The sequence below is a fragment of the Anopheles stephensi genome, chromosome X (assembly GCF_013141755.1).
Source record: "Anopheles stephensi strain Indian chromosome X, UCI_ANSTEP_V1.0, whole genome shotgun sequence".
Taxonomy (NCBI): Eukaryota; Metazoa; Arthropoda; class Insecta; order Diptera; family Culicidae; genus Anopheles; species Anopheles stephensi.
Genome location: NC_050201.1, coordinates 15098180 through 15509340, shown reverse-complemented (window position 1 = coordinate 15509340; position 411161 = coordinate 15098180). Strand labels below are relative to the sequence as shown.

General features: G+C 46.3%; 40 protein-coding genes and 2 long non-coding RNA genes across 85 annotated transcripts; 22 read left to right on the top strand and 20 right to left on the bottom strand.

The window, feature by feature from the left end:
- Positions 1-7321: 7321 nt before the first annotated feature.
- On the bottom strand, positions 7322-13015 carry LOC118510740 (ras-interacting protein RIP3-like). The gene is made up of 3 exons (XM_036052972.1): positions 12608-13015; positions 8168-8515; positions 7322-8092 (listed from the first exon to the last, which is right to left on the bottom strand). The coding sequence occupies exons 1-3, from the start codon at positions 12851-12853 to the stop codon at positions 7847-7849; spliced, it is 840 nt and encodes a 279-aa protein (XP_035908865.1). The 5' UTR covers positions 12854-13015; the 3' UTR covers positions 7322-7846.
- Positions 13016-15765: 2750 nt separating this feature from the next.
- On the bottom strand, positions 15766-17152 carry LOC118510747 (cuticle protein 16.5). Its single transcript, XM_036052986.1, has 4 exons — positions 16996-17152; positions 16472-16733; positions 16156-16366; positions 15766-16089 (listed from the first exon to the last, which is right to left on the bottom strand). Exons 1-4 carry the CDS (start codon positions 17005-17007, stop codon positions 16005-16007), a joined length of 570 nt encoding a protein of 189 aa, XP_035908879.1. The 5' UTR covers positions 17008-17152; the 3' UTR covers positions 15766-16004.
- A 7274-nt stretch (positions 17153-24426) lies between these two features.
- Positions 24427-26475, bottom strand: LOC118510752. Its single transcript, XR_004906059.1, has 2 exons — positions 26374-26475; positions 24427-25550 (listed from the first exon to the last, which is right to left on the bottom strand). It is a non-coding gene; the product is annotated as an uncharacterized LOC118510752 (long non-coding RNA).
- A 107-nt stretch (positions 26476-26582) lies between these two features.
- On the top strand, positions 26583-46939 carry LOC118510709 (cytosolic purine 5'-nucleotidase). 4 transcript variants are annotated; one of them, XM_036052937.1, is made up of 7 exons: positions 26583-27165; positions 33764-33927; positions 43527-43814; positions 43879-44152; positions 44235-45212; positions 45282-45709; positions 45902-46939. In XM_036052937.1, exons 2-6 carry the CDS (start codon positions 33818-33820, stop codon positions 45492-45494), a joined length of 1863 nt encoding a protein of 620 aa, XP_035908830.1. In that variant the 5' UTR covers positions 26583-27165; positions 33764-33817; the 3' UTR covers positions 45495-45709; positions 45902-46939. The 4 variants fall into 4 exon arrangements, with proteins under 4 accessions (XP_035908830.1, XP_035908814.1, XP_035908805.1 ...); XM_036052921.1 differs by lacking the exons at positions 26583-27165; positions 33764-33927 and adding an exon at positions 38077-38593 and having other exon boundaries at positions 45282-45552; positions 45597-45709; XM_036052912.1 differs by lacking the exons at positions 26583-27165; positions 33764-33927 and adding an exon at positions 38077-38593.
- A 1734-nt stretch (positions 46940-48673) lies between these two features.
- On the bottom strand, positions 48674-58546 carry LOC118510733 (programmed cell death protein 4). Of its 2 annotated transcripts, none has more exons than XM_036052949.1 (5): positions 57214-58546; positions 56370-57123; positions 55899-56281; positions 55560-55813; positions 48674-51172 (listed from the first exon to the last, which is right to left on the bottom strand). In XM_036052949.1, exons 2-5 carry the CDS (start codon positions 57118-57120, stop codon positions 51100-51102), a joined length of 1461 nt encoding a protein of 486 aa, XP_035908842.1. In that variant the 5' UTR covers positions 57121-57123; positions 57214-58546; the 3' UTR covers positions 48674-51099. The 2 variants fall into 2 exon arrangements, with proteins under 2 accessions (XP_035908842.1, XP_035908851.1); XM_036052958.1 differs by having other exon boundaries at positions 57268-58546.
- Positions 58547-60428: 1882 nt separating this feature from the next.
- Positions 60429-62899, top strand: LOC118510622 (E3 ubiquitin-protein ligase SIAH2). Its single transcript, XM_036052655.1, has 2 exons — positions 60429-61891; positions 61966-62899. Exons 1-2 carry the CDS (start codon positions 60962-60964, stop codon positions 62611-62613), a joined length of 1578 nt encoding a protein of 525 aa, XP_035908548.1. The 5' UTR covers positions 60429-60961; the 3' UTR covers positions 62614-62899.
- On the bottom strand, positions 62840-65413 carry LOC118510586 (transferrin). The gene is made up of 2 exons (XM_036052589.1): positions 63677-65413; positions 62840-63597 (listed from the first exon to the last, which is right to left on the bottom strand). The coding sequence occupies exons 1-2, from the start codon at positions 65098-65100 to the stop codon at positions 63135-63137; spliced, it is 1887 nt and encodes a 628-aa protein (XP_035908482.1). The 5' UTR covers positions 65101-65413; the 3' UTR covers positions 62840-63134.
- A 1595-nt stretch (positions 65414-67008) lies between these two features.
- Positions 67009-68613, bottom strand: LOC118510689 (MICOS complex subunit MIC25). Its single transcript, XM_036052865.1, has 3 exons — positions 68344-68613; positions 67726-68006; positions 67009-67648 (listed from the first exon to the last, which is right to left on the bottom strand). The coding sequence occupies exons 1-3, from the start codon at positions 68465-68467 to the stop codon at positions 67433-67435; spliced, it is 621 nt and encodes a 206-aa protein (XP_035908758.1). The 5' UTR covers positions 68468-68613; the 3' UTR covers positions 67009-67432.
- Positions 68614-69018: 405 nt separating this feature from the next.
- LOC118510430 (anaphase-promoting complex subunit 1) lies at positions 69019-76604 on the top strand. The gene is made up of 6 exons (XM_036052209.1): positions 69019-69160; positions 69228-69378; positions 69455-70617; positions 70704-74966; positions 75419-75773; positions 75850-76604. Exons 2-6 carry the CDS (start codon positions 69355-69357, stop codon positions 76264-76266), a joined length of 6222 nt encoding a protein of 2073 aa, XP_035908102.1. The 5' UTR covers positions 69019-69160; positions 69228-69354; the 3' UTR covers positions 76267-76604.
- Positions 76605-77367: 763 nt separating this feature from the next.
- On the top strand, positions 77368-113074 carry LOC118510463 (ataxin-1-like). 6 transcript variants are annotated; one of them, XM_036052347.1, is made up of 7 exons: positions 77368-77456; positions 80219-80538; positions 104136-104923; positions 105067-105633; positions 105728-106615; positions 109969-110224; positions 110318-112954. In XM_036052347.1, exons 3-7 carry the CDS (start codon positions 104643-104645, stop codon positions 111065-111067), a joined length of 2742 nt encoding a protein of 913 aa, XP_035908240.1. In that variant the 5' UTR covers positions 77368-77456; positions 80219-80538; positions 104136-104642; the 3' UTR covers positions 111068-112954. The 6 variants fall into 6 exon arrangements, with proteins under 6 accessions (XP_035908240.1, XP_035908258.1, XP_035908213.1 ...); XM_036052365.1 differs by having other exon boundaries at positions 77375-77603; positions 105067-105600; positions 110318-113074; XM_036052320.1 differs by having other exon boundaries at positions 77375-77603; positions 110318-113074.
- A 1304-nt stretch (positions 113075-114378) lies between these two features.
- Positions 114379-131491, bottom strand: LOC118510413 (serine/threonine-protein kinase Smg1). 3 transcript variants are annotated; one of them, XM_036052182.1, is made up of 8 exons: positions 131341-131489; positions 130801-131231; positions 130551-130714; positions 124142-130470; positions 123674-124076; positions 117416-119029; positions 115526-116825; positions 114379-115454 (listed from the first exon to the last, which is right to left on the bottom strand). In XM_036052182.1, the coding sequence occupies exons 3-8, from the start codon at positions 130641-130643 to the stop codon at positions 115246-115248; spliced, it is 9948 nt and encodes a 3315-aa protein (XP_035908075.1). In that variant the 5' UTR covers positions 130644-130714; positions 130801-131231; positions 131341-131489; the 3' UTR covers positions 114379-115245. The 3 variants fall into 3 exon arrangements, with proteins under 3 accessions (XP_035908075.1, XP_035908083.1, XP_035908092.1); XM_036052190.1 differs by having other exon boundaries at positions 131408-131489; XM_036052199.1 differs by lacking the exons at positions 114379-115454; positions 115526-116825 and adding an exon at positions 116860-117271 and having other exon boundaries at positions 117335-119029; positions 131341-131491.
- Positions 120224-123659, top strand: LOC118510610 (adenosine receptor A2b). Its single transcript, XM_036052627.1, has 3 exons — positions 120224-122138; positions 122215-122512; positions 122591-123659. The coding sequence occupies exons 1-3, from the start codon at positions 121729-121731 to the stop codon at positions 123473-123475; spliced, it is 1593 nt and encodes a 530-aa protein (XP_035908520.1). The 5' UTR covers positions 120224-121728; the 3' UTR covers positions 123476-123659.
- A 140-nt stretch (positions 131492-131631) lies between the features above and the next one.
- LOC118510489 lies at positions 131632-152007 on the top strand. Of its 6 annotated transcripts, none has more exons than XM_036052397.1 (4): positions 131632-132314; positions 132440-132469; positions 148217-148323; positions 148408-152007. In XM_036052397.1, exons 3-4 carry the CDS (start codon positions 148217-148219, stop codon positions 151016-151018), a joined length of 2718 nt encoding a protein of 905 aa, XP_035908290.1. In that variant the 5' UTR covers positions 131632-132314; positions 132440-132469; the 3' UTR covers positions 151019-152007. The 6 variants fall into 6 exon arrangements, with proteins under 6 accessions (XP_035908290.1, XP_035908308.1, XP_035908281.1 ...); XM_036052415.1 differs by lacking the exons at positions 131632-132314; positions 132440-132469 and adding exons at positions 133920-134025; positions 134766-135318; XM_036052388.1 differs by lacking the exons at positions 131632-132314; positions 132440-132469 and adding exons at positions 133964-134037; positions 134766-135318.
- On the bottom strand, positions 151952-156084 carry LOC118510533 (ionotropic receptor 93a). The gene is made up of 18 exons (XM_036052488.1): positions 155889-156084; positions 155563-155715; positions 155353-155489; positions 155155-155275; positions 154909-155067; positions 154777-154838; positions 154534-154689; positions 154307-154474; positions 154128-154227; positions 153906-154054; positions 153667-153837; positions 153521-153592; positions 153329-153438; positions 153206-153251; positions 152976-153138; positions 152846-152905; positions 152618-152778; positions 151952-152549 (listed from the first exon to the last, which is right to left on the bottom strand). The coding sequence occupies exons 1-18, from the start codon at positions 155998-156000 to the stop codon at positions 152031-152033; spliced, it is 2619 nt and encodes an 872-aa protein (XP_035908381.1). The 5' UTR covers positions 156001-156084; the 3' UTR covers positions 151952-152030.
- Positions 156085-156603: 519 nt separating this feature from the next.
- On the bottom strand, positions 156604-161327 carry LOC118510627 (beta-1,3-galactosyltransferase 5-like). Of its 2 annotated transcripts, none has more exons than XM_036052676.1 (4): positions 160889-161327; positions 160538-160685; positions 158439-159686; positions 156604-158339 (listed from the first exon to the last, which is right to left on the bottom strand). In XM_036052676.1, the coding sequence occupies exons 3-4, from the start codon at positions 159553-159555 to the stop codon at positions 158068-158070; spliced, it is 1389 nt and encodes a 462-aa protein (XP_035908569.1). In that variant the 5' UTR covers positions 159556-159686; positions 160538-160685; positions 160889-161327; the 3' UTR covers positions 156604-158067. The 2 variants fall into 2 exon arrangements, with proteins under 2 accessions (XP_035908569.1, XP_035908560.1); XM_036052667.1 differs by having other exon boundaries at positions 161007-161326.
- Positions 161328-161977: 650 nt separating this feature from the next.
- Positions 161978-163865, top strand: LOC118510698 (protein stunted-like). 2 transcript variants are annotated; one of them, XM_036052901.1, is made up of 5 exons: positions 161978-162101; positions 162199-162261; positions 162364-162494; positions 163416-163462; positions 163746-163865. In XM_036052901.1, exons 2-4 carry the CDS (start codon positions 162233-162235, stop codon positions 163424-163426), a joined length of 171 nt encoding a protein of 56 aa, XP_035908794.1. In that variant the 5' UTR covers positions 161978-162101; positions 162199-162232; the 3' UTR covers positions 163427-163462; positions 163746-163865. The 2 variants fall into 2 exon arrangements, with proteins under 2 accessions (XP_035908794.1, XP_035908784.1); XM_036052891.1 differs by lacking the exon at positions 163416-163462 and having other exon boundaries at positions 161979-162101.
- Positions 163866-165298: 1433 nt separating this feature from the next.
- Positions 165299-167526, top strand: LOC118510603 (uncharacterized protein F54F2.9). Its single transcript, XM_036052614.1, has 3 exons — positions 165299-165976; positions 166049-166275; positions 166345-167526. The coding sequence occupies exons 1-3, from the start codon at positions 165482-165484 to the stop codon at positions 167276-167278; spliced, it is 1656 nt and encodes a 551-aa protein (XP_035908507.1). The 5' UTR covers positions 165299-165481; the 3' UTR covers positions 167279-167526.
- A 584-nt stretch (positions 167527-168110) lies between these two features.
- LOC118510462 lies at positions 168111-176733 on the top strand. Its single transcript, XM_036052305.1, has 5 exons — positions 168111-168679; positions 170371-173264; positions 175110-175343; positions 175408-175473; positions 175547-176733. Exons 2-5 carry the CDS (start codon positions 170589-170591, stop codon positions 175718-175720), a joined length of 3150 nt encoding a protein of 1049 aa, XP_035908198.1. The 5' UTR covers positions 168111-168679; positions 170371-170588; the 3' UTR covers positions 175721-176733.
- Positions 176734-180326: 3593 nt separating this feature from the next.
- Positions 180327-192975, top strand: LOC118510515. Of its 5 annotated transcripts, XM_036052458.1 has the most exons (9): positions 180327-180973; positions 183687-184201; positions 186998-187320; positions 188114-188226; positions 188301-188449; positions 188530-188800; positions 188866-189203; positions 189262-189421; positions 191258-192975. In XM_036052458.1, exons 3-9 carry the CDS (start codon positions 187251-187253, stop codon positions 192815-192817), a joined length of 2661 nt encoding a protein of 886 aa, XP_035908351.1. In that variant the 5' UTR covers positions 180327-180973; positions 183687-184201; positions 186998-187250; the 3' UTR covers positions 192818-192975. The 5 variants fall into 5 exon arrangements, with proteins under 5 accessions (XP_035908351.1, XP_035908331.1, XP_035908341.1 ...); XM_036052438.1 differs by lacking the exon at positions 186998-187320 and having other exon boundaries at positions 180328-180973; XM_036052448.1 differs by lacking the exons at positions 180327-180973; positions 186998-187320 and adding an exon at positions 181302-181674.
- A 20-nt stretch (positions 192976-192995) lies between these two features.
- Positions 192996-210864, bottom strand: LOC118510647. 2 transcript variants are annotated; one of them, XM_036052767.1, is made up of 6 exons: positions 210750-210864; positions 210436-210593; positions 194582-195221; positions 194166-194316; positions 193970-194086; positions 192996-193858 (listed from the first exon to the last, which is right to left on the bottom strand). In XM_036052767.1, exons 2-6 carry the CDS (start codon positions 210451-210453, stop codon positions 193741-193743), a joined length of 1044 nt encoding a protein of 347 aa, XP_035908660.1. In that variant the 5' UTR covers positions 210454-210593; positions 210750-210864; the 3' UTR covers positions 192996-193740. The 2 variants fall into 2 exon arrangements, with proteins under 2 accessions (XP_035908660.1, XP_035908651.1); XM_036052758.1 differs by having other exon boundaries at positions 210436-210862.
- LOC118510641 lies at positions 193566-196792 on the top strand. Of its 2 annotated transcripts, none has more exons than XM_036052743.1 (3): positions 193566-193947; positions 195283-195413; positions 195486-196792. In XM_036052743.1, the coding sequence occupies exons 2-3, from the start codon at positions 195302-195304 to the stop codon at positions 196421-196423; spliced, it is 1050 nt and encodes a 349-aa protein (XP_035908636.1). In that variant the 5' UTR covers positions 193566-193947; positions 195283-195301; the 3' UTR covers positions 196424-196792. The 2 variants fall into 2 exon arrangements, with proteins under 2 accessions (XP_035908636.1, XP_035908627.1); XM_036052734.1 differs by having other exon boundaries at positions 193774-194055.
- On the bottom strand, positions 201198-202725 carry LOC118510672. Its single transcript, XM_036052825.1, has 2 exons — positions 202197-202725; positions 201198-202014 (listed from the first exon to the last, which is right to left on the bottom strand). Exons 1-2 carry the CDS (start codon positions 202333-202335, stop codon positions 201251-201253), a joined length of 903 nt encoding a protein of 300 aa, XP_035908718.1. The 5' UTR covers positions 202336-202725; the 3' UTR covers positions 201198-201250.
- Positions 210865-214260: 3396 nt separating the features above from the next.
- On the bottom strand, positions 214261-217642 carry LOC118510595 (ubiquitin carboxyl-terminal hydrolase 30 homolog). The gene is made up of 5 exons (XM_036052602.1): positions 217547-217642; positions 217337-217450; positions 217141-217279; positions 215540-217061; positions 214261-215463 (listed from the first exon to the last, which is right to left on the bottom strand). Exons 3-5 carry the CDS (start codon positions 217220-217222, stop codon positions 215352-215354), a joined length of 1716 nt encoding a protein of 571 aa, XP_035908495.1. The 5' UTR covers positions 217223-217279; positions 217337-217450; positions 217547-217642; the 3' UTR covers positions 214261-215351.
- A 5-nt stretch (positions 217643-217647) lies between these two features.
- LOC118510640 (ribosome biogenesis protein NOP53) lies at positions 217648-219368 on the top strand. The gene has a single exon (XM_036052718.1). It carries the CDS (start codon positions 217851-217853, stop codon positions 219132-219134), a length of 1284 nt encoding a protein of 427 aa, XP_035908611.1. The 5' UTR covers positions 217648-217850; the 3' UTR covers positions 219135-219368.
- An 858-nt stretch (positions 219369-220226) lies between these two features.
- LOC118510456 (exportin-6-A) lies at positions 220227-226061 on the top strand. Its single transcript, XM_036052291.1, has 6 exons — positions 220227-220461; positions 220605-220716; positions 220800-222020; positions 222088-222518; positions 222586-224047; positions 224132-226061. The coding sequence occupies exons 2-6, from the start codon at positions 220702-220704 to the stop codon at positions 224222-224224; spliced, it is 3222 nt and encodes a 1073-aa protein (XP_035908184.1). The 5' UTR covers positions 220227-220461; positions 220605-220701; the 3' UTR covers positions 224225-226061.
- Positions 226062-231559: 5498 nt separating this feature from the next.
- On the bottom strand, positions 231560-259299 carry LOC118510450 (histone deacetylase 4). 3 transcript variants are annotated; one of them, XM_036052268.1, is made up of 12 exons: positions 252306-252493; positions 245427-245554; positions 245189-245296; positions 244969-245100; positions 244766-244836; positions 244425-244564; positions 243663-243806; positions 242909-243150; positions 242396-242827; positions 240306-242048; positions 239892-240199; positions 231560-239806 (listed from the first exon to the last, which is right to left on the bottom strand). In XM_036052268.1, exons 2-12 carry the CDS (start codon positions 245550-245552, stop codon positions 239746-239748), a joined length of 3507 nt encoding a protein of 1168 aa, XP_035908161.1. In that variant the 5' UTR covers positions 245553-245554; positions 252306-252493; the 3' UTR covers positions 231560-239745. The 3 variants fall into 3 exon arrangements, with proteins under 3 accessions (XP_035908161.1, XP_035908151.1, XP_035908171.1); XM_036052258.1 differs by lacking the exon at positions 252306-252493 and adding an exon at positions 258302-259299 and having other exon boundaries at positions 232903-239806; XM_036052278.1 differs by lacking the exons at positions 243663-243806; positions 252306-252493 and adding an exon at positions 258302-259299 and having other exon boundaries at positions 232903-239806.
- A 144-nt stretch (positions 259300-259443) lies between these two features.
- LOC118510575 (rab GTPase-binding effector protein 1) lies at positions 259444-263474 on the top strand. Of its 2 annotated transcripts, none has more exons than XM_036052576.1 (5): positions 259444-259826; positions 259898-260106; positions 260186-260463; positions 260604-260711; positions 261664-263474. In XM_036052576.1, the coding sequence occupies exons 2-5, from the start codon at positions 259941-259943 to the stop codon at positions 263020-263022; spliced, it is 1911 nt and encodes a 636-aa protein (XP_035908469.1). In that variant the 5' UTR covers positions 259444-259826; positions 259898-259940; the 3' UTR covers positions 263023-263474. The 2 variants fall into 2 exon arrangements, with proteins under 2 accessions (XP_035908469.1, XP_035908461.1); XM_036052568.1 differs by having other exon boundaries at positions 260604-260723.
- Positions 263475-266245: 2771 nt separating this feature from the next.
- On the bottom strand, positions 266246-275367 carry LOC118510438 (rho-associated protein kinase 1). 2 transcript variants are annotated; one of them, XM_036052233.1, is made up of 11 exons: positions 274059-275367; positions 273829-273974; positions 271777-273750; positions 271502-271650; positions 271200-271421; positions 270426-271127; positions 270058-270344; positions 269794-269978; positions 269598-269709; positions 269130-269525; positions 266246-269039 (listed from the first exon to the last, which is right to left on the bottom strand). In XM_036052233.1, the coding sequence occupies exons 1-10, from the start codon at positions 274145-274147 to the stop codon at positions 269177-269179; spliced, it is 4215 nt and encodes a 1404-aa protein (XP_035908126.1). In that variant the 5' UTR covers positions 274148-275367; the 3' UTR covers positions 266246-269039; positions 269130-269176. The 2 variants fall into 2 exon arrangements, with proteins under 2 accessions (XP_035908126.1, XP_035908116.1); XM_036052223.1 differs by having other exon boundaries at positions 269181-269525; positions 274059-275351.
- Positions 275368-275776: 409 nt separating this feature from the next.
- On the top strand, positions 275777-279654 carry LOC118510544 (sphingomyelin phosphodiesterase 4). 5 transcript variants are annotated; one of them, XM_036052530.1, is made up of 7 exons: positions 275777-275900; positions 276111-276205; positions 276311-276390; positions 276811-277027; positions 277099-277201; positions 277271-277508; positions 277584-279654. In XM_036052530.1, the coding sequence occupies exons 2-7, from the start codon at positions 276155-276157 to the stop codon at positions 279118-279120; spliced, it is 2226 nt and encodes a 741-aa protein (XP_035908423.1). In that variant the 5' UTR covers positions 275777-275900; positions 276111-276154; the 3' UTR covers positions 279121-279654. The 5 variants fall into 5 exon arrangements, with proteins under 5 accessions (XP_035908423.1, XP_035908415.1, XP_035908406.1 ...); XM_036052522.1 differs by having other exon boundaries at positions 275784-275997; XM_036052513.1 differs by having other exon boundaries at positions 275785-275956.
- A 995-nt stretch (positions 279655-280649) lies between these two features.
- On the top strand, positions 280650-289316 carry LOC118510538 (ras GTPase-activating protein-binding protein 2-like). Its single transcript, XM_036052500.1, has 4 exons — positions 280650-281329; positions 283463-285405; positions 285494-285732; positions 286638-289316. Exons 2-4 carry the CDS (start codon positions 283503-283505, stop codon positions 287058-287060), a joined length of 2565 nt encoding a protein of 854 aa, XP_035908393.1. The 5' UTR covers positions 280650-281329; positions 283463-283502; the 3' UTR covers positions 287061-289316.
- Positions 289317-289874: 558 nt separating this feature from the next.
- Positions 289875-291496, top strand: LOC118510683 (dehydrodolichyl diphosphate synthase complex subunit Nus1). Its single transcript, XM_036052852.1, has 3 exons — positions 289875-290036; positions 290126-290495; positions 290570-291496. Exons 2-3 carry the CDS (start codon positions 290144-290146, stop codon positions 291022-291024), a joined length of 807 nt encoding a protein of 268 aa, XP_035908745.1. The 5' UTR covers positions 289875-290036; positions 290126-290143; the 3' UTR covers positions 291025-291496.
- Positions 291497-292991: 1495 nt separating this feature from the next.
- Positions 292992-294104, top strand: LOC118510675 (carbonic anhydrase 7-like). Its single transcript, XM_036052839.1, has 2 exons — positions 292992-293221; positions 293314-294104. Exons 1-2 carry the CDS (start codon positions 293003-293005, stop codon positions 293944-293946), a joined length of 852 nt encoding a protein of 283 aa, XP_035908732.1. The 5' UTR covers positions 292992-293002; the 3' UTR covers positions 293947-294104.
- LOC118510566 (IWS1-like protein) lies at positions 294009-298557 on the bottom strand. Its single transcript, XM_036052556.1, has 6 exons — positions 298334-298557; positions 296523-297728; positions 296084-296444; positions 295609-295898; positions 295414-295528; positions 294009-295328 (listed from the first exon to the last, which is right to left on the bottom strand). Exons 2-6 carry the CDS (start codon positions 297653-297655, stop codon positions 295206-295208), a joined length of 2022 nt encoding a protein of 673 aa, XP_035908449.1. The 5' UTR covers positions 297656-297728; positions 298334-298557; the 3' UTR covers positions 294009-295205.
- Positions 298558-300018: 1461 nt separating this feature from the next.
- On the top strand, positions 300019-317172 carry LOC118510660 (RNA-binding protein squid-like). Of its 3 annotated transcripts, none has more exons than XM_036052803.1 (7): positions 300019-300497; positions 305210-305250; positions 305887-306161; positions 306407-306671; positions 307037-307111; positions 313286-313351; positions 313767-317172. In XM_036052803.1, the coding sequence occupies exons 1-7, from the start codon at positions 300328-300330 to the stop codon at positions 313844-313846; spliced, it is 972 nt and encodes a 323-aa protein (XP_035908696.1). In that variant the 5' UTR covers positions 300019-300327; the 3' UTR covers positions 313847-317172. The 3 variants fall into 3 exon arrangements, with proteins under 3 accessions (XP_035908696.1, XP_035908686.1, XP_035908704.1); XM_036052793.1 differs by having other exon boundaries at positions 300037-300497; positions 313286-313363; XM_036052811.1 differs by having other exon boundaries at positions 300046-300497; positions 307037-307192; positions 313286-313363.
- Positions 317173-318089: 917 nt separating this feature from the next.
- On the top strand, positions 318090-322874 carry LOC118510616 (ubiquitin carboxyl-terminal hydrolase MINDY-3 homolog). Its single transcript, XM_036052642.1, has 5 exons — positions 318090-318858; positions 318929-319062; positions 319168-319744; positions 321062-321359; positions 321491-322874. Exons 1-5 carry the CDS (start codon positions 318618-318620, stop codon positions 321795-321797), a joined length of 1557 nt encoding a protein of 518 aa, XP_035908535.1. The 5' UTR covers positions 318090-318617; the 3' UTR covers positions 321798-322874.
- Positions 322875-324040: 1166 nt separating this feature from the next.
- LOC118510444 lies at positions 324041-328983 on the bottom strand. Its single transcript, XM_036052243.1, has 6 exons — positions 328544-328983; positions 328320-328471; positions 327163-328219; positions 326941-327092; positions 326661-326877; positions 324041-326586 (listed from the first exon to the last, which is right to left on the bottom strand). The coding sequence occupies exons 1-6, from the start codon at positions 328838-328840 to the stop codon at positions 324697-324699; spliced, it is 3765 nt and encodes a 1254-aa protein (XP_035908136.1). The 5' UTR covers positions 328841-328983; the 3' UTR covers positions 324041-324696.
- Positions 328984-330212: 1229 nt separating this feature from the next.
- LOC118510652 (prostaglandin reductase 1-like) lies at positions 330213-332010 on the top strand. Its single transcript, XM_036052780.1, has 3 exons — positions 330213-330370; positions 330430-330966; positions 331041-332010. The coding sequence occupies exons 2-3, from the start codon at positions 330861-330863 to the stop codon at positions 331934-331936; spliced, it is 1002 nt and encodes a 333-aa protein (XP_035908673.1). The 5' UTR covers positions 330213-330370; positions 330430-330860; the 3' UTR covers positions 331937-332010.
- Positions 331993-333349, bottom strand: LOC118510695 (5-hydroxyisourate hydrolase). Its single transcript, XM_036052876.1, has 2 exons — positions 332202-333349; positions 331993-332137 (listed from the first exon to the last, which is right to left on the bottom strand). Exons 1-2 carry the CDS (start codon positions 332646-332648, stop codon positions 332048-332050), a joined length of 537 nt encoding a protein of 178 aa, XP_035908769.1. The 5' UTR covers positions 332649-333349; the 3' UTR covers positions 331993-332047.
- Positions 333350-333597: 248 nt separating this feature from the next.
- LOC118510638 (eukaryotic translation initiation factor 4 gamma-like) lies at positions 333598-343792 on the bottom strand. Of its 2 annotated transcripts, none has more exons than XM_036052690.1 (4): positions 343607-343792; positions 339849-339900; positions 334490-335704; positions 333598-334191 (listed from the first exon to the last, which is right to left on the bottom strand). In XM_036052690.1, exons 1-4 carry the CDS (start codon positions 343625-343627, stop codon positions 334160-334162), a joined length of 1320 nt encoding a protein of 439 aa, XP_035908583.1. In that variant the 5' UTR covers positions 343628-343792; the 3' UTR covers positions 333598-334159. The 2 variants fall into 2 exon arrangements, with proteins under 2 accessions (XP_035908583.1, XP_035908595.1); XM_036052702.1 differs by lacking the exon at positions 333598-334191 and adding an exon at positions 334338-334378.
- An 8562-nt stretch (positions 343793-352354) lies between these two features.
- Positions 352355-355549, bottom strand: LOC118510399. 2 transcript variants are annotated; one of them, XR_004906008.1, is made up of 2 exons: positions 353236-353512; positions 352355-352763 (listed from the first exon to the last, which is right to left on the bottom strand). XR_004906008.1 is itself a non-coding variant. In XM_036052156.1 (2 exons), exons 1-2 carry the CDS (start codon positions 355510-355512, stop codon positions 352472-352474), a joined length of 342 nt encoding a protein of 113 aa, XP_035908049.1. In that variant the 5' UTR covers positions 355513-355549; the 3' UTR covers positions 352355-352471. The 2 variants fall into 2 exon arrangements, 1 of the variants encoding a protein (XP_035908049.1); XM_036052156.1 differs by lacking the exon at positions 353236-353512 and adding an exon at positions 355463-355549.
- On the top strand, positions 354898-356114 carry LOC118510411. The gene is made up of 3 exons (XR_004906009.1): positions 354898-354989; positions 355062-355225; positions 355629-356114. It is a non-coding gene; the product is annotated as an uncharacterized LOC118510411 (long non-coding RNA).
- Positions 356115-357152: 1038 nt separating this feature from the next.
- On the bottom strand, positions 357153-403280 carry LOC118510368 (putative protein kinase C delta type homolog). 8 transcript variants are annotated; one of them, XM_036052125.1, is made up of 16 exons: positions 403096-403280; positions 385049-385651; positions 384588-384967; positions 384338-384474; positions 383687-383772; positions 383454-383583; positions 370086-370187; positions 368054-368236; positions 364380-364516; positions 364141-364314; positions 362756-362910; positions 362534-362681; positions 362065-362244; positions 361848-361994; positions 361611-361756; positions 357153-360246 (listed from the first exon to the last, which is right to left on the bottom strand). In XM_036052125.1, exons 2-16 carry the CDS (start codon positions 385142-385144, stop codon positions 360156-360158), a joined length of 2292 nt encoding a protein of 763 aa, XP_035908018.1. In that variant the 5' UTR covers positions 385145-385651; positions 403096-403280; the 3' UTR covers positions 357153-360155. The 8 variants fall into 8 exon arrangements, with proteins under 8 accessions (XP_035908018.1, XP_035908036.1, XP_035908026.1 ...); XM_036052143.1 differs by lacking the exon at positions 403096-403280 and having other exon boundaries at positions 384338-384453; positions 385049-385640; XM_036052133.1 differs by lacking the exon at positions 403096-403280 and having other exon boundaries at positions 384588-384964; positions 385049-385640.
- Between the last annotated feature and the right edge of the window lie 7881 nt (positions 403281-411161).

The following is a 411161-nucleotide window of genomic DNA, read 5'->3' as shown; positions in this document are numbered from 1 at the left end:
TGATGAGGATGACGGACTCATGCCGTACCAGGAAGGTGCTCGTTCTGCGACCCGTTCGGCACGAGGCGTAGATGAGCGCAACGAGCTCGTTGGCTGGACCAAATGGAGTCAGACCTGAGGGAGATCGGATGCAGCCGGAGGTGGAGGAGTGCAGCTATGGACCGAGTCTCCTGGAAATGGATTGGACACCAGGCCTTGTCTCTTAGACGTGCGTCCATAGTAGCAGGCCAAGAAAGAAGAAGAGAACCGAATACAGAGCCTCTTTCTGTATTTTATGACACATAAAACAATATCACCAGCATTGGAGGATTAGACACAGACAAACAAACTCAATGCCAAGTCATGCGTTTCTTTCTGTAGGCTCCTCCTCTGTAGGTCTTTAAGGGAGTATTCTTGGTCAACTACTTTCACTACTTTTTTCTCTTATCCGATGAAAAGTTCTTCATAGAGACCCATAAGACCATCCAGACCATCCCGTAGTGAGGACTGACTATTCAACTACGTGGTATCATTAAGCCATGTAAGTCAGAAATGGCTGGCATGACCTAGGAGGTCGTTAGGCCAAAGAAGAAGAAGACCATACATTCTTCTTCTTCGGTGGCACTACAACCTCGAAAGGTCTTGGCCTGCCATTTCTGGCTTTCTGTGACTGGTTTTACCCGTAGCAAAGTAGTCAGCCCTGCGTACGGGGAGGCGGTCTGGACGGGATTTGAACCCCGCTCCTGCCGTGTGAAGACCTGCGCCGCTGTTGCCTCAGCCACCGAACCGCCCCAAGAGACCATACATTAGGTACTGCCAAATCCAAATACTCCCAAATTGCCAACGAAGGAATAATATGAAGACGTAAGTGATAAAGACAATTTTTGCCATGAGTCATCAATGATCTAATGACGACTTCGGTGCCTCCAATCTTTTCGGTGCTGATGATTTTAATCAGCTTCTCCTTTGTCCTGGAGATCCTATATCTGCATGGTCAGTATCTACACCAGTGATGCCTTCATTGGTCTTACCAACACGACTCTTTATTCTAGACTGTCGTCGTGCAGCCACGCACTTACGTACTATCCGTACTTGCATACTAATGCTTATTCTAAACCTAACGCTAACACACTAATAATGGCCATAACTTACCTTTGCTGTTCAGCATGTCCCGTACGAAGGGCTGACTACTTTACTACGGGTTAAATTAAGTCACAGAAAGCCAGAAATGGCAGGCCGAGACCACTCAAGCTGGTAGTGCCAACGAAGAAGAAGAAATCTTCAAGGATCTTACACCTCCATTGTTTCATTCTACAAATGTTGGTTTGACCTTATATTCGCAGAGGTACGCTCAGCTGTCTATTACCAGCGATGCAATTCTGTGAACAGCTCGTTTGATTAATAACAAAACCAGACTTCCAACTCGCCAGGACCGGATATCACCTCACCATACTCAACACTTTAACGTCCAAGAATCCGCCGGTAGTTATCGCAGGCCCAGAATTTTCTATTCCAATAATTGCTGATCCTTCCTTCGAGTAGATCCTCGAACAACAGGGAGTATTTTGTTAGACTGGAGGACAAAGGATTTCAAGGCCTTCCCGTTACTGGCCGATAGCTCAAAACCATCCACAGCTCCATTTACAAATACCACAACCGGGTGGGCACGCTCGATCAGGTACGCAACAACCGAACCGTACACCGATTCATTTTCCAAAGACCATTCGCCATTTTTGTTGGTTGTTGTTGTTGCTATTCAATCATGTTGCAATAACCAGCTAAGTATTGCATCGTTATGTACCCGATTCCCGTGGCAAACACTGCACCACGCTCTAACCGTAATAGAAGTACTTCGCGGAACGCGCCTTCTAATAGAGCACTTTCGGTGAGCAAAAAAAAAAGCTGTGGACTGCCCGGCGTTAGCCGAAAAACACTGAGCGTTTCAGTTGCTTGTGGTTCTCGCAAAAACACCGGTGGAAACACCGATACGGGTGTGTAGCTGGACGCTTGGCAAAAAAACGGCTCACGCCAACGCACAACAAAAATCCTCCCGGCAATAAAGGACATTTTAGAGGCGAAGCACGTACACCAGATGAAAATGCAATTAATGGGGCCTATGGTGGCGTTTTTTTTTTTCTCTCCGCTCGCCATCCACCATTCATGTTGCTAGTTTCAGCTTTTTTTTCGGAGTTTTTCGAGCCGGCTATCTCATACTTGAAGACTGGCAAATTTTTTTAAACTAGCGAAAACATTCCAAAAGCAGCAGCGATGGGGCCGGCCTATAGCTAGAATAGATTTTGGAGGATTTGAAGGAAAAAGAAGATAAAAATGACACCAAATATTCCAAAGGTGATCTTCCGAGAAAAAAACCCTCCCCGCCCTCCTATAGCTCTTCCACCACAATTGAACCTCTCGCAATTGAAAAACTTAAATGGTGAAGCGTTGGGATATTCGAGACATTCTTTCGAAAACGATATTGCTTGTTATTTTTAGCGCTTAAACCGGACCGGAGAATATCTTCGGTGGGCCGCTCGGATCCCGACACCTTCATCGCCTGGTCACCGATACAGAGACACCTTACCGGACGAACAAAAGTCCGGCCCATCCTCCAAGAAGACAAAAAAAAATGGAAGGTTGTCCCCAATTCCACCGGTTCCGGCGATTCAGCGAGCTGAAGCGTTTGCGACACACGAATCGCTGGTCAATACTTGGGTCGAATCAGCCCAGTTTAACTCCTTCCTACCAGAAGGAGTATGGGACACACACACACACACACCCACACTGAGAGGAGTTCTGAAACTCGGAAGTTGCAAAGTCCGGGCAAATCAATTTGAGCTTGATATTTTAATTCTTCGCCCATTTTATTGGAACCATTTTCGCAGGGGCTTTAAGACACCCTGCGGGCATCCACAAATCCACATTCTCATCTATTTGTTTCGCTGCGTTTTTTCCCTTAGCGTTAACTACTAGAGGTCTTCTGCCTTAAATTCGTATGAAAAAAGACCTCAGCAACTTTTAGGGGTATGTTCCACCGTTTTGAACCGTTTTTTTTAATTGCTCTTAATTGTATCCTTTTACCTTGACCGCTGCTAAAGCTGAACTTTTTCGTCGCTTGCAGTTTCTGGAAATGGAAGAGACAGTGCAAAAAAAATCCGGAATCGCATAACAGGGCGAGTGAAATCGGCCACAAATCGGCATGCAGATCGAGTGCCATCACCAATATCCAACCGGCCACAAGCCATATCAATATTTGTGTTTTTGTGGCTTGCGACACGCTTTAAGCCGGCTCAGTAAAAAAATGGACGATGATCCATCAATTATTCATCGCACACACCATCACGGCGGCGCGCGCGTATGCACGACGCGACGACACGCGACACTAGTTAGCGACTCTGGCATTGGGCCCCTGCTTTACATCGAAGCTGTTGGAGGTGTTGGGGACGTAAATATCATGACATAAGAGAGTGAGTGCCAGTGAAATCGAAACCGATTAACGAACCCCGGATTTTGGACGCGGAGTAATATGTGTAAACGATTAAATCGTTTACCCGAATAAAACGACGTGAGCGGCCTTCTCTCTATCTCTCTCTCTTTCTCTCTCTCTCTTGCACTTTGTTACGATACTGCTCATTATGAAAAGTGTGAGTTTTTTTTAATGAGGTTGAGCAGAAGATAGATCTGGTTGGATTGGATTATTGATAGAGTTCTAAAGCTCTAATTACAAAACTCATTTATAAAAGTACCACTCCAGATGAGATTTGATCAACCGTTCTTCGGAGTGGAAGAACAAGCGCAGTGGCACAGACCTATGGATTACGATTGCTAATGAGGTTGCAAATACATGAACATAAACTAGCGCATGGTCGCTTCGTTCGTCTTATAAGGTGCAACAATCACTTTGCGATCTTCAGAACTCGTCAGTCCAATATTCTGTCCGACTGGTGGGGAGGCGCATCAACGCAATCACTCCCACTGTGTAGTTTCGCCGGCTCCCAAACTCAATATTCTGCCCTTTCTAGTGGATGCATCCACGGTATCATTCCACCTTGAGTCTTGCAGACGACCTAAAAAGACTTCACGGGTTCTGAGATCGCCTGGTGCCATTCTCATTGCGTGACTAACTCACCTGAGGGGCTTGGAGAGTCTAGCTTGCTGCACACAAGGCAAGATCACCTTGATTGTACATCTCCAGAGACGAAAAAAATCCTCAGGGACCAAAGCCGCTTCAAAATACAACAACCGTACAACAACCCCAGGATCATACTACAAGCATTCCAAGCTGATGCCAATCTTTAATAGCAACCCGTTCATATTGACAGAGGTGTATCTTCTTAAAACAGGCTGTGTGGTCCTGAGAGACACGACCATGGCCTCTAACCCAATCAGCAGAATCAATATGTAAGAAACCTTCAATTAGCTGGAGCCATTCTGCTAAGAGGCTTCGAGAGCTCGTAGAACTCTTCATTGTCCTGCCACATAAACGAGAATCTTATATCCTTCTGAGCATCTTCCTCTCGAACACGGCTTGAAGAGTTTTAAACAGAGTCTAAGTATGCTATATAGACCCCGCATTGTCTTTACGGGCTGCGTCGTCCGGGACCATGCTCATGACCTGACCGGCGAAATCGAGAGAAAATTTAAAGAGAATCGAGAGCGAAATGAGGGAAAATCAAGGGAAAACTGACAGAGAACTGACAGAAAAAAAAACCAGAGAAAAACGAGAGAGAAATAAAATAAAAATGAAAAAGAATCAAGAGAAAGAAAAAAGAGAATCCAGAGAGAAATGACAGAGGAAATCGAGAGGAAATCGAAAGCGAAAGGAGAAAACATTTAGAAAGAAACGGGAGAGAATCGACAGAGCAATGAGAGAGAAATGACTCACCCAATTCTCTCTCATTCTCTCTCGATTCTCTCTAAATTCTTTCTCATTTTCCTCTCGATTCTCTCTTTCATTTATCTCTTATTTCTCTACCATTTCACCCACGTTACTATCACGATTCTTTATTATTTTTCTGTCGATTCTCTCTCAGTTTTTTATCGATGCTCTTTCATTTAACTTTCGACTCTCTCTCGATTTTTTTTTTCAATTCTCAGATGTTTTTGTCTCGATTCTCTTTCTTTTTTCTCAATTTTCTCTCATTCCTTTCTCGATTCTAGCTTATTTCTCTTTCATTTTTTGCTTTCACATTTCTCTCTCATTTCTCCTTCAATTTTGTCTTTCTTTCACTCGATTTCTTTCTCATTTCTCTCTCATTTCTCTCTCATGTTGCTCTCATTTCGCTCTCGATTCTCTTCCGTGTCGCTCTGTAGACTCTCTTTCTTTCTCTCGGTACTCTCCCATTTCTCTTTCGATTCTCTTTAATTTCTCTCTCATTGCTCTTTCTATTTTCTCTCATTTTTCTTTTCATTTCTCTCTTGATTTTCTCTTACTTCTCCTCATTTCCCTCTAGTTAGCAACGCTGACCGGGCAAACAACTTATTTCGTTTGTCCGATTTATGCCTTATTTCTTCTTTATGCCTTTTTGAGATTCAGGAAGCCAAATTACAGGTTTACGGTGGCAATGTGTAATTTAGTGAAAACATTTCCCCAAGCACGCTTAGGATGACACACCTCCCAGACAGCACTCTCAACCTATTAAACGGCATGTTCTAGATTGATGAATCAAATCTTCAAAGCTATATTGTAGCGTCATACCCAAACCATCGGAAGATCACTCACAAAACCCCTTTTGCCGCCTTTGTGCAATCTTGCCACTTCACCCTTCCAATACCGATCGCTCCAACCGCGCCGGCAAATACCGTTGGCAAATAAACTCAATTCCCATCACGCATTATAAAATCAGCAGCTAGCACACCCTCCCGCGGCTGCCTGCCAAGTAGCAACAGCAAGTAACTGCTTCCAGCATCAGATTCCCGACAACCTGCCACCCATAACTCCCAGCGGGTACTTCAAGGTACCTTACCTACCTTGATTCCATAATTTAAAAAGCAATTTTAAAACTTCCGAACTTTGGGAACTGTCCTCGTGTCCTGCAGGACAGCACACGGTCTGGCACGCGTTTTGGGCAAACCAGGTCCGACGAGAGAAGAAGAAGAAAAAAGTGAGATGCTTTTAACTAATAAAAACGGTCATTTTGTAGCATCCACGAGAATCGGACCCTACCATAAAATTCATTATCTTGTCGCCGAGCATTAGGGGCTAACGCTAACGCATCCCGCATTTGCTCTGATTGAGTTTCACCAATAATTGCTCTCTTCGTGGATCCTGGGGAGGGAGGAGGAGTGGGTTTGGAAAATGAGATTCCAATTATCGACCTCGGCACGGCTGCACCATGGGCGCGCGCTCGCTAACCACCAAGATATATCGGGGCATTCTGGCGTAACACGAGGACATATGGCAAGTACTTTATTTGCTATCTGCACCTGGCAATCAGATAAATTATGATGAGATCCGTGCTGTTCGAGAACGGACTGATGCGGACGCCGACCACAAACATACTCACCGAAACTCGGTCGGGCCGTACCGCTGACCTGACCGAGGCGGGAGTTGCTGAGGATGCTGGAGAATGTTGAGCGTTGACAGCAAAACACTCCAAATCATGGGCCATGCTCTCCGTACCCAGGAACACCGGGACGACATTTACTCACGGGAACACTAATTGGATGTGAAGCATCCGTGCCATTGGATGCTCTTGGGGCACCTGGTATTCAAACTTCCGGCAGCTCCATTCAGTTGAAACGGATTAAACCTCCGTTCCTGGTGTGTGTGTGTATTTCGCTGATGCAAATTCCTATGCGTTTCACCAGGGCCAGGGCCTTGTGGTGCGTGTTTTTGGAAAATTTGAACCATTTACCGAACTGGATCTAAATTCGTAATTTCTCGAAAACCCATTGATTCGTACCGAGATGATAATACAAGTAGATACCAGCCGGGTCAAAAAAAAGCCCTTTACATTACGAGCTCGGCTAGTCATTTCACCGAATAATGGTTGGAATAATGCAGTGCAGTGTTTGAGAATTCTCGGACCAGTGACCAGTTATCGCTCGCGAAAGCTGTTATCGTACAACTGACCTCTTCTAATCGGTCTAGAACCGTTTGCGTATCAGTTATTGTAATATTTTTTCTTCAGCTGAGTTCCCTACTGCCTGGACATGCGTTTAGTTAAGGGTCGATATGCTTCGGAAATGTTGTCCCCAATTGCTTCTTGGTCCAGAGAATGTGACATCAAACTGAAGTCTTTAAAGTCCTCTTAAGCGTTTTAAAAAAAAAGGAAAGACTTGACAACTAGGTCACTATGGAAAGACTTCAACTTAGACGCCACCTGATATACATTTTATTTTAGTAGAAATTTTACTGACAGCATAAGCATAGCTAAACTACAGGTAAAGTGAAATTCCTTCAGGGATTGTACGTCAAGCTGAGGTTCTACTGTGTCATCTCGTTGGACAACGATGGACTCCTGCTAAGATCCCTACTTCGTGGACATTGTCCACATGCTTCACAAGAAAGTCCTAAACGACTCCAGGACCAAGGAGTCACCATACAAAGACTTTAACTCAGACAAGAATTTCCTCCAGGGATTGTACTTCAAGCCGCCATTGCTGAGCTCCTACTGTGACACTAATACCACTACTGTGATCCCTACTACGATTACATTGGTAGAGATCATGTCCACACGCTTCACAAGTCCTTAACGACTCCTGGACCTGGAACTATATCACCAAAGAAAGACTTTAACTCAGACAAGAAATCACTTGACATAAATTTAGTAAAACAAAAATTTTTTTATTGAGAACAATAACATTAGATTAAAACAAAAGACCAAAGTCGAACGTTAGCTAATCAAAGGTTGAAGGGAGTCTCTTCCTAGAAATTGTACTTCAAGCCGCCACTGCTAAACTTCACCTGCGACACCTCGTTCGACGGTGAAAAGGCAACACCGATCAGTTTGGCCGCTTCATTTTCGCTGCCCGCCTGCTGCTGCTGCTGTTGCTGCTGCTGATGTCCCCGTACTCCAAACTGTCCTGAGGCCGGTTGGTATTGTGGTTGGGCGAGCGGTTCCTGCTGTGCCTCGGCACCGGTCGTCTGTTGGACGTACTCGTACTGTGGTTGCTTTTGGTGGATGGAAACAAAAGTTGACCACAAGAATGAAAATGGTGGCCGTCGGGCTACAGTTCTCATTCTTACCTGATTGCTGTAGACACTCGCATCCTGAGCAGTTGGTACGGATTGGGCGGAAGTTGCGAAGCCTTGATATTGGTTAGTCTGTGATGGATGATATTGCTGTTGTTGCTGTTGCTGCTGCTGCTGCTGCTGAAGAAGCCGCTGCTGTTGAAGCCGCAGACGAATGTTGGGATTGATGTAGTTCTCCTGGACGGTGTAGTGCGGTTGATCCGGGAATTGGGCAACGTAGCGATTCAAAGCGTCCGGCTGAGGTTGCTGCTGTGCTTGCTGCTGATAGTACAACGGTTGCTGCTGTTGCTGCTGCTGCTGCTGATAAGCCTGTGCCTGACTACCGATTAGTGATGGATGTGTCTAGAACATTGGGAGAAAAAAACCAAAACCTTAGTTTCTAACAGTGCTCAAGTGGTACAACCTTAAAACACGAGACTAACTGGAAATTGATACAGGTTAGTTCCCCACCCGGGAGTACTTCACTGTAGATCTATCCCGCATTTGATGTTTCTTTTCCCAGAATTCACCACCAGCAAACAATCTTCAATTATGTAGTTTACTTCCCCACTTCGTCGATGGAAATAATTTAATTATTACTTTTGGGCAGAACCACACAGAGGTGAAGCTCGCTGTCGGTGTGTTTCACCTTGACTTTGAGCCCCGAGCACGTCGTCATACATAATTAAGAGCAACTCCGAAAATTGGATCTGTCAGCCGAGCTCGGTGTGCTCAAAAATTGTCGGACGAAAGAACGTCCTGTACGTCTCGGTGTGGATGTTAATTAATGAAGCATAATTTCGGCAGCATAAGTCCTGCATTCTTGCAGTTGGTAGAGAGAAAGAGAACGCTAGAAATCGATAACACCAATGGGAAAGAGATTTCATTTCCGGGCTGGGTAAAACAACCACCTCAAAAAACCGTCACCAACCAAACACGCAATATGCACACCCGGTACCACAGACGTCTCCAGATCTCCCGGACTCCAGGGCTCTACAGGATGAATGTTGCAATCGTAGCTACAGGAACGAAAAGAATGAACTTCCAGCTTTTTTTTACTTCGCATTTTCGGTCCGGAAGTTTGAAAGCCTGAGTGTGGGTGGAGGAAGGAAGATTGACAATTTATGCACCGGTGCCGGTGACATCCGGTGCTATCTTAGTCCAGCAGTCCGGGAAGTATGGCGTGGTGTGGATATGTCAGCAGCATGAAGTAGCTGCGTTGCAACAGAGCGAAAAAGAGAGAGAGAAACACTCCCGACCATTCATTCTTATTTACGTCTCTATCGCCGCCAACCTTCATCCTTCAGCCGGCCATCTTTGTTCTCTTACACCTTCAAAGTTCAGATGCATTTCGCTTCGCTGCAAAAGGTGAAACTAAATGAATGTGCATTTGATTACGGTTGCCGTGATATTCGTGATGGCGCGGATTCACCGAACGAAACGCACCCGTCGGTAATGGTGCTGCGCCATCTTGTGTACAACAACAACATGGCGGCCCGCCGTTAGTACTGACGCCCCATACCATGGTACGTGCACGAAAGAATGATGCCGGCAGACAGCAAGCAAGTTGTGCTGTTTGCTTGAGGGCAAGGTAACGAAACTGACATTGAAGGAAAGAAGAACAAAAATAAAAACAAGCGACAACCTCAACCCTCAACAACCGGATGCTTTGGGAAAATGGAGTCCTATCTCGATTGGGAAACGGAACATCCAGAGAAATGGTTACCGAGAGGCAACGGAGGACCGGAGCGGAGCTCGTAGGGGTAGGACAATAGATAAAATTTAAGTAGACACCCTCAACCAGGTGCCATCCGTGGCACGTGTACACAGCAAGAACTCAGAATTCCTAGACCTCACAGTTCCAGGAATTCCTTTCCAAACTACTCCATCTTCTTCGGTCTTCGTCAAGGAACGGGATATTTGTTTCGCTATCGATGGGACTGTTGTTTTCGTTCTCCCCAGGTGGTTGTTGCCTCTTGGCTGCTTCTCCAAGCGACTGAAACTACACCTCACCGCTAATGCAATTATGCCTCAACGTTGATGGATTTGCATCAGCAAAAATGGTGCACCTCGGTGCGACAGTCAATAATATAGAATAGGGGAGGTTGTACTGGATGCTTTTTTTGCCCCCACCTTGTTTTTGTTCCTGTGGCGATGTGCCGGTAAAAATCTTCCGTTTCTGCTGCCATGCTTCGCCAGGGCATCCTCGACAAATAACCCAGCCCATTCGATACTGTTTGCGCTACAGTTTCCGAAATGCTCGGTGAGCAGTGTAACAAGCACTCTCAACACCCACTTTACAGCGATGATAATATGCCACAGCGCACAAACACAGCGAGGGGTTGTTGCAGCAAGGATTTCTGAGGAGTGTGGAAGAATATTATGTCGCCCGATGCGCGCAAACAGAGCTCGACAGGAAGAACAGCCCACCGAGCCAAGTGGGAACATTTATACTGGAACTGCTGTTATTTTATCGTAAACAGTGCACAGCAATCACGCGAGGCAAGGGTTCTATTAACGTGACCAGGGGGGACATTACGATGCAATTTCTCACTCTCCGTTACCGGGGTATGCTAACTTCCGTGCCATGGGTTATTTTTATTGCTCCCAATGTTTGATGCACGGTTGGCGAAACGCGCCAACGGTAACAACGATCCGGTACGCGAATGGAATCGAATCGAAGAATCGTTAAGTCTACTTGACTTGATCGAAGTAATTGAGTTGTGTGAGGCTGTGTTTTAGCTACGACGTACGTAACGCACAGTGCACATGCATACGCAGAATTCAGCATTCTGAACGAGGATTGCATCGCCAGAAAGAAAAGCAACTCCCGGCGGTAAACAACTTATGCGCTCGGGGTGGATGGTAGATAATGAAGCCGGCGTATCGAGACAACGAACTGGCTAGGATTTGATTTTCCGGTCCGGAGATATCAGATGTCAATATCCAATTCCCAATCCAGGAGAAACTCACTGTACGATTTCTCTGTCATAATTACTTAATATAACTAAATTCCTTGAAGACTGTGAACTACTCATATTTAGGATTAGCTCGAAAGCTAGGAAAGCAAAAGTGTATACAAATATTTGAAGTTGCAACTTTCTCTGAATACTTACCACTCAGAGTGTTGAGTGTGTCCAGGCATTTTTTACTAACAAATTTTTGTTCTTGGTTCTAGGATTTGGGATTTCTTGGGAGAACGACTTTGCGTGGTCATACCCGGTCATCAAATGGCTTATTAGACTTAATCAGGTCGTCACTACGAAGAAAAGTGCGATGGTTCAGGATGGGATTTGATCCTGGTGATGCCGCTTTAAACCCACTGCCGCTACTGCATCGGCCACGGTACCTGTCCAAACAGCTGTGGTAAGAAGTCCTAATCTAATGCCAGTGATTGAATTGAAACGTAGTACAAAAACACCCAGGCATGACTTAAACATAGAAAAAGCTTTTAAGAAGAATCTGGTCCAGTTTTGGGACCATTCCTTAAAAAAAAACCCTTGAGAGATTCCTGATAAGGGTAACTTCACTTTTCGGTCGTTGCCTCCAGAGACTGCAAACCAAGCAGCTGACACCTGTGGTCTAGGATCTAGGCAATGTTAAGAACGAAAGCCCGCTCGATGCGTTTAACGTGAGTCCTCGCAGTGAGCGATAGATAACAGATCTGTACTCCAGCATTAATCTGACAAATGAGCAGGTAAAGCGTCTTCAAGCGAGAGCGATCTGATCAGGGAATCTATCTTAGCAAGCCCAAAGATTCTCCAGTCTCTAAAAACTACGGGTTCGATGTGGTAGTTGAAGATTCAAACATTGTTCAACCAGACGCACAACTCCTTTAACATCTGAACATAATAGTGAAAGGTGGGAGCTTGGAAACGCTGCAAAGAATCAACACGACATTTATCAGGACATACAATGAGGTAATTACGAGTACTGCCAAATGACTTTGGAAAGACTCACAATCCTCACAACGACGTACTGGACGGAAGATTTGTAAGCCATCTTTGTACCAAACGAAACAAACGTCAGGAAACACTGTATAGACAAACTACCAAGAACTTCGAACTCTTGTGCGGGGTACGCCCGCTTTGGATGAGAAATGGTGCGAGACTTCGCCATCAAATTTTAAAAATATCATTATGAAAGTTGTCCGTATTGTATCTAGAGTTAGACATCAAGCCATTCCATTTCTTCGCGAGGCCCCCAACGACCTCTGAAAACTACTATGTTTCTGCTTCTAGATGGTGAAGAAATTGGTTGACACAAAGTGCCTTAATTTTTAGTTATTTAAATTCGAAGAAAAATCCTTCCGATTGTGGTCCAAATGTCTCCTCCTCTTTCTTTCTTCCCGGTCCAGAAATTATCTTCTTTTTCTTTCTTTCACAAAGAACCAACAAAGAAAGGGAGTCGATAATAACAGTAGAGTGTCAACCATAACTCTATTGTCTCACTTACCAGCGTGCTCGGTATCTGTTGCTGTAGCTGTTGCGGTTGCTGCTGCTGTTGCAGCAGTGCACCCTGCGGTTGATTGCCGAAGTAACGCGTAAACGATTGCTGGAAGGCGGGCAGCTTGATCGAGAAGCTGTTCTGCGAGGGATCGTTGTGGAACGAGAGCTGTGCGTCCGTGGCGGATGACAGCACCATTATCGCTACCGTCACTACCATCCAATGCGCAAAACGGCACGCTCTGATGGACATCATCTCTGGTACGATACAGATCTCTTTGGGGTGATGAGAATATTCACAATCGTGCACTAACACACACACACTAAAGCACCAAACACCGATTGCACTTTCTTCTGGTAGACGCGTGGTACACACCGCTTAGTGTCAGAGCGACTGACTAGATCTCGAACCGTATCGGACACCCGTTAAATACGCACCAAATTCCCTGGGTGCATTTGGACGCCCCTTCCATTGGGCTTGACGTTCAGCTCCGGGGGATGCTCCGGGAACGCGCAACATTTCGGCGAACGTCGGCAAATGGTGGGAGACTTCACACGCAGTCACGACATCAAAACAATGGGTTTGCTTTTCGACTGTGGTTTGCCTTGGGTCTTGTGACTTGGAGCATGGAGCTGGGTCGAAAATCTTCAGAACCTGACGTCCGCAGCGCCTGGCGGGAAAAGCATTTCCGGGTACGGTAATTCACTTTCAATTTAATTCGTATCGTCTCTACTTCCTTCAGTTCCACCATCACCGATAACACCTGCAGAGGACCAGCCGGTTCCAGACGGTTAGTTTTATCGCGTAAAAGCTTAAGGGTAAGCCGCCAGACGTGAAAGCGTTAGGCTGAGGACAACTTAGAAAGTTCAGTTGGGAATTTATTTTTCCTACTCCTCTGGTTAGTGAGAAAAAAGCTTCCAAGCCTTTAAAATTCACCGCTCGACTATGTCATCGAACTGCGTCTTCTTTCCTTTCCTTCTTTCTCGCTCTCTTGCTCACTTTGTGCGTGTGCATGTGGCCTACGGTAGGTGCTTTTTAATATTATTTTGCTCGCTCTCTTTTCCAGATTTTGTTTTGCTTCCTGAATCCCATGTGAACGTGACTGAGTTTCGATAATCGAACACAATTTAAAAAAAAGGCGCCCCCTTCACAGCTCCTCACACACATGTGGAAGAGGAGCCGTAGATAAAGCACCCATAGTAGTCGGTTCTTCATCGGAGCCAAGTCACGCACGAAGCAGAAGGCACCAAAAAGGATTTAAAAAAAAACCCCATCACCTAACACCGCATGTTATCGCTTGGGGGTGTTGATCGATCAGAGCCGCCGACTTTCACCGAACAGTTGTCACCGGGTAGCGGCGAAGGGTGGACAACGTGTGAGGCGTGGGAAAAAAAGGGGACGGAGGGCACCTACTTTAACCAAGTAAGACACGAACACACACGCGTCCGTTTCCGTTTTCTCGGCTCTGTGGCAACTTATTTGATTTGCTCAGTGGCTCGTCCAACAAAACCTAACCTCGTTTGTCGACATTGAAACTCACATATGGCAGCGTTAGCGCGAGCTTTGGCGCTTTGGTTTGTATTTAAATTTTGCCCGTCCTCCACCAATACTCTTGTCGCCCGACCAGGATTCCAAGATTTTGTACCCCTTATTCTGACATTACTCTGTCCAAAAACCCTCTCCCTTCAATGTCGTTATGCCGAGGTTTTCACTTTCGCACGATGCGGTTTTGTGTACCAGCCGGGACACAGCATCCAGCGTTAATCCTTGCAAGTTTAATGCCAGCTCAATTTTAAACGGTACTACGGGTACCCTTGTTTTGCATAATTTATGCCAGCCGCCCGATTGGGAATCGGGTGGCTGTGGAAGGGACATGATTTCCATGTCCCGTCCAGCTTCACTACCGTCACTGGGAGCGTGAGGACTCTCCGGTTAATGATCAGCTTGTGCTCGGCAGTACCGGATGAAAGTGACATCTGGGTCCCGAGATGAAAAAGGTCCCAGTGAGTTCGTTCGAATGATGGCAGAGTAAGGAGGTTCGGGCACTTGTCGGCACAGTGGCGAGAAAAACACCAATCACATCTCCAACGGAGGTACGATCTAATACACCTTCGTTTATAATTCATCCTTCGAATGATTTCAAACTTCCTGAATTGATTAATTCTCACGCATTTTAAAAGACCAGCTGTGCAGTTGTAGCTGGTCGCCGGGACCTACCATTTGTTCCAATACGAATCTTCAAGCAGAAACCGTTTATGTAAGTCTTTCACTTGGAAGACCATCATACCATCCTGTTGGATGCAAATCTTCGCCGAACAGGACAAGAATTTTAGCAACTGAGCATCAGAGCACTTTGCTGTAATGTATTTTCCTTTCACTGGTTTTCCTGAAGTGGTCGGTCCTGAAATCCTTACCGGGACTTCATCCCCCCGGGTACGCATTGTTCGCGACTGTAGCGCGATTAAATTTTATTTCAGTATTCACGCAAATAAACTTCCCCGTTCCCCGTCACGCCACGCATACAATCCGCTTCGCCGGAATACAATTAGCCGTTGAAGTTGAAATCGGCCGTCCTGCCAACTTCCGGCAACCCTCAGGGCTAGGGCCGGGAAAAGTCCGGAAAATTCAAAAGGCCGCTTCCACGGGGTGGAGACATCTTCTCTTTATTTTTTTTGTTCACTTGACAAGCTCACAACTGTCAGCTGGCAGTGTTTTGGGCTGGGTGGGCGGTCTTTAAAGTGAACACAGTATCCCTACAACCACCATCATCTCATCAAGCACCTATAAACAGATTGTGAAGTTGTTGTTGCGTGAATCGTTTCGCCTGCCCGAATGAGCAGCTGAATTCATGAGAAGAAAAACAATTCCAATGTCGTCGGCCATCATCTTTTGCTTATTTAATCAATGTCGGTTTGAGTGCTTTTTTTTTTGTTGGTGGCTAGTCACGGCAACACTTGCTAACTGGTGTCTTGCTACTGAAGAATGATCTCTGGATGGGATTTGAAGCCCGAGCCCTGTCTAGTAAAGCTTTGGTACTGTTACTATTACCTCTGAGCCATAATCAGAGGTTATAATCAATTATAAAGTCCAAAAATCACCTCCCAATCCGATATCCTCAAAGTCCTTAAGGTTAAAGACGCCAGAGTGAATAAAACATCCCAACAAAATTTCCTTACGTCCGGCGCACCAAACACCACTGCGCCACTTCCGCGAATTTATTTCATCCTTGCTCGTTCACTTCGCTCATGAATGCTCATGAACCTAGAACTTAGGTACTAAGCTGCTGTTTGACTTTGTGTGACTGCTGGTTTGTTTAAATTGGTAAAGCTATTGCTACTGCCTGCCAGCAGCATCTCGGTTTGGGGTCGTCTCCAGTGCACAAGGGTTCAGTCCGGGTCATCACTTCTTACCAGGCGTAGCTGGCACCGAGACCGGCGAACTGCACGACCGATCCACCGTGCACGGCAGCTACAGGAGCGGCCAGCGGAGCCCTGCAAAGAGATCCGAAAGCGTTATAGGAGAGTCTGTGGTTGGGCGATCCTTACAAAGTCACTCACTTGTAGGCCAGCGGGGCGGCAATGGCAGCAGGGTAGGCGGCCTTAACGATCGGGGCGTGGGCAGCGTAGTGGACGGCGGGAGCGGCATAGTGAGCGGCCGGGTAGTGGACAGCGGGGGCGGCGTAGTGAGCGGCAGCTGGGTAGTGGACGGCCGGAGCGGCATAGTGGGCAGCAGCTGGGTAGTGGACGGCCGGAGCGGCATAATGGGCAGCTGTGGATAGGGTGAAGACGCCGATGACGCTGTTAGTTAATGCGTTCAGCGCGGTACATCTGTGTCCAGACATTCTTCAGGATCGCTAGGCCCTAAGACACTTACCATAAGCTGGGGCGGCGTACTTAACGGCCGGGGCGTAAGCGTATCCATCGTTGCTCAGACGGGAGCTGTGCACACGCACCGACGAGTGTGCGGAGTCGACGGCTTTCGAATACTGGGACAGCACGTTCTGGCCGTACAGACCCTTGACGGTGTGCTCGTGCGAGGCACCGACCGAGTGGTAGTCCACGCTCGGCGAAGCGATCGAGTAGGCAGCTGGTCCACCGGCACTGACGGCGGCAACGAGTGCGGCGAGGATGACAAACTGAAGAGACGAACCAGCGTACAACATTAGAATTCATCACCAAATCGCACAGTCACACCGAGACACTGTTCACCAAGATCCTGGAGCTCTCGTCTATAGCTCCAACAATTCTTACTTTTCTTGATTATGAATATCTTGAGTTCTGAGGTGTTGTTCCTTCAATTTCAAGCGAAATTATATCCAGAGTTCTAGTTCCTGACCACTTTTTGGATGTATTGACCACACTTTTGTTCTCGAATCTCTCTCCGAGGATCTAACTTACCTTGAAGGCCATTTTTGTTAGCTGTTTAGGTGGGTTGATTGGCAAATTGATTGAAGACTGTTGGCTAATGCACTCGAAGAACTCAGCTGGTGTACTGATGCCGTCTAACCCAGCGGTCCGCTTCTTTTATACAGACGTAACGATTTCCGAACCCGTGTACGCGTTCGAGAGCAAATCTCCTGTGAGCTGCAAGCTACCCTTTCCACCGTTACACCGGTTATCACCCGGAGCGGTACCAAGAACAGGCCATCTCTACACCACAGTAAGAACTTATCTAAGCACTAGTTTACGTTCACTTTTGACACCCCTTTTCAACGGCTAGGCGATCCAGGTGAGCCAAAACCGTCGCCTGCAAGCCAGCTGGCGGAGGTTATCAGATCAGTCGCCGGCACCAGCGTACACAACGCCTCTACGCAATACGCACACGCAATGTTGCCTCTAGGGGCGTGCCCAGCAGTCCGACTCGCTGGAGGTCAACGTGCGCGTGTCTAGAACCGGCTTTTGTGTCGCACAATGCAGTTGCAGCGCTGCACGTGAGTACTTTCGCTTTTCTATCGCTCGAACGCATTCGGCGCGGATGTGTTGGCCAAAAACGTGGTGCGAAACATCGGCCAGCCCGTTCCGTCCGTTCACTTTACCGAGCCCCACTCACACATAAAACCCTTACACATAACCCCCCCACGATCGATGAGCAAAGTGCACGTGCATCGTCATCAAAACAGGGCGCGCCTAGCTGGGCGGCCAAGTAGGTCAATCTCTGGTTGTCTTGGGCTACGCGTTGCAATTTTGCTTCAAAACGGTAACCCCTTTTGGTACTACGAGGGCAGACTCGGCAAACGTGTTCCAACAATTCTTAGCTTGTTATCGAAAAGCACGCAGGAAGCAACCATTGCGTACGCTCTAACGGTTACCAGGGTTGCAGCATCTCCCGGAGAGCGATGTTGGATATTTCTGGGACACAAATTAGGACTAGCCTGAAAGAGCTGAAGACGTTTATTGGAGTGCTCTCTAATGTTGTCTGACTTCCATACCAACGGTCAAAGAACCAAATTTGAATCAAAACCAAAATGTCTGATTGTCCTGATGGCTTTAATGCAACTTGAATAACTGCTGTACATCAGTATAGATTGCTAAGCATTTTCAAGAAGTTAAAATTCAAGTCAATAATTACCAGACATATCCACTAAAACCTCCGTTGATAATTATATCTCCAAATTCCCCAATCTGTACTCGTATTCTTACACATCAGTAACGATTAGGAAGAATTTTCAGAAGTTGAAAATGAAGTCTACAAGAGATGAAGAATTACCAGAGATGTTCACCAAAATCTCGGTTGACATTCATTTCTTCGCTTTCCCCAACACTGGTCACATCTTCTAACACAAGCATTTTGTGTTCTGATGACTTCATAACTAAAGCGATATTTGCATACGCATCGTATAAATCACGCTTGATACTCTCACTCTTAAATACCTACTCACATAAACGGAGCCATCAAAGCATTCCATTTCCGGTTCCGGTGCTCTCGCGGGGCGGGGGGTGCGGGGACCAAAAAAACAAACACACAAAATGGTTCCCCCGCATTCGGTCTACATCTGGGTGCTGCTCTGGGTGCCATTATTTACTTATTCATTGAGGCATTGCATTGGCACCCATTTGCCAGCAATAAATCACGCCAGCAAATCTCACTGACTCAGGCTCTATAAATATTAAAATCATCCGACTAACCGCTCAGTAATCGATATGCATCGAAGAAACGTGAAGAGCGAATAGCGTTGTGGACGAGGCGTCCTCCTCCTCTTTTTTTTTTGTCACTTACAAAATGGCATCCTTGTCAAAACCTTTGAAACATGATCACAGACGGGACGAAAAAACCGGATCACGGTATCGAGCGAGCCCAACTACAGTGGAACGAAAATAGGAAAAGAAAAAAACCCTGGGAACGTTCCCAGGATGAGTCAAAACAAGGCATTGGAAAAAAAATCTTGGATCTCGCTCCACTGACAGGGGAGTCGACAAACGGTTGAGCACGATACTGCCAGCATAAACAGATGTGTAAACCGAAGGGTTTAGCTTCAAGGATGCGTTCGATGGGGAGTTTGGTGTGAAGGAAAAAAAGACTGTAAATATTCTACACGTTGTTTAGGTCAGTTCGTGAACGAGTTCCAGATATCCAGCTTTTTTTTTGGTGCTTTTCAAAAATGTATCATTGTCTGGTGGTGTTCAATTTGGTGTTCAGTCATGGAAACGAATTACCCCAAAACTGCAGCACATTATCCAAATCAAAGTTCCCCCAAAAAATACACACACACACACACCCCTCTGTCAGAATCATTTGGGATGAATAATTGATGCATGCACTAGCCCTAGGTTCGAGTGGTTCGACCGGAACCGTGTGCTCTCGCTGGAACGTTACTGACAAATATGGATTTGGCGTGCGAGCGAGCAACAGTCAGCCAGACATCGGTGCCTGCCACTGATGTGTCCTCCCGTGGAACTGCTGCGCTGTCAGTGCGAGAAGATAGATATTACTTTTCATGCCTCCCGGTGTACTGTGCGGCGGAAGAGACTGGTGGGAGGTGCATATTTTCCAATCACATCATCGACCACGTACACAAAACTGAACCATTAAATGTCAGCCAGTGTTTGTCCAGCTGCTACTTAGCCGAACACTGGTGAGTATTTCGTTAGCAGAACTTGCTCTCTTTTTGTTTTGGCTTTGGAGTTTATTTGGGTCTTCTTCTTCTTCTTTAGCCTAACGACTTCTTGGGTCATGCCTGCCATTTCTGGCTTACTAGACTTAATGATACCACGTAGTTGAATAGTCAGTCCACACTATGGGGTTATTTGGGTCTATCGTGTTTTTGTCCTCTGTTTGATACGAAGTTGTGAAATTTAGTTGACTCAGTTTTCGCTCTTACTAAATCCTCACAGTTGAGTGACCTAGAGTAGTCAAAGGTGTGGATATAGGATGTGGGTGCTCTTTAATTAATAATAGTCAAGCAATCAAATTCCCAAGTTCGTCAGATAAATTCTGAATTTAGCTGGAATTTTGAGGATGAGCTCGGAATTCGATTTGATCGTTGAAGTTAAAGCTGAAGTTTGCATGGTGAATATCTCTTTAAAAATCTCTATATCTCATACCTAAAACTCCAATGTAAACCTCGACTATCTCAACTCGGAACCTCAATTGTAAAATCTCGTACAGTGCATATCAACGCACAAAGTTAATTACTTACCCTAGCTCTAGTCTTGTCGCGAGATTTTTCTTTTCAAACATTCCGAAACTTCACATTAAGCAATAAAAGTCAAGGTACATGCACCTTCCGACCGGATCAAGCCTTTTGGACGGTATCGGTGAAAAAAAACTGACTGATTACAAGCAATTACCCCGGCCTAACAATTACCAACTTCAAATGACGGCCGTTGGCCGTCAGATTCTAGCGAACCAAGCAAATAAAAGCAGCAAGCAGCAAACTCCAAAGGAAAACAGCAAACGCGCTGCCCTCGATAAGGGGGCAACGTTAATGAGATAATTATGGAGTGCAAACGAGAGCGCAGGTACGAAGGGGAAAGGTTTTCTCCATCCTCACTCCTTCAGGCTCCCACCTGCTGGGGCGCACATTACCAAATCTCGTTACCTTGTTGCTTCGCCTTTTGCTTGCCGTTGCACCGACAGCCAGCCGGAAAGCCCGCCGGCAGCGCTCGAGACAGAATGACAGAACGTGGATGAGGGGGATTGATGGGTTCGTGGTTTGGTGAATGAAAAATTTACACGCTATTGTTTTGCATCGCGTTTCCTGTTTGATTACAGACAGCGCCAGGGGACAGTGCAATGTGGGTGAACGATTGCAATAAAGGTGAAGAATTAAATAACATTTAGTTAATGTAAAGCACATCACATTCAAATTTTCATTAAATTGTAAATTAAAATATTATTATTTTAAGAGAAAAGAGATATTCAATTTATATTGGATCTGTATCTATTATATTCGGAATAAAATTATCTTAAGTTTATTATCTTAAAAATTGTATTTGGTTATGGGAAGTTAAGATAAATACTTTCTATCAAGAACATGAAGGGTTGGTCAGAATAATGCTTCTTATTAACTTCTTACGTTGTCCGATCGCGGTGACTGGTTGGCGTAAGTGATAGGGTCATCGATCTTACACTCAACAGGACTGTGTTTCAAATCCCACTCTCGAAAACCATGTGAAGGATTTATTTTTCTTCTCGCCAAAGTCTCCATGATAGTCTCCAAAATAAGTCACGTAAGTAATAAGCGTACAAAACACATGTTATATCATCCGCACCGTTCCCCTGTAGTGAGGACTGTCTATACGACTACCGTGGTATCATTAATTATAGTAAGTCAGAAATGGCAGACATGACCCAAGAGGTCTTTAGAACAAGTAGAGAGAGAGAGAGAGAGAGAGAGAGAGATATGTGTTATGGAAGTTCAACCTTTCTTTTCCTATGATTTGATTTATATCTCTAGAGATCTTGGGGCTTTAATCCGCATTCGCCTCTGCATCAAAAGACTATAAAAAGTGTTAACACTGGATGAGTCAAGCCCACCCGGAGCTCCAGATGAGTCTTCGCAGCGTTCATCAATGTAGCGGGTTCGGTCAAAACCAATAATACGTCGGAGAAGCTTCCTCTCGAGGAGTTCTTTATTGTGGGATAGAGTTCATATATCTGAGAGGGCTATACGAGCACCGGGACTTTACAACTTGTATCAGGTTGTATTCGGGAAAGGTGCTGTGAAGAAGCTTCCTCAGTCTGTAGTATGATGTCTGGATCACCACTAGCAATGCAAGGGTTCACATATCTCAACATCTATTTTAGTGTCTTAGCTTGTGTCTTGGAAACGTATTTCTTGGAATATATAGGTAACGGCAGATGACTTCCCAGGTAATTTAGTCTTCGATCGATACTACTTGAGATTTTGTGTCGCTTTGTTCGACCATTTGACAAGCTCCTACTCCATATAAAAGAGCCTGCCAAACCTATGAGGTCTACCTATCTCATCAATGCATGATCAGATGAGATAGATCTAAATCATTCTACAAACTCTAATTCGTAAATATTTGTATCTTCTATAATCCTCTCTATAACTTATAGAATTTTCTATAATCAGAAGGAATAATCCATCCATAATGGTATTCCTTACCTCGGGTCCTACCGTACTCGATGGCATTCGCCCTAAGTTTTGGTAGCCCCAACAAAAGTTGCTCTAACCAATGCGCATATTAATTTTAGCTGAAAAATTAGAAACCGATTCGATCCTCTAATAGAACCCACTATTCTACGGTTGTTGTGATATTAGTGGACCTTTGCATGTCTACACCAGTCTCGTAACGGTTTAGCGCAAAATAGCCCAGAGCAGAGCATCCATCAACAAACCCAACGTAGCATCAGCGACCTTTGAAAGAGAGTCTTCGAAGTGCCATTAATAAATGCCTTAAGGCAGTGACGGACCCCACAAGCCACACATTGGTTGTTGTCGCGCACAATTAAACTTAGAATTTACCGCCCCATCCAACCCGTAGGGTATGTTGGAACATTAATTAATTACACCGTGAAACCCTGGTTCACAAACGCCTGTGTTCCTTAAATCAAATCGCATCGCCTCTTGTTTGCGTAGGCAACATATATCCGTTGGCTGGATTTTAAAAACATGTTTTCTTGCTCTGTGCTCTAAGCTAATGAAGCATTCTACAATTCAAATGCTACTTTTTACCATTAGAAAAAAAAACTTATCGCTGCAAAGTTCTTGGAAATCCAAGTCCCGCATGGCACCCTCTTAAGCTGCCCTTTTTAGGAGCTGCTCTACCACTCTAGAGCTATATCACGCTGCCGGCAACCGCACCATCGCACACACGCAATTATGCAATATCTTGCCGCTGCCCAGCAAGTTTTCCATTTCCAAACGCCCAAGGATCCCCACCCTGTGAGTGTCACTCTCAGCCCGCATTTATCATTCCGTTCACGCTGCCATACGACGCGCGGTGCCATTTGTAGGCCGGGTCAGCACGATGCATTACTCTCGGTGGCAGATTTTGCATCTCTCCATCCAGCCATCCCTCTTCGCTATATCCCGGCTGCATTATTCATCAAGGCACGCGAGCTTGCAGCAAGGTGTCAGAAGCTAGTTGGGTAGCTAGCTAGAGAGAGAGACAGACCTGCGATGCGAGGAGCAGGGCAAACCTGTGTGTAACGGCGGTTTGCGACCGAAGTCATAAAGCTCTATTTACTACAGCACTGGGCAAAGGTGGCGAGGGTGGTATGCATATGCATTTTTATTGGCATTGTGATCGATCACAGCACACGCTAGACAGCCTATACAGGTTGGAGAGATCTGCATCGAAACGATTTTATATAGCCCACATACATTAGGGAACAATCAAGTGAAGGTGTTCATGAGGGCGATGAGATGAGCGATATAGAGTGATTTTAATTTGTTGAAGGCACTTTAAATGGTATCAAAGGTTTGAGAAACAATTACTCTTACCACTGTTTAGAGTGGTTTGAATTGCAGTGCCAAGCTACACGCTGTAGTACTTCAAATGGTACGTCTTGTGTGGCGTTACACAACCTCGAGAGGTTTTATGTTTTGGTCTGCCATTTTTGGGCTTCCTTTAATTTTGTTTGTACTGAGGAGAAATATAGACTTAATAGAAACCCTGTATTAACACCGCTCGTATCTAGGGACAGCAATTACCCTAGAAACTGCTGCTACCCTAGGAACTGCATACCTTAGATTAGAGACCTGCCAACAGTGGTGGATCAAGATAGTAGGAGGCCCCGAGCGGAATGGAACTAATTGTGATATTAGAGGAAAACAACAGGGTTTCATTCGCCAACGAGGCTCCCCTAACCGGCGAAGCCCTGAGCCACCGCTCCTTCCGCTCCTAGGTTAATCCGCCACTGCCTGCCAACGGATCTTCTATAAGTGCATTTTACTTCAATGACAAATGAATCCACCGACAATAACAATGACGCGCGTATCAGCTTCATGTCCATCCTCCGACAGCTGATCTATTAAAATATCCTATCGAAGACTTCCTTGACTTAAGAGATACCTACGCGTAGAGTTACAATCCCGTCACTAGGGAAAAGACGGTCTCTGAGATTCGATGCCGCTCCCTTCGAGGTACGCCGCTACCAACAACCCTACCGACCTGTCCTTTCGATCCCTTATATAACTTCCTACATAAACAATTCAAACAAACCCTAGAGTTCGTGGTCTATTAAAGTAAATCTCATTGAAAAAAAATTACATGTTCAGAGCTGTATCTTAATGCTTCTTTTTGGAGTGACAGTAGTTGGTCACACCACCCAACACGTGACACTTTCTCCATAAGCATCGAACATTGTGAATTATACTGGAAAAAAAAGTTCGTTAAACTTGGTGGAAATCGAGGCGATTTTGTTTTTTTTTTTTTTTGTTTTGCTTAAATTGATTTGTTTTGTTGTTTCCTTCTTCCTCTTGAGAAAGTGCCCTGCTATCCAAACAAACATGTCTCCATTAAAACTCCTCTTTCCTCCGCACCCTCTTCCACTTCAGATCAATAAAGCTGATCGATTAAATTGTGTGCCCGAAACTGGAGGTACAGCTACCATGTCACCCTCGTTACAGTGCGCTCCAATGAACGCACCCGAAAAACCGAACCGTATAGGTACACCATGGCATGCAGAGGGGTGCGAAGAGTCACCAAATTTACAACCCATGCAGGAATCGATTGCATCACGAATACACGAATTACAATTCCGTGCGCACAGTGTGCCGTAGCGAAAGTGTCCGAATAAAGGTTCCGCCCCGGCACACTTCGCGCCCTGCGTTGGACGGTTAAATGGATGACTGTCACAAGAATCCGACCGGTATCCCGTAGCACGCGATTACGATCAAGCAGGCACGCGTATAGTTTTGCTTCGGTGTTGCGAATGAAGTTACAATTGCTGCTTGAATCAGTGCGTTGGTACGGTTTGTGTGCTGTTAAATGTCGCTCCCTATCCGGCTCAACAACATCCGATGGACGGAGAGCATGCAGCTAGTACAACAGACCAAAAAAAGGCAGAGATCCATATCCTTGTGCTTTTCAGAAATAGCATATGCACCGTTGTACCACAATACCCGGTACACACGCAGAACAAATTCGTGTGGGATGTGATTTAATTAAATTGACCAGTTTTTCCTGCAGTTCCACGGCACGCAAACTTTTTATTTAGCATTAAATCAGAATTGTTAATTTCGTTTGTTTGTTTGTTTTGTGTTTTATTTAAAGTTCAGTAATAATAGCACAACCTCGCACTTTAACCACTGAAACTCTTCAGAATTCACAGAATTCATGGAGAGCAGCAAAACAACGCACAGCAGCCACCGATGCACAAACCGCACCACTCACACCGAGGCTTCAAATCATGCCTCCTTTGTTGGTGTCTCATGCTGATGTCGGGAAAACACGGGATGAAAAATGGCCCTGCTCCTAGGTGGGTGTTCAGTTCTATGAAACATCTGAGCCAGGATTACCGGAATTCTGCGAAAGAAGCACTGCGTAGCGACAAAACATGTTCATCAAATACAAATTTAAAAACTCCCGGCGCTCGAACTCCAATCCGCTATGCCACCTACTTTCCCGTATGAAGCATATTAGAAGGAGGGTGAGACAAAAGGGGGAAATTAAATACTCTGCAGGTAAATGTTAATATATGTTTTAACAATTTATATTTGCTCTAGCTTTACACTGCGAGCGGATAAAAACAATGCTCTTGTGCCAATCAGGTGCTTGTTGTGAAATTCAAATTATTCACACAAACACCCACATGTACACATATATGTGAAGCGTTTTCCCTTGTTTTTCAATTCAAACCATGGCATTAAGCGTTTTCACTGCTCCCATGTAATTGTGAGGCTGTGTTCGTTTACTATTATGCAGAAAATGATTTTCCGTTGAAACATAACAGATTCAAAAACATAATATAAGCGAATACCGACTCAAGCTTGATTCAATTTTTGTTGAATTCATTCTATTTTTTTAAATTTTTCTTTTTGCTTTGTAATTGGGAACAGAACGAGATCACAGCCTAAGCTAGGCTGTTTTCCGGCTTTGACAGGCAGAATGTCATTCAAGCCAGGGGTTGCGCACTCCAAATTTTATTCACACACAGTACTCCCATAACAATTAAATATTTTAAACAATTTTTTATTCGTGTACTGTTTTAAAACAATTAATACTGTTTTAAATATTTTTAATATACTTGTATTTCTAACAACAAATCAAAAATCTTAAAAAACACCTTAAAACCCACGAATCATACCCAAATCAAACTCGAGCACCCTACTTTGATCTACACTTATTTTGGCGGTTGCCTACCTCTGACTTGGTCGAATGCATCTATCTTTCCGGGATGTCCGGGGATTTAAGTGCTGTAACCACAATAACACTCTATTCAATTGTATTACCTATTAACCCTGCAAACTACATCAATTTTCGGGTGCAACAAAACGCACACTAGACAAGCGAAAATAGTCAATTTTGCAACGCAAACAAAACAGCTGATCGCTGATGTAAACACTTGCCCGGAAAACGTCAAAATTGCGGTCCGTTTTTGTATGCTGTCATTCGACAAAGGTACACGATATTCCGCGAATCCGGTCGGGCTTACAAGTTGACTACCAAGTGTCTGTTTTTGCTACCCGTCTCCGCCTTGGTGTGTGCTGCTCCTTCACTTACCTCCATTCTCCATCGGTCTTGGAAACGCCGGGTCAAAGGAAAAAGTGACCATTTGCTCTACTGCTAGATAAATTCCCACCTGGAGGTCCTTTTCCCCCTTTCCCTGGTGTGTACACATCTGGTGTGCGTGTGTGTGAACGCGTTCCTTTGTCGCAGTGTCCTTCGCGAAGGTACGTGTGGCCCACGGTCTATGCGCGCCTGTGCGTGTTTGTGTGCCACGCTACGGCACCGTAAAGGGTTGCCGGGATTCGGAAACGGAAAGTGCATCCGGATACACGGGATCAGCTGTGCGCCCTCAAGCAACTGTATTTGCTCCTGTTTCGCCACTCAAACATAGCTCGCCTAGCAGCAACAGCAGCAGCAGCAGCGACAGGAATCCATCCCCAACAACAAAGAAACCAGTTTCACTTCAGCAAACACCTATAACTACAGGTAACTTGCTTTAAAATTGTGCACACGAGGTTCGATTTTATTATTTTGCCTGTTTGTTGTTTTTTCCCCATCGCATATCATCACGCTTTCGTTTGCTTTTAGTTTTTGGGCTTGCTGTCTGAGATCTCGATATGGCTAAAATGTTTCTCTTTGGTTGAATTACATTGCCCAAATTGGAAAGGAAGTATGGTGCAACCCAATAATGCCAATGGATAAAACACGAACGTGAGATCGATTTTCCAATGCAAAAAAAAACGTTGGTTGGCATAGCCCTAAGCTGCGACCAAAGCGTACCCAAAATTCTAACACTCATCGGCATCTGCAATCCAAACTGGTCGTCTTCTGCATGATGCGGTTCCTTCTTATCGTCTCCGCCACATTGTATGTGTGTCTGTGTGTGTGTGTGAATGGGGGGGGAGGCAACGACGTTGTAGCGCGATATGCAGAGCGGCAAATAAGGTCACCCAGTATATAGATATACGCCTACCCTTTTTGGGTGAACGTATTTTTAGCTGCATTGCGATGAAATTAAAGATGAGAGATGTGTAGAGGTGTGACACAAAAAATAAAACGAAAGCAGCCAACACACATCCATATCTTCTCTCCGTGCGCCGCTCCATACGCGTAGGTAGCCCTTGTGGCTGACCTTCACAGCGGTTTGGAAGTACGTTTGATGGATGAGCTAGAGGCCGGAATGCGGCGGGTGCCGCCATATGGGTACGGAGGAGGATTGTTTCCCACACCTTTTTCCTTTACCTGTCTGACGCGCATTGATTTATCGCCCCATCATCTGTACTCATATGCGTTAGTTTCTGACTTGCTTAATCGCGTTACAATATTATAGAGTGGCGAACATCTCACTTAACAAGCTCTTAATTATCTAGTAAAATTATCTAGATTTAAATTAGTTGGGTCATGCCGAGGCCATCTGATGGCTTACAAGACTTATTCATAATACGGAGTTGTAAAGTCGCAATCCTTGCCAGAGAACTAACTCTTCTCCGTCTGTTCTCCTTTGGCACTACAACGTCGAAAGGTTGCCCTTGACTTGATTTTGCCCGTAGCAAGATATCTCTGGATGGATGGGATTTGATCACCGGTCGTACCGTGTGAAGGCCAACGTCGCTATTGCCTCGGCCACCTAGAGAACAGTATAGGATTACAACTTCTTCTTCTTCTTCTTTGGCACTACCACCTCGAGATGTCTCGGCCTGCCATTCCTGGCTTTCTGTGACTTAATTTTACCCGTAGTAAAGTAGTCAGCCTTACGTACGGGGAGACGATCTGGATGGGATTTAAAACCCGGTTCTGCCATGTGAATACCGGCGCCGATGTCGCCTCGTTTTTTTTTCTTTCGTTTTCTTTTTCAAACTTGCATGGTTTGTCAATACGGCGTCAAACCGTCTCACTGGAAATATAAATAAATAACTTCCATGGTTCAACACGGGGATAAGAATCCATTTTATCTTTGAAACACGTAACATTTCCTACCAACACACTCTACTGGCACATAATTGTTCACCTCATAGCTACTAGGAGCAGTTAAGCTGTCTTGCTTGCCGGAGCAGTTCAAAAGCAGTTACATATGAACAGGTTGGACTTTCGGTTGCATAACGACTACGATGATGGTCGTCTAGTAGTGTTCGTTCGTCTTGCGGTCCTTTCCATTCGCAATGCAGATAGAGGAGTAAATGAAACTAACATAAACCATTTCTTACCTACATCCTTTCCTAAAGTGAAAAACGGAGTGAGGATGAGAAAGATTAATCTCCTGTGGAAAAGGAATCTTCCAAAGCCAAAAGATGCCGTAAAGATGTGGCGTAAAATTAACAAAAACACATCCTCCCCGATGGGTGTAACGAGAAGGAGCTTCGTAAACAACCATCAACACAACTAGGCCGTTGCTAACGGAAGCACACACACATTCGCATCTCGCTTTATACGCACACACGCCCACGCATCCCACCTTTGGATACAGTGGCCATGGTGACGATTCGCGGTCGGCTTCCAAAATCGGCTTATCAGGCCGCAAGGGAAAAGCGGCTGGAAAACTCGTTTTTTTCTTTTCGTTTTTCTGATTTTAGGACTTTTTACCAGATTCTTTTTTTTCGGGAAAAAGAGTCCGTTTAACCCAAAACACCCACACATACACATACGGGAATCCGTTAGCAACTGGCCCACTGGTCGAAGGGAAATGGGTGCGATTGAAGTAGTGTGAGAGGCTTGGATTATCTTGGGCTCGTCTTTACCACATCATGCCGGTGGAGTGGATGGTTCAACAAGAACTGTCCCGAAAGCGCTGTCACAACATACGATAACAAGCCGCAACTGGTAACGTAGTTGTGGCAGTTGTATAACTTTTTTTCCTTTCCTTCCTTCCTCGGTGCTGGAGATTGTACTTCGCATTACACTGCAAACACAGACCTCCACACGCGGATGGCACTGTTTGTTCGCAGTTTGAAGTCAGCACGAGCGCTGGGCTGTATGTTTTGCCCGGGTAAACTAGCTTCAATTCGATAAGAAGGAGACTCAGTCCCGTGTCTGGTAAATATGTGTTTTCCTCCGAATAGTTGAATGGGGATTTTCCTTTTCTTTCCAGCGAGTAGGAGGGTAAGAACCCGTCTAGTCTCGGGAACGATCATGTCGCAGCACTGTCGGGCCAGCCCAGTTAATGGATGGCCGATCAGTGTAAGGAAAAAAAATATCCGCCATACTACTTTAGTTCTAGCTTACATCAATGATTAGATTGAGCCTCACAAATCATGTATGGTGAGTGGTGGGAGTCGGTTTCCTTTAAATTATTAAGCCTGTGTAGCCTGTGGAGCGGAAGATTCACCGGAAACTAGGTTGAAGTATTTTGCCGCACACAGAGACTATTAACTTTGAAGAAACCACGTCGGAGGGCTGATTGACTATCCTCTGCTTCGGGTATATCATGACAAGGAAGCCAGAAAGGGTAGACCAAGATCTCTCAAGATTGTCGCAACCGTGCTGTGTCATAATCCTTGCCACAAAGCATGTTCTTGATGGGACGATCAGGATATACGCTTTTCTAGAACGACTTTTATTACCTTTACCTGTTTATTTTGTTATTCAAAAGCATAATCATAATGCTTACATTTTATTATTTAGTTTGCTCAATTCCTTTCTTAGTAGTGCTTTTGTCTGTACCCTTCCATCCTCAGGAGGTCTTGGACAAGCTCCAACTCTTGATACTTGAAATTCAAACATCTGGGTTTTCGAGCGCTTAAAAAGTCATTATTGATATTATAAAGGCATCATTTAAACGACAAATCTTAGTTATTTCGAATCGTTCCTGCTAATTAGAAAGAGCTTTACTTGTTCTTGCTTGGAGCCTTACAATCTCAGCAGGTTCTGGAGATGTTTAAATTCTGGGCGCTTGGAATTTAACTTGTGGATTTGTATTTTGGAGGTCTTATAAAGTCACTATTGTTATTATAGTAGCATTATTTAAACATAAGATCTTAGCTGTTTTGGATTCTTCCTTATTATCGGGACGCAGCTCAGTTTGCTCTGGTCTGGAGCCTTTCAACCTGTGGAAATATTTGTAGATGCTACTTTTCAGGATTGTTTAAGTTAAGACTTCTGGATTCTTGAAGTTATTACAGACCTCTGTTGGGGGGGGGGGGGGGGAAGGGGAACTATCCAGATAAGATTTAGACAACCATTCCTGACGTTTGAAATTCGTTAACAATGCCACGGGTGCTATCACTACCTCCCCAGACTTGCTGCCGGTTTACAATACGGCCAGGCCGATCTAAAGGAATAAAAAAAAACACTGGACCACCGAGACGCTTCCAATACAAAAGACTAGTGAGCTTAACTAAACGGAAGAGGCAAAATAATATGGTAAGCAGCACGTTAATACTACCTACTTCCCGGTTTTAGAAAGGGTGATTCAAAATTGAACAACCACACATGGTCTGTGCTGCCTTTTCGCTTCGAAAGCCCATTACCATACCATATTGGTGGGTACTCTGTTAAGCGGATAATCTCTTCCGAATTCCGGATCGACTGTTTTATTCTTGTAGCACAATAAAACAGGATTAAACGAGCTACGTTCCCGAATCGCGACGTACCTCTTCGATGTAGCTCTCTCGGCTGGCGTTATTACGTTATTCACCTAGAAGATTTCAATGATTGAAAAAAAAAATTAAGTGCCTAATCTAAGCATTATTTTTGTTTTTTTTTATTGTTGTGGGAATCGATGAAGTTTTATATCTAGATTTAACGTTTTTGATCCGGTTTAAGGAGCCGCTTACGATAAACAAAAATATCTTTTATATAATACACATTTCGAATCAAAATTTTATTAGCTTTATATATCTTCACCCCTACAAAGATTCCACCAACTAAAAGTAACTTCACACTTTCCGAACATCACCCGGTAAAAGTACCTACACGCTGGTTGAGTTGCTTTAAGCCTGGACATAATCCAAAACAGGTACGCCTCCGATAAGGCCGATACGGATGCGGCTCTAGCAGAAATGGTAAAGCATTATCAGCAAGCGTTAATGCTCCAACAAACACCTAATTACGCTACTCGAACTACTTTTCAACTGAGCTGCTTTAAGCTTTGTGGAAGTCTCAAAATCCGCCTGTACAGAAGGAACAGCAGCAGTGTGAAACGCTGTAACTTTTTTGCATGGACATCATTTTAACCTGAAGTTCGTTGTTGCGGTCTGAAGTGGTTGCCTGGATGCTTTTGTTTTGTTCGGCACATCTTCACTTTGCTAATTAATACCACATCAATAATGATTGAGTTTGATGTTTATCTTGTCTATTAATCTAATCAACTGCTTTTTTTTTGCTCTGCAAAATTCTACATGATTGTTGAATTATGTGGTTTGTTAAATACTAAACGAACACTTCGAACTAGTAATGGACGCTCGGAATCGGAACTACCTGATTCCGATTCCAGATCCAATTCTGGAGTCAAGATCGGAATCAAGCCTTCTTCCTCCCTTGGCTTAACAACCTCTTATGTCATGCCTGCCATTTCTGGCTTACTAGACTTGTTTATACCGCATACTTGGATAGTTAGTCCTCACTATGGAGAAAAGACCCAGACGAGCTTTGAACCCCGGTCCTGCCGTGTAAAGGCAGGCGCCGCTGTCACATCTACCACCGAGCCGCTAAGTATCGGACACAAGTACGGAGCCTAATCCGGAACAAAGTCCAGAACCAAACTCGGAATCAATCTCAACTACGATTAAGGAACAAATTTCAGTACCAAACATCTTCTTATTCTTCTGTTGCCCTATAATCTCATGACGTTTCGTTAGATGGCATGCTCTAAGCTGCATATGATATTTGCACACAAATGTTCTCTCAGTCGCATCTTTCGTCGTATCTTTCTTATCATAGTTCAATTAGGTTTACTATACAACGATACGTTTAAACTTACGTTTAAAGTCTGGACACCCCAAACTCCTCGGTTTCGGAATTGTATTCGGAATCGGTTCCGAAATTGATTCCGGCTCTACTCTTCAGAATAGATTCCGGAAAACTCGTAGCGCTACGAAATCGATTCCGGCCAAACCATCATTTTGCCCATCACTACTTCTATACCATACTATTGTGCGATAAGAACTCTCATCCTTTATCGTATCTCTATTTCCATCCTTTTATTCTATCGATTTTTTTGCTGATTTATTGGACACGGTTTTGCTGATTCTTCAATTACAGCCCGCTCGATGCCTCCCCTCCCGTTCTCCATTTGAACGGAACGTAACGGTTGGGAACGGATATTATTGTGCGAGCGTGTGCACATTGCAATTGCTGGTGTTGCAACCACGGCAGAACTTCTTCTGCTTCCAATTACCAGTTTGTTCGACCGAAATCAGGGAGGCATACACACGTGCACACACACCGACCCATAATGATGGCGAAAACGACCCACTCACTCAACACAAAACAGCACAAACATGCCCGCTCGGGTGTGTGTGTGTGTACCACAGCATCACCTACATCATTGGTAATCATCATCACTGAATCTCTTTCCAGATTGTTTGCACTTCTGCGAGAGAATCCCTAACGATATTGACGAAGAAAAGGGGGTAGCACGGAAAATAATTGATAATAACCATTGCTTGCTGCAGTGGCAATTGCAACTGCGACACCGACCTGAGTGTAAAACTTCTGAGAAGCGGAGGGGGGTATTGGCTGGGATGGGCACCTATATACAACTCGTTCAGGTTTAGTTCAATCACGGTTGCCACGTTTCAATCACCGGTTCGCTTTTCCTTGTAAAACGGGAAGCTATTTTCCGTCGGACAGTAGTACTATAAACATTGTACGTTCAACGCCAGTTTTCTAAGCAGGATTGGCAAATAATCCCCTGCGCGTTAGGCTATTCGCACCGCCTTACCTATGCTTTCCGAACTTACGCCTTACAGTATGCAATTGGTGTTTTCATTTTTAAGTTTGGAGTTAATGTAACGGTTTTTTCGATATTGTTATTATAATCTCTTCCTAATACGTACGTTCTGCTCGTTTGTACGAAAATATTGAAAAGCTTGTTTAGTTATTGTATTTACTAACCGTTTTCTGTATCTTTTTTGACTCTCGATTGTAGCAATCAACCACCCGGAGCAGAACGGATCACTAAACGGACGAATCACCAGAGACCATGTACTATCCAATATCGGAGCTACCCTCCCCGCAAACGTTCCCGACCAGCGGTGGGATGGCGTCGGGCGAAGGTCATGTTAAAAAATACTACCGTAAAGCCGAGCACAGGTTAGTGCAAAAAAAAACATCCTTTTCCATCACTCAGCAGCCTCTCCAACTCGAACCAACTCGAACGAATTATGATGTTAATTTTTACATTCATATTTTACATTTTGAACGGACGGCGGTTCCCTATCCCCTGTGCTGCTGATGATGATAGATGAACGTCCGAGCAACGGCCCAAAAAGCCCGGTACGAATCGTGTCTGGATCACGTTCGTGTCGTGATTTGTGCGCTTGTTTTCCCGAAAGCTCTTTTTTTTTTGTATGAAACTGAGGAGGAAGCTAGCCGGTACAAAAAAAAACCTGGTCCGTCGGACGTTACCCCTTTTTTGTGATTTTGACTGAATCCCGGCGTCGGGAGGTTTCCAAATTTCCCACCGGTACGTGATGAGAAGAAGATATGATGGACACCGGTCCCGGGACTAGTGGACCGCGTACAATGAGGGAGATACACACCGCACAAGACAAACTGAGCTGCGGACAGGAAACAGTTTGGGGAAACACGGTCGATTGCAGAGATAATGCACCATGCTCTGTGTGTATGTGTGTGGTCGGTTGTGCTTTGTTTGTAGAACCGTCGCAATGAAACACGCTTCAGTCGGATATTCGCGTCGAAACAAATCAGCCAGCCAGCAACACCTCAATCAATACAGGACCATAAATAGAGTGCTGGATGAAGCTGGTGGCGATTAGGATGCGGCCACAAGGATATAGGATATACCTGTGTGGTCTTTTTTTTTTTGGAAATATAACAATTCTATGTGAAGAGCGTAGAGTGCGATAAAACTATTGGAATTATTTAAGGACCTTCGGCTTAACCGGATTTTAGAAGCTATAGCGGTTCCAAGAACTACTGATGGAAAAACTTGTGCTCTTCTGCGAAAAACGAAGTCTATATCCTTTGTCCGAGGCATCCTTGAGGCCGCTGCTTCGCCTGGCATGTGTTGTTATAGCGCTATAGAGCATCCCAATCAAACTTGACCACCAATAATCACTGTGCTTAATCGCCAGTTCGAAGGAGGCCATCAGCTTATCATCAGCTGACCCTGCGTCTCGGATACTGATAGTGGTGACCTTCACACACAGAAAAGAGCCGTTCAGCATCCCGTAGCTACCCGTCATTGGGTTGGGTGAGGTCCCCCAGTTCTTAGCTGAATCTGTTTACTGTTATAACAACCAAGGACCATGGAGATACGCAGATATTCCGTGCGTCTATACCTCAACAGCATTATCATGCGATTTGTTGTTGTTTTGTTTTTCCTTTAATCTCTCTCTCTCTCGCTCGCTTGTTAAAATAACAAAATCCCCCTATACGTATGCAATCTCGCACACACAAAGCGTGCGGCCGCGTGTCCCAGTGTCCCATTTCCCAAAACCACGGATATATCACCTATACACCAGGAAGTGTTCCGCGCATCCATAACACGGACACTTGTATGCTTTTCATTCCTCCATCTTTTTTTTTTCTTTCTCTCTGTGTCGCTCGCTTAAAATCTTGCAATTTCGAAAAATTGTTTCTGCACTTTGTCTGTGGAACGACGTGGTAAAATGCTTTGCAACCGCCGCTTTGTGGGTGTGTGTGTGTGTGTTTTTGATGCGTCGCTGCTCGGTTGACGACTCTTTCGAGGTGGGCAGATGCTCGGTGCAGTGCAATTTATTGATTGTGATGGTTCGAGTTTTTTGCGCCGTTTCTCTGTTGTTCACCATCACCACTCAGCCAGCTATTAGCCTAGCTACACAATTAAACGTATTAAACACGGGCAAACAAAACCGTAACATATGCTGCAATTCACGGCGCCATTCGTGCGAAGTAGATAAGGATAAATCAACACAAACCTGGGCGGGCGACCGCAATTACTCACTTGTTGGTATCGATCAGTTAGCGGTGGCTTTATCGGAGGGATTACATTTGTTTTAAATGCTCGCCTGAATTCATTTTGCTTTTTTTGGTTCATTCATTCTGCTTCAAAATGGTTGCATATTGTGGTAGGGAATCAAAATTTGCACTAAATAGACGAAAACCAAACGAGGTTAAAAGAGGCGGTTTTACGATCCGTTGTCTCGGCTGTCGCATGTGGAGATGTCAACAAAGGGAGGTTTCTGTTTCTCGAGTACTAATGCGTCGTCTGCGTGAAATGGAAGGTTTCATACAAAACTTATTTTTGCACTATAGATTTGTGTGTTAAATGAGTCTCAACTGTCAAGATTTTCAAGTCTTTCTTTATCCGTAAATGTTTTATAGCCAAAAGCCAATATTCGGGAGATCTCCATCCAAAGTTTGAATTTGACATAGGCTCTGTCGTGTCTAGTGCCTAGAGATCCTAGAGCGTAGAGATATTCAGGATATCAGGATATAGTACTATCAAGATGAAAGAGGAGCAATCTAACGTTGGACAGGCCAGGAATCGCTGCTACCTCTTAAGCTCTACAACCTCGAATGGTCTTGGTCATCGATTTCGGGCATCCTTGACTTAGTGTATCCATCGCTGGATAATTAGCTCTGCATTCAGGAAGATGGGCCGTACTAGATACTAGTCCCTTCGTATAGCGCAGGGAATACTTCCTTCATTAAGATATTCAAACATTTCTAGAAGTTCATCGAGTCTCTAATTTGAAGATCGCTAGAACTCTTCAGAGAGTCTTGTAGAACCGTTTAATTTTAGCCAACGTGCATCGTCAACCACGTAAGAAGCCTTGAACAAAAACTCGATACTCTAAACTTACGAAAAATAACTTTATATTTAAACTAGAAACCGTAACAATAGTTAATCATCTATTTTTCTTTCCTGCAATTGATGATAACTTCAACTTCCTGTCCTTATCGTATCAATCGGTAAAGATTGATAGGCAGCAAATTGGTTTGCAAACTGTCGATAAGATGTCGATAATGGGTGCAACAGTGTAAATTGGGGATGCATCGATATCAGCGGGCCAATTGCACCGAGTTCCGGTGACGTCAGACGAGTTTGGATGAATAGATCAAAGCTATCGTATTGTTGTTACTGATACTGTGGAATCATCCACCCATACCCTCCGCATCGCACACATAAGCCGTATAGCTAATCCGTAAAAGCGTTGTTTACGTTACTCATGGCTTATTCTTCTAGCTGTCAATATTTTGACAAACGATAACAAGCGAGTGTGTGGGTCCGTACGAGTCGCTGATAAGGATTGGCTCTCCTGCAAGCTTTCGAATGCGTGATACCCGTGTTACTGTTTGGCTTAGAAGAGCGCGCCAAAGGATTGCCACAGGGATCGAGCTCATCACCAGCCAACCCCTATTAAAACTAGCCTATCAGTCAGCTGTGGTAGGTTACTTTCTCTCCCTCTCTTCTTCTTCTCTCTCTCTCTCTTTCTAACTCTCTCTCTCTCTCTATCTCGCTCTTATCACTATCAGTATCAGTGGTAGAGAGCTCACTCATTTGCGCACCACTGTTCGGCGTCGATGCAATAGCTGGTGGTGGCCTTCAAAAAGAAAGAAGCAACCTCAACCTCACATCCCTCTTGCGCTCGTGCCTCGCATACCTTTGGCGCGAGCCACTGTCCAACCTCGATCGTGCTGGTTCGGCCTCTTCTAGCGTCGTCAAGTGTTGGCAGGGGAAAGTGTGCCTTCGGGGCCTAGAAACGCATTGCTCAATGCTATCTATGTGCTGTGATTCAGCAACCGGCCCGCTCTCTGGGGAGAGGTTAATGGAGAGTTCCAGACACATTTTTTCGTGTGCGATTCGTCGCTAGGCGGGTACATGTGCTGTGCGTTGATTACGTGCAGCTATCGCGCCTCTGCCCTGAATCCTGCCCGCGCAGGTTGATACAACCCTCACCCCCCCGGATGAGATGAGAGATGCTGATCATCGATCGATTCTCATCATTTCCCGCCTAGAAGATGATCGACGTCGATAGGAGGTGAATAATGTGACATGTGTCATCCTCCGTATGATCGCTTCCGGTGCATATACGATCGGTGAAAACCGTCGACCGACGATTTGCAATGCATTTTACGCTCTTCGTTCACATTTCTGGTTCGCTCTCCTGCATTGCCTCTGCGCTCTCTCTCTCTCTCTCCCTCCATATTGCTCTTCATCGTGTAGTATGCACCGCCGTTGTTGAGTGTGTGGGCAACGCTGTTTTATACCGACGCACGCTTGCGTTCGATGTTGGAGGAATGTGGGCCTCTCGCACAGTGTCAACTCAACTGTTGCAAAGACTAGCACGCGTCTGCTCGCTCTTATCTAGTACATTCCGCGTGTTTTTTTTTCTTTCTTTTGTTTGCCCATCTTGATCCCGTTTATTAGCGCATTCCAAAATCTGAACGTCGGAAGTCGGGCGCATGTAAAGTCCTCGATACTAGTGTGTAGTCGACTCCCTGCCGATCGTCGGTGTCTCCGTGAAGCAACCGATTGAAGCGCATCAGCGATCTTAACGGCACCATCCGTTCGTTGTGTCGGCTCGGACATCATGCCGGACATATCGCAGGATGAGTTCGAGGCAAAGCTGCCACATCTGGCACCGGCCACCGCGGCCGAACTGCGTCAGCGTGCCAACTCGGGCGGTTCACGGTCCGCCAGCGCCGCCCGCAACCTCACCAATCAAACGCGCCCGACCGGAAGCGGTACCGAGCAGCGGACGGTCGTGCGAGAACCTGCCTACGGCTACAAGCGTGAGATTAGTCACAGGTACGTCATGTTACAGCACCGGACTTGCTGAAGGATGGGGAAAAGGGTTAGAAGGTTTGAAATTACACTCCGTTCGGACGAACGCGCCGCCGACGGCCAAGTTGGATCGCAATCGTTTTGTGTGAAGAAATCCAACTCCACACGACTACTACCTACTATCGTTAACCTTGCCCCCTATTGCCCTCCAGTGCCGCCCAGTGCTGATATTGTGGTTGGCAGAAGAGTTAAATCTACGACTCTCGGTCTTTTTTGTTGCCTTTTGGGGTTTGGTCGTGTCCAACATTTTTCGTGTAGTTTGATTTCAACATCCACGGGTGGCAATGAAGCACGAAGCGATTGAAGCTCAAAGCGCACACTTTTGCCCCAGACGGTTGGCACGGTATGCGATTAGCTAGCCGCTCGTGGGACACGCGTGCATGTTCTTAACCTCCAGGAACTTCTCAGTAATTAGTGGCAACTCTGGGCTCTGGGTTTCTTCAGGAGCTGCGAGCTTTTACGCCCAATACGATTTGATAGGTTTATTATACCTATTCCACTAGACGGGAAGCGCGTAACAGACCATAGATTGAAGCCTCGCCCCGAACGGTCTCAAGCGTGGAAATCGCACCGGAGGCGTGGAAATAGACAATCGTGTGCGTGTGCTGGTTGGTCTGTGGCCAAGTCCGAGGGATAGCAATCAAATGTTTTCGGATGGATGGGTGGCTGATTCACGTGGCCACGGTTTGACTCAACTTCACTCTATATGCAAATGAGCTTCTACCTCCTAACCCTAAACCACGCTTGAAAACAACATCCAGCCACGTGGATGTGTTGCAACCGAAAAACGAAAATCCATCGCCCACTTAAGGGTGACCGAATGGAGAAATGGAAAGTGGACTTTGTGCATCCGTGAGGCGGAGTGGGCGTGTGTGTGTGTGAGTCGAATCAGTCCGGTTTGGATTCAATGGATGGATAATAACCACGGATTGTCGGTGTGATTGCGTGCCACCAAACATCAAGTACCATTCCAATCCCTCATCGTCAACATTATGCTAGTGAGCTTTCGTCGAGTTCGCACCAATTTTTTAAAGTTAGTCCTTTGTCGTTAGTCGTTTTCTAATTAAAAATCCACCCTTATCAACCTCCTACAAGCCTTTAGCGCGAGTCAAGCACACATCCCGCATAGACCGAGTCCTCCTGGACATTTTGTCCGTGAAATTGAACAAGAAAAACCTCGCGATACGATAATTGAAGATTCGCTTCTTCTTACGTCCACGGTATACGCGTCCGTTCTGGAGTGGGTTGAATAATTTCGCAATTTGTCCGTTGTGTAAAGCAAACCCGTTTGCTGCTGTATGTTGACCTGATCATGATCTCTAGTGAGCCGTGTCACTACCCTACCCATGGTGCAGTAGTCTCTCTTATCGCACGGTGCCCATCGTGCGCCCAATCGGATGTTGGTCCCGATCGCAAAATTAATGCTGAATTACGCGGTTTGATAGAAAACAACTTGTTGCCAGATAAGACCAGACTCGCGTTGTTGTTGTAGTGGAATGACGTCTCGACGGTGGATTCGTGTACCGTCCAAAAGCAATTTCTCTAGCTCCTCCTGGGAAGCAGGCGAACAACAAACGCAACAACACCGACTACCAGCGTGATCGCTTTTATAGTGCGCAAGATGTGAATTCAAACTAGCTGTTGCTAGTTGTTGCACCGTTTGACGTTTGTTTTGTACCGATGGCGGGAGCACTTGTTGTTCTCACGACGACCTCAATGGTCGACGGCAAACCAAAACACACGCGGCCCGTAAGCATAACATCTCGTTAGCCGGGGCATTAACACGGCGAACAGCTTCCATGAGGTTTGCATTGCGTTGTCACACAACTCCAGCAGCTTCATCCAATTACGCAAGCAGACTAGATTTGGTTAGATTGACATCGCACTTGACAGTGAATGGTGGAAATTATCGTGCCAGCTCTGGATGTCAAGAATCATCCATTTTCCTTCAAATACCTTTGTGAACTGAGCGTTCGACGAAATTGTGTGACTATTGAGCCATTAAGACCGCAATTAGTACGATGTTCACTAGATGGCGCCACCTCTACTATCAAAGGGCTGATAGACAATCTTGAGCGCAAATTGCGATGCAGTAACTATCGCTACACTAGTCATAAAAATGTTATTGTTTTGGAACCATGTTGCATTAGGGAAAAAAAAGTTTTTAATGGCATATGATTCGTACGAACTTTATTTCACGCTAATGCAGGACCTGGAACGTTGTTTTACTGTTCGAAATCATGCTGGACACAATTATATTGTTTGATTGTCTATCTGCTAGCGAACTCTCAATATCTCAAAGATCACATCAAACTTACCAAAAAAGCATACTCATCAGCTAGTTCTGGACAATCTGTATGTCGATTTGCCATTAGAGGCTAAACAGATATGGATAATTCTAGCAAAGATCTTTATAGATATTGAATCGAAAATAGACAGTTCTGATACTCCTCGTGTAAAGGCTTCGGCTAAAAGATCTCGTCAAATGATTCTCGGCTAAGAGATCTCGTTTAAGAAATCTTCAGAGAAGCGATGTCACCTAAAAGGCATTATCTAAGAGATCTTGTCCAAATCATGTTGTCAAAAAGACCTCACCTAGGAGACTTCGCCTAAGAGACCTCGTCTACCAGATGTTGTCCAAGAGTTCTCCTCTAACAGATCTCTTCTATGAGAGCTCTTCTAAAAGAGACCTGGTTTAAGAGATCTCACCTAATAGGCTTTGTCTAAGAGCCCCGATCTAAGAGATTTCGTCTAAGAAACCTCGTCCAAGTACTGTTGTCAAACCACTCGCCTTAGAGACCTTGTCTAAGAAACTTTGTCAAAGAAATCCCGTAAAAGTGAACTCGTCTGAGATGTCGCCTGTGATGACCTCGCCTATAAGACATCGTCTACGAGATCTTACTGTTTATCTCGTATCTGTGAGATCTCGTCAAAAAAAGTTTGTCTAAGGAATGTCGCGTTAGAAATGTTGTCTAGGAGAACTCCTCTAAGAGACCTCGTCTTAAAGCCGTCTCGTCTTAACAGACCTGGTCCAACCGACCACGGGCCTTCAAAAGCCTTGATTGTCCACTGTTGAGAAGACACGATTGTGAAACTAAATGCATGTAAACAAGTAGCCATTAAACGGCCCTTGCTGTCTCACTCGTTCTGCAACTCAATTGTGTTGGCATGCAAAAATAAGATTAAAAAATTCCCATTATTATCCCTTTGTGTGCCAGCTTTATGTGAAAACGATTTCTTTATGACTAAAAATAATTATTTGATATTTGACGCATCATCCACGTACGTGCATTCCTTGTTGGCAGAGGCGCATGTAACAGCGTATTATTAGATCGCATGATAAAATCTCATGCAGCAATGCATCCAACAACCAAACAAAAAAGGCAAATCTCAATAAGACGGTCCTATTTTTTGGCGTCATATCCACATCGTTAAAATCACAACGTGCCCCGGACAGCGGTATTGAGATGATGTACGGAAATGTCAATATTTTGCGAGCGAGAGAGAGAGAAATTGAACGGTTTTGATTGAATCACCACCATCTGGTTAACACCTTAGCGAAGAAGCGTGTTGGAACGTTGTTTTGATTAGTTTCGAGCGGCGACAGAACTGCGGGCAACCAATGCGCTCCGGTGGAAAAGTGGTAACCGATATTTTTAATTAGCTTTTTGAAGTGGACTTTAGATTCCAAAAGTGAGCACCAACATTACATTCGCGCAAGGAATCAGGGGAAAAATCCGCCAAACACTGTGACCGGTTTGTGCCGCTCAATAGCTCAATTTGTTTGGCCTCACTCCAAACACCTTATTCGAGGATATGGGGAAAATGGCCCTCAGGTCTTGGGCCAACCGCCCAAGAAAAAACCGCGCGCACACGTACTTCAAATATCTGTAAAACAACCACCAACGCCATGTAGCTCGTGTGAATCACACCTTGAATTGACATTCCATAAATTGCCGCTCTTGACCCTTTCACCGCTCCCCGGTTGGCGCTTTCGCCCTCGCAGAAGAGCTCTGCGGTGCATGCAATGAAGCATAATGATGCCCCTGGGCTGGAAATTGACATTATGCCAATTTAAAGTGTTGTTAAATGTCGGCACACTTTAGTCGACCGAATTCTGGGAACTTTTCGGTGTTGTTGTTGTTGATGTCGATGTTGCGTGGTGCGTTTCGACGCGGACCTCCCGGTCGCGCTAGCTGCCGACCGTTGTCCACGCACCGAAGGGTTAACGCTGGTGGCAACGTGCACTTGCGATTCAAATTTCATTCCAACCACTCGAGTTGGGCTGTGCGCTCGGGTCTAGAAGTCTAGCAAACTAGCCAGGTGGTGGTGCTTGCCGCGTCAAGTATTATATCTCCAGTTTCCAGCACAACCAATTCAGCCATTGTAATAGTACGCCCGCGTGTTTGGTGCGTGTTGCGGAAGTGACGAGATGCTTTACGGTCTCAACTTGTCGTGTTCCTCCAGCCAATCATCGTACAGTTCGGAGGATGATCTGTGTGACCATTCCACGCTCTTAGACAGTTTCGGCACGGTTTGTCACCGCGCAAAGTAAGTGTGCTTGGCAACGGCGTGATATCAAGCGACGGATTTGATCTGCCACGGGAGGCGTGCTAGAGCGTATCCCACCACGAATTACTGCTTCGACACGAGCGTCCCGCCAGTGTTTCGGACCACAATTACCGTTCACCAAACGGGCAGCGTTAGATAGATTCGCTCTGCTCCGCGCTCTTTAATCCAATAATCGACGTCACACATATGCTTGCAAAAGCGCGATGACAAATTGGGTACAATGCGCCAATTTGCCACCATCAATCAACTGGATGAATAGTACAACCTTGGGAGCCAACTTGAATTTTCGGTAATAGTTTCTTGATGCTTCCTCCGCACTCCGCAGAATCTTCGTCAATCGCTCGATGCACCTGGAGAACATCAAGTTCTATGGGTTCGATATGGACTACACGATTGCGGAGTACAAGTCACCGCAGTACGAACAGCTCGGGTTCGATCTGGTGAAGGAGCGACTGGTCAACCTTGGCTATCCGGCGGAGATCCGCCAGTTCGAGTACGACCCTTCGTTCCCGGTACGTGGACTCTGGTTCGACTCGCTGTACGGCAACCTGCTCAAGGTGGACGCGTACGGCAACATACTCGTCTGCGTCCATGGTTTCGAGTTCCTCAAGCAGTAAGTAACAGGAGCAAATGATCCCGGTCTTATGGATCCTTAGCATCTCTGTCTCTATCGGTAGCCACCAGGTGTACGAGCTGTATCCGAATAAGTTCCTGCAGCTGGACGAAAGCCGCGTGTACGTGCTGAACACGCTGTTCAACCTGCCCGAGACGTACCTGCTCGCGTGTCTGGTGGACTTCTTCACACATTCGCCCCAGTACGCGGAACAGGTCGACCGGACCGGTGTCAAGTACGGTGAGCTGTTCATGTCGTTCAAGTCAATCTTCCAGGATGTGCGCGGTGCCGTCGACTGGGTGCATATCTACGGTGATCTGAAAAAGAAAACGCTTGAGGTATTATATCTTGAAGAAGACTTTGAAGCCCAACTACGAGAATATAACTAATCGTACCCCACCTATCTTGTACACCTTGCAGAACCTCGACGAGTACGTGAAGAAAGACGAGCGTCTGCCGATGGTGCTGTCCCGCATCCGAGAGTCGGGCGCAAAGCTCTTCCTGCTAACGAACAGTGATTACACCTTCACCGATCGCATCATGACGTTCCTGTTCGACTTTCCGCACGGTGGTAAGCCGGACGAGCCGCACCGGGATTGGAAAACGTACTTCGACACGATTGTGGTGGATGCGCGTAAGCCGCTGTTCTTCGGGGAGGGCACCATACTGCGTCAGGTGGACACCAGTACGGGAGCGCTCAAGGTGGGCACGCATATGGGTCCATTGCAGGCGAACCAGGTGTACTCGGGCGGTTCGTGTGACGTGTTTACCAAGCTGATCGGCGCCAAGGGTAAGGATGTGCTGTACATCGGCGATCATATCTTCGGCGACATTCTGAAGAGCAAAAAGATTCGCGGCTGGCGCACGTTCCTGATCGTGCCGGAGCTGGTGCAGGAGCTGCACGTGTGGACGGACAAGTGTCAGCTGTTCGCTCAGCTGCAGCAGCTCGACGTGCGGCTCGGCGATCTGTACAAAAATTTGGACTCGAGCGCGAAGGAAAAACCGGACATCCGGTCGGTTCGCACCGCGATACGGGACGTGACGCACAAGATGGACCTGGCGTACGGTATGATGGGTTCGTTGTTCCGGTCCGGCTCCCGGCAGACGTTCTTTGCCGGGCAGGTCGTACGGTACGCGGACCTGTACGCCGCCACCATCCTAAACCTGATGTACTACCCGTTCTCGTACATGTTTCGGGCGCCTGCCATGCTGCTGCCGCACGAGTCAACCGTCGCGCACGAGCAGCGGTTCACGCTGGACGCACCGATGATTCAGCGTACCCGTCCGCCCCGTAGCGAGCCGGTGGTGCCGCCCGCACCGCACGAGCTGGACGAGGATGACGAGCACGAGGGTGAGGGGCGCGATCCGCCCGGCGATGATTCCAAAGAAATTGGACGGGTAAGTTTCTGACAGCGAACGGAAAAGCCATGAATTTGTTCGATAACACTCCTCACTGGTTTGTTTCAGCTGCTTCTCGGTACGCCACAACCATCGTCACTTCCGTCCGCAACCGGATCGGAGCTGAGCGTATCGGTACCGCACACCCGGCCCGAAACGCCTCGCTCCGTGACGCACACGCACGATGAGGACTACTCGGACGAGGACAGTGACGACCAGAAACGCACCAAAGTCGGTGACGGCCCTAACTCGGGTGATGCGTCCTCCTCCACCCAACCATAATCCCCCCCCCCCTCCCGCCCCCGTCCTTTACACAGCGCTTCCCTTCCTTCCCAGGTTCCTTTCGGGGTTAGTTTTTTATTTAATATGTCCGGTAATCCATAACTCCAGATATTGAGTGCCCTTACGGCAAACAACTGTCCACAGCACAAAACACCTTCAAACTAGTGAATTCTACACGAAGCCTCGTAATCGTCAGTTATTTTTTTCGGAAAAAGGTAATGTGACTAAAACTGTTCATTTTACAGGGTTTCTCAGGCCAGTTCAACATTGCGACCCCACATGCCAACAGTCTTAGCGTTTAATGCTGTTGAAATATGATTTTAAAGGGTTGAACTGGCCTGAGAAACCCTGCTTATTGCTTAAAGTGTCTTCAAATTATCATTCTCAACGCTCTCTTTACGTTTTAGATTGTCAATCGGACGATGCTGCTAGAATAAGCTTGCGGTTTACGAGGAACACTATCTCTACTGTTACACCGAATGTTACACAGAACCACCCGAACCCTTGGGAAAATAATTTGGGGCATTCTGGGGCTGTACGGTCTGTAGCTCGTTCGCTATAGCTGCATGCACTTCCGGGCTGAGTGAATTAAAGTTCAACTCTTACAGAACCGTGACAGAACGGTTTTAATTTAGTAGCTTCGTTAAACTAACCAGCAGCCAGAGACGTGGCAGAGCGGATGATGCTGGGCCTTGTTGCGGTGTTTGTTATTAAGATGTAGCTGTTAAATCCACGTACGTTACAGGGAGCTTAAGTAACAAAAGTTTATCTACTACTGCTACTACTAGGCAAAGGACGTCAAGTCGAAGAGGTGTGCGCGTTCGTACAAAAAAAAATAATTATTCTCCCATAAGGAATTAGTAATAGGACACCCAAAAATAGCACACATACACATGCGCACGCAAAAACACACACACCTTTATGACAAGCAGGCAACGAATCTCTTAAAACAAAAAAACTAATGCTGGATATACATGGATTTTTGAGCAGATGGATATACGATCAACAAATTACTTTCCCCTGAAAACCCTTTCGACGTGTGTGTATTCGGGTGTACGTGTGTATGTAGACATGTGCTTTAGAGAGTGAGTCTTTTTTTTTCTTTGTTGTTCGCTTTTAAAATCCAGTCTCAGTCCACACAAGCAATACCAGGTACACCACATCATCGATCGATCATTTGCGAACGATGTTTAACGCTCAATTCGATTCTACTCAGTTCGTGTGTTTGTCCGGTTGGTGTGCAGCAACAGCAGCCTTCCACACACACACACACACACGCATATCTCTTGGCAGGGCCGCTTTGCCTGAGATATAGTTTAGTTTGCATTCCCGACATTACCGGGTTCTTTCTCTCCTTCCGATGAGAGAGACTTAAGCAAAAGCAAAAATAATGTGTTAGCTAATGTAAACAACAAAGAGAATGTAATAAAATTCGTTGAACCATATTAAATTGATTTACTTACCTATTAGCAGCGTTTTGACATGCTGAGAGGTACTCGCTAACGCTCACGGCAATGGCAATTGCCTGGTTATTTTTTATTAGACATATCAACGCCAGGACTCCATCTCATCTTGGGACCTTCACACCCTACCCGTCCACTCAGAAGCCCATCTACCTTGCCTTTGTTTGTTTGATGCTTAGAGAGTCAAACATCCTTGCAAAAAACTTCCACTCAAACGCAGGTGGCAGGTATCTTAGGTCTGGAATTATGCAATATCTACAGAATCTGCTTCTTTCGACCCCATACTGGTGAAGTTTTCTTGACGACTACAAAGGCAAATGATGATGGCCTGATTGATGCATCTTCAGACGGGTACCACAAGGGAGTAGTACCCTTGGACCACTGCTCTTCGTGATTTACAAAGCCGACCTTACGCGTGTTTAGCTCCCGACCAGAAACCATTCTTTATTTTTCAATCCGCAGCCCAGCAGACTAACTCCTGCTTCAGGTCTGTCTGGAAGAGTTCCAGTTCTGAAGCTATGCGTCGAGAAGCGTGATCTGAAACGCAATCTGTGTCACGGACCTTGGAGTGCTCCTTTGATATAAGTTGACCTTCCATCTCAAGCATTTGGCAGTAATTGATGCTTTGGAGTCCATCCTAGGAGTCTCCTAGAAGTACGTAGAAATTTCAGTTCAATTAAGAAAATAAATTTACCTAACCTAAACTGAAGTTTGAATCCTCTTGAGGTTGATCCGGAGCCCTTCTAACAAACACAGATTTACACAGGGGTGATGTACCGATGGGTGATCACACCTTTGAAGTCGTCCAAAACTTCACCTATCTGGGGTCAAAAGTCTGCACCGACTATAACATTGGTGTTGAGTAACGTGCAAGGGTGCTGGCTACCAGCCGGTCATACTACAGCCTGAGGAAACCTCTCCACTCTAAATACCTGTCGTGACGGACGAAGCTGGGACTGTACAGAACATTTATAGTCCCAGTACTCACATACACCTCTGAGATCTATGGCCTCTGTCCAAAACTGACGAAGCCCTCTTAGCCGCGTTCGAGAGGAAGATGCTCGGAAGGATTTTTGGTCCCGTATGCGTGTTGAAGGACAATGGAAGAGCCACTATAATGACGAGCGCTCTACGAGCTGTACGATGATTTCACCATCGTGCATGCAATTTAGACTCGCCATACTCCGGTGGGCTGATCATGTCATGAGAACCCCGTAATGTCCTTTTAGGGTGACCAAACGGACAGAGGAGGCGTGATAGGCCCAAACTGAGATGGAGTGATGGCGGTGATGCATCCGCCAAAATGGTCGAGATAATTAATCGACAGACGAAGGCACTGGATCGTGAGCGGTGTCGAGGATTGTTGCAGCGCAGGATAATTAAGGAAGTAAGTAGTTAAGGTAGATTCTTTGATAAGCTTCAGCGACATACAGGGGAGCCTCAAACCAGTCTATGGATGTGACGATGTTTGAATCGTAGAAGTTGGTCCCCGAAGAGATCACCTTCGCAAGTCTCGGCGATGATGCCAGATTGAAAAGAAGACAGAACAGTTCATCTCCCTGGGCACAGAGACTGTAGCCTCACAAGCCTTGGTAGCCTATTCTGACCAACGATGTCCGAAAACAATGTCCTTCTACCCAACAGCTCAATCTCAATTTCTCAAGCTAAAACATCTCCTACAAAACACACTGCAACGTTTACATATTTATGTATATATTTTTTTTTCATTTTTTTTACTTTATTTCAGTTTTGCTTGCTTACTGTCTAGAGTAAAAGGGAAACGTTCCCTTTATCTAACCTTTCGTATCCATACTTAATAGTTGTTTGTTGGTTTTTGTATGTATGTGTATGTGTGTGGTTTTGTTGTTTGTAAATGTTAATAGTATATGCCTTTGCGTTCTCCATTCCTGTTTTCCATTTGCTTGCTTTTGCCATCATGCGGCGGCCACCATTACTGAATGAAGATATAATGCGATGTAGAAGAGAATGGAGGAATAGGATTGCGAAAACAAAATTCTACCCAAGCCTTTCACTGGTTTTCTTTAAGACAATCAACACCTAGCCTCGTCTCCGCTCCTTCTCCTTGTCCACGCTTTCACCATTAATACCCAAGCTAGCCGGATCATTCGATAGGCCGTGCTTACATAGGCATGCTTGCACGGTTGCACGTAATATAGGTGCTTTGCCATAGAAAGAACGGTCTGCCTCTGCTCCATTTTAATGATGCTTCAAATGTTGTACCTCCAAATTCACATTCACACCAATTTCCAATACAGCTATCCTTGCTTTACTTAGCGCTTTCTTTAAAGAGTTTACGAACTGCAAATGTAGCTTTATCACTCTCCAAACCAACAGATTTATTTGATATCTTTAGAACGCGCAAATTTCACTTTTCTTTTTTTTTAGTACACGATCATCTTCCAAAAACATTAATATATACTTCTATAATTTCTTCTGTTTTTCGTTTTGGAAATTTTGATGAAAATATTATTTTTTTTAATTCTGATCCTCATCTGATTCCTGATGCGTGAATACGTGAGCAAAAAAGCTTTTTTCCTTTCTTTTCTTTTAGTATTTAGCAGTATTGGGGAGATCCGCTAGGAACGTATTGACGTTTAGTATTAGTAGCTCGTTGATTCGCAATCTTCTCTACTTATCGGTGATGGGGCAGCAAATGTCCCTTCTTTACCTTTTACCTCTCACTCTCTCCTTATCGTCACACTCCTGATGTCGGTGACCTTTCCTTCTACTCATCAATATTTTAAAATAGTAAACGGAAAAAAAGAATTTTGTTAAGAAAAAAATTATTTAAAAAATTATGTAAACGAAAGCCGCATTTTTGCCAATGGCAATATGGACCTCTCGCACCGGGTTATTAATTCATGGAGACCACACGATATGGCTAAGACTTGTTAATGCAAAAACGAGGGGAAGGAAATGGTTGTATAAATTGAACTTTCGTCTTACACACACACACAATATGGCTTTTCGTGTAATAAATCGAACGATATACAATCATCAAAAGTGTATGTAAGTATGTATTGGAAATCTCTCCTCTCAAAAAAACCATGGTCGTGAAGGACGATGTTCGTTTGTAGTGTATGCAATTGCAGGGGCCTTCTCTTATAACTGGTTTCGTAACACTACTCGGTCTTCCTAACATCCTGACGGTTAAAAAAAAAGGAACACATGACTAATTTTCTAAAACAAAAAAGCAAGAGTTAAATGAATGCTCCGTTTTTTTATCATTTACAAACCGCCAAACAAAAAAACACAACCAACTACCTTTTTCACGAGACAACGATCGAAATGCAAATGAATTGGAGGATTTATTTTCTCCCCCCCCACCATTATCTGGCTGCTACGCGTTTAATTTTACACTAATATGATTTTTTTTTTGTTGCTTTCGCTTCTTAAGATGGTCCGCCACCATTTGACCAGGTCTTTCGCCACACGAAAAAGACGGGCTACGCGGGCAACAAGATGGAGTTTTAAGATGTATCCCTCACTGGAAAAAAAATCTCACCCTTCTCCTGTGTCGTCCACACTGGGGGTTTCCGCTTTTCATATGTTGTATTTGTTTTCGAAACTGAAATTATGGTGGGCCCTTTTTTCAAATCGCGCTCAACATTTATAACCCTCTGCTCTGCGCTCTAGCATCACGTACACCAATCGAGTGTTTAGCGATACACAATACACAGTAGTAGTAGTAGTAGTAGTAGTAGTAGTAGTAGGTTCAAATTTTGTGATTAAATTTCATCAATTGATGCCGCAAGACGAGATGCAGTTTTTGGTACAAAATAAGGCAATCGAAGGAGAAAAAAAAACAAATGTTACTCCCTTCTGAGGGATGTTGACTTTTAGACTCACAATTTTAGTATGGATTAGTAATGCGGCGGTGTTTTGTCCTGCGCTTCTACATTTCTACTCGATGCTGATGCCGTTCCTCCTATCCACTGCATCTGATGGTCATCTCCTGCAATTTAGGGCCCCCCACACACACACGTACTTTCACTCTCTTACGCCGTCATTCCTTTCATTTTTTTTGTCCCGTGTGCAGGGGGTTCGTTTGCTGAGTGTTGTTATTGGCTGAGTGAGAGACCGGGATGACGATGATGATGGGGCGGGAGGGCAAAACGAATCTAGAAATCATGGCGGAAATTGACCTGCTTGATCATGCCACCGTCACCCTCAGACACAAAGCGTTTGCGGCCCCTAAAATTGATAGAGAGAGAGAAAAAAAGGTCGTTGTTATCACATTATTTTTTAGAAGCTGTTTGAAAAAAAAAATACATTTATCCATGCACATGTGCGTAACACGCGTCAAAACGTGTTATCGATCTGTTGTTGTTTTGGTCCAAAATAATGTCAACGCTTCAACAGTTGGCTCACTGTAGAGTGTTTGGCTCACTCCACACCTAAGGAGTGTTTTGTTTTGAACTAAAATTAGCTGCACATTTTTTTTTACCGGTATAAAATAGTTTGTATGTTGTTTTTCCCCGTTTTCCGCCTGATGTTAGAAACGGGGCGATAAAAAAAAAAGGGTGGAGGCTAATATTTCCAAGGACACACTAACCTTGAAAGCAACAAGGCACGCGCAACACAGCAAATACGCCTCACTTTTAATTGTGAACACGCGCGCACCACATTACAGGAATGGAATGATTTTTATTCTGCTTCATGAGGATGAAACATTAATTTTAAAAATATTTTATGCAATTGTAGCGTGTCTACACAAACTTTACCAAAATCAAATACAAACTGTTCAAATTTAATTTTGTCTTGAGAATCAAAATATAGGCAATGGTCGAGCTGGTTTAGCTCGTTCCGTTTTTGTCGCATGTTTTTACGCACGTACGCAGTGTGTGTTTTCATGTTTTTGTGGGCGATGAATAACAAAAACCAAAACAAACACTACGCAACCGCGGGGAGGGGGAGGGGGAGGGGGGGCTAATAGAAATAGAAGCGACTGCGCAAGTGCAGCAGCTTGTATGTGCGTGTGTAGCAACATAAAATCGCGCTTGTGAAACCAATACAACATAAGACAGCCGGCATACACACACATTCACACGATGATATGTGGTACATTTGGTAGGACATAAATTAGGCTAAGAAGATACAATTTTTACAAAGTATTACAAAGAATACTTTAAACATATAAATCTAAAGCTATGTTATGCAGGTACGCTTTAAAATGTTTACGATTTACCGTTGTATTTAACCATAAGTTTGCCTACTTTTCGAACGAACCGTAAATGCGGTGTATGTGTGCGTGCAAAACATGTTGTTGACGATGGGGCATAGAGATAGATGGTTTGCCATACTTTGTTTTGGTTTTGCGTCGTTTCAAAACGCTTCCCCAGTCAGGGACAAACTATAAATGGTAACGGTCACACAAAGTAGTAGTGATGTTGTAAAGGCTGCACAACGGATGATAACACGTTACAGATTGTCTCTTATTATTATGCGCGGTGCTCGGTCAGATGACTGAAACACAGCATGTGCTACGCGGGGGCGAATGAGATCGATATCGAATCTGTAAAGGTGTGTCCGCGTCACCACGTACACCATTTCGGTGTATGAAGCAATCAATTTGTGTGTTGATAAAGAAGCAATTGGACTACTGGCAAAGGTCCCTTAAACTGCTATCTTTAGACCAGTCTTACTGATGAAGGCCATCAATCTCCAACAATCTTTTCCAGAGATTCCAACAGGGCCTTTGGCAGAGGATTTTGGATTTTACGGGAGTTAAAACGTTATGTAGGGAGGGGGGGGGGGGGGGAGATCCGGTGGCAGGTCGGGGTTCAAATCCCATCCAGACCACCTACTCCCCCCGGACGGCAGGGCTGACTACTTTGCTACGGTCACACAAAGCCAAAAATGACAGGCCCCCGAGAACTTTAGACGTTGTGTAGTTCCAAGGAAGAGGAAGAAGAAGAAACCGTCAGGTTCCATCAGAGTCCAGTGGAGACTCTGCCATCAACGCCAACAACAACAGTCCACAGTGCCCCATCTTCTATCAGTTGCACAGCATAGCATAAAAGGACATTACAAAAGCTGAGTCGTCCGGCGCCTACGTGGTCTGCTCTAATAAGTGTACTGAGTCTATAAGCAGATCGTAAAGCCAACAAGAAGAGGAGTCCTTTCTAATGACAACGAACAGCTCATGTCAGTCTGGGCGAATCTAATTTGCTCAAATAATAGTAATAATAATAGGGACGGTCCGGTGGCCGAAGTGACAACGGCGCCAGTCTTCACACGACAGGACCGGGGTTGAAATCCCATCCAGACTACGGGTAAAACCAAGTCACAGAAGGCCGGAAATGCAACCTCTCGAGATTGTTGCGCCAAGGAAGAAGAAGAATTGTAAGTTAGTCGTATCTGAACTGAACTGAACATCCAACTTAACATCCTCGACGAGCATCGTCCTAATAAATACCTCTTATCTAGACTCTATGGTTGCTATAGGACAGGACCAGAGTTCAAATCCCATCCTGACCGCCTCCCCCGTAGTAAGGACTGAATCATTCAATCTTCGTGGTATCATTAAGTCTAATAAGCCAGAAATGGTAGCCATGACCTTAAGAGGCCGTTAGGCCAAAGAAGAAGAGGAATATCTAACCTGCACACACAAAAAAATCTTCTTCTTCCTTGTCACCTACAACCTCGAGAGGTCTCGGCCAGCCATTTCTGGGTTTCTGTGACTTAATTTTACCCGTAGTAAAGTAGTCAGCCCTTCGTACGAGGAGGCGGTCTGGATAGGATTTGAACCCCGGTCCAGCCGTGTGAAGTGCCGCTCTCGTCTCGACCGGTCCGGTCCCAAAAAATACCCTGTCACAAATACAGAATTTAATTGTTGCGAGTATTCTAGTTTCACAGTGAGAAGTTTTTGACGGCTGTTAATAGTTTTGATGACTCAGGTAGATGCAGATGTGAGCACATTTTCTGCAGAGTCCCAGCTTTGTCTGGAGGGAATCAGAGTATCGTACGTTGGATTAAATCCATTAGTCGTCTTCTTCGACACTACAAACCTCGAGAGGTCTGGGCGAATCATTTCTGGCTTTCTTGACTAGATTACACTCGTAGCTGAATAGGCAGTTTGGTTGAAGGTGGGGACGCTTCCAGGAATGAGATTCGATAGCCGGTCGTCAGGTGTTGATGGAAATGGTTGGTTGGTTGGTTAGGCGACTATAGCGACTTTGTGTCGTTAAACGTCGTACGTCAATTTGTTGATAGAATAGCCAAATGCGTGTTGTAACACCACATGATTATTTGAAAATAATCCAAGTTTAGAGGTTCAAAACACCAAACCGCCTTTTACCACACACACGCATTACCCTCTGGTTAATGCGTTCGGCATGCTACGGGCTGCGAAAGTTGACCTTCAAAAAATTACGACGACATGAAACGCGCACCAAAACACACCCAATTCTTGGTTGTTTTCCCTTGCTTGCCTTTTTCATGCTTCCACATCCTCCCCTTCTGTTGCTTCCCCTTTTCAACCGCCATTAGACGGCGTTCTCCTGGACTAGCCTCATGTTATTGCGGTTCGTTCAAGGCCAATCGTAAGAAAACAAAGAGTATAAACACCACACCACCACCCGGCATAAATGGGGTGAGAATTGCGTCGCAAAAACAAACCCCGAATTCGATTTTTTCGGCTGAGTGGTTGGGGGTTGGGAATCGTTGTTTCGATACAAAAAAAAATGTGTAAGCACAAATACACTTCCGGACGAGGGCGGAACGACAACACAACAACGACAATCAAAACAAAAACATACCGCTTTTTTCATACATGAAGGCATGTGATTTCACATCATCATGGGCTACAGAGAAGAAGGTCGAAAAATAAACCGGTACGTTTTGGGGCGAAACATGCTGCAGCAGCAGGCAGCAACGTTGCCGCGCGTGAGACCGTTCTCCAGCTCGAAGGGACACGCGCACACATACACATTTCGACCGCTGTGTTTATGTGCGATGGCAGTTACGAAAGCGCGGTTTGTGTGATGGTATTCGTTACAGTGTGAAGATCAAATTGCGACGCAAAAGACGAATCTTTCCAAGAGCAATGCTTTCATTTCAAGAGGCCGGTCGGACGGGATGGTTTCGGCACCCGGTACACCGGTGAGGCAGAAGCGAGAGATAAGAAGGGGCCGCTGCTATACATTGCCTGCTGTTACATCATGGCGTATGCGTGCACCAATACATGCGCGCCCAACCGAACCCCTGGGGCGGTTGCTTTTCGTATCGGCGCCCGTGCGAAGGTTAAACACGAATTTGCTTTCGTTTTCGTTTTCTAACGCAGTGTAGATGGCGAAGCAATCGTGCCATCCTTTTCCTGCTCATTGTAGCGCAATGGGTAACAGCAGCAGAGCAGTGAAAAACACCAACATACTCGCACCCCACCCAACACACCCCTTCTTCTCGCGCACCCCCCTCCTCTAGCCCATATCTACGTAGTTTTCGGAACGGAACCCGAAAAGCGAGCATTTTCGGTTGAAGTTTCGGGCTGGTCCGCGGAAACGCATGGAAAACGTCACGTACGCCACACGCCACAACAAAGCAACGATAGAAAAGCAAAAGCATGAACAAAAAAACTTACCGGGTGGGAATATCTTTGACGAGCGCTTCGCTCAGGAACGAGCCGGTGCGCTGGCAGCGCTGTATGAACCGATCCAGGATCGAGTAGGCGAGCGGGATGTCGAGCACAATGTCGGTCATGTCCTCGTACACGCGCCGGAACCCTTGCTCCATCTGCTCCGGCGTCACGATACAGGTACTGTCGAGCGTTCGGAACAGCTCGCAAATGGCCACCTCGGTGGACTCGTTTAACGCCTCCAGTGTCATTATGATTGCCTGTGTGTACACACCGTGTGCGCGAGGTGAGGAGGAACCACGTTTGAATAAAGTCACAATAAAAAAAAGGGAAGCACCGCCTTACCTCGTAAATCAGTTCGTGATGGAAATGCGGCACCTCCAGCTCCTTGATGGAGCGCTGGGCTTCGCTGAGATCGCGTGAAAGCAGGTACTCCTGCAGCAGGTACGACATCTGCTGGGTGATGGTCTGCACCGGACGCAGCGCACCACCGACGCCCCACACATTGTCCAGCTGGCCCCAACCGTCGTGCATCGACAGCAGGGTGGTCGCCCGGACCAGGGCCGCCTGTCCGTGCTGGTCCAAATCTTCCCGGTCCGACTGGTACGCGTACTTCGGCGGAATGCAATCGTCCGCCACCGCCCGGGCAATGAAGTTGCCGAGCAGATGCGGTGCATCTGGCGTGTCGAGCATAATATCGGGCAGATTTGCGAGCAGCAAATCGAAACCTGGATTACGTTTTGTGGTTTGAAAATGTTAGCCTGGGATCCGAGCTTGGTGAAGGTGAAGGAAAACGGGGGAGGAAAAAAAACTTACCAGCACAGATGTCTTCGCGCGTTACAATGCGCCCGTACAGGTCGGATATCAGTACCGACGTTAGCTCGCGCTGTGACTGCTTGTGGTCGAACGCAACAGCGACCACCGTTTTGGTGACGAGCGGCTTCATCCCGGGCTGCAGCAGATCATCCAACGCGTCCGCCACTTCGTGCGTATCACCGTGCTCAAAATACTCCAGTATGATCGCTTCCAGCTTCTTCACGACCTCCGCCTCGGTCATCTGTGGCACAATCTCCTTCAGCTCCACGTTGTGCATGCTGTTGTACGCGTCGATGTCGAAGTTCGGATCGTTCGGGTCTTCGTCCAGCTCGTCGTACACCTCCGAACCGGGCTTGCCCCACACACCCTTCCGCCCGGCTCCACCCTTCTTCGGCAGCCCGCGCCCATACCCGTTGCGCGATCGGCGACTGTTTTTCCACTTTCGGTGGGGTGCCACAAAGTTCGGCGTACCGGCCACTCCCAGCACACCGTCCTTACTGTTCGACCGGGACAGCTTGCGGATGCGCTTTTTCAGCTTGTCGTCCAACAGTCCGGCCGGTTTCTTCATCAGCTCATCGCCCCCATCGGCACCACCCTTGCCAGTGGACGGTCCTTCGCCGCTGTGCGGTGAACCGGGTCCACTGCTGCCACCACCTTCACCACCGGAAGCGGTCCCATTGCGGACGGGATCGTCTACACCGTTCGGTTTCCCGTTCACCGAAAACATCACACTCTCGCTTGCCAGATCCATGTCCTGCGTGTGTGCGTGGATGGAGGTGTTTTAATCGGAAAGGAATATGGTGATTCAAAGCAGAAATGGCGTCCGCGCTACGCTAGAACTTACCTTTCCTGCTTTGCAATCAAAGCGTAGCACTACTTTGGGGAATAGATTACTTGCCCAAACACGCCTTACTGAGTTGATGCTGCTGCAGCAGTACTCTATTGCCGTTTCTTCGTTCTTTTCTCTCCGGTTTTTTTGTTTTGCTTTTTTTTCTCAACACAAAATGTCTGCTCGGTCGAGTTGAGAGAAGGTTGTGTTGTGTGCGCGTTTTGTGTGTGGACAAATGCTGCTGGTTGATGGGTTCAGCGAAACGGCTGCGTGTGTGCCCTTTCTGTTGCTGCTGCTGCTTCTTCTACTTCGTCTTCTGCTACAGCACGCTCACTCGCTAGGGATGAAGTTTTGCTTTCTGCTGTCTCTTTCCACTTGCGCGCTGTTGATCGTGATGTGTGATATTTGTGCGAACCCGAGGCTCACCGTGAACAACTGCAGACCGCGGACCGACAAAAACAACTCACAGCGGGCACCGAAACGAAGAACCGGATGGTACCGGCACTACTACCACCACCATCTATATAAGCACACCGCTTTTCTGGCACGGGACTTTGCTTATGTGTGTGCTCGTGTGGTACAACTTCCAACTGCGTAGTAGAAGCCCTGGCTGGCGACCCACGAACACTACCATGCGTGGGCAAACGATATTTTCACCGATAATCGAAAACCTGACCGCGGTAGAAAAACGTGGTTCCTGTAGATACGCCGTGGACACCGCCGAGAAACACTGTTTAACCGACGTACGGGCGACTCGTTTGCCTTTACGCACACACGCACAACCCGTACCGACAAGTGTAATGGGCAGATGTTTTGATGCTTGTCGTTGCGGGTCCCTTTTTGCTTTGGTTGGAAAACAATTCGTAAATTACCATTAACCAACGGCAAAACGCACGCTTTTCACGACGCGACTAATTTCCGGTAAGCGAACACACACAACAAAAATCCGGTTCTTCTTCTTCACCAACGTTGACGCCGTGTAAAAAGCCGGCACCACATCACATACGCGCTTAACACCAAACTTACAAAAACCCCGAAGTCACGCACACCGGGCTATATAACGCACACGTGTGTGGATGTGTGTGTGTTTGCTTGTTGCGAGGTTAGCACTGGCTAGCGAAAGCAAAATAGCTCTCGGCAGTTTCCAAAAAAACCCTTTTCCGGTTTTTTTTATTTATTTAGTTCATTAATGTTCTTTGACTTTAATCGCAACGCTACAAATATCGGTAACCTTAGTCACAATAACACTTTGGATCCCTGATGGAACAATCGCTCAAACGGGGCGGCACGCACTTCGAAACGAAGCAAAACCTTCACCAATGACGGCTGATTTGGGAATGCCCGTGCCGTGTGCGATGCGTGTACGATGAACTCACCATGAGGGCTCACCAGAACGCAGGCGAGTTGCAATGTTGTCTCCCTTCTTGAGTGCCACGTGGCTGTGTGTGCGTGTGAGTGCCTCCGAGGGGCCACCATATTGCAGCGCAGCATAAATGTATGTCTACAGTGTTTCTTAGGTCATCTGCAAGCGAATGTATCCGATAGGGCGCAGATTAAACCGAGGCTGGGGTCTGAACTAAAGTCTGAATAGATGCCCCCCCCCCACTCATGGGCACTCATTTTTACAAGTAAGTTACGCAAAATTATATATTTAAGACTTTTTAGTATAATTATTTATTTATTTATTATTTATAATTATTATAAATTATCACTGCAACAAATTTTAACACTTTTGCTTAACTTTTACCTAAATTTAAGGTAACTCAGTTGCAAAAATGAGTGCTCGTGAGTGGGGGGTGGCATCTATTCAGACGTTGGCCCTTCTTTACCTTCAATTTAGGTAAAAGTTAAGCTAAAATGTAAGAAATCGTTTTAATAATTATGTATAACAATTAAAAATAATGAATAAATAATAAATAAATAAATACTTACTCTAAAAAGTCTGAAAAATATACCGTTTTGGGTAACTCAGTTGCAGAAATGAGTGTCCGTGAGTGGGGGGGCATCTATTCAGACTTTAGCCAAAATTTCGGGCAAAGTGAAAACCCTTTCCTCGAAAAGTGTGCCGATCCCTGCTGCAAAGGCACTCACTCCCGGCCGCTCAACATGAGTGTCCGCTCATTCCCGGATGTGTACATTTGCGGCGCACCAGCATGCAGTAAAACGTGTGGAAGTGTTTGGTTGCACCCCATAGGTCTGTCAAATTTAATTCAATATGGCTCCCAAAACAATACGGACACGAAATTTCCAGAATGCACTGGAAGTTTCAAGAATGAGGTCGCTTTTTCTCCCGGGCAAAATCTGGAACAGGACCTATTTTTCTCGAAAGATACTGATGCGTTTTTCCACGAACCTGTGGGATGGAGTTGGGCTCGTACTATCACAAACCCAGTGTTGAAGATAAAACGCAAAAGTTGGAATTGTTCTTCAAAATATGTTTGTTCTATTGAATTAAGTTTGATTCACGTAATGTGAAGAAATGTCTATGATATAGGAAAAATAGCGACGAAATATCTTAATAACTCGCAACACACGTAATCGAGGGAAGTAAACATTCGGTTACAAAACACTCGACACAATGGTCAAGGAAAACGTGTCAGCAACATAAACGCCGGTGGCCCGCATTTTACGAACCAAAATAAACACATGCAGTACGAGAGCGTACAGCACATTGGCTAAAGCGTGACCCACTGCCACTGCCAAGAGATAGAGCGAGCGAGCGAACGAACGAGTGGATGGAGCTGAGAACATCACAGCGAGGTGTAGGCGACCACACGTGTGTGTGCAGCAACCGGCTCCTCAACAACAAATTCCAACACCTTCAACCTCTTGTGATGGGACATGTTATGGCTGGGTGTACTACTATCTTGAGGTGCTCACCGAGGAAACATTGAGTTGAATCCAACGTGTTAGCTAGTTCTGCATCAGATATATGAAGAGATATATTGGAGCATTAGAGAGACTAGATATTCAATAAAAATATTGATGAGAGCCATTACTACGAACGACAGTTGTGGCTAACTCCAACTCTTCGCATAAAGTCCTGGTAGGAGGTGCCTGTAGGCATTCTTCCGGATCGTGTACAATTTCCCGATACCCGGTACCCCGGTCCCTGATGACGCCATCTCTAATCCCTAAATCCCATTTAACATTGCCCACGTAAGCACCCTGTCCCGTACGCCAAAGGGTGAAACGGTCAGCCATAATCGGCCCGATAATCGATCGGGTCGACCGTGAAGTGTGCACCTCTCCATAGGTTTAAATGCGGAAGTTTTACTCCTGCGTGGGGAAGCCACAGTTACCAGAAATTAGAACGGCACACAGCAGGGAAAGAGAAAGGACGATCAAGTGTGAATCGCGACTCTGTGCGTGGTACCCCGGTTTCGGTAAATTGATGAACAACGGCGGCGCACTGATTGCCGAAAGCCGCAACGTTCGTCGCAATATGGCGGTATGATTGATAAGATAAACCGCGATCCAGAATACCGCGATACCAATCGGTGATTGCGCGGGTGTCTCCCACATCTTCTTCACCTTTACCGCCCAACGTGACGGCAGTGCAAGAGGTGTGAAATGGGCGCCGAGTACCTAGGTGGGTGGTGATATCTGCACCACCTGAAGCCAGTTGATATGGTTCGTTGCAGTCCACGGTCAGTAGTTACTGCAGCGCCGTTGAGTCCGGTTCGCTCGGCTTATCCGTCAGTCAACGTACGCCATCTTTCCAGCGAGTCCTCACCACCTCAACGATCAAACCCTGTTCCAGATGGAAGCTACCAGCACTCCAACAGAATCCTGTCCGGGGGATATGTCAGAACCGGAGCTGGCTGTTGTCCGCATGCGGTCTCTGGATGAGTCACAATCGCCGAGCATTCGGTCGGATGGATCCGGATATCGAAAGTCATCGCTGTACGTGTACGGCGATGGTCAGTTTAGCATTACGCTCAAACACTACGACAGTATTGTGAGCGAAGTCAAGTGTCCTGGGTGTGCAGAGCCGATGGATGGACCTATTACAATGTGTGGCACCGGCCACAGTATCTGCGCCGTCTGCCGTGCTAAGCGAGGTACCTGTCCACTGTGCGGAGATCGAGTGACTGAGCTGCGCAACTACACACTGGAGGCTATCGTTTCGAAAGTACAGTTCCCGTGCAAAAACTCCGCCAAGGGCTGTGCGGTACGTCTACCGTTGCAGCTATTGCGCTGGCATAAAGAACGGTGCGGTTACAAGCTTATCGAGTGTTTTATGGGCAAGGTGTGGGGTGCGTGCGGATGGCACGGTTGCGAGCGAGACTGGATGGCCCACTGTCTGGAGGCACACGCCGATCACGTCTATCAGGACCCAACGGTGGAACTTCGCTGGGAGTTTGGTGCGGAAGCTAGCCAGCGGGCCTCCGAGTTGCAGCTGGTGGTGGCTTACCACGTACTCTGTGCGTACGGTGAAGCGTTCAACCTGTACCAGGTGTACGATCAGGACAGCCGGACCGTACTGTGGACGGTTATCTGTACTACCAAGGAGTCGAAGGTAAGCTCTCGGTTCGCGTTCGAGCTGGAGCTGTACTCACCGATCGACAGTTGGAAACTTTTGGTGCAACGGTTCCCGTGCCATTCGGAACTTGATCCGGATTTTCTGAAGGATGGCCACTGCTCCAAGATTCCGCTCGCTGATGCGATGCGCTTCATGACGGAAGACAAGGTATGTGCCGGTACGGCTGATGGGGGAGGCTGATCTTTGGCATCAAATGTAATTCCACTCTAACATGCTCGCAGGTTCTGCACTACCGAGTACGGGTGCTTGAGGTTGGCCCTTCACGTAGCCAAAGTTTGATGAAGTTAAGCAATGGTACGGGAAGTATCGCGTCCACATCACACCTACCAACCAACTACTGCTGCAAGAACATCGAAAACGTTAACCTCAAGGCGGTCCCGGAAGGGAACATCATCTGCCGAAAGCAGCCATCGATCAACACGGAGCCGTTAACTGCCCAGGATGATGATGACGTTTTTCTACCCTACGTTGACGCTGATGAAGAAAGCACCAACACTCTGGGTAAATCAGTACGACCACCATATGAACAGAGTTCACCAAACCGTTCGTCCAATCTGAGGATGGCAGCATCCGTTCCGATGTTGGCCCAAATGGGTCATCTGAATGATACCGAACCGCCGTCACAGGTAGAGTTGCAACCGATTCAACAACTGGTGCGAGTAAAGGTTGCCGAACGGGAGCACCCTGTCAAGATGCAGGCACAGTACGCGGTTCGGAAACAGTCGACCAAAACAAACGGTAACATGGAGCGAGGTTCCTCCAGCGAGAGCCTTGCCACGAAGTCGTCCAAAGGCACAGGATTGTCCAAGTTTTACAACGTCACCATGTACAAGGCAGCGAAATTTCTTGACAAGAAAGGCATCAAGTAAAATGGTTGCTGAGATTAGTGTAATATCTGCTATTTCCTGCGCATTGGTCCAGGTAGAGTAGCGGTAGGATTATCCCTCAGCGAAGCGGTAGCAAAAACGAGGCAGTTCATTAAGGTAAGAGATCGGATCGGAGGCGCTCACTTGTTTGGTACAATCGTGACAGGTATAGTTATTTGTTTTCTAATATAATCCTACTCCCATTAGACTTAAAAACTGAGTACTGAAGTTCGTTCCACGTGTTTGTCGAATAAACAAGCAGTTTTATTTGCGATTCGTTAGCACAAAAGCGTTGCGGGGAACATTGAAGCGGTGATGTGTTTGTGTGCGTACCTCACATCGTTATTCTTGACCATTTTGTTGAGGAATATGCTGAAATTCAAGAATATGCGCATGAAGTTGCTAAAAAGAACAAGCTCTATAGTGCTCCATCTATAGCCGACACAAAATGCTAGAAGCTCTGGGTAATGGATGTGTTTGCTCTGCACTCCCACTACTATGCGTTGCGAATTAGTCTCTCACGACTATTTGTTCACAGTCAGTACTGAGGCGTAGTCGTTGAAGATCAAATGATGCTTCACCGTACCGTCCCGTAGCCGGTACGGTCCGAACATCCGGAAGACCTGTTCCCTCGGCTGGCCACGTCCAAATGTGTCCGACAGGGCGGTGAACGCGTGCACGATACTATCCTGCAGCGCTTCATCAACGTCCTTACGAACGTAGACGGCTCCAGCATTGCGCTCGGAGTTCACGCTAGACTCCAGATGACAGTTGGCCGCATTCGAGAGTGGCTGGAAACTAAGATCAGGACACACCAGCACCTTCTCCACATTGTTCGCCATGCCGGCGAGTGTTTTGGAGCGAACGATCCGAACCGGGGCAGATGCGCTGTTGGGCGAACTCACGTCTACGGTCTGCAGTGAGGGCAACTTTGCGGAGAGTACTCTGGCCGCCGCGACAGCCTGACCGTTGGATGTATCGAGTGCACTGAAAATAATCAATAAAACAAAACCACAAAATGTAATCTTCCGCTAAGCTTTTCTGGAGCTTTGATGCGTTCACGTACACTGGCCCGGTCTGTAGACGCTCCCTGGTAATAGTCTTATCAGCAATCGCTACCATTACGTCACCATAAGTTTCCCACATCAGAGGCTTCAGCTGAACGTTCGGTTGCTTCAGCACAACCACATCCGCGTCTGACCCATCGTTGACAGCGGCCACACAAGCATCCACCGTCTTTAGCACGCACTCCAGCGCAGGTCGAATGTCACGGGAGTAGGCGGCCTGGCGCATCAGCTCACACTTCTGCCGTTCATCCTCGGAAATAACGCACAGGCGCAGCTTGTTACCGAACCGTCTTTCACGCTCGATTACCTCCGCATAGTTAGCCTGGGCGAGATATTCGCGAGGTGCTACCGTATCCTGACGATCCACTATCGGTGCCTTCTTCTCAATCCAAAGCCGCTGAGCTGTGGTACGATCTGCGTCCGATATTTGATTGTTCGCATCGGTCCAGTAGCGATAAAGCTGTTGGAAGAGCGTTTGCAGCTTACGCGGCTGCCCGTTCAGATCACCATTGCCGAGCAGTACCTGCCAGGGACGCTGTGCCCACGAACAGACCGGTTGTCCATCGGCGATGGGACGCGTCGTTCCATCCTCGCACAGGTACGCGTAGTCTTCGGTCCGCGCGTTGGGATTCAGTGCCGGCGCCGGTGCACCGCCAGGTGTCACCGGAAGTCCGAAGTACTTGCGGACGTAAATAGTTTTGCTGAACGCCACGTCACCACCGTTCTCTACCAAGCATCGGATCGCTCCCTCATATCCAGCGAATCGATCATCCTTCGCACACCGTTGCGGCTGATCGCACCGTTCGCACAAGTTAGCGTACCGACCCTTCAGTAACCGATCGACGCCGGCATCGGAAGAGTAGCTGCCCGGCAGACAGGACGCACTGAACAGATCCGACAGACCCGCCAACTCTCGCTCGACCGGTGACAGTGATCCGTCCGCAGCGGGTAGCTTCAGCACACCGGCACGCTGGAGACGTGTCACCGGAATTTTATAGCCAACATTGCGCCCGAACCCGGTATGACACGAACGTTTGCCGCGCAGGTCTGCTAGGCTCTGGAAGTTGTCCGATGCACGCACCAACATAATACCCTCGTACCGGAACTTGGCCGTCGGTTCTTCGGCCGTGCGCAGTTCACTGAACACGACAAAGTCTTGGTTGTTGAAGTGTGATGCAACGTAAACATCCTCCGGATCGGCCAGAAGGAAGTCCGCTTCACGATTTTGCACCTTTCGCAGACAGTCGAGACGATCGATTCCACCGACGCACTCGAGCTCGGTAACAGCGGCACGGGTTAAACGAGCACAATCGTCCAGCAATTCCAGCGGGACACACCAACGATAGGTTTCCACTTTGGACAAAGATCCACCGAGCACACTAGCGACCAGTGGCACTATCCACAACAAGATATAGGACTTCATCCCGAACTACAGACTACAGGCGAGCGCGGGCTCCTTCAACAAAATGAGGGTAGGATCAAGCGATCCTTACTCGAGCTGTGGCAGCTCGTTCACTGATTGGCAGTGATGATCTGCGGTTTGTTTTATATAACACCACCGTACCAGCCGCATACCCGGTACAGCAAGCACTCAACCAAGCAGTTCTTGATAATTCATGAATATAATAATTGATAATTCTTGCCGTTGTCCCATAACCATAACCTCAGTGTTTCTCAATCGCTAAGAGTTCGCACCAATAACCATTTTCAGCAGCTATTCTTCACCTGTGACCCGTAGAGTAATCACTCAGCATTCGTTCATTCAGGGCCGATTTAAGTCGGCAAATAAACTGCTTGTCATTTTTTTTTTTTTTTGTTAAAACAGGCAAAATGGTACAACATAATGAAGTACATGCAAAATCTATTTGCAAAAGTGCCAACAGTTTCACAGCCACTGTGTCTATGAGGGGATTTTATAACCTTTTTTATCAATGTTTTGGATCCTAAGGGAATTCCCCTTTGAAATCTGCTGCAACTGCCTTATATGGTTCATCCTCACTTGCATCCAATCTTTTTAAAAGCATATGAACTGATTATCACAAATAAATGCAACTGTAAATTTGAATTTCGACTAATTACACGTTTGAAAACTACTGGCACTTAGAGTATGTTCTCCTTCTCATAGGGTTAAAGACGTGACTTATTATTTGGCCACTTACCAGAAGCGTTGATAGGCAAGTCCTGTCATGAAGGGGGCGGATATCGTCTTATTTCCTCAAGGAATATGAGATGTACTTCAAAAAGCAAAGACAAAACTATTGGAACCTTCACTCCAATATCAGCAGTTTCGGCACAAAGCTCGAGAAAAGTATCTCCTATTAGACGAAATTTAGAATGAGCCAAGAACACAGACCCGATCGAAAACACTTTCAAGACGACAAGCAGGTTACAGTGAATTTTCAAATTCTCATAGCACTGGACAAGATCCGATGGCCAAGACGGTAATTGGCACCGATCTATCACAAGGCAGGACCGGAACAAAGTGAGATCCTCGGAGGAACCTCGTCGATGAGGCCTTGTTTAATGGTCATGAAGAAAGCTTCGTTGGTGGGATCTTGTCGAAGGACGAGATCTCTATAGGCATCGCGCATGTAATCGATGGGATATGGTCGAAGTTGCCTCTTTGAAGGGATCTTGCCAAAGTTGCCTTGAAATGGTCGTACGGGCATCATCGATTCGTTCGCTGATAACATCTTGTCATCCTTGGTCTATCGGGGCCTTCTCGATGGAACGAGCCCGAAGGAACCTCGTTGAAAGGTTCTCGTCGTAGGAGTCACATCCAAGGGAGCTCATCGAGGAGGCTTTGTTAATAGGATCTTGTCGACCTTGGTCTATCGCAGCCTTCTCGATGGGGCATGGTCGAAGGGGCTTCGTTGATGGGATCTTGTTGAAGTGACCTTGACCTATGGAATCTTTTCGATGGAACATATAGTCGAAGGGGCCTTGTCGAAAAAAAATCTTTCGGCTCCGTAGATGGGACATAGTCAAAGTTGCCTCACTGGATAGCATCAATGAATTAAAAGAGTTGTATTGTTGATGGGTTCTTGTCAAAGGTATCTCTACCTATAGGCTACGCCAATGGGATATGGTCAAAGGGGCTGGATGGGGCATTTTTTATTCTATCCTAGCTCTAAGACGTCTAGGGAGTTCTTCAGATAAATCGTGAGATTCCTATCCTATCGGTGGAACTAATGCCCTGCATAATCAAAACTTCGATTGGAGCTATTTTTTTTTAAATTTATTTCTAATCGTTTCCTAACACCAATCCGTTTTAAAAGCTCATTCACAGTAACGATCGACAGAGCAAAGCATAACCTGTGGAAGCACGCGGTAGTTATCACGGTAGTTTATTGCTTCATGCTATCTTCTCAGTTAGTACTAAGCGCGAATAATGAAACAAGTAAGACAAAGTTAAGCGAAAGAGCTGAACGACTCCGACTCCTTTTCGATAGGTATTTTGTTGATGTTGAGATCTTTAGCGGCAATGTAGTAGGCGAGAAAAAAAATTGTAACCCTTCATCCGGTAAGTCGTTTGATTTTGATTTTATATTTACAAACGAATAATTGTATCGACATCATTCAAGCTAGACAAACACTCGTTCAATGGGAAGAGGCACAACCAATGGTCACGCAGCACAGACGAACGTAAAGCGTCTCGGGCATCTCATACCGCACACACCGATCGATCAACCATCTACCGGCTTGTGTGTGTATGTACGTCTATGTGCGCTTTGCCTTCTTCCAGGACCCGGATTTTACTTCTTGCCAGTTTCGGCTGCTGCACGCTGCTGTAGCAGCTGGATCCGGTGCTGATTGACGCAGTCGGTGAAGTGCTTCACCTCCTCGGCACAGCGCAGCGTTTCGTGCGGGTTTTGTCGGTAGCATGCGATAACCTTCGCCTTCAGATCCTGGCACGGTGGCAGCTGCTGCTGGACGGCGGTCGTTGCGAACCGTTTCTTTACATCCGCAACCTACGGATGCCAAATGGGGCCAATTAGAACGTTGGCGTCTCACCTTTTCGATTGGCCTTTTGTCTTGCATAGCTTACCGCGTCACTGTACTCCTTCTCCAGCACCTGGTTCGTCCGGGCGAGGTTTGCTTCGAGTGCCTTCAGCCGCTGGGTCCAGTACACGTCATTCTCCCGCAGCTCGCGCTCCTTCTCCTGCAGGACCTGCATCGAGGTGAGCGGCAGCTCACCCTGATACACTACGGATGGTGGTACCGGCGGATTTGGGTAGGAGCTTGGGCCACGAGCGATGGGCACATTGCTGCTGCTGCTGCTTTCGTCACCACCCGGCTGCTGCTGCTGCTGGGCGTCACCGTTCCGACCTGGCGGTTGATTGATGCGAAAAAAAAGCCATTTACAATCGGGGTGCATCGCACGCACACAACACTTTTGGGATGCACTCTTCCAGCCCCGGGCGGGGGGCACACACAGGTGACAGTGCTTCTGAGCGGTTGCATAACCGGGATCGGGCGAGTACATACGCGTCGGCATATCTCTATTGGCCCACATTAGCCGAACGAACCGAGCACGGAACAACCGAGGAGAACTAGGGAGGTAAGAAAGGGGAGCAAGTTCCTCTTCCTGCCGATCGAAACCGGTGCCATGCTGGTGGCGTTTTTGGAATGCAGAACTGTGCACCCAGGCGCGCCGCGTACTCACCTTGCGTCTTGGGCGGAAGGCCACTCTTGAGCCGCTGTACCACATCGTCGGAAATTTCGATCAGGCCGGCAGGTGAGTCGTTGTTCACCACCAACGTTCTCGGTCTGCTGGATGCGGCCCCCATCGCGTACGGCCCTTTCGTATTCGAAGCTGCAAAAACCCTAGTCAGCGGTGCAGCGGTGTGTTACTTCTTGATTTTGCTGTGTGTATTTTTTTATTTTCTTTTTTTTACTAACTTAACCTTTTGCACGGGCTTTTTGATAGGTTGTGTGTTTGACAGCTGTCATACGTTATGAATTTATGGACCCAATTAACAAATTTTACCTACGTTCAACAAACGTTGTGAAAAAAAGGAATAATTTTGTTAATTATCTGTTTCGAAATAAATAACACGAGAATAGACGATCAATTTTCCTCTAAAATTGAATAAAATCTAACCACACAAATTTGACAATTACCCATTCGATCTATGCTCAACGGCAGCGCCCGGTGGAAAAGGTAAACAAAGAACTTATTTTGGTTGGACAATCTCAGAAAAAAAATGTTTTATTAACCACCTGAATCAATAGCAAGTTTCATTTTGTTTGTGGAAATCGCTTGAGAACAATATTTTTATCTGCGCTTTCAAATAGCTCCCGTGCGTGTTGACATTTGATAAACCGTCAGCTCGGCAACTGATCGATTATCTGTCAAACCCGCAACCACAGTGTTGTATTTTCCGAATTAAATTCCCCCCGTACCGTTCGTTCGGTGCTTTCCAGCGAACGCAAGTTCTACGTTACATTTCCTTTAGCCGGTTCACCTACGTTACATCGTTGTGCGTTGTGTTGCTTCCGTAAAGCACCGGAAGGAAGCGTGTCCTAATACGTTCCCTCCATTTGCAGTTCTGTCCGTTCCGTTCGTTTCCTGTGTTCCCGGTCGTTTTGTGTTTGGTTATGTTTCCATCATCAGCATCGCTGTCGACGCCGCCGGTTCGATAAGTTTGCAAATCTGGATGATAAAAAGGAAACAATGATTACCGCCACGGAACCGCTGGTAGGTGAACGGCAGCCGGATGCACCGTATTCGCACAAGGAAGCACTTACATACCTTTTTTCTCTGTTCGGCTTAGGAATACTTTCCACGAGGCCGTCAGGTGGTGGAAAATCATCCGGGGCCAAATGTGGAGGACGAGCATCGTACGTTAGGCGGGCATCCAGTGGACTTTGTACTGCTACAGCGCATGCAAAACGTAAACATCTCGCTGGATGAGGATGAACCGGCCGAATTTTATCGATTGCGCGAGCAGCCCATACAGACGGACCGGAGCGGCGTATCGCCGGCCTACATCGGTATGGAGGAAGAGCTGTACGTGTTGGGGCACACGGCCGTGTGGACCCGGTGTATGAGCAATGAAACGCAGGCGCTACCACAAACCACCTTCACCTGTGACAGCCCGATACGGTTCGCCTTTTTCTGTCCGCGGCGTTTCATTCGGCCGGATACCACGCCGGCATCGAAGCCGGACACCGGCAAGAGCGCGATCTGTCTGATCGATAAAGACACGCTGCACGTGTTCCTGGAAGGTGGTGAAACGTATAGAGCGATGCTACAGTGTCCGGTATCGGCCGTCTGGATGGTACCGGACGGTATCATGCTGGAACGGAACGCAACCCACTCAGTAACGATCTGTCGGGAGGAGGGTGTACCGTGGCCCCGGTTGTTTACGCTCACCTTCCCACTCGAAGAGATGAAACCCGTCCTGCTGGCAACCGGCACGAAGTATGGGTTTCTCGACAGTCCGAACTATCGCGTGGTGTTTTCGAGTGAAAAGGTGTCGCTCGTGCTGGTGTACGGCGAGCTGAGCGGGAAGCATTATGTGTACCGATTGCGGCCGGCCTGCGACGAGGAGATTGAAGCGGTACGGTACATGGACCAGACGGACGATTCAGAGTTGGAGAACGATCAAAGCGTGCCCGGTACACCGGACGAAGCGCACGCATCAACGCAAAACATCGATCAACGACACACCCTGACGAAGGTGCTGGGTGCAACAACCAACCTGGAGCATACGTTCGGCGTAAGCTCTGCACTGTCGTCGTGGATCCATTCGTTTCCACTGGGCAACAATCCGTTCGGCGATCAACCGACCCGTTGCGGGGAAGATTTCATGTCGGGATTGGATCGTAATTGCAATGGACGCGAACAGCTGGAACAGCGCAGTGCATCCCTTGCGCCACAGTTCTCCCTAGAGTACGTGATGACCGTTAATGGTGTTTCCATTTCAATGTGGAGGTAATTTGTGTGTGTGTGTGTGTGTGTTGCTTTCCGTTAACTTAAACATTCAATCATTTCCTATCATTCCTCCCAAATCCAACCAGCTCGGAAGATGGAGAAATGGCATCGGAAGCATTTCTACACACCGATCTCGTGGGAAATAATTACATCTGCTTTCTACAATCCCGTGCCTGCCGGCTTACGCTGCTCCACTACGAAGAGAACAGTTTATCCGTGTCCTGCACCCACATGCTGCTGGCCCGTTCGGCTGTTTCGCTCGATCACATCAATATGATCGTTGTGCTGGAACCTACTGGGCGGTTGGTACTGTACAGTGGTCCAATCGCTGTCGGTAAGCTACACGTCACCGGACTTCAGAGCGACTGTTTCCGCACCAATCCGGTCACAGGCACCGGTGGTCAGCCAACGGTAAAGCTTCCCTCCTTCGTACCTACGCGCACCAACACAACGGCAAGTACCACACAAAGCACCTGTTCCATGGTGGAAGGTTTTCCCCGACGCAGCACCCTGCTGCCGAATGTATCCGGTGCGGATGGAAAATTTGACGAAGAGTTACATCTGCTCTCACCGGTACGGCCCATCAGCCTCTCCGGACCGAGTGGGGCGATTGGATCCCGTGGGCCGTATTCTTCCGCTCCAACCAATGCTGCCCGGTCGGGTGCCGCCGATGCTGGTACGATTGTAAAATTGCGCGATGCAACCGGATCGCGTTTTACGCTGGTGTTGGGCAACGAGCGACACGTACGATTGGCACTGGCGCCGGTAGCGGAATCGCAGCTGGTGCGTAACTGTGTGAAAGTAATGCGGCTCGTACTGCCGGCCGCAACCGTCCACGAGTTCCTCATCCATTGGTACAACACGCGGAATGTGCCCGGTTCGCATGCCGGTTTCAGTACGCACCAGGAATGGGACCTGTTCCGGACGCTGCTGTTTACGATGATGGGACGACCGATTGGGCCACCGGACGCAGACGATCGGGCATCGGCCGCCGGTGTACATCAGCCGGCTGGCAGTGCCGGCGGCTGTATGTGTGCCGATGAGCCGAAGAAACGGCGCCGGGGTGAAAATTCGCACGGCCAGGCGGCTGACTGGGAGTTTCTGGTTGGTCACGCTACCGATCAACCGTACGAGGCGAGTGTTTCGGTGTGCCCGGAAGCGACGACTGGTGGTGGTGGTGGTGGTGGTGGGGCACGCCCATATCAAAACAGAGAATTGCAAAGCCTTTATCCGTACATCCCGGACATACTGCAAACGTTCCACCTGCTGTACGAGGATTTAAAGATGAACGTATGCCGGACGGACGATTTGCGGTTGCTGGCCGACTTCCTGTACTGTCTCGCAGCCGATGCAAAGCTGGACGCGTACCAGATGCACTATCGGACCGATTTTCCCGAACTGTTCGACCGCTATCGGCGGCACTGTAGCTGTGTAATAACAGACAGCACCATCCTGAACCGTCTCGGCGGGATCGGCGTGCATCCACCACGCATGTTTCGCTACATCGAGCGTTTGTTGCTGGGCGATAACGACGGTAGCACTCCGTTTTGCTACCGTCCCGGTATAAATGATTTTAGCTACGACATGTGTGCGCTGGTCGCGTTTATCTATCGCATACGCGTTGCACACGGTTGGGTTCGCTCCCATCTCGAGTCGGTACTGTCGGGTGAATTTTTCGACCAACAAACCAAACGCCCCCTGTGTATCCAGCATCCGGCAACGGCCGGGTCCGTCCAAAACCATCATAATTTTGAGCGTACAGCGGACACGGTGCTAGCGTTTCTCGTCGAACGTGGGTACACGCGCACCCAGCTCGATCAGCTACCGATCGCGATGCGGTACGTGATCCTGAACTATCTCGAAGGTTGCCGCGAATATCTAACGCACGGTCTGCAGGCCGTATTTTACGAGCTGTTGATGCGCCCGGAATTGCGCGCCCACAGTATTTCGAGCGGGCTGCAGGATTGGGTACCGGATGTGGAGCTGAACGCGGCCGATGATCTCCAGGAGCGTGACATATCACAACCGAAGTTCGACGAGATTGACTCCTGGCAGAAGGAGATGAGTGAAATCGAAATCTGTGGCACGGGAAATACGGGCGGTGTCGCGGGTGGAGTCGCTGCTGGAGGTGGTGGTGGTGGGAGTGTGGGTGTGTCCGGTGGTGGGACAGCATCCAGTTCGCAGAAGGAAGATACACTACGGCAAGGGTGCGATGAGGACGGTATGGGTGGGCTGGACGATGAGTTGCTTCAGCTACGCTTCCCGGACGATCGGCGCATGCACGATGTGCGAACGTTCCTGAACAGCTCGCAGCGCATCCAGATCAACATTCCCCATCCACCGAACGTGCCCGATCACGAGTTTCTCGAGGAACAGGAACGACGGCTCTACATGCTCTGCCTGCGCACCATGGCGCTACCGATCGGCCGGGGCATGTTTACCGTCAGCTCGAGCCGGCCGAGTGAAACGCAAACCGTCCCGGTGCCACGGCTTTGTCTTTCGGGGCGTGATGTGGTCCGCGGCACTACGATCGAAATACAGCAGATTGAGGTGCCGGCCAACATGAGCCTGTGGCCTTCGTTTCACAATGGTGTGGCGGCCGGTTTACGCATCTGTCCCGATACGCCACACCTTACCTCGACGTGGATCACCAATAATCGGCAGGGTGCACGTAACTCCAGCATGCTGCCACCGGGTACCGACACCTCCACCGAGCACGGTGGCTTCCTGATGGCACTCGGTCTCACCGGTCATCTGCGCAAACTGTCCATCTACAGCATCTTCGACTATATGGTCCGGTCGGACGAGATGGTACGACTCGGGCTGCTTCTGGGCCTGTCCGCTGCGTACCGTGGTACGGGTGATCTCGCCACCACGCGCCTACTCGCGGTACACGTGGAAGCGCTGCTACCGCCCACATCCGTCGAGCTAGACGTATCGCAGAACCTACAGATAGCGGCCCTGCTTGGCGTTGGACTGCTGTACCAAGGCACCGCAAAACGGCACATGGTTGAGATACTGCTGCAGGAGATCGGTCGTCCACCTGGACCGGAAATGGAAAACTACGTCGAGCGTGAATCTTACTCCCTAACTGCCGGTCTTGCCCTGGGGCTCGTAACGCTCGGACTCGGCGATAGTTCGTCCTCGCTGCACGATCTCGCCCTACCCGACACGCTGTACTACTACATGAACGGTGGCAACCGGCGCATGATGGTGGGCGCACAGAAGGAAAAGTATCGACTACCCTCGTTCCAGATCAAGGAAGGTCCGGCGGTAAATCTGGACGTGACTGCACCCGGTGCAACGCTCGCCCTCGGGTTAATGTACTTTGCGACAGGGAATGAAGCCATCTCCCGCCTGCTAGAGCCACCGACCACCGTCTACATACTGCAGTTTGTGCGGCCCGATCTACTGCAGCTGCGCATCGTCGCTCGCCATCTGATCCACTGGGAGCGCATCGAAGCTACGAGCAGCTGGGTCGAGCAACAGATACCGGAACTGTTACGGCAAAACATATCACCGCTCGAAGAGGAGGACGTACCGATGGATGAGCCGGCGGGCGACGATCCAGAGCATGGAACCGGTGCCGCCGCTCACGAAAGCAATCTTTCCAAAGTTGATCAGGTCCTGTACTCGCAGGCGTACTGTAGCGTGATGTGTGGCAGTGCAATCGCGATCGGACTACGATTCGCCGGCACGGCGGACGCGACGGCCGTCAAAACGCTCGACCACTATCTGCTGTACTTCATCGAGCAGGGTAACCGGCTGAACAAAAGTGCCCCGGAGCGGCCATCCAAGTTTGCCCGCTCGGTTGGCCGTCAGGTGATTGAAAATTGTAGCATGGTGTTGCTACTGTCCCTCTCGCTCGTACTAGCCGGCACGGGAGATTTGCGCGTGCTGCGCGCGGTCCGGATGCTGCGGTCACGCATCGGTGTACTGCAGGTTACGTACGGTTCGCACATGGCCATCCATATGGCGCTTGGGTTCCTGTTTCTCGGTGCCGGCCGCTATACACTCTCGCGCACTCCGACCGCCGTCGCTGCGCTGGTGTGTAGCATTTTTCCGAAATTTCCCACCTACAGCAACGACAACCGGTACCATCTGCAGGCGTTCCGGCATCTGTACGTGCTGGCGATCGAACCGCGTATCTTCATACCGCGCCGCATCGACACCGGCCGGCTGTGCCTATGCCGCATCCGGTACGCATTGCTCGGGAAGGAGACGGCACCGGTAGAACAGTTTGCGCCGTGTCTGCTGCCCGAACTCGATACCCTTGCGTGGATCGAGGTGTGCGATGAAAACTTTTGGCCGTTTCGGTTCGATCGGCGGCATAACTGGCAGATACTAGAGTAAGTACAATTTTTGGGAAACGAATTTGGGTTTGCTTGCAGCAGCTTCTTGAGCAACAAAATTGATGTTGCGGCCCGGTAGTAGATGCGACAGCGGCACCAGTCTTCACACGGCAGGACCAGGGCTCAAATACCGTCTGGGCCGTTCCCCCATAATGAGGACCGACTATCCAACTAAACCAGAAATAGCAAGCATGACCTAAGAGAGGAGAACAGACCTCAGAAGCACCAATAGGATTTTTCTTTCGGAAGCCTTTGTTCAATCGTTCTGAAACCAACACGGAGTAGCAACTGATCTTTGAGGTCCAGAAAAAACCCAAGATCCCCTTTTTCTACCGAAAGTCCTCCCGGGAAGAAGAAGATATATTTTTCTTTAAAATATTTCCTGGACAAAGAATTCGCAAAGTTTTAAAATCCAACTATTTATTTGCTTTCTGCTGTACTCCTTCCAGGAGCATCTTCAAGACAAATGAACGGGTAGATGTGAAGCAACGTACCGGTTGTTTGACGTACCAGGAGGACCCGACCCGTCTCATCACGAACCAGATCAATCCCGTGTCCTACAACCACAGCCTCTGGCAGCTGGAACCGCTGAATCTGCTCCAGTTCGTCGGCCAGCCGGAAGTGATCAATATTACCCGGATGCTGCTCATACCGCCCAGCACGCGCAAGCTGCGCTGCCTACTAGAACCGATCGGTGCGGCCGAACATGAGAATGCTTACATGAAGCTGTACGCACACCATGTGACGGATTGTGTGTTTGATGATCGACTGCACGCACTGCCAATCTACCTAGGACTAACGCAGGTATGTAACGGACGTGGAGGTGTGGAATCGATGCATGCTTAAAAAAAAAAGTTTGCTTCCATCCAATGTTTTGCAGATTTTGCAGGACGATCCCCGAACGATGCACAAATCGTTGGATGCCTGGCAGCTGCGGTTGCTTACGGCCGCGCTGGACAAATGCGACTGGCCTTGCAAGATACCGGGTGCACGCGGACTGCTCTCGGTCAGCTTGCTACAGTCACTGCTGAAGCGCATCTGGAAGCGGTGCGACGAGCAATTCCATCGCTACAAACCTATCGTTCACCAGTACCTGAACCTGCACACGATTAACGATCCGAGCGAAGGGTTGATACGGGGTGGAAGCTTCGGCGACTGTCCGATGGAACCGGCAGACGAATCGAACCCGGAGCGGCGCCGTGAGCATCTGCTTAACCTGGTCAAGCTGATCGTGTTGTACGATTTACCGTACGGTACGCTACCCAGTGGTGGTGTTGAGGTTGCTGGCAGAATGTAACGCATCTGCATCACATATCATCAGAGCGTTATCGTAGGGCACAGGTTACCTGATTTTAGATTAGCGTCGGGATTAAGTATGCGTAAGCTCTCTTTCTACGGTAAGGAAGTTAGGTTATCACGATACAACCGATACCGGCATGTTGAATCTCAAGAACTTTAGCACTGGTCGCGGGGTGCTGAGTTACGATCCATTCCTGCAGGTCCCTGTTTTCCATTGGGTGTTTTCTCTTCAGCGTAGGGAGGCAGGGATTTTGCGCATTATCCAGTACAACTAATGATCATTTCATAATTCATAATTTGTTGTAATATCATTTCAATAAACATCGCTATTATCTATTCCTTGTCTTGGTGGGTATGGAAGTCGGTAAAAAAAAACAGTTGGTGTACATTCTGTTAACCTTCCTATCCTGGACCAGTCACTAACCCGTTGCCGTTCTTGGTTCCATTTCGTTTCGTAGCAGAGACTGAGTAAATATCATCGCTTCGCATTTCTCTTTATCTCCGGAGCTGCGGATTAGGCGGGGGATCTCCGGACGATCTCGAGATACGGCAGTGGATGCAAATACCACTCGTCGAATTAGAAAATGGATCAAGCACATGTGTGTTTCTAGATAACTCCGATACTGATTGCATCCCAAGAGTTCGTCCCCAGTCGTTTTAGAACTAAAATGATTTGTTTTTGTTTCCCCCTGGACACGTTTCGACATGTGCCCAGATGTGTGGCCTCGTTCTGCAGACTTCCCGAGAATCGGTGCTTATAATTTCATTTTATTCTTTCCACTTTCCCCGGTTTATTGTCCTACCGAGAACCGTTTTTGAAAGAAAACAAAATCGTACCAAATCTACGACCGATCGCAACGATCGTGCCAGAAGCATGCGAGAGAAAGCACCATCGAGCGAAAGAGATGCTCCTGAAGAATTCGTACCAAAAACCGATCATCCAGCGAGCGAGCGAGAGAACGCTCGTCCGTTCTTTCTCACTCACACCTGTATCGCTGTCCCTTACCGTTGCACTAGCAGTAAGGCAAACATTCTCAGAGAGCAACGGTAGCGGTGATCCGTAACTCCAACGAAGACGCAAAAGAACCGCCGTGACACCACGCTCAGCGGCTCAAACTGTTATCCGACCTCGTAGCGGTTGGACGTGCGCCGAGTCTCCCGTAGTCGTATGAACTAAATCTTACCCCGGTTTGTGGTGTGCCTTGTCGCGTGCGCGCGCGCGCCTGTTCTTCTGGGAAGGTGTACGTCGTCGGTCGGGGTGTTTAATTAAGTGACCATCCAGGGGGTTTGATCGCGCACGCATGTGACATGTGCGTTGTGCGTGCCCCAGAGTGTGTAAGTGCACCAGTACGCGGCCATATTTTCGCGGCGCGGATCATCAATTGATGAACATATCTAGGGTGGGGGGGGGGGGGGATGTTCAGCAAAGCAACAACAACAACCAAATTTGCAACAATTGTGTGTATGATGCGTTACTACGGATTCTGAGTGCGCGCGTCCGTGTGTGTGTGTAGCATCTATTTGTTCTCTAGAGTACAGGTTCGAGAGCACGAATCTTCCCATCGATCATAGGCGGGTTGGTGGAGGTTGAAATTTTGTGATGCGAATTTCTTCACCAATGATCTGGGTGTGTTGCGTGTGTGTGTGTGTGTGTACACAAGTGATATTGTGCGCTGTGTGCTCAGTTGCTGCAGACACGTGGTTGTGTATCGGGTTCCCACACTACCGGGTGCGAACACGAAATTCTATCGAATTGTCTTGTTGTCTTCCTGGTTTACACTTTTGCTGTTCTTTCCTTCGCGCAGAGTACACACAAAGCCTGGACTTCTTGGGAGAGTAGTGCGACGGCTTTGATCAATTTTTTCGTGGGAGAGTGGCGCGGAAGGAGGTTCGCTGTGCCTGTGGGGAGTTTTTTTTTTTGTTGTGCTATCGGCAACTACTAAGAATTTCACGTGGTTGGACAAATGATTAGCCTAAGTATGGGGCTATCCGGACAATAGCTTTTAGAATGTTGACGAAACACAAGCCTTTGTAAAGGATCGTCAACCGATTTTTTGAAACAAACAAGCAGCGCAAACGTGTCGTACTCGTATTTTTGCCGTATTGTTCATTTTGAAGTTGTCTGCTTCTTAACAATAGCGTTCTGAAGACTTGTTTACAACTTGGATGTCCCACAATTGTATCGCTAAAATCCACTTTCGGTGGGGGATGGAGTCCGGTTGCTAGAGCTCTGGGAGACGAACTTCAGGAATTGACGAGGAAATTATTCCACTCGCCAGAGAATACACAGAAATGGAGATGTTAAGTCAAGAAGAAAGTCTGATACGAAAAGTTAGAAGAAGGGTTGTGCATGAATAGGACTTCCTGAAATTGGACTATCCAGTGCCTACGCGGATATGAGATATCAAGTCTTAGAACTTTGTTATGAGAAAGCCACAAGACCGCTCTTGAGGAAGGTTGTAAATACATTTGCTCTTAGAGGGGGGCATCACACCAGCATCAGTCCAAATCTGGATCCATCATGGGGAGGCACACACCAGTAGCGCAATGGTTCTTTTTTCATCTCTAAAGAAGAACTACTCTCCTTTCCTCTCCTTTTGATTGATCTCATTTTTGTATGTGTGATTTGTTTTGTAAAAGAAAATAGCAGAAAGAGAGAGAGAGAGACGGAGAGAAGAATGTGTACGCAACGCAACTCTCGACCGATCACCTGGTGTGGGTTCAAGATGAAAGAAGGGAACACACGTTTGGGGATCGTTTTGACAGGTTCACCGCAGTGTAATAGTTGGAGAGATGGGATCGTTAGCCCCAGAGAGCGAAAGAGAGAGAGAGAGAGAGAGAGTGAGTGGGGTTAATGATAACATAAACGAAAGGTGAACTCTGCTTTTTTGAAGTAGAGGTGTCCTTCGCTTAGTATGTTTTCTTGATAAGCTTTCTCGCTCTCTCGCTCTCTCACTCTCTGGCACCGTTATGCGATGGTGTGTAAAGGTACGTGATAGATAGAGGAGTTACGATTATAGGGCAAATTCTTGCTGTGAGAAAGAGATAGTGCAGACACAATAGAGATCCGCACAGTAGAAGTTAACAAAACAAATTCGATAACACGCGGAACCGGTGTTAACGTTCAGGCATTTCTCTTTCTCTCACACGGGGTATTCTTCTAGGGTCTCGCTCTTCGTCGTGATAATATCATTCCCCTTCTGGGTAAGACTCAGGATAACCTCAGGCACAGAGCTATTGCTACCGAAGAAAAAAAAGCCGCGCGATCACATCACCCTTGGTTGAGGTGTAGTAGCGCCTCGATCTTTGGACTCCCGGTGAATTTTGTTGTTGTTTGCTGCCGTGAGTCTTCCCCTTGGGTTTCGGGTGTCGCTGTTCCTAGACTACTGAGGTGCTCATCAAACGCACAACCACCGTGAAACCTGCCGGTACCCTAAACCAGCCGAGAATGCTTCCACTTACCTTTGTCTCCGCCACCCCCCACTCCCCCCTCACGTCTACCTGTCGCTCGTATGACAGCGGCGCCGTGATATGATAAGTCGCGCGGAATCCACTTTTTTCTGTCTGCTGTCTCACTCTCTCTTTCGCGGGCCCGTGTCGTACAGTGTAGTATAGGTAGGGTAGGTGGGTGTATTGTATCGTGTTGGGTTTTCGGCGAACGGCTTAATCCAACACTGCGCGTCACCGCGATAGTAGCGCGTCGTCAACATATGATGACAGGCGCAGACCAATGTGCCAGTGTGTGTGTGTGCGTTTATAGGAAAAACAAACTTGCCCGATTCGAGCGATTAGAGCCCCCCGTCGTTGTTCCTTCCCTGGGTGGTGTTTGTGTGTCTCTCTGTTCGCTACCGTTCTGTTGTTGCTTTACCACGGTTTTCCCGTTTTTCGGCGATCGTTTGTATGTGTGTGCAACACCCCAGCTAATATTGTTTTGTCGGCGGCTCTTACAGTGAAGCTGTGTTGTTGCATAGTGAAAAAAGCGATCGAGAGATGTATGCGTGAACAAATATCACAGACACAAACACAGATTGATGGTGTGTATAATAGACGTCATATCAACAGTGCGAGTTGTGTGAACCCGCAAAACCGTCCATCAAACAAGAGGTCCGTTCAATGCATCCCCCATGCAATTAGCATCAATCAATAGGTGTTGTGTGTACTGTTGTGCCTGCACAGCTGTGTGTCAAATTTATGAAGAGGAGCAGCGCCCACGGGTGGTAGTCAAGTCGATCGCCGGTCGCGTACGGATACTGCCCATCACCACCATCAGGTTAGTAGTATGTGTTTCTGGTTCTACTTTTTTTACATAAATATCTATATTTAATTTATAATTATATTTTTCCCTACCTCTCGATCGATTTATTCCGTCACTCGCTATTAAATGATACAGAATGCTCTATTATTATTGGGAACGTTCAAGACGCTTAATAAGCTTCTCAATGTGCGATGATGATTCTATATCTCTCTAAAACTGATCGATTTGATGTGCTCTCAATCAATCGCAATTGGTACTTCTCATTTCGTATGCAGAAACAACAAACAATTGCTTGCGAAAGAGAGAGCGAAAGAGTGAGAGAAAGAGAGAGAGATATTGGCGAGCACTCTAATGTCGCGCATCTTTGATCTAGATCAATTGGATTCAATTTTCTAAGTGGATGCGTGTTACCTCTTACTACCTACCTACACGTGAGATACAGTCTGCTGTTACGGTTCCCACAATAATATGTCTTGTGTCTCTTGGTTCATTTTAAAAAGCTGCGCTTACCTTTTCCCAGGATATTCCCATTTGCTTTGCTAACAGGGAAAGCTGTCATGATGTCGCCAAAGAATGGAGATTTTTTGTTTGTTGGGGGTGTGTGAACTAAATATTTATAGATGCGGCGAAGATCACTTCTAAATTTCTTTAACAAGGGGGTCCGCCGGTGTACAGATGATCATCATCGCGTACATTCGTGTTCTATTTGTCCAAATGCGACTTTCTCATATATCTCTTTTTCTCTCTCTCTCTCTATCTCTCTGGCAAGGATATTAAATAGAGATGGTGCCATTTTGTGCCTGTGTGACCCAACACTGCAGGACCATTTTACTACGGGCACAGCTTAAAACACCTTGATAGACATGTTAACCTATAGCGTGTCAGAATTGGGGATCAACTTTGACATTACGGCGCATGTTTTGAGAGGCCTCAAGAGATCTTGTCCAATAATAACTGGCATTCCCAATTCTCCCAAGCTGGCAGGATCTGGCGTGATCCATATATCTGGTCCCCTTCAATGTGAGGATGACCGTCGCCGACACTGCTATATCGACAACTAATTTTCCTTAAACTCAAATATTCAGAAAGGCCTAATATTACTGACGCAGGACGGTATGTGTCCAATTGACTCTCCACTAACAGCATCGCTAAGTCGAAGATAACCCAGGATAACAGGACGCCAGGTATAGCGCTGACCAAGACCAAGACCTCGAGGTGTTGTGGGTGGTTTCGAAGAAGATGAAGAATATTATCTACTGATTAGCGAGTGAGCTATTCAGACACAATACCTGGAAGATAGGTATCAAATGCGAGCATGATGAATAGGTCGAAAGAATCGCTCTGATCCTAACCCCATGGACATACAGAATCATTATGTCTAAGAGCTCTTGGGGAACAGCATATCACACAGAAATCCGTACCTCTTTAATCAACAGGATAATGCATTTGGTGATCCATATCATCATCTCAATCACATAACAGTCCAGGTCTACTGACATCAACATTTTAAGAGCTGTAATAGAACTTCAAGGATTTAAGAGCAACATAACTGCAAAGTCTTGATTCTGATATTCGATATTTCTGCTTCGCACGAACGCTAATTAGTCATCTTAGGTTCCTCGCGTACGACTGCAGCAATGTATTTGTTTGGAGGATTTTACTAAATTCTTGCCCCCAAGTTCCCAAGAAGATGCGCTTTGTGTGCAAGTGCACCACAACAACATCACGACTCGCTTTATTTAGCGCGTCTTAGAAGCCGCTTATATCTGGTGCCAAAGTTTTTCGCTTTTTTTCTTGTAGAAGAGGTCTAGAATTCTTGTTTCTGCTAGCTTTGCGCACTCTGTCTCGCTACTGAGTCGTGGTGCCGTTCATGTTTGCTCATTAAAGGTGCCTTTCGCCAAGGGAAAAGAAGCCATCTTGGGAGAAGGATGATAATAGGAGGTGTGATGCACATAACGTTTATCCCGTGTCTGATGTTTTACTAATGCTAGAGACACGTCAGACTGTTTTGAAACAGACATCAAGTCTCTCTCTCTCGCTCTCATCTTTCCTTTTTTCTCGTTGTCTTGAATGTAGTCTCCTTCCGTTCCGCCATTTTTACTACTAGCACGTTGGAATTCTAACGGTTGCAAAATATGAAACAAACATCCCGCTCCCGCCGGGGTCTTGGCCCTCTGTTGTTTATTTGCCTTATGTTGTGTGTTGTGTTGCAGGGTTTTAAGCGTGTTCTTGGAGCGCGAACGACCGAGAAGACATTGGGGACATTTGAGGTTTTACTGGATATCATGGAACTTAGAATCGAATATAACATGGACATGTTTGCTGTGTTTGTCCCTCTAAAAAACCTAAAAGAGTCTTGGACAACCATATCTAGCGCTCTTGATGTTACTTGAACCTGGAATAAGTTCAGTTGAGCAAACCTAGATTTCAGGTCCTCCAGGGTGTGGGATATGATGAAACCGAGTTTTTTTTTCCTGTAAGCAACTGGATGTTCTCTGCCAAGTCACGAGCTTAGACAACATTGGTGAACTTTAGCTATCAGCAGCGGAGCCCCATGTTTAGTGCCCCTGCAAAATCCAGATATTTCCGCTGGGCCAAAATAGGCTGTGTGTTTGTGTGGGTCGTTCGACCAGACATCTCCCGGTCGTTGTTATGCTGCGTGCACATCATCTGAAAAACCCTCTCTCACTCGCTCTGTCTCTCCTATATGTGCTCCAATTTTTATCCGGACAAGCCGACATGCTGCTGTCACTCGTGGAATGCGTCACCGCCATGCCGCGCCGGTCGGTCGGCGTCACGACGGTCGATCGCTCACCACACATACACACCTTTTATATCGGTCTCTCTGTTCTGTCCCGATCTATCTGTCTGTGTCTCTGTGCACAGCCGGGCACACATTAGCATCATCATACATGAGCAAAAAACCTTATCGACGATGCGTATCGAAACTTGATCGCGATAGATGATTTGGCCGCTCGAATGCTAAAATGCGATCATTAATGGCTCTCTTCTTACTCACTCTCTCTCTCTCGCTCTCTCCATCTCGTGCAGCGAGTAATTGCGGCTACTCCACAACACGGCGGGGTCGCCAAGTGCCGCTGGCTGGCTGACTGGCTGCCTTGGCGCAGGGCAAACGTAGAAAGGCTATTTTTAAAATCGGCTTCTCACACACTCTCACTCTCGCTGTTTTGGACAAATACTCATACAGACAGCAGATGTCTGGTGAAGGGGGTTGACGTGCGCGCCCTCCCAGGGGGTGTGTAAATGGGGAGGAGAGCCCGCGGCTGCTGGCTGACTACGTACACGAAAGGCAGACACAGACGTGTTAGGGTTTTTGTTGTATTTGATTAAAGCGCGTATTCAGCATAAACAATGAAGGAAAATGAAAGCAAACAAATCGCGATCCATTCCTCTACAAGGAATGATGCACACACACACATACACACACATACATAATACATACACGCTCATTTTGTTTGTTTCATTTGTAAAGTTCATTAGATTTTTTTTGTGGCGGATTTTTATCACTCACCGGTTAGGCCTTCTTCAATGTGATTCTTTTCAGAAGGGGCACTTTTTAAAGAGTGTATGAGGTTTATAGAAATTGCAATCAAGAAGATACTTGATGTAATTTCTGGGTATTACTACTTTTTTTTTTTGAAGAGGTCCGTTAGTTGGGTCGAGGTTCTCAAGTTCCACGGGTAGAATCAATTCATGGAAGAGAGTCCGCTTCCTTGGCACTACAACCTTGAAAAGTCTCGGTCTACCATTTCTGCCCCTCTGTTACTTAAGTTTACTAGTAGCAAAGTAGTCAGCCCTGCGTACGGGGAGGCAGTCTAGATGGGACTTGAACGCCGGTCCTGCCGTGTGAAGACCGGCGCCCAAGGAAGAGCGTAATAGCTGGCTGATAACTTGCCGCCAATTGAAGCTGAAATCTGATAAGAGCTTCGGTGTGAGAACTTAACGAGGCAATTATTCCTGACGGCTCAAGGACTCTTTATACTCAGGGTGTGGTGGACTTGAGGATTGTTTTCAAGTGAAGGAAGACCTTAATGACTGCTCAAATCATCTTACTGAGGTAGTAGAATAGAACCAAAGAAGCAAAAGTTCTGTCATAATAAGAAATCTGCTAAAGAACTTACTAAGGCATTGATTCCTTAGAAGCTTGTTCACCGCTTTGTCCAATGCTCTCCCAGAAACTTATATGTGGTCAGGGTGTGGACTTGCCGAAGGTTAAGTCCCAGTAATTAGTATTGTGTCCAAATAGGTCACTCGCTTAGTTGGTCAATAATATTTGGACTATGACTATCCTATTGGGACCCATTTTCCCTTACGCAGAACTGTAACTAAACAGATACACACGGGTATTATCAAGTTAAGGAAGTCAGTATTGCCCAGCCAGAACCCCTTGAAGTTTGAAGGACCTAAGAAAAAAAAAAAACTCTGGACATTATATGAGAGGTATAGCCGATTGTAGGTGAGTTGCGTCCTTCGTTGAAAGGGAAACAACATGCAACCAATAATGGTTGTTTTATTGAGCTTATTGTAACTATACCACCAACCGTTGGGAACTCGGGCATGGCGAGCAAAGGTTGTTTTACACCTTCGCCGCCTTCCCAGGCACCTTCCCTAGACACCTCGATGGCCACGATGACGCGTCGACGACTCACGGTCAGGTTTTGGGTTCTCTTTCTCAACTGTGTAAATCACAAGTGTCAAAGGATGGGATTATTATCACTGTGCCTTAAGCTGGTGCTGCTGGCAAACGGCTTCTCAAGTGGGTCTATTGTTCTTGGCCATAGTTCGGCAAAATGGGCTGTTGATCAATCTGTCCCCTGCTGATGCATTGTGTCGTCACCCCATGGGAACAAAGTTACCACTGCAACAACAACAGCAAAATGGAGTACACGAAGAAAAGGAGCGTGCATCCTTTTACTTGCCCGAGGGTCAGTTCTGTGAATTGAGGAAAAAGGGATTAGAGGGAGTAAAAGATTGAAGTGGTTTTGTTTCGTCAAACCACCGTCCACACGCCGCGTCTCTTTGCTCTTTTCCTGTCTGTTCTGTTCTTTGTAAAGAAGAAGCAGAGTGAACTTGGGATGTGGAAAGGCCGAACCAATCGGGGGGGATTATAAGGTTTGTGTCGTGTTGCTTGTTGAAGGAAAGATTGCACTTTTTGATGTCCCTTCTTGCAGATAGTTGAATAACCTGACGGTTACGCTAAGTGGCAAGTCACCAGGTACCCCCACTCGGAGATATGAACTCTAACTTCTGACGTATTGCTCTCGGGCATATCAGTAGATTCGGTTCTTTTTGGCTCTACTAACCTGAAAGGTTGTTGGTCTACCATTACTGACTTACTGAGCTGGATAATCTGCTCAGATGACTGTTGGGTATAGAATCGATATCCAATCCTCCATCTAGTCATCCAAGTCCGAGAATTCTATATAAAAATCATTTTTTCACATGTTGTCTTCACATTCTTTGCAGCAGCCTGAGGACATACGCTGTTGTCTGATTCATACCTTGAACCTCCTCAACCAAATGTTTTGAAGTCACAGACCGAACCGAAAATATATGGATGACACACACGGAACCTCTTTACCCCTCTCGCACACATCGTAATCACACAAGGCCCCCTTGCAGAAGAAGTTAGAGCAAGATCCTTTTGTGTTGTGCGTATTTCGGACCCTTGAGAATTGATGAACATACACACACATACACGCACCTTTTTGGCGTGTCAGTAAGCAATGCGGATGATCGGTTAGATCAAAGTCGACAACGAGAGAGAGAGAGAGAGCGAGCATGAGCGCACATTTTCTTCATCATTCCTTAGCGAAGCGCCCTGTGTGAACCTGCTTACTTCTCTGTAGCCCCATGATGATGATGAGCCCAACCAAACCAATGATGTTGATGATGTGTTGTAGCGCGCTTGAACGACGCGCCAGACATGTCTCGTTCATACTCCTGTTGGCTTTTTTTGTTTGTTTGTTTCCTCCTGGTCTGTCTGGTCTGGGTTCTATGAGTGTAGATGGCAAAGAGATGATACAGAACGATAAAGAGAGAGACAAGCAGCGTAGTTTGCCAGCTAGGGGGAACGATCGTCGCTCGAACCGGATTAGAGGCGATCAGAAGCCCGCAATCCATAACCGGGGCGCGAGCCGCGCGCACAGTGTGCGTAGAGTGCAATTGGGGTTTGACCAAAAAATGCATCAAGTTTCCCCGTTTTGCTTGTTTGAACCTGTTGCAGAGAATCCTTTGCACTGCCCCAATTTATGAACGCGAAGCTGCAATTCAGGAAGCCCCCCAATCACTGGGGGCGAGTTTTCTGGCACATGGCAAGAACGGGTATTAAACTTCAACCAAGATCGGCTACCCTCGAAATTTTAATGCTAAAGAAGAAGTGATCCTGTGAGAGCTTTCTCTCTTTAGCATAGACTCCAAGAATATTAAAATAATTAGAAATTATTCCTCGTTTCCGGTGAAATCATAAATTGTGGATTTTCGCTATTTTTGATCGATTTGATATGTGCAGTCTCTCCGTGCTATCAACGGATGTGCGTCTCTACCAACTATCCATCAAGTTTGAAAGCAGTTGACAAGTTTTACGGGGTTTATGTCACCCATGTCACCATTTTTAAAAAATGGCACGTTTTCCCTTTGCCTCTCATTAAAGCGATCAGTATAATTGGAGCAAGATTCAATACCTGTAAAAAGCTTCGCCGTAAAGCTGAGTTATTACTGCTTTGTTGTGAAGTACAGGAGAAACGAAATCTGCCATTATGAACATCTCCTGGTTAACGAGGGATCAGGCCACTCCCTCCTGTGACCAGGAAGACGTGAACTTACATTGTAGCTCCCCAGTGCCCATCAATCCAATATACGGGCCTTTGGAGGACTCATCATCGACATTACTTCATCATCATTTGGAACTACTTTGTCATTAAGTTGTAGTAATTCTTGGTATCATCTAGATTTAGAGGACTTCGGACAAAGAAAAAAAAAATGCAATAAGAATCGTTTTATTTTTTACTTATCATCAAAGCCAATAGTTGAACCCACTGTGCGGCCGCCAGAGAGGAATTCCTTAAAGGATAAACGTCGTGATGGCGTCAGAATAAGTGAACAAGTTGTTCGCACAATATCAAGAAGATGGGGCACGGAGTTGTAAGAAATGGTCGGTGGGTAGGAGAGGAGAGAATGATGGGGGTCACGTCGCGCGTTGCGCGGAGCACAAGAGAGGAGCCGCACACTTCGGACGGACGAGTAGAGTTGTTATTTATGCCTGGCCCCTTCTCCGAGCCATGATGCCGTTGTTAATTGGGATCTTCTTAACTACTGTGTTCATCGCTGTTCTTGTTTTTTCTTCTTGCTTCTGATTCTCTTCATTGAATGTCGGCGCGGTTCTCCGTGCGCGTGTGTGTGCGGTGCGTATGGGAGCGCCTTTTTTGGGTTGCAATTTTCTATGGTTAGGTTAATGACTGAGAGTCTGAGAATGCGAATGGCACGGTACGGTTTTCTGTTGGTGGGTTTGTTATGCCCTACCCCCCAATAACACTCACTCCCTAGAACTTCATATATTCTCTAAGGGGGGTGGGGGGGACGTTTTTGAGTATTATTGGGCGAGTCTCACGTGCTCTTCTTTACCATGAGAGGCTATTATAGCAACGCACCTCCACTTACTGTGAAAGGATGTGCGTTGCCGCCAATCTTGGGCAATCATCAATTTCTCAGGATATTCGAACGATTGATTGTAACGGTTGATCGCGTCAATCCTTGCCCCGGGGAGAGTTGTATGTTTTGTTTTTTTTTCGAAGTCTTGCGCGCGTTAGGGATTTAGCCCTAAACTTAGCTCTTCTCCCATAAACCGTTTTTTTTTTGTTACATCTTCCCATTCCTACCATCATCCCAACTATCCATCATTGGAACTTCTCTCGATGTGGACTGTTGTTTCCAAGAATCATCTTCCGTTTGGTCAGTGCACGAGCGGGTATTCCGAAGGGTTCGGAGAAGAGAGAAAAATAAAAGGCGATCGAAAATAATCATTTCGTCCGAAAGGGCTTGAGAACCCCCGAAGCACAGGAATAGCAGCACTACACTCTCTACACTCTCCTCCGGCAGGCCCATACCAAAAGGGAGCAAAACGGACAAAACAAGAAAAGAATTAAAGGAACAACAACAACAACAAAAAAACCCTCGAGAGATGTCTTCCAACGGTCACATGTTGTGTTCCCTTCAATGGTGTGTAAAATCTCGGCAGAGTTCTCTCGCGGGGGTGATGGCAAAAGGAAGAAGAGTTTCATGGCGGTGCGGGATGATTTCATCCAGGACCCAGAGCTTTGGACGCTGCTTCTTGAGCTCTTCTCTGTGAGGAGAGTGAGAGAGGGGGGAGGGGGTGGGGGGAAGAGTGAGAGCAGAAGAAGCATATTGGAGCGATCAAGGGCACGATCTCTTTTCCAGGTCTCTCTCTTTCTCTTGCTGCCCTATCGTTAGCTTTCGAGTCATCGTTGCCCTTTCCACGAATAATTGATCCTTCTTGCTTGCAGACGGTTTCTAACTCACGCGAAGGAGCTGTGAAACGAAGATCCTCAAACCTTGGGGAACCCAATAAAGAAAGCAACTACTCCAGCTAGCAGCAGCACAGCAGCATCAAGGGAAGAGTCTCCGGGAGTTAAAGATAAGAACACGCCGCCGTCCTGTGTTGTGCGTATGTGTGAAGGAGAGCACGAAATTATTGGTGTGGGGAGGGGGGGGGGGGGTGGCTGAGTTGTCTGGTGGTGGTTTTTCTGGGAAGGAGGGCCCACATTCTTGGTTACATTCCTGTGCCGTTCCTCGGCTTTTTTTTTACGGTTGTCATTGTCTCGGTCCAAAACGAGACGCGATCGCGTAGTGCTCTGTATCTGTTTGTGTGGATATATATCGTTTAACGTACGTTCGTTGTTTTATGGCAGCATCAAGATCATCTCGCGCACAAACACCATAGGGCCAAGATGTATGCGCCAAAGAGGGAAGACATTATGAAGTAGTTAAAGAGCTTAAGAAACGCAGATGAGAGTTGGGAACGAAAGGGAACGGATGATTGAAGCTTTTATAGCGCGTTTCCCCCCCTCTCTCTCTGTCTCTCTCTCTCTCTCTCTCTCTCTCTCTTTAACCTCCTGTGTCCTCCTCCTGTATTCCTTTTTGGTGCATCTTTCCGTCCGACCTCGGATTGTGTTGGGAGTTGTTGGGCAACACTTCGACACTTGTGATCCGATGGTTGGTGGTTGTGATGTTGTGGCTGATGGAGAACATGAATGTTTAGCCACACGTTAATGATTCACTCAATGGGCGAAAGAGTGCTGGACGTCTGGTCCATGGATATTCCCCACATTTCACTCCGAATTAAACAAAAGCTCATACATTTCTTGAATGTCGATCGATTCTAAAGCACGTGGTAACGCTTTCAAAATCTAATTTTTATATCATGAAAAAGATACCAAGAAGAAGGGAACATGTAATAGAAGGAGCTTTTTAATCATTCCATAGTTCTGCTAGATTCACTTCACGAATTCTCGACGTTGGATCATGTGAGAGATTCTTGGCACTTGTCCCCAAGCTTAATGGAGAACGAGAAAACTTCCCCCTAAAATAATTCCTAGAGCTCAGGGCGCTTATAGGGGTTTGGGATTCTTGTTTTGGCAACTTCAAAAATCATGAAGAGGTTTTGGGATATATACCTTTTTTGACTTCTCTGACTTATGATTAAAACCGTAGCTGTAAATTAAAAATATTTTTTACGGAGGGTATTGACAACCGTATGAAAACTGTGGTGGTGCTACCGTTGTATCATCTAAGTACCTCACCTGGGTTAAGGTTCCAGAAGTCCTCGATACCGGTTATGATCTAGAGCCGTCATCATTCAATCCAATATCCCAGCCTTCTTTCTGTAAGGACTATTTTTCCATTTCAGTTGGGGCTCATCACGACTTCTCTGTCCATTTGGATTACCTTAAAAATATTACCGCTAGGTCTTCCGGCGTCATTTTCATAATATGACCAATCTACCGAAGCATGGCGAATCTATGCACAATCAAGTAAACGACTGTAAATAGTTCGACAATTTTGCGACTTCTCCATTGTCCTCCTACACAAACGAGAACCAAACCAAACTCTTCTGAGCATCCTCTCAAACGCAACTCAAAGAGGAAATCGTCGATTTTAGAGAACGACTCCATATCTCAGAGGAGAGTATGTGAATGGCTGAGACTATAAATGTCACAGCTTTGTCCGTCGCGACAGATTTTTTGTGTGGAGAAGTTTTTTCAAGTATGACATATTAACCCCCTTTGCTCTCGTTTTTTATATATCTCGTTTTTTAAATCCTTTTTTGTGTGTATGGGGTAGATGATTCCTTTCATATGGGGTTATCCTATCTTCTTCCTTTGCACTACAACCTCGAGAGGTCTCGGTCTGCCATTTCCGGCTTTCTGTAATTTGGTTTTTACCCATAGCAAAGTAGTCAACTCTCCTACGTACGGGGAGGCTGTCTGGATGGGATTTGAATCCTGGTCCTGCCGTGTGAAGACCAGCGCCATTATCGTCTCGGCCACCGGATCGCCCCTGGGGGCTATTCTCTATACCTAAGTAGTATGTTTCTGAATATCCTGTTCGAATTGCTGCGTCATTTTTTAATTAAAGGCAGCAAAGAACAAGAGCCTGAAGAGAAAAGTTATCTTAAATAAAGTATGGTCAAAACATTGCACAGGATACTAATGCGACTAAAAAGCAATTCAAATTAATAGTGTGAGCTAGTGTTTGCCTCGTCACGTAACTATTCCTATGTGCTGAACGATGCATACAGCGTAAAATTAAAACTTTATTTCCCCATTCTAGCGAATTCCCGTTGTTTGCACGACCGACATAACCGACCGAGAGTCACTAGCTCGCTTTTCTCCGGCGATACAGCCGGAAAACACAGTGGAAAATAACCAATGTTACCGATGCGCTACCGATTGGAAAATCTCGGAAAATTCCCATGAATCTCTTCCACCCCGGGTATTTGAAAATAGTTAGAGCTGGGGTTGTTGCGCTTTATGGAGAAAAAAGTAAAACCGGGTGTGCGCGCTCATTAAATGCGACGACGCCTCCCATCGCCAATAGGTTTTGGGAGGGTGGGTTGTGCGCTTTTCTTTCCCACTTTTTTGTTCGTCGTTTCGCTCTGTTCAAAACACAAGACAAATAATAAGGAAAAGCGCCTGATGGTACAACAATTCACTCAAACGAGGATTTTTCCTCCTACCCCACACTCGCTAGATCCGAGGGGGGGGGGGGGTTGCTCGCGCGCGATTTTTTCTAGCCAAAAGGATAATGATGTTGCTCGTTAGTGGCTGGTTGGGCTCGAAGCACAGGAAATGCATCACGCTTATTTTCGCTCTAGCGCGGCAGGTTCTCTCTATTATTTGTAGTGCGCGCGCCTCCATTTCCCCCCGTTTTTGGAATGGTGATGTGGAGGATGAGATGTATGCGTCCAGAGAATATGAAGTGTGTATCCTGCCACTTTTGTGTGCTTTGCATACAGATGGAGGGCAAGGGGATACAGATGGTGTGTGCTGACCAGGAAGGAAAAGTTTCTAATCATTCGACCCCGATTCCTGGCTTGGACTTCGATTAATCTCGCCGTGTAGACTCTTCGATAATGAGCGGGGCTCTTGGTTCGGATTTGTGATGTTGCTCTACAAATGCAGCTAGGTGCTTTCTGCTTGGTTCGCGTCTCCCGGCAACAGTTGCGCGTTGCTTTACCAATTATAAATTGTTTATTCTTGTCACGAATGCACTGATTTGCATGATCCTGGTGGTGCGCTACCGGTGAACCAATTATTCTATCGCAATCCAATTATTTGGAAAGAAAAGAGAGGAACTGTGTCATTTGATTTCCTTAGAAAAATAATCGGCTTGCTTTCTAGTTCGTGCTTTTTAAACCTACCTTTTATTTCCACCTGTTTGGGTTATAGTTGTTTTCTCCTGAAGAGAGGATGGATAATTGGGTTTTGGAAAGATGTTTTCGTTTTCGCCTCCCCGCCCAACGCTGTTCCGTGGTGTGCTATTTATGTACATCGATCTGTTTAGACGTTACAGGTCCCGGCGGGGGCCTTGCGGAATGTGTGGCTACATGCTTTTTTTTTTAAACAAAATTCTCGCGTTTCATCCGGGAATTAATTCTCCAACACCCCTCGCTCGCTATATTGGTTTTTGCCCCTGTGACGTCTGGCAGTTTTGTTGTTTAGTTAGGTACGAAATGTTGATTTGGATGCAGAGAAAAAGAGAAAGAGAGAGAGAGAGAGAGAGAGAAAGAGAAAGAGAAAGAGAAAGAGAAAGAGAAAGAGAAAGAGAAAGAGGAGGCACTGTTGTACTTCAAATTCTTCACAATATCTTCAACGTGTTAATGATATTTGGATTCATTAAAGACTCCATTTATCCCCTTGACAATTCCTGCAATAAATTTAAAAAAAAACTGATTAAAGTTGTCTAATATCCGTGGACCCGATCCGTATCACTTGGACTTTACACGACAGGGAACGATTATCAAATCCCATCCAGACCGCCTCCCACCCGTACGCAGGACTGACATTCCAGCTGCGGGTAAAATCAAGCCAGAAATGGCAGGTCCCCCCAGACCTTTGGAGGTTGTGTAGTGCCAAGGAAAAAGAAGATCAATTGAGAGCCTCGGCCAACAGAATACATTAGAAACAATTTTTGAGTAGCGAAGGAAGAAATATATATATAATGTACATTCCTCGGGGAGTAATGCACTGTCGATGGTGACTGACGTAATGGGGATATTACTGACAAATATTGGCGGATCAAGTTCCTTGGAAGAGGTCCTAAGCAGAATGTTGAAGGTTTCCTACACGTGGAATTTTCTGACTGGGCTAGAGTCACAGGTCAAGAAGAGAGATATTATACGCGTTCAGAGTTTGGGAGTTCGGAAGGCACTCCCTCTGAATGATTGAGGCTCTGAAGCTTAACCCCCCACAACTAGTTTAAAAGAAGGGGTTCGCCTCGGCTGATATGAACGATAACTTGATAACTCGGGGGCCACCTTGAGTCTCGATAAATAATTTAATTTTCTGTTTAATAACTACCGGACATTAGAACTAGTGATAAAACTTAGGATTTGACGTTTTGAGCGTGATTACAGAGTGATTTTCTAGAGAGGAGGTCCAAATTCTGACAGTTCGAAGACCAAAGGGGAATAGAAGTTCGTTAAACATTCTTCGGATAGTTTAATAAGATCACCTTCAACCACAGAGAGAGCTATTGGCGGTAATCAGGAGGGTATTCTCATTTTTTGTTGAGCATCTGAACATCTGAATACCAGTCGGAACACAGGTATCTGGTATCTGTACCAGTATACTCCTGTGTAAGTTCAATTTCTTCACGATCATGAGGACAGAAGAAAATTGGATTCTTTTACGACTCTTTTTATGCTTTCTATAAATAACTTTTGCCATAAAAATGGTCAAACTGGTTAAAGCTAACCAATATGTGGTTCGTTGTCAACTGCAAAACAACGGGAATGCCTCAATTATCCATGGATATTACCAGAAGCCGAGCACTAGAGAAGGATTAATTATGCGACATCGTAAAACGAGTTGAAAAAAGCTCTAGACCGAATCGCGAAAACTCGTTGCATGTGACATTTAATATTTACACATTTCAGTCGAAAGGAAATGAACTTCCAACAAACCAGATTATCCTTAGAAATCGATTTCCTCCGTCGGCTAGAGGAAGATCGAGAACAAATTATTGCGACATAAATAATCGTGCAAAAGGAGATGAGTATTGCTAACACATAAACATTGGCGATTTAAGTCTTCAATTTCGAAATCTTCTACGGACGAGGAATGTGTCCCAATTATCTTAGGTGGGGGGGGGGGGGGGGGGGATAGATGATATGTACGCACTAGTTTTGTTTTTACTACCGAAGAAAATTATGTGCAATCGTTAACTGTGAAGCAAATGCTATGAAAACTCTGTAATATCCTCCAGAGAGAAGTACCGGTTGTTGGTGAATGTGGACAAGAGGCCGCTTTCCAGAAATCTGTGACGTCTGGCAGTTTTGTTGTTTAGTTAGGTACGAAATGTTGATTTGGATGCAGAGAGAAAGACAGAGCGAGAGAAAGACGAGGCACTGTTGTACTTCAAATTGTTGTACTCTTGACAATTCCTGCAATAAATTAAAAAAAACTGATTAAAGTTGTCTAATATCCGTGGACCCGATCCGTATCACTTGGACTTCACACGACAGGGAACGATTATCAAATCCCATCCAGACCGCCTCCCACCCGTACGCAGGACTGACATTCCAGCTGCGGGTAAAATCAAGCCAGAAATGGCAGGTCCCCCCAGACCTTTGGAGGTTGTGTAGTGCCAAGGAAAAAGAAGAAGATCAATTGAGAGCCTCAGCCAACAGAATACATTAGAAACAATTTTTGAGTAGCGAAGGAAGAAATATATATATAATGTACATTCCTCGGGGAGTAATGCACTGTCGATGGTGACTGACGTAATGGGGATATTACTGACAAATATTGGCGGATCAAGTTCCTTGGAAGAGGTCCTAAGCAGAATGTTGAAGGTTTCCTACACGTGGAATTTTCTGACTGGGCTAGAGTCACAGGTCAAGAAGAGAGATATTATACGCGTTCAGAGTTTGGGAGTTCGGAAGGCACTCCCTCTGAATGATTGAGGCTCTGAAGCTTAACCCCCCACAACTAGTTTAAAAGAAGGGGTTCGCCTCGGCTGATATGAACGATAACTTGATAACTCGGGGGCCACCTTGAGTCTCGATAAATAATTTAATTTTCTGTTTAATAACTACCGGACATTAGAACTAGTGATAAAACTTAGGATTTGACGTTTTGAGCGTGATTACAGAGTGATTTTCTAGAGAGGAGGTCCAAATTCTGACAGTTCGAAGACCAAAGGGGAATAGAAGTTCGTTAAACATTCTTCGATAGTTTAATAAGATCACCTTCAACCACAGAGAGAGCTATTGGCGGTAATTAGGAGGGTATTCTCATTTTTTGTTGAGCATCTGAACATCTGAATACCAGTCGGAACACAGGTATCTGGTATCTGTACCAGTATACTCCTGTGTAAGTTCAATTTCTTCACGATCATGAGGACAGAAGAAAATTGGATTCTTTTACGACTCTTTTTATGCTTTCTATAAATAACTTTTGCCATAAAAATGGTCAAACTGGTTAAAGCTAACCAATATGTGGTTCGTTGTCAACTGCAAAACAACGGGAATGCCTCAATTATCCATGGATATTACCAGAAGCCGAGCACTAGAGAAGGATTAATTATGCGACATCGTAAAACGAGTTGAAAAAATCTCTAGAGCGAATCGCGAAAACTCGTTGCATGTGACATTTAATATTTACACATTTCAGTCGAGAGGAAATGAACTTCCAACAAACCAGATTATCCTTAGAAATCGATTTCATCCGTCGGCTAGAGGAAGATCGAGAACAAATTATTGCGACATAAATAATCGTGCAAAAGGAGATGAGTATTGCTAACACATAAACATTGGCGATTTAAGTCTTCAATTTCGAAATCTTCTACGGACGAGGAATGTGTCCCAATTATCTTAGGTGGGGGGGGGGGGGGGGGGGGGGATAGATGATATGTACGCACTAGTTTTGTTTTTACTACCGAAGAAAATTACGAGCAATCGTTAACTGTGAAGCAAATGCTATGAAAACTCTGTAATATCCTCCAGAGAGAAGTACCGGTTGTTGGTGAATGTGGACAAGAGGCCGCTTTCCAGAAATCAGATCATCAAACTTGGCAGACTTGAAAAGCAAACGGAGGGAGGTAGAAGCAGCAGACAAGGGACAAACACAAGTGGCCATTTAAAGTGCCAGAAAACAAGTACACATTCAAACAACGCAAGCGCCGGTCCTTGAGAATATCTCACAAAATATATTATGCGCCCAGCAGCCATAAAACAGAGGAGGGCCGAGACATTACGGAGTCTTTTTTCGCACCGTGTCCCATAAAATCGTCTCCTCGCTGGAGAAGCTTCTCGTTCTGACCACCGATGATCCTCGAAAGGTAAACGGGCATATAATGGGTTATTGGTTGGTTCAATAAAACATCCTCACCTTTGCGGGGGGGGATACACCTCGATCATAAAACGCCGGAGGAGAGATACACCCGAGAGACATAATGTCTCCTCCGTCCTGCCGGGTTATCTTCAGGGGTCTCGAAGGCAACGATCACTTTTATGATCCTCGCTCGACCGAACGTCTGTGAGCACCGTCAGCCAGCAAAGTTGTTGGTAGCTGGTTCTCGTGTCGTGCAACGCACCAGCGACGCGAGGATCACCGATTCTTGAAGCGGTATGTGCTTGGTTTAAGAGGTACCTGCACGTGCTCTGCACCCCGCGTCGATAAGGGTCCCAGTGCGGTATCTGCTCTGTCCCTTTTACCAACGGACCATCAACGTATAACACCTCTTGAGTGTTTTATGATGAAGGTTCTTTCTTTTTGTTTCTTTTATTGGTTCGATCGCTCACTCTCTCGGCTTTAAGATATTCACCTTGCATTCATTCTAGCATATCCAGAGGACACACAGAACATTGATGGGAAAAGAGCATCATCTTGAAGCTGCTCTTTTTTTTAACGGGAAAGAAAACAACCCGATGTTTATATGGTCAGTTTTCTAAATTCATTTTAAGGATATCTGATATTCTGATGTCTATGGCGCGTGCGATTTCCGACGATAGTTTCGATAGGGGTCAGACAAGTTGTCGCTTCTGTACACTCTGCGTTTTGTAGCAACTAGAAAGCTAATTACACAGCAGCAATAAAGGTGTTGTTTGCGTGCTAAAATTCACGACAGAGAGCGTTGCTGAATACAGGGAACTCTCTACCTACCTCTCAAGGAAGTTAACGTAAGATAGGTTGCGAGATTTTGATTTTTGTTGATACTTGGAAAGGCGAATGGAGGTAGATAGCCGCCTCCAAGAAGGACAGATTTTGTATGTTTGAAGGTTTGCTTTTGTTTTTCCGCGTATGTCTGTTGTGCAAAGCGTCGCATCCATCTCGAATTGTTTTTTTTTGGTTCTTCGTAGCACAAACAGACCTTGGCTTATATTGTTGTGTACCTCCTTAGCCTTACCTATCCATCCAGTTTTTTTTACCTGTCCCTTTTCGCCTACGTTATTTGACCTGGGACAATTCTCCCAATTTGGTTTCGGTTGCGCCTATCTTCTTACTTTCTTGAGCAATTTTCCCTATTGAGTCCTAAGAATTCCTATGACACAGCAGGTTTTTTTTTGCTGGTAGTTGAACCGCTTCAAGTAGAGCCATAAATGAGGAGGCGCTGAAGTTGTAAGTGAGGCAACAAATGATAAAACCAGTACACAGCATAGTTTTTGACGGCAGAACCTGAACCCCCTCCTCCACCCGATCAGAGTGCAATTCGAACGGTTAAAATCACACTTTTCCGTGTGTTGCGCTTTATTGCTTATTCCTCGATAAAACGGGGTGTAAGCAAACAAGCCTTCTCACTTGGTCATACGGTTTCAAGAATGCGCACCATTTGCACTTTTGTTTCTTGTTTTGTTTGGTGAGAAGCCTTTTCACGCAACCATTACACTTTTGTTTGTTGTGTGCACATGTACATTTGCAAGATTCTGCCGAGGAATAATTTTACAATTACGAAACCTTGGGTTGGGGGAGAGAGGTGTGTATAACAAGTGTATTTTATGTTGACCACGGCGGCGGCGGAGTTGTGCGCTTCTCGATTTTCGTTGGGCGATTTATTCAGCGGATTCGTTTTTGGACCTATGATCAAACTAGTTTGAGAACCTAAGGGTTTTGTTCCCCCACTAGCAGCTTTATCTCCACGCGAGTTAATTGGGATATTGGTGGTAGAAGAATTTCGTGGCTCCCTCTTATGGAGATAAGCTTCTGGAGATCCTGAGGTTTTAGTATTCTAGATCTTAGGCTGCTGAGGATCCTGACACAAACGTAGATTAGATCGACAAGAAACTTGAAGTCCATAATTTTCATGGCTTCTGAGCGGGTTATGTCCCTCGTGAAGTAGGCAAGAATTCAAATCTACTCTTTAATGCATCGCATCAAGTTCTTGAAGATGGAGAAGGTCCTGACCACTTATACAAAGTACTGGATGAAAGTTCCCTACTTCATCAAGAAGTAACATCTGGATCTAGTTTTAGTTATCATCAAAAATTAGGCAAAACCAGGCAATGAGAAGGACCTGCCTTAGTAGGACCATAGGATATTATTTTTGTTTAAACTTCAAGTCATATAGCCTCATCTCAGACTGCATTTGCTCAGTGTCAATTCTGCATGTACAAGGTACGGCTTCATATGACATATTTCTAACAATTGTCCCTCAAGAAGGTGTTAATCTCAGTAGCGAGCTTCGAATTTCACTTGAGGGCGCAACAGAGAACACAAGCATTTTTGTATGCGAGTCCCCGTACGGAGGAGTGTTCCTTAGCGGTAATATCTAAATGGTACGCGACTGTTTACTCGCGTGTATATCAGAACCGTAGTGCTCGTTGTATAACAATGACCTTGAATGTGCTCTTCTTCTTTGTGCAAGCCAAATCATTAGCTGTCAGAAGGTTTGTTTTTGTGTTTCTTTTTGTATCTTTTTCATATCGCTTTGTGTGCGTTTTTGTGGACACTCACGCACTTTTTTTTCGTTATCACGGTTTTTAAGCCTTTGTGAGTGTTAAATTATCGCTACTAACTTCTTCTAGCCTAGCTTGGCAGTGATACAAAATCCCGATGTTCACTTCATGCCCCCCACCTCCCCCCCCCCCCAGGACTATACAAGTTTTGCGGTGCGGGTTTGCCGTACGAAAGGGATGTGAAGAGCGAGAGAGCGTGAGTTGTCACTAGATACGTTACAAGTCTTCTAGGAAAACGGCTTTCACACGCTAAGGAGGGAAGGTCTGCTAATTAAAATTCTAAACCAAATATGCTTTCCTCCAAGAAAGCCTGTGAACGCCGCAGTACATCTTTGTAGAGTCGATTGAAAGCTTGGTTGGGATATGAAACATATGGGGGGGGGGGGGGGGGGACGGCGGTTAAAGGAGCATGCATTGTAAGTGGAAGGACAACTAGCGATGTGAAAGTGTTTAGTAGGAGGGGTTTTTGAAGAAGGCAAGATACAAGCTGTTTTTACTTCGTTATTATTTTCTCATGAAGGTGAAACACTTGAGTGATCTATACCTGCTTCTGAATGTTTGAGCATATGATGTCTGTTCCGGCTCGCCGATGAGTTCCGGCCGTTGAATAACGGAAAAAGCATTGGTCAAAACAGTATGTTTCAAATCTAAAAATCTAAGCCCCACTGCATTTAGAGGTCCACTTCTTCAAGGACTTCGTCAAGGACAGTTTCGTCTATAGCATTACAATATCTTGAGTTGTACTTCTCTCATATGTGCTAGTTAAGCTACTGTCCCCTTAATTGGATAGTTACACCCAGTCGGTCCGCTACTAATGTCCTAGCACAATAGAAGAAATAGTTCGCCTAGACCGTTTCTTCAGGGATATTTATTTCATGTTTCTTCTAGGTTTAGGTTTTATAAGATTCTGAATTCACTTGTATATATTTTAACAATCTCATCGAAGTATGTGCCCACTCGGCATGCATTTCGCAAAGATCAGTAGGTATGCGAATTGCACTGGTTCTGGTTTGCATGGCTTCAAGAGATCATGGTTTCTGAGGAATTCTAGTTTTTTTTTCTAGAATCTCTACGGATGTCTAAGCATTGGAACTATCTAGCTCTCTTAGACATCTCTAAGCTAACTTGTTGTGAGGAATATTTGAGATATGTCCACATCGAACAATCTTTGCTCACTATGTGTGTTGTGCTGCGAGCCACTCACCAAGGATATTCAGACACTCACGCGCTATTGTATGCGTGCGTCGTATGCCTTTATGTAAGCCGTTAACAGGTCCGGTAGTGTAGAACTCATGTATCTCCCCCCGTTCCCATCTTCGTCAATCACAACTCTCCCGTGTCTCTGCAGCAGCTCATTTTAGGGCTTTTCTGTTTTTTTTTTTACGAGTATGTATCCTCTCAGAAGTCCTTTAGCATGGGCTTTTCCGGTAACCACCCGTGTGTGTGTGTCTGTTTGGGTGTTGTTTGTTGTGCAGCAGCAGCAGCCACTACTGCCGCCCCACAGCCAGCCAAGCGGGATCGATACAGCTGAGATTATATTTAGCTCTCGGTACAGGGGACTGTTGATACTGCTGCTACTACTACTACTACTACCACTGCTGCTGGCCTGGCACATGGTGTAGGGGTCGTCTCCGATAACAACACAACGGCGCGCTGGTCGTCGTCACAGACTGTGGGGACCATCCACGCCGCGGCCATAAAACCGGGGAATCTTTTTTTTGTGCGCCCGCCCTCCCATAAAAGCGTACCGCGCGACCACAAACGGCACAGGGCGGATCGAAATCTGATCTTTGCCTGCTGGAGGTTTATGAAATTCCAACAATTAGTCCAAGAACGTTGGTATTATCCGTTCTGACTTCTGGACTCCTGTAGCCCCGGACTCGCGGAATCGTTCCTGATCGCCAATCGAGGAGTTGTTGGGGGGTGTAAAGGGAGCAAGAGGTGGTATTGATCGCGGGGGAGGCTAGTTAAGGAAAGAAATCCCAAAAAATGGTTGTCAAAGAAGAAAAGAAAACAATACCCATCCTCCCCCCCCCCCCACACACACACACACACACACACACACACACACACACACACACACACACAGAAACGAACAAAAAAAAAAGAACGACACCAGAGTTCGGAAGCTTCTTCACGAGACAAGGACAATTGTCTATAGCAATGTGTATGTCTCAGGGCTTGTGTAAATGTTTTTGTGTGCGGAAGAAAACAGAACGAGAGTGTAGTGCATCCTTTTCGGAGCTTGGAGCTTGGTAACGAAGCTGTCCGTCGTTCCATCTGTTTGTGTGTGTGTGATTGTTGGTATCCGCTTAGTTTTTTTTTCCTGAAGTAAATTGTGAGGCGGCGGCGTTTCCGTGGGTTGGAGATTTTGTTTGGGAGCCGAGAGTGTAGAGTCACCAAGCAGAACCGGATGTGAAGAGCTTTGTGAGAGTGGGGGGATATGGGAGAGGGGAGGGGGGGCCTAGCGACCGGAGAACGAGAGAGAGAGAGAACCAGCGGGAGCAATAGAGAGCGAAAGAGTGAGAGAGATCCTTTATAATGGAACGCACCGGTACAACCGGCGATTACTTGTGGTACGAACGGCACTCAACGCAGTCCTTTGCCCGCGAACCCAGAACAGTTGATAATAGTGGTTCGGTACGTGTGCATGGTCTCCTCTCGCAGGAGGACATACGCGGGTGTACAGCACCGGGTCGGTGTAAGTTGATTTCCTTCTTCCTTTCCCTAGCTAATAGAAGTGTGATAAAAGTGGTTTTTATAGATTGCATTTAGGAGAGGTTCGGTTAGGACAGTTTTCCTCTTCCTTTTGCAGTTGAAGTTGAAGTTTTGCAGTAAGTATGTTTTAGCCGCCGACACCCAAATGAGAAACGTTCTCGTGTTTGATGTTAGAAGAAATGAAAGTGATATCAGTTGGTTTAGTAAAATGAACAGAAAAAAAGAGCGCTACTCCATTTGAATGTAATTGGAGGCGTTGTTAGGCAACAAGTGGGGAGGGTTTTTGTGTGCAATCACCAACTCCCCAGGCCTAAATTTAGATCTGCTACTCCGAGCACCACAACTCTCCATGTTTAAACGCCGGATTTGGTTGGTGAGGGTTTTGACGTGTTTCAAAAGAAAAGGTTCGTGAACTTCAAACGAGAAGAGATTTTCAAGTTCTTGCAGTACTTGCAATAATCATGGTTGTCCTCTCCCCCACTTTTTTGGGATAGGCAATATAAAAAGGCCATTTGTATTTTCGATTCGAATTGCTTTTTGATTGGGTTTTCTTTTTTGGTGGGGCGCACAACACCGATCAAGAAGAGAGCTTTGATAATGTCTGCGTACCGCCACCCCCGCGACAAACTGCTTTAAATCACCCTTCGTTAGGGGGCACGCACGGCGCTAGGAATAATTAGGCTCCCCCCATCCCTCTCGCTCAATCTGTGTGTGTGTGTGTGAGTGTAATTTAGCTTTTAACCGGCATCTCTTTGCAGGGTGAAGTCTTGTGCGAGTTTGTGGGTGGTCAATTTGTTACTGTTTGAGGAATTGGCCTCCGTCATGTAATCGGCGATCAGTTAAAAGATAATCTCCTCCAGGTGCTACAGGGTGGTAACTCACACACAGTTTGGCTTAGGCTAATTGAAGCCACACATAGAGGAGAAATTGCAAGCAAAGATCGAACGTGTGCTGATAAAAGCTAACAACAGGCAGGCAGCCGTTTTCTAGCAACACCTGTTGCCCTGGTTCTCATATCAGATTTCCTTGCCCGGTGGAGGGATGGTTGTACATATCAAGTTTGAATGTGTGCATTAGGCATCAAAAGTAATTCTTTTTATATCAAGAAGGGTTTCACAAGGTTTTTTTTTGTAATCTTTAATTTTGTTTCCAAGGATCGCCGATGTACGTACACTCTTTTTAGTGAAGACGCCAAACAAAATAGGGCCCACCTGGATTAGCGTAAGCAGTTTCCAAATCCGTATAGTGTCTGAAGAATTGATCCAACAGTTGCCCCTTCAAACAAGACGAGAGCTCTCCTTCTCCGATGTGTGAACCTTTTTGGTTTTAGGGGGGGTCCCTCCGAATACTTGCCGTCATTAAAACCCACACACCCGCCATGTTCGCACTGACGATTGAAGCGACGCTCTTATCATAATTCTCGAATATTGATCACACCCGAACCGAAACTTTTCCCACACACACACACACTACCCAAAAACCCCAAGATCGCCCAAATTAACCGAAACCTAGAAAAGCAAAGAAAGGATCCCGTTTTTCTCGACTTGTGCTGTGCTTGTTGTTTTCGAGTGCTCACACTCACACACTTCGCCACGTGCGCCATTCCATTATATATCCTTGCAGCTTATTTTTGGCACCGGAGGAGCACTCACACACCAATAATGAGTTCCAGCTGTGGGTGAGTGCCGGTTTGGCCCTGAATTATGTTGGACCTGTTGCTTCACTTGGGTGTTTCAGCCTGCTCCAAAAGGAGGGGTGGCCCATTTTTTGTTGTTGTTGTTGCATCGCCTTATCATTATCACACGGACCTTGGGAAATTGGTTGGTGAGTGTGTTTTGAGTTACAAAAGGAGCGAAAAAGCGAGAGAGAGAGAGAGAGAGAGAGAGAGAGAGAGAGAGAGAGAGAGAGAGAGAGAGAGAGAGAGAGAGAGAGAGAGAGAGAGAGAGAGAGAGAGAGAGAGAGAGAGAGAGAGAGAGAGAGAGAGAGAGAGAGAGAGAGAAAGTTAGAGAACGAATGAGGGAGTAAAAATTTTACGTAGGTTTTTAATGAGGCTTTTTAGCCGGTATTTCTCAAAAGTACGAATATTAAATATCTTCCTTCCTAAAAAAAACAAATCTTCTTTTTATTAGGTAAAAGTGACTAATAATTATTTTTTATTCTATTTCTCTGTAAATTTTAGCCTTCGGCATATTGCAGCACCCCCAGAACGGCAAAGGCGTGGGAAAATGGTACCCCGACTGCTAGCAGCAGCCAGCTTGTCGCCACGAATGTTCCCCGAAGTCCGTGCTGGCAGCGGTGTTGAGGAGGGGTGAACCAGCGAGCGAGAGGCGGGCGACGTTGACTGACCTGGTGGGAGGGGAGGAGGGTTAGTGGAATGTGTGCCAAATAGTGTAGTGTTTGAAAGTGAGAGTGACGAACAGCTCTTTTTTTTGTGGAAGAAAAACCTCCGCTACGAGAGCTGTAACGTTTTTTTTTATGGAACACTTAAGGACGAAAAATTGACTAGTGAAATTTCACGGGTCGCGTGAAAACTACGGAACAAAATCCGGCTACTATCAAAAATCTAGAATCTGGATTTTAAATTTCAAGAACATTTCCCTCACAATCAGCAGAAAAAAGAAGCATCAAACAACAAACCGCGAGCAGTGTGTGCTGGGTTCCCTGCTGCGGTGGGGGAGCCGCCGAAATGTTATCGGCGGTGGAAAATTTAGGTTCGGCGGGCGCGGGTCCTGGCCGGGTACAGTCGTACTCACGGCACCATGCCCACCAACCGCCGGCTCCGCATCAGCAGCATCATCATCCGGCGCCGCATCACCATCCGTATCATCCGCTCCACACGATACTGTCACCGTCGGCAATCGGGGGCCAGCTGCAATTGCCACCCTTGCTCGGGGCGCAAACCTCCCTAGCCCACGCGATACCGTCGGCGGTCGGCAACGAGTTTGTCCGGCCCTACCCGAAGCAACGGTAACTAAGCGTTAAGATTGATGGGTGTTAATTATTTCTAGTTTGTTTCTTGGACTACTTAGACAGCTTGTCCAGACAGCTAGAGATAGAGGCTACTAAAATTGAGTATTTTACTAATTTTAACTCCATTTCGTCTCTTCCAGGTATGAAGAAAACCGTTGCTTCGGTATACCGTCCGCGCTAACAACGGAGCAACGACTCAAGTATGGTGATCCGCCACCGGCGTCCGCACCCGGCACGAACGTACTCATACACCCCCAAACAGGCCCAGTCAATTTGGCGGTTAGCAGTAGTGGCGGCGATGGTGGTGGCAGCAGCGGAGGGGACGAATTTCCCAACTCTCTCATCTACACGCAGTCCGCCAATCCAATTCAATCGGATGCATTGAAGTACACGTCTGGGGCTGCCGCTGCCGCCGCCGCCCTTCAATCGGCCACCTATCAGCAAAAGCTGCAACAGGAACAGCAACACCAGCAAATGCTCGAGTTTCTGGGTGCACAACAGCAGCAGCAGCAGCAGCAGCAACAGCAGCAGCAACAGCAACAGCAACAGCAGCAGCAACAGCAACAACAACAACAACAAACGGCCGGCAACCGGATGGTTTGCTTTCCGGCGATGGGATCGCTAGACGTATTCGGAGGCTATTCGCCACTGAATTACGATATGTATCCTTACAGGTACGGTAGAGACTCTAGAGTAGTTGCACTCAAGTAAGCATGTTTTGTATTATTTATATTTTTTTTTATTTTTAAGTATATACTGCGAGCATGTTTTCTATTGATTTATCTTTTTTTAAATTTTAAGACGTGTTCATGGACGCCCAACGTATATACCACCGCCAAACCATCGACCACTGGAACAGCGTTACGCCGGAGGGCCGGTCGCGTTTCTACCACCGCGAGGACCACCGTCAGCAGCAGACACGTCCATCACTGCTGTACGGCTGCCGAAGGCGGCCGCCGCCCCAGTTGCCATCAAGTCGAAGCTGTGGCATATGCCACTGTCGCCACCGGCACCACCAACACCACCGTCGCACCATACGCCAAGAGACATTTCGCTGCCAGTAGCATCAACAGCATCCTCATCCATCGTACCGATCACTGCCGATGTGGATACGCTCGTTGCCTCGTACAGAGCGCTTAAATCGGCTCAACTGCAACATGCAGCCTACCCCAGAATGTGGGTGCCACCGGATGTATTGCAGCAGTCGGCGGCGGCGGCGGCGGCGGCGGCTAATGCAGCCTATCTTAACGAGCTGCCCAACCTCGTGGGACCGGAGGAGGATAAAAATGGTATTCAGCCGTATCCGTTGCTTGGCCACGGTGGTACATCCATCGGTCATATGCCGACCCTGCAGGATACGTACATGGCCGCTTCCGTGCAGCAACGGCATCGTCCAAAGTTCGGTCCCATCTCGGCCACCACTACTAGCAGCACTGCTTCATCCGCCGCTGCCAGTCTAATGCAGCAGGAGTTTAAGGTTCCTCTAGGTATGGAAGGCTCACAGAAACAGCAACGTAACGGTGGTGGAAGTGTACGTATCGAACCGCCCCAAACAATCGGGACGGCGTACACCACCACCACCACACACGGAGCGTCCGACGGTGCAGGTGGCAGCTGTGATCGCCGAAGCAGCTATGAAGTAGTAGAGCCACACGAACTGGCGGAGGATAGTAGTAGCGCTCATCAACGGTAAGTCTTGTGCGAATAGAAATTGGTTCCATTACCAAATTTAAATTTTTTAGTTCATATTTTAATATTTAAGGGAGTAGGGGGAGTTTTGCAATTTTTCTTTACCCATTCGCACCTTGGAAAAATTTTCTAAAATCTCAACTTCTTTATGTTTTGTCCGTACATTCTGGATTAATTTTATCCTTTGCTGAATAGCCAAGTTCTGCGTACTGTGAAAAGTGTTCCGGAAGAGATTCGATTCCCGTTTATGTCGTGTGAAGACGGGCCTCTCTGTAGGCTAGTGATGGGCGCTCGGAACTTCCTGGTTCCGATTCCGTTGTCAGAATCGGTTCCGATTTCGATGCCGGACCCGATTCCCGTTCATTAGAACGTTTAGAAAAAGACCGAATCCGTGAAGTCGTGAGCAAGTTGCTTAAGCAGCAAATCCATAAGATGGTAGTCCTTGGTGACGACGTGTTCAAGTTGTTTTTTGCATTTTTCTGTAGGCTCGATTTCAAGAATGCAAATATGATTTTTGTTAAACGGCAATATTTACTTACTACTTACAACCGCTTTGCGGTCTTGGCCTGCTGCAACAATCCTCGATACCGCTCACGGTTTAGCGCCGTCGCTTGCCAATCCGTTATCACGGCTGTTCTGACAAACGCATCAACGCCATCTTCTTCTTCCTTGGCACTACAGCACCCTTTACCTGCCATTTCTGACTTTCTGTGACTTAAATTTACCCGTAGTAAAGTATCGACCCTACGCACGGGGAGGGCCGGTCTGAATGATATTTGAACGCCGGTCCTGCCGCGTGAAGATCGTCGCTGCTATCGTCTCGGCCACCTGACCGCCTCATCAACGCCATCACTCCCTCTCAATTTGGGCCTACCACGCCTCCTCTGTCCGTTTGGTCACTCTAAAAGGACATTACGGGGTTCTCATGACATGATCAGCGAGTCTAATTTGCTAATTAGGGAGTATGGCGAGTCTAATTTGCTGCACGGTGGTGAGATCATCGTAGAGCTTGTCATTGTAGCGGCTCCGCCATTGTCCTTCCACACATACGGGGCCAAAAATCCTTCTGAGCATCTTCCTCTCGAACGCGGCTAAGAGGGCTTCGTCAGTTTTGGCCAATGAGGCCATATGTCTTAGAGGTGTATGCGATTACTGGGATTATTAATGTTCTGTACGTGTTCAGCTTCGTCCGTCGTGACAGGTATTTAGACTGGTGAAGTTTCATCAGGCTGTAGTATGACAGATTGGCCACCCAGCACCGTTGCTCGTAACCTCAACATCCATGGTATTGTCGGTCCTGACTTTTGATCCCAGATAGGGGTGCAATCACCAATCGGTACATCACCCCTGCGTCAATCAGTGTTTGTTAGCAGAGCCGCTGGTGGTGCCACCATCATTTTGGTTTTCGCCTCGTTAATCTCCAATCTACGGTTTTGTGCCACTCGCTCAATCCTTTGGTAAGCTTCTGCTACATAGGAGAGGAGATGGTCCCCGAAGTTTCCACCTCCGAGTCACTGATGGCTCTCCATCTAGCGTCAGATTGAAAAGAATACAGACAAAAGCTCATCTCCCTGACGCAAGCCATTAGAGTTGCCTGGCATGTAATGTTGGCCATTGTCATTCTTACAAGCTTGGTAAGCTTGACCGGGATTACAAAAGAGCTCTTTGAGTCGTATAATTTTACCATGGCTATTATTATTATTATTATTATTATTATTATTATTATTATTTATTGTCCGCCAATGATGGTTCAACAATGCTCTTTAACACTAAAAGGAAAGGCGAGGGTGACAGCAGGATTGGGTGGCAAGGAAAGAGGCTTCACGAAGACGGACACGAAAACGAGACAGGGGGACATTATAGTCGAACAGGTGATAGCACTTATTCAATGCCGATAAATATAATATAAAGGGGATGGGAAATGCCGATGGGATATAAAGGGGAGGTTTATCGCGGAGGCGTCGGGAAGGAGCATAAAGAGGGATGGATACAGGAGAGAACGGACATCAAGTTCATTTAACAGGAGTCGTGCAATGAATCTTGCACGGATATGGAAATGCCTTTCCTCAATGGATTCTAGCCCAAGAAGACGACAACGGACTGGATAGAGAGGGAGAGATAGATGATAACCGGTGTCGAACAGCTACACGAGTAAATTAGTGCTGAACACTCTCCAGTCTGGCCATCGCAGTATCGAGCCTGGGGGAAACCAGACTACAGTCGCGTATTCCAGGGAGGATCGCACCCAACAGCAGCACACGAACTTCAAGCAGAGGGGATCGCAGATTTCGGAACCATAGCCTAATGAGCAGACCCAGTGATTTGTTAGTCTTGTTGATAACATAATCAATATGGGAACTGAAGGACAGCGTTTCGTCGAGCCACACACCTAGATCCTTTACAGATGATATGCGACGTACAACTGTATCACAGAGAGTGTAACTAAACGAGAACGAGAACGAGAACGAGAAAATGAGATCACACAACACTTATCGGGGGGACAGGAGTAGGCCATTTTTACGAACAGAGAAGGAATTTAGCACAGATTGGAGAAGACAACAGTCAGCAGACGAGGACACAGGAAGGAAGATCTTGAGATCATCTGCGTAAAACAGAAAACCTTCGGCGGGGAGGATAGAAATACAGTCATTAACAAATAACAGAAATAAAATAGGACTAAAGACACTATCTTGAGGAACGCCCGAGGAACCTAGTAAAGAGTCGGACAGACAAGACGAAACTCTAACTCTATACGATCTCGAAAACAGTCAGTTTGACGTATATATACGACGTCAGTTTGATGACCGGATAACATGTTCGATAGGGCAGAGGAAGAGGATGATAGGAAGGATGGAGGAGAGAATAATTGATTCAAGGATTTTCGAAATGGAGGGGAGCAGTGAGATACCACGGTAATTGGAGCATACAGAGCGACTTCCAAGCCAAGCAGACTTCCATAAGGTAGGAAAGGAAGCCTCATTGATGGATCTGACAAAGACGCGAGTTAAGAGGGTAGCAAAAAAGGATACACACTTCTTAAGGACAGAGGAAGGGCTACCATCAGGACCTGGCGAGTAGGACAACTTGAGCTTAGACAGGGCAGACAGTACAAAGGAAATATCTACATGAAACTCATTTAGGAAGAAGACGTTGACGCTGTCATATGCGGCTGTTAAATCAATGAAGAGATGGTAGGAGAGTGGACCTGATCCGGTATCGGATCTGAAACAGAATCCGGTACCTACTATCCGGAATCGATTCCGACCAATTCCGATTTTGGCCATCAGCAATGTAGACTATACTACTAATATTACTAACTTTTTCTTTACATTTTATCGCTCTTTCTCACCCAGCATACTGCATACGACGGTGTTGAAGCCGAAAATGTTTCTCCGTGGTTCGATGATTGCTTTCCGGAACGGAGTAAAGAAACCGGTCGAGCAGGTTCGGCTGGAAGATTTCTTGCGCACGGCAGCGATCGCGGCGGACGTGCGCCTGACCGAGGCACTGACGCGTCGCATCACACCCCGCTTCAGTACCAGCAGCACCACGGGTGAAGTAAGCAAGAAGATTCTTGTGCGCTTCAGCTATGACCAGCAGCAGCGTCATGTAAGAGTGACTATTCCTTACCACAAGGAGGAATTAAACATATTAAGAAAAAAAACTTACTAATCCCGCTCGATTTCGCTTTCCACTTCTCAGGGTGCACTCGAGACGACCATGGACTACCCGTTCTTCGTCACAACCAAGGGCTGGACGTCGCACAATCCGGAAACCACCTTCAGCAACTACGGGCTGGACTGTGCACCGCTCGAGGTGGGCGACGTGTTTATCGTGCTGGTGCCGCGTTTTCCGCCACGCGACAGCATTCCCTTACCAACAACGCAGAATACAGCCAACACCATCACCGAGCAGCGATCGATCGAACACTTCGCACCACATCAGCAAAATGTGAAGCAGAGCGAAAGGAAGCTGCAAATCGCGAACGTCTTTTCCTTGAATCCCAGCGCTGCCCAATGTTCGCCCACCGACGAGAACATGTCCCTCCAACAGCCCCTACACCGACAGCAACAACAACCACATGGTGCAGACGTCGAGAAACAACCGTCGGAAGAGCCACGACGGCACGAGGAAAACGGTGGTGGCAGTACTGCTTCGGCCAGTCCTACGATTATGGTTGATGATAGTAACTCTACGTCGCCGCCACACCACGGCTGGATGGCGGTAAAGTCATCCACCGGTGGCAATGGTGCGTCGGGAAAGCGACGTCAGGATGGACAGCGGCGTGCTACTGCCAAACGTAAGCTTACGGAAACGCAAGCCAAGGATGTGTTCCGTCCGGACGATGGTGCGGATTGTAGTAGTAGTGCCAGAATCGAAAATAGACGCCGTACCAACAAGGGCAGCAGCAGCACTACTACCACTACTACTACTACCGATCCTGTGGAGTAAAACACACACCACACCACACCCCATTGGGTGGTGAGCATTCTTCTTTTTTTTTCTCATGGTATTCAATCTAATTGGTAAGGCCTTATCCGGGAGTTTCGCAAGGTGAAACTGTAAAAAAAAATCATAGTGAAATGGAGAGAGAGACATATAGAGATTCAAATGCGCGCAGCAGCAAGCACACACACACAGTTGAAAACAGAATGAACTTATGAATGAACATTGAAATTGAAAAACTTTATAAAAGTTTAGGCGAAAGGTGTGGTGTTGGGAGATATATTACAGATCAAAGCTATAGTTGTTGTTGCGCCGCCGCAGGTTGAAAAACGAGATATAGATACAAACAAAAAAAAAAACGATGGAGAAAAATAATGTGGAAAAGATATGTTTTCCACTGTATATTTCATGAGCTTTTCTTCGTTGCGTTAAGTAGCCAACTCGAATGGTATCGACGCGACGACTACTAACTGCCACTTTTGCTTTGAATAGTGTACTCAGCAACGCCCCTCCCAATAGTTCACAGCCAGCAGCACTGCGTTATAAGAAATTTTTCATGAAAAAAAGGAAATTACGAAAATTCATTACTTTAACTCTACACAACTACAACTACTACTACTCACTCACTTACTTACCCATCTATATGTATCATGCGACGAAAGTCCAAAGAGAGGAGAGGAAGGAGGATCCCATTGCACCTGGGGTACCTCCGAAAAGACTGATAAAAAGACGAATATAGGTTTATACTGCGTGAAAAGGTTTCAAAAGAAAGGTACACGTGTAGGTAGAGGGAACGCCTAAAAGAGCATTGCTATAGAGGGGGGCAGCACAGCACCCAAGACACATCCATCCATCGTCTCGATCAGAAACGGTTTGTGTGCTTTAGTAGACACGGGAAGCGGATTTAACGAACTAATAGTATCGTGTTGTGAGCTACTCGCACATACATGAAGAAGAAATCAGGGTGGGGGGGTTATATATGCATGTTTCACACGTACCTGTGATACATTAATGGTAGTCGGCCACCACCACCACCACCACCCCATCATCGCCATTTACGATTGTGACACTTGTTGAAACTTTTTTTTTTTGTCGGTATAAATTTTCCCGTCCAAGTAGGAAATAGGGTTTTGCTTGCTAATTATCAATTAGGAAAATTTTCTGTCATTTTGTTTTCTCTCGCGCTCTCCGTTGAACGTGTGCGCGCCGAATCTAATTGGGCGTGTTCACCGTTGGAAATTTATAGTTTTCATCTTTTATAGTTTTTCTTTTTTTTTCTCTAAAATATGTTTTGACAATTAATTCTTAGAAGAGATGAAATTTAAAATTTTGATGGGTGGCTAGGAGATGAATTCTAGAGGTTTTTTATATATCTTTTTTTTTCTCTTTTCTTAACACAAAACTATTAAACTTGAAAGCGAACTGTCGAGATGTGACACGCGGGGCAAATGGTTGCCATAAAATAAAAATATGCCCCCGCTTCCCAGTTGTACTCTAGAATCCAGGACTATTTTCTGTCTATTCAAAATTATAGGAGTATTAGCAATAGGGGAGATCTCGGTAATTGAACTCTTATCCAAACTCTTCCCTCCGTATATGAACCACAAGGAAGGCGCATCACACACACAGAAAAAGGTTAGATGATTGTACTGTATTTGTGTGTTGGAGAATGTTTAATTCCGCCAGGTTGCGCGTTACTCCATAAATTCTAGGGGGAGTGTTGGCAGTGAAAATAAGGATGAAATCGAAGAAAAATTAGAGCATGAACTATTTTGTGTTTTGCTTGGAGCAAAACAAATGGCGAGCAGAATTTCTACATAATGAAGCTTTTCTTTTCGTCTTGCGTTTATACACAATGAAAAGCTGACGCCGAACAACAACACAAAAAAAAAACAAACAAAAAAAGAAACAAAATGAATTATATGTGAATTTCGTGTACGAAGAGTTAGGTGAAGAAAATAAAAAAAAAAAAACGGGCCGGGTGGGGTGCGGCACATACACACAGACAAAACACACGGCGCTGATGAACTTGTCAAAATCAGGGACTAAAACTAAAGATAGAGATAGAGCCTAACATATTTTGATATAGATGTATTACTATAACCGCGCCTATGCTCGGAACTCAGAGGGCGCCACGCATCTCATCATTGGGAGGGAGTTTTTTTTATAAGAGGGAATCCCTCTCCCACCCTCCCCTTCCGCTTCCCCAATTTTATTCCATTCCTTCTGTGGTGTGCTGCGTGTGTGCCCCCCGAAGCTCTAGTTGATCGTCTTTAGATGATCACGCGTGTGCAAAAGAAGGTCCAGCCACACGCACAGCACACACGTATACGCGTGCGCTCAACCGCACACAACGCTCACTCTCAATATGGTTGATTTCAGGATACTTTAACATACTTAAACACACACACACACACACAAGCTACTACTACTATTACTACCACACAACACATACAACGAATTCGCGAGATGCCAAGAAGAAGAAACATAGCAGCAAAAAAAAAAAACTTTGGGGGGATGGGGATGTGTCGTAGGTGTGTTTGGTGTTATGAATGTGTGGGTGTGTGTGTTAGCTTTAATATCTTCCCGAGCTTTTACCTTCCACGTGTGTATGTAGTAGCGTAGCGCGTTCAGCGCGCTTCAGCTCCGAGATGATTTAGTGCAGCTGTGTTAGGCAACCAGAAAAACGTCATCGAATATGGAGTTCTTGGAGTGGATGTGTGTGATTACTATGTACTACTGAAAAAGTGCTGAATGTTGCTAAAAGAGAGAGCATCATTTTAATGGGGCAGATTGGTTCACCGTGTGTGTGTGTGTTAATAGAAGCCACACTTCCAGTCATATATTATATAGTATAGCAGGAGCTCTTCAGAGGTTGTGCATTATTCGCTGTGCCGTGAAAAATAAAACTCAACACACACACACACACAAGACAAACACGTAAATAACAAACTATAAGTAAATGTTATGAAAAACGTACAATTATATAAAAAAATAGTGACATGAAAAAAAAAACACACACTGAAACATAAATAAATGAATGATAGTGTACTGAAAAACGGTTTCGTATCGTGGACGCGTGACACAACCACCACACACGATTAGAAATGTGTGTGTTGCTGTAAATGATGGTGGGCGTTTATTTAATGAATTTGTAAAGAAATTTTCTTTGAGCGATTAATTTCATCCAACAAAATATTTTTATTTAAGGTAATTCTCAGACTTTTTTCCTGTCAGAAAGTAACATAATTAAGAGCGGCTTTCAATTTTGCATCGTTTTCGGACTTTCTACAGCGCATTTAAATACCAATACACAATTTTCATTTCAAATTGTTCACTGTATTATCCTGTACACCTATATATTGCTAAACGCGCGCGCACTAACCGATTTGAACGATCAAAGTTTCAAAATTAAACATAATACACGAGCCACGCACACAGAAACACAGTTATTGGTTAATGTACACATGATTTTGTCCACTCTACACGAAATGTACAGACGCGCGCACGCACACACACACACACACACACTCTCGATAATACATTCTCAAATGAATCAAAAGCAGCAAAAAAAAACTCTTATTAAAACAAAATTCACGATCTCCTTCTCCGATCTCAATTCACAATCGAGATGCGTTATGCTCTGCTTTTAGTTGTTGTAACTAGCCCCTTCTCTCTTGCACCACTTACATCCTATATATAATTCGTTCGACAGCATTTTATTTATTTTTGCAGTATACAAACAAAAACCGTTTTTTTTTTGTGTGAGTCCCGGTAAAAGTGCTATTTTTCCTTTTGATTTTGCCTAATGGTTATCATGGTACAAAACTCAAGGATTGTTGCCATTCGAAAACGGAAATTGTAACTAAAATTTGCTATATTGTGCATATTACAGCTTAAGAAACTTGATTTTTCAACATGATTCTCACCGCGCCACTGGGTTCAGTCCCTTGCCACAAAGTCACAAAATGAAAAAGAGAAGAAAATAATAATATACCTTAAACAAAACCACTATTGATCGACCTCACATATTATGTACGGTGGTAATGATGCTGCAAAACAGCACTTGTGCTGTGTATCGCGCCTCCGTGGTGTTTACGATCGACCAGGCGCCTCCATCTTAAACAACCATTTCCATAGTAACGCTTCTCGTTGGGTAACGCTGCTCGCAGGGATGGATTCTACTAAACCCACGGTGTCCAGCCTTCGTACAGTACGGCAAGATTGCTCGGATCCATTGCTTCGTCTATCATCCAGGCGACCTGTTCCGTCACACCGCAGCGTCGCACCGGGTCCGGATCGCGCCCTTCCAGCTTCATGCGGATGCGTCGCCATACCGATACGGCGTACGCGTTACGCTTTTGCTCCTTCTGCTCCTTCTGTTTCTGTTCTTCTGTAAATGAGGAAAGCAAAAATGGTTCGCAGGTGTTGCAACTAATGAGCGTATGTTCTTCGCACACTCACTTCGATCAGCAGGTGGTGGCGCAGGGTCGTGTAGGTGAACTGAAGAGGACGCACCGTCCGTCCCGCTGACATCGTCATCCTCCTCGTCCTCCTCCCGTTCACCGTCGGCGGTCTCCTTTTCACCCTGGTCCGCATCCTCATCCGGTGGTTCATCGAACTGGAACAGCTGCTCGAATACGTCATGCAGCAGCGCTAACAGTTCATCCACCATCTCTTCCGCATCGTCCACCGTCCAGGACGTACCGGTCGTATTGGACGGTTCCTGTGCGATTTGGGTCACCATCGTCAAAACCGCTTCGTGTGCGTTGTGCAACAGATCGAGGAAGCGTCGATACCGCTGCAGATAGTCCCGCAACGCTGGGGAGCCTCCGATGCGAAGCTGTGTCCGTAGCAGCGACCGAATGTCACCCACCACGTCGTCGTGCTTGTGTACGAGCGTTAACAGATGTTTGGCGGCGGCCTGCAGTGCCGTCTGCAGCGTTCGCTCATCCTGCTCCAGGCGTGCAAGCTTCGTCAGCACCTGATCCGTCATATCGTCAATCAGCGCGCGCACATTGCTGATCCAGGTAGGATCAATGGAGCCTTCCGGATCGAGTAACTCCACCAACGCTTCCTCCGTCGGTGAGACGAACGATGCACCACGCACCGTATAGCCGGTTAGCGTTTTTTGCCACCGTTCAACCATACTACCGAACTCATTCGCCAGCGACGATTCATCGCAATGACGTGTGCTTTCGTAACGCAACACTATCTGCCCGTACCGTAGAATGCGCTCGAGCGACTGTATCCACTTGCTGCTACTCTCGACACAGTGGGAGCTACTCTGCTCGAAGGCGACCGGCAGCTCCAACGGGCACAGCGGTGGATGTGCTGCTGATGCCCAAGCTAATCGGTTGCGAAGTGCTTCCGTGTGACGCTTTAGCTGATCGAGCGACGTCAGCAGTAGTGTCGGAATTGGTGCGAGTGATTGAACTGCCTCGGTCAGATCCTGTAGCCAGTGGGAGTCAATCGAAGTGAGCAAAGCCGGACGTGTGCCGGCAGTCTTCGAACCGGCAGAAATTTGCACCACACTGAGAGCTGCCAATGGTCCGCGACCTGCGAGACGCAACCGAACAAAGCGCTTGATAAACCGATCCACTGAGATGGAGGAGGAGGAGGAGGCGCTGGTTTCGTCGGTTTGCTGAGGTAGTGCGCCATAACGGAGCTCGTAGATCGTTTGAAGTTTCGCAGCCTGTACGAGAGTTTCGCTCAGCTCGGATATATGCTGTGCCGTTGGTTCGGGAAGATTGTAGTGCCAAATCTGTAAATAAGATGACATTATGAATAAGAATGGGAGATATTGATTGATCCCTTAACTTGCAGTTGTCTTCAGAATCCTATGAGTTCCTAATCCCAAATCCTTGGTAGACCTAATTCTACCAATCTCCCAGAGATATCCAAGTCCTTGAGGACCTTTCGAATATCTCTGGGAGGACTACTACGAGTGCTGTGAATATAAAACTTTGGGAATACTTGAGACTTGAAATAGAGGTAGTAAAAGGTGAGTCGGAGTATGCTCTCTCGCAGGGCTAATCATATTAACGACTCCAGGATTCAGGGCGGCTCGGTGGTGAAGCTACAACGGTCTTATGCGGCAGTATTTGGGTTCAAATCCCATCCGGTCCATTTTCCCGTAGAGAGGACTGGGCTGACTATGCAAGTCCGTGGTATCATTAAGCTTCGTATGGCAGAAATGGCAGACATAACCTAAGATCCAGATAATAAAATCGTAATGCTTTCTCGCTCTATCTAAGTACCAGGTAAACTTACCAAAGCGAGAAAGGATGATGATTTTGTTACCCGAGGAGGTCGTTGGGTCAAAGAAGAAGAAAAAGACTTCACGATACTTACGCCCAGCAGCGCTGCTTCATTCAGCTGATTGATTGTCTCCCCCAGCTCCGTCAACTTCTCCGGAGAAGTTTCAATCCAAGGCATGCTCGTCGTCTTGAGCAAATCATCGAACGCTAGCACCACATCGTCACCGAGCCCATCTTCCGACATAAGCTCGGTCCAGCTGTCAACCAACATGCGTGCTATCTCCCCTGCCTCACCGATAGCTCCGCTGTCCCATTGGCCTGCCCGCAAACAGTGCTCTACATTCAGCACCAACTGTTCGAACTGTTCGTTCAGCTGCATCTCACGGTCGCTAGCCCCGTCGCGCCTCCGATATCCGTCTTGCAGCGGTACCGACATTTCGTACAACTGCTCCAGCAGCTTATATTCTGCCACCGTACGATGCAAGCACCGGTCCAGGGTGCTATCGGCGATCAGTCCTTGGTGGCGGGAGCATTCTTCCAATAGATGACTAGCTACGTTTGATACTGTCCGTATCGGTTCTTCAACACCATCCACGATAGCACGTTCCGCATCAATCAAGGCACGATTTAACACCATGATCCGCTCCACACACGCCTCGAGCAGGTCCGTTTGACTTTGTTCATCTTCCTTCTGTTTGCTTTGGGCCGCAAGTTGTAGCTTTCGCGTTTTCTCATGCTCGCGTACGATCGTAGTGGTCGTCTCCAGTGCTGCCGCCGGTTCTGGATTACTCTCGGCAAGTTGCTTGTACCAGTTGGCATAGTGATGCAGTGGATGATCCAACAGCGAATCGCCTGGCGATAGTTGCACACCGTACTGTTCGAGCAGTTGGACGATTTTTTCTGCCACCGGTGCAGCTCTTCGCTGCAGCTCGCTTAGTTCCGTACGGGCAAAGGAGTACTGAACGTAACCGGGATCGTCCTTCGGCAGGAAGGCAATCAACAGATGCTGCGTATCATCATCCGTCTGTACCAGGTCGGGAACGTCCGCTAGTTCATATCTCAACATCTCCAGCTGCTCTTGGTCCTGCATATCATGCCGATATTTGTCGTAGTCCTCGAGCTGTTCGCTGAACAGCTTAGCCTGCTGAGCGAGCTTTTCGCGCTGATTCGCATACACTTCTTGCAGACGGGAGCGCATACTCAACCGATGTGTTAGGCTCGCCAACGGATGACTGCTGAATGCGGTATCGAGATACTCTACCTCACCGATCAACTGCAGCTGCTGGGACAGCGAGGCACGCAACCGTTCTGATTCGACCAGTTCGGTTCGTACCTCGCGAAGATCACGCAGCAGCTTCTGCAAACAGATCAGATGTTGCAGCATATCGTCCCGGTTCTGGTACCAATCGGTGCGGCATTCGGCAAACCGTACCGCGAGCGTATCGCGCGTCACTTCCCGATCTAGCTGCTTCTTGGCCTGGCTTATGTAGCGTGACGCACCCTGACCGGTGCCGGGTGCGTTTGAGGCAGCAGCTGCCGTCGAGACGGTAATGTCGGTCGCAGTCATTGGCAGTCCGCTGCCGATCTCTTCACCGATCGCCCAATCGACCAGCGGATCGTACACGAACGCTTCCAGCAATGTGAGCAACGTTTCTCGGCCCTTCTTCAGCGACTTCAGCACGTGCTCACACGCCAAACGGAAGGTACCCTAAAAAAGAGAGAGAAAGACAGAGAGAGAGAGAGAGAGAGAGAGAGAGAGAGAGAACGATAGTATAGTATTTTTGGCTAGTAATACTTTGTGAATGACGCTATCTGACAGAAGACAGGGTGATAAATCTTGTTGGTCGCCCCCCAACGGTGTGACTCGCTGGAGGGAAAAAATAATTTGCAGGGACGGTAAGACGCAAAAAAAAATGACGTGCACGACTTCCTAGCGCGGAAGTTCAAACAAGCTGTACTGTTTGTTTACCCCTGTGGCGCAAGATAAACAAGTAACCGCACATACCTACATATGCTCGTACCTCAGCTACTATAAATTTCTATTCCTGTAGTGCACACACACCGAAACAATCAATAATGGCACTTTAGTGGCTAATAGTATCTTCAATCGCGTAGAGTTAATGCTCAAACTCTCTTTTTTTTTTAGACAACCTTAACCTAAACTTTTGACCAATTTCGATAGCTTCCTCCGACCATAGTGTGCACCCCCTAGTAGACGATTTTATTAGCACCACGCAAAAAAAGGCCGGCACGTTCAACCTCCTTTATTTTGGTGCGAGGATTTCCTGCCATACTCTCCGCTACTACGCTTTCCAAAGAGCGGGGGGTTGGTGTTTGGTGCTCCAACTTATCATGCCAGTTTGGCGTTATCGCTAAATCTAGTACCTTTATTGTCTCTTTACCGACAAACACGGCACACAGCACCACCCATGGACCACGCGCACTCACTCAATCGATTATTCATTAGCGTGGTGAAGGTTTGGACAGGTTATCTTAAAGCGGTATCCTTCCCCTGGTTGGCGTGCCGAGATATAGGTCTGGGCTTATTGGACGGTACACGCAAAAATGATGACGTGCTGCTGCTACGCACCTGAAACATTCGCACGGATCTTACATCTCCGAGATCCGATAATGGATGAGTTGCGGTTTTTATGTTGGGGGCGCTTATTGTTGGGGAGTTTATATTAGTCGGGACAAAATGAGACATGATCGGCTGGGTAAGCTAACGCGTTCGTAGCGATGTTCCGACTCAACTCGGGAATATCTAGCTGTGACCTACTTTTAAAAGTGTACCAGTGTTATTTGATGGCATACGTCCAGGCTTCTGTAATGCTTTCGGATTTTGGAAATTCTTTAAGCTGGAAGTGATTGGTGGATCAACGGCTATTGAGTTGAGACCATCGGGCAGATTTACGATTGGAGCACAACACACCCTTGGCTAACCTTTGGCGAAATTGAAGGAGCAATACAAGAAGCAATCATTGCTTTGTCATGAACTTTGCTGGTACACGCAACCATACCCGAATGAGTTAGAGAAAGAGAGAGAGAGAGAGAGAGAGAGAGAGAGAGAGAGAAAGAGAACCGAAGCAAGGAGGGAAAAACAAATAAAATTCAAAGAAACATCATGCTCCGGACCTGTTGATGAGGTTTTCTTTTCAATTCGACGATGGCCTTCGGCTGGAAGCGCCACGCTTCCTCAGTTCTCGAATCCATATTCGAGCTACATTGCTTGTAAACCGGAGTTCCTCTTTTTTCTCGTAAACTTGAACTTGAAGTTGTGTGTATGACTGTTGGAAACTTCTGTTTGGTTCGCAACAAAAACTATTAGTCTGAATCGGATGCAATCGAGAAGCTTAGACACACGCACAGCAAAAAAAAACCCCAAAACCCAAATCCACAGGTATCCCAGGTGTACTACAACGCACATGAGTTTGATCATATTAAGCACATGGGAAGCTCTTGGGCTCTCGAGAATGACGGGGAGGGTAACGTAACGTGGTGGAGGATAGGCAAAACCTGCGGAGCACGGTAACGAGCAATGAACCGGTTCTCTGGTGCTTCAATAAGGTACCCAAGGCCTGGATGGGTGGGTATTTGTCAGTTCAAGTACCATCCTTCTTTTGAAGTATAGGAGGATGACCAGAAGCGATCATATACGCACCAGTAGTTGCCATCCCAACAATATCGATAATGGAGAAGCTATTCTATCGCCTTGCAGAAGAAATATTTTAGATGATCAGATTTCCCGATAAAGCTATCTTGTAGCGCTCAGGTTACGCCATGAATAGCTTGTCTAGTTATCAACCAATAATGCGAAAACGCAAGCACATTTTTGTCCTTCATGCAACGAAACGCGAACGCATTGTTCTGCTGCTGCTGCTGCTGCCGGTGGCTGATGATGATGAGGGCTTCCACGACATGTTTACCATACGACGTCACCACACACTCGTGCCCACTCCGCTACGCATACGAAGACATGCCGGATGGTTAGGGGTGTTGTTGTGGTGGAGTTCGTCAAACCACTGCGGTGTCGGTTCGGCTTGGCAAAAGGAAGCGCACCAGTAACGGGCTATCGGCATCGACAGACGGATGCGAATGCTTGTCGTCCAGTCTTCGCAGGAGGTTTTCGCAGGTAATGGTCGGCAATACCCTGGATGGAGTCGTATACCGCCGCTGCGTACGAAGAAGTGGACCGAGAGCATATGCGATTTTGAGTGCATAGTTGAACTAAAGAATTAAAGAAGAAACGACTGACACACGTGTGCGAAATGGAGTCACCGGAAAGATAGTTATCGGACTATTGCGAACAGTAGAGAACAGTGATCAAAAGTAAGGCAGGAAGTGACAACAAGCAAACGGAGTTCGCAAGAGTTTCAGCAGTCAACCGCACAATCAAACATCACCCGAATGGCGAACGTCGCCGATATGATGCCAGGCAGTAGTGTGATCCCGTTCGCTGACCGTGTGAACGAAATCCACAAGGATCTCGTCATCTGGATCGCTATCGACGGCATCCTGATGGTGTGCATCTTCAGCGGTAACATCCTGACGATCATTGCCGTCTGGTACTACCGGCGACTGCAGTGGTTAATTTCGAACCTGTTCGTGCTGTCGCTAGCCATCTCGGATATCTTCGTGGGGCTGACGCTTCCGTACCATCTTGCGTTCTACATGGGTGTTGATCTCGGCCGGCAGAAGCATCTTTGCCTGTTGCGCTTTTTTGTGCTGATAATTGCGTGCAGTGTTTCGATCTGGAATCTGATAGCTATAGCGGTGGATCGATATATTGCGATCTGCTATCCGTTGCACTACACTCGGTAGGTAGGGGAAATTGATGTAGCTGCAATGTTTAATTGTAACGCTTCGAATTTTGTACGTGTCTTCCGCCACCAGACTGATGACTAAGCGTACGGCTCTAACGATACTGGGCTTTGGATGGTGTCTGGCAATCTCTATTGCCACCATTCCGTTGATATGGAACAAATGGGACACGGCACAGGAGTGCGAGTTTGACGAGCTGTTGCATCCGTGGTATGTGGCGGGCGTTATAACGCCCATCTTTTCCGTCGTCTGGCTCTGCCTGTTCGTGGTCTACTGGCGAATCTGGCGTGAAGCGTCCAAGCACGCCAAACAACTGCGAGCACACGGCGGTGCATCGGAACGTTCGTCTAGCGATTGGAAGTCGGTACAGGTAGGTATCAACCTCCCACAAAAAAAAAAAATCGGCCTCCATTAAGGGAAACGCATTTTAAAAATCGTCTGTCCACAGGTAGTACTACTCATTATGGGTTGTTTCACCTTCTGCTGGATACCTTACTTTGTGGTGGTTCTGACACAGATATTCGCCTTCGTCGAGGATAGCTCACCGACGCTTTACAAGGCAGCATTTTCGCTTGCGATGGCCAACTCAATGATGAATCCGATTATATACGCCTGGAAGAATACGCACTTCCGGCACGCGTTCAAACAGCTGCTTACCTGCCACAAACCGGTCGTCCCATTAGATGTTACCAACGGTGGTGGTTCGTTCGAAATGGCAACAGCAAAATCCTGCCCAGATATCACAACTGAATCGTTCGATCCGGTAGGAGGTATGATAGGGGCAGGGGCGGCCACATCATCCACGCTCACAAACCATAGCAGTCTGGCGAGTGTGTCTACCGTAACACCGGTACCGTCGGCCGAGCCAGGTCGCTTCGAATCGGTGGTGGTAATATCCCAGCTTACCGGTGGAGATCGGGTCCGTTCCGCGGACATTACGGCCAACACCACCATACGGGTATCGCTTAGCAGTGAAGAACTACCTTCCATGGCAACCAGCAACAAGGACGAGTCGATACCGGCGCACGTACCTGAGGCGCAACCTAGCGTCCAATCGGACCCACCGGCAACGTCCCCCTTTTCACCATTGAAGTCGTCCTCCAGTGCATCTAACAACGTATCGACGCACATTATTGCGGGCAATATCATCATCAACAACTTCAACCTGTACGATCAGGTTCGTATGGAGCGATTGTTACGCCAAGAATGGAGCACCAACACCGCAAACGGAACGGCGGAAGGTGCTACAGATCCGACAACAGTAACACAGGTACCCGAAAGGGATGTTACCCCGACTGATCAAGAATTAGCGATAAATCTTACAAAGCTTTAACACTAAGAGCAACCATTTTCTTAACCAAACATCAACCCGGCACCTAGAAACCACAATATGTTATGTGTACGTCCTGTTCCTGTTTTTGTCCTGTTTTATAAATTAGACTATTAAATATAAGTATGAAATATTTTAACCCCCTCCTCCCTCCAGTCTATCACAATTCATGTAAGGGAATGTAAGAGAATCGTCACTTACCTCGATACCGGTTAAACCCAATGCTTCCTCCAGATTCGGCGTCATACGGAACGGTACCTTTTCCGGCACTCGCAACGTTTTGCCCTTCTCGAAGCAAACGTTGTAGTCGATGTGTACGATCTCACCGGTCGCTAACTTCACCAGCACATTGTCCAGATGCCGATCGCCAAGCCCAATAATGTACCCGATCACGCTCATTACGGCGAGCGATAGGGAGTAGCTGCGGATGACCTGCCGCCAGCTGGAAGCCGTCGCACTGTGACACCACAGCTCCTTTGCCAGCAGATCACGTGGCGTTTCTTGCTGCAACTCGGCCAGCACCTGCTTCAACACTGCCAGTGGCCATTCCCGTCGACTGGCACTCGGTTTCAAACCATGGCTCTGGAGCAGTGGCTTCAGTTTGCTGCAATTAAAAGTTTCCGTGAGTGAAGAAGTAGCAACAACGTACACGTTCACAATGATACTCACTTGTAGAACAGTTCGGACGATTGTAATGCAGCGCTACCGCCGCCCTTGGTTTCCTTTTTCTGCAACGCTTCCCGCTGCTGCCACTTTTTGTACAGCGAAAAGATGGGCACCGTATTGTCCACCCAGGTGATTAGTCCCGAACGTGGCCCGAGCGGTATGACGGAATAGTGTTCCGCCCGGTAGTGCGTTACGTTACCATTGCAGTCGATCGATTTCGTCATCATTAGGTTAGCGATCGAGAGAAACTGCATGATACGCTCGTCCAGATGCAGATCCTCCAGGCCCTTTGACAGATAGCCAAAGCGACGGCCATCGTTCCCGCAAAAGGTTAGCTTCTTCGGGCGCGTTTTAGTAGGCAGGATCTGAATGTTGTTGTCTACCGAACGGATCAGGATGGGTTGCCGGCTGCCGGCAAGTGTTGTGTCGATACCGGGCATCGCAATGGCGGTGTTGGACAAACGTAGTAGATTCGGACTGACATCACCGAGCCGCAGGAAGAACGAGAAGCGTTTCTGGCTACGCTGTTTTAGCTGGGTGTAGAGCGTTCGGAACCGGTTCCAACCTTCGATCGGTAGCGTAAAGTCAGCCGGTTCGCGTAGTTTCGCCAGCATGTGCCGGATGTAGCGATGGTACCGGGCTTGGAAATGTCTTTCGTGACTTGTTTCAGCCTTCCGCGATGTGATGCCGTACAGTTGCTCCAGCACAAACAGCAGCGGGCGTAACAGCAGGCGATGCTTTTCAGCCAACAATGTGCGTCGTTGTTCGGTTAGCTGACCGGATGAATACAACCGCCGGTATTCGCTCTCGAACGTCGGCATGCGTTTGGTGTAGTCGGCGTAGATTTGTTGCAGCGACATTACCCACAGCTCTTCCCACAGAAGGGAAATTCGTCTCAGCTCGTGAACGAGCGTTTGCACCTGTTTTACCGTGTCGGGGATTTCGCGTGATAGAATGTCCAGCAGGGCGTTGAAGCAGAAACCTAACCCTGAAGCACCGAGTGATTGCGATTGATCGACGGGTTCATTAATCCGACTAGATACCTCCTCCACGCCGTCTCTTAACACGTCCACCACAGCCAACTGGCTTGATTCCTCTTGCACCGAACCAACTACAGCGGGGAAGATAATCAAGTGCGGTGCATCCTTCGCCACACGACACAGCAGTTCCGAAACGCGTCGCCTGACGTATGGTTCGTGGTGGGCCAGACGGGAGAATAATTGCGGTGTTATAACGCGCCACGGTTCACTGGGCGTTGTTGCGAGTCCTTCCTCGAGGACTTCCTTCAGGCCGAGCGCATGTTTCACGATAAGCCGCAACAGCCGCAACGTGACGGTGACTGATCGGGCCCGCTCACTATCAACACCTTCCGACGTTGTGTCGTTCCTTCCGGACGATAGTTGAAGAAATCGGAAGTAGGCTTCAGCCGCTGCCTCGTAGTAACCGTACACGGCCCGATGATTACTGCGCCAGATATCGATGATCGCGTGAAGACTTTCCTGTGGCACTTTACCTTCCAGCCCTGGCATTGCACGATGCAAAGCATCCAACAGCCCAATCGAACCGATCGTCGCCGAACTGTCCAAATCCAGTTCGTCCGCGTCTTCCGCATCACGATCACTATCGACACCGATCACAATGCGTGCCGGTTCGTGATCGTTCAATATTCCCACGATACGCTCGCAATCCTCCATCGATACCGTCGGACCGGCCAGTATGGCTGCCACCTGATCTACGCTGATCCGTGCACTTGACCCATCGGCCGCACTATGTTCCACGATCCGTTTGCCCCATCGGTACAGCCACGAACCGAGTGCGAACCATGCTTTCGCCAACGGTGGACAACGATCTACGGCACCCTGCAGCAGCGTCCCTATCAATCGATCCGATGGACCAAATATGCCGGCATGTTGCACCGTCAGTGGTTTCGCGTCGATCGACGGTAGCAGCTGCCCCAAGCGTGTCACGCTCGGAAGTTCATTGGCGCACGGTTCTCCCGCCTCACCCGCCATCCAATCGCTGATGGTGAGCAAAAATCGGGCGACTCGTTCGGAATGTTTCGCCGTTTGTTTGGGTTCTTCATCCCGGCGACGCGTCAGCTCACCGTCGATGACAGCCGTTGCACAGGCGGCAAAATCTATCGCCTCGAGCCGTTTGCCCGATTGACAGTAGAGCCACTTGCAGTGTTCATACACCGCCCGCGATAGGTTCTCGTCCCACAGGCCTCGCGGTTGATCAGACTTCATCAGTGCGGACGCTACCTGTTCTAGCGTTAGCCGGTGCTGTTGTTGCCGGTCAGCGCCAATTTCACCATCCGCCAAAACCTCCAGCCGTCCAACTAAGTTTGACTTGTGGTAGTACTTCTCTAGCTCCCGCCGACTGAGCGCATAGTTTTTCTCCTTCCGGCCAATCGATACCATGTCGAGCCGAAGGTCGATGTTCTGCTGCTCACCTTCGAATCCATCGCCTGCATCGGCGAGCAAAAATTCGGACCACGCCAGCAATCGCATCAGTGTGAGCGTGCCGTAGAATTTCTCCACATTGAGCGATCCGAGACCGCAACCTTCGGTAGACCCGGACATAACGTTCGGAGACCGGATGCGCTGCGCAATCTTGTACAGGATGTGATTGGTGATGGTCAGCTGGAACAGGTACTCGCGACAGCGCGTCAAAAGACATTCCTGCAGATAGCACTGGATCAGTTCGGTACTGGCATCGATCATACGCTCGCGCTGTTCAATCTGATCCTGCAGTATAATCCCAGACAGACTGTTCTCCACCGCACAGATCATCTTGTGGCAGGAAAAATCGTTCGGGATGTTGTTACCAACGTCCACCAACTCCCACTGGCTGATATCAATTACGCTTACATCGTGCGTTTCCTCGTACCGTATGATCGAGCTGATCTGGGCCGCCGTCACGGTAATCAGTGGTATGGTGGCCCTTGGTGTTCCGCTACCTTCTTCCGCAAGCAAAAACTCGTACAGCTGCCGATAGTCACCGGTAAACAGTAGACAGAGAATGGTTTGATCCACAATAAAGTCTCGTATGTGCCGGTCCATCCCGACGCTACCCGGATCGGCCAAAATGCCACGAAATCCGCTAGCCGCCGTCTCGCGATGGCCGGACGCTTCCTCCGCTGCCATCCGTATCCAGGAGTATTTGCGCCCGGTAAGCCGCTTGCTCCAGACGTACACACCGTACAGTGCATCCGACTCCCAGTTCCGCACCAACGCCCACACCAACGACATCAGCATGTGCTCGAAGATCGGGTCCGACGTTTTCCCAGCGGCGACCAACTCCCGCAGTACCGCCTCGGAGTAACGAATCACCATTTCCGGTTCCATGCAATGCAACGCGACGAGATCTACTGCCGTCCGGATGCGCGTGAACCACTCCGCACACGTTTGCTGATTGAGGCGGAAAAATGTACGGGCTGGTTTTTCCGGTGCGGGCAAAGCGTACGCCGTACCTTCGGCCGCATTGTAGATCGATTTTTCCAGCGCTTCCAGAAACCCGAGCAGGATGCGGGCGTGTCTTTGGTTCACTATCGAGGTGCGAATGTCGCGCACGGGAAACTTATCCGTTAGCGCTAGAATGCGAGCACACTGCTTGACGATGGATTCGATGCGAAGAAAGGTGCTCTGAGGTTTGCCGAACGGTGTACGTAGCTTGTGGTTCACGCATAGTTGGGCTGCTTCCCACTGGGCCCACGGAATGAGACACCGGAGATCTCGGAGTGCCATCTCACCGTACCGGGAAGGTTGATTGAATGAACGGGTGAGCAGTTCGTGCAGATACCCGCCAGCATAGCCTGCTCCGTCCCGGCTGAACGTGATGCGATTGAACAGACTGCGTAGATCCGCCATCCGCAGGGTGGCAGAGTGCTGCAACCCGTATCCACCACCACCCTGGTACAAGCCATTTTTCAACTCACCAATTTGCTCCCAGCGCCGCCTATTAACGCCCGTAAACTCGTTCACCTGACGCAGTGAGTGGCGCAGTGGTAGCTTCGAAAACAGTACGGTGTAACGGGTCCGCAAGCTGCCGTACACCGAACAAAGATGGACGCAGCACGCTTCGGCAATCGCTTGGTACGCGGATACGTGCAAACTCATGTATTGGCAGGCCGCATCGAGGCAGTCCGCACATCGCAACCCGATCGTTTCGCTCTCGCTTCCCTGTTCCACCGCAATCGTCCCAACGTGCACGAGCAGTTGATTGAAATCGTCACAATCGTGCAGGATGTCATGGTAACGCGTGGTTTGCGTTACGATCGCCAGACACCAGTCGAGCAGCAGCAGCAGTAGATTGGTCCTATGCGATTCGTACCGTTTCGATGGTCGTACCCGCTTCCACTGGCCAAGAATGGTGCCGAGAAAGCGTAACACCAGTCCAAAGTGATCGGCCGTCGGACTTTCCGGTGGTGCATCCTTGTCCGTCGCAGACGATTCGGAACGACTGCCACGGCGAAAGCGATCGACCATACCGTACGCGTTGGCGGGTTGTAACAAACTGCTCGAAGAGATGAAGTGATTGTTTGCGGAGCAGTGATTGAAAGCTGTCAGCAGTACGGCATAGTGCAGGTGCGTATGGATGTGCTGATCCCACAGGCGACCATCGGTTGGCGCTAGCCGGTCAAGCAGCACGTGCAGTACGGGCTGTTTTTTCAGCGTCCAGGTAATGAAGATCGAGTTTCTGGTCATTGCGAGCGGAGACAAAAGCAGCAGGCTAAACTGGATGCGGTACTGCAAGCGTAATATATTCGCCCTCGATGGAGTTCTGCTGCCAACCGAGCGCAACTTCCCCAGCGCATCATCGATATCTGCCAGTATGGCGCTGTAGGCGGTCTGGAGTATGTCCACGTGTTTGAGTGTCAGTATGTGATGGCACAGTAGAAGCAGTACCTGTTGCACCGTACGATTTTGACGGTAACGTAAAGCGTAAAATGATCCTTCCTGGAAGATCAGTGGCAGTAACATCCGAACACGGCATTGCTGTTTTTCGGACCCCTCGGCATCGATGTAGCGCAGCAGAAGATGTACCAGCGCACCGACCTGCTCGTCACTGTATGTGTCCGCGTACTGTACCAGCTTGTTGGTGAGCAGACTAAATATTTCCTCCGTGTCGGTGGATGTCGTCGGTGAATGTAGCATTAGCTTTAGCATAACAAACTCACATATTGCAGCGATCGCCAACCCGGACGGTGGGCTTTCCAACAGACGGAACACATTCTCCACGATGGTGACACTGCAACAGTCGAACCGCATCATCTCGTCCTCCTGCAGTAAAAACTCACCGGTCGAACTTCCCAAACACTTCATCACGCTGTTGAACGCGGTGAGCAGTGCACCAAACTGCCGATTCCCGTCGTCCCGTTGCTGTTCGTCGCTGTAGTCAATGTCCCCGCACTGTCCATCGATGTCTTCGCTGAACTGTTCGAGCAGATTGAACGTAACGTCACGCTGTTCGCACCAGTACGGTTGAAACGCAAGCAATACCCGCGCACAGTGAACCTTTACCTTCGTCGATTGTGTGCTTTCCAGCTGCCAACCGACCACTATATCCACAATGTCGCTAAAATGAGACGAAAACGGTCTCGGGTACCGGTCCGCCAGCTCGACCATCACGTCTGTCACCAGCACAAACACGTCCAGCACATTCGTCGTTTCGAGAATTTCTTGCAAAACCCCCAGCAACCAGTTGATCCCACCATCCAGTTTGTGGCCATCGCGATCGAGCAAGACGGTCTGTCGCAGCGCAATTAGTGCCGAGCGACGGATACTTTTGCTCTGGTTCAGATACCGACTGGTCCAGTTGCGCAAGGCGGACGTGTCGGCCGATGCACTACCCAGCAGCACGTACAGCATCATCCCAAACAGCTGTGCTACCCGATCGTAACATTCCCGTAACCCACCTTCCAGTATGGTGTTGACGGTGTTGGCCAGAATGTCGAACGATTTGCGCACGTAGGACGCGTTCGAAGGATCGAGAATCACTACCTCCAGCCGGTCACAAACCTCCAGAAACAGGTGCGGATTCATCTCACCCACCAATCTGCGCAACAACTTCGAGATGCGCATATCGGCCGGTACGTTCGCTAGCTCGTGGGGCGACAAACCATCCCGACCATCCGATCCACCGGTACGTTCCGTTTCCGCCGCCAGCTTACGTGCCCGGTCACGGCGCTGCGATGCCGCCTGCGTACGGGTGCTCTGGTAACGCTTGCCACCGGTTGGTGCACCACCCGCCGGTGATGCCAGCGTTTGCTGGTCGGTGTCATGCTGTTCGGACGCACGACCACCCGGTCCGCCGGCATTAGGTTTGGGTTGCTGAATGAGAAGCAAAAACGAAAACAGCGTTTGCATTAGAAACGTACCCGGGCGTGTGATGTGTGAATTCACACCATTACCCTTTGATGCTCCGTTGGCTTCTTCTTGCTGCGCCGCGATATCCGCTTCGCGGTGCACTGCTGTGGCGGTTTTGTGTCTGCTTTCCCTCCCATGGTCTGCCCTGCGTCATGTCTGCCCTGACGGATAAAGATGCCCTTAACTCATTGACAAGGGGTAAGTGGATCTGCAAATCAGGTGAACGGTATTAGACTAGGGAGTACTGTTAAGCTTCCTGCATCCTTGCAATCTTTTTTGCCACTTGCCACTTACCGAATACCGAACACCACATCGGTGTGAGAGCTTTGCCGGGAAAGATTAAACTGTCGTGCGTCAGCTGCTGCTGCTGGATGCTTCAGCGAACCGGCTTCTCAGTGTAACACCCTAAGCAGCTGTTTGTTCCTGGTCGCTGCCGCACTGTGGTGCTTTCCAAGTAGTGGTTCGTCCAACAGCTGACGAATAGTAGGTACATAGGCTAGGTGAGCGAACAGCGACGAGAGCAGGACCAATCGGACCGGGGCGTACCCGGGCGTACCCGACGTACGGAGTGTCGCGGGACACAAATAGCTTCTCACTGCCTGGTGCGCGGCGTTTCTGTTTCGCTATCGTTGCTGTTTCAGTGATCGAATGTGGTTTCGGTGCGACTCCATCCGGTAATCAAAATACGATGTGATAAACGGTGCTCGTATTTGACGTTTCGCTCACTGACGCATATGTGGGGGGAAAAGCAGAATGGGAAAATGAAAGCGCAGTTGAAGCAATGCACGTTTGCGGGCACGTTTGGTATAGGGTTTCACTCAGTGTTTCACCTACTTGCGCTCTTTCTGGCCCTGTGTGTAAGCTATCGTTTGAGTTATGGAAGTCAGGCTCGTGCATTTACCTACTGGCGAAACAAATTGAACCACATCGTGAAACAATCTAGCCACACAGCAAAACGTAAACAGCTGTCAGATGGAGTAGAGTCACTTCACATCGTGCCACCGACAGTTGCTGGTGAACTGTCAAAAAATGTAAACAAGCTCCTGACAGCTGTTTGTTTTGATGTGCGGTTTTTTTTTGCACGGAAGTTGGAGCCGGGGCGCTTCAGTTCAGTGCCATAGAAATGTGCGTAAAATACGGTGAAGTCTGGTTAATTACGATTATTCCAATGTATAGACAAGAAAGCAATCCATTGTGTAATCATGTGACAGGCGTGGGATAGTTTATCGTGTCGTAAGGATAAGGAATTTAGGAGATATTTTGGGTGAGTGCTTTCACTAGCTTGTCGGAAGAATAAAGCTCAGCAATGAATCAGCCAATACGATGCACCACCGCATACCTTAATCCTAATTCCTTGTGCGGATCGAGTAGGATGGGTGGACAGAAAAGAGGCCGGACAGCTCAAGTGCTCTGGAGGGAATGTCTGGATGTCCAGATGGTAATCAGACGCTAAATGAGGTCCTTCAGATAAACCTTCTGCTTTCTTGTGTGCTCGACAATCTCGAAAGGTCTCGGCCTGCTATGGCTTGCTTCCAGAAGCTTAAGTTACCCGTAGCGAGAAAGTCAGTTCCGCGTACGGGAGGACGTCCTGGATGGGATTCGATACCGGTTCCTTCGTGTTTTAGCAATTGGAATCCAGCTATACCTTGGAGGCTTAAACCCCAGCTCAGTTATCCTTCCTGATGAAAAAAAATCGACTACGGAAAGTAGCAGAAGTCCGTGATGAGTTTTGAAAGAGTGTTGAGTGGTGATATGTATCTGGACCCTAAAAGACAACTTTTCTGTTTGGACTACGTACGGCAGAATGAGTAAGTTCGTTTCTTGTGAATGTCCTTTACTTATACTAAAATCCTTGAATATGATTTCCTAATAAAATAAAATAGCTCTCGTACTGGATCATTCGATTAATGCTCTTTTATATGTATTTTCACAGAACTTCTATTGGCAGAATTCATTTGGAAAGGTAAGAGTTTGCATATTTCTGGCGTCGGTTCAATTCAGATTATCGTTAAGAATCCAAGAACAGTCATTGCACATTTTCTAAGTTTATTAACGCGTTATCTAAACTGTGACATATTTGGTAAAACGTTTTATTTGAGAACATATCCTCGGCACAAATAGTTTATTGGTCATCATATTCGGTTGGCCGCTCGCAAGCGTGGTGTGCCTGTTGATGTGTCACAGCGAGTTTTGGGCGCGTCTACCCTCGTTTGGGTTGTGAAGTGAAGCAGAAATCGAACATTAAATATTGCATATTTGTTCACCTTGTACATCTATGAGAGTGGAAAGCATGTTGCAAGTTCGCGAAACATTCGATGGGGTATCAGATAGTCACTACCTAACGGCCCAGTTGTATGGCTATCGAAATAGCGGATGACACGAATGCATAAAAAATATTGGCATGGACAGAGTATACGTTATTGGGATATTATTATCTTCAAAGTTAAAGATACAATGAACTAGCAACTGATCAGTGAAGGTTTTGTGAGTTTTTCTATGGTGTTTTTGATTAACTTTTTTAAACACTCACACGTTACTGCCACCCACTCGTCATATACCTTTCTATATTTTTTTATAAGAGAGGGCAAGAGGGCTGAAGAGGGCAAGTGTGCGATTATAGTTTACTTGACACTCTCGGGCCCCCGTGGAGCTGGTTGCTGGCGAAAAATAAGGTATAATGGACTAAAGAATATGATTTTCCCGATTCCCCCCAGAACACATGTCAAATTGTACGTTCTAAGAAATGTTATCTGATGATCAGTGATAGGCAGCAAATAAGTAAGTCTTAGAATTTTAGGAGACACCATTTCAGTGATTCTCAGTTGTTTCATCTTCTTTTATATTCACTCTCAAAATCTAAGACTTCAATTTTGCCTAAGACTTTAAAAATGTTAAGCTATTGAAAGATTCAGATATTCCTTGAGCACCTTGATACACCACGCCATCGGGAATAAAGTCCGCTAACCACAGCAAAACAATGTCCGCAGGGCGTAATGCATCAAACCGCAATAGAAATCTGCTCAGTAACTTCACCGTACATAAGCGCTGCGTTAGCAACCGGGTACTGGTGTGCATCGTCATGATCAGGGTCTCGCATCTATACGGCTTTGGCAGAGGACAGAGTTGCTGGAGCTGAAGGTGGGATATAACAGCGAGCGTTGGTGGTGGCGCCCCTAACGGGAAGGGGGAACAAGTTTGTGCCTTTTTCTTCTTCACTGGGCTGGCTGCTCTCCACATCCGCGCGTTGCTCCCATATGCACGGCCTTTTTCGTGGCCTTTTGTCGCCCTTTCCAACAGCGCCTCCCCCCCCCCCCCTATACACTACCTTCCTTCAGCTCCCCCTCCCTCCAACCATCAGTCCGGTAGCTCCCACTCTCGTGTGCGCGTCGGTGTGTTGTGAGTCAACGTGTGCGCTCGGGAGGTTCGCGCGCACGAAATTCCACGAACCCTGCTCAGTACGTATCGGCCGGTTGACGAGATAAAGTAGAGTCCGAGTAGTAATCGCAAACGCCGCGATCGGTGTGTCTCTGGGTATCACAATCTCCCACTCCCCCGTGGGAGTTTAGCCTAGGATTAGCGAATCGATCGATTAATAATGCGCATGCTGCAACCTAAACAGCCAGGAGCAAACGTATAGTAGTATTATAGTGTTTCGTGTGGTTTTGTTTTTTTTTTGTCTAGTTATCTTTCTTGTCTAATGTTGTCTGGTGTGGATATACGTGGGGGTGCAAGGGTAAATCGTGATTGTGTGTGCGGTTTCGGGTAATTGGGACCGCTAATGAGGCTATTTTGTATCTCAAGTCATCAGTGGAAATTCGCTGAGGCACCTCAGTAAATTGGTGATCTTTAATTTTGTTGTTGTTATATTGAAGTTCATCATCGGGGATATCTTTCAAATATAGTTTGTACATAGTTGAAGTAGTTGGTGGGACTCAGGAACTGTTTGAAAACATATGATGAAGGTATCTCTTCCTGTGGTTGCCGTAGTAGATGATCAGTAAATGACGTAACAGGAACTGCCAGTAACAGACGGAGTTCAATCGTCCGGAATCGATCTCCATTAATCCAGTGTTGCCGTCCCAAGTGCCTCATCCAAAGTGTCTTACCCATCGCATACTCTATGAGCACGTGTTGATTAGTTTGGCTACTCCTCTGTTACGGTGATGCGGTGACAAACTCGAGAAATGTGATTATTGCAATGTGGTGGGTGGGTGCTTTCCGGAGTTTAAGAATATTTCTAGCACTTTTCCCCATTCTAGTGTTTGATTAGAGAAGCGGAGAGAAGTTGACAGTTCTCTCCAGGACTCGTCCAATGTGGCTATGGTACTAAGAGACTAGGCGTAATCAAAAGTGTTCGAAGCAAAACCAAAAAAAAAGTTTACGACTCACTAGATAGAGTAGAGATTGGAATTTTGGGAGGGAGTCAGAAAAGTTTCGGAAGGATCGTTATCATCCAGCAGCTTGGCCGGGACGAACGGCCGCAAGACGCCATGAGCGGCTGTCATCGATCCGGTTTGCGGCTCGAATCTACGTTCTGAGTGTCGCAGCCAGCTGCTACTACCAGCTGTTTGTACGCTCCAGGGACAACTACACCGCACGGGACCGCCGCTCTGGTTGGCCGCCAGCACTCACGGGCGGCCCTCAACCGACGCAGGCTCGCAGGGATATCTAGCCCGTCTCAACTATCAAAACAGTTTGCCTCACAAGATTTGGGGCGCTGAGATTCGGGTACGCAGCGCAGCAGTTGAAGCGAACGGACGTCCTCCTCCAATCAAAAAAACCGATCCTGAAGGAATAGCACGATCAACAAGGGTTAGTAAACATTAACGTTCCGTCCGGAGTCCAGAATTCTAATTATCCTTGTACTAAGCCGATGCCACGATGCAAGGCTCTAGCTCCTCAGTGCTCAACAGTGTGGGTACCTGCTGGCAGGAGAAAGTCACGTCTGGTAGTGGGTGGCTGGCAGAGGCGGAGTTCGCATGGAAGGTTGCTGAGCAAGTTGCGAACGAATTGCTTTTTTTTTCTCCTTCGTATCGCTCGACGCATACGACAGCCGTGTTCCGCGCACAAGCTGTGCAGTGCAGTGTTGCATAATCGTTTCTGTTTTATATTCTCTACCGTGCCTCGTCACATGTCTTAAGGGGCCCGCGTTTTGCTGGCGCTCGAGTTTCTTACGTTTACGGGACGTGGTTGATGCTTGGTGGGTTCCTTTGCCCTCAATCTACCTGCTATTTTTTTTGGAGCGCGCGCGTTCACTCGACAGCACTTCAATCCTTTGGCAGCTCTGCTCCTTCTTTTCCTTCCCCATTTTTTTTATTTTTATTATTTTCTTCTGTTTTGCTCTTGTGTGCATCCTAGCTTTGCATCTTTCTTCCATACGCTTCCAACCGTTTTCTTTCGCTTTCGTCCGATCGCGACGCGCCTTACCATTTTTCTCCGGGTCTTTCATTTTCTGTTCCTTTCCACCATTTTCTGTTTTGTGTATCTTTGTTTTGCTTTGGCTTCTTTTTTTCTTCTTTTTTTTTGCAGACCGCCTGTCAAAGTTTCCTTTTCATTGACCGAGCGGCACGAAAAATTATATCATCGCGTGTTTACTCCCCACGATCACCACCACTTCACCCACTTCACTCACCCACCCCCCCCCCCCCCCTCCAGACATGCTGGAGGCGGCACATGGTGGCGACCAAGGGAGAAAGCACAAAACTCCAGCCAGCGGAACGGCTGGAAAGGGTTTTGCAGAGTGTGTATGTGTGTGTGTATCAGGAAGAGGGGTGGGTGGGAGGGGTTGGCGACCGAATGGAGCGGAAAATGAAACGGTTTATGCTGCCCACTTCGCATACGTTTCACTTTCGCTCTCGGTTCAAATATTCGAAGCCTGTCGGTAACGACATAGGGACCCCAAAGCTCACAGAAAACGAAAACCTTCAAGAAACCTTAGCCGCGCGGGAGAGTCCGTCGCTGTGTGTCCATCGATTCGGAATTATGATTCGAGGCTGATGTCTTCGGCGTGACCACCGCCGCCGCTGTTTACCCGTCGTTGTACCTTTGTCACCGGGCGAAAGGAACGCACCCGCAAATCAATCTTTGTTTAAACTCCACCCATAAGAAGACGCAAAACAGGTCACGAGATTCTGACCGTTCTGAAATGGAAAGGGAGAGAAGGTATGGTTTTCCAATTTGGGCTGAACGTTCGTTGCTGGAGCGGCAAATTATAGCGACTGTTTGTGGGGGGTGCACGCTTGCTTGCTTCGGTCGCTTTCGCTCGATTTTGTGCGAAAAACCCGTTGCAACAATGCAAGCAGCAAACTGGTGCAATATTGCATGTGGGCAATGTTCAGCGCGTGGTGTGTGAACACGGCGTGGTTCTATAATTGCTGCAATCGGCTTCTGCGGCTGCCACATTTCAAAACATTCCGACCGAATGCACCAATGCATTTGGCATTCGACGTTGGGCGTTGGTGAAGCGTGAAATGTTTACCTTTAAATCGAGGCACCGAGCACCATACCGAGGGCTCGAACTGGCGATGGCAGCAGCAGCAGATGGATGAGAAAATTGGGATCAGAAATCAAGTTTGTATGGTCTTGCACGCTCGTAAGCTGGTTAGTGTGCGATCACCCCTACCCTTTACGATGACTGCAGCGGAGGTGGTGAACCACCCGTGAGCTGGTTCGCTTATCTACGAGGGAAGTTTCGACAAAAAAAAAACGAAAACTCAAGCAGCTAGTAAAACATAGGACAATTTGCCCAGGCTCATTTGCCAACGGCAGCTGTTTGCGTTTTGCCACTTGTTGCAGCCGTCTGCCAGGCATCTTGACTCACATCGCAGAAGAGGGCGCAGACTCTTCAGCGGGGAGAGCATAATAGGGGGAGCTTTAAAGTTTACGCAGTGGCATTTAGACTCGAACGCACGGGAAACGATAGATAGGAGGTAGCCTCGCAATCTGTTACACTCTAGCTTTCGCATTGGAGAGGGTTCTCGGAGGTCAGAACAACTACAACGGCAATACTGTATCTGAACTGAATGCTAGTATCTGAAGTTCTGAAGAGATCTGAAGAAAGAGATCTCCAAGTCTTTTCAGAACTAATTTGTAAATCCAGTTCCCTTTTGGTGATAGAATTCGTGGCCCATGTTCAAATTATGATGAATATTGGACAAACACAAACCTAAGTATTTTAGATGAATATCCATTGCGAGAGAGGTCTAGAAATGGATATTCATCTTCCTTGGCACTACAACCTCGAGAGGTCTCGGCCTGCCATTGCTGACTTGATTTTACTCGTAGCAAAGTAGTCAGCTCTACGTACTGGGAGGGGATCTCGATGGGATTTGAACCCCGATCCAGCCGTGTGAAGATCGGCGCAGATGTCGCCTCGGCTACAAGATCGCCCTATCTTATTGGAACTCTTAGAATTAGAATTTCGTAAATCCAAATCTCCCTCCGTTAATATATTATACTAGAAGTCGCGTCCCTCTTTTAAATCCTAGTCAGAAAAAATGTTCGATTGTTTCGCTTAATCTGTTGTTAATCTTCTTCTTCTTCTTCCTTGGCACTACAACCTATGAAGGTCTCGGCCTGCCATTTCTGGCTTTCAGTGATTTGATTTTATCCGTAGCAAAGTAGTCAGCCCTGCATACGGGGAGGCGGTCTGGATGGGATTTGAACCTCGATCCTGCCGTGTGAAGACTGGTGCCGTTATCGCCTCGGTCACCGGACCGCCCCAAATATCCTTAGAAAAAGAAAGACCTCCAAATCTTCCTTGGTATTATTCTAGTAGGGTTTATCGGGCATGTAAACAATGTTTTACCTACAGTCTGAATCTCTTTTGACAGAGACCTCTCACTCTTATCAGAGCAGTCCTAGTTGATTTCAACTTGAAAAGCTGAAAATGTTAGCCAACTTCAGTCTAACGTGTGAGTAATCAGTCAACAATTCATCTCTGAGTGTTTGACAACGGAGGAGTCTCTGACATCTCAGAGGTGTGTAAGGTGTCTAATCGTTCAGCACTATACCGTGTTTGGTTCGATTGGTCGCTAAATTACAACAACTTTTGGACGAATCAATGTGCAAAAAAATTAATGAGTGTCTGCTAATATCATCAAGATCAAGATATCTACGATAGTTTCTTCGAAAAAGATAGTCTCTTCAAAATCTTTTGCTCTCATCCCTAGAGCATCGGTGACATGAGCTTATTTTGCCAAAGATACAGATGAAAAATATCCTTATGTCCCAGAATGAATTACTTTCTTTTCAATGTATGATCTATGTCGCTTTAGTTATCCAGAAGTTGCGTTCAACATTTCAAACCCCACCAACAAAACTATCAAAGTGTTCCACGTTGATGTAAACAATCTTCAGCATTCTAAGTGCATCGCATATGACAGGGAGAGATAGAGAGCGAGAGAGAGAGATCTCCAAATGTTATGGAAATAAGTCTCCAAATCCTGAAATTCTTAGTAAAAGATCACATCCAACTTTGAGAAGCCTCACCAACCAAAACTATTGAAGTGTTTCACACCCATGTAAATACACCTAAGTATCTTAAGTGAATCTCCATAGCGCGCAGAGATCTTTAAATCTTATCAGAATTAGTTGCCAAATCCCAATTCGCCTCCCTCCCTTTGGGTAACATGTACACCAGAAGTCACGTTCATCTTTGAAAAGCGCCATTGTAGCTGTTTGAAGGGTTTCGTACGTAATTATATCCCCTGGCAACTGGTAGCAACAGCACATCAAGAACAACCTTTCCTCTCGCCCAACTACCAGTGGTCGGACAGGTCTGGATCGGGCATGGGAGCTCGAGCTCACATCTGTGTGGCCCCGTTAAGACTCCGCACCCCGTCTGTAGTTTTGGTTTCCTCTGCCCCTGCCTTGGTCTAGCGGTCCAACAATTGTGGGAAAAAGTGTCCCCGGTACGGCACCCGCTGCAACTGCATTCCTCTCGCCGCAGCCTCTCACCCCTTCTTCCTCCCTTTGTTTTGCTCTCTAACCATCACACAGACCTACAAACACCTGAGGGAGGGGGTGGGGAGTGCAACGGTATTGTTTGCCAACTGTTGATACAAGCTCATGGTTCATAATGTCGCCTCCAGTACAACATTCCAGCTCCCGAGTCTTGTGTTTCGTGTCGGATGTTTTTTTTTTCACTTTTTTTAAACTTGCAAGGTGCGAACTGTTGGGGTGAGGCCTGCCATTGCGTGGTGCATTGAAGCGAGAGGAGGGGTGGAGGGCCTCACCTGAGGGAGGAGGAGGGGGCATTTGGCATTCACATTTAGCAACCATTCTCGCTCGAGGTTGCGAGGCTTAAACCTACTTGTTTGGCCTGCCGGTGCCTTTAGCTTAAGGGGGTTGGTTTGGGTGTGTTCCATTTTCCCCATGTCGCTCAACCTCTCTCGCTCGCTCTCTCTCTTTCTTTCTCTCTCTCGCCACTCTTCTTAGCTCTGGTTTCCTTCACATTCCACACCAAGACGTGAAGTTGCTCTCTTTTCCCGTATCGAAATGGTTCAGCTACACGGGCGCATATAGCTGTGGCGATCGGGCGAGGGTGAGTTTGGCCTTCTCGGCGCTCTTTACTGCGGCCCAAGGGACGGCGCATAGGTGCGAAAGGGGTGGTGCAGTGCCCAACCCTATTTACCAGGCGCCCGTTACCAGCGGTAACTAGCGAACCAGTTACCGTGGGGCCCCCCCGGTTCAGCCACGATCTCCGAGCCGTCCTGTAGCCTCATAGCGATCGCGTGGATGCTGTGGTTGAGACTGCATGAGGGCAGCTGGTGGATACTGGTGCAGTGCAGTCGCTCCGTACATGACAAGATGTCGTTGAAAGTGGAGTCGAAGCGAGGGTTTTGCTGCGGGCACGAGTGGCCGGGGGCCCACTTACCTCTGTTCGGTCCTTACCGACCTGGGCTGGCCTCCTTCAGGCAGTCGTGCTTCCGCACGCGCTCTGTGCGAACTGGGTGGTGGCCACACGGACAAGCTGGTGGTTTAAAAAAATACCGTTCCACCCTAAAACTGCTCGTTGTCAAACTTCCTGCCCATGCTTCCAATCACCCCTCCCAAACCCAGCTTTCCTGAAGCGGTTTCCTTTTGGAGCGAAGAAAAAGTAGACCTTGGTCTGTGGTCGAAACCGTTCCTTTTTCGAGGCCCAGGGCGCAGCGCCATGCATTTATCTAGCTAGAACCAAACCCTAAGGTTACCGTTCACTCCCCAACCCCAAAAAAGGGGTGAAAAGAATGCCAACGCGATTGGCAGGCAGGCAAGAGTCGTCGATCAACGAAAAGGGTGTGACGAAATAATTGGATCAAGTTGTGTCCTGCACGCCCCAAACCGTTGGTACTACACTCTCGCAACGCCAACTACAGTGCGCCACCGCGTACAGAGTTTGGGTGTTGATGGCTTGTGGATTTTTTTTTTATTGCTTTCGGACTTCGATTTGCCTTTTTGCAAATCGCCGACTCCAGAGCCGCAAAGCGTTCAAGAAAGAGTAAGACAGAATAGAAGAAAAAGGCATTCACTTGTGTAGCCTTCGCGTTGTAGGGTATGGTGCGATACGGATTACGCAAATTGGGTAGACCGAATCAGCATCAGCATCGGGCAAATGCGAGGTTCTTTTTGGGGTTTGGTCCGTCGTCCGTAAGTCCGTAATAAAGCAGAATTGTAGTCAGTGTTGCATCGTTATCGTTGCCTGACTCGTACAATCAAGCTTTAATAGACAGTTCGTTCGTGTGCAGTAATTGCTACACAGCTGAGAATACTGAGGCGAACAAGACAAACATCATAATAAGGGTTAGAATTGTGAGCCAGGAGGAAGTTGTGATCAATATCATCAGAGTTTCTAGTCTCCTAAGTTACATTGCAATAGGGGCTTATCTATTTTAGCACCATGCCTAGAATTGCTAGCTTTCCTGACGAGTCAGGATGAAGTTGTGGTCAATATCCTCAGAGTCAGAAGTCTAGGCCCACACCAAAAACTGTCCAATTACGTGGCATCAAAAAGTCTAGTAAGTCAAAAATGATAGGCATGACCTAAAGGGGTCGTTAAGCCAAGAAGAACTCTCTAGTCTTTTAACTTATACCGCAAGCTGTTATTATCTTGCTGGGCATAACGACTTGGAGAGTTGTGGCGGCCTACCATTTCTGACTTGAAGTTTACTCATAGCTGGATAATAAGATTAGCTTGACGCTCAAGACTAAAAGATATCTCTATCTTCATGGAAAAATTGTCACCAAGAGCAGTACCAATTCGTTGAATAAGTTGATGAATACTTCATCCCTCAACATCACCAAACGTTTATGAGCATGAGCTTGTGGATTGTTGAAGATGTCGCCTGTCGGGCCTGTCTGAATGATGTGATCAAAATCAATTATCATCTTTAAAACATCTCGAAACTCCTCAACCCTCAAATGGCAATAGCCAAGAGGTGTTCTAGTATGCCGTATGCCGTACTGTTGCGACAAGCTCTAGAGGATTGCTCTCCAATCGAAAACGTGTCGCGCTTTAATCGGCATATATTGAGTGACGTTAAGGGACCTGGATGCTTACAAGCATCCGGGAACGCATACGCTCGTTCACGTCGATACGGATCTACAAGTGCCTGCCAGCATCGTTCTAATGAAGTTCCCCGTTATGCATGTGGAGCGTGATTCAACCGTCAGCTCAGTCAATTGCGAATCCGGTTTGCGGGCAACGGAGGTTGGCTAATAATGAGCAGGTCAGATACGGCCCGGGGTACGCTGATGTGTGAAGCCTATCCTTCACTTCACAGCTCACTCGGTAATGCAACGAGCAGGAAGCGAGTAGAACGGTTTGGCATGCCTATGCGGACTAAATGTCCGGCATGTCTCCAACAGAATGGGATCGATCCTGATCCACACGCGAGACCGGTGGTTTCTTTGAAGCATGTTGATGGATAGAGGGAGAAGGAGCAAAAAAAGGCCTCCACTCGAACCGATCCCCAACACGGAAGCTCATTGAACCATGGTCAAACAGCCACACTACTCCCTCCTGCGCTCGTTAGACGGTAAGATTGAGCACAATTTAATAGCAATCGCAGGATGTTACAGGTAAATGCGATTTGATTCGACGTCATTTCTGAGTTGTTTTTTTTTCGGTGGTCGTATACTTCGAACGTCCTCGTCCGAGGGCGAAGAGATCGAAACGCTTAGCGTAACGGGGATTTTTACCCGTAGGCGGTAATCATAATGCTTTGAGCTGAGCATCGATCTGTCTGGTAAGCCTTCAGGCTATACGATGCATGTTGTGCTTGGCGCTGGCACCTTCTTTTTTTTCTTCGTTGTTGTTGTATTACGCCAAACCCCTGACAGGTCGATCAGTGAGCGTCTCTTCCGAGAGCAAATTAATGATCCCGGTACGGTTCGGGGTGATTTCCTTGTCAAGGTTAGCGCGGACGGTACTTCCTGTACGATTTGCCGTTACGAATCGAACTTGATGATCGGTCGGTGGTCAGGAGTTCTGCTTGTCGGGAGTACTAGCGTATTGAAATGTTGTCTATAACCTTCAGGGTAGACCGTTATGCCTAATGCGTTCCTCAAAATTTAACAGAGGTGATTGATTTTTTTAAATTCTTTTTCTGCTTCGAGTAAGATTCTTGGAGACATCCTGAAGTATATTTCACTATTGTCTGCAATACAATATTTAACTACATCGTTGCAGATTCTCAAGATTCGTGAGTTCGCTCAGATCGCTAAATATTCTCAGAATTCCCGAATGTGCTGAGCTAGTTTGACTTCAACTCTTTTAACTACGTTGAGAAGATTTTTGGAGATATACTGAAGAGTATTTCAACATCTTTCACAACACCTCTTAATTTTAACTTCATTATTAAATATTCTCAAGATTCCTCAACAGCTTGCTAAGCTTTCTCGTTTTTTCCAATCGTTCAGAGTTGAGAGAGATTCTTGGAGATATCTTAAAGTGTATTGCAATATCGCCAGCTATACCATTACGTTAAACTATATCGTTCAATATTTTCAGGACTCTTCACTTTGCTGGGCTGGTTGATTTTTTCTACTCCTCACCAGCACGGATAAAGGTTCTTGGAGATACAGAGTTATCAACATCATTACAGCATTTCAGGCTTTTCCTGAGGTTTTTCATTTTCTCTACTCGGTCAGCATTGAAAGAGTTTCTAGGATAGTGCAATAACGTTAGCTTTATCGTTCAATATTCTCAAGATTCCTGATTTTGCTGAGCTAGTTGATTTTCTCTACTCTTTTTGGTTTTCGAGAAAGCTTCTTGGAGATATTCTGAAGAATATTTGACTGACTACGATTGCTACGGGTAAAATCAAGTTACATAAAGCAAAAAACAACAGGAAAAAGAAGGAAACTGTTGCTGAGCTAGTTAATTTTCTTTACTCGGTCTGAATTCAAACAGCTTCTTGAAGATATCCCGTAGTATATCGCAATATGGTTAGCTATATCTTTTAACTGTATCGCTCAATATAATCAGGATTCCTGATGTTGCTGACCTATTATTCGTTTTGAACTTCGAGTAAACTTGGAGTAATCCTGAAGTGTATTGCAATATCACCAACTATACTTACCGTTGACTATATTGTTAAATATTCTCAGAATTCCTAATATTGCTGGGCTTTTTTTCGTTTTTCACCACTCGATCACCATTCAGCAAGGTTCTGGTTGCAGATATCCTACAGTATGTTGCGGCAGTCTCAGCAATGCTTTTAACTGTTTCGTATACCTTTGTCAATTTCTTCACTTATCACACATCTTCTTTTACGACCTAATAAGCATCCCCACGGCTACTTAAAAACTTGTCACCACTCTGACCCTGCTCTACCGGATGCGGTCACTAACGTGTGACACTAACGCCGTGTGAGAGCGAATGGAGCGGACGCATCTTCCGCCGGCGTGAGGGGAAAAAAGCACAAAAAAAAATTCCAAATTTCCCATCACCAGCCCAACTCCCCAACAAGCGTTGTTGCGAAAATGAAGTTCTCTCCCTTGCCTTCCCTCCCTCGCCCGTCCAATTTCACCCTCCGGAGCAGGTGTCACGATCAAATCGTTACGCCGCGCCCGCGTCTTAAACAAAAAAAAATAACCACGGCTAACCGATTGCGGTCAAGGTGAGATCGCACCCGGTTTCGGCCCGTCCGTTACCTGGGGTCCGCTGTCTAATGACGCAGATCGGCGATAGTGTATCGGCGGCTGTCCCAAAAGTGTTCGCGTGTGTGCGTCGTTTGGTTGGTGGTTGCGCGCAGAGCAACCGACTACTGATCGAATCTCCAGTTTTTTTTTTGGCTGTTGTCTTGCACATTGAAACTAATGCTCCGTGCAATAATAATCCGCGCACAGCGTTAGCAAAGACTGCAGGGAAGAGACGCGATCAGGATGTGTATGTGATCGCGGGTCCGCGCGAATTCCAAGGCGAAAGAAAGAGCGAAAGAATTGGGTATGCGCGGCAGATGTAAGCGGATGACGACTAATGTCGTCGTGAAACTTGCTTTGATATTAAATAACACTTTATTACCGAAAAAATGAGCGTAGAGTGGCCGTTTGCTGTTACACGGCTCGCAGCATCTGGAATAACGATTTTGCAGGTGCAGTCAGCTGTGTGTGTGTGTGTGTGTGTTGGGGTAATCTGGTCGTAATGTTGTCCGCGTCGCTAGGGCGACTGATGCAAGCGACATATCGCTTGGACATGCAGGCTGATCTGCTTCAGGCACGCTGGAAGCAGATACATTTCACACTCGCTTGCATTTGACAGTTTTGTAGCGCTAATGAACGATCGGCACATCACTAGATCGGACGGTGATACCGGACTTGTGACTCGTGGTTCCACTTCACCGCAACCGACCACACACTGCCTCATATTACAGCTGCCCGATGATTGGAATTTCATAGCGAAACGAGCCATTTCGTTAAATAAAATGTGGCGCAGATTCGAACGTAAACCGCGCGCAGCCACACTCTCACCCATGTCGGCGTCTGAGATTGCCTAGCTGAAGCTTAAATTAATTCATAATTAAACTTACTGCTGCTGTTGCGGCTACACCCGTCACCGAAAATTGACTCGAGCTCCACAGTCGCTGCCGTAGTCGCCGCCGTTATGTCGTCGATGAGCAGATGAGTTTTGGAGCACATGTGTGTGAGTCTGTGCCTGTGTCTGTGCACCTTTCTCGCACCTTACTGTGGCTAATTTTTTTTCCGTTTCACCGTAACGGCTTTGGCCGGCTATTGCTCTAAATTGCGCATTCGGCAGGGAAGCTTAGCCACTTACATCCATAACACCTTCTCGACTGTTTTACACATCTGTCGAACACACGATACGCGCAAATTCCAATCTTCCTATTTTTTTTTTCGCCCCCTAAACCACCCAAAACACCCGAGAGACACCGGTGGGAAAACAAAATGCATCTCTCGCTCGCTCGGTCGTGTCTCCACGTACGCCTGGTTGGGGAGCGCATGATGGCGGCGGGGCGGCGCCATTTTATTCTGCGGGAGGAAACATGGGGGAGCACACGTGTAAATGTGTGTGCGGGTGCGTGCGTGTGTGTGTATATAGGTAGGTCGTGAGCCTTTGGGTTAGGTTCCCGAACCGGCCGATCGTGGCCGCCTGTGATCGGCGCAGGCCCGGTTCGATTATATGATGCAAACGCTCGCTGACGTAAGGATCGCATCAAACTCCATTTGCATAACATCCGAGCGATGCGAGCGCTTCCAAACGGAGCTGCATATGAGCGCACGTTGTTTTAGTTTTTCGGGTGAGGGCTTCTCAATGGTGGAGTTACGCGAGGCGTTAAGAGGGCACCTGATGAAGCCACAGCCGAATTTTATCTTCCATCACTGATCCACGGTGCCTCGATAGCAGTGTTGGTGTGGAGTGGGATCTCATCTAAATATGCGAAAGGGTGCTCTGCAGTTATGCAATCACACCTCCGATACTGTGTGTTGTTATCAACTGTCTGATAGAGGAATTTTCCTAATGAATTCCTCAAAATTTGGCGAATATCCTGATATATTCTAACTCCCCGGGAGAGTCTCCTCTATCGTCAAGAATTGTTTGCCGAACAGCAAAATGGCGCATAAATCGTGGGGCGATCCATTAGCAAATTGAAGAATTTCGCAACATGATCGCAACCTGCCGATTCCCGCAACCCCTGATTGAACGCTAGATTTATATAGCGATCTGGGAAGCCCGGAGGCTACCTCCTAAAAGCTTAATAGCTAAGAAATACAAATAATGGCCCGTCAGCTAGATAACCGGTTACTGTAGCCGAGTTTGGCGGAACGAAACATGCGTTGGGCTTTTAAAGTCAAACAAAAAAGACATTGGTATGATTGCAATTTTTATGATCGTCATTAATTGTGGAGAAACGCGTGTAGGACATCTGATTCGAATTTCTAACGCCCATTCACCCCCTATGAGCTTTGGGAGATTCAGCCTTCAGCCGGCATGTCTTGTCACCGTTAGGAAGGGGTCGCCGGATTGCGACATCTCCGGTCCCGGGCGCTTCGTCTCTTCACAAATACCCTCGAATCTCGAATCGGCAGATTAATCTGTCACGTTTCGTCCTTTTCTTCTGCTTCTTCACCGTTTCATGTGTGCTCAACGGACCTGAACACCAAACAAACAAACAAATGACAAAGCGCTAACATCGTCAGACCGGAAAGCCCTCGGGCCGCTGTTGGCAAAACCAGTTCCAAGAAGAATTGGTAATCGGAAGGCGGTCGAGCAGGAGGGTACTCACAATCCATCAAATGTTGCTCATCTTCACCTCACTCGCAGTCAGACGTTGCCGGGACAGGAAGCCGGTGCCAGTTGACGACTGCGCAATGATGGGGTTATGCAAAAAAAAAACGAAGAAATACTGAAAAGATGACAAATGAGCTCCATTTTAGCCGGCGGCTGCGCTTACGTTCCTCTAATCAGGTTGGGTTTTATTGCTATTTTGATTTGTTTAGAGTTGATTGTTTGGCGAGGCACCATGATGATTTCGTTACACACATGATCCATCTTCATATGTGGGTTGATTGTACAGAAGGCTACATCAAGACACTGTCGAACATCGAATGTTGTTGGCAAGAATTTGAGAGAGAGTGATGTGAGTTACATCATAGTCCTCCCTCGATAATTATGCATCATTGATAGTTGATTCATCCGGACGTTACCGTACGTCATCTGTCTTGAGAATTTCTTCTTCCACCACGAAATTGCGTCATGACAAGAAACCGAACGATCCAGTCCAGCCAGATCGTTGGAAGATCCCTGAGGAAAATCCAATTCACATGCGTAATTCGAGAACTGCCCATTCACACCTAACAAATTAGCTCTGACGAACTTAAGTGACGATGTGAATTTAAGTTGTATCAAGTTAGATCAACTTCAATCACATACTGACCTCAAGACTAGAGCTCAAGAAGGCGATCCTACGTGGGATCCCCTTTTTATTCCAGTTTCTTTTTTTGAACTAAATTCAGACCATCAACAATATATCAGTTATCTCAGGAATCTCTTAACAGTTTACACTGTCAACGAATAGTTCTCTAGGCTCAAAACACCATCGCTTGTCAGAGAGCAAGTCGGCTGTATGTAGATACACATTAAAGGAAACAACATGCTGTTCGAACAAGTCTTTATTGAACAACTATTAGCGTCGTCAGTAGCTTGTGACATGCTGCCAAGAAAGTTAGCAATCAAGTAATGTTGTTGTGCTTTGTTATTATTCTCCAGATGTCTCGTAGCCGGGCTCAACTTCTTCTTCTGCTGGTCTGCTCACTGTATCTGATCGTCCACCTTCACGCTGCCAATGGCTCAGTTCTGGCAGGTGGAGTTGATCGGTAAGTAAGAATGCTTCAAGAATTCCCTCCCCGTGTTTTGTGTGTAATTTCTAATGGATGTTTGTGCTATATTCGGTTCTACAGTAATAGTGGCAATAGACAACATCGCGCTATGCGGCGATTAGACGGTGGCCTAGAACAGGTAGAGGACCGCACCAACGCAATAGATCAGCCTCTGGATCAAGCGCTGCAGCTGAAATACTACGATGTGGTTGCAGTTGACTTGGTCCACAGCCTTCCATCGCAGTCGGATTCTGACTCGATTTCGCTGGTAGCTGCTGGAGCAGGTGAAGGTCCTTCTAATGATCAGGCTGCCGAATCACAGCCAACACCGTCGGCAACTCCATCCTCTACCAAGAGTGAGTCGGCCAAAACGCTCGCAGACCAGGTAGCGGAGGGCAAGTACGGTCTAATTCATCGCGAGCTGTTCCAGCGTCGACCGCAGCGACTCGGCGTCCTGAACTATCGCCGTAACGAGGAGGTCCCGCTAGATGATGAGCGCAACTACGGTGGATTACGGCCGGACGAGATCTGGCTGGCCGAAGATCATCTGCTCGTGCTGAAGGGTGGTTCGATCAGCTTCGGCAGTAATCGGTCGGGGGCGGGCGATGGTGCCAGTGACTGGCAACCGATCGATGATTACCGTGCCCCGGATCGGCAGGTCCAGATCCCGGCGAATCCGGCCGTTCCGCCACCCTTTCCCGTGCAGCTCCGCGAGAACGGACCAATTGAGTTTATCCGTGGTCGTCAGGTGCCGGCATTTAATCCGTTTACTAACGAGTCGGCGTTCCTCTTCACCAACAAAGCGTTCCCGATCATTCGGCCGGAAGATTTCGGTGGGCAAAATATACTTGCCGGGCCAGCGGCGAACAATGCTACTGGCCAGCACCACACCGGACTCCAGTATCCGCCCCCGGTCAACCCGCCGCCCGTTAGTGACAATCGGACGTACTCGAATCCGTTCCTGAAGCTACCGCCACCGGGACCACCGTTCGGGCCGCCGCTAGGCGTTGGTGGATCGCTAGATGACGTGCGCAACCGAACCGGTCCATTCCCGATCCCGCCGGGCGATGAGGATGATCCGTCACTGTACTATCCACCACCGTACACGTTCGAGTACCGTGGCAACTACACGAACCCAGTACCACCTGGTCCACTAGTGCCTGGAATTATCTTGCCGCCGCCGCCGAATTTCTTCATTCTCAAACCGATCAGCACAACGAACGTGACGGGACACGTGGCCGAAGGTCGTCCGAAGGTGACCAAACCACCGAAACACTACGTTAGTGTACGGCCACACCACACGACCACAACCACTGTGCCACCACCGTCAGCAAACAGTGTAACACCGGCGAAGATTGTACCGTCGCGCGTCGAAATCCAGAAGGCTGTGCTGAAGACATTCGTGCCGGTGCTGGAAGTGTACGGTGTACCGCCAAAAACACCATCCAAACCAGCCTCCAAACGACCCCGTCCGAAACCTACCCTACCACCACCACCGACGGCAAGTACTGTTGCGGCGACCACTCCACTATTAACACCGTCGACGAAGTTGCACAAAATCCCACAAGAAACAACGGCTCAACGACAACCTGCACCACAGCCTGCACATCCTATCTACGCGGAGTACTTTGATATCCGGACTTCGACCGCGAGTCCAAATGGATGGAACGATGTTGGATCGTCACCGGTGACGCCACATCTACCACGAACGTATCTACCAGTGGTAGGCAAGGCACGGCCAGAGTCGGCACGACCTCTGCCAACCCCAACTCCACCCGACTATCTGTCAGGAACGTACGGCTATAGCCCTATCGAGCAGTTCCATCGTGAAGTTCAAACCATTCGCCAGACGCTGCAGATCTACGAGAAGGCGAACAAGCTTACCAAGGCTGGCCGCACGTCCAAAGCGCACCAGACCGGACAGTCGCACCTGGCCAACCTTTCACTGTCGTTCGATGGCAACGTGTACCGTACACTGTTCCCGGAGGAAGTGGTTGCCCAGCAACCAATTCATGTCAGCGGACTACCGTCCTACCAGCAACCAGCCTACAAACCACAGTACGAACCGGCCCCACCAAGCTACGTCTACCGTTCGGCAGCAAACAGTGTTCCGAACCTGCAAACCGGTTACTACGTTACCACGACCGATTACGGTCGGCACACGACCGGTTACGGTGATCATCAACCCCAGTACTACCAACCGTCCGCCCTATCCCACCACGCTCAACCACCTCCACCACCGGCACAACCGGACCTCTCGTACATTGCGCCCGTCATCCTGAACAATGGTGCGAGTGGATATAACCGGCGTCCCGAGTTTGATCCCAGCGCTCCGGGCACCACTACCAAATCCTACCTCATCCTCGACCATCGGCTGCCGGGCCCTACCCGTTTGCGACCGGACCGTCAAAGGCAACCGTTCGGCGATAATACTTACCTGTATCGGAGCGGAATCGGCGGACAGCAGCAGCAGCAGCAACAGCAGCAAGGTATTGAGCAGGGTCCGATACGGAACCGCTACCTCGAGAGCGACATTCTCGTCAACTACAAGCATCCGCTGCCGGTGCTGAACCCGGACAGCGAGTTTCTGCCCTACCACCATCGGTTGAAGGTGCGCAAGCGGCAGAATGTACGGGGCGCTGGTGAACAGAAACCACGCTATCTCGGGCAACCGCTCTACAACCATCGGTAGAGTCGGGCACCAGGTGTCGTTGGGGGAAATATTGAAGTTGTAACGTGCTTTCTCCTCAAGGCCACTGCGCTAGCTAACCGACGTGAAAACGCGTGCCTGGAGTCTTCGGAGGGAGGAGACAAGAGAGAAGATAGGGAAGATAGATCACCGGATCACTCCTACTGAGACTTCAAGAAAGGAGTTCTAGTGCGTGTTCGCTTTGTGTGTAGTTGCACAGGGACGGAGAAATTCTTGAAAAAACAGTTGGACGAGATCGAGGCAATTAGGGGAAAGGGGTAGGAAGCGGCAGGGGAGGGGGGGGGGGGTATTAAAATGCACTAAAGTCGTCTTCCTGGAAACTAGTTACATGTGCTGCGCATAAAGGGGCTTCGAGTTTTTGTTTTGATTTTGTATATAGCGGAGAGAGAGATATATAATAATGGTAATCGAATGTTGTAGATGGTATCAGCAAAGGAGGAAATTGATAGTTCGAAGGCGTACAACGAAAACCGCGTTGCTGAGGATCTTAGGGACCGGTCCGTCCCGTGGTGACGCGCTGGTGCGCTAGGAAATACTCACTTGTAATTATTTGTTTGTTTGTAATTATTGAGCGCTTATGAAATGTTGCGGTGGGCATCTTTCCTGGGTAAGATCTATCCGGGACATCCTCCGTACGGTTCCGGTGCAAGGTTAAGGTCTTTGCCATAGACTGTAAACGAAATGCAAAAATAAATGAATCACACCACAAATCAAAAGGACATCTCCAGATACCACAGTACAGCACGAGCGTGCGTGTGAGAGTAGCTCAGTGCAGCAGAGACTGTCTTCGAGGCCACCTCTGCGAGACAATATACATATACAAGTGCGGATGACGGTCCGATCGTGACATGCGTGAGAGCTGTAGAGTGTTTATATAGGCTACCATTCCTATTGCCATTACGTAGAAGCCGTGTATCCGTGTACTGTACGTTCTGCTTTATTGCTTGAAGAATACAACACTATGCATCATACAACAGTTTAAAAAAAAACGCTTTTAGTTGCTGTACGCGACGGTAGCCACCTTCGATGCGCGATACTTCCGGTAACGGCTAAAGGCAAACTCGCACACAAACACAAACAACCCACTGGCGAACCCCAGCAACAGTATCCAGTACGATCCGGCCATATCCGAACTGTTCACTGTGTGGTTCTGGACATCCATCACGCGACCCGTCCCACTGCACTTATCCTTCGCCGGCAGATACTGCGCTACCCAGCGCTGAATGAACCCAAACTGATGCATACGCTTAATCTCCTCGTTCACCAGCTCCAGGTAGGGACTGTCCTTCGGCATCACCAGCGCAATCTGTTCGTCCAGAAATTCGTCCGTGCTAAGCGCAAAGTCACACCGGTCCGTGCGCAAAAACTGGCGCTTCATCAGATATCGCAAATTGTTTCTCCAGTCGATGTGAACATGTGTGCCCGCCTCGATACGCTCCACCAAGTCATCAGACAGTTCGGTTATTATCTGGCTCCCTTTGTACAGCTGCACGTACTTCGGTTCGGTAGAGTCCTATCGGTAGAGAAGATAAAGGATGTATCAGATTCCACAAGGCCCCAAAAGGGATGATCCCCCATTACCATTAGAATCTCTTCCAGGAAGGTACCACGGCGAATGCTCCAGGTCATGCCACGATCGTTGCGCAACAGCTGCATCACTCGATTGACGGGGATATCAATTTTGGGGAACGTTAAAAACGCTACCAAGTTACCACAGTAGGTTGTGACGATGACCAGTACGACTGGGAGAAGCAAAGAAGCATTGGTAGTGTGAGAAGGAGTTAGCACAAAAATTACCTACACACTTACCAAGCCACCAGGTTCCGATGATTATTCGTCCACTATCTGCGTACGGCAGGTACAAACCACCTACGAGAGATAAAAGGGATGATATGAGCATTTCCTGCGGAGGAGACCTTCTTCATCCGATACAACCAACCTTGCTGTAACAATGCTCCATAGATGTACCAGAAACAGTTGTTCACCTTGCCGAGTCCGATGTCCGTAGGTTTGTTGTGTACCTCGTAGTATGGACTGAGCTTATTGATAACGCACAGTATAGGCCCCATCAGGGCAACGGCAGTAGCTAGACATAACCAGGTCTACAAAAACAGTCGAACCAAAAAAGTCAATTATTCCACTCCACCACCCTTAGGTCTAATTTCTTACGTCAGGACCAAAGGGCGACAGGAAAAGTAACACCCGGCTTAGCTCGCTGTATTCGAAGGAATGAAACAAGATAACTTCGATTCAATTTGGAGTAACTTTGAACACCTAGCCTGTCACCATTACCGTGGACGAGAGATTATGAAGCTGTAAGTCTGGATGCTGATCGGATCGGTGAAACTGACAAACTTTTTCTGCTTCTCGTTGACAGTCGCACCAATCGCAGCTAGTAGTATCTGTATAGTATGTCACATCAATTGAGGCATGGGGGTTAGAGCGGGTTTGACATTTCCTTAGAGGACTTCACATACGTATTACCTTGTTGCTAACTAGCGTGCTGAATATATCTTGCGGGATATCGGACGAAATGGTTTTCAGATCATAGACAGACTATAGAAGCATACAAGAGATAGACTTGATTACGTATAGTAGTATCTGTTTCAAAACCGATGACTTCAACTTACTGATGTGTTTCCTTCTATGAACGATCCATTAAGTTCGGCCGGCTGTGAGATGACCATAGTGTAGGTGAAGTTAAGCTTCCGCGAAAGCTCCGTCAGTATGTCGTACACCACGCCGCTCGAGATCACTGGAGCACCCGATTCGTTGTAGGACACAAACTGCCACGGTGGGTTCTGCATTACGCGTAGAGTGAAGCTGTACTGCCATCTTGAGATGAACCTTCAACCCTACCACAACTTACATGATAGCTGTAGAAGATGAGCTGCACACCACGAAACCCGTACTGCGAATGGGGGAACAAGGCATCGCTCAACACAAACCCATCCTGTGGTGACCAGTACCCAATGTCCAGTATCGTGTACTTTCGCCGCTCCTGCAGATCGTTGCTATCTGTCCAACAACAAAATAACGTCCACAGTACATAGGCTTCCTACCCTGGGCTAGATCTCTCTCTCTGAAATACCTGGAATAAAGTCCGTCCTGTATACGTAACCCCACGTTTCGGCGGATTGTACCTTCCATCGGGAGCATTTGTTACACTCATCCTTCGATGTGATAGCACTCTACAACAACAACCAACCGCATTAGGATACTAAAACTCGCGGGAAGCATGCCTCCCCCCCCCCCCCTTTTCCCTTTTACCTTGACCATTTTTAAAAACTTTGCCTTCCGCTCCTGCTTGCTCGGCCGTATGATTTCCCATTCCTCGTCCGAGATTTGCCCAAACACGACCTGCTCCTCGCGTATCAACTTCGAGAGACTTCGTATGAAATGAAGCAGATAGGACTCCAAGTAGCACAGTACACTGACCTAGAATGAATATTACGGCGCTTGACGTTGCGGTTGAGGTAAGCAGATGACACACTTACGGTACAGTTGTTTCCTTTGTTAGCATTATTGTACACAAACGCCACATTATCTCCTTCATTAATAATGGTGGAGAACGCAATAAAGTCACTGCTAGCTTTTTCCGTGTTCGGTATCAGGTAAAGCCACTTAGAGAAAGGATTCACCAGCTTCAGGTCCTGGCAGACGAGTGAAAGAAAGCATTAGCAATCTCTGGAACTGGATAGAAGAGAGAGAGAGAGAGAGCGAGTCCTCCCGAGACGAACCTTAGAGATCTCCATCAGAAGCGTAAGTGTGGCCATGTTAACAATGGCGATGAAATTTCTTCCTGCCAAGTCGCCATTAGTAGATAGCGAGGGATTAGTTTATCTGGTGAACAGTGAGCCGCAGAACCTCACCTGTGTAAGCGGTCGGGATGCCCAGTAGCGTTTTACGGATCTCTTTCCGCTTTTCCCAACTGTGCGTTGGAGCGTTAATTTTAAACTCGGTCAAAGTTAGTGGCTTTATGCCCTCACGGTCCTCCAGCAGTGATAGTATGCAGCGACTGATTTCGTTATCTGAAGAAGCGATATTGAGAGCGAGAGAAATAGGTTAGTGTAGTATAGGGCAAAGTATAGTGTGTAAGAAGGACTCCGAAAGGATACCATAAGCCTGATCGTATAGTAGTGTCGCTGTATGCCAATCGATCGCTCGTGAACTCTTCATGTCGAGTATGATCTGCGAAACCTCGTCAAACGCATTACTGGATCCATCGCTGCGAGGAATCTGTGGAAGTAGCGTGTACGCCACCAGTCTCAGCAAATCTTTCCATTGCTCAATGCTCACCAATTCAAAACACATACCATAATAGCATTGTTGGCTGGAAGTCGTGGACAATCGGGATCGGTGATGCTCAACATTACAAGTCGCTCGCGTACCGCTTCCTGGTAAATATCCCAAGTGTTTTTGCAGCTCGATACCGACAGTACGGCCGAAAAATCTACACCAAAGTAAGAGTTTTTTTTTGTGTGAATGAATCGTGTTCCATTTGCTTAAATCATCTCCAACCTTACCTCGCTTTAGATTGATACTGGTCCAGGAGTAGTACTTCACGATTAGGCCACCATTTTTCAGATGTTCCCGTATCAACTTTTCGACGAGATTTTTCGTTTCGTCCAGCGTTTTCTCGTACTCAGCGCCCAGGTACTCGCGATCAAGAATGATTGCTGTTCCCGGGAGATAAAAAAAAAACCAAACGAAGCACCCTCTTAGAATTGGATCAATTTCTCCAACGCTGCAAGAGCATTTTCTTCTATATTATGGTTGAGGTTGAGGGACTGTGCGGCGATCCTGTTTGATGTTATTTTGATTGACGAAACTCCGCTGGAACTTGTTTTACCCATGGATGCGTTGGTGGATAGTAGCGACGGAAAATCATCAGCCGCACACTTGTCGGATCGTAGCAGGACCACTGCCAGCAACACCCAAACGTAGCAGCAACGCAACCGCATCGTCCAGGATGGTTCACACCGGCACGACTGTGCTGTCCGTGGCCGAAGACGTCGGGTTTTGTTCGTACCGGACACCGACCAGAAAGGTCATCCCCGGTGAGCATGCCGGTGTCAGAGACATACCCCCCCCGCTGTCCAAGAAGGACACCTGCGCATCCATAATTGAGAACCAATTTCGCGTCGGCGTTAGGAGGTTGTTCGGAGGTCGTAGTAATAGTTGAGCAGGGAATAGTAAGATGGCGGTGCAATGTTTTTAAGCATTCCGGTGTGTGTGTGTGTGCATTCATGTATTATTCGAGCGCAACAATCCTAACGAGTTTGTGGTGAGCAGCAGAACGTCAGGACACCAATGCGAGGTGGTCAAATATTTAACATCGGCAAGTGTCTTCAAGCGAGTACTCCTCCAGTGTCAGTGCTGTGATGCTTTCTAACACCTGTAGCAGCTCCGAATCCGAATCAGCTTTTGAAGTTGAGGTTACCTTTAAGTTCGGATGCGCGTCCTCCATCTCACGCCATATTGTGACGACCTGCTTTAACATTCACACCCAGGAAGAGAATCGATATCGCCATATCGTACCGAGCGACACACAGATACACCAACCGTAATAAGGGGTAACCGATGAGAGAATCATTTTATTCATCGCCCACAAATCCCGTTGCTTAATGCTAGGCGCCGGGTATCCCCAGACCAGATGATGATAAATAATCGTACATATCGAGAACAAACAAAGGTTTAAACGATAAAAAAAAGGTAAAAAATACACAATACAATCACAGCGAAACACGCATCGTTTCGCTTACACGTTCGCTTGCCTGTTGCCAATTGCAATTCCTGCAACACTTCTTCCGCTTCCTCCAGTCGGCAGTTGCGAACATATATTTACAGCCGTTACAAAAAAAAAATCGTGAGAATTGCTATATAAAATAGAGTTGCTGTTTTTGTTTTATACAATGTCCTGTTGGCTTCTCGAAGCCGCCTTACAGAAGAAAGCCAAAATTCCGCTGCTCTAGCTATTGTGATGTGTTTGAAGGGGTTGTTGAAGTTGATACATGTGTTTTTTCTTTTTTAGGAAATATGGGTTTTACATTCATGTATATAAATATATCGCGTTTGTTTTTTTTTTCTTCGTCCGTTTATGTACGCGCTTTTCGTTTCCGTTTTGATGTGTGTTTCCATCGCCAGGAAAATAGGCAACAATAAAAAACAAACAGGTTAAGGTGTGTCCATCAGGAAGGGTTTAAAATTCAAATTCAGCCTCAAAGAGACGGTTGCGTCTCGAACAACGCTGCTGCTAACCACCACGCGATGCTTACTTAACTAGAGAACGCACACAGCAAAACTCCAGGACACGCTGTACTCCAGGAAAGACGCATACAAGGTTATTTCTATACACAGTTTCACACCGTTTGCATGGTGTGTGGTACGTCTATATAAATACGTTTCGCATTCGCACACACACTAACACAAACTTTCAAAGCGTCGGAATGTATCAATGTCTATCTCTTGCGTGTTTTAGTTTTTTTTTTTTGTAAAAAAAGGCATGCTCGTACGCTTTTTTGTTTGCTTTTTCGTTCGTATTTTCCTTCTGTTTTTTTTTTTGTTGTTGTTGTTTTAATTGCTTTTATCAAGCAAATTGCTCTCAAGCAGAAAAAAACCTCCGGCAAAAACAGGACTTCGTTTTTTTTCTTAAAAAGGTTTTTGTTTGTTGTTGCTTTTTTTAAGAAATAACATTTACAAGAGATTTTAATTTATTATTATCCTTTTTCCTTCTTCTTCCTCGCTGATTGCTTCTTCTTTTGCTTTTTTTTCTTTTTGCATTCCTCTTTACGTTTGGAACGAAAAACGTATGTGTGTGTGTGTGTGTGTGGTGATGCGTATGAAAAAGATGTCTTTTATGTCTTGGGTTTTAAATGTCTTGGGCAGGGGTAGGATTGGGGGAGAGGAGGGAAAAAAAGGGGGGGGGGGCAGCAACAAAAACCCGAAGGGAAGAGAGGGCCGTTTTCGAGAGCTAGGTAAAACCGCGGCAATGGAGAATTTGATACTAAATAGTTTTAAAAACAATACTTCTACGTGCACGAAACACTGGTGTCGACCTGCTTCTTCCACAGGTCAAGCTGCTCGTTGTTCTTGACCATGTGGATGCTGATCGCCTTCTTGATGTTGCACTGGTTGAACGCTATCCGGCGGTTGAGAAACTCCTTCACGTTGATCCGGTGTATGTTTAGCAGCTGTGCAACGATACCGGTCGTGTAGACGTCCTCCAGCTTGAGGTACGTTTGGCTGAGTGATTTTTCGAACATTTCGCTAATGATGTCGGCCGTCAGCAGATACGCCGGTCCTGATAGTAGGAGGTAACAAAAAAAAGAAAACGAATCATTAGCAAATGCACCAAATATAAGGAAGAAATGGGATCAAAATGAAGGACCATCTGGCTTACCGGTAGTGAATGGTGGAAACACCGGCGGATAGTACTGTTCCGGGCTGACGTAGTATTTAGATTTTTTGTTCCGTATCGGTTTCCATTTTTTTGCCAGCCGGCCAAATATCGTGCGCCGCTGGTTGCTGTGCGCCTCCATAAACTGTAACAGTTTCGGCACGTTTATAAACATGTCGTCGTCCGTTTTCAGCAGAAAGGACGCATTCGGACAGTGCAGCTTCGTCCACTCGAGCAGGGAAATCGTTTTGAGCGTTAGGTTGCGATAGCTGTCTATAAAGTTGCCCCGTATCAGATCACTGTACATGTAGCTTTCGGCTGCGAGCTGATCCTCGATCCGTGCCTCGTCCGTTTGCCCGACGATGAACCCGATCGAAATGTCCCGCCGGCTACCGTAATGGCCCCAGGACTGGCGGATCGCAAGCCGCTGTTCCCGGTGGGTCGGTGCGGACGTGACCAGCACTAGCAGCGTTACGTCGGTACCGTTCCGGGGGCAGAGATTCGCTACGCACGCCCCGTCCGGCAGATGGCCGGAATGGTACAGGTCGCGCGTTTTTATCACCTTCTCACCATCGGTTTCCGCTGCGGTCGGGACGGGCGGTGCGGGCGGCAAGGAAGAGGAAGAGGAGGACGATCCTACCGGGGCGGCCGAAAGTTTCACCGCGGAAGGGTTTGGTATTCGCTGGATGTTGTTCGCCTGCTCGGGTGCCGTCTCCTGCTCCGATTGGTCTTGCTGTTGCTGCTGCTGTTGCTCCTTCTGCATCTGTTGGGCAAGAAGCTGCGTTTGGTTCTTTTCCTGCTGCTGGACGCGCTCGAGCGTTTTGGTAAGCATGTTAAAGCCGCAGCCCTGCACCACGATCTGGAACACATTGCACTTTTGGCGTTCGAGACCGGCCGGCGGTACCGGCTGGCCGCCGGCGACGAGCAACGCCTTGTCAGCGACCGTCACCGGTAGCGTCCGGTTTGCTAGTGGGCTAGGATCGTTCTTGCGGTGGTTTGCGTACCGGCGCGGCTCGAGTATAAAGTGCCGGCCATTGAGCGACGAGTAGAACACGATTGTTATCAAAATGACGATCACAAATATCACGTGCGAAACCTTCAATCCCGGGCAGGGCATCATACGCGGCTGCTGCTGCTGCTGCTACTAATGCTAGCGTTGGTGTTGAGTGTGGTAAACCGAACTCTGCTTGCTTTGGCACTGGATGTAACGATTCTTTGGGCGTTCCAAAACACATCAAGGAAGTATATTGACTGGGGAAGAAAATTCATTGGAAAAGATTAATTCACGCCTGGCATGATTAAGGCTAGTTCATTCAACAAAATAAAAAATAACACACTACCAGCAGAAAAAAAAATACATGCGATAGCAAACGATACGTAATTCTAAACCAATATCCGGAGGATGTGCGTTTGCTCGGTATCTTAACGAAAAACAAAACGAAATAACGACCACAAGCAAAAGAGAGCGGATTCTCATCGGCTCGCAAGGTCGCGCGGTGAGGAATTTCCGACTCGCAGAAGATCTGGTGTCTTCGGTAGTGTGAAGTGAACAAAAAAAAAAAAACAAAGGTCATTGACGTTGACCGCGACTCGCATCATCATTCCGCGAGCAAACGGAAGATGGCCAGGAAGAACTATAAAGCGAGCCCTTGAAATGTTGATGCAATCGTTCTCGAGGCCCCCCTTCCCAATGCTTGAATACTGCTTGACCCTGCTGACGATGGTTTCGATGGATGCTCGTGCCAACCACAAACCGGTTCATCCCTTCTACATTACAATCGTTGCGCTCGTTCGTTCTCGGACTTTGGCAATTGGCAAATGTACACGTGCATGGGAGACGATGCTTTTGTTTGAACTATAACCGTCAGCAAATCATCGGGATGTCTGAGCATGACTACATATGAGCAGTATCTTTTCGAATTGAATTTTAAAAAAATGTATAAATTGCAAACTAATTTCCCGAGCAGGATCTGTTGGTGGTGGTGTGAGATGATTTACAGCATTTTAGCGAAACCTAACCGAGCGTATCGTTGTGGTTCGTAATGGGAGGTACATCCCCCCACCAACATGTGATGAGGCTGGCTCTGTAATGGACAACTCACCTTTCGCTACGAATTGCTTCCCGTAATTCACGCCGAAGCACCACTGAGGCACCAGACTGTGCTGTTTATGTTGCTGGTAAAGATGATGCAGGTTTGGTGGCTGGTATCTCCCGATCCCACACAGGATGTGCTCTAGCAATCACCGAGCCTGCAACAATACAATGCAAGGATGGGTTGGATTAGAACACACACGGAAGGAAGGCAAGCAATACTGCCGTTCGCTCATCCGGATCATGTTGTCATCCATCCACCAGGGATGGGAGATCCATCCAATCGGGGGGTGGAAAGTAATTTGAGCCTAGCAATAATGCTTTTTATCACTGTGAACACGCTTCGCCCGCTCATACGTACACTCCGCCGCCACCGTTGTTCGAGATGGTGCTTCCGAAAGGGGAACGTGGGGCTTGTTTGTTTGCGGGCAGCTCGTACGCGTCGTACGCACAAAACAAAATATAATTATAAAACTAACACGTCGCTTCCACTGCTGCTGCTGCTGCTGTTGGACGGGACGGGTTGCTCCTGGTGGTACGAATGTCGCGTGTGGTTGGTGCGAGCCCGATTCCCAGTATTGGTCATTCCGTGCGATTATTTGGCCGATCTCTGTTGATCCACCGCAACGGAGGGCAGCTACGAAACAGGCGTACGAAATTACATCCGCGAGTGTTATGATGATGACAAATTCAGGGGGTTTCTCGGGACAACGACAACGACGACAACGACGACGAAGATGTTCTTCAAGGCAGACGTCAAACACGCTCGCTTTCGGGAAAGATGCCAACAAACAACCCCTTTTACGGCACAATTTGGGGGTAGCTGTCAAACGGAGGGATTGTTTTGATTCGCGGAACTTACACGCTGGTTACACTGAACGATGTATTTGTTTACGAATTTGTTACCGCTGATAATTTCACATCACAGTACAATGGAAATACTATTTTTTTCATTTTCTTTTGTATTATTTATTCTGATAAGGAAAGATAAAATATTATTTGTTTGTGTACAAATGCAGACAGATGCGTGCTGGTCACCCTATTACCAAGGTGTATACAGTTCGATCTCATCTGTCAACACCGAAACGTCAACATGTAAAACATTTCCTGCTCTGGTCCAAGGTGTATGTATTTAGAAGGTGGATTTTTATCGATTTGACAGGGCGACATTTTAGTCGAGTTATGTCAGAGTTTGTTTACAACAACATATGGTATGGGGCTACCAACATGAACAAACAGCCTCGATTCTCAGTCCTTTGAGCAATTTCGCTAATTTATGGGGCATCTTCGCATATTAAGTGTTGTCCCACAGACGATTGACGATATTTGGTTGCATTTTTCGTCAAAAAATCGCAAGCGATACCACCACCGGCGCCTCCTCCGATGCTGCCGTCACTCTTCTCTATACCCTTCCCCTTGATCACCCCGGAACTGTTATGTCAGGTCGAGAAATGTCAATTTGCTCTAAACAACTCTACCTTCTATATCTACATACCTTGCTCTGGTCTTGTTAGCACCACCCACCTTGCGCAGTACCAACTTCCCAACACTTTCCGCAGATTTTGATAACAGCGGTAGGTTCTTGTTGTTCTCTTGCGGGCCCAATTTCCAAGCGGACACCGTGTTCCAGGCGGATTGCTAACCGTGTGACCGTTTTTTCCCCATTCGCAGACCCCGAGTGCCAAGCACATCAAAGAGCAGCAAAATGGCCGCATGGAGAGCAGCTGGATTGAAGTGAGTACGCCGGAGTGGGTAGCTGTGTTTGTGTGCCGCGTTATATAACCTACTAAATGTTGAACACTCCGGTGCCGCTCGGTGCGCCAATTTTCGTTGTAGCTACATCAACTATTCCAACATTGCCGCCCGTCTGCTGCGAAAGGCACTGAAGCCGGAGCTGAGGGCTCAGGCCGCTCGGCGCGATGATTCGCACATCAAGTTCACCAAATGGCAGGGCGGCAAACCGGAGAGTAAGTATATGGTCCCATTTCTTTTAACGCGACCGGACGGTGTCGGTAAATGAGGGAAATAGACATAGCACTCGGTTAGGTGGATTTGGAAATTTCCAGCTAATTTGGTTGGTTGTTTAAGTGGAGATTGCATCATGCGAGTTAGCCAAGCGGATTTTTCTATTTATAGCATAACATATTTTATATGGGCCGATGGTAGAGGCCACAAGAGCGTTGGCAGGACAGGGTTTCAAATGCCATCCGGACCGTTTCCCCGTAGTGAGGACTGAATATCCAACTATGTGGTATTATGAAGTCTAGCAAGCCAGAAATGGCAGTTATGACCTATAAGAGGTCGTTAGCCCAAGAAGAGAGAGATAATTCTCCAGACGAAAGTAACTGCCTTCTGAAGTTCATAGGGATCAAGCTCATGCTGGAATGCATCAATCTATAGATCTCTACTGATACTGATTTGGCATTAATGATGCAAATTGTTGGCTAGAGCAACTTTACAAAAGCGTTTAATTTTTAATGAATTAATATTTCCACAACTTCTGTAACCTATTCAGCGTTACACTTTAAACTAGTTTGATATTGAAACGACAGTGGCGCCGTTCTTTACTCGGCAGGAACGGGTATCGTATTCGGGCCAGACCGTCCTCCCGTACAATGGACCTAGTTTAACCAAGTCACGAAAATAGGCAGTCCATGACCTCTCAGGGTAGTCAAAAAAAATTTCGCTTGAAAGTTTAACTACGTTGGGCTGACTACTTTGCTACGGGTTAAATTAAGTCACAGAAAACCAGAAATGGCAGGCCGAGACCTCTCGAGGTTGTATTGCCAAGGAAGAAGAAGAAGAAAGTTTAATTATTAGGCTATTTGTTTAGCATACCAACCATCTGGCAATATTAACTTTATTAATATAATTTATTATTTTTGCAGACGAAAAGTGATATGGTTAAATCATTTTTTCTCTTTGTTGAGCAGTCGTAAGTTTCACAGGGTTTTTAGTTTGTTATGGAGTTTTGTTTGCAGCCCCCAACACGAATACTTAACCAAGCGAGTGTGTGGTTTTTATCCAAACTAAAGAGTTCTTACTGTTCGCCCAATTTCCTATAACACCTCCAAAGTGTTTCGTTTTTGTTTTTTTTTTATTTATTTTAACTAACCAAATACGAATGCGTGTGCTGTCTGTGTAGCATGATGAAGCGTTTGTTGGTAATAGGTTTTCCACGTATTAATATCCGGTTTTACGTTTTGTGTTCATTGCAGAGGTTATCACTGAGTAAACGGGAGGAATGATCGGCATGTTAGATGCGGAAAGAACACCTTTATTGCTGCTAGTGAACGAAATAAATCATGTGAATACATCAGGTTGCTGATCAAAATCAATGTTATGGTCAATTTCTACGGAAAGAACTATTATTTCTGCTAAGCGAGTTCTGTAAAAAGGACTTCGAATGTACTGTTATGAACCGATGAAATAGAAAAGAGATACTTAATTACTTATGTGAAACTACAACCGCTTCACCGCCTTGGCCTGCTGCAAAAACCTTGATACCGCCCAAGGTCCAGCGCCTTCATCTACCGATTATCCAGGGTGTTCTGGCGGACGCATCAACTTCGTCACTATATCGCAGTTAGACCCCCTAAGAAGGGGTCTTCTTTTGTCCGTGTGGACGGCCTAACATGACTGCTCAGGCTGTAGTATGACCGGTTGGCCATCCAGCACCGTTGCTCGTAACGTCAACATTTTTAATCCCAGATAGGTTTTGGACGAATTCAAAGATCTTATCTTACATCACCCATCAAAGACTTATCTGTACATCATCCCTGCGTAAATCAGTGCTAGCGGCCATTCGTTCTTTTGGTAAGCTTCTGCTACATAGCAGATCCACAAACCAATGATATCTATGACGTTAGCGTATGCCAGGATCTGGATTGGCTGTTCCCCGAAGTTTCCATCTCCGAGTCACGGATGGCTCTCTTTCAACCGTCAGATTGAAAAGAAGACACGCAAGCGCCCATCTCCCTGGCGCAGGCCCTTGATAGTAGCAAAGGGCCGTGAGAGTTTGCCATCCATCTTCACCTGGCATGTGATGTTGGCCATTGTCATTCTTAAAGGCCTGGTAAGCTTGGCCGGGACTCTTCGAACTCCTGCATCGTAATACTTTGCCCTGGCTACACTGTCATATGCGGCTTTAAAATAAAGAAAGAGAGGAGTTAGGAGTGGAGCTGCTGCTCTGCCATCTTCTCCAAGATTTTCCGTTTCGGAATCCGGAAATTTCCAACTATCTCTTCAACAAATGAGACAAGTGAATCTTGGAGAAAATTTTGTAAATTCCCCTGTAATTACAGCACTCTAGCCTATCTCCCTTCATGCATATGGGATACATGATACCAAGATTCCAATCACATCGCATCCCATACTTCAGTAATCATTTGATGAATGTCCTGTCCGAGTGCTGTCCATCGTTTTTAATCAGCTCGGCTGAAAAGAGATGCAGAGATGTACAAATACATATTCCGCTTAAATTCTTGGCATATCTTTCCCCAACTATTGTTAAAAATTGTTGAAGTTTTATGCGAAGCCAATCACGTGTCAAAACATGGACAGCAGAAAAATGTAAATTTCGATCGCGAAATCTGCTCTTCCAGATGCATCAGGGTTTTCTTCGGATTTTCCTGCGGATATCAGCGAGGAGATTCCGTTTGACAATTTTTTAAAGGAAATGCATTGTTACCAATTGTTACTGACTGATTGGTGCTAGCTGTCAAAATCAGCAGCATATAAATGACACATGAGTGCGTATGTATTCGTAAGCAAAGATGACGTATAAACAATTTTGGGTAAATTCGCCGAAACACTGGTTGTTTTGTAGAGTGGTGAAGTGAAGTCTGGGTTACCGCTGTCTGCCCCGTTTTTCCCAACATTCGATGCAGTTTCCTCAGTAATTTCGAGCGGACAGATAGAGAGCGAACGATTGAGCAGCATATACGGGGTCGTCATGCAGCTACGGTACGCTCGGGTCGGTGCGGCCGCATCGCTGCTGGCCCTGGTGATGGTGCTGCAAGCGATACCTCCAACTAGCGGCCACGGTTGGGGCTCGGAAGATATGGAACTGTTCGATCTGGTCGAGGAGGTGAATGAAAATTTCTACACCCTGCTAAACATCAACCAGACGGCAACGCTGGCCGAAATAAAGCGCGCGTTCCGGACACTCTCGGTGGTGCTACATCCGGACAAGAACGATGCGGAGGATGCGAATATTCGGTTCCGCAACCTGGTCTCGGTGTACGAAATTCTAAAGGACCCGGGAAAGCGCGAAAAGTACGACAAGGTGCTGAAGGAGGGTATGCCGAACTGGAAGTCGGCACTGTACTACTACCGGCACGTCCGGAAGATGGGTATGGTCGAGAGCGCTACCATATTGTTTGTCGTCATCACCGTGATGCAGTACTTCGTCGCTTGGGCGGCGTATATTGAGAAGAAATATACAGCGGTAAGCATCACCGAATGCACGCATCTACTTACGGCCCACTAATTCGCCGTTTGCTTTCCTCTTATCGCACAGGAACAAATTGTAGGAAGTAAGCTCAAAAAGCTAAACAAGAAGAAACAGACCAACGTACAGCTGGAAGAGCTGATCAGTGAAATCCCTTTGCCTAGCATTAAGAACACGCTACCGTGCCAAATTCCGGTGTGGGTTTGGAACACCGTAACAGGTACGCCCGCTGCCATTCGCATGATGTTCGAGCTTTATTCGCAGCAGAAGAAACAGAAGGAGGAGGAATTGCAACGGTACGTTCGCTTGGCTAGGACACGTAAGAATGATTCTAATTAGACGCTTTACCCCCCTCCCCTTTCCAGCGAGAAGGAGGAGATCGAACTGCAAGCATCGCTCGAAGAGCAACGGGCAAGGGATAAAGAAAACCGCATCCTACGTAAACGATCGAAAAAAATGATTGTGCCGGAGAAAACGGACGAAGAACTGGCCGCGTACAGTCAGCGCATTACCAAACCTTCGGCTGACGGTGCCACAGACAAGAGCGCACACACACCTTTGCCCCAGTCGGGCGGTCTCTGGACAGAGGACGATCTAACAGAGCTAGTGCGGCTGGTAAAGAAATACCCGGGCGGTACCAGCAACCGGTGGGAAGTAATAGCGGAGCTAATGCAGCGAAGTGTTGAGGAAATTACCTACATGGCAGCAAAGATGAAAGATTGTGGGTACCGGCTTCCCCACCAGTCCAACGGTACGAATGCGTCCGATGCGGGACAGCCAGCCCAAGGTGTAACCACCGCCAAGGTGAAGACGAAAACACGCGACAGCGGTCCGACCGAAACGGCAACCAGCAACTGGACACAGCAACAGCAGCAAGCGCTCGAGGTTGCGATACAAAAGTACCCGAAATCGGCTAACTACGACCGGTGGCAGAAGATAGCGAACAGTGTGCCGGGCAAATCGAAGGAAGAGTGTGTCGCCCGGTACAAATATTTGGTGGAGCTGGTAAAGAAGCAGAAAAGTGCCAACCCGGCGGATGAAACGGCGCAGGAGAATAAACCGGCGGACGAACCTACACTGAAGGAGGATGAGAAAGGTGCGCACGAGGGAGGTGTCGTTGCACCGTCGCACAGTGAGGATGCAGTGGAGGACGATGATGGTGTATCGCAAACAGCAGCAGCAGCAGCAGCGGGTGGAAAGAGCCAGTCTAAGAGTAAACGACGGGAGCGTAAGAAAGCGAAAGCTTATTACAGCTATTCGGACGATTCGGATATGTCCAACGAAGTTGAAGAAATATAAGGGAGAAGAAAAAAAAAACCCACAACTTGCCACCCATCGGCTATGGGGGAACAAAAAAAAAAATAGACGTGCGAAGCGAAATGTAACGACTCTTAGCATGTGGTTTTTCTTCCGTTCTTGAAACTCGTTCTTACTTCTCTCTCCGGGTCTGTCTTTTCTCTCTTCGATGCATGAATGTTGTTATTGTTTTGAAGCGTGGTAGAATAAATAATGTATAAGAAGCCGGTCATACGAGCGAGAATAACCAATGCTCCCCTGATGTTTCCTTAAACCATCACGCGTGGTAGTGCGCGTTCAGCTGTTAACTGAAGAAACAATATTAATTTTGAAGCAGTTAGAGGATAGAATGAATCATATCGTGCACATGTTTTCGTTACCGCGTTGAAATTGATTTATAACAACCCCAAAAAAAAGAGCAAAAATCCGACATGCGCCATAGAACGTCCCATACGCGTGAGTTATAGATATTCTTCATGCTTTCTAAACCCCGTTTTTAATTACGCCTTTTTGGCCCTCTCCCACCACCCTCGATCCCCCAAAAATACCCTCTTTCTCTTAAATAATTCGACAATGATTCTAGTTCTATACGGTCAATTAATCCGCGCCTCAAGCTGACGCCCCCGTACGAAAGACTTCAACGGCGAGTAAAGCGATGAACCTTCTATGTGTTTCGAGTTTTCGATCGGGTCAATAATAAAAACGCACCCTCTCTTTATCAAATTATGATACCCGACCGGTGGAAAGGAGAAGCCCCCAACCACCTGCCCCCTCGCTGCCCCTCCTCCCCCCCTCTCCCTCCATACAACACAACGTCAACAGTGGCCGGGCGCACGTGCAGGAGCGAGCCAACAGCTCTCCGTACAGCGTGCGCAATCGGTCTCGCTTCCGGCGCTGCTTGCCGCAAAAAAAACCAACTGCCAAAAGCCACCGGCTGAAGCTATCGGCGAGGTTTGGTACGCTTTCTTTTTTTTCCCCCGTGTGGTGTGCGGACATACGATCGCTTCACGCGCGTTTCTTTTTAACGGGTTGCCTGTTGCCGTCTCCCCATTTTTCACCGCGCGCTAGCTTTTACCATTTTACCTCGCCGAGCCAAAGAAGTCACCAGTTTTTGACAGTCGGAGTATTGCCACCACGATATCATCGTGGCTGTACGCGTGCACCCCAGGTACTGCAATGTTGCTGCTGCTTGTCTCCACCTGCTGCTGGTGCTACTGATCGACAGAAACTTTTCTCCAACGGTGCGCGTGTGCGTGTGTTTGTCTGTGTGCCTGTTTTGGGACTGCAGGTTGTGTGGACAGGCTCCCCTTCGCTCCATTCCAGGCGATCTCTTGCAGTGGAACCTGACCGAACGTACTTGGTCCCCGTACTTAGTGGTGCAACTAGATCCGCGGATCCGGTCAGGTGGGTGATTTTGGGTGTGTGTGTGTGTGTGTGTGTGTGTGTGTGTGTGCGTGCATATGTGTAGAAAACTCTCCAGCAAATTCCAATTCAAACTTCAAACACACTGTGTGACCCACCCCCCCTCACCACTCTCCCGCCCCGGGGGAGATCCTATCGGGGTCCCTCAATTTCCCCCAATTGGCCTGTGCCTGTCAGTGTTGCTGTGCCACTCTTGCTGTCCGATTCAGGCCGCGGGGTTTCTATCAACCAAAGCGCCCGCGTGTGTGTCGGTATGTGCAGTGCAGTCTAGAAAGTGCATCCCAGCTAATCGGGATAACGATGCAACAGTGTGGATGAAAAAAAAAACAGGTATAACCTGACCGGATCCGAAGTACACAAACAACCCAGGACTCCGGCTTTGGGGGGGCGACATTTGAAAAGAAGTTTGAAAGTATTTGCCGTCTCAACCTCCAAAAAAGGGGGTTTGCGCACCAGCGGAGCAGTGAATCCGGTTTGCTGCAGTGGAAAATCCCAACGGCATGGGGAGGCCCAACCAAAGAAAAAAAAAAACGCTCAACCGGAGGTCCCTGCACCATACTGTGCCCTTGCCCCTAAAGGGGTATTCCAATAATCAATATACCATTTGGTAGCCTGCCTGCATGTGTCCGCCGCGCGCGTGTGTGTGTGTGTGTGCTTTTTTTCGCAAAACATCAAATAAGCCTTCACTCAACATTGTAGCAGCGATAATGTGGCATCAACCTCCCGGAGGGCCTCGAACTTGGGCCGTTCGATTATTCGTTAAAACTTTCTTCCCTCGAATCGACTCTTTCTGGCCGGAAAATCTACTATCTTTAAGGTGTGGAAGTAGCAGCTAGCGAAAAAAAAGGAAACTGGGAACCCGCGGAAAGTGTGTACGGGGAGTGGTCCGCCGGGAAAGATCGGGGATTTTAATTTCTATTTCGGTTTTTACCCTATAACTTGCTGCTGCGAGCTCTTACCAGGGGTAGTAAAGAAAACACTTTTTTTCAACATTTCACGCTCACAGGGCTCTTTGAGCGGATTACGCCGCCGCTACTAGACCACCATCTGGATGGAATAGATGATTTTTCCTGAAAACCCATTCGCCATTCTCGCACCATTTTCATTGATGCCCCAACCCTTTGAGTTGTGCTATTATTATAAGGTTGTTTCTGTTTGCTTCTTGGCGTTCCCGCTTACGCTTACATTACTTTGCCAGTAACATACTTTCTCTTCTGTGCTGGCTTCCTCATCATCACCACACACACGGGCGCTGGCTCACGTACCTTGAGTCCCACCGAGATCTCCGAGATTCTTGATCCGGATGCTCCACATACGAGGCGTACCGATGGAGAGGGGAACGCGCTCCGGGAATGAAATCACGTACGGAACGGAGTGAAAACTCCCGTTCCTTGAGCGGGAGTCGTCGAATCTCATCGGCGTATCGTTGTTGTGCGCTGGTTCGCTGTGTGCAAGAAAGAAAGGAGTCCCGAGGAGAACAGGTGGACAAGAAACAGCAAGGGTGGCACAACGATGAGGGAGGGGGGGGGTAGGAAACGGGGGGTGGTAACAGCTTGTATGGAGCCATTACGAGGCTCCACACGACGGTGGCTCGCTCGCACCTTTGCTCGAGCTTTCCATTCGCTCCCGCGTATCATATTCTCTTTTCTTTCTGCTTAAATTGTTTTTCACAGGTGGTTAAACTCGGTTCACTCGCGGGTTCCGTGGCTCCGTGGCTCGAGACAAAAAAAAAACCTTACTCCACCTGCAAGAGCGAGAGAGAGAGAGTGACAGGTAAACAGAGAAGGAAACACCGAAAGAGAGCGAGAGAGCTGTGAAGAAAGCAAGTGCGAATACAGCAACAGGGAAGCCCATAGGCGCGGAGAAGCAGAACGAACGAAGAAAAACCTAGATGGACCCATCGACGACGACGACGACGACGCCGACTGCAGCTTCCACAGACCAAGAGCAGCTAGAAAACACGAAGTTCCTCCCGAAAGCAACGGTATATGCCGTTGGTACGACGTCCGATGAGAATGGCGACCGGGAGGAGAAGAATGGCGGTGATGGCGCTAGCGCTAGTACGTGCGTAGTGGATGGTGGGGTGCCGGGGGAGATGTGCGACGATGAGGTGTCTCCCCCTCTACCGGCTGACGGTGGCGAGTGGCATTCCCACTGCGAACTAGCCGAACCTCAACCAACCGCCGAAGTTGGTGACGAGGAGATGGAGGAGGAGGAGGAGGAGGAGGAGGCAGCATTGGCACCGGTGGTGGAGTTGCCGGAGGATAGCGAGGAGCTGGCAGTGGCCGAGCGGCTGATGTTTATAACGGCACTTGCTCCCAGCGGGGAGGAGGGTGTTCCAGCAGCAACAGCAGCAACGGCAGCAGAGATCAACCAAGTGGCAGAGAACCACAACACTTTGGCCACGATCGTCAGCGATCACGGAGCAACCACGATCAACGGTGCGCAACAGCAGATCGTGTACATACACAACGGTGCGTCAACGGCCGTCGACCAGCCAGAGTCGACGTCGTCAACAACGGCGTCCTCAGTGACAACGGCAACACCGTCCCCACTGGTGCACTGTGGCACGTACCCGCACAATAACGTCGTTCGCATACAGATCATTCCGGTGGAACAGTGTGAGCAGCACCAGCCGACTCAGCCAGCTCCATTAGGATCCGGTCCGGTGGAGGACTGCAATAACAATAGCGTACGTGGCGTCGGCACGAGTGTTAGTGTAGTGGGTTCAGCCCTGCCCGGGTCCAAGTGTCAGAATTCGCAGGTTACGGTGGTATCGTTCGGGGCGAGTGATAGTGCCGAGTGTACAGGATCGCCGACAGCGGACAACGAGGAGCAGCAACCGGTAGCGTCCTCGTCCGCACCCGACACCGTCCTTGTGACAGTTACGATTGAGGACCGAACTCTGGTTAGCGTACCGTCCACAAGCTCACCGGAACCTCTCGACACCAGTAACGCCACCAGCAGCTCTGAGGCGGCTGTTTCACCGCTAGACACCGAACAGGACGCAATGGTACAGAAGAAGCTGATAGTGCCGAAGGGCGGTGGTCCAACGTCAGATGCAACCGATCTCGATAGTTCCACGTACGCGTACTACATGGCGGCAATGGCGGCCCGGGACGGTCAATCCCGCGCACCCTCCTCGTCCGCCTCGGGCGGCAGCAGCGGTCAGTGTTCGCCGAGTGACATGCTCGACAGTGGGACCTGTAGCGATATCGAGCTGACGCCGCCACCGCTGCCGAAAAAGATGTCGCAAATACTGAAATCGTCGTGCGCGATAAAGAAGAGCCTCGGCGCGGACGGTATCCATCAACATCAGCCCGTATCACCTACACTAACGCCGCCACCAGCCGTTACGACCGCGACCGGTACGGGTACGGTGCTGCGACAGTTTTCGCCGGTTGATAACGGCACGGATAGCGTTATCAATCAGCAGCAGAGTCACCACCATCACCATCACATCGAGCTTCAGCGGCTTGCGGCACACCAGCACAAGGAAGAACGGAACAGACAGAACGAGCACGGAAAACATCAAACGCCCGTTGATTTGACGTCCGACAGTTTCGGCGCACGGCAGCAGCAGCAGCAGCAGCAGCAACAACAACGGCAGCCACCATCGCAGCTGGGAAGCATCCTCATTGCGACCGATAGTGACGGATCGGAATCGTGTTTGAGCTGTGATTCACTTAACTTTGAGCACCTGTCGAGTTTGCAACCGTTGGCCGAGATTAACGGACCGATTATCGGCACTGATTCACCGCCCGCCACCGTGGAACGGGACAGTCCGTCAGATCGAGCGGACCAGGTGTTAGAACCGCCGACGGCGACACATCCACTGCGACCGAAGCTACCGTCGTATCTGGCGAGCAAGCGGGACGGTGCCGGTGTCTGCATCCTGCCCGACTCACTGTTGGCCGCAATCCGCGGAAGTCGCCCGAAGGTGTACTGTACCGACGACGAGGCGGACGACGACGATAACGACTCGGTGGATGGTGACGCGCACCGAAAACATTTCGCACCGGTATCGGCCCAGAATGAAGGGCCCGGTACGCTCGATCTGAGCAGCCTCGCCGGAGCGGCTGTCACCTCGAACACCTCCAACACCACGGCAACCACACGGTCCATACTGATGGACAAGATCAACAGTCTTGAATGCGGCAACCGGATGCACCGGGTCACCGATCAAACGGACCCATCAAACAACTACCTCCAGCATATGCATCACCTCACCATCAACGATCCGACCGGAATGACACGGGCCCAGAGCAGCTGTTCGGCCGGCTCCCTCACGACTGAAAGTGTCCGCAGCAATCAGTTCGAGAGTGATCGGTATTACAAGTTTCACATCAACGAACGTGCCCGAACGGATGGCAGTGGAGAACCGGGCAGTAGCTCACCAGAAACTACCCCATCCGTGGTAGATGACGATGAAAGCTTCGCCGGGCTGAAGGACCTCAGCAATGGCACGTCCACAATCCGCAGCAACAAGGGCACGGTACGGGGCGTTAAGAATCGGGTACGCAACGGTATCGCCACCTTTCTGCAGATGCAGCAGACCGGTCTCAAGGTAAGTGGTGACCTAAGACGAGGAAGACGTGCGCTTGCACGGGGGGGCGAAGTTACGCCGTGCGTAGAGTCCGCTGTTGCAGAGCACGTTTGCTAACGGACAGGCTGGGAGGCCAGAAACAATACCGTTGCTCCGTTTGGTCGCTTCCTGCATATGGCGGAGGTTCTTCTTTTTTCCGGGAAGGGCACAGGGCTTTCGCTAACCTAACCTTCCCTATAATTGCGTGCGAAACATACGCGCTTGGATCTGGATGTGGTGAGGTGCCTAATCTTCGCACGATTTAACGTTACGCGAAAGTAAGGGGTTGCCGAGATCTCACGAGATCAGCCAATCTGAGGAGGCGGTCTAGTGCTCATCATCATGCCTAATTCAATTGCACAATGGGCGCACCTTACCACGGATAAACCAGCGTGGTGTGCAGCATCTTGCTTTCCTACGCCTGTTGGTTACTGTTTTTGACAGTATGGCGTCAAGTTTTGCTAGCGTCATTACGCAATTATGTACGCTAATGCCAAAATCTCTCAACTACTGTGAAGTACTTGGGTGCCCCATGCACAGAGGTTTTCGCACCCTCGAGGGGGAGAGTATTTTTTCTTTTCGCAACAATCGAAAGTACTCTCTACACTCCCACTAATTTACTCGTCGCCCACACTCGCCCACATCAGGTGCGAGAACCTCGTCGAAAGATGCATCTCGTTCGGCATGGTTGGGAAATCGATCCACCGGCATTGGGCGTCACACATTTCACTTTTCAACGCCAACACCCACCCGTTGGTCACCCGAAACACCTTCACCCATCAAAATCTGGGGCTCCAAAAATTTTCCAGACAAGCGCACCGCTGAGCAACCAAGTCACCCGCGTCCGCCAGCGAAAGGAGCCGCGTCGCTTACGTCGCGTATGTTAATCAAACAGCACGAGTGATGGTGTTGCTTGTTTTGCTTCACCCATTTTGTCGTTATCGTTACCGAGATGGGCGCACATATCGGTGAACTGTTGCTTGTTGCTTCGCCCAGGATCACTGGCGGGCGAAGTCAACGGATCGAGTGATTGGCTCTTTGCTAGACGAACCGTTTTATGTCATCTGCAACCCCGGCAATCGGGGCCAGTATCCTCATCAAGTCAGTGCAAGAGAAAGGCGGTTATGATGGCGGTGTTGCAAGTCGCTAATGCTAATGCGCTCTAGATCCGTGTGTCCATGATGGCCGGCAAGGCCCTGGGATCCTTCGCTGCGGGTGGACATTCAATTGGACCACTTCGGTGTGCTAGGGTAGAGTAGGCCATAAGAGGGCCTACATTTGAATTAACGGTGTTTCGGGTGATACTCACAGCTGCCAGGCACGCGGCGGAACCGGTTTGACACCCGCTCAAGACAGACACTCCTCTCCAACATTGGTGGCAGAGACTTCCGTGTAGCAGGGGCGGCTGTTGGGATTGCTCGAAGGAAATCGAAGGAAGAGCAAAACACAGGAAAGGAACGAGTGCACACAAACCGGATCGAGAATGCCTTTCTTTCGCCTTGACCGAAGCCTTGATACCAGCACATAAGGGAGGTTGACTCTGACCTACATTACGGTAGAATATATGTAGCAAGCGAAAACGCTACATCCGAGTGCCGATCGACGACACGTAACGCTATGCAAAAAACAAAACGCACCCGGGCGCCACTTTGCGATTTGTGTCACATGCTTTGCGAAGTGTGTCAAGCTCCATGCTGCGCTTAATGTATGTCAGGCACATCGCCATCACCGTTCTTCCGTCTACCTCTGCTATGTAGATTCGCATACATTTCCGGGTGTTTTGTTGTGTCTTTTTGTCTGATTTTTTTTTTGCTGGCGTCTTTACAGAACTACAAAGACAAGGAGGCTGGCAAGGTGGTCGTCTACAGCACGAGCATGGGCATCGTCCGGGAAACGTACACGAAGTGTATGAACGTGAAGCAGATTCTGCGCACGCTGCTGGTTAAGTTCGAGGAGAAGGACATCTTCATGAGCAACGAGTATCAGCAGGAGATTAAGGAGCGGATGCAGGCGGACACGATCAACATTCCGCAGGTGTTTGTGGACGGGCAGCATATCGGGGTAAGAAACGTCACAGGATTTTCGCCTAACTTTAGTCTCTAACGCTCGAACCAACCAATTCTAGGATGCGGAATGTATCGAAAGGCTGAACGAAAGTGGTGAGCTTAGGAAAATGCTGAAACCCTACAAGGTAGCTCAATGGCAAGATAGCGTCAGGGGCGTCGCGCAACTAACGCAACTTTTCATTATTTCCTTCTCCACAGTGTCTGGAGTCACCGTACATGTGCAAGGTTTGTGGCGGCTATCGACTACTCCCGTGTCCGTCCTGCGGTGGTTCGAAGAAATCGATCCACCGGAATCACTTCACCGCCGAATTTGTCGCTCTCAAGTGCATGAACTGTGACGAGGTGGGACTGGTCAAGTGTCACAACTGTTGATGAGCCCGTCGTCGGCAGGCAGGATGATGCGGAGGCCGACGCATACCTCCCCCCCCCCACACACACACACACACACACACACACACCGTTAACCCATCACACCCTGTTCCTAGAACTATCGGTTCCATTCTTTGCTGTTGGATAGGATAGTGTGCGGAAGACCGATGGTGGTCTGATATTGGTTTGCTGTTTGTGGTTTTTCTTCCTTTGTTTTTTGGTTTTGTTTTATCAGTCCCATCACCACATTCCACATTCCGAGAATCCTACAGTGAGAGATATCGAAAGCACATAAGCTAGCGGTGTCAGTGATATAAAGCAATTTTGTTTGGTTATGTTTTTGATAATGACCTCGAAGGACATCTAGATAAAGTGGCGAACCTTAGTACTAGCAACACGGTATCAATTTTCTATGACGTCATAGCGTTAAGCGATAGTTTTGCACAGGCTCGCCGCCTGGTTTTGGGGAGTTGTTCTCGCTAGCAGCTAATATATCCGGTTCTTACTTACCTACCTACATAGCAAGCATTATTTAAACTCGTATGTTTTTTTTTAAGGACGTGGTATCCTCCTCTGTATCCATTTTGGTCGCTATATCAAACGGCAGTGCTTTTAAAATGGCGCCAACTCTCTAGCTATACATATATATACATATATATATATATATATATATATATATATATATATATATATATATATATATCTCGGACAGCAAGCTCTTCTGTACATAGTCATGATTCATACTACTAATAGCTGTGTTTTGCTCAAATGTGTAATCCCCTGCGTTATCGACACCTAATTATCGACATTATAATCTTAAATACTCTACCCTTCTGTGTGTATAACGTCGGCCGACCATTCGCGCTGCCCAAAAGCGGGAGGCTGTCGTCGGTCTGGGAAATCAAATTTAACAGCAAAAAGGGATCATGGAGATTTATGGGGTAGCATATACCCCCGGGGGGCAGTCAACGCGAAATGGTATCACTTTTTGAGAATAAAATTTAAACAACTACAAACAGGTGGATTGCTCCATTTGATTAGGAGCATATTTTTTTTGAGAGTCCTCCTTAAGCAACTACGATGATGACAGAGCGAGTGTCTGTATGATTAATTTCGTATAATTTAATTCCAAGGCGTAAACCGTTCCTGCTAGTCTACGCACTAGACAACAATTGGCTAGTGATTGGTTACCTCATTAAAACAATTTCTTATCGTATATGGTAGCACGATAAGATAGGCCCCCATCTTCCCCAATCGCTTACGATAGCGTTGACTCAATTTGTCGGTGACAGAATAGCTACTTCGGAAGTTGGATGATAACACACCGCGCACCGGGGAATCAAAGTTCGTGCGGTGGGTTTTGAGTTGTGTTGTGATGACTTATTTATGGGGCCTGTTTTTAACTGTCGCTATTAAGGGTGAGATGCGAGACCGTCAGCGACGACAGCCTTGATGTAACCTTGAAGAGTTGGGATCTTCTTCTTCTTCTTAGGTGACTCTACCATCGCGAGCGGTCTTGGCCTGCCATTACTGACTTTTTGTGACTTATCCGCAATTTTATCCGTGTCTGGATCGATACCCTCGACCCTGTCCTGGGTATGGGGAGAAGTTCTGGATGGGAATTGATACCACGTTCTTCTTCTTCTTTCTTGGCATAACGACCTTTTATGTCATGCCTGTCATTTCTGGCTTACTAGACATACTAGACTTATTGGGGCGGTGGCCAAGGCGATAACGGTCTTCACACAGCAGCTCCGAGGTCCAAATCCCATCCAAACCGTCTCCCCGTACGTAGGACTGACTACTTTTCTACGGGTAAAGTAGTAAAGGGGTTTTACTACAAGTCACAGAAAGCCACATATGGCAGGCCGTGACTTCTCGAGGTTGTTGTGCCAAGGAAGAAGAAGAAGGAGACTTATTGTTACCGCATAGTTGGATAATTGGTCCCCACTATGGGGGGAAAGGCCCAGATGAGATTTGAACCCAGGTTCTGTCGTGTGAAGACCGGCGCCGCTCCCTCTCCTCCACATCAGATTAAAGTCCAAAAGAGTTAGATTGCCTATTTAATGTCTAATGACTACTTCCAGTTGATCTGATGCTGAGGAATTTTTCGAACAGCAAGAGAGCCTACTTTAACTCGTCTAGATACAATAGATTGGATCGGCAAGATATCTCTCATCGAAGTAAATGGAAAGTCATTCAAAGGTTGAACGGTTTTATCTTCTAAAGTTCGCTCCATCCAATATTACGTCAGATCTGATGGATATATCATATAAAAGTATGATAATGCTTTACGCAGATGAAAGTCTTCATCTTCCATACACAAAAACGTGATAAAATCTTTGACATTTGCAGTACAGTTCAAGGCAGCACTAGTTGCGAAGGTTGTTGTTGTTGTTTCGGGTAAATATTTAATCACGAGCGTTGCAAATATTGACCATAAAAACGAGCGACTCAATATTGCATAGTATGCATATCTACAACCAATGCCCGCGGCGATCTGCTGTCCCGGGAACCCTCGTGACGTGTGATATTGAGTTGTACGTACACATGTTCAACCGACCAGTATAGGAGGGTAGTGAAAGGGAACGTGTTCAAGGTTGCCACGATGCACGACGATGCTTCGTCTCGCGGCTGAATCGGCTAGCGTTGCTCGATGCATACGCATTACCATTACCTCCAGGCAAAGGGTGCTCCTAGTTGAACGTTCTTGAATACTTTATAATCAACTGCAGTTGAACGAGCCTATTTGTGCAACACGGAGAGTTCATTAACTTAGCTAGCTCCAGCCTAGGCTACATTCGCGGATCTACTTCCACAAGTGTAGGATCCAGTGGTTCCACGCATACACCTGTGCCGCGTTGCGTAGATCGCGTACGATGCTCGAGACAGTCGGCTTCGGCCTACCGACATTGCAACCGACACCCTTTACAGATGATCGACTTACGGTGCAGCGGTGGTAGTAGTAGTAGTGTAGTAAATCCACGAAGCTCAGGTATGTCAAAGTGGGTAATGGGAAGTGATCTTCAAATCTTTTTTTTTTATTCACGAGCAACGGTCTGGTCGTGTTGCTAAAAAAAATCTGTACAGAGCATAAAATAATTAAGAAAAAAACTTAAATAGTTAAACTTTCAAAGAAAAAATATCTTTATCACTCAACATTCAGAGTATCATTCCACATCAACGATGATTGAACAATTCAGTTCATTCATTAAAAAACACACACACATAACTTAGAATAACAAAAGCTCTCCCAATGAAGCAATAAAGTTCTCTCGAGATAGCTCTTTTCTTCTTCCTTGTGCTCTCTTTCGCTGTGAAGACTGTGTTGCACTATGGTTGCCTACCAGATAAGACGATGGACAATTTTCGTTAGTATGAACATAAATTTAGAAAACGAGGTACTTTGCTAGGATTATCTGGAGTCAGTTTAAGGTGTGATGAGAATACACGACATAAAGCTTTTAAGCTGAATCAAGAGTATAGTTTATGCTGCAAACTTTCTTATCTACTTTCTTGCTTTTTTGCGTTGAGTGGGATTGGTAGTTGTCTAATGGGCTTAGAGAGACTCTGACTCCTCGCGGAATTCTTTCATCTCTTAGTTGGGCAGTCAGGTAGCTCTAGCTAGACTAGGCTATTTCTACTTCCGAGTTGCTTTTAAAATCATCTTTATAGTAAAATTTTCTTACCAACCATTTGTTATGACTGACTTTGGTGACACTGTTGGACACACCGCTTTAAATTTCTTATCCGTCTATTTTTTGCGCTACAACCTCTAAGGGTCTTTCCTGCCATTCATAGATTTCTGTGATTTGATTTTACTCCGTTTTGCGGCCAGTGGATGGACATAGCGATAGTTTGTATTATATTGTTGAACGGTCACTCACGAACATTCGTTTTGACGATCCGAGTGGTGCAGAGGTTAAATGATTGACGGATTAGTGAATTATAATAAACTAAATAAAGAAAGAAAGGCTAAAGTCTCAATAGATGCCACCCCCCCCCCCCCCTCCCGGAACTCACTTTTCGCTACTGAGTTGCCTTAAATTTAGGTAAAAGTTAAGCAAAAGTGTTAAAAATTGTTGTAATAGTAATATATAATAATTATAAATAATAAATAAATAAATAATTATAGTAAAAAGTCTTAAAAAGATACACTTTTGCGTAACTCACTTGTAAAAATGAGTGCCCGTGAGTGGGGGGGAGGGGGCATCTATTCAGATTTTAGTCGAAAGAAAAATGTTTTCGCTTACTAAAATGTATTAATCCGCCAATCATTTATCCTCTTCAACGCTCACCAGAATGAGTGCTAGTGAGGGGAGGGGGGGGGGGGAAAGGGGGAAACATTTTCAGACGTTTATCAAGTTTTTTGATTTTTTTTTGTTGTTGCCTTCAATCCAGAAATTAATTTAAGCAAAAATAATATATGTTTTTTTCTAATTTTTCAAACTTCAATAACTCACCAAACACTCACTGAGCGCCGAATGCAGTCTAACGAACCAAAGTCTGGATAAGCTACTATAACCAACCAGTTCTCTGAGACCCAGAGTTTGACGCACCTGACTGATCCCGATCGTTGTTGGAGCCGCACAGTGCGTACGAGAGACGGTTTCTGGCGGTTTTGTTTTCCTCGCAAGACGCATTTCGGACAGCGACGGTCAACGACAGGGCAGGAATTTTGTCCGTAGCGAGCGCTGCGGTCCCGTGTGCTGTTTGTTCGCTCTAGTGGTTGTTTAGTGTTTAGTGCGTTTGCCCCGTACCATACCATACTAGTCCCCGTTTGGGTTGTCGTTGGGCCAAACCCATTTTTCTCCGGAGCGCCCATCGCCGCTGGGAAGCGAAACAACGAGTCTCTGATCAACCATCAACCCCTGTGTGCCAAAAAACAGACTTTTACAAGCAGCTAAGCTGAAGGGCTTCTGCAGCAGCAGCAACAGCAGCAGTGCGCAAACGAAAGCGCAAAAAGCCCTACAAAGGACATCCGACAATTGTGCCGTCGTCATCGTCTTAATCGCCGTCCATTGCTCAACGACTGCCCTGGCGGAGTGTCTCCGCCAATTCGTGTGTGTGTGTGTGTGTGTGTGTGCACGCGTTTTGTGCATGGGCGTGATATGCGCGCCCGCTCTCGTCGTCTCGTCGTTTGAGTGTCAGTTTATGTGTGTGTGTGTTTATATTAGAGTTATATATTTTAAAGTGCAGGCTTAACCTTCTGCGCGATCGGTTTTTTGCAAAAGCGGCATGCTAAGATTTTACACCGTAAGTTTGCCAGTCACTTTTCTTTACATCTTTCCAAGCTAAACAGCCGCTGGTTCCGCCGTGAAACTATCAGTTTCCATAGAGGGAAGACACTGGCGGGGCGGTGGTTAGAGGGAAAGGAGGGCGAGGGGAGGGTGAGGTGGGGGCTGCATTCCTATGCAGCGATGGACCAAATCCAGACGCGAAATGCAACAGCAGCTAAATACACACAAGGCAAGCGAATAGGGAAATAGAGCGAAAGCGCCGTGCGAGAGCGTCACTGTTTCGAGAGAAATGCATACAACCGGAAAATAAGGGGTGTAGGAGGTGAGAGGCGGCAAAATAGGAAGGAGTGGTGTTGGTGCGGTGCGGTTCGGTGATTTAAACGCGTGCATTAAGTCCCTGCAGAGCAATCAGCAGTCCGAATTTCCTTCCAGCTCTCTCACATTGCTCTCCGGCCGAAGCTTAAGCTAACTTCACAAGGTGCAAGGGATCATCGGCCTATGTGTTCGGTGTCTATGTGTGCATCGATGAAGGTGGGTGGGTGTTAGAGAGACAAATGCGAACGCAAGGGAGAAAGCTTCAGATGCATTTCGAAAGCAAAAAGGCAGTAGGCACAGAAACATTAGCTAAAAATAGCGAGAAGCAACAACAACAGCAACAGAAACACCCGGACTGTATGGGTCAGCAAGAAAATGATGAGGAAACGGAGCTGTCGAAAGGTTCGTACAAGAAACAACAAGCAAAAAAAAAATATGGCTGAGCACTGTTTGGAGCTCATTTTGTTGGTTTGCTGCTCACACCATCCCACCCCAACAGAGAGTCCAACAGACACACACACACAGCTATATTACGCCTACCTTTCTCACAGAAAGCTCAGGTAAAGTGAATGATCGCGGGCGCGAGTACGCGTTTCACCTCACAGCTTGCGCCTTCTTGCCACGACGAACCACTATCACTTTCACGCCTGTGGAGAGAAGCAAAAAAAAAAATAAGGCAACAACCAAAAATGGCCTCCGGCGACACCCGAAAAACATATGCTGTCGATGCCATTATGACAGTAAATCTCGTTTTTTTCTTTTCTTGGCTGTTGTTACAATCTCCAATGAGAATTGGCGGATCGTTGGGACAACTTTTGTCCAGTATTCAAACTTTGGTAGCTGTAGAGCAGCTGTGAAATTCATTAGCAAATGTTGCGCTCAGAAATTGGTCAGGTCTCTCAAGAATGCTCTACAAGAGACCCCAAACTCTCCCAAGTCCATGTCAGCTTTTCGGAGGAATCCTCAAGAAAGTCGGTGGGCGGATATTCGATACTGGTGGTTGTTGAACCGTCAAACACACCAACACGAATAAGAAGAGCGTTTCATCTCTATCCTATCAAACACTGCATGATCCGATCACCAACCACCATCTCCACGTGTCATCTATCAAAGAACCAGACCCAACTAAAGGAAGGAGAGAGAAAGAGAGAGAGAGCGAGCGAGAGAAAGAAAAAAGTCCAACACCAAAAAACGGAAAGTGTCGAATCACTATTACTTCATCTCAAGGCCAGCCGCTGGTAGCTCTGTCGAGCGCTCTGACGTTGTGAGGCAAGAAAGCGTGTGGCGTCACACGACACCATCCATCATCCGTTCACTCACCCAATCTCTTACTGCTGCAACTACCCGTGACTCTGCGCCCCCGGTCGGCGCAGCGTGAGTGACAGCCATGCACACAGTGAGTGCTGTAGCTCACCACGTTAGTTAGTACATTTCGCGCAGTATCAACTAGTTTAGCTTTTAGTTAGCTCAGTGGTGATAGTAAGCAAAACAGGGGGTAATGATTTATTGGCTTTTGCGTCGGGTCGGGTTTAAATGAGTGATTAAACGTCAGTTCGTTGGGGTGGCTCGGTGATGTAGTAGGTAGAGGCGCCAGTTGCAGCTTTACACGACCAAGCCAGGGATATCAAATCCCATCAGGACCCCGTTTCTCTGGACTTCTCTGTTCTGGACTGAGATTGAATAGCCCCCTTGCTATATGGGTGTTAAACTCTGTAAGTCAGGGAAGTCAGATATTGTGTGTTTGTGTGTCCCCCCTTACCCAAGACACTCCTCGAGGTTATAATAGTGTCAAAGAAAAAAAGAAGAAGTCATAAAAGTTCCGGACGGTTCCGCTGCAGTGAGAGGGGGCACTTGGCTATCCATAACTACGTGGTATTATCTGGTAAGCCATTAGTTGGCCGGCGTGACCTAGCAGGGTCGTTAAGCCAAGAGGAAGCAGAAGAGAAGATAAAAGTTCCACATCACTCAGTGGGTTTTTCGTTGAAATGTGGTGTTGTGTTTGTTGTTCAATCACATCCGCTTTTTTGTAGTATATTGTATAGACTACAACTTAATGAATCTTGAAATGGGCGACGTTGTTTTGCAAATCATTTGAGATTCAACGTTGTAGAGGTCTCTCTCTCTCTCTCTCTCGTTCACTTCTTCGAAAGCGTTCGGAGACCGAAAGACAGGAACGGATTATAAACCTAATATAGATTAGTGGTAGGCAAACAACAACAAAAAACTCATCATGCCGTCCAACTCTGCGGAACATTTGTACACGTATTTAACGTTTGTTTGTGTTTGGCCTATCTTCGTTTCTTGAATGAAATATTTGGCTCACACACGGCTGGAACGCGACCTCTCTAGCTCTACACGATACATTGCCATGTTTATTTTTTTTCTTCTCTTCTTTCCTTGCACTTGTTTCATAGGGAAAAGTACCAAAAAGCACGACCCATGATAAGTAGTTTTGAGGAAATCGAATCGTAACTTTAACAACCGCACGCGCCTTCAATGCCGTTCGATGTCTGCATTCGGCACGGGGACTACCGAAACACCAGCGTATCTGTGAATCGCAGCTCCAGCGAACCGTTAAAAAAAAAACCAGCAACAAAAAAGCAGACCCCGAAGAACTAGTGTTGCCTGACGGGATTTAAAGCAAGGAAGGAAAGCGTTGACAACGGACCTCTCTAGTCTCTACACGATACCGGCAGAAAGTGGAATAGGAGGAAGAGGAGGAGGGGACAAAGGGGAGGGTGGAAGAATAACAGCACGAAAGAAAACGTATGCAAATGTTCGTCCTGGTGCTGTTGCTGCTGCTGCCGATCGCCAACACACTGCACCACCATCATCAACATCACCTTCATCACCATGTCATCGAACACTGACCTCAGCTTCGAATGGTCATTGCTCACCAAGAAGGATTGCCGCAAATGGAACACTGCCGGTAAGTTTTTCCTCTCGATTATGACGCACCTGGTTTTATCTTCTTAAAACTGTCCCCGAAAACTCTCACCTCAAGGCGAGAGGTTTCATAATTTCAGTTGCTTGGTGGAAAGTCAAAACCTGTCCTGTCCTCTTTATTTTTGTTGTTGCAAGAACCCCGACGCTGTACGATAGTTTGACCTACCGTTTTCTACCAACAGCACTAATCGTTTAATATTGGTTGCCTTGTATTGCTTACCTACCTAATATCTCCCTCACCTGTACATACCAACCAAGTGGGCCTAACCTCCAGATCTTGGCAGACCTCGTGTATATACACGTTGAAGGTTACACTTTTTGCTCGGACAACTTCCTAATTGCCTACCATAACGCTATATAGCATGTAGCGTGAGGTCAGCAGTCGATCATCAGCTTTAAAGATCACGTGACGTGCCGCGAAATTTATCACGAAACCAGCAGAATTGTGATAAAAAAAAAACCTTTTCTTGTTTAATGTCATCAACCGAGTGTTATGTCACCTGGAACGCTACACTGTTTGTTCATCCCGTGTTGATCCCGGGTGTTACGGACACGCTGGCATCTTTCCTCCGTTAGCAAATGGGATGTGTCAAGTGCAAACATCTGAAATCAGCACTGGTCAAATAGATGGCATCATCTTCGGATCTAGCGTGCCTGAAGCCTGTGCGACACGTTGTAGATGCGTGTGACATCATCAAATCACCTTTGATCGAGAGGGGATTAGATGTTTGGAGGTCTCCCAACAGCATCATGGTCGCTGCTTTCGCTAATCTCTGATAAGTTAGAAATATAGCTACTGGAGATCCAGATTATCTGGACACCCCTTTACTTGTTGTTCGGCTCCTTGGAGAAGGTGGAGGAGCCTATCGCCTACCATCTAATCAATTGGCAATTGCTGCTTCTGCTACTGCAATATAATTACACCAGTAATCAAATCTTTGCCCACTCATGCTTGGGTCGCATACGTTTCGTGATCTCACGGTGATCGGACGAGCTCGAACGAGCAAAATCGCCTACAGCGATTCGATTCGAACGCAACACACGCATACGCTGCTGCTCACCGATCCGATTTGCAACATTCAGCCGACCAGGTATTGTGCAAAACCCTCGATATGCTTGCCTACCTCGTGATAAGATACCGATCTTGAGCACTTGATGGAGCCGGTTGTATATACCAATGCTTCTGGCACTTCGATGAACCGGGAGGGGAGGGGGTTGAAGCGAACCAGGGACGGTGGATCAGACGCATGACGATAAACGAAAGGGCAAGCGGAAATACTGAACCACAGGCAAAAAATGTGTATACATGGCGTTAAGCCTCGCAGTCTACGCAAAACTGGGACGTTTGATAGCGTTAAGATGATTGGAAGGGAAAAAAAGAACGAGAGAGAAAGAGGCAGAGAGAAAGCGAGATAAAAGTATGATTATTTCTGCAGTTGCCAAGCCGGGTCACGAGAGAGCAGATGACGGCTGAGAACGTTTAGGCGACACTTATCCGTATGAGATGATAACGAAATCGATGCAATCGATGCACGGTTTGCCGCATTATAGCAAAGCCCGAAGAGACTAACCTTTCAGTGTGTGTGTGTGTGTGTGTGTGTGTGTGTGTGTGTGTGTGTGTGTGTGTGTGTGTGTGTGTGTGTGTGTGTGTGTGTGTGTGTGTGTGTGTGTGTGTGTGTGTGTGTGTGTGTGTGTGTGTGTGTGTGTGTTTGTGTGTGTGTGTGTGTGGCTAATTAAAGCTTATTAATAAGCTACGGCTTATTAATCCAAAATTAATCGATTTATGTCTAATAGTGTTTGACGTTAGTTTGGGAAGGAGCTTTAACTTCTTCAACTTCAACTACTTGAAGAGACTACAATATACAATATTTGACAGCTCTAAATACAATTGTTTGTTCACACAGTATGAATATATGAATATATGTGCGCATTGCTTTCCCTAGGCATCCCTCTGCGGTTCCCTCTATCATCTGTCCGCGTATCATTTGTCGCACGGTTAAAAAAGGGGCCCTCGCAGAGTTAAAAGGCATGCATGGGCTTCCATTAGGCATGCGTGGCACGCGCCACACGCACACAAACACACATGCGCTCCGACCCGGAATATATTGTGTGGTACTGTTGTACGGTACTCTGCCCAAACACTTGCCAGTCTCATACATACGTTGTAGAGTTCGCACCGTCGTTTATTTGCTCGACTCAGTGTGCCATCCGTACGCGGTCAATACGGGCGAGATAATAACGTGCTGCGGGAGCGACCAAGCTACCAGTAAAGTGTGTTTTATTCATGATTCTGTGTTTTGGTGTGAAGAGGTGGCTTACTGAAAATACTACGTCCATCAACACTACAACCAACCAGGTTTTCCCGGAGGGAGCCATCATCCAGAGTCTGTGACCTGGAGCCAGAGGACCAGCTCTGCAGTGTGAACCTTCTGCTCGGTTCATCCTTGCAGCTCTTGTGTGTGAGTATGCGACTGCGCGCGCGCGTGTGTGTGTGTCTGTGTGAGTGGCCTTTTTTTTATACTCCACCCATTTAAAAAAAAACGAACTCTAAAACATCACCGGCGAATGGTTGTTGTTTCAAGGATTTTTAAGTACTTCCAACCAAGTCCTCAATGAAAATTTACAAATAATCTGTCAGACGGATAGCTCTCGTCTAAATCCGCAATCGCAAAGGTGTAAAATATCCTCCTTCTTCTTGCCTTCCTTCCTTTCGCACCACAACATATCCTTTGGCGAACGGACGTATCTTGGTTTGGACATCTCAACCTCCAATCTTCAGCATAGACCGAATCTTCGAGGCTCAGACTCTTCGGCGCTAGGACACCAGATACTCGTGAACCTTCCTGGCGGTTTTGATTTCTAATATTCAGTGGTTTTCCAACACCGGGGGAAAAACACACACACGCACACACACACACATACACATCCTGTCCGGGCGAGGGATTTTGCTAGAGTTCTTTCTCCTGGTTCCACGGATATAGGAGAAAGGCCAAACACTAAACTAAAAATAGGGTGAAACTAAAGGCAACATTATGAGCGGCCTAGGGAGCGACTTGCTCGATAAGCATCTCGTCGACGAAAGCTCCCTGTATATGTTGGACGGTAAGTGTTTGCTCCTTTGCCCAAAGCCCGATTCGGCTTCCACTTGTGTGCGCCTGCATGTCCTTGTATTTTTTTTTTTTGTTCTGCGTAATCAGCATCCTCTTACCACGAGTCGTCATTTGTTGTTGTTGTTGTATTTTATATCACCTTCTTGGGCAGGTTTTACCATTTTTTGCTTGGTTGCGATTTTTGTTTTTCGGCTGTTGCTTGCTCGCGTCCACATCATGCATTCTAATTACGATTATTTTTGGCTCTTAGCGATCTTAGCGTAATCCACGGTTTTTTTCTTTTATCGTTCGATAAAACATTGCACCGTAGATAGAATCGATACATATGCGTACTTTGAGATGGTCTTGAAGTGTGTGTGTGTGTGTGTGTGTGTGTGTGAGAGAGAGAGAGAGAGAGAGAGAATGAGTGAGCGAGTGTGTGTTTGCGTCTGTTCAGGGACTATCACATATACCATTGCACCAAGCCATATTGCACATTGCACCCGAGACAGATGGTACATAGGGGGAGGGGTTGCTTTGCTTGCAGTCTGAGGGGACCGAGGTGTTCCGAATAAATTAACATCAGACATCAAGTTTTCGCGACTAAAAAATATGGCCCATTGGTCCTTTGCGTAGTTTACCATTTTACCTCAACATAAGGCACCTCTATCAACTAGCATGGCTTTATCTTAACTCTTCATCTGCGCTAGATACAAAATAGTGCATAACTGATGCGAATTTATTTACCTTAAACTTTATTTATTATTCTTACCGCCAAATATTGACCATCCCAATCCTTCCGGCAGATTTGCAACTGGCAGCTGAGCTAGGGAAAACGCTACTGGAACGTAATAAAGAGCTCGAGGCAACGCTAAAACACCACCAAAACATTATTGACGATAATGTTCTGGAAATAGAGGTGAGTAGGCGTAATTGAAGCAGCCTAGGATATTCAGGTTCAAACCATAATGTCCGTCTGTTGCACGTTTCCAGTACTTAACAAAACAGAATGCAGCCCTACGCGAGGTAAACGACTCGCGGATGAAGATCTACGAGCAGCTAGAAGTGAGCATCCAGGATCTAGAGCGGGATAAGTATAAGCTTGCGCTCGAGTATCAGGCCGAGAAGAAGCATGTCAAACAGTGAGTTTGTCCTAACTGGCCGGAGTTGCCCCTTGCCTGCCGAACAAACGCCATCATCGCCTTTCTCGTACCGTTTGCAGGCTGTGTACTAATATTGAGAGCTTAGAAACCAAAGTAGAAGAGCTAACCCGATCGCTCGAGGATGCTCGGCGGCAGGTGGAAGCGGATCGTAGGACCAAAATAACGGAACGATTGGTTAGTCAGCAGCAGCATCAGCAGCAGCAGCAACAACCACCATCGGGTCTGCCAATTATTAAGCTCAACAGCCAAACCAGCCATCCATCGAAAGACGCCATACCTGTTGTTTCTCCACCAGAGGGCGAAAGCACCAGTCGACAGATAGACGAACCCGTGAGTTTCACCTCTTGGCTGCATGTCTGCATCTTAACACAAGAAATATCCCTTACGCTTTGCAGTGTCAACAAGTCAAAGCAACGTCCTCTGCAACGGTGAGCAATAGTGGAGCAACCACTCTACCGTCCCAGGAGGTCGAGGATAATCTGGACGCTGGTGATGGTGGTACTGGTACGGAGGAGCACACGCTGAGCGAAGATAATGAGGAGGTGATGCATATTATGCAGGAGCTGCAACGTACGCAAAAATGTCTACTGTCTGAGCAGGGCAAGGTGGGCGAATTGGAGGAGCAGCTGGCGGCGATTGTACAGGAAAATACGGCACTTCACACGAAGTTGTTGAACCGCTCGTCCGACCTCAAATCGGTACATGATGGCCCATCCATGTTGGAGGAGTTAAGGTAGCGGACCGGCATAGATTATTGTGAACCGAGTACTTAGATCCCATTTCCATTGCAGACAAGGCGGGAAGGTATGTACCCGATGTTTGCGGGACCTGAGCGAACAGCCAGACAACGATTCGATCATCACCGGGACCGAGGACGATGACGCCAGCCTGATGGAGATGATCCACAACGTGGACTTCCCGAAGGTGTACCGGTCATCTGTCACGTTGCAGGTACCGTACCACGGGGGGAGGCTCACTACTTTTGTATCCATTTCAGCTCTCTCTAGACGCATCCTAGACCTAGCATTGATCCGCCAATATCTTGCTCTTTTGCTACATCTATACTCTGTCTTACATTGTCACATCTGAGGTAGCAGTTACGACACCAAATGAGGTCGGACGATGAATACTGATAACACAATTTATTTACAGAAACCTCTCTTTTACCTCTCTTTCTCTCTCTCTCTTTTTCTCTCACTCTGTTTGTTCCTACATATATACAGTTAGCTTGTATCATAGTTGTACAATTGTTGAGCTACCCTAAAATGTTCGGTACTAATACCTATAAGAAATAACCTTTCGTATATCTGTAAAATAATAATCGCCAGTCGTACTACTAGCCGAAACTCTTACTAACTTCTTGCACTACTACACATCTTCTATATGCATATTCTACACCGCACCGCGTAGACTTAGCTGCATGATTTCCAGAACGTAGACATACACACACAACTACGAGGCTCGATCATTAGGACTCTTGACATGGTGGTCATTGCCTTCTGGAGCTTACTCCAATAGGGTCCAGATTCGGAAAAAAACCCCGATTCGTTCATCAAATTGACTTATGTTGTTGTTTCTTTGTTTTGTATTTCGTTTTCGGTTGTTTTGTTTTGTTTTTGTTTTGTTTGCCATCCTTATATCCTTATTTCTTTCATTCTTTCTTTCTTTTCGTTTCTTCCTCTTCTTCTTCTTCGTTTCTCTTTTTTTCTAGGCGAAAACTTGCTCAATATGTGCACACTCATCTAAATATCTGCATGAGCTGCCCGTTAATATCGTTAGACTTTTGATCGAACTCTGGTTGCTCGTTGTCCGCAAGTTCACCATCCTAAAGCGGATGCTTAATTATATGTACCGGCCAGCGCTGCTCATACATCAGCTGATAAGCCTGCCAACGTACGAGCAGCTCAACTGTCTCTAGCAGTGTAGTGCGGGGGAAAAAGAGGCAGATTGGTTAAAAAAATCACAAACAGAACGGAACTTTTTTTTAGGGCCATTACATATTCCATTGCTCAGTTGCACTTAGACACGTTGCACCGGTAGTGTAATGGCTCCGGTCAAAGGCAAGGCAATGTTCAAGGTTACGGGTTTACTACGGATGAATATTCCACCACTGTACAAAGCAGATCGTAAGCCACCGGCAGAGGGCATCAGTAATTTAATTTTAATTTAAAGACAATAATGACCGTTAAACAAGGATGCTTCCGGAAGTCAAATTGTATTTAACAAATTAATTCCCCCTTTTTCGGCTCTACGGGCGCAAAACAATCCACCGAGGTTGAACTCTAAGTTAATATGTTTTCTAATTATTTCACGTACGTGGATTGCTTTGCTAGTCTTTAGACCGTAAATGCTTTAATCCACTCTTTGTTCCTGTTGATTCTGCTAGATAAGTATGTTTTATTGTATAAAATTATTTTGTATGTATGTATGTATGTATGTATTTTGTTGGCTAATTATTTTTTTACGTTTGATAAGTACTGTAACTACGCTCACTTAAACTTTTAGCGTCTACTAATACTAAGCCAATATCTGTACTTATTAGATGGTGATTATTATTTTGTAAGAATAAACAAAACAGAGAAAGAGATAGAAAGAGAAAGATACAAAAGAGTGTGTGTGAGAGAGAGAGAGAGGAAGTTGAGCAAAAGATTGTAAAATTACATTCAAAATTAAAACTTATTACTTGGAATGTTCGATAGAGCTCTGCAGAAACAAACAAATCGTGAGAAAGACGTTAAATTCACGAGTTCATCATGCTTAACTATCCTTCCTACTCTATGTTCGCAGATAAATCCGACGGAACCGGATAGCTTGGACCTTTCCGCAAGTGAGTGTGCCGGTCCGACCAATCCCTACCGCGAGCTGGTAGAGAAGTATGAGGCACTGCTCGAGGTCCACCGTCAACCGATCGTACGCAAGGCAACGACAACAGCAGCCGGCACATCCACAGCAGCGGCAATGGGCTCCGGTAACAATACGCCCGTTGACAGCTGTCAACCACAGCAGCTGCTCGGTGATTCGGTCGATGGTGAACAGGGTCCGCGCTACATGATGCAGTTCAATCCAGCCATCGTGAGCGGTGAGAATCCACACCCGCAGGAGCGCCATCCGAGCGAGCAGAGCATCCGGACGGCAGTGGCCGTAGCTGCCACCGAGTGTTCCGAAACGGAAACGGCCAGCTCGGGCTACTCGGACGAGGTCAGCAACAAGGCGACGCAGACGGACGAAAGTCCGCGCAACTTCCTGTGCACGATTGCGGACGGCAAGGACTGGCGGTTCAGTATCTACGAGGATGAGAGTGCAATCGATTCGCGGTTCCGGTTCAGCCCAGCGCATCGCGAGCTGTTCCGGGAGATATTCAGTGTGTTGCGGAAGGCGGCCGAAAATCGGGACGAGGGTGATCAGTTGCCGCTGCTGGACGATACGAAGCCGGTCGGTGCGATAGTGGCGGGCAGAGACACAACCAATCCGGTACCGCCGGTAACACCGGCGACCGAGGAACCACCGGGTGCGTTCGGTATCGAGGAGGAGGATGAGGATGACGATGAGACGGTCAGCTTCATCTCATCGTCGGCCGTCAGTGAACAATCGTTCGCCATGTCCGAATGCATCACTAAGTCAGAACGTCGCCGTATCGCGCGTCAAGCGAAGGCTGCCTGTCGGTACGGTGAGGAGGAACCGAAGCCACTGGAGTCTAACCTCGGCACGGAGCCGAACCAGCGGCAACAACTGCAGACTCAGCAGCAACATCAGCAACAGCAACAGAAGCCTGCCGATGGATATGCACCAACGTACCAGCTAGACTACATCGCTGTCACGGTGAGCAAGCGCAAGTCACGCCGCCGAAGTCATCGGCGGGATGGTAATCAACCGACCACACCGCAAACACCACCACGTACCGGCAGCGCACGCAAGAACCGTCCCTCCTTCAGACCGTGGAACCCGGAACGGGACGGTGCCATCGTTGCACCGGGCGAATGGAACGGTAACTCGATGACCGTCTACAACCGGGCCATAAACAAACCGGGGCAGGTTGCACCGGGCAGTTACAATGCGCCCACCGCATCACCTGACGGTGCCAACGCGACCCAGCCGACACCATCCTCCAAGGTCCGACGGTCGAACGAGAAGAAACGGAACGCCTCAGGACTTCGCAATCGTTTCGCGGATCTAGTGGATAATGCGCTCGGTGATGATGCGGTTGAGTTCCGACCGTCGACAGCATCTCAGCATCTGCACAAACTACAGAAACTGGATCTCTCGTACGCGGAAGTTCTACGCCGGGCGGACGGTAGTAACCCATTCCCTGCTCGACGTCAGTACAACAAGCAACAGCAACAGCAGTAGTAAGATTCTGCCCCAGCGTCGGATTCTGGACCTACCGGGATTAACAACTCCGCTAACCGAATATCTGAGAGTACTGAGGCAAAACCCCCAACTGACAAATAAAATTCCCCTAAAAAATTGTGCTACGCAGTTGCGTTTCGGGCGATTTAGAATACTAATAGTACTGAAGTTTTCGGTGTTTGATTTTCTTCTTTTTTTTTTTTGGTACGCCCTTCTATTGCGTACAAAAGTCACTTAGTGGTTTTATTATGGCGCAACATTACAACTGCCCCAAGGCACTCCGTAAGATCTCTGCATATCTCTCTATCCCCCTCGCTCTGCAAACTCTGCAAAATATTCGTCAGGAGGCTACTATCTGGTAATTGAACGTTACTAGACATTTGATAACAAACTGCTTTTTGTTCCAAATTTAATTGGCGATTGTTAAAGAAAACGAGAACTCCAATGGAGTAAGTCCTATTTGCCCTCCAGAATAGCGGCAAGAAGCGGGCAGAGCACAGATGAAGTAGAGCTCCAACAGATGAAGCAGAGCTCTTTTGTTTTTATCCTTTTTTTGTTATCCTATTGGCGAAAGGTTGTTGAAGCAGCTTTGACAGAACCAGAACGAGAGAGAGAGAGAGAAAGAGAGAGAGAGAGACCTCTAGCCGAATGTCGCAAAATACGGACTTGAGTTCGACCTGCTACATATACACGCGCACACGAAACACGATTGGTACGAATTGGTACGCCTATGCTCCACATTTCGTTCAGTTTGGACATTGCGGTTCTAAGGGGGAGTTCACGTCCTTCGCTGCGTCCTTTGCTGTGTTGTCCTGAAGATTCTCGTTCATTCGACGCAATACGACACACAACGCAATCACACACTCACACACATTCACACATACCCACTCACACACATCCGCCCGCTGTCTGCAATGGCGCATTTAGTAGCAACGACATCTGTCGGCTGGGCAGTTGGACTTGAAGTTGAGACACTGGTCCAGACAGTATACATCGGCACCCTCGCGGCCTCGCAGCTCACCGATCGCTTCGCACGTTTGTCTGCAAACGGCAACGGAAACAAAAAGCACATATATCACATTACATCAACACGGTGCGCGGTGGGAAAGCTTTTGGGGACATAACTACAGGTAATATGGTGACGATACTTACGGACAGTGGCACACCGTTTCCGGACAGTTCGGTGGATAGCGTAGACAGTTGCTCTGGCACCAATCCTCCATCCCGATGAAGCTGCGGTAGGTTGCGGTCGGCAGGCACACCTGGTCCCTGCGTGGCATTAAACAGTGGTGATGGTTGGGGTAGTTTGTTTATTTGTTGATGTTGCTCGGGTTCTGGTGGATCTTACCGGATGATGAGTGGATACACGTTATCTGGCTTCGGATCACGGAAGTCCCGGTAGTACAGCAGGAACGGATTATTGTTGCCAACAAACAGTGGAGGCCGGCCTCCACCAGTATTGGACACGATGCTGATATCCGCACAGTTACGGAACGTTTCTTTGAAAACGAAACCAAAAACAAAACAAATGTGGAGAAAATTTTGGAAAAAAGAGCGTAAGACATTGCTTATTAAAAATTAATTCGTCGGGACACAATCAAACCATTCAACAATAAATCACTACTAAAAGTCAGGAGGTAGAATTTAAAACCCGTGTTGCATGTGACCTGCCGGGGGTATTGTGAAATCCGCGCTAGCTCTATCTGCTGCCTAAATGTATGTATAATGTATAAGGTTTTGCGTGACTACCTAAACGGCACTTACCTGGTCTACCGCAACCAACCGACTCGGTACCGTTGTCGCATCGTCCCCACATATTGCCGGTAAAGTACGTCCACTGCAGTACGCACTGCGTACAGCTAACGTACAGCGGTAGCTGCACACGGTACCGGAACACGTCCTTTTTCTTCGACTCGGGTGGGATGAAAAACCGAACCTCGCGCGTACCGGCCAGATACAGTGGATACCGGTCGAAGCATTCCTGTGTCGCTTCCGCTTGCGGATTATTGTTCGGGCAGAGGTACAGCTCGAACCGGCCCATATGATTGGCGGTCAGTTCGATCTCGACCTCGACCTCCTGGCCCGCTACGTAGCGACGCGATACAATACCCTTACCATACTCACCGCCCGCCTCGTGTGGTCTTGGCGATCGAAGATGGTACGCATCTCCGCACACACCACAGTTGCCCTGGTTCTGTTCCCACTGGACCGCGTACCCACCGCAAAACAGTTCGTTATCGTTGTAGTTGACCGGATTCGGAAAACCGAAGCGCCACATTGCATTGCGTGCCGGTGGTTCCATCATGCGTCCGTGACCTCGAACTTCCCGTGAAGTAGCGGCGACCAGCAGTATCGGGAGCAACCACCGGAACAGTGGTCGCACCCTGGATGCTTCCCAGCACATCTAGAAAACGGGAAGAAAGAATTGTTGATGAGTTCTGTCTGCTCTGGGCGCCATTTTGCAGGTTCACAATCCAACACGGAATGACGTTTCGCGTACTGTTCGGGATACTGTGGCTAGGGGCGCAGGCATTTCTAAGCCTGCACGGTGCATCCAGCGTAACTGATGAGGCCAGCCAAGTCACAGCACAACACGGTAAGAGTGATATAAGGAAGCGCAGGAGATCACACTACATTACTAACATATATGATTGGTGTTTGTTCTCAGTGGGTGAAAACTGTGAGCATCATACCACCACCACCAGCCAGTTCGAGGAGTACTTCGATATGGATCAAATCGGTAACAACCGGTCCGAACAGAACGTCGTCGATCTCACACTATTCGTGCAGGTACGCAACATGCAGGAAGAGTTGGCGATCCTTCTATCCGCAAGCAACCGCTCGCGTCAGCATCCAGACTACGGTCGAACGTACGAGGTTCGCATCAGCAACGTGTACACCGTCATCTACAAGGAAACGCTCCGGATGTCTGCCCATCACAGCCACAACTTTAACTTTTTCCCGGGCGAACAATTCCGACTTCGCATCCAGATCACTCGAGCCGGCCATATTACCGTGTCCATACCGGGCCTTCAGAAGTCACTCATTCTGACCGTACACGACGAACGACCGCCGATTGAAGTTTCGTACATTAGCTTCGGGTCCCGCATGAACGCATACCCGGTGACGTTCTACTTCAACTGCGTGGATGCAGCGCTAGGCAGCTCGACGCAACGGAAACTACCGATCGAAACCATTGATATGCAAGATTCGGAACTTCTGTCACGGGGCGACCAGCAATCGGCAACATCTTCACAATCGATGAACGATGCCGAGGAGGATATGCCACGCCGACCCGCCGATGACGACCATGACGAGCAGGACGAAGAATCGGGTGGTGGCGGTGGCGTTGGTGATGAAAGTAATGGACAACGGCAAGACTCATCCGGCGATCAGACCACCAAATGTCCCGTCTGTCCAAAGCCGGAAAAGTGTGAGGTAGTTGTGAAGGCATGCTCCGACACGTCCAAGGATCTGCTGATGCAAGCGTCCGGCACGGATAGCGAGAAGCAAAAGTATTTTTTCTACTTCAACGTTTACCTAAGCAGCAAGAACGAGAAAGGCACCAAGGTACCGGTGGCGGACGCCACCAATCAGATCGCATAGATCACCCGGGGACACACCTTCCCCAACGCACAAACCAAACTCCTCACATATCGAGCCCGTGCCTACTGCTCGAAAGCACTAGCGCAATGGCCGGCAAACAAATTACAAATCAAGTCTTATAGTCTTAAGCTAACTCCCTTTTAATCCTGATCACATCAACACGATCATCTGTACGGTGGACATCCCAAGAATGCTGGCAGGCTGTTAGAGCGGTCCCTCTCTCTCACTCTCTCTCTCTCTCTTTCTATTTATCGCACATCTCGCACATCTGCGTGGGTGTTGATGGCCGATGACGATGATGCTGAGAATGATGACATTATACTTTCAATAAATTCAAAAAGTATTTGCAGACTTGATCTCAATAGCATACCTCCGCCGATTCGATCAACGACCGCTCTTATCCGAACACGGACACGGTTCTATCAGTGCGCCCACTTTGGCAGCAGACACATGTGCTGTTGCTAATTTACTTTACGCTCGTCGGAATGTCATCAGAACCGGCTAGCGGTGGTGTGTTCTCGTGTTGCCCGGTGGATGTGGTTTCCAGCACCGAAAAGGTGAACGTGAAGCCAGACAAAAACATAAGAACGCCCAAGAACGTTCACCTTAAGCGACGACTCCTGCACCCTATTTTACACCCCCGGACTCCCCGAAGGAACCTCCAAAACAACCCGCGCACACACACACACGCACACGATCGAATGCAAATGTGCAGCGCGCTCGAGCGTAGCGGGCAGATAACGATAGCCAGGAACAAAACACCTCCACAACAGCCAAGCCCACACCAAGCATTCATAGAACATTTGTTCGATTTGATGTCCGAACCGGGAGCTAACCGCAGGAACCATCGGCGTTACGCAAAAAAAAGCACCACCAACCAACAACACCATGCTACACCAAGACGTGGCGAATGGTGCTTGGAGCCTGTCCCGGTGCGATCCAGAACGCGATGCCTAAATGTCAAGGACATTCGTGTATGCGGCCTCCGAAAAGGGCAATCGCGGTACTGCTTTATTGAGCTGTGCCTTTTTAGTGTTCGCTTCCCAGCTTATCACCGGGTGTCCACACACACACACACACACGGAGCATCAGTGCAACCGGAAGAACAAACCAGGCCATCTTGAAGCGTGCCGGAATGTCTAGAACCGAACGTCAAAATGGTAATTGGGTAGTGCGGGAAGGCACTTCACGGCAATCCTCAGGACCTCTTGATACTCTTGGGCAATTAGCAACATTTGTCTCGACAGAGATTGCCTGCGTTTGTGTGTGTGTGTGTGTACTTCATAAATCAGCTAGAACGCGGCGTCCGTCTGGACTGACGTTTTGGATGCCGTGCGCGAAAACCGACCCACGTCAAGTTTATCCTTAAGCGCAAGCGCTATATTGTTTCCGACTATTGGGAAGACACTTTACGGGGGCCGCAATATAGTAATAAAAAAGGGCAGCAATTCGCGCTCGATGTGTTAATTCCTCGTTTTGCTTACAGCCGTAAATATACCCCGTCGCCCTTCTTCCCCATCATTTTCCATCCCCCCGGTTTTGCCTCCACATCAAACCCCGATAAGGCCTGGACCAGGAGGCGATGTGGTTTGACATTTGCCGACGACGCCACTGCCGCCGGTGTCATTATTACGCCCGACGGTCGAACGTCCTCCAGGAGGCAGATGAGCCCTGTGCGAAGATGCGCAATCCAGCCGGGCCCATAAGAGGCAGCAGCAGTAAGGGCGAGAGATTATGGAAGGCTTTCGGTCGTAGTCTCCAAATGCGGGACCACAGAGCGAGACAGAAATAGAGAGAGAGAGAGAGAGAGATAGAGAGAGAGAGAGAGAGACGGAGAGAGAGAGAGAGAGGTACCACGGCAGACGCAGAGATTATCGAAGATGACCGATGCTGACAAGCGCATCACATCGCAGGTCCTATTTTTCATCCCATCCCTTCCGCTGCCGTGGAACCCGCCCAGTGGAAGGACACTGGAAGGAAACCGGGCCGAAACCGATGCGCGACATGTCAAATTGACCTTTTGTCCAGTTTCGCGTAGTAATCGAGCGGTATGCGCTAAAGGTTAAAAAGCTACCATGAGTTTTTTTATTACTGAAGATGGGAAGATTCTACACCCAACACACACACACACACACACGCGTACTGCCCTTTTGGCACTGGTCCTGCAACACCGTGAACCGGCGGATACTTTGTTAACTCCCCGAGGGCCCTTTCGTATGCGTAGCGAATCTTTTGTTTTGTCGCCAGGTCAACCCATAGATAAAGCGGGAGGGATAGCCGCGATGGCGGGGGATAAGGGCAGCGAAACGAGGGTGTTGATGGGAAACTGGGAAAAGCAGATCGCATCCTCGACATTAACACCGCGTTAAGTAATATCGTGCGAGACGAATGGTGGACGAATTGGTAAAACAGCGTGCCAGCTTGTACAGTGTGCTACACAAAGTAACGCGCGAGAGGTCGCAACCGTGGTAATAACACTGATAACGCATGCTATAGCAGCACCCTACATTTACACACAAACAATTGGATTGTATTTTAATAATAAAACCGGTCAATGGATTTTTTATCCTTCTTACTTATTATAAAAAAATCTTAAAAGTTCTTGACATTTGGTTGATTATATATGCTTACAAACTGTCTTCTTTTAAATAAGGGCGCTCATTTTCTATAGCCCCAATTATTTGGAATCACTTCCTGAGAGCTATTTACGATGAGGTAAGCACCTAAATTATTATTTAAAAAATAATTTGAAGCTATTTATATTAAGTCGTTAAGATCAATTGAAATATCGGAAACAATTCGCATCGAAATTTTATATCGGCCGAAGACCCAACAGATCAATCTATAGATAATAAATTACTTTAGAAAAATTAAAATTAAAAAAAAAACGAGAATGCAAATGATCTTTATATAAACGAAGTGAATATTTAATACTAATAAAATAGTTTATAGAGCCTTAAAACTCCACTAATTCTTCAAATTCTTCTTCTTCCTTAGCTTTCGCTGGCTTTCGAATTTATCCGTAGCTGAAAGTCGTAGGTTGGGATTTGATCCATGGGCTAGATGAGTCCTGCCGTGTGAAGACATCGTTTATATTTTATTTATTTATAGAAGCTTTGGGCCGTTGAGACCTCATTCGCCCTTTTAAACGTGTGTCACCATTATCACCTCGGTCACCAGGCTTCCCCCAGTATGATAAATAATATGAGATAAATGTAATATCACTGAGTTTCAGGCATATCAAACCAACTTAAAAAAAGTCCAAATCTCTTATTGCTCGGCTAGTCTGGCTGGTGCTCGGATCAGAACTTAGTGAAAAATCACATAATTTCTCATGAGCTTTTGAGTACAGCCACAAAAATTTAAGACTTATTAGATAGCAGAATATAGATTTTTTAAACTAGTGATAGTATTTATAAAGGTATAAAAAAAAACTTTCCAAAAATATGTATGTTTATACAAATACAATGGTATTTTTGATTAATAAGTATAAAAGACGAATATATAAAATAATAAATTCAATTTCAAAACTTCAAAGAAAATCAAGATTTCTCTTGAATAGTTAAAATTTGGTTTTTTCTTAGTAACATGAAAAAAAACCATTTTAAAAGGTATTGAACAAAAAAGTGCACATATTTCAATAAAATTTCCGAGAAGTAAAGATGTAGGGTGCGGCTATAGCAAGTGGTATCCAGTGTACAGTGCAGGACATCCTTTGTGACAATTTGACATTTGACCGTGCTGTGCGCGTGGTAAGGTGCATCGGATTTGCTGGTCAAGATAAGACGGTTACAGATATTGCTATTGTTCAGTCTTCGGTGGAGATATTCCACCGCTAACAATACACTGTATCCGTCATGTTTTGTTTGACATTTCGGGTTCAGCCTCCACCAGGATCAATTCGATTCCTTGCCATCGTCATCGGACGTTGTGCCCCATTTGTCGTGTTTTAATGCGTAACACACTATAGGACGTATCGACAGTAAGGTAAGTATGGTTTAACCTTTCGCACATCACTGTAGCAAGAAGCGGAGCACGTAAAACAAAACTACAAAAGCCAGCAAGCAGGAAGCCGAGGATCGAGGAACAGCGAGGTGGAACCGTGCAGTGGAAGCAGCACCATCAACATTGCATTTATTTTTGCACATGTTTCTGTAACGTCATAATGGGCTAGTAGAGCCAGGGCGGCTTAGTTCACCACACACGTCCATAAATAATGCCGACCGGCCACTTACTCCCGTTGCGCACTTCCATGTAGTCTCTGTGGCTTTTATATGGCACGACAAAACGCACCTCACGAGACAGGACTCTAGGCAAGGGCGTGGAGTAGCTTACGACCCGGGCAGAGAGGGTTCACGATGAGTGAACAATTACAACGACAAAACCAGCAGCGCACACCCTGTTTAAGGACGGGAAGATATGAAGATGTTTCATCGCTGCAGCGGACATTATTAAAGCACCTCGGCCCGCCATTACTTCCCGGTCGGCTCACCTGGCTCCCCGAACTTGACCTACGCGACGGTGTCTGACATTTTCGGGTCGTTCATTATGATTGAACGTGTTGGGTTGAGGAAGCGTAGGACCTTTAGCGCAGAATTACCATCGAATTATCGCAGACTTCCCATAGCGCAGACTAAAACAGTCTGATGGAAATAAGTATAAAGACACGACTTGTTTTTTTTTTCGCTGTTTATGACCAATCGGATCATGTCTAGCCTCCAAAACAACAGAAGACATTGCATAGCCCCGTCACTCTCGAAGTCATCGCCGAATGTTTTAGTTATGTACATGTTTATTATACGAAGAAACAAACTTAAAACGACGTCGCTAAACACCATCGTCGGTCGGTTTGCGTACACCACCGCCAGCAAGTACGTTCGATTTGGTCCGATTCTTCATCAGGTAGAGATTGAAGTAGAAGTAGTACTTTTGCTGCTCCAGATCGCCGTTCGCTGGTGACCCGTTCGAGTCTTTGGTGGTGTCAGCGCATGCCTTAACCACCACCTCACAGCGCTGCTTCGGACAGACGGGGCAGGACCCATCCTTTAGGGGTAGATTGGTCGGCGATCCTGCCGTCTCGGCAATCACCTCGATCGCCCTATACTGTGGCAAACCGCAGCCGAGAAAGAATCGGATCGGATAGGCGTTCATGCGGGACGAGAAGCTCACGTACTGTACGTCCAGGGCCTGCCGTTCGTCTACGACGGCGAGCAATGGTCGGCGCACGTTATCATTCACCAGGATGGTCAGATTGCCGTCCCGGCTAACGAGGAACCGTAGCTGGAAGCGATCCGCTGGGAACAGTTTGTCTGTCGGGCTGTGGTAGGCCTGCATCTTCAGTGTGTCCCGGTAGACCACCGTGTAGACATTCGTAAGCCTCATCTCGTAGGTACGTGCAAAGTCGGGATGTTGATAGGAGCGGTTCTGGCCGGACAGTAGAATGGCTAGCTCTTCCTGCCGGTTGCTTACCAGGACTGTGAAGCTAACGTTCAGGAGATAGTTGGTGGACGGTTCGTTTCCAATGTCCGCCAGTGCGAAGTACTCGTCGAAGGTGCCCGACGTGACCGTGTGCTCCAGACAGTTCGTTGGCACTTTAATCCCAGTCGCACACACACAGTCGGACATGCAAAAGCGTGACATTTAATTAGTGTCATGTTGATTGTGTTCCCGTTCCTGGGCGTTCATTGGGTTTTGGGACTTCGTGCACCTGCCGCCTCAGGACAGGTGTAGAAGGCGACCAGGGACTACACAAAACAAGGAATCAGAACTTTACCATCATCGTCCGGTGAGCTGGATGCGTCGGTTGCCCTCGCCACCAAGATGCCGTTAGGTTGATGCGGTCCGAACAGTGCTATTTCGCCCATCAGCAGTGGAATGATTAATTTCCCCAAAAAGCCCCAACTGCCCAACATGGCTCGCCGCACAAGGAAGAGATACACAGCACAGCAAAACAGAAGACACCCGTGATTGTGTGTGTCCACTACGGTGAACAAATAAATTAAGCCACGATTTGAATAAATCTTTGATTTTCTCGCCAACCGCTCCAAAGTTGGTTTCGTCGTTCTCCTCCCCCCTTGGGTGACCCGAAAAACGCAACAAGACACACTTAATCTCTCCGCGGCCCAAAAGGTTCTGCCCGCTTTTTTTCTTCTTCTCCGTCCTCTGTTTTGTTGCAAAAACTCCCGAATCTCGGACTAAAACACAGAATAAGGTCTAAAGAGCGCCCCGGCGGGGATGATACGCGCACGCCTCAGCCTCACCACGTACTGAGCGCCCGCGACTTCAACGCGCGGCCTCAGAAGTGAATGTTCTTGGTGAGATGGGCCAGCTGACGGGAGAAAGGGGTCTGGGTTTTTGCATAATACTGTGATTACGATATCACCACCGCCGACGTATATACGCGCGATAGCGCCAACAGATGGAGGTCATCGCTTTGGCGAGGCTGGTAGGATTTGTTGCGGAAGTGTCCAGAAAAGTCGCCGGACTGTGGGCCGCCAATGTCCCGGACCCCCACAGTACCCAACACTGACAGGCTTATCGGCAACGACTCAGGAAATGGGATGTGTGATATGTGCCTGACCAGCTGAGCTATAAAGGGCTGCTGCCATCTTCTCCACGGGACTTGGATTTACTGTCGCGCGATTTCTTGCCTTGCCTATCGGTGTCCCTGTCATTTGCTGTGGAGTTGTCGGAGTTCTCCAACAAATTTGTGCTCTTAAGGCTTACTCTGGTCTATCTAATTGTAAACCTGATGACGGCATTTCGGTGCTTCGGTCACGGAATATCTGCCGGGTCATTGTGCCGTGGACGAAACTGCACAACAAATCAAGTGAATCCCTCGTAAATCATGGACGGATAGAAGTTCGGAGCAGCCATTTGCATGCAAAATGGAGGCATTAACGGACCCTGTCTCATGACGCTTTACATTTGATAACGCCATCAACTCCATGTGTGTGTGTCGTTCTGTTTTGATTTGCAGTGCTAATGATAATCGCTTTCATTAACTTAATGTATGGGATGTCCATTTTTGGGAAAGTTCCCGTGCTCCGGCGCGCAGCAAAGAACGTGAGCTTATTTAGGGACTTATCAGCAAAAACAGCACCACCGTACGTACATCAAACCACAACACCGCCTGCTGGCCTGTCAGGTCTGAGCCTTGCGAATTAGAAAGGCATCGCGGTGGAACAGGATTGGCCCATGGGAGGAACTTCGCGGTTGACACGCGATATCTGGAGCAGCGTCACGGTTGACTTTTTTTGTTGCTGTTGTCGTTGCTCCGAATGTTTGTTTGTTGCTGTTTTGCCCAATCGAGCCAATTAATGCAACAATTAATCAATAGCGCAAATGTCAATCCCTTCGTGTCGCTGACAGCTTGACGACGCCGAAGTTTAAGGACAAGGACAGCTTTTTAAGAACTCTGGAAAGGTGGAAAAATTGGAGTGGTGGTTCTGGTGTGAAACCGTTCTTGGTGAAACTGGTGAGCCGGTAAGCAGCCAAAGTACTGCACAAGATGTAAACATGCGGACAATCATTGTATATGTCAGCCAGGCACGACATCGATCAATAATCGCATTGTGCGTTAAATGTTAAGGACAATGGAGCATACCGTAAAGGATGTCTCCATGTTTTGTTTTCGGGATTTATTAAGGATCAGGTCTGGGGCTTCCACGACCGGGCGACAGCCACTCATGCTCCCGTCAATCAACGATCGATAAAGTTCAGCCGTTACGGGGCCGTTAACCCAAAAAAAAAATTGCCAAATCGACGGCCCTCCAAGCGAGTACCTGCCTGCTGTACCAGGATCGTAAATTCCTTAAAGGTCGCTAACCTAAATATCAAGGTCATTTTGTGTATCAATCTTGCTTAGCGCATGGAGATCTGTTCCTGCTTCACGCACTCCCGATTTTGTGGCGAGAAGCAAACACCATCCACCTCAGCAAAAACCCATTTATCTCCCATCCGCTCCAACAGTGGTCGCCGGCTTCTCAGCCGGTATTATTATAATATTAGATTATAAAGTCGCCCGTGATGCTCTCGTGTTGGGATTGCGTGCCGAGAGACGATCACGATTTATGCTAATTATGTGATCTTTCACGCAAACAAAAAAAAAACCACTCGCCAACGGGACGAAATCAATCCTCCGCTTCATTTACTGTCAAATGGTGCCTTAATAACGACAACAATCAAATCCAATATGTCATGTCCATTTTCGTATCGCCGGCAAGAGTACAAGTAGGTCCAACAGCTGAGCAAAAAGGAAAGAAAAGATAACTCGCATCCTCAGACATCCGACGCTGAGAACGAGGGGACGGACTGCCGTGCAGCTGGTAATTTAAATATTAAATGATTATTTTCTTTCGCCAGCCATGTCCAAAAATAGTACCACCCGGTCCTCTAGAGAGGACCTCCGAAGGCACCGGACGAACGGGGTGACGTTGCTGTCGTTACGACCATTTGACAAATTTGATTTGATGATCGCGGAATGGGTTTTAGTACCTTTAACTTTTACGGCAGTATAAGGCGAAGTTTTTAAAGGCGCGCCAATCAGTATGCCTGGCGATACACGCGCGTCCTACCAAAAGCTGCTGCTGGAGATCTGGAGTATGACGAAATACAGAACAGAACGTACGCGATGTACAAACCCCATCGATAAGCCACTTGACTTTTTGCTCTGATCTTATGTACTGCCGGCGACTCCCACTACCTCCGGTTGCAGTTCGCACTCGGCAGGATACAGCTTCCCGATCTTCCACAATATCTCTTTCAAGCGATCGAACGCTTTAATACGGTTTAGGTTGGCATGCTCTTGTTTTATGATCTTATTCTCCCCGCCGCACCAAGGTTTGCCAGCCGATCCAGGCAAACGCAATTATGAGGACTTGCAAACTCACCTTAAGTTGCACCCTCCCTACTCTCCCCGTTGCAGAGCTCCCCCCCCCCCCCCTCCCGGTTCAGCTAAAGGTGAGCAGAACGGTTCTGGCCGGATATTCTGGAATCAAGAACAATATAACTTTTGGCATTAAACGGCATTCTGCGGTTGCTTGTGCATTTCGAATCGCACGGAACGCATGCGATAAGGTTACTCCCAGAGAATGTGGGATAAGATCACACGCGAAGGCAACCAAACAAAAAAAAAACAGGATCACCAATCAGAATGGGATTTGTTGGGCAGGCAGGATGGGCGCCGGCAGGACGGCTTTCAAGCATCGAAAGACACCGAGGGGCCGGGTGACATTTCCATGAATGCCTGGGGTCCACAAAAGTGATGACGCTGACAGCCAGGCTATTGGCACGGGAACTGGTTTATATTAAAAAAAAAAAGTGTATGTATATTGACATCCACCGCGCATCGGTTTTCAGCATTTTTAATGTGCCCGGTTTCTTTTTTGTTGATGTTTGGGCTTTTGGGCGTCCAGAGAGTCCAGAGATCCTGAGACAGGGAGACTGGATCTGGTTTCGTGGAGTTTGCCGGACGGCTACAGCAGCTACATTCCATGGGCAAACACGAAGGAGACGGACGCGCGGACATTGTTAAGCTGGGGATAAGCGAATCGAGAATTGCACCTGACAGGTCGTCTGTTTGTGTGAAGAATTTTGACGGATCGTTTGCTTTCGATTATCGGCCAGAATAGAATCGTTTACCGGTGCTGACGGTTTTGCTCAGGTTTAGATTTGGACGCTGCTACCGCTCATGCTTAACAAACGATTGATTACACGTAGGCTGACATTTAGCGGACACACAAGCTATAAACCTGATCTGAGATGACGTGAGATTCTAGGTTCCGGTGTGGCGTCCTAGAATAATCCGCCAATAAAGCCAAAATGCTACATGAGATACATTTCAATGTAGAGACCCTCGCGGAGAGTAGGAAATGGATAGCTACACCTCACTAAAATTTAATAGCTATCCGTGGTCCGATAGTAACGCGTTCAGGGGGACCTCCTACTATTAGCAGCACGGGGACCCTCCAAGCGCATTAATGGTTGGAGTCGGCCATAACATTGTCCCACTTTCCCGATGGTGTTGCGATGTTTGTGCGAGGTGTCCTCCCTTTCCTTATCTTCTTTTCCCTGTACCACCGAGCGTTCCTGAGAATCTTTCTTCAGATTAAAATATGCGCAGAAAGTAGTGACCCCACGCGGTATATCCACATTCGGTACCGTCGATCACGGTGGCTGTATAATCGATAACGGGCAACGACATCAAACTAATAACTTTTAAATAGATGCGAAGTGATGACGATCGCGCACGAGCGCTCACGCCGTATCAACACCAAGATCTATCCCGATACAAATGATCTCATCTGCCGGGATCTTCCTAACGCTGGGTACATGTTTCTGGGGCGGCAAACGATCAGATTCTCGAGCCTAACGTGACTGACCAGCCATATCTCCCTGGTGTGTGTGTGTGTGTATGTGCTTAATCTCAAAGACAAATACTACCCCCCCCGAAAAAAAAAATTCGCGCCAACTCAGCCAGGGCACATCAGTGGAAGAGTAGTAGGGTGAAGGAATAGGTGGCAAAGTTTGGCTGCTCATTACCATACAAATTTGCTCGTGTTAGGTCTCCTTTCTCTCCTTGCTCGGGATTCTGTTTTGTTTGATTCTCCGCACCGTTCGATATCGATTTTTAAGACAGACCTACATTCGCTTTCGCCCCATAAAATGCTTTTTTCGGAGGTTCCGAACCGAACTCCCGCGACATTCACGGGCCACACCACGTACATTCCTATCGCGGATAGTGCGCCGTTTAAAATACCAAAGCTCACTTCCGTGCTGGGCAGCAAAGAAGGCGAACCTTACGCCGTGCGACCAGACCCGGGTCCTCTCTCCCTCTCTCTCTGGACCTCGAGGAGGACCTGGTGCGTTGGACGCTGTGGACGCTCTAGACGCACGGTACCGCGCAGTATTGTAATAATATTTTTTGAAAAATGTCAGTCGCCGGATCAATGAACGCGAAATATGTGCGCACCGACACGTCACACGGCTGATGTAAGGGGAAATGTAAATTTTTTTAATCTCTCGCGGAAGGATTTGCATCTGCTTATAGTACTTGGTACTGGATGGTTTCCCATCCCAAAACAGCTCGCCAACCAACGGTACCGATTCTTTCAGCAGTCCGTGACCCCAAACGCGATCCCGGCCTAATCGGATCAGGTAGAAACCTTCTTTTTTTTTATTGGCTTTCATTGGGTATTCCGTCTTCAATTTTTTTTTTTTTTTTGAGGAAGCGCAAGAGAAATTAATCACCTCGCCGCAATCGTGGTCGTCAAGCGCGGTCGCCAGCAGTGCGTGAGTAATTGGGGACTGCAAACCAAATGTCAACCAAGCGCACGCCCGCCCGCTATCACTTTCATTCTATTTGCGCCCCTTAAACCTGCACATCCGCTGCGCACGTCACCTGTACCATACCGGCGACACCGTCTCGGGACGTGCCCGACGTGCTGGACGTGCAGGTCGCGATTTCGATCACCAATGTGCATGGGCAATAAAATCGACGTTGACACTGCAATGCCGCCAAGTGACGTGTTAGGGGAGGTGGGGGGCGGGGGTTGTGGGATGGATGGGTCAACCAAATTTCTAACAGTTTCGTACAATGTGCTCCAAACTTTTCGGTACTGTCCGGTGCCGCGTGAATCACGATATTTGTAAATGCGTGCGTTACTTCTATGATGACAAATCGAATGACGGCTTATGAGAGAGAGAGAGAGAGATGCGTACACTGTTTGACATTGTACAGTGAGTAATTTGCATAGATGGGTGTGAACAAAAGGAGCATTGCATTGTAAGTAGTTACACATCGCCGAGTTGCAGACGAGAACATCAGAGAGCAAGGGTCCGGATACGGGGAAAAGGAAATGCCTGTGGAAGGTGAAGCATTTTGGAGATTGCTCTGCGAGCAGTATGAAGCAATAGAGTATGGGTCAGTAAAAAAATACTCCAAACGGCATGACATCACTTCTTTCTTTATATTGTAGACCAGGAGTCTTTATATTGTAGACCAGGTCAATTCTAGCCAACTAAGTTGACAATAAGAACCAAGCTAATAGTAGGAATTTCTCGCAACAAAGTTGCTGGTAAAATCTTGACTGGGCTGTGTCCCTTGATATTAAACCAGATCTTGATAACTAGGCAAGTCTGTCAAGATAGATCATGCAGAGGAGTGTATACATGATGGTTTACCCTCATGCCTGAGTCTCTGATTTTTAAGTCAGAATTCTGAGCCAAACATTCAACCAGATATATAGTAGAATCTCATCTGGGCCGTTCCCCTATAGTGAGGACTGACTATCCAACTATGCAGTATCAATAAGTCTAGTAAGCCAGAATGGCAGACGTGACCTTAAGAGGTCGTTAGGCCAGGAAAGACGAAGATATAGCAGAATTGGTAATCGAAAATACTCGCGACCAAGTATCTGGATAAATCTTGGTTGAGCTGTGTCCTGTCCTGAACCTAGTAGGGATTTGAGGGTTTTCAGGACTCTGAGCTTATTTGTCAACTATAACCAACTCATCAGACATTAGCGACAAGGTAGCTAGTAGAATCGGTGATGGGAATTTCTCGTAGGCCAAGTCTCTGGTTAAATCTCAAACTAGACTATGTTTCGTCCTTGATCAAACACCAGCCCTTGGTAACTAGTCTAAGCGCGTAGGTAGTCAAACCTTGCAGCAAGCAGGTAACCTAAACATGGGAGGAAGTTCTGATTTTATTATTCTAATCCTGGCGCCAACCTCCAGATATCGAGCGTGAGTCTCTGCCCCTGCTCCCACTCCAAAACGCAATTGGATTCCATTACGAGAAACAATTAAGGTTGACTATAGCACGATGAGAAAACACCCCTGCGAACGAAAGTGTCACTTGCCACAGTACGGAGAGAAATGTATTTTAAATAAACACTCGCACGTGTCACGATTCGTAGATTGCGTTTTCGGTCGGGTCCTAGTGCCCTGTCCCAGGGCGGACAGTGTCCCATAGACGAAATTTATGGGGTGTTGATCGCATGTGTGTGTGTGTGTATCGATCGTTTGACCAGTATTGTCACTACGATAGGTTTATCAGCTTGCATCACTCACACTACGTCTACGCTGTGCAGCTAAATGGCTGTGGCCACTGTCGCTGGAATCACTGGCTGGAATGCAATGTGTGCGAAGGGTGCGCAAACGGTAATGCTAGTATAAAACCACCGAAACAGGGTCGGTGTCATTACGTTCGGTACATTTTAATCAATCCCTGCCACCGTTGCCGGGTCTGTCGCCTTCGGATTGCAATACGCGCACGGCGACGCGCGTCCAAGGCAACACACCGAGGATGAAGTCGTGCCAAAGGAAATGTAGCCGAGAGCGGTAATAGAGCGGGATCAAGAGAGAGTGAGCGAGAGCGCGACATAGTGTAGGTGGCATCTCTCTTTGCGCTGGGACATATGCAATTTGAGCGAAATGATTATCAGTCAACGGATGACTCCCTAATGACTCCGATCGATCGATCAATCTAGCGAGATATATGGAGCAGTGTCGGGCGTTAAATAGCCACTCGTCTACCAACAAAGCGTCCGATCGGATAACTACAATGGCGTGAAAATCTATTATATAGACACAATTATCGGAAGCAAAGCATAGCAATTAGGCAGCGAAAAAAAAATAAACTTCAGATATCGAAAATTCTTGTCTTCGCCTCCGGATTCCAGAGCGCCCAGAGTCCTTATCGTAATCCTGGCGTGATAAAGGTGATGTGTGCATTAAGATGCGATCAGTCACTAGTTTAAACTCGATGGTCGATGGTTTACGGGCACAAGCAATTGAATACACACCGAGGTGTTGCGATGCCATTTGATGCTTGGCCGTTAGAATTTGATTGATTGCAGAACTTTGATTTCTGTATCCCGATCCCGATTCTGGAGCTGCACTATTCACACACACACACCATAAATCGGATGTTAACTTGCACTTGTCAGAGGAACATTTGGGATTTGGTTTTAAAAATAAAATTAAGAACTTCATCTAGCATCTCCTACCTCTGCGATCTGGATCATCGAAAAGCTTCTTGCTAATTCTCGACGCTCGTCTTTACTTGCTGGCTCGAGTATGGTTCACACGCACTTCACACACCACAATGCATTAAGAAAATAGAATAGAATGTTTTTTTTTTGCCGGAAAATGTTCCAAAACAAATCTGGAAAACAAATTTTCTTTGAGAATTCTTGACGATTTCGCACTAGGATTCTTGACGATTCGGGACGAGGATTTTTATCGATTCTAGACGAGATGATTGTCTAGCCAAAGAAAAAAAAACTAGGACGAAAGTAAATCAAAAACCGTTTCGTAGTACCGCGATCCTATAACAACAAAATGCCGAAAAATCCCGACGTAGACTTGGGCGAGCGCGCGCGCGCGTCCGCTCTCGTGAACTTGGAGCTTCCCTCGTGGATAGCAAAATTTAAACTGATCCATTCGAGCAGCCGGCCGACTGTCTTTATTTTTTTCGATCACACCCCAAACCTCCACCAATCCAACCCCTACTTCATCAACCAACCCCCTCCCCACCCCCCTTTTTCCCCTTCGTTTCCCCTCCTCTAGCCTTCAACTCGCTCCTTCGCGTTTCCCCTACTTCACCTACCTCGCCTCTACCGATCGATCGCTTCCACATGTCGATCCTCTTCTTCGAACGGTGTGTTTTTTTTTTTTTGTTGGTTTGAGTTGCTGTCTTTTGCTTTCCTTCGATTTCGCACCCCCCCATACGGTCGGTTAGATTGGCGCGGTTTTTCGCCACGATTGCGTGTCGCCCGTGTTTACTTTGTGCCGCTTACCATCGGGGCAAAAATTGCTCATCCTTATGGGTCAATACATTAATGGAGCCAATTGATTAAATCCCTGTTTGGCGTTTGCTGTGATCCGTTTAAACAAGTCGACTGGGAGGGAGGGGGTCCCCAAAACGAACTCACTTATGGGATTCTACCGAGCTAAAGTCAATATTTTCTGTTCTGATTATGTTGAACCTTCGGACATTCAATGTCTTGGTACTTGAGCCGGTTAATGACTGTTTATCCTATTTTAACTTTTTTTTTTTTCATCCAGGCTTTCATCTCCAAATCCACCACCCGAAATCTCACCACACAACAGGCCAAAGAATCTTGGGCACGCGATTACCGAACGTACAGGGCTGAATACCGTCCCGGTAGCGAGACTCGCTTTGGGATAACGACGTCGGGAAGTCGGTTCGATTGAACCAGGCCACCGTGGGGAGGCCAACAAAAAATACAGGAACAAGAACGATGCAAAGGGAGTACCATGTGTTTGCGTATGCGTGGTGTGCCTTTTACTTTTACTAAATAGGGCTGGACACACAAATTCGAACGGTTGGCTTAAGGTTGTGTGGTCGGTTCTCGGCCCCTCGCTTGTTTTTTACTGATCGAACTTATTGATTTTTAATTCTGTCCGTTTCGAAGTTCAGCTTTTTTTTGTTGATAGAAAAAGGGATCTCCGCGAGTTCCCTATCCCCGACGCGAAAACAATATCCCAATCGACGACACCCACTGGTTGCGCCGAGTAGCTTCCTTGCACCCCGGCTGGCTCATTGCCATTACACTAAACCGACAGAATATGTCGAATCGTAAGTGACTTTGGTTAAAGCTTGTGAATTGAAGAATTTCAGGCTAGAGTCTGAAATGAGACCCCCCCCCCCCCCCCTCTGACCACCCCACTCACAGCAATCTCTTTACGCTACTGAGATACCTTAAATGTAGGTAAAAGTTAGGCAAAAATGTGAATATTTGGCATAGTCTGCATAGATGCCCCCCCCCCCCCCCCTCCACGACACTCATTTTTCGCTACTGAGTTACCTTAAATTTAGGTAACAGTTAAACAAAAATGTGAGAAATCGTTGTAATAATTATTTATAATAATTAAAATTAATAAATAAATAATAAATAAATAAATACTTACACTAAAAAGTCTGATAAATATACCCTTTTGGGTAACTCAGTAGCGGAAAGTGAGTGCCGTGAGTGGGGGGGGGGGGCATCTATTCAGACTTTATCCGAAAATTTTGACTAAATTTTGAATAGATTACGCAACCCCACCCTCCCCTCACCTCAACGGGCACTCATTTTTGCAACTAAGTTACCTTAAATTTAGGTAAAACTTAAGCAAAAGCGTTAAAAATTGTTGTAATAATGATTTATAATACTTATAAATAATAAATAAATCAATAATTATAGTAAACATTCCGTAAAAGATACCCGCAACTCAGGTGCACATATGAGTGCCCGTGGGTGGGGGGATCTTATTTCAGACTTTAGCCGAATTTCAATCGGAAATTTAATTCGATCACGACAATTTTTGGCCCAGCCAAACGTTAACATTTCCGAGCGCGTTTTTGTACCTCATGATCTCCACAACACAAGATCTTCCCACACATGCAGCTCCATGAAGTCCTTCGTCCATATCCCGGCCGGACATTCTTCAGAGGGTTTCAGTCACGTTAGAATCCGGATGGAACGAAACTCCAAAACCCTTTTGGCCAGCCCAGGGCAGAATTAGAAACGAAACCTTCGACAGCACCATAGTGACGCTAAACATGACCTTCTTCTGGAATCTAAAAATTGAGTCCCCGAAACCCCGATTCACTCCGATTCTGGCAGCGTAATATAGGATTTATATCCAAAAAAATTCAAGAGCGTACACCAGGTGCCCCGGATGAATCTATTGCTGCAGACTGTATTTCAATGATCTGGACCAATCGATTGGTCCATTGGTTCATGGCAATTCACCATGAACTCCGAGAGGAATCCCGCTGTCCCGCTTTGTTCAGCTGTCAGAAATGATCTCTGATTTCTAATTATATTATCGTTAGTCTGCTGGTTCGGGGTGTTCCGGTAGCCGAAGCGACAATGGCGCCGGTCTTCAAACGGCACGACCGAGGTTCAAATCCCATCCGGACCGGCTCCCCATACGCGGGGCTGACTAGCTTGCGGGTAAAATCTAGCAACAAAGAGCCAGAAATGGCAGGCTGTGAGACCTTTCCGAGGTTGAGCTAAAGTCTGAATAGATACTCCCCCCCCCCCCCCCCCCCCCATTCACGGGCACTCATATTTGCAACCGAGTTACGCAAAGGGTTATCTTTTTCAGACTTTTTACTATATTTTTTTATTATTTATAATTATTAAAAATTATTATTACAACTATTTTTCACATTTTTGCTTAACTTTCACCTAAATTTAAGGTAACCCAGTAGCGAAAAGTGAGTGCCGTGAGTGGGGGGGGCATCTATTCAGACATTAGCCCAGGCTTTAACCACTTTGAACACATCTGGAGTTTGCAATAATTGAATTAAAAATCAAACTGATCGTACATCTCCGCACGTTTTAGTGTTTTCTAAGTGTCACCAGTTACCGATACCTTCTAGCGATCACTATGTAGAAGGTTCAAGGATTCTTCCAATGAAGGACGCTACCTGTCGTTTGTGCGGTGTGGTTATTTGGGCGACATTTTTTCCATAATTTTTCGAGGCGGGAAAAAACTAACTTTCATCTTTTTCGAAGCCCTATATAACTTCGAAGGATCTTAGCCTGCCGATTTGAAGTCATTGGGAATTTGAGGAACGACTATCCAACTACGTGGTCTCAAAGGGTTTAGTAAGCCATAAGATGGAACCTTGTAAGCCGTTAAGCCAAGAAAAGAGAAAGAGAGAGAGAGAGAGAGAGAGAGAGAGAGAGAGAGAGAGGGATTTGATACCGGTTTCTTCGTGTTAGTAATGGATGTCGCTACCGCCTCGCTGTACACTACATGAACACGTGGTGGTGATGAGAATAGTGGATTACAAAATTTAAAATCCATTCCAATTCCATTGTGGTTTAAGAATTTATTTCAAAAAAATACATCTTTCATTGTTCATACGCTTAACGTTCTGCTTTGCGAAGTAAACTCTCTAAACATCGGCAGATCACACTGCTACGATTAATTCGGGAAATAGTACACATTTATCTAGTAAGAGGTGTTTTGCCTATTTTGAAATGTAACCAATTGCGAGCATCTGGCAAAGCCAGTGGTGGTAGCTTTTTCCTTCCCAAAAACCTATCTTTACGGCTAATCAAAGGTAGTCATGTTTGCTAAGCTGTTCTAAAGTCAAGGTAAAGATTGCTCATGCACTTGCAAATGCACATAACCTAAGCACGTAGCAACATTTGGCTAGAACTATCGAAGGAAAGACATCTAGAAACTTGCATTATGCACAACGAGAAAGCGCACGGATATATTTTTGGATATTTTTTTTCTGGTAGTCAGAAAACGAAAACCGGGGAAACTGTATCTATCTGTGTTTGCATTGCAATTGTTAAAGCATGCAACATATCGTACATGGCTTAACTCATATCACACTACAAAACAAAACGCCTTATACCTTAATTTGCAGTTGTGTTTTCACGCTTAAAATTAGTAACACTTACAACGATGGTTGACTGAATCGTTAGTGGCTATCAATATATGTGTATTTGGATTTTTGCTCCTGTTTCGTCCGTAACGCCGTCACGATGCTTTGGGACATATTGTTAGTCTAAAATGTACTGGTTTATAGTTTTAGCTCTGTTCGTATATCCTTACGTTATCCTACCATTCTGCTACCACTAAAGCGTAAAGACATCGATAACAAATGCAGCTCGGGGTTTTTTTTTTGTGTGTTTTCGACACCTATTTCTTGTCCCTTTTCTCCATTAACGCTAGAAGATTTCGTTTGCTGGCTATCGGCCATCATCCAAGAGAAGAGTTATAGTAAGACGTTAAATGTGCAAATTCAAAATCCTTTCCTCTAGAAGTTCGCACATCCATCCAAATAGTAACGTTTGCGTGCCGTGTATTGCTTAACTTAAGTGCTGTACATCACAATTGCGCACCGGAAAGCGCCGAGCTGCGAGCGGGAAAGAAAGTTTTGTACGTCTTACGGATATTTGGACGATGAGCCACGATCGTAGAAAAGCATGTAGGCGGAACTGTTCAGCACCTCCTCGATAGGAACCTCCCGCACAACGGTGTCCGACGTGTAATACCATCTGCGTAAAGGAATGAGAGGAATCAATTAATTCCGACCTACAGGCAGCTGCCAGGATCCCAATGCTCAATACTTACTTGTAGGAGTTTCGCAGTGCACCACGCCGGTACGTTACGAAGTGTCCCGCATTTGCTTCGCCCGAATGCACAATGACCGCCAGCAGGCGGTAAAGGTTGCGTGGAAACATTGCACCGAAGGTGTACGAACCGAAGCTCATCGAACCGGATGATGGTTCCATGCCGCTGCTGTTGGCGGCTCCACTACCACCGATCGCATCCAGCCCACTGCCGCCCACCGGATCGTTCTGTCCCATGCTAGCCATCAGACCGGCCGAATAAAGTGATGTGGTCGATCCCCACGGTGTGCTAATGTTACTGTTCAGTCCCGGTTGCACAAAGCTGTACGGTGCCATCGAAAGCGTCTCGGGAAAGTGCACACTATCCAGACGCTTGTGCACGTGTCCACTCGCGTGCCAGGTTGTGCGGGCAATGTGAATACACAGACAGGCGGGAAGCTTGCTGAACGTGAGTGTCTTCGTGTGGGTGGTTATTTCGTGGCAAGCATCACACTGTACCGCATCTAGCATTTCCGGCTGAATAAAGTCCGACAGCAGGTTGCCGATACCCAGCCCGGGTGCAGCCGTTTCTGGCAGTGGCAACGTAATGCTGTCGAACTTGTCGTACCGTACCGTTGACTTGTGGCCACAGCCGCCACAGCACAGCTGACTGCCCATCCCACCCCGGAACGGGTGCGGGATCTGGGCCTGCTGTTTATCGCCCCAGACGGACACCCTTCCGGGGCCACGGTTCAATCGCTCGAGCGAACGATACGAAGCCGAATGACGCTTGCCAGCAAAATGGTTCCCAACATCACCAACCGCAGTACCCGGATCGTGTGTCGGCTGTGGTCGCATCACTGCTACCGGCTGCCGACTACCAAACCGTCGCCCGGAAACGCTCGGGAATGCTGCGTTGATCGCATGCGTCGGTGACGCACCAAACTCGACCAGCGAACAGTCCTGCGACTGTTCCTCGTTCTCCGTACAGACCGAGTGTGGCGAATCGGGTGTGTGCGCTTCGGAGCGTGTGTAACGCATCAGGTTCGTCGATTCGTCGTACTCCGCGTTGCAAAAGTCCGACAGCATTGCGCTGGACGGGCGTGCCGGTATGGCGTGGAAGCCTACCTCACCACCGCCAGCCCCAAACCCACCGGCCACATCGTCTAGCGCATCGGACAGGCAACCAATTTTGCGCGGTTTCGAAACTTCCTCCTCGAGCGAGCTGAGCATCACCAGCAGCAGTTCGTGTGCGTCGTGCTCCTCGGGCGAAATTACCCAGCCCAATGCGTGCAATGCCCGGATGACGGCACCGGGCGCGTACGGATCGCCGCGCAACGTCGGATGCGTCCCGTTCACCACCTCCAGCACGTTCTGCAGCGACGACACTAGACTCTTCTTATCTTTGGTGTTGTGCAGCTGCAGCCAGGCGATAAACTGTGGGCAGGCAGCGAGCGCTTGCAGCAGCGTGTTGAGAAAGCACGTTTTGCCGAAATTATGCAACCCCGCAATCTGACCACGGCGTTGCCGAAGCTTGGATGAGCCTGTGGAATAGGGGGAAGCAAGTTTTCAGTGGAAGAATCAGGAAAAAAAGGAAAATACGACCCCAGGAAATGTTCTTACCCGAGGGACCCCAAAAGACAAAAGCACCAACAACGACTGCCGCTGTCACGCCAGCGGCCATCAATAATTTTTCGCTTTCCATTGTATTATTCCCGCGTTTGCGAATGCTTCCTAGCAGTGCATGGTCCTAGTAAAAAAGCTGCAAAGAATTGTGCTTGTTAGAAACCATCTCGAAACAGCATCTTTCTTAACTTACAGCGTTCTTGTACGTATGTTTACATGAGTATTAATTTTGCTTGCGACACACAAATGACGCGGCGTTGAGATGTAATGTACTGCCACCAATCGGCCCAATAGTCGGTGGGGGCCTCTGTTTGGAAAATATTTTAATTACACCTTACGATCGAAAATCGAATAATGGGAGCAATATTTTTTTCATTTTCGCTGGCACTGTATCGATCTTTACCTGGAAATGATTGTTGTTTTCTTTATTGTGTGTTTTCTTTTTTTTCTTTCAGCAGACTGACAGCACGCGATCTAGTAACCTTGGTTTCTATTTGACACTTGCTGTAGCATTGTACTCCGTTCACAACAGGATGTAGCAAGTGCGTATGGCAACCGTTTCCAACCATATGTCATTTGTCTTGTTGATTTTGTTCTACGTATTCGTTTCACTGTGCGAAGCACGCACGTGCTAAACTATAAACAAGCCATTAGGATCTGCAAATAATTTCCTTTTTAATCCGATCCTATCTATTCCAGCAGTCGCGATGAGCAAAAAGCATGTTTCACGCAAACTGAAGTCGGCTTGGCGCAAGCATATCGATATATCGGACGTCGACCGATTTCTCGAGGAACAGCGGCAAGATGAGCGTGCCGGTGGTGGTAAAATCGGGGAAAAGCCCGATGTGGAGCTGTTTACCGAGGACAGGAAAACGAGCGCATCGAAACCGACGCTGCGGGAAATACGGAAAAAGAAATTCGACGAGCTGCCCAGATCCCTGCTGCCGCTCGTGAACACATCGAACGTGAGCGATCCGATTGTGAAGCGCAATATTAAGAAAAACAGAAATCCCATAGCGCCGGTAGCACCGACACCGGTGCGGATAAAGAAACGGGGCCGACCGAGCGGTATCGCACCGGCCACAGCGGAAGATATATGGGCCAAGGATCCTGTGCCCGCGGAGCTGAAAAACGAATGGATCGGGAAGGAACTGTTGCACCACACGCTCCGGAACGTTGGCAAACCGTTGGTGACCAATCTCCCTGCACGGATGGACAAAGCGCAGCGAGTGCTGCCGTTGCGCAAAAAACTACCGGACGAAGGTCTCAGTTACAATCCCGCAATCGACGATTACCTTAAGCTGAAGCAGCGCGTAATCAAACAGGAGCAAGCGGTCATTAAGAAGGAGCAACACTACGATCGTGTGGTAACGCAAATGTTCGTGAAGGTAACGCCCGAGGAGAGGCACATTACAGAGCTGAAGGAAATGTCGGAAGGTTTGGTTACTGCGGTAAAGCCCGAACCAGAGAATAAAGCACCTGCATCAAAGGCTAAAGAAGCTCCCGCTGAAGAAGCTGCCGCCGAAGATGCTGCCGCCGACACGCCGCCAGCAGTCGTTGTGGCGAAGCGTAAAAAGCCAATATCGCGTGCGAAAAAACGAGCGCGTGAAGTGCAGGAGCAGGAAGAAAAATTGATCCAGCGGGAAATAAGCAAACTGATCGCGATCGACAATCTGGACGAGATCAGCAAGGAGATAGAGAAGAACGAGCGTAAAGCTAAGTTGATAGCGAAGAAACGGGCAATCAAGAAGAAGGTCCTGAGGTCCAGGATTAAAATGCCCCTTGAATTTGTTGAGCCACAGCAGTTGTCGGGTAGCTTGCGAACGATTCAACCGCTCACAAATCTACTAGCTACGGGACTGCCGAAAGCACGTAAAGTTGCCATCCTGCAGAGATCGCGTGGTGAGGTGGAGCGTAAGAAGCATCGTGTTAAGAAAGTACGCTACACTCGCAGCTCGCACAAAGAACTTGTGCCGGAAAGTAAAGCTTGAATGGTGATGTGACTCAAAGAAACGGCTGGCGTTAATTATTCTGCAACGCTTTATTACTTTTTTTTTGCAAAATCATCTATTTTATAAAAAGCATTTGAATGAGTTGGGTCGTGAGCGATACTATTTTGATTGGGAATTTCCATTATCTGTTGTACCGGCAAACCATATAAAGCATGTAAAATAATAACAAGAAATAAAACAGGAATGTCTATTGGCGGTCCGCTCGATTCGAAAGTTGTGGTTTGAAATTTTATTAAAGCGAAGAAAATATCATGTTTTAAGATCGAGCTATGTCTATTACATATCACTACACGGTTCCATATTGATTTGATGCACGTATGAAAATGATATTGTTATTATTATCTTTTACGAACAAAATCTTATTTTCCACACCCGGACCTGGAGTCTCCATAAGCTAGATATTGTTGGTTAGAATAATTATGTTTTGCTAGTTCTTGATTAAAATTTTCTTAGACTCCCCTAACTGCATATAGAAGCAGCCAACATAATGCTTTAAGTAAAACTGAAATCTGCTTGTTTTTGAAGTTTTGTCTCTTTCGCACCACTACGAACGTACGTTGAGTGAGTGAGTAGCGTTTGCTCTGCCATTGAATGTGATAACTATGCGGCTGCTTAAATCCTGTTTTACACCTTAACAGTTTTGTTGTTAAGGGTGAAATAGTTGAAAGGCATGTTTTATCTTGATTTCTTTATTTCTGTCCATTTTTATTTCTGTCACTCCCTCTCTCTCTATATATATATATAAGTCTCTCTCTTTCTCTAAATTAAACCCTGTGAGATTCTTTGGTCTGAAAGCTCGTTAAAAAGTGTTCGATGTAATTTTTAATCAACTGACGCCGACATTTCAACATTTCGACATTAAAAATGAAACGTAAATTATCACTGCATAAAATTCGACCATTCGACAGTATTTCAATACACACATTTGCAAAATTATAATATGTTCATTGGGTGATTTCGTTCGCTTGTTTCTCGGACCCACCCTGCCTATACAAACCTTGTTTGGAAACGTCAAAACGCGCCCGGATCGAAATGAGTCATCTCGCTCGGAACATATCATTCTCGTCTGTCCAACACCCTTTCGTCATTTCATGTGAAACAAAGGAGACTGTCGGTATCGTAGCTGGTGTTTGTGTCGAGCAAATTTTGTGATTCTACCCAATATTACTGTGTTTCGTGTTAATTTGTGAAAAATTTGTGCATCATTGCATTCCCCAGTATAATTAGTGAAGTAAAAATTCTACCAGTGGCCTAAATAAATGGTTAAAACACGAACAGTTTGGCAGCGTAATACCGGATGATCTAGGTGTGTTTCCAAGATGGCGTATACGTGCTCGAACATGTTCGCTTAGTGTTTTGTAAGGCGAATCTGGTTTTCATCGGCAACTCGCATTTAAATCCAAACTTAACTAGCGCCTACCCCTACGAACATTCCATCTCATTGGGTAGGAAGCTGAACCGCATAGCAGTAGATAGAAGTAAGGCGAAATCTTCGCAAACGCCTAAGACTGATCGTAAAGAAAACGCAATCATCCATCTCATCAAAATGGCAAATTTGGTTGTAAGTACCCTGTTTTCTGTACAGCCCACATTTTATGGGGGTTTCGTTTTGCATACCCAGTTTTTATTACTTCTTGTCCCTAGCCATCGTCACTGTTGCAAACCGTTCAGGAGCTGCTGACGCGTTTCTACAGCCCGCAGACGAACAATGAAGAGAAAAATGCCATCGAACTGAAACTGCAGGAGCTGCAAACCACATCCTTCAATTGGCGCATCAGCTTGTCCTACATGAATACGATCGACAATTCGTACTTATGGTTTTTCGCTGCCTCCACCATCGAGCGGACGGTTAACTACCTGTGGAAAAATCTTAACCCGGCCGATCAGCAACAGCTTCGCATGGGTCTGTACGATCTGTACGTGAACTATCCGTGCGACGTACCAGCGCTGCAGCGCGACAAGGTGGCAAAGATAATGGCGACTGTCGCACGGCAGCAGTGCAGCAGCAATGGTAGGAATTACGAGGAGTTTGTGAACAGTGTGCTGGGACTGTTGGAGGACAAGTTTTTCCTCGGACTGTCACTTGTTGGTGCCATCGGTGATACCGTAACCACGATCGAGAACTCGCAAGCTTCGACCTTCGGCCATATTGTAAATCGCCACACCCCGAACATTATGCGGGCGCTTAACAAATACTGTGGCTTCTTTGTCATCTTCGTGCGGGGCGACAGCATTCAAACCGTGTTCGACTCTATCAATGGTGAGCGCAAAAATCAATACTGCTCCCATCTGCTGAACACCATACAGCAGTACTTCAGCTGGATGAAGCTGGACCGGGTGGAAGCATTGATGGTAGGTAATATATCGTTTCTCGCCTGTGCCTGGAATGTGATGCGTGACGGAGCGATCGGTGCGATAGGGGCGTTAACCGAATTGCTGTACCGCAATGAATCCCTCTCAAAAGATGCCGGTCGTCAGTTGGCGATCGGGGTGAATCACATCATCGCACAGGAAACGCTGAAACTGTCCGATGATCTGTACCAAGACAAGGTGTGTGAACTCGTCCGGCAGTACATAAAGCGCGGTTACCCGTACGAGCACGACAACAGGGAACGCCTGTTGCATCATCTGCTGGAGTTTACCTTTTGCGCCAAGACGCCACACGCACTGATGGACAGAGTCAACGTGTGGACGTACGTGTGTGGTTCGCGGTACGCCGAAGACGCCGATCCGGACCTGTGTCTGGTGGGCACGAAACTTTCGCCGGATTTTGCACATAAATTGATAAGCTGTCTGAAGCAAACGCTTTTCTTCTGCACCTATCCGGATCTGGAACAGCTAGACGACGAAGAACTGGATGAAAATGTAAGAAGTGTGTGTGTGTATGTGTGCGTTTCACTTTTTTGTAATATATTCCTTTACTCTTTCGTAGAACGAAACGGAGCTGAACAGATTCCAGAATCAAAGCATCGATCTTATTTGTCAGCTGACCCACTTCCTGAAGCCACCGATGGCCGAAGAATTACTGATCTCGCTTTTGCAGCATAACACGTCCAGCGCGTACGTTGAAGGTAACATCTTTTTCCGTGGGATGGCACAATCCGTGCATGGTAACGCGCAACTGCTTCAACGTTACGAAGACGAACGGATGACTCGTGTCTGCATGGCCGATTATATAACGGCCTGTAACCTGATGGCGGAACTAGCGACGGTGCTGTACAGCAAATGTCCGAACATTGATTTCGCAATGCAACAAATAACAATTGCCCACATCGGACTGTTTGTCGAACTGTGCGAGGTGCTGGATCCGATTATTGAGATGTGCAGCAAAATGGTTTCCTTCAACGTGTATATTTTCCCTGCGTAAGTAGCTGCCGAGCGCCTTCCCATTGAGCGATACTGCTTATTTAAACTCTTTATTTGCTTACAGATTGGCACAACATATTTTGCAAATCAAACTGTGCCTACAAATGGGTCCCGTTACCGCCGGTTGCCAGGGCCAGGATCAGAATTTGCGCAAAATTTACAACACCGTTCCGTACGAGCAAAAAGTGTTGCTGTTGACAAAGCTGCCCCAATTCCTATTGCATCAGAATAATGCAAAACCGGCTGACTGGACACGGGTAATAAACGCTGTGGTACAATTACTTAACTTGTACGTGTCTGAACGGATACTGGGACCAACAACATGCTTGATGGTGTTTGACGTCCTGAAGGGAGGCGCGATGAATTCGAAGCTGATGCACCTGACTAAAGAGACCCGTAGCATGGTGTACCGGGCGGTTTGCACCTGTTTGATTATGATGTGCGACGATACCGACCCGAAGTCGGCCGAACTCATGCCATCGATGGTGCTGGAGCAGTACATCTGCTTCATCGGTAGCAGCGTGTTAGAGTTTTTGCCGGAAACCTTCCAAACGCTTCCGGCCGACCAGCAGAAACAAACCATCGACACGGTGACGCACGAGCTGAAGCAACTGACGCGCATAATGCTGTCCTGCGAAACGGAAAACAGTGTCATCCGGTCGCGTCTTTCCGCCGCAATGTTTCGCATAATAGAGAAGGTCATCACGATGTTCCGCAGTTCGCTTTCGATGTGCATCTGGGCGATGAAGGATGCGTCGAGCTGCCAGTTGTTCGATGTGCTGCTGGAATTTTGCAGCTGCTCCGTAAACTCGCTCCAAACCCGCACCGATACGCGTCTGTTGAGCGAGGTGGTGCTGCTGCTGAAGGAACTGTTCACGGTCGAGGAGAAGTTCGGTGTGCATCGGCTGCGGTCCGTGCTAACGCTGCTAAACATATTCCGGAGCCTGGTGACGGATTCGCACAACCGGTCGCTCGTACCGGACATCATACACGTCGTGATCAATGAAGTGCTTCCGGTGGTCGCGAGCGACGAGAGTTACACGGAGAAGGACGATTCGCTGCGGTACGAGGATGTGTTGAATCGGCTGTACGAGGTGCTGCACGATTTGCTGCACCATCGCTGGCAGTACTTTGTCAGTGCGAACCCGTTGGCACAGGTTGAGCCGGAAACGCGTGCGATCGTGCAACCAGAAGCATTTCTGGCGATCATGAACGCGTACGGTTACGCGCTGCTTAGCAACAGCGGATATCCGACCGTGATCGGGACGGTGCTAAATTCGCTCGATAGGCTGCACATGCGCCGCAATCTATTCCGCCTGCCGCTGTTCGTCGACCAGCTGATGAACCACTTCATCAAGTCACTGCTCAAGCTAGCCGTGTCGCACGTCGGCAATCTGCACCTGGAACAAATCACCAATTTGCTGTACGGAATGATGGACGTCGATCCGATGCGGCTGAAAGTGATCGTATGTGATCTGGGTCTGACCCGCGATCTAACAACGTACCACATGCTCCAATCAGCGGAGGTACCTATCAAGCAAACACAGCTAGGGCTGTACAACTGTAAACAATCCATACTAACAATGTTTCTTTTCCTCCCCTTTTTCCAGGACTTTCCCTCATTCCAGATGGCATTCAAGAAGATCATCAATGAAGCCAAAACGCAATCTCCCGCGTGCAACAACTTCCAGTTCCTGAACTAAGTAAGGAACAGTCGGGAGAAACTGTTTTCATTTTTTTTACTTAGCAACTAGAGAAACGTGTTCATTGTAGCTGCGATTTGTTGTTTTTCGTTACGCGGATTCTATCGCTTGGGTGTGTGTGTGTGTGTGGCCGCCTCAAAGAAGGTTATAAGTTTCTACGCATCTTCGGTGATGCGACTATTATTTTTTAGGTTCTTGACAAAAAAATCTTCATAGAAGTATTGCCACACTATTTACTCTATTTTGAAAGAGAGTTAGAGAGCGAGTGAGCGAGTGAGCGAGTGAGAGAGTGTTGAGAGTGAGAGCGAGAAAACGAGAGAGAGAGAGAGAGAGAGAGAAAGAGAAAAAGGGGGAGAGAAAAACATTCATGAGCTGGTCAGTAAACGAAAAACAACATCATATACATTTACATACAATTTTCCATTAAGAAAGATTCGCATATAGGCGGTTTATTTATTCATTTATTTTATTCGCACAACCATACGAGAAGCAGGGTAAGGAGGTAGGGAAAGAGAAGGAGAGAGAGAAAAATAGAGAGAAGTAGAGAGAGAGAGGGAGGGAAGAAGATAGATAGAGTGAGATAGAGAGAAGGAGAGAGGGAGGAACGGAGATAGATAGAGAAATAGAGAGAGGGAGAGAGAGATAGAAAGAGATAGAGAGAGGGAGCGCAAGACAGAAAAAGGGAGATTGGGAGAGAATGATGGAGCGAGAGATGGAGAGAGCGATGGAGAGAGAGAGAGAGAGAGAGAGAGAGAGAGAGAGAGAGAGAGAAGATACCAATGCTAGAACTCAAATCATACATTTCTTCACATATACATCTATCTGTATATCATTTAACTCAAAACAACTTATGCAAGTGGTATCGTTAGGCGCATTCCTTTCTTAAATTTGCTGCTTTTTCCCGTTAAGCAGCGCCACTCTCATCCAATCTCAAACTCTAAAGTTATTTTTCGATTATTTTCTGACTATTATTTATCTTTATTCTACGCTTTATTAGATGAGAGTAAAGGACGATAGTAACGGGGGCGAGGGGGGGTGTTCAGCGAAAGGAACCGAGGGGAGAAGACCAATGTGTAATGGGCATACACGTAAATTCCATCAAAACGTTGTATTGGCTCGGTGTGGACGGAACTTTCGCAATAGCAGGAGATAGCATCATACACACGCGTTTATAATATGACTCAAAGAAGAGAAGACATTATATTATTTAGCTTTGATAACTGTTATCATTTGTCAGATGTTATTAGTTTGTTTGTTCGAGCGACATAGATTTTCAGAACCAGGATATTGCATTTAGATTTTTGGTTTTTGGTTTAGGTTTTATGTTTTCCCCCGATCGATTCGAATGATTTCATCCCATTTTTTAACATTGTCTTTTTATATACAGTGACGGACAATAATGTAAGACCACTTCTATACCCGTTTTTCAAACGACTGCTTTCGATATTTCTTCTAGGTATAATCAAACAAAACTTTGGCAAAAGCATCCTCAACATCTTAAGTTTTTTTTTCATTTAAGTTTTTTTTTCACAATAATTCACAGATCATTGAGAAGAAAAAAAACTTAAATTAAGTAAAAAAAAATGTGACCTAAAAAAATCTACCGGTTTTGAAAACAGAGCTAGACAATGTGAAGGATAAAAAATAGAAAGAGTGGATGCGCAAAACAATTAAAAAAAAAATTGTTCGATTTTTAAGTTTGATGAATCGACTTATGTGTTGTATAACATGTTTTGGTCATACTTTCATTAGAGTAACAAAAAGATACTTAAAATCGATAACTCCATCGGGACAATGATAGAAACCGTTTTGCCAACATCTGAAACTAAATTTTGCATTCCGTTGAAAAATTACACCATAACCTCAGTTTTACGATTTTAAAACATCAAGTGGTCTTATTATATTGTCCGACACTGTATATGTATGTCGCCCCTCTGTTGAAGCAAAAATGACACTAAGAAATAGAAGAAAAATTATTCCATGTATATTCAGAACGAGACGTGATATTTACATGAACTTTAAGGAAATAAAACTAAAAGAATTAAAAGATTTGCCTGGTGTTGCCTGGTTTAAGCACTCGTCGATTATGTTTTCACAGATGGCAGTGTTTTATTTTTTTCAGGTCGTAGAACAAGGGTCTATAGGGTTAAACCAATATGCGATTTGAAGATACCACATAACCTTGGGCCAGCCCCGAGGTCCTCACGCGATGGGCTCAGTATTTTGATGAATCGCTAAATGATCAGCTCAGCGAACAGGTTCCACTAGCAGATGATTGCACCACCTACTGCCACCTAGCACTGACGAGACACGAAAGGCTGTCCGTTCGGCTTAAGAACAACAAGGCGCACCAGGCACCGACGGAATAGTAGAACCGAACTGATGAAAAACGGTGGTGCAACACTCGAACAGGACTTTCATCAAATTATCACTGAAAGTATGGTATGCGTTGTGATTGGAATCTTGGTATCCTCTAACCCATATACAAGAAGGGAGATAGGCTAGAGTGCAGCAATGACAGGGGTTTTACACGGCCTTCTCCCAAATGCTACACGATCGACTTGTCCCATTTATTGAAAAGATAGTTGGAAACTATAAGAGAGGATTCCGGAATGGAAAATCTTGGAGAAGATGGCGAAGTAGCAGCTCCACTCCTCAACATCTCTTCCTTGATTTAAAAGCCACATATGACAGTATAGCCAGCGTAAAGCTATACGACGCAATGAGCTGTTGCGGAATCCCGGACAAACTTACCAGGTTTGTAAGAATGAAAGGACCCAGGCGCCAGGGAGATGAGCTTGTCTGTATTCTTTTCAATCTGACGCTAGAGGGAGAGCCATCAGTGACTCGGGGGTGGAAACTTCGGGGACCATCTTCTATAAGTCAATCCACATCCTGGCATACGCTGATGGTATAGACATCATTGGTTTGAGGCTATGTAGTGGAAGTGAATGACGCCATGACTCCTCGATTGTCTATCTTTGATGAGTCTTCAATACTAAAAGCTATTGACCATCTCAAGCCATCGTTTGTCCCGGGACCGGACGCGATTCCGCCTTCCATCCTGAAGCGAAGTGGTTGCCACCATTGCGCCAATCCTGGTCTCGATTTTTCGCGACTCGTTTCGCCTGGGTACCTATCCTGCTAGCTGGAAAGCCTCGTGGTTAGTTCCAGTGCACAAAAAGGGAGCTTGTAATTACCGCGGCATCACATCGCTTTGCTCCTGCGCTAAGGTTTTCGAGCTTGTTGTGTACGAACTTCTTCTCGCTGCTGCCTCAAACTACCTCAGCACTACTCAACACGGATTCGTCCCCAAGCGCTCTACCACCACAAACTTGGTTGAATTTGTCAGCCAATGCCACAGGATCATCGACTCCGGCTCCCAAGTGGACGCGGTATATACGGACATCAAAGCTGCCTTTGATAGTGTCCCGCATTCCTTGCTACTCGCCAAGCTCGAGGTGTTGGGTACGCCCGTCCAATTTGCCGGCCGATCTTACCGCGTGAAAATTCATCGCGTTGTATTCCTGCTTCTTCAGTGGTGCCTCAAGGGAGCATCCTCGGACCGCTGCTGTTCGTCATTTCCATCAATGACGTAACTAGGGTGCTCCCCGCTGGAAGCCACCTACTGTTTGCTGATGATGTGAAGCTATTCCTGTCGCACCAAGACCGGTCCGACCAACTCCGCCTTCAAGCTACACTCTGTTCATTCCAATCCTGGTGTTCAGAGAATGGTCTTGAATTGTGTGTTGAGAAGTGTGTTGTCGTAACGTTCACGAGAAAGCGCTGTCCTCTGGTGTACGACTACACATTTAACGGTTCTGCTATTGTCCGCAAAAGCTGTGTTAGGGATTTAGGAGTACTCCTCGATGAGAAGCTGAGCTTCCACGAACAGCTGGAACACGTCGTCACCAAGGGCAACCAGCTTATAGGCTTGCTTAAGCAACTTACTCGCGACTTCACGGACCCGGTCTCCATCAAAACGCTCTACTGCTCCTTGGTTCGATCGGCGCTGGAGTATGCTTCCATTGTATGGTGGCCATCTGCTGCTCGACCCCTAGCCCGTTTGGAATCCGTCCAGCGCAAATTCACCCGGTTCGCATTGCGCTTCTTGGAGGGTCCAAGTGGACTACGACGCTCGCTGTGCGCTTTTGGGTATCGAGTTGCTGAACCAGCGTAACTGCAACGCCCAGAGGGACTATTTGTTGCGGGACTTTTGGACTACCGGATCGACTCCCCAGCACTACTCTCTGGGCTCAACTTATACGTTCCAACCAGGCCGCTTCGCCCAAGGACGCTGCTTGACGTAGAGGATCGCCGATCCCGTTTTGGTACCTTTGATCCCTTTGATCCCCCCCTTTGATCCCTTGATCCCGTATGTGCCGTGCATATAATTGTATCAGTAATCGTCACCAATCGTCACCGACCATCGTCACGCGCTGCGCTTTTAAATTTTATTCGATCCGTCCGTCCTTGTAACTGTTAAGTGTCTTAGCAATTAGGCTTCAGGGGGGCCTTGCGTGGCTCGTTGAATTATAATGACAATAAACAATAAACAATAGTGGAAGGTTACCAAAGGATCGAGCAAGCGTCACTAAACCACGGAGAGGAGATTAAGGAGGCGAAAGCAAAAATGATGGTGGCACCATCAGCGGCCTTGCTCTGATTTACGCACGGGTGAGGTGGCCGATAGGTGACCGCTCTTTTGAAATCGTCCGAAACATCACCTATCTGGGATAGAATGTCATCACCAATACCAACATTGACGTTGAGGCTAAGCGCATTGGTATTGACTTCCAACCGGTCATACTACAGCCTGAAGGAATCTTTTCCTCTGTCCTAAGATGCGCAGAAGGATGTTTGGCCTCGCATGTGTGTGGAAGGACAATGGAGGAGCCGCTACAATGACGAGCTTTACGGAGCTGTACGATGATCTCACCATCGTGCATGCGATTTAGACTCGCCAGACTCGCCAGGTGGGGTGGTCATGTCATGAGAACGGCACCGGACGACCCAGCCCGTACAGACCTTTTACCAGGACCACGTTTCATCCCCCAGAGTGAGGATTGACTCTCCAAATATGCGGTATCGATAAGTCTGGTAAGCCAGAAATGGCAGCCATAACACAACAGGTCGGTAGGCCAAGAAAGAAGAAGCAGAAGATTAACCTAAGCAATCTACCTCTTCTTCTTTTTATATGTCGAACCTAGTCCGCCTTTACCTGACCAGTGCGCCACAGTAGTCACCGTAGAACAAATATTATTTTTACATAAAATCAATTAACATCAAAGACTATATGTAAAGTTGAGTAAATTATTGTGTTCCTGTACCTTCCCCCGAGATGGCGCTAGTATTGCTGATTCTTATGGGTATTATTGAACGATTTTGTAAACTGTATTACTAATCTATGATTTGTTTGGAGTTTGTATTAATGAAAAAAATGTACTTAATATTCACTAAACAAACATGTATATTTAAAACAAATGCTTTTCGAACGTTGTTTGGTTTAAGCTCAGAGACGAAATACTACCGCTTTCGCTAAGTGTTGGAATGAGACTGATCTCGTTTTTACTCAACAGATCAAAATATTGTTGTAAATTTAAATCAGTTGTTTTTGTATTGTTCATGATTACGGCATCGAGATAACAGTGCCGGAAGAAAAGGTTGCCGCGTATATAATAGTTATTACTAGCTTCAAGCAACAAATAGTTTTCATACCAAAGACATGTTCATTTAAAGTTTACTTTTTAATTATTAATATGCGTTAGATTGTACAAAAAAAAACTTGATAAAGCTGCCAAAACTTTAGGACGAACTTCTATCAGGAGAAAGGGATGATGAATCTAGAGGTCAGGGTACACAGCACAATCTTTCTTCGCACAATGACACCTATCGCGAAGCCAGTCGATAAAAATAAACCACTGGTTTGGTTATACCGACCAATAAATTTATCTAGGGTAACTGTACCAGTTTTCGGCACGTTAGTGCAGCTGATCAAAAAAAATACAAATACAATTATTAAACTTAATAATTTTGATTGAAGGTGGTATTATTTTGGTTGTAAAACTATCAAAGAATGCTTCAGCATTCATAATTTATTGATTAAACCCAGTTTTGTTGAAATATTAGTAAAAATGCAAACATTGGTTTTGCTCCTATTTTCGGCATCACGAATAGACGATTTGAAACACTCGAATAGGCGTTATTAGTTAAAGAAAAATAGTTTAAAAAATTTTCTACTCTTACTTTGTTTAAATTCATGATAGAAAGTAAAATAATTAATTTTATGTTGCCCTCATCACCATCTTCCGTGAAAAATGATGCATTCAACATTTTTAAACAAACTTTTCCCACTAGCAGTAACAAACTGGTGTTGCTATTAGTAAACGAACCAGAGATTTGACAGCCAATTTGACAGATAGCGTAACTACTCGATCAGTATTTATATCGTTCGTTATCTTTTTATCGACTCGTGAGCGGTAGGCGTTCGCGATGCCAATTCGAGTAGATCAATTTATTGGTCGATATAACCAAAAATGTCAAATCTAACAAACGACTGTAACTTGTTGTCCATTGACCTCAGTATAAAATTTGGCATGATATATATATATATATATATATATATATATATATATATATATATATTTTTTTTTTTTTTCAGTATATTACTATTTTTTTAGAATCAAAAATAAAGTTCCGTTCCAAAACAGTCAAAATATCAAGATACAGCATTTAAAAGATGAGCTGAAAGTTACTGCCATTTTTTACCTCTTTTTAAAACATGTTCAACTAGCAATACGACCAGGCCGTTCTTTGAGAATAAAAAAAAAATTTCAAATTAGAAAATTCGTCGAGAGCAATTCTTCAGAAGTGGGAAATTGAGAATTCTTAGTTTGAACCCATTGATAGAGCGAAAAATTCCAAATTGACAAAAATTTAAAGTTGTTTTTTGACTTTTATCCCGGCATATGCCCACTGTGTAGTTGGGAAGGATCACCAAGATGTTAGCCGCCGATCAGATCTCCAGCCTTGGGCTTAAAGTTGTTTCCATTATCTCGTGATGAGATATTAGTTTATTGGTGTCCACTTCTAATATTTGATAAACCATTCAGCAATTTTATGATTGTAGCGAGTATCTTCTGGTAAGGACTAGTGGTCCGTGGCAGTTTAGTTCTTCCTTCGATCGACGGGACAACGGGAGCCAGATCACCAATCCTTTGCCAGCTCACGGCGGCTCCACTTGATCCGCTGATCCTGACGACATCAAGGAATCTGAATAAGCTTACCTACCTAAGCTACAATTAAAAAAAATGATCAAAACCCACACTTGAATTATTTTATGCGTAACATATTTTATTATACTCTTTTTTTACTCTCATAAAATACTTTTTGTTCTCTTAGAATAACAACATTGTTTTTTTTTTTGTTTGTTTTGTTTTGCTTTGTTTTGCTTTGTTTAATAGGAATGTCTCAAGGTGATTAATTAATTATGCGATACGTTTTCTTTGTTTTTGCAACAGTGTTTTTTGTTTGTTTGTTGTTGTTTGAATTATATATTGTTTTTGTGTGTGTGTGTGTTGTTTCGCGACACAACTCTCTCTCTCTCTTCCTCTCTCTCTCTCTCTCGGCATATTTTTCCTCTCCTCCTCGTTTAATTGTTTTTGCTAACAATTGCAAAAACAAGAATTGTTCTGTTCCACCGAACAAAAAAAGGGGCCCATCAATTGAAATATTATACTCAACGGTCAAACGGGTCATATACGACCCAAATATGGCGACATTCGCCTAAGCGTACGAAGGATAAACAATTTTGCCCAGTTGCGGCGGGTCTGCGTTTGTAATGGTAAGAAGGTGATCCGCGGCAAAACAGGAGCAGGATAGAGAGACAGAAAACGGAAGTTAAAAATCACAATAGGATGGCAAGTTGAGGTTACGGGCCTGGAGTCAGCTAGTCAGTCAGTCTTAGTATGAAATGTGACGGATGAGGTCTGTCATGTCGACGCCATCTGTAAAATCCCATTCAACGTTAGTATGACTGGAACAGTCCACTCCAGCCGAAAGGAGTCATTCTAGTTGCATATCTGTTAACTAGTATGCGGTTGACTAACTGGTTATGCCCTTGTTGCAGTTGGGAGGAATGGAGAAAACAACTGACCACTCCGAAACCGAGCTACAAAGAGCTAACCCATCTCAAGGAACGAGGAACCTCCTGCTGATACTACGGGAACGGGATCCTCGACGTTCCACCAGAAAAAAAGCACATCCCTTCCTAACGCTTAGCTTTCAACCTTTAAAAAAATCCAACCTCATCATCGCTTGGTGGATGAGGTCCTCTTGGTTGGTAGGAGTCCTAGAAGGACTTAGAAGGACTGCTCTTTTCCATCTTTTGCTTGCTTGCTTTTGCTTTTTGACCTCAAGGCAGAGGGGAGAGGAACAACCGCTTGTTTCCGGGTCCGGATGTTTGCGTTTGTTGCGTTATGCATTTGATGACAATCTTCGTGGTATTATTCTGCTTCAAAATATATATATGTATACCACACACATACACATATATGTATTGTTAAAACAAAGGCAAAAAAAAACTGAAACAAGTGTCCAGCACTCTTTCGTTTTCGTTTTCGTTTCGTTTGTTTAGTTTACAAAAAGGCTCGCTCGCTCGCTCGCTCTCTCTCTCTCTCTCTCGCTCTCTTTCCATTGCTTCACTAAATCTAACTCTCGTTCTCGCATTTCTGGAAAATCGTGTTCGGGGGGTTTTTTGCGTATGTATGTGTGTGTGGTGGTTTTATGGTATTACTGAAGTTCCTGATTCTTTTTCACAACTTGGATTAAAAAAAAACTATACAGCCACAACACCACAACAACAAATCAAAGATATCAGGTATCAGGCAGGATGACAGAAGGATACGAGCTCTGTTTTTATATGTATATCGATCTAACACACACACACACACAACGCTCACATACACACGTACACGCACACAGAGGAAGGAAATGGGATCATGATGAGCGAAGAAGAGGTGAGGCAGGGTTGTCAAAAGGAGCGGGTTCTTCTGCTGGTGTAACTGAACTCTTGGAAGTAGTAGTAGACAACAGCTACTGTGGTTAGTGGTAGTAGTAGTAGTAGTGGTAGTAATAGTGTTGTCTGGTAGTGTGAAGCTTAAGTAGGATAGGATACTAATGCCTGAGCGAGTGATTTAGCTGTCAAACTACAAAACACGTGCCGTCAGTGTGGTGAGTGTAGGAGTAGTACAGACAGGGTTTGCCTTCCTCGATAAAACATTCGTCCTACTCTAATCGTCTTCGTTCGTGGACATTCCTTCCTTTTTGTTTGTTTGTTTTTGCGATACATAACATACATAAAACATTTAAATCCGTTTTTTTATGTGTAATTTGTTGCTTTTGATTTAATTCCTTACGGGTTGGATTCGAACCCCAACACAGCTACTAGAGATACGCACAGACATTCACACTCCAAAAATATGTTATCCCTCTGGCTCTGATTCGTATTCGTGTTTATTTTACGGCTTCCCCAATTATTGGACTTCTCCTACTAGCTTCTATTATAGACTCTTGCTTTCGTTTTTTTCAATTTTTATCAAACAAAACATATACATATATGTATATACGACGCTGAATGTTTTTAAAACATTTTTGTATATCTGTTTAGTAAATTGGCTAACAGGTTCCTTATTTACCGGTTCCGGTTCTTTACCGTTTGTCATTTTTTTTTTCTCTTCTGGGTCATATATGAGTTCGCTTGTGCGTGTGTGTGCGTGTGTATTTGATACAAACAGGACTCTTGCAGCTTTACAACAGTGTCATCATCAAAAAACCAAACTGCTGTCTTTCTACAATGAGCTCTCTTTTGTGTAGTTTTCTGAGGCCTACACCTTAAATAAACTCTCTCTGTCTCTCTCTTCTTGGGCCTGACAACCACTTAGGTCATGCCATTTCTGGCTTACTAGACCTATTGATACCATATAGTTGTATAGTTAGTCCTCACTACGGGGGTAAGGTCCGGATGGGAATTGAACCACGGTCCTGCCGTAGGAAGACCGGTGCCTTTGTCGCCTCCCACACCCGGGCCACCCCAAGAGCTAAATCAACTGAGGATTCTGAATGAAGATCTGCCCCCTCACGTTAGTAGCAGTTAGTGTTCTCACTAAGCAGAACTGAGGACTCTGAATGAAGATCTGCCCCTTCAGGTTAGTAGCAGTCTCTCCACACTAAGTAGCTTCGGCGAATCCTGTTTCCGGTTCTGCGCTTTCGCCGAGAGCTCACCTCTCCTATATGCTACGGAGCAGCTGTCCTCTCTCCTCATCAAACCAAGCTACCTCAAACAACACCTTAACCTTATCTAGGTGGACCCCGAAACCCATCACTACCGGACCAGTTAGACGTGACGGAGCATAAACAACCTCATGCACTAGAAAGATGAGCTTTTAAAATTACTAGCCTACATCGGCATCAAACCGTACTCTGGACGTGCTGTAATCCTACTTACTTGAGGAGGCCTTATCAGCTTCCATTCCTCAATCTTTCATTCATTCATAACCCATATCAAACTATGGTAGTCTCACTACAACTCTGGAGAGCTCACTGTATACAGCAAAATATTTGAAATCTCGCTTAAGAAAGTCCTGAAGTTTGAAGTCTCGCTAAAAATAGATGTCAGCATCTCTCTTGCACATCTCTCTCTCTCTCTCTCTCTCTCTCTCTTTCCTTCTTTTCTTTTGCTTTGTTAGCATATTGAGAGTTTTTTTTTCAGTTTTTTCCTATTCTTCCTGAATCCCTGCCTGTCATGTCATTAAAAATTTGTTAATCTTTTTTTTTTTTACTCCGTAACATACACATCACACACACACGCACACGAACACACAGAGACATACGATAAGACAGTTACTAACAGTTGTGATCATTTTGCGAGTGTTTTGTGTATGTGTGTGTATGTCTTTGAAGTCTAATTTGAGTAAAAATTGCAAAACGATCCTTTTATCCTTATCCTGTCAACCACCGGTTACTACCATCACACATGTATAAAATAAAATTGCTATGTTAACGCCAGACCCCGTTTCCCTCCGTTCCGCGCCCTCACCCAAAAACCCTACCCGTACCTTCCTCCCTATCCGCTTCCTAGAAGTGGTGGAGGTTAGCATGTCGGTTATTAGAACTATTGATATACGTATATCACTCCCTAACCTTGGTTTTTTTTTCCACCCAATATACACGGCATAATTATTTATGTGTGAGTGTGTGTGTGTGTATTTTTATATTATTTACGTTAAACGTTTTTTTTGTTTTCGTTTTTACCTGAAACTATTATATCACTTTTTCACGCTTCGCTCTTAATATGTTTCGTTTTTTGTTATACTTTACTTTAGCTTTTTTGTTTTCCTTCTATCTATATATGTTTGTGTGTTTTATTTTCTGTTTCTCATGTGTGTGTGTGTTTGTGTGTGTGTTTTTTCCATTAAATTCTTCTACTTAGAGGTAGCACATAGAGCACATTCGACACAGCAAATGGACATAGAATCCATATACGTTGCGCTTAACACACACACACACACCACATTCAGAACGGTCTTTTGTGTGTTTTTTTGTGTTTACAAAAGGAGGAGTTTTAGGAGACAAAAACAAAGCGTGTAGACCGCGAGTGTGTGTTTCCAGTTTAATCATGGTCGTAGTGGACGGCTGTGTCGGGTTGTCTCACCCGCTTAAGCGCCCTCATCTTCCAGGAGGCCTGTCCGCTCGTCTACCGAACCGATCTGTCGTAAGGACCGGCCTGACTATGGCGGGAAGGTTTCGTCTCGGTATACGAGTCGCGTCGCCGTCAAACGAGGATGATCTGACCGACCATTAGGGACGACTTTTATCTACCAAGAGAGACCTCCAACATCCAAAAGAGACTTCCCCCTTATCTAAAAGGGATCTTGTTGTCTAAGCTCAGGTTTCTAGTGCCCAACAAAGTTCTTCCCATCGCCACAGGCATACAGGAAGTCTTACCAACAAAAACAAAAAACCCGCTGACCGTATACATCGTCTAGCACGTGTGCCTGTGCATGTGTGTCTGGTTGTTTTGTGTGGATGTGCGTGTATGTGCGCGCGTGAGTGTGTATATGAGAGAGTGAGAGAGGGAGAGAGAGATTTATATATAGAGAGAGAGAGACGCGTGTGTGTATGTGTGTATGAGCTTTTCCTCTTCAAAGAAAACAATTATTATACAAATGACACATATATCTATCCATATATATATTTATAATAATATATAAATATATATACATAGAATAATAGTGTTAAGTGCCGGTAATCACGTTGGGAGAAACACGACAATGCCTAGGTACAGCATGGTATAATGGTTGAGCAATTCAGTTTAATTTATCTTAAAAACGAACGTAAAGCAAATATAGACTAGGCGTTAAAAATAGTGTTTTGGGAGGAGGGGAAGGGGAGGAGTTGTGTCGTTAATAATGTTTTCTGTTTTTATTTTGCTTTTGTTATTTTTCCCGCCAAGAAAGGTTATACTAGTGCAGGCAAGGTGCACAAGGCAACAGAAGCAAGCAGTACATGTACACAGTTAGAAACAACTAGACACACACACACACATACATACACACACATGCAACAGATTCAATAGTGACATCCATTTTTCCCCTTTCTATTGTTATGCTACCTTCTGACTGTTTTCACGTCACACACACACACATACACACACACACACAGACACCTACGTTACACGCACGTGATCTTTGCTTCTTGGGGACAGATTGAAGTTTTTAAACGGCTTTGTGGTTGTTCCTTTGACTGTTTAACTTTTTCCTGCACCTTACAAATTTCGATTTTGGTTTTGTGACTTTTAAAAACCCTCATCTGTAGCTCAAAAAAGGTGTGTCTTCGCAATTTTCAACTTCAGCTTCCATTTAATCCACTCGCCACAAAACACAACCACGCGCTCGCACACACACAAAACGGCTAACACACATTTAAACGACTTTTCTGCCACGTGTGTGAGCTTTTCCTTTTGTTGCTCCCTCTTTTTTGTTGCTATGTTGTATTTTGGTTTAAAAAAAAAAAGTTCGTACGACCATTATACAATGTGCTTAGTAGTTATTAATTTTAGACGGAATATTTGCGTGACACGGGAAGGTGTTAGTGGTGGTAGTGTTGCGCGTCTTCCCATTTTGCTGTGGGGGTGTGTGGGTGTATTTTTTTGCATAAACACGATCCCACGCCATAACAAATCCTGGAGTGTCTATGCTAGTGGCTTATGGACGCAAGTGCGCCTCTCCTAGCGCTCCTAGCTCGAACAGCAACGTTTGCTTGTATGTTTGTTAGTGTAGCAAGATTTTTGGATGTTTATACTCTTTCACACACACACACATCTACCTAACTTCTGTTCTCCATCACGATAACGTTACATAAAACTCTTGCATCTTCTAAAAAAAAATCAACAATTTCAATATTAGGATGTGTTTTCAGCCTTTTAAAACGTTATGGTTTCAATGGATTCCCTTTTTTTTGTAGGAGCATGGCTTCCAAATACAAGTCGTGTGTGTGTGTGTGTGAAGAGTTGTATGTGTCTGCTGTGTCATGGGTGTTTTGAGGGAGATTGAGTTCGTATTTTTCGAAAGTATTCCTAAAACATACCCCTTCTTACATACGGTATGGGATCACCGTTAAATATGAGCTCAGTATGGCGTTAGGACGTTGTTTGTCGTTGTTAAACATCAATTTTAATGTCAGCTATGTTAAGCACTCTCTCTCTCTCTCTCTCTCTCTCTCTCTCTCTCTCTCTCTCTCTCTCTTTCTCTCTCACACGCACACGTTCAAATTCAAGTTCATTTGCTTTTGCAAATGCTTTGCTGGTAAATTGTATTAGAGGGCATTCGGCATACTTTAGCTAGCTGACCATTTTATTGAGATCCGTTACGACCTCAAACAACAAGCAACGGTTTAGTTGGATGCATTTTATTAGAATAGGTGTTTTGTTTCGTTTTTCGTCTGGTCAAAGGGTGTGTCGTGTCGTGTATCTCGTGTCTGTCGCAACGCATGTAGAAGGTACTGGATAAACGCACTCAGTACTCAGCTGATTAGTACATCAAAGCGGCTGTGTGCTTTCCCCTGAATCGGACAACCAGTAACCAGTGCGCTACTCAAACACCAATCAGGCCTGCTGAACTTCGTAACAAACAACAGAAGCGGCACTCGTGGAAAACACCTGAACAGTGTCTACCCGTTCACATCAATCTTGCTCCTTTCCTTTGCATTCATATGTATGTGTAGGTGTGCGTGTCTTTGTCTTCTGTTTCATAAGAAAATTATAAGGAAAAGTATGATTCCAAAATATTATCTCTAGCTTGCCAATTTTACATACAAACAGCACACACACACACATTGGTTTCGAACGTGCATGTATGTATCTCGTCCTAACTGTTCTCTGTTACACATGTTGTTTTCTGGTTTTGTTTTGTTGTCCTGTTTCCTTCGTTTTTTTTCATTTGCTTTTTCATTTCCGTAACGGATATACTCTTTAACAAATTCATTCTAAACATTATTAAATATTACAAAAAATCCATCCATATAATCCATATATGCAAATGAAGAAGGAGTCGTGCGTGTGTGTGTGCGAATTTTGTTTCTACAAACAACATTTGTTTCCACACACACACACAAACACGATTAGCCTGCCTGGTGATGCAGGCTAGTTTAGTTTAAAGTTTCCCCGCTTGGTCGGAAAACGTGTACCCAGTTGCAATTCGTTAAGTATTAAATCTCTTCCCACCTTAAATAATTGCACAATTTCTTACAGAACGAAACAAAAAAATGAAACAATTCGCTTCCTAGTGCACACACACACTAGCCACCTCGTACTAGAAGCGATCGAGATGGGGGGGTGGGGGTGGTGGGGAGGGTGCATATTTTGTTTAACACAATATGCCCTGTGGCGCTGCGCTAAGCGTAGATACACACGCATGTTAGGAGATACGCGGAAAAACACAAGATCCAAACATCCATGGTTAAATCCTTTCCAACGCTGGAAAGCACCGATGTTGAAATTGCTTGCCCATGTTGAATGAGGCTATTACTCTGCATATTCAATATACAACGATTGAATACGACACAGAGGTCAGCGTTACATTTAAACACCATTAACATCAATGCTTGCTTTTCGCCCTCGTTCGGGCGTGGTGCGCGTGTGAATGGCATACGTTTTTGTATGGTAAGAGGTGATATGCACACGACACACTCACACACACACATTCACAAAGAAACAATCAACAATACGTTTGAAACCCGTCCCGAAGACCAGGTTACCAAACATGCATAGCCGTATTCCGCGCACGGAAACGTGTAACTATTCCAACAAACAAAATGTCCTCCACGAACAACACGCTGCTTACTGGTTTGTGTCGTCGTCGTTAACCGATCGCCAGTCGATTTCGGTGGCTATGAGGGTAAATTTTCACACGCTTAGGTGTGCGCGCGGTTCTACACGCACACACACACAAAATACATATAGAAAATTATTTGGACTCATCTTGGTCCATCGGTTCCTCGGAGTCTTCGCAGGACACATCGGATGTTCTGCAAAAAAAAAATCAACAAAAAACCACGAAAGGATTAAGAAAAACTCGCAAATGTTGCGCCATGTTGCGGGCGGCAATAATACCTCTTCAGCGACTGCATCGACAGTCCCGCCATCGCAGTAACAGTGTCCGACTCTTCCCGCTCGCTGCTGTGCGCCTGCAGCGCGGATAGTCCAACGGTGTGAGCGTATCGTTTGACGCACGGCCAGTGCGACACTTGAATAGCGATCGTTTTCTGCAGCGTTTCCACTGCCGCCTGGCACGGTGGTCGAGCCAGCTCGGACGGTGCGATTGTGGAGGTGGTGCTTTCGCCCAGTAACGCCCGTACGCACTCTTCCGCTGAGTCGCAAATCGCCGGCAAATCGTAGCCTCCCTCCAGTGCGAGCACAATCTAGACGAAGCGGAGAGAGTAAAACAAAAAAATGGTTCATTCCATTACTGAGTTAGGCGGACGATTTGATGGAAGAGGGAGGAGAGCTTTCCCCAACATTCATTACCTTGCCATTTGCGAGCTGCATTAACTCGCGCGTCAAATAGCCGAAACAGGCAGGCGAAACGACGTACCCACCGAGCGGTGCCGGATGCCCAACGGCAGCATCAAACCCAGCCGACACGAGCACAATGTCCGGAGCGAAATCCCGCGCGATCGGCATCACCACGGTACGAAATGCTGCCAAATACTCTGCATCACCGAGCGGCGGGTTGACGCCGCCGGACCAGGCCACATTCACGTTGTAACCTAGCCCGGCGCCCACCCCACACTCGGCCGGTCCTCCCGTGCCCGGGAAGAAGTTACCGTCGTCGTGCCGGTGGACGGACAGGTAGAGTACGGAAGCGTCATCGTAGAACGCTTGCTGCGTACCGTTACCATGGTGTACGTCCCAGTCGACGATCAGGACGCGGCGCATCTCGTGCGGCATCCGGTGCCGCAACAATCGGGCGGCCAGCGCTATCGAATTGAAGAAGCAGAAACCCATCGCTGCGTCCGCCTCGGCATGGTGGCCCGGGGGCCGTACAACCGCGAAGCCGTTCCGATTTTCACCCCGCGCCACCTTGTAGCTCAGGTCAATGACGCACCCGGCCGCCATACGGGCCGCCGCCGCCGTGTGATGCTCGTTCCAGGTCGTGTCGAGATCGACCCCAACGCCACCACACGCCAGCCGCACGAAGCTTACCCGACTCGTGTCCACTTTCTGCCGGTTCAGCTGACTGGTGCCGAACAGCAGCGCGTGCCCTTCGGTGTGTACCGTCTGCAACTCTTCCTGGGTCGCTTTGCGCGATCGCAGCTTGTCGCACCGTATAGCCAGTCCCGTACCGACCAACCGGGCCCAGATGCTCTGCAAACGGCCACTGTGCTCCGGGTGGTTCGCATTATCGCCGCACGCACACACGTGCTTGAGCATCAAGCTGTCGAACGCAAGCCCGGTGGTGGTTGTGCGCAATTTTTGCTCGCGACTCGCCCCGATAATAGCTGACGCGGACGAAGAGGTAGTAAGTTGCAGTGCCATCCCGACCGGCGGGCTACCGGAAGCGGAGGATGAGCCAGTCGTCGCCGAACCAACTGCCGTGGTGGTGGTGCCACCAGTGCCACCGACCATCGACGCGGCCAAACCTTCGTGCGTATAGCTCAGCAGCGAACGGCTGCGGTTTTGCACGGTCAGGTTCACCGGAGGCGGCAAATCATCGTCCCCACCGGCAGACGATTGCCCGGTGTCGGAAAACATGCTTTGCTGGGCCGTTTGGTGTCCGCCACTGCTGCCTCCTCCTATGGAGCTCAAATGTACCAGCGGGCTGGAGGATGTGCGCGAAAGCGGTCGGAGCAGGTTTGCTGCTGCTGTGGCAGCGGCAGCATTGCCGGACGCATGGTGCGTGTAAGGATCTTCCAGCACCGACAGCTGTATCGATCGTCGCATAAACAATTCACGCTCCCGATGATAGTGTTGCTGCTGGTGTATCAGCTCGGACAGATGCTGGTGCTGCTGTTGGGCCGCTGCATGGCTGAGGTCGTCATGCGACGATTGGTGAGACAGCAGGTGCGATTGGGAGGTGCTCTTAATGACGCTGCTTGCCAACACCGTCTTGGGTGGTTGCTTTTTGTCCGTTAGGTCGATCACCTCGTTCGATTCTACTTCTTCGCGCAGCTGCGGTTCGCGGTTGACGCAGTTAGCGGCACGTGTCAGTGCCGTCTGGCGAATCTTTTGCTTCATCAATAAATGCTGCTCATATGCTTGTCGTTCAGCCTGCAAAATATGGGAAAGCAAATGTTAGTAGTAGGAAGAGGTATTGGCCTCAAACGAGTATAGTCAAACAGATGCTTTGGATTCATGTATCACTCAGAATGATGAAGAAGTTAACCCCGACAACAACATCAATGTCGAGATGCATAGGAGAAGGAAACTTGTCTACTCAAAACATCTGGCACGTGATAGAACAAAGCTTGGATATTAATGGCCCTTGTACACTCATACGTTTTTAACACACAGTATCTGTCCAAAACAGACGAAAATCTCTTCAAAATTGTTTACCGGTTTTTTTTTTGGAACGATAACAAGAACAAACAGAAGTCTGGTAACACTAATGTATCTACCTCGCTGTTCTCAAAGTGTGTCTGGCTGATGTTCATCATAGCGGCCGCTGCTACACTGCTCGCACCGGCTAACATCGGATGCCCAAGCGGTAACGGTGCCGATTGCGTACGTCCCAGCGGCCGATGGCCCTGCTTGTGCAGCCGGGCCTGAGCCACATGCGCATCTGTGATCGACGGTTGATGATGATACATGCTGGAAGAGCCGGGCCCGGATGACGATGAGAACGCACCGGTAAGGTGTGCCCGCTCCAAGCCGACAACACCACTGGCAGCGGCGGCCGCAGCTGCAGCTGCAGCAACGGCCGCAACGTTTTGGTTACACTGCTGTTGCTCTGTGATATCCAACATTGACGGGTTGACGAACGGTACACTTGCACCCTGGCCGCCGATACTACCGATACCGAGATGCGTCGGTCTGGCTGCGTTGATAGTCTGAGGAGTGAACAAGAAAAAAGCGAGAGCATTAGTAAAATCAACCCCGACAAGCGTAGATATGCACGGGACAATATTTACCAGATGAGCAACGGAGGCGGCTGACGAGCCGAGGTGTGGCCGACCGAGCGAAATGTTGGGCATTGACGGTGAGCTGAACAGTGACAAATCGTTGATGCTCGCGCGGGATGTTCCCGAACCGTACTGTGGATCCTCGTTCTCCTCCTGTATCGGTGCGTTGGTGGGTGAGGCACGGCTGCCCACGGTTGGTGGGGAGTTCGGACCGGAATCAGTTGTGGTGACGCTAGCTGTTCCCGCACAATCTGAATCAATGGGACAGGATGAATGTAAAAAGCACCAGATGAAAAAAAAACCTTGCGAATCACGATAACGCAAAGATACTGAAGTAGAAATAGATGTGTGTAGTTTAAGGATGTGAATTGCAGGCAAAGAGATATATAGATTTATCTTGAGCAGCGACATAGATGGCAAAAAAACAACTCTTATATAGCAATTACGGATTACGGATGTTAGTCAAAACGGTCACACGCACACACGCACGCGCATCTGGAGAAGGATCATTTCAACCCCTTTTGTGCCAGGAGTGCCAGAAGGATCCGCTTTTTTTTCGGTGCGCTTTGCTTCGAAATGCTTAGCCAAGAGAATGCAAAACAACAATAACAACAACAGTAAGAACAGATAGTTGAACAGCGCGCGCCCAACAGTTTGCGGCACCTGTCCTATATATCGAACCGCCATTATTCGCTCTGCATGAGAAACTGGAAAACAAAAATGGTAGGAAACATTGCAAACCAAGGATCAGACGAATACGTACTTGTTTGCGCGAGCGCCTGGTTGTGCTGCTGCTTCTGGAGTCGGCGCAAACGCTCCTGGCGTCGGGCGGCCAGTGGCCCATTCAGGGAACGCTTCTCGATAACGCGCTGCTTGAGACGGATTTTCAGCAAGTTCGGTTCGGATGCTGCGGCGGTAGTCAGTTAGTGAGTCAGTACTTCGGTATCAGTAAAAGCGGGAACTTGGCTTCATATATATATATATATATAGATGTGTGTATGCAAGTATATATATATAGTGGTGTGTATTTTTTTTTTGTATGGGCTTGTGATACAAAAACATAACGGGTAAGGTTTAAAGGAACTTTGAGCACGGGAAGGTACTCTCAGGGGAAGGATTTAGGAATTAAGGACGAAAACAGCATCTTTGTAAATCGGGTTTGGTATTTTGGGTGGTATTTGCCATTACTTTTCTATTAAAACAATCAAACAAATGTATTATTGTGTTAATCGTTAATCTGAACGGATTCATGCAAGAAAATTGCCTAAGGTTTTTTTTTTTGCATCTTCTTGTGCGTAATGCAAAATCAAACGACATGTGGAGCACTAAATGTCATTTTGGTTTTGTTTTGTGCTGTACATGTTGCTCAGCATTACACACGCAGATGGAACCGGAATAAAGAATTTCGGGTGTGGGGAGTGGGTGTGGGGGGTAGTAGATAGGCCAACACACAGCAACACAAGAACACTCAGATGAAGGTGTACAAATCGTCCGTTGGCACACGGAAAACAAGCTGACATCTTACCGGTTTTTCGGAGTGGAAAATCTGGATCGTACTTCGAGATTGAACTCGGCGGTGGAGGGATTTTGTAAGGGTGCGAACTAACAGCCGCTGCAACGGCACCACCCGGTAGCGATTCGCCGGATGATGATTTTACGACGCCCCTGTAGAAAGATGGCAGATGTCATGGATCATTAGCGAGCAGGCTTCTTCAACGCTTCGAAAGGAGTGAGGTTTAGGAAAACAGGGCAAAATATTCTGTTTGATACTTTTGCTTGAAATCTACTCGTAATAACATCTCAACTGATAGCACAGAAAGCGTCTTAACAAACTAGTTTTTTGTAAGAAATTTGAATGCGTTTTACCAATTTCTGTAGGGCAACGGTGAGGATAGTCCATTCGATGCAGCGGCTTGTTTTTTCTGTATTAAAAAAGTCTGCGGACAAGACGAAACCGTGAAAACATGATTATTAGCACATTGGGTACTACATCTCAGATAGTTTGAGTAGTGTAGTCTAGGTAATTGCTTTGAACCGAAGACCGACTGACACCACATGCCTACGCTTACCTGTAGTTTTTGTTTCACCTCCGAGCTTGCGTTCGCACAGCATTCATGTTTCTCTTTGCGCTTGATTGCTTCGCGTTCTCGTCGTTCCCGTTGCTGGGCCGCTTCCTCCGCTATCCTTTGATCGCGCAACTCCTGGGAAAAAATTGTAAAAAAACCCCGCAAAGAGATAAATTTAATGTGAACACAATTGCATAGTAATAGAAAACGCCCGTGTGCCTACCTGAAATTTGTGTTCCAACTGCTGCCGGTGCTGCATCTCGAGTTCCTTATTTTTCTCCTGAAACGCATGCCAAAGCTTTTGCTTCTCCAGCTCTTGCTCTTTTTGCAGCTATTTGGTAAGGTTAAACGTTTACCGAATCGAAAACGGTTAGCGAGAGTGATACTTGAAGGCACGACGGGATTTCTCCAACAGCAAACCGTCCGTCGTCAGTAGTTTTTCTCTTAGTTAAAAAGCCTACCTCCAAAATTTGCTGGCTAATGTCGGCCGGTGCTGTTATCTGTGACGATGAGCTACTATTGAGCGCGATACCGGTGTTCGGTACGACTAGTACTCGGTCTCTTCCCATGGTCGAATCACGTGCCATTTCTAAAACAGAAAACGAACATATTCAGATTAATAACAGCTTGGATTATGCTGAGAAGTATGATTAGATCTCGATTCAACGGTTACAATTTAAAGGGAACATCCTTAACATTTACAGTAACAGCTTGGATGCAACCAATATCGGTAGAACATTAAAGAAGAATTTCCAGGGACAAACATATGAAGCGGTGGCTAATATGTTTCGCTGATACGTGCGGCAGCAGTACGAATCGAACACGGTTCGGTCGAGAATTCAACCGACACCGGGCGTGCGTTTTCCGAGTCCGCAAACTAGCCAAATATTTTATCAACGCCACCGCTCGTGAAACATTGTACACCGTGTGTGCGGGATATACGCGGCTGCTGAATAGATAGTTTCTCACGAAACCGCGCCAACACTCGCATGTAGGTGTTTCCGTGGTTTGTGTGAGGTTGCTTTGTATGTGTGGGCGTTGTTTGAGTGCTTCATATACGCAATAAAATAAAAGGTACGCCTGGAGAAGCTATTTTTAGTCACAAATCGATAGACTCTGCCCTTTAAACCATGCCAATGCGCTAGCCTTTCTCCCACCCACCCCCGCCCGCACGCACCACCGCGCGTTCCCTTCCTCTTGCGCACTCCCCTGCCCCCTCGCGGATCGGCACTTGTGTTATTCCGTCATCGCGTGTTGAGTCGAGTGTGACTATTAGCAAATGTTGGTTACTAACATTTTGCCATCAACAATTCCTCTAAAAATGGGACACAAAAAAAAAGTCTTGTGGAAATGGCAGATAGGAACAAAATATATGAGCGAGAAAAATTATTCACAGTTGTGGCTTTTCCACTCTTTGTCAACAATTTAAAAGTTTGTTGTAAAAGACGTAGGAAGAAAAATCCCTTCAACATCCGTTCTTCCCCCATTTTTCGCTAGCATTGCTTTGAGCGGCATAAATAATTGGCGGCACGTCAAGAAAAAATAGTAGATGCTGCGTATGGATGTGCGAGCTCGCTGCTGGATCGGCTACTAGCTGGCGTTGTATGTACTATACACCAGTTATCGGACATTCCGACAGAAGGATTAGACTATTGCCAAGCTTCAATTATGCCACAGCGCCCTCCGACCGAGGGCAGCAAACGGGTTGCTGAACATGATCGAAACCAAGAACATAAAGTGTATGTGTATGGGGCGGCCGGCCAAGGTCAAATCCCATATCCATGCAAATGCCTGTTTAACCGAATATCTATATATAAACTCAGCGCAAAAACCCATAGAAGAAAGGAATCCTAAACACATCACAGCGAAAGAGGGAAACGGAGCGAGGAAGGATAGAGAGAGAGAGAGTGAGAGAGAGAGAGAACTTCTTGCACTTAGAAATATGCTTTATGAGGTGGAGCCCAACTTTAGTTGACACAGAGTGTGTGGGTGTGGGTGTGTGTACTTTTCTTTTTCTTGTTTGGCGCTACAAACTTCAAGAGGACCTGGACTAACATCGTTGGCTTCCTTAACTTAGTTTTCTCCGTAACTGAATGGTTCGTTCTGCGTACATGGAGCTGCGACCGGGTGGGATTCGATATCCGGTGCTACCATATCCGGCCGGCAACTCTTCCGCCTCGACCACCGGACAGCCCCAACACACACCACTACCTCTGTATCCCATACTCTACAACATAGTATACAGGTGTTTTTAAAGAGTTTTAAGGTACCACCAAGCCATAATCAGGATATTGTTTTACTCAAAGGCCGGCTCTCGCGACCGAGCCAGCAGATCAAGGTGTTCGTGTTAAACGCTGTCTTTGTAGTGTTTCTAATGAGGTTTAAGCTCGGGTGACGGTATATACCTTACCAGGTTATCGGCATAACACATCACCTGGAGCTAGGCTATCCGACCACAAAAGCGTTGTGGGGGACACGCGTTATTACTTTTACATTATCTAAATTACACACAAAGACGAAGAGAGATAGATTGAGAGAGACAGAGAGAGAGAGAGAGCAACTAAATTGTATTGCGGCATTCCGTAGCACTGGCTCATAAACATTTCACTTTTCTGTTTCTCTCTATATCTCTCTCGCTCTCTCGTTTTCACACACACACTCCACGTTTGGTTGCTGAGTGCGTATGTACATCACACCGTCCGTCCGCGTATGGCGAGTGTGTGTTGATTGTTGTCGGTACGTGTTGCTGGCTTATACTGGTTGCTAATGTTGATAGTAGAGAAGTATGACGCAAAACAGCGAAACAACAACCACCAACTACAACTGCTCCGTGACGTCTCGCTGCTATTTCTTTCCATCATCATCACACACCGCTCTAGCAGTATCTTGACGATTGTTCGCACCTTGTTTTTTTTTGTCCGAATTCGGGTCCTCCTTAACTCTTTTTTCCAACATTTCTTCACATTCTTTGTTGATGCTTTGTTTTGTTTGGGTACTGGTAAATTATGAATCTTAAATCATACAAATAACACCTTAATATAGGCAAGTCCCACAGCTTCACCTACACACAGCCACAAACCCCACACACACACAAACACACGTATACATCACATCAGTCCACATTTAACATTCTGGAGCATTACCATCGATCAAATCTCCAAAATAAACCGTGACGGCAGGTTTCTCCCTTAATGGGACGCAATATAACTCATACACACATACATTGCGGAGCGCGCACGCACACCTTTCGTTCTTTTTTTATGTGTTGTATTATAAGGTCGGAAGCGTTTCATACCGTCGGTCCGGAATCCAGCAGATTCCTCCTTATCCCTTGGTATGACCCTTGCAAGTTACGTATACTCTCCTTTTCGCTCTCTGTACGTCCCACCACCAGACGCCCCACGCTCCTCGCCTTATCTCTCCACCCAACCAGCTGTGGGGCCATGCATACTTTTCCCACAACTTGGATCAAATACCGATTTCCGAGCGGGGCCTAGTGGTGAATTTGACGCATGGAACGATCTCGATCACGCTTCACGGTTCGGCAGCTTTTGGATGACATTTTAGGGAACAGCCCACACACGCCAACCTTTTGCTAATAGTATGCCAACAGGTTACTAGTTTTCTTGTTACTGTACACCAAACTGTTTTACCACGAACTAAAAATACTTTCTCAATGCACCAGCATTTCCTCTATTCAACGTATCCCTCAGTAAAATTGTTAACAATCTAGCAGCATCAAGCCAGTCAATCTATTAATCAACATAGATTGAACGCGACTAGTTAACCTTTAAGCCGGTGAACGATTTACTAAGATTCTTATCAAACTGGCAAATGCACCAACAGCCACCATAATCACGACTCGCATTCTATGTGTCTGTTGTAGCGTCTATCGTGCATAGGTCACTTTGCTATAAATGACACATTACGGCTATTTTTTTTCAATTCCATTGAATGTAAGTACGAAGAGATGAATGAACAATATCATCAGGATTTTTGTTAAGTCGCAAGGAAGAATATCTCCTCGTCATCTCTTCATCAGCACAACGACCTTATATCCTGACCGAATATCCTGACACGAATAGTAAGTACGGAGAAACGATACGATTGAAATTCGATAGCGGAGTCTTTTCCTGGAAGCAAACGGTGCTACTACTACTAATACCGTACTACCGCGAGAGCTGCTCTAATGCAGGCTCTGCAGAGGAAAAACCCAACTTTTAAGTAGAAAAAAAGACTGTACACGCCACGATTACCGCTTTTTTCGGTTTGATTTGTCATTAATGACTTCTATGTATTGATTTAAGAAGACTGTTATTTGGAAAGTCAAATCGTTGGAAATGGTTCCCCGGACGGGATTTGATATTTGGTCCTGCCGTGTTGTGGCGCCGCTAGCGCATGAACCACCGGACCCGACCCGTTTGATCTTCTTCTTCCTTGGCACTACAACCTCAAGAGGTCTCGGCCTGCCATGTCTGGCTTTCTGTGACTTAATTTTACCCGTAGTAAAGTAGTCAGCGCTACGTACGTTTGACCCGTTTGATCGCGCTATACTTTTCTACATTGGTTCTACAACCTCAAGAGACTGGTTACTATTGGTTTCCTTAATCCTTTCCTTTAATTGGTCCTGGGATGGATTTCGATTTCCCCGGTCCAGCCATGTAAAGACCAGCGCCGGTATCTGCTTCTGCCACCGAAAAACCCCTTTGGTACTACTTTAGCTCGCTTTAGGCTACAAGCATTACAGTTGACAGAGGCTCGAATATACTATTAGGCCCTATAGTTTTCTTCTTCAGCTCTACATTTTCAAGAGAACTATATTCCTGGATTTTTGACTTAGTTGTGTCATAGCCTGCGTATAGAGCCGGATCCTCGGATAGGATACCCTATCTTCTTTTTCTTTGGCACTACATCCTTAAGAGGTCTTTATTTCATCGACACGCAAATGACTCGTAGCCGGGCAGTCAATCTAGCGTACGTGGAGATGGTCCGCGGATGGCCGATACCAACTATACCTTTGGGCCGGTTGCACCCTATCTGGGAGTTTTAAACCTCCACTGGAGCGTCCAGAAATAATCTCCCTTCCTACTAGAGTTATTTGAGGGTATTACCCATGACAACCTTCAGAGATCGTGATTTAATCAGAGTCCTTGGTATTTATATTCTCGCTGCTGGATCCTCTCAACTGGTCCGGACAGGACTTCAGGATTCCATGCATTTGCATTCGTCATCTCTTCTTCTTCGTTGGCCTAACGACCTCTTATGTCATGCCTGCAAAATTTTGGCTTACTAGACTTAATGATACCGCGTTGTTGGATAGTCAATCATTTCTAACTAAGGGGGAACAAAGATCCGGATGGAATTTGAACCCCGGTCCTGCCGTAAGAAGACTGGCGCCGTTGTCGCCTCTACCACCAGGCCACCCCATTCATTCCTAATAAGCAGCCTTAATAAAATCTTCCTAGCCAAAATCCAGCCTGCCTTTACCTGATCGGCAAAAACACACAGACTCACTCTCTGAAGGCAGAGGCGACCAAGATATTACCATTACAACATGTGTAACCTTGAAAAGTGCCTTCCTCATACGATGTTTTTTTTCTACTTTTGCTGTCAAAAGTAAGACATTTGGATCTCTCATAGCGCTGCCGCCGCTATACTTGCTTTTTGGAGGTCCACGACGGTATTTGGAGGGACGCTGGGGGCACCAAAACCTGCAAATGAATTTACCCCATCCACCCATACTCGAATCGATTGAATAGCAACACATGAAGCGGTAGTGGACTGAGGAGAAGTATTGATTTGGGATCCCAAAACGCAAAAAAAAAACTACACCAGGAAAAATAAACATAAAATCCTAATGTTTTGGATGGTTTGTTTTGTTTGCAAATTTTACACAAAAATATAAGCCGCCTATGGCACGGACCTGTTGTGATCGTAGCGATAAGCCACTGTGTGGGGCGATTGTTTTCATGTACGCGCTTTGCTAGTGCTGTGCACTTTACTTGAAAAAGTTGCATTTATAAACTGTTTATTGAAAACTCCATCAAAAGGCGGACTTTGGTGCTGAGATGACGTGACAAACCACTCACTCTCTCTCTCTCCCTTTCTCTCTTGCTCACTCCGTATTATTAGTTCCGATGCACTGCAGAGCAACGCAAGTGTGTTCACCTAAGCATGTGTGCGGGGAGCATGGGCAATGAAATGTATGTTTATTTACTAACCAACCACAAACACTCACAAAACCACTACGGAACAGTCAATAATTATAGAGTTTGAAAGAATGGCCTCTAATTTGTTGCACTCTTTTTTTCGCATCAAACGAAAGCAAATGTCAAAATGCATTGTTTGTTGTTGTTTCTTTTGTTGCATCCCATAGTTTTTTGTAACTTTTAGCAGCCACATTCGCCACATACAACAAAAATCCACACATCCCCACACACAGATGTTGTGCGACGAACAGCTGTATCACGGGAAGAAACGTCATTTCGTCTGCTTTGGGTGGGCAAACGAAAACAACACAAAAAGGGGCAACTAATGTGCTAGGAGAGCGTGAATAATAATTATTCCCGAGACGAAATGATTATTATTAAATACAACTCGCTAATGCCACCAGCACCAGCAGCTGGTAGTGGTGTGTTGGTAGTACGCACGCTTCTCTGCACCAATACATAACGGGGCACCGTTAGGTTAAGAGAGTCGAAACAGCCAACACAACACGCATTCGAGTCGTTTTTTGATATGTTTTACACACGCTCACAGTTCGTCTGTTGGTGCTGCATCCGTGTCTTGCGTTTGTGGTTTTGGGGGAGCATTTATTTTGTACTTTTTAGTTTGTATCGGGATCCAGAACGAAGTGTTGGTTAGCATGATAATAGGCTAGTAACCATATAAGGGGGGAGCACTAGCCAGCACTGAATGCTGCTGATCAGGTTCCGATAGTTCCTTTCACTCAAAGGCTTTGATGGAGTCCGCCCCATAATGCGTGAGAGCGAGTAGAGAGTTGCAAACGAGCAACGAGGCAGCGCACTAAACCGCGAATGAGCGAGTAGGCGAAAAACAACAGAGACATTCCCCAAAAAAAAACTCCGACAACCCCAACAACAACAACGACACACATAGCGAGAGAGAGAGAGAGAGAGAGAGAGAGAGAGAGAGAGAGAAAGAAAGGGGACACCCTAGCCAACAGAAAAAAGGGGGTAGAAAAATGCACACGCACACAGACACACAAAAGGCACAACGCACACGTAGGGCAAAAACAAAAACAACAACAACAAGAATGCCTAGACAAGAAGAAAGTTAAATCTTAATATTTGCATTCGGTTCCGTCCGTTCGCACGCACCATGGAGCACATAGAGAATTCACACACGCGGGCACACCACCAACAACACTGTTATGGGAAAACTTTTTTGGGGCGAAAGTGGAAACAAAAAATCAAAACTGAGTGTGGCACTTTTCCGGGTGGCGCGACACGTCTGATCGTTTGGAGCGTACCACTGACAATACGCACACGGAAACGGCCGCGATCAACATGTAGCCCCACGCGCGCTCAACTCGATATCACTCGTGAGTGGTCCGGGCGCAACTCATCGAACCAGACCCCGGTAATCAGTGAGCGCCGCGTCCGCACGCCAAGCTAGCCGGACGGTTGGCGATAACTGTGCGAGACCGTGTCAAAACTTGCGAGCAGAGAAATGTGGAGCAATCACGGTGCACGAACAGAACCACTGCTTAACTGTGCACACATTTAATGTGCATCAGGCGTACATTACAGTAGGCTCAACTGTACTATGAGGAAGTGGTGAATGGCAATATTAGCTATATTTATCGAGGACCCGCTGACAATTAGCAAAACATACATGCAGACATCAAGCAGATGATGTTTCAATATGTCGGAGGCAAATGTGTATATCATAATTCCCATCCTCGCTCTCTCTCTCTCTCTATCTCTCTCTCTTTTATGCGTCGGGGGTTTGCGGTGCTGCACGCGCTGAGTTCCGAAGGAACTCCTCACGAAAAATACTCACAGACACACACACACACACACACACACACAAGCACAGACGTAGCGGATTACGGTGCTCCGCCGAGCAGGGACCGATAACCGAAAGTCCACATTGGGAATGTACATCTCCACATCATGCCTTCCATACAACGGTGAGACAGAGAGCTACTAGTACTGCACACCACCACTACGAAACAATTCAATGGAATGATAAATAGTAGGCAAGGTAGTAATGTGCAGCGGTGACTATTTGCTGACACTACCCCACCTTACAGAGTACAACAACAAAACCCACCAGCAATACGGTAAACAACTACTCAATCTTCAATACCCTCTTGTGCTCTTTGCTTACAGTACGCTTCTCTTGCTCATCGTTCGGTGCTGCGTTCTGCTATAGTTCTGCGTGGAACTCACCATGCTGGCTCCTTATATGTTTGGTGGATTCTCAAGCAACGCACAAATCTCCCGAAACGTATACGGGGTTTGCCCACTAGGACTAAACTTTACCTAGAGTAGGTAAAAAACTACTCTGAGGTATCGCTTCTCTATGTATCGACTCGTACTACTATACGAACTAGTCGTCCCAATTGCGGGTGTGATGGATCCTACACCTAAACCGGTTTGCTGGAGGTGTGCAAAAGATGTTATCAGCATATGGTGACTACTGCTTTTCTAGAACAATTCTATATCCTAATAACAAATATATATAACAGTTGGATAGACAACTCTTTTGTCCTAACTATGGAGCCATTTTGTTTTTGAAAAATTCAACTTGAACTGCCTTTGAGAGTGATATGGCGACATTTCAACTTTTCGATATCCCTCTACCAACTACTACTAACGATATGTCTTAACCCTCCAAATAAGTCTATGTTCTGATGATTTCCTTCCAGTGACCATTCTCTTGAAACAGGAATGTCCGAGTTTGTATTGTGGATAACATATTTATCAAGCCGTTGTTTAAATTGCTCTGTATTTTCTTATCAAAAAGTAGTGCGAAAACGGAAACACAAGAAATTTAGTAGAAGCAAAATTTCGTAGCACCATCTTTGTAAGTGGCAAGGCCAAAGACGTAGCTGCCCACAGTAGTAGTGCAGTAGTACTACAAAATGCTGTTAAAACTAACATCAAAATGGAGTTATTTCAGCCTTGTAAATCATATTCTTCTGAAATAAAGCTGCATAGTAAACGATGGATGTGATATCCTGTTTCTGATTTCCTAGTTCTTGAACTTTGAGAGGGTTTGACCTGCCATTACTGGCTTCCTCGAACTGTTTTCAACCGTTTCTGAAGAGTCAGTCTAGGGTGAGATTCACGATTTAGTTCATCCGTGTGAAAACATCTGCCACCGCACCACAGGGTGTGCAGAAATTTGAATGAAAATTTTGTTTGCAGCAAATCGACAGTAATTCTGATAGCAATCGGAGCCTCGGCTAAATGTAGAATTTTGTCACCTACTCTTTTGTAATGAAGGTTCGGTTTTCCGGTGTATTTTCTATGACGTGAACAACGCACCGGTACTATACTAACAACGCAACCCAGATTTTAGTCTGCCCAATTGTGACTACTTTCCTTGGCCCAGATGATATACTTTAACAAGGATAATCCGTTGTAGATATTCATAGAAAATTTTAACAATTCTTTTCTTTTCTTCTTTTTCTTTGGCTATTCTAACTCAAGAAGCATTCGCCTACCATTACTGACTTCTTTGAAGTCTTCCTTGCCCCGTTTTGGGAAGGGATATACAGGAACTAAACATTATTTTGCAGAAAAACGGTCTTCCCAAAGTCCGATCAGTGTACTGCCAGTTATGGACATCATATTAGCCTAGGAAGCTGGTATTGCACTTTACAAGGTCCTAGATACCATGCTGGGATTTAAAAACCTGGAATACGGCCAGATTATGTTTAATATCTTTTTCTTGCTGTCGGCGCTAGAACCATGGACGATCACTCATCTTTGACTTGTTGAGACACCGCTCCAGGATAAAACAGGTGTGCTCTTTAGGTGGCAAGGTACACAGGACATACTATCCATCTACGGATATTATAGACTCCCAGGAAATCAATAAATGGCGGGCCAAGGCATCTCAAGGTTGACACCCAGGAAATAAACCACCAACTATTTGATGGTTGTGAGTTACATTAGCGTGCATTGGTTAACGGTTGCGATGCGATTTCAGCAACCAAAAAACGAAAGCATCAGTCAATATGCTTGATGCGCGAGACATCAATCGATTAATTGCACACCTTAACGCAATATTGCTAACCAACCTGCACTCAGCAAAGGCGGCGGGCGAATCTCTCAGCAACTTTCCAGCAACCTGCAGGAAGCCGCAGACGATCGCTGGCAGGAAGTGAGGCAGCAAAAAAAGCACGCCCGCTGGAGGTTAGGATACCAATTCAATTAGATCCTTTCGTAACGGCGACATGTGCGCCTCTGCAAACCTGCGGTAACGCTCGGAACAAAAAGGGACGGTACACAGCAATGACGACCACGCACCGGCAGATGGCGAGCGTTGTTATGATGTACCCAATGTACCAAGTTAAAAACGCGCTCCCTTTTATAACACATTCCAACATTTTCCTTTCATTCCTTCGAAGGAAGGTTTTGCCACAGTTTATGCTGGTGCTGCTGGGATTGCTACTTGCTTGGATGGTCGATGGTGATGATGGTGGACGTGAGCCGCTTTGTGTAGTATATGGCTGTGTGGTGAATACTATGTATTGTGAAAAAGGCTATTAATAGCTACTGCGCCGTATCGGTTTGCGCACTTGTTGGCATTTATAAATATATCTCAGATTTTCCACCACTCTCCTCTTTTCCTTTCCCCCTTCACGCTTCTCCTGTGTATTGCCACCGTGCCACCGCTATACCGCGCTGCATAGTGTAATATAGCCTTCCAAACCTACCAATCTTTCTCGTTTATATTGCGCTCGCTTTTTTTTTGTTTGTCCGGAATTTCGTTTGCCATTATACTGCTGCTGTTCGTGCTTGGAAAGGAACGGAACCTCATGCCGGGTGGCTATAGGTATCCGATGCGGCATATTATGCCACTTAGTTCTAACATCCGTTCATCCCCTTCCGAGAGTTGCCGTCACCACCACCACACCTTCCTTGTTTGGTTGCATCATTTAATCAATATGTGTATCGTACAACCGGAGAGCATATTCGCCAACATCCTCACTTTCCCGCCAATCAGTGGTGCGCCTAATAAACGCATTCGTTACGCCGGCATGCTACTATTAGCGTGTCCTGCATCCTGCCGTTTGCTGGATGCAGTACACGCTCCTGGTTTGCGATAGTCATCTGTTTACCTGCTGATGAACCGTGCGGTGAAAAATTCCTACTGCAACATCCCGGAAGCCGGAAATGAAACATCCTGCAGTATCAACATGGAACAGGAGGGCATTACACAAGCCGTTCCATCCATTATGAGCGTACAACGGGCGGTGGAAAGTCTCGATCCATTATGCAGGCTAGGCTAGTTTGTTAGCTGCAAGACTAGCGAGGCTGTGTGCGCAACACATCCCATATCTAATTAGTTTTTTAATTATTTGCGTTTCGATAGAATCCGTTCCAGATATGCAGAACGGGAATCCTTTCAGCCGTTGAGCGTGTGTTAAAAATAAATCCATACAGTTGTCGAGTCTCGTTAGGAGCAGAGATATCGACAACGTGAGCAGCAAAAAGTATGTTAAAACACAAAAGGCACACCATAATAATAAGCATGCTTTCTGTTCGGCGTATCAAACAGCAGGACGAAGCATAAGGAAGGCAAACGAACTTGTGAAATAAAACAAAACTAAAAATGGAACCCATCATGCTCGGATACAATTCCAATTAATTCTATTTGCATCGCGTATGTATTGGGAGGAGCGGGCAACGACCAATGTTCGATCTGCCTTGATCCTAGAACCTGGAACCTCACCATGATTGGTCGTGGCCTACGCACCCCGATTCGGACGGATAATTCATTCTTTTGATTTTCTGTTGCGTTCCAATGCGCGTCATTCAAATTAAATTTCAAGGACGCAACATCAAACCATTCATCCTTAAACGGTTTGTTTCTGGTGAAGCTTTTTGGCATCTGAAATTCCAGGATTTCGTTGCGAAAACCCGATTGTGCTACATTGGCCACCACCTGCACTGCTGGGCGGACAGCATTCGGTTGCCGTTTCATTGGAAATCTGTTGCATTAGTTTAAATGCAATGGTTGTTTATTTATTTCTTCTACCGATGCGCATACCGGTTTCGCTTTAAGGAGAGCGATTTAAGCCTTCATTATTAGGGTAGAAAGGTCCCCGCGGTGCAGTTACGGTAGCTTCTTTTTCTGCTACCGATCATGTCCCCACACCATCGCAACGTAAACAATACATCATACACCGCAACGGGGACGATGTATATGTTTATTGAAGCAGCGCTCTTCAATATACGTGGCCAGAAAGATTAGACGACTAAAACAGCCCGACTATAATTAGAATCTCACTATTTGCTGATTATTGCCAAGCGCGCTATAAATACCGCGCGGGAAGAAAAGAGCATGGGACGGCGTGGTGGACAAGCATAGAATAGGAACAGCGCGGGGGAGGCTCTTGTGTGCCGAAGGGGGCGAAGAGGGTTCAATATGGGAAGCTCGGACGCGCCCGCAAGTGAGAGCAAACCGAAAGAAGAAAAAAACACAGGGGGTAAAGTGAAACTTGGGGAGAAGAAGCTGGGAAGGGCGCAAAGAATAAATAAATTTCGTTCGACAAATCCCTATTTTTGGCTTCCTTTTTTCATAACCGAATTTTGCGAACAGCGTTCAGACAGGCGCGCGCAAAACCGTGAGCGATTGGGTTGGGTGATTCGTTAGGATCATCTGCCCTCGTGCCTGAGCGCGATGGGGGTTTAGATTTATCCTATCTTTCCCACACGGTACCAAATACCCCATTTCCCCAGTACATGTCGTGTACTCGTTGCTGCGCATGTTGCCGTGCACGTGAAAACACCGCTTGGCTATATTTACGTGCTCCTAAGCAAGCACTCGTCAGACCTCCAAACCCAGTCCAACAGCATCATCAACGCCATCATCATCATTGTCGTCGTCATGGCTTCCTTCCCCAGTACTGGGAAATGATGGGATGGTGGAGAATGAAGGGACTGGGAAAACAAACCCCATAACTTGATGATTGAATTGGATTCCATAGAAGGATTCGAAGGATCATTATTTCTGCCAACTTTGGTTCCGCGCGTAAAACGCAACATTCCTGAGCATATTCGCAAGTGTGTTGGAAAAGGGATGAGGTGTGTTGGTTTTATTTAAATACCTATATTAGTGAAACATTACTTACCGTTAAAGAAACTGTGCATCGTTCCGGCAGGCTTAATGCAGTCAGCGTGGAAGGGTCAGCGTATTTAAACTGTCCAAAATCCTGTCGCCGGGGACCGCCTGGTAAAGATTTTTCGGGTGTATCTGATTGAAGGACGCGCGTTGATTACGTACCCCACATTTTACCGTGCAGCGAACAACATTGCAATTAGTTCACGGGGTTAAGTTAGGCTATAACTCTCTTAACACGTTTAGCACTATGCCTTTTTAGACATCCGGAGGGTTGGGGATGGGTCGTATGGGTGGGGGATTGGCTTCGTGAGGTATGAAGCAGCTTCCGTCGATCTTGAGGAACAACCGCTGTGCTGAACGTGTTAAGTGCGCTGTAATCGGTAGCCAGACAGTGGTAGACTCTGCGCCGTCTTTTATCTGACACTAGTTGAGCTCTGTAGTATCGGCAGATCGGAACAACCAGCAAAGCAAATGGCTTGCCCATGCAGTTGAACCATAAACCTCGGAACGTCTTCACTTTCGGTGTCAGCGTGTATAGCCCAGAATACTGGCCTCGGTCGGCTGGCCCTGGGCTCCGGCGCTCGGCGTTGGTGGAGTTCGCCCTTTACGCGTGATACCGCACCTACAATACCTTCACCGAGAAGGTGCTTTTTTGCACGCACGAACGGGGAAACCGTATGCCCGTATGTACACTTGTAAGCTCGCTCCAATCGCTCGAGGGGTTTTGTATTGCGCTGCCAGTGCACGTTCACAGCGCGAAACCTGCTGGACGGTGATGCCCAACGGGAACAGCACGCGCACAAACGTTCTCCATTTTGTCAAACTGTGCCACAACACATGCGTTTTTTTTTTTCTTTTTGCACTACACAAGCTGGAAAATGGCTACTTTATGACGATCTAGAAAGATTTTTTTTTTTCGTTGTTTATTGTGTCTGCCTTGTTATCAAAAAGGAATCCAAGTGTTTTCGTACTGTCAAAACCCGATTGCTCCGATTGGTCAAGGTTGCTACAACAATCAACAAGTGGGTCCGTTCGCGCCCATTGCCAAGGTTACTATATGTAATTATTTTTATTTTGTTTTGATTAAAAAAAAATTATACACGCGTTGCGATTGCAGGTGATAATCGTTCACTTTACAGCATATAACGACCTTTTTTATATGGAACTAAACGGAAGCTAGCATGTATTTTACAAGATATTAATCATGACGGCATTTTAAAAAGGGTATTCCAATTTCCCACCTGCTGAAAAGTTAAAAAACTTCTAATCACATACAAAAACTGGGGAAATTTGTCAGGGGGTGGACCCGATGTTTGGTACGGAAATGATTAATTTATATAGATCATGTTGTATATTTCGATGGCTGGGTTTTGCTACCTCACGTTCACAGAGGTTGTGAATGACTTCGTTCGTCATTTGACGTTCGCGAGCGGAACGAAAGTGTGAAAAAGAAAAAAACAGACAACGAAAACCACAGAAAGCAATTTCGGTTGCATCTTGGTCGGTGCTCGGCCGGTTTTACTATCGGATGAAAGGTAAACAATGGGCAGTTGCCCTTTTCCGTTTTCGATATCTTACCAATCAATACTGTTCTCGTGTCGCGCAGGTTGCTAAGACTACCGGTCACAGCCACACATACACTTCCTCCGATGGAAGGTGAAAAGGAAACAGCGGAACCGCCAGCCGGTGCTGGCACTGTGGTGAATAACGCACCGGAAACCCAAATCCAAAGTGCCCAGAAAGAGTTGCTGCGAATGCGAGAAGAATTCAACCAGCAGCGAGCCCGCATGAAGGAGCTGTACCTAGCCAAAGAAAGTAAGGAATCGCTGCACCGTAAATGTGAAACGGATTTTTTTACGAAGACTGCGTTTTTCCGAATCCGTTCCGCGTGTAGATGAATGCAGATGGCTTGCAGCCGAATCGGCTACCGCACGGAAAGAGCTGGAGGAAGCGAAAGCACAGCTTATGATCATGGAGTACAGCCGGGAAAAGGATGCAGAAGAGCAGCGTAACAAGGTCGAGGATGAAAACCGCACCCTAAAGCAGCTGGTCAACGAAACGCTGGATGAATCATCCCTAATGCGCGAATCGGTCCAGCAGATGAAGGATGAAAATGGCCGGCTTGCGGAGGAGATACGGCAGCTAAAGGAAGAGCTGGCGGATAGCAATCAGGTAGGACGTTCTGTTTTCAGCCGTTTCTAGCTAGCGCCTAGTGCCCAAGAATGATAATTGTGCTTGCAATTGAGGGGGGCTGTTTGGTCGAGAATTGTTGTTTCTCTATTTCTTTTTTCTCTTTCCGTTTTTTGATGAAGGTGTCACCGAGCCTTGCAAAAACCGTGCAGCAGGCGAAGAAAATAATACTCAAACTCGGTGCGGCCGACTCGAGCAGCTGCGACAACCTGGAAGATTCAATGCGGAAGGTAAAGAAATATGTACGTATGTATGTGATCGGATTGGAAAGGAAAGTTCGATTTTTTTGTTTTGTTTTGTTTGTTAAGTTATGTACAAAATTAGTTTTGCCCCTTTTTTCTCACCAAATTGTATCAAACTTGTATCAACTCCGTGAGAGCATCAGCATTTGATGTCATGCACCAGTAGTAGTAGTAGAAGCAGTACATGTGTGCCTCATGCTAACGGCCTCCATCCCGTATCGCAGTACTCACACACCGAGAAAGCTATCCGACCATGCAAAAGCGCCAACTGTCATAATCAACTATCAACGCGAGTTGAGAGCAGTGCGCTCTTCATTCGTAGCATGCATCGAACGGCTGGTGTTGCTAATTGTTTGTACAGTTTAGGCCCTTTTTTTCGCAATGGACCCTACAGCAACGGTAGATGTGGTAAGCTATGGCGAAAAGCCGTTCGGAGGACGGATACTAGTGGTGCATTTAATTATAATCTATTCATAGTGGTCCTAATCGGGCGTGTGAAATCTAAGCATAACATCAGCAACATCCCCTAACGAATGGATATTGCACGTACATGTGCGAGATGTGTGTAGGTGTATGTATGTGCGTGTAGGTGTGTGAGTGTGCGCGTCTGTCCAGAAGTGTTTGTATATTATCGTACGGTTTGTAATATTTTTTCGCTGGGTTTTAGATAGGAATAGATAAAGAACTGCTAAATTATATTTTACAACTCCGATATTCTACTGTAAGAACTAATTTTAAGTTCGAAATGATCGAAAATTTCGAAGCGATTGTTATTGTGTGTTTTTTTCTATTCGTCAATTAATGTACAATCGCTTGAACGCTCGATCTTGCTAAACATAATACTACACTACATAGGTACTCAGTGGAAAACAAAACCGTAAAAAAAAAACTAATAGATTTTTGTTTTTCCGGTTTTCACCCTTGCATTTCCATTACACAGGCACAGGAAGATGCGGAAGTGTTGCGTTCGTTGGTAGTACCGCTGGAGGAAGAGATTAAGTCACTGAAGGAAAAGCTGCGGCTCGCGTACGAAGAAATCGAAACGTACACGACCGCCCGCGAAAAGCAACCCAAAGATGGAACGCAAACGTCTGCGCTGATAGGTATGCTTGCTCCGGCTGGCCCGGCGCAGGAGCCACCTGCGGCCAACGAACCGCCACCGTGCGAACAGTGCGCAACGCACCAAGCGAACTTGGCACGTCAGCAAGAAGAGGAAAGGAAGCGTACGGTGGCATGGGAAAAAAGTTGCGACCGGTTGAAGGAGCAGGTCACGAAAGAGGCGGCCTTACGCGCCGATCTCGAGGTGCAATGGCACAAGAAGCGGGAGGAGCACAAAAACGAGGTGCAGAAGCTTACCGAATGGTCCACCGATACGGAGCAAGCGCTCGACAAGCTGCGGCGTGAGTATGGCCAGCTGAAGATTGCTCTACGGGACGAACTGCAGAAGCTAACTCAAGAACGGGAACACATATGCTACAGGCTGAACAGTCTGCAGCAGGACAACGACTTCCTTTCGGGCAAATATATTGCCAGCTCGGACGCGCTCAAAGATCAAGAGATTAACTTTCCCCAAAGCATCGAGGAGCTGCAGGAGCTGGTGTTGACGCTGCATGAAAATTTAATCGTCACTAAAGCGGGCTGTGAATTTGCCGAACGGAAGGCGCGTAGCATGCAGGATGAGGTGGCACTGCTGCAGGAGCAACAGCGCTGCCGGGATCGGGAGGTAAAGAAAGCGGAGCAACATTTCATCCAGAAGCAGCACGTGCTGCTAGAACAGCTGCGCAAGCAAGAGCACGACTTTAATCTGCTCGTTAGCGTGCGCGAAGAGTTGGAACGGACCGACGTGGAACAGCAAAAGCAAAACTCGGACCTGCGGATGCAGATCATCGAGCTGCAGGCATGCAACGAACGGCTCGACCGGCAGAACAATGATCTGCGCAGCAAAATGATGGTGCTGCAGGAGGATCTGGCGAACAACGAGGCGGTACAGAAGGACTTTGTCAAGCTGTCCCAGTCACTGCAGATGCAGCTGGAAAAGATCCGGTCCGCGGATACGCAGGTACGCTGGCAGGACGACGATGATGTGGATCAGTGCCCCAATTGCAAAAAAGAATTTACCGTAACGCGGCGCAAACAGCACTGTCGACACTGTGGCACCATCTACTGTCAGCCGTGCCTATCGAAATCGGTACCGTCCGGACCGAACCGGAAACCGGCCCGGGTGTGCGACGTTTGCCATACACTGTTGGTGCAGGATACGGCGCCATACTTTAGCCGGGAACCACCACAGTCACCTTAGGATGTTTCGTACGTCTTCCGTACAATAGTTCTCTCTCTCTGTGCTCTATTATAAAGAGGATGCGCTACAAGCTCGAAACATAATGGGGGCTGGCTTCTATGACTTGATTCTATCCGTAAGCGAGTCGTCCTGCGCGACCAGATTCGAACGAAGGAACCGTTGCTTAATTCATACTTAACTTGGATTAACAAGCTGACGGATTGTGTTAAGGTTCCAGGCATCCACATACACGCCGTTTCACCGTACGATGTGCTGTGTGCATAACTTTCATAGGTCACTGTGGCCGCATGACATGGTTTGCCGCGATGCAAGTTATAGTATTTTGTTGTACACCCGCTGGTTAGACAGACGACGGTGGACTTTGTTAAGCGTAAAGCCGAAGAGGATGCGAATTATTTAGTTATATGGAAAGTTAATTAAACAAATATAACCGTCTGTGTACAGAGAGCGTATCTATGATTATTTCGGTCACCGTGACATGAGAAAAAAACGATACAAAAATACATTTTAAGCTAGTAGTTCGAAAGACGATAACTAACGAACCATTCCCTGCAAGTAACAAGCACCCGAACGCGTCCCGTTGTATTTTTGGTAACCGGTTGTTGTCTTTTACTTAGATGAAGAGTGTAAGCTGCGCGACAGAGTATGTCTTGTGTGAAATAAAACCCAAAATTACTCTTCTGTACAATAAAACGTTCAACATCATTATCATATGACGACAACATGACGAATTCTCTTCACTCCAACGCACTACAGGATTGCCGTGCAGGACACAGGACTTTGCAGGGTTAGCTAACTTCATCGACACGATATGCCCTCAGCCAGCGAACTCGTCCAGATCTAGCGTTCCTTAGTTCGAGGTAAGCTCTGCTGCTCTGAATCCCGTCCTGCAGCACACCGCTTGGAATGTATGTCGTACTCAAATAGTTTTCAAGTTCCGTACCTGGTTCACTCTGCTCGGACTCGGACTCTGCTATACAAGACGTAACGCTCGTTGCGCTCTTGAGGTATTGGCTGTAGCGAGTCAGCCTAGTTTATCGCACGCAGTCTCTCGTCGTCATCATCAACATCATCAGAAGTAGTGATGGGGAAAATGATGGTTTGGTCGGAATCGATTTCGGAGAGCTTCGATTTTTTTGGAATCGATGCCGAAGAGTAGGTTCAGAACACATTTCGAAACCGATTCCGGATTTGGATCCGGAATTAAATTTTTACTTGTTTAATACTATTATTAAAAAAATGCAAAAAAAAGCTGATAATTTTTCGTTGAAAAAATATTGTCGTTCTATAAAAATGATTTTGCATTTTCGAAATTGTGCCCATATAAAAATGCAAAAAACAGCTTGACATCTTGATGGAGACCGGATTTTCCATTCCAGATCCGAATCCGGAATCGGATCCTGAATTGGACCCTGAATCGGATCCGGAACCGATTCCGACAATGGAATCGGAACCAGGTAGTTCCGATTATGAGTCTTTTCTTTTCTTTCTTTATCAGGCGATACAACCGCTTTGCGGTCTTGTCCTGTTGCAACAATCCTCGATACCGCTCACGGTTTAGCGCCGTCGTTTGCCAATCCGTTATCCCGGCCGTTCTGGCGGGCGTATCAACGCCATCACTCCATCTCAATTTGGGCCTACCACGCCTCCTCTGTCCGTGTGGACGTCCTAAAAGGACTTGTACGGGCTGGATCGTCCGGTGTCATTCTCATGACGTGACCAGCCCACCGAAGCCTGACGAGTCTTATTCACTGGACGATGGTGAGATCATCGTACAGCTCCGTAGAGCTCGTCATTGTAGCGGCTCCTCCATTGTCTTTCCACACATACGGGGCCAAAAATCCTTCTGAGCATCTTCCTCTCGAACGCGGCTAAGAGGGCTTCGTCGGTTTTGGACAGAGTCCATGTCTCAGAGGCGTATGTGAGTACTGGGACTATAAATGTTCTGTACAGTCCCAGCTTCGTACGTCGCGACAGGTATTTAGAGTGGAGAGGTTTCCTCAGGCTGTAGTATGACCGGTTAGCAACCAGCACCCTTACGCGACATCAATGTTGTTGTCGGTGCTGACTTTTGACCCCAGATAGGTGAAGTTTTGGACGACTTCGAAGGTGAGGTCACCTATCTGTACATCACCCCTGCGTAAATCAGTGTTTGTTAGCAGGGCCGCTGGTGGTGCCACCATCATTTTGGTTTTCGCCTCCTTAATCTCCAACCTGAGGTTCTGAACCGCACGCTCGATCCTTTGATAAGCTTCTGCTACATAGGAGAGCCTCAAACCAATCATGTCTATGTCATCAGCCTATGCCAGGATTGGATTGATAGAAGATGGTCCCCGAAGTTTCCACCTCCGAGTCACTGATGGCTCTCCCTGTAGCGTCAGATGGAAAAGTAGACAGGCAAGCCCATCTCCCTGGCGCAAGCCCTTGGTGGTAGCAAAGAGCCCTGAGAGTTTTCCATCCACCTTCACCTGCCATGTGATGTTGGCCATTGTCATTCTTACAAGCCTGGTAAGCTTGGCCGGGATTCCAAAAGAGCTCATTGTGTCGTACAGTTTTACCCTCGCTATGCTGTCATAGGCGGCTTTAAAATCAATGAAGAGATGGTAGGAGTGGAGCTGCTGCTCCGCCATCTTCTCATAGATTTGCCGCATCGTGGAGATCTGGTCAGTGGTTGATTTTCCGTTTCGGAATCCTCGCTGATAGTTTCTGACTATCTCTTTGACGAATGGGGCAAGTCGATCTTGTAAGATTAGGGAGAAGATCTTGTAGGCGTTATTCAACACCGTAATACCCCTGTAATTGCTGCACTCTAGCCTATCTCTTGTATATGGGATAGATGATACCAAGATTCCAATCACAAGGCATCGATTCGCTATCCCATACCTCAGTAATAATTTGATGAATTTCCTGTTCGAGTGCTACGCCACTGGTTTTGATCAGTTCGGCTACTATTCCGTCGGTGCCTGGTGCCTTGTTGTTCTTGAGCCGACGGATGGCCATTCTCCGATTATGAGTGCCCATCACTAATCGGAAGGCTCTGACCGTGATAGAGTACGAACCGGAAGTAGCGTATTAGTTGACGGCGGCGATCTTAAGATAGGATGCTGTCTTTCTGTGAAACGGATTGGACACCGGGTCATGTCTTAAGACATGCTCAATAGGAGAAGGCCATGAAAGAGGAAGAAATAGCAAACCTTTTCAATGAAACATTCGCCATCTTTTGTTTGATTTTTTTGTTCTGTTTTATTATTACAAATTTTGTGGTGCTTCTCGATCAATTATCAGCGCATTACTCAAAAACCGCAAATCGTTTTCTTTTTAGTCCTGCAAGTCTACTACACGCACAGTTGGCAACAGTTTCTAGGTCTCTCACTCATTCATTCATCCTTTTTTTTTCTCACCATCTTTTATATTGTCAAGGTGTAACAGAGGTTTCGCTGTTTCGCTTTTTTTTATTTACATTTGGTAGGGTAGGTTAAATTTTTCCGACTTACTTACACAACAAATATTAAAATGCGTTCGTTTCTGCTTAAAACAAGCTTGAGCGCGCTTTTTTTGCAGTATTGCGGCTCGCGGCTCGAGCAAGCGTTGTGTTGTGGTGTTACTCGTTTGTTTCGAAATATCGGCAACCGTCGTTTCGTTATAGAACGGTGCGATATGTTCCATTTCAAGGCACTATATGGATGTTTCACAGAACCCATTACCAAAAAAAAGGGCAACTGGTTCGCTTTCGCATCTTCCGCCTCATTCTATCATTTTGTTGTTCCCCCCGTTACAATATTTGCCTTCTGCAACACTCCCTTGTGAATGTGAAGTGTACAGATTCGTCCATTTATCACTTAATCTTAATCGTTCATGTATCACTTAACTCTGTACTCATTTTACCGGTGATTCGATTCGATTGACTCAATTGATTACAGTATGACTTTTGTATAGTTTTTTTTAAATCTTCTTCTGATGTACGCGCCCGCCCCATCTGGCTTGAAAGACAAAAGGAAAATAGAATATACAAATAAAGCAACTACCTATTCTAGGAGGGAGTTTTGTTTCACTTCTTCGCGCAATTACTTATTCCTAACAAATGCAAATCGCTTCGCCCAGCTATCGCCCTGTTCGGGTTGATTTCCGCAAAATTCCCCAAAACCTGTGGCTTGTCCCAAGCTGTCCGTTGGTTTTTGAATTGAATTATATTATTCGTATTTAAACTTTTATGATTTCTCCAAACCCCCCCCCCCCCCCTCCCTCCTCCTGTGTTGTTCACTGTGTTGTAGAAAAATATGCGTTTGGTCCTCCTACTTACTTGTAGAAAAGCCACTATTAAACTCCTACTAATTCCTTTCGTTCCGCTAAATATAACTCTCTCTCTCTTTCTCGCTCTCTCTCGCTCTCTCTATTCGATTCTATTATTCTATCACGCCATCGGTACTATCCAATCCTTGGACAATCGTGTCCCAAAAAAACCCTTTGCCGAGACAACTAATACTACTGGACATTATGAATGTGCTTTGTTTCTGTTGTGTAAAAAAATATACGGCTATATATATATAACTATCTTCTTCATTTTTTTACCTTTAACTGCGTATTGCTACAAAAAGAGACATACACCTTTAATGACTTTATACAGAACAGACAGCAAAACAAAAAAAAAACACCTTCATCATCTTTTTCATCATCGTCTGCGTACGAGTGTTTGGGACAACAGTGTATAGTTGTACCTTAAAAGCATTATTCATTAACAAGGATTGAGCAACGATTAGTGTATTAGATTTAAACAAAATCAAACATATCCGAAAAGAAAACAAACAGGTAACAGCTTACATCGTTTAGTTAAGGGAATATCGCGGCATATAGGAATGCAAAGGTAGATTGAAGTTCGATACTGAAAAATAAGGCGCTGGTCGATTTCTTCTCCTTGTCGGCTTAGTAACGTGGCAAAGAATCGTTGCTATTAGAACGACATTATATTACTAGCATGGTACATTTGTTTTATAAGTGTTAGGCGCCTGAGTCTGTTTGGCAAGGCCGGAATTTTCGAAATCGATTACGCGTACCTCTCTAAACCGTGTTCGAAGCAAATTTTGCCGTTTTATAAAAAAAAACAAATAAAAACGTACACACACATCGACAAAATGGAAATTAAATGCTTGCTGTAAGATGCGGTCGATATCTGCGGTGTTGCTTGTGTTCCGAAAGATGTTTATGCTAAGTGATTACATTAAAAAAAAAATCATTTCTGTTTCTACTCTATTTCGTTATAATAGAACTTCGCAAAATCATGTTATTTGTTCTTTACACGCAACGCTCAAAGTGCTTTGCAGTTAGAAGCTCGATCGCATGATAGTGCATGGCTTTCTGTTAACAAATTTAAAGTTGCTATCAGAACATTAAAATGCAACGTTGCGGTTGGTTGTTGTTGTTGTTCGAATAATTGATTAAACTTCCCTACTTTCTGAACTGCCGCAACTAATTAATTCGAATGCTCTTGTGGACGCGTAACACGTGTGTTGTTGCGCTAGTAGTTGATCCTCGAGTGTTGGCAATTCGAAAATTATTGGAATGAAATAAATGAAATGCAAAAACAGCAAATATATATACGGAAAATTCGTCCGTATTTAGAATGGAATTCCGATGGAAAGGCAAATAAATAAAATGGAAAATATGTTTAAGACCAAGCAAAAACAAGCGAATGATTTTTTTGTTGTTGCTGCTACGTTAAATACAACACTGATTATCATTCACCGGACGGTATGGAATGGAAGATGAGTAACGGTGTGTGTCAAAGTATGATATTCCGGAATAGTAGCATGCTACCATTAAAACCCTCAAAATGAAGCTTAAAAATGTAAAGGAGTGGAAATTATAAATGAAAAGTGAAAATGATGGCTTCTTGCGCGGCTGTTCATTTTTTGTTTTTTGTTTACGGCGGCGGTTGCTTTAGCGAAGCGTTCGTTGGTAGAGTAGCTGATCGCTGTACGACGGCAGCCGAGCTTGGCTTATTGTTCGACCGAGCAGATTGGCTGAAAATGCAAAAAAATAAACCATCAGAATATTCATACCAATGACAATACGGCATCGGTCCGTCATCATTAATTAATAAATATTCGTACCAATGATCAATCAACTCGATGCCAGCCGATCACGGAGAGCTGTTCGCTTACCTAGGTGAAACTTTCGTGGAATCCAAATTGGTGTTGGAGTTACCGTTGTTACCGTTGTTGCCTAGTCCACCGGCACCACGGCTGCCCCCTCCACCTCCACCGCTACTGCCGCCCGTCGAGCTGCTATTGCCGCTGCCTCCGAGCGTGCCGACATTGTTGTTGGAGTTAGCCTTGTAGCCACTCTTCTGAATGCGCTTGGACAGACGGTTAACCCAACGGTGCTGATCATCGTTCGAGGCGGCGAGCAGCAACATTTCACGCGCATGGTTTGGATCGTGATGCAGCTTGCACGGTGCCAGTGGATTGTTATTGTCAACGTGCTCCTTGTGCAGCTTGAAACGGCAGCTGTTGTGAGAGAGAGAAGTAAAATCCCATATTCAAAATTCTGCATACAAAAAAAAAAGCTAGCCCGCTTACCGTTTGCATTCGTACGCTGGCAGTGATTTGAAGACGTGCCAGAGCGTCTTCTGGCACGAAGGAAGATCGCATGTCGTTGGTATATGGTAACTTATTTGGAGGAACTCGTGGCCTGGCGGAGAGAGGGAGGGGAGAAACAAGAAAGATGTAAAATAAGAAGCTTTCTTCTTGCTGCGCACTGCTTCCATCAGCGTACCTTTGTACTGTAGCGTGAGTGGCTTTTCATCGCTACGCGAAGAAGCAACGTCGGACTGCTGCTGCTCATCGGGACGGCGCGCTTCACCCTCACCAGCGTAAAGCAGTTGAAAGATGCGCGGTATTTCTTTGGGATCGGCACGAATAACGTCACCTTGCGTAACCGGACGCACATGGAACACCTTGCTGCAAATGGTCAAATGAAAAAAGAAAAACACAAGTTAACAAAAATAAAATAAAGTAAGTAGTGTAAAAACTACCATACCTTAGATCAATGATCAGCAACGGATCGCTAGTGTTCTGCTTATCCAGCTCCGAGCTGTAGAAAATGATTCGTTTCGGCGATACCACCACAAACTGACGCTTCCATCCGTGTCGCTTAATATTCTGCTTGTTCGGTACGCTTAACCAACCCTCGAAGATGGAATCCTGGTTTTCCTCCATCATGTCGTTATCGACGGACGATAGTGATGCCGTCTCGATCAGTTTTATCTGCAAATGTTCGATCTCCGTCTCCTTGCAGTCGATTTCCATCTGAAGCTTGGTTTTAAGCTACAAGTGAAAAAAAAAACAAAAACGGTACGATTATAAAACAATTGCCAAATGGACAAGAAAAGGGGACAAAAACCGTACATCAATCTCTCGCGACAGCTGGCTAATCGTTTCGTTGTGCTTCTGGCACAGCTCATCATATTTGGCACGCTCCACGGACAGCTCCTGCTGCAAACGCTTGTTCTCCTTTTCCTTCTTGCGCAGCTCGGCCGTCGAGTTGACCTTCATCTTCTGCTTGCTAGTCAGATTGTTATCCTTGCGGTTCATTATTTCCGCCAGCTTGTTAACCGCCTGCTGCTTCAGTATCGTTTCGTTCACCAGCTTTGCCCGACACTTGTCCAGCTCGCCGAGCTCATACTTCAGCCGGTACAGCTCTTCCTGCTGCTTCTTGCTCTGCTGCATCATATCCTCAAGCTCGTACTCCTTATTGCCGAGCGATTTTTTAAGCTCGGCCTCAACGTCCTTCAGCGACGTTACGACCGCCTCCTTTGCCATCAGCTCGTTTCGGTGCTTGGTAAGCAAATCCTTCAGCTCGAGCTCCTTCATCGTTTTTTCCTTCTCCAGATCTGCCACCGTTTCTTCCGCGATCGAACGTGCGAGCGCTTCGGTGTCGGCGCGCGCATTAGCCAGCTGCAGCTGATGCATAATGTTGCACCGTTCCTCGTCGAGCTTTTGCAGCTGACGCATACGGTCCTTCATCTCTTCCCGCAGCTCGTTGTATTGCGTTTTGTACAGTTTGGAGAAGTATTGCTCGACCTCCAGCTGGTCCTGCACTTCTTTCATCTGGAAAAGTATAAACAGGGCGACACGAATGAGTTGAATGGGAATTCGGAACTGGTGATAACGGTACGATACCTGCAGGATGTCCGTGTTGTGCTGCTTCTTGACATTAGCCACATCTTCCTCGAGCTTTTTGCGCGTATCGCGCAACTGCTGCAGCTCCTTCTGTGACTGCATCTCCTTCGACTTCAGGTGGGCAACCTCCGAGCTTTGCAAGCTAATCTCCGACAGCAAGCTATTCTTTTTGCTCTGCTCCTGCTCTAACTGACTATGGAGGGCGACAACCTTTTCCGATTCCTGCCCGGAAAACAAACGATAAATAAACATTTGAAAACAAACGCATACACAATCACACACGGACGATAAAGCGTACGTACCTGCCGGTATTCTCCTTCGAGCTTCTGCAAACGCTGCTGAATCTGGCGATAGTCGACGGATAGCATGGACAGCTGACGCTCTTTATCCTGCGAGTTTTGTTCGGCTTTTTGCCGGCCCAACTTTTCCTCCGTAAGCTTATTTTGCAGTGCTGTTGCAAAGAAAGAAGGAAAAAATTAAGTTTCTAGTTTTTTTTCCTAGAATTTTTTTCGTTTCGACTACTTTTTGACGATACAGATTACAAACAGCATTAAGCCATTGGGAATGTATACGGTACCTTTCACCTCCTGCATGTTTGCTTCCTCGTTGTTCAGCAACCGTGCCTTGGCCGATTCCTGGTGCGCCTGCACCTCCTGCTCGTAACGGCTCTGCACCGCCTTAAGCTCGCATTCCATCGATGCGTACTCCTTCTCTAGCTCCGAAATCCGATCGACCAGGGTACGGTTGTCGGCGAACACCTGTTGCTCGCGCGCCGAAATGCGCTCCATATCCGCACACATCGACTGCACCTTCACCTCAAGCTCCTTCTGCATTTCCATCCGCTTGATACGCGTGTTGCGCTCCTGCGTTAGCTGGTTCTGCAGTTCGGTCATCTCCTGCTGCAGCATATCGCGCATCGTCTGCAAACCGAGCAGCATCGACTGCAGATCGAGTGCCTTCTGCTCCGCGTTACTGCTGAGCATGCGCAGCTCCGCGATCTGCTTCTTACATTTCTGGCCCGTCTCCACCTCAGCCTTATACTTTTCCTGCACATCCGCCAGCTGCTTCTCGAGTGCACTGATGCGGTCGGTGTACTGCTGCAGGTTGTTCATTTCGCGCGTCCGCAGGTTTCGTTCCTCCTGCAGGCGCTGCGTCGTCTCGACTAGCACGCATTCTAGCTTTTTGCGGTTTTCCTGCTCACCGTCCGCACGTCGCTGCACCTCACGGTAGCTGTGCTTCAGCATGGTCAGATCGCGCTCGTACTCGTTCGCGAGCGCCTGGATGTCCGATTCCCGCTTGGTGATCAGCTCAATCTGCTGGCGAAGCGTGCGCTCCTGTTTCTCGAGCGTTTCCACCGCCTGCTTCTCACGCTGCAGCATGTTTTCGAGTCGCAGCAGCTCGGCATTATTAGACAACCGGTGCCGATGAGCTTTCGCTCCCGCTTCCTTATTGTCGGTGGTATCCTCGGTAGCCGATTCACCGTCCGCGCTGGCACCAACTTCACCGCTCAGCAGCTGATAGTCGGGCGAGTAGGTAAACCCGATGAAGGGCAGATTATCGCCAACAAAGGTGGTGGGCGTGGGGAAGTTCGTCGTGCCGCTGTTTTTTCGATCCACCTCGACAAAATTGCGCGTATCATCGTCGCTGCTCAGCTCGGGCACTACTGGCGGTACGGAGTCGCGCACATTCTCGAACGTCCAGGTATCGTTCACGAAAAACGGATGAGACTTGATCTCATCCACACTGTGGCGACCGAGCCGCACCGTACGATCCGTCAGGAAGCCCTTGATGAGGGATTTCGCGTTCTCGCTCATAGGCGCGTTGTCCGGAAATTGGAGACAATTTTTGTGGTCCATAATCTTACTGTACGTGCCGACGAGACTGTCGGAAAAGAAGGGCGTATCGCCGATCAGGATCTCGTACAGAAAGATGCCCAACGACCACCAGTCGCACTCCCGCCCGTACCCATCCTTCTCGCCCTGGAACTGCAACACCTCCGGGCTAATGTAGTCCGGCGTACCGACCGCACTCGACGATCGCACTAGCCCATTGCTATCCATCCGCATGCACGTACCGAAATCGGCGAGCTTCAGATGGCCGTACTTGTCGAGCAGCATGTTGTCGGGCTTAACGTCCCGATGGATGAAACCCATCTGGTGAATCGTATCGAGCGCCAGCACCACCTCCATCGTGTAAAACAGTGCCCACTTTTCCGGTATCTCGTACACGTTCATCAACCCGACAATGTCACCGCCAGGCATGAAGTCCATCACCATGTACAGAAACTTTGCGTCCTGGAATGCGTAATGCAGCTTCACGATCCAATCGGAGTTTGCGTTCGCCATGATGTAACGCTCCTCCCAGAAGAACGCCGTGTCGGCACGGGTGATCATCTCGTACTTGGACAGACGTTTCATCGCGTACACCTGTTTGGTGGATTTCTGGCGCACCAGCAACACCTTACCGAATGAGCCGCGTCCGATTAGTTTGATAAAGGTGAAATCATTCGGATTCATCCGTAGGTTCGTGATGTCACGGGCCAGGTTTTTGTCTGAGAAATATACAGGAAGCAATGAAAAATATATGGTAAAATCAAACTGTTTTGGGAGGGTGAACGGTCGATTCTTACAGCGTTTGATGAACGTTTCGATGTTCTTAATTATCTTCACATTCTCATGATCACAGTCCGCAACGAGTGCAGTAAGCGTATCCAGCAGGCAATCGATGTTGCCGAGGCTTGACGGGTCACGTATTTTCTGCTCCAGGGACATTAATCTGCCAGGGATAGAGGGATGGTGCATCGGTTTAGAAGTTAGAGATATTGGGAGTTTGCAACACTGCCGGTTGTCCAACACTTACCTTGCCCTGCGAGCTTCGTCCATCGGTTTCTTAGTCGTCATTGTGTATGTGTGTGCACGGATGCACGGACGGCAACAAGAATTCAACATACACACACACACACATGTACAGCACCACCAGGTAGTCGGATGTATTGCTACTATCGTCGTTTGTTTGTTTTCGCTTGTGTTTGCAATACAACTAAGCAGCTAAGCCTTTAATTTTAACCTAACGTCTCTCACTACCTTTGCAGGTCTACTTAAGCAATATTAAGTACCACTTGTTGGCGAACCTATAACACCTCCCTCATTCAGCTGTTGCGGTGCATGCAAAACAAATCAGTGGCGCTGCACCATCCGGGAACCAGTATTCCCGCCCGTCTTCTTGATGGGTGCTGGGCGGAGGTTAGTTTAGCAGGATATGTCGTCCAGGATCGTAATACACTCCATGTTCGGATGTACTGTCCTCGTTCACTCTTTCTTTCTTGCTTGATCACCTCCCGCTCTTTCCTGCTTTATCGCACGCTACGTTTGTCTTGTTCACTCGCTCCTGGTGGAGTAGTTGTTGCTTCCCGTCGAATCTCTCTTGTTCTGCGCCAAATTTCCGCACGATGACGAACGCGAAATGCACAATACGGGCAGCAAATGGTTCTGCCGCCCAGCTACCCAAACGTGTGCCGGCCAGTGCGCACTGGTGTGTATCAACACAACAATCGCACAACAGCGCTTACCGAAGAAAGCCCACAGTTCACCAGCAGTGGGACAATTTCTAGTCCACCTTCGTTCCGCAGGGCCTTAACGCCGGAGTTGTTGCGCTGGTTATGGCTATGGCAAAGGAAACACGGTTCACGCCACTGCGTGCTGGCACTATGTGCAAAAGAACAAACCACAGAAAAGTAGCGATGCGAGCTACAAGCAACGAAAATTGCGACACGAAAGAAACGGGAGCAGAAACATTTAGATTTTCGACCGATGACACTACCGCAGCATTTCACTGCTTCCTCTTTCTTCTCTTTTTCTTTTGAACTGTTGCATTTTTTTTTTTTTTTTTTGCTGCAGCTGTCATCGATCTGCCAACTGCGGATGAGGCGATGCGTGATCAACACATCTCAGTTCGGTTCGGCTCACCTTGTCCTGTAGTGGGACAAGAACGTATAAAAATGGTCTTTACGAATTCAGGAGAATAATTTTATCAATGAAAAAAGTACAAAGCCTTCACACAGATTGCATCCACCGGGGTTTTGTCGCAAAAACGTTTTCAACTGTTTGGAAATGTGAGGCTACAGGATTCTGTACAACGGACTGGTATAATTTGATAGCAAGCAAGCAGCGCACGGTGGTTGCTCGGTGGAAACTCGTTTGCCGGTCTATATTAAATGACGCATCACAAAGTCTATTTTTGTAAAATTCTATATTAGAATTTCTTTCAATGTAGTAGCTATAAATTAGATTGAACATACACGAAGCGAATCTACCGCGGAGTGAGTCAAACGCACCTAGCCTATACCAGTTTTAGACCAGTTTAGCTGTCAAATCTACAGCGACTACTGAAGTACGCCTACTTTACGTTAACGCAGTAGCGCGATATTTCTTCAAAGTAAATTTTTTTGTATCATTTTCCGGTTTGAAAATGGCGCAAACCAGTCTACTATGAAGCTTATAAGCGATATTTTCTATGCAGCTCACGAATCAACCGGGTCTGACAACCCTGGCTCAGAGTTTTCCAACCCTGCACTTGTCAAGAAGCTAGAAACGTCAAAAATTGCCTGTTGCAACACGCTTAAAACAATTGCATTATTTTCACACTTCTGCATTAGCATTTCGGTCGCCGCTAAATCTTTGTTTCAAGGCGCGAAAAGGTGAAGTGAGTACGAACGTGTTGAATTTAAGTGCACTTACATTCAGTGCAAAAGAAACTCGGTCAGTACAATCCGATCCGAATCCGTTACAACAAAGAAGCGGTTGGTTGCAGGTTTTACCCCACGCGCCTTCGGCATTTCTGGTGGATGCAATCGTTGGAAATCGCATCTTGCGGCACTATGTACTTGAACGTTTGTTTTGTTTAATATTACAGATGCAGATGACGTGTGCCAGTTGGTTTTACATCTTAGCCTGAGCATGCATTCTCCGAAATCACTGAATGTAAACATGAACATGAACCCGCATGTGGTAAGACGCACCGTTACCGACATCATGTAAACAGCTGTACTCTACACCACCTAACACCTCTAATGAGATTTCTACTTTCCTTCATTTCCTGAATATTATTTACAGTATTTTCATTTTATGGATGTTCTACGGCACCCGCTAGTACAACGATTAGAAGAACTGCGTCAAATATTTGAGCTTGAAAAGTAATACCAATGTAACCGTGTGCTACCTGGACATTCAGCGATTGTTGGCCGGTGAACGTCGCAAAAGTATGTTGGTTGTGGCAGCAAATCAGAGCGGTATCGATCTTCATGACACTCCAGCTACTACGAGTATAATCAAGTCAAGGATATCAGTATTGGCAGGCCAAGAGTTTTGAGCCAAATCCAAAAACAGAATATGTATCTGCGGCTATATAATATACAGTTCGCAGGATCTTAGCCTGACATTGCTGACATGCTCGTCTTGAATTTGTAGCTGACGTAACTGGATAGCCACATAACTGTCGTATCAACCAACAATACCATTTTGAGGCGTGATTTAATCGCTGCATGTCTATTACAGTTGGCACCTTACTTACAACTTACAACTTATGACCTCCTCCTCCTTTTTTTTACTACCAGCGTTCATAATTTGCATGACATATTCCCATTGCTGATAAACTCCATCTTCGATCTCAATGGTCCGGGATGGAATCTGCGCAAGATAACGCGGGAAAACGCAATGTTTGAGTTCGAGCTGCTGCACGAATTTTTCTCTCCTTTGCGCGGTCCGATGATCCGGTTGTGCTATAAACTAATGGACAGAAGCAGCTATGAAGTGCCTATTAGATATTTGCCGGTAAGCACCAATAAGTTTAGACAGCAATTGATCTGTACACACGTTAATGATGGTTTGGTTTCTACTTATAGGTTAAAATGCAACATATGTTAGTTGCCGGTCTATATCCACCGTTTTATTCCAAACGCGTAAGGATAGATCCGTTTAGACGACGCGTCGTAGCATTATCATTAAGTATGGAAGTATGTGCAGTAAATTCTTTTCCACAGCGCTAATATAAAGGGTTTTTATTTTTGTTTTTAGATTCATTCGAATATTTTCTAATGTTTTTTGCATTGTACGGTTTAGTGCCACTCCGCAATATGTACCCTAACATTGCATTAAGCCCGGCAGAAAATAGTCGTAGCGAAACGATCTATCTAATTCTTGCGGCAGATCTGTTCATCGTTTCCGTACCGAGCCATCCGGACGTGTACCTGTTGGCACAGGAAGTAGCTCCAATGCGACCAGCCCCACCCATAGCGCATTCGAAAAAAAAGAAGTACGTATGGTTTTTTTTTTCTTTAATTCCCATATCATTTCGCACCGATATTAATCTCTTTCGCATTGTTCCTAGCCTTAAAGATCCTGCGAAAACATTGAAATATTTGATTCCTCAACGACTGTTTCTTCACGTGCCGGTTGTGAAACCGCATCGCGTGGACGCTATAGCCGAAGCCTTCCATTGGCGCGCGGAGGGAGTCATCTACATCCTCACGGACATTTGGCTCGGGACGGAGGTTGATGAATCGGCCATCCTGCCCGACATTGATTTAGTGCGATACGTGCGAATACTGGTCAAACAGTTGCATGGATTTTCTAACTGCACGGAAGTGGGAACGAACACTCAGATCGAGATGTTACGCCGCGATATGGAGAGTTTGCTTGTACCGCGCATTACCGTGTTTTTGCGCTACCTGTTCATGCTGTGGCCACTGGACCAGTCTTTTATGGACGTGCTGGAGTTGTGGCTTAGCTACATTCAACCATGGCGCTACATCGACGGCAAACCACGCAATCGCCAGTACGAGGAACCCATCGACCCGCAGTACAATGGATTCATCGCGAGCAACCTAAACGCGTACAGTGAAATGTTCGTCTGGCTCATGTCACGGATAGCGGCCAGCGAGGAACCTATACAGCGCTACACTATGCTCTTGTTTCGCACGCTGAAAGTGTTTGGCCAGGGGAATCTACTGCAGCTGCTGCGCGCTCAGAACGAACATCAGTGTAGTATCAAGATGGCCTCAGACACCGTCGTTACCTTACTGCCGGTTAACCGCAAAAAGTACGAACTGATTACGTTCCCATTTGATGATCCGCGGCCCGGGCTTATCCGACACGAAGGACTGCTGGTGTCAATGTTCTCGGACGAGATGCAGCTGACACTCGAAACGGTGACGGCCAACATTTGTAGCCGTATCCTGGACAATCGTTCTGCGTTGGCCGCAATGACTGCCGAAACGGAGTTTGCACGCTCATCGTGGACGCGATGGATGCCGTTAAACTTGATCCGACGCATTGAGTACGACAGGGTGGCGGCGGAGCGGATAGAGGAGCAACACCGTCTAGAGTTTGCGGTGCAAATTCTCGAACAGAGCTTCTTTATTGTACCGGTGTACAAAAAACGCGAACCAACAACCCCGACACCGAGCCCGTTTCAATCCGAAATTCCTGGTCCGCTGCTAATTGGCAACAATGCGCTGAAACCAATCACCAGCAATGAATGTAAGTTTTTGGTACGTTTTCTTTATCAAGTTAGTTCGAAATTAAATGTCATGTTCGGTGACGATATGGTACGCCTGTGGGATCGTGGGGGAATAGTTGGCCGGATTGCACGCCGAACGCTTGAGGCACCGTCTACAATATCAGAGTTTGTACGGATGCCCATCTGTACCCACGGTTCCAAAACGCTGGTTTTGACGAAAGTGGGGCCACGGATTAGTTTGCGCTTTCTCGGTTCCTACATGGCCATCGTCACCATCTGTAGTTCGTTTTTGTTTGGATACATTTTGTTCGGTGTACCGAGCTTCGGCTTTATAGCTTTGTTACTCTTGGCGTTTGTGTTTGTGCTAGTGAAACCAGAAAGGAAAGAAGTTAAATATCTTCACTAGTGCGTTTCGGCTTGTGGATGGTAAGAACGGGCTATTGGTGTCTGCCGTATAGCATTGCCGATCCTTCAGACGACAGTGTAACCGGCGCAATTATCTTCAGGACCTGCTACCAAGTTTCATCATGCCAACTTGTATGATGTAACTGTTTAAAATAATTCATATCGTTTAAGCAAAACACAGTTCTTTAAACTAAATTGCCATTTGGGAAAAAATCGTGAAATATTAAGAAAGTTAAAAGCTGAAGGAGCGTCGGTAAAGGAATGCTGAGAAAGGCTGACTCTATTCAGGAAAATAACTGAGTTCAACTAGACCTTAAAATTGAAACTTGATTTCCATCGTTTGATTTAGCATTTCAACCATTTCGCACATCTCTTCTAAACAGCAACAACCAATCAGTGTTTTCTTAAATTCCCTTACCGAAGTGCCGTGTAAATTATACATATATTTTCTTTATTAAGCTTTTCTAATCGTATAACAATGTGAAAATAATATTCTACCAATTTATAATGAAAACTGTGGAAGAAAACTAGCTTTTTTACCAGCGCTTTACTATGATAATTTTACCAGCGCTTTTTTTTATTTTTCTCTTTCGGAACTAGATGACACAAGGTTAAGTTATTATAACTAAAGAACGATATCCGACTACTGCAATTGCTCTAAACTCAACATTTTTGAAATTTAATACCAGTGCAAATTCCTCGCTTAAGTTATTCTTGGATGGAGAAGTACCTTCCTCCCTACTTTGGCACTACAACCTCGAGAGGTCTCGGTCTGCCATTTCTGGCTTTTCTGTGACTTAATTTTACCCGTAGTAAAGTAGTCAAGTCAACCCTACGTACGGGGAGGCGGTCTAGATGGAATTTGAACCCCGGCCCTGCCGTTTGAAGGCTGGCGCCGCTGTCGACTCGGCCACCGGACCGCCCCGGATGGAGAAGTACGGTACTGTAAATTCACGAGAAGCGCGGATTTTTTTACGGGCCCTGGGGATCAATTTCAAGTTCTATGCTTCAAATTCTACTTCTTCTCGGTGAAACAACCTACTAGGTCATGCCGAGCATATAATAGCTTTCTAGACTTTCTTATGAGCGGTGGTAGCGGTGGAGCGGTGGCAGATACGCTATCAAATCCCGTCTGGACCGTCTTCCCGTTCAGAGGACTAACTATCCAGCTACTGGGTAAATTAAGTTAAGGAAGTCAGTGATAGAAGACCAAGAGCCATGGGAGGAGTCCCGGCGTTTTTTTTTTTGTTTTCATCGCTACGGCGGTAAACTGAGAGCGATATCGAGGATCGTTGGAGCAAACCAAGACCATGAAGCGGTTGTTTCGCCCGATAAGTAATACGTAAGTAGCTGACGAATGGTATTCGCCAGAAGAGTCGATAACAAGTTCAGTTTAAAAAATCTTCATTTTCAAAATGTTCGTGCATTTCTTGAAACGCCGCGATTTTAACAGGTATTTAGTATTGAACTATGTGTTATAGCACACCGAGATCAGTGTCAGCTGTACGGTTTATCCGTGTTTACCGAACAACCGGGGTCGACCATCTCAAAACGCGTCTCCCAGGTCTCATCTACACTCTTCCGAGTAGACCAAATTACGTTTAATTTAACTGACTGAATAACTAAGAGATAAGTGACGTACGAGAAATTACAGTGCGGCGTGAACGTGAGCCTTGTTTTCCTACGTTTTTGAAGTAACACTGGCCTGTGTCTCGTGTGGGCCCCCGTATAGTTCATGCTCTAGGCGTGCAAAAAAAGGGCTGGCTTTGCTTGCCTCCATTGCTCATAACTGCGATAGGACAAGGGATTCGACTTTCGTTTTAGTTTCTTCTATAATTGGGAAGTTCTCTAGCAACACCCCGATACGTGCATTCGTGCTAAACCTAAGACGTTTCAGGCGAAAGTAAAATCCTGTATTTTAAAATTAAAGTGCAAAACAACAAAGGTGTTACCAGGAACGGGGTATACTCCGAAGGGCACTCAACTTCCGGCTTCAACGCGCACCACCGCACACATATAAACGGAAATACGGAATAACGAGACTAGCCTTCGCACACCGGAAAGCAAAGCCAGCTGCTGCTGCTGCTACTGAACGTCCGTGGTTATATTTTACGTTACTTCTGTTCAGCCTTTCGACTACCGTTACAAACCACTGGGTCACCATCGCCGAGCGTCGCTGGATTTCCGCTTGAAAGCATATTTTCTATCAGGTTAGTTAAATGTTCATTTTATCCTTATAACTCGTGCCATTCTTGATCCTGATAGTGTACGCGTCGTTAAACGTTTCGGTGTGCCATCTTCTACTATTTTTATCCTGTCAAATTAATCTCGCTTCCCTCATGTAAAATGTTTAACTTTCCTTCTGCATTCGTAAGCAATCGGCAAATTTTCATTCATGTTCCGATTTTCCGAGCTTTAGAGCGTTGCCTAAAGCCGACAGATGCACAACGGTACAGACGCATCAGCTTTTTTTTTCTATGCGTGGCTTTTACAGACGCGGTTATGTTATACAAAGAATATACCATCTACGGTTCCTCCTCGTTCTTTCTTAGATCCGCACGACAAAGGCCAGCTTCTTTGCGCTGTTTTTGCACATGGTGTTTTAGGTTAGGTTTTGCTTTGCGGTTGGCGCAGTGGTTGTGGGAAGCGAACACAGGTAACGCAAGGTGCATGTAAAGCGCTCCCGTGCCTTACGCCACAAAGGTTCTTAATTCAAACATAAAGGAGAACTTTACTTGTTTCAGTAGGTGCTTTAACGCATCAAACAAGAGTAAGATTGTACCTGTCTCTCTGTGTGTGAGAGAAGGAGACAGAAATTGCAATATTACACTGTTACAAATACATGGAAAGAAGTGCGTAAATGTGGCTTGCTCGTAGTGAAATTTCGCCGCCAGAGAAGAACAAACCTTACAAACACCTTTATATCTTCGTTGATATGTATGTGTTTCTTGGTATACAATCATGCGCTTCTTTCAAATCTAGAAACGTGCACACATACATATAGATACATATCTTACACTCTTATTCATATGTATGTAGGCGCTCGCATGAATATGTTGGCTGGCTGAAAGAAGATGTCCCAATATCCAACAAAGTGCTCCACTTCCGGTACGGTTAGCTGGACAGGATTTTTGTTTCCCACCGCTATGAAACGCAGTCTGTTTGACTCATCTGTCAAAATTTTATTCTGCGGCGTTTGTGTTGCAACCCAGCAACATGGAAAAACTCGATATTATCGATTTTGACAGATAAGTCGCACGTGCGATTTATCACAGCGGTTTATCTATTTACATGCTAGTGCGCTGCAATTAGTTGACGCTTCGGCGGAAGGTGGTGGGTGGCCAGGATATTGGCCACAACTCTTTGGATACGAAAGTATGCATACTTCAAGCATGTGCTTGTAGCCATACTGGATAATTCAGGAAATCTAGAACTATCTAAATTATTTTCTTTTATAGTAATCCATTTTCACTTGAGACTGCCTGGGGGGCCGGATACGGAATGTTGGCCTATCGAATCCCATGCCGACAGACCCTCGAATTTCGCCGACCGATCCTGCTATGGTGAAAATCTAGTCCAGAAACCCAGAGATGGCAGGCCAAGACCTCTCGAGGTTGTAGTGCTAAAAAAGAAGAACAGTAAAAACCCGAGGCCTATAGAGATGCCACCGGACCAGCGTGGTAGCGTCGTCGGTATTTCACTCAGCAGGACTGTGATAACAAAGCAGAATATCGAAGAAAAAAAAACATTTTCATTCCATCGGTTCTTCTCAGGGCCTAAAATATCTCTTATGCAAAAGAAAGTTGTTAGCCATAGCAGATAGAGACAACCAAACAACACACAAGACTTTTTTTTGGACGTTAAATATGCTTGCATCTACGGGTCATCCAAAATAGGTTGAAGCAAACCCGCATTCGACAGAACACTGATACGAGCCTTAAAGACCTGGTATCCGACCCGAAAACTACAAGCAAAACTAAAAAAAAATTAAAGACAATGCGGCAACAAGGTTCCCGGTTTCATCATACTGCTTTCTATCTCTCTATGTACATTTCCGACCGCAAACTCTCATGGCAACGCGTAGCAAATTCGTTCGTAAAAATTTTGCCGGATATGCAACTCAAGCATCTGAATCGAGAATTCGCTCACGTTCTCTACGGGCATTTGACTGTGTTTCTATCCGGCTGCTCGGTTTCAACGGGTTTTTTCATTTAGCAAACAAACGCGTATAAATGTTGACAGATTAGACGCATGGGTGGTCGGCTTTTCAAATGCTTTCGTTTTCATCCTCGCCCGAATCTCACTGTTTTTCTGATTTTCGTATCTCTTCTTACTGCACACAGTCCATTCATACGACACTGCTACCCCCCCTCCTCTGCCGCCATGGTGATGGATGCGCAGCCCTCGCCGCAAAATGTCGGCCGAGAATTTGTCCGCCAATACTACACGCTGCTGAATAAAGCGCCCGACTTCCTGCACCGCTTTTACAACAGTTCGTCAAGCTTTGTACACGGTGGGTTGGACGCTAAGAGCCAGGACGCGACGCTCGTTGTTGGCCAGAAGCAGATACAGAACAAAATCCAGCAGCTTAATTTCCGTGACTGCCATGCCAAGATAAGTCAGGTCGATTCACAAGCAACGCTTGGCAATGGCGTGGTGGTACAGGTAACCGGCGAGCTGTCTAACGATGGCCAACCAATGCGTCGGTTCACACAGACGTTTGTGCTCGCTTCACAGTCGCCGAAGAAGTACTACGTGCACAATGACATCTTTCGCTACCAGGACGTGTACACGGACGATGAGCTGGACGAAACGTGCGATCGTGCAAACGGTGGCACGGACGAAGATGGGCTGCATTCGCTCGGTGCGGACGGTTCTGATCCGGCTGCTTTGGTCGTCGGCGAGACGCAACTGGGCAGTGGTCCCGGTGCCGTCGCTAATGCAACGACCGGACTGGTTGGTGTAGGTGTTCACGGTCATCCGACGCAGCCCGGCCAGCAACCGGTGCTCGGGTCGCAGACCGCTCCTCAAGCCCTGTACTATCCGTCGAACGTGATCAGCTCCTCTGGAACTGGTTTGCTGCCGGGGGTAAATACGTACGGTGCACCACCGTCGGGCGCTCCAAGTCAACCGACGTCCCAGCAGCAGCAGCAGCAGCAGTCGGCGCATCAGCCGTCTCAGCAGCAACCTCCTCAGTCGCAACAGCTGAACGGATTGCACGAGAGCTTGCAGAAGATTGTGGGCTCGTCGGAGGGCGCTACGGCGGCGGCCGTCGCGGCAGTATTACTCTCATCGTCCACCGATCCGCAAGGGCTGAAGTCCAAGATCGACCAAACACCGATGGGTGTACCTTCCCATCTGCTTCCCGGTCAGCAACAGCAAGCACATCAATCTCAACTAAATCAAACGCAACCAGCAACAACCACCAATCAACTCGGCCTAACGCAGTCGCAGCAGCAGCTACCGCTGCAGCCAAAACAGCAGCAGCATCAGCAGCAGCAGAACCGTCATCAGCTATCCACGCTGAACGATACCGATGCGGTTTCGCTGACCTTAACCGATCCCACTGGTACGGCAGCGGGCGGTGTCGGTTCCGCTTCCCATGCGGACGTGCTCTCTTCCAGCGAGCTGGACAAAAAACCTCAGCAGCACAAATCGCATCAACAGCATGCGCATTCACAGCAGTTGCATCAGAAGCAGCAGCAACAGCAGCTAGGATCCGGCAATGTCGGTTTCGGTAAACAGCAGCAGCAGCAGCAGCAGCCGGTATCACTGGAACCGAAAACATACGCTAATCTCGTCAAATCCGGTGTAAGCTCCGGTACACCGTTGAGCTTCGCCTCCGCCATGCAGGCATCGCTCAGTTCGCACAGCACGTCGCAGCAGTCGGTGCAACAGTCGGGAACGCAGCAACAACAATCGCACCAGCAGCACCAGCAACAACAACAACAGCCACACCCACACCAGAGCTACAGCTCCAGTGCTGCAGGCAGCAACAGTAGCAGACAGCAACAACAGCAGCAGCGAGACATTCTGTCGCCAGGTACCACCGTCACTGCTGGCGTTAATCAGAGCGCTACGACGAACGGTAGCGTGAGCAAGTACGGTTCCGATCGGCAGGATGATCGAGGCTCGCTGGGCAACGGTGGTATGTCTCAGCCGCGATCTCAACAACAGCGATCGATGCGCAGTAACGGCACCAGCAGTAACCCGATGGGAGGTGGTCTACGACAGCAGGACAGTCGACAGTCATCGTATGCGCGACAAAACTACAATGATAGTGATGGTTTGTTTATTTGTTTTTTTTTTAACACTACTTACTCTAAGGCGTTGAAATACATAACAAAAAACTTTCTCCGTTCTCTACTTTCTAGAGCGGCGCCAGGGTTCGTCCTCACAGTTTGGCGACAACCATCAGCTGTTCCTGGGTAATATCCCGCACCACGCAACAGAGGAGGAATTAAAAACGCTGTTCAGCAAATTCGGGACCGTGGTAGATCTGCGCATCATGTCCAAGTCGGTCCAAAAAATGCCGGGCGTGCGTACACCGCCACACTATGGTTTCATCACGTACGAAGATCCGGCATCCGTTCAGAACTGTCTGTCCAACATGGTAATTTTAAACACGAACAACACACTATGTACTTACAGGAAACAGGTATTCCCCGACACACGCAAATTTGTAGCAGCGTTATTGTACCAGTTGGGCAGCTGTCCATCAAACAATGAGTACACCCTCTTACCTATAGCCATATATTATATTTGGTTGCAAGCGGTAATATTGTAGTACTCGACCTTATGAGTTGTTTTCAAAGACTTTTTCTTAAAACACTGCAAACATTGGTTTTGCTTCTATTTTTGACAGATTGTTGGGGCGGTCCGGTGACCGAGGCGATAACAGCACACGGTCTTCACACGGCAGGACCGGGGCTCAAATCCCATCCAGACCGCCTCCCCGTACGCTTTGCTACGGGTAAAATTAAGTCACAGAGAGCCAGAAATGGCAGGCCGAGACCTCTCGAGGTTGTAGTGCCAAGGAAGAAGAAGAAGAAGAAGAACCCCTCATGAGCTGTTAATAATTTTTTTAAACCTTTGATCAGTAAAAAAAACGTAGGTTCATATTGAAACCTGCCGAACTATCGGCACAAAGGAAATCGGATGAAATTTGTTTAAATTTCGCGAATATTTCAATTGTTCGAAGAAGAAACATTAACACATAAGTGTTGGATCCAGTATAGACATCCTTTCCGGACCATTCCGGAATAGTACGAGCTATCCAAAAGTCTAGAAAGCCAAAAATGGTTGGCATGGCCTAGCAGGTCGTTGTGCCAGGAAGAAGATGAATGCCCCAACATGATGTCAGCAATTCGATCAGCGTCGTGATATTGGGGATTACCCGTATTAATTTTTTGTATGGTATTTGTATGCATGCCCTACTTAGGGGAATATCCTGTATTGTTTTTTTTTTATTGTATGTATATAAAAATAACAAGAATTGCATTCACCTTTTTTTTGCAGCCGCTCTACTTCCCGGAAAATTCCCCGGACGGACACAAGCTGAACGTGGAAGAGAAGAAAACGCGTGTGCGCGGTCCTGGTGAAGGCAGTGGCCGGATGGGCAGCGGCGGCGGCGGTGGTGGCATTGGCAACGCGAACGCCAACGGTCCTCGTTCGGGCGGAACTGGTTCCGGCCAGTCCCGACCAACAGGTGGGCAAGGTGGTGTATCCTCCAATAGGGGTGGTGGTGGTGGTACGGGCCAGCGAAGCCTTGGTGGTGGTAATGTCGGTGGTGGCGGTGGCAGCGGCGGCAACGGTGGAAATCGCGGCAATAGTGGCAGCTACGGCCAGCGCTCCGACCGTAGCAACAATGTCGGCAACGGCCAGCGTTCTGTCGGTAACGCCAACGGTATTAGCAGCCGAGGCTTTGGCTCGGGCTACTAAAAGATATGAGCCGGAAACTAGGAGCAGGAGTGTGGGAAGGAGGGGGTAGAGCCGCCGTTGCTAGTTGGTGTGAGCAAGAAATGGATTCTCCTCTGCTTCGAAGTGACAAATGCCGCGCAGGATTCGAGATCGACCCAACCCACAGATGACTGGCGGCAGTGGCGTGGCGCGCTACCCAAAGCATCAAATCTTACAGAGGCAAACAAAACCCAACCTGGACCCGAGTGGAGTTTGTAAAAGGTGTGATTTGAAGAGTGTGTGTGTGTGAGTGTGCGTGTGTGTAAATGAAGAATGACGTTGAGAATCACCAGGAACGCTGGAACACCTAGGGCAAGGCGCATACCCCCTGGTTTGGTTGTTTATTCAATTTAACAGAGCTCCCAGTCCAAATTCTACTTGGGCAGAATACTATGACAATTTATAGCAAGCAAAGATAAACAATAGTAACATGTAAGAAGATGGTTCTCATCTTCCTCCTTCCGTTTCTGGCTTAACGACCGAACCGGTCATAATATCTGGCCATGTATCTGGCTTACTAGGCTTATTGTTTCAATACGTAACCGTATACTCAATCCTTTGCTCTTGCTCCCGTAGCGAAACAGAAAATGAGGTCATCCAGCTAGTGCTTATTCCTTTGTTTGTGTGTTTGTAAAAAAAAACAGCTTCTTAATCATTTTCACCAATACACGGAGGAGAACGTTTCGGTTGAAAGCAGAAAACAATATTAGTAATATTATATCCTTTCTGAACCTTCTGCAACACTAAACATCCTTTAGTGTCGCGCTATCATTGCTGCTGCTTCATTGATAATTGTGAAGTTTTTGAAGCAAGTTGCAGGTAATCGTGTAGTTTCACCAATACATAGAATCTTTAGATCTGAGCCCCCGATCGTTAGTATAAACTGCGGAAACAGTGTACAGAAACAAAACACAACAAAGCATCCAACACGCCCCATGATCCTCATTTTCTCGTCTTTTGAACAAGCAATCAAATTAACAAACACAAAAAATACAAAAACAAGTAAAAAAAGCCTATCGTTTCCGGTTTATGCAACGGTACAAAATTGCATACGGACAACAGGAAACACAACACAACAGGTAGAGCTATTGAAATTACATTTGCTAATAGTTCCAGAGCATAGCACGATAAACAAACAGGGACGAAGGAGAAAGAGACAGAAAGAGAGAGAGAGAGAGAAAGAGAGGAATGGAAACAGGATAACAGTAAGATAAACTATACTAAAAACTAAATGTCAAGTAATATTATCAGCGAGCGAACAAATACGATGACCCTACGATTCGTTCTAGAGGGCGCTCGAGTTCCGGGCCTGCTATTAAGGAAGCAGCTCCGGACTTTTTCTAGGAAAAAGTTAATTATACAGATGCTGGATTTGCACTCAAGGCACTCACAAACCCTCACACACACACATGCACATACACCTACAACACACGCTGAACAAAGAAAAAGTACACAAACAATGCTTTGTGATTCGCCTGGTAGGAACTGTACTACTAACGTACGTGCGCGTGTATATGTGTGAGATGGTGTTTGGGTGCGTGTTGTATGCGCGATTCATTGCATTTGTATGATGATCGTCGAAACGCCGAAGAAAGGAGCTCTGTCGCACGGTGCGCAACGGTATTATTCCACGGTTTTTGCATCGGGAATGTGTCGATGCATCGGTACAGCGGTCGCAGATAAATTGAAACAGATAACAGAGAGGGGGATGGATAAAGAAAGAGAGAGAGAGAGTGAGAGAGAGAGAGCTCTAGATAACATAGAAACAGCAGGCATCTTTTCCTTTCTTTTCTACTTTCCGTAAGTGTAACCATAGTGTAAAAAATACAAAACATACCAACAAAAACAAACAACAGGCAGTAAACACTCACACCATGGGAAAACGGTCCCGCGCGGCGCACTGGATAAGATGAAACAAACAAACAAGGCATACACAAAATAGGGCTCTATTTAATTTTCTTTTCTTCTTTTTTTTTGCGCAAACATATTTGAGCAGGACAGTGAAAGAAGATTATCGTAGGAAAACACTCGGTAAAGAAAAGGGAAGCAAACGAAAACAAACAAAAAAACATTATCTCGATACTTAACTTTAAGTTAACGCAGACTAAAACCAGGAAATAGTTTTTGAAGCAAGTGTAAAAGTATCAGTGAATATTAAGTTATAAAAGTGTTTTTTTTTATACTATACTAGTATTTCGCCTTTGCGGTTAAGCAAATAAACGATGGGATTAATAGTAATACCTGCTGATTTGAAAAAGTGTTGGTGTCTTTCTTTATTATCTTTTCTGAACGATAAAATGTGGTTTACTTATTAACTTACCTACTGCTGCAGAAGTTCTGTAAAGCGCTAACGAACGTGCGTCGTCGTATGTCAAAATCCAACATTCCCTACCATTGTGGCGGACACATCTCAAGTAGGAGAGGCGAATGCCAAAACGCCTCATACTACTTTTTCTTCTACACAGGAAAGCTTTCTGGTAATGGTATATAAGCCATCAGCGTACACCAGGAACTGGATTGCCTTGAGATGATCAGCTCTGAAGCATCCATCTCATAGTCTCGACGATGGACCTATATAAGGTCAGGTAGAAGAGAGGCTGGCAAGTCCTGATGATAAAATTTCCTATTAAAATTCCACCTATTTAGCTGGTGATGCGATATGACTGTAAAAAGCGTTTGATTTTGTATTATCAACATGTGTTGATGTTTTATAGAAATCGACCCCACAAAGTAAACGTAGCGCAGTGTAAATAAAATAAAATATGATGCACTAGAAATTGGTGGGAATACATGCAGAATGGCCAACATTGGTCGATTCAGCGGATGGCTTAACGGGTCCGTTTGGTCGTACATCACATTCATTGACCAGTGTTTGTTTGTTTGTTTGCTTCGCTCGATGAACAGCAGAGCGCTGCCTGTGTCCATTTCCTGAATCCAGCATTCAACTGTCAAAACTTTGTAAATATAGAGAAAGAAAAAAAATCTAACATAAAACCGTGTCAGGTGGAAGATCGAAAAATCTTTTGCTCATCATTCTTCGCCTGCAGCTACTGGCCAGCATCGGCATGAAGTCACACGAAGTAAACGAACTAACCGGACCACCGAATCTTCTAGTAAGCGCACTCTGGCTGCTGCTGCACACCGTCTTCACCTGGGTAGAGCATTTGCTGCGCTTGTTACGACGATGCCGGAAGGCGCTCCATCACATCCGGCCACTCGGTACAGCGATCGTCGAATCGTACCGCATGAAACAATCGCAACAGTACGTAAAGTTGCAGCTCCAAACGGTGTCGAAGATTCCGAAGCATCTTGTCGTACTGCTCGGACCGGAACGGCCCGACTATCAACGACTATCGCAGTTCATCTACTGGTCGAATGCGGCCGGTATTGCGTACGTTAGTTTCTACGATCATAATGGTATGGTTCCCCGTACAACTAGTTGTATGTAGAGTGTTTTATTTGTTGACCAATATTTTCCCATTTGCTTGCAGGTACGATTAAGCGTAACTACGAACAAATGAAACGATGCGTAGATGAAGCACCGCTGGAAGATAAACATCACATCCTTTGGTCAGCCGAAGCCCACGTACCGGAGAAAAATCGGAACTGTACCGTGGTTAACTTTCTGTCGCCCGAAGATGGCAAACAGGGACTGGTCAGTCTCAGTCGCTCGATCGGTGAATCCGTCCGGCGCCGCGATCTATTTCCATCCGACGTGAGCATCGAGCTGCTCGACAGCCGGCTACAAGCGTCGACCGGTTACGTGCCCGATCCGGATTTGGCCGTCTACTTCGGGGAGGTTTGTTGCACGTACGGCTTGCTGCCGTGGCAGATAAGGTTAACGGAGTTTCTGCCGCTCGAGTGGCGGCTGCAGGATAGTAACGAGCATCATTTCGTACACTGTTTGCGTCGGTTTGCCAAGTGCGAGCAACGTTTGGGTACGTAAAGGCGGTCACGAGAATATGTCTGACCGTAAGGGAGGAAAACGAGCTAAGATGCATACTATTGTATGTAGGCACCGTATATATAAAGACAAAAACTTTTCTAATATTTAAAACTGTGTAATAGTGTAATGGCGTATGAATTATAGCATATCTAGATCTAGATCTAGAGATAAGCAAGGAAGGGTGTCATTAAAAAAATCGATTGAAAAACTATTTGTTGCTTCACGTGTTTTAATGAATTAAAATTTATTCAGATAATCAACTAGTATAAAACTAGTAGTAAACGGATTGCATTTTTTAATTTAATATCTACAAAAAATTTAACAGCTTACAAAAATAAAGTAAAGTAATTCTGGCTATAATCTACCGATTAAAATAAACGATTCACTCCTTAACACAATTATACCAACACCTGCTTTTTTTAAATAAAAAAAAAACTAGAAGAGAATTTAAGATTTTGCTACCGGCACGTGATTCCATAGTAACGGCATGTGATTCGACCAAAGTGTCGCTCATTCGATGGTAAGGGCATGCAAATCGAAGCAGGCAGCTCATGAGTCGAAGCAAACGGTGAGCGATTCGCCTGTAACTGTAAACAGGTGTATATTTACGTTAAAAAAGGTTGTTTTAAGCTGCTTGTATTTTCTAACGAAATGTGAAAATAATTACAATAAAGGAGAAAAATATTTTCCGTAGGTGTTCGTATAGTTACTTACTTACTTACTTATCAGGCGCTAGAAACCGCTTAGCGGTCTTGGCCTGCTGCAGCAATCCTCGATGCGTTAGCGCCGTCGTCTGCCAATCTGTTATTCCGGCCATCAACGCCATCACTCCATCTCAATTTGGGCCTACCACGCCTCCCATGTTCGTGTGGACGACCTAAAAGGACTTTACGGGCTGAGTCATCCGGTGTCATTCTCATGACGTGACCAGCCCACCGGAGCCTGACGAGTCTAATTCACTGGACGATGGTGAGATCATCGTACAGCTCCGTAGAGCTCGTCATTGTAGCGGCTCCTCCATTGTCCTTCCACACATACGGAGCCAAAAATCCTTCTGAGCATCTTCCTCTCGAACGCGGCTAAGAGGGCTTCGTCAGTTTTGGCCAATGAGGTCATATGTCTCAGAGGTGTATGCGATTACTGGGATTATTAATGTTCTGTACAATCCCAGCTTCGTCCGTCGCGACAGGTATTCAGAGTGGAGAGGTTTCCTAAGGCTGTAGTATGACCGGTTGGCAACCAGCACCCTTACGCGACATCAATGTTGTTGTCGGTGCTGACTTTTGACCCCACATAGGTGAAGTTTTGGACGACTTCGAAGGTGCGGTCACCTATCTGTACATCACCCCTGCGTAAACCAGTGTTTGTTAGCAGGGCCGCTGGTGGTGCCACCATCATTTTGGTTTTGGGTTAATCTCCAACCCGAGGTTCTGTGCCGCACGCTCGATCCTTTGATAAGCTTCTACTACATAGGAGAGTCTCAAACCAATGATGTCTATGTCATCAGCGTATGCCAGGATCTGGATTGACTTATAGAAGATGGTCCCCGAAGTTTCCACCTCCGGTTCGTATAGTTATATGGAGGAATTTTGCAGGTGCCAAAAAAGAGTAAGAGCGTGTGTTTTTTTTTTCTTTACAATGTGTGCTTTGTTATTCACTAAACTTACTAGAACATCAATTTCAGTTGACTCTTCTAGTTATTCTTTTATTAAAAGAAACCAGGTGTTCATTGAGTTGTGTTAAGGACTATAGGCTTTGAATAATCGAACAGCCTGCAGAAACGTCTGCCAGCAAAGTAAGTTAGGAAAATTTCTTTTGCAATATAAACCAGCCAACGGCAAACATTTGGCATTGGCGATTCATTGTAAATTTAAATTTGTATCTACACTCATATGCACACACACGCACACTTCCATCTTTTCCTATAGGGTGATGGAAAAATCGATCATCCTATTATCGATTGCCGATATACGTCCACATGACCCCAGTTTGGATTCAGGACTATGCAGCAAAAGCAATAATTGTCCGCAGTATATCGTTGGCAATGCAACGCACAGTACCGCGAGCCGTGCAGAGTCCGGTGTGCCTTGTCCAGAGTCAGGCGCAAATCGTGGATGATGCAGCGCCGTTGCGCTTCGTTGGCCACTGGGATGTACGGGGGACCGCCACGCTAACCAATAACGGTCAGTCTGCCGTGGTAGGTAAGCAACTCAACTGCCAGGCACGCTGCCCTCCGGAGCTAATTTGTGATCGTTTCTTCCACCCCCCCCCCCCCCCACCCCTTTACAGTTGACGCTGAACGATCGTCCTTACCAACCGTTTGTGGTCGGAGGTCTGCTCGGTGGCGTTTACATATTTGAGCAACTTCACTTCCATTGGGGACCGGACGATAGTGTCGGGTGCGAACATCTGATCGATGGACGGGTCCACTCGATGGAGGCACATCTCGTTCACTATAACGCACGTTACGGTAGCTTCGCTGAAGCGTTTAATAAGCCAGACGGATTGATGGTTGCCGCATTTCTTTTCGAAGCTCAGTCAAACCAGACGGACTGGATGCCGCTGCAGCCAATTGTACGCGCCCTTCAATGTATCGAACCGCCAGGCACGGCAACACCCATTTCGGCCAACTGTTTGTGCTGGATGGCCGGGCTAGTGCTCGATCGGCATTACTACACCTATCACGGTTCCACGACAACCGCACCGTACCGGGAGAACGTAATCTGGCTAGTCTATCACGCACCTATCTTCATCTCCTCACAGCAATCGAACGCTTTTCGTCGTTTAATGCGTAAACAAGCCGGATCTGGTGCGTCGCTCGTACCGATTGCTAGCAATTTTCGTCCAGTCCAGTCGCCGTCTAGCTCTTTCCGGCTGGTGTTTGTACGCGACAATGTACCACCGGTGCGATCCAAACTGTGAGCCTTGAACACCCTAAAAAACACGCAATACGATGCATTCCTGTGTACACTGTTACGCACCGGTTTTTACGTTTTTTCTCTCTCTTTATTGTCGCTTTAAATGATAATTGGATTACAAGCCAGATTGGGAGGTTAAGATCGAAAACCAAAAAAAAAAAACTCTTTTAGCGCTCGATTGAGAGTTGTTCACAGATTGTGTTTGAGACAGGCTTTTGGATACAATCAATGTAAGGAAGCCAGCTATGGTAGGCAAAGACAAGAACGTACAGTAGCGAGCATGTCTAATGATCACCCCAGGGCGGAATGGATGTTGGAGTCCTTCTTCTTCTTCTTTCTTGGCACTACGACCTCGAAGGGTCTCGGGCAGCCATTTTTGCCCCGGTACTGCCGTGTGAAGACCGGAGTCATAACCATATCATATAATATATATGATATATTGGAAGTCCCTACCATATCAGACTAGCAAGAAGTTGAATGCAGTTATGTATCCTGTGACATTTTTCGCAGGAAATAGGGGGTATCACAAGTCGCCAAGGCCATACTAACTCGTGACCGAGGACTCGTCAATACATATCAGCATTGCTAGAAGTTGATAGGAGTTAAGTGTCCTGTGACAATTTTCACAGGAAAAAAGGATATTACAGGTCGCCAAGGCCCTTACTACCTCGTGACCGAGGACTCGTTAATACATCCTTAAAAATGTTTTGTAAAAACAGCAGGCGGTGTTGATCTTAGGTCTATCTTTTCAATTTCGAAAAACTATGCCGCTTTCAAAGGGTCCCTAGTACGAGTCTACTTGAGGCAGCTGACGAGGCAAAATAAAAAAGGATCCGAGCCACAAGTCTGCTTGGAGCTGCCCTTCAAACATATCAACACACACTTTAGGCTTTATAGGCATTATAAACAACATCTCGACGATGCTACGGAGTTTATTCCTGTACCGCGAATTTGCGCATACCGCCGCTTTTTTTTCGAACGCAAAGAGTTAAAATAGCTGTTGAGATGTTTTTGCCCTGATTACGATGAATTTTCCTAATTAAATTTTTAAGTTGTATAATTTGACATGCGTCGTAACGCAGTGCAGACCGAATAGATACATTTGATAATTTTAAATCGTTATGCAATTAAAAGTGTGCAGCTCTCGGAAAATAATGTTGAAAGTAGGTTAAATTAAAGTATAACCGAGCATCGCATCATTTTTCGATATTCAAGCAACTCGTCCGCATACACACACATGCGCCCCTCAAACCATTATTTAGCCTAGAGTGCCATTTTACGTCCCTCGATGGAAATGTCTACTGCACGGCGCGTAGAGTTCAGTCTCTTTTGGTCGATAAATTTCTTCAAATGTTTTTCATATCGGTTCAACTTCTTCTTTGCAATCTGCAATGAGCCACGCATAGAAAGAAACATTGTAGAAAAATAGTCAGTTTGTTTGCATGTGTTTGTGTTCCGCCAAACAACTTACACTGCTCATATCCACATCGATTTTTGATTTCGGTCGTACGATGTACTCTTTGTCGGATGGCATCGGTACCCTAGCGCGCTGAACCCAACCTTTATCACCCGGCCGTAGTGCTCCTCTGTGAATAGTACAAGAATGTCGAATGGTGCATCATTCCAAAGGAACAAAGAAAAAAGAGTGTTTGGCATCGCAGCATACTTTTCCGCTTCGGTAAATGGCAGCCCCTTCTGGTTCTTGGTGGCCGAAGCGGACGAATCTGGTGATGGTTTGCGCTTGCGTGGCATTTGCAGCAGGTCACGCTGCTGACGTTCTTCGCGCGACATTGCCTTAAAGTCGGTGCTAAGGTTGAAGATTGGCCGCGACCAGTCGTTTATCAGTCGGCCGGCCCGTTCACGGTTACCTTTCGTTTCGTTTGGGTGTTTGTACAGATACATAACCGCCTTACCGATACCGGACTGTTTCAGGTAGGACTTGTCGATAGTGGGAAACTGCGCAAGGAAAACAAAAACGGTAATTTTTTTATATGAAGGGGCTGTCTCTTTGCGAATTTTAGTGAGATTTGGCTTTTCTCACAGGGAATTAGATATGTACAGGGAGGTGGAAAATCGCGTTAGGTATGTAGCACAAAACACATAGAAATGCCATTCAGACTAAAAATTGTTCATATACTTACATCTGACAGCAGCTTTAAGATGCTCTCGCGAATCTGCAGACACGGAAGCGCTTTATTAGGCAGTGGCGCGATCCAGTCGGTCAACACATTCAGCACGTTGTGCTCGAGGAACGCCAGTTGCAAATCTTTCTTGATAAGCTGCGACATCACATGTTTTAAAATTGCGATTTTCTTCGTGGCCGGTTTGGATTCCAGATTCAGCTGACGGTCCTGTTCCGCCGCCTGACGCATCTGCTGTAGCAACTGTGCAATCAAATCATCATTGTCGTTGATCAAATCAATATCGTTCCGTTTACGGCGCCGGGACTTTTCCTCCTTCTTGCGCGCCATCATTATGTCAAAGTCCGACATAAATTGGCCCCTAGAGTGCAAGTGCGAGAATTGCACAAAATGATTAACAAGCCGCGGCAATCGATGACGATATATCACATCGGCTTACCTTTCTGAACCATCGTCCTTGATGCCTTCATCGTCCGAATCAATGATCGCCTGTTTGCTAGCCTTGTGCGCGGTCTCTTCGCCATCTTCCGCAGCAGAACCGGCCTCATCTTGATCGTCTTGCTGCTTAGGTTCATCTCCGGGTCCGGCTTCCTCCTCATTATCTTCATCATCCGAATCAATGATACGCTTCGGTTGCTTGATGTGTTTTCCACCACCGGAGGTGCTCGGTCCAGCTGCGTCTTCTCCATCACTGCCAATTCCGCCACCAGCCGCCATGGACGGGCTCTTGCTTCGGGATACTGAGCGCGAGCTGCCACGACTTTGGCTTCGACTACGGCTAACGCTGCGACTCACGCTACGGCTAACGCTTCGACTAACGCTTCGGCTGCCGGATTTGGACTTCGAGGAACGCGAGCGGGAGCTAGAGGCGGAGCCGGAGCGTGAGCGGGCACGGGAACGAGACCGGGACCTCGAACGTGAGCGGGAACCGGATCCTGAGCGGGAACGTGAGCGAGAACCGGATCCGGAACGGGAACGAGAACGCGACCGTGAGCCACCAGAACCGGAACGTGAGCGTGAGCGTGATTGAGACCGTGATTGCGAACGGGACCGGGAACGAGAGCGGGAGCGTGATCGGGACCGTGAACGAGATCGTGAACCGGATCGGGACCGCGACCGGGAAGGTGTACGGACGCGCCGATGAGTACTGCTGCGACGCGACAAGCGACTACCGGAGCGGCTACGGCTGCGACTAACGCTCGACGAGCTGCGGGCCTGCGAACGTGACCGACGACGGCTCTGGCGTGAAGTGCTGCGGCTCTTTCGTGATCGAGTTTCGCTAACTTGCGATCCGCTGCGATCACGTCGACGCTGGTCTTGTTGCGATGTGTGACTGTTACGGGAACCGCTACGGCTGCGCATTCCACCGGGTGAATTTATTTTCGCTTCAACATCCGCATTGGGCTGCTTGTTGCCGTCTGTATCATCCGGTTGAATCTCGTCGCCGTTTGTTTCGTCCGATAACTTAGCCGGAACGTTCGCATCAACGGTCGCATCGTTCGTGTTGGTGTTCTTCGGCCCATCATCGTTCGGTTGCGTATCCACGGCGACTGGCTCGCCGTTCGCTTCCATTTTGGTACGCTTCTAGCTCGCTCAGATATTTGCTGATTATTCTCGCTGCTATTTTTTAAGCTGGAAAATACAACTGCGAAGCACAAAAGAAGAAAATAACTTTTAAGACGGTAGACAGTTAACTACCCCGACACATTAAGGTGTATTAGCGAACCGCCCTAAGCCGGATAAGCAGTTTTACAGCCAACGCAAAGAAAACACGGAAACGGAAAAGGCACCTGCATGCCTCCATATATATAAATATATAGAATAGTATATACATATATATATATATATATATATATATATATATATATATAAATATATACAGAAAAAAATCATTGCACGTACCCCTACACTTATACGACGTAATACTTATTATAAAAAGTATTATATTACTATATATGATATAGTTATTATAGGGCATTATATTACAATATTACGACGTAATACGTAATATATTGCCTCCAGAGTTGATAGCAATTCGTTGCAAATATGTAATGGCAACCGGATGCTTAGTTAGCAATTGTTCAAGAGCTCGCAGAATGCAACTCCTAACCAAGCACCGGAAATTTGTAGTGCAGCTTTCCTGGGTCAATAGCATTAGCACACAGCCGCGATGCTGAAGTATCTGGCAAATGTCACGAGCAAGCTATCGAATATCGTGAAATGCTTTTGTCCCTAGCGTTCGTTACATACCTGAGAGTGGTGGCCAATTTAGCCAAGGCTAATTCGAACAACGATATGGCGAACTTCGACGACGAAAGTGTTCACCGCACAGCTATTTGCACTGGAAAATAAAGGACTGTCGCTTCTGTTTTGGTAGTGTCAATCTGCTGTACCAAACGATTTTGCTTCATCTGACACAAAGTGAGTTGAGAGGAGGTGTCGTAAAAAGCCCGTTTTGACACATGGAAAGAAGTAGAAGACCAGCACCAGTTTGACGTTTACTTGACCGCATCGAATCAGCTGGTTATATGTGTTGTTTATGATTCTCGATGCAATAACATTATTTAATGATTTGTTTTCTTGTATTTTGCTGTTCAATATTGTTCGGAAAGCTTAGATCAAGTGAAGAAATCAGGATATTGTAGTGTGTCAGTGCTATCTGAGGTGATTCTGTATTATATTTACTACTGTTTGAGGTGGTAACGATTCAGCGCCTATATGGACAGGGCAGCTTTGGCTGTATCGGCGTCACAGGCGGTGCCGGTTTGCATCCCCGAACTATTAGGTTGATCCGAGATATATGTAGGATCGTTCCATTTCACGTTCATCAAGAGGACAGCAGATCGAGCTTTATCAATGTATGCTAGAGATCGCTTGACCAACAAAGAACGCTTGACCGCAGTTTGTTTACATTTCAGTCAAGTAAACGTCAATTTTTTTTTTCAAAATGTCCGACCGAGAAATCGCTATTCCGACACCTCCTCTCAACTCACTTTGATCTGACACAAGACGTCTGTCAGACGCTTTTCGCACCCAAGGTAAATAGATGCGCCAATGTAACCAAGGTAAAATACGTTTACATAAATAAGTGCGCATTTTTATGCAGGTTTTTGGTTGCAAATTTTTTGCTCTTTTATTAAAAGTGGGTGGCACCGCTACGTGGAAAACTTCCATTCGGGTTGCCAATGCTTAGGGTAATTTGTATCCCAAAGTAAGGAAGAAAATGACACTTGAAACCATAAAAAAACGGTTATGTTTGGTACGGTTTATTTTTAAATGATGGATTGATAATTGTTACTTAACGTATTGTAAGCCGCAAAAACGAAACAAATTATTATTTCTTAAAGTATTAATCGCATTGACTTCCTCAAAACGTGCAAAACAATTTCACCTTCCCATTTTCACCACGATGATTCGAACGGGCTGGACTCGGATGTGACCTAGAACCCTCGAGTCTGAATCCCAATCAGAGTGCAAGGTTCTGGGCGTTCAGAGGAAATTGGTAGAAGGGATTAGAGGGTTTCCCATGGATACTTAGCAGCGGCTGAGTAGGAGAATCCCTTTCTTATATTTAAGACGTTACACCGATCCCAATTCCGGCTTCGCATCTCAATCCGAATTCAGATTCATTCCCAATTCGAAACCGGATTCTGATCGGATTATGGATCCAGTTCGAATTCTAAATCAGCATTCCGGATTTGGGATCCCAAAATTATATTTTCCTTCACCAACACCAATCTGAATCACGACTTTGTTCAACATTTTGATAAACCTGTATTTGCTGTGGTACGCGGTCGATACCATTCTGCATGTTGTGAAATTAAAATTAAAATTTTTGCTTGCGTGAAAAACTAGGCCTCTAACTTTCTTGCATCGACGGAAGTGTTCGCCCCGCACAGTTGGCAACACGTTCGCCCGTACGTGCGCATTATGTGTATGTGTGTGTGCGCACTCGAATGACGGCTTGGGCAAGGCAAAAGGTGAACATTCGCAGAATCGTTCTTTCTCTTTGAGCCGCTTGTGGTGAAAGGTGCGTTACGTACGTTCGTGCGCTCGGTGAATTCCGGAGAACAAGTTGAAGTAAAAGAAAAGCGTGTGTTGAAGCCTTGAACGAGAAAGTGCTTGTCGCGCGTTCGTTTTTGATAGAAGTAAATCCAGTGCTGTTCTGTCGTGTGTTTTAAGCGAGAGTGTCGTAGCGATAGTTTCTGCCAAAGCCACGCGCTTCCCCCGTAAAATCTCCGACAATGGCAGACGCACAGGAAACGGAAGTGGTGAACGGAACAACCGCCCAAGAGAATCAAGAAAACAGTAACAATCAGCCTCAACTTACCGAGCAAGCTACTGGCAATGGCAATGCCGAAGCGGCCAACGCTAACGGCAACACGGAAAACCACACCGTTCGCGATGACGACAGGTATGTACCAGTGTGTGCGCCCCGGTTTGGGCTGGCGATAGATAGACTTTCGGAAGGGAGTACTTTTTCCACCATTAGAAGGAAAGAAAAGCATGCCGCGCGCGTGGTTTCACTATCTGTCGCGCGTTAACCTCACTTTTCTATCTCAACGCTAAGTTCAACGATGGTGTGTTGTTACCTACCGACTTATTCTTATTTCATATCCAAAACTGCAGTGTTTATTTGTCAGATTGATTCATTATTTCGTCTACGTAAGATAAACTTGTCCAAATTCCGAATATTTTTATTAATCATATAAATCGTCAACATGCGCGTCCTTCAAACTGTGTTTTTTTCCGGTTCTTTAGCTCGTAAAGCTCTCGTCAATATGCTTTATATCAACATTTAATATCAAAACAGTCGATTTTCGAATTGCTTCTCCGTGGGGGTAGCATCATAACCTCTGTTATCTTTCAAAATGGCGGGTAGCTAATAGTCTCTTCATTCGTTTTCTCCGTTTGTGTCGGTTTCCTGTCGGCTTCGATATTTTTTTTTTTTGTAAGCACAATGCTCTTTGGGGTAATGCTCAAATTGCTGCTGTGGTTTGCGATTACAAATATTTATTTTTTTGAATAACGATTCTGATAATAATATCCGATATGATTTAATATCAGTAGTTAATATTAGACATCAAGCTGTTTATCAGAAATTGTGTTAAGCTCACTCTTTTATTTTCACATTAAAACTGATATCATTCTCATAGAGTGTATCAACCGAAGACCGAGCAGTTAAGATCTTCTGTTTCATGGCAGAGAACATTTTACACGACTCTTCTTCGCCCTGTGTTTCATCGTATAGTTATGATTGGTGAATGTATTTTAAGCTAAGATGTGTTTCATTAATGCTTTGTAAAAGGTATTAAAATATCTCTTGATAAGTGATGTGGTTTGTGTTTTCAACTAAAACGCGCTCTCTTCTCTAAACCCATCCTTCCCGAAACTCTTCATCACGTACTCTTCTAACACCTAAATGGTGCGAGACACGTTGTGCTAGAGTGTGTGTGTGTGTGTTAATCGATAAAATCTGTGGTTGCGCTTCTGTTACTTTTAGTTCCAGCAAAAAGGTGAGGAAAAGAAAAAATCGAAGAGAAATGAAACACACACACACACACAACGATACCAGCCGAGCGGCGGGATGAGAGATTAAGACGATAGAGAATCGGACGTCTTCTCATCAAGAAGCTTCTCACGCGCTTGGTTTCCGGTTAAACGACACATCGGCTTCAGCGTACGGGAATTGGGCGACCACCAATGCCGCGCGCGTATCACCAATGTTTTAAAAATGCTTCATGTTGTGGATGGATTTAAACATGCTTCATACAAATTGATGATTCAACCACGGCGTTTTGTTACGATTTTGTCTCACTAGTGAAACCAATGAAATCCGCGCGTAGCACCATCACACAAGAGTTTTATTTTCGCAACACCGGCAAGCCCTTTATCGGTGTGTGTTTTACTGCATATTGTGTTATTTTAATGTACATGATATTGTGTAAGTGTAAGCTACCTTAAATTCGTCTTATCCGACACGTTATATTAAAGGAGAAACAAGGTTGATGCTACCCCTGTTCGAATGTTGTTGCTCTAGTCATAATGTATTAATTGTGTTCATTTTGTGCGAGAGAAATAAGTGATATGGTTCCAGAGCAAAAATTTGTTTGCAGTGTCAAAGCAGAAAAAAAAGTTAAATGTGTCTTTATTTACCATTGCATGGGGACGATCCTCAGTAATGCTAGCACAAGCAGTACTTTAGTTACAAAACTGAAACAAAATACTTCTCTTCTATTACCCTTAAATGTGGTAAACGTTAACATATTCCGGAACTTTGCACAGCATCCATGTCAAGAAAAAAAGGAGATCCAGGTCAAGCAAAGTGTAATAAAAAAAAAAAAACATATCGAATGAATAAAGTTGCCCATTATACACTTATCTTTCGCATTTGATGTACTTAGAAGACGTTTGCACGCCGTATACAGCCATCCATAATTATTTGTACCCGGATAATACAAAGTATGCAAAAGAAGTTAAAGAACAACACTTAAGCAAAAACCACCACCACCACCAAACACAACCTTAATGATCAAATTGATGTTTCCTGTTTATAGAGCGAACGACTAATATTGTTCCTCTCCGACAGGTGTTGAGAAAATGCCAAAAGCCTGAAACTCTGAGGACATCGGAGAGAGAGAAAGAGAGAGAGATGAAAAGTGTTGGGGATTCTGCACCCAAAGGATGTGCACGTGAGACGATGGTATTTATGCTAACATAAATGACATAAGAACAACAACAAATAATAACCATAAAAAACCACCTTGTTGAAACTACCGAGCGTACAGCGTTATGAAAACGAAACAAAAAACGAAAAAATATATAAGTTAACTAAAAAGCTACCCAAATTTAAATTATTTGATATGATATATACCCTTTTCTTTATAGTAATGTTTTTACCATTGAACAAGTACAGTCTCTTTCCTAGATTTTTAATGGTTAAAATCAAAGCTCTCAAACAAAAATGCCTTCCATTTTTCGGTATCAACAAACATCTAGGAATATTTGTGAATTATTCTTTTTTGCCATATAATACTCAATGAAAAACAACTCCCGTCTCTTTACACACACTTACTTCCCTTTCATTCCTTTCATTATCTCTTACCAAAGCACGCGTGCGCGAACACACACACATATGCATTAAATTGAAACATAAATTCATACAAAGTTTGGGGGGCGGCTTTTGGCCTGGGTGGCCCGCGTATTCGACCGGTATGAAATCCTTCATATAAGTGGACTAAGCGCTAGCCTAAAAGACCGGGCATATTAACCGGTTATGTCAGCAAAAGTCTTCAAAGGTAGAAACATTTGGATTTTATTGCAATTACGATTACGTTTCCAGCGAGATTCGAATTAAAACAATATCTTGTTATCAATGTTTAGTGTTAAGGAGGTGACGATTTTTTTTTTATTTCAAATTAAACTAAATTTACAATCGAAGGTTAAATTTGATGTGAAAAAAATAATAATTGTACGTTTATCAGCTATCTTTTGTTCTAAAGAAATACTTCGACAAATAATAAACGTATCGGCCCACCATCACCCCCCCCCCCCCCCCCCCCCGAACTACTGAGTACCCTTATCCTTACTCGACCTCTAACAATCACATTAGTAAGCATGTGCTGGTGTGTGTGTGTGCGCATGTGCATTTAAAACAAAAACAAACATGCACGCCTTTTTAATTTTATGATTTTGCCAAATTTTTTCTTCAGTTACCTATTATTAAAACTTAATTGTTCATTTGTTTTTGTATACATATTCTCTACTTTCCACCCATAAGGGCTAGTACTTAAAGTTTTGAGTAAGAAATGTTTTAATAAATGGAATATTTCCAGACCAACATATAAAAAACTCTGCGTTCTTGTAAAAAAATACTCACACTAGTCACATTCTGCGTGGGGGTCTCTCGCGCGCACCATTCCATAACTGGTAGAGCTTTGTTTGATGCAAAGCAAAAAAAAAGACGAACTGTAAAAGAAATTTTATTTCCGAATTTTGGCGGTTCTCCCACCACCACCACAACCCACCCAACCAACCCACCCATCATCGTGTTTTAGAATTTGCGATCACAATGAGATTGGATAACTATATCTCCCCACAGTAACTACTACTACTACCACTACCAGCAGCATCTAAGACAAAGAGAGAGAGAGAGATCTCTATATTTCGTCCTGTGCGTTTTGCCAAATATTGTTACGTTTTTTTTGTAAAGAATAAAGTTGCGGAAAAACAATTTTATATTTATATATTTACCTACTATACCAATGCATAAGTAAAGTTCCGAATAAATGAATACATATTGTGAACCAGAATGTAAACTTTGCTCGTACATATTTCTTGTTTTGCTTATCTGTCTCTGTTATCGGTTTAGGTAAACCATACTTCGCACTGTTGTTTTTGCTAAGCTACGGTTAGTGTATGGCAGGGAGATCTGTGTATTAGTTTGGGTGCTTATGTTAGCAAATTACTACGGCGCTCCTAGTATGTCGAATCATTATTTTTCTTCCCTTTGTTGAAGTGAAGAAGGAGTGAGAGAGTAAAAGAACCGGCAGACCGAAGGGTACCAGTAAAGCAGTTTTATTGAGTTTTTCAATGTATGTTTTAACGAAATTGCAAACCATAAACTATACGATCAATATATTTGCATAAATAGTAGTTAATGATGTATCGTCCAAGAAAAGGCATAAAAAATATCTCCATTGTTTTTTTTTTTTGTTAAAGACTTTAGTGCACCACGTTCCCCACAAACTTTATACAAGATGATACCGGCATGCCTAACTTAGCTGAAAAACAAAAAAAAAAACAACAGTGTGTATACTGTTTGCTAAACTTAATCTTATTGTGAAACATACTCATGGGAAAAGCAAATAAACTTTTATTTCACCAGTCAAACAAAAACAAAAACTGAAAAAGTACATATTTAATATTGTTGTCACCGTAAAAGTTGTTTTGTTTATTACTATTTTAGTGTTTAACTTCAATGAGTCTATATCTCTAGGCAGTTGCATTACTGTGCGCAAATTTAACTAACTTTAAGCAAAACATTCAACCTGTTTTTTTACTATTTTAACTATCCAAAAAAAGCATAAAATATTCTAATTCGTAAATTTTCATCCACTTTTCCAGAAAATTATTCGTTGGTGGACTAAGTTGGGAAACATCAGACAGTAATATACATTTTTCTTTTTTAAAATTCAATATTTTATTAACTAATACAAAGTATATATATATTCCTCTTTTATTGATATAGTACATTCAAGAAACCAAGTCTTTTAATATAAATATAAACGATACCTCTCTCTCGGTTTATATCTCTAATTCCCCCCCCCCCCTCCCCCCCGTTTTGTTCGATCCAAGTCTTCCCACATTTGTTGTTTTCCATCAAACTTTTTATATTTTCAACCCTATGAAATATGGGTTATTTGCCATCCATCTTCTTGTTTAATTCTCTATACTCTTCCTTCATTTCCATTCTTATATATATTTCCTGATTTTTAATTTAAATTTCCTTCATTTTTCGCGTTAAATTGTTACGTTCTGTTTGATTTGAATAGTTTTTTTTTGTGACTCGTACAGGAATAATATTTTCTTTCATATCCAACATCACTATCCCTCCATTTTCCTCCGTGCATATATGTCTATCCTTTTAATTTTCTTAATACTAAAAGTTAAAAAAAAATACATACACTCCTACCCCCTCCCGCACACAGACACACACTTATAATCTAACGCATAACTAGGAGAATGTTTGCTTCTTGTTTTAATACGTGTGCTTTTTTCTGTTTTCGATCGCTGCCGTGCAGAGGAACTCAAGGAACACTTCAGCCAGTACGGTGATATCGAGAGCATCAATGTGAAGACGGATCCGAACACTGGCCGTTCGCGCGGTTTTGCCTTTATCGTGTACAAAAGCGCGGACTCGATCGACAAGGTCGTGTCGGCGGGTGATCATGTCATCAACAACAAGAAGGTTGACCCCAAGAAGGCGAAGGCACGGTACGGCAAAATATTCGTCGGTGGGCTGACGTCGGAAATCAGCGACGAGGAGATCAAAACCTTCTTCGGCCAGTTCGGAAACGTAAGTTTTTAGTCTTTCTTTGTCGCCGTGTAGGCGCGCTTATATTTCATGTAGTGTTTTGTACTTGAGAAATTTGAACCACATGATGAGTATACTTTTTTTACCAGTTCTGCTTATGAAAGAGAATGATTCGATTTCGAAACTGATAATTCAAACGACAAGTACAAAAATCACTTGAAATAAAAATTTAAAAACAAATAAGAAATTATTAAAAAAAAATCTCTTTTTTGGGTATCGATTTTTAGATCGTCGAGGTAGAAATGCCATTCGATAAGCAGAAGAACCAGCGAAAGGGATTCTGCTTCATTACGTTCGACTCCGAGCAGGTGGTGAACGAGCTGCTGAAGACACCGAAGCAAACCATTTCTGGCAAGGAGGTCGACGTGAAGAAAGCGACCCCGAAGCCGGATAACATGGGACCGATGGGACCGATGGGTGGTCGCGGTGGCATGCGTGGTCCGCCGCCGCGTGGCATGCGTGGTGGACGCGGTGGTCCCGGTGGACCTAAAGGTGAGTGCTCTATAATAATGCCCAAGTGCGTTGTACCATAATTTCACTTCGAGTCCGTGATAATAATAGTAGTACCAGGATAGATGTGCGCTTGTTTGGTATATGATGAAACCCAAAACAGTTCTGCTTATGAATTATAGTGATTTTTACCAATTTACCAAAACGAACCCTGATAATACCTAACCGCCACACTGGGTAATGCTCGATTGATTATAGCAAAAAAAAAAATGTTCTCAGCGATATTGTAATCGGTAAACATACACACAACTCATTCTACTTGCCTTTGTTTATTTTTCTTTGTTTATCTCTCTCTCTCTCCTTCTCTCCCCGCTTGCTGCGCTTTTCACACGGGCTACCACCAACAGGCGGATACGGACAAGGATGGGGCGGACAAGGATACGGCGGATACGGCTACGGGCAAGGATACGGCGGTGGTTATGGTGATTATGGTTATGATTACTTAACCAGATGGTATGGAGGCTACAATAACGGTGGTTACGATTTGTCCGGCGGCTATTACAGTCGTGGTGGTAAATTCAACAATCGCTTGCCGCCGAACAAACATCACTAGAGCAAAGAGGGAGAGAGCGTGAGACAAGTAGTTAAAGCCAAAATTATTATATATATGATGGGCGGCGCACGGATGGAAAATGGCGCTACCCTATCCCTACGGTTTTTTCTCCTGTCCCTATTTCCCTTTTTTTTCTCTCTCTCTGTTCTTCAATCATACTATTGCAAATTTACAAAATGCCCCTTGTTTTATGAAATGACCGACTAAACCGATATGGTTGTATCGTGTACTATGTTAGGAGTTTACTTTAATGGTTTTGCTTCATTATATTCACCTTCCCCTCCCTCCCACCAAGAGAGCGTAAAAAGGAGTAGCGCACCACCGGCAGGTAGTGTGGTGTGTTGGTAGTGAGTACCCGTATGTGAGCGTGTAACATAATTCGCATCTTCATGATTCGGTGTTTTCGATCTAGATCGGATTGCGTTTTGCGTTCGTATGTGTGTATGCTTACATTTCAATGTTTTGAAGCATTGAACACGTTGACAGAGCCCCAAGCTTGCTTTTGCCTGCCTCTGCCCTTTATGCTCTATCTCTCTCTCTCTGGCACACGTAGAAGAAAACCCGTGATTATGCATCTTTACTTGTGCCAAACGCGCGTTTGTGTATTCTGTGCGCTCTCGTTGGTTAAACAGTCCAGTGTCTTGTGAGAGAGAGAGAGATAGACAGAGAGAGTGGTGGACTTAACTAAAATGCAATGCGATGTCATCGTATTCGATGTTACGATGTTGTAATATGTGATCTACACATATAAATTTGGAATTTAACAATTGTGAATTTGTACAATTTTTTGGATTTAGATTGCGAACCTTGCACCTTTCAAAAATACAGACAATTTTTAATTTGTTTCATGTGTAGAGAAAAATAATAAATTTTACCATCCTTGATCTTGACACTTGTCCACGAAATCATTCACGTATTAAAAGGTGTTTTTTTTTGTTGTTGTACAAAAAACTATTGGACAAAGCTCCTGAAGATGTGCAATATATAGGTATGTTTTTTTTAGTATCAGGTTATGCCGTCGGGCAGACCTTCCCAATAAAACTATTTTTTTTGTGTGGTGTTAACACACTACAGGATTGGCGATCGGATCACCTGGTCATGTCTTAACGACGTGCTCAAACACTGAGCAGACAGAGAGGAAAAGTAAGATGTTTCTCCCTCTCAAAAAGAAAAAAAAACGAATCTAGAGGTCGTATGAAACTATTAAAAAGCCAACCGATGAAAGGGAGGCAGTAGTAATGTTTGATGTTTGATGTTCCTCGGACGCGGCGGTTGTTGTATTTAGCGTTTATTTACAGTTCTCCTCTTTCAATACCACTCTTATATGTTTCACATACCCGAGGGCTTTGTTTTTTTTTTACAAGAGCAAAACGAATCCAATTCCTTAGTTGTTATTTCCGTACCTTTGTAGTTCGGATTGGTAGTGGAAGTGTGAGCGTTGGTTTTGCTGGTAATGTATGAAACTAAGTGCTATTATCTATACACTCTAGTTATGGCGATGTGTGTGTGTGCGGATGTTTATGAGAGATCTAAAGGGAAAACCCAAAGGAGGAAAGTACTGATGAAGGGTAAGCGGAGGAGTGTAGGATGTAGAGCACACGGAAGATAGCACAATAAAGTTACGGCATAATAGGATAAAACAAGGAGGGAAATTACTGCGGTGGCGCTAATTTGGGGGTAGGGAACTTAGGGCGAATATGGAGCAGCCAGAGAGAAAGAGAGAGAGAGAGAGAGAGAGAGAGAGAGAGAGAAGTGATGATGTGGCGGCCGTGTGTTGTGCGTGTACGCCTGCTACTCAGCAAATGGATAGTGTAAAAATGCTTGTTGAATAGCCCCGATACAAAGCAGAACAGTTCTTTTTTCGGCACCCATCATCTTTTAGATTTATATACCACCACCCAACCACCTACCACCAGATTTATATACCCAACTTCTAACACAATTGGACGAGTTTTAGGAAGGATATTTTTTATAAGTGCTGATTTTTTGCTTTTCTCTTCGTGTTTTTGGTTTTAAGTTTAACATTTTTCACTTAGCACTTTTTTCTGTGAAGAGAAAGAGAGAGAGAGAGAGAGAGTGAGAGAGAGTGAGAGAGAGAGTCTCTTCCCCCTACACACAATGCCAATTTTTATTTTGCACAAAATTTATAGAAAACTGACGAAATAATTACTCCTGCACATGCGTGTGTGTGTGTGTGTATTACGCAAAAAATAACAGGAAACCATAACATTCAATTTTTTATAATCCGTCAAAAAATACCATTACCAGACACAGGATACGCGGCCACAGGTCCATCTATCTCCACCAAACGCGCGAATGCAATTTTATGGCCGTAACTGAAACTGAAATTTTGGTTTTTATATAGTATTTTAATCTTTTCCTCCGTTCATTATTTCAACCGTGTAGAGTGTGTGTGTGTGTGTGTGCAATATATGATGCTAAGCTAAGAAGTTGTGCGCGCGGGTTTGTGTGTGTTTTTTGGGGTACATTAGAAAAAAAGTGTTTGCACACACAAACACACACACACACACCAAACATATTTTCCCTCCGTGGTGGTGAAGCAGGCGCGAGCGAGCTCTGACACCCCCCAAGGCTCAAATCACGCGCGCCCCAAGATCTTTGTCAGGGAAAGATAGAGAAAGAGCAAGAGAGAAGGAGAGAGAGAGAGAGAGAGCGTCCACCTGACGATTTATTAGATCTAAAATAATTTTAGAAATGGATATATGCGACTGATAATCATTGTGATAATAGATTATTTCAGAGCTTAGGATCGCATTGCTAATTTCCATCTTTCGGTGGGAAGGGGAGAGGGAGGGGAAGGTGAAGATAGAGGGGGCGTCGGATGTGTGTGTGTTACCATAAAGTTATTCTTGCCTTACTGTGTGTGTGCGTGTGTGTATAGTTAGCCTTTTTGCTGCGCGCCTGTGTCCCCTGGAGCCCCCAATCTGTGTCCCCGTGCGCGATGGGAGAGATCTGAGGACATATATATATATATATATATGAAGGGTGTTGTTGAACCGTTATTACCGTCTAAAGCATTTGGAAATACTACCAATGAAAACAAAAAAAAACGGCGGAGAAAGGGAAGAGAGAAGCAACTCTTGCAGAAAGAGTTAGAGGGTTAGAGAGAATACTAGTGTGCAATCTCACGAGCAAAGAACAACCGGTAGGAAGGATATGGAAGGATAGAGTTAACCCTGGTTATATACTTTTGTGCGCACGAGTATGTGTGTGTGTCATCACAAATTAACCGATGTGGGTGTGGGTGGGAGACTTACCGCCTGTTGTGTCTTATAAAACGCGCCTTCCTTTTTGTGTGGCAAACCGCGTATCACCGTCGTGTATAAAGCTGATGTGTGAACGCGTCGTGTTAAGTTTTGTTTTGTTTTAAGTTAACATATGATTGCCAATTGTTACCAAGCGCCCGTTAGCATAGTAATAACACCCCGCGACAACACACCATACTGCGCAAAATATCTGTTCAACATATAAGAAAACGCCCTGTGCAAAACAAAGGCCAACTGTGGATGATTAAGCATAACCGTTTAATAGCTACGGGATTGCTCCTTTCTGTTGTTTACCGTCAGAGAGAGAGAGAGAGAGAGAGAGAGAGTGAATAACAACACAAACAACTTTTTTTTTGTTGGAACAACTGTAATTTATAAGGCGCGTGTTGTGCGTGGTATGTTTTGTATGTTGTCTTGTCGAAAAGAATGCGTTAGAAGCGCTGCTTTAGTCATCGTGCTTCTTTTCTAGCTTCGGTTGGGTGTTCTAGCAACACCACCGTTTTGGGTTTTTTTTTCTAAATCACTGCAAGATTTTTTTTTTTTGATAGAGATATAAGTTGGGGTTTCGTATTTCTCCAACTTACTACGCTTACAATATAAAAGAAAAGGGGGGGGGGGGGGGGGGGGGGGGGCGGCCGGCACACACATGTAATGGGAAGCTGTTGTTAAGCAATCAAATTTGGATGCTTTTTTCATTTTTTGCAAATTATATTGGATTACATTAAAAAATAGCAGAGTTGCCTTACTCTTTTCGTAACGATGCTGGGGGAACAGTGAATCTACTTATGAACGTCCGGAATTATGCTCTTCTTTTCCTCCTTAGTGTTTGAGAACTGAGTGGCGTATTTCTTGAATCTATGTGTATGTAAACTCCTTGTTTCTTCTTTGCATAGGATTTTTAAACTAATTAAAAGGGGTTAAAACAAAACTACCATACTGTTGCTCTTTGTTTCCCCCGTTTGGTCTTTTTGACATAGAAAAAAGAAAAACAAATGTATGAGTGATCCCCCCCGAAGAGTGTAAAAGCTTTTTGTAACATGCTCTATTCCGGTTTTTTTTTGTTTTACGCGCGCTCCTCTTTAAACTTCATTGCACTATCTAAACAAAAACACACACAAAAAATACTATTAAAAACCAAAAGTCAAGTTACGCGCGGTGGTACGTGTGGTGTAGTACCACAGCAACAACACCACCCCCTCTGCATACTGTATATACAGAATAAGCAACACAAATGAATGGAAAACGAATTAATACTAAATAAAAATAAGTTATGGAAATTATGACAAAAAAAGGTAAACATAAAAAACCACCCCCTTTTCTCTTCTATGACCCCGATTTTTATTTGTTCGCCCTTCGTTCATTTGTTTTTGGTGCCCCAAAAAAAAAAAAACAACACGAGAAAGAGAGAGAAAGGAGGGTGATGGTTGGGAAGGAGAGAGAGAGAGAGAGTAGAGAAATGTTAGGACGTGTGAAAAATCGAACAATTTAAATAACTAATTATTCGACTGTTTGTTTTGCAAGCAAACCCAACGAGCGACACCGCGCGGACGCATAAGATAATCCTTGTTCGTCTTTGCGTGTGTGTGTGTGTGGGGATGGTATATCATGCTCTTTCTAACAGAATGTCCGAGTTGCCGATAACGTAAGATTGTGAAGTTTAAATGTGGTGTGTAGTGTAGGGAAACAAACCATACGCGGCTTTCGCAGTCAACAGTTGCGCTTAAAGTTATCTCATAATTTTCTAACTAGTTTATACAATTCATCTCCACAGATACAAAAGACGGTCGCGCGTGTGTTTTATAGTTAGCGTATGTGTGCTGCTAGTGTGTATTACGCACATATAGTATCGATATTTTATTTGTTGTTGCGTATCTAAGTAGCTATAGTAAGGTTTGTGAGCGCTCTCTAGCTAATCGATCCTCTATTTTCACGCTCTTTACACACACACCCACACACGCGCTTAAAGGAAAATGTGTTTCCTGTGTTTAGTTGAATTTTACACTTCCGTTTCATCTAATGGTATTGAAAAGAGGTTGAACTTTATGTAACATGACGCTAACTAATTTTTTTTTTTTGGTATGCTCTCCGATCGCTCTTACCTTCTCCTCCATCCCTTTCCATCTTATCCGCTCCATGGGCTTCCTCAAGCCACCTCCTTTCTCGGTCTGTTTTTTTTTTGTCGTGCCGTGTCATTTTCCATCCACATCCGAAAACAGGAAAAAACCGTAAAGAATGCCCTTATTAGGGCATTTTTGAATAATCCGCTTTTTTTAAAGCCGTCGGTCGAAAATCGTGTATCTCTCTCATCTGCGTGGTGTAGTCTCTTGCCATCATCGTCTCATCTATTTTCAGAGCCAAGCACATTGCGTTGGATGAGAACAACACACACACAGCACACACCACTGGTCTCATACACATAAACACAACGAAAACTCTACCCTTCTGCCTTCTGTGTGATAGTGCTTCTTCCTGCATAGAAGCATGGTGCATAGGAGTACCGTAAAGGCCCAATCTGCGTACCCAATACTGGTTTCGGCGCTGGTGTTTTGCGACAGTGTTGTGTGCGTGTGAGCGTGTGTGTAAAACAGGAAGCTTCAACCTTCGGTTTAAGGTTGCCCCAAGCTGGCGGGGCGGTGATGATGTCCATAAGAAACAATAGAATCCGATTCATAGCGCTTAATGCCGTTGCCCCTTATAGACACATATTTCTAGTAGCATTCCTTGACTTACCATGTGTGTTTCCTATTTTTTTTTAGATGACTATGGTTATGGAGGATACGATGGTGGTTACATGAACGGAGGCCGTCCAGGTGGTCCGCGAGGTGGGGGCAAAGGTAGATTGTGTTAGAGCTATGAAGAATGTTTGAATCATTCGGTATCAATATCCCAGACATTGCCTAATTTGTATCATAATCTAAGCTAGTGAAAATCAAGTTTACACTGAGGAGTTAATTTCTATGTTATATTTTGTTAGCGCAATATGAGTAAACTGTTTAGATATAGACGACACTTAATCAATAAGGACGATAAGCAATACGAAAGGTAGAGTCGTCAAAAAGGCTAGTAAACGTCCGTAATTTAGGCATTAGGATGCCTCCGTAAGCGAAGCAACAATTGTAGTTAAATTTACTTTCCTTTAACTTTTACTTTTCACGTATTATGCCCTTACATAATTATCGTTGCGATTTGATTTTAGCAGTAACCTGATATCCCCCCTCTCTTTGTCTCTTTTTGAAGGTGGCGCTGGCACGTATGGAGGCGGAAAGCAGAGAGGCAATGGTGGTGGAGGTCGCCAACAGCGTCATACACCATATTAAGCAGATCAATTTCAATACAAACACACACACATACCTACAAAGAACGATCGTGAGAGCGAAATTGCCCGGAATTACAAGCATCGTGTTTTAAATCGTACAAAGCAGCAGCAGCAGCAGCAAGGAGAAGCAAAAACAAACACACATGCACCCATACTATCACTCTCAACGATTACGAGACGCGTATTTCGTCCAAATGCCCTCCTCTCCACACACTACTCTCCCTCCAAACCCCCGTCTCTCCTTCCCCGATACTCCCACATAAAATCCATTACGTTTTAGTTTTACTTTAACATACATTTTTCGTTTACGTCAGATAAAGAGAAACGGAAAGAGAGAAAGAGAGAGAGAGAGGGAACGATAAATCAGCGCATGATAAGAAAAAGGATACGCATCAAAAAGGATACAAAAAGATGCATTATATTTATAAGGTATGCGCGCGCGAAGGAGATCACCACTATGTTGGTGGCCTGTGTACAGTGAATTCGATTTCCATGTGTGTTAGTAGGCCGAGGTATAATAGATAGGGGCTGAGCCAATGAGACAAACAGACAGACAAAAAAAAACACCATCGCAGGTATACAGTTTTGCACACATCCACAAACAAATTAAAAAACATACACACATTAAGCAAAAACCGTACACGTCAACAATCGTGTACTTTACTATAAAATTCGGTTTTACTAAACAAATTCATATTTTGCTAAGCTTTTTTTTTAATAATCGTTTAAGAAAACACTTAACGACTTAGGTTTCTTAATTTCTCTTGTTAGTTAGACACACATATGCGCGCTCACACTTTCTAAAGCAGCGAAGTGTTTGCATGAAAAAAAAACACACACACATACAGAAGTTATAAAAAGGGAAAGGTATTGTTTTTGTGGTAAGAAAAGCGTTTATAATAGTTTCAGGTGTGTAAATGCGTGTTTGCTTTCGAATTTATACTAAAGAATTGACTAAGTCTCTCCCTACCCCCATAATGTGCAGACTTTGAAGATGTTGTGTTTTATTATGTGAAAAGTCAATAGTATGTGTGTGTGTTATTTTTACTCTCAGTTGGAGCTCAGTTTACAATATTTGTGTGTGTTTTTTTTGTCCGCTACTGAGGATTAGATTCACAAAGGACGAGTTTTAGACGATCCTGTTTCTGGTCATCTAGTTCGGTGTATCAATTTTGCTGTGTTCCAAAGCACTGAGGGTTCCGCACAATGCGCTGGGAGCGTATGTGCGTGTGAGTGTGCATGTATGCTGTATATTAATTATGTACGAATATTTGTTTCTTAACTTTGTTTGAGTTGAGGTCCATTGATCGCAGTGGACTTCTCTGAAGAAGTATGTCCCTTTGTATTCGCTTGCTCGTTAGGATGCTTCCCAAATTTGTGTACGTCCTTGGGAAGTTGTAAAACATTCGGGGTCGGTCTGAGAGCAACACTACCGGTGCGGATCACCTCCTCAGCTTGTTTACCCTGAATGCTCGGCGGACTGTCACGTTCCCCATTACTCCTGTCACCCCTCTTACCCCACCCTCTATACACCACAGACAGAGAGAACATTGAACGATGCGATGGTGTCTCCAACTATCGGAATGCCGTCGAGTCCCATCAACCCAGCACGGGGGATAGCTGACGCCAGGATTGCACTTCGGGGCAGCCCATATAGGTGCGGTGAGGTTGGTAGCTGGCAGAGTTGGCTAAATAATTTGAGTTGTCATTCATTCGTATACCATTATGACACCAGGCTTGAAAGCGGTCTATTACGCATCGAAGTCGTCGACAGCCAGCCAGCTGGTGGTACGGCCCCAGAAAGGATCGCCCACACGAATTGCTGGCAGCCCATTCTTCCTTGTCTGAGGACTTCAGGCTTCTGGTATCTGGTACACGTTCGATATTTCCAGACTGTCTGTCTGCCGTCATCAGCGTCTTTGCTGCGCCAACAATATGGCTCGCAGACGCTGATAGCAGGATGTCCAGCTCTATTTAGGAACTGATCGCTAATGTTTTGCGCAAGAGCCTACGCGATTGTGGACCCTTGAATCCAATCCCGCGTATTGCAGGTTGTCATCCCCCCAACGCTGACATAGATCTTAGCCATCTCCAGAGACGAGATTGGAGACGCTAGGCCTTTGTCAGCTGAAGGATCGCTGGTGGTTTCGCTCGGGTGTTGTGCAGTACGTGGTTATGATACCTGTTGAACTTGCTTGGGCCTTGGGTCGGTGAGCGCCTGCGACAGTTTCCTGCTTGCACGCATCAGTAAATTTGCGTATCTCTCAATTGTGTCACTCTAGTTTATTAGTGCACCCTTGGACCAGAATTTAAGTTCTGGAGCTATCAACGATGGATTATCTGCCATATCCTTTATGGTGAAGTGTCTCTTAACGACTTCAACCAATCAAACGTTTGACCGGTCATCAAACGGTCCCGCTCGCCCGGGCGTTTGCTCATGGCTTTAGAGTAGATCTGAAGATAGGTTACTTCACGAAGTGCCATCTGTCGCAGCCTTGAAATAGCGAAGGCAGTTCGCTCTCTGAGCCGTGGAAACATTAGTGGCCAACAATACAAACCTCCGATTCGTTACACATCTCTCGAATTGTTTTCCGATTTCAGCGGATTTGGAACTCCACTCCCGGTGCTGTATATTCTGGATCCGTATGCCTCAGCTTGGTTGTTTTCCATTATTGGCTTATGGTTGGCCAGCTCACAGTGTTGGCAAGGAGGTTCCGGAAGAGATAGATCTGGTGAAGTGCACATCTGGGGAAGCACTTACCATATGAACGGTTGGCATTGTAAACAATGGCCAAGCGTATTAAGCATTCTTAGATAAATACGAGCAAACAGCGAACACAAAAAAAAGGATAACAAGTAAAACTGTAACCAAAAATATACAAGCGCAAGGGAGATAGAATCGTTGTAATAGAGATTTACTTATCGAAACCAACCGTTTTTTGTCTGTAGTGGGTGAAAGCATTGTGTGAAATGATGTAATGAGATATGGATCGTGACAGGAATAATATACTTTACGTTGGACAATGATTTGCAAAATAATTATTTAGGGCAGGAAATAGTTCAGTTTAGGATAACCGGTTGAAACATTTGCTCTAGAACTTTAATATTACTGTCCCCATTTATCCTCAGGAAGAAAAAGGGAATTTTCCATTTTACGTATTTATTTGTCTGTGGAACGGATTAAAAAATGTTCGACTGGTAACAACACGCGCACGGTATGGGAATTTATTCGATGAAAGTTCTACCTACCTTAGGTTTTAGGCGCTCGATATCTTATGTAAAAGAGAGGTAATAAAACGTCTAAAAAGGAGTCAACGGTCAACCTTACATATTATACACGTTTTTAGTCCGATTTTTGTTTTTACTTTCCCGCATTCACAGTTGATTCAATAATGATACTATCATTCTTCAACTGCTCTTGTATATTTGTACAACATTTCGGTTGGCTAGAGTAATCTAGCTTTCGGGACGCACATTAAAAATGTTCTGCCGTTTGATACGTTTGAAAACAATAATTTTATTTTGATAGATCATTGCGTTTCTCGTTCCTTTAAGCAACGCCACACCCGGTTCTGCTGTAACAAGTGTGTGTTACCTACAAAAGTTGTCAATACTTAACGGTCGCTTTCCGGCGGTACGGTGAAGATGAATGGGTAAAATAAAAAGAAATGGCATTATGCACTTACTTTAGTAGTACGATACAGTAGTAGTACAGTTTATGTACATTTTTTATAATAATTCCAATTAAGGCGGCAAACGAAACACAAGTTCGTGTCAACACAAGTCCATTGTATTTTTGAGATTTTCCCGAAAATAAAAAAAAGTACGAAAAACAATCAAAACTTAACTTTCATGCTTTTGTTGGTGTTTTAATGCTCTTAAAAGGATTAATTTCATTTATATCTAGCTAAACGATTGTTGATATTGCAGCGAATGCGTTACATCTCGTTTTGACTGTGGCGCCATCTGTTGGCATTTCCGAGATGTCAACCGTTAGGCGTTACGAAATAAAACCTAATTAAAAAAATCAGGCAAACAAAAAGTATATATATATATTGCGAAAAAAAAATATGTTCAATAGCAAAAAAACAATAACATCGATTAAAGCAGTATACTTAAGCTCGATACAGTAAATTGCAAACGAACGAACATTGTGCTGTGATGGTCCGATGCTGTCAAACAGATCAAAATGGCTGCCGATAATAACGTCAAACCGCACGTACCATGTTTGACACATATGCACGATACCATTGTGCGAATTGGCATTACTGCAACAACGGGCTTCGCTTGTGGATTGTTTGACTTGAAATTTAGTGTGTGTAAAATGTGTGCGTGTGATTGATCGTGTGTGTTTTTTTTGTGTCTTGCTTGCCCATCCTCGAGATCCCAATCCGATCATCGATTTCTGTTTCCAACAATCAATCGCTTCAACCCATCCACCATCGAACAGCGGGCCAACCAATCAATCAACAATACACAGCTGCAGCGCTGCACCCGATGCAGTTGTCTCCAGTACGTGTGCTACCATCTCGTACTGCGCTGCAGCTGTCGAATTTTTGGCCTCCAAACATCGTCACCAGCAACATATACGGCGAGCGTTCGCCTCCGTTCGTTGGCAAGAAGCGTGGAGTGTTCGTGCAGCAGCGGTGCATCACCATCGCAGCGGGTGCAGTCGGTGTGCGTGCGTGGGCTAGCGTGAGCGATCGGTAGAGTGCAACCAGTACGGCGCACTTCCAAACGCATCCGTACGGCGCACCCGTCAGCCATAGCAGATGGGAGAAAACCTGGCACCGGCGTGCATCGCCACGACCGTAGCATCGACAGGAATAGAACAGACCGAGGCCGGCTCATCCGGCGGCGGAGCAGCGGCTGCTAGCAGCGGTTACGATGATGGTGGTGGTGCAACGTCCGCTGTGGCGGCGACGGCGGCTAGGCAAATGGTGTCGGAAAAAATTTTCTCCCTGCTTTGGGGCGAAAAGATAAAGCATGACGTGTTCCGACGATGGTTGCAAGGTATGGGTACACTAAAGCAAAATGGGGGGAAATTACTATTACTAACATATATTCCCCGTTTCCCGGGCAGGATTTGCTTTTAGCGATTTCGAACCATCCGCCCTGGTGCAGCGGGACGGTGGACCGTGTTGTGTAATAGCACCGGTCCAGGCGTATCTGTTGAAGATACTGCTCACGGAGTCAGCGGAGCACAGATTCAATGAGGTATGTCGGGGTGCTGCTTGTTCGTCGAGCGTGTAAACTACCCACACACACACACACTCCTACTTAGGACATTTTTTTTGTGTTTTTTGTTTTGCTTCATCACAGCTCACGGCAGACAAATGTAAAACGCTGCTCATACAGGCCGTCTGCCAGATACTGATGAAGTGCAAAACGGACGTGTACCGTATCGTGACGCTGGAGGAGACACGGGAACCTGATGCTGGGTCGATATCAACGAGTGAGACCGATCAACCGAGCGCGAGCTGTTCGGGAAGCGTGCCATCCGACCAAGGCCCGGATACCGAAACGCACCGTGCCAGTGTCGATATGCATGATGCAGCGATGATGCATCCTGCCGCAATCGAACGCACCCCAAGCACATGGACGTCGGAAAGGTTTCACGAACGGATCCGGTTTAGCGAACATCAGCACATTGACGATGTGCAGAAGTTCTATATGCAAAATTTCCATGTGCTTACGGACGAGTGCGGTGTCCTGCTGCTGCTGTACACGGTGCTGCAGACCAAGGGTCTGGAACACATCCTGTCGGAGATGTCCGACCCGAACGAGTCGCTGATACACGATACGTATGGTTGTGGGAGCCAGGCGCTGATTAACCTGATGCTAACCGGTCGTGCGGTACCACACGTGTGGGACAACGAGCAGGATGTTGGTGGAATGAGTAAGTTTTTATTTAAGTGGAGTTAATGAGGTGTGCATGCCGTTTAGCTGCTTGGGTAACTCACAATAACTTTTGCTATTAATCTTAAACTTTAATGATTCATAATTAACACTAAATTTTATGATGATTTTTCTTGACTCAGCACACTGACAAACAAACACACGTAAAATTAAACCGATAATTATTTGTAATGTTAGAAGCATCTGATGAATTTGAGAAAGTCTAGGGTGTGTATGGGAACGAAAGGAGGATAAGATGGGGGGTCGTAATAGATACAAGTGGTAGTGGGAACGCATAGCAGAAATGAGTCATAGGAGCGAGGTAGAAGGTGTGTAGTAGCGGAACGGTAAGAGCAACGTTGGTGCGTCAACACAATTGGAGAAGGGCGAGATTCGATGATTAAGCAAAGTTCCGTCGAGATTCTAGAGACTGCAAGCCATAAAATCGACATCTATCCGCAAAACAAAGATTTTCCGGGTTCAGAGATCGATGTATGGAGAGCGCTGGTTGATGGTATAGGGAAACATACTAGAAGAACAAGTAAGTTAATTTTGCATAAGATGAGTAAGGAGCGGCAGAGGCGATAACGGCGCCAGTCTTCATACGGCAGAACCGAGGTTCACATTTCATCCGGATCGTCACCCCCGTAGTGAGTATTGACTACTCAACTACGTGGTATCATTTAGCCTAGTAAACCAGAAATGGCAGGCATGACCTAAGAGGTCGTTAAACCAAGAAGAGAGAGAGAGAGAGAGAGAGAGAGAGAGAGAGAGAGAGAGTAAACGAGTAGTTAAAATCATTGGTAACAATCGAATGGCAGTGCTCTAACATCGTTCATAGAAAAGGATTAAACAACAGGAACAAGGATACTTTCTTGAGGAACTCCAGTGATAGAGACAGTGCCGGCCAGTGAGGCCTTGAGCGGCATTAAAGTCGGGAATGCCTGCCCTATCAAATTTGCTGACCGGGCACAATGTTCTTTGTGAACGAATTGACTCATCGCGAGCTCGAGACCCCCACCGCCGCCTCAGTTCTCGTACCGTTAAACTCGTCACTGGATTGAGGAATACCAAAAGAAACTTGGAATGTGTATCTAATATCATCAAATCTAATCAAGTTGTCTAGCTGTAGAAGCAAACAGCTCTATCAGATGCTTGGAACGGGAATTCTTATTTTGGGTTGCATTTTGCACCACATACTGGAGCACAAAAGAAATTTACCGTACTTAAACAAACCGTCCGTGAATCATCATGCATGGAATCATGTCGCGTAAGGCTTATTTAACACATTCGTTTCGTGTCGGTTTTATTTTTCCAGAGCTGAAAGGCATTAACCAGCAATCGGACATCGGTTTCATCACCGTGATGGAGCAGCTGCAGTATTGTACCGTCGGTTTCTTTTACAAAAATCCAAAGAATCCCGTCTGGGTGATGGGCTCCGATACGCATCTGACGGTGTTGTTCAGCCACGAGCAGCGGCTGGTGTCGCCGGAAACGCCCGGCGAGATAGCACGCCGTATCTTTCGCCAGTTCGATCCGGACGGGAGCAACTTCATTCCCAGTCCCGTGCTGCAGGACGTGCTGTGTGCGCTGGAACTGGTTAGCGAGCCGGAGTAGTAAGTACTGTACACAGCTGGCGCACCTTGCCGCGCCACTTCCCCTGTACGCACGAGGCACCGGGTATGTTTGCGTGCCCATCTTAATACACTTTTCTTTCTTTTTTTTTTGCTTTTTTCCCTCCCTCCAGCGTGGAGTTGATGCGAAGTCGACTCGATCCGGAAAATCTTGGCATCATCCTGCTGAACGCGTTCATGAATGAGTTTTTCCCGGACGATAAAAAATCAACGCCGGACACGTTCGATCTGCTGCACTACAACGGTATCCCGAACTCGAACTACGGCAACGTGGTACAGTACAGCCGCGGCCAGGCGGTACTGTTGGAGAGTGACGTGCGCATGTGCAATCCCTCCGATCCGATGCTTACCTGTTTGCAAACCAAATGGCCCAACATCGAGGTGAACTGGGCCGGCAACCGGACACCCTCGCTTAACTGATCTGACGCGTTCGTGTGTTGTGTCGCCTGATAGAGAGCGCCGGCCCTCTCCTTCCTCCTCCCCTTTTTCCTACGTGGATTGATCCTTTCATGCCGGATTTTTCCCCATTTTTTTCCTTCTTTTGGTAGGCTCATCATCAGCATTCTAATGGGATAAGAAACGAATGAAGTCTCATGACTGAAAAGTCTCCCACCAACTAATCCACCAACATAGGCCACAGGCCTGTCGCATGTTGCTATAGCTATCGCACTGAACATGCCGATCGATGGATAATGAGGTGGACAGACATTTCTCTGATGCTATTTGATTTTCCTCTTATGATAGTACACATTTTCGAGAGTTATTTCACGCTTCTTTGATTTTATTTATCCACGGTTGTAGTAGTCAGTTAGTCCTGTGCACGAAGCTATGTCTTCTGCCGTTTTGGGCATTACAACCTCAAAAGGTCACGGATAGCATAATAACGGATGCTTTCTTGAATTGGTTTTATGCGTAGCTACGCACCGAGAGACAGGCTCCAGAACGGGATTCGATACTCAGCCCCCTTTGCCCTGAAAAGACCGACCCGGTTGAAAATGATGGCAGGAGTACTATGACCTAACAAAGGAAGTTCTCATTTGCTTGGAATATTTACACGCTACCGACTATCCCAAGCAATTGAAAGGGTATCCACAAAGATGCGGGCTGTATGGTTGTTTTGGCGTATTTTTATATGCCATATCATTTCACCTTTCTAATATCTAGAGATCAAAAGTTCGTTCTGGGTCGATCGTAGTAAAGAGGCCACCGCATGTAACATGATTGGGCGTGATAGTATTAGTTACTAAATATTTTTTTCTTTATATTAGCTAACACCAACGGTAAGAAGTATTGGTTTACTTTCCTTCCCCATCCCTATATTCCCCATCCCTTGTATCCTTTCATTTACCAACACAATCGCTCTCACACATATACTATACCTGTGGCCTTGCGCTTTTCGTACAAGCGTTTCGCGAGCATTCTCGAAGAGAGATACAGAGAGAGAGAGAGAGAGAGAGGAGTGGGAGAGAGGAATAAAAACAGAAAAGAAAAACAAAATGATGCCAGACTAGAAATGCACAACTTCGATAAGCGTGAAAAAGATCCCCTTTGTTGTGTAATATACTCGCGTAGTCAGTATATTACAAAAAAAGGGTTTATTCAAATCAATCGATGACGGATGGGGCGGCAACACAATGATATTCGCGGATAGCATACTCCCTTGTTCCAAACGCGTCCCTGCATTTCATTTCCACCCCGCCCCCCTCCTCCTCCTCCTCCTCCTCCTCCTCCTCCTCCTCCTCCTCCTCCTCCTCCTCTTCCTCCTCCTCCTCCTCCTCCTCCTCCTCCTCCTCCTCCTCCTCCTCCTCCTCCAAAAATTCGCCAACGCGAAGTTTAAAAGTTCCCACTCTCTTGACTAATCGAATAGGTGGTGGTCATCATTGATGTGCAAATTGAGTCAAAGTGAGTGAATGACTTATTTAAGTCATTTAGCAATGAATTAGATGATTTAAATCATCACGAACAGTTATTTCAACACACTTGTGATTTAATTCTCCGTGTCGACTAGCACCTCATTCACTGCGTTTTAACTCACTCATGAGTTAGGTAACTCATCGGTGATTTAACTCTCCGTGCCGACTAGTTACTCACTAACTACGTTTTAACTCACTCTCTTCGTTTTAATTCACCCACTATGTATTACTCACTCGTGAATTAAATATCGCTTTAACAAATTAAAACACGATAGCATGACGATTTCAGTAAGTACAGTTTGTGTTTGAGATGGAAAGTAATTTAATGCGACATCAAATTCACGAGTGAATTAAAACGTACTGAGTGCGTTAAAACTTAGTGAGTGAATTAAACAGTAGTGAGTGAGTGGCTAGTCGGCACGGAGAGTTAAATCATTCCTCGAGATTTAACTCTTAACGAGTGAGTATAAGATTTAACTCACTGTTCTAACTCATTCACTCGGATTTAATTCACGTTACTGAGTGGTTATTCCCATCACTAGATCCCCAACTCCCATTTGGTAAAACAATAGAATGGTCGGCAAACGCAATACGGTACGGGGATAAGTTTACACACGAGACGGAAAGCAAACGAAGAGAAGCAAACAATGTGAAGCAAGCCTTGGAGAAAACCGATCCGGCTCCTCTAAAACCCAAGTTCTAAAGAGTGTTGAGAATACATTATGGAAAAAATATGATACAGAATGGATGTTGGTTAAACTTTATTATTCCTTTATTTCGTTTTTAGGTTTCCAGAGTGTGTGAAAATGAAACTTGACTAGGATTATAGACTAAGCGGTCCGGTGGTAGATGCGAAAACAGCACCGATCCTCATCCGGGCAGGACCGGGTTTCAAATCCCATCCGGACCGTTCCCCCGTAGTGAGGACTGACTATCCGACTTCGTGGTATCATTAAGTCAAATAAGCCAGAAATGGCAGGCATGATCTTAAAAGGTTGTTAGGCCAAAGAGAGAGAGAGAGAGACAGTGAGACAGAGAAAGAGAGAGGATTATAGCCTACGTGTGCTAGTTCAATAGCCGTGGAGGGGACTCGATCTAGAAGAGGTTTGATCCCCGTAAGAACCAATGTGTCCAATCGTGTGCAATTGACTATACTGCATGACCGGATAATAAGGTTGTTTGCAGTAAAAAAAGCAACTTGATTGTTATACAAAACAACAAGATTATATGACTTGTTAGGTCTCTTAAGTTTCCATGACCATAGTCAGGATGCGACAGTCAACATCTTCGAGAGTGTGTAATGCCTCAAAACAGGTCTTATGACTTCCAACAAGAATTTATACGCAACTTCCTAATTCATACTAGGGAGTCAGGTAGGCACAAGCTTGAGCTAAAATTATAAGACACTACTCTTCGGTCGTATCCTGATCTAATAGCTTGTTTATGTTCATGATGTTTTTAGTGCTCCACGGTTCGAGCGGATCGGGCGGTGATCCGGTTCCATCGTCGGGCTTGGTTCCGGCCGCTGTACGTCCCACACCACCCCCACTACTGCCACCACCACCACTACTGCTGCCCATGATCGGAGCGGACTTCATGCGCTTATCCTGCTTCCCATTGCTGCTGCTGCCACCACCGCCGCCCGTACTCTCGTTCGAGTTGTCAGGCGATATTTTATTGTGCTTACCACGACCCAAACCATGATGGCCATGGTCACGCTGGTGCGATGGTTTCCGGGTTTTCGGATGCTGTTTGCTGCTGCTTTCACTGGAGTTTGCGTCCCGTTCGCGCACGGACGAACCACGGCTGCGCTGATGAAACTGCTCCATGCGCCGATGCAGTTCCTCCACCGTGACCGCATCCTGTTCCGGTGCCTCGCCGGGCGCAATAGTACCCGCCGCACCGTGTGCTGCCGATATGGGATGTTGTGCGTACAGTAGATCTTCCGGCTGTCCTAACCGACCACCGGTGAACTGTCCCTTATCGCCCTTATCTTCCCAGGCGATCATGAACAGTGGGTGCTGGTCGGTTTTGCGTTTGCGCGAGGTGCTACGAGAGACAGCCGATTTCGCGCGCCGGATAAGAGATATTTTGCCAAGGACTGGCTTTTCGCCTGCTTCACTGTCGGTGTCTTCGAGTGCTTCGAGAGTTTTAAGAAATTCTCGTTCGCGCACTGGATCAACGACGTCTTTGGGATTCTGGAAGAGCGTTAGCTGACCCAGATTCTGTTGTTGCGGCGGCTGCTGCTGCTGCTGGTGTGCTTCTACACCGGATTGTTGTTGTGAGGAGAGTTGCTGCTGCTGCTGTTGTTGAGGTCCGGGATCACGGCGATAGGATTGCCCGGGTGGTGGCATTGCACTGATGTCGATCTCGTGCACGTGATCCAACGTTGAGGCATCGATGGCGAGAGTTTTGACGTTTTGTGCATAGTTCTCGTCAACGGAAGCAGATTCCGAGATAATGACTAGCTCGCGTAATGGATCTTTATAATCCAGCTTCGCCTCCGCACCAAGACTGATCGTTGCCGGTGCACTTGCCGTTGAGTGACGTCTCGCTGGTTGCTGTCTTTGAGTTGCTGGTGGTGGTGGTGGTGGTGGTTGCTGTACTGCTCCAGGTACCAACGGTCTAACATTGGACGGTGTAACCGTTGCACCTGGTGGCACGGTAGTTACCGAAGGTTTCGTCGCTGTCATCGTTCCGGGCGGCATTATCGGACAAACCGTGTCCGTGCTCACCATCACGATGTCCTGCGTGAATGACATCACGTCAATGGCGGCTGTTATTGCGAACGGATCGCCCAGCAAATCATCCACCTCGCCCGGTCGCTTTTTCTTCGCAATCTTCGCTGGTGATGTGATGGACGAACGGCCCCACATAATGCGGCGTAGTTCCTCCCCGGTCATGCCACGCTTCTTCAGCTCGTTCAGCGTAACCCGCAGCACACTCTTCCAGTTGCTGACCGCACCCTTGCGCTGTCGGGCGCGTGTCTTGCTTTTGCTCTTGATCACCATCACGCCGCGCGTTTCGTACCGCGGATCGTCGGACGGTCCGAGCCCGATCGAGTACTCCTCCAGGTAGCGTTTGGCATCGTCCTGCGTTACGGCACGCTCGAGATTCACCACGATCTTGGCCCACTGCTTCATGCCCTCCTTCTCAGCCTGCTCGATAACGTACGCGTAGGTGTTGCCCATCATAGCGATCAACATGTTAAGCAGCAGAATCGGCACGAAGATCATGAAGATAACGAACACCGTCTTGGCGAGGTTCGGGTACGTGGTTAGGTTTAGATCGGCATACTAAACATGAAGGAGAGAAAAATAATCGATAAACGTAGCGGTAAACCGGTGATATCAGCGTGCAGCGTACTAACGTCATAGTCACCAAGTGTGGTCTGAAACAGTGCCATCCAGGTGCCGAAGTAACTACCGAACGGACTATCTTCCGCATTCGGATGACCTTTGTAAAGGAAGTAAAAGGCTTGCGAGAAACCAAACAGCACGATCATGTAGATGATGCCAAACGTAAACATGTCGCCCGTAATCATGGAGAAGATCATCGTCACGAACGGACCGGTTAGTCCAATGGCTCTGGAAAACATAAGGGCAAAAGATGAGGACTTCTGATTCGATTTGAGCTGGCTGTTTGCTCACCCGGCAAAGAACATTAGCAGAAACCAGCTACCCGGCACCGCAAACAACAGGATGGCTTCCTCGGTCTCCGTGTCGCCCATCATCCGCAAAGGAATGCAGGCCAGTATCAGGATGTTGGATATAAGAAAAATCGCTTTTGCCGGTGCTTGGCTCTGTGAAGAAAGCGGATTGATTTTCTTAGGGAATCTCTACACCATTGGTAGTCCGCTCTGTATACATTACCAATGACTTCAGAAAGGAGAACAGACCCTGGTTCTTAATTTCATCACCCTGCTGTAGCACGACGTAGCTGAGCACACCCATCACGGTGGCGACTTCAAATCCGTACCGGACCCAAGTAGTCAAATCGATGACCTCATCATCATCTGACGCATCCGTTGCTGAATCTCCAGTATCCGAGCCATCGTTTACCGACAAATCGCCTGCCTTGAGGGATTCCGCACCGTCCTCATCATCATCGTCGCTAAAGACGCGCACGGGTCGCAGATAGACCGAGCAGGATAAGCAGAACAGATGTATGGCAAGGATGAGCAGCCGCTTGATGAATTGATTGCGTGCGAACGTTTTCCACTTTTCGTCCAGCAGACGCTCGACGATACCGCCGTCAAGCATGTTAAGATGCTCCTCCTTCGTACCGTTCAGGATAATGAACAGGGCCGAGTTCCAGTTGGTGCTACCGTCCGGCATCAGCGTATCGAGTGCGTTCAGCGGGTAGCCCGAGCAGGTGATGTTACTGTAGCGCCAGAACTCTCGCGCCGACAGTTCCAACATCTCGCGAAACACTTCATCACGACCGAGCCGGCAGGCTAGGGTCAGTGGTGTTAGTCCGGCTGCATTCACGATACCATTTTTGCACGGTAACTTTGGATGGCGTAGTGCGTACCCGAACATATCGAGCTTGTCGCACACCACCACCATATGCAGGATCATGTTACCGAAGCTATCCTGTGCGTTAGGGTCGGCGCCACACTCTAACAGGAGGTTGTACACGGATTCGTTCGCGCAGCAGGCCGCCCAAGCGAGTGGATACTCTCCGAGATAGGCTAAACCTTCGTAGTCGGTCGTCTTCACCGGGCGTAGTCCTTGTTGATCGCGTGGCAGAAAGAATCTACCCGTTGCACGCTGCGAAACGTCCGCTCCTGCGTCTATAAGATCTCCTACCAGCTCGTTGTTGCTGTACGCAATAGCTAGATGCAGCGCACTGGCGCCAAGATACTCTTCGCCTTCCATCACATCGATGGCCTGCTCGGGAAAGACTCGTAGCAAGATTCGCGCCAACCTAAGCCATCAACCCGGATGCGAAAGAGAGTGTCGAGAGTTAGCTAGAATTCTTTGAAGGCTAAGAATCTAAGTTCTTAACGCCGAACGGTAATACGTACTTGGTGTGAATTTTTGTGTCGCAAATAATTAGCACGTGCAGTAAGCTTTCGCCCAGCAGTCCGCGGTACTGCATCTGCCAGCAGGCTTTATGGTCGACCCACTTACTAAGCGGATCGTGTGGCGATAGTGATGCCTCTATCGGTATGATGACCTACCAACACACGCACCCGCATACAGTAAGGGAGCATAGGTTTATGAAGTTAACGTTTTGGCGCATCCTTACCTCATGGTTATCCATATACTTCCAGCGTAGATATTCTGCCCGGTTGATGATCTGTCCGCGGCCCTTGTTGTACATGAACACCCCGAACTGTTCGCGGATCAACTGTTCCACCGCTTTCTGGCCACCGATCTGGAACGCATCGATCAGATCGCCACCGCGCTTGTAGTTGGCCATTTTGTACAGCAAACATTGATTGGAGGCTGAAGCGGACTGCGATATAACTTGGTCCAGTATTGCGCCGCCCTGAGGAATTTTGCGCTTTTTGCGACAAAAGCGTAACGGATCGAGGTGCACCATCGTTTCTGGCTTCGCTGGTCGCACCAGTCGTCGAGAGATGGATTATCTTCCAGATAACACACTTTTCTTCACCAATTTCAAATAGCTGTTGTGTAAAACCTCAACGTTTCGCTACAACTGTACATTGCAGTTGCTCCGACACTACTTGCATAATTCGCATCAGCTTTCTGCAGGGCGCCGTGTTCATGGCAACGATTCTTCGATCCAACGAACGAACTAGGGTGAAGTTGATTTTGAGAAACGTAGCGATGTGATGACAACCAGGGTCAAACAGTTGCAGGCAGGTAGGTACCTTTAAATTGATAGCATACTACTAACGTGTTATGTAAAGGAGATGGGTACATTGTTCCAATGTCCGAAATAGGAGCCAAAGTCTGGATTTTGAATTTGTGCCAGCCCCTGTTTTGAGTACCTAAAGAAAGAGATAGCCGATGAAGGAAGCTTTCATGGAATAGAACGTATTGCTTGGTGAAGTATACACCCTGATTGCAGTCCTCTTACGAGAAACTCTCTCACAACGCTTGTCGAATCACATGGAACAAAGCCCAACTTTTCGTAAGCTTTTTGGTTCACCCGTTCACCCGTCGATACTGTGATTTGTCAAGAATTCCAGCGCTATAACCGCTTCGCAGTCTGGGTCTGCAGCTCACGGTATGCCGAATCCATTATACCGGCCCTCACTTCATTGATAGCTTCAAAAGACTTTACAGATCAGTTTCGTCCGTTGGCATTCTCATGACTCGTCGATGCCTGGCGATTCTAAAACGCTACATAGCTATGTCTCATTCCATCTTCATGAAAGTTTCAAACGTTTGAAGTGAGTTCGTAGCAAGTTCTGTCGCACACGGAAAACGAATAGCTAAGATTAGCGATAGCAAGTCCGAAACATATGAGTATAGTTCCGGTGGGTCATTAGAGATGTGCTTTCAGGCACAGGAGAAACTGTCAGAAACACAGCGAAACAAGTCGGAGGTACATCACAAGGTAATGTTGTGAGCTGGACGACCTATGCCCGGACTCTCGCAAAACGTTCTATTTAATGTCCTCTTCTTGGCTTAATGACCAGCGTGATAATGCCGGCCATGTAATTACTTTACTTTTTGGTACCACGCCATTGGATAATTAGTCCTCATTACGGGGATTCTAAAGCCTTCTGCGCCCAAATAGTCAGTGAATCCTATCTGTCAAAAAAGACTCCAAGATGTCAATGCAACGGTTTTTTTGTTTTGTATATTCTTTGTGTGTGTATATAGACTTTGCTCGCCGCTTACGGAAGCTATCGTCAGCTTTCTAAGCTCTCAGCGCTGTCTAACAGGTGAGAGTAGCGTTAGAGAGTTTTTTTCGAACAGTTGAGTATGGCAATAGATACCATTGTTTATGTACGAGCTGTTTGCTACGGTTGTGTGCAGTACTGGAAGAACACGCGAATTATTTGCTAAATCTCACGGAAAGAAAGCCTATTCCTTCTGACAGAGTCTCCTAACGTTCCTTCCAACTAGCTTCAATTATAGCGAAACCCGAAAACTAAAGGTAAGAAACCGTACGATCGAAAACTTCAGTAATTAATCGTAATATTTTTCCTTTTTTAGAATTTTTAATGAAAATAAAATCTCCGTTCGAAAGCGAAGACCACAACTCCACAATTACGATCGCCGTCGATTCCGGAAACGGAAAGTCATATTCAAATCTCGATCTACCTCGGTAGATTAAAAGCTTATCTTTCCATTAACGATGATTGATTGTGATAGAAGCAGCACGAGGGTTGACGATAAGGTTCCAGTGGGTTACATTACATCGCCGGTTCAACGCGCTGACACACGCACTATAAACTGGAGACTGGACCGAGGGTGATACGCGCTTTTGGGCTGTTATCTATCGTACGGGGCTTGATTCATCGACGGTGCTGCTGTCGACGATCGATTTATATTAAGCTGTGTGTCTGACCGGGTGGATGCGGTAGTAGTCGTGATTCGGTACCCGTAACTAGTTCATCGGCTCGGTTGGCAAGCTAAGCAACACAATGGTGGTCGCACGCAAATGGATTTACGTGAAGCCGTTCGAAGGACTGCCCAAGGATGAGAACTTTCGGCTCGAGGAGGAAACGTTACCGGAACCGGGCGATAATGGTAAAGACTGGTGAACTGGGGGTGTTACCGTACATATGCTAACGCTACCCTGCATTCTGGTCTACGCTTTCCAGAATTCATTGCCGAAGCCGAGTTCCTGAGCGTCGATCCGTATATGCGGCCGTACATGGCCAGCTATCCGGCAGGTTCGCTGATGATTGGCGGCCAGGTGGCAAAGGTAACGGCAAGCCGTAACGCTGCCTATCCGGTCGGTGCGTACGTCTTCGGTAACTTCGGCTGGCGGACGCACACACTCGTCAATCCGGACAAAGGGCCGGACGATAGTAAACCGTACGTGTTGCCGTCGTTCGGCAAGCATCCACGGTCGCTCGGTGTCGGTGTGCTCGGGATGCCGGGCAATACGGCGTACTTCGGGTTTTTGGAAATCTGTCGCCCGAAGGAGGGCGAAACGGTGGTGGTGAGTGGTGCGGCCGGTGCTGTCGGCAGTGTGGTCGGTCAGATAGCGAAGATTAAGGGCTGCCGGGTGGTTGGAATCGCCGGTACGGACGATAAATGTGAGTGGTTGCGACAGCTTGGGTTCGACGCAACGATCAACTATCGGACGGTCGGGCAGGAAGGAATCGGCGCGGCACTGAAGGAGGCCGCACCGAAGGGTGTCGACTGCTACTTCGACAATGTTGGCGGGTACATCTCGGAAGCGGTGCTGGGCCAGATGAACCTGTACGGAAGGATCTCGGTGTGTGGGACGATCTCCAACTACAATGATGCCCGGGTGAAGGTATCCGATCCGCAGCGCGAGTTCGTGTTTAAGCAACTGTGCCAAGAGGGCTTTATCGTGACGCGCTGGAACAAGCGCTGGATGGAGGGCATCCTGGCGAATCTTCGCTGGATCGAGGAGGGCAAACTGACGTACCAGGAAACGGTTACGGACGGGTTCGAGAATATGCCGACCGCGTTCGTCAGTATGCTCACCGGTGGTAACACGGGCAAGGCGGTGGTGAAGGTATAAGTGCAGCGTAGAAGGTCATCAACAATCAACTCGCGAATAAAGTCTGGAGATCAGTGTTTCGGTGTTAAACGCAATCGCAGCTCTCTTTTATTCACGCTCTAAACGACTCGACTACGAACCACGGTACGTGGAATAACCGAACGGATTGAGGAGCAGCGGTATGTGATAGTGCTGGGTCGGATCGGCCACGGTGAATACGATCTGCAACGGGAGAAAGAAATTGAAGCCAAAACGGGACACTTGAGCGGCTATGTAGTGAACTTACCTCCACAAACGGATAAAGACTTTCTACACTTCGTCCACGGAAGTAAAGTCCAACGTCGAAGTATAGCTTGTACACGCCCTTCTCCAGTCCCGGTTGACCGTCGGCGAAGAAGCTGCGAAACCGGCCGTCACCGTCCGTAATGCCCGTACTGATCTTCGTCCAGGCCTGGCTGGATGTACGCTGGTACAGCGTAACGGGTACTTCGGCCGCCGGCTTACCGCGCGTCGTATCCAGAATGTGCGTCGACAGGTTCTGCATCGTGTCCGTGATGGTACTGTTGTCCGTGTGTGGATTGCTGCTACTGATGGATGCTGCTGCTGCTGCTGCTGCTGCGCTGGATGGCACGGAATCAGCGATAAGCAGAAGCGTCAGAACTGTTGACAGTGCTGCCAGCGCCCTGAGCGGCGCCAGATGACGGCTCTGGTACCGTGCGCAACCGGACTGCATCTTGCCTTGATGGTTGTTAGATTCTGTTTTGCGCTCTGCGTTCGGTTTGTTTGTCAAAAACCGCACGAGGGTTAGTTTATTATCGCACTATTCCTTGCCTCTCTAGTGTATTTATACAATCACGCAACGCCTCGGACAAACACTGGACGCATCGATAAAGCGGGACAAAACATATACGCTCTAACTTATCGTACGACTTGTTTTGGAAGTTCCAGAACATGTAGGAAGATAACGCGGCGTTGATGTTCGACCGATGCCCTCGCCTTCGATGATGATGCCCTCGCTATTGATAGTTTGAGTGTGTGTGCGTGTGCGAGTGTTTGATTGCGCTTCTTCCAGGTTGTGGTGGTGTGCTCGGCGTTTGCTCGTTGCTCATTTCCTGGTCAAATTTCTTCTTACTATGATATGCTGTTACACTGTTACTGATTTGGGATGCATCATGCGCCTAACGTTGTACACGTCTTCTAGATGTATCTATCTTATCTGGATGCCTGGTCGCAACGGTTTTGGAAGCCTCCGGGTGTCACATCATGTTGCGAAATGAGGGGTCAATGAGTAGTATTTTTTGGGGAAAACAATATAGACTATTTTTGCTCACCTACTAAGCGCAAGGCTTTTTGAGAGATATTTAATCTTGAGGATATACGGAATGGTCGAGATTTAAATTGACTTCAAGGTAGAATCTAGTTGGGGATTGGGTTATTGACGGTTTTGAAACAGCAAGCAGTGTTGAGGTTATGAGACATACTGGATTTTACTAACTTAGGACATCGTTGTCCTAAAAAAAAACTCGAATCTAAGAAGATATCTTAAGTCATCAAGGAAGAACGATGTAAAGTGGAAAGATGTTAGTTTGATAGACTGGGAAGAAAACAATGTTACAAAATCGTGGGGGAGATGAGTTCGGGAACAAACTCTACAACTTCTAAATCCTTTGGCTTTTCGATAAATATCGTATCTTCGTCGAAAATGCAGTTGTCGTCAACATTGTAGGTGGAGTCTAGGATATCTTTGCTGCAGAAAAAAAAAATCAGAATCTGGACATCGAAGGACAATTGTTTAAGGTCCCTCCTGCAACTTGAGAATCTACTAAGTCAGATGAAGTAGAATTTTGTGGAACGTGTCACTTGAGAGATATTAGTTTGATAGACTGAGACGACAACAGAAATCTCCGCTACAGTATGGAAAGATTCCTATTTCCTGCCAAAATTTGGGCTAGCTTGATTGTTTGATGGTAATATGGTGATGACCCCTCCTTGCCGGTTGATCTCAACCAACCCATCACGGACACTTCCAAAACCAGGCTCAGAGCTCAGCACAGTTTACAGTACAGCAGTTATCGTTACAAAATATATACTTTCAATAATAAATAATACATGGAAAAATGGCAACACTTGCTGTGTTGTCTGCTTGGGATTAATTCCTAGCTTGCTTCTTCGTGTTTTGGTCTTACAATGAGTGCTTAACTGTTTAAATGATTATAAGTGTTGTAAGCCACAGTTTCGTGCAGTTTAAACATAGATGACCTCATCGAATGTGTACCCTTGATAAATATATAAATGTTTGAATAGGAAGAAGTAGAATACTGTTAGTTTAATGTCAACATTGTGTGTTATTTTTTTTTTGTTCCTGTTTCTTCCTTTCTTGCTTGCGTGTTTTTTCTGTTTTTTTCGGTTTTTTGATTTTTGCATTTTTGATAGAAGTTTAGGAAAAAATTCTGCTCATCATAACTTTACAGCGTATCATTCATAACCATGCAATGAAAAGCGTAAGAAACTAACGTTAGGTGATGGTATGCATTCAGCCGATGTTAACGCTAGACGAGTCTGCGAGTATCTTACCATAGTTGGATTCCTTGGCCAAGGATACGGACGGATCCTGACGGCTGGTACTTGGCATCGGTTCCGGGTTGCTCCAGGTTGGCTCTTGCACTGGGTCGGCCACAGGTGTCGGTTGGCGCTCGACGGGGAATGGCTTCTTTTCGGAAAGCGGTGTGTCAGGTGTTTTAACGCCATCTTCCTCCTTTTTCGGTTGATGAGTGACATCGGGTGGAAGCATATTGTTCCGCAGTATCCCGAACGATGCTATGCGCATTGCCGTTTTGGGCAGATTAAGCGTCGATGGACGGATCGCTTTTTTATCTTTGCTGGACGGTATGAACGGTACGGTTGGTGACGACTGGTTGGGTTCTTTGCGCTCCTCGTCTGATTTACGCATCACGGACGGGCTGAGTCGGAAAGTTTTGCGAGCCGCTTGACGCTTTGCAGCCGTCTGCTGGTCGGCCGTGGCAGTGGACGGATCTGGGTTGGTGGTGGCAGGTTCACTACCGGATGGTGTGAAGACCGGTGACTCCTTCTTGTCAGCGGTTGATTCGAATGTTTCGCCATCGGACTGATTGCTGACCGGTGAGGTCAGCAGGTCAGCCAACATGGCAGGCGTTGGGTTCGGCGTTTTGAAGCAGAACGGTTGTCCGACCGGTATCTTGTCGGTGCTTTCGTCCAACACCTGCACCATCTGAAACGATGCACGTTCGCCCTGCGAAAGGTCCTTCTTCGAGGATGCGAGTGAAGGAGGCGGTGAGTGAATCGAGACATTCGGTGGTATCATAATTTCGTTCGCCGAGACAGCGCCCGGTTGAACGATGCGGTAGGCGTAGCTTTCGCCGAGTGTAGTTTCCATCGCGTCATGGTTACTTACGGAGACACGGCCGTACCCCGGGTAGGACAGCATCGGAGCACCTTCCTCGGCGTGGATCTGGTGCGACTGTCGAAAACGGGCCATCAGCCGTTGGAGTCGCTTAAACTTCGCCATCAGCAGCATGAGACCGAGGAAACATTCGGACATGAGCATTATGAGCGCAAGGACGCGAACCGCTAGCACCAGCTCTTGGGCCAGCTGGTTCGCGATGATGCCCAGGGTGGTAAGCAGCAGTCCGAATCCGGTCGTAAACAGCTGCATCTGCAGGTAGGGTGCTGAGGCGTAGCCTAGCAATTCAAGTGCTAACGCAGCGCCGTACATAATCATGCCCATCGACACCAGGACGACACTCATCTGCACTGTTGAACGAGAAAGATAGCATTAGCTGAGCACTGTCTGAAAAGCTCTCCAGGAAAGCTGGGTGTTTGTGAAACGTTGCTGAAATCTTTCAACCGGCTTCACTATGGGGTAGCAAGCGGACATTTTCAAAATATAGGTCACGCGAAGTTTGCCGAAGTGTAAGAGTGATGTAATGTGAAAAATATTTTTTTTTTACTAATTTTCTGTGCTTTAGACATTGTCCCCATACCTTTTTTTAGTACGGAGTTGCTAGGTTTAAAAGAAATATTTTTTTATTCTTCTTCCTTGTCATTACAGCCTCTAAAGGTCTCTCGGTCTGCCATTTCTGGCATTCGGTAGCTTGATTTTACCCGTAACAAAGTAGTCAGCCCAAAGTATGGGGAGGCGATCTAGATTGAATTTGAACCCCAGTCCTGCCGTGTGAAGACCGACGCCGCTGTCGCCTCGGCGCAATACGAAGGTGCTAGGCTTAAAAGATTTTTTTTATTATTATCATGGGCACGAGTTTCATTCTTTACGTCTCTTCATTTATTCTACAGCCGCATATGGCAGCATGGCTCAGGATAAAACCAACCGGCGCAATGAGCTCTATCGGAATCTCTGCCAAGAACCAGATTTGTAAGAAAGACGTTAACCAACATCACATGTCAGGTGAAGGTGGATGGATATCTCTTCGGACTTTTTCCTGCTAAAACTCAGGATCTGTGCCAGATGGATTTGCTTGCCTGTCTTCTGGCGTTAGCGAGAGCCAAGCGAGACGCGGAGATAGAAACTTTGGAGCTCATCTTCAAGTTGATCCAGATCTTGGTATACGCAGACGAACATCTCTCTCTCTCCTCAAATCCTGAGCCAGGCGTTACAAAACCTTAGTTGTTGGACATTAACAAAGCCCAAATCTAAAATAATGGTGGCATTACCAGTAGTCCAGCTAGCAAATACTGATTTCAGCAGAGGTTATGTACAGTTAAGTGAACTCAAGGTTTGAAGTTGTTATAGGAGGACGTCTGATCAAATTCATTCTAAATTTACTCACTGATCGTACATTTCAAGTTCAAATAGGTGCTAGCACATCCCAACAAATAAAATAAATTCCAGAAAACGGGGTCCCACAAGGAGCAATCCTATTACCTATCCTCTTTCTTATTAGATTGGAATCCTTAATTTCATATATACCTCCTAACTTTCAAACCTTTATCAAACCCAATGTAAGATCAGCCAAAATTCTTGCAATCGTAATAGACTCTCGTTTAAACTTTCGTCAGCACTACCTGCACATAAAAAAGTATCAAAGGAAGTTTACACCTTTCGCAGCTATTAGGTTGCGGAAGAATGCGATCGTCTAGCAGGGCTCCTATCAATATCTTCAACAGTTGGCACATACATAAGCTACGATACGGTGCTGAATTTGTCACAATTTGGCCACAATAACTTTGGCTGCAAACTGATTCCTTTTCACCAATCCGCTTTAAGAAAAGTAACAGGTGCTTTTATAACCAGCCCAAATAATGCTGTTTTGTGTGAGAGTGCTCAGATATCTTTGGCATGTGTTATAGTTATGATCATTGAAAATGATCAATGCAGCTGGCAGGTTTCTTGAAAAAGGTCTGAAAGCAGAGTCTTTGCTTGAAAGATCCAACGATCTGTTTAAACAGCTGACAGGTCACACCATACCAAAAATCGCCCAGTTCATCAAAAACTCCGACAGGTCTTGGTTTAGTAACAGTCCGCATGTCAGCTGGACTTTACACAGACTGCTTGGAGCGGGAGGTAACAAACAAAGAGCAATGCAACACTTCCGAAAGCTCATAGCTAAAGAGTGTGAGATCTTTCACAAGATTTATACAGAGATGGTTCTGTCGACGACAGCTCTGCAGGTTGTGGAATATTCTCCGTAAATACCAGCACCACCATAAAGCTCCCTGTAAATACATCTCTATTTTCAGCGGAAGCTATAGCCGTCGCCATAGCATCAGAGGAAGCCACAGTCACCGACAGACCTAACGTTATTTTCACAGATAGCGCTAGCGTTCTGAGGGTTTTGGAGAAAGGCAGTATACGGAACCCTTACTTGCAGGCGATTGATTCGGTTTCGGTGTCGGTAACGAGACAGCAGACCAACTTGCTAATGCAGGTAGACGTCATCATGATCAATCATGATGGTTTAACATGATTTTGTTTCATTACAGGCGAACCCTAGTACTACTAAAACAATAATCGCGCCCCTTTACCAGAGTTCGCAACAATTCGCTTTTGGTAGTCGACACCTCGTTGCGAGAGAACACGAAGAACGTCTCCCAGATGATCTTCGCAGGAGGACAATTCCCAGCATTTTTGTGGATAAATATGGCCGTCCTACCCCACAGCAGCTGTTCACAGACGGTTCGTCTTCGGAGGCGGGCACGGGCTTTGGTGTATTTAACACATGAACTGAGGCCCTCTACAAGCTTAGACAGCCATGCTCTATCTATGTTGCCGAGCTGGCTGCTATCTTTGATGCACTTCTAATTATAAGCGTAAATCCTCCGGATCAGTATTTTATATTCAATGACAGCCAAAGCGCTGTCGAAGCACTTAAATCCGTACAGGCATTAAAGAGCTCGGATTACTTTATCGAAAACATATTCGATATTCTTAGCTCTCTATTCGACAAAGCATTCAGAATATCGCTTATATGGCTGCCTGCTCATTGCGGTAATTCCGGTAATGAAAGGGCAGACTCCTTGGCCAAACGAGGTGCCTCCGAAGGCCACCTTATTGAGAGGTCGATTCCCCCTCACGAGATCCCCCGCGGTGCCAATACGCGACCATCCTGGGTCAGAAGGACTACGAATACGGGCGGATCCTGTTCGGTTTCGCCAAAGAGTTGGGAATCACCCTCTGCTTCCTTCCCACTTCCTATCCCGTAGTAGTACGCACTATTGATTGTCCAACCTAATATAGTGTCTTTTTCTTCCTTGGCACTAAAACCTCGAGAGGTCTCGGCCTGCCATTTCTGGCATTCTGTGACTTAATTTTACCCGTAGTAAAGTAGTCAGCCTTACGTACGGCCTGGCCGTATATATCATTAAAGTTTTAAGAGAGGCGAATGAAAAAAGCTTCGTAAATAAAAACATGCATACAATGTTTGAAGTTGTCTAAAGCTTCTCTTACTTGAGGTCAAAAGTCAGCATCGATTGCAGCACTGATGAGCCTGAGCATGAGGTAACTTCTCTACTCAAAATACCTATCACAACGGACAACGCCTATATAGAACTTTAAGACATACACTCTGTCCAAAACTGATTAAAATTCTGTTTGCCGCGTTCGAGAAGAAGATGCTCAGAAGGCTGGCCAAGAGGACCCTTATGTGTAGAAGAACAATGGAAGAGTCGCTACAATGACAAGCTCTGTGCCTATCATTCTGCAGCGCAATTAGACTTTTAAAGTTGTTCTTCTTTTTCTTCTCTTTGTGATAATACCTCACGGTTCGGTAATCCAGCTTCCTGGAGCTTCGGATATTAGTTCGTGATTGTGATCTACAGTCGTCTTAGAAATATTTCGACTGAAAACTGGGAGGGCTTATGTCTTCTTGCCAGACTCCGGTGGGCTAGATATGTCATGCAAATGGCCCCGGAGAGCTCGGTACGTCTTATGAGGCTTTCCACAGAGATAGACACCGATCGAACGGAGGTCTTACCAAATACCTGGAAGCATAAAGCTCTCGTACTAGCCCAAACAGTAAGCTTTTAAGTGCCGAAGCTCTGTGCCGCTGAACGTTGAGTGCTTTATAGTTCAGGCTTAAGTCACGTTGCATACATCACGGCGTTAACCTAAAACACTTGGTCGACATAAATCGCAGTGGAGTGGAAAGGTGGTATAAAATCCAAATCCTTTCCATTTATAGCATGCTAAAGCAATTCCTATAAAAAGGTTATTTTACCATAATGCAGGGTTTTACAGGCTAATATTTTAATGTCGACATCACTTTTCATTGCTATAAAGGGATATTTCAACTTCGGATGGATATTTCTTTTTCGTGTCGGCTTGAATTTCCTCCTTCGTCATGCCATATTTTTTAAACGGGTTGAAAATCAGTGCGATTTGTTTACAAACTCTACATACATGCTCTAACTTGATTCTTGCTTTTGATCTCATTATACTTACATGACATGTTATCTGTTCCGAATACAGTTGCTGGGATTGGTGGAAGAGACGCCTGTGAACGATGCAAAAGAAATATAATAACTATTAGCAAAGTATAAAACGTACGAATCATTTTGATTGCATTTCGTCATTTCTATATTCTAAGACAGCTTAAGTGCTGTTGAAGCCCAAAAATCTATTGCACTTCTTAAGACAATTTCGTACAAGTGTCGGTTCGAGGGCATCTCGGGAGATGGAATGTTCGAATGATATCTAGCACGTTCGGCGCCAAGCGCAAATCGGTATAGTTTCCTGCTGGCCCAAAAATCACAGAGCGCAACACCGAACAATGCAATCGCTCAGAACGCGCTTGAGATCTCAATGGCTTTGTTGGAGAGAAAGAGACAACATAGTCGGTGTTTCGTTCGTTCTAACAGAAAAAGAGTGAAAGAGTGGTTAGAAACTAAAAAATCTGCAAAAGACGCCAACAATAACAAAAAGTTTAGTAAAAAAAAGCACATTTTAGAAATGTGAAAAAATCAGCACGGAAAACCTGTGCGAAGAATGTGTGTTTCGTGCTACAGGAACAATGCCAGGATGCGGAACGTGATCATGTTAGGAAAAATATAAAAAAAAACAAATACTTTTTGTGTAAATTGCCTAAAGTCTCCGCAGATGTGTAAGAATTGTTTTTTTACAAAATTCACTTTGGTTTGATGTGAACAGAAGTTTCAATAAATAAAAAAAACCTAATTGAAAAAACAGTTTACTGCATTTTTTTTATCCAGTTAGAACAGCCATTGTTGTGTATTTAAATTTTCGCACTCAAACATTTAATTTGTATTTAACTTGCACAGGAGCGACACTCATGCGCGTGTTTCTGTTACCTATACTTGTATACCCGTCACCCATATTTGGATGACGCGGGTCCCTGGGAAACATACCTGTCACCCATATTTGGGTGACGCGGTACTGAACGTGCTAGGCTTAATCGATGCCGTACGGTTAGGACTTCGCACATGGATTACGCAATTTTTGGCAACGAAGCTTTCGTGTACACCCGGAACATGGTGCTAGCTCACAATAAAGATTGTCACTGGAACCAGGTTAGGTTAGGCCATCTCGAGCCTATGCGAAGGTTTGGGTGGAATCATCTTCTTCATACTACATGTCTGGGCCGTCCTTATTAAGTATGAAAAAAATCTTAAAGCTAGAGAAAGGGAGTGACTGGATAGTACAGATGATGTTAGTTGAAGACCTGCCAAGCGGTCGCAAAAAAAAAAGAATCATTTCATACGCTATTTTTTCTTGTTGCAAATACTTTCTCTACCTAACCTAGCTAGCCTGTCCTAATTATTTTAGAATCAAGTATCATTTACAGTCTGTGCAGTATTCGTACTTCTACCTGTTCATTGCTGAACAGAGTTCGGATCAACCCGAAAAACTGGGTCCAATGTTGGAAGCATGCCGCTAATTTGACGTTTACCGAGTTATATTGCGCAGCGCTGTAACCGGGGCCACATTAACTAGCACAGCAAAAAACAAACAAAAAATACATTGCGCTGTGACGGTCTCGTTCTTGCTGCCGGGCAGTGAACGCCCGGCCGCATGTTTGCCCAAGCACACGGGCCTTGTCTAGCGTCTATGCATGCGCGGTACGCATCGAGATTGGTCCCCTAACTGGGTGAGTTGCGGCCAATTACAAGCATTCCGCTCGGTAGTTCCCTACATCTGAGTCAACCGCACTTGGCTATAAAATGGTCGACACGGGCGGAGCTTTACCGAAGCGGGTATTTGGGGTGCAGTAATTTCCATTTCAATCTCGGAGTCAAATTTTGTGAATGCAAACAGTTCTCCATCTTAATGTCAAACGAGGCACTTCATCACATCAACTTCATTATGCGCGGTACTTTCTAGCGCTTGACTGAACGTGTTCCGATGACCGAAACAAAAGGGCTTCGGAGATTTACTGCGTAATAAAACTTGATTTAGGGGTAACAAACCACTATAGCTTCTCCAGATGAGGCGCAGTTACCCGTTCGCGTGCTTGTGTCATTCGCGGGTGGAATGCAATATTCCAGCAATTTTCCACGACGGTGACGCAAACTCTGGTCGGTGAGTCATCAGTTTGAAATGTAAAATTTTATTAAAAACTGTATACGCAACATCAATCCATAAAGGATGACTCATCGGTAGCTTTGCATGTTGAACAATAAAATTGCAAGCGAGAAATATCTTTTCTTTTAACCTTGGTGGAAACCTTTCATAGCGATCCAGTATTGCGTTGAGAAAAACGCGACCACGCCCTGGATACTGTCGGATTTTTACTGACAAAAACCTCATCCCTGCATCGTACCTCTAAGATTACCAACTAGGGTATTGCGTTTAGAATGACGGTATAGACGTATTTGTCCCATAAGACACGTCTCGGCGCCGCGCTACCGCGCTACGCAGCTCTCCCTGTTTAGGGCGTCTTGCGTGTCAGTTTACGGTCACCACCGGTTGCTGTATGAGCTAATGGGACTCCAGCACCTTAGGTGACGTACTGCCTGTAGGAAATATCTTAATTTACTGGATTGTACATAACAATCTTCATGTTAAACGACCCAATTCTAAAAATAGTAAGAGCCTGCAAAAAATATTGGCATCAAACATTCCCATAGTTTCTACAACGCATTATGCTAAAGATTTTTAAACGATAACTAAGACTAAGCTCAGAATTAGATTTTGTGGATTGGGAGCTAGCTAAATCTGGTTTGTTTGGGAGGAAAAATAAATCGTGTAATAGGAGACCGCTTCTTCTGATTACCATAATCTGTGATCTGTGAGTGTAAAAAAGCTACAGATACTGCGAAAGAAAATGGGTAGCTTGATTGCCTCCGTTTAACCAGGAACTGTAAAGCGTCTAGTGATCCGTACATTCAGGCAGTGGTGGGTCAAGATATTTGGAGGCCCCGAGCGGAATGGCTGTTGAGGCCCCCCTGACCGACGAAGCCCCGAGCGGCCGCTACTTCCGCTCCTAGGTTGTTCCGCCACTGACCAAACCGTATCCAAGGCGTGAGATCAACAGATCGTCAAGGCCTAATTGCTCCAAACTTGGTTACTACCAAGCCAGCTAAGCGTCCAAAGAGCCTTATCTAGTAACGCCCGCGCACTGATGATTTTATCTGACTCGCGACAAAATATCGGTAGAGTTCTTAGAGGAAGAATCTTGAGTTGAAATGTTCGTACCATATTATCGGCTGGCTTTGATCAAATTCAAATAAACCAGAAAGTTTTCAAACCCCATCCACACGTCAGTATCAAAGAAGAACGCCCAAATTATTTGACAATTGAGTCCTTTCCAAATCTGACAACATTTGACGCGCTAATTCGCTCATAGGTTTGTGGGATACCTGGCCTGCAGTTTTGAACTAGTTTCGTTCCAAGAAATGGGATGCTAATCTTCTTTCTTGGCCTAACGACCTCTTAGGTCATACCTGCCATTTTTGGATAACTAGAATTAATGATACCACGGTAGTTGGATAGTCAGTCCTCACTACGGGTGAACGGGCCTGATGGGAATTGATCCCCGGTCCTGCCGGGTGAAGACCGGCGCCGCTGTCGTGTCGTCCACCTGAACGTGGAACTATAAAAAGGCACAAGTGTTTTAGCTCGTAAAAGTTGGTCGGAAGGTGTTTGTAATCACTTGATTGGTATATTTCCAATCCCCGGGGGTTAATATTGTAAACAAAACCACATTAAAACGGAACGCTAACGACCTAATAATCGCTACCTACCGGATCGATAAGTTCACGCATGGTTTAGGTGCGACTTAAATGGTGTCACGTTCTGCACACACACACACACACACACACACTTTAAACTTCACTTGAACTGCGCACTTTTGATGGAACGATCCTCAAACACGTCACTCTAGGCTAGGCAAGCGCGTTAGCAGGATTTGCGACTACGCGGTTAGAATACTGGATGGAAAATGATTGTATCGTGCCGCAACCGGTTCGTACTACGCTCGTTCGTACAAATAACGCGATCGACACACACTTACGCGCACCGCCGCTCGGTGAAAGGCTTCGGTGTGCGGTGAGGTTCGTTATGTCCCCTTCACTTGTGGGCCGCCGGGAACGTTCGGCGCTTCAAAACCCGAGCGTCGGTTGTGAGTGTGGGTGGGCTCGGTATGGTTGCACTTGCAGTATCCAACGACACGACGGCGTGTGTTGGAGCTTGCGAGCAGGCGGTGTGTGTGTGTGCTGGAGACTGTCGGAGAACAAAGGAGGCAAAGATGAAATAGGGGGGAAAAAACGGCAATCATGAAGCAATCGCGGGTCTTAATTGTGGAGTATTTCGCTAGAAAAATGATGCATCATAGACGCGAAGACAAAGGGAGACAGCAAACTATCGAGAGACACCGCTAAGGAGGGGAGGCAAGGTGTGGGAGCGTGGGGCAAAAGCGAGCGGGTCGGGGTGTGGCAGAAAATGGCGAATAAAAGACTTGCAATTAATTTTTTATTTGGTCTACCACTGTGTGTTGTTCAGGAATGTGTAGCTTTGACCGGACAAACACCGGACAAATTGGTTCCTGAAGCTCAAACAAATCGTAGATGCGAGGTGCAAATCGATCGTAGTTTACAGATTTTGATAAGCTGGTTGAAAGGTTTTTGCGACCGAATGTAGATAAAAGATAAATCAGAGTTTTAAGATATTGATTTCTGGCGAGGTATTGATACGAGATCTGTTGTCCAGAGGAATAATTGAATTTGGATTTTTTTTTTTTTTCAAGTAATAAATGAATCAAATGAAATAGCCTCTTGGTGCGATCGTGATCATCTGCGCCAAGGAACTTCGGCCTTCCTAAAAGCATTGCGATCTCCTCTATCCGGGCGCACCAAATAGCCATAAAATGGTCACATCCTTGGGATCTCCCTCGTTCGCCCGTGAGATGCAAGATATTGGCTTCTGTTGAGGTCCAAGTTGGGGCACGTAGGAGGGTGAACAAACCGAAACGTGTCTTGGTCCACCTTTGGACTTTGCCCTACCGTTGACCTATACCCCGGATAATCTCGTCAGGGCTGGGTGAAGGGCTTGGCCGTCCAAGGCACATAAAAAAGCCATAAAAATGTCACATCTTTCAGATCTCTCTCGTTGGCCTGCGAGCATCAAGAAATTGATAACTGCCGAGGTGTTGTTACTGCGGCAAGATGTAAACGCATGCTCCACAGAAATAATTAGATTTGAATTTTTTGCTCCAAATAACCGTATGGAGGGAGATGGGCAAATCAAAACGTGTCTTACTCAGCCATTGGAGTTTGGCCTGCAGAAGACTCTACCGATCTCCTCCATCACGGGTAACCTCGCCACCAAGAGCAAAGGGTTTGGTTGTCCAAAAAGCCATAAAATTGTCACATCCTTTGGATTCTCTCCCTCTTTCGTCGTTAGTCCGCAAACATAAGTTTAAAGCAACAAAAAAAAAAAAAAAAAACAGTAGCTCACAACACACCCTATGATCACGTCCACAGCTTGTTTACACAAATGATCAAGTTTCTCCAAACCAATGGACGGCAGTGTTTAACTTCTAGCTCCCCTTCCCGCAGACCCTTATCTCCACCACCCTAACTCTCCTTCGCCCCACATCAGGCAAACCATATTAACGCTTCGGAGTCCGTTTAATGCGATGATGCGCAATATCCGACCGAACTCCGGCAAGCGTTGCAAATGTCACGTACGGCCACCATGTTTTTGTGGCTGTTCTTCCAATGTCCATCTTAACGTACGGAGCTGGTTGAGCATTAGTTTTGTTTTTTGCTTAAAATGGGAAACCTCTCTATTTTGTACCTATCAAAATGACAGTAAACGATTGATAAACAGGTTACTATTGACGATGTCGGTATTCCGGCAGACCCCTAGGTTTAGGTGGAGTATCTGTCTCAAGGGTAATTAACGCTACATGCAATCCACCATTTTTGTGCCGTACGGAAAGGTATGGTGTGGGAATGAAACCTCACCTCAGCAAATTGGACGTTCGTTAACGTTTGCCGAGGACGAACAAGGTTAAAAAAGGAGGCGAAAAATGCAATTTGCTGTCGCCGAACAGTTTATGCACCGAACTCAGCGGATACCGTGCGAACGAGCAACAGTGCAGCCTGCAACGAAATGAAGCTGATGACGGTGAAGAAGATCTAGAAGCAGAATTCTGGGCAGGACAGAAGGTAATTGACAACTGGAGATGAGCTAATTTTGTGTGTACTGGGTGTGAAGATTCTTATCGCGAGTGGTCTGACGTTATGACATCATCCTTCAGACATATTCAGAGCAACAAAATAGTCTTTGCTACATCTCCTTAGCAATGGAGACCTCAATCGGACACCGTAGCTCTACTTTTCTTTTTTTTGTTATTCATCAAGAACGGCCCGGCCGTATTGCTAGCTCTACTTATTTTATCGTCATACAGTTCTGACGCAAGCTACAGAACAAAGACCCTTTGTTTAGCTGACGTTATTCCCCCTATTTCCTGAAGTAGCGCAACTGCTTGGTCTGCCAAATTGTGGGGACAATCAATTCGTAACACACTTCTGGTCCCATGCTCCATACTAATGCGGCGTAATATTGAGGGGGGAGAGAACGTCCCAAATGTAGAATCTGAAACCGTGCGGACTGCGGAGACATCGAACAACCATGACATCACCATTGTCATCAAGAAGGGTTTTAAGCGTTGGGTGAATGTAAACAAGATTTTGTTTGCGTTGGTACAAAATTTTTATTGCCTTTTCTAAATTTGATCCTTGGAGGTTTCCGTGATTACGTGATGTCGTATTGATGTTGAAAACGTTGGCAAACACGCTGTATTAGACGATGGGTACGGCTGAGGAGGGCTCTGGCGTGTCCTCCAACTCGGGGTGGTGCTGGCGGCAGGCGTACCGGTGGTGGTGGCGGGGCTACTGACGGTGGTGCCGGTGGCCCAAATCCCTTCGCAGACCGTCGATGTATACGAGCAGTGCTATCCAAATGACGATAGCGCCGTACACCACCATCAACGTTAGATATGCTGCGAGCATTAGAACGCCGTACACTCCGTGTTGTGCGTACGAATAAACGATCCCGATCCCGAATAGCAGCATGACGATCAGGCGCCGGTACCGCTCCGGGATCTGTACCAACGTCAGCAACTTGCGTATCCACCGGTACATCTTCGTGCCGGTCACCGGAACTGTGTGACGGATCGGCAACTTCGTTCTCCGGCAGGACCTCTAGCTTGCTACGGTACGCTTGCAACGGACGCAGCGGGATCGGTTTGCCAAACCTGGACAGAAACACGCGCGTACGCTTCGGTCGCTTAGCGGACGTTGTCGGTACGGCTAACAGTACAACCAGTAACATGCAAAAAGCCCTGATCGAACGTTCAATCGGCACACAGCAGAGAATGCAACCGCACTAGACGAGTGCTCAACGCGAAATATGACGATGCGATGTTTGCAGCGTTGTTGTGCAAATTGTATCCGTTTCCAGTACCGGCGATGTGTGTGTTTGTGTGAGTGGAGCGAAGCTCAAGTCGTTAACCTCAAGCCTGGAAGCATCCAAAGGCCGATTATTTAGTGCCGCAGACTGTAACGGCTCTCGTAAAAGCTCGAGCCGATTGCAGTTCGCCGCCCGTTGACGATAAGCGTGTTCGGTGTGTGATCTACACGGTGTTAAGGATCGGTACTTGAAATCACTGAATGGGCAGCTAAAGGGTGATTGATGGTTTTGGAATCTCCTCTTCGGCAGCTCTGCTTTTTTTTTATTGTCCCGTTTGGAAAGAAGTTGGGCGCGACTGGAAGAAGCGACGCAAAACGCCGCCGAGTCTTTCGCCTTTTGTTCGCTTGCTTGAAAAAAGCGAAACTTTTTTTTACGACGGGTTATTAAATGCCGACGATTCGCGCAGCTGGAAAAAAGCCATTAAAACGCACCCTTACTTCCACCGAACCGGAGTTCTCCCCCGGCTTGCTAGCAAATGAGAACGATTCGATGCGCGGTTTTAAGGCTGAGCCGTCCGTCACGAACTTCGATTGCTTTTAATTTGCTAGCAATCATTGAATAGCTATCGCTTGAGATAAAGGAGGTTCCTCTATCTAAGGAATAATCTAATGTGAATCGCCCTTCGGCAAGGAGTTTGGGTTCGCCGAGATCCGATCTACGCTCACGGAAAGATGAGTTACGCACACTTTAAAAATAACACATCTGCTCCAATGAATCATCCAATTTATGATTTTCATTCATGGTTTCATGAACGAATTGTTGATTGCATAAATGATGTCATCAATGAAATGGAACAAAAGTTTAAATAAGGTTAGCTAAATGAACGACTTTTATTTTCTGTTTTGAAATTTTTTTTACAAATAGGGAAAAAACTAATTTGTGATTTTTTATATATACTCGGAGAAAATGATGTATTCGAATGTATAGTTTCAGCTTTGTTGTTTAAATAATTTACCATTAAATCTTTATTTTTAATACGGTGTTAAAGACAGATAAAACAAACACATTAAAAGTTTTTTTTTATAATTTATGCTATCAAAATTTTTATTGAGTGGGAAGCATAAAGAGAGACAGAGAGAGAGAGAGCACAGCATCGTGCAATATACTTAAAAAAATGCATAACACCTTCAGGGATACCACGATCCTGTGATTGGAGCAGTGGCGGAACAAGGTCTTTGGAGGCCCCGAGCGGACAGGATTTCCCTCGGCGACGAGGCCCCCCTACACGATGAAACCGCCCCGAGCGGTCGTTCCTTCCGCTCCGAAGTTGATCCGCTACTGGATTATAACTCTGGAATATAACTGATGGAATGTCTAGAAGGCCTAAATCCATAGTCCCAACCAGAACAGATACAGGGAAAGAATATAGATAGGAGGATAGTTTGTTTTTGATATTCTAAAAACCCTACAACAGTTGTCTTTACGTGGTCAAAGTCAGCTACACTTCTAAGCTAAGAGGAGTCATAGGCGAGTCCTCACCTCTCTCTCAGGACTCTATCAGCTTAATGTTTAGAAAAAGGGATAGAAAAAGAGGGTAAAGATAAGGAATAGGAAGAAGAAGAGGAGGAGGAAGATGAAGAAGAAGTTGAAGAAGAGTGGAAAAAGCTTAATGCTGAAGACATCCTGTGATTACAAATTGCTAATGTCGTCGCCTGCTACATCCTCACGGTTAATACTCGGTGCTGTTAGGATTAATTCTTCAGTGATCTACATCACTGTTCTAGATCACTTCCTATGATCTTGTTCTTCTCGGAAGTCTTCGACGGATCATACACTGTAACTCCTGCTAAACTGACGCAAACAAATTCAGGCTAAACGATAGATAGACAGCAAAGCAAACAGGAGTCATTTCTCATCCGGAATCATCCGGTACAGGCCCCAAAGGATGGTAAACAGTGCGGTGAGCGCCAGTACGGTGTCGCGCAGCAGTATAATTTCCTCCGAATAATAGACGTGTCGGGCGCGCTCGATAATGGGCCAACGGTTGTTGTTGGCCAGATAGTCGAACGGACGGATGGTGGAACGTGGGTGGCGAGTTCGTTTCACCCGGACGATATTTCTTTTGTAGCGTCCGAGACGGAACCGTTTATTGGTCATCTTGTGGTCGATGCTGTGGTGAAGCGAATGTGCAGTTCCGAGACGGATTCACTATAGAAAAAAAAAAACGCAGGAGAAGAAAGATGGCGGTAGATTAGCGAGAAGTAGAAGCAGAAATGGTGAATATCACTATTGACTAACGATTTTGTAGGAAGTTCGATGATTATCAAGCACACAAATCACCTAACCTTGTTTTTGACAACTGGAATATCGAGAGCGAGAGAGCGAGAAAACGAAAAAGAATTGTCAACCTCAGGCTGCTTGCGTCGCGTGAAGACGATGACCTCCAGCTTTTGTCTAATTTGCGCATTCTGTCATTCGCTACTCTCTCTCTCTCTCTCGTTCGATCTCAGTCTTTGACACTCTGTGACACTCGCGTTCTAGCTGTCTCGCTTGTTCTTCGTTCAACTTTCTCCCTTTAATGAAACCGACACCGGAAGCTAAATTTGCTTCTGCGTGGAGACATTTTGCGTGCCATATCTTCCTTTCTTCTCGATTCCTTGCACCGATAACGCAGATCGATGATCGTTACATTAAGAAGAAAAGATTCCTCCGTCTTAAAGCACCCTGAAGCAATTACTTCGCTTACCGTAGGTGACAGACGCGGCGAATGTTGGATCGTTCGCTTCAGCACAGGGTCGCTTACAGCACAGGTTCAGCTGCTTAAGCTGATTGAAGGCTATCGGTGGTGGCACTCAAAAACACTAGAATGGGATGGACACACAAACCACCGCGAAGTAGAAACGCACCATTACTCCAAATTTTCATTAGCAGCGCTAATAAAACGCTGCCAACTTACCAGACGTGCGTGCTTGCGTTCCGGGCTGAGAATTGGCCAAAGACTGAGCCAACATATGTCTACGCATCGTACATCGTGCCGTGCGTTACTATAGTGTTGCAAATCTTGGACCCACACTAGTATGCTTTGCATGCGTGATGTGCGAAAGAGAGCATAACCTTCAGAAAACAAAAAAAGGGGTTTTGTGTAAGCATGATGAACGTACATGCTGCAAAAGAAAATTCTGGATTTTTTTTCTCCAAAGCTACCGTTTTGTCAAGCAGTCTGTGAGGTACAGTATCGCCATAATCATTAAATTTTCATTCAAATATTTTTAGAACAATTTAATTATTTCATTCAATTTGTGGTTTGAAGAATTTTTGGTGCCGTAAATAAAATTCTTGATGAGATATATTTCCAGAGTAGAAAGATTTTGCGAATAGATAATCGTGTCAAATCATAGATTGCTTTTGATTTAAAAATTTGACTTTAAATGTTAAATTGGAAGAAGATTTTAATGAAAACTTAAATATGACAAGTAGTGCAACTTTGTCTTGGTCAAAATTGTAACAAAAATGAAAACAAATGTCCTTCCGCTGTATTTATAGAAAAAAAAAATTTCTACTCTTTACTTTGACGAAAACCAGTCAATACTTTCATAATATTCGTTCAAACTTATTTTACTATCAAGAATTTTTTACCTCCTTTTATATCCTAAAAAAACGAACAGTGTTTTAAAAAAAAGTGCAAAACTAAATAAATAAATATGCAATTCTGTTCTCATGTGAAACATCGAAAACCAAAAATATCTGGGAAAGTGTCAAAAACCGCCGTGATACCCTGCTACAATTCTGTTTTATTCAACTGTAAGAAAAAAGAAACATAACGCACTATAAAATAAGTTGAATGGTGTAACATAAATGCAATGCGCGTTGTGCGTTTTTTTTCGATTTGTTACCAATCACCACTCTCTGCCTCAACTCCAGATGAAAGTGGATGCAAATGTGTGTGTGTGTGTATATATGTCACCTACGCAATATGGCTGTGAAAAGACCAGAAGCCAAACGACTGCACGTACACATCGCATATTTTAATGGATATGGTTCTTTTTTATGGGCATGTGGAATCCGCGAAAGAGAGAGAGGGAGGGAGAACGTGATGATGATGAGAAAGAGAGCGAGCAAGATTTGTAGTCCATGGCTGGCTTTGATCAACGCGCGTATTTGAATCTTGCGCGTAGCTGGTGAACCCGAGTAATTGTATGCGAACAATGGTTTCTTCTTCTTCTTTTACTCTGCACCCTCAAGAGGTTTTCGTCTGCCATTTCTGACTTCCATGACGTACGTTTTACCCGCAGCAGTGAACAACAAATTATTTTTATTATTCATATTATAATAATCTAATTGTTATGTATCTACATAAATGAAAATTAATATTTTTAGAATTTTGTTTACTGAGTTAACACAGTGTTTTCTGAATTTGATTTTGCTGAAAACAAGTTCAAGGGAAATCAGGAGAAAGAATTGCACAATTATATAGAGCATCCAGAGGAAAACAAAATTAATATGAATCAATTCATATATGAATCGAATTTGATTCAAAAGTTCCTTCGTAGGTGAAGACGCCCAGTGCTTAAATTTTAGACACTGTCTCTTAATTTGATAATGCACCGACTTCTTCTTCCTCTTGACTTAGCAATTGGCGTCGTTTATCCCTTAAGAGGCCCTATCGGTACCAAGAGGATAAAAACGGGTTGTTACCAAGGCTCGAGTCCAACCAAATTAGTCGAAAGTTTTCATAGAATGCTAGCTGAAAAGAAATAGCTAGAGCAGATGCCTTTTATGACACTAAAGACAGTTTGTAGGGCAAAAAAGGGTATCGAAATGCTGGACGATCGCTGTATCGCGCTTGAGGATAGCTATTTTGAGTACTTCCATTCCATTACGGTACGAATGCAAGAGTTGAGACACGGGAAGTTCTACAATTGTCTGGAATAATTCTTTTTTTTCCGTTTTTCCATTTTTCCATTGTCCATTCCAGGATTAAGTATCTTGTTCATAGTTCATATGGATCGAGGAGGAGACAAAGTATACACTGAGACAGAGTAATGGGAATCAACAGAATGTTTCGAATATTTGATCGGAAAATTTTCAAATGCTGTTAAAAGTTAAGAAAAAGGAGACAACACACATGGATTTTAATGACTTGCTATTTAATCGCTAGTAGCACACATCGGCTGTTACCAACCGCCAAAATTTTAAGATCTAAACAAATAGTACATTGACCACAGGTAGGCGAGCAGTACGCACACAATCAAAAAGCCGCATCGCAGACTCCTCATTACCTCCTTGTTGACATCCTCTATCGGACGTCTGGCGTTCGGATTGTTACGGCGCGGAATGTTCATCGTGTAACCGTACGGGTGGACGATGATTTGCTTCCTCTTCGTTTTCTTGACCCGGACGGAACAGGGCTTGTAGCACCCTGCCCGTGTGCAACGTCTTTTAAGGTTCGGCATTATGAAGCGCAGGAACCGTTGGAGATTTTCACTAAAACAAGAAAAAAAGGTTAAAGTTTAAATTGTTAGTTGAGAATACCTTTCCCGGTCACATCATATCACAAAAGGTCATGCCTGCCATTTTTGGCTTACTAGACTTAATGTTGATTTCTACTAGACTTGGGATTTGAACGGTCCTGCCGTATGAAGACCGGCGCCGTTGACGCCTCTACCACCGCCAAAGTACAACATCCTTAACGGCAAAATTAATTTAAATTTCAAAATCTGACATTTTTCGCACGCTTGCAACGAATCTATGTAACTATGTAAAAGCATTAAAAAGGGAATTTTCTTTTAACAGTGTGTTGGTAGTATACACCAACCATATTGTATTGGTGTCGCAACCACAGCTGGCTCGAGAATTTCCCGTGCCTTACTGTAACATTGGTGAAGTCACGATCAACCACCATAGAAACCTCAAAGTTTTCTACACTATCTCTTCACGAGTCTACACTTTCAATTACCTAGCTTTTTGCTGCAATTCCTTGATCTGTCACTTGGAGGCGTAATGGTACGTGAAGCGTTGTCTGCTGCCGCAGTGCGTCCGGCTCGAGATTATTGTTTGGAATGACCGAGTGAGATCATGCCGCTCACCAACCATTCGTGGCTACAGCATTGCTCACACATACACACGCACACGGAATCGGCGAAATTTTATGAGCTCCAACATTACTCACACTGGCAAGCACGCGCGAACGGACCACACGACATCAGCGAAACGGGAAGAAAACAAAGAAGATCGGCTCTGCATGCGATCCCAATTCTGGATATCTTTTATCACCTTCTCTTCTTTCGCGGCGAATCGCCTCGATAGCCTGATGTATGAATGGTTTTGATGTTTGGCGGAGTTCCCGGAAAATAGCTCCTATCGTTCACCGTCTACGTTATCGAAGAGAAACGCAAAAACAGCAGCCAACACAGGGAACAAATGGATATTTTTGTAGGTTAGGAAAAATAGTGAAAACGGTCTCGTTTTCCACACCGTTCGAAATCTGTCTCGCTCTCTCGCTCAATTACAATTAGCGAACTCCTTCCTCTCGCTCTCTCTCTCTCACTCACGCTCTTACACTCGGCCCTTGATGTTTGTCTCTTTTCTTTGAGGAATCGTTCATTCAAATCATTTCCAGAGCTAGAATTTTATTAGGGGATATATGGTCTATGTTGTCGATTTCGGCCATAAACGTGATGAAATCTTCTGGATTACTTATAGAAGGCACAGGAAAGCTGAATTCTACAAGCGCACCTAAATGCACGCACCACTGAAATTATACACTGTCCAAGAAGAAGAAAAGGAAGAAGAATTTTCGTGAGTGCGTGTGTGTCTGCCGGTCTTAACCCATGCACAGATAGGTGCGTCTCGCTTGGTCAAGCATTAGAGGCTCTTTCGCCCTCGTTTACGTGTATTTTATTCACATTCCTGCAAAACAACTGCTTCCGACTAGGCGATCTAAGTTGACACTTCCAAGTTGCGAAAATCTCTGGCTTTACATCATCGAGAGTGAGTGAGCGTATTACACAGAATTCTGCAAATTATGCAATATTCTACTAGGATTGATTTTCCAATAGTTGGAGAACATCTTTCCAACAATTTCTTCACATTCTAATTCAGGTTGTATTGTGCTTTCGTCCTACAGTTGTTTGCTGACGTATCAACGGACCCTACTCCTCCACAAGATGGCCGAAAACGTGAAGTCATTCATGATATTTGAATTACTGTTCCTGTATAACCTATTGCATTATGTGCAGATTCTGCAGGAGATTGTTGTAATGATATGGGAGCAGCTGTTCGACGTGGTAACAGTGCCTGAGAAACCGTAAACGGTGGAATCGGAACTAGCCCCATCTCCTGATGAAGTCCCAATGCGCTACAAGTCATCCGGATGCCCCAGAATAGCGTGGACTACAACTCAAAATTAATATGAATAAAATGAGTTCAGCCTGAAGTTTAATTTAGTCTCTGATTGATTGCTATCAACATGGATCAAAACTTCGAGTAATGGACACTTGCAGTATCAACTGGTTGGATTACGTTCCTGTACTATCTCACTCTCGCCATTTCGCACGCAATTTTCTCACAGTAGGCATGCGCACAGGTGAATTCTTGCATTTGTGTGTGTGTGTGGCTGTAGATTCTTCCCATGTATTGGTGCAATATTAATATCTGCGTGACATGATTACCGTATGTCTTAGAATTCTGTGAACCTCAACGCACGCGTCGGTAGGTCTAGCTTTACAAATTTTCTTCACGATTTTCTTCTACTTTGAAGTCATTCTAATCTGAAGTTTGTAGTTTTGTAGGACGATCATCTTCTGGACGTGGCCACGCTTTAGTTATTAGCCGTGCTGCTAGTGAACTTTAAGCAACTGGAGCGACAGACGACGCTACGTATTACAGAGAACATCCCGGAGCTGATTGACAGATCAAGGATTGCTTTCGCTGTGGCAAAGAATCTGGTAAGTAATAGACTCGAAGGCGTCAGCCCCACAATCCTAAAGAGATAGTCCGGAGAACATTGCAGTAAATGGTGGTTGCTCGAGGCACTTTGTTACATCCAGAGCTGTGAAAATTCTAGGGCTCGAGGTAGACTCTACTTTTTCCGGTGCCCCGTTCCGTGCGACACCAATACAGTGACATTGTTGTACTGTACTGTACACAGCGCCCGAAGAAAATCACCATGGCAACGTTCTTACCTGATCGATTGGTGCAACAGGTGACTTCGATTCAATTGGGTTACATCCATTGAAGCGTCGGCATTCCTTCCCAGCTTTTCCAGAGTAGTTTAGATTCCTTGTGTGTTTGCGTAACTCTACAATAGCCATTTAATTTACATTATATCCACATTCCATCTCATTCTAGTGCATCAACTGAATATTCTGCCGCATCTACTTCAACACCAAAACCATGAAACTGAAAGGCGCGGCGCTGTGTCGCTATAAAGTGAGCTGCGCTAAGGTGAAGAAAGCTAGAAACAAACGTAACGCCCGTAAGGAAGCTGCCAGGGGTAACGATCGTCACCTGTCGGCCAACCCGCTCGATGGCCACCATCCGGTGCACCGTCGCGTCGTGTACTCGGCAGAAATTGTTGAGCTGGGCAATTCGCTGTACCGGCTGGTCTACTTTTTCATCTCGTTATGGCTGGTGTACAAAGCATTTACAGCTTGGCAAAATGCAGATTAGGTTCGCTGCGGCTGAAAAAAAATTTGAAGCAAAAAAACATTCCTACCCGATACGACTGCATAGGGGTGTAATGGAGCATGCGCGTTAGGAATGTTCTTGATAGCAATTAAATTCTGTTCATCCTAATACTTATTTCTGCGTTTATTTGTAATGCATGTCCTTTTGGTAACGGAATAGCGAGAGAAGCTGGCTTCTTCTTTTTCTACAACCTCAAGGGGTCTCGAGGACCGTCTCCCCAACAACAAGAGTGACTATCTAGCTACAAGCAAACCGAGTCTAGGAGCCCAGTAATGGTAGGCTTCATGAGGTTGTAGAGCGATCGTAGAAGGCTTCTAAGCGGCTTGATGCGCCATTGTGAAGGAGCTAAAGACACCAAACAGCAAGTACCGTGATTCGCTGGTACTTAGTAGTTTAAGATCCACCACTGCTCAGAGTGGCGGAATCACAAAATTCGCTACATTGCACAATTACATCCCGTAGTGGATCTAACGATAGAAGGAGTAGGTTACTCGGACCTTGTGGATTAAGTCGTATAAGGAGCCTTGATTTAGCTGGCTCTCTTAAAGACTCTCCAACTGTCAGAAGATTTAATTTCTATGAAGCCTAAGACCTTCAAGGTACCTTGATCTGCATCATTCTTTCTTGCAGTATCACATGAAATGCACAAGAGCTTGACGTTTAACCGTGATCGATGGTGAGGAAAAATATCTCCAAAAGATTAGATCTCTTCTTGGTGTATCAAGACGTTAGTAAGCCCAAGATCCAAGCATGTATTTCTAACTGAGTTTAGACAAGTTAGAAATTAGAGGACGAGATCTCTTGGTAGATCTTGATAATCTATCTTGGTAGATGAGGACACTAAGATGGAAAGTACCTTTGAAGTCACCAGAATGATTAAGCTACTTGGACACCGAGGACGCTTGGTAGACGGATCTCCATGGACGACGAGGTTTCTTAGACCATCTTTACGTACTGAGTATGGTCTAATTAGCTACTGGTATAATCATGTCAAGGAAGCATGCCAAGATCTATTGAGGTTGCAGACCTAGAGATGAACATCTCTTGCTTGCCGAGGACTCTGGAACGTCGAGTAATGATGAAAGATAAGACCCAATCAAGAGATATCTCCATCAAATTTGAACACCAGATGTGGCACAATTCGGATGTCGGCATACACACGCATTAACTAACAGGTGGTTGATATCTCTTTCTGAGCATATACATTTTTGGGTTTATGCTCTCTCATGGTTTTTATTAATTGAAATTGATGTTTGACAAAATTATCTGCATATGGCTGCATTCAGTGTGTGTGTGTGTTTGTGTGGGTGTGTGTTTGTAAATATTTTTAAATGTGAGTTTCTTATCATTAGCCGATGGCATCCCTAAAAACCTCACCAGCAGTGGCTGGTGCCAGTGTTAACTGTTCACTCCTTCACCACGCTCACTGCGCCCTCACCATTACATAATTAATGTGTTACTTTGCACAAGTATATAATATATTTAAATAAAACATATAGATAAACGTTCACAAGGTAGGGTTTTCCGCCCCTCTTTTTTTGTTGGTTTTGTGAACCTAAATCCTCTCTCACTCGATCGCCCAAAAAAATAAAATCATCACCTTTTAAATCGCATCGTTATTATCAACAAGCATTTAACAGGTGCGTGAATGTGTCATTAAGAGCTAGCAACTAGTCTAGTAGGCTACTCCACCCCACTCATTCGCGACGCGAAGGCACAAAAGAGAGAGAGAGAGAGAGAGCGCGAGAAAACCAAAATATAGACAAACGCCTAGAAAATGGCCCACCGAACTTCTGTAACGACCCTTTCGGAAAGCTGCTGTTCCAAAGTTGGACACAAATTTTGGGCGATCTTCCATTAATGCTCGTTCAATGTTTCCAAATCTATAGGCTACTGTACCTCTTCATACACTCGTCGGCCTTCGCTCCCAAAGAAAAAAAAAGTGGCGTTAAGTCTTGGGCGAATATTCGCGCGTCATTACGTCATTTCCGTTCTAATCGTGAATGTCCAACGGCACGCGTTCTCCGACGTCGTCAACAAAGAACAGTGAACGAACGACACGATTATGATGGATGGTTACAGGATTAAGTAAGCCTGGTTCTTAATACGCTTGTCTAGGACGTTTTGTTCCAGGAAACATCGGACCACTAAACCGTACATGGACAGCATTCTCGAAGCAAGGATCAAAAATATCTTCAATCGGAAGCACAAGTGCAAGGATAGAATGGGGAAATGGGGGAGGTAGGGGGGGGGGGGGGGTTTGAAGGAAAATTGAACTACACCAAAAGTGTCACATGCAAAACTGTTGTCCGCAATACGCTCGAGTTACAGATATTCACTGTGAAGCGGGCTTTGTTTTTTGTTTCCCCACGCACCATAGCTAGTTATCAAATCTGCTGCGCAGCAGCATATAAAGCCTTGCATTATCTTGACTGTTTCAGGTGTTTAAGTAAGAAGTAAGCCAAAAAAAAAATCATAAAAGAGTCAACATTTGTAAAAGCATCATTATGGGACGAAAAGCATTACAAATACGGAAAAAAGTAAAGAAAAAGAAAAGGAAAAAGAGAGAAAGAGAGAAAGAAAGAAAAAAGGAGAAGAAGCAAAAGAGAAAATTTAAACAATCATTGAAAAAGGGGTGAACAACAACAACAACAAAAAAAAAAACCAGAGAAGAGAGGGCAATAAAAAGGAAACCGCAAAACGAACAAGAAAAAATCAGCTAACAGTGATCGGAAAACCGTCAAATGGACACAAAACGAATGAGTCGGAAAACGAACGAACGAAAGAGGGAAAGAAAGAGTGAAAATGGGTGGGTCTGATGCTGCGCCGTTTGGCGGGTTCTGGTGGGAGGGGCAGGGGTTAGTTAAACATGTCACCAAGCAAGTGAGTACGTAGACAGGGACCGGGACATAGGGTTGGGAAGATGCAAGGAAGGAAAGGAGGTGTCGTAAAGTGTTAGGGAGGGAAGTCTTTACACAGTCCTGGATGTAAACGAGGGTAAGAAATAATTAGCGTTCGTCTGGGAAGGAGCAAGGAAGAAGTCGTGTTCGTGTCCTGCGTTTTCTTGCGCGGAAATTCCCTCCCTCCAGGAGTTAGTGGACTTAGGGGAAGGACTTGGTGGAGGCAGCAGGTAGAGGAGTCGAGTCAGAAGAAGGGATGGAGGAGGTCTCAAACGGGCAAAAGGGTTCGGGGCACTCGTCGTTGCAATTTACATTCTTCGTCGGTTGTAGTTTTTTTTGTTGTTGTGGCTTTAGTTGGTTGAAGTTGTCGATGTTACGTTTTGCATAGTACTCTGTGACTGGTTGGTTTTGCTGGTTGATGTAGTTCAACTCGGTCCGTATTTCGTTTTGGTTGGTTGGTCCGTAAGACGGGGGTCAGATGAGAGCGGGACGTAGAAAAGAGGTAGAAGATACAAAAACCAAAAAAAAACTCTGGACCAAGAATATATAGGATGCGATAGGTCTCTTCGTAAAAAAAAAAAAACAGAACTACAAAAGTCTGAAGGAATGGTTAAACTCTAAAAAAAAAACTCTTCGAAAACATCAAGAAACTATCCAGATAATGCTCAGACGAAAGCTCCCTCGCGCTGCAGCTTAAAACATCCTTCCATTAGACTCTCCTGTTCCATGAATATCCCTTCTTGATGTTTTGAGGCTTTTTTGTTGTAGTAGCTCGCCGAGGATTCGTTCTGCCAAACGTTGTTGTTGCCTAGCCTGATGGGCTAGCCTCACCTAGCGCCTCGCACTGCGCAGAATCTCTTGTCCCCTGCGGACTCGCTCTCCTTCCTGCAGTCAAGTGTATGGGGTGTTCGCATCCCTATTAAACACGCAACAGGCACCCTATCAGAACTGTGCAACCGGAAGGTTTGTAAAACACACAAACTAGGGGACACGATGTTAATTGAAAACCCCCGGACGAAGCTCGATTCCTTGCGTGCGTTACAGTCGCAGCCAATACGGTGCCTGCAAAACGGCGTCACCAATCGGCTCAAGGTTCGCCGACTGCTCCTCCGTTCGCATACTGATCTTTCAGGCATTTTCATTGTGTGCTTCTCGTCCATCTTCGCAAACATCAGTATCACCAATTGGGTTTTTTTTTGTTATCGGGTGCTCTCATTTATCCGCGCCTTGTCGAGGGCACAAATACTCGGTAGAACACCGTCGATCTGGGAGCCTACGGTGGCGGGGCTTAGAAGATATTGTACGTCACTTTGATATCACCACACTGGGGACAGAAGTACATTTTCTTCTGCTTTTTCTTCTGCTTCTCCCGTATTTTGCTGCGCGTGAGATTTTCGTTTCGGGAGTTTGTGCGTTTTTGGTCAAGTTGCAGATAATTCCAGGTCCACGATCATTTCGTGTTCGGCAGGAGTTTGGGGAATTTCCGGAGGGGGTGTTTTTGTTTGTTGGAAGGTGTGGGATCCCGTATTTGAAGGGAGGGTGAAGGGTAGGACACGCGACACGATGTGGCGGCAACGCAGGGACGTAGGGAACGTTGGTGGACGCGTAAGTAGACGAAGCATTGAAGGGAAGTAGGGAGGTACATGATGAAAGGAAGGAAAAGGGGGAGGGTAGAATTATGGACCAAGTACGAAGGAAGGCAAAGGAAACAGGTTGGGGATGTTGTTAAAGTTGATTGGTTGTTTTTTTTTTGGTGGTGTTTTTTAAGGAATTCAAAGGATGAAGAGGCATAAAGAGAGAGAAAGAAGAGAGAGAGAGAAGAAAAATAAAGAAAGAAAGAAAGAAAAACACATTAACGTTTATCCTCCGAGCAAGACACAGGGACAAGACAGGGTTTGCGTGAGGACCTGACGTTGGATGGTGCATGAGTGAGGAGTAAAGGGGGAGGGGGCCAGATTTTGAGGTTTTTGCTGCTTATCTTTAAGTTCAAGATGCAATAAAGATGAGTGCCGCGTGCGAAATCAAGTATGGATGGGTAGGATCGCCGACCAAAGAATGCCCAAGGAATGTCCGCAATATATGAGATTGCATGACTCCTTTTCAGCGATCAGCTTGGGACTTTGGGACGTATGTATGACATGAGTGCGGAATGGTGTGGAGAGGTAACGAACGAACGAAATGATACATGGAGCGTGGAGCGTGGACTGCGTTACTCATCAGCAACTGGCAACAACAAAAAGGCCGCAGGCGATGCGAATACGGACAACATTCTCTGCAAGACACTTCGATAGGTGCAACGGGGACTAGGGATGGCTTCCATGAGCGTATACATGATGACGGCGAGGTAAAAAAAATGGTGAAACATTGCGATGCGATCAGAGAGCGATGGAAGAGCGATATATCCATTTACATAACATAATTAAATACTACCAAATAGATTAAGCTTAAAGAAACGCGTTAAAACTAAGAGTAAAGGGAAAAAGGGGGGGGGGGGGGAAGAATATGAAGGAAAGAAGGTAAAGAAGGCTCTAAAACACTGCGCATAGAACGTTCAGTAGGCTACCACCAGCTACCGTTTCGCACTACAATCTACTACGACTGGCTACTGCCTATACATTACGCTACTATCGCTACTGCATGGGAAACGCTCGCAGGGTAACGCTAGTGAGCTAGAGTGTTTGGAAAAAGGTAGAGGAGAGTGTAGAAAAGGCTGAGCTTTGTTTTTTTTTTTGGGGATATTCACGTCAGTGTGTTGTTGGGGTTGGTGTAGGTGAATCCTTCGAACTGGGCCTGGTCCATCGAGGCGAGGATGTTCCGGTCGATGGGTGTCAGTCGCGCTCGCTCACGAGTGAACTGCTTGTCAAAATACTGCGTATCGAGTGGATGTCGCTGTGGATTGGATGCAAAACGAAGAAGACGAACGAAAGAGAAAGATGGTTACGGAAGGTTCGCATAGACAATGTAGGTAATGGTGACTTACGACTTGGGGCTTGAACGGTGGTTCGACGGCTCGTCTCTCCAATTTGTCCCAGATAATACTATTGAAGAAGGGGTGATACTTGATGTCGCTCTCCTCGTCCATCGTGTTGAGCACACCGAGCCGTATCGAGGCATCCTTTTCCAGGAGCTGCACGTATCGGAAGGATCGCAGTTAGTAAAGCTGATCTGGTAATGCATAACGAACGGTGTGAACTTACCGACTGTAACAATCGTAACGCTTCCTTGGAGAGATAATGCGGGAACCAAGGTATCTCGTTGCAGATGGACCAGAACAGCTCATCCTCGTCGCAGCCGCTGAACGGTGACTGGCCGACGAGCATCTCGTACACCAGCACACCAAACGACCACCAGTCGACGGCTTGGTTGTATTTTTGCCCCTGCGCAAAAAAAAAAAACAAATGCGCAAAAACCGTCATAATTTTGCGAGAATGTCCTCTCATTATCTTTTACTTCCTTGGCACTACAACCTCGAGAGGTGTCGGCCTGCCATTTCTGGCATTCTGTGACTTAATTTTACCCGCAGCAAACTAGTCAGCCCTACGTACGGGGAGGCGGTCTGGATGGGATTTGAAACTCCGGCCCTGCCGTGTGAAGACCGGCGCCGCTGTCGCCTCGGCCACCGGACCGCCCCAGTATGTTAAGGACAAAAGAAAAACGATCACTTACTTTGATTATTTCGGGCGCCATATAATCCGGTGTGCCACAGAAACTGTCCGCCAGCTTGTCCAGGTAGATCTCCAGCTTGCACATACCAAAGTCCGCTATCCGCACGTGGCCGTCATAATCAAGCAGCACGTTGTCCAGCTTCAAATCACTGTGATATACGCCATCGAACTTATGTTACTATGGAAGTTTGAAGCAGGGTCCAATGCTGGGAACAATACTCACCGATAGACGATACCCTTGCGGTGTAAAAATTTGAGCCCCGACACAATCTCCGCGGCGTAAAAGCGGGCCCGTGCTTCGGGAAAGCGACCGCTCTGTTGGATGTGGAACATTAAATCACCGCCGTTCAGGTACTCCATCACGAAGAACAGATGACTCTGCGTGTGGGACAGTCATTTATAAGGTTTAAGTGACATCAGGAAAATTTTAACTCTTTTCCCAATATTTTTAAACTTTCAATTGTATTAAAACTGTAAAACCTCACAAAGACCTCAATTTTTTTCTTCTTCTTCGATGGCACTACAACCTCGAGCGGTTTCGGCCTGCCATTTCTGACTTTCTGTGACTTAATTTTACCCGTAGTAATGTAGTCAGCTCTACGTACGGGTAGGCGGTCTGGATGGGATTTGAACCCCTATCCTGCCGTGGGAAGACCGGCGCCGTTATCGCCTCGGCCACCGGACCCCAAATCAAATTTACCCCAAATCAAATTTACACTTACACAATTTTAGGTGGTCTTATTCTATATTGTCAGTCACTGTATCATGGAAGAGTGGATTACCACTCCTAGCACACCTGATGACCATCACTTTGTATCGATGATAATACTGTCGAATGAAGTTTGCTTAGCATGTCGCCTTTACGACACTTGCCGGTGCTCTAGAATCTCAATATCCAGAATCAAAATAATCTTACAAAGACTCTTGAGTGACATTCGAAGATCTCACTAGGCGAAGCCACTTAGAGCACCTGATGACATCACCTTGGAATGATAATAATACTCTCGTATCTAGTTTGCTTAGGTAGTCACCCCAGATGACTCTTTACGGTGCTCTCCAGAATCGTTTTTGAAATTATGTTCTCTAAATTGCTGATTCGTGCTACTAACATGGAGACGCACGCGCTATTGATGAGTCACCAACAATAGCAAAGCGCTGTTAAAATTGTGTTGATAAAACGAAATCAATAAACAAATAAAATCCATACCGTAACTAAAACAAACCCCAGCTTGAAGCAAGCAATGACTGAGAGATCTCTCTCACCCTTGCTTCCTTGACGCATTGTTGTCTAATCTTCCCCGAAAATCCCTTCAAATGTAGGTCAATAGGTACGGGACCGCTCGTTCGTAGTACGTCGACACAAAAACCCGCAACGCTAGGCAATGCTACCACCATCACGGCGTACCCGCGGGCGTCGAGAGAACATTTGCCGAATTCTTGCGAGGCGTAAAAATAGTTCAGCGTGGCATACATCTATCCCGCAGGAACGGTACGGTGCTCTAGTACGCCCGCCAACAAAAGCCCGCACGATGCACTTCCTCGTTCTCGCGCGTTTTGTGCGGGTTGATGAACCGGGCTTCTTTTTTTTTTATTGTTGCTGGTACTTACGTCCGTTTGAAAGGTGCAGAAGAGATGGCACAGGAAGGGATGCTTGGTACCGAGGGCCAACACCTTCCGCTCGATCAGCGTACAGTCCACGTCGTCATCCTCCAGCACGACGTCCTTCTTCAAACACTTGATCGCGTAGTAGTAGTCGGAATTTTTCAGCTCGGCCAAAAACACCTGCCCACAAGATCGAGAGTTGTTGAGCATCGTAATGGCGGTACCATATCTAGCACGGTGCTTACCTTTCCGAAGCTACCCTTGCCCAGCACGGTAAGGAAATGGAAGTCGTCCACGTTGTACTTCCGGAAGCGCGGTATCACTGTGGCCGGTGCCGTTAGTTTGCCCGTCTTCTGGAACTGTGCATAGGTGTAGGACGTTTCTGAACGCACGAAACGGTGTGTGCGAAAGGTCATAAAGAGAACGGAAAGTATCAGACACACTGGTGGACGCTAGTTGGTACACAGAGCAGATGGAGCAGATGAACGAAACGAAACGAAACGTATAACACGCCCGATTGATTGACCACCGTTCGATTGGCACGCGCGTTACGTAACGCACCTAACTTAATGGGGTACACCATAGAACGCGTTAATCTGTCAAAACTTAATAATGGACGCAATTAAAAAAACACACACTCACACACAAACAAACACGCACACACAAAACTATAACTGAAGTTAGCAATCATTATCAGCACTGTTGTGGCACTGGCGGAACAAGATGCAGGGAAAGCATTCACCGAACAGATAACTCCACCACGAACGTTGCTCCTGCACCTGCGGCTCATCGCTGTACAGCACCAACAAGATCTCGTCGAAAGCAAGCTCCTCATCGCTGGAATAAGTGTCGGCACCGATGGACGAGCAGTCGGCACAGTAACCTGCACAGCCCTCCGATGACTCCTGAATCGATTCGATCTCCAGCATATCTTCCTCCTCCTCCTCCTCCTCCTCCTCCTTCTCCTCCTCCTCCTCCTCCTCCTCCTCCTCCTCCTCCTCCTCTTCGAATAGTTCCTCCACCTCCTGTTCCTCGTACTCCACGAAACGATCGCAAAGGTTCAGCGAAAGTTCGTCCATCTCGTAAACTATTGGCAGGCACGCCGTCATCTTCACCGAGCGCCGATACATTCTGCGGCGTATGTGCTTCTGCAAGATCGATATGTCCGTTTTTCTTGGCTGCCGATAGTACACTCTGGCTGGGTGAGCCGCTGGAGACACCGGGTTCTGGAGCTGCTCGCGTATGATCGCACCGAGCACATCCGTTAGACACGTTTCGTCGTAGCAAACTTGTTCGATGTGTGTGTAGCTTTCCGTCTGCTGCTCTACCAGCGCACAGTTCGGTCGGTCTTCCAGCGTCACGAACTCGGCACCATTTTCGGTTCCGCGATTATTCGTACTGAACTTTAGCTCGAGGTTGACAGGTTCCTCGGTATACTCGAGCAGCTGGAAAGGATTCCACCCATCCGCGTACTGCCCGTTCGGGAGTTCGCACGGTACATCCACCACGGGTTGTTGCTGTTGTTGCTGCGGTACGCAGCTACTGGAGACGTTCGGCCGTTTCGTGCTTTTGCTTCGCACACCCATTCGCCGTCTGGTTTTCGGGACGCGCCGTACTCTCGCCGGGATCTTTCTCAATTTCTGCTGCGGCACCACGTACGCAATTTGGGTGGGCTTCATTTTTCGGCGTGCTTCAGCTAGCTCCAGCTCGCTCTATGTTCGGTGATCGTGGGCTAGGCGATCCAAGGGTAACGCACTTAGATCAGGTTCGGACACGGTTTTGATGATTAATGGTCGATGCGGTTTAATAGCAGCACTCCGTACGCGGCCCAAACCTCATTAGTACACACACCCGATTGTCATGGATGCGTAGTTCCGCTTTGTTCTACAGCACCGACAGCACTGCCTACAACACCCTCGATCCGGTGGAGTTCCGGTCGGGTAGGTGTGTGCGTGTGTGTATGTGTTTTTCCCCTTTCCATATCCGACATCCTTCAATTGATCATCACCGAGGGGTTGGTAATTTAAACACAAGCACAGCCTCCACATACACTTCGTGTGCTCCAGTGTCTATTCGAGGGGGGTGGGTTCGTTCGTGTGCTACCCATACTCCTAATCGTTTCGCTTATGCTACGTGCCTCCACACAACGATGGACATTTTTGAACACCCTCACTTACGCAGGTTTTTGTTCCAGTGTGAGGCTGTGGTTCGTTCACTCAAACACTCCACTGGTGTCAACCATTCACACTCGTTTGTTTGTATCTGTTATCAGATTCTGTTGAAGCTTGGGGTTTTTTTTTTCTTAACTTTGAAGGTTATATCGTGATGGTGGCTTCGCTCGACAAACTCATCGGCAAATTCCTCTTACAGGGTTTACTGAGAGAAGCTGGATTGTTCACTTCAACTTGGGCCGGAGTTTTGAAATATCTCGAGCAATACTAGAACGTTACTAACCAGGAAACCGACGAGATGTGCGTACTTCATCTTGACCAGAGTCCAGCGATGGTTCGAACGCTACTACGAAACCTTTTATATTGGACACTTCACCTTGAGCTTGATGTTGAGTTAAGGCAATGGTTCGAATATTATTTGTCGATCATCCAGCGAACCCTCCCTATCGGAAACTTCATTTTGAGTCCCTAGTTGGTGCTAGTCAATCTTCTCCGAAACCTTCCCGGTATTATGCTGTGATGCTTCGCCCCATTTTTTGTCATTTTTCGCACACCACACAAAAGGTAGTAAAGGTGGTCTTATTTTTAAACGAAAGCCAAAACCTGCCTGTGTGTTTCCCGGTGTGGTTTTTGCCTTAGCAAACTACACCATTCCATCTCAGCGCACACCATCTTTTGCTGCACGATGTTCTTCGCCGGTTTAGGCTATTTGTTTCCTTCAGTGAAGGGTCTTTTTTTCCTCTACCATTTCTTGGTGGTCGTTCGTTCCTGACTTGTTGCCAGCTTTTGTGTTAAGCAAGCAATGTTTGACTTGCAGCTTCTCAATAGCGTTGTTTTTGAAACCGCTGCTGATACAATATCTAGTCCAGTCGCGATTTCCTACCGAAGTCATATTCTATGGTGGCTTTGTCTACCACCAACGTTGCAAGAATTTTCTTCCTCAACGGGAAAACAAAGTACGGAACGATTTCACAACACCATCGGTGCTGCGATACCTTACGAGGTCACCTGAAGGTCCAAAAATGTTCCACAAAGCGTAGGCATCAGCTTCCCTCGTCAGCAGAGAACATTTTCCACCCGACCAAAACCAACAAAAAAAGTGGGCGATGTGGTGAGCAGGAAAAACCATCCGCGGGAGTTTGCCTACATGCTCGAGAAAAAAAAAGCTGATGTCTAGAGAGACGGCCCGAGTCATCGAGTCGCCAACGGAGTGAGGTGTGACGGATGATTTCGAACAAAACAAAAAAAAAACCTCCTCGACACACCAACGCGGTTGGAGCAAAACACTGCGAGCTATCCACACGGTCTTCGGGGGAAATGATGCATCCGACCTAAATAGTTTTCGGACGGGTTTGTTTGCTCGTCAGCTGAACTGACCGTACCATCGTTCGGCCATGTTTGGACACGACTTCTAGGTGTTTCCCGGATAGATTGTTTGAAGTACTCCCGGTTTTGAAGTGTCAGGTGTAAGACACAGCATGCTCTTAAAATCTATGCTGAGAATGCATCTGCCACCTAGATTGCATCATCGTAGCGAGTAAGAACCTGCATCGGTCCCACACGGGTAGCGAGTTGGCGATTAAGAAATCCGATCGGTGTCGGTACTAAAAATATTGAATACGAAACGGTATATTGAAAGTGAACCACCCGTTCGTAGATGAAATGAATGCCACGTGCCCTAAATAAGCGAACGACCTGCAACAAAGGGAAGCAATGGGAGGAGCGTAATGCAGCGGACACCCGGTTACCTATCTCTTCCTCCTTGGCGGCGGATGACGCGGAAGCGTTACTCGTCGTTGCCGTTGACATTCCGACGCCATCGTTGCAATCGTGCTCGAACCGGGCGACCGACGGGACGGGCGTCTCGATGCGGTAGGCCGGATTCGCGCTCGGTGGCACCTTCGACGGTGAGTCTCGAGCCTCGTGCGCACCTGGAAACGAAGTACCTGGTTGGTGTTGCAGAGTTCGTCCAGGATTTTTCCTGAACTTCACTTGCACGCTGCCGGTAACGATAAATGCCAACAAAGCTGCTCATCTGGATCCTGGATCGTGGGCTAAAAGTAATCTCGCGAGGTCCAGAAAGAATCTATCCCCACGAGACGTAGGTGCGCCATCTTTGAGGAAGTGATTGCGCCAACCAACCAACAACAAAAAAAAAAAAAAACCCTTCCCATACGCTCTCTAGTGTCACATGTTTGTCGAGGGGAAGAAGAATTTCTTCCCCACCGATTTGGCACGACGACGCAACACCCGTCTCACACCTCACGAAATTCATTCCGCATTCTACACGTCTACTTCGTCTTGGTGGCAGAGGTGAGTTTTTGTTTCTTCGCCGACGCCGACGCCTGGCTGCCTGCCCTGCCATCTATTGATATGCCGTCTCGTTGGCACGCGAAAGTTGTTGGTGTGCAGCGGACGACGTTTCGCTAACTGCTGACGTTCGCGCGAGCATGTGTTGTTGCCTGTTGCTGTAACTGTACGTTACGGGGCTTGGTTTTATTGGCAAATATTCCACAAATTTGTTACGTCGTCCGGAACGAAGGGTTTTTTTTTCATTTGAGATTTTTGAGGTTATCCTTTCCTCGTTCTGGCTGGTGGATGCCCCAGGACTAGTTTTCAACGACTCTTTAGCGACATCTTGGAACGAAACAGCAGCTGCATTATAGTGTTTGCACCAAGCAACCAAAGCAAGTGTGATCAATTGCGTGTGGACCACAATGCTTCAATAGTAGTATTATTTTTATCAACGTCCCAATGATGCGGTCTCGATCACACGGAAGTGTTCGAGCGGGCCGTATAGAGAGGTCGAGGTTGCAATAAACCCCGTCCCGAGGGCTAACGCACAACGGACGAGCGTACCGAAATTCGCCGACTCACTTCTTGCTAGCTGCCTGTCTGAGAAAACGCTGAATATCGGAGGATTCACTCCCTCATGGCATGTGCCCGGTCGGCGTTATTGCGCTTCGCGCGCGTATTCGCATTATTAGCCGCTGATGGCATTTTTATAACATTCGAAGAAAACCAAAAGCGAAAGACATGTGGCGTGAGGCGTTCTGACGCTCACTTCGCTGAACCTCGCCGGACGAGAAAACTCTTCCATTTGCATCGTTATGCCCATTGGTCTCGCTTCCGATAAGGGGTACGACGTGACCAAATCATACTGTGATCAGCGCGATAGTCAACGTTGTGCCCCCTTGCTGTAGTCCGTTCACCCTTGCACGGACACAGAGCGGGATGCCGCGGTGTGCCAAAATAAAAATCGGCTGACGCTACAAGGATGCCACGCTATTGCTGCTATACGGGCGGATCGTTAATTTTCGCGAGCGTTTTTTTTCGTTTCGTACCCAGCGCGTTCTACTGTCAGCCTGTCTGTTGTGAGGTGTTATAAATATTTGCACCTCATTTGCATTCTGGTTGGATGTAGGGTGTTGCTTTCCTGGCTATTCTTTGCTATCTGATCAAATTACCCTATGGTTACGAAAAACAACCTGCATGCAGGTAATTTTAAAGCGATGTAGCACCAAGAGAACATTTAAGGACTTTTTCGGAGTTGAAGTCCAGAAAACCCTGTTGATATTCTAGACGACATCCAATCTTCTCCAAACTCCTAGTATAATCCTAGCCCTAATCGCTGAATTTAGTTGATTTATCCAACCCAAACAATGTGTCCCGGACACTGCCTAGAAGAACCTTGAAGAAGACCTCAGCCCGAACCAGGGGAGCAGCTTTGTTGGCATTTATGGTTGTCCAGCCTGGTCGTTAAGAGTTGGTAGCATTTACCTCGCCGGACGGAGGAGAGTGCCTCGACGATTAATTTCTGGTTGACGCCGCATAAGTTGGCTGCCAGCTTCTCGCACTTCTTATGACAGTTTACGTCACAGTCTGCCGATAATAGACGGTCCTCCACATTCACGTTGCAACGGGAGCAGTAAGCAGAAACGTAGTAAAGAGGGCGCAAGAGTCGCGACGGACCGGGGAGAGTAAAATGTCATGAATACTCTAGCGCAAAAAATCACGACGCTGCCAGGTTCAACAGTTTCCGTCGATGCCGTCTGCTGTTCCGATCAAAGTTTTCCAACGATTTTTTTTCCTTTTGGTTGGTCCTCAAAAAAAAAAAACTTCTCACTCTCTGTTTCGTTCTCTTGCTCACAGTTGTAAGATCTCTCTCAATGTCTGTCTCAATGTTAGAATTAGTGACTATTTCCGCATTCGGCTCGCCGTGTTCCGGCGTTCCAAGATTTTTTTTTAATTATATTTCCCAATTTCTCACCCTCGAGCAACACACCAGCAAACCACTTCTGGGACCATTAAATTAGACCCGGTGAATGGTGCAGAAATTATAAGTGAGGCGTATTCACAAGTCAACAAGTTTATGACATCTCCTTTGCAAACTTTGCTGGTGACAAGTACCATCGGTCGCCAAGACTCGGTGGCGGCGGCGGCGGCGGCTGCGGCACAATTTTTGCGCCGCCAGCGGGTTTGCAGGTTGTATGGGGCTACGGGCCCCGTAACGCTCAGGCGAGATGGGGCTAAGAATAAATATCTCGAATAGAAATAGATCGAGAATTAATTAGCCTAATTGCATACCGACCATGATAGGCAGTTGGCGTTTCGTTTTTGTTTTTTTTTGCTGGTGGCATTTTTGCCCAATACTCGCTCGCGATGATCTTTTCCGTGGGTAATAATAATGTTTCTGATCCACCCCACGAAACTGGTTGGTTTGGTGCATCTTGGCGAAAGAAGCGCAAAGCGCAGCACGCAACAAAACCGAGGGTTTTGCATCCGATTGCATCAGCGTACGGGCGTGTGGAAGTGTCAAGAGCAGCACCGTGAAGCAGAGCGGTGAAGTAAAATTGAAACCATATAGCACCTTATGCAAAGGGCCGTTCGGCAATGCATCCACACCAACTCCAACACCAATAATATCGCCCGTTGGAATCGTACGCCCAAGATAGACGGACTCGTCCAGAATGAAGTACCTAGCCCTCTGATATATGACTTCACTCGGATGCCTTTGAAGCCTCACCAAAGCACCAGAACCCAGGTGCATACTTCCACTGTGCAAACCTCCGAACGCTCGGAACGGCCGCTGTATCTGGAACATGAAAACATGCAGAATAATATAAACAACTTCTCCGCTAGCTTTTTGATGCTGCGTATATTCTAGCAAAGCGTTACCAGCGTTGCGTACTGTCGATTCTTTGCCATGCTTCACCTGCATGAAGCGACCGAATGTTGAATAGCGAAAAAACAAAAACAAATGCGGGATGTCTGTTTGGCTTACCGGTACGGTACCGTCCGGTTGATGTCTGGCCAGTGTTTTTGCATCGGTAAGCAAAATCAAAAATAAAACTTTTACTTTGTTGCTTTGCACCGGTGGTGTGGAAATGTGCACCAGATGTGGGAAATGGTAGTTCCTGGATGCTAGATGGCTAGATGCTAGCCGTCATCGGTTTGAAGTTGTTCAAGACATATCAGACAACGAAGATTTTGATGACGATTCAAAGATCATGCATCAGCACTCAGAATTTTCAGGCAGATCGATCAATTCGAAGCTGTAGAGTTCTTTTGTTTATCTCGGTTTGGTGATGTCTTTGCGTGGCGACGCCCAGGCCACAGCGTCAGGGTTGGAAGGAAAGCCATAAAGCAGACTTCCCGATGTTCAGGGTCATAAATCGGGGATCATGTAACGCTAGCTCTCGTCCACAAAACCCGCAACCCGCTCAAGATCGGTCCCCCAGGCTCGCAAGACGGTTCCTCGTCGTCGGCAATAAAATTGACGACCCTCAGAAACACGATGCGCCTGGTGGTGCGGACTGACGGAGGGTTCTGCCGGTATCGGCTCGGGGTTTTTGCCGTTGTCTCGGCTATCGTTTCGGTGATTGTGAACTGTTTACTGTCAAGCTTATGGTTTGCGCGTGAAAAGCGAGCATAGACGAACCTGCCCTGTCGAATGTCCCTGAACGCGGACATTAGCTAATCCCTGTTCATCGTATTGGGTCGTGGTCGCGTGAATCGCAAGTCACCCGACACGTATATGTAGATCGACGGGTAGCTTCGCGCACCATCTACCCTTCCCATACGCTTGGGCCGAGATGAGTTTGCGTTCCGTTGTTTTTTTTTCTTTTGCATTTATGGGGTAGTATATATATTTTTAGCGACCGCACCCGCATTCGGACGGGTCCTGCTTTCCCCTTCAACGGCCAGCATCAGGATGAAGGATCGAAGATAGTTCGATTCGTGTTTCTGTTGGTTCTGCTTCCTCCACACAGTAAGATGGCTCACAGACGGACAGTTTAATTGCCCCTCTGTGTGTGTGTGTGTGTGTGTGACTGCGAGTGTCGAAGACGACATCTCTACCACAGGAAGAAAGTGCTCCAGGGTCATGCGAGAGTTACCCACCTGTTGCTATTCGATCAAGTGAGTGCTCATAAGCCGCACTCCGACCCGCACGAGGCAGATAGACGGCACGCAGGGTTGATGATTGAGCGCGGAACGATAAAGGACCGCAACCACTGCGAACGTCAGCGATGACATTGAACTTGACTTTCATGACGTGACATGCCGCAACCACCGTGGCTCGCCTGCTGCATGCGCACGGTGGCTTAGGGTGGCCACGGGTGGCTGCGAGGTGTGGAGGCCCGAAAGCAAGAGCAATCATTCGATCGAGAGTTCGAATCGATCAAGACGAAAGCGTAACCACTCTCAGCCGATGTCGCTATTTTTAGCCGCAAGATACTTCGGATATCTTGGTGGGCAGGAAGTAGCCACCAGCGCTTCGAAGCGTTTGCCGATGCGGAGCAGCGGTGAGATTGCATCCGCAAGGGATGCAGACAGAATTTGACAGAACGAAACAATCAACGGTGCAATATCTGGACGAATGATGCAAGGTGCAGCAATAAGAACTCTCGCTAATTAGCGTCACTTACCGAGTGCTTTCTTCGGGCTGATCGGTGCTGTGCCTCCACCGTAGAATCCGGAATCGTGGCTGCTGGTGCTGGCGCTGCGTACCTCGTGCCCGCCTCCGATTGACCGTGCCCGCTCGTCCTCGTCCAGGTCGGCCGGCGTGTTGTTGTTCTCGTCCCGGGCCGGCGGCGGTACGAACGAACCACCGCTCTTGCGACTGCTCGTGCGCGGCTCTGCATGCAGCGGGATCACCATCGGGTTGTCGTAAATATCACTAAACGGATCCGGTTTCCCTTTCTGCCCTTTGGCCTTCGCCTGCTGGCCCTTGCCCTTCTGTTTGCCGCCCGTGCTCGAGTTGACGCTGCTGTCCGTGTTGATGTCCGAGGTGGCACCGTCCAAGATGGACACCGCCTCGGAGGATGTTTGATCGGTGGTGTTGTTGGTGCTGCTGCTCGTCGCTCCACTGCTCGTGGTCGTCGACGTGCTGGTACTCTCGTCATCGCTGCTGCTGCCACTACCGCTGCTGCTGCTGCTGGTCAGATCCGCCTTCCGGTTGTGCCGGTGGCCGTGTCGCTTCACCTTCCAGAGCGGACGGGGCCGAGCCACCAGCACAATTGGCGATTTTTCCTCCTTCGAGTAGCATTTGCGCATCTGATCGAAGTTCAGCTTGACGCGCTTGGTCGGATCGAACGGTTTCTTCTTTTCGAGCTTATCGTTCGCCATATCGTCGTCGTCGTCTTCCTCCTCCTCCGATGACCAGTCGTCTTCTACACCCGAGAACGAAGTTTCCGATGCACTGTCGTTATCGATCCGGGATCCTACACCGGACGCTGGAACACCTGTGCCGTCTTCTTCACTGCTCGAAAACAACACCTTCTGCTTGTCTGCACTTGTTGCAACTGCTGCTGCTGCTGCTGCTGCTGCTACTGCTACTGTTGTCTGCTTGGGTTTCACCACTGACGGTTTCACGACACCCGCGTTGTTGTTACGATCGCGAACGTCCACAGCAGATAGGTCACTCAGATTGTCTAGCGTGCCGAATTTATTCTTCGTCAGCTTCGCCCCGTTCGCGATCGGCTGCTTCGCCGGTTTCGGCGTCGGTGTCGCCGTCACGATGGCTACCGGCACCGGAAGCGCCTCGGAAACAATCGCCGACTGACATTTTTGGCATTCCTTCACCTCCACCTCCGTCCCCTTCACACCCATGTTGAGCGTGATTTGGTTGAGCTTCGTCTGCATACGCTCGAGATTTTGCTGCTTCTGCTGAGCGAGGCGGCGCTGTTCCTGTTCCCGCTCCGCCTGCCCATCCACTTCCGGTTCAGTCTTTGGCTTCGAACCGGCGGGCACTTTCGGTTTGACGACTTTGATCACCTTCTTCACGATCACTTTCTTCACCGGTTCTTCGGCGGGTTTGGTGCCATCGGTTGGCGGTGTTGTCGCTGTGACAGAGGCCGGCACAGCAGCAGTGGACGAGGTGAGGGTCGAAGGAACAGGTGGTTGGGGTTGTTTCTGTTCCGGCTTTGGTTTTGTTTTCTCCTGGGCCAGCTTCTTTTCAGCCGCTGCCGCAATGTTGGGTGCGATCGCCTTTATCAGTTCTTTGGGCGATAACTTTTTCGTGTCGAGCGATGCGATCGGGAGGACCTCTTGTGCCGGAAGTGCTTTGGTGACTTTCGTTGGCGTTTTCTCGGGAAGCGGAGGTTGTTTTGGTTTTGTTCCAGGCTCCAAAGTAGGGGGCTGCTTCGCTTTCGGCGATGGTAGCTCGGGTGGGGTGTCTGGTTTCTGTTTCGATGCGGACACTCCAGGAAGGCTGACAGGTTTCGTTTTTGGAGTGGTGGGGTCTAGCGTTGTGCTTGGTTTCACTTTCAACGGGAGTGTTTCTGGTGGTGTATTGGGTTTCGTCGTTGGCGCCGTTGAACAATCTGCAACCGGAGTTTCCGATAGGCTGGTAGGTTTTGCTTTTGGAGCAGTGGCGTCTAAAGTTGTGCTAAGTTTTGCTTTCGAAAGGAGTGGTTCTGGTGGTGTATTGGGTTTCGTCGTTGGCGCCGTCGAACGATCTGCAACCGGAGTTTCCGATAGGCTGGTAGGTTTTGCTTTTGGAGCAGTGGCGTCTAAAGTTGTGCTAAGTTTTGCTTTCGAAAGGAGTGGTTCTGGTGGTGTATTGGGTTTCGTCGTTGAAAGTTCTGATACCGGAGTTCCCGGAAGACTGGTGGGTTTTGATTTTGGAGCAATGGCGTCAAGCGTTGTACTTGGCTTCACTTTCAATGGGACTGGTTCTGATGCTGTGTTGGGTTTTGATTGCGTTACCAAAACTTCTGATGCAGAAACCCCCGGAAGGCTGGTAGGTTTTGCTTTTGGAGCAATCGCGTCTGGACTTGTGTTGGGTTTCGCTTGCGTTGCCAACAATTCTGACGTTAGGGAAGAGTTCGCTTTCGATTTCACTGTCGGGCTTTCTGGTGGTGTGGTGGTTATCGTTTTCGATACTTTAGATTCAGCTGGTGACGCAAGTGTTGATTGAGCTATCTTTGCACCATCCGTAGGTGTGGTTTCTTTCCCTTTCGCTAGTGGCATCGCAGCTTGATTTGCTTTAATTGCTTCTGGTTCAGGTTTAATGGGTTTAGTTTTCTTTGTCTCTGTGGGTTCTGATTGTTTTGCTACCTTCTCGCCTACTGCAGTAGGTTTCGCTTGAGAAGCAGCATCCATACTAGCCGACATTTTCAAATGCTTCGTAGAATCTGTATGCGGCTTGTCATCTGCCGGGCTCTTGGCAGGGACGGGTGTCTTGTCACACACAGCTGCAACTGCGTCCTGTTTCACGTCACTTACCGGCATAGTAGGTGCCTTAGAAATGGCTGCTGGTTTAACCGTATCCCATTGCTTCGCTTCCGTATTCGTTTCTGCCGATTGTGGTTGCTTTGGCGACGTTGGTAAGCCTTGGAATGGATGGCTTGGTGAAGCGGGAGGTGATTCTTCTTCTTCCGTAGACCGGAGCATAACCAGCTGCTGCTTGCGCCGTGCAAACGATACTGTCTCCCGCGTTCCGATGGTACTCCAAAAGTCCACATCATCCGTGGACCGTTTCAAATCGATCGGTTTCTTACGTAGCGCTAGCTTGTTGGGAATTAGTTTCCCCGGTTCATCGAGCTTAGATTTTGCTGGTTGTAGCTTATTGGTGGGTTCCGTGTTGAACGGTGGAGCTAGTGGTTTTGATTCACCTGATGGCACAGTTGAGATGGACTGCGATTTGTTTGTGACGCTCAGAACGCTAGTATCAGCCAGCTTTGAAGGTGCAGTAGGTGGATCGGTAGGCAGAAGGCTTTCAATTGGCTCTTCTGCTACTTTGCTTGCAGTTAATTGAGCAGTTTGATTTGGTTTTGCCTGCTTAGGATCATTGATTTTTTGCTCCGCTGTCTGTATGATCTTTCGTTCAACTGGATGATTCTTATTAGGAGTTGCAGTAATTGAGGCAGGCATCTCGACATTTGAGCTTTGTTCTGGATCTACTAGCTTTAATGGTTTGTCAAAAGAGTTCTTGATTGCGGTCTCTTTATTGGATGTGACTTTATCACTTACCTCACAAAGTTGTTTCGTATCAGCCGCTGTTGATTTCAGCTGGAGCGGCTCTTTCGGTTTAACTGATTCGGTTGATTCTGCAACCGATGCTGCTTTCTTTTCAGGTTCGCACTTTTTTACAGCTGGCTGTAAGCTAAGAACAGCGTCCTTTGGAGGTGGAAAAATCTTTTCCTTTGGCGACAAGTTCTCACTCTCACTTGTCAACGCCTCCGATAAGCTTGGTTCGGGTAAGTTCTCAACCGTTTTCTTACGCACGTACGTCTTTATACCAGTCTTGGCCAGCTTGCGTGGCTCAGCGTTTGGTTTTGGTAGGATAGTGGGTGAAGGTGGTGTGTCGGCAGGGCCAGCCCCTTCGACAACACCTTTATCCTCCGCATCCGTCGAAGCCTGCTTCGACGCATCTTGCATTCCGTTCGTCAAATCAGCACTGTGTGACTGTGGTCGATCAACGATAACCACCTGTACCTGTTGCAGCTCTGGCTCGGTACGGCCGTGCTCCGTCATCTCCTTTCGTAGCCCGCCTGGGGTAGTACTCTTCTTCACGACGCCTGTATCTTCAGGTTGTTTTTTCTTCTTTTTCGGCAGTTTGAACACCGTGCACTCTTCGATCGATTCTAGCTCGGCAACGATTCGTGGTGGCGCTGCATTCTCCACCACCACCACCGGCTCACTGGCAAGCTTCGGTTCCATCTCCTGCTCATCTGGAGTCGGCACTGGCAACACCTTCGTACGGGTGCGCTTAATTTTCTTCTGCTTTCGCTTCTCCGCTACCTCCACACCTGAGTCTTGTGCGATTTGCTGCTCGAGTGCCTCCTTAAGCCGTTCCTCGAGTATATCCGGCGCCAGATTGTTAGCTCCGGTGGCCGCCTTCTTGAGCTCCTCCTGAAACTGTAGCAACTCATCCTCGATCAATTGTGATGCCCGGCGACGCAATTCACCCGCGTTCAGATCATCGTCCAGCTTGTCCGAGCTAATGTCGGCACAGATCTCATGAAAGCTCGGGATCTTTACAGCACTTTTGCGCCGGATTGTACCGCGCCGTTTCGGCACTGGGGAACGGGTTGGTGGATAGCTCGGTTCCGTGGTGCTCACCGCCGCACTCTCACCGTCCCTTATCAGATGCTTCTCGAGCAGTAGCTCCCCAGGAGACTTGCTCGGTTCGGTACGGGTACGGGGCCGTAACGATAGCTCATCCCGAAAATTGTCACGCCACGAACTACCACCACCAGGCCTTACCATCGACGGTTCCAGCAGCAGCATCTCCTCGTCAAACGTAGGCTCACTGCCAACCTCTGGCAGCGTCAGTCGATCGCGACCCTCGGTACTTCCACGGCTTCCCCGCGACTTGCTACGTGCACGAATCGTGTTCAACCGCACCACCGTACGGTTCCGGTTGATGGTCGACCGAGCGCGCCGCTGTTCGCTGCGTTCGTTGAGCTCTTGATCGCGTGTTGACAGTGGCGTTACGCTAGACAACGCTCCGCCAACGGTACGCTCCGTTTCGGACAGGTTGATGGTAGCGGTTCCGATCGACGATAGCGAGGACGCATCCGGTGGACTGCTTGGCCCCGAATAGTTCGTCGGCGAGCAGCTCGACTCCAGCAGGGCCAACGACCGATGATGGGTGGACAGTGGTGTGCGCGTACCGCCCGCATACTTCGAAGCCGACACGTCAATGTCCGCGGTGTTGATAGTGCGCCGTGGTTTCTGGTACGTGGGCGAACTATGCCCATGGTGATGATGATGACCACCCAAGAACTTGGGCGAACTGACACGTCCGAGTGCCGCGATACGGGTGCTGGTAAGCGGTGTCTCGGTGATCGGTGTCAACTTTGGCACGTATCCCCGGGTAAAGGACGGTGCAGTACGGGAGCTGGCAGATGACAGCGGGTTTGGGAAGGCACGCGACACACCGACATACGTCGGTGGACTATAGGTGGAGGATCCGACCGAAACGATCGGCGTCGGGATGATGGGCGTATTGCCGACAAAGTTGTGATACAATTCTGAGTACAGCGGCATCTTGCACGGTTACGCTGCAAAAACGATATCGACCCACCGACTGCTCAACTCGGACGCTGGATCATACTATTCGGGGACTTGTCACGAAACTCACGCTGCATTTTGTTGAACTTTAGGCAGAAAAGGCCGGGGTGGGAGGGGGTGGGGGTGTCGTGGTACACTAACTGCACTCACTCGCGCGCGCACACACTTAAACTGCGTTCCAAAAAAAAAAAACAGGGACACACAAACACACCTAGAGACACAGGGCAACAATTATTCAATCAACAGAGCATCGATCGGTCGGTACGCCGGAGACCGAGGAAGCAGTCGAAGGGACAGGTCCCGTGATGAAGACGGTCTGTACCTAATCAGGTTCGACGGTTTGTACAGCTTTTTTTTGCGGTCTTCCGATGCGTTGGTAGTGGTTTGTGTGCGTTGCTCTCTCTGCAGAAATTTATTTGCGTTTCAGTTCAGACACCAGCGCCGCTTCTAGGGTATACTACATAAATTCGATGCGCATCCCCGTCACCACTTCACCGCGCACACACACACACTCTCTTCCTCTCGCTCGCTCGCGTTATCTTTTAATGTGTAGCACTCCTTCTCATCACTGTTTAACCCACACACACAGTCACGTACACACGCGAGAAACGGAGGTTCCGGGAGGTTCGGTGATCCGGATTGACGTACAGCGCAGCGTTACTTGGCTGCAAGGTTACTTGCGGTCAGTGCGAATTAAGAGTTCAGGTAATAACTGCTCTGCCTGCAAGCTGTTAGGCAACAGCCGAAACTGATTCCAAACACCACTGTCAGTCAGTTAGTTGATGGTGCGTGTGTGTCTGGTTGCTGAATCTATTACTTTTCGTAGACTCGGTGGACCGATATCCAGCTCTTAAAAAAAAGTCGTTTGTATGCTGTGCGTCCGTATCCGAAACCCGGGCGCGCAAAGATGGCCTGATCGGTCTGTCTGGCACACTGACACTGCCTGCCTGACTACTGGGTAACCGTTACTGGCAGCGGACACTTGCAAACTGAGCCACTACCGATCAGCCGTGCGTTGGACCGTATTTTCACCCCTGCCAGGATTTGTACCAGATTTCTCGCCATTAAAGAGAGTGTGATGCCCCGTTTCTCAAAAGAAAAACTAGAGCACCGTACGGGACGGGTTTCGGGGCGGGCCTGCCGAAAACCAGCAAGCGGGATGACACCGATTCCCTGGCCCAGCAGCTTGTGTGTGTGTGTGTGTTGTGCCCGTTCCGTCCATCGCCGAGCTGGCGAGAGCAAGAGACTCCCGTCCAAGGCGTACGACGTTGTCTGTCTGTCGGTCGAGGCGGACAAAAAATTGAGGGGAGGGGGAGGGTTTACAAAAAAAAACTCCACGCCAAGACAGGCAGTGTAAAAAAAAAACCTAGACGGAACAGACATAACAGAGCTGCGATTTTCGCTCAGCAGGCCGCTCTCTTGGAGTGTGCGCATTTTTCGGCTAAATTCCTCAAAATAGCATTCCCGTGCGCGTTGGGAAATGATGGTACTGCTCTAGCCCGTAGCACACCAGGTTGGTGGGATGTGACTCCCTCTACTGTGTGTGTTTGTGTGTGTGTGTGTGGGGGGGGGGGGGAGGGGGTATGTGCCCTACTGCGGGGTCTGGTCGAACGTGACGTCCCGAAAACAGCTGACGCGGTGCGGTCCTGAGGTGCGTTCCGTCGTTCCCTGGTTGTATGCGTGAATCATTCATCAGCCTGACAGCACCCCGACAAACCGGTAAGATGTACCGCCAAAGACAGGAGTTTTTAAATAAATACCCTTACACGCACGGCACAGGTACTAGCGCATTAGGTGAGCTAGGTGAGGGTAGTCCGATAGTAATCGACCTGGGATGAACTGGAGCATAAAAAAATGAAGCAGGTCTTTTTGCAGGGTGTCCACGTCCACCAAGCAGCTGGAGCTACTGAGCAACTCCGGCGTCTTACTACTCGGCGTACTACGTGATAGTGTGTAACCACCTACTACAAACTTTTTTCTTCTTCTTCATTCTCACTCTACAGCCTTAAGAAGTCTCAGCCTGCCATTTCTGGCTTCCTTTGACTTGACTTTTCCCGTAAGCAAAGTAGTAAGCCCCTACGTACGACGTATGGGGGGAGGAGGCAGTCTGGATGGGATTTGAGCCCCGCGGTCTTGCCGTGTGAAGACCGGCGGCGCTGTCGCCTCGGCCACCGGACCGTCCCCTATAAACCCTACTATAAACCTAGTATAAACACCCAATGGTAAATGAACTATTGACACAAGCTCGTGTACATCCGCACACATCCCGGTTGTCCACCTTTCCCCATTTGCAAAACGGCAGCAAACGGTACCTCTGACATCACAGACACACGGACGGTACCGCTGACATTTGGCAGATGATTTAAGGTAGTCGGCCGACAACCGGTCGGTTGTTGTGTCTTTTTTTTGTTTTGTTTTTGCTCTCTCTCTCTATCTCTGCTGCTCGCTATTTGTTTTGTGATGTGACATCTTCCATCTATGTCTTATTTCGTTCGGGACTAAAATAGAAATACCGTAATACCGGTGGTTGCTGCTCTTTGAGTGTGTGTGTGTGTGTAATTATTTGACACGGGAGGAACTCATTTGGAAAGTGGTAATGAGCAAATGATCCTGTCTCACTGCTGTGCCGATTTCCCATGATGCCATGATTAGCATTAGCGTTCCAGACCGTGACCCTTCAAGAAACAACAGCCCCGAGGTTAGGCTGTTCGGCATCATTTCCTCGTACTGCCACTTGTTTTGGCAGCTGTTATTAAGGGGCGCACGATAATAACAATGCGCCGGGTGAATCCGTGCACTGAGTGCGTAAGCGAATCATTGATCTCGCGCGTGAACCTTCGGTTCGATCGTCATGCGGCACGCGCTGCTTCCGTCACTGGCTGGCGTGCGAACCGTTTGCCAATATTTATATCCGGCGGAAACCATCTGCCGTGGGGCCGGTGCACGCTAGTCGGGTTCATGTTTGTTTATTGGCGTAACAAGTGACTTCCATGTCAAGATCACTGACGGTGGCTGTGCGTGACTGTGGTAGAGTTACGCATCGGCCTAGGTTCAATCCATTAGTGACGTGACGTACGCTTCGAACAACCATCTTGCCCTCTTCGTGCCCACCCAAAGGGACGTAAACAATGGCTGCCATTTGGCTGCACTCCACAAGGCGGAAGGGATATAAATCAAATAATCAAATTTACTATTTGGTGCAAGAAAAAAAACGAGCGGCCTCCACGTCCAACGCACGGACGTTGTAGCGGACCACTTAGTGTGAAAAAGGGGGGGGGGGGGGGCGAAGTACACAATTGTCACACAGTTTTGAGGGGTTTTGTTTTTTTTTCTATCATCCTCCTTTTGGTTTGGGCAAGAGAAGGTTGGCTAGCATTCCCAAGTTGGTCGGGGAAAAGGCGGGGACCAAGGTGGTGCCGCTCACCAGGAGAGTGTGTTTAAAAATATGCCGACAGTTATTTACGTCCACACGCTAGTGATGGTCAGCGCCCCAAGCGGTCAACCAAGTTAACTGAGGTAGCCGTGCTACGTGCGCACTGCTAGTCCGTTCGAGGAAGTGATTCAATCTCAGCAAGTAGAGAGAAGGATAGATGCAAGTTTATATTTAGAGAGATAGAAAGAGAGAATGGGAGGGAGCGAGAGAAAGAAAGAAAGTGAGTGAGACTAATTGAGAGCAAATGAGAGTATAATAAGGTATTATTTTGGTTGTACGCAGGTACGCGTGGCGTATGCGAATGCTCACCAGTTTATCCTACCCAGCTATCCAAAGTTGATCTTATGCAATCAAGTTGGTACAATGTAGGTGCGATCGTTTAAACCAGGGATCGGTACAAATGTTTGCTCGGCTATAAACTATAGAGCTATATCCAAAATAATGACTGCAAATATCTCATAGGTATTGGATATTCCTTCATACTAGCTCCTCGCTCCAATATTTCTTATTTTGGCACACAACCTTAAGAGGTTTTGGTCTGCCATTACCCATAGCTCAAGTAAGGTCAGTCTTGCGTGCTCGACGACGTTCGTGATGGTCCAATACTGTATTCTTTAAATCTTTTAAAGCCCGCTCCTACTAAAATAAACTAAGGAACAATATCTTGTGATCGTTGTTAGTCTTTCCAATAGTTTCTAGCACGTCGGATTAAATCAGCTGGCAGATCAGACTTTGCCGATCCCTGGTTTAAACAATTGTTTTTAGATCGTAAACTAAGAGAACTAGAGAGACAGAAAGAGAGAGGAGACAGTTTTTCGATTTTTCGCATTTCAGCCTTTTGCTTTGATTCTACCTGAGATCTGATACTGAGAGAATTCTTTCGGCAAAATGAGCGTATCTTCGCTCTACGATGATGGGACCAACCGAAAAAAATAGAACAAACCGTTCGAGTAACCCACGCAGTTTAATTTAAAAAAAACGAAAGTGCCATCTAGTGGGATTCGGTGGAAACGAAACTCAGAAACACTTTCTGCAGCCCATCGACGAACAACGGACGGCATCTGACGGAATGGTTTCTGATTCGAAGCGGAACCGGATTGTCATCATCAACGATGCTTCGGACTAACCGGTGTCGGACTGGCGTACAGGTGCAATCAGATTAGCAAAGGTGGATGTTACAGAGTAGCACTTACCTTCGCATTTTAATCCTTGGCGGAAGAATCCGTACAGCAGCGAGCCGCAGTGGTCGCAAAATGTCGGCGACATAAAAGTGTAAACTCTAAAGCGATGCGGTAAGTCTATTTTGAATCTTTCCCTTAAATACTGTGAAGTAAACGAAACCGGGAACCAACCGTGGGGCGGTGGTTAGTACTCTGTGTGACGTTTTTTACAGTATATTCGGCGTTTGCCGGTGGATGCTACTCACAATTGTACTTTCGGAATTAAAACTAGATTCAGAGCAGGTTCCAAGCAGCTTATCATGACACTTCTTGTGTACGGCGGTTTGGCATGCTGGTAGGAGATAAAAGTGGAGGGAGACGAGTTAGAAAAAAAAACGATCAAATTTTGAGCCGCTCAAAACCAAAAACCCTAGCGCATAAGGTTTACAGTAATACAGTTTAATAAGACCAACTTAGAATTAGAAAAAAAATATGCAAAAGGTATCTCATGCATCTTTCACATCTCTGCATCGGACTGGCAAAAAGTGAACGGAAGTTAAAGTTTTGATGGATATAACGACATCCACGTTTCCAGAAGGTCTTTCTTTAAATAAGGCATAAAAGTCGATGCGTTCTCGGTCTGTATGATTCTCCTTTAGTCCAGACTCCAGCATCCTGGGCCCTTCCACAGGTAATCCACAAGACTTAATTATGGTAGTCTAGAGACTGGTAACGAAATATTTCCGTTGAGTATCGGTAATATATCCTATCTATTACTTGGTGGTGGTCTTCGTAGCTTCAAAGTCATCATCTCCCAGATAGACTATAAATTCGACTTTATTCTGTACAAGCCAGAATCTAGCGCCTGCCTCAGAGTTCTACGATATTACCAACAAACAACCAATGGATGTACTTACTCTTGCACTGGTAGCCCTGCTTGCCAAATCCCCACAGGAACTCCTTGCAGAAGGCGCAGAACGTGGGCTGACGGAAAAACTTGGCGACAAACTTGTGCCCATTGATCTCGTGCGTTCTGCAAGAGAAATATCTTGTTCTAATGAAAAGAACGACACCGAACAACAACAGAACGATCAATTGCTAAAACCGCCGTTGGCGCTAGAGCGTTAAAATTCTGTTCGAATTCGGAATGGGGTTTCCGCTACGTACCGTTGGTGTTTGATCGCACCCCGACGCTTGGTGATGTCGCGCGCCTTCGTCTTCTGCACAAACTGGGCCTGCTGCAGGGCGGACTGTTGCTGCTGGGCGGATTGTGATTGTTGTTGCTGTTGCTGCTGCTGTTGCTGTTGTTGTTGCTGCTGCTGCGTTGTGAGACTGCCGGAGCTAGCACCGAGCGGTAGCAGGGGCGCTACAGTCGCTACCGAGGAGGAGGAAGACGTGCGGACGAGTGGCTGATGTTCACTGTACGCCGAATAGTAGCTGGAGTTGGTGGAGGACGACGACGACGATACGACGGATTGGAGCGAGAGCTGTTGCTGGTCGCGCGATAGATAAGGCCGCTGGGATTGATTTCTACCGCGCGCTTGCTGCTTAGAGAGCGATAGAAACGGAAGCATACAGGCTTAGACTAGCTAGCATCTTCAAGAATCGACGGGTGGATGATCACCTACCTCCTGTGCATTGCTGCGAGAGCCGCGCACATTACGTTGACTGTTGCTCTGCCCATTTCCAGCTCGCCGTCGTCCATGGGCTCCAGTGAAGATCATTTTCAGGGTCGCTCAAGCACAAAAAATACACCCCGATCGGCGAACGTCACTGGCAGGAGTACGGTACGCGAACCCTGCTTTGGCAGGATAAGGGATAATGTACCGACCGGTACAGAGGTGGTGCGTACCTTTGCTGGTGAGTAATACAATTTTTGCGTGGCTAGAACGTCACAATCCGGACGGCACTGTGGCGTACGTTGGTGGGGCCAGGCACCAAACGAGCACCGACCGAAGTAGCAATGCAGGGCGTCGCACCAGACGTATCTGTGGTAGAAGAAGCAGTGTACGCAATCACAAGCGTGTGGCAAGTCCACGCGGTCCAAGTCGTGCACCCTTCGCCGGTTGGTAATTGTTTCATTCGACGGGCCATTTTCCCGATGGCAGTCGCATGACGGGAGGTTTTAGCTAGCTTCCACTTCAAACACTTATCCTATCGATCACTAGCAATACACAAGAAGCAAACACTGTAGACACTCCGGCACTATCACAACCACCCCCTGTCAATGTCTGACGTTTGGAATGTTTATAGCATTAGTGACACTTTACTGATGCGAAGTGGGACTGTACTCTTAAGGTCCGGCTGAGTGTGTCGCACGGACTCTAAGCTTGCGTTTGATGGTGTATTTGTTTCGCACGTGAAGGTAACATCCTTTTTGCTACAAAAGTTTCTCCACAAAAAAAAATCTCGTCTAGGTTGGTCTGGATATTCGAGAACATATTTTTGACACTCGGAACAGCATGACCCTGGTAAGGAACTTCAGGATACTAATGGTAAGTACAACATACGGTATAAACTCTCGTCCTCATTAATCTCCAGAACTCGTCAAACGTGCTGGGACTCTAGTCTTGGTAGCTTTATTGGGGTGGAAAAAAATTTGAACGATTTCTTGGGGGAACCTTCAAGGTCTAGCCCAACAAAGCATAGTGTTTCATGCGCGATGCTCCGTGTGAAAACCGACCAGCGCTATTAAAACTAAAAAAAAATATTGAAGCTAGGCTGAGATAACGGAGGAAGAAAACTCAAGAAACTTCGCCAAAACGAAACCTAAAAACTAAATATAAAATAACCTCTGGATTGGACTTGGAGCCAATCGTAAATTCTTCAGACCTTTTTGTTTGGTAAGCGGTCTTTAGAATCGACCGTATTAAAGTCTACCGCGGCATCGGGGTAACATTTTGGTTTTGGACTGGCAGTAAAATCACCAAAAAACCCTTTTCGCGAATTCGTTATTAACGAAGGAGTGTGCAAAAGCGAACGAGCAAGGTTGTAAAATGAAATAAACTTTTTAGAAAAATGTTTTATTTTAAGAACCTTTTGCAGATAACAATAAAAAAATAAAATCTTGCCTTCTTGGGAATTTTGCTCCGTAAAGACCTTGAAGTTGAAGGCGCCAATATTCTGAATGCTGTTTGCTGCCTACCAGGGCATTTTAATCAGCAAAACGAGTTTTCGAGGTAAGTTTTGGATCACGAAACTCGCTGGATGTGTGTTGTGGTTTCAGATACACATACCGCGAAAACCCCATCATTAGTCGGAAAAATGAAAAGCAATAGCGTCCATACTGACTCCTTACCTCGCAAACAGGGTTAGCACTGTACACACTAGCACACTTCACACTGCACCTGCACCGAGCGTTATGAATTGCACTGGCGACACGCCCGGGTCAAGGTTAGCCGAACGTCCACTTGAAGCCGTTGTTTACGGTACGAACCGACGGACCAAACTGTACCACCGCCGCCGGCAGGACATCATCTTTTATCCAAGCAACGCCAGCGCAACGTCCAGTTGCTGCCTCCCTGCAGCGCATCCGACGAACACCCAGAGGGGGGGTGTTGCGCGGAAGTATGCCCACCGTGTCCGATGCAAAAATCGAACCAATGCATGTTTGGGGAGTTTCAGCAAAAGGGTTTGTTTATATCTCTGCTGCGCTCGCGTACGTACGGCGAGCGAGCCAGTGCCCTACGTGCGTGAGAGCGTGTGCATCGGTGGGCAAAACCTTAGGAAGGGAATTTTAAGTGGCCGTTCTATCGTAGACCAAGGTCTGGTAGGCGAGAGCCAGAGCAATAGTTAGGCGGTGCAAGGGAGGCAGAAGTCGTAAAACTCGCAAACCGTGTTTCTGGAACGGTCAATCATCTGACAGAAACTCTGGGAGACGCTGAATGGCGCAATGTTGTTGACATTCAATTTTCAAATGCAATCCTAAAACAAATATCGCATAATCTAAATATTATTATCGTAAACGGTTTTTAGTATCGTGTTTACAAACAAATTCTTCACGAATCTGGTGCACTTCCAGGTGTTACGGTTACACTGGTTCTAGGTTGATGAGTTGAAAGTTTCGGTAAGCATTCCTTGAAGACTCTGGTCTACCGCTGTTAATTAGCGATGACCATGACGGCCACCCAATTTCGCGGATCGTAAGTCTTGGGTCACACAGTCTCCAAACCATAAAACCTAGCCTAAAAATTGAGTCTACATCGCGTAAATCACTCATATGACCGTTGGGTCGCTGAGTGATGCGTCCGAAAGCCCTCCAAAAAGCAATATTTTCTAAAATTATGATAAGCTGGCTGGCGTCAACTATTAACATTGACAATAGGTATTGGGATCTGGGGTTTGCTCCTGTAGGCCATTAAGCCTTCGTATTGTTGTCCATTAACTCGTTTTTTTTTCTTTCGATCCTACATTTCGGAGAATTCCGATTCCACTACTCTGAAGGCTCGTCCCGACCAATATCCCAAAGTCTTCAAATTCGTCATAAATGTCTAAACATTTTCGACGGTTTTTGTTGTGCTGTGTACGATGCGAGAGATCGATAATAAAAAGCTGCAAGCGGCTGGGATCTTGCCGAGAGCGATCTTCGGTTATTACCAGAGCGGAGTCTGATTTTATGGTGCTTAAACTGGAGCCTCCTGGAGGAGCTTCAGACTAGCCAGTGGGGAAACCAAACCCCTTTGGAGACGCCGCAAGCGGAATGGAAGTTGGGGACCCCTACCCCTAACGATTGTGAGCTCAGGGCCACTCAGTCCGCTTACCGCTAATCTTGCCAACGAGTATGACTAAAGCTAGGAGATAGACGAAATGAGTCATGTTGATGTTTCTTGGTTGTGATTACTGATATTAATAATGATGTCTTAATGAATGTCTGTCTTTGTAGCTTTGTAGCTTAGAAAGCTTGTTGACATCTCAGTAGTAATTGTTTTTCTAATCTTTCTCTATCTCCAGAGCATCTTTTAGGTCCAGATAACTCCAGCTAGGTCTAGAGTCTAGAGCACGCCATTAAGCGTCATATTAATTCAAAAAAGATTGGCCAAAATAGATTCTAAGTGCTGTATGAACCATAAACTTCAAAATTTCGCGCAACTTCTCGTGCGACTCGAGGAAAATATCAGACTCGGAAGCAAGTTTAGTGCGCTTTAGCAATGTTGAGTGAATTATGTGACAACGCCCAATGTACAGCGAATTCTTAAATGAATCACTTACGAACTCAACTCACACAACACGTCATGCCGTTGATGGGCTGCACGTGCGCCGAAGTGGATGGAGATTTTTTTTTGTTGCTCCCACCGCGTTGCATCATGCAGCAACTCGTAAGTTTATCATTATGTTCGATATGAACATTCGGCATCCGTCATTGGCGAGCTACGGCAGGTTGTTTTATTTATGTGACCGCTTTATATCGCTTGCGATGTAAACTTTCCTGATTTATGAATTCCTTTCAATTTGCATCTCATACGAGGAGTCGCCGGGACAATAAAACTATTTTTGAAGGTTACGCGCGCATGCGGCTGTATCCGATCCGAGCACCGAAGGAATCATCCTCAACGGCGCTGGCGGATGGAATGCAAAAGCGGAACAAAAAAATAAATAAAACGAAACGATTCACGCGCCTTTGCCCAGCGCTCCAGCGCAACCGAACAACAAAGCAATAAAACCTGTGCAGGCAACAGACACGTGTGCGCTGCAACTGCATCGATGCACCGGCTGCACTTATATGGTTTGGGCGCGGATGGATGGGTGGCTGTTTGGAATTCGTTTAATGGTTAACATCCATTTGGCAGCGAACGGGTACGATCAAAACGGCCGAGTCGGGAGAATAGTTTGATAGGTTGTTTTCGGGTGTAGCGAAGCCGGGTACATCCAATCGATAACTCTTCGAGGGATTCATTTTTCTTTTACCACCGAGTACCTGGATGGTGTGAAATCTTTAAGACGCATTTCGGAAATTCAATTACATACATCCGTGGAATTGCGCATTGCTCTCTGGCAGTGAAATGTGACCTGGCCTGTAACGTTATCTAAACAGATGCTGTCCTGAGCGCTCATTCATATCTACATGGCAAGTGGAAGTCCCAATTCTACTGCAGTGTAGAGTTTTAGGGATCCCGAAGTATTTCGAGTAATCAGGCTAGGCTTTGGCAAATGGAAACTTTTTCGACACTCACTTTTTCACGTGTGAAAATAGTTGAAATTTATTTGACAGGTCAAAATATTTGATTTCATGTGTTGAATTTGAGTGTTGTGTTGTATAGAGTGGGAAAGCACGATAGATCACGGTGTTGTGAGTGCTGCGAGCCTTTCACAAGTTTTTACGCGTTAATATATAGCCCGGCCAGGGTGAGAAACTTGAGAATGATTTTTTTTGCCTGGAAACGTGTTTCAGTTATCGTGATCGGGAGGCTATTCGATCAAAATTGGCACGGTAACCTCAATTTTACGGTTAAAACAAAAAAAAAAAAACAGTGATCTTACTCAATTGTCCATCGCTGTATATGATTTGGTAAAGATGTTAACCATCACTAAGACTATCTAACACTGTGTTGATTTTACCTTAATTAAACGAGGAAAAAATTAAATTGTCGTTGCTTTTCACCATATCAGCTGCTGCTAATTCGGGTTCTACTTCAAGGAGGAAAACTCTACTTCAAATATTGCTTTTAAAGAATCAATTCCAACTGTAGCCAACGAAGGAATGCTCATGGGAAATGTTTGCCTTTTAATAACAGGTTTGATTACGCAATAAAGTTAGAAATTGCAATAGATGCATAAAGTGTTGGAACTATACTGGGCAAAAGATGAAACGGCTCTGACGAAAACTCAATTTCGGATTCCTGCTTTTGTGACATTTGAATCTGTCATAATGAAAAAATGAAAAAAAAAAAAAATACATCCTGCTCGTCCTCCGAGAATAAAAGAAAGTGACTTAAAATACAAATATGGAAAGTCCAAAAACAAAGCCGCCGTGTAGGAAATAGCCTTCAAACAGTCTATCTGGAAGAGGCACCATCTGTCAAAAGGACTCAGGAACGTTTACATACATTCTGGCAATTGCCTACACCGCAGAGTTTTATTGGGTCCCCAGCCCAATAAGCGAGTTTCACACCTCTATTGCTCTTTGCCCCTCTGTAAAGCGTACGAGTGGTATGAAGCATTCAGAAACGAGTGACAAGTCGTCCAAGATTCGTTCTGCTTTGATCGTGCATCAAAAACTTGCACCAATAAGAACGTCCACAAAATCTAGGTGACGATGAAATTGGATTGTTTTTTTTTTTTTTTTTTGGAGAGATTACTACCGAATTAAGCTCTTGTCTCGCGAAAGGACTCGCTGGACTTTAGAAGGTTCATCGGCCATTAAATGCGTTCCAAAAGAGACGTTGTAGACGATCACTTGGGCCATGCGTGCCATTTCTGGCTTACTAAACTTTTTGATTGATACAGCATAGTTGAATAAGTCAAGTCGTCACTATGGGGGAACGGCTCAGATGGCACTAAAGCCTCGGTCCTGCCGTGTAAAGACCGGCTCCGCTGTTGTGGCGCTCATATGCCCGAATTTCTGCGTGTTCCGCGGTCCCAGATCTAGTTTTTTAAAGGAATGTACACTTAGCCATATATTTTTTCCCAAATCATAATCCAACCCCGATAATTATCCTAATGAAGCAAAATTCCTGCTCTGGAACGCATAAAAGAAAACTTCTTGAGCATGTTTTTTTTTACTTACAAATAATTAAATATTCACTGACATAGCCCGAGGCGGTGGCCAGTTGGCTGGTGTAATGGCTCGGTTAGGATAAAGCAGGGCTTAAACCATTTAGGCAAGAGCAACGAAACACGATGAAGAACGACGGAAAACTACTCCACCGTACAATGTTAAAGGGACATGGAGAAACAAGTGTTGTCCCTGTAAGAAGCCCTGCGGTAAAAACTCAAAGGCTCAAAGAGTGGAAGCAAATTAGTTCACGCTGCTCGGTTGCCCTTCTCAGCTCGGTTCTGGACTACGCATGTTAATCGTGATTTTACGTAACCTTAAAGGTCTTCAGATGCGCTCGTGCTCAGGAAACGGCCAATTTTAATTACAAAACTTCAGGTACGAAAATCTGCGCCTTTTGAATTTCCTAAAGACGAGTTGCGTAACTAAAGTGTTTCCTCGTGAGTCGGTTTGGAGTATGTAATGGCTGGTGCGCCGGTTAAAATAAATTAAAATCGCTTAATGGACGATAATGACACAAATTTAACTCTTTTACGCGTCCGCTCTAACGCCTGTTCCGGGAGGCTCGCAAGGCTTTCCAAGGCTTCCAACTCCCTCTTTCTCTCTCTCTCTCTCTCTCTCTCTCTCTCTCTCCACGGAGATTATCCTCTACGCCTGGACTGATCCTACGCCTGGTCTGGAAGACGATCCAGGGATGCTGCCCTTGTCGTATGTTTCTTTTATTGCCCAAACTCTTTTTGCTTGTTCTTGGACGCCTCTTGGGACTTCAACCTAGGTACCATTCCAGTTTCATTAACGACTGTCTCGGTTGTTTCGGATTTTTGGTGTTTCTCCACAACTGGAGCGTCGGGAGCGGTAGGATCAGAATTCTTTGAGTCGAATTTTTAAAGCGCCATAAAATGTCGGTACTCTTCTCTAGCGATCCGCAACGCGCAACATTTGGAACTCACTTGGCTAAAGTTTTTGCACCAGAAAGACACACGATCGCTCCATAATAGGCCCTAGGGACCATTGGAGTGGGGTTCGAACATCGATTTTTATGGCAAAAGTTTGTGGGGGGATGCTCGGACATTAATATCCTTCGGTGATGTGCACGGGTAGTTCTTCGTTGGCATCCTGCCACCCGGAGAAGATTTCAGTTAAATGCGGCTGGCCACAAGCGGCTACCATCCTTGTCCGGAAATAATTTAATATTTTATTGCCCTTGGAACGATGGTGCCTGATACTTGTCCCTGGTGATGTTATTAAAATTATGATTGATTTATGTGCCCGCGGGTTGGTTACAATTCCAGATATATATTCTGGTGGTCCGGGATATTCAACTCCCTGCAGGACCTGGGATATTCAAGTCTATGGTACTTCAAGCCGAAATCATGGTTCGGGTTTTTGCTAAGGTCTGAAGGTTTTGTGGTGTATTCAAATCCATGCAATTTTGAGCAGAAATCGTAGTATGTTCAGGTATTTAACCAGCGGCAAATCTCTAGCTACTCTTTTGAGTAGCCTATTCTTCCAGACAAAGCGAGATTTTCCTCGGTGAAGCGAGATCCATAGAATCTAGGATCTGTGAGCTATGCTGATTCCGTATCTTTTCCTTAGAAAACCTCTTAGAATAGCTCCGGCCGTCTGTTTTAGCCAATCATCTTCAGAAGAGCATCCTCAGTAAAAAAAAAGTTCTCTAACGATGGTGCCATTTTGATCCCTGAGCATGTCTTTCTAGATCTCCACAAAAAATATATATGCGGGAAAGGCGTTGGAGGTTGCTCCTTACCTCAGCAAAAGCCAAACTAATGTAAGGTACTTTACCTTAATTGCTTAGAACTCTCTAAGGGTCCAGCACAGACGGGCTGCGGATTTATAAAGAAAGCCGCCGTTCTGCGAAACGGTCAAGAGTTGAAATCAATGAGCGATTTAATGTATGCATCACTGGTCCTTCTGCCGGAACTGCAACTCCAGAAACTTCTCCGGCAGTCAAGAAGTTATAAGGCATTGCTCGGTAGGCCACCACCCTTCATTACTAGAGCTAATGGATGGGAGCGCATTAGTTAGGTATGGTCCTGCACACGAGCTTGAGAAAAAGTTAACCTTGAAATGGGAGTAACAGCGCAACGATCCCTGGCCGGCATGCACAGCATGCAATGCAATGATGCACAGCAACCGGAGAAACTAACAGCGGACGAGATTTTGAGGCTTGGGCTTTGAAGTTCTCACAAGCCTTCGTATCTGGATGTTGAGCAGGTTGACCTCACTTGCATCAGTTTCACTTTTCTGTCCACTTCTGCCGGTGCTGCACGATTCTTGGTGCTCCTAGCTCGGACCGAACACCACCGGTGCGATTCGGTATCATTGCTAGGAACATAAATAGCACCGAGCGTTTGGATGCGCAATTTGCAATTTCGCTGAAGTTGCGCTTTCAAACTTCTTTCGTTACTTTTTTGGAACATCCCTTCTTGTGGCCGTTTTCAGTGCCCATCCACGGTCCAGCCTTTGGACCATGTAGCCAGAAATCGTAAATCAGTTGTGCTCCATACCGCTGGCTTGGGGCTGTTGCATCTCATTTGGTGATGGTGTTATTTTCTCGGCACACGTATGCTCCTTGAAGCTCATGCCGGACCGTTCTAACCGGCTTCATTAAGGTTAATCGTTTTATGGCACCCAGCTGCAGCACACCGCCCTTTTTTGTTACGAGTGCCGAGGCGAAAAACATCACATGCCTCAGGCAAGAGCACATTATACGACTCAAAAGCTCCGACGAAGGATGATTTTTGTTGAGGCATCCAGTACGCGTGAAAGGGTGTGTGTGTGTGTGTTTTTTTTTGGGCTGCAATTTTTCGCACTTTCCAATAAATTGCTTTATCGGCTCGATGCACCAAAGTGCACGATCACGATTCCAGCAATTAATTACTTCATTCGGGTACGATCTCCAATATCCGTTGCCGATCCTGGGACCCGTAATGATGATTTTAATTGCTGCCCAAATATTGCTTTGAGAACTGTAGTCCGATAATGAAGCCGTTAACATTAATACTTCACGCATGTTTATTTTTTTGCTATAAAATAAAATTATTCGTGAGACTAATTGAAAGGTGTGATGATATCTGATCTTGACGATATACAAGATTTAACGAATGTCTCCAACATGTTTGACACCGATCGGCGATTTTGACACTTATATTTTCTGATAAGTTTTCAAAAAATAACTTTCAGTAGGAAATTAGTTAATTTTTTTCCATCACCAACCAAAACGCTATCCATAAAGATAGCTATTAGAATCGCTTCATCCAGAGCTGAACCGGTTGCCCCCATTACATCATCATTTCCTGGCGTAGCTTTAGGCAAATTTTAAGCAAACGAAGAAACGTTCAACGCTACTTCTTTATGCACCTTTTGCGAACGATGGGGGAACCATTACCGCCCCACGTCGGCTGTGCAGCATCTGTGGGTTATCGTCCCGGGAGCCTTTTACCTGGGCACCGGAGGTCAGCCTAATCGAGCAAAGCGGCGAATAAACTAACGAGCTAGATGGAGCATTGTTTGGCCGGAAGGCCTCGTACGAAACCGTTTTGCCGTTCTGGAAAGAACAATTGCGAGTTTGGGTTGCAAGACTAATGGCATGAGACCTGTTGGACGGCTATCTATTCGAAAAATGTTTCATCCTAGATAAAGAGATATATTTAACGATAATCTGGAGCAATCCCGGAGATCCTCAGGAAAAATTCAGATTAGGGAGGGGATCCAGATAAGCAGGGAGTACTATTAAAACTACGACCTGGTAGTTGACGCGACAAAAAAAAATCCGGATCATTTCCCAGCAGTGAGGACTGACTATCCAACTTCGTTTAGTAACTATATCATTAGGTCTCGTAAGCCAGAAATTGCAGGCATGACCTCAAGAGGTCGATAGACTGTTAATACTTTACTTCATAGGATCATATCTATAGAAAAGTTTTCCTTTCTATTTTCACCGATACTAAAGCTGGTTTTGACTACCAACCCACCCAAGTGCAAGATTTAACTAGACGGTTTTCACAAATATTTGAAGACATCCAAGAGATGCCATTCTCTTCGCAAGTTTTATCTCGCTGTCCCTTGCAAGCGGAATTAGAAAGGTTTGATACTATCACGTGTACCGCCCTTTCACCAACCCCCAGAGTTGCCGAATTGCAATATCCTGGAAAGTATGTCAGGCCCAATGCAGCCTCTCTAAGGCAAGGCTGTAATGTGTAATGATTGAACTGCTTTCAGATGCCTGCACGTTACTGCTCACTTTCAAATATATTTGCATATGTTGATTAGACCCATTAACATAACGTAAGCATCACGGCTCTTTGCCTACTTTTTCGGATGGTAACGGGTAAGCGTCCTCGGTCACATGAAAGGAGAATCTATTAACTCCGATTAGCTATGGTAAACAATGCAGCACTGTACCAAGGAATGGGTCGGTACCGAGCAAGTCATAAACTCGGTTCCTGCAGCACAGCAAACAAAAAGACAGCCACATGCATCGCAAGGTCTCTCCTGTCACCCGAGCCCGAAGTGACGGGGGACGGTGCTGGACAAAATTATTGCTTTTGGGCATGGATGAATATTTTACGACCATCACAGTTTTCTTCAGTCACTCATATCCGTATGCCGCCCGCACGGTTTGACTCACAAACGAAGGGAAAGGCATTTTATTGCAAACGTATGTTTGAAAAGGAGTCCCAGCGCAGCCGTGCATTTCTCCAACAAACCGAGTAATTGCTGGACGAATCGGGTCACGAACGAATTAAGCGTTAATTTAACGCTTCAAACGCGCTCGCCTTGCTTTCCCACACGTATCATAACGCCTTCTGAGGTGGCGTAAACCTTTCTAAAGTTTTTACTGTGACTCACTATTGAATCTTGTGAGGGCGTTAAAGTTCTTCAAAATATGAAATTTTGCTAGGAGTTCTTGGTTACAATACGATCCCTTGATGGTACTAAAATTGAAGAAATGAGGAAACCTCAGGAACCTCATCAGAAAACCTTGTACAAACTTCAATATAGCTCACACCTATAGCAGCTGAACAAATCATGCTTTGATCTTCAATTTGGTCCACTCTGACCAAATCTGACAAGCGCCAACCAGATTAAAAAAAAAACATGATCACCCCTTAATGCTTGAACTTTAAGAAATAAATCTCTCGGATCGTTTTATTAGCCAAACTACAACTCATTCATTGGTACCCGGACGCCGGACGATCAAACGTTTGCCGCGCACGGGTACAAACCCGCACCATAATAGGTCTTGGGACTTGCTGAACGGGACGGTTGGACATCTTTATGATCTTACGATCGGCTCAAGGTATATTGTGAGGAACATGATTTTCGAATAGCGATCGATCGATCGATCAGAGCCACCAAAACCAAACCCGTTTACCAGATCCGGTCCGAACATCAATCCACGCTAGTGATGTAGTGTAGATGGAAAAAGACTTTTACTGTCCTTCAAATTTGACCACTCACGTGGGCGGCCTATTTTGGTGGTTTATCGTCTATTTGAAGTCAGCCGATCGGGATCGATTGGACGTTCATCAAAATATTAGGTTGACCGGTTTCTTGGGTTTTTGGGATGGGAAGTGTTCCATTCGGTTGTAAAGCCGTGGTTATTAAAATCAGATTGGATGGTATAAAAAAACAACTGGAAATTGGACTATTCTTTCGAAGCCAGCGTCTTTAAATATTTCCTGTCTTGAAGGAACTATTAATTTATTATATGCAAATTTGTGCGATTTTTAATGATTTAAGAGCTGGCCTTCTCTCAAGACGAGGCCCCTTAGAAGAGTTTTGATCAAAGTTACGGTACAACATTTCGTTTGATCCTACTTGATGCCGCTGATTTGATCGTGAGTCCGCCGTTGCGTTGATGGAGAATGCAGGAGCAACACCACCTCGATGCCCCTCTTCCTTCAAGGCTTCATATTCTTAGGCACCAAGATATTTTTCCACAATTTTGACACCGATCACAACGACGAGATCACAGCACGATTTCATTTGAACACTTGATGCGTGATACGTATTACACCAGCATCAGCATAACCTTATTTCCACTCTTAGACACACGTACAGGAGAACCACAACACACACACACACATACACACACACACACACGGTAACGTATAAATAAACTTCCGTAAATTTTCTTTTTTTTTCTTCTATTAATGCCACCGCTCGTTATTCGTACGATTTCGATTTCACTTATTCGAGGGGTTTTGAGCTGCCCGGTGTTGTTTGTAAACATGGTAACCGGCTTCAGGCCCAAGATATTCCTGCGTAGGCGTTACGAGCGTTACGTCCGCGGTACGCGGTAATTGCGAACGTCAAAATTGCGTGTGGATTAAACTTTTTTTTTTTCGGTGGCGAGCTGGCGTCTTTGGGAAGACGCCAAATGAAAACGGTTTCCGGTTTTGGTTTGGGCTGGGGGCAATGTTTGCCGGAACTAGCCGCGACGACTATTCAAGATAGACTAAACAGGAAATGGTTCCTAAACTAAGTTTAGCTTATGCTTCATATCACACAAAAATTATGATCCAATAACACCAAAAGCCAAATCATAAGATATCATAAACGGGTGATAAAGTTGAACGAGAAGCACCTGCTAGAGCTAGAATTCCTGATGGGTTCAAAAATCGAACTCTAATTGTTCAATATTTCAGAGACACGGCACAATATTAAATATTTCGACAAAAACAAAACGGACCCAAGCGAAGTGTTCGTCCTACAAATAATAGCTGAATTTTCTGATGCCGACGGCATCGTGGAAAACAGTCCTCCAAAAAAGGTTTCCACAACGGCTTCGAAAGACGTAATTTCACAAAACTTTTTAATTTTTGATAGTTGATTGTATGGTTGAGGCTGGAATGGTTTGATTGTTGATTGAAGAGATTCGTCGTCTGGTGACAGAAGGCATTGGTTGATTGGAAGAAAAGTCCGTTGGTGGGATATCGGGTTTCAATTTGATTGTCGCCTTCTTCATGGTTGGAAGTGTTCTGCTGGAACCGTCCGCTTACAAGGGACCGTAAACCTCCTGAAGCGAGCCATCATGTTACGGACCTACGCACACTAGCACATCAGCTGCGGAAATCTCACTGCCCGTGAGGAGTGCCTGCTCACCATACTGAGCGGTGAGATGCTGGGAATCGTGAACGCATTCACGATGTAGCACCAAGTTGTTGGTGAATGAACATTTTGGTTGAATTGGGGTTGAGGGGTGGGATTTTGGTTGAATTGGGGTGGGGGAATGAGATACGATGTACGGATAGATCGAACCGAACCGAGGGAGTTAGGGTTTGACGATATTGAAGACACGTTGGGGGAATATCAAGGAGATCAGAATTTCTTCAATCGAGTCGAGTCACCCACACCATTTTAAGTCCAATCTAGTACAGTCGGACTAGCGTCTTATATCGGCAGGTGAGGAGAGCTCACCGCATTTGAGAGAGATTTTCTGCGCACATTCCATTCGTGCAACCCGGTATCTCCGGCACGAAAATCCACCAAAAGAGCGCCTGACTGTACTGCTGGTCAATAATATGTAACGGCCGGACTCACAACTGCGCACTCGCACATCACAGCATCACGTGCGTGAGATGAGCAGCCCCTACACCACGACAACCAATTGTCACTCACTCGACAAGATCCAATTACGGCTCGATTCAACCTTACTTTCATGCGACGCTTATGTTTTGCACCTTCATGACTATGCCTCACAGGCTCATTCATCCCGAAAACGAACAGTATGCCTGTGGGAGATAAAGAGAGCGAGAAGAAGCGAGTTGGTTTGGCTGTGCGTTTTTCTAAGCCATATGCAACATGAGCAAAAAAAACAAACATGAAGGAAAACAGGTTTTGTTGTTCGGCTGCGGATGAATTGATCGCAAGCGTCGCTTAATCATACGATCAGCGTACCGTGTTTTCTTGCCGGTGCTGGTTGGCCCGTGTTCACCCAATAGTTGCATTCCCTTTTGTTTTACCTTTTGTTAACTTTGTTTGTTTGTTTGCTCGTCATTCCACTGAAGCGAGCTCTATCCCATCCGAGCTAATGAAGTCCATTTTGTGCGAAGCCTCCAATTGGACAGTCATTGAAATGGGACACCTATCTTGATGCCATTCACAAAGTTGCTTTTTTGTGCACGAATCGTTTACCTGTTTCTATCTGCCATTGGTTCAGCTATTGTTTGCCAATTATCATGATTGGCAACTATCGAAACTGGTTGCCGTGGAGGTTTCAGTCCCGCATGAACTTTTCGTTACGATTTGCCTTACTGTCTGTTTGATAAAAAAACAATCCTGTTCTCCAGGCGGTAACGTTTTTGTTGATTTGAGCAATTTGATTTCATTCACCTCTTCGAGAGAGCAAAAAGGAGACCCACCAATTACTGTGAACAGCCTGGTCCGACAAGCACACAGAGCAGTTAGCTAATAAAACTGAAAAAGCGTGTCTTCAACAAATTGGACTTCAAGCTATTTGTTTTATTGGGCAATTGGAAGGATGCACAAAAAAAAACAACAATTTACGACTGCAGGAAAACGAAATCCGACAAGCGAAGAGGGCGCAAAGTAAAGGACCGAAAACACGAACTGTAAACCGCTGGTACAGAAGAAAAGCCGAAAAATTGATTGGCAATTCGCCAACCAACAAAAAAAAAAAAAAAACTTGGCAAACAGTGATTTTACAAGGATACGAGAAATGAGGATTGGAAAGGTTGGAGTTGGAGCTTGTTTCTAAGTCCGTAATATTGTAAGTCCACGGGCTCGATTTGGCAATCTCGAGGTGAGTGCTGGAGTTTTACTATTCTGGTTGTTGGAGCCTTGCACTCTGTGAACTCCACAAGATCTTTACGACCCGGAATACGTCAAAGAGGTATGCTGGAACTTGCTCGGCTGAGGGACTGTCTTTGGCGGTATGCATCTGGGTGGGTAAGTAGGAGAGGGATGTGGAGAAAAACAACAGCACTATGAACTGAGTTTGAGCCTACGAACGAAGTCCTGACGATGTGTGGCCAAAGTCGTTGGAACGGTTGGCTCAACGGGTTCCGGGAAAAGAAATGTTTCCTTCCAAAAACAAAAACATCTGGAGCATCTTGGGGGGTAAGTTCAAAAAAGTATACGCAACAACAAAAACAAGTTGAAGTATTCTTGGAACTCTGTTGCGGGAGAACTACCGCTAAATTCGTAGGACTTTTGGTTTTGTCAACATAATGTCGAACCTTACGAAACCGGTTTAAGGATGCCACCCAAACAAAACCAGGCCCAAACAAAGCAGGCTCCAAACTTTTGGCTAACTTCCAGAGAGTAGATCTTCTTCGTCCTTTGCTTCGACCTTTTGCGGGAGGTCCTCGTGACTTTGGGACCTGTTTGGAATATAAGGACTTTTTTTTTCCAAGTATAGCTAGACTTCCTATGACTTGGTTGTCAAACATCATCCTAGTCGTGTTACCGGTACACAGGACACAGCTTTCCGAAACTTCGAATGTCCGGGCAACATTTTCCTGAGGCGTATGAGATCATTAAACGGCTTCTAGCGTCTAGTTTGCCACACAAACTTGCTTCAGATGTTGTTTCGGGACATTCAGAATCTAAGGCCCAGTGTGCCCAAAAGTTGTCTCCTGTACCACTCCTGATTTTTAGGGGAACTATTCTTGTTTTGTAAAATTCCTCAAACCCACGCACACCCGCACACCCTCACAGAGTGTGAAACTCATCTTTAAGTGTCAAAATTGCATGAGCTAGAAACTAGAAAGGTGTATGAAAAATGGAAGGAAATCCCTCAAAAAAAAAAACAAAACTACCTTTAGTCTGCTGGTGTTTGTGTGTGTGTGTGTGTGTGTGTGTGTGTGTGTGTGTGTGTGTGTGTGTGTGTGTGTGTGTGTGTGTGAGTGAGCACGTTTCTTTGGCATTATTTTCCACCGAGAGTGTATGAGTGTTTTTTACACCAGAAAGAAGAGAAAAAAACATAGCTAATAATAAGAAGAATATTCGGGGCGCACCATTATTGTGCTTTTTTACACAAGCGCGCTCGGCGAGAACATATTTTTAACGCGTTTTGACGCGCCGTGTGCTCTCGTGCTCTAGGAATGTTTGGTGAATTGGTGCCGCCGTGCTGCGCTGCCTGTATGTGTAAATGTGTGTTGTAAACCCTCAAAAAATCCGATCGCAGGCGGTATTGATTCGGCTATTTGGTTATCTCTTAAGCGATCGTAGCGCTACGATAAGGAACCAGTTATCGGTGGAATTATTATAATTGCATCTCTCTCTCGCGCGCGCAGGCTGCCGTTCTCACTCTCTCTCTCACTCGCTATCAGTCATGTGGAGCTGTGTTGATCCGTCGCTAGAAGCTTATCAACAAGTAGAGGCACAGTTCCAACACACGCACACACTTAGAGACGCAAAATGTATCCTTGTTAATCAATGAACTAACCCTCAAGCGACTCGAGTGTTTCTCGTTGAAAGGAATCGTTATCGTCTCTTTAGGTACTACCCAATATTTCACCCATAGACACATTTATCTGCCATTACTTTTTGTTACGGAATTGTTTAAATTCTTCTACAAAACCTAAACCGTACCGCATCGCTAGCAGTGAAGCATTTTTCTTCTCCAACTCTCCTCTACTTCGCTCGCTCACCCCACAGGCAGACTCTCTTGCCCCTGTATCCGACACGTTTTTTTTTCTTCTTTGGTTTCACTTTACTGACGGTCAGCACTCGACATCATTACTGTCCGAACGCGGGTTGGACCGCGCGTGCGAAATCGAACTAAATTTATCCATTTGAAACATTGATTTGCGCGATCATCGGACTACATTTGATAGTGACCTGAAACGCCATCGGGTTCCTTCATTCATCGAAGGGCAAAGCCAGTTACGCACATACGAAAACACACACACACACACACACACACAGAGTGGTATGTATAGGTTGCTAATAATATTAAAACGAACGGTGATGGAAAAAATTTTCGCGGGTACCGACCGAATGTCGAGCAGATGCTAATGTTGTACCGATCCGCCAGACACATTTGATTGAATCGTAAGCCAAGCAAAAGGTGAGCACGGCTAGTGCAGGTCACTAGGCAAGTTTGACGTTTTACTTTACTTGCCACATTAGTCACAGCGGCTGGGCTTGTGGTGTGGATAGCAAAACATTCAGAATGTCACCGAGTACACTAAACAACGAGTCGTACGACATTCCTCCAGGGCCGTACACGTAATAGCCGACAGCGCTAGTGGAGTCGGAAAAACGGAAAACCCCTTGCGGTGGTAGATAATGGGCGAAGAGCGTGTGGAAAGGAAAAAAATAAAACTGAGTATGAAAATAGAATTGATTAAAAACAACAAACTCCCGGTGGACAGAATTCTTGCAAATTCATTCATTTCATTGCATTTTTGCATCGTATCGGTATGGGACGGTCAGGTTTTTTGCCGATGTAGATGTACACACCAACGCGAGCATGCGTTGCGTCGCTCATATCTTTCTATCATGCTCTCTCCGTCACCCTCTCTCTCTCTCTCTCTCTCCCGTTCGTTCGCTCTCGCTTTAAAGATACGCAACTGGCCTACTTCAAAACTTAACCGGCAAGATCGGACACAGTATTTACTTGCGCAGCACCAGAACTCATAGGCCGAGAATGCAAGAATTGATGTGGAATAGTTTGCTTCGGTTGGAAATCATTGTGCGACAAACAAATGGTACACCATCTAACGTACACGGCAACACACTACACTCACTCACACACACACATACACAACAACACAATAAAAATTTGCAACCACATCGACACCAAGGTTCTAGCGAGAACTCGTTACGTATCGTGATTCAAAAGGGGTTCTAAAAATTTTCCTCCTTTTAATTTTTTTTGCTTCCCTGTTTGTTCTGCCGCGAAAGCCATACATACTCGCGTACGTTATTAGCTCAGGTGTACGCGGTTTGTGTCGGTGGATTACGTACGGGTGGACAAGTAACAAAACAGGAAAAAAAAAAACAGAAAACCCCCAAACGGAAAACAAAACCGTGCCGAACCCCGAAATTTTCAACGATTCCGAACGCGCGCTCGAACGACAACTGACCAACGTGGTTTTTTATGCCCCCGCGTGTGCGCGAGCACGGTAGCGAGGTTTTTCCATTTCCACCGAATGAAATGTTCCACCTTCCCTTCACCCAACCGTCCACCTACCGTCTGTGCGGGGTTTTTGTCCCGATTTTCCCATTCACGCGATATTTGTGTCTTTTTTGCGTGCGCGTATGTGTGTATAGGATGGAAGTAATATACGCGGCTCATGCACATAAGCACACATACACACACACACACACATACACACACGTACACGTAGATATACAGTGCAGGATAACACAAAACTTAACCCCAAACTCAAAATTTACGTCGCGAGAGCGTTCCACGCGAATACAAGAGCGCGCTGGCGCAAAGAAAAACCCAAAAATCGGACCGCGCTCCCTGCCATCATCCGGATCCACCCGGTGTCCCGTTCCATTTGGATCGCGGGACAGGAGGGGGGTGGAAAACGCCAGCGCAATCCACACAAAACCCTTCGCTGCGCGGTACGCTTTATTTATAGATATATTTTCATCGATAATTTGAACAGAATGTATTTAAGGCGAGCGCAAAATTTTAAGTCAGCATGCGTTCTCGAGGGTTTACCGGTGACGTCAGCGTGATCAAGATCACTGAGACCTGCGCGGTAAACACATCGATTAGTAGTGTATCGGTTGGTACAGGGATCGAGTTCAGGGGGATAGAAGAAGCGACAAAATAGACAGGCGCATTGCCTTTCTCTTACGGAAAAATTCCACAACGAAAATTTTGTCACATCGCACAGGAGAAACGAAATTATTATCTGTCAAATATTCTAGCAGCTCGTAACTCGGGGCTGATAGAGTTTGCGCTAGCTTTAAGGCGCTTTGTAAGTGCTTAAAATCCGGAGCAGATGGTGTTTTCGTTAAGTTCAAGGCTCTCTAAATGCTCAAGGCAATCAAGTTATGCTATTCCAACGGTTCTCAAAACATGCGTTGGATAATATTTTTTGTCACCGTTGCAGTTTCTGATGTAACTAGGTGGCATATTATTTCCCATAATTAACTCAGAGCTAATGGAATTCTCACTATGTTCTAAGCATTCGAAGCACTCGAACTCCGAGGATGTTAGTTCGTCCTGATGGATCTAATGACGTTCTTGGCTAGACGAGGACTTTCTATCCCGTGCTCTCGAAATCCGGGGAGGTTTGGTCGTCCTAATGCAGCAGATAAAATTCTCGCTAGTTGGAATTTCTTAACACTCTCGATCTCTAGAGTGCTTAAGGCTAGTCGCAAAGTAAAAATTAATCTGGTATCAAATCCTATCTCGACTGTGATTTCCGCATACGAAACACTCACAATCTAGATACACTGAATCAACAAACCCAGAGATTGTGGTAGGCCAAGGCCTTCTTAGTTTTATGAAGTGATAGAAAAGATGTTAAAAAATTGCGTTCTCGATCGAATATTCCACCAGAGTTTATAATATGTCGATTTGGCATTTTGTGATTTGGGAAATTCTCCCGCGTTAGAAAAACAAAGTCTCCACCCGAAACCTGTTCGGTGATGAGATCGAATGAGATTGCGAGCTCAGATGAAGTGAGATGCGATCCGCTGAGATGAAATGTATTAATTAATCTCATCGCGAGCTTGTGATGTGTCGCAACAATCGATTTGAAGAGCATCGCGGAAAATCTGTCAAGTTACCTTGAAAAATATGGATGCTGAGTACAACAATAAGAGTGTTGTATTGGACTATTGTTCAGGTTCAGATCTTTGGACCAACTGCGCCACGTCACACACTTCTGACACCCACACACACAAAGACGTAAACGAACGATTGAACACCGGCGATGGATTTCGGGTTTTGTTTTCGACATTTCGACACCGGTACGCACGTGCTACAGGCTTCACGGATGCTTCAAGACTGATTGATTAACACGCCGAAAGGTTACGGTTCGGGTGATTATCTACACGAGCTTTTCGGGCGAGATTCTGGAAGGGGACGAGCGCTAACTTTCGACGATAGATCTGGTTTGTCTATTGCCTTTTTGACGTTTCTACTCTCGTAAGTATGGATGCTGTGTCCAGGCGGCAGGCATAAGTAAAGGGTGTCCGATGGGTTCAAGGTTAACGCTGGCGAGGATCGTATCCGATTCTCATTTGCATTTTGTTGAAGCGCACAGTCGGAGTTCTAGATAATGAGTATGACTCAACCGATGAACCAAATGCGTGCAATTAAAGTTTTATTTTTTGACATTCTATCATCCAACAAGCCGTCAATCCCAACAAAAGGTCTTTTATGATTCTCTTCACGATAACCCACTCGTACTCGTTCTCATCGAGATTTCTCAAAATGTTAACGAATGCGCTTTACGATTTATTACACACAGTTTCCATCATTCGAAAAACTTCCTCCAAAAACAGAAAACCAAAAGGTCCTGAGGTCTTCAGATGATGTCCAAGAAATCATGCATCATGCAAGACACCGTTAATCCCAATAAAAGGTCTTTTATGATACTCACTTTTCACGACAACCCGTACTCGTTCCCATCGAGGCAGCTCGAAATGTTTAACATGCGCTTTGCGATTTACTGCACACAGTATGCATCATTCGCCCGAAAAACTTCCTCCAAAAACACAAACAAAAAACCAAAAGGTCCAGAGGTCTTCAGATGATATACAAGAAAATGGCACTTTTATTGATCTTTGGACATACGAATAATTGCGTTTGCTTGGTTATGGGTATGCTACCGGTACATGCCTTAAGGGAATCCTGATTCCCCAAAGTCGCGGTAAACAGTGCCAAAGGCATCAAAATCTTACCGGACGGATTTGAACCACAATCGCCGGGTCTCTTTGGATTATTTGGACCATTTGAAGTGGTCCTAGCAATATGGAGATTTCGAAAAGGAGGGGGGGGGGGTGGTGGAGGGGGGGTTTGGGGGGTTATATGATTTATAGCAGGTCCAAAAAATTAAAATATGATTCTAAAACGTTGAGTACATGGCTGAGGGCACAACACACACAATCGATTAGTTTCATGCCGGACGGAGAGGGTTCGGTGTGCACCGACGAAGCTGAAACGAAAAAAGGGCAAGGCAAAACATGTAAACTGAGCTTACGCCCCGAAGCATTCGAGTGTCCGTATCCGGGTGTTTAAAGACATCCGCCACTTCGAAACACGAACTGTCCTTCGTATCTTGCCAAACTCTGCCTCTTAGTTGGGCCAACGTTTCCTACCGGGGGCCCGGGAACTGAGGGGGAAAGATTTTATGACTCGGCCCCAGCCCAGAGCTGGATGTGCGTTGCGTCCCAACGCTCGGTTTGTTGGTCTTCAGTGTGAATCATTGCTTTTATCAACGCACTGTGGTCTTATTCGGTGGTCAGCTTTTTTATTTTCCCCCGGATCGTCTTACCGTCTTCATGTCCCGGATGTTATCGTGTGGGTTACAGATGTTCGTGACAGTAGGATGTGTTTGCGGGAGCGCATCGACAGAAGCTTGTTTTGTTTATCGAGGATGAAGAATTGGAGTAATAAGCACGCGCGGGAAGAAGGGTACGTCCTAAGAACAGGCCACACAGCGCAAGAAGTTAATGGCGTCTTGGTCAGAGTAAAGTCCACAACGAATCTTTACGACTTTCAATGCGAAGATTCAGAAAGTTTGATTTAGGGTACACGTGATGTTATTGCGATATTGATGGTAAAACGCACGAGCTTAGCCCCCTTCGGTACAGCGAGGTCGTAAAAGTTGCGAGTGAGAGAGGACTCATGTATGGACCAGCTTTTTTTGTCGCCCATCGCATCGTAAAGATCAGCCATTATTTCACTTCACCGTCATGCATTTCGTTCTCGGGAAACGACGCAAGCTACTACTGAGGACTCGCATTGCCTGCATGGATCATTCGAGACGGATTATCCTCTTAATGGCCGAGCAGGTCTAGCTTTGAAGATTCTGGAAGCGATTCTCCCTTACGCGATCATTGGAGACATCGGGACCCCTCGATGCTCGTCGGTGAATCAGAGACGCTCAGACAAGTTTGCATGTACCTTAGTAAAAGTTCTTTATACCGAAAAGGAAGAGAAAGGTTTCGAGAAGAAATTTCCGCAATTTTGTTCAATTAGATTCAGAAGGAATATGTTAACAGTTTGCCCCATCTCGACCGCACAGATCCCTTCCCAATCCAACAATCATCAGCATCCAGCGTGGGAATAGGTCATATCGACCCGATCCGAAGCGCAATTGCTGGGCACAAAGAGCAATAAACATCACTCCAGCCCGTCATCGAACCAAGGTGTACCACCGTTACTGTGCAAAATCTGGAATGGTGGCTGACGCTGGTAGCCGGTTGCAGGCGAAGGCATTTCTCCATAGAACGATGGATTCTTGGGTGGTTCCAGAGTCCATTCTTTTAGTGGTATCGCTCGCGATCGACCCGGCTTGTGCCTTTCTAATTTCGCGATCGTCAGCCATGCATTTCGTTCTCGGAAAAATTATATTCAAAACGACACTGAGGACTCGCATGACCTGCATGGATCATTCGAGACGGATTATCCTCTTAATGGCCGAGCAGGTCTAGCTTTGAAGATTCTGGAAGCGATTCTCCCTTACGCGATCATTGGAGACATCGGGACCTCTCGATTTTCCTCGTTAAATCAGAGACGCTCAGACAAGTTTGCATGTACCTTAGTAAAAGTTCTTTACACCGAAAAGGGAGAGAAAGGTTTCGAGAAGAAATTTCCGCAATTTTGTTCAATTAGATTCAGAAGGAATATGTTAACAGCTTGCCCCATCCCTTCCCAATCCAACAATCATCAGCATCCAGCGTGGGCATAGGTCATATCGACCCGATCCAAAGCGCAATTGCTGAACTCAAAGAGCAATAAACATCACTCCAGCCCGTCATCGAACCAAGGCGTAACACCGTAACTGTGCAAAATCTGGAATGGTGGCTGACGCTGGTAGCCGTTTGCAGGCGAAGGCATTTCTCCATAGAACGATGGATTCTTGGGTGGTTCCAGAGTCCATTCTTTTTGTGGTATCGCTCGCGATCGACCCGGCTTGTGCCTTTCTAATTTCGCGATCGTCAGTTGGTAACTGGTGGTGATAGTCAACGATTGCACCCGGTGCAAATGGTAATGACCGTTCTCGCGACCTATTTTACATCTAAAAGAACTGCATAGAAGCAAGCGTTGCATCATCGCACCGTTTGGAAAGTTTGAAGTGTGCCCAGCGGAGAGTCTATGACTCGGATGATGTGAATGACACATACCGAGAATCGTCACCAGCGAGCCACCGAAAGATTATTGACGGCTAGCAAAGGAAATTAACCGTAGCAAAACAATTAACTCCATTCGAAGGCAAAGGGGAAAGCGCTGTTTTGGCGCCTTATAATAAGATTAGGGCTTTTAGCTGAAGTTGATATTGCGAAATCATCGGCTTAAAGAAAATTGGTGCAGTATCGTGCTTTCGGTATATCTGCTATATAAATGACAAAGGATAGTACACTGCCTTGTGGTACACCGGCTACGGGTACATACGGTACGGAATTTACGCCTTATCGATGTACACAACGTTCTTTCGGTTGTCTAGGAACGATTTATGTAAACGTATAAGGTAAATTGGAAATTTAAGTTTGATTACCTTGTAAAGAAGTCTCTGTTGCCAGATCGAGTCGAAAGCCTTTCCGTTATCTAAAAGCACCAATCCCGTAGCTTTATTTAACATCCTATTGGTATTTTTAGTCGATGTATTTGTTAGGTTCCTCTGCGGAAGGGTTCAACCCTGCCAGCCTTACCAATAGCAACAATTTTTGCAATTTTCCATTGATAAGGGAAATAGCTAAATTTTAGACATGTGTTGCATTGAGTGGACAGATGGATAATGGCTTTTCGTGGGAGTTTTTTAAACGAATTGTTATTAATCCCGTCGCAACCAGTAGAGTTTTTATTTTTTAATAGTTTTATCAACTTTTCAAGTTCAATGGGCTCTATGAGTTCTGATGGATGTAGTTGGGTTTCCCGGTGTGAAGCAACGTAACTAGCCGTAACATGGATTATTTTCCGATCAATGGAACTTATCCTATTGTATGTTACAGGAGTTTTCAGTTGATAAGGCAATAGCATCCATTTTTATGGCAGGCTGCTTAGATGAAATGGCAAACAAAGCTAGTTGATATGGAAACGGCTTCATATAACAGGGAAATCAAATACCTTTAATTGTAATGTCCTCAGATGATTTTGTCATAGTAGCCGTTGATATTGTACACGTCCTTTCAGCGCTCGGGTAAGTGCGTGCAGTATCAACGGCTACAATGACAATATCAACTAGCTTTGTTTGCCATTTCATCGAAGGAGAGTACAATAAAAATGGATGCTATTGCCTTATCAACTGGAAAACCGTAAATAGTGCGTGTTTTCCAAGTGATCTTTAAGGGTTTCGCATTTTTCTGATGCTGTTGAATAGTAAGGAATTTTGTTTTTTCAAACTTGGGATAGATGTGCGTTGAGTTCTAATAGTTTTAACAAGTTTCCAGAAACGATTAGTGTTGTTATGTTGCGGATTGAAACAATCGAGAGTGTTACTCCATGCTTTGTTTCGTTCTTGAGTTATGCGATGTTCTAGTTTTCTTTATAAGAAGTAATACGAGTCTCGGTATGTGAAATCACGTCTGTGTCTCTGCCATTTCTTCATAAATTAATTTCGAAGCTTTATTAAAGAAATTATATTATAATTCCCTGGAGTCACAGAAGGATTGACTTTAGCATGTGCCCTTGTGATGGCTGAGGTTAACTTTTGTAGCATATAATCAATTCGAGAGGAGTCACGTATATCACTTGCGTGCGTTGGAATTAACTCAATCGATTCAGAAATTATGGATTTAAATTTGTTCCAGTTGGCTTTACTGTAGTCGAGGATTTTGAAGTCTGGTATTATATTTTCTCTGGTGTTTTGTAATTTGAAGGATACCGTTAAATGGTCAGAAGTGAGTGATGTGATTGTCTTGAGTTGCGAGAATAAGTTTAAGTCATTGGTAAGTGTTAGGTCAAGTATTGATGGGAGAAGTGTCGGCTGGGATATAGGTTGGTTTGTTTTGGGGGAAAAATCGAAAAAAGGCCTTTTTGAGATTCATCGAAAACGATTTTCCTGCTGAGTTGTATGAAGAGTAATTTCACATCTTGTGGCGAACGTTTGGGTCGCCGCAAATGAAGAAGCTGTCTTTTTGTAACAAGAACTAAAACACCTCCATTTGGGTCTAATAATCTATCTGAGCTGTAAACTATACATCCTGGCAGGTTGAAAACATGTTGAGGTTTAAGGAGCGTTTCAACTATCAACATGATTTTTATATTATGATCAGCTTGATAGCCACCGAGCATGCCCGCGATATGGTAAATAACTAGGGGGAAATGCCTAGTTAATTTTGTTTAATTGTTTTTTGCGTGAATGTAATTCACAGTCAACACATGCGGTGGTGACAATACGGCATCGGACCGTCATATTTAATAAATAAATAAATCAGTTTGATAGTGGCTTAATTCTATTTTTTATTGGAAATTGTTAGTTCACCTGGGCAATCCATCACGGAAAACATTGTTCGTTGCTTTCGTAGTGTAGTGCACTACGCCTGCTGCTATCACGGTTTAATTAACAAACTGATGAACTTTTTACCACTATCGGAGGTATTTTGCCGGCTACACTGTTTGTCACATTTGGTGTGTTGGCAGTGGTCACTTGCTGGTTGGTTGTTTAGAGCAGTTTACACATGTCTTCTTCGTTGCCACAGAGTAGCGCGCTTTTTTCTGATGGATCCGACCTCGTGTCGATTCTGTCCATATGGCAATGCGTAGAAGACAATTTTTGTCTTTTGCCTCTTGGCATGCCCCTTGCCACCATCATGGGAGAAGAGTATGCTACGAAGGGAACACTTCGGAACCGAGGCTGTTGCTGAAAGCTTTTTCGAGCCTTCGATATCCGGACCGT

Coding starts and splice junctions, on each gene's coding strand:
- LOC118510740 (XM_036052972.1), bottom strand. CDS start 12,853: ATGATGTCCATCAGAGCGTGCCGTTTTGCGCATTGGATGGTAGTGACG. Junction 8,516..12,607: donor AACAGATACCGAGCACGCTG/GTAAGTGAGACA, acceptor CCAATGTTCTAG/ACACATCCATCACTAATCGG. Junction 8,093..8,167: donor CGAGTGTCTACAGCAATCAG/GTAAGAATGAGA, acceptor ATCCACCAAAAG/CAACCACAGTACGAGTACGT.
- LOC118510627 (XM_036052676.1), bottom strand. CDS start 159,555: ATGATGCCCTGCCCGGGATTGAAGGTTTCGCACGTGATATTTGTGATC. Junction 158,340..158,438: donor GTTTCCACCATTCACTACCG/GTAAGCCAGATG, acceptor TCCTACTATCAG/GACCGGCGTATCTGCTGACG.
- LOC118510450 (XM_036052258.1), bottom strand. Junction 243,151..243,662: donor CCAGGCGCTCGCGCAAACAA/GTACGTATTCGT, acceptor CCATTGATTCAG/ATTGTGCGGGAACAGCTAGC. Junction 239,807..239,891: donor TCGATGCAGTCGCTGAAGAG/GTATTATTGCCG, acceptor TTTTTTTTGCAG/AACATCCGATGTGTCCTGCG.
- LOC118510695 (XM_036052876.1), bottom strand. CDS start 332,648: ATGCAGTCCGGTTGCGCACGGTACCAGAGCCGTCATCTGGCGCCGCTC. Junction 332,138..332,201: donor GTCTTTATCCGTTTGTGGAG/GTAAGTTCACTA, acceptor CTCCCGTTGCAG/ATCGTATTCACCGTGGCCGA.
- LOC118510462 (XM_036052305.1), top strand. CDS start 170,589: ATGGACCCATCGACGACGACGACGACGACGCCGACTGCAGCTTCCACA. Junction 173,265..175,109: donor TGCAGCAGACCGGTCTCAAG/GTAAGTGGTGAC, acceptor GCGTCTTTACAG/AACTACAAAGACAAGGAGGC. Junction 175,474..175,546: donor AAATGCTGAAACCCTACAAG/GTAGCTCAATGG, acceptor CCTTCTCCACAG/TGTCTGGAGTCACCGTACAT.
- LOC118510638 (XM_036052690.1), bottom strand. CDS start 343,627: ATGCGTGAACTTATCGATCCG. Junction 339,901..343,606: donor TGCGTGAACTTATCGATCCG/GTAGGTAGCGAT, acceptor CATCGTTCACAG/GCGTCTCTTCCACCAATCCC. Junction 335,705..339,848: donor CGGAACAGATAACATGTCAT/GTAAGTATAATG, acceptor CTCGTTCAACAG/TGCAGATGAGTGTCGTCCTG.
- LOC118510489 (XM_036052397.1), top strand. CDS start 148,217: ATGTCTCGTAGCCGGGCTCAACTTCTTCTTCTGCTGGTCTGCTCACTG. Junction 148,324..148,407: donor CTGGCAGGTGGAGTTGATCG/GTAAGTAAGAAT, acceptor TCGGTTCTACAG/TAATAGTGGCAATAGACAAC.
- LOC118510456 (XM_036052291.1), top strand. Junction 222,021..222,087: donor ACGAAGAACTGGATGAAAAT/GTAAGAAGTGTG, acceptor ACTCTTTCGTAG/AACGAAACGGAGCTGAACAG. Junction 222,519..222,585: donor AACGTGTATATTTTCCCTGC/GTAAGTAGCTGC, acceptor ATTTGCTTACAG/ATTGGCACAACATATTTTGC.
- LOC118510610 (XM_036052627.1), top strand. CDS start 121,729: ATGGCGAACGTCGCCGATATGATGCCAGGCAGTAGTGTGATCCCGTTC. Junction 122,139..122,214: donor TATCCGTTGCACTACACTCG/GTAGGTAGGGGA, acceptor TTCCGCCACCAG/ACTGATGACTAAGCGTACGG. Junction 122,513..122,590: donor GCGATTGGAAGTCGGTACAG/GTAGGTATCAAC, acceptor GTCTGTCCACAG/GTAGTACTACTCATTATGGG.
- LOC118510430 (XM_036052209.1), top strand. CDS start 69,355: ATGATTACCGCCACGGAACCGCTG. Junction 69,379..69,454: donor TTACCGCCACGGAACCGCTG/GTAGGTGAACGG, acceptor TGTTCGGCTTAG/GAATACTTTCCACGAGGCCG. Junction 70,618..70,703: donor GTTTCCATTTCAATGTGGAG/GTAATTTGTGTG, acceptor AAATCCAACCAG/CTCGGAAGATGGAGAAATGG.
- LOC118510533 (XM_036052488.1), bottom strand. CDS start 156,000: ATGCGGTTGCGTTGCTGCTACGTTTGGGTGTTGCTGGCAGTGGTCCTG. Junction 155,276..155,352: donor CAGCCAACAATGCTATTATG/GTATGTGTTTTG, acceptor CTACTTCCACAG/ATTCCTCGCAGCGATGGATC. Junction 154,475..154,533: donor ACAAAGGAAACAACTGTACC/GTAAGTGTGTCA, acceptor TATTCATTCTAG/GTCAGTGTACTGTGCTACTT.
- LOC118510652 (XM_036052780.1), top strand. CDS start 330,861: ATGGTGGTCGCACGCAAATGGATTTACGTGAAGCCGTTCGAAGGACTG. Junction 330,967..331,040: donor ACCGGAACCGGGCGATAATG/GTAAAGACTGGT, acceptor TACGCTTTCCAG/AATTCATTGCCGAAGCCGAG.
- LOC118510566 (XM_036052556.1), bottom strand. CDS start 297,655: ATGGAAGCGAACGGCGAGCCAGTCGCCGTGGATACGCAACCGAACGAT. Junction 295,899..296,083: donor TCTTAAAGCTGCTGTCAGAT/GTAAGTATATGA, acceptor TTCCTTGCGCAG/TTTCCCACTATCGACAAGTC. Junction 295,529..295,608: donor CCATTTACCGAAGCGGAAAA/GTATGCTGCGAT, acceptor TACTATTCACAG/AGGAGCACTACGGCCGGGTG.
- LOC118510672 (XM_036052825.1), bottom strand. CDS start 202,335: ATGTTGGGCAGTTGGGGCTTTTTGGGGAAATTAATCATTCCACTGCTG. Junction 202,015..202,196: donor CAGCTCACCGGACGATGATG/GTAAAGTTCTGA, acceptor CTGGGATTAAAG/TGCCAACGAACTGTCTGGAG.
- LOC118510444 (XM_036052243.1), bottom strand. CDS start 328,840: ATGGTGCACCTCGATCCGTTACGCTTTTGTCGCAAAAAGCGCAAAATT. Junction 328,472..328,543: donor AGTATATGGATAACCATGAG/GTAAGGATGCGC, acceptor GTGTGTTGGTAG/GTCATCATACCGATAGAGGC. Junction 326,878..326,940: donor CTGCTAATGTTCTTTGCCGG/GTGAGCAAACAG, acceptor TATGTTTTCCAG/AGCCATTGGACTAACCGGTC.
- LOC118510660 (XM_036052811.1), top strand. CDS start 300,328: ATGGCAGACGCACAGGAAACGGAAGTGGTGAACGGAACAACCGCCCAA. Junction 300,498..305,209: donor ACCGTTCGCGATGACGACAG/GTATGTACCAGT, acceptor CCACTTTTCCAG/AAAATTATTCGTTGGTGGAC. Junction 313,364..313,766: donor TCCGCGAGGTGGGGGCAAAG/GTAGATTGTGTT, acceptor CTCTTTTTGAAG/GTGGCGCTGGCACGTATGGA.
- LOC118510675 (XM_036052839.1), top strand. CDS start 293,003: ATGACCCCAGTTTGGATTCAGGACTATGCAGCAAAAGCAATAATTGTC. Junction 293,222..293,313: donor ATAACGGTCAGTCTGCCGTG/GTAGGTAAGCAA, acceptor ACCCCTTTACAG/TTGACGCTGAACGATCGTCC.
- LOC118510689 (XM_036052865.1), bottom strand. CDS start 68,467: ATGGGGGCCGCATCCAGCAGACCGAGAACGTTGGTGGTGAACAACGAC. Junction 68,007..68,343: donor CCTTCCGCCCAAGACGCAAG/GTGAGTACGCGG, acceptor ATCAACCGCCAG/GTCGGAACGGTGACGCCCAG. Junction 67,649..67,725: donor AGAAGGAGTACAGTGACGCG/GTAAGCTATGCA, acceptor TGGCATCCGTAG/GTTGCGGATGTAAAGAAACG.
- LOC118510575 (XM_036052568.1), top strand. CDS start 259,941: ATGGAAGGTGAAAAGGAAACAGCGGAACCGCCAGCCGGTGCTGGCACT. Junction 260,107..260,185: donor GCTGTACCTAGCCAAAGAAA/GTAAGGAATCGC, acceptor TTCCGCGTGTAG/ATGAATGCAGATGGCTTGCA. Junction 260,464..260,603: donor AGCTGGCGGATAGCAATCAG/GTAGGACGTTCT, acceptor TTTTTGATGAAG/GTGTCACCGAGCCTTGCAAA.
- LOC118510603 (XM_036052614.1), top strand. CDS start 165,482: ATGCAGCTACGGTACGCTCGGGTCGGTGCGGCCGCATCGCTGCTGGCC. Junction 165,977..166,048: donor TTGAGAAGAAATATACAGCG/GTAAGCATCACC, acceptor CTTATCGCACAG/GAACAAATTGTAGGAAGTAA. Junction 166,276..166,344: donor AAGGAGGAGGAATTGCAACG/GTACGTTCGCTT, acceptor TCCCCTTTCCAG/CGAGAAGGAGGAGATCGAAC.
- LOC118510709 (XM_036052921.1), top strand. CDS start 38,376: ATGCCGGACATATCGCAGGATGAGTTCGAGGCAAAGCTGCCACATCTG. Junction 38,594..43,526: donor AAGCGTGAGATTAGTCACAG/GTACGTCATGTT, acceptor CGCACTCCGCAG/AATCTTCGTCAATCGCTCGA. Junction 44,153..44,234: donor TGAAAAAGAAAACGCTTGAG/GTATTATATCTT, acceptor TACACCTTGCAG/AACCTCGACGAGTACGTGAA.
- LOC118510622 (XM_036052655.1), top strand. CDS start 60,962: ATGGAAGCTACCAGCACTCCAACAGAATCCTGTCCGGGGGATATGTCA. Junction 61,892..61,965: donor GCTTCATGACGGAAGACAAG/GTATGTGCCGGT, acceptor ACATGCTCGCAG/GTTCTGCACTACCGAGTACG.
- LOC118510413 (XM_036052182.1), bottom strand. CDS start 130,643: ATGGGAGGGAAAGCAGACACAAAACCGCCACAGCAGTGCACCGCGAAG. Junction 124,077..124,141: donor TCGTCCGAACTGTTCTACAA/GTGAGTATCATT, acceptor TTTTAATTGCAG/CAAACTGAAGCCACTGCTCC. Junction 116,826..117,415: donor ATGAAGCAGCGCTGCTGGGC/GTAAGTATCGTG, acceptor TCTTATTTACAG/ATTTGGCACTACAATCTTCC.
- LOC118510698 (XM_036052891.1), top strand. CDS start 162,233: ATGGCCGCATGGAGAGCAGCTGGATTGAA. Junction 162,262..162,363: donor TGGAGAGCAGCTGGATTGAA/GTGAGTACGCCG, acceptor TTTTCGTTGTAG/CTACATCAACTATTCCAACA.
- LOC118510544 (XM_036052530.1), top strand. CDS start 276,155: ATGCATTCTCCGAAATCACTGAATGTAAACATGAACATGAACCCGCAT. Junction 276,391..276,810: donor CAAATATTTGAGCTTGAAAA/GTAATACCAATG, acceptor TTTTACTACCAG/CGTTCATAATTTGCATGACA. Junction 277,509..277,583: donor GCGCATTCGAAAAAAAAGAA/GTACGTATGGTT, acceptor CATTGTTCCTAG/CCTTAAAGATCCTGCGAAAA.
- LOC118510538 (XM_036052500.1), top strand. CDS start 283,503: ATGGTGATGGATGCGCAGCCCTCGCCGCAAAATGTCGGCCGAGAATTT. Junction 285,406..285,493: donor AAACTACAATGATAGTGATG/GTTTGTTTATTT, acceptor TCTACTTTCTAG/AGCGGCGCCAGGGTTCGTCC. Junction 285,733..286,637: donor AGAACTGTCTGTCCAACATG/GTAATTTTAAAC, acceptor TTTTTTTTGCAG/CCGCTCTACTTCCCGGAAAA.
- LOC118510368 (XM_036052086.1), bottom strand. CDS start 378,803: ATGCCGCTGTACTCAGAATTGTATCACAACTTTGTCGGCAATACGCCC. Junction 364,517..373,234: donor CAGCCCGAAGAAAGCACTCG/GTAAGTGACGCT, acceptor TCGTGCGTTCAG/AAACGTCCTACACCTATGCA. Junction 362,911..364,140: donor TCTGCACCTTTCAAACGGAC/GTAAGTACCAGC, acceptor TCCCACACGCAG/AGTCATCTGTTCTTCGTGAT.
- LOC118510683 (XM_036052852.1), top strand. CDS start 290,144: ATGAAGTCACACGAAGTAAACGAACTAACCGGACCACCGAATCTTCTA. Junction 290,496..290,569: donor TAGTTTCTACGATCATAATG/GTATGGTTCCCC, acceptor ATTTGCTTGCAG/GTACGATTAAGCGTAACTAC.
- LOC118510438 (XM_036052223.1), bottom strand. CDS start 274,147: ATGTTGAATTCTTGTTGCCGTCCGTGCATCCGTGCACACACATACACA. Junction 273,975..274,058: donor GACGAAGCTCGCAGGGCAAG/GTAAGTGTTGGA, acceptor TATCCCTGGCAG/ATTAATGTCCCTGGAGCAGA. Junction 269,526..269,597: donor CCAGCGTACGAATGCAAACG/GTAAGCGGGCTA, acceptor CTCTCACAACAG/CTGCCGTTTCAAGCTGCACA.
- LOC118510515 (XM_036052438.1), top strand. CDS start 184,126: ATGTCATCGAACACTGACCTCAGCTTCGAATGGTCATTGCTCACCAAG. Junction 188,227..188,300: donor ATAATGTTCTGGAAATAGAG/GTGAGTAGGCGT, acceptor GCACGTTTCCAG/TACTTAACAAAACAGAATGC. Junction 189,204..189,261: donor TCCATGTTGGAGGAGTTAAG/GTAGCGGACCGG, acceptor TTTCCATTGCAG/ACAAGGCGGGAAGGTATGTA.
- LOC118510647 (XM_036052767.1), bottom strand. Junction 194,317..194,581: donor GGTTGGTTGCGGTAGACCAG/GTAAGTGCCGTT, acceptor TCGTTTTCAAAG/AAACGTTCCGTAACTGTGCG. Junction 194,087..194,165: donor GTGTATCCACTCATCATCCG/GTAAGATCCACC, acceptor AATGCCACGCAG/GGACCAGGTGTGCCTGCCGA.
- LOC118510747 (XM_036052986.1), bottom strand. Junction 16,367..16,471: donor GTACGCCGCCCCAGCTTATG/GTAAGTGTCTTA, acceptor CCCTATCCACAG/CTGCCCATTATGCCGCTCCG. Junction 16,090..16,155: donor GCCGCCCCGCTGGCCTACAA/GTGAGTGACTTT, acceptor ATCTCTTTGCAG/GGCTCCGCTGGCCGCTCCTG.
- LOC118510733 (XM_036052949.1), bottom strand. CDS start 57,120: ATGGATCTGGCAAGCGAGAGTGTGATGTTTTCGGTGAACGGGAAACCG. Junction 56,282..56,369: donor GCGCGAAGACATCTGTGCTG/GTAAGTTTTTTT, acceptor AACGTAATCCAG/GTTTCGATTTGCTGCTCGCA. Junction 51,173..55,559: donor GTCAAAGATATTCCCACCCG/GTAAGTTTTTTT, acceptor TATCAATTTTAG/GGGCCGCAAACGCTTTGTGT.
- LOC118510640 (XM_036052718.1), top strand. CDS start 217,851: ATGAGCAAAAAGCATGTTTCACGCAAACTGAAGTCGGCTTGGCGCAAG.
- LOC118510616 (XM_036052642.1), top strand. CDS start 318,618: ATGGGAGAAAACCTGGCACCGGCGTGCATCGCCACGACCGTAGCATCG. Junction 318,859..318,928: donor GTTCCGACGATGGTTGCAAG/GTATGGGTACAC, acceptor TTTCCCGGGCAG/GATTTGCTTTTAGCGATTTC. Junction 319,745..321,061: donor GCAGGATGTTGGTGGAATGA/GTAAGTTTTTAT, acceptor TTATTTTTCCAG/AGCTGAAAGGCATTAACCAG.
- LOC118510463 (XM_036052320.1), top strand. CDS start 104,643: ATGTTATCGGCGGTGGAAAATTTAGGTTCGGCGGGCGCGGGTCCTGGC. Junction 105,634..105,727: donor TCTAGAGTAGTTGCACTCAA/GTAAGCATGTTT, acceptor TTAAATTTTAAG/ACGTGTTCATGGACGCCCAA. Junction 110,225..110,317: donor ATGACCAGCAGCAGCGTCAT/GTAAGAGTGACT, acceptor TCCACTTCTCAG/GGTGCACTCGAGACGACCAT.
- LOC118510641 (XM_036052734.1), top strand. Junction 195,414..195,485: donor CCAAGTCACAGCACAACACG/GTAAGAGTGATA, acceptor GTTTGTTCTCAG/TGGGTGAAAACTGTGAGCAT.
- LOC118510595 (XM_036052602.1), bottom strand. CDS start 217,222: ATGGAAAGCGAAAAATTATTGATGGCCGCTGGCGTGACAGCGGCAGTC. Junction 217,062..217,140: donor TGTCTTTTGGGGTCCCTCGG/GTAAGAACATTT, acceptor CCTATTCCACAG/GCTCATCCAAGCTTCGGCAA. Junction 215,464..215,539: donor GCACTGCGAAACTCCTACAA/GTAAGTATTGAG, acceptor TCCTTTACGCAG/ATGGTATTACACGTCGGACA.
- LOC118510586 (XM_036052589.1), bottom strand. CDS start 65,100: ATGAAGTCCTATATCTTGTTGTGGATAGTGCCACTGGTCGCTAGTGTG. Junction 63,598..63,676: donor CGTCTACAGACCGGGCCAGT/GTACGTGAACGC, acceptor GATTATTTTCAG/TGCACTCGATACATCCAACG.
- LOC118510399 (XM_036052156.1), bottom strand. CDS start 355,512: ATGGATGTAACCCAATTGAATCGAAGTCACCTGTTGCACCAATCGATC. Junction 352,764..355,462: donor CTGTTGCACCAATCGATCAG/GTAAGAACGTTG, acceptor TTCTTGTTTTAG/TGAAAATCTCCAACGGTTCC.